Source organism: Triticum urartu, chromosome 1 (genome assembly GCF_003073215.2).
Source record: "Triticum urartu cultivar G1812 chromosome 1, Tu2.1, whole genome shotgun sequence".
NCBI lineage: Eukaryota > Viridiplantae > Streptophyta > Magnoliopsida > Poales > Poaceae > Triticum > Triticum urartu.
Genome location: NC_053022.1, coordinates 258,901,818 through 259,478,533, shown reverse-complemented (window position 1 = coordinate 259,478,533; position 576,716 = coordinate 258,901,818). Strand labels below are relative to the sequence as shown.

Sequence of the window (576,716 nt, the reverse complement as noted above, 5' to 3'; positions counted from 1 at the left end):
TCCAATTCCTTCATTTGGTGAATCAAATATGTCGTAGGAGTTGGTTGACACAAGTGCTATACCGGCAACACCTTCATCTTGAGTATCTTCGGAGTCGGAGTGATAACTTCTCTCGGAGTGGCTGTCGGAGTCGGAGCCGGATACCCATTCACCAACATGAGCTTGATGTCTTCGTCTTGTGTAGCTCTTAATGATTTTTCCTTCCTTTCCGAATCCTTGCTTCTCCGTGAGTATCTTCGTTCATAACGATCATCTCTACTCCTTCTCTCTCTTGGTGGTGATCCTTTGCTTCTTCTTTTTGGAGAATCTTCTCTTCTCTTGTAGGGAGCCGTACACTCATTGGAATAGTGTCCGGGTCTTCCACAATTGTAGCAGTTTCGCTCTCAACTAGAAGATCTTTTGTCATTGTAGGACCTTGACTTGGAGCTTCTATCTTTGCTTCTACTCTTGTAGAACTTGTTGAAGTTCTTCACCATTAAGCTCAATTCTTCATTGAAGTCTTGTTTCTCACTTGATGATGTAGGGGCTTCACATGAGGCTTTATAGGCACCACTTGATTTGTTGTGAAGTTCCTCTTTATCCTTAAGTGACATCTCATGAGCAACAATTCTTCCAATCACCTCCGTTGGCTTGAGATCTTTGTAATTTGGCATCATTTGGATCAATGTGCACACGGTATCATATTTTCCATCCAAGGCTCTTAGAATCTTCTTGATGATGAATTTATCGGTCATCTCTTCACTTCCTAAGCCGGCAATCTCATTTGTGATGAGAGCAAGCCTAGAGTACATTTCAGCGACACCTTCACCATCCTTCATCTTGAACTTGTCAAGTTGGCTTTGAAGCACATCCAACTTGGATTCCTTGACGGAGTCAGTACCTTCATGCATATCAATCAAAGTGTCCCAAATTTCCTTTGCATTCTCAAGGCGGCTGATTTTATTGAATTCTTCGGGGCACAATCCGTTGAAGAGAATATCACAAGCTTGAGCATTGTATTGCAACATCTTCAACTCATCCGCGGTAGCTTCACGGTTTGGTTCTCTCCCATCAAAGAAGTCACCTTGCAAACCAACACACACAATAGCCCAAACGGCGGGGTTATGTCCAAGAATATGCATTTTCATTTTATGCTTCCAACTAGCAAAATTAGTACCATCAAAGTAAGGACCTCTACGGTGATAATTTCCCTCGCTAGACGCCATACTCTCCTAGGTTGTGAAACCAAGGCTATGACCACCAAAAGCTATGGAGATCAAGCAAATGGAGACCAAAGCTCTGATACCACTTGTAGGATCGAAAGTATGTCTAGAGGGGGGGTGATTAGACTACTTGACCAAATAAAAACTTAACCTTTTCCCAATTTTAGTTCTTGGCAGATTTTAGCTAATTTAGGACAAGTCAAGCAATCATCACATGATTCAAGCAAGCATGCAAAGAGTATATAGGCAGCGGAAAGTAAAGCATGCAACTTGCAAGAATGTAAAGGGAAGGGTTTGAAGAATTCAAATGCTATTGGAGACACGGATGTTTTTCCCGTGGTTCGGATAGGTGGTGCTATCCTACATCCACGTTGATGGAGACTTCAACCCACGAAGGGTAACGGTTGCGCGAGTCCACACAGGGCTCCACCCAAGGGCAACGGTTGCGCGAGTCCACACAGGGCTCCACCCACGAAGGGTCCACGAAGAAGCAAACCACCCACAAAGGGTCCACGAAGAAGCAACCTTGCCTATCCCACCATGGCCAACGCCCACACAGGACTTGCCTCACTAGAGGTAGATCTTCACGAAGTAGGCGATCTCCTTGTCCTTACAAACTCCTTGGTTCAACTCCACAATCTTGTCGGAGGCTCCCAAGTGACACCTAGCCAATCTAGGAGACACCACTCTCCAAGAAGTAACAAATGGTGTGTAGGTAATGAACTCCTTGCTCTTGTGCTTCAAATGATAGTCTCCCCAACACTCAACTCTCTCTCATAGGATTTGGATTTGGTGGAAAGAAGATTTGAGTGGAAAGCAACTTGGGAAGGCTAGAGATCAAGATTCATATGGTAGGAATGGAATGTCTTGGTCTCAACACATGAGTAGGTGGTTCTTTCTCAGAACATATGAGTTGGAATGATGTGTGTGTTCTGATGGCTCTCTACTGAATGAAGAGAGGAGGTGGAGGGGTATATATAGCCTCCACACAAAATCCAACCGTTACACAGTTTTCCAATCTCGGTGGGACCGAATCAATAAACTCGGTCGCGGACCGAAAATGTAAACCTAGTGACCGTTAGTGATTTTCGGTGGGACTGACATGCAACTCGGTAGGACCGATATGGTTAGGGTTTTGGCATAACGTAATCTCGGTGAGACCGATTACACAAACTCGGTGAGACCGAATTTGGTAATTAGCTAACCAGAGAGTTGGTCAGGCAAACTCGGTGGGACCGATTTGCTCTTTCGGTGAGTGGACTACCGAAAAGTTACAAAGGGGAAACACTGAATTTACATTGCAATCTCGGTGGGACCGTCCGCTCTTTCGGTGAGACCGAAAAGTTACGAAAGGGAAACAGAGAGTTTGCAATCCCATCTCGGTGAGACCGAGATCCCTATCGGTAGAACCGAATTGCTAGGGTTTGGCAGTGGCTAATGACAAGTGAAACTCGGTGGCGCCGGATAGGAAGAATCGGTAGGACCGAGTTTGGCTTAGGGTTTAGGTCATATGTGGATATGGGAAAGTAGTTGAGGGTTTTGGAGCATATCACTAAGCACATGAAGCAAGAGGCTCATTAAGCAACACCTCATCCCTCCTTAATAGTATTGGCTTTTCCTAAAGACTCAATGTGATCTTGGATCACTAAAATATAAAATGAAGAGTCTTAAGCTTTTGAGCTTGAGCCAATCCTTTGTCCTTAGCATTTTGAGGGTTCCACTTTCACATCCATGCCATGCCAATCATTGAGCTTTCCTGAAATAATCATCTTGGAATAGCATTAGCTCAATGAGCTATATGTTGTTATGAATTACCAAAACCACCTAGGGATAGTTGCACTTTCACCGGACCTCAGTTTGCCTATCATGTGGAGCACAGGCCTCAGGTCCAGAAGCCAAATCCAAGGCTACCACAGTTTCTAGGTAATGCAACTTCACCAGGATCATTTAATCTGAATGGATTCAAGGCACACAACACATTCTTTGACAATGACAAGAACCCCTACACAAGGTCAAGAATCTCTTTGGACCGATTCTGGAGTTATCAGCAGCGAAGCTATTATTCATGCATCTTGTACAATCAGGGACGCATCTTCCCTCATATGCATCTTGATTGTGAAGCCATTGCTGGACTGCCATGCCTTGAAGAAGCCCTTGACTGCTTCCGTGATACGGGTCTGCTCAACTTTGTGACTGCAAAGGAACACTGGAATGAAGAACTTCTGCTTCAATTCTATGCTACCCTCCACATTTGTGGATACAACAGGGATCCGAAGACTTGGATCCTTGAGTGGATGACACGCGATGTTCATCATGAAGCTAAAGCCCAAGACATCATTGAGCTCACAGCCCTGCCCACTCCTGGCGAATATTATGAACCAGGTTGTCAACAACACCAGAATGCTTTGGAGAGCATTTTCCAGAAGCCAGAACCCAACATGAGCCAAATGCTGAGCATAATGAAGCCTTTGCCTCACGACGATGAATACCCAACCGAATTCTTTGTTGAATACCTAGAGTATCTGCCCCGCACCATTTACCATATCATCAGAAAAACTCTATGGCTTGTCAAAGGACATTCATCTGTAGCGAAGCTTGAAGGAGCAATGAAGACTTTGGTTTTCTATATCTTCAATGGCATAAGCTTCAATGCTCAAGACTTCTTCATCAGGAAGTTGGCTGCATCTGGCTCCGACATTTTTGGTCTGAAGTTCTATGCTCCATGGGTCATGTGCCTTATCAAGCTTCACTCTGCCTTCAACTATCAGCCGTCTGCACGCAATCATCTTGTATTCTTGCCAGAGGTTGATCTGTCTGTTGAAGCTATTTACCCAGAGCCTGCTAAGGATCCAATCTATCTTCACAATGTTGATCGTCAAAGCTTCACCCAGCCCATTGAAGGAGTTCAGGCAGTCTCTTGTGTTTATCCCTTGGCTGGTAACACATGTGCCCCTCGCGCCCAAACTGACGCAACTAGAAGCACCATTGCCCAAAGGCCTCAGAAGCGATCTCGTGTTCTCAATGACCGAGAGCTTCTCGTCGCACTACATCAGAAATAGGATAAGCATCATGTCTGGCTTAAGCGTCAGATGCAAAGCCTCTTGGTGGACGTCAATCGCATTCGCAATCTTGCCACCAAGAATGCCTTTGTTACACATGAAACCTGTCGGAGGTCTTGGAAGAGTTTGACATTGCTTAGTGCTGACGTTGATCTGCAAGACGATGGCTTCACAGAAAGATTCAAGTTTGTCTCAACTCCTCCAAGGAATGCTCACTTGCGTCAGACTCCCTCACTTGAAGACTCTGACTATTCGTCCTTAGTTGTGACGGTGAATGCCAGAGTCATCGATGACCAAGATGATGCCACTTCACCACCTACAACTTCAGCGTGTGTCAACACTGCACCGATTTCTTCTACACCATTGAACCTCAACGACGACCATGTTGCTTTGCCTACTCCTCATGGGAACGAGTAGAAGCTCTATGTGTTCAAACCTTTTTGGTCATTACTGACAAAAGGGGGAGAAGCATATGAGTTGATAGTCTTCAAGCGGGTCCATATGGGTGGTTGTTTTACTTTTTGCTACTTTTGCCAAGTGCTTACAACTCTCACTTTTGAAACATTTGGTTCGTTTTGAGTTGTAACACTTAAACTTGATGGTCGTCTGCTACCTTTTTCGACACTATGTGATGCGATGATAAATTTCGCATGTGCGACGATAAATTCCGCACGAAGTCATTTTGCAGACGTCCATTTTTCATTATGCATGTCATTATCTTCATTATATCATTTCATGCATGATGAATTGTCTTCATAAGTAGAAGAGGAGCTCCGCGAGTACAACCTGCCATGTGCATTTGCATTCAAAAGCAAAATACTTATATGCACATCTTCAGGGGGAGCCTTTCTACTACTTACGAAGACAATACTTAAATCCTTTACAATTTCACATACTTTTATCCCCGTTGAAAACTTCAACCAGTTTGTCATCAATCACCAAAAAGGGGGAGATTGTAAGTGCATCTAGTGCCACCCCTAGTTGGTTTTGGAGTATTGACGACAAACCTGGTTGAGGGACTAATGTGTTTGTGAGAATTTCAGGATAACACAGGTAGTAGTCCCTCACTGATTCGGTTTACCTATCGGAGATGACCCCTAAAAATGTATGAAGACATTGAAGACAAAGGTGGTATGTGAAGGTATTCACATTGAAGACTATGACAAGAGAAGACATTGTGTGAAGACTATGGAGCGTGAAGACTTAGTTGTTTCGTCATTTCGTTTTCTTCTTTGTTGAGTCATAGGAACCACCATACTGTTAAGTGGGGTCCAAGTGAACCAGTCAGAATGACTGAAGTGATGCTTAACCGAAATCCTATGTCTTCGAGCAAAGACAATGAGAGCAAATCTTATTCGGAGCTGGATAAGTCAGCTTTGCTTGTAGCTCAAGTAAAGTTGTCGTGTGTGTTTGAAATCTGACCATTGGAACATGTGTCAGTTCCTTAGTGACCCAGGGTCATTTCGGACAAATCAGGTCGGGTTGCCTAGTGGCTATAAATAGCCCACCCCCTACACCATAAATTGGTTGGCTGCTCAGAGTTAGTGCATGGCTTTTGTCATTTGAGAGCAACCCACCTCGAAGCCTTTGAGCGAGAAATCCTTGCGAGGACAAAGCCCTAAACACCCAGAGCCAAAGAGTGTTAGCCATCACTTAAGTCTTCTTGTCGGTGTGATCTGAAGACTTATTACACTTGAGGACTGTGAATCCTCCAGCCGGTTAGGCGTCTCGTTCTGAGCATCCAAGAGTCATTGTGGATCGCCGGTGAACGAAGTCTGTGAAGGTTTGGAAGTCTACCTTACCAGAGTGATTGGGCGAGGACTGGGTGTCCTTAGCTCAAGGGGAATAAGGTGAAGACACGATCTTCTGAGTTAAATCTCAGCCTCCCTAACCAGACGTACAGTTGTCACAGTAACTGGAACTGGTCCAACAAATCATCGTCTTCAACGAGCTACTGGTTCTATCCTTCCCATCTCTTTATTTGCAGTTGGTCCTTGTGAAGTCATTGCATGTCTGCATTATCTTTTGTCTTCACTGTGTGACTGCTTGTTCTGATTGGCTTCATACTATCTTCCGTCCTGATCTATACTGCCTAGCTGCTATTAGTCTTTGTGCGTTCACTTCATTGAATACTTGACTATGGCTTGCCTAGTGTAGTCTACCTTCCGCTACATGGTAATAGGTTTGTTTCTATCGTTTGTCTTCGAAACTTCCATGTTTTGAAGAGTTTCATAAAAATCGCCTATTCACCCCCCTCTAGTCGATCACTAGCACTTTCACATCACGATGAGACCGAGATCCGTATCGGTGTGACCGAATTGTTAGGGTTTCTGGAAGTGTCTATGTCAAGATGAACTCGGTGGCTCCGGATAGAAAGTATTGATGGGGCCGAGTTTGGAATTAGGGTTTGGATATATTTGTATAGAGAAAGTGGCTGAGTGTTTTGGAGCAATATCACTAAGCACTTGAGCAAGTAGACCATTAAGCAACACCTCATCCTGTTTTAATAGTATTGGCTTCCCTATGGACTCAATGTGATATTTGATCATTGTCATGGGCTTGTCACAGCAGATGTCCTAGTGTGAGGACTTAGTCGTGGAGCCATCGCAACGTAGTTAGCTTAAAGGGGTTAAAGCGGACAAAGGACACAAGGAATTATACTGGTTCGGCCCCTTGCGATGAAGGTAAAGCCTACTCCAGTTATGATGGGATTGCTAGGGTTTCGATGACCAGGGAGCGAATACGCTTTGCCTGGCTCTCGAGTTGTTGTTTCCTGTCCTTAAACCGCTGTCGGGTCATCCCTTTATATACACAGGTTGACGCCCGGCGGTTTACAGAATCCCGGTCGGCTCATAAACGTGTCCGGCTCGGTTTCTATCATTTCCTATCTTACAACACAAGTTACACACCTTATGGCGGTTTATGTCTACGGGCCCTAATCCGCCTTTGGGACCTGGGCCTTTAGATCTCTTATAGTAAAGCGCCATGCTTCTTGTCTTCGTGGGCTTCAATATGGATAACTCCTTATGGGTATAACCCAGTCCCTCCTGGGCGGTTTATACTCAGTAGTTATATCCACAACATTAGGCCCTAGATTGATTTGAAGCTGTTCATGTCAATCTTCAACACTTCAGAAAAATTTCTTCTTCAACACTTTTGATCAAACATTGTAATCCGACATGACGTCATCTTCCAGGATTATAATAAACCGCCATGACGTCATCTGTTCATTAAAAATTGTATATACCTTACTTTTATTACTGAGCCTCCGACAATCGAGGCAACAGCTCTGTCACATATCCATTTTTTGGGCTCCTCGATTCCTGCGCCTGTCGCTTATCCCTTCGTCTTATAAATAGGACCGAATGTCTCTTTCCTTTTCTCCCCTAGCCTCTTCGTCTTTCTTCCACCTCGCGTCGCCTCGGTACCCGAGCGTTGCCACTACCGTCGACCTTCGCATCTGCCCCAACAAGGGCCACTGCATCAACCTGATTCGACCAGAGAATTGCAGCGCCCTTCCGCTGTTCAACAGTCTCGGTGGGTTCTTCTCTCTTTCCTCTATAGATCCGTTTAGGGTTCGCATAGGCTCATGGAAGCTTTGCGGTGTTCTTCCCTTATTCTTCGTTATAGCCTATATGATAGACTCCAAAGATAATACACTCTTGTGCGGTAGCAATGATAGTCCCTCTTTTGGCATTAGATCATCCTTTTTGTGTAGAAAGATCTGATCTGGAACTTCATGAACTGCTCAAGCACCAACCCTTAGGTCTAAATATTTTCCTTTTCCTGACATGCGGTAGATCTGAAATTCTAATGTAAAACTGTGAAACTTGTTCTTTTTCACTTAGTCATTTTTCGGCTTCAGATCTATAGTCTGATTTTCCATGTAGGCGGTTTATCTTTTAGAAAATAACCCGCCATATACCATTAGTCCCCTTGTAAACCGCCAATCGCTTTATCCTTTATACGAGCATTAACCTCCGGTTTAACAATTTTTGCATGCTGGAAAACTTTTTGTCTCTTAACCTGCAACGCTTTATGCTTGTCAACCATGAATCTTAAACCGGCACGAACCTTCCTTCTGGTTGTCTAAGAAATGGCCAAGACCTTCTATGCTTGTAACTGGGTTCCATCCCGGATTAAGGAAGAAGATCTGAAAGGATGTGTTATCACTGGCGCTTTACCAAAGCAGAGTAAAATCCACTGGTGAGCCCCTGGTCCGGAAAATCCTCCTACACCCAAGGATGGCGAGATAGTTGTGTTTTTTGATAATCTGAGCCATGGTTTTAAACCTCCCGGGTCAAAAAAATTCCATGATGTGCTTGCTAGATTCCAGATCCACCCTCAAGATATTGGACCTAACTCGGTATCCAATATTTGTAATTTTCAAGTGTTTTGCGAGGCTTATCTGCAAGAAGAACCGACTATTGAACTATTCACGGACTTTTTCTACTTAAACTGCCGCACCAAATTTGTAGATGGGCCCAATACTGAACTTGGCGGCGTTTCAATTCAAAAAAGGAAAGACGTCAGCTTCCCTCACACCAAGCATCATAGTCATCCTAAGGATTGGAACGAGACTTGGTTCTATTGCAAAGATACTTCCCCTGAAGATGAGAATCTTCTGCCGGGTTATCATCCTCACCGGCTTACCAACACACATCCATTTCCGCAAAGGTTGACTGCAAAGGAACGGGCCAAATACGCACCACAACTCGCCAAGCTCAGAGCCTTTATGGCTAATGGTTTAACATGAGTTGACTTTGTTCGTTGCTGGATATCTTGGAGTATTTTGCCTTTAAGCCGTCGCCCTGGTTTAATGTGCGAGTACACATGGAACGCAAAAGATCCTCAACGGCACACTGACATTCAGTTGACTGATGCTGAAGTCACTGAAGCTGTTAAAAAGATACTGGATGAATCGGTGGCTGTCTACAGCAAAACGGGGCTAAGTCCCTTCTGCGTTTTGAATAAACCTCCCGCTGTAAGAATTGCCTAACTCATGTTTGTACCTGATGTTCTTAACTGTTTCTTATAACCTTTTTCAATCTTTTAACAGGGTGACGACCCATTTTGGAAGAAGAAACCTCAGAATAAACCGGCGAAGACCCCTCGTCCCAAGACAAAGGTTGTCAAAAAACTTGCTAAGAAGAAAATAGCTGAATCCACCGGGATGAACCTCGATGAGGATCTTGATAATCCGTACTCAGAGGTAGAACTTGATTCTCTTGGTTCATTTTTCATACACCTCATTGACAATGACCCTTATCAGGAGGACGCTGAAGCTAGCCGGGCTGGACATGTAGAGGTAATTATTCTTTCCTCAGGTTCAGATCATCAGCCAACACAGAAAACCCGTCAAGCAATCCGGAAAGTAAAATTTTCACACCCTCTAGCTTATCTGGATCCCAACTTTCTTTTGAAGAAACAGCAGCATGAAGCTCGCCGCACGACCCGGCACAGCGGCCATGTAGTTACTTCAGCCGCTTTACCGAACACTCCAACCCGGAAACGTCGATCAGAGGTCTCATACATTTCTAATACTTCTTATCCCAAGGCGGGTTATTTCAGGCAACCTCTTAATCCGTCTAATTCAAACTATCAGGGAACACCTCATTCATCATCCGGCAAGTCAACGGCCACACAACTCCTCCTCTGAAGACTGTTCCAGGGTGAGCACTTTAAATTTAACTCTTGATGCTTTATACTTATTTGTTATATCTAACCTTTATGTCTTTTCCTTTCAGAGCCAAAGCCAGGCCCAGCAAAAAGGACAAATTGAATAAGCCAACTGATGATAACCTGGCTGATGATAACCCGGAATAGACCCCAGAACAATTTGAGCCGAATGCTAACGCTATACATGATGATCCACCACCAGAACATCCTGAGACCTTTGCTGAACCGATGGAAGAGGATCCCACCGGCCATGCTACTAACCCGCCAAGTCCGGCCAGAGCTGCAAACGAACCGCCAAGCCCAGCCAAAGCGGCTGATGAACCACCAAATCTAGCCAAAGCGGCTGCAGACCAATCAGAAGATGTCATTGTCACTGGCATCTGCCGCACCACCCCTGGCAATCCTATCGCTTTATCAAAGCATAGTGCCAAGGAAGAGTTTTCTGCTATGGATACGGGCAAGTGGAAAACAGATTTATCCAGCTATGCCCACCTCAATGCCCAAGAGATTCATTCCGGCTTTTTAAACCGCCTGTATACAAGCCGCGACTATGAAGCCGGTTTAGTAGGCCTGATGAAGGAGCGATATGAGGTAAACACTGTTAACTCTTCATAATTGTTTCTCTTGTTTCCAGTTTCTAATATCAACTCCAGTAGCCCCCAAGGGCCGGTTTATGATATCAACATGAACCGGGTCTTCGTAATACTTCAACTTTTGCCTGCGTAGCCCCCAAGGGCCGGTTTATCGTTTCAGGATGAACCGGGACTTTAAAGTAGGAATCTTGCAATTTTTGCTTGTGTAGCCCCCGGGGATCGGTTTATACCTTTAGGATGAATCGGTACCTTTCTGTCATGAAGCTTCCAAAACTCGTGATAACCATCTGTGTAAACCGATTGATGAAGAAAAATCCATAATTTTGATTTGAGCAAATATACATTAGCCCCCAAGTGCCAAGTGTATAACTTGTTATGCGCTTGGGACTTGAAAATGTCAATTGATAAAAGCCATATGCATTAGCCCCCAAGTGCCAAGTGTATAACCTGTTATGTGCTTGGGACTTCAGATATGCACTACTAACTCATTACATGTCGCTTGCAGGCTGATCTGAGCCAAAAAGAATCTCAAATCGCCGACCTTCAGGAAAATATTAAGTCCCAGCAGGCAGAAACTTCCAAGGCTAAAGAGGAGTTGACTGGCGCTTTAACAGCCATGGAACAACTGAAAGAAGGCTTTAAAAGCGAATGGGAAAGATGGGATGCTGAAAAAGCAACTTTGCTAAAGCGGGCGGAGGACGCTGAAACAACTCTTAAACCGGTAGCAGAAGAATTGACTGGCTTGAAGCAGCAAATCAATGCCATGACCACTATTGTGTTTGGTAAGTACCCTTATGATAAGCTTCAACATGTATTATCCCATAAACTGTCGGTTTATCAATATGTTCAATAATGCAGGATCTCGCATTACCCACGTGGGCTCTGATATGCAGAAGAAGTTGAAGGCTGCCTATACTCTTATAGAGCAGTTATATACCGGCACACAGCGGATCATTTGCACTGCCGCTCATAACAAACCGCCCCCAAACCTGATCAAGGAAACATTAGAAAAGCTGTCAATGCTGCCTGCCCGGTTGGACGAGTTAAAAAGATCAGCTGCAAGGGCAGCTGCTCTGACTGCACTAATCCGGGCTAAAGCCTGGATACTAGATCTTGACTCGGCCGACATAGGATGCGGCTATCCGAGCATAAAGAAAGACGGGTCAGAGTTTGATAATGATGATCTTCAAGCTTTAACAAAGGAAATGCGCCCATTAGCGAGCAAATTAGCCAAAGAAATAGATCTTTCTCACTATCAGCCGGTTTATGTTGCTGGCAATAAACGACTTGCTGCGCCAACTCATGATGTGGAGAATCTTATCCCACCAATCCGTAAGCATACCTACGCTCTTGATGTTGACCCCTCCACCCTTATAAGCGACGAAGCTGTATTCAAGGCCCTAACTAGAATCGACTGGACCACCATTGATTTCCAGCCGCTGGGTGGAGAGGAGGAGGGTGAACCGGTGCAGGATGATCCACAACCGTCAAGCCAGCCTGGCGAAGAGTCATAATCCAGAGGCCGGTTTATTCTTCTGCATACTGTAATACTTGCTGGAAACAATTATCCTTTTGGGCATCAAAATGCCTTGTAATAGGCTAGTTTAAACACTTGGTCTGCTATGCCATCGTGCATATTCACTTTGCATGATACTATTAATTCGCCGTGATTTATGTTACGTTTGCTTATGATCCTTAGCAGATTTATTTGACGTGTTTCTGCATATAACAAGTTGAAAGTGTCCTGCCGGTTTATCGTCGAACGGGTCACAATGCCCAACATATAATCTGGGTTTATAACCAGGCTGTATTGAATGACAATCAAATATGAAATATATCATACTTTTGACATTGAATCACATCGTTGGCTAACCAACTTTCTGTAGTAAGGGTGATAACCCAAATCTTGAGTACTGATAACTCCTCCCTGTTTTGCCGGTTTATAGTAAAGACGTACCGGGTTGTAATAAACACCGGATTATTCGTATATCATACTAGCGACTTGTTAGTCAAAGCTAGACCGGGTCAATCAACACCGGATTCTAGTTTGAATGCATACTGACGATTTATAATCAACAGCAAAAACGGTTCAATAAAAACCGAATTAATATAAAACACCTCAAAAGAAACATTAAAAAGATTTCAGAAGAAAATATGTAAAAATAGCAAGGCTTTTCATGGGCTGCCAAGCCACTGAGTTAAACCATTTCACAAAGCCTTATAAGATGGACCTCACATCAACCAATCGTCATTTTAACTATGACAAGTTTAGGGTCTTTATAAGATTGACTTGTCAAATGTTCGACCGGTCTACCAGGATTACGTGAACGGAGTGGCTTACTTAAAAAGGCAGGATAACCCGAGGTTTTAGGTGAATACACCTGGCTTCCAAGCCTAGCTTTTATAGCCTATTACAAGGTTATAGACTCTTGGTTCTTGTAGAAGCAAAGATCCCCCTAGTAATATTTGAGTTGTGCTCAATGGGTGCCTATGTTTGAGTTGTGCTTTGCAACAGACTCTCTTTGGCTCCTTTTGACCTTGGGTGGCAAGCCCCCAAGTGTTTTTTATGTGTGGCTTATGAGCCGGATCAATGGGTAATTAGAACTCCGCTTTATAAACAGAAGCCCCCATGTAACCAAAAACCTTTCAAGGAATAACAGCAGAGGCCCCGCTTTAGCAGGGATGCCGGTTTATTATATTGATCATCATAATATATACATTGTCAAGAATATGTACATAAGAGGAGCCTATGGCTCAGGTGTAATAAGGCCGAAGATGAGCTATATTCCACGGTCAGTGGGTCTCCTCCTCTGATTTACGTGAGTCTTTGTGCTCTCGAACATCGATAAGGTAGTATGACCCGTTGTGCAGATTCTTGCTGACCATGAAGGGTCCTTCCCAAGGCGGGGATAACTTGCGCATATCAGTCTGATCCTGGATGAGCCAGAGCACCAGATCCCCTTCTTGAAATGTTCTGGTTTAACCCGACGACTGTGATAACGACGCAGATCTTGCTGATAAATCACCGAACGCGCCGCTGCAATATCACGCTCCTCATCTAACATGTCAAGTGCTTCCTCACGTGCCTTTCTCATTGTCGGCTTCAACATAAGCCGCCACACAGGGTGAGTCATGACAGATGTCACTAGGGAGTACCACCTCTGCTCCGTAAACCATGAAGAAAGGTGTATAACTCGTAGATCTGTTGGGCGTGGTATTAATGCTCCATAACATCGAAGGTAACTCCTGCACCCAACAACCCGGTGTCCGCTTTAAAGGAACCATAAGCTGGGGCTTGATGCCTCTTAGGATCTCTTGATTGGCTCTCTCCGCCTGACCATTAGATTGGGGGTGAGCCACTGATGACACGTCAAGCCGGATGTGCTAACGTTTACAAAATTCTTCCATAGCACCCTTGGACAGATTAGTACCATTATCTGTTATGATGTTGTGTGGAAAACCAAACCGGAAAATCAACTTCTTGATGAATTGAACCGCCGTGGCTGCAACACACTTACTGACTGGCTCTGCCTCCACCCACTTAGTGAACTTATCAACCGCCACTAGAAGGTGGGTCTTCTTATCCTTGGAGCTCTTAAAGGGCCCGACCATATCCAGCCCCCAAGTTGCAAACGGCCAAGTGATTGGAATCATCCTCAATTCCTGAGCCGGAACAAGAGCGCGGCATGAAAACTTCTGACAACCATCATACCTCTTTACCAAGTCCTCAGCATCAGCATGAGCCGTCAACCAATAGAAACTGTGACGAAAAGCCTTAGCTACCAAGGATTTTGAACCGGCGTGGTGACCGCAATCTCCTTCATGGATCTCACGCAAAATCTCACAGCCTTCTTCAGGAGACACACAACACTGAAACACCCCCGTTACACTGCAATGATGCAATTCCCCATTGATAATGGTCATTGACTTGGATCACCGGATTATCTGCCTGGCCAAAGTTTCATCCTCCGGTAACTTTCCCCGGTTCATATACGCCAAATATGGGACCGTCCAATCCGGGATAACATGAAGAGCTGCCACTAACTGAGCCTCCGGGTCAGGAACAACCAAATCCTCCTCTGTAGGTAGCTTGACCGACAGGTTATGCAAAACATCCAGAAAAACATTGGGTGGAACCGGTTTACGTTGGGAACCCAAATGGCTTAAAGCGTCCGCCGCTTCATTCTTTCGCCGGTCCACCTGGTCAACCTGATAACCCTTGAAGTGATCTGCAACAATATCTACTTCTCGACGATACGCTGCCATGAGTGGGTCCTTGGAATCCCAAGTACCAGATACTTGTTGGGCCACCAGGTCTGAGTCACCAAAGCACTTAACCCGGCTTAGATTCATCTCCTTAGCCATTCGAAGACCATGGAGTAAAGCCTCATACTCAGCTGCATTGTTAGTGCAAGGGAACATTAAACGGAGAGCATAACAAAACTTATCACCTCGTGGGGAAGTTAACACGACTCCAGCCCCCGAGCCCTCCAATTGCCTGGACCCATCAAAATGAATAGTCCAATAAGTGTTATCTGGCTTTTCTTCTGGCGCCTGTAACTTTGTCCAGTCATTGATGAAATCCACAAGCGCTTGGGACTTGATCGTCATGCGAGGCATATATTTTAACCCGTGGGGTCCAAGCTCAATGGCCCACTTGGCAACCCGGCATGTTGCTTCCCTATTTTGGATGATATCTCCCAAAGGGGCAGAACTGACCACAGTGATGGGATGACCCTGAAAATACTCCTTAAGCTTCCGGCTTGCCATGAAGACTCCATACACCAGTTTCTGCCAATGTGGGTACCTCTGTTTGGACTCAATGAGCACCTCACTGATATAATAAATCGGCCATTGAACCGGATATTTCTTGCCAGCCTCCTTACGATCTACAACAATGGCCACACTGACAGCCCGGGCATTAGCTGCCACATACAATAACAGCGGCTCTTTATCGACCAGAGCAGCAAACAGGTGGCTCGGCTAACTGCTTCTTCAAATCCTCAAACGCCGCATTAGCAGCATCACTCGAGACAAAATTGTTTGTCTTCTTCATCATCTGATATAGAGGGATTGCTCTCTCTCCCAAATGGCTGATAAATCGGCTCAATGTTGCAATACGGCCCGCCAGACGTTGAACATCGTTGATACACGCCGGTTTAGCCAGAGACGTAATAGCTTTGATCTTTTTCGGATTAGCTTCAATACCCCTATTAGACACTAGAAAACCCAAGAGCTTACCTGCCGGAACACCAAAAACACACTTGGCCGGATTAAGCATCATCTTATAGACCCGAAGATTATCAATGGTTTCCTTCAAGTCAGCTATCAACGTCGCCTCCTTTCTGGACTTCACCACAATATCATCCACATAAGCATGAACATTGCGCCCAATCTGGTCATGAAGACAATTCTGCATAGTGCTGATAAGTTGCCTGGGCGCTCTTGAGCCCAAAAGGCATAGATACATAGCAGAAGGCTCCAAAGGGAGTTATAAAAGTTGTCTTCTCCTGGTCCTTAACTGCCATTTTGATCTGATGATAACCAGAATAAGCATCTAGAAAGCTCAAATGCTCACAACCCGCCGTAGAATCAATGATTTGATCGATATGAGGGAGAGCAAAGGGATCAGCTGGACAAGCCTTGTTCAAATCTGTGTAGTCCACACACATCCGCTGTAGGATCGAAAGTATGTCTAGGGGGGTGATTAGACTACTTGACCAAATAAAAATCTAGCCTTTTCCCAATTTTAGTTCTTGGCAGATTTTAGCTATCTTAGCACAAGTCAAGCAATCTCCACACAATTCAAGCAAGCATGCAAAAGAGTATACGAGCAGCGGAAAGTAAAGCATGCAACTTGCAAGAATGTAAAGGGAAGGGTTTGGAGGATTCAAACGCAATTGGAGACACGAATGTTTTTGTCGTGGTTCCGATAGGTGGTGCTATCGTACATCCACGTTGATGGAGACTTCAACCCATGGAGGGTAACGGTTGTGCGAGTCCACGGAGGGCTCCACCCACGAAGGGTCCACGAAGAAGCAACCTTGTCTATTCCATCACGGCCGTCGCCCACGAAGGACTTGCCTCACTAGCGGTAGATCTTCACAAAGTAGGCGATCTCCTTGCCCTTACAAACTCCTTGGTTCAACTCCACAATCTTGTCGGAGGCTCCCAAGTGACACCTAGCCAATCTAGGAGACACCACTCTCCAAGAAGTAACAAATGGTGTGTTGATGATGAACCCCTTGCTCTTGTGCTTCAAATGATAGTCTCCCCAACACTCAACTCTCTCTCACAGGATTTGGATTTGGTGGAAAGAAGATTTGAGTGGAAAGCAACTTGGGGAAGGCTAGAGATCAAGATTCATATGGTTGGAATGGAATATCTTGACCTCAACACAAGTGTAGGTGGTTCTCTCTCAGAAAATGTGTATTGGAAGTGTAGGTATGTTCTGATGGCTCTCTCCATGAATGAAGAGTGGATGGAGGGGTATATATAGCCTCCACACAAAATCTAACCGTTACACACAATTTGCCAAACTCGGTGGGACCGAATGGTTAAACTCGGTCGGACTGATTCAGCAAACCTAGTGACCGTTAGGATTTTCGGTGGGACTGAGATGCAACTCAGTAGGACCGATATGGTTAGGGTTAGGGCATAACGTAATCTCGATGTGACCGATTACACAAACTCGGTGGGACCGATTTTGGTAATAAGCTAACCAGAGAGTTGGTCAGGTAAACTAGGTGGGACCGATTCGCTCATCTCGGTGAGACCGAAATGTTACAAAAGGGAAACAGAGAGTTTACATTGCAATCTCGATGGGACCGCTCGCTCATCTCGGTAAGACCAAAACGTTACGAAGGGAAACAGAGAGATTACAATCCCATCTCGATGAGACCGAGATCCCTATCGGTGAGACCGATTTGCCTAGGGTTTGTGGCAGTGGCTATGACATTTGAAACTCGGTGGCGCCGGATAGAAAGAATCGGTGGGGCCGAGTTTGACTTTTGGTTTAGGTCATATGTGGGTGTGGGAAAGTAGTTGAGGGTTTTGGAGCATATCACTAAGCATTTTGAGCAAGCAAGCCATTAAGCAACACCTCATCCCTCCTTGATAGTATTGGCTTTTCCTATGGACTCAATGTGATCTTGGATCACTAAAATATAAAATGTAGAGTCTTGAGCTTCAAGCTTGAGCCAAACTTTTTGTCCTTAGAATTTTGAGGGATCCACTTTCCTCATCCATGCCATGCCATTCATTGAGCTTTTCCTGAAATATTAATCTTGGAATAATGTTAGCTCAATGAGCTATATGTTGTTAGGAATTACCAAAACCACCCAGGGATAGTTGTACTTTCATCCGCCAAGTGCCGTTCTTCTTAAGTACTAGCATCGGGTTAGCTAACCACTCAGGGTGAAAAACCTCCACAATAAACCCTGCTGCCAAGAGCCGGGCTACCTCCTCACCAATAGCCTTACGCCTTTCTTCATTGAAGCGGCGGAGAAACTGCCTGACCAGTTTAAACTTAGGATCAATATTAAGAGTGTGCTCAGCGAGTTCCCTCGGTCCACCTGGTATGTTAGCAGGTTTCCATGCAAAGATGTCCCGGTTCTCATGGATGAACTCGATGAGCACGCCTTCCTATTTTAGATCCAGATTAGCACTGATGCTAAACTGCTTGGATGAATCACCAAGGACAAAGTCAACCAGCTTCGTCTCCTCAGCCGATTTAAACTTCAAGGCTGGATCATGCTCTATAGTTGGCTTTTTCAAAGAAGTCATATCTGCCGGATCAACATTGTCCTTGTAGAACTTCAACTCCTCTATTGCACAAACCGACTCAGCATAAGCCGCATCACCTTCTTCACATTCCAAAGCAATCTTACGACTCCCATGTACCATGATGGTCCCCTTATGACCCGGCATCTTGAGATGCAGATAAACATAACAGGGCCTTGCCATGAACTTAGCATAAGCCGGCCGTCCAAACAGGGCATGATATGGGCTCTTGATTTTCACCACTTCAAAGGTCAATGTCTCTGATCTTGAATCATGATCATCTCCAAAACCAACCTCCAGAGCTATCTTACCAACTGGATACGCTGATTTACCAGGTACCACACCATGGAAAACAGTGTTCGACGGTTTAAGATTTTTATCTGTCAGCCCTGTCGTGGAATTGTCACGGCAGATGTCCTTAGTGTCAGGACTTAGTCGCGAGGCCAACGCATCTATGTGGTAGCTTGAGAGGGGTTGAGCGGGACGAGAGACGCGATGTTTTACCCAGGTTCGGCCCCTCACGGTGGAGGTAAAAGCCTACATCCTGCTTCATTGATATTGATGATGATGACCATGGTTACAAGAGTGCTCTATCTTGAGAGCTAGTGTCTAAACCTAACTTGTCCAACTTGTGGAACTTGTGAATCTCCCCCCCCTTTGAGGAGCCCTGCCCCTCCTTATATATGTTGAAGGGGCGGTTTACATGTGGAGTCCTATTAGGATTAGGGCTAGTCTATCTCTAATACAAACCGGATACAAGTCCAGGTCTTAGCTCCTTGTAAGATAAACGTTCCTCATGCCTTTCCTCTTAAACCGGCCCACCATTAAGCGTGAACCGGCCTTCTAGGCCTTGGGCCTTGTCATCCGTCTGTCCCGCACGCCGGATCACCAGTGAGTCATAAGACCAGGTGGGTTGCTTGTAAACCGCCAGGTCAGGGCGGGTCGCCAGTAACTCGCCAAGTGTCAGCGGGGTCTTCAGATAAACCGCCAAGTCCGGCCGGGTTAACTTCCGGCCGGTTTACACCGCGGGGTATATCCCCGACATTAGCCCCCAAGTTTAGCTTGGATTTATTCATGGTAAACTTATGCTGCAAAATAAACACAAGAACAAATTTGATAGGTTATGCTCCGGGTTAAGAATTGTAAACCGGTACCTGATCATCCTTAAGTCCTTGTTATTTCCTCCTTCTGGGAAATTCGGGTCAACAGACCAGCTTCATAATCAATTTGCCGACATTGGCTTGTCACCGAGAAATATTGTGAAAAATAACTCCTTTGACTCAACTCCGCCGGTTAAAGAAATATGGGTCTGAAAATACTTATCTGATATTCAGCCGGTTTGAAGATGTAAAACTTGCCAGTTTAATATTACCAAAATAGCCGGTTTATAAATATTGATGGCGCCGAGTCATAATTGTTGTCGACACCGGGTCATGTAATTGATCTTCCTGATTTGCTCAAAACTAATAAAATAAAGATGTTCCTCCTTTATATGCATAATACCTGTAGCCCCCAAGTTTTAAGAGGAGAACATAGTGATAACTTAAGACTTGCTCCAATAAGTGTTTCAACCTTGAAGAAATCCGGTTTGTTCATCTCAATCATATAAACTTAATACTCCATATATGTAGCCCCCAAGTGCCGGGTCATTATGCAATAATTAGCAGGGACTTTATAAATATAATCATGTAGACTTGAGCAGTGATGTGTAGCCCCCAAAGGCCGGCTTAGTAAGATAATACTGAACCGGGACTTGATATATACTTCAATGAAAATAACATCTTATAATGTAGCTTCCATCGTAGGGCTTGAACCCACGTCCACAAGGTTAAGAGTTTTGTGCTTTACCAACTGAGCAATGAATCCTTCAATATTATGGATGAAAACTTGTGTACCTTGAATTGTTGACAGGAGCAATTGGTAGCCCCCAAGGGCCGGCTCATTATAATATGATGAGTCGGTTCTTCAATAATACTAGTAAAAATGACTTTGCATTAGCCCCCAAGTGTCATGATGCATGCTTGCAGTGACATGAGACTTGCATGTAATCTCGATTTGAATAATGTAGCCCCCAAGTGTCGGGTTGTAAGCCTGCAGCGACTCGGGATTATTCCTTCCATTGTAGAATAAATCATATCCTTTGATAAAAGAGTAGACATTACGCTATAGCGACTTTGAAAATCTTAATAATAAAAATCCAGCCATGTTGGCTATTCAAGATAATATAATCCGGTATGAAAACCTTATTCATTCAATATCATAATGAAATTTCAGCCAAGTTTGGCTATTTGAATAATATAACTCAATGATTTATAAGTGTATGATTCCAATGGCGCAATCCAAATATATACTGGCGAGTTATTGTCCAAAGCCAGGCCGGTTTAATAAACACCGGATCATACTACCGGTTTAATAAACACCGGTGATCATGCTTTATTCAACCTGTTTCTGCATACAACAAGTTTAAAGTGTCCTGGCGGTTTACCGCCGGACGGGTCATATAACCTGGATTTATAACCAAGGCTGCATTTAGAATAATCAAATATGAAATATATCATACCTGTGACATTGAATCACATCGTTGGTTTTACCAACTTTTTGTAGTAAGGGTGATAACCCAAATCTTGAGTACTGATAACTCCTTCCATATTGTGCCGGTTTATGATAAAACCGTGCCGGGTTGTGATAAACACCGTGTTACTCCATAAGAGGATGTTAACAACAAGGATCAAACCGGGCAAATAGTCTCCGAATTGACGTGAACTGTGTTCCATCAATTGATTGGTTGAAAACTTTGTCGGTTTTAAAAAGAACGGAATAAAAAAGAAAAAAGAATCTGGCAAAGAAAAAATGCAACGCAAAAAGCAATGAGAAAACCGTTTGCAAAAAAGATTTATTTGAGCTGATCAAATGGCGTTACCATGGCCGAACACAACCAAGCTCCCGTTAGGTGTAACGATGGTTCTAGTCAGCCAGGTCCCCAAATGAAACCGTGGCAGTTATGCCGACCAAGTGGCATGGCGATGGTTCGGGTTCGACCAAGCCCCCAAGTGATTCTGTGGCCTTAGGCCGATCAAAAGGCATGAGTGGTTCAGACGTGACCAAGTCCCCAAGTGATCTGGTGGCTCTCGCCTATCAAGAGGTATGGTATTGGTTCGGACACGACCAATCCTCCAAGTGATATAACACGATGCTTTTAGAAAAGCGAACTCAAGGGGTAAACCGGAAGCCGCTTTAGGACAACTCCGTGTAACCACACATGATGTAAAAGAATAGATACCCCGCTTTATAAAGCAGAAGCCCCCATGTGATCAATATTATGTCAGGCCAGTAAGGCGGGATACCCATGTTTGAACCGCGCATCATGGCAGCAGGTCCTCTTTGGCAATTTTTAACTTTTTTGCAAGAGATAAATTCTTCTTGAACCGGGATTTCTTAAACCGGATATTGAAAGCTTCAAAGCTTTGTGGGAGACATCTTCCCCTTGAGCCAGATATTAAACCGGAATCCTTCTTTTTAAGCCGGAAATTTTCCGATGGCCTTTAAATTTGCACCAATATGGCGGTTTAGGGTCCTACATTAAACAGCTTTGCAAACCGGAGTAATTGCTCTTTTAAAGAAGGCAATATAAAATATATTGGATGGGTTTCACCTGATATATCATGCCAGGGGTTATCCACCATGGAGTTGATGATCACCGTGGTGAAACTGAAAATAATCACGGCCGAGTCGGCTGCGGGTGCTGGCAGATATTTTGGCTGCAGCATTTTAAACTGGTGTGGACGGGAGAGTCAGCCGTGGCGTTGTAAACCGGCACGGACGGGCAAGTTTAATCGCGGGCGTAGTCCCGGCAAGCTGATGTAAACTGGGCCGTAAGAGCGGCGTTTTGCACGCGTCCATTCTCCATGTAATGTGACACGGACGAACACCGGGCAAGACGTTGCCAGCGCATGCTCCGCACCCATGGTATAAACCACGTTTATAATGAATAATTGTCCTGCATATCAAAATATATGGTCCAAAGTGATTTTGTTTGGATGAAATAATATGTGCTTAAAATAAATAAGATAAATAGCACCTGATTCGTCTAGACGACAGCTGATCTTTAGCTGACGGTTTACTGCAGGTGTCAGTCGTGTGACCCGGTCGAAGCGACCCATCGGTAGAAGCAGGCGAATCGGTCGACTCTGGCGGATTGGAGATTGTGTCTTTTCACGCCCACGTAATATGCAGCAGATTTTGACCCATGTTTTGATGTATTGATAGCAGCAATTTTGTCTTGGCACGCAGCACAATAATTGATGTGTTGATGTACTAGTTGATGTCTCTTGTCGTCCAGGGGCTAGTGAATCTGTCAAATTTTGCATTAACCAGCACCTGGACCTTTGATTCCTGTGCATGTGCAAGATCAATCCGGATACTTCACGGGGCTGAAGCAACTGTCTTGATCGCCGCTGTACCAACGGATGATGCTCGTGACGTGTCTTTAGCTGTCTTTGATCACCTCGGACTTGGACAGCTATCCTGTTAGGGGCTCATCTGTTTAGCCGCGGCGTGACGAGGCCGTAGCGGTAAAGGCGGGCCGGCTCAAGGTAGTGACGGGCGATGATATTCGTGACTCGTGGCGGGAACCGAGATGGTTTAGTCATGGCCACAGGAGCGGCCCGGCCCAAGGTCCAAGGCAGCAACTGAAGCAGTGCGAGGTGGCAGCTCGGTTGAGGCCAACGCCGGCTTAGGCTGCATCGGCGAGCGCAACAAACTTGCGAGATGTCTCCAACAAAAGACCGATCCGATTTCCCATCGATGATCGTCCGGCTGTGTGAATCGGAATAACTAGTAGCTTCATATGGTAGATTTAATGAACTTGCTTCGAAATCCGTGCCAAGCTAAATAACTCCCTTGCGGTTTGGCTGCCATCGACCCCACCGTTCTGCACCCGGACAGATTCCATTGACTTTGTTTATTAGCAGTAGATCCCTAATTTTCTTCGTACTGCCTCGGGCTGCAGTTTTTCCCTGTGCTCCCACGAGGTGAGTCCGAAAACAGTCTTCGGGGGTATTGATTGCAGGCCGTCTGAGGACGCGTGTATATGCCAACTGGATCCGCCTCGAGGTGTTTATGTAAAACACAAGTAAATTAGATCAGGAAGAAACGCCCACGGCGGCACTTTTGCTCCGGTTCTTATTCCGTCAGAAGATTGCGATCGTCTTCCTCCGGCCAAATGCGAACTCCTTGAACCCTAGATGAGAACCCTCCAAGAACTCAACACCACCGTGCGCAGGCCCCATGGTGGGTGCCAACTGTCGTGGAATTGTCACGGCAGATGTCCTTAGTGTCAGGACTTAGTCGTGAGGCCAACGCATCTATGTGGTAGCTTGGGAGGGGTTGAGCGGGACGAGAGACGTGATGTTTTACCCAGATTCGGCCCCTCACGATGGAGGTAAAAGCCTACATCCTGCTTCATTGATATTGATGATGATGACCATGGTTACAAGAGTGCTCTATCTTGAGAGCTATTGTCTAAACCTAACTTGTCCAACTTGTGGAACTTGTGAATCTCCCCCCCCCTTTGAGGAGCCCTGCCCCTCCTTATATATGTTGAAGGGGCGGTTTACATGTGGAGTCCTATTAGGATTAAGGCTAGTCTATCTCTAATACAAACCAGATACAAGTCCAGGTCTTAGCTCCTTGTAAGATAAACGTTCCTCATGCCTTTCCTCTTAAACCGGCCCACCATTAAGCGTGAACCGGCCTTCTAGGCCTTGGGCCTTGTCATCCGTCTGTCCCGCATGCCGGATCACCAGTGAGTCATAAGACCAGGTGGGTTGCTTGTAAACCGCCAGGTCAGGACGGGTCGCCAGTAACTCGCCAAGTGTCAGCGGGGTCTTCAGATAAACCGCCAAATCCGGCCGGGTTAACTTCCGGCCGATTTACACCGCGGGTATATCCCCGACAAGCCCCATGCGACGGAAGGTTTAATAATAAAGGATATTGATACTGCTCCCTCCATCCATGAGCACCTTTGGTAAACTTGTACCCCCCAACCTGAGGTGCCACCACCAATGCCAACCCGGGGTGGATGATCCTCTCGACTCCACAAAATGGGTTGTTCAGACCAGCGCAGATAATGGGGCACTGCCGGTTCAACGGAGTTTACTGCTCTTTTATGAAGCTTCTTATCGCGCCTACATAAGCTAGTGGTGAATACATGATACTGCCCACTATTCAACTGCTTCGGATTGCTCTGGTAACTCGATTGCTGCTGCTTCTGACTCCCCTGATGATTATAACCACCCTGGTTGCCCTGACTGCCTTGATTGCCATGTCCGCTTTGGTTGCCTTGAAATCCTGAACCGGAACTGCCTCCACCATAACCCGGCCCATGGGAACCGCCTCCTGAACCGTCGGGCGGTCCATGATCGTATTGGAAAAGATCCGAGTTTTTGAACTCCCGCATAATAAAGCAATCCTTCCAAAGGTGCGTGGCTGGTCTCTCTCGCGTCCCGTGCCTTGGGCAGGGCTGGTTTAACAGGCGCTCAAGCTTGACACTTGACACTCTGATACGTCTCCGTCGTATCTACTTTTCCAAACACTTTTGCCCTTGTTTTGGACTCTAACTTGCATGATTTTAATGGAACTAACCCGGACTGACGCTGTTTTCAGCAGAATTGCCATGGGGTTATTTATGTGCAGAAACAAAAGTTCTCGGAATGACCTGAAACTCCACGGAGATTATTTTTGGAAATAATAAAAAATACTGGCAAAGAATCAAGGCCAGGGGGGCACACCCTAGCCACGAGGGTGGGGGTGCACCCCCTGCCTCGTGGGCCCCCTGGAGCTCTACCAACCTCAACTCCAACTCCATATATTCGTGTTCGGGGAGAAAAAAATAAAGGACAAGGATTCATCACGTTTTACGATATGGAGCCACCGCCAAGCCCTAAAATCTCTCGGGAGGGCTGATCTGGAGTCCGTTCGGGGCTCCAGAGAGGGGAATCCGTCGCCATCATCATCATCAACCATCCTCCATCACCAATTTCATGATGCTCACCGCTGTGCGTGAGTAATTCCATCGTAGGCTTGCTGGACGGTGATGGGTTGGATGAGATTTATCATGTAATCGAGTTTGTTTTGTTAGGGTTTGACGCCTAGTATCCACTATGTTCTGAGATTGATGTTGCTATGACTTTGCTATGCTTAATGCTTGTCACTAGGGCCCGAGTGCCATGATTTCAGATCTGAACCTATTATGTTTTCATCAATATATGAGAGTTCTTGATCCTATCTTGCAAGTCTTTAGTCACCTACTATGTGTTATGATCCGGCAACCCTGAAGTGACAATAATCGGGACCACTCCCGGTGATGACCGTAGTTTGAGGAGTTCATGTATTCACTATGTGTTAATGCTTTGGTCCGGTACTCTATTAAAAGGAGGCCTTAATATCCCTTAGTTTCCAATAGGACCCCGCTGCCATGGGAGGGTAGGACAAAAGATGTCATGCAAGTTCTTTTCCATAAGCATGTATGACTATATTTTGAATACATGCCTACATTACATTGATGAATTGGAGCTAGTTCTGTGTCACCCTAGGTTATGATTGTTACATGATGAACCGCATCTGGCATAATTCTCTATCACTGATCCATTGCCTATGAGCTTTCCATATATTGTTCTTCGCTTATTTACTTTTCCTTTGCTATTGTTATCATCACTACAAAATACAAAAACATTACTTTTGCTATTGTTACCACTACTATCATATTACTTTGCTACTAAACACTTTGCTGCAGATATTAAGTTTTCCAGGTGTGGTTGAATTGACAACTCGGCTGCTAATACTTGAGAATATTCTTTGGCTCCCCTTGTGTCGAATCAATAAATTTGGGTTGAATACTCTACCCTCGAAAACTGTTGCGATCCCCTATACTTGTGGGTTATCAAGACTATTTTCTGGCGCCATTGCCGGGGAGCATAGCTCTATTCTTTGAGTCACTTGAGATTTATATCTACTTATTGAAGGAGTCCTGGATTAGGGGGTCTCCGGACAGCCGGACTATATCCTTTGGCCGGACTATTGGCCTATGAAGATACAAGATTGAAGACTTCGTCACGTGTCCGGATGGGACTCTACTTGGCGTGGAAGGCAAGCTAGGCAATACGGATATGTAGATCTCCTCCCTTGTAACCGACCTTGTGTAACCCTAGCCCCCTCCGGTGTCTATATAAACCGGAGGGTTTAGTCCGTAGGACAACATACAATCATACCATAGGCTAGCTTCTAGGGTTAGCCTCTATGATCTCGTGGTAGATCAACTCTTGTAATACGCATATCATCAAGAACAATCAAGCAGGAAGTAGGGCATTACCTCCATCAAGAGGGCCCGAACCTGGGTAAACATCTTGTCCCCCTCCTTCTGTTACCATCCGCCTTAGATGCACAGTTCGGGACCCCCTACCCGAGATCCGCCGGTTTTGACACCGACATTGGTGCTTTCATTGAGAGTTCCACTGTGTCGTCACCATAAGGCTTGATGGCTCCTTCGATCATCGGTAGTGATGTGGTCCAGGGTGAGGTTTTCCTCCCCGGACAGATCTTTGTATTCGGTGGCTTCACACTGCGGGCCAATTGGCTTGGCCATCTGGCCATCGGGTTAGATTCGGAAACTCGAACTACATAACCGATATCCGCGGAGACTTGATCTTCGACGGATTCGATCCCATGTTAGGTGTGCCACACAGTCACGACAAGCATGACATAACTCTGCCGTTGGACAGTATTCGGGAGATCGCATCTGCAACTACTCCGGCCGTCAATCCGGAGCAAATCGCGCCATCCGAGAGCGGAGGGATAGACCCCGCCACGGAGGCCGCGCTCTCAGCGGCGATAGAGCCGGATGCTGACTTCACCCCTTATGGGAGCCGTGTCACCGAACCACTAGATTCATCCCCGACCATGGACTCCGAGCCACTTACATCCGTGCCCGTCGAACCCGACTGGGCGCCGATCATGGAGTTCACCTCCGCGGATATCTTTCAGCACTCACCTTTCGGTGATGTGCTAAATTCATTAAGGTCTCTCTCCCTGTCAGGAGAACCTTGGCCGAACTATGTCTGGCTAGAATGGGATGCGGACGAAGAAGAAATTCGCTGCCCACCCACCACCCACTTAGTAGCCACTGTCGATGATTTAACCGACATGCTCGACTTTGACTCCGAAGACTTCGATGGTATGGACAACGATGCAGGAGACAAACAGGAACCACCGCCCATAGGGCGCTGGACTGCCACCTCGGCATATGATATATACATGGTGGACACCCCCAAAGAAGGCAATGGCGACGAGACAGCGGAGGATGACCCCTCCAAGAAGCAACCCAAGTGACGACGTCAGCGGCGCCGCTCTAAGTCCCGCCACAGCAAAAGTAGTGATACCGGCACAGGAGATAATAACACTCCGGATAGTGCCGAAGACAACAACAATCCCCTCCAGCACGATGCAGAGCCGGAGGACAAACAAGCTAGCCCTCCAGAGCGGGCAGCAGATGGAGAACCGGAGGAGGACAATTACATGCCTCTCTCCGAAGACGAGGCGAGCCTCGGCGATGAAGAATTTATCGTGCGTGAGGACCCTGTCGAGCGAGAGCGCTTCAAGCGCCGGCTTATGGCCACGGCAAATAGCCTGAAGAAAAAGCAGCAACAGCTTCAAGCTGATCAAGACTTGCTAGCAAACAGATGGACCGAATTCCTTGCGGCCGAGGAGTACAAACTCGAGCACCCCCCCAAGAGTTACCCAAAACGCAGGTTGCTACCTCACCTCGAGGAGGAAGCAATCAAACCTCATTCACCAGTGTACGATGCAGCTGACCGTCCACTGCGTGGCCGAGCCAGAGAAGCGTTTCAGCCTGAAGTTCAGCCTGCACACCACCGCCACTCAATCAAAAATACTAAGGCCGGGGGCAACACAGGGGACCTACGAGACGTATTGGACAGTAAGGCAAAAATCGCAAGGTCAATATACGGTTCACGGGCATGCGCGCCAACACGGGACGATGATCGTCGCGTCGGATACACCAAGAGTAAATCCGGCCGGGCCGAATACAGCAGACAAGACTCATATTAACTGCATCGGGATATAGCCTGACACAGAGGCGCCGCACACCCCCTGTGCTTCACCGATGAAGTTATGAATCACGAATTCCTGGAGGGTTTCAAACCCGTAAATATCGAGTCATACGATGGCACAACAGATCCCGCTGTATGGATTGAGGATTTCCTCCTTCACATCCACATGGCTCGTGGTGATGATCTACATGCCATCAAGTACCTCCCACTAAAGCTCAAAGGACCAGCTCGGCATTGGCTGAACAGCTTGCCAGCAGACTCCGTAGGCAGTTGGGAGGATCTGGAAGACGCATTCCTGGATAACTTCCAGGGCACTTATGTGCGGCCACCGGATGCTGAAGACTTGAGCCATATAACCCAGCAGCCAGGGGAATCGGCCGGACAATTCTGGACACGGTTCCTGACTAAGAAAAACCAAATTGTCGACTGTCCGGACGCAAAGGCCCTAGCGGCATTCAAGCATAACATCCGTGACGAATGGTTGGCTCGCCACCTGGGCCAGGAGAAGCCGAAATCTATGGCAGCCCTCACAACACTCATGACCCGCTTTTGCGCACGCGAGGATAGCTGGCTAGCTCGCAGCAACAACACATCGAGGAATCCGGGCACTTCGGATACCAAAGATGCCAACGGTAGGCAACGTCGTAACAGACCAAAGCACCGCAATAACGGCGATAACACCAAAGATATGTCAGTCAATGCCGGATTCAGAGGCTCTAGATCCGGTCAGCGGAAAAATCCATTTAAAAGAAGTACTCTGGCTCCGTCCAATTTGGATCGCATACTAGATCGCTCGTGTCAAATCCACGGCACCCCCGACAAGCCAGCAAATCACACCAACAGAGAATGCTGGGTGTTCAAGCAGGCCGGCAAGTTAAATACCGAAAACAAGGACAAGGGGCTGCATAGCGATGACGAGGAGGAGCCCCGGCCGCCGAACACAGGAGGACAGAAGGGGTCCCCCCCACAAGTGAAGACGGTGAACATGATATACGCAACCCACATTCCCAAGAGGGAGCGGAAGCGTGCACTAAGGGACATCTATGCAATGGAGCCCGTCGCCCCAAAGTTCAACCCGTGGTCTGCTTGCCCAATCACCTTTGATCGCAGGGACCACCCCACTAGTATCCGTCATGGCGGATCCGCCGCACTGGTCCTAGACCCCATCATCGACGGATTTCACCTCACTCAAGTCCTTATGGACGGCGGCAGCAGCCTGAACCTGCTCTATCAGGACACAGTGCGAAAAATGGGTATTGATCCCTCGAGGATCAAACCCACCAAAACCACCTTTAAAGGAGTCATCCTAGGTGTAGAGGCCCATTGCACAGGCTCAATCACACTGGAAGTGGTCTTCGGATCACCGGACAACTTTCTAAGCGAGGAGTTAATCTTCGATATCGTCTCGTTTCGCAATGGCTACCATGCACTACTCGGACGAACAACATTTGCAAAATTTAATGCAGTGCCGCATTACGCATACCTCAAGCTCAAGATGCCAGGACCTAGGGGGGTCATAACAGTAAATGGAAACACAAAACACTCGCTCCGCACGGAAGAGCACACTGCGGCCCTTGCAGCAGAAGCACAAAGCAGCCTTTTAAGGCAAACCACTAATTCGGCGTCACAGCCCCCGGACACCTTCAAGCGAGTCCGGAATAAGCTGCAACAGGATCGCCTGGCATGTTCAGAGCTCGCCTAGCAATCCGGCCCCCGTCCCAGTCCCAGTCAAGCGACAAAATCCATGCCGCGTGTACATAACTATGCACTGAAAATACCATGGATATAGACGGGGGCACGATCAGGGCACGTCCCACAATGCGGCTTAACCGCACTAGAGGTTGTATACCTTTACTACCTCTTTTCTCTCTCATGACCTAACCCCGTGGAAGCCCTTTCCGGCAGTACGATTGTCGGACACATTACGGGAAGCAACAACCAAGGCGGCAAGAAGCTAAGATAAACACGGGAACCCCCGGGTGTCTCTAATAATTGATACACCCGCTTTTTGCTATCCACGCGCAGCTTGCGCTGGAAAGGACATTTCGAATTGTCCTACTTTCTGCTTATTGCACTACTTGTACCAATATGCTTCGACGTATTCTTTAAATAACAATGCATATCATTAGTCTATTATTGCATTTTTTATCTCTTTTTTCTCTCTTATATGTCCATTCACGACAATCCGCACCCGTACGTTCGGGTATGGTCAGTACGCCAGGGGCTTCCGTTTACCCCATAATACAGTGCAAGAAGTCCGAACACTTTCGACAGTGCGACACCCCGAACTTATAGCATTATATGCATCAGCTCCGAATCATGTCTTTGGTCAAATGTTGGGTTTGCCCGGCTCTCATGCTTTGGTACCTTACGTTCCGCTATATCGGCTAAGGTGGCGGTGGGAGAACTACTGCAATTTCGTCCCGGTTCTTCCAGACGAGCGCCTCAGTAGAGAAAGCCGAAAACTGACTGTCATGATAAGGTGAGGGACCAGTCACTGTTCGAGAGGTCTCAAGTCCTTAAAGACTTTTTCCGCTTCGGGCGAGGAGCCGGCCTTGTCCGGCTTAGGCGAGTATAGCGCCCCAAATTCGGCCTTCTGAACACTAGGGGCTTCGCCAAAGTTTAAAATTGTAGACTTCTATGGCTAAGTGAGAGTGATAAAGCCTTATAGTCCGATTGCCTGGTTCGTTGCGCTAAATACCTCCCTTGAAGGATGTGACACCCCCGATTCAATCGTACACTAATCATACACGCAAATGTGTACAATCAAGATCAAGGACTCACGGGAAGATATCACAACACAACTCTAGACACAAATTGAAATAATACAAGCTTTATATTACAAGCCAGGGCCTCGAGGGCTCGAATACATAAGCTCAAAAACACAAGAGTCAGCGAAAGCAACAATATCTGAGTACAGACATAAGTTAGACAAGTTTGCCTTAAGAAGGCTAGCACAAAAGCAACAACGATCGAAAAAGCAAGGCCTCCTGCCTGGGAGCCTCCTAACTACTCCTGGTCGTCGGTGGCCTCCACGTAGTAGTAGGCACCCTCAGTGTAGTAGTAATCGTCAGTGGTGTCGTCTGGATCCTGGGATCCAGCATCTGGTTGCAACAACCGGAAAGAAGAAGAAAGGGGGAAAAGGGGAAGCAAAGCAACCGTGAGTACTCATCCAAAGTACTCGCAAGCAAGGATCTACACTACATATGCAACATTATCAAAGGAAGGCTGTATATGTAGACTGGGCTGCAGAAATGCCAGAATAGAGAGAAGGCCTAGTCCTCTCGAAGACTAGCATCTTCTGGAAACCACCATCTTGCAGCAACAGGAGGGAGTAGAGTAGCATAAAGTAAAGTAGTAGAAGTGTTATCAACCTCGGCCAGAGATCCTTTCTCAACTCCCTGCGAGAAGCAATCCCAGAGCCATACTATCCAGTTATCATCTCATATCCAAGTCTCATCACAATCCATTTCTCATCACAAGTATCCAGTTCTAGTTGTATCGATCGGAATACAACTCCAAGTGTCCGTTACCGTAGGACAGGCTATCAATAGATGTTTTCTTCCCTGCAGGGGTGCACTAACTTACCCATCACGCTCGATTAACTCTGGCCGAACACACTTTCCTGGGTCATGTCTGGCCTCGGCCAAATAATACGCCGCAACCCGACCTAGGCTTAATAGAGAGGTCAGCATGCCGGACTAAACCTATGCCCCCAGGGGTCATGGGCCATCTCCCCGGGAACTCCCACATGTTGCGTACACGGCCGGTGAGCAGACCTAGCTACCTCCTTCAACAAGGCAGGAGCTTGCGCAGTCCAACCCGGCACGCGCCGCTCATTCGCTGACGTCGATTAAGCTTCGGCTGATGCATACGACGCAGAACGCCCATACAATGCCCACGTGATGGTTAGTGCTATCAGGCCAGAGGCCCCTCGGATCAAATATCCAAATCATAATGGATTAGGAGCACGTGGTAACAAGCAGAGACTCACGATCAATGTGACCCCGTCACCCCATCTCGAGTACTTGCGGCAAGGGCTAAGAATGCCCGACCACGCATTGTAATTATCTCCCGGGCACCCTCCAGGTCAACCCGTCTCCACATCACTCGCAATTAAGCTCGCGCGGGTACCCCTCGGGGCCGACCCGTCTTTTGTAACATGGTTTAGTGTAAAGTCATAGTAACCATATTAACCGGGTGTCTAACACCAAGAGGAAAACCTGAGGAATCACCCTTGACGGATTCCACTCGATGTAATCATCAAGGTGAATGTAAGAGGAACCACCCTCGAAGTTCACACTTGAGGGGTTGCACAACAGAGTCATATCGGAAATGGTTAAGGCGGAATCACCCTCGATGACCACGACCGAATAGCTACGCTATAGGGTAACATCAGAAGTGCTGATGAGGTCTCACCCCCGGCACTCGATAGTAACCCATTAGTGTCGAGCAACTAAGGGGAAAGTGATGTGCGGTGTCGGGGCCTGGTCTTCGATCCCGTTGATCGGGTCTTCGATGATGAAGCAGGGGCAACAAGGACAAGGTGGAGGGGTCACTGATGGATCACTAACCAACCTATACTAAGCAATTTAGGATAAGCAGGTAGGTAACAACAGTAGGTTACAATAAACAGGCTATGCATAAGAATAGGAGCAATCAATTACAGTAGCAAAATCTAATGCAAGCATGAGAAAATGGAATGGGCGATATCGGGATGATCAAGGGGGGCTTGCCTGGTTGCCCTTGCAAGGAGGGGTCGTCGACACTGTAGTCGTACTGGGTAGCAACGGCGTCGGTCTCGTAGTCTATCAGAGAGAAGAGGGGGAAGAAACAATAAATATTAAGCAAACAGATGCATAGCGATGCATGACATGACAAGTATCGGTGCTAGGGGTGCCCTAACGCAGTATGAGGTGGTACCGGTGAGGGGGGGAAACATCCGGGAAAATATCCCCGGTGTTTCGCGTTTTCGGACAGATGAACCGGAGGGGGAAAGTTGCGTGTTCGCTATGTTAGGGAGGCGTGGCGGACGAACGGGCTGCGTATCCGGATTCGTGTCGTCGTTCTGAGCAACTTTCATGTATAAAACTTTTTCATCCAAGGCACGGATTATTATCTACGATTTTTCAAAGACTTAAACAATATTCTGAAATTAATATTAATTCGAAAATAAAGAGTAAATGCTAGGTGCACCCAGATCTGTGTACACATAGGTGTATCAGAGGGTGACATGCGGGTCCATGGGGTCCCAGTTGACCAGTCAATGTTTGACTGGTCAATAGGGGGTGGGGCCCTCCTGTCATACACACATTTATCTAACTATTGATTAATTTAACTAATCTAGTTCTTTAGATTAATTAAGATTAATTCATTAAGTTAATTAAGCGTTTAATTAATTAGTTAGTTAATTATATATATATATATATATATTTACAATTCTTTTGGGGGGCGTCTGTTAGTGGCTCATCCGAGCCACCAGGGGCTAACGAGCGCGGGCCAAACGGGGCTACAACCGAGCGGAGCCCCGGGGCGTTTGGGCGTGAGCGCCGGCGGCCAGGGGACGCGACGGCGACCGGAGCAGGGCTGGGGCGGCGACCGGAGCAGCAAAGGGCAGCAGGGGTGGCGGCTGTAGCGAGTGGTGGAGGCAGGGGCACGGGTCACCGAAGCCATAGGGAGAGGGTGTGCACGGCGGGGAGGCAGGGGTGGCGGAGCCGCGCGTGGGGAGGCGGTAGGGTGGCGAGCAGCAAGCGCGGCGAGCGGCGACAGAGGTAGTGGCTAGGCGAGGTCAACGGCGGGGCGGCGGACGGCTGCAGCCGCAGGACGAAGTAGCAGGAGGCGGCGGTGGTGGCGAGCGGGGACGAGGCCCTGGAGTGGCGCGGCCGGATGGGCGAGCGCGCGAGGTGGTGGCCGCCGCCCCGGGGTGGCAGCGAGTGCGGGATGGCGCGTGGCCGGAACCGACGATGGGGGTGGGGAGAGAGGGAGGCGCTCACGGACGGTGTAGGGGAAAGGCAGCGGGCTCGAGGAGGAGTCAGGGTCGTCGGCGATGGCGCGACGGAGAGGAGGCAGACCATCGGGGAGGAGGAGGCAGTCCGGCGAGGTGGCTCCAGGCGCCACGGTGGTGCCAAGGCGCTGGCGTGCGCCTGCATCGTGGAAGCGCGGCAGTGTAGAAGGAGCGCGAGGGGAAGGGAGGTCCGGCGTCAAGGACGGGCGCTCGCGCCAGGGAGCTTGCCATCCGGAGCGGAGGCATGGCGCGGTCGGGAGGATCGCCCCTCGATCCAGAAATGGTGCGAGGAGAGGGAGGGAGTGGGGAGTGGGGAACAAGGGGGAGTGCGGGGTTCAGGAGCGAGGGAAGTGGGGGATCGAGCGTGGGGGTCTCCCCTGGCGGCGCTGGAGGGAGAGGGTGGGGATCGTGAGGGAGTGGGGTTGGGCTCTAGAGTTCGGTTGGGGTAGTGGGGGTTAAAGGTAGGGGTGGATGGGCCGGCCTGGCTGGGGCGTGGGCCAGCTGGGCCGTTCGACCCGGGGGTTCTTTTCCCCTTTTTTCGATTTGCCTATGTTTTCTATTTAAGCGAGCTACTGAAATATTTTTGTTAAATGTGGCACTTTGCACAAAAATAGATAGGATCAAGGTGAAGTTGCATAAAAAAGTTTGGGGTCAAAAGGAGTTGGCTAACCATTTTCAGAAATTGGAAAGGCCAATTTAATTATTGCTGGACCACTCAAATAATTTCCAGGAGCATTTTTGGAATCCAACAGAGGTAGGTTTCATCATGACAAATACTTAGAGAATATTTGCCACATTGTGAACTATTTTTCTGGCTCATTTGAAGATGCAAATAATTGACTTGCAAATTGAATTGAATTGGACTTGATATTTTGGACAAGTGGCATTTTGGCTTAGGAAAGCATGATGACAAGGCATCATTAGGGGGGATTATTGTAGCATGATTCCCGGGGTGTTACAAAGGACCCAAAATTGGGGTAAAGAGTGCTCAGGTTTATCCCGAACACCCCAGTACTAGTTACATGTGGGCAGAAGCCGGCGACTGGCCAACTCTCAGATATTATAAACGGCCGCACAGAAGGTAATATTTTAAAACACAAAAAGCGTTGCATAGCGCAGATGAACTTGTTTCACATTACAGGACCACATGAGCGTGATCATTCAAAAATTACATACCTGGCACATTCATCCGCCACAAGGCGGGAACCCTTCAGGACACTCTCATAGTACATCTCGGGGTGGCGATGCTCCTTGCCCTCCGGCGGCCCCTCCTTCACGAGCTTCACGGCGTCCAGCTTCGCCCAGTGCACCTTCGCCTGGGCAAAAGCCCTGCGCGCACCCTCGATGCAGGCTGACCGATTTATGACTTCAAGCCGTGGGCAGGCCTCCACAAGCCGCCTCACCAGACCCAAGTAGCTGTCGGACTGGGGCTCGCCAGGCCACATCCGGACTATAAGGCCCCTCATGGCCTGTTCGGCCGCCTTGTGAAGCTCGACCAATTGCCTCAGCTGGTCGCTCAAGGGCATCGGGTGTTCGGTCCCAGTATACTGAGACCAGAACAACTTCTCCGTCGAGCTCCCCTCCTCAGCTCAGTAAAACTCCGTGGCATCCAGTACACTGCGGGGAAGATCTGCGAACGCTCCTGGAGAGCTCCGAACTCGGATAAGAAAAAGGAAAGTTTCCTTCACATGCTTGCTTTGCATAATGAATGCCTTACCCGCTGTTATCTTCTTCACCGCATCAATTTCCTGGAGGACCTTGTGGGCTTCAGCCTTGGCGCTCCGGGCGCTTTCAAGCGCCTGTGCGAGCTCAGACTCTCACGTCTTAGAGTCGAGCTCCAAGGACTCGTGTTTTTTGGCGAGAGCCTCGAGCTCTTGCTGCACCTCACCCACTCGGGCTTCTTGCTTCTCCCGCTCGATGCGTTCCTTGGCCGCTTTGTCTTCGGCCTCGGACAACGCCTTCTTCAGGGTCGCCACCTTGGTCGTGGCCCCTGGCAAATTCATGGTGATCCTATTATTTTACAACCGAACTTCTTTTCCAAAGCGTAGACAAGGTATTGCTTACCTTTGCTCTCCTCGAGCTGCCTCTTGGTAAGGCCAAGCTCGTCCTCGAACCGCTCTAGGTCCTGCTTCAGTGCAGAGACCTCTGCAGTACGTGCGGCAGTGGCCAGCAGGGAAGCCTGCACTTACACATAGACATATTCTTATTAGACTCCTGACTCATCATTTGATCCTCTATTCGGCCTTTCTTCTCGAACACCGAACAGAGCATCAGGGGCTACTATCTATGCGGTAATATTTTCTTATATATATTTTGATTGCTTACCTCAAAGCCTGTTAGGAGGCTGGCGCAAGCTTCGGTCAGCCCGTTTTTGGCGGACTGAACCTTCTCGATCACCACACTCATGATAGTGCGGTGCTCTTCGTCGATGGAAGCACTGCGAAGCGCTTCTAGCAAGTTGTCTGGTGCCTTTGGATGGACAGAGGACACCAGCGCGGGTGGTTGTCCCCCCTTAACGGGGGACCGCCTGCCGGAGTCTGGAACCATTGAAGGTTCCAGCGCAGTGTTCGGCTGGGGGCCGAACTCGAAGCCTGTAGGAGCCTCGCTCCCTTGGTACCCAGGGTCCGGGAGGTCGCCTCGAGACGCCTCCAGGACCACCTCCCCTTGGCTTGGTGCCTTTTGAGACAACACCTCGGCGTTGTTCGTAGGGCGAGGGGTGGAAGCGGTCGGAAGAGAACCACTGTTCATATCCGACGAGTCCAATGAGCCACTCGACGAGGATACGTCGAGATGAGCTCGGGACGGACTGTATAATCATGTTCGACATGAGGAGAAGTAGTGCAATAAAACATACCATGAAGTACTATGGTGTCCGGACACTTACGACTTCGCCAGGGGCTTGACCCTGGGTAGCCACTCGTCGCCGCTGTCGGCGGCCGTCGTGGAACAGTCCAGAGCACGGGTCCTTCCCTTCTTGGACCCTTCGGCCTCCCCGGTTGGGTCGGCCTTCCTTTTCTTGTCTCCCCCGTCCGGGGGGAGAGAACTTTCCTCCCCTCCTCGTTTTTATGTGAGGAGGGCGCGTCGGAGTCATCGTCGGATGAGTCCGATACAACCTTGCGTCGCAGACCCTTTCGGCTCCCCGTGGCCTTCTTCTTGGTCTTCTTCACCGGCACCTCGTAGGGTGCCGGAGTTAGAATCTCCGTCAGGAGAGCATCTGCGGGATCTTCAAGCAGAGGGGCTGGGCAATCAAGCTGCTCCGCTGTCTTTATCCAGTCCTGTTAATGGCAAGAGAGCTTAGATCCCGCACATCATTTAACCAGGGCAAATAAATACCCTGCGAGGTACGAAAACTTACCGGATTAGCGCGGCGCTTTGTGCTGAGTCCGCGGTCCTCGGAAAGGGAAGGAGGCACCTCGGCGCCTTTGAACAGCACCTTCCAGACGTCCTCGTGCGTCGTGTCGAAGAGTTCTCGCAGCGTTTGGTGTTGGGCCGGGTCAAACTCCCACAAATTGAATGCCCGTCGTTGGCACGGGAGAATCCGGCGGAAGAGCATGACCTGGACCATGTTGACAAGCTTGATTTTCTTGCTCATCATGTTCCTGATGCAGGTCTGGAGTCCGGTCAGCTCTACCGAAGAACCACAGGACAGGCCCTTCTCTTTCCAGGAAGTGAGCCGTGGGGATTCCGGATCGAAATTTGGGGGCCACCACCCAGTTGGTGTCACGCGGCTCGGTGATGTAGAACCACCCCGATTGCCACCCCTTTATGGTCTCCACATAGGAGCCTTCTAGCCAGGTGACGTTGGGCATTTTTCCCACCATGGCGCCTCCGCACTCTGCTTGCTGGCCGACCACCACCTTCGGTTTGACATTGAAGGTTTTTAGCCACGGGCCGAAGTGGGGCCTGATGCGGAGGGAGGCCTCGCACACGACAATAAACGCCGAGATGTTGAGGATGAAATTGGGGGCCAGATCATGAAAATCCAGCCCGTAGTAGAACATGAGCCCACGGACAAACGGGTGGAGAGGAAATCCCAGTCCACGGACAAAGTGGGTAAGTAAAACTACCCTCTCATGGGGTTCGGGCGTAGGGATGATCTGCCCCGCAGCCGGCAGCCAATGCGCGATGTCCGCGGCCAGATATCCGGCTGCCCGTAGCTTTGTGATGTCCTCCACCGTGACAGAGGAGACCATCCACTTGCCTCCCGCTCTGGATATGACTGGAGTGGTTTGAGGAGAAAGACGCGAACTTGGGAGCTGGAGCTCCAGTGCGCGAGAATGGGTAAGCAAGGAGAAGCAGGGCGTGGGTAAAAAGGGTGAATCTTTGTCCCTTTATAAGGGCGAAGGAGGCGATGTGCCTCCCCACTTACCTGTTAAACTCGCTTACTCCCTGAGCGCTATAATTGATGGCGCGGTTGGGTTACCCATACCCGTATTGATGAGAATCCCGTGATAAGGGGACACGATCTCTGCTTCGACTAGACGTGTCGAGAAAACTGCCTCGCGATATGTGCGGTACTGGTTGAGGAAAACGGTTCAAATAATGACTGGGCCATGACATGATGTGACGTTGCTAAACGTGTCAGCAGATTAGATTTGTGAAAATATTATTCTCTCTACGATGGTATATGGAACTTATTTTGCAGAACCGGACACTATCCTTGTGCTCAAGATCTTCTATGGAGTATTCGGAGGAAGAACCCTCCTTGCAATGCCGAAGACAATACTGCGCGCCGGACTCGTCATCATTGAAGCCTGGTTCAGGGGCTACTGAGGGGGTCCTGGATTAGGGGGTCTTCGGACAGCCGGACTATATCCTTTGGTCGGACTGTTGGACTCTGAAGATACAAGATTGAAGACTTCATCACGTGTCCGAATGGGACTCTCCTTGGCGTGGAAGGCAAGCTAGGCAATACGGATATGTAGATCTCCTCCCTTGTAACCGACCTTGTGTAACCCTAGCCCCCTCCGGTGTCTATATAAACCGGAGGGTTTAGTCCGTAGGACAACATACAATCATACCATAGGATAGCTTCTAGGGTTAGCATCTATGATCTCGTGGTAGATCAACTCTTGTAATACTCATATCATCAAGAACAATCAAGCAGGAAGTAGGGTATTACCTCCATCAAGAGGGCCCGAACCTGGGTAAACATCTTGTCCCCCGCCTCCTGTTATCATCGGCCTTAGACGCACAGTTCGGGACCCCCTACCCGAGATCCGCCGGTTTTGACACTGACACTTATCATTACGAAGAACTTGAGAGATCCAAAAACCAAGATTTATCCCTCAACTACGAGGGGGGTAAGGAACCTCCATCTAGCTCTACACTTGATTCACCTTCGAGTAAGCTTGCGACACCTAAACCCGCTTCTGCTATTAATTCTGATATGTCACATATTATTGATGATGCCACTTTTGCTATGCGTGATACTTATGATGAAACTACTTCTATGCTTGATACTACTGTGCCACTTGGTGAATTTCTTGATGAACAACTTGCTAGGGCTAGAGAGAATGAAATTATTGAAACTGATAATATTGATGAAAGTGATGATGAAGGCTCTCCTAGTAAATATGAATTGCCTGTTGTGCTTGAGGGCTATGTTATGGATGAAGAAAATAAAAGAGATTTTCTTGCTTGCAATGATAGAAGTGATCTTAAGAAATTATTAGCTAAGATTAAAAAATAACTCTGAATGCTAGAATGAAATATGATCCAGCTTATACTACTTCACCTATCTTTGTTACTGATGAGGATTATGACTTCTCTATTGATCCTGATATAATTACTTTGGTTGAATCTGATCCTTTTTATGGTTATGAATCTGAAACTGTTGTGGCACATCTTACTAAATTAAATGATATAGCCACCCTGTTCATTAATGATGAGAGAACTCGCTACTTTTATATCCTTAAAATATTTCCGTTCTCATTAAATGGTGATGCTAAGATATGGTTTAATTCTCTTGATCCTCGTTGTGTGTGTAGCCCCCAGGATATGATTTATTCCTTCTCTGCTAAATATTTCCCTGCTCATAAGAAACAAGCTACCTTAAGGGATATATATAATTTTGTGCAAATTGAACAAGAGAGTCTCCCACAAGCTTGGGGAGGCTTCTCCAATTACTTCATGTTTTGCCTGATCATCCTCTTAAGAAAAATGAAATACTTGATATCTTTTATAATGGACTAACCGATGCTTCCAGAGATTACCTGGATAGTTGTGCTGGTTCTGTTTTCAGGGAAAGAACACCGGATGAAGATGAAATTCTGTTGAATAATATGTTGACAAATGAAAATAATTGGACACTTCCTGAGCCAACTCCTGAGCCTATTCCTAAACGAACTCCAAAGAAAAGAGGTGTTCTATTTCTCAGTCCTGAAGATATGCAAGAGGCAAAGAAATCTATGAAAGAAAAGGATATTAAAGCTGAAGATGTTAAGAATTTACCTCCTATTGAAGAAATACATGGTCTTAATTTACCGCCTATTGAAGAAATATATGGTTTTAATCCATCACCTATTGAAGAAACACATGGTCTTGATAACCCGACACGGGTAGTAAAGGTAAATTCTCTCTATAGATATGATAAAGCTAAAATCCCTCCTACTAAGTTTGCTAGCCAATGTTTGGATGAGTTTGATAACTTTATGGTTAAGCAATAAGACTTCAATGCTTATTTTGGTAGACAATTGAAACAAAATGCTTATATGATTGAACACTTGGGTGATTATATGTCTAGAGTTAAAGGTGAACTTAAACTCATTAGTAAACATGCCTCTATGGTTACTACTCAAGTAGAACAAGTACTTAAAGCTCAGAATGATTTTCTAAATGAATTAAATAGTAAGAAAAATGACTGTTGTTAGAGTGGCTACTAGAACTGGTAAAATGACTCAGGAACCTTTGTATCTTGAAGGCCACCTTAAGAGAATTGAGCAAGATTCTCAGAGAAATAATATAGATGCACCTAGTCCTTCTAAAAGGAAGAAAAAGAAAAATGATAGGACTTTGCATGCTTCTAGTGAACCTGTTATTGACACACCTGAGAATCCAAAAGATATCTCTATTTCTGATGCTGAAACACAATCTGGTAAATGAACATGAAACTAGTGATAATGTTAATGATAATGTTCATGTTGATGCTCAACCTAGTAATGACAATGATGTGGAGATTGAACCTGCTGTTGATCTTGATAACCCACAATCAAAGAATCAACATTATGATAAGAGAGACTTTGTTGCTAGGAAACATGGTAAGGAAAGAGAGCCTTGGGTTCAGAAACCCATGCCTTTTCCTCCTAAACCATCCAAGAAAAAGGATGATGAGGATTTTGAGCGCTTTGCTGAAATGATTAGACCTATCTTTTTGCGTATGCGTTTGACTGATATGCTAAAAATGAATCCTTATGCTAAGTACATGAAAGATATTGTTACTAATAAAAGAAAAATACCGGAAGCTGAAATTTCCACCATGCTTGCTAATTATACTTTTAAAGGTGGAATACCTAAGAAACTAGGAGATCCCAGAGTACCAACTATACCATGCTCCATTAAAAGAAACTATGTTAAAACTGCTTTATGTGATCTTGGAGACGGTGTTAGTGTTATGCCTCTCTCTTTATATCGTAGACTTGATTTGAATAAGTTGACACCTACTGAAATATCTTTGCAAATGGCTGATAAATCAACTGCTATACCTGTCGGTATTTGTGAGGATGTGCCTGTTGTGGTTGCAAACATTACTATTTTAACGGACTTTGTTATTCTTGATATTTCCGAGGACGATAGTATGTCTATTATTCTTGGAAGACCCTTTTTGAATACTGCAGGGGCTGTTATTGATTGCAACAAGGGCAATGTCACTTTTCATATTAATGGTAATGAGCATATGGTACACTTTCTGAGGAAACAACCTCAAGTCCACAGCATCAATTCTATTGGAAAAATTCCATCGATTATATTTGGAGGTTTTGAATTTCCTCTTCCTACTGTCAAGAAGAAATATGATATTCTTATTGTTGGGGATGTCCATATCCCCGTTGAGGTAACCTAGTGTTATTCAAAATTTCTCCGGTTTCATGTTACTCGAAAAGAGTTTGTTAACAAGACTTGATCAACCTTGTTAGTGGATTCCTTTTGATGAGCATGAGATGGATGGACTTAGAAAGCACAACTCTTTGTACCCTCTTTTTACTTTCTGTTATTTATATTAAATAAAGCAAAAAATAGTAATTTCTGTCTGTTTACTGATTATCCGTGCAATATAAAAATATCCCAAAAATAAAAGTTCTCCAAATGCCCTGAAATTTAAATATGATTTTTTTCTGGAATATTTGAGAATATCTGGCATTGAGAACACAACAGGGGGAGCAAGCACCTAGCCACGAGGGTCCACGGCGTGCCCACCCCCTGGGCGCGCCCCCCTGCCTTGTGGGCCCATGGTGGCTCCCCTCCACTTATTCCTGCACCCACACACTTCTTCCTCCCAAAAAAATCACCATCCAGCTCAAGCACGAGTTCTAGCTCATTTTGCTGCGATTTTCAATCTCCTTGCTCAAAGCACCTCTCACAAAACTGCTTTGGGGGATTGTTCCTTGGTAGGTGACTCCTCCATTGGTCCAATTAGTTTTTGTTCTAGTGCTTTATTCATTGCAAATTTGTGCTGCCTAGGTGACCATGTTCTTGAGCTTGCATGTCAAATTTATATGGTTCCAAGTAGTTCTAATGCATGATATATGCTCTAGGCACTTGTAGGAGTGGTTGCTATCAATTTTGTTGAGTTTGGTTTACTTTTATTTGAAGTTACTAAAAATTTCAGAAATTTTTCAGAGAAAAAAAATGCTTAGGAAAATGTACCAAGGTGGTTCTTCAAGGAAAGAAGGACCCAGGCTTGCAATGCGTGATGCTGATGATGAGCCACCAAGGGACGCTCCAATGCGGCCTTGTGAATGGCCTTCAGAGGACTTCATGGATCGAGCAGGAATTAAGGAAGAATTTAACGCATATTTGCGTAACGCTGATCTTGTGAGCTTCGAGGCGGAAAAGTGCCGTCAATACCACTATCTCACTAGTTCCTTTGTGAGGAGGTTTGAATTTTCATCTTCACGCAATTCTCAAACTGTCATGTTTGATCTTTATGAAAATTCTTATACTATAGACTTAGAGGACTTTACCACTGCTTGCAAACTTCCACAATGGGGTAGTGCTAGTGAACCTCGCAAATCTGAATTTAGAGACTTTCTTGCTAGTATAATTGTGCGGGAATCTAGAGATATAGCACAAGCTACCATAGGGAGCATTCATTTTCCTGCTATACATTATTTTGCTCTCTTCATAGGTAGGTGCATAAATGGTAAAGGTGAAGCATGTCATATGTGTGTCCCTGACCTCAGTATTCTTTGGAGTGCTGTGTTAGGAGATAGATCTTATAATTTGGGAGCCATTGTTGCACGTAGGTTGCATCATAATAGATTTAGTGGAGATTTCTTCGGTGGAATTTATGCAACCCGTATAGCTAATTTTCTTGGTATAACCATACGTGAGGATGATATTGAGTTTTCTCCTGCTTATTTGGATTATGAGGCTATGGTTCGTCATCATTTTGTTGAGAGGAACGATCAGTTCCTCCAGTACCGACTAATCTTTGACAGACGACGCACCTATCACGTCGCTCTCCCTGCTCCTACTTTCTTTGACTTTCAGACAAAAGGGAGATATTTTATAACCAGAGAGGAGGCGGAAGAGTATAAGAGGAGGGATGAGATAGCTCACCTCCAAGCTGCAGCCCATGATGCAATGACTGTTGCATCTCAGTACGACCCCAACTACAACTTTGGATATCCACCAGGCCACCCGTGGCAATAGACCAACTTAGGCCAAAAGCCTAAGCTTGGGGGAGTACGTATTTAACACCGACATTACATTCATGTTCACACACTCATTGCTAGTTGTCGGTGCTCATACTTTTTCATTGTATCACCCATACTAGTTTATTTCCTTTTTATGATTTCTTCTTGTGTGTTTGATAAACCTTATGAAAAACCAAAAAAATTAGTTGTAGATTTTAGCTAGCTTTAATTTCCATGCTTGTAGTAGTAATTAAAAAGAAGACTCAAAAAGATTTCCCGTTCTTCTTTTGCTTGTTGGGAGCTTTCCCGTGTAAATAGTTTTATTTCTTTTCTTTTCTTTGGGGGTCGATAGGAGAAGACCTTAATTAAACTGTTAAAGTGGCTCTTATATGCATTATTGTTGATCTGACAAAAGAGCCCATATTGCCTTTTCTTCTCCTGTTTATTGAATGCTTGCAGATTCCAGCTTACTCCAATACATGTGCACTGTTATTATTATTCACATCATTCGGTCGTGCAACTGAAAGGCAATTATGATGATATATGATGGATTGATTGAGATGAGAGAAGCTGGTATGAACTCGACCTCTCTTGTTTTTGTAAATATGATTAGTTCATCGTTCCTGATTCAGCCTATTATGAATGAACATGTTTGCAATGACAATTAGAGATTATAGTTGCTTATGCCATGCTTAATGAGCTAGGAGCTTATAATGGTTTACCTTGCGTGCCAACATGCTATTAAAATGGTTGTGATGTGGTATGATAGGGTGGTATCCTATTTTGAACGATTCGAGTGGCTTGACTTGGCACATGTTCACGCATCTAGTTGAAACAAAATCAACATAGCATCTACGATATTTATGTTCATGTTGCATTATATCCTACTCATGCTTGCATTCAGTGTTGATTAATTTTAATGCATGTTCATGTCTGTTGTCGCTCTCTAGCTGGTCGCTTCCCAGTCTTTTTCTAGCCTTCACCTGTACTAAGCGGGAATACTGTTTGTGCATCCAATCCCATAAAACCCAAAGTTGTTCCACATGAGTCCACCATACCTACCTATATACGGTATCTACCTGCCGTTCCAAGTAAATTTGTATGTGCCAAACTCTAAACCTTCGAATAAACATTCTATTTTGTATGCTCGAATAGCTCATGTATCAACTAGGGATGTCCGTATCTTCCATGTTAGGTGGGTTATTCTCAAGAGGAGTGGACTCCGCTCCTCACTCACGAGAAAATGGCTGGTCACTGGGATGCCCAGTCCCATGCTTTATGCAAATCAAATCAAAATAATTGCAAACAAAACTCCCCCTGGGACTGTTGTTAGTTGGAGGCACTCGTTGTTTTGAGCAAGCCATGGATTGATGCTTGTTGGTGGAGGGAGTACAAACTTTACCATTCTGTTTGGGAATCGCCTATAATGTGTGTAGCATGGAAGATATCGCCATCTCTTGGTTGTTAGTTGAAAATGAAAGTATACCGCTCAAAATATTATTCACCTCTATTTCAAAACCGAGCTCTGACACCTCTACAAATCCCTGCTTCCCTCTGTGAAGGGCTTATCTATTTACTTTTATGTTGAGTCATCATCCTCTTATTAAAAAGCACCAGTTGGAGAGCACCACTGTCATTTGCATTCATTACTGTTAGTTTACATTGAGTATGACTTGACTAGATCTCTTTTACCATGAATTACAATGTCTAGTCAGTCCTTGATCTTTAAAGGTGCTCTGCATTTATGTTTTGCGGTCTCAGAAAGGGCTAGCGAGATACCATCTTGTTATATCATATTATGATTGTTTTGAGAAAGTGTTGTCATCTGAGATTTATTATTATTGCTCGCTAGTTGATTATGCCATTGATATGAGTAAACATGAGACCTAAGTGTTATTGTGAATATGGTTAGTTCATAATCTTTGCTGAAAACTTGAATGTTGGCTTTACATATTTACAACAACAAGAGCAAACAGAGTTTGTAAAAGTTTTTCTTTATCACTTTCAGTTTGTCAATTGAATTGCTTGAGGACAAGCAAAGATTTAAGCTTGGGGCAGTTGATACGTCTCCATCGTATCTACTTTTCCAAACACTTTTGCCCTTGTTTTGGACTCTAACCTGCATGATTGAATGGAACTAACCCAGACTGACGCTGTTTTCAGCAGAATTGCCATGGTGTTATTTATGTGCGGAAACAAAAGTTCTCGGAATGACCTGAAACTCCACAGAGATTATTTTTGGAAATAAAAAAAATACTGGCAAAGAATCAAGGCCAGGGGGCCCACACCCTAGCCACGAGGGTGGGGGCGCGCCTGCCCCCCTGGGCACGCCCCCTGCCTTGTGGGCCCCCTGGAGCTCCACCGACCTCAACTCCAACTCCATATATTCGTGTTCGGCAAGAAAAAAATAAAGGAGAAGGATTCATCATGTTTTACGATACGAAGCCGCCGCCAAGCCCTAAACTCTCTCGGGAGGGCTGATCTGGAGTCCGTTCGGGGCTCCGGACAGGGGAATCCGTCGCCATCGTCATCATCAACCATCCTTCATCACCAATTTCATGATGCTCACCGTCGTGCGTGAGTAATTCCATCGTAGGCTTGCTGGAAGGTGATGGGTTGGATGAGATTTATCATGTAATCGAGTTAGTTTTGTTAGGGTTTGATCCCTAGTATCCACTATGTTCTGAGATTGGTGTTGTTATGACTTTGCTATGCTTAATGCTTGTCACTAGGGCCCGAGTGCCATGATTTCAGATCTGAACCTATTATGTTTTCATGAGTCTATGGGAGTTCTTGATCCTATCCTGCAAGTCTATAGTCACCTACTATGTGTTATGATCCGGCAACCCCGAAGTGACAATAATCGGGACCACTCCCGGTGATGACCGTAGTTTGAGGAGTTCATGTATTCACTATGTGTTAATGCTTTGGTCCGGTACTCTATTAAAAGGAGGACTTAATATGCCTTAGTTTCTAATAGGACCCCGCTGCCACGGGAAGGTAGGACAAAAGATGTCATGCAAGTTCATTTCCATTAGCACGTATGACTATATTCGGAATACGTGCCTACATTACATTGATGAATTAGAGCTAGTTCTGTGTCACCCTAGGTTATGATTGTTACATGATGAACCGCATCTGGCATAATTCTCTATCACCGATCCATTGCCTACGAGCTTTCCATATATTGTTCTTCACTTATTTACTTTTCCGTTGCTATTGTTATCATCACTACAAAATACCAAAAACATTACTTTTGCTACCCTTACTTTTGCTATCGTTACCACTCCTATCATATTACTTTGCTACTAAACACTTTGCTGCAGATATTAAGTTTTCCAGGTGTGGTTGAATTGACAACTCAGCTGCTAATACTTGAGAATATTCTTTGGCTCCCCTTGCGGCGAATCAATAAATTTGGGTTGAATACTCTACCCTCAAAAACTGTTGCGATCCCCTATACTTGTGGATTATCACCCTCCACCCAGCGGGGCGGTTTACCCTTGCGACGCTGATTGTTATTCTGCATGTTGGTGTTAGCTACAAAATCCAAACTGTTATCTGCTTTGCGCTTACCGTTGTTTCCATGACCCGCCGGGTTATGCTGCTACCCCTTATTACTGCCACTCTTCTTTCCCTTCCCCGGCTTTTCATCATCAGACTCGGGGTCCTTGGAACTATCAGAGTCGGCATACTTAACCAGAGCTGCCATAAGCGTTCCCATGTCATTGCAGTGACGCTTGAGCCGTCCCAATTTCAGCTTCAAAGGCATGAACCGGCAATTGCCCTCCAACGTTAAGACTGTTGTATCAGCGTTAATGTAGTCCGATGAATGCAAGATTTCCGAAACCCGGCGCACCCAATGAGTTGTCGATTCACCTTCTTCTTGGACACAGGCGGCTAAGTCTACAATTGACATGGGCTGCTTGCACGTGTCCTTGAAATTCTGGATAAACCGGGCCTTTAACGCAGCCCACGACCCGATGGAGTTAGCTGGCAAACTTTTCAGCCAAGTGTGAGTTGTTCCTTCCAACATCATGGTGAAGTATTTAGCACAGGCCGCATCATCCACATCCAGCATATCCATTGCCATCTCATAGCTTTCGATCCATGACTCGGGGGGGGGGGGTAAATCGGCAGTATAATTGGGCACTTTGCGGGGTCCTTTGAAATCCTTGGGCAGTTGTATATTACGTAGAGCTGGGACGAGACACGGCACCCCTGAAGAGCTAGAGATAACTCCTAGCTCCACCGAAGTTGTTGGACAAACCGGAGTAAGCTGGCGGGCCGCGTACTGCGCCGCTAACTCGGCTTCTCGACGCGCTCTGCCTTGATCCACCAAATCCTGAGCATTAGTACCACCACCTACCGGATTATGCCCTCGGGGCGGGTTACGGTCCCGCGCACTGCTTGACATGGTTGGTTCATCAAAGTGCCTGCTGTAACTCTGCCTTGGGAGGGGGGTGGAATGAATCCTCTCGCGGCTGTATGAATACACCTGATGCTGAGTTAAAGCCGTCTGAAGGAGCTCCCTAGCCCATCGCGTCTCCACCGCTACGGGGACTCACCTTCGACTGGGAGGGCTGCCAATCGTGAAGCGGCGGCGACTATGTTATCCAGGGGGTTGGAGTAATGACCTGGAGGCGTTGACACGCGTTGTGAAGGGATATTCTGACGAGGCGGATCCACTATGCGCGGCTGAACCGGCGCCCTCGTTCCAGGTGCTTCTACCTGGTTTACCACTGGTTGGTTGCTGGTTCCTGCTCCTGGCGTGTTAAAGAGATTCCTTGGCTCATAAACCGGAGGTAGGTGGGACCGGTACCTTCTCCTCATTACATTATCTAATGCGTTCTGATCCAGCATAAGTCCATAAGCCTGTGCATCCAACTCGGCCCGCTCCACAGCCATCCTGGTGTTCTCGGCTGCCAGGTCTGCCTTGGCTTGAGCTATCTGATCCTTCACATTCACGACTTCTACGTTATGCTGATCCTGATTCGCCGGGTTAACTTCAGCCGCCAGCGGTGTTGCCAAAGCGTCGAACAAATCGGACAAAACCTGAGCTGGCGGTGGCGCGGTGCCTCCTGCCCCAGCTACTGTTGCGGTTGCTGAACCGGGGATCATTGCTGCTGCGGTTGAAGAATGTTGCGCCTGCTGTGTACCGGCCATGAAGATCGCAACTCGGTTCGGCGGATCAAGGGGGTCCGAAATATTGTTGGTACAATGACTCGGTCTCTCCGGTAGATGACTCGTCATTAGAGTAGACGACGGTTTCACCACCAGATACCGATCTATCCTCAGATTCCGCTCCGTGGATGACTCCCACGAAGGCACGCTTCATGGCAGGCTGAACCCGGGCGGATCTCGCACGCTGAGCCGTTTCGACGATGTCGGTGCAGATGTCCGACTCAGGGCCCGGTTTGCCGATCTTGCCAATGAAGACGTGAATACCGCCGAAGGGGACCCGATATCCATACTCAATTGAACCGGCCTCGGGGCCCCAGCCTGCGTCGTCAATGTAGAGCTTGCCGCGACAACTCTTGGTCATCCGGCCCACAACGTATCCCTTGAGCCCTTCGAAGCTGCCCTCTAAGAACTTGAAACCATTGTGTGATAGCCCTACGGTGGGCGCCAACTATCATGGGATTGTCACGGCATATGTCCTAGTGTGAGGACTTAGTCGTGGAGCCATCGCAACATAGTTAGCTTAAAGGGGTTAAAGCGGACAAAGGACGCAAGGAATTATACTGGTTCGGCCCCTTGCGGTGAAGGTAAAGCCTACTCCATTTATGATGGGATTGCTAGGGTTTCGATGACCAGGGACTGAATACGCTTTGCCTGGCTCTCGAGTTGTTGTTTCCTGTCCTTAAACCGCCGCCGGGTCATCCCTTTATATACACAGGTTGACACCCGGCGGTTTACAGAATCCCGGCCGGCTCATAAACGTGCCCGGCTTGGTTTCTATCATTTCCTATCTTACAACACAAGTTACACATGAAGGAAATATTCCCTAGAGGCAATAATAAAGTTATTATTTATTTCCTTATATCATGATAAATGTTTATTATTCATGCTAGAATTGTATTAACCGGAAACATAATACATGTGTGAATACATAGACAAACAGAGTGTCACTAGTATGCCTCTACTTAACTAGCTCGTTGATCAAAGATGGTTAAGTTTCCTAGCCATTGACATGGGTTGTCATTTGATTAACGGGATCACATCATTAGGAGAATGATGTGATTGACATGACCCATTCTGTTAGCTTAGCACACAATCGTTTAAGTATGTTGCTATTGCTTTCTTCATGACTTATACATGTTCCTATGACTATGAGATTATGCAACTCCCATTTACCGGAGGAACACTTTGTGTGCAACCAAACGTCACAACGTAACTGTGTGATTATAAAGGTGCTCTACAGGTGTCTCCAAAGGTACTTGCTGGGTTGGCGTATTTCGAGATTAGGATTTGTCACTCCGATTGTCCGAGAGGTATCTCTGGGCCCTCTCGGTAATGCACATCACTTAAGCCTTGCAAGCATTGCAACTAATGAGTTAGTTTCGGTATGATGTATTACAGAACGAGTAAAGAGACTTGCTGGTAACGATATTGAACTAGGTATTGAGATACGGACGATCGAATCTCGGGCAAGTAACATACCGATGACAAAGGGAACAACGTATGTTGTTATGCGGTCTGACCGATAAAAATCTTCGTAGAATATGTAGGAGCCAATATGAGCATCCAGGTTCCGCTATTGGTTATTGACCGGAGACGTGTCTCGGTCATGTCTACATAGTTCTCGAACCCGTAGGGTCCGCACGCTTAACGCTACGATGACAGTTATATTATGAGTTTTATGTTTTGATGCACCGAAGGTTGTTCGGAGTCCCGGATGTGATCACGGACATGACGAGGAGTCTCGAAATGGTTGAGACATGAAGATTTATATATTGGAAGCCTATGTTTGGATATCGGAAGTGTTCCGCGTGAAATCGGGATTTTACTGGAGTACCGGGGGGGTTACCGGAACCCCCCGAGGGCTTAATGGGCCTACATGGGCCTTAGTGGAAAAGGAGGGAAGCAAGGGAAGTGTGGGCCCCCCCCAAGGCCCAAACCGAATTGGTTTAGGGCAAAGGGGGACGACCCCCCTCTTTCCTTCTTCCCCCCTCACAAGTCCTAATCCAACTAGGAAAAGGGGGGAGTCCTACTCCCGGTGGGAGTAGGACTCCTCCGGCGCGCCTCTCCCCTTAGCCGGCCGCACCCCCCCTTGCTCCTTTATATACAGGGGCAGGGGGCACCTCTAGAGACACAAGTTGATCAAGTTGATCGTCTCTTAGCCGTGTGCGGTGCCCCCCTCCACCATAGTCCACCTCGATAATACTGTAGCGGTGCTTAGGCGAAGCCCTGCGTCGGTAGAACATCAACATCGTCACCACACCGTCGTGCTGACAAAACTCTCCCTCAACACTCGGCTGGATCGGAGTTAGAGGGAGTCATCGGGCTGAACGTGTGCTGAACTCGGAGGTGTCGCGCGTTCGGTACTTGATCGGTCGGATCGTGAAGACGTATGACTACATCAGCCGCGTTGTGCTAACGCTTCCGCTTTCGGTCTACGAGGGTACGTGGACAACACTCTCCCCTCTCGTTGCTATGCATCACCATGATCTTGCGTGTGCGTAGGAAAATTTTGAAATTACTACGTTTCCCAACAGTGGCATCCGAGCCAGGTGTTATGCGTTGATGTTATATGCACGAGTAGAACACAAGTGAGTTGTGGGCGATATAAGTCATACTGCTTACCAGCATGTCATACTTTGGTTCGGCGGTATTGTTGGATGAAGCGGCCCGGACCGACATTACGCGTACGCTTACGCGAGACTGGTTCTACCGACGTGCTTTGCACACAGGTGGCTGGCGGGTGTCAGTTTCTCCAACTTTAGTTGAACCGAGTGTGGCTACGCCCGGTCCTTGCAAAGGTTAAAACAACACCAACTTGACAAACTATCGTTGTGGTTTTGATGCGTAGGTAAGAACGGTTCTTGCTAAGCCCGTAGCAGCCACGTAAAACTTGCAACAACAAAGTAGAGGACGTCTAACTTGTTTTTGCAGGGCATGTTGTGATGTGATATGGTCAAGACGTGATGCTATATTGTATGAGATGATCATGTTTTGTAACCGAGTTATCGGCAACTGGCAGGAGCCATATGGTTGTCGCTTTATTGTATGCAATACAATCGCCCTGTAATGCTTTACTTTATCACTAAGCGATAGCGATAGTCGTGGAAGCATAAGATTGGCGAGACGGCAACGATGCTATGATGGAGATCAAGGTGTCGCGCCGGTGACAATGGTGATCATGACGGTGCTTCGAAGATGGAGATCACAAGCACAAGATGATGATGGCCATATCATATCACTTATATTGATTGCATGTGATGTTTATCTTTTATACATCTTATCTTGCTTTGATTGACGGTAGCATTATAAGATGATCTCTCACTAAATTATCAAAGTATAAGTGCTCTCCCTGAGTATGCACCGTTGCGAAAGTTCTTCGTGCTGAGACACCATGTGATGATCGGGTGTGATAGGCTCTACGTTCAAATACAACGGGTGCAAAACAGTTGCACACGCGGAATACTCAGGTTAAACTTGACGAGCCTAACATATAACAGATATGGCCTCGGAACACGTAGACCAAAAGGTCGAGCGTGAATCATATAGTAGATATGATCAATATAGTGATGTTCACCATTGAAACTACTCCATCTCACGTGATGATCGGACATGGTTTAGTTGATTTGGATCACGTGATCACTTAGAGGATTAGAGGGATGTCTATCTAAGTGGGAGTTCTTAAGTAATATGATTAATTGAACTTAAATTTATCATGAACTTAGTACCTGATAGTATCTTGCTTGTCTATGTTGATTGTAGATAGATGGCCCGTGATGTTGTTCCGTTGAATTTTAATGCGTTCCTTGAGAAAGCAAAGTTGAAAGATGATGGTAGCAATTACACGGACTGGGTCCGTAACTTGAGGGTTATCCTCATTGCTGCACAAAAGAATTACGTCCTGGAAGCACCGCTGAGTGCCAGGCCTGCTGCTGATGCAACTGACGATGCTAAGAACGTCTGGCAGAGCAAAGCTGATGACTACTCGATAGTTCAGTGTGCCATGCTTTATGACTTAGAACCGGGACTTCAACGACATTTTGAACGTCATGGAGCATATGAGATGTTCCAGGAGTTGAAGTTAATATTTCAAGCAAATTCCCGGATTGAGAGATATGAACTCTGCAATAAGTTCTATAGCTGCAAGATGGAGGAGAATAGTTCTGTCAGTGAACATATACTCAGAATGTCTGGGTACCATAATCACTTGACTCAGCTGGGAGTTAATCTTCCGATTGATAGTGTCATTGACAGAGTTCTTCAATCACTGCCACCAAGCTACAAGAGCTTCGTGATGAACTATAATATGCAAGGGATGAATAAAACAATTCCCGAGCTCTTCGCAATGCTAAAGATTGCGGAGGTAGAAATCAAGAAGGAGCATCAAGTGTTGATGGTCAACAAGACCACTAGTTTCAAGAAAAAGGGCAAAGGGAAGAAGAAGGGGAACTTCAAGAACAACAACAAGCAAGTTGCTGCTCAAGAGAAGAAACCCAAGTCTGGACCTAAGCCTGAAACTGAGTGCTTCTACTGCAAGCAGACTGGTCACTGGAAGCGGAACTGCCCCAAGTATTTGGCGGATAAGAAGGATGGCAAGGTGAACAAAGGTATATGTGATATACATGTTATTGATGTGTACCTTACTAATGCTCGCAGTAGCACCTGGGTATTTGATACTGGTTCTGTTGCTAATATTTGCAACTCGAAACAGGGGCTACGGATTAAGCGAAGATTGGCTAATGACGAGGTGATGATGCGCGTGGGAAATGGTTCCAAAGTCGATGTGATCGCGGTCGGCACGCTACCTCTACATCTACCTTCGAGATTAGTATTAGACCTAAATAATTGTTATTTGGTGCCAGCGTTGAGCACGAACATTATATCTGGATCTTGTTTGATGCGAGATGGTTATTCATTTAAATCAGAGAATAATGGTTGTTCTATTTAAATGAGTAATATCTTTTATGGTCATGCACCCGTGAAGAGTGGTCTATTCTTATTGAATCTCGATAGTAGTGACACGCATATTCATAATGTTGAAGCCAAAAGATGCAGAGTTGATAATGATAGTGCAACTTATTTGTGGCACTGCCGTTTAGGTCATATCAGTGTAAAGCGCATGAAGAAACTCCATACTGATGGACTTTTGGAACCACTTGATTATGAATCACTTGGTACTTGCGAACCGTGCCTCATGGGCAAGATGACTAAAATGCCATTCTCCGGAACTATGGAGAGAGCAACAGATTTGTTGGAACTCATACATATAGATGTATGTGGTCCGATGAATGTTGAGGCTCGTGGCGGATATCGTTATTTTCTCACCTTCACAGATGATTTAAGCAGATATGGGTATATCTACTTAATGAAGCATAAGTCTGAAACGTTTGAAAAGTTCAAAGAATTTCAGAGTGAAGTTGAAAATCATCGTAACAAGAAAATAAAGTTTATCCGATCTGATCGTGGAGGAGAATGTTTGAGTTACGAGTTTGGTCTACATTTGAAACAATGTGGAATAGTTTCGCAACTCACGCCACCCGGAACACCACAGCGTAATGGTGTGTCCGAACGTCGTAATCATACTTTACTAGATATGGTGCGATTTATGATGTCTCTTATAGATTTACCGCTATCGTTTTGGGGTTATGCTTTAGAGACGGACGCATTCACGTTAAATAGGGCACCATCAAAATCTGTTGAGACGACGCCTTATGAACTGTGGTTTGGTAAGAAACCAAAGTTGTCGTTTCTGAAAGTTTGGGGCTGCGATGCTTATGTGAAAAAACTTCAACCTGATAAGCTCGAACCCAAATTGGAGAAATGTGTCTTCATAGGATACCCAAAGGAGACTGTTGGGTACACCTTCTATCACAGATCCGAAGGCAAGACTTTTGTTGCTAAATTCGGATTTTTTCTAGAGAAGGAGTTTCTCTCGAAAGAAGTGAGTGGGAGGAAAGTATAACTTGATGAGTTAAATGTACCTGCTCCCTTATTGGAAAGTAGTTCATCACAGAAAATGGTTTCTGCGACATCTACACCAATTAGTGAGGAAGTTAATGATGATGATCATGAAACTTTATATCAAGTTGTTACTGAACCTCGTAGGTCAACCAGAGTAAGATCCGCACCAGAGTGGTACGGTAATCCTATTCTGGAAGTTATGTTACTAGACCATGACGAACCTGCGAACTATGAAGAAGCGATGGTGAGTCCAGATTCCGCAAAATGGCTTGAGGCCATGAAATATGAGATGGGATCCATGTATGAGAACAAAGTGTGGACTTTGGTTGAATTGCCCATTGACCGGCAAGAAATTGAGAATAAATGGATCTTCAAGAAGAAGGCTGACGCTGACGGTAATGTTACTATCTATAAAGCTTGACTTGTTGCGAAAGGTTTTCGACAAGTTCAAGGGATTGACTATGATGAGACCTTCTCACCCGTAGCGATGCTTAAGTCTGTCCGAATCATGTTAGCAATTGCCGCGTTTTATGATTATGAAATATGGCAGATGGATGTCAAAACTGCATTCTTGAATGGATTTCTGGAAGAAGAGTTGTATATGATGCAACCGGAAGGTTTTGTCGATCCAAAGGGAGCTAACAAAGTGTGCAAGCTCCAGCGATCCATTTATGGACTGGTGCAAACCTCTCGGAGTTGGAATAAACGCTTTGATAGTGTGATCAAAGCATTTGGTTTTATACAGACTTTTGAAGAAGCCTGTATTTACAAGAAAGTGAGTGGGAGCTCTGTAGCATTTCTGATATTATACGTGGATGACATATTACTAATTGGAAATGATATAGAATTTCTGGATAGCATAAAGGGATACTTGAATAAGAGTTTTTCAATGAAAGACCTCGGTGAAGCTGCTTACATATTGGGCATTAAGATCTATAGAGATAGATCATGACACTTAATTGGACTTTCACAAAGCACATACCTTGACAAAGTTTTGAAGAAGTTCGAAATGGATCAAGCAAAGAAAGGGTTCTTGCCTGTATTACAAGGTGTGAAGTTGAGTAAGACTCAATGCCCGACCACTGCAGAAGATAGAGAGAAAATGAAAGATGTTCCCTATGCTTCAGCCATAGGCTCTATCATGTATGCAATGCTGTGTACCAGACCTGATGTGTGCCTTGATATAAGTCTAGCAGGGAGGTACCAAAGTAATCCAGGAGTGGATCACTGGACAGCGGTCAAGAACATCCTGAAGTGCCTGAAAAGAACTAAGGATATGCTTCCCGTATATGGAGGTGACAAAGAGCTCATCGTAAATGGTTACGTTGATGCAAGCTTTGACACTGATCCGGACGATTCTAAATCGCAAACCGGATACGTGTTTACATTAAACGGTGGAGCTGTCAGTTGGTGCAGTTCTAAACAAAGTGTCGTGGTGGGATCTACATGTGAAGGGGAGTACATAGCTGCTTCGGAAGCAGCAAATGAAGGAGTCTGGATGAAGGAGTTCATATCCGATCTAGGTGTCATACCTAGTGCATCTGGTCCAATGAAAATCTTTTGTGACAATACTGGTGCAATTGCCTTGGCAAAGGAATCCAGATTTCACAAGAGAACCAAGCACATCAAGAGACGCTTCAATTCCATTCGGGATTTAGTCCAAGTGGGAGACATAGAAATTTGCAAGATACATACGGATCTGAATGTTGCAGACCCGCTGACTAAGCCTCTTCCACGAGCAAAACATGATCAGCACCAAGGCTCCATGGGTGTTAGAATCATTACTGTGTAATCTAGATTATTGACTCTAGTGCAAGTGGGAGACTGAAGGAAATATGCCCTAGAGGCAATAATAAAGTTATTATTTATTTCCTTATATCATGATAAATGTTTATTATTCATGCTAGAATTGTATTAACCGAAAACATAATACATGTGTGAATACATAGACAAATAGAGTGTCACTAGTATGCCTCTACTTAACTAGCTCGTTGATCAAAGATGGTTAAGTTTCCTAGCCATTAACATGGGTTGTCATTTGATTAATGGGATCACATCATTAGGAGAATGATGTGATTGACATGACCCATTCCGTTAGCTTAGCATGCGATCGTTTAAGTATGTTGCTATTGCTTTCTTCATGACTTATACATGTTCCTATGACTATGAGATTATGCAACTCACGTTTACCGGAGGAACACTTTGTGTGCTACCAAACGTCACAACGTAATTGGGTGATTATAAAGGTGCTCTACAGGTGTCTCCGAAGGTACTTGTTGGGTTGGCATATTTCGAGATTAGGATTTGTCACTCCGATTGTCGGAGAGGTATCTGTGGGCCCTCTTGGTAATGCACATCACTTAAGCCTTGCAAGCATTGCAACTAATGAGTTAGTTGTGGGATGATGTATTACGGAACGAGTAAAGAGACTTGCCGGTAACGAGATTGAACTAGGTATTGAGATACGGACGATCGAATCTCGGGCAAGTAACATACCGATGACAAAGGGAACAATGTATGTTGTTATGCGGTCTGACCGATAAAAATCTTCATAGAATATGTAGGAGACAATATGAGCATCCAGGTTCCGCTATTGGTTATTGACCGGAGACGTGTCTCGGTCATGTCTACATAGTTCTCGAACCCGTAGGGTCCGCACGCTTAACGCTATGATGACAGTTATATTGTGAGTTTTATGTTTTGATGTACGGAAGGTTGTTCGGAGTCCCGGATGTGATCACAGACATGACGAGGAGTCTCGAAATGGTCGAGACATGAAGATTGATATATTGGAAGCCTATGTTTGGATATCAGAAGTGTTCCGGGTGAAATCGGGATTTTACTGGAGTACCGGGGGGTTACCGGAACCCCCCGGGGGCTTAATGGGCCTACATGGGCCTTAGTAGAAAAGGAGGGAAGCAAGGGAAGTGTGGGGCGCCCCCCCCCCCCAAGGCCCAAACCGAATTGGTTTAGGGCAAAGGGGGCCGGCCCCCCTCTTTCCTTCTTCCCCCCTCACAAGTCCTAATCCAACTAGGAAAAGGGGGGAGTCCTACTCCCGGTGGGAGTAGGACTCCTCCGGTGCGCCTCTCCCCTTGGCCGGCCGCACCCCCCCTTGCTCCTTTATATACAGGGGCAGGGGGGCACCTCTAGAGACACAAGTTGATCAAGTTGACCGTCTCTTAGCCATGTGCGGTGCCCCCCTCCACCATAGTCCACCTCGATAATACTATAGCGGCGCTTAGGCGAAGCCCTGCATCGGTAGAACATCAACATCATCACCACGCCGTCGTGCTGACAAAACTCTCCCTCAATACTGGCTAGGTCGGAGTTAGAGGGACGTCATCGGGCTGAACGTGTGCTGAACTCGGAGGTGCCGTGAGTTCGGTACTTGATCGGTCGGATCGTGAAGACGTACGACTACATCAACCGCGTTGTGCTAACGCTTCCGCTTTCGGTCTACGAGGGTACGTGGACAACACTCTCCCCTCTCGTTGCTATGCAACATCATGATCTTGCGTGTGCGTAGGAAAATTTTGAAATTACTACGTTTCCCAACAACACACCTTATGGAGGTTTATATCTACGGGCCCTAATCCGCCTTTGGGCCCTGGGCTTTTAGATCTCTTATAGTAAAGCGCCATGCTTCTTGTCTTCATGGGCTTCAATATGGATAACTCCTTATGGGTATAACCCGGCCCCTCCTGGGCGGTTTATACTCAGTAGTTATATCCCCAACAATCACTAAAATAGAAATGAAGAGTCTTGAGCTTTTGCCAATCTTTGTCCTTAGCATTTTGAGGGGTCCACATCTCTAACCCATGCCATACCAATCATTGAACATCCTGAAATATTCATCATGAATGGATATTGGTTCAATGAGCTATATGTTGTTATGAATTACCAAAACCACCCGGGGATAGTTGCACTTTCACCCTAACACCCCCCAAAAATGCCATCTATTTCAATCACAAAAATGCCACCTGACTACTGGAGTCGATGGCATCAATTTCCCCAAGAATGACAATTGTTTCAGTTTGAAAAAATCTCACTTCACTATAGAAATTGATGACATATGTTTCCACAAAAATGCCATCTGTTTCATTAAAAAAGTCCACTTGACTGTTGAAGTTGATGTCATCTGCTTCCACAAAAATGCCATCCACACATGTATCATAATGCCAACTAGCAAAAGAAATAAAAACCTCAATGTAAAACACATGACATTTTTCACACACCAAAAACATCAAAAAACCGAGTACACAAATAATGAAAACAAACCATGCTAAAACACTATAAGGCAGACATGGCATTTTTCACCAAAAAATATATGAAAAACACCTATAAAATTATATGGCATTTTCACACAACCCACATATCCTCACCTAACACAAACGGCTACATAGAAAAAATGCACCAATAACCATCATAAAAAGGACCCACTATAAGGGCGGTCATGGCATTTTTCAACAAAAACGATGAAAATCACATGGCATCTAACACAAACCTACCGCATACCATTCATTAATCGTGCATGGGAGTTTCCAGCATCAAATCCCTGCACTAAACTACACAAAAGGGGCATACATGCCATTTTTACCAACTTATATAAATCAATTATAGAATCACATAGCATTTACCCTAAACACCACACAAATAGTTAGCTAACACACATTGCAGTTTCCCCACCGATAAAAAATACCTACACTACTCCCCAAAACTGTCACACACCATACTGTCACCCTCCAAAAAAGCATATCCATGACAAAAAATGCCACCCCTAAAATGACATCCGAGACTGCAACCCTTCAAAGTGTCAAACATCTAAAATGCCACCCCCAGAAAACCAACAGAGGCCGCAAACCCTCCAAAAATGCCACCCCCTAGAACTAAATATATGCCGAAAATGCCACCCTCCAAAACTTAATACAGTTGTGTCGTGACAGAAACCCAGACGCTGCTGATGTCAAATTGACATCGACGCACGGCAGCAGCCGCCGCAACACCGGTCCGACACAACCCAGAAGACCACTAGGGTAATGCCTGCTCAACCCCTACCCTCAACAACAACCTCCCCCCGCGCCACCTTCTCCATCCCTCCCACCATTACTTTGGCCGCCTCTTCCTCCATGGCCTCGAATCTTCCGCCGGGGACAAACACCGGGATTACCCAACAGAACACCATAATGAACGAAAATCACTCCCTCGTAGACGCCTTGATGACCTACGAACGTACCTCAATGCCAGTAGCAACGCCGCTCGTGCTGGATGAAATCTTGATGCCGACGAGGAGTTCACTTGGTGGGGAATGCGCCGTCACCACTTACTGGGAATCGATGCGGCCTGCGAGAGCAAATGATGAGGAAGGGGAAGAAGAAACTGACTGGCGATTGAAAGGGGTGGGTGCAGGAGTTACTGTGCGTCGTGCAGGCGGTGGGTGTAAGGGAGTTCGCTCCAGACCACATTCAGAGCGAATTGCTCGAGCAAACTGACGTGGCACATGGCAATGCCTTAAGATTCATGCGCAAGCGACCTATGAATCGATCGTGGTTCGCTGACTCTTGACTCCTGGGGAACGTTTCACACATAACATTTCTGGAAAAAAAAAAGGTCCAACGGTAGGCATGTATGGCCAGAACTAGGCCTGGGCATAAAAACCGACCAATCGAAAACTGAACCGAAATCGAGGCCGAATTAACCGAATTTTTGGTTTTTTGAGCGTGTACAACAAAATTCAGTTAGCTGGGCTACTAACCAAACCAAATTCGGCCGGTTCGGTATATTATTTAGTTAACCAAGAAATGACCGAACCTACTGTTCCTATCCCTCCCCGCCTCTGGCCCAGGCCCAGTAGAAGCCGACCGCCCAGGCGCCTACCCAGTCCCCCAGGAGAGCTCCTAGCTGACGCTCGCGAGCGTCAACCACACGAGCTTCCCCGCACGTCGCACGATCAGAATGGGCCAGCCCATTCAGTGGCGTCAAAGCGAGCTGCTATAAATCCCCGAAAAAATGATGCTAAAACGAGGAATCGAACTCGACACCCCATGGTACTCACCGAGTGTTCAATACCACTTGAGCTGCTCACTGCTGCTATATATAAGCCGCGCGAGTGTATAAGAACTAGAAGCAGTGGAAGAAAAAAAATCAAAAACTTTTAACCATTAAACATTTTTGTGATATATGCTAAACAATTCTTAAATACACACTGAACATTTTTGTGATATACACTGAACATTTGTAAGTACACAATAAACATTTTTATAAAATACGCTGAACATTTTCATAGTATATGGTGAACATTTTGTTAAATGTGTGATTAATATTTTTGTAATACAGGATGAACATTTTTATAAATGCAAGGTGAACTTTTTGTAATATACTTTGAATATTTCCTTAATATATGATGAACATTTTTGTGATACACAGTGAACTTTTTATATAACAGCAAAAAATAAGAAGAAGAAACCAAAAAAAGAAAATAAACGAAAAGGTAAAAAGGAAAGGTAAAAAGGAACAAAAAAACCATAACAAAACCACTGAAAACCGGAAGCAAAAAAAGCACAGAAGAAAAAAACGAAAACAAAAACATGAAACAACGAGGGAAAGCAGCAGGGGACGAATAAACAGGCGAATCCCGCACATGGGCCGGCCCAATCAGGCGCTAGCCTCAGCGAAAGCACGACGTTTGGACGCTAACGAGCGTCATATAGGATCCACCGTCCGAGCGTCATATAGGATCCACCGTCCCCCAGTCCCACGCCCGCGCAGGAGTCAGGAGCCCTAGACCTAGCAAGCCACCCACACCGCACGCCCGCAAGACCTAGCCGTCGCCGCTACTCATTTGAGCGACTGAGACGCCGCCGGCGCCACCGCATCATCTTCCCCACCCGGCCACCCCCGACGCCGGCTCCCCCGACGTGCTCCGCCCTCTCCTTCTCATTTCTCGCTGACCACCGACGCCGCGCCGTTGCTGCACGCAAGGACCTCCACCGTCGCGCCGTCGCTGCACGCAAAGATCCGACCAGGGAGGACAAGGATCCGTCGTCCCACCTTCGCCCATCCATCCGTCCATGTTCCCCATCCCTTGCCAAATTTTTTCTTTAAAATCTGCATGCTGTCAAAATATGTTCTGAAACTGAACCTGCACTTTCTGAATAAGCTAGAATTCTGTTAAAACTGAAAACCGAACCAAAATTTCGGCTAGCAGATTTTTAGTACCAAATTCGGTTACCATATTTACAAAACGAATTCATGAAAAGACCGAACAGCAGAACGTCCAGCCCTCCGATTTTTTTATTAATAATAAATGATAATTCAATTATTTCAAAACTGATAAAGGTAATTTGAAATTTTGAAAAATGGGAAGGACGCTATGAGTAACAGCGTTCAGGCTGGCCGCTATTGTGAACCATGTCCAGGTCTAGACGCTAGTGTTAACCGCATCCAAAGCATGATTGAACCAACCCAGACCAGGAATTCCTAAATCGGTTATCCCCAACCTAATCGGCTTGCTCGTTCAAAGAAATGTGGATTGGTGGATCATAACAGTGAGTGGCCGGTGAGACGATGTCTCTCATGTGATGATTGGCGTTGTCGGCTGTCATATCCTAAATGCAACAACACACTCATGCTATGGCCAAGCATGCTGAAGCGGAATGAGCAGCGCAAGAGCAACGACTGACAAAGAACGCACATGCCTGATGAAACTAAAGATGACCCTAGCGGTGCACTAGTAATGAGTGGGTCAGATTCTTAGAATATGGATATGCAAATTAACTATGTTGTTGATGTGGCTATTAGTAGTGTCGCTCTTATTCCTATAACGTATGTGAAGGACTTTGATAAAGGTTAGAGCATCTCTAGACGATCCCCCAAAACCGGTTAGAGAAATAAAAATCCGGCCTTACTTCTTTAACTAGGACCTAACTTATCCCGTAACTCCTATAGTGGAGTATATATTTTACTCCTCGCCTTGCTGAGCACCTAAACTTACTCGACTTCTCTGTCGTGGAGTAAAAGCATCACACGCTTCTTTGCCTCTCACCCCAATCCCCTGCCGCCCTCATGTCATCGGTGAACCCCCCCCCATCGCTCTTGCATCACGACTATTCCTCAAGCTTAGCCCCATCTGCCTCCCACGGTAGGCTCTCCGACTTCCCCGAGCTCCCAGTCCGCCGCTGCAATGAGACCGTACGTCGGCATGTAGCAGCGGGCATGGGGGACATGGGTGGCCGAGATTACAGACCGGCACACCCATGAGAAGCTTTGGCTCGGATCCTTCCAACTCACCGAGCGGGCCACCAAAGAATATGACATTTGGTCGGTGGCGCCGACGACCACCAGAACTTTTAGTTCCGTAAGATTTTGCAACTAGATGTCAGCGACCCACGAATGGTCTCCATAAAAGAGGCAAGGGAGGACCGGGAGGCGATGGAAAGGCTTGTGGTGGAGGCCTCCAACGAGGCATACACGGCGGAGCTCCGCCGCCTCTACACAGAGCAAGTGGAGGGGGAGCACCGCCTGTACGAGCAGCTAGCTCTGGGGGGAGGGCATCGTGACGTCAAGCGATGAAGACAATGGCGACAACAGAGGCAGGTGGAAGCGGAGGCGGCAACAACGACGACTTCAGGAGTGAATTTAGAAGAATCTTCTGCGACGACCCAGCCGACGACACATGCCCCAACCCCATGATCGGTCGAATGTCCACGACGGACTGGTTGTCGTTTGTTCATGATACAGATATTAATTAGATTAGTAAGTTTAGTTCCGTTACTAGACTATGTTTTAGTTGTTGAAAATATTAAATATTATTAATATGTCTCGAATTTCGGTTAGTAAGTTTGTTTGAATTGAATTTGTGTTCATCATATCCCAAATTGTTTTTTACTCCGCTCAATTTACGAGATCATCTAGATCGGGCCAAAATTTAGTGATGTAAAAATAGTTTAGTAAGCTTTACTCCACGGTTTACTCCACTATATTTTAAGGGATCGCCTAGAGATAGTCTTAGCTCTCTTCCTTCAGACCTCTCTTCTCTAGTATTTTCCCTCCTGTAACCAGTTAGGATACTTGAGTGAATCAACATACGAGAGTAGTAATCCCTTGTGTTTGATGGAGTAGTAGCTGGGTTTGTAATATCAACCGAGGTTGCTTGACGCACGGCAAGGACGAAGAGCAATGATTGCAAGCGAACTAGGTTTTACGGGTCAGGGAACATCAATGATAAACTACTCAGTTCAGTTTAATTAAAGCACCGGCCGAACCACATAACTAGACGCTGTTGGCAATAGCATCCAGACATGGTCGTGGTTCTTAATAGCGTCCAGGTGTGAACGCTGTTGTTCTTTGCGTCCTTCCTATTTTTAGAATTTTCACATGTCCGTTATCAGTTCTGGAATTACTGAATTATTAATTATTAGTTCACCTGAAAAAAAATATTAGTTATAAAAAAATCGGCCCAGCCCTAGCTATAGAACAACTAAATTATGGCCCACGGGTCAGAAAAACTCCAGAGGTAAACCCTAAGCCCGGCAACTAGTCGCGAAACACAGTCAGCCATACAGGTCGATCACGGGAGTTTTGACTCTTGAACCCGATTTGGAGCAACCGAGCGGCGAGCGGCGCGGGCGCGGGAGCGGCCAAGGAGTGCGACAGTGCGACCGGCAACCGGCAGCCGGCGCGGCTTGCTGTCGTCTCGGCGAAGGCGCGCCCAGGTTTGCCTCAACTTCTCGGTCTCAGCGTATAGCGGTCGACCTCGAATGGAATCCCCAGTGGTGTGCGCCTGCTTTCTTTTCTCGGGACATGTATGCGATATGCCACCACGCATTGTACGACGGGACTGGGCGCGTTATTGGTTCCAGTTCAATCAAGAATGCCAGAGTTACCTCGTTCGCGTTGCGCCTGTGCGCTCTCTTCAGTACCCGCACTCCTCTCACGGCACCTGAAAGGTGTTCGGCGAAATGCCCGAGACGACGGGTCAGATGCCAGGCGGAATTCAGTGCCTGGCCCAGAAGATGCGCCCGAGCCTGTGTGCGGCTTATCTCTCGAGGGCTTTAGGAGCAGTAAGATTGTTGTGGATTATGTATTCAAGATTTTGTGTTTAAGGTTTATTACTTGTTTGCGTCTCGATGCCTCCTCTGTCCTTGCAAAAGAAATGGCCATCGTGGTATCAAGGGTGATCACAAACTTGTCTTGAGCAGTGAGTTCTCCCTCGAGCGCATATTTTTTTTAAAGATCCGGCAATTGCTGGCCTTGCCATGAAGATAGAAGGTGGGGGGGGGGGGGGGGTCCTAGGATCAATGACAAAAACAAAAAGAAGGGCTGTGGGAGGGGTTGGCCATAGCTGATCATCCCCTCACTATATATGTCCTATCTCTCAAGGTGGCTCCCCGAAGAGGCTCTCGAGGCATCTTGCGCCTGCTATCCTCCAAAGCTCAATTGAGTTGGTGATCCTTTGTATAATTTGTCGAGTGGATGGGAGCTTCTTTCTGAAAGTGCAGTGGTTCCGTTCCTGCCAGATCTCACAGCACGCCAACAGCAGCAGAGTTCTGGCGCCCTTCTTCCACTTTGACTCGACGCTCTCGTAGATGTGGTGAGCAACCGCCGTGGAGGAGGCGGCGTTGTGCGAGTCGTCCGTCGGCGCGAAGGAAGAGCAGCCCTGCCATCGTCCTATCTCCGTCCATAGCTCATGTGTCTTCGTGCACTCCCAGAAGAGGTGATGAGCAGACTCGAAGTTCCGGACGCACATCTGACAGAAATAATCATTGGCTCAGCCCCGTCGTTGCAATCTGTCGTTGCACCATAGTCTATTCTGGAACATCAGCCAAGCAAACATCTTGATCTTCCCCGGCACCCAAACCCTCCAGATATCTTGATCAAAAGTTGTGGCAGCTCTCCCCACAAACTGCATCGCATAGGCTGATTTTGAAGAGTAGTTTCCTGAGCTTTCCCATTTCCATTTGATCTTATCGGCCACTTCCGCCTGCAGCCCTTCCGTCGCTCCCCTGATGGCTCTATGCATGTTCTGGAAGTCTGGAAGCAGCTCCTGGGCGCGGCTGTGCGCCAGGTCCTTTATCCAAGTGTCAGTGTTCAGTGCTTGCGTGACGGTTCTGTTCTTCCTCGAATGCGTGAACAGCAGAGGGAATTGTTGTGCAAGGGTGGCTGGCCCTGCCCAGGAGGAGTGCCAGAAGGATGCGGTGGCACCATTTCCGATCTTCACCGTAGTCGCCGCCACGAAAAGCGCTCTGTCCTCCGTGCTGCATGGTGTCTCCAACCCCACCCATGGGCGCTCCGGGTGTTGCCAAGTGATCCACAGCCACCTGAGTCGCAGGCGCGGCTGAAGCTTTGCGGGTCGTGGATGCCGAGGCCACGGCACGCCGTCGGCGAGCACACAGATGGCCAGTTGATCTTGTAGCTGCTTCCTGTAATCTCTTCGTCTTGTCGCCAGAGGAAGCGCCTCCGGCACTTGTCCACCTCCTTGAACAACTTCTTTGGTGCCCTCAACACTGTCAGCGCGATCGTCAGCATCACACTAAGCATGCAACGTACCAGCACACGTCTGCTCGAGATCGGCAACAGCTTGCCCTTCCATGCTGCTAGCCGGGCCTTGATCCTATCGATGATGAATTGGAGGTGCACGAGTCGGAGGCGACCTGGTGTCACTGGGAGGCCTAGGTACTTCATCGGAAACACCACGGTGGATCCCCCAAAACCCCCGAGCACCTCCTGAATGTTAAGCTCTTCACATCTAATAGGTGCGACCGAAGATTTTACCGAGTTTATGCAGAGGCCCGTTGCGTAACCAAAATCGCGCAGGATGCTCATCAGATTGTCCACCTCCTGCCTACTAGGGTTTATGAAGACTACAACGTCGTCGGCGTACGGACTCACTCTAAGTTTTAGCTCGCGCCCCGGAATTGGCATCAGGATTTGCTAGTCGACCGCCGCCGTCGGGAGATGGTGCAGGGGATCTATGGCTAAAATGAAGAGGAACGACGACATGGGTTCACCCTGCCAGAGGCCACGGCGGTGCACTATGGTGTCGCCTGAGATCCCATTGAGCATGTAGGCGGAGGAGGAGGTGGCTAGAAGCAGCTCAGCCCAATCACGGCAGCGCGCGCTAGACCCTAATCTTTGGAGCAGCTCCAGGAGGTATTCCCACGACACCATGTCGAACGCTTTCGCTATGTCCTGTTTCATGAGGAGGGTGGGGGTTTTCCGTCGATGAAGCGCTCGGACATTGTTTTGCACGAAGAGGTAGCTGTCGTGGATGCACTTGGTCCAGAGGAAAGCCGTCTGGGCTGGAGATATGATTGTGTGGATCACCTCTGCAAGCCGAATGAAGAGCACTTTAGAGATCAATTTTGCTATGGAGTGAATGAGAATGATCGGGCGGAAATCAGTGATCTTCATGGCCCCATCTTTTTTGGGTAGTAGGACAACTAGGGCAGTGTAAAGCGACGTGAGATCTCCCCCTGCCGGTGGAATACTGCCGACGGAGGGATGTTGGTGAAGAGCTGCCCCGACGCCCCGCTGTTGCTTCCTTCTCCCAGCTGAAGGTGGCACACCTGGTTTGTCACCGCTCTGAGCTGCAGGGAGTGGGTGATCGCCGCCTCGGGGGTGTGACATGCCAGCGAGAGAGCCGGTCCCATGTCTAGCGGGTTGCCGCTTCCCGTGCTCCCTCCGCTGGTGAAGTTCAGTGGCTTGTCGAGCTTAGCCGCCACCGTGGCATCGAGCTTGGAAGCGCGCGAGTCCAGGCGTGATGGTGGAGGAAGCACCTCTAGTGCGCCGTCGAAGAAGTCAATAACCGGGTCCACCCTGGTGGGGGCCTTTGTGGCGTTGGACAACGGCCTTGGAGGAGCAAGGAGGGAGGCGACAGTGGATGCACCCGGAACGGCAGACGAGTGCCCCGGCCCCTTGCTGCGGCTGGTCGCACGCTGCCCCTTGCTGAGGTTGGCCGCCTGCCCTGCCTGCTAGTCGTTGTGTCCAGCGGAGGAGCGGCGCCCACGCGGTGTGCCCTGGCGGTGGCACGACACCAGGGTGCGGCTCCTGTGGCGGTTCGAGTAAGAACCCGCCGTCGTCGGCTCCTTGCCGCGCGCCCGACCAAGCAAGGTGTCCTTCCAGGAATGCTGCTGGCCACTGTGGCCGTCGTCTCCATCATGGCCGCGCCTTGGCCTCGTCGAGGGCATGCCCCGACAGCCCGTGGACACCACACGCACCTGGGAGCGCCCGCGCCGGTCAGGCCCCAGCACCGGCCTGCCGTCCTCCTTGCCATGCACCCAGCCGCCCATGGGTGGGTTCCGTGGGTACGGGCGGTCGTCCTCGTCCTCTTCGGAGGAGGGGATACCGCTTTGCCTTGAGTGAGATGAGCGCGGAGACAGGGGCGTCCAGTCCTCGATGCGGTCCAGGTGCACCAGGACGTCCCACCTCTTGAGATGCGTGGTGGCGCCACCGCGCATCTTGGCGGGGAGAAGCCAAACATCTCTTCGACGAGGCCATCCCCCTTGGTGTGCTTCCAGAGCGTGCGCCGTGTGGGGATGTGGGCGAGGTCGGCGACCCACGCCCACACGGCGAAAGTCTTCGGGTCGGCACACTCGAACGTGCGGCTATCCAGCCGGTTGATGATCACCTTGTCCCCGAGCGCGTCCGCGGCGCCCTCCAAGGTCTAGAGCATCATGGGCAGCTTCTCAATGACGATGCGCACATTGATCATCTAGGTCTCGAGCAGTGCGTGCGTGTCCTCCCTCCAAGGCTCTAGCAGGAATGTGACTTCGTCCACCACCAGCGAGCCACGGCGCACGACGAGCTCCTTGTGCTTCGGCAGGTTGAAGTTGATGAAGAAGTCTTCGGGGTTGTGGTTGGTGATGAGGAGGTGGTGCGCGGGGATCTGGAACTCCTTCTCAATGGCCTCGCCGATGGAGTAGGGGCTGACCACGTGGATCTTGCTCACCGCGGTGACCATGGCGGCATGTTGCTGGAGCAGGAAGAGCTGCTGCTCCATGGTCGGCGAGGAAGCGGTGACCTTGTGGCTGTCGCGCGCCGATGGTCGATGTAGGGGGCGTCCGCCTCAGCCATCGCCGCCGAACTGGGGAAAACAAGGCGCTCACGCACCAGTCGCAGCTCGCCTCTCCTTCACCGTGTCACCCTCCGTCGATTCTTCGGGTTCAGCGGGCACTCTCTGCCGAAATGCCCGGCCTTCTTGCAAATGATGCAGTGCAGTGGGTCTCTACAATCTATCCGGCGATGGTGGGGGCTGAGGCAATGAAAACAAAGGCCTTTGAATTTGCTTAAGAAGGCCTCGTGCCCGTGGGAGGACTTATTGCCCCTGCGCTGGCTCCCCGCGCCGACCAGCTGATCTTTGCTTGCGCGCCGGCTCTTGCGGGATTGATAGGTCGTCCATCCCTCCTCATCAATGGCGCCGGAGGAGTGAATGTGTGTGGATGGAGGAGTGACCACGATTGATTTGAGCAAGGGAGGGGGCGCAACCCAACGCCAGCCCGCAGAGGAGGACGGGGTGGCTGGAACATCAGAGGGACCCGGGACGTATCCCGACCAGCGGAAGCGCCGCATTGAAGGCTGGCCGGTGGAGATGCGGGATCCCGGAGCTGGGGGCACTGAGGCATGGGCGGAGGCGAGCCCCCGGGTGGGCGGTGGCAGGCGTGCGGTGCCTGCCGCGGCCGGAGTGGCCAGTGGCGCGGTGTGTGGGGAAGCCTAGTCCTACAGCCGAGCGCTACTCCTTTCGTGATTTTAGGGTGTCAAAAACTCAAAATCCATGAAATCCCCTCGAGCGTATCACTTGCAGGATTCTCCAACCTTTCATTTTCATGGTGGTAATCATTATTTCTAAATTTCAAAGAGGATTTGTGGCACTGCTTTGATCTAGGGGTCACTTTATTTATGTATTTTTTGAGACTGTTTGCAGAGCATCCAGATATTGCAAGTCAGTGTCCAACAAGTTGTCTGCCTGAATAAAATGTTGTTTTAGTTGGTCTCCTCATCTGAAATAGATTCCGCGAGCTGACAAGCCAAGTAACTGTATGAAAGTAATGATCAAATAGAGCAATTATTATGTATCTTTGGATTATACTTTCAATTGCGAGCATCTACAGTGGGTTTCCCCATTGGTGCGTTGAACTCGCTTCTTCCCTTTCCCATCTCCTGAACAATCTTGGATCGGCTTTATATTTACGTTATGCTTCAATGGGAAGGGGTTTAGCCCGGTTAAAAAAAGTATCTTTGGAAAAACAGTATGTAGTTGGTCTCCTCATCTGAAATAAAACGTTGTTTTAGTTGGTCTCCTCATCTGAAATAGATCCACTGAGCTGACAAGCCAAGTAACTTTATGAAAATAATCAAAATAGAGCAATTCTTATGTATCTTTGGAAAAACAATACAGGACATAGTTCCAGAAGGTTCATTGGATTGCCCAGATATATTACTTCATCCGCAAAAGCCAATCAGTTGCGCCAATCAGTCTGACTGCTTGTAACCACATGTTAGTAGAATTGTTCATCATTTGACCACATTCTAGGCTATGTTGGATTGACTGAAGAGGGTGTCGAAAGAGACTAGGAATAGTCTGTAAATTGCTTCTGCTTAGAGCAGGTCAAGGAATTTCCATGCCACTGTAAATCACCTTTCCTCCGACGCTAGCTCTTCAGGTACATTACAAGTGTATCTTTGGCATCTAGTGGTATATAATTCAAAAGTTAAAGCCTTCGAGGAGGCAGATTGCAGACCCTAAGTCTGTTATGATGTTGCTTTCAGCAAACACTTGTTGAGTTGTCTTGCAATTTTTTCATGAAATTCGTTGAAAACTCTGCTAATTCCATTTAAACTCTCGTGTTTACTGCAGATCTACTAAAGCAATCACATGGCAACTCTGAAAGATGCAGTAGCACGGAAGCCTATACTGGCAACAATCCGCCTGCTTGTTCCAGCTGGTGCTGCACGTCCTGCACCACCAGTTGGTCCGGCACTCGGTTTTTATAGGCTCAATTTGATGGCGTTCTGCAAGGATTTCAATGCAAGGACCCAGAAATACAAGGCAGAAACTCCTATGCAGGTCACGCTAACTGCCTACAAAGATAGCACTTTCGAGTTTGTAGTTAAGTCGCCGTCCGTTCCATGGTTCCTCAAGAAGGCAGCAGGAATTGAGACCGCCAGCACTCGTCCTGGTCACAACGTTGTGTCATCCCTAACACTCCGCCACGTTTACGAGATTGCAAAACTTAAACAAGCTGACCCCTTCTGCAAGCATATGTCACTCGAGGCGTTGTGCAAATCTATCATTGGCACAGCTAACTCAATGGGCATTGAGATTGTGAAGGATCTCTGAGTGGATTGGCTCGTCTCCAATACTACCAAGCTCCTACCTTCCCAGGTGACATTTGTGAGCTGTAGTTTCTCATTGATGTGGGAGAAGATGGGAGTTTTTCAACTGTTGATCCTTACTGAGCTCTTCAGCCCAGGCAATATTTTCATTTTCTTCATACCCAGTCTTCAGCTGTTCCTGCTGCAATGTTGATCTCTTCCATGGGAGATATTTCACGGAAAATAATGTTACTTCTAAGCTTGCGCCAGACGAACAATATTATCCATTTCTGTTACCTTGCCAAGTTGCTAGTTGTTTGTTTACTTTTGGTATCATTGTCATTTCTCGTGTAATGGCAATGTATTTGAAACACAAATATGTAATGGTTAATTTTGGTGCTTTTACATGACTTTTACTTGCAACTTTAAATATCTTATCATTCTCAGATCTTTCTCAGTGTAATCAGCAGTTAACTCTGCTAATTCTATTTGATGGAATGAACAGCAGCACACGATATTTAAACAGTCATACTCAACAGATATTGCTTCTTTTTTTTTTGGTTAGGCAGCATCAAATAAGCCGAATACTGAGTGTGGCTTCCAACTAAAGCATAATCCCTCTGTTCAAAATACTTGTCGCGGTTTTAGTTCGAACTTAACTGAAACCATGACAAGTATTTTGGTACAAAGGGAGTACAAGCAATCTTATGTATCCACTAAAATACTTTTTGCATCTTACTGTTCCAAGGGAATGGCCAATACCAGAGTAGGAATTTAGAGTTAGAATTTACAGCCAATTCATGGACGAATCTGAATTGAAAATCTTACCAAAGTAGGAATTAAGATTTGGGATTTACAATCAGCTCAGGGAAATCTGAACCTAAAATCTCGCACAGTAAATTCAAATAAATAGCAACGTATTATTCTTTGATTTCCTCAAGAACAAGGTACTGTAAAGCTATTGAGTATTTAGCTGCTCTTGCTTCCTTGGTTCCACTTTGTGGAGTGCTAATGTTCTTGAGTAGATATGAACCTAAGCCGTCACCTGAGGAAAGACAGTAAGATTAAATCATGAAAACATACTAGCTCAAGGGTCATCAAATTTATATTCACTTTATGGCCATAAAAACAAATATTGGGAAAGTTCTATGGATTTCAAATAAGGCGAATTGGCATTTTGAACTAAATGTCCTCGTGTACTTTGGCATTTTCACCTGGGTACTCTCGACAAAGACATCTTATAATATGGAAAAGAGAATAAGCAAATCAACCAGCTGGCATGCCTTATATGGGAATGCAAAATGTACTACTAAGGGATGACAAATGGCAGTACAAAATGCTTACTTAATAAATGTACGAATGCACAATAATAATGGCTACATACACAGTTTACCTTGGATTGTATATATGGAACCTATCCATCTCTTGTAGATGAACAGGGACCTTGGGTTGTCACCTTGATGTACATCAGAGAGCAAGAGGTTGCAAGATCCAATGGTTCCAAGCTTTGCACTACAAAAGGGATTGAGATTTCTTACTGTAAACAACATAGAAAATGGAGATACTTAAAGATCTGGGTTTGACTTCATCACTTACTTTGCATGCGAAATAGCATTTTGACACAAAGCTAATATGCGAACCAATGCTAGATCACGAGCCCTAGTATTTCCATATCTTAACTGGCAGCTCCTATTACAGCTTCAACATGGTAAGAATTAGTCATATAAAATATCAAGAGTCTGTATTTTACGTCAATTAAAGAGCTTATAATTTCTTTATTTTGATGGTTGACATCTCAATAACGTCTGACCATCCTGAACAGAGTAAAGGTGATCTATAACCAAAGGTTTTAGTAAAACAATTGAAAGCATGTTATGAATGGAATATGCTGAGCTAGGAGACAAAAGGACACCCAGCACACTGTAATGGCTTGGTACATACAGTATTAGATATTACCATTATTTATATTAACTACAAATGCTGAAAATCCTCAACTGCGTTTCTTAGAAGAAACATATCAGAAACAAATCCATCTCATGGTTAAAGTCCAAAAGGAGAATTGTGTAACACATTGTTGTAACATAAATGCTAAACTGAGTCGCAGCATAGTGTTTGCAATGCACTCAGTAACTGAGTCGCAGCATAATGGTCAGAAGAAAGGAAAAAATGATAGCACCTCTCCGAAAAGAAACCGGTAAAATCATCGACAATGACTGCAGCAGGAAAGTCGTCAAGCAGGTGAAATGCAGCAAAGTACTTCCTGATTCCCTCATCGTCTTCAATGTATCTGCAGACATAGAATGCACAGAACTAGGCATAAATTAGTTATGACTGCATGATATAGCCGAGTCTACCATATCACCATAATTCCAAACATTAAACCGGTCCAAATAAACACTGAAAATGTCACAGTACATAGCATGACCAATACTCTTACTCTTGTGGAGTTTAAGCAAGGTATTACAAAAGTAAACCAGCATTGTAGGTTCAACACTCCTTACTTGATTTGTATTCTCTGAAGCACGCTCAGGGATGGCTCAACACCCTGGAAGCAAGAGGAAAAGTTGTGGCTTCACAAATCGGGAACAACCAGCGTATACAGTTTCACCTCATTAGCTAAACTGACAGGCAAGAATCCTCACCTGGGACAAGAAGGGGGGGCTGTTCTCCAACCTCCCCTTGCTGCAAATGAACACCACGTGCCGGCCGCTCTCCGCCGCACGGTTTATCGCGAACTGGAAAAGGAGCGAGGTCTTCCCGCTGTTACAGCAGCAAGAAAGGCCACAAAATCGATGCGGCGGGGAGTGAGGTAAGCACGGATGATGGGGATAACGTACTGGATAAAACGCATGGGTTTTACGACAGCTTCGGTTTGCTCCGGCGCGCAGGGCGGAAAGGAGCTAGTTTCAGCAAGCCGAGGGAAGTTTGAGAGGCGGCATACCAGCACGGAGGGCCCGAGAGGAGGAGGATGCCGGCATCGTCGAACGGAGGTGCGGCGGTGGACGTGCCGGAGAAGAACCTCTCCGCCATTGAAATGTTCGGTAGACGTAGGGGTTAGTCGCCGAAATAAGGAGGAGGCGGCGGTGCCGGCGGGCTGTTCGATAGAATGGCGCCCCCGGGTAGCGGAGATAGCGGACAGTTATTCGGGAAATACCCCTTGGCTCTCGGATGCACCAACACCTCATATGAAAAAGTATTTTAGCCATTGCCAAAAAACTCAACAAATTCTGAAACTTTCTGAAGACAAAGTTGACCTTCTGTTGTACTAATAAACATGCACGTGCAATGCACGTCTCAAACATAAACCATATGAGATTCACATAGTAAAAATAAAAAAAATGTAAATATATATATATATATATCAAATGAAAGATAATATATATACTTTTCAGTTATGTGTACTACCAAAATTACCTAATATCTACATAGCAAAATATATTAAATACTAATTCAGATCAAAATTATATATACTTTTCGGTTATGTGTACTCCCAAATTATATAGCTACATATATAATTGCAAATAGGAAATACAAGATGATATGTGACCACAACGACTTCTATATGTGTAGAAATAGAAGATGCTTTACAAGAACTAACTGAAATGTAAAAGGGCTAAAAAAATCCAATATCATCATGATACAAAGTATTTATCCGGTTTTGTATATGTTTGCACGCTGGCAACCAGACAAACCTACAATGCTATAAGATAGTCTGTACATACAGAAACTGAAATGGGATATGAAGAAAAATAAAGATGGAAAGAATAGTATTCTAGTGTATTTTGTCAAGATTAACCTTATCAAGCTTTCAGGCATGTCAGCTTGCCTCATTACAAAAAAAACATGAAAAACCTCAAATAAGAAAATTACTATAGACTATTCAACCTCCCCTGCATGCATCGTTATTATGTTACAAAAAAAACTAATTATACCTCCAAATGCTTACACTACAAAGGAAAGGATTTGATCTCTGAGGATTGTTAATTTCGCCAAGTATGTGAAACTTCTTCCAACAAACTTTGGAAGAGTTAAACCAAATAACCTTGCTCATTAAATATGAAAGTTATAGATTAACGGTTATCACAATTTTATTTTCTTCAACAATGTATCAAACTTTTTAGGAGAAGGGTCACAATGTTTACTAAGCCAAAAAAAATTCAGCTACTTTTTTTAATCAGTGGATCCCTCATTGTGTTCCTTTTGCTGCCTCCTATAAATTCTTGAAAGCATATATAGCACACCACGGAATAATAATACAACATACCTAGAGTCAAACCTAACAATTTACGTAAATACATACTTGCATTTTCTTCGCCATTATCTTTCGGTGCATCTTGTGTTTGCATGAACAACTAACTTTAGTTAAAAGGTTCTTAATGAAATGCTACAACATATTTCTTGATATTGAGATAGCTACGAAAAGTGGGAGCATAAATCACACACCAAGTAAGTTAATGAAATGCACATGAATAAATAAAAGAACTTACATTGTCATGAAAAAAATCCGACCGAATCCAGTTTATATGATTTCTCTGCAACAGTATACGACAGCTATATTAGAACATATCCTTCGAAAGATCTATTTGTTGGAACCCAGCAGGATTAGTTTCTTCATTGGATCCTTCTGCATGGTAAAATTATCTTTATTGAAACGAATTAGAGATTTGCACACATTATAGATTAGCGAGAGATATTCTCCACAGTTACAGAATCATGTGAGCATTTTTAGATGTATAGAATCATGTAACTGAAATAGTAGTACATCTAAATTATCTTGCCTCCTACTGAAACTTACATAATTTACTGGATTGCTATGCAATTATTTTAAAATGACACATGAGCACATGAATTCTGCGTGTAAAGTTTTCTCTAAAAACGATTTATATATTCTGATTTCCAACCACTCGAGCTAGGCTCCACCCACCTTAATTCCAAGCTAAGGGACATCATCTGTAAACACAACAATCAGACCATAATAAGGCAATTCTAATCATTGTGATGGTGTTATCTCTTGATACGGTCCAGTTTAATGCATCTGGCAGTAGAAATAACCCTGAGAAAGAGAGAAATGCATCTTCACTTCTTCAGTATCCCTCTGATACTAAGTTGTAATCCAAGACTGCTGCACAGTTCTTATGTACGCGTCATATCAGATTATACATTTGCAGTACAAGCATTGGCAACCTAAGATAATCCCAAATCTCGAATTCTAGATTGCTTAAAGCCCCAAGATTCTTGTTTGATCTGTAATGCACGTGCACTCACTGAACTATGTAGGTCTAAACAAATACACTCTTACAATCAGTCTCCTTTCCTCCTTCATCTATATATGGGAATGGTTTTCATGCTCCAGATAACATGTAGTATTTGGAATTATCAAATGATTAGTTAAACGCCAGAATAGCAATTTCTTCCTCTCCCAAAAAATGTTTCTACTACGCATTAGAGGAGGATTGGTTGGTAGATGAAATTGCAGATCAAGAAAATCTGACCAACCACCAAGTGCCAAAGGTACAGTATTAGTCGCGCAAAGCCCGAAATACCCCCAAATCAAATTAAATGTTCACCTAGTTGATTCGTGATAGACCTTTGGTGCCCTTGATGGTGTACGCAGGGAGAACTGCAGGAGGTCCTCGACGGCCCAGCCGGACGACAGCACCTCCTGCACCACGTCCGAGATCGACGCTGCCCTGGGGATGACGGCGGTTGGCGGCTTGAGTGATGCACACGGAGCTGAAGCCGACACTGCCGGAGAGCATGCTTTGGGCGTCGATGCAGTCGTCGCACTCGGACGCAAGAGCGCCCTGGCCTGAAGGCAGAAGACGATGGCGGCAACAATACTGCATATACTATGCCCGTGATTTAGTTTCCTAATAGGATGGATGCACCCCTGATTAGTTTCCTATATAATAGGATGCCCCCGATGATTTGTTTCCTAATAGAATGGCTTGCGATTATATTTTCCTAATTGACCGAGCGTGCAGTTTCATCTACGGTGGAGTACGGTCAGCCAATGTAAATTGCTAAGTGCACACAGAAAATGAGTTAGATCAAGGCTGGCCGTTAGATTAAGTTTAGTGGGCCTAATCATGCGGTGGTAATGGGTCTGTGTTTGTTTTATGGGGTGCGTTTAGAAAAGATTATGTTTGCTCTTTTATAAGTAGTAGAGACTCATAAAAAATTTGCTAAGGAAAAAACCCGTTGATTTCAGGCAAAAAGATACTCCCTCTGTCGCATAATATAAGATCATTTTTATACTATTATGGGACTGAGGGGGTAATAATCAGGACCAAAAGTATGAATAGTAATGTGTATATAGTGTTGATTTTGTTTTTGCCCAAAACACCATTTTTCAAGGATGTGTAGTGGGAGACATATCATGCTCATAGAAGAAAAGACGAGAGCAGCATACGTGTATGTAAAAAGGGCGTGTTTGGTCGCTCGCAGATACCCCAATCAGGTCCGCGCGGGAAGAAAATGACATCTTTGGTTGCATGTGTTTACTGTTCGGCCTACATAGCACGAATCGTAAAGCACCTTGGGGCCAGGCCCGCTGGGAACCACCGAATCGGCGGTTTTTCCACGGCCAGACCCGCGCGATGCACGTGGGTGGCGGCGGCTGCACATGAGGAGCCATGCTTGAGACACCATGTTGTTTCCCGAAGCATCGGCATAATTACACTCACCTTCCCTCACCGTTCACTATCCGCTCCCTCCACTCTCACACAGGCGATCAACAGATGGGAGAACATCAATGCGACCATCGACATCCATCAACTACATCACCAACATCACCCACAACACTTCGGCAATGGCGATAAGCCCTATTTTCACCTCCTCGCTTGCTATTTTCGTATTCAATCCGCATTTAGATTCAATTTGCCCATTCGATCCACGTTCTAGGGGAATGGGGAATCGAATTAAATAGCTATAGGATTGATCAGCACATCTAGCGATGGATTTGAGGGTTCGATCGGGATTGAGTACAAGGGAATTGGAGAGTCTGGGTAAATCTTACACTCGAGGCGCTTGGCGCAGCAGGCCCCTTGGCCTTGTAGTTGCCCTCCGGCTCGACTGTAGCATGCACCGTCTCCTCATCCTCGCCGTCGAACATAACTATTGACATGGTACGGTGGCCTGGCTCCAGCGTCCTGACCACCACCTCCATCGCTTCTTCTTCTTCCTCTGGCTCCAGAACAATTATGGCCAACGACACGGCGGTGAACAACTGATCTTGACGTGCCCTATACCCAATGTACTTGGCCCATCTTGCTCTCTGACCGGCATCGCTGGAATCGGCTTGATCCATGGCCTAGTGCAGTATGTCCACTGACATAGCGCCTTTCATTGGGTCAGGGATCAGCGTCTTCAACTCCTCGGCGATCGCCTTCTTTGCCACAACATCTGCCTCCTTGTGGATGTCCTCGATACTAGTGAATTTCGAGCACACTTTCATGGTGTTCTCGAACTTGGTGCAATCACTGAGCGACCACCCAAGGAAGAAAGCCCTCCAATCAATGCCCTAGGGGAAGGGGTTGTGGATGGGGTTCATGGTGCTGGAGAGGTGGAAGAGGAGTGATAGTGAGCGACATAGAGGGTTAATTGAGTGCGGTAGTGGGTAAGTAGGTGGCCTTTGGGTGGGTAAATATAGGGGCTTTGGACGATAGGATTGAATGTTGTTCAACCTTTGAATTTTTGTTGTTCTTAGTGCAGATCGAGATGGAGAAAAAGGGCAAGGAGGTGGTGTCGGCCTTGGAGAAGGGCTAGTGATCAGATTTCAACAATGATCATGGAGTAACTATATATATATATGATAAAAATCAATAGTTACATCTACTCATATAAATAACATAACCAACTTGTGAGCAATAATACTGTATATAAAACATCAACACTTTGTCAAAATCACCATGATACAATATGATAGACTGGTATCTCGCTAGCCTTTTCTGAAACCTCAAAACATAAATGTAGAGCACCTCTGAAGTTCAAGGAGTGACTAAACATTGTAATTCAGGGTATAAAACATCCATTCATGCTAACACCCAACAATGATTAGACCAAACACACGTTACACTAAGAATGACAAGAGCGCTCTCTATGTTGGTGCTTGCATAAGAAGGTGATGACTCAGCAATAGAGTTTAAGGATGACCCTTCGCAGAGGGAAGCAAGGATTTGCTTATGTACTAGAGTTCATTGTTAAAATAGAGATAATTTACTTTTGAGATGTGTACTTTTCAGTCAACATATTACAATAAAGAATCTCATCATCTTATATCATAAACATGTGTGAGAGCGGTTCCCATGCTTAACACCCCCCCTCCACCTTTGTCTTTCCACAAACCATGGCTAGCCGAATTCACGGGTATCTACCAACATACCCCGAGGAGGAGTGATTTTTATTATTTTTAATCAATTTAGGGCTGGGCATCCCATTTACTATCTCTTTTTTGCATTATTAAGACAAGTAGGTGGCATACTCGTCAAGAGGAACACATTATTTATCATACAAGATGATGATTCCCTCTTTTTGGAGCCACATACAAACTCCAAATTAGGGCTCTCAACGAAGAACAGGAGGTGGTGGCGGCTCCGTATCGTAAAATGCAATAAAACTTTCTCTTTAGAGATGTAAATTTATAGCGTTGGAATTAGATCAAGACGATGTCCAGGGGCCCACAAGCCTGGGTCACACAGCCAGGAGGTAGGGCGCGCCACCTGCCCTTTTGGGGCACCTAAGGCTCCTCTATGGTCTTCTTTGTTCTAGTATTTTTTTTTATTTATTCCAAAATAATTATCCAAAAATCTTCGTCAAATTCCGAGAACTTTTATTTCTGCATAAAAACAACGCCATGGTAGTTATGCTGGAAACAGCGTCGGTCCGAATTAGTTTCACTCAAATCATTCAAATTAGAGGCCAAAACAAGAGCAAAAGTGTTTGGAAAAGTAGATATGATAAACATGTATCAGTCAACAGTCCAACACCCATCCTTCAGGGCTAGCCAAGTGTAACGCCCCGGAAACACCCACCGATGGTCGTTACTCCTGGCGGGATCTAGACTGGCCCCACAGATCAATACTAGTCTTTTCTGCGCACTTTGTCCTCACTCATGTGCACCCGGGAGCAACTTCCCGGTCGGTCACCCATCCTGACACTACTCCAAGCTAAGCATGCTTAACTTTGGAGTTCTGTCCGAATGGGCTCCCGGAAAAGAAGGAATTCCTTATTGATATGAGTAGTCTATCATCCCTAATAAGCCAGGCCATCACATACACCCCCACTCAGAGGAACCGACGTCCTCCTCGGGCCACAGGAACGTTCCCTCTTGGCATATACGTCTGTGCATCCAATCCGGCACATGTGTCATGTCGGGTGCCACGACGGGTCACAAACGTCATGAACAACATGACCGCGCACCTGTCCGCAACCATGCATGTAACCGCGAGGGTCGGCTCTGATACCAACTTGTAAAGCCCCGGACACACCCGCCGGTGGTCGTTACTCCTGGCGGGATCTAGACTGGCCCCACAGATCAATACTAGTCTTTTCTGCGCACTACGTCCTCACTCGTGTGCACCCGGGAGCAACTTTCCGGTCGGTCACCCATCCTGACACTACTCCAAGCTGTGCACGCTTAACTTTGGAGTTCTGTCCGAATGGGCTCCCGGAAAAGAAGGAATTCCTTATTGATATAAGTAGTCTATCATCCCTAATAAGCCAGGCCATCACATACACCCCCACTCAGAGGAACCGACGTCCTCGTCGGGCCACAGGAACGTTCCCTCTTGGCATATATGTCTGTGCATCCAGTCCGGTACATGTGTCATGCCGGGTGCCACGACGGGTCACAAACGTCATGAACAACATGACCGCGCACCTGTCCGCAACCATCTGTGTAACCGCGAGGGTCGGCTCTGATACCAACTTGTAACGCCCCGGACACACCCGCCGGTGGTCGTTACTCCTGGCGGGATCTAGACTGGCCCCACAGATCAGTACTAGTCTTTTCTGCGCACTTTGTCCTCACTCGTGTGCACCCGGGAGCAACTTCCTGGTCGGTCACCCATCCTGACACTACTCCAAGCTGAGCACGCTTAACTTTGGAGTTCTGTCCGAATGGGCTCCCGGAAAAGAAGGAATTCCTTATTGATATGAGTAGTCTATCATCCCTAATAAGCCAGACCATCACACCAAGGACATGTCTTGTAGGTCGAAGGTGCACGCAAACGTCGTGTTGGGAAACGTAGCAGAAAACACAAAAGTTTGCCCTACGATGGTGATATGAGTAACACTATGAAGATGCATTAGTGGATTAGATCAGATACTAGCAGAAGAAGAGTTGGTGTAGATCATCAATGAAGTCCCTTCAACCTTTCATGAACGATCCTTCGAACCGAAGACGAAAGCACGATATCTTTACGGATTGTACGCATTTAGGATTCTCGATCGGCAGCGCTTCGTCATTTAGAGATAATCATTGCCGGAGAATAGAGGGAGAAGAGAACCTCATGGGGCTTCCCTATTATGAGGATTAGAGAGAACCACAACTAGCTCTAATCTAAATCAAGTCTAAATTAGTACTAGATCAACTAGAGAGAAAACTTGTGTCTCAAAAGAGCCAACATCTCTAGTATATATAGGTGTAGGGGAGAGGGAAGGAGTGGATGACTTGGAAGGATTTCCCCTCCCCTTGCATCGGCCAAGGGTGGAGGTGGAGTCCAACTCCACCTCCCAATTCGTCCTCCCCTAGGACGCCTTCACTATTAAGGCCCATTATCTCTCCCCTAATACGGCTTTATGTATTTTTTTAGCACATTGACTATAAATAAATTCCCGGAACTCCATATTGTAGTCCTTTATAATTTACATTTAAGTCCCTTGAAACAATGTCCACCTATATATTAATTCCCGGTACTTCCCGAAACCCTTCCAGTAACCCCGAAATGCTTCCGTTTCTCTCGAAACTATTTCTTTGTAACATCTCAATTTCCTAAATTAGGGTGTTATTAGATCATTCATATGCATCTCATATTTCCCATGCATTATTTGTTTTCTGCAATATTCGAATCATTATGCAACTAAAGGCAATTTATTGGAGCAGAGATAATATGACTTCTCCCCTGTTTTTAAAAATGTTCATAATGTGCAGAATATTATTTTAAGTTTATTTGATATGTTCTGGTAGTTTTTCTTTATCTTCAAAATATTTATTTGATTGTTTATTGCTGTTTGGGTGACCTATTGCATAAAAACTATTTTTTTCAAAATTGCATTAGGTGAGGAACTAGTGTTCCTGTAGTTTATATTAGTAGTATATATATTTTACTGTGTGTATATATATTTTATTTATATTTTATTATGTTTTTATTTTACTCTTTTTTGCTGTTATTCTTTTTGTTTTTAAGAGCCAGCCGGCTGGCCAGCCGCAGCCAGCCAGCCCGCCGGCCCAGTCTAGCGCTGCGGCCCACCAACCGAGCCGCCGCAGCCCACCTACGGAAGCGGTACGCCGCCAGCCCCGCAGCCTCCCGCCATCGTCACTGACCAGCGGGCCCCGCACCAACCCCGCGCCCTGTTCTTCCACCCCGAGCCGAACACCGCCGCACCGTGCGCAGCCGCAGCCGAACCCGACTCGACCCCGTGACCTCCAGGAACACCGCACGCGAGCCAAACCCCAAGGGAACCCTACCGCAACTTTTATGATCTCTCCTGTAGCCGCACGCGCTGGTTAGGGTGAGTTGGATCTCGCCACGGAGCTTCAGCAGCCGCCGTCTTCGCCGATGACTGCGCCGACGTATGGACACCCGCGGCCAACCCTCTCTCTCTCTCTCAAACCTCTACCCAACACCGCACTCGCCTGACACGCTCTTGTGGCCGAAACCGCAGCGGAGTGAGAGGAACGACCCCGCCGACGTCACCGGAGCACACCGAGTTCACGAGCTCGCTGACGCCAATAGAGGCCGACTCGTCGCCGTTGAGCACCACCATCACCTCCACCTCTCGACACCGCCTCCGACCGTAGCCTCACCTTCGCCGGAGACCCGCCGCCACTGTCGCCCGACCGCCGCCGCCGCTTATTCTGTTTCTGGTGAGCATGCACGCGCAGGGGCTTTTTGACCAATCATCCGCTGCCACATGGCACTTCGCTTCAGGACACGCACAGGAGTTGCTACAAGACCAGGAGTTTTCTGTTTTCTTTTGTTTTATTTTCAGATTTCAACTCTAACTTCAAATTGCTATAACTTTTAGTCTATAACTCCAAATTTGATAATTCTTTTTCCTATGATCCCACAAAGACCAGCACTTCATCACAGTACCAGAATTTGTTATGTTTGCACTTTTTCAAATTTGAATTCGTTCAAATCCGAACTAAACCTTCCAGAGGCCATAACTCTCAAAGCGTTTGTCGATTTTAAGTGTTTCCTTTTGCGTTGATCGTAGTGCAATTTAGATGTTTTCTACATGCTGTTATGCTATTGTTTTTGGATTTTTAAAATGGTTTTTTTGCTGTTGGCTTTATTTTGGCTTTATTTGAGTTTCGATGACTGAATTGTTGATTGTCTGAAACGTGTAGATTGTTCGGAGTGCGACGCGAGCTATTGTTAGGAGTGTGACTTTTTGAACCAGAACCAAGGCAAGTTACATGTTGATCATCCTTTACCTATTGTTTTCTATGCATGTAGTTATACCACACTATGAATATATGCATGTATAGGAGTACTATATGATTTTGCTATGTTGTTGAGCTATCTTCCCGTCTATTGCAAATCGTGGTAGTTGTAGTTTGCTATGCTTTGTAGACGGGGGTGGTTCGTGTTTTCATTGAGCTTGTGAGGATTATATATATACACTACAAAAAAAGACACATCCGTGACATTTTGAGCCGAATGAAATTTTTTTCTGTCATACTTATGACACTTCTATGACGATAATTGTGACAAAACCCGGTATCATCATAGATGTGGTGGGCTCCTACTTCTATGACAAAAAATCATGACAGAAAAATGGACTTTTCATCCTGGGCGGGTCGGAGACGCAGCTGCATGACATTCTTTGGGCCGTCCATGACGGAAAAAACCATGGTAGAAGCGAGGGCGAGGAAAATATTGGGGTGTTCCCGGTTACGGTGGGTGGTCGGGGCCGAGCGATGCACGGAGGTTTGCGTGTTTCTCTCGTACACGCACGCGCGTGGGTGCGAGGCGTTGGGCTCAAACTGAACTCGAGCGAGGCGTTCGCCTACTAAACCCGAGCATTGCATTGCAGGCTACGCGTTACTGAACCCGAGCAATCGATCGATGGCTGTTAACTGAACCCGATCAAGCGATTCCTTCGCTACTGCTGCTAACTGAAGCCGATCGATGCTGCCTCTGGATGAATAGTGAGCGTTGCTGGGGGATTTGGATGAATAGTTCCCGGTGTGGGTGGATGAACAGGACCCCGTGGTGTTGCCTCTGGATGAACATGACCCCGATCGATCGAGCCGGTTGGGGCTGGATGAACAGGACCCCGTGGAGGGCTGGATGAACAGGACGACCCTGTGGAGGGCTGGATGAACAGGACGACCCCGTGGAGGGCTGGATGAACAGTAGACGGTGGAGGGCTGGATGAACAGGACGACCCCGTGGAGGGCTAGATAAACAACAGATGGTGGAGGGCTGGATGAACAGTAGCCCGTGGAGGGGTGGTTGAACAGGAGCCCGTGTGGAGAGGGCTGGTTGAACAGTAGCCAGTGGAGTAGCGCGCGGTGGAGGCTGGATGAACAGGAGCCCGTGGATGAACAGTCGCAGGTGGAGGCTGGAGGAGGTCGACGGTGAATGAACAGTAGCTCGTGGAGGCTGGAGGGGGTCGACAGTGGAGATGAACAGTATCATGTGGAGTCCTGTTTTGCGGTACGCCACACCCCTCCCGATGAACAGTACCCCTGTTTCGACCTAGCACTCCAACACAAGTCTATTTCCTCCGTTTTGCGGTATGCCACACCCCTCCCGATAAACAGGACCCCCGTTTCGACCGTAGGAGGTCTGTTTCCTCCGTTTTGCGGTACGCCAGACCCCTCCCAATGAACAGGATCCCGTTTCGACCATGGCCGGTCGAACACAAGGTCATTTCCTCCGTTCTGCAGTACGCCAGGCCTCGTTTCTATCGGCTGTTCCGTCCAAGCCCTCCCGATGAACACGACGACGCATTTCGTTTCGACCCAGCCGGTTGGTTCCCCATGAACACGACGACGATGCTATTTCTCCGTTCCGACCCAGCCATGTACACGAGCTCTGGCCATACGTATGCGCGAGTAGGTCTTCGAGATCCTGCCCGTATGTACGCACATGGCCGTATTTTCTTTCTTGCACACTGGCCGCTGTACGGACGTGTACATGCTACGTGCGCGCCTCTACTACGACCAGTATGTACGTACACGTTCATGAACAGAATGACAACTCTACGTACGCTTCGACCAGGTGGGTCCCGACTATCAGGCACTTCCTTACATGCGAAGATGTAGCTGGTGGGTCCCAGTAGTGAGGGGGCGAATCGTTTTTTTTTTGCCCGGACGCACTTCCTTGCGTGCGAAGATGTCGCTGGTAGGTCCCAGCAGTCAGGGGGAAACGTTTTTTCATGAAATACGGTTGCGTGTCTGGTGGGTCCCTGCCGTCAGGTGGAGGAATCATTATTTTCCGCGTAATAAGGAGGCACTTCCTTGCTGCGGCCGTGGACTCAGCTGTCAGCCTCTCCACGTACAGTCCACGTCCGATGGAAGCCGTTCCTTGACCACGTTGACCACGCCGCGCCGAGAGCATCAGGGCGGTGGACAACGGCGAGGACTAGGAAGGGGACGAGCGGAGCTGGGGAAGACGCGGCAGTGGATGCCCATGCGTAGAGGAGTATGAGGGTTCACTGGTTCGCTGCAGTGTGAGGCTGCCATCGCCATAGAATAACAGGGGGTGTGGGTGAGTAGAGGGATGGGCTGGCCAGTGGTGGGAGTAGTAGGGGCGGTGAGGCCTCCGCCGCATCGCAGCCGGCCATGGGAGGCAGGAGCATGAGGCACGACCGACACTGGTTTGAGCGGCTGGTGCAAGAAGACCAGAGGTTGAAGAAGCACTACGGCTGTTGGATGGACATCATACGGTCACTGGAGCTAGAATCGTGCATATTGACTAAGTTGACAAAGCCCTCCGTCCCCGTCAACTTAGTAGGCCCACAAGTCAGCCTCCCACTATAATGGTCCCAGCTAGCAGGGGGAGTATTCATTGTTTTGTGCGTAATAAGGAGGCACTTCCTTGCGTGCGAAGAGATAGCTGGTGGGTCCGAGCTGTCAGCGGTGGTAACGTTTTCTTCGCGAAATACAAAGGCCCTTTCGGTGGGTCCCAGATGTCAGGTGGAGAAATCATTATTTTGCATGTAATAAGGAGGCATTTCCTTGTGTGCGGCCGTGGACCCAGCTGTCAGCCTCTCCACGTACAATCCACTTCAGATGCATGTTGGTCGTTGACCACGTTGACCAAGCCGCGCCGAGAGCACCTGGACGGTGAACGACGGCGAGGCCTAGAAAGGGAACGGAGTCAGGGAAGACTCGACAGTTTGTTTCCCACGTGAAGGGGAGTACGACTGTACGAGGGTTTACTGGTTCGTCTGCCGTCGCCGGAGAATAACATCAGGTGTGGGTGAGTAGAGGGATGGCTAGGCCAGCGATGGGAGTACGGTAGGGCGGTGAGGCCTGCGCGGCAGCACAACCGGCTGCGGGGAGGAGGGAGCAGGCAGTCCCGCCGGCGCTTGTTTGAGCGACTGGAGCAGGAAGAGCAGAGATTGAAAAAGCACGACGGCCGTTGGATGGACATCCAACAGTCACTACTTGTGCGTCAACCTTTTTTTAGGAAAGCCTCGAATCTGTGGAAAACAACATACAGCCTATCTGCCATTATTCTAATAATTTACAGCCCATTTGCTAATTCTTAAGGTTTTTTGGAACCCATATTCTTTTTGTTAGCATTACAGCCCATATTATGGCCACGGTTAAAAAATTATACGAAATTTTGTATATTTCGGTGCGGTCCGAACTGTTTTTAATCCCGAAATTTCGAGTCACATTTAAATTGATTTTTAAAAATAAATGTATATCAATATAAAATCCAACAAATTGTCCATGCATAAAAATCAATGCAATTTAAAATCTCGAAATGAAAAAAGAATTAAAACTAATTGTCGGTTTGATGTGTTTTAAAAATATACAACCCATTTCTCATTACTGATAGGCCATTTTCTCGATCAGCCGAATGAAGCTCTCCTCGTCTTGAAAGATTTGCAGCCCAACAGGCCTGACAAAACGACTTACTTGGCAAAACACAAAAAACTGGGCTAGCCATTTTCAGAAAGAAAAAAAACTACTGGGCTGGTTTATGGTAAACATAAAAGAGAAGGTTGTCTAGACAGGCCAGAGTGCCCCCACAGCCTAGTTGACACCCTACTTCCGTCTAAAAAACAAATTAGATAAATGTCACTCCAATTATGGCGATTCATAAAAATGCCACTGCAATTTCCAAATTTTGAAAAATGCCACTGCAATTTCCAAATTTTGAAAAATGCCACTGCAATTTTTGCAAACTTTGGAAAACGCCACTGCAATTTGCAAATTTTGAAAAACGCCACTCTAGACTTCGAAAAATGCTACTGGAAATGACATGAAATGGCATTTTTCAAAGTTTGTAAATTGCAGTGGCATTTCTCGGAAACACCAGATTTGGAGTGGCATTTATCAAATTAACCCAAAACAAAAATAACTGGGCGAGCCGCTGGGTCCCTGGTGTCAGCCGCTCGTTGTGCAATTCTCTCATTTATTGATTACGTTTACAATGGCATGGGACCCAGATGTCGGAAATCCATTAGGAGGAGCCATTTTTTTATTGGCTTGAAATAAGGAGGCACTTGCTTTCATACTGCCATGACCTTGGCGGGTCCTTGCTGTCATCCTCTCCATGTACAATCATCTCCTGATTGTGTACGTCAACTTCGTAGGCCCACAAGTCAGCCTCTAAACCCATGGAGGACAAATACAACCCATTTATATAAAAAAATAACAACCCATTTCGTACGTTCAAACGGAAATTTCAACATTCAGAGCAAAGTAACAGGTCTGATCCATATATAGAGTACTGAACTTTCGCGTTGACAACCATCATAGCTAAGTTAACTATCTACTCCCACTAATACTCTAGTAGCGTACAAGTACTAACTTACTCTTAGCTAACTAGACGATGCCGGTCGCCATCTGCGGTACACGCTAAACGCCGGCACCGGCGACTTGCCAGACGTGCGATAGGGTGCGTTGCTCACGCGTGTTGGCCCTTTCCATGCCGGCGTGGTCCACCGAAGCTTCAGCTTCTAAGCGGGAAACCCACTTGACGAGCTGATAGTAAAAATTGGCATCGCGAACGCGTGCATGCCCGACAGCCTCCAGGGCTATTCGCCGGGCGCCGGCCTCCACGTAGTCGGCCCAGTTGCGAGCGCTCTGCTCGCGACTCAGAGCGTTGATGCGCTGCTGCTCCATCTCCCGCTAGCAGCGCAAATCGGCAATACGCTGCTCCTCCGCCAGGCGGTCGCGCTCCAACAACTCCTCATAGTCCGCATTGCCATCTAAAGGCTGATAGAATGCCTTCTCCCTCCGTCTGCCTTCCGGTGAAAAACCAAACACTAGTTCCGGCGGTGACCGCCTCTGGTGTCGCCTATCACGGACGGGCGGGGGCATGGCGGACGTGGCGAGAGCGAGGATAAGTGGCTAGCGACGTCGGGCCGGTGGGGGCTTATGAGGATAGGGCGATTTGGGTGATGGTGCCACCGGAGAAGTCCGGGAAACAGTAATTATAGGCGGAAGGTAGGCGAACTAGCGTGTCGCGGGAAACGCGACGGTCATCGCGGTCATTGAAATTCAATGCATAAGTAGGCATGGCTTAGCGCGCCAGCTTGCCGTGGAAAACTAGAAAAAAATGAAATTATGACTGTGCCGTCTCATCCCGTCAGTGGTGCGTCCCGTCCGTGCTGGGTCGCACGCCGGCATGACGGTCAAACGAGTGCACTCGAATCATCCAGATGAGGCACTTCCTCCTTGTCAAAATGATTCCACCACTCATCATCTATCTTGGTTGGTTAGATTTTTGAATTAAGCCCTGCAAATCGGAAATGAGGTAGTACATGTGTGATCCACTATTTATTCGTGTAGGATCGAGTAGGTCGTTTTTTGAATTGAGCCCTACAAACCGGAAATGAGGTAGTACGTGCGTGATCCGCTATTTATTCGTGTAGGATCGAGTAGGTCGGATAGTGTACGTGTAGGATCGAGTAGGTCGGATGGTGTACGTGTACGATCGCATTAGCTGATGAACGTTCGCCGGGAGATAAGGCATTTGCGAACGTTTTTCCTGGCAGTTTCTTCAGATTCACATGGCATTTTCTTCAGACTAGTTTGTCAGTTTCTTCAGAGGTAGGCATTTTTATTTAAAAAACTATCACTTCGGATCTTGCGTCGGAACTAAAACTGCCAAGAGCGCATTAGTAAGCTAGCTAGTGATCGATCAGTAATTTGTAAACACTGAGCAAACAGAAATAAGAAACTGTTAGTAACTTGTAAACACTGAGAACATAGAAATAAGGATCATACTATGCACAGTAGTAAGAGCCGATCCATTCAAAATGTTCACATGAGACTCACAGACCTAGCATTGTAATATGTTCACATTAGTAGCCCAAATTCAAAACCAACTAGTACGATTCCCATACATAAGATCAACATGTTAATGCATCTCAATGATTCACAGATCATATATAAATATGTAGCTCCAAAAGCAAAGATCTAGAAAAAAATTTTGTTCTTCCTACTAACATGGATGCTTCTTTTGGCCAACATTCAGTACAGACTGAAAGACAAATTTGTTTGTGAAGTCTACAATTCCTCTTGCAAATGTAAATGGTTTCACTAATAGCTGGAACCATGAGAATGAACCACACATGATGGAGGAACATCTACTGTAATATGATTTGGTTTTCTTTCGATCACACGACGAGACTATTTTCAAAATACGAATTTTAACTTAGGCAAAATGATGCCCATTTAAACAAATAATGAGGCTGGGCAACTCGGCCATCCAGAGCTCCCCCGATTTCATTGCTCGTTCGCCGTTCGATGCAGGTCAACTCGGTCATCGGCGTGCTGCCTCGCGTCGGATCTTCACTGGCTGCTTCACGTCCCGTTTTGACCGGCTGGTGAAAACGCAGGGCTGAATGACCTGTGGGCGGCTCATGGTGAGTGCCTATAGGCTGGGTCAAATGCTTCTGGGTGTTCGCGCGCCTCTCCTCCCGCGCCACGTGCACGCCTCGCGCGCGTCGCTCTTCTCTGCGTTCGCTGCTAGCTCGTGTGGTTGGTTGAGTGTTGCAGGTGGGCCTGCATTCTCTCTGGTCCCACCCGTCGGTATCCTGCTGTGGATTGTTTTGTGTGCGCGAAGACGTCAGGCATTGGTACAGAGAGAGACGATGGACTGACAGGACGCACGTCCCACGCACAGCGGGCGCGGAGCAGTTGGCCAAACCTGGCGCCCACGATGCGTACCCACCCCTCCGTGCGCATACACATCTGCCCCGCGCACTATGACGGGTAGGCTGCGTTGGCTTTTCGCCCCACATGTCGGTGTGCGGGGTTGATTTCTTTCTGGCTTCGGCGTCAGATACTGGAGAGAGAGAGAGAGGGGAGAGATAGCGTCGGCGTCTTCTCCCTTTCTTCCGGGCTTTCTGCCCGCTGAGAACGTGCGCGCAGAAAGGATGAAGTTCGAGCCGTGGAGTACTTCGAGCCGTGCGCCCCTTCCCCCGTCCTCCTCCACCTTGCCTGGGCTCCGCCTCCTCCGCCCGCATCCTCCTCTCTCTCTCTTCTGCGCCAACGGCCTCCTCCCTCGTTGCTGGACCCGCCCTGCTTCGCCTCCGCCAGCCTCTTCCTCCTTGCCGTCAACGGCAGCGGTGTGAACGGGAGCAGCGGCCGCGACTAGATGCGATGAGTTGACCGGGCTGGTTCCACGCTGAGGAACGGACCCCCTCGACACCATCCTCTGCGGCGCTACTCTGCTGCATGCGTTCGTCACAGTTAAGTTCTGGTTCCTTACCTGCTCCCCCTCCTCTTGAGCATTATGTTCCTCACAGTATTTAGCCTTGCTACCTTCGATATGTTCATGTGCAGGTTTGTGATCTCTTCTGCATTCCGCTTTCCAGGAGTTCTTGCCTTCAACCCTGAGGTGGAATGGCTCTTCCCATACTTGTCTGTAAGCTATTTGATGAAATGCTTGTGTCATACTTTTTCTTCAGTTTTTATTCCTGCTGCTGAGTTTTACTCCTTTGTTGGTTTGTCATTTCTGCCAGCGCGGAGGTGGGGCTCGAAGAAGTATGGCATGGGGCTCGAGGACGGGAGAGGATTGGTCCTGATGCGCTAGGTTTGTCATTTTTGTTAGCATCCGCTTCCTTCGTTGGTTGTCGCTTGTTTGTACATTGTTGTAGTTCAGAGACGCCACCCAATTTGCTAATATAATTGTTCAGTGCTCTCTCACAGTGATTCTTACAAAATTATCATGCATACACTTACTTTAGCTTAAGGGTTCATTTATCATGCACCCTGTTTAAGTAGAATATAACCACTGGGTTATTCAAATGTAGATTCTTTTGTAACTCAAGAGGTTACATTTTAATTGCATGCACTTACTTTAGCTTAAGGGTTCGTCTGTACGGGAGCACATCATTGGAGAGAAAGTTCATGATCAAAGGAAATAGGTTTCAGGTACATACTCTGTACTATTAGAAACATATGAGCAAGGTTGTCGCAATGACGTTCTATATCGCAATCTTTTCTAGAAACCGACTTCATAGTTTTCCCATGTGACGTGACTACATGTTCTACTTTCTTATTGTAAACATGCTAATATCTTTCTTCTTATATTATAACAAAATGCTCAGTTCTTTTCATTGAATACAGACCCAACTCTTTCTTTGGGTACATGTATGATTAGTAGTGCTTTCCGTCTGACATTTTTTTATGGCTGGGAGGTTTGACACAAATATCTAATATAATTCTGCTTTTCTTCTCTATGCCTCAAGCTTGCTCTCCTATGTTACAATGCAGGCTCGTGCGCCTGTTTTCCTTTTTTTTCCTTCGATGGGGCCGTTCAGGTGAGGTGAAGCAAGCGAGCACCTCCCCGTGTTTTATATGTAAGCAATCACCTCCCCGTGTTGCTTTGTCTGAATATTGTTCGTTTAAACCTTTCTTCTGTATTAGCACTACTGGATAACCATTATTGATCTACCAAAAAGGAAATCATAACCCTATAGGTCATGGAAAATAGATATAGTTAGCACATAATCCTGCAAGTTTCACCTAATATGCACATGTCGTTTCAGTTTTCCAAAATATATACCATTGAGAAACTAACTGGATGCAGTGCAGATTCCAGGATATTAACATTTGCAGCCATACGTTGGTTTCAATGGTGACAAATTTTTGTCAATCCCACAGAGATAATTTAATTTGAGACTAGCAAATACAGTTAAGTTTAAACTGTTTCCTTTGATGAAATTCTGATGTTTTTTCAAACAAAGTATGATGAACTTAAGATCCATAATATGAAGCTGTGCCTACTGCATCAGTACAGTTGATGCTTAGGGACTAATTCTTTATATTTCCTGATGTATTAGTTGAGATCGAGGACAGAGCGAGTCGTTGCAGAGGAGAGGGGATACGAGGGTGGGCGGAGGTCAGGCATTGCTAACAGATTTGCGGCGGAGTGGAAGAGGTGACGCCAGCCGGCCGGCGCCTCACCACCGGCTCCTGTTTGGCGGTGGCAAAGAGAAGGGCGCCGAGGATGTGTTGCTCTATGCATGGTTGTCGAAGTACATCATCGTTATGATGTGTATGGTTTCTCTAGCCCTACTGCTCCTGAGCCCAAATCCCATGGCCATGCCCCCACCTCTTCATCGTTGAATGAAGGGAGTCTGGTTGCTAAAAAGTGAGTTTTCTTAATCAGTATGTATGGCCCCTCTGCACATGCCGTTTCTTCGTATTTAAGAGCCCCTCAAGCTTTCTCAGTTTTCTGATAGATATGGAATTTTATAATTTGATAGTCCCAACAACGGTGGCTACTGATGGAGCTGTCTATTATTTATTGTCAATCTGTAATACTTTTGTCAGCTTCTAGCATGTCGTTGCTCTGCCAGAGTGCAATTTTCTCTACATGGCATACAGCAGTTACCGTTGGTTGATATGTTTGTTGAAGTTTTATTGCAAGTTAAATAGATGTGTAGTGTGGCATACTGATTATTATAATTTGATAATGTCAGGCGCCGATGGCTTTAGATATGTAAATAAAATACCTTTAAGTAAAACTAAGCATTTAATTATTATTCTGTTGTGTTATTGATTTCACCGGTTTTATGTCAGCCGATTAGTTTTGAAGGATTCCACATCAGCTAATTTAGATTATGTTACTAGAGTATTAGAAGAAGTTCCTGATATATGTATTTAGAGCATTTGCTGAGATTTGATGCAAAATATTGATGACCAGGCATTATACTGCGTATAAGCACAATTTTTTAGTTTTTCTTTTGTTGTTGCAGCAGCTTTTCTACAGCAATAGCCAAATAATGTGACATCACACCACTCCATTTTCATAGGCCATAACACATCTTTACATGTAAGTTTGTTCTCTAGATAGTTCTCTTTCCATGATTTTCATATCATATTTGTCGTGGGATCTGACTGCTTTACCATATTTTCCTGGTGTGGATGATGTTATAGAGTGAGCTACCATCACTTCTCATTACTGACTGTAATCAATATATATGTGTTTATGCCATAAAAGATGGATATTTGTCGAAGCCATTGTCGTATCATGTAATTACTTGCAGATCAACTATATAGTATATAGTTTTGTTCGGATTGTAAAGCGGGAACGATAAAACCCTACAACTCCTGTGTGATTGCCATTTGATTATTTACTTCCTCAAGTAGCATGGATATGGTGCTGCCAGGATATTAAGTATATTCATGAAGTTGTGCAAAGTTTAAAATTGCTTGTGCTATCTTGCATTTGTCAAATGCTCATATGTTGCTGCTAGTCGTGCTTATGCCTAGGATATTAAGTAAGCTTGTGCTATGCTGTGGCTAAATAAAAGCAATGTTCAGACTTATCTTTTGTTTGCTCTACTTAAGTGATGTCGAGAAAATCACTGATATTTCTGTTTTACTTGGCCTAAATTTTTGTTTTCAAATAGTTCTACCTCTCAATTTGATATTTCTATTTGCTTTTGCTTAGTAATATGATGTATTGTTTTCTAGCTCTAGGCCTACTTCTGTTCAAGGTTCAATTGATTGTGTTTCTTAAGGGTGTTTTTTTAGTGGCATCAACACGTCACACTAATTCCATTCTGCATTGTACTGTGAATTTTCCAAGCAACACCATTATGGCAATTTTTTTTGTTCCATTTTAAGTTTCACTTGGATGACTAGCCTGCCTGTTCTCACCTCATCATCATGGCCTTTCTTAAGGGTGTTCAGGCATTTTTGCCCTTCTGTAAATTAGTGGCATTAAATTAGTGGTCTTCTATTCGTGTTGCGAACCACAATATGGCATCTCGCCATTCCCCACGATCCATATGTTAACTGTGGATTTATTTAATGATAATACTATATCAATTGCCTTTTCTTCAGGATAAGCCGACACCTAACAAGGATCGGGAGAACAATAGAGATGCTAAGAGGCAACCTTTTGGGTTAAGGATATAAACAACAACAGGGCTTATGAGGCCGAAGAGAGCTCGAGTGGCGTCTTTTGGTTCTTGAAGCCCTGCACGTTCCTGGTGGAGTAGCAGCAAAATAATTTGGAGGCTTTAAAGCTACTGCACTTCATGTAGTTAGGATCAATTCTTTGTTTTGGTTTGAAATATATTGCCCAGCTCCTCCTATTTGATTGATTCATCTGATGATTTTGCCAGGCAAATAAACAAAAGGCATATGTATTGTTACGAGTGAAGCCATCCATACTCCCATATGTGGAATTCAAGAAATAGAGAAATGTCATTGTTCTTCTACTAATTGGTTGCTTGGCCAAATGTACTGTAAATGATTTATTATTGTTCAAGGTATAGAGAAATGTTACTATTGTTCTTCATTGTAGTGGATGATATCTATCCCAATTATTGAGATGATGGAAGTACTACTGAAGACTTTTGTCTTTGACTGAATGAAGCTGCCAAGGAAGAAGCGATAAATAGGTGTTGAGGAAGAAGGGATAAATAAGTCGCTTGATTCATGGCCGAACTGGCTGCCATATGACTGCTTTGAAATATACATGTGTCTAAGAGACACATGAATACTCTTTTTCAAACACAGAAACAAAGTTGATAGAAACACTACTCTTTTGAAATGTGTTTTTATACATATATTTCATAATAGACGTATCTACACCTAGGAGCCAAAACACCACTCTCCTCCTTAACTGGTTTTATACATGGCGTTTAGTATACATATCTTAGGCAAAGAAGATATGTACTTTTTTATATAGAAGGGTCTAAATTCTTACCGTGCGTAATTGCTCAAACAGGAGATTATTGAAAAATACATATATTTTCAACATGATGTGGTTTTGAATGAGACTCTACGCTACCAAAGTAAAATGTGCATATACAACTTATTGTAGACAACAAACCTAATTTTTTTTATTAAGGGGGTTAAATTTGTTACCGTATGTGCATTCTCACAACTAAAACAACTAATACATGTTTTTTACAATGCACACATGTATTCAAAAAGATACATGTATTTTCAGCGGCATGCTTTTGAATGGGACTTTGTGCTACCAAATTAGAATATGTATATACATCTCAATATAGACAACAAAAGATAGTTGTTTCATACTAAAGGGGATTAGATTTGTCACATAGATTTTGTTTCAAATAAAACTATGCTACAAGCCCCTGTTTTCTCCAACTACGAGAGATTAAATTTGTTGCCATATGTGTTTTCACCTAACAAAATCAACTAAACCATGAATTTCTTTTCATCGCCAACATGGAATTAGCAGGTCTCTGCGCCATTTGGCGCAACGGGTCCACTAGTTGTATAATAACACCAAAGCAATGAAGCACCTAGTGTTGGCCAATAAATAGTACAATACTACTTTTCTGCAGTTCATGAAGTGACTATCCAATCTTTCTGTGTCTATTTTCAAATAGCACTGCATGCAGTGACTGTACTATTTTCTTGGGTAGTTCAACCAAAATTGTGGTCACTTTGTGTGTTTGCCAAATAGCAACGTGCAAACATCTCTGTCTGCACAAATATCAAGCAGCTAGTAAACATATACTCCACCTTGTATTTTCGGTTTAAACATGTCTCTTCCGCTTAGCATCTGTCATGTTTTGCACTGGACAATTTGATACAGTCATGTTTTGCCCTGGATAATTTCATATTGAATTGATTTGCTGGTTCAGAGCAGAAATATAGCGCCTATTCTTCATCAGACCAAGGATATCCATGTTCGTAGTGATGGAAGAGGTGAAATCAATACAACCCAAATTGAGCATCCAATTATTGAATCTTGTCCTGCACCTCCAATGTAGGTCCACCCCGCCAATAAATTCACATGCAAACCATTAGTATTACTATCTAATGACAGTACAAAAAGAGTAGCAAGATAGTAGCAAACCATGTACCTTCGTAATGAACAGCTCATAGTGCCACCAATTGGATATAAATGTTTGGAAGAAAACATGCTCCTAATGTTGAACCAGTTGGACTTTTTGTGCAGTTTCACTAAAATCGAGCATCCCTGTTTGCATAGATATTGAAAGTGTGATTACTATAAAAGTGGCACTAGTTGAAGCATAGACTCACAAATATAAGCATTCCAATTTCTTAATGGAAAAGGTAGCAAGACTATTTCTAACCACCTGTCTAAAGGAATAAATAAGGCAACAACGACTGATGTCAGAAAGGCATATATAGTTATTTCTGAAAGAATGATTGATTCCTGACCTTTCCTCTTCTTTGAAGCATATTTTGTGCAGTTCAACTAAAATAAAATGCCATCACCGCCTTAACAATTCAGTGACACTGTGCAAAAGGAAATGACTTAACATTACATCATGAGTTCGGGTATGTAGTCGACAGGCATTAGAGACAAACAGACAGACCTCCTCCGATAACATAATGAACATTAATTTTAACAAAGGTGTGACTAGCTTTACCGGGATAATTTGAGTGAATTCTACACCCTCTGTTCCTTAATATAAGACGTTTTCGCAGTTCAATTTAAAGTACCCAAACGTCCAGTATTTAGAAAAACAGGTAGTAGTTTTCTTGAGCACATATCTGGGAAATCTTGCCACACTTTATATATGTCCATACGCTAATGCAACACTATTCAAATAGTACAAATATACACTAATCTAGTGGCTAGTGCAATAATAGAATAGTTATTTTATTACATGGTACAGTATAATGGTTTTACTGAACAGATTTCCTTAAGCTCTAGCAATGGAAGATTTCTATAAGAATTAACAATACAAAATATAAAGGCAACAAGTTTCAACATTGGTATACTAGCTGTGCAAGAGCATTAAACCAAATACAAAAGTCTGAAGGTAACTAGCATTATTAACTAATGACAGTATTAAAAAATTGCAAACCATGTACCTTCAAGGTAAATATCATTTCGAACTCGAGTGGACATGAAAAATTGCTATCCCAATCTTGATAATCGATCAAATATAAAAACTTGATCGAACGAATCAATACAATAGCCAAAGGAGGAGGTGCGCACTTTTGACCTTTCCTCTTGTCTTCATAATTTTCTGTGCAGTTTAACCAAAATAAAATGACATCAGCGCCTTGGCATTTAGGTGACACTGTACAAAAAAATTGACATATCTCATGAAAGTGAGGTATGTAATCTATAAGCATTAACAGTGCAAAAATCTGAAGGTAGTAACAAGTTTCATTGTTGGTATACTGGTCGTGCAACAACATTAGAATGCCTTAGCTGAAAAATCTTTAATACATTCACAATCAACAGCTAACCCTGAAATAATCCAGAGACATTAAATGGCATTGCTTAAATTTATTGATGGCATTAGACTGAGTGCGACATTAGTTAAATGTGGCATCCCTTTAGCAGTAGCATTGGTTGACTTTACCGCTGGCGTTATACTAACAACAAAAAAGTGGCAATAAGAGCATGGGAGACCCATTCGGACAGTGGGCGCACCAGTACGATGTACCTCCACGGACGCATAGAGTGGTGAGGGAGATATGGTTGCCCAGAGCAACAAATATCCAGGCAACATATGTGGATTACGTCCCATTTTTGTTCTCTTTAGCCACCTTTTTCCTATGTGAGGACAACAAACCGATCGACCTGATCATTCTCTATTGCGTTTTCATGCCTTTCTACCCTTCTTCAACCAAGAGACACGAGACTCGTTCCTTAGCTACTAATTTTCCCCTTTTCAACCTAGATGCGGGTTCGATGCCTACTCTCTTGGACAGTACAGTATCCCTTCCTTTCCTTATTCAACCCAGACATGGATTAGTCTGCATGAAGTAGGGTTTCCTTTAATAGTGCAAATTAAGGTTTTCCTCTGCGTGACCAGCAGAGCAGAGGATAGGAAATTGGGAAGATGGTGGAGTGGAAAAAGATCCACATGCAGCGATGTGGCAGATGGGGCAATAGAACAAGGGTATGGTTCGAAAAGAGGTAGCATACCTGAGGGTCGGCGGAAAGTGGCTTCGCTCGTGGTCGTCGTCCTCCGCACGCACTACGGCAGCGAGCTTGGGGACGGAGGCCATCCTGCGCGGGCGCTAGGTTTGAGAGGAGGGCCTTGTCGTCAGTGCGTGACCTCGCTCGCCGACGATGAGTGCGTCAACGCTGGACGTCCTTTTCTTCCCCGGTGGATTTGTGACCACCGGTGCGGAGGGAGAGAGAGGCCGTATTTTTTAGATCTGGACAGAGGGTGATAGTGCGAGAAGCAAGTGGGAGCCCTTAGCAAGAAAGCTCTGAAGCTCCAGCATATATATCTTTTTTATACTACTAATACTAGAGGTGGAGTAGTGGTAGAGTAGTTTATATTTTCTCTGTAAATAGTACCAGTTAGTCGTGCTTCAAAACTGAACGGCACGCCATTAAAAAAAAGGTTGATAACTAATGCGACACCTCGGGCCAACGCTGCCAGATCGCATTTTGCACGAGAAATTACACACCATGTTTCGTTGACATGTGGTCCCATTCCAACATGTCAGTGAGATGAGGGCGAGTCCTTTTGTACAATTTCCGAAAGGACATGTAGGCCGGGGCGCCTCTTCGTGTACCGTGGCAAACTGGCAGCCGTCCATCGACTCTTCGCCTTTCCCTCTCGATTTGGAACTGCTGTCGCACGCTCTTCCTCCCTCCTCCATTTGCCTTCACCCTTCCTTCTGCCATTGTTCGATTGTCTTCTCCATGGAGGGAACAAGCTAGAAATGACCCCGTTATTCTTGCCCCGACCCGATGGCGTGGTGGGGGAACTCATTGATCGGTGCGACGTCATCACCTTGGCTAGCATGGAAGGTTCGTTCAAGACTATTCTCGACTCAACTAATAACATCATTACAAGGAACCCAAGGGTCCAGGAGCAGTTTGATCTCCCTTATCTTCTTCGCTATAAGCTTGTTCGCATGGGCGCGGACGACGGAGGCCTCGCCTTGTGCAAGTTGATGCCACTTGATAACAATACGTGTGATGTCAAGATGACATCACTTCAGGGTAAGGCCCGGGCTGCCGCAAATGGAGATTGGGTTGTTTATATTGGGTACAATTGAGAGTGGAAACTTGTGAATGTGTACACTCGTCAGCGGATTCCACTTCCAAAAATATCTGAGTGCCCTGAGGTTGAGCACACAGTTGATCTACGTACGTTCAAATACGATCATGGTGACTGTCGTCTACGGAAGATAGCAATTTGTCAAGTTCCCAACCGCTCTTGGAATTACAAGAACTATCAAGTTGTTGCTATCTTCGACAAGCTTGTTGCCGTCCTTACTGATTCCACGGTTCGTCCATGGATATTGCTCAAAAATCAGTTTCTGTACACGGATGAGTACTGTGATGCAATTGAATACGAGGATCTTGTGTTTGCTGCCATGACTCGTGGCACTATTTTTGAATGGGATCCTCGTAGTTTCGGTACGTTTGTCTTCCATCGTAATTATAATTGTTACAGCCACATGCATGCGGGTTATGATACGTCTCCAACATATCTATAATTTTTGATTGTTCCATGCTATGATATTATCCGTTTTGGATGTTTATGGGCTTTATTATACACTTTTATATTATTTTTGGGACTAACCTATTAACTGGAGGCCCAGCCCAAATTGCTGTTTTCTTGCCTATTTCAGTGTTTCGAAGAAAAGGAATATCAAACGGAGTCCAAACGGAATGAAACCTTTGGGAGAGTTATTTTTGGAATAGAAGCAATCCAGGAGACTCGGAGTAGACGTCAGGGAAGCTTCGAGGTGCCACGAGGCAGGGAGGCGCGCCCCCACCCTTGTGGGCCCCTCGTGGCTCCCCTGACCGACTTCTTTCGCCTATATATATCAACATACCCTAGAAACATCGGACAGAAGAATAGATCGGGAGTTCCGCCGCCAGAAGCCTCCGTAGCCACCGAAAACCAATCTAGACCCGTTCCGACACCCTGTCGGAGGGGGGAATCCCTCTCCGGTGGCCATCTTCATCATCCTGATGCTCTCCATGATGAGGAGGGAGTAGTTCTCCCTCGGGGCTGAGGGTATGTACCAATAGCTATGTGTTTGATCTCTCTCTCTCTCTTGTGTTCTTGATTCGGAATGATCTTGATGTATCGCGAGCTTTGCTATTATAGTTGGATCTTATGATGTTTCTCCCCCTCTACTCTCTTGTGATGAATTGAGTTTTCCCTTTGAAGTTATCTTATCGGATTGAGTCTTTAAGGATTTGAGAACACTTGATGTATGTCTTGCATGTGCTTATCTGTGGTGACAATGGGATATCATGTGATCCACTTGATGTATGTTTTGGTGATCAACTTGCGAGTTCCGTGACCTCGTGAACTTATGCATAGGGGTTGGCACACGTTTTCATTTTGACTCCCCGGTAGAAACTTTGGGGCACTCTTTGAAGTTCTTTGTGTTGGTTGAATAGATGAATCTGAGATTGTGTGATGCATATCGTATAATCATACCCATGGATACTTGAGGTGACACTGGAGTATCTAGGTGACATTAGGGTTTTGATTGATTTGTGTCTTAAGGCGTTATTCTAGTACGAACTCTATGATAGATTGAACGGAAAGAATAGCTTTATGTTATTTTACTACATACTCTTGAATAGATCGATCAGAAAGGATAACTTTGAGGTGGTTTCGTACCCTACCATAATCTCTTTGTTTGTTCTCCGCTATTAGTGACTTTGGAGTGACTCTCTATTGCATGTTGAGGGATAGTTATATGATCCAATTATGTTATAATTGTTGAGGGAACTTGCACTAGTGAAAGTATGAACCCCAGGCCTTGTTTCAACACATTGCAATACCGTTTGTGCTCACTTTTATCATTAGTTACCTTGCTGTTTTTATATTTTCAGATTACAAAAACCTATATCTACCATCCATATTGCACTTGTATCAGTATCTCTTCGCCGAACTAGTGCACCTATACAATTTACCATTGTATTGGGTGTGTTGGGGACTAATAACCCACAAGTATAGGGGATCACAACAGCTTTCAAGCGTAGAGTATTCAACCCAAATTTATTGATTCGACACAAGGGGAGCCAAAGAATATTCTCAAGTATTAGCAACTGAGTTGTCAATTCAACCACACCTGGAAACTTAATATCTGCAGCAAAGTGTTTAGTAGCAAAGTAATATGATAGTGATGGTAACGGTAACAAAAGAGTAACGAAAGCAAAGTAATGTTTTTGGTATTTTGTAGTGATTGTAACAATAGCAACGGGAAAGTAAATAAGCGTAAACCAGTATATGGAAAGCTCGTAGGCATTGGATCAATGATGGATAATTATGTCGGATGCGGTTCATCATGTAACAGTCATAACATAGGGTGACACAGAACTAGCTCCAATTCATCAATGTAATGTAGGCATGTATTCCGAATATAGTCATACGTGCTTATGGAAAAGAACTTGCATGACATCTTTTGTCCTACCCTCCCGTGGGGGCGTGCCCTAGGGGGGGGCACCCCCCACCCTCGTGAGAAGGGTGTGGGCCCCCTGGTCTTCATCTTTGGCGAGGATTTTTTATTATTTATTGTAAGCTATTCCGTGGAGTTTTAGGTCATTCCGAGAACTTTTGTTTTCTGCACATAAAACAACATCATGGCAATTCTGCTGAAAACAACGTCAGTCCGGGTTAGTTCCATTCAAATCATACAAGTTAGAGTCCAAAACAAGGGCAAAAGTGTTTGGAAAAATAGATACGATGGAGACGTATCAGGGACACAAGAGACTCTTTGTTATTTGGTTGCAGGGTTGTTTGAGAGAGACCATCTTCATCCTACGCCTCCCACGGATTGATAAACCTTAGGTCACCCACTTGAGAGAAATTTGCTATTGTCCTACAAACCTCTGCACTTGGAGGCCCAACAACGTCTACAAGAAGAAGGTTGTGTAGTAGACATCAAGCTCTTTTCTGGCGCCGTTGCCCGGGAGGTTAGCACTTGAAGGTATATCTTTAGATCTTGCAATCGAATCTTTTAGTTTCTTGTTTTATCACTAGTTTAGTCTATAAAAGAAAACTACAAAAAATGGAATTAAGGTTGCCTCATATGCTTCATCTTTTTAATGTCTTTCGTGAAAATAAGGATTCCGATAATTGTGCCAAAGTGTTAGAAGAAGAATGTATTAAAATGTTTGGCACTAAATTTTTGGATGATGAGCATGATTGCAATGTTGTTAGTATGAGTTCTTTGAATACCCATGATACTAATGATATGCAAAGCCACAAGCTTGGGGATGCTATGTTTAATAAAGATGATATTTTTTGTCCCCCAAATTTTGATGAGCAAATTTATTATGATGATAGCATGCCTCCTATTTATGATGATTATATTTATGAAAGTTGATTTGGAGAGGTCATGACTTTATTTAGTGATGAATCCACTATTTCGGAAGAGGTTTCAATTGATTATGAGAATAAAGTTGCTATCTATGATGATTATTGTGATGACATGTATGCTATAAATATTAATGATATCCATGAAACTTGTCATCATGATTTTAATTTTCAATTGGATTATGCCTCACATGATAGTTATTTTGTTGAGTTTTCTCCCACTACTATTCATGAGAAGAAATTTGTTTATGTGGAGAGTAATAAAATTTATATGCTTGGGGATCATGAAAAGAATGCTTTATGTGATAGTTATATTGTTGAATTTATTCATGATGATACTGAAAATTATTATGAGGGAGGAATATATGCTTGTAGGAATTGCAATAATATCAAGTTTCCTCTCTATGTGTTGAAAATCTCGAAGTTATCCTTGTTTTGCCTTCCTATGCTAGTTGATTATTGTGTTCCCACAAATTGTTTGATCACAAAACCCTATGCATAGGAAGTGGGTTAGACTTAAATGTGCTAGTCATATTCTTTATTATGCTCTCTTTATATTTCAATTCTTATCTTTTATGTGAGCATCATTGAAATCATCATGCCTAGCTAGGGGCGTTAAACGATAGCGCTTGTTGGGAGGCAACCCAATTTTATTTTTGTTCCTTGCTTTTTGTTCCTGTTTAGTAATAAATAATTCATCCTATCCTCTGTCATGATTGTGTTTTTTATGTTTTAGTTAGTGTTTGTGCCAAGTAAAGCCTTTAGGATCTTCTTGGGTGATTGTTATTTGATCTTGCTGTAAAAAACAGAAAGTATGCGCTCACGAGAATAATTTTCATTTTTTTTTACCAGAGAGCGATAAAATACCAATTCCACTTGAAGTAGATTAATAAACAAATTTCCTAGGACTTCCTAATTTCTCAGGATTTTTGGAGTTACAGAATTATTCGGAACCTACAGATTACTACAGTCTGTTCTATTTTTGACAGATTCTGTTTTCTATGTGTTGTTTGCTTATTTTGATGAATCTATGAGTATTATTGGAGGGTATGAACCATAGAGAAGTTGGAATACATTAGATATTATACCAATATGAATTTATAATTATTTCACAACAGTACGTAAGTGGTGGTTTTATTTTCTTATACTAACGGAGCTTACAAGTTTTCTGTTGAGTTTTGTGTTGTGAAGTTTCCAAGTTTTGGGTAAAGATTCGATGGACTATGGAATAAGGAGTGGCAAGAGCCTAAGATTGGGGATGCTCAAGGCACCCCGAGGTAAATCCAAGGACACCAAAAAGCCAAAGCTTGGCGATGCCCCAGAAGGCATCTCCTCTTTCGTCTTCGTTCATCGGTAACTTTACTTGGAGCTATATTTTTATTCACCACATGATATGTGTTTTGCTTGGAGTGTCATTTTCTTTTCTTTTGTTTTGCTTGCTGTTTGAATAAAATACCAAGATCTGAAATTATTAAATGTTAGAGAGTCTTCAGATAGTTGCATAATTATTCGACTACTCATTGATCTTCACTTATATCTTTCGGAGTAGTTTGTTGTTGCTCTAGTGCTTCACTTATATCTTTTTAGAGCACGGTGGTGGTTTTATTTTATAGAAATAGATGAACTCTCATGCGTCACTTATATTATTTTGAGAGTCCTAAACAGCATGGTAATTTGCTTTGGTTATGAATTTATTCCTAATATGATGGGCATCCGAGAGGGATATAATAAAAACTTTCATATAAAGTGCATTGAATACTATGAGAAGTTTGATACTTCATGATTGTTTTGAGATATGAGGGTGGTAATATTAGATTCATGCTAGTGAGTAGTTGTGAATTTGAGAAATACTTGTGTTAAAGTTTGTGATTCCCGTAGCATGCACGTATGGTGAACCATTATGTGATGAAGTCGGAGCATGATTTATTTATTGATTGTCTTCCTTATGAGTGGTGGTCGGGGACGAGCGATGGTCTTTTCCTACCAATCTATCCCCCTAGGAGCATGCGCATAGTACTTTGTTTTGATAACTAATAGATTTTTGCAATAAGTATGTGAGTTCTTTATGACTAATGTTGAGTCCATGGATTATACGCACTCTCACCCTTTCACCATTGCTAGCCTCTCTAGTACCGCGCAACTTTCGCCGGTACCATAAACCCACCATATACCTTCCTCAAAACAGCCACCATACCTACCTATTATGGCATTTCCATAGTCATTCTGAGATATATTGCCATGCAACTTTCCACCATTCCGTTATTATGACATGCTTCATCATTGTCATATTGCTATGCATGATCATGTAGTTGACATTGTATTTGTGGCAAAGCCACCATTCATAATTCTTTCATACATGTCACTCATGAGTCATTGCACATCCCGGTACAAGGTGGATGGACCGCTTGTATATTGCACATCCCGAGAAAGGCCAAAAAAAAGAAGGCCCAAAAAAATGAGAGAAAAAGAGAGAAGGGGCAATGCTACTATCCTTTTACCACACTTGTGCTCCAAAGTAGCACCATGATCTTCATGATAGAGAGTCTCCTATGTTGTCACTTTCATATACTAGTGGGAATTTTACATTATAGAATTTGGCTTGTATATTCCAATGATGGGCTTCCTCAAAATTGCCCTAGGTCTTCATGAGCAAGCAAGTTGGATGCACACCCACTTAGTTTCTTTTGTTGAGCTTTCATACACTTATAGCTCTAGTGCATCCGTTGCATGGCAATCCCTACTCACTCACATTGATATCTATTGATGGGCATATCCATAGCCCATTGATACGCCTAGTTGATGTGAGACCATCTTCTCCGTTTCCACAACCACCATTCTATTCCACCTATAGTGCTATGTCCATGGCTCACGCTCATGTATTGCGTGAAGATTGAAAAAGTTTGAGAACATCAAAAGTATGAAACAATTGCTTGGCTTGTCATCGGGGTTGTGCATGATTTAAATATTTTGTATGGTGAAGATAGAGCATAGCCAGACTATATGATTTTGTAGGGATAGCTTTCTTTGGCCATGCTATTTTGAGAAGACATGATTGCTTTGTTAGTATGCTTGAAGTATTATTGTTTTTATGTCAATCTTAAACTTTTGTCTTGAATCTTATGGATCTGAAAATTATTGTCACAATAAAGAGAACTACATGGATAAATATGTTAGTAGCATTCCACATCAAAAATTCTATTTTTATCATTTACCTACTCGAGGACGAGCAAGAATTAAGCTTGGGGATGCTGATACGTCTCTAATGTATCTATAATTTTTGATTGTTACATGCTATTATATTATCTGTTTTGGATGTTTATGGGCTTTATTTACACTTTTATATTATTTTTGGGACTAACCTATTAACCGGAGGCCCAGCCCAAATTGCTGTTTTCTTGGCTATTTCAGTGTTTCGAAGAAAAGGAATATCAAACGGAGTCCAAACGGATGAAACCTTCGGGAGAGTTATTTTTGGAACGGAAGCAATCCAGGAGACTTGGAGTAGACGTCAGGGAAGCTTCGAGGTGGCCACGAGGCAGGGAGGCGCGCCTGCCCCCCTGGGCGCGCCCCCACCCTCGTGGGCCCCTCGTGGCTCCCCTGACCGACTTCTTTCGCCTATATATATCAACATACCCTAGAAACATCGGACAAAATAATAGATCGGGAGTTCCGCCACCAGAAGCCTCTATAGCCACCGAAAACCAATCTAGACCCGTTTCGGCACCCTACCGGAGGGGGGAATCCCTCTCCGATGGCCATCTTCATCATCTCGGTGCTCTCCATGACAAGGAGGGAGTAGTTCTCCCTCGGGGATGAGGGTATGTACCAGTAGCTATGTGTTTGGTCTCTCTCTCTCTCTCTCTCTCGTGTTCTTGAGGTGATACGATCTTGATGTATCACGAGCTTTGCTATTATAGTTGGATGTTATGATGTTTCTCCCCCTCTACTCTCTTGTGATGAATTGAGTTTTCCCTTTGAAGTTGTCTTATCGGATTGAGTCTTTAAGGATTTGAGAACACTTTATGTATGTCTTGCACATGCTTATCTGTGGTGACAATGGGATATCATGTGATCCACTTGATGTATGTTTTGGTGATCAACTTGCGAGTTCTGTGACCTTGTGAACTTATGCATAGGGGTTGGCACACGTTTTCGTCTTGACTCCCCGGTAGAAACTTTGGGGCACTCTTTGAAGTTCTTTGTGTTGGTTGAATAGATGACAATGGTGATGATCACGAGCATGAGGACGAGCAGAACTTATATACTCAGTGGCGCCTGACAACTAATTCCGATGGATCACCTCTTCTTGTTTGTATACAGTGCACTGTGATTGTTACCACTGAGGTAGCAGGTGTTGTCTCCCATGGTCGCCCTCTCCAAACCTATTCCAACACCCGTTGCAGGGTATTCGGGATGGATACTAGTGTGCTAGCGCCAACACCTTCTCCCTGGTACAGTATTGATAGTGTTGGAGAAAACTCGCTCTTCCTTGGACAAAACTTTCCAATGATGGTGAAAGGCGATCCAGCTGCCGTTGACACAACGTTACTACCATTTATGAGAAGCAACTGTATCTATACCTCAGACATTGCAGTGGTTCCCTACCCTGGTCCTGATATATGCCGCTTCAGCCTGGATGATCAGTCCTGCGTTGCTCTCGATATTGACAATACCTCGCCCTTCCCAGAGCACCTATAGTTCAAAGCAAGCGTTTCCAACGTCGAGGATTGGTTGAGTTGAAGTTCATTTCATTGCTTGTTATTTTTTGTGTGATTAAAACTCCACTATTTACTAGAATGTTTTGCTGGAAATAATCTATAATCCAACATGTATCCTCGTTGTCGTTGTGTGTTGATGCTTGTTGTATGTAATGAATGGTACATTTGCAAATGCATGTCATAGACTCAATCTATGAATGGTTTTCGAGTCACTTCTTGGAGTGTGAGTACCGCAGTAGTATAGCCAGCATCCGGTTAGTATATGAAGTTGCCACATCACATAGAGCCAACCTAATATTGGAGTATGCTAGCCCTCCACCGGCGCGCCACTTCAAATGACGGAGGAAGTGAGAGGTCGCGTCACCTTGTGTCCAAATCTGAGATGCCACGTGTACCAAATGAATGACTCCAAGTTCGACCACCGTGATGCTAGGTGCGAGCCAAGGAACACTGTTGGAGAGACCCCCTCATAATTTTCCTACATTGGTCGTTTGATTCATAGGATAGAATGCTATAGGAATTTTTTCCTATGTAATCATGTTTTAATTGGCACTCTAGCATCCACTCCAACTTTTGTTTCACTTCCTTTGTTCCTACGAAGAGAGTACTTGCTCTAAATGATGTGCCGCTGCAAGAGCCACCTATATTAATTAACCATGCTCTAAAAAGGTGGACCAGCCTTGGCTATAGTAGTACTATACTAGGTTAGTAGGTGACCTTGCGCTTGGCTCTTCTCCTCTTCCGGAAGTCGAACAATAATGATGGTACTATAGTAGTACTTCTGGCAATCTGACATCAAATGAACTGCTGCACTGACGGTGTCATGGACTAGGGGGTGATCGGGTCGAGGACTCCCATGACGGTTCATTCATGGGCTAGTTCGGACATCCCATGCCGCATACAAGGAGGATTCTACAAGACTTGGCACCCAAGACAAGGACTCCTCTAAACCCTAGGCCTACGGTGCATATATAAACCGAGGCCAGGCTAGTCAATAGACAATCTGATATTCATTAGATCAATCTCGTGGTAGACATATGTACTCTATACTACACCCCATATGAATACAATCAAAAGCAGGATGTAGGGTTTTACCTCCATCAAGAGGGCCCGAACCTGGGTAAAATCCCGTGTCCATGTTACCATCGCTCCAAGACGCCTAGTTTAGGACCCCTACTACGAGATACATTGGATATTGAACCGATATTGGTGCTTTCATTGAGAGCCTGCTGGGTGTTCGTCAAGGATCGATGGGATGATCAGGTGATGTATTTTCAGTAAGATCGGTTTCATGCAGATGATCTTTTTTGCAAAATCATTGCTGCCGTGTCATACTACTTTGCCTGCAGTTAGACCCGGATCAAAAAAATTAGCAGCGGCGGCCGTGTCCATGTCTGGCAGTACATAGGATCTGAGTTCGGCGCTGTAGCCGAGGAGATCACGCACGCCTGATACACCGAGGCCGACAGGAACTCACCTATGCGGCAACCACAGGGAGATCAACCCTTCCCTTTTTCTTTGATTACTTTATTAAGTATGGAGGACAGCAACACATCTAACCTTTGGTCTGTCTCCATGCACCTTTTTCACGGGAGCTTGATTTGATGAAATGTAGTACTATACTAGCACTTGAAGCCGTACTACTACTTTACTAGTACTTTCTTGTGAAGACCAAGCTAGGCACACGCCAAAATAAAAATAGGTGGTCGCAGTTCGGCCAATGTGATGGTCCAACCTATTTTCTGTTCGCGGTCTGATGAACACCGCGTTTGGAATCTGTACTGCTATGCGAGTTGGGACTCCGTCACGCCTTCATTGTCCCGCGCCGATGGTCCACGTTGAATCGACCTCGATTGCGCCACATTGCCACCTTGGCAAGCCAACGTCATCGTCTCGCCCATGCCGACCAAGTTGTGTCATCACTTCGGCGCGCATCCTTGCGCCAGCCTCTCCGCGCCGCCACTCCGTCGTGCCAACCTCGGCACTTAGGCCATATTTTTCAAATTATTTATTTTGCATAAACAAATTATATAAAGGATTGTTTATTTTATTTTCCTCCTGCACTACCTTATGTATGCAGGAAAATTAATAGCGGTCGTGCTATGACCAGCATCCGGCGTTTATTGGCGTGCATCATTGCCTTAGTGGTCCAATTTCCATGGCAACTTGTTCGTCACATCAGTCGCCGGGAGGGCATCGGCATCACCCAATTGCATTTCCCAGAGAGCTCTACCTCGTCGGTCTTTGGCGCACAAGCCAAATTCCTTTAATTATTTACTTCACTTATGCCAATTAAATATAATATTTTTTCTCTCAGCTTGCACTATTTTATGTGTGCAGGTAGTCGACTTCGGCTGCGTCACCCGGTCACCTTGACGTGCCGACGTCGTCGTCTCGCCTCCGTCGACCAACTTGCATTGTCACCCGCCGACCTACTTTCTCTCCTCGGCTAAACTGAAAACTTCACCTCTCCACGGCGGTCGTGCTGTGTTGCCACTTTGGAGTGCCGAGCTCTTCGCTCGGCCACATCGGGAAGGCCCATCCACCTTACGTGCACTTTTCAGTTGTTTCGTCCTCTAGTTTAATTAAAAAGGGGGGAGATATGTCCGGCAACCCATCCGAGGAGACTGCGTAGAGGCCACCATTCCACATGAGGATGGGATTCGGTACTGATGCTGCCCATCAGCACCCAACCGCGGTATGTGATACCGCCTTTAGTGCGGATTTCGAGGTCCGCTTGATCTTCATGCGAACGCGGTGCCATTCGCTCACTTTGGATTTTAATGTCCTCTCGCTACCCTACGAATCAGGTTGTATTTCTCCTAATTACACATGTTGTATACTACTTTTTACAGAATTTTCTTTTTCTTTTTTGTTGGTTTGCATGGTTTTTTCCGTGCAGATTTCCTGGGGTGGTTACATTTCGGTCCGCTATCAATTTCGACTACGTCACATGGTCACCTTGCCGACCTACTTCGCCAGCTCGGCTAGACTGGTGGCTTCGCCTTACCACATCGGCCGAGCCGTGTCACTACTCTGGAGTGCCGAACTCTTTGCCCGGACACCTTGGGCTTGGGGGCTAGGACCTCGGCCACGCCAAGGACTGCGAATCTTGTCGGATCTGTCAGAGATCAATGGGCATCTTCGTCTCGCCACAAGCCCGGATCGCGTCATCAACACTGAGCACATTAACCAGCTAAGTTGCTTTCATGCTAAAAAACTTTCAGTTTTAAATTTTGTTCGGTTCGACCAAGCATTATACTTTTTTGGCAAAAAGTTGTATGTCAACACTTTGTTTATGACACACAAATTCAAATACCCCATTTACTTGGGGGCTTCCTTTATGAAGCCTTTCCTCTTGCATATGATTATACTTGTATGGCTTCGTTCCTTGTTTGTGTATTACGCCACAATATGGACCATGTTGACTTAAGTGTTCCGCAAGCTGGGTTGCCTTGCTCCTGTGTTTACCCCTACGTTCCCGATTGTTCGGCTAGGGAGTAAAGGGAGCACCTCTGTGATTGTCACGATCGGGTCATCCGAGCTTAGACCTCAGACTTGGTGAAGCCGAAAGCTAGCTGTCGGTGTCAAAACCTACGGATCTCGGGTAGGGGGTCCCGAACTGTGCGCCTAAGGCGGATGGTAACAGGAGGCAGGGAACACGATGTTTTACCCAGGTTTGGGCCCTCTTGATGGAGGTAAAACCCTACGTCCTGCTTGATTAATATTGATGACATGGGTAGTACAAGAGTAGATCTACCACGAGATCAGAGAGGCTAAACCCTAGAAGCTAGCCTATGGTATGATTGTATGTTGTCCTACAGACTAAAACCCTCCGGTTTATATAGACACCGGAGAGGGCTAGGGTTACACAAGGTCGGTTACAAAGGAGGAGATATGCACATCCGTATTGCCTAGCTTGCCTTCTACGCCAAGTAGAGTCCCATCCAGACACGAGACGAAGTCTTCAATCTTGTATCTTCATAGTCTAACAGTCCGGCCAAAGAATATAGTCCAGCTATCTGGAGACCCCCTAATCCAGGACTCCCTCAGTAGCCCCTGAACCAGGCTTCAATGACGATGAGTCCGGCGCGCAGTATTGTCTTCGGCATTGCAAGGCGGGTTCCTCCTCCGAATACATCACGGAAGAATTTGAATACAAGGATAGTGTCCGACCCTACAAAATAAGTTTCCACATACCACCGTAGAGAGAATAATATTTCCACAAATCTAATCTGCTGACACGTTTTGGCAACACGACATTATGCCATGGCCCGATAATTATTCAAACCGTTTTTCTTCAACCAGCTCCACACATAACGCGAGGCAGTTTTTTGACACGTCTTGTCAAAGCAGAGATCGTGTTCCCCTAATTACGGGATTCTCATCAATACGGTCGTGGGTAACCCAACCGTATCTAGGACTCCTAGATTATAGGCAAGTCCCAAACGGCTACGGAGAGGACGCTTGATATTCACCCTCTTTATAAAGGGACAAGGATTTTACTCTTTCCCTCCCGTGCTCAATCGAATCCTTCCCCCGCCTCGAGTTCTAACACCCAAAGCCCAGGTCAGGTGCTCCGGACCTTCAATCATGCCCGAATCTAGCCTTCAAGGCCGGTGGATACCCTCCTCCATTACAGAAGAAGATATCAAGAGGTTGAGGGAGGCCAGATACCTGACCGCCGAGGTTTCGCATCGGTTGCCTGCCCGAGGGCAGGTCGTCCCTACTCCTGAACCCAACGAAGACATCATGTTCATCTCCCACTTCCTCCGAGGTCTAGGCCTCACTCTGGATCCCTTTGTTAGGGGGCTGATGTTTTATTACGGGCTAGATTTCCATGATCTAGCCCCGGACTCCTTTCTCCACATCTCATCATTTATTGTTGTATGTGAGGCTTTCCTCCGCATTACCCCTCACTTCGGCCTATGGCTCAAGACCTTTGACGTGAAGCCGAAGATGGTCGAGGGGCAGCATGTAGCGTGCGGAGGCGCATTAATAAGCAGGATCGCCGGAGCTCCATGGCAAAAGGGTTCTATTCTAGAGGTGTCCGGATTATGGCAACGGGAGTGGTTTTACATCATAGCTCCCATAAGTGCCAAGTGGGCGTCTTCCCCTGCTTTCCGCTCAGGCCCTCCACCACAACTGATGTCATGGATTAGCAGAGGGCTGAGCTGGGGTCCCGCCAAGGACGTGCCTGTACTATAAAGCCGCATTCAAAATCTCTTCGAAGGAGATTTCAGTTTGATTATGGTAATGCAAGTCATGCTGGTTCGACGAAGCCAGCCATGCAAACGTCGGCCTCTTCGCATGTGGGGGTTCAACCCAGAAGGACCGTGCGCTATTCAGAATTTCCTCGGCCTGACACACGAGGAGATGTATAGATCATTCTTCAGACCCCAGATAGAGTGTCCGGATACTACCGAGGACGTGGGCCTGAGCAGCAACCGCACCGCCTACCAAGTAAGTTATCCTCTAGCCAAACACACCATCTTTCATTTATCATGACGTTATTCTGAGAAATCGCTCTTTGACCAGGACTGGATAACAAAGGCGAAGATGATTCGGTGTTTGGCCCCCCTTCCTGAGGGTTTGGAAAATCCGGTACTGGAAAAGATGCTCGAGCTAGCACCTTGCCCGGAGCCCTCAAAGGAAGACAAAGGGGGGAATAATGAGGGCGAAAGCGGGCCTCCACCGCTACCTATTCCGACCGAGGGAACGGGCGCCTCCGTGAGGGAGGATAACCGAGGGGAGGAATCCGACATTCTCTCACCCCGGGGAAGGAAGAGGACTACCTCTGAAGATCCGGAAACCAAGGTTTCCAAGCGGGAGAATAAATCTCCACCAGAGGGTCCTGCCTTGGAGGGTGCTCTTGCCGCACAAAGTCCGCGCGGGGATCAGCCCTCTAACGAGCTGTAAGTAATCAGAAAGTACTTTAATAGTGAAGATATATTACCTTACCCCTGAGGAAAATAACCGAAGTATTTATCTTGCAGTTTGGATCTTAGCCCTTCTCAACAGAGCTCGTCTTCGGGGGATTTTCTTCCGGAGATGATGGAGAGCGAAACGCCTCCCCCAGACTCCTCCGCTCAAGAAGCGGGTGACCTTGAAGTATCGTCACGGAGGGCCTCTCCGGATCCGGTGAGGCCAAAAGATAATCCTGTAGTCACCCGAAGTCCCCAACGTCCGGCTCCCGAAGAGAGCAAACAGAAGAGTCCGGCACCGTCTGGTATGCGGTCGGACGTACTGAGAGAGCTATTGGAGCGAGCGGCCATCTCAGAAGAACACCGTACATTGATGCGTACGGTGATGGAAAGGATTTCATCCGCCGAAAGCGGGTTGCATGATGCCTTCATGAGTCTACTAACGGGCTTTGAGGTACGCAAAATGATGCACATTTGTGATGGTACCGCACATTTTTAGGTGTGCCCTGTGTAGATAGTAGCCCCTGAGACTCTGGTTGTCGCCGAGAACGGCGGCAAACAGAGGATCGTAGTCCCAGGCAATAACCATACCGCTTTAATGTGCAGGTAGTGGGAGCTCCGGTGGCTAGCCTGACTCATGAGTTTGCCGAACTGAAGCGGCAACTGGATGTGGCGGAGGCCGACATCGAGCTTGTTAACAAGAGGCTTGACGAGGCACAGGGTAAGTGGTATTTTTTGGTGAATGCCACATAGTAAGAGCAGCATGATGCCAGTATCTTTAATATGTTGTGACTGCAGATGGAGCTGCCACCGTGGAAACCCTGCGGGCGGAACTTGCCCGAGCCAAAGAACAAGCAAGGATTAGTAGTGCGGCTGCTTTGAAGGCGGCCGAAGAGTTGAAAGCTGAGAAGGCCGCGCATTGCGAGAGTAAAGAGAAGATGGCCAAGATGGCCGTAAAGTTAAAAGACACTGCCGACCGTTGCCAGTTCCTTGAAAAAGAGAACCAAGCGAAGGCAACGGACCTTGAAAAGGCCACGATGGCGAACAAAGACACCCGCTCTGCTATGAGAGCGAAGGAGGAGCTGCGTGAAGCCGGGGATATTGCGGCTGGGAAGCCCTTTATGCTGCGGAGGAAGTTCGGAGATCCGCGGTATGCCCCTCTGGATCGGCTGTGGAGATCGGCATACGCATATATGGACTTGGCGGCGAGCGCTGTCGATGCGGCCAAATACTTCCAAGATCAAACAGATCATGAAGTGGACAAGCTGTTCTGGTCGCAATTTAACGTTCCAGAGCGTCCGCTTCCGTTGACTGATCAGCTAGCCGAATGGGCCGAACTCAATAGGTTGTCCGGACTCGCCATGAGGTCTGTCGTGGATCAGCTGTGGCCGGAAAAGCCGAAGTCGAACAACTATTTCAGCTTAGTGCAGCGGTTCCTTGGTGCGGTGCCGTGCATCAATGTGATGAAGAGGTCGGCGTGCATAGAAGGCTCGCGGATGGCCCTTGCCCGTGTTAAAGCATATTGGGCGGAGATGAATGCTATCACTGTTGCGGCGCAGGGTTCGGCCATAGGCCGAGTGGCTGCCAAGCACTATTTCGAAGAGGTTCTCGAGGGTGCTTGTTTGATAGAGGCCTAGTGCTCGAAGAATATTATGTTTGAGTGACATGTATTCCCATTGTAAACACAATGTTTTTATGAAATTTATTAAGGCTGTGTCTATACTTTTGCCTGAAAGTAATATGATGCCTCCTGTGCGGCCGTTTATGTATACATGTGTATAACCTGAAAGATTGCAGTCGTCGGCTTCAGCCCCCACGCATATAATGCGGAGGTGTTCACAGAAGACGCGTGTTCACACTTAACCCAACGTCTTGGTCCTATTAAGGAGGTGATAGCGCAGCGAACGAGGCAACTGGACTATAATGCTTTAACACTTTCACTTAGCCATAGGAGTTTGACGGTGGGGCTACTATATAGCCCCTGGTGGCTCCGCACTCTCCCGAATTCGGGGTGTGTACATGCCTGGCCGGGAAACGGCCCTTCGTTAAGGCGGAGGAATTCTAACATTCCGATAGGTCATCGAGTGGTTGACCAGTCTCACGCTATATCATGACAGTTAGTTTTCGGCTTTCTCTACTGAGGTGCTCGTTCGGATGACCCAGGGCACAATCGCAGTAGTTCTCCTAGTGCTACCTTAGCCGATAGAGCAGAACGTAAGGTACCAAAACATAGGAGCCGTGCAAACCCAACATTTGACCAAAGACATGATTCGGAGCTGATGCATATAGGGCCAAACTCGCGACGCCGAACACTCCCTGGTATTCAGTCTTTATGGTATGAACCGGGCCTAATCAGTGCCCTTTGTAAGAAGCCCCTGGTGTTCATGTACGTGCATTATTCTGACGTGGCCACATGCCAAGACGCCAGCATCCTTCGCAATTGTACTGAGAATCCGAGGGATGTGTATCAACAAGAGACAGTAAAAAAGGTTGACGAGGGTCTTAATCTAAAAAGAATCCTTGGAATGGGTCCCTGCTGCACGTTTGCGCCTGTGTCTCCGTTGTGACGTATCCTGGACGGGTGTAGCACGGTGGTCGTCTGTAAAAGAGAGGAACTTAGGTGAAAAGTTGTTGTGCAAAAAGGTAGGTTTTTGAAAAAACCATGTATAATTTAAGATGAGTAAAATTTGCCACTTGTCTGCGCGCGTTGAGCCCCTTGTATTTGTGATAGGGGTGTGGCCATCAAACCTGTATGAATTACATACAGATGCGCCGGACTTGTCTAACCGTGTCCGTGGTCTTGATGACCTATTGAATACTTTAGTTGGTGAGGCCGTTTTAGTGTGCGGCTGCCCAGGCAGCCGCATTGTCTTCGGCGCGCAGGGATCGCTCCATATTTCCATTTACTATAATGATGCCACATGGACCGGGCATCTTAAGCGTGAGGGAAGCGTAGTGCGGTATTGCGTTGAAGCGAGCGAAAGCTTCGCGTCCAAGTAGTGCTTGATAGCCACTTTGGAACGGAGCAATGTGGAAGGTTAAATTTTCGCTATGGAAGTTATCGGGGAAGCTGGATATAACTTCTAGTAGCAGGGAGCCCGTGCAATGAGCCCCTGGGCCTGGCGTTACTCCTTTAAAGGTAGTATTGTTGTGGCAAATTTTTGTTGGGTCTATCGCCATTTTGCGGATTGTGTCCTGATATATCAGGTTTAGACTGCTGCCACCGTCCATCAGGACTCGTGTGAAATGGTATCCGTCAATTATTGGGTCTAATACCAAGGCAGCCCATCCTACATGCCGGATATTTGCTGAGTAATCCCGGTGGTCGAAAGTGATCTGTTGAGCCGACCAGTGGCAGGACTCCGCGGTGATAGGCCCTTGGGCATATTTCTCTGGGAGTGCCGCTTTATTTCTCCCCTTGATCACGTGTAACACGTTTACTGTTTTGACTTCTGGTGGAAATTTCTTTTGTTCCCCAGTGTCTTGCTTGAGAGGCTCATCCTCATCTTTGCTTGCTGTATCCTCCCCCTTGTGTACGGCGTTCAGCTTGCCGGACTGCTTGAAGACCCAACATTCTCTATGGGTATGATTAGCGGGTTTACCAGGGGTGCTATGGATCTGACATATTTGATCCAGAATTTTGTTCAGGCTGGACAGTTCATCTCTGGCGCCTTTAGGGGGCGGCTTTTGCTGACCTGGCCGAGAGCTTCTGAATCCGGTGTTTACTGCCGTGCTCTTCGGGCTGTCTTCTTTATTCCGGCGCTTATTATTTTTGCTACGTCATGATTTCCCATTTTCATCTCTAACTTCGGATGTACTTGGGTCGCTAGTGCTGCATCTGGCTAGCCAGCTGTCCTCACCCGCGCAAAAGCGGGTCATGAGGCTTGTTAATGCTGCAATTGTTCTCGGCTTTTCTTGGCCGAGGTGTCTGGCAAGCCATTCGTCGCGGACGCTATGCTTAAAATCTGCCAAGGCTTCGGCGTCCGGACAGTCGACTATTTGGTTCTTTTTAGTAAGAAACCTATTCCAAAGCTTTCGGGCTGACTCTCCGGGCTGTTGAGTTATATGACTCAAATCATCCACATCCGGAGGTCGGACATAAGTCCCTTGAAATTTTTCCCGAAAAGCATCTTCGAGCTCTTCCCAGCTTCCAATGGAGTTTTCGGGGAGGCTTTTAAGCCAGTGCCGAGCTGGCCCTTTGAGCTTGAGGGGTAAGTACTTGATGGCATGGAGATCATCTCCTCAAGCCATATGGATATGGAGGATATAGTCCTCAATCCAGACCCCAGGGTCTGTTGTTTCGTCGTATGCCTCTATGTTTACGGGTTTGAATCCCTCTAGAAATTCATGGTCCAGCACCTCATCGGTGAAACATAGGGGGTGTGCAGCACCCCTGTATCTGGGTTTACCGTGTTGTTCTGATGTTTGTTGTGTTGCATCGTATGCTGGAGCGCGCTTGCGTGGTCCATAGATGGATCTGGTTGCGCTGTCCTTTTGATGCGAGCCCTCGCGTGGATCGCGTATTGGCTTATGTGCGGCGTTGTTTGCCGTTCTATGTTGGCCGTGAGGTCGTCTATCCGGCCAGGTGGCCGTTTTAATTTTTGGTTGCGAGGGATCTAAGGCCTCCTCATCGAATTCAGGTAGCAACTTCCGCTTCGGGTAGCTCTTGGTGGGGCAATTACCACCGTACTTCGCTGCTATATTGAGTACTTTACTCCATCTGATTTTAAGTGTGTCTTGCGCAGCCTTGAGCCTTTGCTTCTGCTTTTTTAGACTCCTCGCGGTGGCCACGAGCCTTTGACGGGCATTCTCTTGCTTCAGGTGTCTGTCCGGTGTGATGTCATCTGGACTGTTATCTTTGACAGAATCGGGTTGTTCGGTTTGATTCTCCGTGTTGCCGTAGTCCAGCGATGGTTCACCCTGCTCTAACGCTGGGTCTGTATGATCGTTGTTTCTGCCGAGGCGGGATTTGGAGCGGCTCTTGCGCCGCTGCTTTGACTGCTTCTCGAGGGGACAACCCTTCATTGCGTCCTTCTGTTCCTCGTGGTCGTTTTCTTTTGGTGTGTCCACCATGTATACGTCATGTGATGGAGTGGGCGTCCATTGCCCTGTGGGCAGTGGTTCCTGTTCGTCTCCTGCTTCGTCGTCCATATCATCGATGTCTTCGGAGTCGAAGCCGAGCATGTCAGTTAGGTCATCGACAGTGGCTACTAAGTGGGTGGTGGGTGGGCGGTGAATTTTGACGCCATCCGCATCCCAATCCTGCCGGACATAGTTCAGCCAGGATTCTCCTGACAAGGAGAGAGACCTTAATGAGTTCAATATGTCGCCGAAGGGCGAGTGCTGAAAGATATTTGCGGAGGTAAACTCCATGATCGGCGCCCAATCAGATTCGGTAGGAACGGGCGCAGGCGGTTCGGAGTCCGTGGCCGGAGAGAGATCCGGCAGTTTGTCAACACGGCTCTCGTGCAGAGTAAGGTTGATGTTCGTCTCGGTCGCCGATGAGGGTAAGGCCTCCGTGGCGGGGTCCATCCACCCGTCCATGGACGACGCAACTGGCTCCGAATTGAGGGTCGGAGCGGCTGCCGATGCGATCTCCTGAACACTGTCGGATGGTAGAGCTAAATCGTACTCATCATGACCGTGTGACGCACAAGGCAGAGGCTCGAATTCGTCGAAGATCAAGTCTCCGCGGATATTGGCCGTGTAGTTTAAGCTTCCAAACCTGACCTGATGGCCAGGGGCGTAGCTTTCAATCTGCTCCAGATGGCCAAGCAAATTGGCCCGCAGTGCAAAGCCGCCGAATACAAAAATCTGTCCGGGGAAAAAGTATCACCCTGGACCGCATCGCTAACGATGATAGAAGGAGCCATCAAGGCTAACGACGACGACACAGAGGAACTCTCAATGAAAGCACCAATGTCGGTGTCAAAACCGGCGGATCTCAGGTAGGGGGTCCCGAACTGTGCGTCTAAGGCGGATGGTAACAGGAGGCAGGGAACACGATGTTTTACCCAGGTTCGGGCCCTCTTGATGGAGGTAAAACCCTATGTCCTGCTTAATTAATATTGATGATATGGGTACTACAAGAGTAGATCTACCACGAGATCAGAGAGGCTAAACCCTAGAATCTAGCCTATGGTATGATTGTATGTTGTCCTACGGACTAAAACCTCTGGTTTATATAGACACCGGAGAGGGTTAGGGTTACACAAGGTCGGTTACAAAGGAGGAGATATGCACATCCGTATTGCCTAGCTTGCCTTCTACGCCAAGTAGAGTCCCATCCGGACACGAGACGAAGTCTTCAATCTTGTATCTTCATAGTCTAACAGTCCGGCCAAAGAATATAGTCCGGTTGTCCGGAGACCCCCTAATCCAGGACTCCCTCACTAGCGCTCTTATTGTTTTCAATCATGGTCGGCACACAATGGAACTCATGAATACAAAAAATCTATTGCACAAGTCTCGTAGTAACAATGAGCAACCGAAGAAAGGTATCGGTGGAGGTACTATTTTCTTTGAAGATGCTTCTTAGACTTCGTTAGTATTATAGCATAAGTTCCCTGAGCGCGCTTTGTCTGTTACAGCCTTATGACCTTGTTGCCTGGTTATCGGAAACACCGTCGATATTCTCGACGGGTGGAGGATATAACACTTTTCGGCCCTTGACCGAAGAGGGAGAAGCCGACGGTCGGTTAAGATGCGTTTAAAGTTCGGGTGAACACAAATATGATATAAGTACTTCGGTACATACACTCATTATGGATAAAATTCTTTTACCCAAGTCGCTTGGGGGCTCTTGAATTAGTATGAGACATTTTTATTAGTCGTTGCACAATCTTTTTCTACCACTCCTTTCTCGACTCAGGTGTATGATCAATAGCCGGGTAGCCTGGTTTCTCTCTAAAGCCGCTCGTGTTTAGTTTGCTAAATTGGCCTGAGAAACACTCCGCCTTCGGGATAGGGAGGTTGAAGCCGAAGGCTGACCCACTTGAAGTCTGGAGATCGGACTTGTCATGTCAAAGCACGACGGAAGTACAATTTTAAGACCAATTTCTTATTGGCACCAAAACACCTTGATTAAATCTAGACGTAAAGTTTTTTACGCATGTTTTTGGCCTTTGAGCTTATAACATCTTTTCACCTATTTTATGTTTTCCTTTCAGGAAGCAGGACATTCTCTTGGTGGAGGTGTTCGGCGTGAAACTCTTTTCTAAAACTACATTTCGGCATCTTTTCTGCCGAACCCCACCTCGGTATTGTCAAAACATACATGAGCTAGGAGTTGCCCAACCCAACCTAGTTGAGCTAGTTCCCGAGGAGGTACGGTCCTAGGGTCGGCCATGTTGCCCAACCCAATTCTCGGGGGGATACTGCATTGGCAATCCAATGCAGAAAATTTAAGTGCAATATAGTTTTCGAGGAGATTATGATCCTCAGGTTGGTCGGCTGCACCAAACCTGAGTCTCGAGGACTTTGCACACCGCCTTTTGTGTCCCGAAGTATTCTGCCGAGCTAGGAGTTGATCCTCAGGCCGATTTTGCGAATCAACCCGAGTCTCAGGGGCTACTGGGATCAGCGGTCTTATGTCATCCTTCAGGTGCATCTCGGGTTTTAGACCAATACACACCTTGGGGGCTACTGGCTATATATCTCGACAGAGAATAGATTGCACCAGTCATAAATATTGACAAAAATAGGCCCGCAGTCGGGGTGGTGCACCACCTCAGAAGCAGTCCGGTATAAAGCTCGGGCGCCAGTGGCTGGTTCCATAGAGGGCATTTCCGGCATTAAGCTCGGCTAAACTCCTTCAACTTTTTTGAACCAAGGCGATATATGACACCTCGGATATAGTCCAGCGTTGGAGCTTGGACATAGTCTGGCGTTGGAGCTCGGGTATAGTTCGTCGTTGGAGCTCGGCTGTAACAATACTCTTCGGATACATTCCGGCGTTGGAGCTCGGAGACATTCCGGCGTTGGAGCTCGGAAGCGGTCTGGCGTTGGTGCTCGGCTGTGAAAGATACCTCGAATGCAGTCCGGCGTTGGAGCTCAGACGCAAGAGGACACTTCCACCTGGGAACAACTTCAAACCCGAGGTGTGGCATAAAAATAACAAGGCATTGATAAAGGCTAAAGACTTAAAGGGCTCCTCGGATACCTGACGTGTAAACTCTTCGGATTCACTTTGGCGATCCTGAAGATCGAAGATGAGAAGATTTGTTGAACCAGTTTTCAAGACCGACGACCGAAGATGAAGAATAGTTCGGAAGAATCGAGGAGCGTCCCCAACTTGAAGACCGGTTCAGGGGGCTATTGACGGTGTCATGGACTAGAGGGTACTCACCACATTGTCACCCGACCAACTGGATCGGGCCGAGGACCCCCACGACGGTTCATTCATGGGCCAGTTCGGACAGCCCATGCCGCATACAAGGAGGATTCTACAAGACTTGGCGCCCAAGACAAGGACTCCTCTAAACCCTAGGCCTACAGTGCATATATAAACCGAGGCCAGGCTAGTCAATAGACAATCTGATATTCATTAGATCAATCTTGTGGTAGACATATGTACTCTATACTACACCCCATATGAATACAATCAAAAGCAGGATGTAGGGTTTTACCTCCATCAAGAGGGCCCGAACTTGGGTAAAATCCTGTGTCCATGTTAGCATCGCTCCAAGACGCCTAGTTTAGGACCCCCTACTATGAGATACGCCGGATATTGGACTGACATGCACCTCCACCGCTTGTAAGCAAAAGTTTCTCCTCGTGCTGTGAGTCACCGCGCACGCGTTGGCGAGGGAGAAGGCGTAGTAAGCAAGCTTCTCGTCGTTCTACGAGTTGACGGGACACATCAAAGTTATTTATTAGTACTCTCTTCAAAAAGGGCCGACCATGTCCATGGCTACCATCCCGTGTTTTGTCATTGAGTACGTGCACTATTCACGTGCCATCGAGGAGAAAAAATATTGCGTAGTAGTACTAGGTGCCATCGAAGTGCACGACTCACTTACGCACTGCATATCTTCATTTTCTTGCATGACACGTCACCTTGATGCTAGATGTCCCGCGTGTCATGGAGGCATATAGTATGATTTTGTAAAATGGAGGCATATAGATGCCCCGCGTGTCGGCAAAAGGATGAACAAAGCTCATGTCTTAGACGAAAGAGTGGAAGAACATAGATTCTCGACGACCGAGAAGGAGCAACAAACCTCGGGGTGGAGCGTCTGCACTCATAATATTTTATATTATTTAGCGATATAAAATCAACCAAATCTCTCCACGTTCCTATACCATTCTATATTATGAGAATAACTTTGAACGTAAGCCATTGATTCACTTTATCCAATGGTCATAGTTGGAAAATCCAAACAGAACCAAGCATTGGGTCAACTCTTTTTTCGAGATCAACTCTTTTAGCACTTAGATTGTTGCCGCCTGCCCACCTAGCCCACCTATATATCCGCTCATGTGTGATGACCACAGGAGCTATCCACTTAGATTGTATGTTAAAAAAATAAAGGTCGATAACTAATGCGGCACCTCGGGCCACACGGCCAGATCGCATTTTCCACGAGAAATTACACACCATGTTTCATTGACATGTGGTCCCGTTCCAACATGTCAGTGAGACGATGACAAGTCCTTCTGTATAATTTCTGAAAGGACGTGTAGGCCGGGCGCCTCTTCGTGTACCGTGGCAAACTGGCAACCGTCCACCGACTCTTCGCCTTTCCCTCTCAATTTGGAACTGCTGTCGCACGCTCTTCCTCCCTCCTCCATTTGCCTTCACCCTTCCTTCTGCCATTGTTCGATCGTCTTCTCCATGGAGGGAACAAGCCGGAAACGACCCCGTTATTATTGCCCCGATCTGAAAAATGACGTGGTGGGGGAACTCATTGATCGGTGCGACGTCATCACCTCGGCTAGCATGGCAGGTTCGTTCGAGCCCATTCTTGACTCAACTAATAACATCATTACAAGGAACCCAAGGGTCCAGGAGCGGTTTGGTCTCCCTTATCTTCTTCGCTACAAGCCTATTCGCATGGGCGCGGACGACGGAGGCCTTGCCTTGTGCAAGTTGATGCCGCTTGATAACGACACATGTGATGTCAATATGCCATCGCTTGCGAGTAAGGCTTGGGCCGGCGCAAATGGAGATTGGGTTGTTTATATTGGGTACAATTGCGAGTGGGAACTTGTGAATGTGTACACTCGTCAGCGGATTCCACTTCCAAAAATCTTCGAGTGCCCTGAGGTTGAGCACATAGATGATCTACGTACGTTCAAATACGATCGTGGTGACTGTCATCTATGGAAGATAGCAATTTGTCTAGTTCCCAACCGCTCTTGGAATTACAAGAACTATCAAGTTGTTGCTATCTTCGACAAGCTTGTTGCCGTCCTTACCGATTCCACGATTCGTCCATGGATATTGCTCAAAAATCAGTTTCTGTACACGGATGAGTACCGTGATGCAATTGAATACGAGGATCTTGTGTTTGCTGCCACCACTCGTGGCACTGTTTTTGCATGGGATCCTCATAGTTTTGGTACGTTTGTCTTCCACTATAATTATAATTGTTTCAGCCACATGCATGCGGGTTAGCAAGTTTCCCTTTACTAATTAACCTTCTTGTGTTTCCAAGGTCCTATGAACATTCCACCACCTATACTTGAAAAAATTTATAACCAAGGGGGAGATGACGATGGTGATGATCACGGGCAGAACTTATATACTCAGTGGTGCCTGGCAACTAATTCTGATGGATCACCTCTTCTTGTCTGTATACAGTGCACTGTGATTGTTACTACTGAGGTAGCAAGTGTTGTCTCCCATGGTCACCCTCTCCGGACCTATTCCAACACCCGTTGTAGGGTATTCGGGATGGATACTAGTGTGCTAGCGCCGACACCTTCTCCCTGGTACAATATTGATAGTCTTGGAGAAAACTCGCTCTTCCTTGGACAAAACTATCAAATGATGGTGAAAGGCGATCCAACTGTTGTTGACACAACGTTACTACCATTTATAAGAAGCAACTATATCTATACGCCGGACATTGCGGTGGTTCCCTACCCTGGTCCTGATATAGTAGGCCGCTTCAGCCTGGATGATCAGTTCTGCGTTGGTCTCGAGATTGACAATAGCTGGCTCTTCCCAGAGAATCGCTTGTGGTTCAAAGCAAGAGTTTCCAACGCCGAGTATTTGTTGAGTTGAAGTTCATTTCATTGCTTGTTATTTGTTGTGTGATGAAAACTTTAGTATTTATAATGTATCCTCGTTGTCGTTGTGGGTTGATGACCTGTTGTATGTAATAAAATGATATGTCTATGATAAACTTACTAAATTTATGAATGGCTTTCGAGTCGCTTCTCTGAGTGGGTGCTGCGACGAGGCAAAAAAATATTTTCTGAATACATAATTGTGCATGCATTGCAATAGGTTATCAGATGAGGCCAATCAACAATAGTACACTATTTGTACTAGCTTCACATGCTGCACTATCTCTATGTCTACGTACGTAATACAACAAGTTTTAAACGTGAGACCAGCCACCCATCCTCACAAAGAACACTTTTTAACCTAGCACCAGGAAATTTGGCCACAATGTGAGGTGGGCCATATGTTAATGTGTTCGCCGTACATAACCAACACCTCGAATCCTCGATACTACTACTACTATAGGTACAGTATTAGGAGTAGTAGGGTGGCATGGGACAAAACAAGCATTCACGTCCAGGAGTATGTCACACGCCACCAGCACGACTTCCATCTGACACCATATTTCTTGGAGTCCGTGCTACAACAATCTCTTCAACCTCGTCGTTTCTCTAACTCAGCCATCGCGTGGCGGGAGAGGTGGGGGTTTGCCGATAGTCGGTTTCCTCAACTGCGGTCCCACTTGTAAGGCCAACTCCAACGCATAACCCCAAACGGACCTCCGTTTTGCTTGGATTCTGTCTGTTTGGGTAGGGCAATGGGGTCGTGTCCAGGCCATTTCTCGGATGCGGTGGCCATGCGCCGAACGCGCGGACGCATCCCGACCGCGTACATTTTCTTTGCAAACACATATCTCTTTTTCATCATTGATTTTTTGGTACATGGAAATACATCAAATTTTTTTTACTAGAAAAGCAATACCAAAGAAAACAAGAACCACAAGAATACATTTTAGAAGATATCCAACTTCCATAACTGCTCCTGTAAGTTGGAGTAGTGCCTTCTCGATGCATTCATTGTTGATCCACGGAGGCTCGATCTTGCGTGCTTCTTTCTTCTTCGAGTGCAAAGAAGTAGACGTGTCTAGCCTCTATTCTGTCAACAAGTGCACTAGTCTCATCTCTAGCCTCTATGCTAGCTAAAAGTGCTAGAACATCTACTAAATTGTGCTCTATCAATATATCGCTGTACTCTTCTTCCCAATACCAAAACTTGCATCCATTCTACACAATAAAATTTTAAGTTAGCACAACTAGTCTAATCCGAGAGCACAACCGAAGATTTGGTCGAGTTCTTCCTCCTTTTGCCAACAGGTGGGACATCCAGCATCCAGGTCTTGTCATGCAAGAAAATAAAGTGGTAGTTGAAGCCACGTGATGTGCATCTTGGGTTAAACTGTAAATAGAATCTTACTACTCTTGAATAACTCCAAAAGCGGCCACCGAAGATCTTTATTGGATTTGTTTTTCATCGCCAGCATGTCGAGGTGAAAGATGTGCATGTTCAGTGGGTCCTCTTGCGTTTTCATTGACATGTGGGACCGCATATGAGCAAATAGACAATGGGCTCCACGCGTCTGCTGGCTGGCTGAGAAGAGAGATAGAGGAGGGCTGAGCACGGACTCTAGGAAATTTGTTCTTCGTAACCAGCACCTCGATATAGTGGGGTGGCATGGGTCATAACTAGCATTCATGTCTAGTAGTATGACACACGCCACCCACACGAGTCCCATCCGACACCAATTTTCTTGGAGTCCATGCTACAACCATCTCTTCTCCCTCCTGTTTTCTCAACCATCGCATGGTGGGCCGGGTGGGGGTTTGCCGATAGTCGGTTTGCTCAACTGCGGTCCCACCTGTAAGTGAAAATGCAACACAACACGCATTCCCCCTTGAGCGGTGTGCCGGACCAACCGTGTGGGGGTGCGACGCGAACACGACAGGCTTTTCCTTTTGAACTTGTAACTTGTAAAATTTGGTTCTGCTCCATGGCGCGACCGATAGATAGAAATAACGATTTTCCCTAGAGTAATCAGAAGTTTGGTTCTGGCGCGGTTCATGCATGGAGTACATACGAAAATTATGAAGTTGATGCGAAAGGTAAGATAATTACTAGTAGTACTACTACATGGATTTGATGGAAAGATAAAGATACATACGGATCCATCAACGACATCCTCACGCGCTAGTGCACCGGGTCACCAACCAACGTGTGAGGAGCAGCGGCGTTGGCGGCAAGCTCAACGTGCTTCTGAACAATGCCGTCCAAGGTTTCCTTGCGGTCCAAGAAGGCCAGCGTCCTATCGTCCTCCTCTTGCACGTAGTAGTCCTTGTGGATGATTTGCGCATAGACGTGGGTGATTATGTCGATGGTGTCTTGCTACGCCAGGCGCTGCGCGGCGAGCGCGACCTTGAGGTGGACATTCTCCGACGTGACGGCGGGCAGTTGCAGGGCCATCAGTGCGTCGAAGAGGTTGTCACCATAGAGGCTGTTGAGGGTGGCAGGCATCGCAGAGCCTGTTTGCATGGGCTGAAGGCGTGCGTCAAGGTCGTCCGCGAGCTTCTTGACGATGGTGAACTTGTGGAGGAAGCCGAAGAGGACCTCGTCAAACAAGGAGATGAAGCTGTCGTCCAAGCGGCCCCTCGCCCCAGCGGCCTCAAGCACTACCTGGAGACGTTCCTCGGTGCCGGACCGCAGGCCGGCGTCGTGGACCATCTGGCATAGTCGGCTGATGCTCACGCTCATCGCCTCCATGGGTCTAGCTTCTAGTCAACTGATCTTGCGATTGGAGTGATCACTCTTGCCCTTGGGTGCGTAGGTGCGTAGGATTTCGTAGATTGGACTGGCGGGAGCCTTTATATGAGAAGTGCAGACTGCGTTGAATTCACGTGCGTGTTGGCCATCTACTCCTCGCCCCTCTACTACACCTGCCTTTGGCTGTAAGACAGGTTGGCCATCCACCCGTTGGGCCCATGTGTCATACACGCAAAGGCAGGTGCAGTAAGTCAATGAAGCTGCGTCCCCCTCCGTGCCGGTGTAGTATAGTCATCTCACCGGACCTCTAGTTGGGGCCAAATGAGAGAAATTTTATGTTTACTGGTTTATTGGTCCCCTTTGCATTTTGCGCCAAGTTTTGACCTTTGATTTAACTAATGAAATGTTAATGCACGTAACCAAAAATGTTGTGTAAGTCACCTTACGAAAACCAAATAATCCCAAAACACTTAGGCACGGTACATTAACTCCCTCCTCGTTTCTTATTTCGTGACATATCAACCAATGAGAGATGTGGACCATGCATGCTTTCAATGACTTGAGACTACCAAACATCACATGCGGTGGTTAGTTCATTGCATGTAATCCTATTAAGTAGCAAAAAGACATTAAGTTATCTCGCCGATAGGAATAAAACAATACGCCATGTATTTATTTACAAAGGGAGTAGTACATTTTTTGTGACATGCATTACTAGATATTGCTAGTCAAATACTAAATCCAGATTTACGTGGTAGTACTACTAAATCCAGACGGTGGTGCTAGTACTAGTAGTAGTACTACCAATGTAGTAGCACTGTACTACCCGTTGGTCAAATTATTACGTGCTGCTCCTCACAGTGAAGTGACAAGACCCTACACCGGAGATTACACTTGAGTATAGGCGCTGTGTTCGGCATACCATAGTCAGCCTCACCATCTGCAGTCACTATCATCATGGTTGTAGACCTAGCCTGCTTAAAACTAGCCGTGTTCGACATAATTTCCCGTGCGTAGATGCCCGTGCATTGCACGGAACACCAAGATTGGGGGGTGGACGGCGCCGACAGCGGCCATCGCTCCAAATTTTTCCATGGCCTTCTAGATGTGGTGGGGAGGATATAAGGCTGATTGTGAGAGACAAGGAGTTGTTTGTAAATAGGGAACAATTGCAGGCATCTTTTTGCAAAACTGGAGAAGTTTGGTTTGTATGAGATCTAGATCCGACGGATATTGGTGAAAGATGGCTGGCACAACATCATCACCAACTCAGGACCTGTTTGATTCGCAGGATTTTGAAAACGCAGGAATAGGACACGACAATATTACAAGTTTCAAACTCATATTACAAATGTTAGGAGTAATGCTGCACCTACGAAGAGGGAATTACTAGGAAGTTTACGTAAGAACTTTCGTTACTTTAGGTGGATGCAGCATTATCGTACAAACTAAAATCCACCACCCTGACAAGTCACTAATGGGAAAATATTTTTCGAGTCTCTGGCCACTTGATGTTTCAAAAACAAATTCAGCTTCTGCGGAGACTTTGTCATTTAGGCTTAGACGCTTGCGGTGACCAGAACGCCATTCATTGTTGCGCCATAGAACGCCAAACCTCATTACCTTGAGCACACTTGCCTCCAGAACAAAGAACCTGGCCAATTTAATATCTGATGTGCTGCCTCGGTAGTCGATCAAATCAATTTCTATAAGATGGAGATCAAGGCATTCGATGAGATTGTTATAGTGCAACACATTTTTCACTTTTGGGTCTTTTTTATCTGCAAAAGAAGAGAACATATTAGAGAAGCTGGTTGTATAAGATTGCCGTGTCATCAAGAGGTACCAATATCATTCGCTCATACGATAGGGTTGGCTGGCTAGTGATATTTTTTCACTCTCTCTCTGTTTCTCTTTCCTCTCATTTACCTAGGAGTACACGAAGAGCTTGGGCATTTATTGCCTTCCACTATGTGGCCGATGCCATATTTCACAAAAGTATGCCACATAATACGCATTGATGTCAAATCAAAAGATTTTGGCACCACTCTCGCGATGTGAGAGAGTTGGCACCGCTATGCACACAGACCCACATGTATAAACAAATCAATCAAACCAACTACACCATCCTCTCACTCTCCCAAACAAGTGTTTTTTTATTGCCTCAGTCCTCTCTCTCTCTCCCACGCAAGTGTTTTTTCGTTGAGTGAGTTAATTTGGCACCGGAGCAAAGTAGGTGATCCAGATTGGGGCACCAGGTGAGAAATGGAGGGGCATCGATGCCAAATGCATCACAAGTGAATTTGGCACGTGTTTTGGCCTACATAGTGGAGGGCCGTTATAGCCCACTTTTGTACTACCTCTTATTTAGTATAATATTTTGACCATAGATTTACGTAAGAAAATGCCAATGCATGTCACTAAAAATTACACCATTTGAAATTATGTTCAAATACGAATCCAATGATATAGTTCTTAGTGACATGCATTAACATTTTGTCAGTTAAATCTATGGTCAAATTTTGATACTACAAAATAGGAAGAGTAAACCAGGACGGAGGTAGTACTTGCTCTTAGGGTAACCATAGAGTTACTGGAGTAGTCTAAGTTACTTTCCATTATGACTAGCCTAGGCTACTATAGTAGTACAACAACAAAAAAAATGATGCAGGTGATCACATGAGAAAAAATACTAAAAATATTTCTTTCGGTGCAGTGTGTAGATGCAGTTTTGAACACTACACTTACCATCGTAATTTGGGAAAATTACGAAAAAATTGAGCTACATTGTGATTACCGTTTACTAATAGGAAAGAAGTTTCACCTTGATGAGTAGCTTCGCTGTGCACGGAAAGCATGTAAGGAATCCAACAACTTGATCCAGATTGGGGCCGGTAGATTTTATTGCCAAGATCTTCACTGTGCGCATAGACTGGGTCAAGCTTGTGGGAATCATTTTCTGGAAGACGGTCGTAAATACATCAAGAAGAAATTTAAAAATGTGAATTTCAAGAAGACGGAGAAAAAGATGAGTGCTGTACCTGAACGATTACGGATCCAATAAAAAGTTCAGAGAATTTGGTAGATGAGTGCACCAACGCTGTCAATTTCGGTGCGTCAATGACCCTGATTTTTGTTGGACCTTCTAGATACGATACAAGCAATCTCTCAAGGAAAGGCGCATTCTAAATGACCATAACGTGGAACAACTGGAGTGATCTCTTCCCAATTGATGTCTTATTGCAGGGCCAGCAGGACACATAAATCCATCGGAGATTCGTCGAGGTGATGTGGAGGCTAATGAACCCGTGGATCTGCTCAAGACGAAGGTACTCGAGCGTAGTATAGCTGCGGAGCAGGTGCTCCATAGCCTTCTTCGAGATGACAACGTCGAAGAGGTCGAGCTTCTTGAGTTGAGGGAGAAGAAGGGCGGGCGCGACATTAATCTGGGGAAGATAGCAGGAGCTGAAGCTGGCGCGGCGCAGCATTGGCGCGAGGCGGAGCGCGTACGGCGGCAGTGAGCGACATCGTCCAGCTTCAAAGCTGAGCTCCTCGAGCTAATCTAGGGCGGGGATAAGAACCACTCGTCGAACTTGGGTTGGACCTTGCAGTTGGTACTGAACATGCGGATGTCAAGGCGTCTGGCTGGCCCAGGGTGCGATGAAAGGATCTTGGAGACTGCGGCCATGCGTTTGCAATCCCCGTCGCAAAGGCAGTTGTTGACAGTGAGGTTGAGGGGGACGCGGCGCCAGAGGGGGCGCCCCCGCCGGGAGAGTAGGGTGGTCCGCACGGCAGATTTGGTGGGGAGGAGGCCCATGATGACGAGCAGCATGTCATCGGGGAGGCTGCTGATGAAGTCCAGACTCGCCGGATGCGGTTTTGGCTCGAGCCGCCTCCACTTGTTGGCTGCCTCGCCGTCCATCTCAACCGGCAGCGACGCCGGTGTACACGTGTGCTGGTGTGTGTTGTGTGCTGAGTGTGCGCGAGTGCGTCCTTCTATGCATGCCGTCACGCAGTGGTGAATTGTGCGCAAGTGCGTCCTTCACACGAAAGAAGTGTGTCCTCAATGCGCCCTCAATTTACTAGCGTGCGGGGTGCTACCCCGAGTGGTTTCAACTTTGTTTACTTCACCGCGTGTCAGATGGGCCTCTAGTTTACTTATTTTCACCCACTGCCACATGGGCCAGCACACGAAGATACAGAACACGAGCTGACAAGGCAGCATGTGGACTGGTTGACTGGTCAACTAAACAATATACGGAGCTATACGCTGATACAGTGAGCGTATAATCCGTCCGTATAGAGTGTTCGAGTGAGAGGGGAGGCCCGTGAGAGATAGCAGAGAGAGAGAGAGAAAGAGCTACTCCGTCCGTTCGAGAATGTAGTTCCAACATTTTTTTGAAAGTCAAACTTTTGAAACTTTGACCAAGTTTATAAAGAAATTACTTTTATCTACAATACCAAAGATAAATGATAGTATGAAGTAAGTACATGTTGTGATGAATCTAATGATCGTTCTAGATGTAAATGTTTTTCCCCACATATACCTGGTCAAACTTTTCTGAGGTTTGAATTTTCAAAACATCCATATGCTTATGGATGTGAGAGAGTCCCTAACTAGAGAGAGAGAGAAATAGAAAGAGTGAGTGAAAAAAGTGTGTGTGCGTGTGTGAAAGAGACATGGACAACACTCGATAAAAGTCAAGAAAAAACGTGTGTGTCTTATGCAAACATATCACACATGCATCTTCGACAATGGAAGCAAGGCGAGGAGATAGTGTGTGGTTGTTTGCAACCGAGAGAGCAAGACCCCTAGCACGTGGCCAGGAGGGGTGTCGGTGTCAAAACCGGCGGATCTCGGGTAGGGGGTCCCGAACTGTGCGCCTAGGCCGGATGGTAACAGGAGGCAAGGAACACGATGTTTTACCCAGGTTTGGGCCCTCTTGATGGAGGTAAAACCCTACGTCCTGCTTGATTAATATTGATGATATGGGTAGTGCAAGAGTAGATCTACCACGAGATCAAGGAGGCTAAACCCTAGAAGCTAGCCTATGGTATGATTGTTGTATGATGAAGTTGTCCTATGGACTAAAACCCTCCGGTTTATATAGACACCGGAGAGGGTTAGGGTTACACAAAGTCGGTTACAATGGTAGGAGATCTTGAATATCCGCATCGCCAAGCTTGCCTTCCACGCCAAGGAAAGTCCCATCCGGACACGAGACGAAGTCTTCAATCTTGTATCTTCATAGTCCAATAGTCCGGCCAAAGGATATAGTCCGACTGTCCGGAGACCCCCTAATCCAGGACTCCCTCAGTAGCCCCTGAACCAGGCTTCAATGACGACGAGTCCGGCGCGTAGATTGTCTTCGGCATTGCAAGGCGGGTTCCTCCTCCAAATTCTTCATAAAAGTTTGTAAACACCAAGAGTAGTGTCCGACTCTGCAAAATAAGTTTCCATGTATTGCCACAGAGAGAATAATATTAACACAAATCTAATCTGCTGACGTATTCCGCAGCGTGACATCACACTATGGCCAAGCCTTTATTCGAATCGTTTTCACTTTTCCACCTCAGCGTGTTTTGCGAGGCGGTTTCCTTGGCACGTCTTGTCAAAGCAGAGATCGTGTCCCCTTTATTTACGGGATTCTCATCAATACGAACGTGGGTAACCCAATCATGCCCGTTAGCATGTCTTCTCGATTAAAGGCGAGTCCCAAACGGTTACGGGGAGGGCTCCTGGTATTCAACCTCTTATAAAGAGACCAGGGCCTTACTCCTTTTCTCCAATCTCAAAACAAGTTCGCCCGTCGCCTCGAGTTCCAACACCCTAGGCTCCAGATTCCAGGCGCCTCGGACCTTCGACAATGTCCGGTTTCGACCTTCAAGGCCGATGGATGCGTGACGGAGGATGACGTGCTAAAGTTGAGAGAGGCTAAGTTCTTGACCGCCGAAATTTCACATAGGTTGCCTGCTCAAAGGCAGGCTATTCCCAGTCCCCAGCTCGGTGAGAGCGTAGTGTTCATGTCTCACTTCCTTCGGGGGTTAGGCTTCCCGATGGATCCCTTCGTGAGGGGGCTGATGTTCTATTATGGGCTGGAATTTCATGACTTAGCTCCGGAGTCCATCCTCCACATTTCCTCATTCATCATTGTGTGCGAAGTGTTCCTCCGTGTTACTCCTCACTTCGAATTATGGCTCAAGACTTTTGGAGTGGAGCCGAAGATGATCAAGGGACGGCACGCAGAGTGCGGAGGCACTGTCATAAGTAAGAATGCTGATGCTCCATGGCCCGAAGGCTCCTTTCAAGAGGAGCTCGGCTTGTGGCAACAAGAGTGGTTCTATATCACCGCTCCCAGGAGCACCAAGTGGGTGGTGCCTCCTGCCTTTCGCTCGGGTCCCCCACCACGGCTAGCGTCATGGGTCAACAAAGGATTAGATTGGGGGTTATCCAAAGACGTGCCCTTGTTGCAAGGCCGCATTAGGGATCTCTTAGAAAGAGACCTCAACCTGGTCAAGGTGACGCAGGTCATGCTGACTCGCCGAACACTGCCCGGCAAACGTCACTCCCTTCGTCTGTGGGAGTTTAATCCGGAGGGACCACGAGCTCTCCAGCATTTTATGGGCGCAATGCCCGTGGAGATGTATAAAATGTTCTTCGGATCACAAGCAATGTGTCCGGATTTAACCGAGGACACAGGTTTAAGCTGCAATCGCCCGGATACTCAAGTAAGTAACCTTGTGCCCGGACTCGCTATCCGTAAAATTGTCATAAATTCACCCCTAAAAGAGCTGTCCTTTTAAACAAGAGTGGATAGCGAAGGCAAAGCTGATCAGGTGTCCGGCTCCCCTTCCTGAGACCAGGCCGGATCCCGTGCTAGTCAGGATGTTGAAGATCGTGCCTTTGGAGGGAAGTGAGGGGGAGGACAAGGAAACTATGGCCTCCTCGAAGGAGGCTGCTCCGAAGGGAGGAACCGACAATTCCTCTCCTAAGGGGAAGAAGAGGGCCGCCTCTGACGACCCGGAGACCATGGCCTCAAAGCGGGGGAAAAAGTCCTCGTCAGAGGGTCCGACGCCGGGGATATCCTCGGCCGAACTACGCCCTCAAAGGGATCAGCCCTCCAGTGAGCCGTAAGTAGAGAAAGATTTTCCTTTAGAGGGATGAGAGAAATCCTTGCTTTTTATCTGAGAAGATTAACCGAAATTTTACTTTGTAGCTCGGACCTCAGCCCTTCTCAGCAGAGCTCGTCTTCGGGGGATCTTCTTTCGGAGATGATGGAGAGTGGAACGCCTCCCCCTGCCGTACCGCCTGGCGAGGCGGGCGACCCTGAGGTGTCGTTGTGGAGGGTTTCTCCGAATCCGGCAGGGGTGGAAGGTAGCCATATGTCCCCCCAAGGTTCTCCGCATCCGGCCTTCGATGGAGGTCATAGGACGAGTCCGGCACCGTCCGATGCGCGGTCGGAGGAGCTGATGATTCTGCTGGGGCGAGCTTCTATCTCAGAGGAGCACCGTGCATTGATGGGTACGGTGATTGGAAGGATTTCGTCCGCGGAAAGCGGATTGCATGAGGCCGTCAGAAGTTTGCTGACGGGTTTTGAGGTACGTTTGATAATGTACTTCTTTGTCAGTTGCACATAAACAAGATGCGCCCTGTGTAGATAGTAGCCCCTGAGACTCTGTGCGTTGTCAAAATTGACGATGCGCAGAGGATCATAATCCCAGGTCTAAAATGTCGCCTTTGTATACAGGTGGCGAAGTGTCCGGAATCGAGCCGAACTAAAGCGGCAACTTGACGTGGCAGATGCCGACATCACGCTCGTCAACGAGCGGCTTGATGAGGCTCAAGGTATGCAATTCCTCGGGCGGCATCTGGTAAGAGGAGCTTTATGCCAGTATCTTACAATGTGTGTGCTTGACGCAGATGGTGTGGCCGCCATGGAGAGTCTTCGGGCGGAACTTGCCCGAGCTAAGGAACAAGCTAGGAAAAGTGATGCGGCTGCCGAGAAGGCCCTTGAAGAGCTGAGAGCCGAACAAGCTGCTCACTGCCGAAGCAAGAAGGAGATGGCCATGAAGTTAAGAAGTGCTGCTGACCGTTGCATGTTTCTTGAGAAAGAAGACCGGGCGAGACAGACGGACTTAGAGAAGGCCGTTGCTGATGCCAAGGACGCTCTCTCTGCGATGAGAGCTGCGAAGGAGGAGCTGCGTCAGGCTGGACAGATTGCGGCTGGAAAGCCCTTTATGCTGCGGAGGAAGTTTTACGATCCGAAGTTTGCTCCATTGGACTGGATGTGGAGTGCGGAGGACACCTATCTGGATTTGGCAGTGAGTGTGCTGATGCAACCGAATACTTTCGAGATCAAGAAGATCGTGAAGTGGAAAGGCTTTTCTGGTCGCAGTTCCAGAATCTAGAGTGTCCACTGGCAGTGGACGATCGTCTGGCTCAATGGGCCGAACTGAATAGATTGTCCGGACTCGCCATGAAGTACGTCATGGGTCATCTGTGGCCAGGGAGATCGGAGCCGAAAAGTTATTTCAGCTTGGTGCAGCAATTCCTTGACGCGGTGCCACGTATCAATGCGATGAAGAGGTCAGCATGCATAGAGGGCGCACGGATGGCTCTTGCCCGTGTCAAGACATACTGGGCAGAGATGGAGACCACCGTTGTTGCATCCCGAGATTCGGACAAAAGCCGAGTACCCTCCGAGCACTATTTTCAGGAAGTCCTTGAAGGCGCTCGTGTAATAGAGGCGCAGTGCTCGAAGGATGCTATGTTCTGATAGCATATGTAATTATAAAGCAATATTTTGATGAATTGTAGTAGCCTTTTATACTTGTGCCTTCAAGTATTTGGAACACCTCCTGTGTGGCCGTTTTAAGATATATATACAAAATCTGAAAGATTGCAGTCGTTGGCTTCAGCCCCCACGCACATAGTGCGGGGGTGCTCGTAGAAGGCGCATTTTCACGCTTAATCCAATGTCTTGGTCCTACAAAGGAGGTGATAGCGCAGCGAGCTAGGCAACCGGACTATAATGCTTTAACACTTTCACTTAGCCATAGGAGCTTGACAATGGGACTATTTAGGTAGCCCCTGGTGGCGACTGCGCTCGCCCGAATTCAGGGCGCGTATGTGCCTGGCCGAGAAACGGCCCTTCGTTAATGCGGAGGAATCCTATAGATTCCGGAGAGTCATCGAGTGGTTGACCAGTCTCACGCCATATCATGACAGTCGGTTTTCAGCTTTCTCTACTGAGGTGCTCACCTGGCCGAACCAGGGCACAATCGCAGTAGTTCTCCTGGTGTCGCCTTAGCCGATAGAGCGGAACATAAGGCGGCCGAACACAGGAGCCGGGCAACCCAACATTTGACCAAAATCATGACTCGGAGCTGATGCATATAAGGCCAAACTCGCGATGCCGAACACTCCCTAAGGTATTCGGTCTTTATGAGAGCGGGCGAGGTAATGCTCTGAGGTATAAGCCCCTAGTGTCCAGGTACGCGCAAGAATTTTGACGTGGCCACATGCCAAGACGCCAGCCTCCTCATTGGTCATAGAACCAGGGGATGTGTATCAACAAGAGACAGTAAAAAAGGTTTACGCAGGGTCTTAATCTGAAAAGAATCCTTGGAACGGGTCCCTACTGCACGTCTGCGCTTGTGTCTTCGTTGTGCCGTATCCTGGACGGGCGCAGCACGACGTTCATCTATAAAAAGAGAGCAACTAAGTTGAAAAGGGGCGTGCCGAACAAAAGTTATATGAAATAAACAAAGTGTAAAGTGAAATATGAAAAATTGAGCTTTATTGTCTCTTATTTTATATGTGTGAAGCCCCTAGTGCAGGGGTATATGGCCACTAAGCCTTTATCAAAGATACTTTTGCGCCGGACTCGTCTATCCGTGTCCGTGGTCTTAATGACCTGTTCTGATGTTCTGGCTGGTGAAGCCATTGTATTGTGGGGCTGTTAAAGCGGCCGCACAATCCTCCACTTGGGGGAGGTGTTGTCACTGCTTCCCCTTTAAGGAGATGATGCCGCGTGGACCGGGCATCTTAAGCATAAGAGATGCATAATGCGGTATTGCGTTAAAGTGGGCGAAAGCTTCGCGTCCCAGTAGTGCTTGGTAGCGACTTGAGAATGGGACGATGTGGAAAGTCAGCTTTTCGCGACGGAAGTTATCGGCAGAGCCGAAAATAACCTCGAGCTGGAGAAAACCCATGCAATGGGTGTCCGGACCTGGCGTTACTCCTTAAAAGGAGGTTTTGCTGTGGTGAATTCTTTTTGGGTCGATCCCCATGTGGCGGATTGAGTCCTGATATACCAGGTTGAGTCCGCTGCCACCGTCCATAAGGACATTTGAAAACCGGAGTCCGCCAATTATTGGATCGAGTACCAGGGAAGTCCAGCCTGGGTTCCTGATACTTCTAGAATAATCCAGATGATCGAAGATGATTGGTTTTGACAACCAGTGGCGGGATTCCTTTGGGGTAGGCCGTGGGGCGCGTACCTTTATGGGCGCCACACGTTTTGTTATGTGGAGTAAGTTTACTGTTTTTACTTCTTGTGGGAAATTCTTTTGTTTCCTGGTACTCTGCTTTTGGGGTTCCTCCTCGTCTTCTCTTGGTGTGTCGAGCCCCTTGTGTTCGGCGTTGAGTCTGCCGGATTGTTTGAAAACCCAACAATCTCTGTGGGTATGGTTAGCAGGCTTTCCGGGAGTGCTGTGTATTTGACATATCCTATCCAAGATTTTGTTTAGGTTGGATAGGTCGTCCCTGTTATCTTGGAGGGGCGGCTTTTTCTGATTCTGTCGTGAGCTTTTGAATCCGGCATTGACTGCCGTGCTCTTCGGAATTTTTTACTTAGTCCAGCAACGGTCCTTATTGCGTCGCGGTTTTCCATTTCCATCCCTAGTTTCAGATGTACTTGGGTCACTGGTGCTGCATCTTGCCAACCAGCTGTCCTCTCTTGCGCAAAAGCGGGTCATGAGGCTTGTTAGTGCGTCCATTGTTCTTGGCTTTTCTTGGCCGAGGTGTCTGGCGAGCCATTCGTCTCGGACATTATGGCTGAAAGCCGCTAAGGCTTCAGCGTCCGGATAGTCGACTATCTGATTCTTTTTAGTAAGAAATCTATTCTAGAATTGCCGAGCTGACTCTCCGGGCTGTTGAGTTATGTGACTAAGATCGTCTGCATCCGGAGGGCGGACATAGGTCCCTTGAAAATTTGCTCAGAAAGCGTCCTCGAGCTCGTCCCAACTTTCGATTGTGTTTTCAGGAAGGCTTTTGAGCCAATGCCGGGCTGGCCCTTTAAGCTTGAGGGGTAAGTATTTTATGGCGTGGAGGTCATCTCCTCTAGCCATATGTATGTGGAGGATATAATCCTCGATCCAGACTCCAGGGTCTATTGTTCCATCATATGCCTCTATGTTTACGGGTTTGAATCCCGCTGGAAATTCATAATCCAGGACCTCATCGGTGAAACATAGGGGGTGTGCGGCACCCCTGTATTTGGGTGTGCCGGATTCTGATAATGGCTTTATTGCATTGCTTACAAGAGCTTGCTTTCTTGGCCCGTAAATGGACCTGGCTGGGCCATGATGCGAATCCTTAAGTGGGTCGCATGCCGGCTTAAGTGCGGCGCTGCTTACCACTTTATGCTGGCCATGGGGTCATCTATCTGACCGTGTGGCTTTCTCACTTTTGGAATGCGAGGGCTCTAAGGTCTCCTCATCGAATTCAGGCAGTAGCTTTCTCTTTGGATAGCTTTTAGTGCGGCGACTGTCGCCGTATTTGTCCGCGGTATTGATTACTTTACTCCATCTGATCCTGAGTACATCTTCCGCAGTTTTTAGCTTCCGCTTCTGCTTATTCAGGCTGCGTGTGGTTGCAACGAGCCGTTTGTGGAGGTTCTTCTGCTTCGTGGGCTTGTCCGGCGTAGGGTCGTCCGGAATGCCATTTTCACCGGGGGAGGGATGTTCGGTTTCTCTATCCGGGTTGTCCTGTTGGGACGGTTGCTCTAAGGCATGCTCATCATCTACCAGCTCATCCTGCTCTATGGCTGGGTCTTTATCGAGGCGGGGCTTGGGTCGGCGTTTACGCCGATGCTTTGATTGTTTTTTGAGAGATCGATCCCTCTTTCCATCCCCGTTTTCCTCGTTGTTGCTTCCTTTAGGGGTATCCACCATGTACACATCGTGAGATGAGGTGGCTGTCCGATGACCTATAGGCATTGGTTCTTGGTTGTCTCCTGCATCGTCGTCCATACCGTCGATGTCTTCGGAGTTGAAGTCGAGCATGTCGGTTAAGTCGTCTATAGTGGCTACGAAGTGGGTGGTGGGTGGGTTTTGAATTTCTTCATCATCCGAATCCCATCCTTGCTGACCGCAGTCCGGCCAGGGCTCTCCTGATAAAGAGAGAGACTTTAGCGAATTCAGGATGTCGCCGAAGGGCGAGTGCTGAAAGATGTCTGCGGCGGTGAACTCCATTATCGGCGCCCAATCGGATTCGATCGGTAGGGGCGCGGGGGGCTCGGAGTTCGGAAAGGAATCCGGCTCCTCGGAGTCACGGGCCATGCGGAGTGCGGGGCTGGAGTTCGGCTCGATCGCCTCTGAGATCGCAGCCCCTGAGGCAGCGTCCAACCGCTGATCCTCGATCGCCGCAGTAGGCTCCGAATCAATGGTCGGAACCGATGCGTGTGCGGCCTCCAAAGCACTGTTCGGCGGCAGAGCTATATCATGCCCATCGAGACAGTGCGGCGCGCTTGGCTGTGGCTCGAATCCGTCGAAGATCAAGTCCCCGCGGATGTCAGCCGTGTAGTTTAGGCTTCCAAACCTGACCTGATGGCCAGGGGCATAGCTTTCGATCTGCTCAAGGTGGCCAAGCGAATTGGCCTGCAGTGCAAAGCTGCCGAAGACGAAGATCTGTCCGGGGAGAAAAGTCTCACCCTGGACTGCATCGTTGTTGATGATCGAAGGAGCCATCGGGCCTAAAAGCGACGACACAGAGGAACTCTCAATGAAAGCACCAATGTCGGTGTCAAAACCGGCGGATCTCGGGTAGGGGGTCCCGAACTGTGCGCCTAGGCCGGATGGTAACAGGAGGCAAGGAACACGATGTTTTACCCAGGTTCGGGCCCTCTTGATGGAGGTAAAACCCTACGTCCTGCTTGATTAATATTGATGATATGGGTAGTACAAGAGTAGATCTACCATGAGATCAAGGAGGCTAAACCCTAGAAGCTAGCATATGGTATGATTGTTGTATGATGAAGTTGTCCTACGGACTAAAACCCTCCGGTTTATATAGACACCAGAGAGGGTTAGGGTTACACAAAGTCGGTTACAATGGTAGGAGATCTTGAATATCCGCATCGCCAAGCTTGCCTTCCACGCCAAGGAAAGTCCCATCCGGACACGGGACGAAGTCTTCAATCTTGTATCTTCATAGTCCTGGAGTCCGGCTGAAGGTATAGTCCGGCTACCCGAACACCCCCTAATCCAGGACTCCCTCAAGGGGTCTGACAAACAAGGGAGAGAGGTCGAGAGAGACGTGCGGAGAAAATGCAGACATGGGGAGGAGAGAGTGTATGTTTGTCATAGAGAGATCCCCTGGAGATCGTGATGGGACTACATAGGTGGGAGATCGAGTGACAAGGTGTGTGCGCGATAGAAGATACCCCGAGAGATATCGAGATAGACATATGGATGGAAGGAGACAATACGTGTGTTCCTGATGGCTAGTGAGAGATAATCATACTTAGGGGGGGAGTGCTTGCGCCTATGATGGAGTGAGAGATTATGGTACTTATTAGGGGGGTGCGTGTCACATAGAGACAGAACAAGGGCGGAGAGTGTTGGATGGGTCTATATGTATAGCGCGAGCGAGAGATGTGTATGTGTGAACCAGGGAGATATAAAGTTTGATAGAGATTGAGGAGCCCCGATTAGGCTGAGTGGTGTGTCAGATAGCTGAGAGGGGGAAAGAGATATTCCATCTGCCCGATAATGAAGTGGATATAATTTTTTTAGAAGTCAAAGTTTGGAAACTTTGATCAGGTTTACGCAAATGTTATTTATATCTACAATACCAAAGATACATCATATGAAACTACATCTCATGGTGAATCTAATGGTATATGTTTGCCGTTCTAGATGCAATTGTTTTTCTCGACGTACATGGTCAAACTTTGTGATGTTTGACTTTTCAATAAATCAATATGCTATGGACCAAGAAGAGTGCCTAAGTCAAGAGAGATCAAGTGCGTGTGAAGGAGAATGAGTAAGTGTGCAAAAAGAGTATGTGTGTGAAAGAGAAAGTGACAACAAATGATAAATTAGAGAGAGAGAGAGAGTGTTTTTTCGTTTCTTAGGGGAACATCTCACACATGCATCTCCGAGATAGAAAAGCGAGGTGAGGAGATACACGAAGATAGCTAGTGTGTGATTGTTTGCAACGGAGAGAGACACCCCTATAGCACATGTCCAATAGAGGTCTGGCCAACAAGGAACAAAGGTCGAGAGGGACACATGGAGAACATGGACGCATGGGGAGGGCGAGAGGGTGTGTTTGTGATAGAGAGATCCCCTCGAGATCGTGAGGGGACTATATGGGTGGGAGATCGAGGGAGGTGCATGCGCGATAGAAAGATGCCCCGAGAGAAATCGAGATAGACCATGCACATCTTTGTGATGGAGACTAAGATTAGCTAGTCATATACATATAGGGGGACTGCATGTGCCTACAATTGAGTGAGAGACCATCATACTTGGCTAGCTAGGCATGAGATTGTGTGTGTGCGCGCGTTTGATATGGAGAGAGAACGAGGGAGAGAGATAGAGTTTTAGATGGGCCTATCGAGTGCGAGTGAGATATGCATGTGTATGTGTGACCCAGGTAGATGGAGAGTTTGAGAGAGAGGGGGGAGAGCTCCGAGATGACAGAGTGGTACGTGAGAGATTTACGGGCAACGAGCCAAGGAATTTGTGTGCGTATGATGAGTGCACCCAAGATATCTAGCTTGGACTAGCGAATCATACATAGTGTGCGAGAGAGACCTATAGATGGAGTATATATGCATGTGAACTAGAAAGACCCCCCCCCACACACACAAAGAGAGAGAGAGAGAGAGAGAGAGAGAGAGAGAGAGAGAGAGATGGAGAGAAAGCGAGAGGGACCAACAAGGTTTGTGTGTTGGATGCGTGCGACAGAATTGAAGATTGTTGGCGAGAGAGAGAGAGAGCAGGAGTCCGGGAGAGGGGGGATCGCGTTTTATGCATCAAAGACTGATATAAACCATGTTCTATATAAACTTGCATTCAAATATTTAAATTGGAAAACATGTTGTCTGTAATCCACACATGAATGGATATATGCGTATATCAAACAAGTTCATTAATTTGACTTTCAACATGTTCATGGAATACTATAATACTGTACAACATGCTACTCGATTGAGGTGTTCAATTTTGGATTTAGTTCACTATTTTGACCTGGTGAACGAGCTATTTCATTGAATCGATATATTTCATTTTGGGTTTGATTCCCGTTTTGAGTGGCTCAACTATTTGTCATATAGTAAATCGCTAGCAACGAGCATGTAAAAACACATTACTCCCGAGCATCATCTCTCCATCTAAAAAAGAAGTGGCAAGCTAATATTTCAAAATTTGATTCGAATCGACTTGGTAAGGTAGACGTGGATGCTCGTTCTCCCAAAATTTGAACGAACCGTTAAACATCCTTTGCTCGGTGGAATTCTCCCGAGCAAATAAATGGGAGACGCGAAATTACCGTCCTATGTGGGACACACATCAATTGGCCTCTTGTACATCGAGGGTAGGTTCGTAACTTCATCGAAGCGCGCCTTATCCTCGGCCAAAATGACATGTGCCGAATAATTCATAAACTATGGTCGGCAAAACACGCTCTCCTCGCACGAAATAGCTCGCACCCACTATTTGAAAACACGCTCTCCTCGCCCGAAATCGCTCACGCCCACTATATTTCAAAACACGCCCTCCTCACCCAAAATCGCTCCTACCCACTATTTGGGGAGAAGCAAAGTTACTCTACTATCCCCGACCCTCAGTACACAGACCCAAGCCGAGAAGCCTAAAGGCAGGGGTAGAACTGTAACTCCCTCCTCACATTTCATACAAATGCATCCGTAAAACATGGTTCCACTCCCCTCCCAATTCCCCCCCCATTCATATCTTGTGGGCGCCAAAATCACCTTCTCCCCGGAAGCTCCCTTCTCCAGAGCCGCGAAACCTCAGCCCCTCCTCTGGCGCCCCCACCGCACCAATTTCACAGCCGCCCTCTCCCTAATGGCGGAGACGCTGTCCATTTGCCGTCGTGCTACTGGGCCGTGTGCCTCTTACTCCTTGCTGCTGGAGTTGCTCGACGACGGCCGCGTGAACCGTACCGGAAGCCGATTCACCCCCGCCGTTGTTCACGATGTCGGAGCGGCTCCAACTTCGGATCCGTCCAGAGTCCCGGCGCTGCTTCCCCGTAGCCGTCGACCGTCGCGACATCGCTGTTTCCCTGCTGCCGGTCGCCACAGCAACCGCGCCGGCCTCACCAACTCGGCAGGCTGGACCTGCCAACTTCACCATGCCGCCAGATAGTCGCACCCTGATCTCAAATCACTTTATTTAGGCATCAGTTGTCTGAATTTTTATTCTGGGCCAATTGATTCCCAAGGGGAAGCAGCACCCCTTGAGGCGGCAGAGCTCCTAGGCTGCCGGTTGGCTGGTGTCTAACGTAAGGGTGCTGGGCCGCAAGTTCGCCACGAAAGCAGCGCTTAGATGGCTATATTAGAGTTGCGTGGGTTGAAGGTACTGCCGCCGCCGGATCTGGATGATGGGGAGTCTTTGTGGATTGGCCCGGGGGCGGCGCAACCACGACAGTGCGGTGGGGCGGGAGCAGGGTTTTGGCCGGAACCACAGATGACGGAGGCAGGCTGCTCTACCGTTGGTCGCTGGCTCTTCGGGGAAGATTCCCAACAGCGTCAGCTGGGAGGCACAAGACGGCCATCAAGCCATCCGGCATAGATCGTACAATACCAAAATAAAATAAAATCGTGTGACCCCAATTTAGTCTTCAGTCAACAGACGTGTGACCACTCTCGTACCTTGTTGTTGATCTCTTAGTGTATTTCTTCAGATCAAAGAGATGTGTTGTTCTTAACATTATGCGTTACCTGCATCTTCAGCCACACCGTCTTTGGACTCACTGTATCTGCTCCAACAAGGGAAGCATACACCAGAAGGGAGCTATAGTCCCCACTCAACAGTTCCCTGCATCGAATGCGTGTGCCCGACATAGACAACCACAACAACTGCAGGGCCATCGACAAGTCAGCACATGATGCTCACTCCTATGGATGGCGACCAGATAGGTTGTACCCTCATCTTACTTGTGTGCAACATTTATGGCTTTGTTATTCATCTAAGCATGGAAAATAGATTATCACATTTCACTGTATATTCATGTTGATCTCTTACGGGTCTTGTTCAGGAGTTTTTTTTGACAGAAAGACTGTAAGGGAACCCCATACAGTATAATTGGTGCAACAAACCCAAATTGCAAGTACCATGCCTTGAACCTGGGTCGGTGGGAAGGCATCAGCCCCTTCCCACCACTAGGCTATGCCTTAGTCTGCGTCTTGTTCAGGAGTTAATGCTGTTCCATAGTTCAGCTAAGATACTTGTTCTTTAGGTAACGTTGTTCCATAGTTATCATCCATTAGCCAATGCTATCCCACAGACTGGTGATTATAGTATTATACCACTTCTAGTATTACCTATGTTGTTCTTTAATACTTTTGTGTGCCATCTAGTTAATCTCGAGTACAAACGATACATATTCTGTAGATTTTATCTGTGTTCTCCCTTTAGTTTTTGAGACCTGTTGCTGCTAGTTAACCACAGTCCTACTATTTATGTTGTCTCCTACAGGCACTCATTACATAAATCTAACTACTAGTTGTCTTCCATGCATGTCAGATATAATTGCACACACTGATATATCCACAAGAACCTCACGGAGCAATGTAAAGGCCAATAAACTTGATGTCAATGATACCCAATATGATGGAACATGTAAAGGCAGTTCTTCAGAATACTTGCAGAAAGATGTTGAATCCTCTTCACCCCACAAGGTCCTTGCTCTAACTTGGCCCGTGATATGGGTACAACATGCATATAATGTCCTGGAGTGTATCTACTTTGTTGCAATGTCATGTGCTTAGCATGCTGATCATGCATGTAAATATGTCATCCCTTCCCATTTTTCAGTACCTATTCCATTCATGATAACATGTTTTCAAATTCAAGTACTGTCATTCTACTCTATTGCAATGCCATCTACTTAATTTGGACATCATGCTTCTGAATATCTTATGCATTGTTATTCATCAATATGTACTTCATCTGTCTACCATACCATGTTTTTTTACATTGAAGTGCTGTTCTAGTGCTCTGTTGCAATGCCATCTTAGTTTCCCAATCATACACGTGTATGTTGCCTTAGTTTTTTCTGTACGTATTCCGCTAGCATATAGTTTTACATTCAACTAGTGTTTTTTTACTGTGTTGTCATGTCGTATCCCTAGCTCTTACACCATACTCCCTCCGTCCGGATTACATGTTGCCGAAATGGATAAAAAGGATGTATCTAGAACTGAAATATGCCTAGACCCATCCATTTTTTTCCGGATGGAGGGAATACATGTCAATATGTGATGCCTTTCTATTCTTCAGTACCTATTCCATCTCTGTGCTGTAGCATGTTTTATACTTGAAGCGCCATTCTTCTATACAAGGCATGCAAGGGGAAGACGACTATGTTAGAATCTGAAGGGTTACAAACCAGGTCTTTGCAAAAGATCCAAACGCCAGGAGATAATAAACCAACTCCAGTTTTTATAGATACTGCTCCAGCACAGAGAAACCCAACTCCTACTGATAATAAGCAGATTCCAGTGGCCAAAGAACTAGTCCGCTCCAGTCTAGCAAAAATATGTCAACTCCATTCTAAGAAGTGTGTGTGTATCCTTGCATCATGAAATTTTATAGCATGCTGATCATATTTTCTACATGTTTCTTACCCATCTCTCTTTTAGAAAATAAGCTTAACAGATAGAAGAATTTCTGCACTGGTATCGTCTGTGAGGAAAGATTCTTGCGGGAATTCTCTGTGCTCCAATGCAGATGTAAGTACCTGTTGTATATCACTATATTTCTACATCATCATGTATTTTGTTAATCGGCGTGAATCCAACCTTTGTCTGATCTAAATTTAGTTGTATCAAAATGTATGATTAAAGGCCACAATGTTGATTTTTGTAAGGAAAACTGCCTGGTAGTTTTGCATCCTGAGCTGCATGAGTGTACTATCTCATATCAGTGGGTTTGATCACTTTGGTTCTGTAGTGGGTTTTCAGTGTTTTTTTACTGTGTTGTCCTGTCATATCCCTAGCTCTTACATCATACTCCCTCCATCCGGATTACATGTCGCAGAAATGGATAAAACTGGATGTATCTAGAACTGCAATACGCCTAGACCCATCCATTTATTTCAGGATGGAGGGAATACATGTCAATATGGCATGCCTTTCTATTCTTTAGTACCTATTCCATCTCTCTGCTGTAGCATGTTTTATAATTGAAGCACCATTCTTCTATATAAGGCATGCAAGGGGAAGACGCCTATGTTAGAATCTGAAGGGTTACAAACCAGGTCTTTGCAAAAGATCCAAACGCCAGGAGATAATAAACCAACTCCATTTTTCATAGATACTGCTCCAGCACAAAGAAACCCAACTCCCACTGATAATAAGAAGATTCGAGTGGCCAAAGAACTAGTCCACTCCAGTCCAGCAAAAGAATGTCAACTCCATTCTAAGAAGCGTGTGCGTATCCTTGCATCATGAAATTTTAAAGCATTCTGATCATATTTTCTACATGTTTCTTACCCATCTCTCTTTTAGAAAATAAGATTATATGATAGAAGACTTCCTTCATTGGGATTGTATTCGAGGAAAATATCTTGCGGGAATTCTCTGTGCTCCAATGCTGATGTAAGTACCTGTTGTATATCACTATGTTTTTACATCAGCATGTATTTTGTTAATCGGCATGAATCCAACCTTTATCTGATCTAAATTTAGTTGTAGCAAAATGTATGATTAAAGGCCACAATGTTCATTTTTGTAAGGAAAACTGCCTGGTAGTTTTGCATCCTGAGATGCATGAGTGTGCTATCTCATATCAGTGGGTTTGATCACTTTGGTTCTGCAGTGGGTTTTCAGTGTTTTTTTACTATGTTGTCCTATCGTATCCCGAGCTCTTACATCATACTCCCTCCGTCCGGATTACATGACGTAGAAATGGATAAAACTAGATGTATCTAGAACTGCAATACGCCTAGACCCATCCATTTATTTCTGGATGGAGGGAATACATGTCAATATGTCAGGCCTTTCTATTCTTTAGTACCTATTCCATCTCTGCTGTAGCATGTTTTATAATTGAAGCACCATTCTTCTATATAAGGCATGCAAGGGGAAGACGACTATGTTAGAATCTGAAGGGTTACAAACCAGGTCTTTGCAAAAGATCCAAATGCCAGGAGATAATAAACCAACTCCATTTTTCATAGATACTGATCCATCACAGAGAAACCCAACTCCCACTGATAATAAGCAGATTCTAGTGGCCAAAGAACTAGTCTGCTCCAGTCCAGCAAAAGAATGTCAACTCCATTCTAAGAAGCGTGTGCGTATCCTCGCATCATGAAATTTTATAGCATTCTGATCATATGTTCTACATGTTTCTTACCCATCTCTCTTTTAGAAAATAAGGTTAAATGATGGAGGACTTCCTTCATTGGGATTGTATTCGAGGAAAATATCTTGCGGGAATTCTCTGTGCTCCAATGCTGATGTAAGTACCTGTTGTATATCACTATGTTTTTACATCAGCATGTATTTTGTTAATCGGCGTGAATCCAACCTTTATCTGATCTAAAATTAGTTGTAGCAAAATGTTAAAGGCGCCAATGTTGATTTTTGTAAAGAAAACTGCCTGGTAGTTTTGCATACTGAGCTGCATGAGTGTACTATCTCATATCATGCACATTACTGAATTGTAGTGCTGCTCTAGTTGCCCATTCATTCATTGTGTCAATGTTGCTTTCGTATTACCTTACCTGGCTGATGATAGCTGTGCCATATTGTGTTAATTTGGTGTTGTCTAGTTTCCCAAATGTTCGTTGTGCCAATGTTGCTTTCCTATTATTTGACTTGGCCAATGATAGCAATGCTAGTGTCTTAATTTGGTGTATGCTGCTGAAGATAAGAAGACAAACTCTAAAAACAGCAAGGCAACCCCATTGCTTATTTCCAATAAATCTAGGCCAGGTAATATGGCAATAACTCATGATTAATCAGTTTGGTTCCCCTCCTAATTTATGTTATGATGCAGTGGTCGAGACACTCTCCACTATCAATAATACAAGCCTGCCAAAATCGCCATCTGAATCTGTTCAGTATCCTCTGTCTCGAATGCAACGGAAAAAATGTATGTTTGTGAACTAATTAATGGCTGAAGGAATGATGGAAATGGTGGGGGAATCAGAGGTGCAGAGTCGTGCGACACAACAACTGATCAATGTTTTCAGAGACAATGTAGCAAAGCAGCAAGAACTTGCCCACATGCTTATAGGCATCATCCGTGCTGAGGTTGCAGATTGTGACGTTGTAGATCGTTAGGTTCTGTTCATTTATTTGTGCATCAATCTTTGATTGCCCAGTGGATGTAATTTCCTGTAATATATACTGGATGTGCAACGTTTTCCCTGTATGTCGTACCTTTGCTTGATCGGTTTTGGTCCTGTGCATAATTGCTCGTCGTAATGGGCTCAAATTATCTAATTTGGCCTAAAGACATGTACAAACTTTAGTGGGCCCATTAAGTTAATGGGCCGTTACCAGGCCGAAAGTTAATGGTCAGCCCTCTTAACTCCCGGGTCGTTAACATGCTAACATCGAAGCGGGCAACAGGTGGGCCCAATTGATTTCACGGGCCATTAACATGCCATTACTAAGTTCGGGCTACATATGGCCCAACTATATTATGGGCCTTTAGCAGGCCGAAAGAGATAGTGGGCTTGTACTGGACCATGAAGAGCATGGGCCGCTAATAGGCCAAAAGTCAGGTTGTATTGTAAATGGCCCAACTGTGTTGTGGGCCTTTAGCAGGACGAAAGAGAAATCAGGCTGGTATTGGACCATGAAAGGCATGGGCCGTTAAAAGGCCAAAACCCAGGTCCGACTACAAATGGCCCAACAGATATATGGGCCGTCAACAGGCTGAAAGACACACCGGGCTGGAAATTGGCCCAACACTTAAATGGGTCGCTAAAAGGCCGAAACTCAGGTCCGAATACAAATGGCCCAACTCATTAATGGGCCGTCAATAGGCTGAAAGACAAACCAGGCCGAAAATTAGCCCAACATTTAAATGGGTCGATAAAAGGCTGAAAGATGTACATCGTGAAAATTGGCCCATCCACTGAATGGGCCGTTAGCAGGCCGAAATCTCATCGAGTCGATATTGAGCCCAAATATATAGCGGGCTGTTAACGGGCTCGAACTGACGATGGGCTGCAATGGTGTCAAATCTTTAACGGGCCGTTGACGGGCCAAATTGGCACATCTCGTATGGGCCGTGGGCTTAAAGGGACCTGACACAAGTAGGCCTTATATGGGCCGACTTGCTAATTTTTACTGGGCCAACCTTTTTCACCAGAATGGGCCACTGTTGGGCTGTGCCATGGGTCGACCTATCATAGGTGCCTCTTGTCCAATGAGTGGATGACATCTGTCCTAACGGTGAGGCAACACGTGTTTCCTCCGGCCAATGATGATTTTACACGTGGAAAATCCCCATTGGTCCAGGCTGTTAACGGGTTATCGGATCCAAAACTGGACCTGATAGCTTAACCACATTCCGTTACGGTGGATGCCACGTGTCGGTCACCCTTGACGAAAGCACTTCTGTGACGCGCAATTTATCGTCATGGAAGTGGACACTTCCGTGATGATAATTTTGGTAATGTCATGGAACACTTCTACGACAGCACAGGTATGACTATCTTGATTTTGTCATAAAATCGTCATGGATGTACATGCATGACAAAAAACGCGACCTACTGTGACAAACACGTATCATCACGGAAGTGTATTTTTTTTGTAGTGATAACAATTTGAGTAGTAACTCAGGATTTAATTCACCTCTGGGCGGAAGTGGTATTGCTAGGGTGGTTTCAAGAACATCATGGTTTATACCCTCTGAATGTAAGTGGACGGCCGCCCAGGCTCAAAAAGATCAGACAGACTTAGTGAATAGAAGCTTCCATGTACGGCCACTGCCTAAATGGGCTCTAGCTTAGTTGACCAGTTGTGGAACCCTTACCCGGATGTGCCAATAGATGTAGATATAATTGTTGGGATGCCTTCTGTTGGGACTAGGGACTGCTTCTGAAAGACTTCGTCTCAATCTTCGGGTTGGGTCTAGTGGGTAAAGCGTCCTAAACTCTGCAGAGTACTAAAACTAATCATGATTAGCCATGTCCCCGATTATGGACAATTTTGAGCGACTATGCCATTATGGTTGTTGGATGATCTTGACAGTTGTGACACTTAATAAATTCGTTGGGCAACTTAATAAAGGGTAGGTTGGAGTTGATTTTGCCAACTCAACCTTGTGTATATAATTTTAGTAATAAAAGAACTAAATAAAAATTTGACTATTAGGTAGTTATGAGGACAAAATCAGCTTTCTGCAAAATAAACCCTCAAGCCTTCCTTTTGTTGTACTATGCATATACATGTAGGTCTGCTTTATTATAACTCCTGTATAACTTGCCAATACATTCAAAGTATTGACCTATATGGCTGCAACGTCTCATGTTGTAGGATATTCAGATGAAGAGTAAGGTACCGTTAGGGTCGCGAGTCTGCACTCAGCATCACCAGTGGGCTATGATGGGACTCATCATTATTTTCTGCTACTTTTCCGCTGTTTGATTGAATAAAGCTAGCCAAGTGCTATACAGATTGTTTTATTTTATACATTTTGGATCATACGTTGTAATAAATGATGCACTTGCTATTCTGGTATTCATGTATACTGTGTGTGCTAGAGAGTTCGATCCAGGGACTAGCACGGTAAGCACAGAGACTCAAATCCTTCGAGGTTTGGTTGTTACATTCTTTCATTCTTGAAATATTCCAAGAATATTTCCTCATGTCACTCACTCCATGAAGTGTCAACAGATCGAAATCCCCTTAAGCATGTGACCCTGTAGGTTTGGTAAAACATAGACATGAACAAAACTCCTTTTGCTCAATGATTTATAGCGGAACCGTGGAGATCCATATTGACCCGTATGATTACATGAATGATATTCGAGTGAACCTTTGGTTATCACATGCTATTACCTTTGCTTCATGGTATGTTACAAAACCCGAGGTAAGATATATCGGTATCCTCCTAAGTCATTCTAATGCTCATTATACCAGTCTCCTCATTACTGGCTTTGTTCTTCTTTCTTGTTGACATGCCTCAGCATCCCCATGACCCAGTCACTTGTGTGTGGCTAGACGATGATGGATACCATCACACTGAGAGGGCCCTAAGAATATATCTATATCGTCGGAGGATAAAATCCCACTCTTAAGCTATCTGTCCCCTTGTCACACTTTTTGATAACATGTAAGTTCTTGTTAAAATCACCGTGTTACAAATGATGTTGGAGCAACCCCAAAGTGTATCTTATGAAGTGACTTGATACTCTCATGGTTTGAGGAAATAAAGCATACATTAACTCTCCATGTTATAACCTTGTGATGAAAACATCTCAAAGTATAACGAACAAGTTGGGTCAATTCAATATGATTGTTCTACTAACATCATACTCTCTAAGTTGCTGGCATCCTTGTTACACTTAAATTATGCCTATAACCAGGAAAACACAACCATCGTCCAACACTTGAGCTAGTTCTAGAGGCAAGACTAGGAATCAAGTTTTACCATTTATAACTCTACACATGCTTATGGGTTTTCCTCTCAATCGCATATTCAACAACCATAGTAGTTATAACATACAGTATAATATAGACTCTTAGTTATAAACATGGAAATAAATAGTACAAATAATATTGCCTCTAGGACATATTTCCAACAGATTCCCAGTTGCACTAGATTCAATGATCTAGTTTGCACAACTACTTTTTTACACCAATGGCAATTCGATGTTTGTTCATGCTTTGCTCGTGCTATAGCCTTCGTCCTATAGAATCTGACGAGTTCAGATCTTGTGTAACTTTGTGTATCCATACAAATTCATGTTTTTCATAATTTTGTATGGAACTGGCTTTGTATATATTGAATCATTGGTAGGACCTTTGATTCCTTAAATTGAGTTATGGAACAACTATATAGAACAATGTTCCATTTGCACAAGCCTTCTATAAATCATACCAAGTTCATAAACGAACTATTTAATTCATCGCCCTCCATTATTGCTTCTAAAGCGATAACATACTCAGCCTTCGTTATATAATTTGCCATTGTAACTTTCTTGGACCAATTCCAACTTATTGTGCCACCATTTAATGTATAACACAAATCACTTAATTGAAATCGAAAATCTCTTGGAGCACCGATGAAGACTTTATCGATGTAAATACTCACAATGAGTCTATATTGATGTAACTCCTTACAACAATATCTTCATTTTCTCCGTACATGTAAACATGACATCTTTCTTATATTAACACTTACGACATTTTCACTATTGTCCTATGATCAACAATTTGATCACTCTGGTAACTAACTCACAACTAACTTTGAGTACTAGACATATCTGGTTGTTTACATATCATGGAATATATGATTAACACAAGTGTGAGTGAAATCTCAATTATGTATTTCGCTCATCAGTATTTTAGGATATTGCTTCTTGCTTAAAACTTTTTCCATGTGACTCTGGCAAGAAATTATTCTTGGCAGTTTTCATACTAAACTTCTTTTCTCTTGTCAAAATGTATTTTGGCTAAGCCCGATTAGGCACTACTATATCCATAGATTATTATCCTAATACCAAGGCTATATTGCCTAAGTACGTACTTCACTGAAAACTATTTTAATGAAGTCCTAGTTTGTGTTAAAAACATTAATTCCAATCGACAATGTGTTATGCACATATAGTTGTTTAGAAACATTACTATGCTCCCACTTAATTTCTTGTAAACAAAAGCATATTTGCTTTTGTCAATGAAATCAAATTATTTGACCATTTTATCAGAACAAAGATTCCAACTCCACTATGCTTACTTCAGTCCATCATAGGATCTCTTGAAGTTTGCACACTTACTAACATCTTCTGGATCGACAAAATTACCTTGGACTGTATCATATATACAACCTTGGTTCTATTTCCATCTCATTGGAATCCTTTTGACATCCATCTATTATATTTCATAATCAAAATATGCAGTAATTGCTAGTTTGAACCAAACTGATGTTAAGTATTGTTATGATGAGACAATCCTGTCATAGCCAACTCCTTGATCTTGTCATAATCTATTTGTAATAAGTCAAGTTTTAAAAAAAATCTTTGTCATCTTATAGATCCATTACTAAAGGCTAAACTCTAAGTCTTCCGGAGGGTTCATCAAGTTCTAAGCTTGAATTATCTATATGGATATTATCTCAGATTACTTTGGCATATAGGCAATTCCAGAGTTAGGGCCCATTAATGCTTCTTTGTGTATCGTAGGTTGTTGTTCGATTAACAACAATGTATCATTTGCACACCATAGAGGTTTGCATGAGTTTTACCTATCCTACATGGTTCAGCCAAAAGTTCGACCGAACTCTCTATATCTCATGTAGAAACTTCCGTATTGATGCAGTAGGAAATCTTGCAACTACTTCCGGTGTTTCTTTCCTTTGATCTGATTATGAAGATTCTGTAATCTCATCAAGTTGTAGTGTCCTCGCACTCACTCATTTGCAGAAAATATTTTCTTCAAAATTCCCTGTACTTTGTGGCAAACACTTTGCCTCGGTGTAGTGATAGAGGAATACCCAACCTTTTGGGATAACCTAAGAAGTAGAATTTATCTAATTCAGGATTTAATCAAAAACTCAGACATGATAGTAACTTCGAGCAAGCAAACAAGCAGATAAAAATATTTTTGTGTTTTTGTAAAAAAATATAAGTGGGGAAGATGAAAACGAGAGGCAAAGGCAAATAAAAATAAGAGCAACTACATGATAGTTTATGCGAAGGTACTTGATAGGTTTTGGTGATGTATCCCCGGCAACGGCGCTAGAAATTCTTCCTACTACTTGTGAGTTGCGTTGGGATTTCCTCGAAGAGGAGAGTGATATGTCTCCATTGTATATAATTTTCCAAACTATTTTGCCCTTATTTTGGACTCTAGTTTGCATGATTTGAATGGAACTAACCCGGACTGACGTTGTTTTCAGCAGAATTTCCATGGTGTTATTTTTGTGCAGAAATAAAAGTTCTCGGAATGACCTGAAAATTGATGGAGATGATTTTTTGAATTAATATAAAATATTGGCGAAAGAATAAACTGAAGGGGGCCCACACCCTGGCCACAAGGGTGGGGGCGCACCCACCCCCCTGGGGCGCGCCCTCCGTCCTTGTGGGCCCCTGGACCTCTACCGACCTCAACTCCAACTCCATATATTAACGTTGGGGAGAAAAAAAAATCAGGGAGAAGGATTCATCGCGATTTACGATACGGAGTCGCCGCCAAGCCCTGTTCTTCCTCGGGAGGGCAGATCTGGAGTCCGTTCTGGGCTTCGGAGAGGGGAAATCGTCGCTATCGTCATCATCAACCATCCCCGATCACCAATTTCATGATGCTCACCTCCGTGCGTGAGTAATTCCATCGTAGGCTTGCTGGACCGTGATGGGTTGGATGAGATTTACCATGTAATTGAGTTAGTTTTGTTAGGGTTTGATCCCTAGTATCCACTATGTTCTAAGATTGATGTTGCTATGACTAATGCTTGTCACTAGGGCCCGAGTGCCATGATTTCAGATCTGAACCTTTTATGTTTTCATGAATATATTTGTGTTCTTGATCTAATATTGCAAGTTATAGTCACCTACTACGTGTTATGATCCGACAACCCCAGAGTGACAATAGTCGGGACACTTCCCGGTGATGATCGTAGTTTGAGGAGTTCATGTATTCACTAAGTGCTAATGCTTTGGTCCGGTACTCTATTAAAAGGAGGCCTTAATATCCCATAGTTTCCAATAGGACCCTGCTGCCACAAGAGGGTAGGACAAAAGATGTCATGCAAGTTCTTTTCCATAAGAACGTATGACTATATTCGGAACACATGCCTACATTATATTGATGAATTGGAGCTAGACATTTGTCACCCTATGTTATGACTGTTGCATGATGAATGCCATCCAACATAATTATCCATCATTGATCCATTGCCTACGAGCTTTCCACATATTGATCTTTGCTTCGTTACTTTTCCATTGCCACTGTTACGATTGCTACAAAACTGCTACTGTTACTTTTGCCACTGTTACCGTTACTTCCATAGTACTTTGCTACTAAATATTTTGCTGCAGATATTAAGTCTTTCATGTGTGGTTGAATTGACAACTCAGCTGCTAATACTTGAGAATATTCTTTGGCTCCCCTTGTGTCGAATCAATAAATTTGGGTTGAATACTCTACCCTCGAAAACTGTTGCGATCCACTATACTTGTGGGTTATCAAGACCTTTTTCTGGCGTCTTTGCTGGGGAGCATAGCTCTATTTGTTAGCATTCTGGGAACGGGGGTACCTAGACTTGCCTGCCTGCGGCCCACGGTGTGGCTCCATCGACGGCCTGGTACGACCCATCTTCAGCATCAACAACATAAGACCCTCGCGAGGGGCCAAGCCTCGTGAGGCGGACGACGCCAAGACCTCCGAAAGGAGCGGCCTCTTTAGGCTGGCTCCCGAGGAGTGGAGATTTCTATGCAAGCCCTCACCTCATGAGGTTAAAATGACGCAAGCCATGACGACTGAGGCCAGGCGGGTGCCAGTGGATGCAGTACAACAGTTTTCCTCTTTGGTGCTAAGGAGGCAAGCACATGCGCGGAGTCCAAAGGAATCAACCAAAGGTTTCCATTTCTATGCAACAAGACCAAGACCGCTAGGACGGAGGTTATTGCCGAGCCCACCATGGCGTCATGACTAGAAGCTTTGCAGGCGAAGACCACCTTCCGCCAGGATAAAATGTACTAGTTGTCTCCCTTCGAATTTGTCCGTTGTGGGATCCCTCCCTGCCTTCTTTTTGGGTGAAGAGGACCAAAGCCACTATAAGTATAGCCTAGCCACCACCATAGAGAGGGATCCGGATCCAGAGCATCCGCACCTCCACCAGCTCACACAAACACAAGAACACACCTCCTGAGGTTGTTCCTCCACTGTACTAGTTCGTCCTTAGCCCACCTTGAGGCTAATCCACCACAAAGCAGGAGTAGGGTATTACACCGCAAGGTGGCCCGAACCTGGGTAAACTGCCTGTTCCATTTCCTTCCAGTTCATCGAGCTAGGCCGCGAGATCGATGAGTAGGCAGACTGAGGAGGTCCAGTTCTTCTCACGCACCCCAGAGTTCGAATCTATCTTGAGTTTGTGGAGCCCTGATCCTACATTTGGCGCGCTAGGCAGGGGTGCATCGGAGCCTCTCTTCCTCTGGTCGATTCGCCATCGTTTCACCGTTCCCATGGCTGATGCTCTTTGAGTTCGTGCTGAGCGCTGGGCCGCCCTCGCTGCACACGTCTCCCGGACGGCGCCTATGGGCAACGACGCTCCCCGTCGTTCCCCATCGCATGCGGCCAACACCGCCACTGGCCCCGCGGCCCATGCGTAGCAGACTTCCGCTGCAGCCTTCTGTGCGGCACGATGGGCGCACCACCACTCCGTCACTGACCCTGGCGGCCGCTTCATCGTCCCACGCCAACAGAGGGCTGGCGAATGTGCAGGCTGCATTGCTCATGGCACGCGAGCTCCCGCGCTATCGCCTGGCCAACGACCTCTATGAGGAGTGGCTGGACCGCATCGCCGGAGCTCGTCAGCGCCACGGGAGAGGCCCCTGCGCCATCTCACTTGCTGCCTCCTCCTCTGCCTCTCGCGGACGACGTTTCCCACGGTGCACCTCCTCCACCTCCCAGGCAAGACGTCGTCCCCGAGCTAAGGCGTGAGGCCCCACGGGGTGACCCGCCATGCAGGGCGCTCGCGCGCGATGAGGAAAGCTTCCAGGTGGTGCAGCGGCCCCAAGGAGAGGCGCGTGCGCTCCCAGCACCACCACGTCAAGACCACGTGCTGCCCGAGGCGGTGGTGCGCGAGCGCCAAGATCAGGCTCCACCTCCATGACGACCCTGGTAAGTGCGGCAGGCTGCCGCACGTTCACCCCGTTGTTGCGCCACGTCATTTGGCAGGGAAGTTTAAGCCGGACTTGCCTCCATGCTACGACGGCACCCCCGACCCTGCCGAGTTCTTGTAGCTCTATGAGCTGAGCATTGAGGCAGCTAACGGCGACAAAAAGGTCATGGCGAACTGGTTTCTCATGGCCCTCAAGGATGGCGCGCGCTCGTGGCTCCTGAACCTTCCCGCGGATCAATCTCCTCCTGGGACGAAATGCGAGAGCGCCTCATCTCCAACTTCCAGGGTACCCGTGACCGCACCCCTACCGTGGGAAACCTGTGGCGCATCAGGCAATAGCCAAGGGAGACCTTGCACAAATACATCCAGCACTTCACCAATGTCTGCCTCAAGATTCCCAAGGTGTCGAACGAAGCCATCATTTCGGCGTTCACCGATGGCGTCCGTGACATCAAGATGAGGGAAAAGCTCGCCATACGCGAGGACCTGTGCTCGGCTCTAGAGATGTTCAACATGGCAACCAAGTGCACAAGAGCTAAGGAAGGTCGCCTTTCCCTCTTCGAGCTCCCGGAGGCCGACCCAGAAGACAAGAAGGCCAAGGCCAAGGACGTGAAGTGCAAGGGTCCAGCTGTGCTCGTGGCCGAACCTGAGCTGAAGCATGGCTGCGACCACCTGGAGTCATCCAAGGACAGCCGCCCATTTTTCGTCTTCCACAACATGCACAACCACAACACCAATGATTGCCATAAGCTCAAGGCCATCCACAACGGGCGCCTTGGTCGTCGCCCCGAGCGCAATGACCGGGGCTACGGCCGTGGAGGAGGCCGAGGCAGAGGACGCTGGGACAGCCGCAACCCCCTCCAGGACTGGCGCGATCAATCTCGTGAGGACCGCTAGCAGGGCCAGCCTCGCAAGGGCGTCTGGAGGGATCAGTCTCACGAGGACCGACCTCAGGGCAACGCTGGCCTTCCTCCGCCGCCACCGCCACCGAGAAGGAACGAGGACCACCACCAAGACGACAGGGCTGGGGGCTTCCAAGAGCCTCGTTCCATCGCTTGCATCCTGGGCGGCGCTCAGGCCCCTGCCTCCGATCACATCTTCAAGCAGTTCGCTCGCGAGGTGAAAGCGGCCCTCCCCAAGCTAGAGGCGACGCGTCTGCTCAGGTGGTCCAAGTACGCCATCACCTTTGACTCTACTGGAAAGCTCAAGTGCGCGGCCACTGCTGGCACCCTCCCGATGCTCTACTCGCCTACCATCAGCAATGTCCTCGTCACCAAGACACTCATCGTTGGAGGCACCGGGCTCAATGTTCTCTCCATCGAGACGTTCGACAGGCTCCAGGTGCCATATGACCAGCTTCTGCCCACCAAGCCTTTCTCAGGAGTGGCTGATGGCTCCACCACCCCGATAGGGCAGATCCGCCTTCTTGTCACCTTCGGCAAGCGCCACAACTACCGCACCAAGCTCATCGACTTCGACGTGGCCCACATCCGCCTCCCGTACAACGCCATCCTTGGGTATCCGGCCCTGGCCAAGTTTATGGCTGCGACTCATCATGGCTACAATGTCCTCAAGATGCCAGGAAGCTGTGGCATCATCACGGTCGCCTGCGATGAGAAGGACGTGTTGTGCTCTCTCGAGCGCACCTACCAGGCTGCGGCCGTCAAGAACCCAGATGATGAGGGAACTGTCTATCCTCCAGAGGCCATCCCCAAGAAGAAGAAGCGGCAGCTCCATTGAGGACCTCGGGAGGATGGGGCGGCTGGTGGCCCGGCGTCCGGACCTGTGCCAGACTGACGAGGTGCCTTCCTCTCTCCCATAGGAAGGCGCGCCTGGCGCCCCTCTCAGGCTGGGCTCGGGGGCTCTCCTCTGGAGGGCCTCCGACTTGGTCGGCATCGCGAGGAGGCACTCGAGCACCATGTGGAGGCGTGCTTCAACGTGCGCTTCTTCAAGGAGAGTGCAGGGCGCGAGGTGCCAGGCGCCCAGGAGTTCATCACCAAGGCTACCAAAGAGATTCAGGAGGCGAGAGCTATGCGAGGCGAGCGTCGCCCCACACCACCCAGTGCGGCTCCCTTCCCTGGCAAGGGCAGCGAGCTGCGCGCCTGTGTCAACATTCCAAGCCTCAATAGGGACGCGTCTCAGGAGCTTTTCTGGCCGTCCCACGTTGGCCGGCGCAAGGGCCCACCACACAGCTACGTTCACATGCCTTTCGGTTTGCTGAACGGGGCTGCCACGCACCAGCACCACATGCGGGGCGTTCTGGTAGCTCATGAGGCCAGGCACCAGGCGATCCTATTGGAGGTGGCGATGGATCCTCGTGAGCCCCTCGGGCCTCCGGAGCCTCGCGAGGTTTAGGACCTGGACGACTTGTGAAGAACGACTTCTGTAGCACGCATCTTCAGCTACTTCAACACCTCTTCAGCAACGGTGTCAGCTGACACTTTTTGGATTGTTCAATTGGGGGCGCCCCTCGGGCTGCATTATCCCCAAGCCGTATGGGTCCGTCCTTGTGGCATGTATCGTTCTTTGCATCTACCAGAACTGGCTTTACTCTCTTCCATGAGTTGCTTTATGATTATCACCTGCCTGTCCGGTGCTTCGTCGCCACGAATGTCGTACGGCCTTATAAACCCGCCCACGACCGCCTCATGATTAAGGACAGACACGGCATCTGTGCTCAGGTCCGTTCGTGCAGCGTCGCTAAACCCAAGTGGCTGAGCTCTGGCTCGCGGGCCAGCTCCCGTCCACGTCACCTCCCATGGTCCTTGGTGCCTTGTTCTCGCATGAGCTAATCGGGGCTAGATAAGTTAGGGTGTGCAACCCGGTGTCTCATTGCCGTGGGAGCCGCGCGCCGGTTGTCTTTCTTCAGGACCTTCGCATGAGAAGACTAGGCACGGCGTCTGTGCTTGGATCCATCCCTGCAGCGTCGACAAACCCAACGACTGAGCTCTGTCTGGCGGGCCAGCCCCGTTCACATCATCTCTTGGGGTCGTTGGTGTTTGGCCTTCTCATGTGATAACCTCAGAAGATTCACTCGGCGTAGGTCACCTAACCATCTCCCGGGACCATCACAAGTGTTCCGAATCAAATTCAGGCGCAACCCGCCCTGAGGTAGGGCCTCGTGAGTCCCGCGCTGGCTCACGGGTGCCCATACACACGTCCTCCAGCCCTGCCGTGCAAGCCACGTGTCAGGGCGGGGCTGTACACGCCCCGGAGTCTCCCCTCAGAGGGAGCTCCCACCCACATACCAGTGGAAGCCCCGTGCTCTGCGCTGGCGGACGACACTGTCGAGGAGCGGCTATGCCCGTGCAAGAGCGGAACCACCATGCTCTGTGCTGGTGAATAAACAACTGCGGGTAGCCTAACGGCTGCAGTAACCTCAGGAGAGCCACTAGGCTCGCTGCTCAGCCTCACCGCACCGTGATACGTCTCCAACGTATCTACTTTTCCTAATGCTTTTCCTCTTGTTTTGGACTCTAATTTGCATGATTTGAATGAAACTAACCCCGGACCGACGCTATTTTCAGCAGATCTACCATGGTGTTGTTTTTGTGCAGAAATAAAAGTTCTTGGAATGGAATGAAACTTTGCGAGGAATTTTTATACAATAAACAAGAATTTATGGAGTCAAGACCTACCGGAGAGGGGCACCTAGGTGGGCACAACCCACCAGGGCGCGCCCCCTCTCCTAGTGCACCCAGGTGGGTTCTCCCCGCCTGGTGGCCCCGCAGACCCTAAAACCGACGCTATAAAATCCTATTTTTCCAGAAAAAATCAGGGAGAAAGAATTATCGCGATCCACGAGACGGAGCCACCGTCACCTCTTGTTCTTCATCGGGAGGCCAGATCTAGAGTCCGTTTGGGGCTCCAGAGAGGGGGATCTTCGTTCCTTATCATCACCAACCCTTCTCCATCGCCAATTCCATGATGCTCCCCACCGGGAGTGAGTAATTCCTTTGTAGACTCGCTGGTCGGTGAGGAGTTGGATGAGATTCATCATGTAATCAAGTTAGTTTTGTTAGGGCTTGATCCCTAGTATCCACTATGTTCTAAGATTGATGTTGATATGACTTTGCCATGCTTAATGCTTGTCACTTTGGGCCCGGGTGCCATGATTTCAGATCTGAACCATTTATATTATCACCATTATATCCATGTTCTAGATCCGATCTTGCAAGTTATAGTCACCTACTACGTGTTATGATTCGGCAACCCCGAAGTGACAATAGTCGGGACCACTCCCAGTGATGACCGTAGTTTCAGGAGTTCATGTATTCACCGTGTGTTAATGCTTTGTTTCGGTTCTCTTAAAAGGAGGCCTTAATATCCCTTAGTCTACAATAGGACCCCGCTGCCATGGGAGGGTAGGACAAAAGATTTCATGCAAGTTCTTGCCATAAGCACGTATGACTATTTACGGAATACATGCCTACATTATATTGATGAACTGGAGCTAGTGCCATATCGCCCTTGGTTGTAATTGTCTCATGATGGATATCATCCAACAAGTCAACGATCCAATGCCTACGAATTTATCCTATATTGTTCTTGCTAAGTTACTACTGCTATCGTTAGTGTTGCACTTGTTACAAAACTACTGCTATCACTGTTACTGTTACTATTGCTGCTTCTACTACTATCAAAACTATCAAACTACTTTTCTACTGATCACTTTGCTGCAGATAATTAATCTCCAGGTGTGGTTGAATTGACAACTCAGCTGCTAATACCTTCAAATATTCTTTGGCTCCCCTTGTGTCGAATCTATAAATTTGGGCTGAATACTCTACCCTCGAAAGCTGTTGCGATCCCCTATACTTGTGGGTTATCAAGACCTTTTTCTGGTGCCGTTCCCAGGGAGCATAGCTATATTTTTTGAGTAACTTGGGATTATTATCATATTATCACTATGAAGAATCTGAAGGATGCTAAGCCTAATTTTTTTCCCTCAAAGACGAGGGGAGGTAAGGAACTGCCTTCCAGTTCTGCTTTAGATTCACCTTCTATGCTATTAATTCTGATATGTCGCAAGTTATTGATGATGCTACTTCTGCTATGGATAATGCTTATGATGATGCTAGTACCTTACTTGATAATGATGATGTACCACTTGGTGATTTTCTTGATAAACAAATTGCCAGAGTAATACAACATGATGTTGTTGAATCTGATGATGAGCTTGAAACTGAATCTCCTGAAACACCTGCTAGAACTAGCTTTTCTAGATATGAATTGCCTAAGGTACCGAAAGGTTATGTTATGAATGAGGAGACAACTAGAGATATTCTTGCTTGTAGGGATAGAGATGATCTAGAGAAATTATTATGCGAGTATAAAGAAAAATCTCTGAATGCTAGAATGAAATATGATCCTAAGTTTGCTACTTCACCTATCTTTATTGATGATAAGGATTATGAATTCTCCAAAGTTAATTACTTTGGTTGAATCTGATCCTTTCCATGGTTATGAAACTAAAACTGTTGTGGCACATCATACTAAGTTGAATGACATAGCCACCCTTTTTACTCATGATGAAAAAACTCGCTATTACTTTATTCTCAAATTATTTGTTTTCTCATTAAAGGGTGATGCTAAAGCTTGGTACAATACTCTTGCTCCTGGTTGTGTGCGTAGTCTCCGTGATATGATTTATTACTTCTCTGAAAAATATTTCCCTGCTCGTAAGAAACAAGCTGCTTTACAGGAAATATTTAACTTTGTTCAAATTAAAGAAGAGTGCCTCCCACAAGCTTGGGGGGAGTCTTTGTCAATTACTTAATGCTTTGCCTGATCATCCTCTTAAGAAAAATGAAATACTTGATATCTTCTATAATGGACTAACCGATGCTTCTAGGGATTTCCTAGATAGTTGTGATGGTTGTGTTTTCAGGGAACGAACTGTTGGACAAGCTGAAGAATTATTGAATAATGTATTGAAAAATTATGATGATTGGACTATTCTTGCACCACCACCTAAACCCACTCCGAAGAAGAGGGGTATATTATATCTCAGTCCTGAAGATATGCAAGAGGCAAAGAAATCTATGAAGGAGAAAGGTATTAAAGCTGATGATGTTAAAAATTTACCTCCTATTGAAGAAATACATGGGCTTAATACACCCCCACCTCTTAAGGTGGTAGAGGTAAATTATCTTATGAAGTTCAGTGATAATGACAATCCTCACAATATGCACCCTAGCCAATGCCTTTATGAGTTTGAAAATTACATTAGAAAACAAGATCACTTCAATGCAAATGTTATGAAACAATTGAAATACAATTCTGATATGATTGCTCGCTTGAGTGACTTGTTATTTAGAATCTCAAATGATTTTAGTGGTGTTGGAAAGCATGCTTCTATTGTACAAACCCAGTTAGAACAAGATGTTAAATCTCAAAGAGAGTTGCTGGATGAAATGAATAATAATATACATGAAATTGCTGTTAGAGTTGCAACTAGAGGAGGTAAAATGACCTAGGAACCACTTTATCCTGAGGGACACCCAAAAAGAATTGAACAAGACTCACAAAGAGCTAACACTAGTGCACCTAGTTCTTCCAAAAAGAAAAAGAAGAATAAAAATGATAGGACTTTGCATGCCTCTAGTGAACCTAAAGTAGAGAAACCTCCTGATAATGATAATGAAACTTCTATTTCTGATGCTAAAACTCAGCCTGGTAATGAACATTCACCTTCTGATAATGAAAAAGCTAATGATGAGGTTCATGAAGATGCTCAACCAAATAATAAAGAACCAGACAATGATGTTGAGTTAGAACCACCAGTTGATCTTGATAACCCACAACCTAAGAATAAAAGGTATAATAAAAAAGACTTCATTGCTAGAAAACACGGTAAAGAAAGAGAACCGCGGGTTCAAAAACTAATGCCCTTTCCACCTAAGTCAACTAAAAAGATTGATGATGAATAATTTGAACGCTTAGCTGAAATGCTGAGGCCAGTCTTTTCGTGTACTCGCTTGAATGATATCTTGAAAATGCCTCCTTATGCAAAGTATATGAAGGACATCGTCACCAATAAGAGAAAAATAACGGAAGCTTAGATCTCCACTATGCTTGCTAATTATACTTTTAAAGATGGAGTTCCTAAAAAACTTAGAGATCCGGGAATACCAACTATACCTTGCTCCATCAAAAAGAATTATGTGAAAACTGCTTTGTGTGATTTAGGAGCTGGTGTTAGTGTTATGCCTTTCTCTTTATATAAAAGACTTGATTTGAATAAAATCACACCTATTGAAATATCTTTGCAAATGGCTGATAAATCAACTGCCATACCTATCGGTATTTGTGAGGATGTGCCCGTTGTTGTTGCTAATGTTACTATTTTGACTAACTTTGTTGTACTTGAGATGCCTGAGGACGACAACATGTCGATTATCCTTGGTAGAACCTTCTTGAATACTGCAGCGGCTGTTATTGATTGCAATAAAAGCAAGGTCACTTTTCATATCAATGGTAATGAGCATACATTGCACTTTCCGAAGAAACAATTCCAAGTGAATGGCATTAATGTTATTGAAAAATCTCTAACAATCACTATTGGGAGTTTTCAAATACCCCTACCTACTATCAAAAATAAATATGAAATGCTTATTGTTGGGGACATTCATATCCCCATTGAGCTAACTTAGTGATTTACGAAAGTTCTTCGGTTTCATGCTAATCGAAAGTGGTTGTTCATAAGACCTGATCAACCTTATTAATGGATCATTTTTGAGCGGTATGAAGTTGATGAATTTAGTAAGCACTACCTTGTGTCCCTACTTTTTGTTTTCTGTTTTTATTAGTTAGATAAAATGAAATCCCATGTTTTGTTTGTTTTCTGATTTTCCTGTGCGATAAAAAATGACCAAAAAATAGAAGTTCTCAGAATGCCTTGAAAATTTAATATGACTTTTTCTGAATATTTCTGATTTTTTGGTGCAAATAACTGTCGGCATTCTGGGAACGGGGGTCCCCAGACTTGCCTGCCTGCGGCCTGCGGCGTGGCTCAAAGGGGGCCCAGCACGGCCCATCTTCATCAACACAGACCCAAGACCCTCGCGAGGGGCCAAGCCTCGCGGGGCGGACGACACGGAGCTTCCTCAGGCACGGCCTCATCAGGCTAGCTCGCGAGGAGGCGGAGAGATCAAGGCGGGGTACCTCACGAGGTGCACGTGACACAAGCCATGACGACCAAGGGCGCCAGGCGGGCGCCAGCCCGCGCAGTGTCCTCCTTTCCTCTTTGGTGCAAAGGGAGCAAGCGCAGGCGAGAGCATCAAGCAAAGGCACCCGTTTCGGTGCAACGAGACCAAGACCAGTCCAACGGCAGGGAGGAAGTCATTGCGGAGCCCAAGCCAGCGTCACCACCAGAGCCTTTGGCAGGCGAGGACCAACTTTAGTCAGGATAAGTGTACCAGATGTTCCCCTTCAAAATGGCCAATTGTTGGCGCCCTTCCCGCTCAATATTTGGGAAGAGGCCCAAGGCCTTTGCCTATAAATAGGACTAGCCACCCCCAGGGTAGAGAGGATCTAGAATCAGCCAACCCAGAAACTAGCTAGGATCGCAATCGAGAAGAGAGAGAGAGAGAGAGAGAGAGAAGGGTGACTGAACTCCCCCTAGCAGTTCATCCCCCCAACCAAGAACAGACCCTCGCGAGGCTGTTCTTCCTTGTATTGCTCATCATCATCAGCCCAAGAGGCAATGCACCACACCACACACTGGAGTAGGGTATTACACCACAACGGTGGCCCGAACCAGTATAAACCCTGTGTCTCTTGTGCTGTTCTTTCCATAGCTTAGATCTTACCGAGGTGGAGGGGTGCAGGTAGGTAGGAGGCGAAATCTCTGTGCACACCCCAGTGTTCGAACCTCAAGGGTCTGCCGGAACCCGAAATCCGACATTTGGCGCGCCAGGCTGGGGTGCGCCGGAATTCGTCTTCCACCACCCCGTTCTCCTCCGACCATCGCGTCCATGTCTGACGCTCGTCGGGCCCGCGCCGAGCGCTGGGCCGCTCTCGCTTCCCGCGTCGCCCAGACGGCTCCTGTCGGCGGGCGTCCTCGCTGTTCCCCATCACCTGCCGTCAAAGCCACCACCGGCCCGGCGGGGGACAAGCAGCAAGCGTCATCTCAGCACCCGTCCGTGTGGCAAGACGGCCGCACCGCTACTCCCTCGCTCACCCCAGCTGGTTCTTTGCCCCACGCGCTCCGCGCACCCATGGAGGCTCGAGCTGCGCTCATCGCGGCAAACGAGCTCCTGCGCTACCGTCCCATCGACGACGTCTACGAAGAATGGCTCGACCGTGTCACCGAGCTCGTCCGCGCCGCAGGGGGCTCTCCTGCGCCGTCCGTTCCACTGCACCGCACCTCGCCCCGCGCGGGCGACGAAGCTCCGGTGGCGCCCTGGCCGCCTCCTCCTCAAGAAGGCGCCATGGCCCCAAGGCGCGTGGCCCCTGGGTGGAACCCGCTCCGTCAGGTGCCAGCGCGGCAAGAGCAGAGCTGCCAAGAAGTCCCTCGCCCGCAAGAAGCTGCCCGGGCGCTCCCTGCTCCAGCACGTCGCGACCATGCTCCTGCTCCCGCACGTCAAGACCCCGCGCTGCTCCCAGCTGCAGCACGTGGGAACATGCAAGACCAAGCTCTCCGTCACCCAAGGCCTCACGTGGTCACAGCAGGCTGCCGTGCCTTCACCACCGAGCTACGCAGCGTCCCGTGGCCCGACAAGTTCAAGCCAGACCTGCCTCCTCGTTACGACGGCACGGCCGACCCTGCAGAGTTCCTCCAGCTCTATGAGCTGGGCATTGAAGCTGCCAACGAAGACGAGAAGGTCATGGTGAACTGGTTTCCCATGGCGCTCAAGGACGGGGCCCGCACCTGGCTCCTGAACCTGGTTCCAGGCACGATCTCCTCCTGGGACGAGATGCGCACCCGCTTCATCGCCAACTTCCAAGGTACCCGCGACCGGCCACCCGCCGTGAGCGACATGCGCCGCATCAAGCAACAACCCAGAGAGACCCTGCAGAAGTACATCCAGCGCTTCAACAACGCATGCCTCAAGATTCCCAAGGTGACCGAGGAGGCCATCATCTCAGCCTTCTTCGATGGCGTGCGCGATGTCAAGATGAAGGAGGAGCTGGCGATGCATGAAGACCTGTGCACTTCCTTGGAGCTGTTCAACTTGGCAACCAAGTGCGCCAGGGCTGAGGAAGGGCGTCTCTCCCTCCTCGAGCTGCCTGCCGCAGACCCAGAAGAGAAGAAGCCCAAGGCCAAGGATGTGAAGCGCAAGGGGGCTGCCGTGCTCGTGGAAGAACCAGACACCAAGCGGGGCAGAGATCAGCCCGAACCTTCCAAGGGCAGTCGGTACTGTGTGTACCACGACCTCCACACCCACAACACCAACGAATGTCAAGAGCTCCGAGCCGTGCGAGAAGGAAGGATCGGCCGTCGCCCCGACCGCGGTGACCGGGGCTACGGTCGAGGAGGAGGAAGGAACGCAGGACGCTGGGAAGACCGCTGCCCGCGCCAAGGGTGGCGCGATCGACCTCGCGAGGATCGCTGGCAAGACCCGCCTCGCGAGGGAGACTGGAGGGATCAGCCTCGCGAGGATCGCCCGCAAGGTAACGCAGGCCTCCCTCCGCTGCTACCGCAGCCAAGGAGAAACGAGGACCGCCATCAGGACGAGGGGGCTAGGGGCTTCCAGGAGCCGCGCGCGGTCACCTACATCCTGGGCGGGGCTCAAGCCCCAGCCTCTCAACGCATCTTCAAGCAGTTCGCCCGCGAAGTGAATGCAGTCCTCCCCAAGCTGGAAGCCACATGCCCTCTCAGGTGGTCGGCGTGCGCCATCACGTTCAGCTCAACAGATCAGCTCAAGTGTGCGGCCACAGCCGGAGTCCTCCCGATGCTTTGTTCCCCAATCATCAACAACGTGGTGGTCACCAGGACCCTCATCGATGGCGGGGCATGGCTCAACCTCCTGTCCGTGGAAACATTCAACAATCTCCAAGTGCCCTACAACCAGCTTCAGCCAACCAAGCCTTTCTCCGGAGTCACCGACGGCTCCACGGTCCCGATTGGGCAGGTCCGCCTCCCTGTCACCTTCGGGGCACGCGACAACTACCGCACCGAGCTCATCGACTTCGACGTCGCTCACATTTGCCTGCCGTACAATGCCATCCTTGGGTACCCAGCGCTGGCCAAGTTCATGGTCGTAACTCACCACGGCTACAACATCCTCAAGATGCTAGGAAGTGGCGGAGTCATCACGGTGCCCTGTGATGAGAAGGACGCGGTGTGTTCCCTGGAACGAGCCTTTCAGGCCGCATCACTGGAAGACCCGGATCGCGGAAGCAGGAGGCTTCCCGAGACCGCCCCCAAGAAGAAGAAGACATCGTCCGGCCCGGCCCCTCAGGAGGCAGGCCCCTCAGGGCCCGCGCCTGCCCAGGGGGAACCTCCTTCCATCTCATAGGAAAGCGCGCCCGATGCCCTCCTCAGGCAGGGCTCGGGGGCTCTCCCCTGGAGGGCCACCGACCTGGCTAAGGTCACGAGGGAGGCGCTTGGGCACCACATGGAGGCGTGTTTCGAAGCATGTTTCCCTCAAGAAGGAGTAAGGCAAGGAGAGCCAGACCCTCAGGAGTTCGTCAGCAAGGCCATTCAGGAGCTACAGGAGTCAAGAGTCACGAAAGGCGGCCGCTGCCTACCAGCTGTGGCTCCCCATCCAGGCGAGGATGGTGGGCTGCGCGTCTACATCGACATACCAGGGCTCAATCGAGTCGCCTCTCTGGAGCGCCTCTAGCCCTCGCGAGTGGGGCACTGCGAAGGTCCACCCCACAGCTACGTTCGCATGCCTTACGGCTTGCCGAACGCGGCTGCCACGTACTAGTGCCTCATGAGGGGCATCATGGAGGCTCGAGAGGCCAGGCGTTCCGCAGCCCTGGCGGAGATGGAGATGGTCCACGAGGAGCCACCAGCGCCTTCGGAGCCTCCCGAGGCCCCTGGGCCTGGGGGCTCGTGAGGATCGGCTTCCGCAGCCCACCGAGTCTGCTACACCAACACTCCTTCGTCCTCAACATCATCAGGTGACATCTTTCAAGTTTCACTTCCAGCTGGGAGCGCCCCCCCAGGGCTGCATTATTCCCAGGCCGCGTGGGTCCGTCCCTGCGGCATGTATCGCTTTTATTTCATGTTGTTAGCTTACTTTGTTGGGGCGCCCCACGGGCTGCATCATCCCCAAGTCGCTCGGGCCAGACCCAGTGATGTTCGCCTTCCCAACATCTATTTGAATGAATCCACTCCTTCGCGACTAATGTGTTTGACCTAGTTGCCCGCTCAACTGACGCCAACTGACGGAGCTGTTCCCAAACGGCACGATGCTTGCGCATGGGTCCGTCCCTGCAACACCGACAAACCTGAGTGGCTGAGCTCTGGCCGCGGCAGCCCCGCATGGCGCCACCTCGTCAAGCCTTCAGTGCCTCATCGCCCCTCGGAAGCAACCAACGGCTGACTGTCAATTGTCATGGCAACCCCTTGTTCTTTCTATGATGGGTCTACAGGATCTCCTAAAGGAGCTGCGTCAGGCGAGGCCCTTGCGGTGTCTCCTTCACTCTCATCCGCGTGAACCGCTTGCACGTTAAAGGGGGGGGTGCCTGAGCATCGCGACTTAGGGCTCCTATTGGCTCTCCAGCCCTCACCCTCTGGCCTTGTCCACGGCATCGCGCCCTGGCATACCAGCGACGGCTGAGACTCGCTCGAGGGCCGGGACCCGAGGACGTAGAGCAGAAAGGGGAGCAAAGGCGAGAGGGGAGGGACACGCGAGGACCTCGCCGAGCAACCTCACGCCTGCTGATGCACAGACTCGGCGACACACCAGAGAGCGGCCCCTGATTCTCGAGATAAGTCACCACCAGGAAGCACCAGCTACCGTGGCACCATCCCCGCACCTAATGCAATCCCGTGTTAGCGACGCCGCTCTCCTTTCTCACCGAACGACGGCTACTTGAGCGCCAAAGGGGACCTCCTGAGCATCGTGTCTCAGGGGCTCTTACCGGACCCCGGGTCGCTCACCTCCTGGCCTTGACCACGGCATCGCGACCTGGCATACCAGCGACGGCTGAAGCCACCTTGGGACTAGGACCTGTCGGCGCAGAGCACCAAGCCCTCATGAGGTTCGAAAGGGAGAACTGAGCTAAAACGGAATGAGCAACTCGCACAATTCTTCGACAAGGGTTATATTAACAAAACAGGATCACAGGCACCTTACAAGCCCCCACGGGACGCATCTTTGATTCCTCCCAGGGAACAGATCCTAAAAGGACGCTAACTACACGCGCCCCTGCAAAAGACGCCATCATCAACAGTGAGCCGTCAAGCACCGCCCATCCAGATCAAAGTCGGCGACGGCCTGACGAGCCCGCCTTGCTCTAGGAGCGGCGCCGGCTCGGGGCTCGTAGCTGTCGTCGCTCGTCTCCGGAGTCGCGAAGAGCTCCCCGGAGTCGCTGGAACCTCCGACGCCTCTGCTGCCTGAGGAGCCGCCAAGGGAGCGGTCGGCGGGCCCAGTCCTCGCCGTAGCAGGGTCCCGACCACCTCTCCCGGGGCAGCACTCCATCTGGCGCCCGTTCACATCGAAGACCTTGAAGAACATCACCGAAGCACCGTCGTACTCCAAGTGGATCGCGAGGGCGCCTCTTGTCCTGCAAACCCGGGCGATTTCGCTCTAGCTTCGAGTCATGAAGACCTCGCCCGGGGCAACGACGGCGACCTCTGCCTCGGTCGCAAGGGTGCCGCAGCCAGCGTGCTGCAGCCAAAGCTCCAGGAGTTCTCCCTGCGGGATGATGGAGGCGAAGAAGGGAGGAAGGCGGATCCAAGTATGAGGAGGCATGGTGGTGTGGATCACGAACTCTCGGGAGGAGCCCTCGGTGTGGACCCCAGGGGGGATGACCCACACCTTCGTGACCCGTCGGCGCCGACGGCGGCGCCGCCCCTGGCGATCGGCATCGACTCCTTCAGGGCCCTCGATGTGGGCGTACAAGGGAAGCGGGAACCCCGGCGGTGGCCGCTCGCACCAGGGCCTCGACACCACCTGATGGCCCCCCTCGTCCCGGCCGCGGAGGGTGAGCCGTTTCTTCAGCGGGAGCGGGTCTGGTTCCTCTCGGGGAGCCTTTCCCTTCTCTGCCGTCGAGAACCGGCGGATCGGAGCCATCACAGCAAGACGGAGCAAGGACCGGGAAGAAGGAGAAGCAAGAAGGGATGGATTGGAAGGGCGCGCGCCGTTCCGTACTTATGGCCGGCAAAGGCCAACCGCCGACCTCCACGATCGCAGGTAATCATGACCCGCTTTGCATTCAGGGACTTGTCCAACCCGTGCAGTTGCCGAGGCGCCATGGGGAAGTGGAGACGCCCACGTCCAATCAACCGCCACGCGGCACCCAAGGCCGCAGGCTGTTAGGGCCCGCAGCGCTTCGCTCTTGCCCTTTCGCCTCCCTGCACGGCCAAGTCCGGGTGCGCCTTGGGCCCAGGGGCTACTGTCGGCGTTCTGGGAACGGGGGTCCCCAGACTTGCCTGCCTGCGGCCTGCGGTGTGGCTCAAAGGGGGCCCAGCACGGCCCATCTTCATCAACACAGACCCAAGACCCTTGCGAGGGGCCAAGCCTCGCGGGGCGGACGACACGGAGCTTCCTCAGGCATGGCCTCATCAGGCTGGCTCGCGAGGAGGCGGAGAGATCAAGGCGGGGTACCTCACGAGGTGCCCGTGACGCAAGCCATGACGACCAAGGGCGCCAGGCGGGCGCCAGCCCCCGCAGTGTCCTCCTTTCCTCTTTGGTGCAAAGGGAGCAAGCGCAGGTGAGAGCATCAAGCAAAGGCACCCGTTTCGGTGCAACGAGACCAAGACCAGTCCAACGGCAGGGAGGAAGTCATTGTGGAGCCCAAGCCAGCGTCACCACCAGAGCCTTTGGCAGGCGAGGACCAACTTTAGTCAGGATAAGTGTACCAGATGTTCCCCTTCAAAATGGCCAATTGTTGGCGCCCTTCCCGCTCAATATTTAGGAAGAGGCCCAGGGCCTTTGCCTATAAATAGGACTAGCCACCCCCAGGGTAGAGAGGATCTAGAATCGGCCAACCCAGAAACTAGCTAGGATCGCAATCGAGAAGAGAGAGAGAGAGAGAGAAGGGTGACTGAACTCCCCCTAGCAGTTCATCCCCCAACCAAGAACAGACCCTCGCGAGGCTGCTGTTCCTTGTATTGCTCATCATCATCAGCCCAAGAGGCAATCCACCACACCACACACTAGAGTAGGGTATTACACCACAACGGTGGCCCGAACCAGTATAAACCCTGTGTCTCTTGTGCTGTTCTTTCCATAGCTTAGATCTTATTGAGGCGGAGGGGTGCAGGTAGGTAGGAGGCGAAATCTCCGTGCGCACCCCAGTGTTCGAAGCTCAAGGGTCTGCCGGAACCCGAAATCCGACAATAACATTAGAGGGAGGTGCACCCGGTGGGCACGACCCACCTGGGCGCACCAGGACCCCCAGGCGCGCCCTGGTGGGTTGTGGTCCCCACGTGGGCCACCTCACTTATCTCTTCACACCACTTCATCACCTACCTCCAGAAAAAAATTCCCCATAGCTCTCTCTCTCTCTCTCTCTCTCGTGTTCTTGCTCCCAAGCCTGCGAATTTCGATCTCTTTGCTCGAAGCTCCGTTTCCGAACCTGTTTCGGGGGATTGTTGCTTGGTATGTGACTCCACCGTTTGTCCAATTAGTTTTTGTTTTAGTGGTTTATATTTTGAATAAGTAGCTACTCTTGGTGCCGCTGTAGATGATCTTGCATGTTGAATTCTTAGAGTTCTAAGTAGTTTGAATGCTTGCTATGGCCTCTATGTATCCCTGTGAGTAGTTGCTATCAATTTTGCCAAGTTTTGTTGAGAAAAATTTGTGGGCTAATAAATTTCAGAATTTCTGTTCATAGGAAAACCATGAATTTTTAGGAAGTTTGGTTCCAAGAAGAACTCCAAGGGTGTTATTGGGGAGTCATCTGACAGTGATCTTCATCCTCGGAGGTTGACGGAAGTACGGCCATGCGAATGGCCGCACACCCCGTTCATGGAAGAGGCTAGAATCCTTCAGGAGTTCACACAATATGCTGCTAATGCCGGCCTCATCGACTTCATCGTAGCTGAATACGAACAGTATCATCTCCTCACAAACTCCTTTGTTCAATGCTTTACTTTCCTTCCTAGGAATCATCATCCTAAAGTGCAGTTTGATCTATATGCTGAAACCCATCAGATACCACTTACTGAATTTTGTAACATATGCACGATCCCTTCTGATGGGAGTTTAGTTGAGCCTAGGCCGGCAGAGTTTGATGCCTTTTATCATACCTTGACAGTGGGAGATGAGAGAGGGGGTGTCTGCTATCACTGCCGCTGGTTTGCATTTTCCTGCTGTTCACTACTTTGCTCTTTTCATTGCAAAATGCTTGCTTGCTAGAGAGAACGTGGGAGTGCTCAGCTCACAAGACCTTGTTGTTTTGTGTCGTGCATTCGAGGGCAACAACACTTATAGATTGGGAGCTATTGTGGCATGCCGCCTCCACATTAGTAAGTCCAAGGGTAAAATACATGGTGGGATTTTCGCTACTCGTTTGGCGGCTCACTTCAATGTTGAGATACGCCTTCATGATTACCCTTTGACCAAGGTTTACCTAGACCGCGCAGCCATGGAACACCACCATTTTATTGCATGAGATTACCCTGACATCCCTATTCCTTTTAACTTGGTTTTTAGCATTGAAACTCGTGATATTATTCCATTGCATGCTCCTGCTTTGTTTGATCCTGTTGCCAGGGGCCGGTATAGGATTATGCGTGCGGACATCATCGCCTACCGGAACAATCAGGCTGCTGCAGAGGAGGAGAAAGAGCCTCAGCAGTGGGATCAGTGGATGCCCTCTCCTTAGTACCCCAACTACTATCCAGGCTTTTGACTGATTACCAAGCTAGGCCAAAAGCCTAAGCTTGGGGGAGTACGTGTTTCCCACCGACATTACATTCATGTTCACTTATTTAATTTGTCGGTGTTCACACTTTTTCATTGTATCATCCATGTTTAGATTTATTTTTCTTGCTTTCTTCTTGTGTGTTTGAAAAACCTTAGAAAAACCAAAAAAAATTAGTTGTAGTTAGTTTACTTTCTATGCATGCTTAGTTGTAGTACTAAAAAACCCAAAAAGATTTCCTTGTTCTTCTTTTGCTTGTTGGGAGCTTTCCCGTATAAACAATTTTTCTCAATTATGCTTTTCCCTTTTTATTTTGCTTGTTCAAGAAAACCAAAAACTCCAAAAATATTTCACTGTGTTTCTCTGAATTTCTTTTCTTTTTTATTTGAGTTGTACCGAGGAGAAGACCACAATGAAAATGTTGAGTGGCTCTCATATGAATAACTGTTGATCTCATAAAGAGCCCATTTTACCTTGTCTTCTCCTATTGAATAAAATGTTTGCAGATTCTAGCTTAGTCCACGACACTCTTTCACTATTATTATCTTCACATTGTTCGGTCGTGTAAGTGAAAGGCAATAATGACGATATTCGATGAAACTGGCCGTGGCAGAGAGAAACGGGTATGAACTCGACTTGTTCTGTTTGTGCAAATATGTTTAACCTAGTATCCATGCTTCAGCCCATTATGATTAAACATGTTTGCAATGACAATTATAGATTATAGTTTCTCATGCCATGCATAAGTAGCTAGGAGTGGATAATGATTTATCTTGGATATCAACATTGCGTGATTGTGATGTAGTATGATGATATGGTATCCTCCTCTGAATGTTCGAGTGGCTTGACTTGGCACATGTTCATGCATGTAGTTGAATCAAAACCAACATAACCTCTATGATATTTATGTTCATGGTGATCATATCCTACTCATGCTAGTGTCTAATGTTACTTATGCATAATGCATGTTTATGACCATTGTTGCTCTCTAGCTGGCCGCTTCTCAACCTAATTGCAAGCCTTCGCCTGTACTAAGTGGGTATTCTGCTTGTACATCAAAAACCTTGAACCCAAAGTTATTCCAGATGAGTCCACTGATACGTCCATTTTGCATCATGCTTTTATATCGATATTTATTGCATTATGGGCTGTTATTACACATTATGTCACAATACTTATGCCTTTCTCTCTTATTTTACAAGGTTTACATGAAGAGGGAGAATGCCGGCAGCTGGAATCCTAGGCTGGAAAAGGAGCAAATATTAGAGACCTATTCTGCACAACTCCAAAAGTCCTGAAACTCCACGAAAGTCAGTTTTGGAATATATGAGAAATATTGGGCGAAGAAAGCACCAGAGGGGGGGTCACCCACTGTCCACGAGGGTGGAGGGCGCGCCCCTTGCCTCGTGGGCCACCTGGAAGCCCCCCGATGCCCATCTTCTGGTATAAGGTGTCTTTTGCCCTGGAAAATATCATAAGGAAGCTTTCGGGACAAAGCACCGCCATCTTGAGGCGGAACCTTGGCGGAACCAATCTACGGCTCCGGCGAAGCTGTTATGCCGGGGAAGCATCCCTCCAGGAGGGGGAAATCGTCACCATCATCATCACCATCGATCCTCTCATCGGGAGGGGGTCAATCTCCATCGACATATTCACCAGCACCATCTCCTCTCAAACCCTAGTTCATCTCTTGTATCCGATCTTTGTCTCAAAACCTTAGATTGGTACCTGTGGGTTGTTAGTAGTGTTGATTACTCCTTGTAGTTGATGCTAGTTGGTTTATTTGGTGGAAGATTATATGTTTAGATCCTTTATGCACATTAATAACCCTCTGATTATGAACATGAATATGATTGTGAGTAGTTACGTTTGTTCCCGAGAACATGGGAGAAGTCTTGTTATAAGTAGTCATGTGAATTTGGTATTCGTTTGATATTTTGATGAGATATATGTTGTCTTTCCTCTAGTGGTGTTATGTGAACGTCGGCTACATGAAACTTCACCATTGTTTGGGCCTAGGGGAAGGCATTGGGAAGTAATAAGTAGATGATGGGTTGCTAGAGTGACAGAAGCTTAAACCCTAGTTTATGCGTTGCTTCATAAGGGGCTGATTTGGATCCATATGTTTCATGCTATGGTTAGGTTTACCTTAATTCTTATTTCGTAGTTGCGGATGCTTGTGAGGGGGCTTAATTATAAGTGGGTTGCTTGTCCAAGGAAGGGCAGTACCCAAGCATCGGTCCACCCACATATCAAATTATCAAAGTAACGAACGTGAATCATACGAGCATGATGAAAACTAGCTTGACGATAATTCCCAAGTGTCCTTGGGAGCGCTTTCCTTTATATAAGAGTTTGTCCAGGCTTGTCCTTTGCTACAAAAAGGATTGGGCCACCTTTATGCACCTTGTTTACTTTTGTTACTTGTTACCCGTTACGAATTACCTTATCACAAAACTATCTGTTACCGATAATTTCAGTGCTCGCAGAGAATACCTTACTAGAAACTGCCTGTCATTTCCTTCTGCTCCTCGTTGGGTTCGACACTCTTACTTATCGAAAGGACTACGATAGATCCCCTATACTTGTGGGTCATCAAGACTCTTTTCCGGCGCCATTGTCGGGGAGTGAAGCGCCTTTGGTAGGTGGAATTTGGTAAGGAAAAATTTATATAGTGTGCTGAAATTTACTGTCAGTTGTTACTATGGAAAATAATCCTTTGAGGGGCTTGTTTGGGGTATCTTCACCCCGACCAGTACATCAAAGAGTTTCTCCTCAACCTACTGAACCTACTGAATTTTTTTACTTTGAAATACCTTCGGGTATGATAGAGAAACTGCTAGCTAATCCTTTTACAGGAGATGGAACATTACATCCCGATATGCACCTAATCTATGTGGATGAAGTTTGTGGATTATGTAAGCTTGAAGGTATGCCCGAGGATGTTATCAAGAAGAAGGTCTTCCCTTTATATTTTAAGGGAAAGGCATTGACATGGTTTAGGCTATGTGATGATATTGGATCATGGAACTACAACCGATTGAAATTGGAATTTCATCAGAAGTTTTATCCTATGCATCTGGTTCATCGTGATCGTAATTATATATATAATATTTGGCCTCGCGAAGGAGAAAGTATTGATCAAGCTTGGGGGAGGCTTAATTCAATGTTATATTCATGCCCCAATCATGAGCTCTCAAGAGAAATTATTATTCAAAGTTTTTATGCTCGACTTTCTCTCAATAATTGCTCCATGCTCGATACTTCTTGTACTGGTTCTTTTTTTATGAAGACTATTGAATTTAGATGGGATTTATTGGATAGAATTAAACAAAACTCTGAAGATTGAGAACTCGATGAAGGTAAGGAGTCAGGTATAACACCTAAGTTTGATTGTGATAAATCTTTTATGGATATCGATGCTTTTCGTGAATTTAGCACTAAATATGGACTTGACTCTGGGATAGTAGCTTCTTTCTATGAATCATTTGCTACTCATGTTGATCTCCCTAAGGAGAAGTGGTTTAAATATCATCCTCCCATTGAAGTAAAAGTAGTTGAACCTATTAAAGTTGAAGAAAAAACTGTCACTTATAATGTTGATCCTATAGTTCCTACCGCTTATATTGAGAAACCACCTTTCCCTATTAGAATAAAGGATCATGCTAAAGCTTCAACTATGGTTCGTAAGAGTAATGCTAGAACACCTACACCCTCCGAGCAAATTAAATTTGAACCTAGTATTTCTATGGTTAAGGATCTCTTGGTCGATAATATTGATGGGCATGTTATTTACTTCTGTGATGAAGCTGCTAGAATTGCTAGACCCGATACTAAAAATAAACATAGAAATGTTGTTGGCACGCCTGTTGTTTCTGTTAAAATAGGAGATCACTATTATCATGGCTTATGTGATATGGGTGCTAGTGTCAGTGCAATACCTTATACTTTATATAAAGAAATTATGCATGATATTGCACCCGCTGAGATTGAAGATATTGATGTTACTATTAAGCTTGCCAATAGAGATACTATTTCACCAGTTGGGATTGTTAGAGATGTTGAAGTCTTGTGTGGGAAAATTAAATATCCTACTGATTTTCTTGTTCTTGCTTCCCCACAAGATGACTTTTGTCCCATTATATTTGGTAGACCCTTCTTGAATACTGTTAATGCTAAGATAGACTGCGAAAATGATATTGTTACTGTTGGTTTAGGAGATATGTCTCATGATTTTCATTTTGCTAAATTTCATAGAAAACCCCATGATAAAGAATTGCCTAGTAAAGATGAAATTATTTGTCTTGCTTCTATTGCCGTTGTCGGCGTCCTGGGAACGGGGGTCCCCAGACTTGCCTGCCTGCGGCCCACGGCGTGGCTGCACCAGCAGGCTGTACGGCCCATCTTCACCAGCAAAGCATCCAAGACCCTCGCGAGGGTCCAAGCCTCGCGTGGCGGATGACGCAAGACCTCCTCTGGAGTAGCCTAGCCGGGCAGGCTCACGAGGAGCGGAGATATCAAGGCGGGGCAAACCTCACGAGGCCCTCATGATGTGAGCCATGACGCACGACACCAGGCAGGCGCCAGCGCGCGCAGCGTCCTTGTTTCCTCTTTGGTGCTAAGGAGGCTAGCGCATGCGAAGAGTACCGAGGCATCAGGCAAAGGTTGCTATATTAGTGCAACGAGACCAAGACCAGGAGGACGGCAAGACGGAGGTCATCGTGGAGCCCAAGACGGCGTCACCACCAGAGCCTTTGGCAGGCGAAGACCACTTTTGTCAGGATAGCTTGTACTAGCTATCCCCCTTCGAATTAGCCCGCCATTGTTGGCTCCCTTCCCGCTCGATCTTTGGGAAGAGGACCAGGGCCAATATAAATAGGACTAGCCACCACCTTAGTAAGGGAGGGATCATTCGGACCATCCTCACACACACAAGCTCACCGAGCTCAAGAACACCACAACCTCAGGGGGCTGTTCTTCCCTTGCATTGTTCATCATTAGCCCAAGAGGCAATCCACCACCACCACACTGGAGTAGGGTATTACACCACAACAGTGGCCTAAACCAGTATAAACCTTGTGTCTTTCTGTCTTGCGAGTTCGTCGAGTTCGTCCATGAGATCTTAGCGAGCTAGGGCATAGACCGGTGGGAGGAAAAGACTTCGCGCGCACCCCAGTGTTCAAACCTTAAGGGTTTGCCAGAACCCCACATCCAACATTTAGCGCGCCAGGTAGGGGTGTGCCGGGGCTCTCCACCAACCAGCGCCTCGTACTGCCACACTACGCTCCCATGGCAGGTGCCCCGCCACCAACCTCTGCGGCCAACACCAGTAGCAGGGAGTCTGGGAGTGCAGTGGCCGGCCAAGTTCAGGCCGGAGATGCCGCCGTGTTACGACGGCGTGGCAGAACCGGCACCGTTCCTTCTGGTGTACGAGGAGGCCGTCCTCAAGGCTGGAGGCGACGACAAGATCATGGCCAACTGGTTTCCCATGGCCCTCGTCGGCGAGCCGCACGCCTAGCTACTCAACCTCCCGGGATCCACGGTGGCATCCTGGGGGGAGCTCCGCAACCTCTTCACCGCACGCTATGCGGTGCCGGCGCACCACGCAGTCGCGGCACTGCTGGGTGGCTCCCAAGCACCGCCTTTAGATCGCCATGTCAAGCCTTTCTTCTGTCAAATTGGGGCAGCCTGCAAGCGCCCGAGGGCTCCGCTGGGTTGGGCTGCACCGGAGGCCGACCTCACCTTCGGCTCGGAAGACCACCCCGGCTCCACCGCTGGCTCCGGGATCCTCCCGATGCTCTGCATGCCCACCATCTGCAATGTGGCCGTCACCAAGACCCTTATTGACGGCGGCGCCGACCTCAACTTGCTCTCCCTGGAAGCCTTCAGCCTTCTTAATGTGCCGCTCGAACGGCTCGGCCTCAGCAAGCTCTTCACAGGAGTGGGTGGTGGAGCTGCTCACCCTCTGGGGCAGATCTGCCTCCCTGCCACCTTTGGCACGCGAGACAACTATCGCACCGAGCTGGTGGACTTTGACATCGCCCGCATCAGTCTCCCGTACAATGCCATCCTCGGGTACCCGGCTCTCGCTCAGTTCATGGCGGCGACTCACCCGGCCTACAACCTCATGAAGATGCCAGGGAGCAAGGGCGTCCTCACCATCAAGGGGGACACTAAGGAGGCCGTGGCGGTGCTTAGGCTCGCCTTCAAGACCGCGGGAGTAGCACAGCCAGCCGGCATCGATACACTCGAGGCCAAGGAAACCGCGCCCACCAAGAAGAAGCAACTATTCACTCAAGACAAGGCGGAGACCAAGCAGGTGCCGGTCGACGAGGATGAGTCTTCAAGAGCCACCTTCACCATAGGAACCGGCCTTGACCCAGGACAACAAGAAGCTTTGGTGAGGTTTTTGCACGCGAACAAGGAGATATTCGCGTGGGAGCCCAATCAGCTGGTATGGGTCTCGAGAGAGGTAATCTAGCATCATTTGAGGGTGTGCCCCAACGTACACCCCGTGAAGCAGCGAGCAAGATGGCAGTCCACCGAGAAGCAGGACTTCATCGTCCAAGAGACACGCAAGCTGGAGGCGGCAGGTACCATCTAAGAAGTTCGATACCTCGAATGGCTGGCGAACCCCGTCGTAGTACCGAAGAAAGGCGGGAAGGAACGGATGTGCGTCGACTTCACCAACCTTAACAAAGCATGCCCCCAGGATCTGTTCCCGCTTCCACGCATCGACCAAATCATCGACTCCACCACCGAGTGTGACTTGCTATATTTCCTGGATGCATTCTCAGGATACCACCAAATCAAGATGGTGGTGGAGGATGTGGAGAAGACAGCCTTCCTGACACCATGTGGGGTGTACTGCTACACCTGCATGCCCTTCGGGCTGCGCAACGCGGGTGCAACATTTCAATGGTTGATGTAAATCGCCTTGGGACAACAGCTCGGCAGAAACACAGAGGCCTACATTGATGACATAGTGGTCAAATCTCGCGAGGCGAGGACGTTGATTCAAGACCTGGGGGAGACCTTCGAGAGCTTGCGCCAAGTGAACTTGAGGCTTAACCCGGAGAAGTGCGTGTTTGGCGTCCCCTCCGGCAAGCTACTGGGGTTCCTCGTATCCCACAGAGGGATCGAGGCGAACCCGGAGAAGATCAAGGCCATCGAAGACATGAGCACACCGCAGACCCTCAAGGAAATGCAAAAGCTAGCAGGGCGGGTGACTGCGTTAGGGTGTTTCATCTCCAAGCTAGGCGAGCGTGCCTTACCCTTCTTTAAGCTCATGAAGAAGAAGGGCCCGTTCGAGTGGACCCCGGAGGCCGACCGTGCCTTCCAAGACCTCAAGAAATACCTCACCAGCCCCCGGTGATGGTGGCACCACGGCCTCTCAAGCCTCTGGTGCTCTACCTTACCGCCACCCCGTACTCCGCCAGCGCGGCGCTGGTGGCAGTTCGGGAGGAGCGCCAAGGCAAGGGTGTGCCGCGCCAAGCCAGAGCTGATGCAGCGCGGGGTCAGGAAGGCGCGGCAAAGCCATCAGCGGCGGAAGACCAAGATCAAAAGGGCAACGTCGCAGAAGCTCCTGAGGCCGCCAGGTCTGAAGAAACCCACCACCTTAGGATATGCCACAATCTCTGTGGGACCCAAGCCTCGACAGTGTGCCAGCCCTCATCGAGCACCCGGTGTACTTCGTCAGCACCGTACTGCGGGACGCGAGGGCGCGCTACCCCATGCCGCAAAAGCTCTTGCTCGCACTCTTGGTGGCCTCGCGCAAGCTATGGCACTACTTCCAGGGCCACCCCATCAAGGTCGTCTTAGCCTACCCATTGGAGAGGGTGCTCAGGAGCCCTAACTCAGTCGGAAGGGTGGCTAAGTGGAACATCGAGTTACAAGAATTCCAGCTGGAGTTCAGCACTACCAGGGTCATCAAGGGAGCCGCGCTCGCCGATTTTTTTGGCAGAATGGACAGATGCCCCGGCTCTTGAGGAAGGAGAAGACCGGTCCATCTCCCTAGGAAGCGAGGCACCAGACGGCTGGGTCATGTATTTCGATGGCGCCTTCGCGCATTAGGGCGCGGGGGCTGGAGCAGTGCTCATCTCGCCCACTCAGGATAAGCTCTACTACGCCGTGCAACTTTGTTTTTAGCACGGCGAGAAGGTCTCCAACAACATCGGAGAATATGAAGGCCTCATAGCTGGCCTGAGGGCTGTGACAGCTCTAGGGGTGAAGCACCTCACCGTCAAAGGCAACTCACAGCTCCTCGTCAACTTTTCCAACAAGGTGTACGAGCCGAAGGACAAGCACATGGAGGCCTACCTTGCAGAGGTGCGCAAGATGGAAAAGCAGTTCTCGGGCCTGGAGCTGCAGCACATGCCCCGGGGCACCAACAAGGAAGCTGATGACATCACCAGGAGAGCATCCAAGCGGCAACCGCAAGAGCCCGGCGTCTTCAAAGAGCGGCTCTTCAAGCCATCAGCTTGGCCACCTCTTTCAAGCATGACTCAGCCTCGGGAGGAACTCCCGCAGCCCCCGGCCACGGGAGCCCCAGCCTGTGGCCCGACCTCAGGAGCTCGGCTGCTCTTGGCACTCGAGCCCCAGGAAGAGTGCTGGATCAAGGAATTCAAGGAGTACCTGATGCACGGGACGCTGCCGGAGAAGGAAGAGGACGCGGAGCGCGTGGCCTGGCAGGCCATGACATACTGTATCCAAGACGTCGAGTTATACAAGAAACGACCGACCAATGTCACGCTGCGCTGCATCTCCAGCGATCAAGGAAGGGAGTTGCTGATTGACATACACGGCGGTGATTGCGGACATCACTCGTCATCATGGACCCTCGTCAGCAAGGTGTTCCGTAGTGGTTTCTATTGGCCTACAGCACTCAACGACGCAGCCGAGCTGGTGAAGTCCTGTGAAGCTTGCCAATTCCATGCCAAGCAAATCCATCAGCCTGCTCAGGGCCTCCAAACCATCCCACTCACATGGCCGTTTGCGGTTTGGGGGCTGGACATCCTAGGCCCGTTTCCCCGGGCTCCAGGGGGCTACCGCTATCTCTACGTCGCCATCGACAAGTTCACCAAGTGGGCGGAAGTGGAAGTCGTCCGTACCATTCCAGCCGGCTCTGCTGTCAAGTTCATCAAGGGCCTCGTGAGCCGCTTCGGGGTCCCCAACCGCATCATCACAGATAACGGTTCGCAGTTTACTAGCAACCTCTTCAAAACCTATTGTGCTAACCTTGGAACGCAGATCTGCTACGCTTTGGTGGCCCACCCCAGGAGTAACGGTCAGGCCGAGCGCGCTAACGCGGAGGTCCTGAGGGGCCTCAAGACCAGGAGCTTCAAGAAGAAGCTGGAGGCCTGTGGCAGGGGCTGGCACGACAAGCTCCAGTCCGTGCTCTAGTCCATCCGAACCACCGCCACCAAGCCAATGGGCAAGACTCCATTCTTCCTCGTCTATGGAGCTTAAGCAGTCCTCCCTCACGAGGTCAAGCATCGCTCCGCATGGGTCCTAGTGTTCTACGAAATGCAGCAGGACGCCATGCGGGGGATGGATCTCGTGCTGGGGGAGGAACGCCGTCGCGAAGCCGCGTTGAGGGCAGCAAGGTACCAACAAGCGTTGTGGCGATACCACTGCCGCAACATCCGCTCCAGGACACTCGAGGTGGGCGACCTCGTCCTGAGGCGGGTCCTCTCTAGGTAAGGGCTGGACAAGCTTTTGCCCATGTGGGAGGGCCCGTTCAGGGTCGTCCATGTCTCCAGGCCGGGTGCAGCGCGCCTGGAGACGCAGGACGGGATACCTATCCAGAACGCCTGGAACATCCAGCACTTCCGGAAGTTCTATCCATCAAGCAAGGTCCAGAGCCTGAGAAGCAAGGCCAAGAGCCTGAGAAGAAAGGCCCAAAGCCTGTGAAGAAGGCCCGGTGCCTGTGAAGAATCGCCGCCCGTGACACTCTCACGTGATAATTAGTGGGGCTGTACACGCCCAGGAGTCTCAGGAGCACCGGCCTCAGGCCCTGGGGCTCCCTCCCACGCCTAGTGGACAACACTTAGCTCCGCGCTGGTGAGAAGACTTGAAGACTAGATTAGGTGCCGGACGCGGCTTTTCATTTGCTTTCCGTAGTTGACTCGCTTTTCCTCAATCAAAGTTTGCCTTTGGCGTTCCTTGCCAATTTGATTCCCTCGCCTCTCACTGCACTTTTCTGGCTCGAATTTGCTCGTGTTCTCTCTCTCGCATGCCTCGCGAGGGGGCTAGGCAGGTGCCCCCGCGAGCATTTTTTCTCCTTTTTGCCTTCTCACGAGCCACCCTCGTTTGAGCCCAAAGGCTGGCGCACCTCTCCTAGTCACAAAGCGCCAGGTCAGGACCAGGATGAACGGCAAATCTTTTAACGCACTTCCTAACGAGTTTTTTGCAGTTCCTGAGCGAATGCAGGCCACTGAGGCAAGATGAATGCAAGGAAATAAACGCTTCGCGAGGAAGAGGACGTCCCGAGTATACCAAGTTAAGTTATCTTTGCGCAAAATAACGACATATCACGAGAACAACATGCATACTGATATAACCAAGGAACCATAGTTCGATACACGCCCCCTGGGCCCATGCTGGTTTCATTCTTGATGCAGGAAAAGAGCAAACCAAAAGTAGCGTTGCAACGATCCGTGAGGACAGGCACCTAGCACTACCCCGAGCCTAGCCAGATCCTTCCTCACGCTTCACGGAGGTGCGGTGACGAGACGACCCACCGCCGCCTTCAAGACGGGTGCGGCGGCGTGACGGCTAGGCATAACCGCCACTGTTGGAGCTGTAGCCGGAGGAAGAGCCGCCGTAGCTGGACGAGACACGATCGCCGATGAGGGCGCATCACTACCGTCCCCAAGGCCGAGTACCTCCTCACCGTCGTTCGCCTCGGGGCAGCACCCGGCGCGACGAGCATCTTCCCCAAACACCCTCACATAAAGGGTCGACCCACCATCGTACCTGAAGTGGAGGGTGCACCGCCTGCCAAGTCCACGCGCGCGGGTGAATGTCTGCCAGCCGCGGGCCAGGGCTATGTTGCCCGCAGTGGAAGTCTCGACCGCAACCCAAGAGGCCTTGCTGCTGCAACCATCTTCCTGCAGCCAGAGTCCGCTTGGACCAGAGGCCGACAGTTCGCTTGCGAAGAAGCACGGGAGTTGGAGCCAGTTGCCGGCCGGGTTCTCTGACCAGACGACGAACTCCGGCGACACCTCCATCGTGTGGAAGCGCGGACGAGGAGGCCGCGTCACCATGGCACGCCTCCCCTCATCAACTGGACCGCCATGGCTGGGATGACCCACTCCGCGTGCCATGGCGCTGTCTCGACAATGGGCCACAACGAGGGTCACGACATGTTTACGCGGGCGGCCGCGGCCGCGCTTGGGCGCCGGGGAGCCAGGTCCCTCGCGAGGGGCTTTCCCCTTCTCGTCGGCGGAGAACTTCCTTCATGGTGCCATGGGTGTCACTGCAAGTGATGGAGCGAGGAGGAAGGAGCAAGCAAGCAAGGAAGAGATGGGAAACGGGGGCTCCGCCCCCTCCCCATTTATAGCAAGGGAAGGCCAACCGGCGTCTCCCACGATCGCATGTAATGATGGTTTTCCTTGCACGTCACGGGGACCTGATCAGTCGAGCAGTTGCTGAGGCAACATGGGGAAGCGGAGACGCCCACGTCCATTCGTCCACCACGCATCAATCGAGGCCGCAGGCTTTTGGGGCCCGTAGCGCTCCGTACTTGGCCCTTGGCTTCGCCGCGCAGCCAAGCCCGAGCGCACCTTGGGCCCGGGGGCTACTGTCGGCGTCCTGGGAACGGGGGTCCCCAGACTTGCCTGCCCGCAGCCCACGGCGTGGCTGCGCCAGTAGGCTGTACGGCCCATCTTCACCAGCAAAGCATGCAAGACCCTCGTGAGGGTCCAAGCCTCATGAGGCGGACGACGCAAGGCCTCCTCTGGAGTATCCTAGTCGGGCAGGCTCGCGAGGAGCGAAGATATCAAGGCAGGGCAAACCTCACGAGGCCCTCGTGATGTGAGCCATGACGCACGACACCAGGCGGGCGCCAGCGCGCGCAGTGTCCTTGTTTCCTCTTTGGTGCTAAGGAGGCTAGCACATGCAAAGAGTACCGAGGCATCAGGCAAAGGTTGCTATATTGGTGCAACGATACCAAGACCAGGAGGACGGCAAGACGGAGGTCATCGTGGAGCCCAAGACGGCATCACCACCAGAGCCTTTGGCAGGCTAAGACCACTTTTGTCAGGATAGCTTGTACTAGCTGCCGCCCTTCGAATTAGCCCGCCATTGTTGGCTCCCTTCCCGCTCGATATTTGGGAAGAGGGCCAGGGCCAATATAAATAGGACTAGCCACCACCTTAGTAAGGGAGGGATCATTCAGACCATCCTCACACACACAAGCTCACCGAGCTCATGAACACCTCAACCTCAGGAGGCTGTTCTTCCCTTGTACTGTTCATCATTAGCCCAAGAGGCAATCCACTACCACCACAATGGAGTAGGGTATTACACCACAATGGTGGCCCGAACCAGTATAAACCTCGTGTCTTTCTGTGTTGCGAGTTCGTCAAGTTCGTCCGCGAGATCTTAGCGAGCTAGGGCGTAGATCGGTGGGAGGAAAAGACTTCACGTGCACCCCAGTGTTCGAACCTTAAGGGTTTGCCGGAACCCCACATCCGACAACCGTGCCTCCTAATGATCCTTTAGAACAATATTTGCTAGACCATGAAAATGATATTTTTATGAATGAAAGAAGGGAAATAGATGAAGTATTCTTTAAACAGGGACCTATTTTGAAACACAAGTTGCCTGTTGAAATTCTAGGGGATCCTCGTCCACCCAAGGGTGATCCTGTGTTTGAGCTTAAACCATTACCTGATACTCTTAAATATGCTTATCTTGATGAAAAGAAGATATATCTTGTTATTATTAGTGCTAACCTTTCAGAGCAGGAAGAAGAGAAATTATTGAAAACTCTGAAGAAGCACCATGCTGCTATTGCATATACTCTTGATGATCTTAAGGGCGTTAGTCCCACTCTATGCCAGCACATTTTTTTTTGGAGAAAGATGCTAAACCGGTTGTTGATCACCAATGACGGTTAAATCCTAAGATGAAAGAAGTGGTAAGAAATGAAATACTAAAGCTTCTGGAGGTAGGTATAATTTATCCTGTTGGTGATAGTCAGTGGGTAAGTCATGTCCATTGTGTCCCTAAGAAGGGAGGTATTACTGTTCTTCCTAATGATAAAGACGAATTGATCCCACAAAGAATTGTTACAGGTTATAGAATGGTAATTGATTTCCGCAAATTAAATAAAGATACTAGAAAGGATCATTACCCTTTACCTTTTATTGATGAAATGCTAGAAAGATTATCCAAACATACATATTTTTGCTTTCTAGACGGTTATTCTGGTTTCTCTCAAATACCCGTGTCGAAAGAGGATCAGGAAAAGACCACTTTTACTTGCCCTTTCGGTACCTTTGCTTATAGACGTATGCCTTTTGGTTTATATAATGCACCTGCTACCTTTCAAAGATGTATGACCGCTATATTCTCTGACTTTTGTGAAAAGATTGTTGAGGTTTTCATGGATGATTTCTCCGTGTATGGAACTTCTTTTGATGATTGCTTAAGCAACCTTGATCGAGTTTTGCAGAGATGTGAAGAAACTAAATATTGTCTTGAATTGGGAGAACTGCCACTTTATGGTTAATGAAGGTATTGTCTTGGGGCATAAAATTTCTTAAAGAGGTATTGAAGTTGATAAAGCTAAAGTTGATGCTATTGAAAATATGCCGTGTCCTAAGGACATTAAAGGTATAAGAAGTTTCCTTGGTCATGCCGGTTTTTATAGGAGGTTCATTAAAGACTTCTCAAAAATTTCTAGGCCTCTGACTAATCTCTTACAAAAAGATGTTCCTTTTGTCTTTGATGATGATTGTGTAGAAGCATTTGAAATACTTAAGAAAGCCTTGATTTCTACACCTATTGTTCAGCCACCTGATTAGAATTTACCCTTTGAAATTATGTGTGATGCTAGTGATTATGCTGTAGGTGCTGTTATAGGATAAAGAGTTGATAAGAAATTAAATATTATCCAATATGCTAGTAAAACTCTAGACAGTGCCCAGAGAAATTATGCTACTACTAAAAAAGAATTTTTAGCAGTTGTATTTGCTTGTGATAAGTTCAGACCTTATATTGTTGATTCAAAAGTAACTGTTCACACTGATCATGCTGGTATTAAATACCTTATGGAAAAGAAAGATGCTAAACCTAGACTTATTAGATGGGTTCTCTTGCTACAAGAATTTGATTTGCATATTATTGATAGGAAGGGAGCTGAGAACCCCGTTGCAGACAACTTGTCTAGGTTAGAAAATGTTCTTGATGACCCACTCCCTATTGATGATAGTTTTCCTGATGAACAATTAGCTATCATAAATGCTTCTCGTACTGCTCCATCGTATGCTGATTATGCTAGTTACATTGTTGCTAAATTTATACCACCTAGTTTCACATACCAGCAAAATAAAAAGTTTTTCTATGACTTAAGACATTACTTCTGGGATGACCCACACCTTTATAAAGGAGTAGATGGTGTTATTAGACATTATGTACCTAAGCATGAACAGGAATAGATCCTACGCAAGTGTCACTCCGAGGCTTATGGAGGACACCACGTTGCAGATAGAATTGCACATAAGGTATTGCAATCCGGTTTTTATTGGCCTACTCTTTTCAAAGATGCCCGTAAGTTTGTCTTGTCTTGTGATGAATATCAAAGAATTGGTAATATTAGTAGACGTCAAGAAATGCCTATGAACTATTCACTTGTTATTGAACCATTTGATGTTTGGGGCTTTGATTATATGGGACCGTTTCCTTCCTCTAATGGGTATACACATATTTTAGTTGCTGTTGATTACATTACTAAGTGGGTAGAAGCTATTCCAACTAGTAGTGCTGATCATAACACCTATATTAAGATGCTTAAAGAAGTTATTTTTCCGAGGTTTGGAGTCCCTAGATACTTAATGACTGATGGTGGTTCACATTTTATTCATGGTGCTTTTCGTAAAATGCTTACTAAGTATGATGTTAATCGTAGAATTGCATCTCCATACCACCCACAATCTAGTGGTCAAGTAGAACTGAGTAATAGAGATATTAAATTAATTTTGCAAAAGACTATTAATAGATCTAGAAAGAATTGGTCCAAGAAACTTGATGATGCATTATGGGCCTATAGAACTGCATATAAAAATCCTATGGGTATGTATCCGTATAAAATGGTTTATGGAAAAGCATGTCACTTACCTCTTGAACTAGAACATAGGGCATATTGGGCCATTAAAGAGCTCAATTATGATTTCAAACTTGTCGGTGAGAAGAGACTATTTGAAATTAGCTCACTTGATGAGTGGAGAACCCAGGCCTATGAGAATGCCAAACTGTTTAAAGAAAAAGTTAAAAGATGGCATGACAAAAGGATACAAAAGCGTGAGTTTAATGTAGGTGATATGTTTTGTTATACAACTCTCGTTTAAGATTTTTTTGCAGGAAAACTCCTCTCTAAATGGGAAGGTCCTTACGTTATCGAGGAGGTCTATCGTTCCGGTGCCATAAAAATCAACAACTTCGAAGGCACAAATCCGAAGGTGGTGAATGGTCAAAGAATCAAACATTATATCTCAGGTAATCCCATAAATATTGAAACCAATGTTATTGACACCATAACCCCGGAGGAGTACATAAGGGACACTTACCAAAATGTTTCAGACTCCGAAAAGGAATAGGTATTTGGCACGGTAAGTAAACCGACTCCAAAATAGTTCTAACAACAATTTTTCTCCGTTTTGGAATACTTAAGAAAATAGGAAAATAAGTAGTCCAGAAAGGACACAAGGCATCCACGAGGGTGGAGGGCGCGCCCCCTACCTTGTGGGCACCTCGTGTGCCCTCCGGACTCCGTTTTCTTGCACGATATTTCTTTTGGTCGGTAAAAATTCATTATATAATCTCCCGAAGGTTTTGACCACTATACCATGACAAAATCCTCTGTTTTTGTTTTGAGTTGTTTTTGCCGCATATTAGAGCAATATGTCGTCCCAGGATTCGGAGGGAGAAAGCCATGTGGCTGATTACCTTGCAGACCATAAGGTCTACGGGGACTTGGAGCATTGTGGTTGGACCACAGAGGAAGAAGAGGACTATGACCCTAGGGGGGAAGGAGGAGACGAGCTCAGATGAAGATGAAGTCCCATTACCTCAACCTGGGGACATGCATGTGGAGTTCAAAAAGTCAAGCCTCCCTGATAGAGCAAAGAAACCTAAGATTGAGTTTATCCCTTTTCGCCTCTTGCAGGAGAACAAACAGGAACTATGCAAAAAGATATTAAGCCTTGAGGAGGAGATCGATGACCTAAGGGAGCAAAATTCTATCCTCAAGCGCAAATTAAGGAAGAATCCTACGTCATCAACAACTCCATCATCACCACCTCCGAAGAAAGAGACATAAACACATGGGTATGGGCACTCCCCTTGGCAACTGCCAAGCTTGGGGGAGGTGCCCCGGTATCGTATCACCATCACACTTCTATCTTTACCATTTTTCTTACTTTGATCCTTTTGGTTATATCTTGATCTAGTAGAATAAAGTTTAGTATGATCTAGCTTTGAGTTTTTGAGTTGATCCTTATATATGTAATCGAGTCCGTGAGCTATATATAATAAAGATTAGTCTTGAGTCGAGGGCTTGGTTATCTTGTTATGATCTTGAGGGGATAAAAGAGAAAAGAAAGAATAAAAAGAAATAAAGAGATCATATTGATCTTATGGAGAGTAATGACTTCACATATAAAGAGTATGATGAATAGAAGTTGTTGAGAGTTGACAAACATAGTTTTGGTCATTGTTGCAATTAATAGGAAGTAATAAAGAAAGAGAGGTTTTCACATATAAATATACTATCTTGGACATATTTTATGATTGTGAGCACTCATTAAAACATGACATGCTAAAAAGTCGATGTTGGACAAGGAAGACAACGTAACCGGTTCTGTTTTCGTATATCCGAAATAAATTATATTGTCATGGATCATCCAACATGTTGAGCTTGCCTTTCCCCCTCATGCTAGACAAATTCTTTGCACCAAGTAGAGATACTACTTTTGCTTCCAAATATCCTTAAACCCAGTTTTGCCATGAGAGTCCACCATATCTACCTATGGATTGAGTAAGATCCTTGAAGTAAGTTGTCATTGTTGCAAGCAATAAAAATTGCTCTCTAAATATGTATGATCTATTAGTGTGGAGAAAACAAGCTTATACGAGCTTGTGATATGGAAGAAATAAAAGCGACGGACTGCATAATAAAGGTCCCTATCACAAGTGGCAATATAAAGTGACATTCTTTTGCATTAAGATTTTGTGCATCCAACCATAAAAGCACATGACAACCGCTGCTTCCCTCTGCGAAGGGCCTATCTTTTATTTTTGTCTTATACCTTATACAAGAGTCATGGTGATCTTCACCTTTCCTTTTTACACTTTATCCTTTGGCGAGCACTATGTGTTGGAAAGATCCTGATATATATATATATCCAATTGGATGTGGGTTTTCATAAAGCGTTACTGTTGATTGTTACCCTTGAGGTAAAAGGTTGGGAGGAAAAACTATAAGCCCCTATCTTTCTCTGTTTCCGATTAAAACTTCATACCCATAAGTATTGTGTGAGTGTTAGCAATTGTGAAAGATTAAATGATAGTTGAGTATGTGGACTTGCTGAAAAGCTCTTATATTGACTCTTCCCGATGTTATGATAAATTGTAGTTGCTTCAGTGACTGAGAATATAGTTTGCTAATTTTTCAGCAAAGTTTCTGATTCATACTTTACATTGTGAATAGATTGTTACTTCAGCATAAGAAATCATATGACAATATATATATGTTGCTATTCTAAGAATGATCATGATGCCCTCATGCCCGTATTTTATTTTATCGACACCTCTATCTCTAAACATGTGGACATATTTTTCAATATCAGCTTCCGCTTGAGGACAAGCGAGGTCTAAGCTTGGGGGAGTTGATACATCCATTTTGCATCATGCTTTTATATCGATATTTATTGCATTATGGGCTGTTAATACACATTATTGCACAATACTTATGCCTTTCTCTCTTATTTTACAAGGTTTACATGAAGAGGGAGAATGCCGGCAGGTGGAATCCTGGGCTGGAAAAGGAGCAAATATTAGAGACCTATTCTGCACAACTCCAAAAGTCATGAAACTCCACGAAAGTCAGTTTTGGAATATATTAAAAATATTGGGCGAAGAAAGCAATAGAGGGGGGCCACCCACTGTCCACGAGGGTGGAGGGCGTGATACGTCTCCATCGTATCTACTTTTCCAAACACTTTTGCCCTTTTATTGGACTCTAGCTTGCATGATTTGAATGGAACTAACCCGGACTGACGCTGTTTTCAGCAGAATTGCCATGGTGTTATTTTTGTGCAGAAATAAAAGTTCTTGGAATGACCTGAAAATCAACGGAGATTATTTTTGGAATATATAAAAAATACTGGCGAAAGAATCAAGGCCAGGGGGCCCACACCTTGTCCACGAGGGTGGGGGTGCGCCTACCCCCTGGGCGCGGCCCCTGCCTCGTGGGCCCCTTGGTGCTCCTCCGACCTAAACTCCAACTCTATATATTCGTGTTCGGGGAGAAAAACCAGAGAGAAGGATTCATCGCGTTTTGCGATACGGAGCCGCCGCCAAGCCCTAATCTCTCTCAGGAGGGCTGATTTGGAGTCCGTTCGGGGCTCCGGAGAGGGGAATGCATCGCCATCGTCATCATCAACCTTCCTCCATCACCAATTTCATGATGCTCACCACCGTGCGTGAGTAATTCCATCGTAGGCTTGCTGGACGGTGATGGGTTGGATGAGATTTATCATGTAATAGAGTTAGTTTTGTTAGGGTTTGATCCCTAGCATCCACTATGTTCTGAGATTGATGTTGCTATGACTTTGCTATGCTTAATGCTTGTCACTAGGGCCCAAGTGCCATGATTTCAGATCTCAACCTATTATGTTTTCATGAATATATGTGAGTTCTTGATCCTATCTTGCAAGTCTATAGTCACCTATTATGTGTTATGATCCGTCTCGAAGTGACAATAATCGGGATACTTACCTGTGATGACCATAGTTTGAGGAGTTCATGTATTCACTAAGTGTTAATGCTTTGGTCCAGTACTCTATTAAAAGGAGGCCTTAATATCCCGTAGTTTCCAAAAGGACCCTGCTGCCACAGGAGGGTAGGACAAAAGATGTCATGCAAGTTCTTTTCCTTAAGCACATATGACTATATCCGGAATACATGCCTACATTACATTGATGAACTGGAACTAGTTTTGTGTCACCCTATGTTATAACTATTGCATGAGGAATCACATCCAACATAATTATCCATCACTGATCCATTGCCTATGAGCTTTTCATATATTGTTCTTCACTTATTTACTTTTCCGTTGCTATTGTTACAATCACTATAAAACCAAAACTATTACTTTTGCTACCGTTACCACTACTATCATATTACTTTGCTACTAAATACTTTGCTGCAGATATTAAGTTTCCAGGTGTGGTTGAATTGACAACTCAGCTGCTAATACTTGAGAATATTCTTTGGCTCCCCTTGTGTCGAATCAATAAATTTGGGTTGAATACTCTACCCTCGAAAATTGTTGCGATCCCCTATACTTGTGGGTTATTAAGACTATTTTCTGGCACCGTTGCCGGGGAGCATAGCTCTATTCTTTGAGTCACTTGGGATTTATATCTGCTGGTCACCATGAAGAACTTAAAAGATCAAAGAACCAAGATTTTTCCCTCAACTACGAGGGGAGGTAAGGAACGGCCATCTAGCTCTGCACTCGATTCACCTTCTGTTTTGAGTAAACTTGCGCACCCACTCCTGCTATTCATTCTAATATGTCGCATGTTATTGATGATGCCACTTCTCCTTTGCATGATACTTATGATGAAACTACTTCTATGCTTGATAGTACTATGCCACTAGGTGAATTTCTTGATGAACAACTTGCTAGGGTTAGAGAGAATGAAATTATTGAAACTGATGATATTGATGAAAGTGATGATGAATATTCTCCCCCTAGTTCATATCTTGTATCCAATATTTGTCTCAAAACCTCAGATTGGTACCTATGGGTTGCTAATAGTGTTGATTACTCCTTGTAGTTAATGCTAGTTGGTTTATTTGGTGGAAGATCATATGTTCAGATCCTTTATGCACATTAATACCCTCTGATTATGAACATGAATATGATTTGTGAGTAGTTACGTTTGTTCCTGAGGACATCGGAGAAGTGTCGCTTTAAGTAGTCATGTGAATTTAGTATTCGTTCGATATTTTGATGAGATGTATGTTGTCTTTCCTCTAGTGGTGTCATGTGAACGTCGACTACATGACACTTCACCATTATTTGGGCCTAGAGGGAGGCATTGGGAAGTAATAAGTAGATGATGGGTTGCTAGAGTGACAGAAGCTTAAACCCTAGTTTATGAGTTGCTTCGTAAGGGGCTGATTTGGATCCATATGTTTCATGCTATGGTTAGGTTTACCTTAATACTTATTTTGTAGTTGCGGATGCTTGCAAGAGGGGTTAATCATAAGTGGGATCCTTTTCCAAGGAAGGGCAGCACCCAAGCACCGGTCCACCCACATATCAAATTATCAAAGTACCGAACGCGAATCATATGAACATGATGAAAACTAGCTTCACGATAATTCCCATGTGTCCTCGGGAGTGTTTTCCTTTATATAAGAGTTTGTCCAGGCTTGTCCTTTGCTACAAAAAGGATTGGGCCATCTTGCTGCACCTTATTTACATTTATTACTTGTTACCCGTTACAAATTACCTTATCACAAAACTATCTGTTACCGACAATTTCAGTGCTTGCAAAGAATACCTTACTGAAAACCGCTTGTCATTTCCTTCTGCTCCTCGTTGGGTTCGACACTCTTACTTATCGAAAGGACTATGATAGATCCCCTGTACTTGTGGGTCATCAAGACTCTTTTCTGGCGCCGTTGCCGGGGAGTGAAGCGCCTTTGGTAGGTGGAATTTGGTAAGGAAAATTTTATATAGTGTGCTGAAATTTACTGTCGCTTGTTACTATGGAACATAATCCTTTGAGGGGCTTGTTCGGGGTATCTTCACCCCGACCAGTAGAGCAAAGAGTTGCTCCTCAACCTACTGAATCTACTGAAAATGTTTACTTTGAAATTCCTTCGGGTATGATAGATAAACTGCTAGCTAATCCTTTTACAGGAGATGGAACATTGCATCCCAATTTGCACCTAATCTATGTGGATGAAGTTTGTGGATTATTTAAGCTTGCAGGTATGCCCAAGGATGTTATCAAGAAGAAGGTCTTCCCTTTATCTTTGAAGGAAAATACATTGACATGGTTTAGGCCATGTGATGTGATATGTCTCCGTCGTATCTACTTTTCCAACCACTTTTGCCCTTGTTTTGGACTCTAACTTGCATGATTTGAATGGAACTAACCCGGACTGACGGTGTTTTCAGCAGAATTGCCATGGTGTTATTTATGTGTAGAAACAAAAGTTCTTGGAATGACCTGAAACTCGACGGAGCGTATTTTTGGAAATAATAAAAAATACTGGCAAAAGATCAATACCAGGGGGCCCACACCCTATCCACGAGGGTGGGGGTGCGCCTGCCCCCTGGGCGCGCCCCCTACCTCGTGGGCCCCCTAGAGCTCCTCTGACCTCAACTCCAACTCTATATATTCACTTTCGGGGAGAAAAAAATCAGAGAGAAGGATTCATCGCGTTTTACGATACGGAGCCGCCGCCAAGCCCTAAAACCTCTCGGGAGGGCTGATCTGGAGTCCGTTCGGGGCTCCGGAGAGGGGAATCCGTCGCCATCGTCATCATCAACCATCCTCCATGACCAATTTCATGATGCTCACCGCCGTGCGTGAGTAATTCCATCGTAGGCTTGCTGGACGGTGATGGGTTGGATGATATTTATCATGTAATCGAGTTAGTTTTGTTAGGGTTTGATCCCTAGTATCCACTATGTTCTGAGATTGATTTTGCTATGACTTTGCTATGCTTAATGCTTGTCACTAGGGCCCAAGTGCCATGATTTCAGATCTGAACCTATTATGTTTTCATCAATATATGAGTGTTCTTGATCCTATCTTGCAAGTCTATAGTCACCTACTGTGTGTTATGATCCGGCAACCCCGAAGTGACAATAGTCGAGACCACTCCTGGTGATGACCGTAGTTTGAGGAGTTCATGTATTCACTATGTGTTAATGCTTTGGTCCGGTACTCTATTAAAAGGAGGCCTTAATATCCCTTAGTTTCCGCTAGGACCCCGCTGCCACGGGAGGGTAGGACAAAAGATGTCATGCAAGTTCTTTTCCATAAGCATGTATGACTATATTCGGAATACATGCCTACATTACATTGATGAATTGGAGCTAGTTCTGTGTCACCCTAGGTTATGACTATTGCATGATGAACCGCATCCGGCATAATTCTCTATCATCGATCCATTGCCTACGAGCTTTCCATATATTGTTCTCCGCTTATTTACTTTTCTGTTGCTATTGTTACAATCACTACAAAATACCAAAAACATTACTTTTGCTATCATTACCTTTTGCTACTGTTACCACTACTATCATACTACTTTGTTACTAAATACTTTGCTGCAGATATTAAGTTTCCAGGTGTGGTTGAATTGACAACTCAGCTGCTAATACTTGAGAATATTATTTGGCTCCCCTTGTGTCGAATCAATAAATTTGGGTTGAATACTCTACCCTCGAAAACCGTTGCGATCCCCTATACTTGTGGGTTATCAAGACTATTTTCTGGCGCCGTTGTCGGGGAGCATAGCTCTATTCTTTGAGTCACTTGGGATTTATATCTGCTTATCATTATGAAGAACTTGAAAGATCCAAGAACCAAGATTTATCCCTCAACTACGAGGGGAGGTAAGGAACTGCCATCTAGCTGTGCACTTGATTGACCTTCTGTTTTGAGTAAGCTTGCGACACCTAAACCTACTTATGCTATTGATTCTGATATGTCGCATGTTATTGATGATGCCACTTCTGCTATGCATGATACTTATGATGAAACTACTTCTATGATTGATACTACTATGCCACTTGGTGAATTTCTTGATGAACAACTTGCTAGGGCTAGAGAGAATGAAATTGTTGAAATTGATAATATTGATGAAAGTGATGATGAAGACTCTCCCCCTAATAAATATGAATTGCCTATTGTTCCTGAGGGTTATGTTATGGATGAAAAAACTGCTAGAGACTTCTTAGATTGCAATGATAGATCTGATCTTAAGAAATTATTAGCTAAGCTTAAAGAAAAATCCTTGAATGCTAGAATGAAATATGACCGTGCCTTTTCTACTTCACCTATATTTATTACTGATAAGGATTATGATTTCTCTGTTGATCCCGAGTTAATTACTTTTGTTGAATCTGATCCTTTTTATGTCTATGAATCTGAAACTGTTGTGGCACATCTTACTAAATTAAATGATATAGCCACCCTGTTCACTAATGATGAGAAAACTCACTATTACTTTATCCTTAAGTTGTTTCCATTTTCATTAAAGGGTGATTCTAAAACATGGTTTAATTCTCTTGATCCTGGTTGTGTGCGTAGTCCCTAGGATATGATTTATTACTTCTCGGTTAAATATTTCCCCGCTCATAAGAAACAAGCTGCTTTAAGGGAAATATATATTTTTGTGCAAATTGAATAAGAGAGTCTCCCACAAGCTTGGGGGAGGCTTCTCCAATTACTTAATGCTTTGCCTGATCATCCTCTCAAGAAAAATGAAATACTTGATATCTTTTATGATGGACTAACCGATGCTTCCAGAGACTACCTGGATAGTTGTGCTAGTTGTGTTTTCAGGGAAAGAACTGTTGATCAAGCTGAATTGCTATTGAATAATATGTTGAGTAATGAAGATGATTGGACACTTCCTGAACCAACTCCTAAGCCAACTCCGAAGAAAAGAGGTATTCTATTTCTCAGTCCTGAAGATATGCAAGAGGCAAATAAATCTATGAAAGAAAAAGGTACTAAAGCTGAAGATGTTAAGAATTTACCACCTATTGAAGAAATACATGTTCTTGATAACCCGACACATGTAGTAAAGGTAAATTATCTCTATAGATTTGATAAATGTGAAATCCCATCTACTAAGTTTGCAAGCCAATGCTTAGATGAGTTTGATGACTTTATGGTTAGGCAAGAAAACTTCAATGCTTATGTTGGTAGACAATTGAAACATAATGCTCATATGCTTGAACACTTGAGTAATTATATGTCTAGAGTTAAAGGTGAACTTAAACTTATTAGTAAACATGCTTCTATGGTTACCACTCAAGTAGAACAAGTACTTAAGGATTAGAATGATTTGATCAATGAATTAAATAATAAGAAAAATGATAATGCTGTTAGAGTTATGATTAGAGGGGGTAAAATGACTCAGGAACCTTTGTATCCTGAGGGCCACCCTAAGAGAATTCAACAAGATTCTCATAGAACTAATATTAATGCACCTAGTTTTTCTAAGAAGAAGAAGAAGAAAAAAGATAGGACTTTCCATGCTTCTAGTGAACCTGTTGTAGACACACCTGAGAATCCCAATGATATTTCTAGTTTTGATGCTGAAACACAATCTGGTAATGAACATGAACCTAGTGATAATGTTAATGATGATGTTCATGTTGATGCTCAACCTAGCAATAACAGTGATGTAGAGATTGAACCTGCTGTTGATCTTGATAACCCACAATCAAAGAATCAACGTTATGATAAGAGAGACTTCGTTGCTAGGAAGCACGGTAAAGAAAGAGAACCATGGGTTCAGAAACCCATGCCTTTTCCTCCTAAACCATCCAAAAAAGGATGATGAGGATTTTGAGCGCTCTGCTAAAATGATTAGACCTATCCTTTTGCGTATGCGTTTAACTGATATGATTAAAATGAATCCTTGTGCTAGTTACTAATAAAATAAAGATACTGGAAGCTGAAATTTCCACCATGCTTGCTAATTACACTTTTAAGGGTGGAATACCAAAGAAACTTGGAGATCCAGGAGTACCAAGTATACCATGCTCCATCAAAAGAAACTATGTTAAAACTGCTTTGTGTGATCTTGGAGCCGGTGTTAGTGTTATGCCTCTCTCTTTATATCATAGACTTGATTTGAATAAGTTGACACCTACTGAAATATCTTTACAAATGGCTGATAAATCAACTGCTATACCTGTCGGTATTTGTGAGGATGTGCCTGTTGTGGTTGCAAATCTTACTATTTTAATGGACTTTGTTATTCTTGATATTCCCGAGGAAGATAGTATGTAGATTATCCTTGGTAGACCCTTCTTGAATACTGCATGGGCTGTTATTGATTGCAACAACGGCAATGCCACTCTTCATGTTAATAGTAATGAGCATATGATACACTTTCCAAGGAAACAACCTCAAGTCCGCAATATCAATTCTATTGGAAAAATTTCAACAATCACTATTGGAGGTTTTGAATTTCCTCTTCCTACTGTCAAGAAGAAATATGATATTATTATTGTTGGGGACGTGCATATCCCCGTTGAGGTAACCTAGTGTTATTCGAAATTTCTCCGGTTTCATGCGATCCGGAATGAGTTTGTTAACAAGACTTGATCAACCTTGTTAGTGGATTCCTTTTGATGAGCATGAGATGGACGAAGTTAGAAAGCACAACCTTCTGTACCCTCTTTTTACTTTATGTTATTTATATTAAATAAAGAAAAAATAGTATTTTCTGTCTGTTTTCTGAATTATCCTTGCAATAAAAAATACCCTGAAAGTAAAAGTTCTCCAAATGCCTTGAAAATGAAATATGATTTTTTCCAGAATATTTAGGAATTTTTGGCACTGAGAACACATCAGGGGGACCCACCGTGTGCCCACGAGGGTGGAGGGCGCACCCTACCCCTGGGCGCGCCCCCTGCCTCGTGGACCCCACGTGGGTCCCCTCCACTTATTCTTGCACCCACACACTTCGTCTTCCTCCAAAAAAATCACCCACCAGCCCAAACCCGAGTTCTAGCTCATCTTGCTGCCGTTTTCGATCTCCTTGCTCAAAGCTCCATTCACAAAACTGCTTTGGGAGATTGTTCTTCGGTATGTGACTCCTCCAATGGTCCAATTAGTTTTTGTTCTAGTGCTTTATTTATTGCAATTTTTTGCTGCTTAGGTGACCCTGTTCTTGAGCTTGCATGTCAAATTTATGTGGTCAAAATTTGTTTTAATGCATGATATAGCCTCTAGGCACTTGTAGGAGTAGTTGCTATCAATTTTGTTGAGTTTGGTTCACTTTTATTTTGGGGCACTAAAAATTTCAGAAATTTTTCAGAGGAAGAAATATGTTTAGGAAAATGTACCAAGGTGGTTCCTCAAGGAAGCAAGGCCCAAGGCCCGCAATACGCGAGACAGACAATGAACTACCAAGGGAGGCTCAAGTGCGGCCTTGTGAATGGTTGTCAGAGGATTTCATGGTTCAGGCAGGCATCAAGGAAGAATTTGATGCATATGTGCGTAACGCTGATCTTGAGAGCTTCGAGGCAGATAAGTGCCGACAATACCTCTATTTAACTGATTCATTTGTGAGAAGGTTTAAATTTACATCCTCGCGCAATTCTCACAATGTCCTATTGATCTTTATGATAAATCTTATACCATGGACTTAGAAGATTTTAATACTGCTTGTAAACTCCCACAGTGGGGTAGTGCTAGTGAACCTCGCAAATCTGAATTTAAAGAATTTCTTGCTAGTATCACTGTGGGGGAATCTAAAGAAATAACACAAGCTACCATAGGGAGCATTCACTTTCCTGCCATACATTATTTTGCTCTCTTCGTGGGTAGATGCATTAATGGTAAAGATGAGGCATGTCATATGTGTGTTCCGGATCTTAGTGTTCTCAAGAGTGCTGTATTAGGAGATAGACAATATAACTTCGGTGGCCATTGTTGCACGTAGGTTGCATAATAACAGTATTAATGGAGATTTGTTTGGTGGAATTTACGCAACCCGTTTAGCTAACTTCCTTGGTATACCCATACGTGGGGATGATATTGAGTTGCCTCCTACTTATCTAGATTATAATGCTGTGGTTCGTCATCAGTTTGTTGAGAGGAACGATCAGTTCCTCCAGTACCGACTAATCTTTGACAGACGGCGCACCGTCCATGTTGCTCTCCTTGCTCCTGCTTTCTTTGATTTTCAGACAAAAGGGAGATATGCTATAACCAGGGAGGAGGCGAGCGAGTACGAGAGGAGGACGGAGGCAGCTTGCCTCCAAGCTGCAGCTCATGAGGCAATTGCCGCTGCATCTCAGTACGACCCCAACTACAACTTTGATCCATGGGCATAGACCAACTTAGGCCAAAAGCCTAAGCTTGGGGGAGTATGCATTTCTCACCGACATTACATTCATGTTAACACACTCATGCCAGTTGTCGGTGCTCATACTTTTTCATTGTATCATCCATGCTAGTTTATTTTCTTTTTAAGCTTTCTTCTTGTGTGTTTGAAAAACCTTAAGAAAAACTAAAAAAATTAGTTGTAGCTTTTAGCTAGTTTACTTTCCATGCTTGTAGTAGTAGTAATTAAAAAGAAAACGCAAAAAGATTTCTTGTTCTTCTTTTGCTTGTTGGGAGCTTTCCCATGTAAATAATTTTGTTTCTTTTCTTTTCTTTGGGGGTCGAGAGGAGAAGACCATAATGAAAATGTTGAAGTGGCTCTCATATGCATTATTGTTGATCTAACCAAGAGCCCATATTACCTTGTCTTCTCCCTTGTATTGAATGCTTGTAGATTCCAGCTTAGTCCAATGCACGTGCAAGTGAAAGGCAATAATAACGATATATGATGAACTGATTGAGATGAGGAAAGCTGGTATGAACTCGACCTCTCTTGTTTTTGTAAATATGATTAGTTCATCGTTCCTGATTCAGCCTATTATGAGTGAAACATGTTTGCAATGACAATTAGAGATTATAGTTGCTTATGCCATGCTTAAGTTGCTAGGAGTTTATAATGGTTTACCTTGCGTGCCAACATGCTATTAAAATGGTTGTGATGTGGTATGATAGGGTGGTATCCTCCTTTAAATGATTCGAGTGGCTTGACTTGACACATGTTCACGCATGTAGTTGAAATAGAATCAACATAGCCTCCATGATATTTATGTTCATGGTGAATTATATCCTACTCATGCTTGCATTCGGTGTTGATTAATTTCAATGCATGTTCATGACTGTTGTCGCTCTCTAGCTGGTCGCTTCCCAGTCTCTTTCTATCCTTCACTTGTACTAAGCGGGAATACTGCTTGTGCATCCAACTCCATGAACCCCAAAAGTTGTTCCATATGAGTCCACCATACCTTCCTATATACGGTATCTACCCGCCGTTCCAAGTAAATTTGTATGTGCCAAACTCTAAACCTTCAAATAAACATTCTGTTTTGTATGCTCGAATAGCTCATGTATCAACTAGGGCTATGTGTATCTTCCATGCTAGGTGGGTTATTCTCAAGAGGAGTGGACTCGGCTCCTCACTCACGAGAAAATGGCTGGTCATCGGGATGCCCAGTCCCATGCTCAAATCAAATCAAAATAATTGCAAACAAAACTCCCCCAGGATTGTTGTTAGTTGCAGGCACCTGTTGTTTCGGGCAAGCCATGGATTGATGCTTGTTGGTGGTGGGGGAGTATAAACTTTACCATTCTGCACGGGAACCGCCTATAATATGTGTAGCATGGAAGATATCGAGATCTCTCAGTTGTTATGTTGACAATGAAAGTATACCGCTCAAAATATTATTCACCTCTATTTCAAAACCGAGCTCTGGCACCTCTACAAATCCTTGCTTGCCTCTGCGAAGGGCTTATCCATTTACTTTTATGTTGGGTCATCATCCTCTTATTAAAAAGCACCAGTTGGAGAGCGCCGCTGTCATTTGCATGTATTATTGTTAGTTTACATTGAGTATGACTTGACTGGATCTCTTTTACCATGAATTGTAATTTCCAGTCAGCCCTTGATCTTCAGCGATGCTCTGCATTTATGTTTTGCGGTCTCAGAAAGGGCTAGCGAGATACCATCTTGTTATATCATATTATGATTGTTTTGAGAAAGTGTTGTCATCCGAGATTTATTACTATTGCTCGCTAGTTGATTATGCCATTGATATGAGTAAACATGAGACCTAAATGTTATTGTGAATATGGTTAGTTCATAATCTTTGTTGAAAACTTGAATGCTGGCTTTACATATTTACAACAACAAGAGAAAACAGAGTTTGTAAAAGTTTTTCTTTATCACTTTCAGTTTGTCAACTAAATTGCTTGAGGACAAACAAAGGTTTAATCTTGGGGGAGTTGATACGTCTTCATCATATCTACTTTTCTAAACACTTTTGCCCTTGTTTTGGACTCTAACTTGCATAATTTGAATGGAACTAACCCGGACTGATGTTGTTTTCAGCAGAATTGCCATGGTGTTATTTTTCTGCAGAAATAAAATTTCTTGGAATGACCTGAAAATCAATGGAGATTATTTTTGGAATATATAAAAAATACTAGCGAAAGAATCAAGGCCAGGGGGCCCACACCCTATCCACGAGGGTGGGGGCGCGCCTACTCCCTGGGCGCGCCCCCTGCCTCGTGGGCCCCCTGGTGCTCCTCCGACCTAAACTCCAACTCTATATATTCGTGTTTGGGGAGAAAAAACTCAGAGAGAAGGATTCATCCTGTTTTACGATACAGAGCCGCCGCCAAACCCTAATCTCTCCCGGGAGGGCTGATCTGGAGTCTGTTCGGGGCTCCGGAGAGGGGAATCCATCGCCATTGTCATCATCAACCTTCCTCCATCACCAATTTCATGATGTTCACTGCCATGCGTGAGTAATTCCATGGTAGGCTTGCTGGATGGTGATGGGTTGGATGAGATTTATCATGTAATCGAGTTAGTTTTGTTAGGGTTTGTTCCCTAGTATCCACTATGTTCTGAGATTGATGTTGCTATGACTTTGCTATGCTTAATGCTTGTCACTAGGGCCCAAGTGCGATGATTTCAGATCTGAACCTATTATGTTTTCATGAATATATGTGAGTTCTTGATCCTATTTTGCAAGTCTATAGTCACCTATTATGTGTTATGATCCGTTAACCCTGCAGTGACAATAATCGGGATACTTACCGGTGATGACCGTAGTTTGAGGAGTTCATGTATTCACTAAGTGTTAATGCTTTGGTCCGGTACTCTATTAAAAGGAGGCATTAATATCCCTTAGTTTCCAATAGGACCCCACTTCCACGGGAGGGTAGGACAAAAGATTTCATGCAAGTTGTTTTCCATAAGCACGTATGACTATATCCGGAATACATGCCTACATTACATTGATGAACTAGAACTAGTTCTGTGTCACCCTATGTTATAACTATTGCATGAGGAATCACATCCGACATAATTATCCATCACTAATCCATTGCCTATGAGCTTTTCATATATTGTTCTTCACGTATTTACTTTTCCGTTGCTATTGTTACAATCACTATAAAACCAAAACTATTACTTTTGCTACCATTACCACTACTATCATATTACTTTGCTACTAAATAGTTTGCTGCAGATATTAAGTTTCCAGGTGTGATTGAATTGACAACTCAGCTTCTAATACTCGAGAATATTCTTTGGCTCCCCTTGTGTCAAATCAATAAATTTGGGTTGAATACTCTACCCTCAAAAACTTTTGCGATCCCATATACTTGTGGGTTATCAGGGCGCGCCCCCTGCCTCGTGGGACACCTGGAAGCCCCCCAATGCCCATCTTCTGGTATAAGGTGTCTTTTGCACTGGTAAAAATCATAAGGAAGCGTTCGGGACGAAGCGTCACTGTCTCGAGGCAGAACCTTGGCGGAACCAATCTAGGGCTCCGGCGGAGCTGTTCTGCCGGGGAAACATCCCTCCTGGAGGGGGATATCGTCACCATTGTCATCACCATCGATCCTCTCATCGGGGGGGGGGTCAATCTCCATCAACATCTTCACCAACACCATCTCCTCTCAAACCCTAGTCCATCTCTTGTATCCGATCTTTGTCTCAAAACCTCAGATTGGTACCTGTGGGTTGCTAGTAGTGTTGATTACTCCTTGTAGTTGATGCTAGTTGGTTTATTCAGTGGAAGATTATATGTTCAGATCCTTTATGCACATTACTACCCCTCTGATTATGAACATGAATATGATTTGTGAGTAGTTACGTTTGTTCCTGAGGACATGGGAGAAGTCTTGTTATAACTAGTCATGTGAATTTGGTATTCGTTTGATATTTTGATGAGATGTATGTTGTCTTTCCTCTAGTGGTGTTATGTGAATGTCGACTACATGCCACTTCACCATTGTTTGGGCCTCGGAGAAGGCATTGGGAAGTAATAAGTAGATGATGGGTTTCTAGAGTGACAAAAGCTTAAACCCTAGTTTATGCGTTGCTTCGTAAGGGGCTGATTTGGATCCATATGTTTCATGCTATGGTTAGGTTTACTTTAAATCTTCTTTCGTAGTTGTGGATGCTTGCGAGGGGGGTTAATCATAAGTGGGATGCTTGTCCAAGGAAGGGCAGTACCCAAGCACCGGTCCACCCACATATCAAATTATCAAAGTAACGAACGCGAATCATATGAGCATGATGAAAACTAGCTTGACGATAATCCCCATGTGTCCTCGGGAGCGCTTTCCTTTATATAATAGTTTGTTCAGACTTATCCTTTGCTACAAAAAGGATTGGGCCACCTTTCTGCACCTTGTTTACTTTTGTTACTTGTTACCCGTTCAGGGAGTCCTGGATTAGGGGGTCTCCGGACAGTCGGACTATATCCTTTGGCCGGACTATTGGACTATGAAGATACGAGATTGAAGACTTCGTCCCATGTCCGGATGGGACTCTACTTGGCGTGGAAGGCAAGCTAGGCAATACGAATATGGATATCTCCTCCTTTGTAACTGACCTTGTGTAACCCTAGCCTCCTCCGGTGTCTATATAAACCAGAGGGTTTTAGTCCGTAGGACAACATACAATCATACCATAGGCTAGCTTCTAGGGTTTAGCCTCTCCGATCTCGTGGTAGATCTACTCTTGTACTACTCATATTATCAAGAATAAATCAAGCAGGACATAGGGTTTTACCTCCATCAAGAGGGCCCGAACCTGGGTAAAACATCGTGTCCCATGCCTCCTGTTACCATCCGCCTTAAACGCATAGTTCGGGACCCCCTACCCGAGATCCGCCGGTTTTGACACCGACATTTGTGCTTTCATTGAGAGTTCCTCTATGTCGTCATCATTAGGCTTGATGGCTCCTTCAATCATCAATAGCGATGCAGTCCAGGGTGAGACTTTTCTCCCCGGACAGATCTTTGTATTCGGCGGCTCTGCACTGCGGGCCAACTCGCTTGGCCATCTGGAGCAGATCGAGAGCTACGCCCCTAGCTATCATGTCAGATTTGGAAACTTAAACTACACAGCCGACATCCACGGAGACTTGATCTTCGATGGATTCGAGCCCTTGCCGAGTGCGCCGCATGGTCATGATGAGCATGATTTAGCTCTACCATCGGATAGTGTTCGGGAGATCGCACCGGCGACCGCTCCGGCCCTCAATTCGGAGCCAATCGCACCATCCAGGGATGGGTGGATAGACCCCGCCACGGAGGCCACATTTTCATCAGCGATCGAGCCGAATATCGACCTTAACCTTCACGAGAGCTGTGACATCGAACTGCCGGATTCTTCCCCGGCCACGGACTCCGAACCACCTGCGCCCGTTCCTATCGGATCCAACTGGGCACCGATCATGGAGTTCAGCTCCGCAGATATCTTTCAGCACTCGCCCTTCAGTGACATACTGAGCTCATTAAGGTCTCTCTCCCTGTCAGGACAGTCCTGGCCGAACTATGTTCGGCATGATTGGGATGCGGATGACGAAGAAATTCGCCGCCCACCCACCACCCACTTAGTAGCCACTGTCGACGATTTGACCGACATGCTTGACTTCGACTCCGAAGACATCGACGGTATGGACGACGATGCAGGAGGCGAACAGGAACCACTGCCCACAGAGCACTGGACGCCCACTTCATCATATGATGTATACATGGTGGACACACCCAAAGAAAACGACGATGAGGAACGGAAGGACATAGCGAAGGGTTGTTCCCTCAAGAAGTAGTCAAAGCAGCAGCGTAAGCGCCGCTCCAAATCCCGCCTTTGCAGAAACAGCGATCATATAGACCCAGCGATAGAGCAAGGTGAACCATCGCCCGACCACAGCAACACGGAGAATCAAACCGAACAACCCGACTTCGTCGAAGATAACAGTCCGGATGACATCACACCGGACAGGCACCCGGAGCAACAGAATGCCCATCAAAGGCTTGTTGCCACTGTGAGGAGTCTGAAAAAGCAGAAGCAAAGGCTCAAGGCTGCACAAGACACACTCAGAATCAGATGGAGTGAAGTACTCAACACTGCAGCGAAGTACGGCAGTAATCGCCACACCAAGAGCTACCCGAAGCGAAAGTTGCTACCTGAATTCAATGAGGAGGCCTTAGATCCCCCGCAACCAAAAAACAAAATGGCCATCTGGTCGGATAGACGACTCGTGGCCAACATAGAGTGGCAAACGACGCCGCACATAAGCCAGTACGCGATCCACATGAGGGCTCTCATCAAAAGGACGGCGCAACCGGATCCATCTACGGGCCACGCAAGCGCGCTCCAGCATGCAATGCAACACAACAAACATCCCAATACCACGGTACACCCAAATACAGGGGTGCCGCACACCCCCTATGTTTCACCGATGAGGTGCTGGACCATGAATTTCCAGAGGGATTCAAACCCGTAAACATAGAGGCGTACGACGGAACGACAGACCCTGGGGCCTGGATTGAGGACTACATCCTCCATATCCATATGGCTCGAGGAGACGATCTCCATGCCATCAAGTACTTACCCCTCAAGTTCGAAGGGCCAGCTCGGCACTGTCTTAAAAGCCTCCTCGAAAACTCCATTGGAAGCTGGGAAGAGCTTGAAGACGACTTTCGGGAAAATTTTCAAGGGACCTATGTCCAACCACCGGATGCAGACAATTTAAGTCATATAACTCAACAGCCTGGAGAGTCAGCCCGAAAGCTTTGGAACAGGTTCCTCACTAAAAAGAACCAAATAGTTGACTGTCCGGACACCGAAGCCTTAGCAGCTTTAAGCATAGCGTTCAAGACGAATGGCTCGCAAGACACCTCGGCCAAGAAAAGCTGAGAACAATGGCAGCATTAACAAGCCTCATGACCCACTTTTGCGTGGGCGAGGACAGCTGGTTAGCCCGATGCAGCACCAGCGAACCAAGTACATCCGAAGTCAGGGACGAAAACGGGAAATCACGACGCATCAAAAACAAGCACCGGAATAAAGAAGATAGCCTGAAGAGCACGACGTTAAGCGCCGGATTCAGAAGTTCTCGGCCAGGTCAGCAAAAGCTGCCCTCCATAGGCAACAGAGACGAACTGTCCAGCCTAAACAAGATTCTGGACCAAATATGTCAGATCCATAACACCCCCGATAAACCTGCAAATCATACTCATAGAGAATGTTGGGTCTTCAAGCAGTCCGGCAAGCTCAACGCCGAACATAAGGGGCAGGATACACCAAGCGAAGACGAGGACGAGCCTCGCAAGGAAAGCACTGGGGAACAGAAGAAATTCCCACCAGAAGTCAAAACAGTAAACGTGTTACACGTGACAAAGGGGAGAAACAAAGCGGCACTCCTAGAGACACATGCCCCAGGGCCTATCACCACGGAGTTCTGCCACTGGTCGTCCCAACCGATCACCTTCGACCATCGATATTACTTGGCAAGTATCCGGCGTGCAGGATGGGCTGCCTTGGTATTAGACCCAATAATTGACGGGTACCACTTCACACGAGTCCTGATGGACGGCGGCAGCAGTCTAAACCTGATATATCAGGACACAGTCCGCACAATGGGGATAGACCCAACAAAAATTAGCCACAGAAATACTACCTTTAAAGGAGTAACGCCAGGCCCACAAGCCCATTGCATGGGCTCCCTACTACTAGAGGTTATATTCGGCTTTCCCGATAACTTCCACAGCGAAAAGTTAACCTTCCACATCGCTCCGTTCCAAAGTGGCTATCAAGCACTACTCGGATGCGAAGCTTTCGCTCGCTTTAATGCAATACCGCATTACGCTTCTCTCATGCTTAAGATGCCCAGTCCACGCGGCATCATTACAGTAAATGGAAATATTGAGCGCTCCTTGCGCGCGGAAGACCGTACGGCTGCCTTGGCAGCCGCACACTAAACGACCTCACCAACTAAAGCATCTGACAGGTCATTAAGACCACGGACGCAGTTAGACGAGTCCGGCATAGCTATATGTAATTGATACAGGTTTGATGGCTATACCCCTATTACAATACAAGGGGCTCAACGCGCGCAAACAAAGTGGCAATTAGGCTCAACCTTACTCATCTTGAACTGTACATGGTTTCTTTAGTATAACCTTCCTTTTTGCACGACAACCTTTCAACTAACTTCCTCTCTTTTACAGATGACCATCATGCTACACCCGTCCAGGATATGGCACAACGGAGACACAGGCACAGACGTGCAGCAGGGACCCGTTCCAAGGATTTTTTTTAGATTAAGACTCTGCGTAAACCTTTTTTACTGTCTCTTGTTGATACACATCCCCAGGATTCTCAGTACAATTGAGAAGGATGTTGACGTACTGGCATGTGGCCACGTCAGAATATTGCACGTACCTGGACACTAGGGGCTTATTACAAAGGGCACTGCTTAAGCCGGGTTTCCACCATAAAGACCGAACACCTTAGGGAGTGTTCGGTGTCACGAGTTTGGCCTTATATGCATCAGCTCCGAATCATGTATTTGGTCAAATGTTGGGTTTGCCCGGCTCCTATGTTTTGCTGCCTTACGTTCCGCTCTATCGGCTAAGGCGGCACCAGGAGAACTACTGCGATTTTGCCCTGGTTCATCCGGACGAGCACCTCAGTAGAGAAAGCCGAAAACTGACTGTCATGATATAGCGTGAGACTGGTTAACGACTCGATGACCTTGCGGAATCTTTGGGATTCCTCCACCTTAACGAAGGGCCGTTTCCCGGCCAGGCATGTACGCACCCCGAATTCGGATGAGTGCGGATCCACCAGGGGCTATATAGCAGCCCCACTGTCAAACTCCTCTAGCTAAGTGAAAGTGTTAAATCATTATAGTCCGATTGCCTAGTTCGTTGCGCTATCACCTCCTTAATGGACCAAGACGTTGGATCAAGTGTGAACATGCGTCTTCTGCGAACACCCCCGCATTATATGCATGGGGGCTGAAGCCGACGAGTGCCATCTTTCAGGTTATATACATATATACATAAACGGCCGCACAAGAGGCATCATAGTACTTTCGGGCAAAAGTATAAATACTGCCTTGATAAACTCAATAAAACATTGTTTTTACAATGGGAGTACATGTCACTCAAACATAATATTCTTCGAGCACTGAGCCTCTATCGAACGAGCGCCTTCAAGGACTTCTTGAAAGTAGTGCCGCCACAGTATGTTTTGACACGGGCAAGGCTATGGCCGAACCCTGTGCCGCCACAGTGGTGGCATCCATCTCCGCCCAGTATGTTTTGACACGGGCAAGGCCCATCCGCGAGCCTTCTATACACGCCGACCTCTTTACAACATCGATGCGTGGCACATCGCCAAGGAATTGTTGCACTAAGCTAAAGTAGCTACTCGGCCTTGGCCTTCCTGGCCACAAATGATCCACAACGGACCTCATGGCCAGTCCGGATAATCTATGGAGCTCGGCCCAACCGGTCAATCGCTCATTCAGCAACAACGGACGGACTGGAGCGTGAAACTGTGACCAGAACAGCTTCTCCACTTCAGGACCTTTCTGATCCTTGAAGTACTCGGCCGCATCTGCAGCACTTGCAATCAAGTCCATGTAGTCATCCACAAAACTCCATAGCCGGTCCAGAGGAGCATATTTCGGATCTCTGAACTTAGTCCGCAACAAGAAGGGCTTCCCAGAAACAATATCTGCAGCTTGATTCAGCCCCTCCTTCGTTGCTCTAATTTTGGAGCGGGCTTCCTTGGCAGCCACCCGGGCCTTCTCTAGGTCTGTCGCCTTCACCCGGTTTTCTTCTTCAAGAAGCTGGTAATGGTCAGCATCATCTTTTCACTCCACGACCATCTTGGCAATTTTTTCTTTGCTCCCGCAATGTGCGGCCTGTTCGGCCCTTAACTCTTTGGCCGCCTTTAAAGCAGCCGCATTACTACTCCTTGCTTGCTCCTTGGCTCGGGAAAGCTCCGCCCGAAGGGTCTCCACGGTGGCAGCTCCATCTACAGTCACAACATGTTAAAGATACTAGCATCATGCTGCTCTTACTATGTGACATTCACCAGAAAATCACCTACCCTGTGCCTCGTCAAGCCGCTTGTTAACAAGCACAATGTCGGCATCTGCCACATCCAGTTGCCACTTCAGTTCGGCAAACCCATCAGTCCGGCTAGCCACCGGAGCTTCAACCACCTGCACATAAAAGCGGTCTGGTTATTACCTGGGACTATGATCCTCTGTTTGCCGCCGTTTTCGACTACAACTAGAGTCTCAGGGGCTACTATCTACACAGGGCACATCTAAAAATGTGCGGTACTGTCAAAAATGTACATCATTTCACGTACCTCAAAACCCGTCAGTAGACTTATAAAGGCTTCATGCAACCCGCTTTCGGCGGACGAAATCCTTTCAATCACCGTACCCATCAACGTACAGTGCTCTTCCGAGATAGTCGCTCGCCCTAGCAGATCCCTCAGTACGTCCGACCGCATACCAGACGGTGCCGGACTCTTTTGATTGCTCTCTTCAAGAGCCGGATGCTGAGGACTTCGGGTGGCCATAGGATTACCTTCTGGCCTTGCCGGATCAGGAGAAACCCTCCACGACGACACCTCGGGTCGCCCTCCTCGTGAGGCGGTGTGGCAGGGGGAGGCGTTTCGCTCTCCATCATCTCTGGAAGAAGATCCCCTGAAGACGAGCTCTGCTGAGAAGGGCTAAGATTCATACTACAAGATAAATGCTTCGGTTATTTTCCTCGGAAGTAAGGTAGGATATCTTCACTATTAAGTACTTTTTGATTACTTACAGCTCGATAGAGGGCTGATCCCCATGCGGACATTGTGCGGCAAGAATACCCTCAGAGGCAGGACCCTCTGGCGGAGACTTCTTCTCCCGTTTGGAAACCTTAGTTTCCGGATCTTCAGAGGTAGTCCTCTTCCTTCCATGGGGAGAGAGAATGTCAGATTCTTCCCCTTGGTTATCCTCCCTCGCGGAGGCGCTTATTCCCTCGATTGGAATAGTTAGCGATGGAGGCCCGCTTTCGCCCTCTTTATTCCCCCTTCATCTTCCTTTGAGGGCACTAGAAAAGGTGCTGGCTCGAGCATCTTTTCCAGCACCGGATTGTCCAAGTCTTCAGGAAGGGGGGCCGAACACCGGATCATCTTTGCCTTTGTTATCCAGTCCTGGTCAAAGAGCGACTCTTCAGAATGTTGTCATGATTAATAAAGGGACAGTGTGTTCGGCCATGGGATTACTTACTTGGGCAGCAGGGCGGTTGCAGCTCAAGCCCACGCCCTCGGTAGTGTCCGGACACTCTATTTGGGGTCCGAAGAACGATTTTTACATCTTCTCGTGCGTCATGCCGAGGAAATTCTGAATAGTGCATGGTCCTTCCGGGTTGAATTCCCACATGCGGAGGGGCCGGCGTTTGCAAGGCTGGACTCGACGAACCAGCATAACTTGCATTACCATAACCAGACTGAAATCTCCCTCGAAGAGGTCTCGGATACGGCTCTGCAGTATTGGCACGTCCTTGGCCGGACCCCAGCTCAGCCCTCTGCTGATCCATGACATCAGTTGTGGTGGAGGGCCCGAGCGAAAGGTGGGGGCAACTACCCACTTGGCACTTCGGGGAGCTGTGACGTAAAACCACTCCCATTGCCACAATCCGGACACCTCTGAAAAGGAATCCTTTGGCCATGGAGCGTCAGCAATTTTGCTTATTAAAGCACCTCCGCACGCTACATACTGCCCCTCGACCATCTTCGGCTTCACATCGAAGGTCTTGAGCCACAGGCCGAAGTGAGGGGTAATGCGGAGGAAGGCCTCACAAACGACAATAAATGACGAGATGTGAAGAAGGAAATCCGGGGCCAGATCGTGAAAATCCAGCCCGTAATAGAACATAAGACCCCTAACAAAGGGATCCAGAGCGAGGCCTAGTCCTCGAAGGAAGCGGGAGACGAACACAACGCTCTCGTTGGGTTCGGGAGTAGGGACGACCTGCCCTCGGGCGGGCAGCCTATGCGAAATTTTAGCGGTCAGATATCTGGCCTCCCTCAACTTCTTGATGTCCTCCTCCGTGACGGAGGAAGGCATCCACCAGCCTTGAAGGCTGGATCCGAACATGATTGAAGGTCCGAAGCACCTGACCTGGGCTTTGGGTGTTAGAACTCGAAGCGGCGGAAGGATTCGATTGAGCACGGGAGGGAAAAAAGTAAAAGCCTTGTCCTTTTATAAAGGGGATGAATATCAGGCGTCCTCCTCGTGGCCGTTCGAGACTTACCTAAGATCTAGGAGTCATACCAACAGGCACGGTTGGGTTACCCACGTTTGTATTGATGAGAATCCCGCAATAAGGGGAACACGATCTCTGCTTTGACAAGACGTGTCAAGAAACCGTCTCGCGTTATGTGCAGGGCTGGTTAAAGAAAAACGGTTCGAATAATTACCGGGCCATGGCGTGATGTCATGCTGCCGAAACGTGTCAGCAAATTAGATTTGTGGAAATATTATTCTCTCTATGGTGGTATGTGGAACTTATTTTGCAGGGTCGGACACTATCCTTGTATTCAAACTCTTTGGTGTATTCGGAGGAGGAACCCGCCTTGCAATGCCGAAGACAACACTGCGCGCCGGACTCATCGTCATTGAAGCCTGGTTCAGGGGCTACTGAGGGAGTCCTGGATTAGGGGGTCTCCGGACAGCCGAATTATATCCTTTGGCCGGACTGCTGGACTATGAAGATACGAGATTGAAGACTTCGTCCCGTGTACGGATGGGACTCTACTTGGCGTGGAAGGCAAGCTAGGCAATACGGATATGTATATCTCCTCCTTTGTAACCGACCTTGTGTAACCCTAGCCTCCTCCGGTGTCTATATAAACCGGAGGGTTTTAGTCCGTAGGACAACATACAATCATACCATAGGCTAGCTTTTAGGGTTTAGCCTCTCCGATATCGTGGTAGATCTACTCTTGTACTACTCATATTATCAAGAATAAATCAAGCAGGACGTAGGTTTTACCTCCATCAAGAGGGACCGAACCTGGGTAAAACATCGTGTCCCCTGCCTCCTGTTACCGTCCGCCTTAGACGCACAGTTCGGGACCTCCTACCCGAGATCCACCGGTTTTGACACCGACACCCGTTACGAATTACCTTATCACAAAACTATCTATTACCGATAATTTCAGTGCTTGTAGAGAATACCTTACTGAAAACTGCTTGTCATTTGCTTCTGCTCCTTGTTGGGTTCGATACTCTTACTTATCAAAAGGACTATGATAGATCCCCTATACTTGTGGGTCATCATCCACCATACCTACCTATATGCGGTATTACCCTGCCATCCTAAGTAAATTTGCATGTGCCACCTCTAAAAACTTCTAAAAAATATCATTTTTGTGTGCCTGGATCGTTCATTGAACGACAGGAGGTGGTCGATATCTTCCATACTAAGCGGGTTATTCTCAGGTCGAGTGTTTATTGACTCGCCAGCGCACAAGAAAAGGTCAGTAATAGGGATGCCCAGTCCCAAACTGCAAACAGAAAAAGCTTACAAATAATCGAACAAAAACTCCCAATGGAGTCAAAACATTTACTTTTATCGCTTGGGAACCGCCACTAGCATGCTTAGCATGGAAGATATTGATAGCTGATGGTCATGAAGTAAATGAAAAGGGTGCATGTCTCAAAATATCATTTACCTTTGTTTTAAAAACTTGAGCTCTGGCACCTCTGCAAATCACTGCTTCCCTCTGCGAAGGGACTACCTATTTACTTTTATGTTGTGTCATCACCTTCTAAAACAGGCGCTAGAACCTGAGAGCACTACTGTCATGACTTATGCATTGTGTGTAGCTAATGTTGGGTGCATCATGACTAGATCTTTTCTACCATGAATTACAATGTTTAGTCGCTGCTTGAACTTTGGAGGTGCTCTGCATTTATGTTTTCTGGTCTCAGAAAGGGCTAGCGAGATACCACTATTGTCATATTATATCATGGTTGTTTCGACAACGTGTTGCTGTTTGAGATACCTTATTATTGCTCGCTAGCTGATTATGTCATTGATATGAGTTAATATAATCTTTAAGAGTTATTGTCGGCATGGTTAGTTATAATGTTGGCTGAAAACCTGGGTGTGGTTTAAGCTTATTTATGCAAACAAGAGCAAAAGAGTTCGTAAAAGTTTTTCTTTTCCACTTTCAGTTTATTAACTGAATTGCTTGAGGACAAGCAAAGGTTTAAGCTTGGGGGAGTTGATACGTCTCCAACGTATCTACTTTTCCTAACGCTTTTCCTCTTGTTTTGGACTCTAATTTGAATGATTTGAATGAAACCAAACCTGTACTGACACTGTTTTCAATAGAACTACCATGGTGTTGTTTTTCTGTAGAAATGGAAGTTCTCGGAATGGAACGAAACTTTGCGAGGAATTTTTATACAATAAACAAGAATTACTGGAGCCAAGACCTACCGGAGAGGGGCACCTGGGTGGGCGCAACCCACCAGGGCGTGCCCCCCTCTCCTGGCGCGCCCAGGTGGGTTGTCCCCACCTGGTGGCCCCGTAGACCCTGAAACCGACGCTATAAAATCCTATTTTTCTAGAAAAAAACAGGGAGAAAGAATTATCACTATCCATGAGACAGAGCCGCCGTCACCTCGTGTTCTTCACCGGGAGGCCAGATCTGGAGCCCGTTTGGGGCTCCGGAGAGGGGGATCTTCGTTCTTCTTCATCACCAACCCTTCTCCATCACCAATTCCATGATGCTCCCCACCAGGAGTGAGTAATTCCTTCGTAGGCTCGCTGGTCGGTGAGGAGTTGGATGAGATTCATCATGTAATCAAGTTAGTTTTGTTAGGGCTTGATCCCTAGTATCCACTATGTTCTAAGATTGATGTTGATATGACTTTGCCATGCTTAATGCTTGTCACTTTGGGCCCGGGTGCCATGATTTCAGATCTGAACCATTTATGTTATCACCATTATATCCATGTTCTAGATCCGATCTTGCAAGTTATAGTCACCTACTACGTGTTATGATCCGGGAGTGACAATAGTCGAGACCACTCCCGGTGATGATCGTAGTTTGAGGAGTTCATGTATTCACCTTGTGTTAATGCTTTGTTCTGGTTCTCTATTAAAAGGAGGCCTTAATATCCCTTAGTTTCCAATAGGACCCCACATCCATAGGAGGGTAGGACAAAAGATGTCATGCAAGTTCTTTCCATAAGCACATATGACTATTTACGGAATACATGCCTACTTTATATTGATGAACGGGAGCTAGTGCCGTATCGCCCTAGGTTATAACTGTCTCATGATGAATTTCATCCAACAAGTCACGGATCCAATGCCAACGAATTTATCCTATATGGTTCTTGCTAAGTTACTACTGCTATCATTATTGTTGCACTTGTTACAAAACTACTGCTATCACTATAAAAGTTACCATTGCTACTGCTACTATTATCAAAACTATCAATTACTTTGCTACTAATCATGTTGCTGCAGAAAATTAATCTCCAGGTGTGGTTGAATTGACAACTCAGCTGCTAATACATTCAAATAGTCTTTGTCTCCCCTTGTGTTGAATCTATAAATTTGGGTTGAATACTCTACCCTTGAAAATTGTTGCGATCCCCTATACTTGTGGGTTATCATGCCGCTTTTCCCTCGGGAGGGTCGCACGAGGGGGCTGGGCACGGGGGCTACGCTCAGGTCACGCCTGGTGTACGCCACCTCGCCAGGTCCCTCGGACCTGGTCTTCGCGCACCCCTCCTGAGCGAGAGCTCGGCGAGGAAAGGTATGGAGGGTCGTTCGTACATCAAGGGGGACTCCTGAGCATCGTGACTCAGGAGCCTCACTGGTCACGTAGCCTCACCCCTTAGTCTTGTCCTGGTGATCTAGACGCCCCCAACGGCGGCTGAGGTATGCGCGGGGCCGGGCCCTGCCGACGCAGAACGCTAAGACCTACACCCGCATTTCCTTTCTGAGGGCTGTTCGTACATCAAGGGGGACTCTTGAGCATCGCGACTCAGGATCCTCACTGGTCACGTTGCCCCTCACCCCTTGGTCTCGTCCTGGTGATCCGGACGTCCCAACGGCAGCTGAGGTATGCGCGGGGCCGGGCCCTGGCGACGTAGAACACTAAGCAAACGGAAAGGAAATCGCGGAACCCTATGAAATTATTACAAAGCATATTGTCTCTTAAAAAGCACAAAGCATAAGTTCTTACACCTCCACGAGGCATGATAAATGTTGCAGGATTAAGATGGGGGGAAGCGCCGCCTTCGAGCCTCTTCCTCAGCCTTGAACACCACCGTCGCCCACCTGGGGAGGCTCGTCATCGACAACATCGCCGCCGTCCTTGTCAGCCATGGCCACTGGGTCGACGCGGCAGAACTTCTGCATCAGGGCATCCACCTGCTCTTTAAAGGCCTTTGCGGCAGCATCATGGAGCTCAGGATCCATAGGCTCGAGCAACGTGCCAAGGTCGAAGCTGGGGCCCTGAAGAGGGAGGTGGCTGGAGATGCGCGTCACGGCCGAGGTAAAAAGCGCGGGAGCCTCTCCTTCCACCATGGGGCCCACTCCGACGGGGCCTTCCTTAGGAGTCGTTAGCGGCTTCTCGTACCCCTCCCTGTAGAGGTCCTGTAGGGCCTTGCGGGGCCTTAGCTCGAGGGAGACGAAGGTATCGTGTACTACGGTGGCTGCCTTCTCAGCCGCAGCTAGGGATTTCTCCTTGGCCTCTAGCCAGGCCTTCTCCTCGGAGACAAGCTTGGTGTAGGACGCCTAGGCCTCTTCCATCTCCTCCTTTAGCTTCTCCAGGCGGCTCCGCTCTGCAGCCTGTTCCTGGGATGCCTGCTCCAGTTCGGCGTCGCGGTTGGCGAGCGTAGCATCCCAGGCCTTCAGCTCCTCCCGCACCTCGAGCTGGTGGGCGATGTCGGCTTGCTCGTCGTGGAGGGCCTTCAGCTCCGTCCGCCGTGCGGCAGCGCTTCTCAGCGGCCGTCGTGTCGACCAGTGCCACGTCGCGAGCAGCTGCGGCCACGACGGCCACCTTACGGCCTTCCTCGGCGGCGGCTTCGGCCTGGCCCCAGGCCGTCCTGACGGACGAGTCGGCCTGGAGCCACCGCGAAACTAGTCCCAGACGGTCCATTGCCATACGCCGGTCAGCTCCCTTTAGATCAGCCTAGAGCCGGTCCAGCGCAGTGAAGGCATCCTCTAGAGCACCGAGAATGGTGGAGGAGCCACGGTTTGTTAGCACGACTGCATGGGGAGGAGGCGGCACGAGCACCAGGACTGGCGAAGCAACGACAGTAGGGACGTCCGGGGGCTCTGGAGCCCTCGGACCCCCAGCAGGTGCGCTGAGGACAGGCGCCTCAGGAGTCAGCTTAGTCACGGAGGCGGTGTTCTCCGAAGGTTGGGCCCCATGCCTCGAGAGGCCAACCCCGCCGTGGGAGGATACGAGGAGGCCTGTTCTTTCCGCGCCGGGGTCGCCGCGGTCCGCTTGGCCTCGGAGGCCCTGGCCTCCTCCTTCTTCCTCTTCGCCGCTGACGTCAGCCTGGCCATCAAGAGGAAAATGTTTGGGTACGGCGTCAAGAGCGGGAAGAAAAGACAAGGTGAAGCACTTACTGGTCCTCGATGACGTATGGCCTCTTCCTACACAGTAGTGCGGCGCCCCCGAGCTTCCTGGGCACAAGCCCCTCCGCGCCCTCAGGAGCGGACGAGCGCGCGGCTGCCAGCTCTGCAACGGTGGCGGTCAGCGACAAGGTGGAGGCGTCGCCCCGGGGAAGTGACGCTGGCCCGCCCTTCTTCAGGGTCCCCCCCTTCAGCCTCCTCAGAGGGGTGCCCCCGGACCTCGTGGCGACCCCGATGGAGCGCAGCGACCCCGATGTCAGGTACTCGCTAGCGTCATCATCGTCGGAGAGGACGCGGAGGAGCTCGCTCTGCCGCGGGGGAGAGGTCTCCCCCACCCCCTCCAAGGTCGCCTTCAAGTCCCCTGATGTCTACTATGCAACTTTATTCTTGTAGACTCGTGTTGGGCCTCCAAGCGCAGAGTTTTGTAGGACAGTAGCAATTTTCCCTCAAGTGGATGACCCAAGGTTTATCAATCCATGTGAGGCGTAGGATGAAGATGGTCTCTCTCAAACAACCCTCCAACCAAATACAAGAAATCTCTTGTGTCCCTAACACACCTAATACAATGGCAAATTGTATAGGTGCACTATTTTGGCGAAGAGATGGTGATAAAAGTGTAATATTGATGGTAGAAATATATTTTTATAATCTGAATAAATAAAAGTAGCAAGGTAGAAAATAGTAAACAGGCACAAAAACGGTATTGCAATGCTTGAAAATGAGGCCTAGGGTTCGTACTTTCGCTAGTGCAACCTCTCAACAATGTTAATCTAATTGGATCATATAACCATCCCTCAAAGTGCGATAAAGAATCACTCTAAAGTTCCTGTCTAGCGGAGAACATAAGAATAAATTGTTTGTAGGGTATGAAACCACCTCAAAGCCATTCTTTCTGTTCGATCTATTCAAGAGTTCGTACTAAAATAACACAAAAGCAAATTCATATTCATAATACTCAATCCAACACAAAGAACTTCAAAGAGTTCCCCAAGAGTTCTACCGGAGAAACAAAGACAAGAACATGCATCAACCCCTATGCATAGATTACCCCAATGTCACCTCGGGAATCTGTGAGTTGAGTGCCAAAACATATATCAAGTGAGTCAATACGATACCCCATTGTCACCATGAGTATTCAAATGCAAGACATAGATCAAGTGTTCTCAAATCCATAAAAGTATTCAATCCGATAACAACGAAATCTCAAAGGGAAAAACTCAATTCATCACAACAAGATAGAGAGGGGAAAACATCATATGATCTGACTATATTAACAAAGCCCGCGATACATCAAGATCGTGACATCTCAAGAACATGAGAGAGAGAGAGATTAAACACATAGCTACTGGTACAAACCCTCAGCCCCGAGGGTGGACTACTCCCTCCTCATCGTGGTGGCCGCCGGGATGATGAAGATGGCCACTGGAGATGATTCCCCCCTCCGGCAGGGTGCCAAGAAGGTTCTAGATTGGTTTTCGATGGCTACAGAGCCTTGCGGCGGCGGAACTTCTGATCTAGGTTAACCCCGAGGGTTTTTGGAGTATTTATGAATTTATAGGGTAAAGAGCGGGTGCAGGAGGCCACCGAGGTGGGAATAACCCACCTGGGTGCGCCTGGGCCCCCAGGCGTGCCCTGGTGGGTTGTGCCCCCCTCGGGGCACCCCCTAGGTGCTGCTCTGGCCCATCATGGGTGTTCTGGTCCATAAAAAATCTCCAAAAAGTTACGGGGTGTTTGGACTCCGTTTGATATTGATTTCCTACGATGTAAAAAACAAGCAAAAAAACAACAACTAGCACTGGGCACTGGGTCAATAGGTTAGTACCAAAAAATGATATAAAGTTGCTATAAAATGATTGTAAAACATCCAAGAATGATAATAAAACAGCATGAATACTTCATAAATTATAGATATGTTGGAGACGTATCATCCCCCTCCTCTTCCTCCTCCTGGGAGTGCTCCTCGGAGGACACCCGCACCGAGGAGCTAGGGGCTGGGAAGGCTTCAGCGGCACGGCATGGCGGCGACAACCCACGCTCCGTCGTCGCGGTGGTACAACGGGAGATAGGCCGCCGGGAGGGCACCCGGGTCCTTCTCGAGAAAGGTGCACATGGCCTTGCTCAGCTCCTGGCCAGACAGGTTGCCCGGGTGCAGCCGGAGTTCGTCCTCCGCGCCCTTGAGTCTCCACAGAGGGCGCGAGTGCGCCTAGAGCGGAGCCAGGCGCTACGTTAAGAACTCCCCGACGGTCATGGCCCCTGTCAGCTTCTCTGCCTTTGGGCCCGCCGTCAACTTCTCCAGCGGCTGCTCTGCCCGGGGGTCGGTGAGCTTCTCGTGAGCCCACCGATCCAGCTTTGCCGGCAACACAGTTGGTAGCTCCAGCCGAGCGTGGGAGCGCTTGGCATCCATGAAGACCCACTTGTGCTGGAAGTCCTCCACCTTCTTTCCGGCCCTCGAGATCGCGTTGCTACCATTAGCTGCGATGAAGCATGCGCACCCAGAGCACTAGGCGCTACCCATACGGAGGTAGAAGAAGTGGCGGAACAGCGCGACGGAGGGCGCCACCCCCACAAACGCCTCGCAATAGAAGGCGAAGATTGACAAGAGGAGGACGGAGTTGGGATGAAGATGAACGGTGTGGATCTGGTAATGGTTGAGGATGGTGAAGATGAAGTTGGAGAAGGGGGGATGAGCCATCGAAGACACTGTGCAGAAAGAAGGGGCAGAAGGTCTCCCCCAAGGTTTCTGGATTGGCAGAGCCAACCCAGAGCACCGTCTCTTGCCCCTCATTGGCATCGCTCGCCGTCACCGGGAGCATGGCAGCGAGATGCTTCTCCTTAGTGATGGAGGATGCACCGAGAGCCAGCTCGAACGATAAGGCCAAGCACACAACAGAAGCGGAGGGCTTCGCCTTTTTGCTCGCCATCAGGGGCAAGTTCGGGGAGAGGTATGCAGATCTAGAGACGCTCTGAGCGAGGAGAGAAGGGGATCTGGAGCAACACGAAGGGAAGGCAATGAAGGCTCAGCGATAGGCGCCAGCCTTTTTGTCAGCCCAGGACGGTTGCCGAGGCTGCATGGGGAAGTGGAGGCGCCCACGTACCATCAAGCGCCACACATGGACCGAGGCCGCAGGCAGTTGGAGCCCATGACGCTCCACCATTGCCCCTTGGCTTTGCCTCGAAGCCAAGACTGAGCACGCCTTGGGCTCGGTGGCTACTGTTGGCATTCTGGGAATGGGGGTACCCAGACTTGCCTACCTGCGGCCCATGGCGTGTGATGGAGTCCTGGATTATGGGGTGTCCGGATAGCCGGACTGTACCTTCGGCCGGACTCCTGGACTTTCCTTGGTGTGGAAGGCAAGCTTGGCGATACGGATATGTAGATCTCCTACCATTGTAACCGACTCTGTGTAACCCTAGCCCTCTCCGGTGTCTATACAAACCGGAGAGTTTTAGTTCGTAGGACGAACAACAATCATACCATAGGCTAGCTTCTAGGGTTTAGCCTCTCTGATCTCGTGGTAGATCTACTCTTGTACTACCCATATCATCAATATTAATCAAGCAGGACGTAGGGTTTTACCTCCATCAAGAGGGCCCGAACCTGGGTAAAACATCGTGTCCCCTGCCTCCTGTTACCATCCGACCTAGACGCACAGTTCGGGACCCCCTACCCGAGATCCGCCGGTTTTGACACCGACATTGGTGCTTTCATTGAGAGTTCCTCTGTGTCGTCACTTTTAGGCCCGATGGCTTCTCCGATCATCAACGGCGATGCGATCCAGGTTGAGAATTTTCTCCCCGGACAGATCTTCATATTCGGCGGCTTTACACTGCGGGCCAATTCGCTTGGTCATCTGGAGCAGATCAAAAGCTACGCCCCTGGCCATCAGGTCAGATTTGGAAGTTTGAACTACATGGCCGACATCCGCGGAGACTTGATCTTCGACGGATTCGAGCCACAGCCGAGCGCGCCGCACTGTGACGATGGGCATGATTTAGCTCTGCCGCCGAACAGTGCCCTGGAGGCCGCACCTGTGTCCGCTCCGACCCCTAGCTCGGAGCCGGTCACACCAACCGAGGATGGGTGGTTAGACACTACCTTGGGGGCTGCAATCTCTACGGCGATCGAGCCGAACACCAGCCCTATTCTCTGCGAAGCCCGTGACTCCAAGGAGCTGGACTCCTCTCTAGACTCCGAGCCCTCCGTGCCCCGACCGATCGAACCCGATTGGGTGCCGATCATGGAGTTCACCGCCGCGGACATCTTTCAGCACTCGCCCTTCGGCGATATTCTGAATTCACTAAAGTCTCTCTCTTTGTCAGGAGAGCCCTGGCCGGACTATGGTCAGCAAGGTTGGGATGCGGATGATGAAGAAATTCAAAGCCCACCCACCACCCACTTCATAGCCACTGTTGATGATTTAACCAACATGCTCGACTTCGACTCCGAAGACATCGACGGTATGGACGCCAATGCAGGAGACGATAAAGAACCAGCGCCTATAGGGCGCTGGAAAGCCAACTCATCGTATGATATATACATGGTGGACACCCCAAAAGAAGGCAATGGCGATGGAACATCGGAGGATGACCCCTCCAAGAAGCAGCCTAAGCGCCGACGTCAGTGGCGCCACTCTAAATCCCGCCAAAACAAAAATGGTGATTCCGGCATAGGGGATAATAACACCCGGACAGTGCTGAAGACAACCACCTCCAGCAAGATTCAACACAGGAGGATAGAGAAGCCAGCCCTCATGAGAGAGCGGCAGACAGAGAGGTCGAGGACGATAATTATATGCCTCCCTCCAAAGACGAGGCAAGCCTCGATGACGATGAATTTGTCGGGCCGGAGGATCCCGTTGAACAAGAGCGTTTCAAACGCAGGTTTATGGCCACGGCGAGCAGCCTCAAGAAAAAACAGCAACAACTTAGAGCTGATCAAGATTTGCTAGCCGACAGATGGACTGAAGTCCTTGCGGCCAAAGAGTATGAACTCAAACGTCCCTCCAAGAGCTACCCAAAGCGCAGGTTGCTACCCCAATTAGAGGAGGAAGCACTTAAACCTACATCAGCAACGCATGATGCGGCCGACCGGCCACCCCGTGGCCGCGACAGAGAGGCCTCTTGGCCCTCCACTCAAGCCGCACCCTAGCGCCGCTCAAAAACCACCAAGGCATGGGAAAATGCGCCAGACTTGCGAGATATATTGGAGGACAAGGCAAGACAAACAAGATCGATCTACAGATCATGTGGGCGCCCCACGGCATGAGACGGTACTCGTCACGCCGGATACAGTAAATCCGGCCGGGCCAAACACAGTAGACAAAGCTCGTTTGAGCTGCGTCGTGATGTACCCAATACAGAGGCGCCGCACACCCACTATGCTTCACAGATGAAGTATCATCAAATCCCCGAGGGTTTCAAACCCGTGAACATCGAATCATATGATGGCACAATAGATCCTGCGGTATGGATCGAGGACTATCTCCTTCATATCCACATGGCCCGCGGTGATGACCTGCACGCCATCAAATACCTCCCACTCAAGCTTAAAGGACCAGCCCGACATTGGCTTAACAGCTTGCCAGTAGAATCAATTGGTTGTTGGGAGGACCTGGAAGCCGCATTCCTCAACAATTTCCAGGGCACTTATGTGCGACCACCAGACGTCGATGACCTAAGCCACATAATTCAGCAGCCAGAGGAATCGGCCAGACAATTCTGGACACGGTTCCCAACCAAGAAAAATCAAATCGTTGACTGTCTGGACGCAGAGGCCCTAGCAGCCTTCAAGCATAACATCCACGACGAGTGGCTTGCACGGCACCTAGGACAGGAAAAGCCGAAATCTATGGTAGCCATCACGACACTTATGACCCGCTTTTGCGCAGGAGAAGACAGCTGGCTAGCTCGCAGCAATAACATGACCAAGAGCCCTGGTAATTCGGATACCAAGGACAGCAGTGGCAGGTTGCGTCGCAACAAGCAAAAGCGCCGCATTAACGATGACAATGCTGAGGATACGACAGTTAATGCCGGATTCAAAGGCTCTAAATCCGGTCGGCGGAAAAAGCCATTCAAAAGAAATACTCTGGGCCCATTATGTTTGGACCGAATACTCGACCGCTCATGCCAGATACATGGCACCCCCGAAAAACCAGCCAATCACACCAACAGGGATTGTTGGGTGTTCAAGCAGGCAGGCAAGTTAAATGCCGAAAGCAGAGACAAGGGGCTGCATAACGATGATGAGGAGGAGCCTTGCTCGCCGAACAACAGTGGACAGAAAGGTTTTCCCCCACAAGTGTGGACGGTGAACATGATATACGCAACCCACGTCCCCAAGAGGGAGCGGAAGCGTGTGCTAAGGGACGTATACGCGATGGAGCCAGTCGCCCCAAAGTTCAACCCATGGTCTTCCTGCCCGATCACTTTTGATCGAAGGGACCACCCCACTAGCATCCGTCATGCCGGATTCGCCGCATTGGTTCTAGACCCAATTATTGACGGATTTCACCTCACTAGAGTCCTTATGGACAGCGGCAGCAGTCTGAACCTGCTTTATCAGGGTACAGTGCGGAAAATGGGCATCGATCCCTCGAGGATTAAACACACCAGAACGACCTTTAAAGGCGTCATACCAGGTGTAGAAGCCAACTGTACAGGCTCAGTTACACTTGAAGTGGTCTTCGGATCTCCGGATAATTTCTGAAGTGAGGAATTAATCTTCAACATAGTCCCGTTCCGCAGTGGCTATCACGCACTGCTCGGGCGAACCGCATTTGCCAAGTTCAATGCGGTGCCGCACTACGCATACCTCAAGCTCAAGATGCCAGGCCCCCGAGGCATCATCACGGTCAATGGAAACACCGAACGCTCTCTCCAAACGGAGGAGCATACGGCGGCTATCACAGCGGAAGTACAAAGTAGCCTCTCAAGGCAATTCTCTAGTCCAGCCATTAAACGTCCGGACACCGTTAAGCGCGCTCGGAGTAACCTACACCAAGACCGCCCGGCACGTTTAGAGCAAGCGTAACAATGCGGCCCCAACCCCAGCCCTCGCGAACTTGCGAAACCAGTGCTGCGCGTACATAACTACGCTCTGGAAATACCATGGGCACAGGGGGAGGGGCACCATCACGGCACGCCCGAAACGCGGCTTAAATCGCACTAGGGGCTGCCGATTTCTTAATTTTCTCTTATTTTCAGGACTCCATTCTTCAGAAGGCTTGTCCGGCAGTACAATTGCCGCACAAACGATACAACCAGGGAAGTAGAAAGCTACGCCGCACTAGAGAACTCTAAGGTGGTCTCTATAACGAGCAGTATACCTGTTTTGCATAACATTCTGCAGCTCGCCCCTGGAAAGGACATATTTGATAGTCCCATCTTTTGCTTATCGCACTATTTGTATCGTTCTGCTTTGATCACAGCTTTTTTAAATAAACAATGCATAGCTTCCGTCTATTATTGCATTACCTCTTTTTTACGAATATATGTTCATTAATGACATGTTGCACCCGTACACTTTGGTACGGCCAATACGCCAGGGGCTTAAGTACCCCACAACATGGTGTGAGAAGTCCGAACACTTCCACAAGTGCGGCACCCCGAACTTATAGCATTATATGCATCGGCTCCGAATCATGTCTTGGGTCAATAGTTGGGTTTGCCCGGCTCCTATGTTTTGGTACCTTACGTTCCGTTATATCGGCTTAGGTAGCACTAGGAGAACTACTGCGATTGTGCCCCAATTGAGCTGGGCTAAGCACCTCAGTAGAGAAAGCTAAAACTGATCGTCATGATGAGGCGAGAGCTGGTCACTGTTCGAGAGGTTTTCGAGTCCCTAAAGACTTATGCCGCTTAGAGCGAGGAGTCGGCTTTGTCCGGCCTAGGCATGGATAGCGCCCCGAACTCGGTCTTCCGAACACTAGGGGCTTCGCTGAAATTTAGAATTATAGAATTCTATGGCTAAGTGAGAGTGTTCAAGCATTATAGTCCGATTGCCTTGTTCATTGTGTTGAGCGCCTTCCTCAAAGGACCCAAGAATGGGAAAAAGAGCGCTCATGTTTATCCCGAACACCCCAGCATTCGTGCCATGGGGGCAGAAGCCGACGACTCGCCATCTCTCAAATTTGATAAACGGCCGCACAGAAGGTAATACTTTAAATTCAAAAAGCATTGCTTAGCGCACATGAACAAGTTTTTAGCGCAGAGGACAAAACGAGCGAGTTCACTGAAAAATTACATTCATGGAACATTCATCCGCCACAAGGCGGGCACCCTTCAGAACGCCCTCATAATACATCTCGGGCTTGCGATGCTCCTTGCCCGGCGGTGGCCCGTCCTTCACAAGCTTCTCAGCATCCAGCTTGCCGCAGTGCACCTTCGCATGGGCAAGCGCCCTACGGGCACCCTCAATGCATACGGAGCACTTGATGACTTCGAGGCCTTGGGCAGGCCTCCACCAGCCGCCTCACCAGCCCGAAGTAGCTCCCAGGCATGGCCTCTCTAGGCCACAGCCGGACTATGAGGCCCTTCATGGCCTGTTCGGCCACCTTATGGAGCTCGACCAGCTGTTTCGGCTGGTCGCTTAAGGGCACCGGGTGTTCGGCCTCAGCATACTGAGACCAGAACACCTTCTCCGTCGAGCTTCCCTCCTCGGCTCGGTAGAAGGCGGCGGCATCCGACACGCTATGGGGCAAGTCTGCAAATGCTCCTGGAGAGCTCCGGATTCGGGTAAGTGACAAGTAATTCACTTTTACGTGCTTGCTTTGCATAAAGAATGCCTTACCCGCCGCTATCTTTTTTATTGCCTCAACCTCCTGGAGGGCCTTCTGGGCTTTGGCCTTGGCAGACTTGGCATCTTCAATGGCCGCCACGAGCTCAGACTCTCGCGTCTTCAAGTCAAGCTCCAAACTCTCATGTTTTTTCATGAGAGCCCAGAGCTCTTGCCGCACCTCACAACCTGCGTCTCATGCTTCTCCCGCTCGGTGCGCTCCGTGGCCGCCCTCTTTTCAGCCTCGGACATCGCTTGCTTAAGGGTCGCCACCACAGTTGTGGCCCCTACAATAGCCGCGTTAATCCTGTCACTTTTTGCAATTGCACCTTTCACATATTTCAATAAGGTATTTCTTACCTTCCTTCTCCTCGAGCTGCTGCTTGGCTAGGCCAAGCTGTTTGTCGGACTGCTCGAGGTTCTGCTTTAGCGTATCAGCCTCCGCAGTCAGTGAGGCAGAGGCTAGTAGTGAAGCCTGCATACGCATATTGACTTGATCATGTTAGACTCCTGCGAATGTTATTAGATCCTCTATTCGGCTTTTCTTTCCGAACCCCGAACAGAGCATCAGGGGCTACTGTCTATGCGGTAATATTTTTACATATTCTTTACTTACCTCAAAGCCCGTTAGAAGGCTGGCACAGGCTTTAGTCAGTCCGCTCTTGGTGCAATGAACCTTCTGGATCACCGTACTCATAATAGTGTAGTGCTCCTCGTCGATGGAGGCGCCGTTAAGCGTCTCCAGCAAATTGTCCGGTGCCTCCAGTTGGACGGAGGTCACCGGCTCGGTAGGCTTGCTCCTCTTGGAAGGAGGCTGCCTACTGGAGTCCGGAGCCATTGAAGGTTCCAGCGCGGTGTCCGGCTCAAGGCCGGACTCGGAGCCCTTGGGGGTTTTATCCCCTTTGCGCCTGGAGTCCAGGAGGCCGCCTTGCGACGCCTCCAGGACCACCTCCTCCCGGCTTGGAACCTGTTGGACAGCACCTCGGCGTCGTCCGTAGGGTGGGGGAGGTAGCCGTCGGAAGCGAATTCACATCCGACGAATCCAGGGAACCGCTCGACGACACGTCGAGCCGGTCTTTGGGTGGACTGCATAAACATGTTCGACATAAGTAAAAGCTGTGCAATGGAGGAATACTATGAATCACTCTGGTATCTGGACACTTACGATCTCGCCAGGGGCTTGGCCCTGTGCGGCCACTCCTCTTCGCCGTCGTCGGCGTTGGTGGAGCCGTCCGGAGGAAGGGTTTTCCCCTTCTTGGACCCTTCGGCCTCCCCAGTTGGGGCAGCCTTCCTTTTCTTCTCTCCCCCCGCTGGAGGGGGAGAGGTCTCTTCTTCCTCCTCCTTGTCTTCACGGGAGGAGTGCATCTTGGAGTCGTCGGATGATGAATCCGACACCCCCAGGCGCCGGGCACTCTTCCGAGTCCCCGTGGCCTTCTTCTTGGCCTTCTTCTCCGGCACCACATAGGGTGCCGGAACCAGCAGCTTCGCCAAGTGAGCGTTCGCTGGGCCTTCGGGCAAAGGAGCCGGATAGTTGATCTGTCCGGACATCTCCTGCCAATCCTGTCAAAGGTAAGGGAGCTTAAGATCCCGCATAGAGTCAAACTATGAAAAACTAATACCTTGTAAAAGGTAAAAACATCTTACCACACGAGCGCGACGCTGCGTGCTGAATCCTCGATCCTCGGTAGCGGATGCGGGGGCCTCGGCGCCCTTGAAAAGCACCTTCCAGGCATCTTCGTACGTCGTGTCAAAGAGCCTGCTCAGGTTTCGGTGCTGCGCCGGGTCGAACTCCCACAAGTTGATAGCCCGTTGTTGACACGGGAGGATCCGGCGGATGAGCATAACCTGGACTACGTTGACAAGTTTGAGCTTCTTGTCCACCAGGGTTTGGACGCATGTTTGGAGTCCGGTCCGCTCTCCTTCTTTACCCCACGACAGGCCCGTCTCTTTCCAGGAGGTGAGCCGCATAGGGGGTCCGGATCGGAACTCGGGGGCTGCGACCCATTCAGGGTCGCGCGGCTCGGTGATGTAAAACCACCTCGATTGCCACCCCTTTAGGGACTCCACGAAGGAGCCCTTGGGCCATAGGACGTTGGGCATCTTTCCCACCATGGCGCCTCCGCACTCCGCCTGGGTGCCATGCACCACCTTTGGCTTGACATTGAAAGTCTTGAGCCATAGGACGAATTGGGGGCGGATGCAGAAGAAAGCCTCGCACACGATGATAAACGCAGAGATGTTGAGGACAAAGTTCGAGGCCAGATCGTGGAAGTCCAGGCCATAGTAGAACATGAGCCCCCGGGCAAATGGGTGGAGAGGGAAGCCCAGTCTACGGAGGAAATGGGGGAGGAACACCACCCTCTCATGGGGCCTAGGGGTGGGGATGAGCTGCCCCTCTTCGGGAAGCCGGTGCGCAATGTCGTTAGACAAGTATCTGGCCTTCCTCAATCTTTTGATGTGTCCCTCCGTGACGGAGGAGACCATCCACTTGCCTCCCGCTCCGGACATGGCTGGAGAAGGTTGAGGTGGGGTGTGCGGACTTGGGCGCTGGAGCTCGAGTGCGCGGAAATGGATAGGCAAAGGAGGAAGAAGGCGTGGATGAAAAGGTGGATCCTTATCCCCTTATATGGGCGGACGCGACTGTGCGCCCCCACCAGCCTGGTAAAACTCGCTTATCTCCCAAGAGCCATAGTCAATGGCGCGGTTGGGTTACCCACACCCGTATTGATGAGAATCCCGGAATAAGGGGACACGATCTCTGCTATAACAAGACGTGCCAAGGAAACCGCCTTGCTAAACGCGCTGAGGTGGGACAGTAAAACGATTCGAATAAAGACTTGGCCGTGGTGTGATGTCACGCTACGGAATACGTCAGCAGATTAGATTTGTGTAAATATTATTCTCTCTATGGCAATATGTGGAAACTTATTTTGCAGAGCTGGACACTACCTTTGTGTTCAAAATCTTCTATGAAGTACTTGGAGGAGGAACCCGCCTTGCAATGCCGAAGACAATCTGCGCGCCGGACTCGTCATCATTGAAGCCTGGTTCAGGGGCTACTGAGGGAGTCCTGGATTATGGGGTGTCCGGATAGCCGGACTATACCTTTGGCCAGACTCATGGACTATGAAGATACAAGATTGAAGACTTCGTCCCGTGTCCGGAAGGGACTTTCCTTGGCGTGGAAGGCAAGCTTGGCGATACGGATATGTAGATCTCCTACCAATGTAACCGACTCTGTGTAACCCTAGCCCTCTTTGGTGTCTATATAAACCGGAGAGTTTTAGTCCGTAGGATGAACAACAATCATACCATAGGCTAGCTTCTAGGGTTTAGCCTCTCTGATCTCGTGGTAGATCTACTCTTGTACTACCCATATCATCAATATTAATCAAGCAGGACGTAGGGTTTTACCTCCATCAAGAGGGCCCGAACCTGGGTAAAACATCGTGTCCCCTGCCTCATGTTACCATCTGACCTAGACGCACAGTTCGGGACCCCCTACCCGAGATCCGCCGGTTTTGACACCGACAACGTGGCTCCGTTGACGGCCTGGTATGGCCCATCTTTAGCATCAACAATAGAAGACCCTCGTGGGGCGGACGATGCCAAGACCTCCAGAAGGAGCGGCCTCTTTAGGATGGCTCCTGAGGAGCAGAGATTTCTATGCAAGCCCTCACCTCGTGAGGTTTGAATGACACAATCCATGATGACTGAGGCCAGGCAGGCGCCAGCGGGCGCAGTACAGTAGGTTTTCTCTTTGGTGCTAAGGAGGCAAGCACAGGAGCGGAGTCCCGAGGAATCAGCCAAAGGTTTCCATTTCTATGCAACAAGACCAAGACCGCCAGGATGGCAGGACGGAGGTCATCACCGAGCCCACCACGGGGTCACGACCAGAAGCTTTGCAGGCAAAGACCACCTTTCGTCAGGATAAGATGTACTAGTTGTCTCCCTTTGAATTTGGCCGTTGTGGGATCCCTTCCCGCCTTCATTTTGGGGGAAGAGGACCAAAGCCACTATAATTATAGCCTAGCCACCACCTTAGAGAGGGATCCGGAACCAGAGCATCCTCACCTCCACCAGCTCACACAAACACAAGAACACACCTCCTGAGGTTGTTCCTACACTGTACTAGTTCGTCCTCAGCCCACCTCAAGGCTAATCCACCACAAAGCAGGAGTATGGTATTACACCGCAAGGTGGCCCAAACCTGGGTAAACTGCCTTGTTCCATTTCCTTCCAGTTCATCGAGCTAGGCCGCGAGATCGATGAGTAGGCAGACTGAGGAGGTTGAGTTCTTCGCACGCACCCTAGAGTTCGAACCTATCTTGGGTTTGCAGAGCCCTGAATCCAACACTATTCTCTGAGTCACTTGGGATTTATATCTGTTGATCACTATGAGGAATATGAAAGACAACAAAACCAAGATCTATCCCTCAACTACGAGGGGAGGTAAGGAACTTCCATCTAGCTCTGCACTTGATTCTCCTTCTGTTTTAAGTAAACTTGCGACACCTACACCTGCTACTGATTCCGGTATGTCGCATGTAATTGATGATGCCGGTTCTGCTATGCATGATGCTTATGATGATACTACTTCTCTGGTTGATAACACTGTGCCACTAGGTGAATTTCTTGGTGAACAACTTGCTATGGTTAGAGAGAATGAAATTACTGAAACTAATGATATTGAAACTGAAGATTATTATTCTCCCCTAGATATGAATTGCCTGTTGTACCTGAGGGTTATGTTATGGATGAAAAAACTGCTAGAGACTTCTTTGCTTGCAATGATAGAGAGGATCTTAAGAAACTGTTAGCTAAGCTAAAAGAAAAATCCTTGAATGCTAGAATGAAATATGATCACAATTTTGCTACTTCACCTATCTTTGTTACTGATAATGTTGGGGATATTACTACTGGAGGTAAACCGGCCTTATGTAGCCGGGTTGACTCTTTGAAGATTAGAAGCCCATGAAGATGTAAAGATGATGGCGCTTTACGGAGGGCCCAAAGGTGGGTTACATTCTGTAAATGTAAACCGGCCTAGTCATGTAACTTGTATAGTAAGATAGAAAGAGAGAGGCCGAACCGGATACGTTTATAAACCGGCTTCGGGACTCTGTAGCCCGACGGGCGTCAACCTATGTATATAAAGGGATGACCTAGCCGCAGTTTAGGGACAGACAACAACAACTCGAGAGCCAGACAAAGCGGATTCGCTCCCTAGCCTTCGAAACCCTAGCAATACCAATCACAACTAGACGTAGGCTTTTTCCTTCATCGAAGGGGCCGAACTAGTATAACCCCTTTTTCCCATGTCCCCTTGTCCGGTTTAACCCCTTTAAGCTAACCCGTTGCGATGGCTCCAGGACTAAGTCCTTTCACGAGGACATCTGCCGTGACAAACCCACGACAGTTGGCGCCCACCATGGGGCTATCGCACGATGGTTTTGAGTTCTTGAAGGGCGGCTTCGATGGACTCAAGGGATACGCTGTGGGCCGGATGACGAAGAGTCACTGCGGAAAGCTCTACATCGACAACGCAGGATGGGGTCCCGAGGCCGATTCAATCGAATACGGGTACCGGGTCCCCTTTGGTGGGATTCACGTCTTCATCGGCAAGATCGGTGAACCGGCCCCCGAGCCGGACATCTGCACCGACATCATCGAAACGGCTCGGCGTGCTAGTTCTTTGCCGGTTCAGCCCGAGGCAAGGCATGTTTTCATAGGTGTCGTCTATGGATCGGGGTACAAGGATGGACCGGTGTCCGATGGAGAAACCGTAGTCTGCTCTGATGACGAGTCTTCTGGAGAAACCAAATCGCTTTACCAGTTGCAGGACGGCCAGATTAAGGGAGGATCCGAGGGCAAAAGTATTCCAGATTCCCCTGATCTGCCAAATCGGGCCGCCATCTTCATGGCCGGCACACAATCGGCGCCTCATTCATCTACCGCCGCAGCAATGCTCTCCGGTTCAACGACGGCCACACCAGCAGGGGCAGGAAGCTCGGCGCCACCTCCGGCCCAAGTCTAGTCTGATTTGTTCGACGCTCTGGCAACATTGATGTCCGCGGAGGTAGACGCAGCAGCCATGGATTAGCACGATGCGGAGATTGTAAAAGTGAAAGATCATATAGCCCAGGCTAAAGCGGACCTGGCAGCAGAGAACGCCAGGATGGCTATGGAGCGAGCCGAGTTGGAAGCACACGCTTACCGGATTAGACTGGATCAGAATGCTTCAGAGGAAGTCATGAGAAGAAGGTACCGATCACGTCTCCCGTTGGTTTATGAGCCGCGGAATCTTTTCAACACGCCAGGTGCAGGAGCTGGTAACCAACCCACGCTAAACCGGACGGGGGCGCCGGGAGCAGGAGCGCCAGTTCAGCCGCGCACGACGGACCTGCCTCGCCAGAACAACGTTGTACTGAAAGGATCGAGAAGAGGTGTCTAGAGGGGGGGTGATTAGACTCTAAGTGCCAAAAGTTGCAGTTTTTAATATTCTTAAGTTTAAGTGGAGTTTAAGCACAAGTTTAACAAACACAATACATATCAAGCAAGCATGCAATGAGTATATGAGCAGCGGAAAGTAAAGCATGCAACTTGCAAGAATGTAAAGAGGAGGGTTTGGAGTATTCAAACGCAATTGGAGACATAGATGTTTTTGTCGTGGTTCCGATAGGTGGTGCTATCGTACATCCACGTTGATGGAGACTTCAACCCACGGAGGGTAACGGTTGCGCGAGTCCACGGAGGGCTCCACCCACGAAGGGTCCATGAAGAAGCAACCTTGTCTATTCCATCACGGCCGTTGCCCACGAAGGACTTGCCTCACTAGCGGTAGATCTTCACGAAGTAGGCGATCTCCTTGCCCTTACAAACTCCTTGGTTCAACTCCACAATCTTGTTGGAGGCTCCCAAGTGACACCTAGCCAATCTAGGAGACACCACTCTCCAAGAAGTAACAAATGGTGTGTTGATGATGAACTCCTTGCTCTTGTGCTTCAAATGATAGTCTCCCCAACACTCAACTCTCTCTCACAGGATTTGGATTTGGTGGAAAGAAGATTTGAGTGGAAAGCAACTTGGGGAAGGCTAGAGATCAAGATTCATATGGCTGGAATGGAATATCTTGACCTCAACACAAGTGTAGGTGGTTCTCTCTCAGAAAATATGTATTGGAAGTGTAGGTATGTTCTGATGGCTCTCTCCACGAATGAAGAGTGGGTGGAGGGGTATATATAGCCTCCACACAAAATCTAACCGTTACACACAATTTGCCAAACTCGGTGGGACCGAATGGTTAAACTCGGTCGGACCGATTCAGCAAACCTAGTGACCGTTAGGATTTTCGGTGGGACTAAGATGCAACTCGGTAGGACCGATATGGTTAGGGTTAGGGCATAACATAATCTCGGTGTGACCGATTACACAAACTCGGTGGGACCGATTTTGGTAATAAGCTAACCAGAGAGTTGGTCAAGCAAACTCAGTGATACCGATTACACAAACTCGATGGGACCGATTTTGTTAATAAGCTAACCAGAGGGTTTGCATTGTTATCTCGGTAGTACCGATTGCTGAAACTTGGTGAGACCGATTTTGGTAATGGACATACACAGAGAGATTACAATCCCATCTCGGTGAGACCGAGATCCCTATCGGTGAAACCGATTTGCTAGGGTTTGTGGCAGTGGCTATGACATTTGAAACTCGGTGGCGCCGGATAGATAGAATCGGTGGGGCCGAGTTTGACTTTTGGTTTAGGTCATATGTGGATGTGGGAAGGTAGTTGAGGGTTTTGGAGCATATCACTAAGCACTTTGAGCAAGCAAGCCATTAAGCAACACCTCATCCCCTCTTGATAGTATTGGCTTTTCCTGTAGACTCAATGTGATCTTGGATCACTAAAATAGAAAATGTAGAGTCTTGATCTTGAAGCTTGAGCCAATCCTTTGTCCTTAGCATCTTGAAGGGGTTCCACATCCTCTAGCCATGCCACTCCATTGTTGAACTTATCTGAAACATACTAGGTAAAAGTGTTAGTCCAATAAGAGATATGTTGACATTAATTACCGAAACCACCCAGGGAGCACTTGTGCTTTCAATCTCCCCCTTTTTGGTAATTGATGACAACATACATCAAAGCTTTAGATAAAGATATAGAGAATAGCAAGTAAAGCTTTGGAAAGACATGTAACATGCATAGGCTCCCCCTACATGTATGCAATCATGTGAATATTGAATATAGGAGCACGTGAATGCGTAAACATGACAGAGTAAGCAATGTGTTACATGTATCTTGCCTATATGCGTCAGAGCAAATGATGTGAATGTGAGAAATGTACCTTCATGCTCATAAGTCCTTCTTGCAAAGAGTATGTACATCAGCAAGAACTTCTCATTCACATGACTGTGATGCATATACTTACCTTGCGGCCTTGAGTTGGCTTAGGATGGGATGAACCTGTGCAAACAAGGTTAAATAACACAGATACACCTACTGACCAGAGCAAGCAAGAGAAACCACAAGAGAACCTAGACTGGGATGACATGTAGAGTGAGTACTAAGTACCACATTGGATGTAGACATGTCCCCAAAGGTAAAGATATGCAATAAAATTAGAGATTTCCTTCCCTTAGATGTCTTGCTCCCCCTGAATCTGCATGGGATATTGGGAGAAGATAGGGAACAGAAAATCAGAGCAACAAAAAAGAAACAACAGAGCTTGAGCTAAAGCAAGCAACCAAACATGTCTTTCCCCTCTTAAAGACATGTGACATCTCTCCTATTGAACACCAAGCATCTGGGGTCTTTGATGATATTACTTTCTCCTAGTTGAGAAACTCTCTCCCCCTGAGTATTCTCTCTTTCTCCCCCTATAGGAAGGATTAAGCTTTGATGTGATCTCTCTCTCCCCCTTTGACATCAATTTCCAAGAAGGGCTCTTCTGGACATGTGATACAAATGGGTTGGTCCTCGAGTCATAGAGCAAAGCAGCATGTCTAATATGATGCTGGTAGAGGACAAGAATCATTGAGTGGAGCTGGAGCAAACAGAAATCAGGAATAAGTGGCAAGTTGGTTTTCCTGTGGTGGAATCGGTTACTCCGAGTTGTGTGCATCAGTTGCACCAAGAGATTTCGGTTGAGCCAAAGAGAACAAACCGGTGTGACCGAGTTCATTAGAGTGAAACCACTTGTCACCTCAGCTCACTAGACAAGTAAGATCTCACAAGGATATGCAAGGAATTTACTGAAAGATTTGCAATGAATTGGATGCAGAAAATGCAGAACAAAAAAGAAAGAAAAGAAACTAAAAGTTCTAGATGAAGTTTTTTTTTGAAAGGGGAAACAAATATGCAAATGCAAAAGCACGGAGAAACACAAGATCTAGAAATGGTCGGTGACCAAGTCACCTATGTTAGAGTATATTGACTTAGGAGTCAAGTGCGAGCACTTGATCATAGGTCATACTCATCGTTTAAGCTCAAAATGGGGTTACCATTTTTCGTTTAAGCATCTTGATGTATTCACATCGAGTTGCTTTGGCTCATGACTTGGAGTAAAGCTTCTCTAAGATGGAATAACATACCTTGGGTGGTGGTGTTGATCTTGATCATGTAGTTGAACTTGTGTGGGTTGCTCAAGGTTGATGTAGTTCATCAAGAGTTGGGAGCACCACTTGGAGTTTGAGTTCATCTACCTACATGGGTTAGCTTTGCAAGGAAGAGCAATTGTGTATCCAAAATGACAATCATGAGACTCAACATAGAATTTGCCAAAGGATATGTTTGAATGGTTTCGTGCTTCCTTGTCTTCAACCACCATTGTGTAGAGACTTGGTGATGTAGAAATTGCTCAAGATGTGAGTGTGTGGCAATCTCATAGATTTAGATTCATCCAAGTACCTACACGGGTTAGAAACCATGCAAGGTACAAATATATCCAAGACATATGAATAGCATCATAAGAGAAATATCGAGGATTAGTCATAGGCTCATGCCCCGCATGTATCAAATGGAGTTCCTACTCCAAGTTTGAAGCATCAACGATGTTCAATTCACCTCTCAACCTGCAAAACACTTTCTCATCAAGTGGTTTAGTGAATATATCCGCCAATTGCTTATCAGTGCGAACATGCTTAAGGTTAATGTCCCCTTTTGCAACATGATCTCGAATGAAATGATGACGAACTTCAATATGCTTGGTTCGAGAATGTTGCACGGGATTGTGAGCAATCTTAATAGCACTTTCATTGTCACATAGCAATGGAACATGTTTCACATATATCCCATAATCTTTAAGAGTTTGGGTCATCCAAAGTAATTGAGCGCAACATGAACCAGTGGCAATGTATTCCGCTTCGGCGGTGGATAAGCATACCGAGTTTTGTTTCTTGGAAGACCAAGACACAAGAGATCTACCAAGGAATTGACAAGTACCCGAAGTGGATTTTCTATCAACCTTGTCTCCGGCATAGTCTGAATCGGAGTAGCCAACAAGATCAAAAGAGGACCTCTTAGGATACCAAATGCCAAAATTTGGTGTATGGATTAGGTATCTCACTATCCTTTTCACAGCCTTAAGATGACACTCTTTAGGAGCAGCTTGATATCGTGCACACATGCACACACTTAGCATAATATCGGGACGAGAGGCACATAGATATAACAATGAACCAATCATAGAGCGATAAACCTTTTGATCAATCGGTTCACCATCTTTGGTCAAATAAGGATGTCCACTAGTAGGCATGGGTGTAGTCATACCTTTGCATTCTTGCATATTGAAATTATTGAATAAGTCCTTGGTGTACTTCGTTTGAGAGACAAAGGTACCTTCCTTAGTTTGCTTGATTTGCAAACGGAGAAAGAATTTGAGTTCACTCATCATAGACATCTCAAACTTCTCCGACATTAGCTTTCCAAACTTCTCACTAAAATGAGGGTTAGTTGAACCAAATATGATGTCATCAACATAAATTTGGCACACAAATAGTTCTCCATTAACCCTTTTAGTAAAAAGAGTAGAATCAATTTTACCAATTTCAAAGCCTTTTTCAATAAGGAACTTGGTCAAGCATTTATACCATGCTCTAGGAGCTTGTTTAAGACCATAAAGGGCTTTGTGAAGTTTGTAAACATGATTAGGTTTCTTAGGATTGACGAAGCCGGGAGGTTGCTTAACATAAACTTCTTCCTCAATTTTGCCATTTAGAAAAGCACTTTTAATGTCCATTTGGTACAAGGTGATATCATGGTGATTAGCATAAGCAAGTAAGATGCGAATGGACTCAAGTCTAGCAACAGGAGCATATGTCTCACCATAGTCCATACCTTCAACTTGTGTGTAGCCTTGGGCGACGAGACGTGCTTTGTTGCGAACCACTTGTCCATCTTCATCTTGCTTGTTGCGAAACACCCATTTGGTACCAATGATGTTGTGGCTGTTGTCGGGCTTCTCGACCAATGTCCACACTTGATTTCTCTCAAAGTTGTGTAGCTCTTCATGCATAGCGTTTATCCAGTCCGGATCCTCCAATGCTTCTTCAACCTTCATAGGTTCAATGCTAGAGATGAATGAGTAATGTTCACAAAAGTTAGCTAAACGAGTTTTAGAGCGAGTGATTCTCCCGGTTTGGATATCATTGTAGATTTGCTCGACGGGATGATCCTTAGCAATTCTTGCTCGAACTCGTGAAAGCTTTTGCTTGGGTCGGGGTGGAACATCCTCTTCATCTTGTGCTTCTTCTTGGCCTTCTTCATTGTTGACGTTGTCGTTCTCTTGTCGTGGTGGAGAAGGAGGTTGTTGATGTTCATCTTGGTGTGCTTCCTCGTTTTCTTCATCTTGGTGTGTCCCACTTGTGGATGCTTCCATATCAACTCTTGGTTCACCTTGTCGTGAGGTAGAAGCTTCCACTTGGACGGACGAGGTACTCTCCTTCACTTCCGTTGGACGAATCTTGCCAATGGACAAGTCTCGAATTGCTTCCGAAGGGTCTTTGTCTCCTACATCAATTGGCAATTGCTCTACTTGCGAGCCGTTAGATTCATCAAACTTCACATCTACCGTCTCTTCAACCTTTCGGGTGAAATTGTTGTAGACACGGTAAGTGTGAGAGTTTGAGCCATAACCAAGTAGGAAACCTTCATGAGATTTAGGAGCAAATTTAGAACGATGATGCTTATCAAGAATGTAGCACTTTGAGCTGAATACTCGAAAGTATCCAACTTGGGGTTTGTTACCGGTGAGGAGCTCATATTCCGTCTTGCCGAGTAGCTTGTGAAGATACAAGCGATTTGTTGCATGAGAAGCTGTCTCAACCGCTTCCGCCCAAAAGTGCTTTGGTGTTTTGTACTCATCAAGCATCGTTCTTGCCATCTTGATAAGAGTCTGGTTCTTCCTTTCAACAACTCCATTTTGTTGAGGTGTGTACGTAGCCGAGAACTCGTGTGAAATCCCTTCTTCGTCAAGAAAGGTGTCCACATTTGCGTTCTTGAACTCCGTTCCGTTGTCACTCCGAACCTTCTTGATCTTCACGTCAAACTGATTTTGGGCCTTCCTAGCGAAGTTTTTGAAGATCTTTTGGACCTGCGTTTTGTCATCAAGAAAGAACACCCACGTAAATCTTGAAAAATCATCAACTATGACTAGACTAAATGAGTTGCCACCGAGACTCTTGTAAGCATTTGGACCAAAGAGATCCATGTGAAGTAGCTCGAGTGGTCTTCTTGTGGTCATGATGTTCTTCACGCGGTGACTTCCTCCAACTTGTTTCCCTGCTTGACAAGCACTACAAAGTCTATCCTTGTCAAATATGAAATCTTTTATTCCAAGGATATGATCACCTTTAATAAGCTTATCAAGATTTCGCATACCAACATGACCTAGTCTTCTATGCCACAACCATCCTTTAGAAGATTTGGTAATTAAGCAAGTTCTAGGTTGAGCCTTTTTAGTGAAATCAACAATGTAAATATCTCCTCTACGTATACCAGTAAAGACCATTTTATGATTGTCTCTATGAAACACTTGGCAATCTACTTCAGTGAATAAGACATTGAAACCGAAATCCGCAAGTCTAGAAACTGAAAGTAAATTGTATCCAAGGGATTCAACGAGCATGACATTTTGTATTGAGCTATCATGTGAGATGGCCACCTTACCAAGGCCAACCACCTTACCCTTTGAATTATCACCAAAAGTGACATACTTTCGAGGGCCGTCATTTTCAGCAAGCTCACGGAACATGTCTTTATCTCCGGTCATATGATCAGTACATCCACTATCAAGGACCCATTCCTTTCCTCCAGCCATGTAGCCGCGAAGATTTGCCATAAGACCAAAGTGTCTCATCGCATCATCGAGATCATAGTCACTATCATCATCATCATCCTCATCCGAGTATTCATGTTCAACATCATCTTGTGATTGATCAATTCCTAGAGAGGGCAATTCATTAGATAAATGATCATTTCTATAGTTATCTTTATGAATTCTAATAGCTCTGGAAATGATATTGCTAATGATTCCAACATCTCCTTTGGCACTTGTAAGATTAGTAAGCTCAAATAAGCAGTCACCAAATTTGGGATCATTGGAACTCATCTTAATCAAAGCAATAGACTTATGGAGGATTTCATCTAGATCTTTCAAGGAGTAATTAGGAAAGAGTTCCTCAAGAAATTTCCATATGATGTAGGCACACTTGAGGGTAGGCAAAAATCTAATCAAGTTTCTAGGCAAGCCTCTAATGATGAGCTCAACAGTTCTAAGATTGTGAATCATGTCAATTGATTCATCAAGGGTAGGATGCATGGGATCAACATGAGGTGCACAAGGGCTAGCAATATACTTGTTCAAGTGATATTCATTGAAAATCTCAAGCATTTCATTTTTCCACTGATGAAAATACTCTCCATCAAGAATAGGCACTCTATGTCTAAGACTCCCCAAAGTAGACACATCCATCTTCCTCCAATGGTGTTTAAACCAAGGCAATGGAGACCAACGCTCTGATACCAATTGAAAGGATCGAGAAGAGGTGTCTAGAGGGGGGGGGGTGATTAGACACTAAGTGCCAAAAGTTGCAGTTTTTAATATTCTTAAGTTTAAGTGGAGTTTAAGCACAAGTTTAACAATCACAATACATATCGAGCAAGCATGCAATGAGTATATGAGCAGCGGAAAGTAAAGCAGGCAACTTGCAAGAATGTAAAGAGAAGTGTTTGGAGTATTCAAACGCAATTGGAGACACGGATGTTTTTGTCGTGGTTCCGATAGGTGGTGCTATCATACATCCACGTTGATGGAGACTTCAACCCACGGAGGGTAATGGTTGCGCGAGTCCACGGAGGGCTCCACCCACGAAGGGTCCACGAAGAAGCAACCTTGTCTATTCCATCATGGCCATTGCCCATGAAGGACTTGCCTCACTAGCGGTATATCTTCACAAAGTAGGCGATCTCCTTGCCCTTACAAACTCCTTGGTTCAACTCCACAATCTTGTTGGAGGCTCCCAAGTGACACCTAGCCAATCTAGGAGACACCACTCTCCAAGAAGTAACAAATGGTGTGTTGATGATGAACTGCTTGCTCTTGTGCTTCAAATGATAGTCTCCCCAACACTCAACTCTCTCTCACAGGATTTGGATTTGGTGGAAAGAAGATTTGAGTGGAAAGCAACTTGGGGAAGGCTAGAGATCAAGATTCATATGGCTGGAATGGAATATCTTGACCTCAACACAAGTGTAGGTGGTTCTCTCTCAGAAAGTGTGTATTGGAAGTGTAGGTATGTTCTGATGGCTCTCTCCACGAATGAAGAGTGGGTGGAGGGGTATATATAGCCTCCACACAAAATCTAACCGTTACACACAATTTGCCAAACTCGGTGGGACCGAATGGTTAAACTCGGTAGGACCGATTCAGCAAACCTAGTGACCGTTAGGATTTTCGGTGGGACTGAGATGCAACTCGGTAGGACTGATATGGTTAGGGTTAGGGAATAACGTAATCTCGGTGTGACCGATTACACAAACTCGGTGGGACCGATTTTGGTAATAAGCTAACCAGAGAGTTGGTCAGGCAAACTCAGTGAGACCGATTACACAAACTCGGTGGGACCGATTTTGGTAATAAGCTAACCAGAGGGTTTGCATTGTAATCTCGATAGTACCGATTGCTCAAACTCGGTGAGACCAATTTTGGTAATGGACATACACAGAGAGATTACAATCCCATCTCGGTGAGACCGAGATCCCTATCGGTGAAACCGATTTGCTAGGGTTTGTGGCAGTGGCTATGACATTTGAAACTCGGTGGCGTCAGATAGATAGAATCGATGGGGCCGAGTTTGACTTTTGGTTTAGGTCATATGTGGATGTGGGAAGGTAGTTGAGGGTTTTGGAGCATATCACTAAGCACTTTGAGCAAGCAAGCCATTAAGCAACACCTCATCCCCTCTTGATAGTATTGGCTTTTCCTATAGACTCAATGTGATCTTGGATCACTAAAATAGAAAATGTAGAGTCTTGATCTTGAAGCTTGAGCCAATCCTTTGTCCTTAGCATCTTGAAGGGGTTCAACATCCTCTAGTCCATGCCACTCCATTGTTGAACTTAACTGAAACATACTAGGTAAAAGTGTTAGTCCAACAAGAGATATGTTGACATTAATTACCAAAACCACCCAGGGAGCACTTGTGCTTTCATGTAATATCAACGCCGCACGGGCATTATTCCAACCTGTTGGACAACATTGTGGCTGTCGCTTCACGCCTGGCGGCCCTCCCAACCGATGGCGAGTCACCAGTAGGAGTGGAAGCGTGTCGGGCCAGGGATCTCCTTCAGACAGCACTAAATCAACAACAAGCATATTCACACAGCCGTGAGAGGATTCATGCCACTCCCCGTCCAAGCCGGAGTTATAGCAGACACGTGGGAGACGAACCGGCCATGTCCAGTAGTGCACGTCGCCGAAATTCACCACGAGGGAACAACCCGGCTGGGGGAATTGCTAATGCGCAAGATGTTGTGGACCATGGCCGCGCACGTTGAGAGGCCGAGTTGACAGCTCGACACGAAGCACGACAGCATACTCCGGTTCACCCCACCGCCTCCGTGGAGCCAGGGGCGATGTTCAAATCCTTAGGGGTACCGTGTTTAACTCCCGCTTTGTGTAATGTGCGACTACCCAAGGATTTCAAGGGACCTTGTAAGGTACCAAATTACACCGCCGATTTGCAGCCAGAGGCGTGGGTGGAGAGCTATGAGATGGCAATGGAGATGTTAGATGTGGATGAGGCGGTGTGTGCTAAATATTTCACCATGATGTTGGAAGGAACAGCTCGCACTTGGTTGAAGAGCTTGCCGACCAACTCTATTGGATCATGGGCCGAACTGAAGCACCAGTTTATCCAGAACTTCAAGGATACGTGTAAGCACAAAATGTCAATTGTAGATCTGGCCGCTTGTGTCCAAGAGGAAGGGGAGTCCATGACCCATTGGGTCAAACGGGTCTCGGTGATTTTGCATTCATCAGATCGTATCAATGCAGACACCGCAATGTTAATGTTAGAGGGCAATTGTCGTTTCAAACCGCTGAAACAGACGTTGGGAAGGCTCAAACGTCACTGCAACGACATGTCAACGCTCATGGCCGCTTTGGTTAAATATGCCAATTCAGATAATACAAAGGATCCGGATTCAGAGGAGGACAAACCGGAGAAGGGTAAGAAGAACGGCAATGCCAAAGGCCAACAACACAATCCGGCAGGCCATGGAAACGCTGGTAAGCACAAGGCCGACAGTGGTTTGGACTTTGTCGCAAATACCAACGCGCAGGAGAATGGCTAGCGCCGTAAAGGCAAGTAGCCCCAGAGGGGTGGAGGTCCAGGCAACAATTTGGAGCGTTTGTTAAATCAGCCCTGTCTAAAGCATCGATCGAAGGAGAAACCGGCATCACATCTCTGGAAAGATTGTTATATCATGCGGGATTTCAAGAATTCCAATATGTTCCAATATGACAGTGGCCCGCCCGGCGGTTCAGGAGGAGGTTTCCACGGGCCGGGTTATGAAGGTGGTGGTTTCGGTTCAGGGTTTCCAGGCAATCAAACCGGACACGTCAATCAAGGACACCAAGGCAACTAGGGAGGTTACAACCATCAGGGGAGTCAGCAGCAGCAGCAGTCGGGTTATCAGAGCAATCCCAAATAGCTGAAAAACGGGCAATATCATGTCTTCACTACTAGTTTGTGCAAACGTGATCAGAAGCTTCACAAAAGGGCAGTCAACTCTATTGAGCCGGCAGTACCTCAGTATTTACGCTGGTCGGAGTAACCTATTTTGTGGAGCAGAGAGGATCACCCGCCCCGGGTTGATAATCCAGGTCATTTGGCCTTGGTGGTAGCCCCTCAAGTTGGGGGATACAAGTTCACTAAAGTGCTCATGGATGGGGGAAGTAGTATCAACATTTTGTATTATGATACATTCCGCTGTATGGGGTTGACAGATAAGGATCTTAAACCGTCGAATATGGTATTTTATGGTGTGGTGCCTGGTAAGTCTGCATATCCTATTGGTAAGATAGCTTTGGAGGTAGCTTTTGGAGATGGCTACGATTCAAGGTCAGAAACATTGACATTTGAGGTGGTGAAGATCAAAAGTCCGTACCACGCCTTGTTTGGGCGGCCGGTTTATGCTAAGTTTATGGCAAGGCCATGTTATGTTTACCTACAACTTAAAATGCCAGGTCATAAGGGGACTATCACAGTATATGGAAGTAGAAAGATTGCTTTGGAGTGTGAAGATGGCGATGCGGCTTATGCTGAGTCAGTTTGTGCCACGGAGGAGTTAAAATTCTATAAGGAGCAAGTTGATCCGGCAGACATGACCTCCTTAAAAAAGCCAACTATGGAACATGATCCAGCATTGAAGTTCAAATCAGCTACAGGCACTAAGATGGTTGACTTTGTCCCTGGCGATTCATCCAAACAGTTCAGCATCAGCGCTAACCTGGATCCCAAATAGGAAAGCGTGCTCATCGAGTTCATCCGTGAGAATCGGGACATCTTTGCATGGAAACCTTCTGACATGTCAGGTGTACCGAGAGAACTCGCTGAGCACACACTCAACATTGATCCTAAATTCAAACCGGTCCGACAGTTCCTCTACCGTTTCAATGAGGCAAGACGCAAGGCTATAGGTGAAGAGGTAGCCTATTTGTTGGATGCTGGGTTTATTGTTGAAGTTTTTCATCCAGAGTGGTTAGCCAATCCGGTGCTGGTTCTTAAGAAAAATGGCACTTGGGGCATGTGTGTGGACTACACAGATTTAAACAAGGCTTGCCCTGCAGACCCCTTTGCTCTCCCTCGCATTGATCAGATAATTGATGCCACGGCGGGTTGTGACCGTTTCTGTTTTTTGGATGCTTACTCTGGTTATCATCAGATCAAAATGGTAGTTAAGGACCAGGAGAAGACAGCCTTTATAACTCCCTTTGGAGCCTTCTGCTATGTTTCCATGCCCTTTGGACTCAAGAGTGCCCAGGCAACTTACCAGCGATGTGTTCAGAATTGCCTTCATAAGCAAATTGGGCGCAATGTTCATGCATATGTAGATGATATTGTGGTCAAATCCAGAAAGGAGGGGACATTGATAGATGATCTACGGGAAACCTTTGACAATCTCCGGGTTTACAAGATGATGCTCAATTCGGAGAAGTGTGTTTTCGGTGTCCCGGCAGGCAAGCTCTTAGGCTTTCTGGTTTCAAACAGAGGCACTGAGGCTAATCTGGAAAAGATTGCAGCAATTACGTCCTTGGCTAAACCGGCGTGTATTAACGATGTGCAACGTCTGGCCGGCCGGATTACAGCCTTGAGCCGGTTTATTAGCCGCCTTGGAGAGAAGGCCATCCCCTTATATCAGATGCTCAAGAAAACAGATAACTTTGTCTGGAGTGAGGCAGCTGATAAGGCGTTTGAAGATCTGAAGAGGCAGCTAGTGGAACCGCCCGTGCTGGCAGCACCGATCGATAAAGAGCCATTATTATTATATGTTGCTGCTAATGCCCGGGCTGTCAGTGTAGCCATTGTGGTAGAGCGCAAGGAGCCTGGCAAAGAGCATCCGGTTCAACGGCCGGTTTATTATATCAGTGAGGTGCTCATTGAGTCAAAGCAGAGGTATCCACATTGGAAGAAACCGGTGTATGGGGTGTTTATGGCAAGCCGGAAGCTCAAACACTATTTTCAGGGCCATCCTATCACAGTGGTCAGTTCAGCTCCTCTGGGAGACATCATTCAAAACAGAGAGGCCACTGGCCGTATTGCCAAGTGGGCCATTGAGCTTGGACCTCACGGGCTCAAATATATACCTCGCACGGCGATCAAGTCCCAGGCACTCGTAGATTTCATCAATGATTGGACGGAGTTACAGGCACCTGAGGAGAAACCAGATAATACATATTGGACTATTCATTTTGATGGGTCCAGACAGTTAGAGGGTTCGGGGGCTGGAGTCGTTTTAACTTCCCCACGAGGTGACAAGTTTTGTTATGTCCTCCATTTAATGTTCCCTTGTACTAACAATGCAGCTGAATATGAGGCTTTACTCCACGGTCTTGGATGGCTAAAAATATGAATTTGAGCCGGGTTAAGTGCTTCGGTGATTCAGATCTAGTGGCTCAGCAAGTGTCTGGCACTTGGGATTCTAAGGACCCACTCATGGCTGCATATCGGCGAGAGGTGGACGCAGTGGCTGGTCACTTTAAAGGTTATCAGGTGGACCATATAGACCGGCGAAAGAATGAAGCGGCGGACGCTTTAAGTCGTCTTGGTTCCTAATGTAAACCGGTTCTGCCCAATGTCTTTCTTGATGTATTGCACAATCCGTCAGTCAAAATACCAACCGAAGAAGATTTGGCTATTCCTGATCCGGAGGCTCAGTTGGTGGCAGCTCTCCATGCCATACCAGATTGGACGATCCCATATCTGGATTACATGAACCGGGGCGAGTTACCAGCTGAGGAAACGTTGGCTCGACAGATAATCCGGCGGTCCAAGTCCATGACCATACTCAATGGGGAGTTACATCGTTACAGTGTTTCAGGAGCAATTCAGCGATGCGTTTCTCCTCAAGAAGGTTGTGAGATTTTGCGAGAAATTCATGAAGGGGATTGCGGTCACCACGCCGGTTCAAAGTCGTTGGTTGCCAAAGCTTTTCGCCACGGTTTTTACTGGTTGACGGCGCATGCTGATGCGGAGGATTTAGTCAAAAGATGTGATGGATGTCAAAAGTTTGCCCGCCGTGCGCATGTTCCGGCTCAAGAGTTGCAGATGATTCCAATCACGTGGCCGTTTGCAACTTGGGGGCTGGATATGGTTGGACCCTTCAAGCTCTCCAAGGACAAGAAGACCCATCTGTTAGTAGCAGTTGATAAATTCACTAAATGGGTAGAGGCAGAGCCAGTCAGCAAGTGTGATGCAGCCACGGCGGTTCAATTCATCAAAAAGGTGATATTCCGGTTTGGCTTTCCACATAGCATTATAACAGATAATGGTACTAACTTATCAAAAGGAGAGATGGAAGAATTCTGTCAACGTGAGCACATCCGGCTTGATCTAGCATCAGTGGCTCACCCCCAATCTAATGGTCAAGCGGAAAGGGCAAATCAAGAAATTCTACGGGGTATCAAACCAAGGCTTATGGTTCCCTTAAAGCGGACGCCGGTTTGTTGGGTCGAGGAGCTACCTTCTGTGTTATGGAGCATTAACACCACACCCAATAGGTCTACGGGTTACACGCCTTTCTTCATGGTTTATGGAGCAGAAGCGGTTCTTCCTAGTGACATCCGTCACGATTCGCCCTGTGTGGTAGCTTATGTTGAAGCTGATAATGAGAAGGCACGTCAGGATTCTCTGGACCTGTTGGATGAAGAGCGGGATCTTGCAGCAGCACGTTCGGCGATTTATCAACAAGATCTTCGACGTTATCACAGCCGCCGGGTTAAAACTAGAACCTTTCAAGAAGGTGATTTGGTGCTCCGGCTCATCCAGGATCAGACTGATATGCACAAGTTATCCCCCCCTTGGGAAGGACCCTTTGTGGTCAGCAAAAATCTGCACAACGGATCCTACTACCTCATTGATGTTCGAGAGCATGAAGACTCATGTCAATCGGAGGAGGAGACAAAGCGGCCATGGAACATAGCTCTCCTTCGGCCTTACTATACTTGAAGCCATAGGCTCTTCACCTGTACATATTTATGACAGTGTATATACCATATAATAAACCAGAGCCTCCGTTATAAGCGGGGTATCTGTTCTTTTTTATACCATATGTGTGCTTTTACAAGTTAACGGTCAAAGCGAAGTCTTTGTTAAACCGGCTTTAGCAGCTGCATAAAGATAAAGAAAATCACTAGGGGGCTTGGTCATGTTTGAACCATAGCTACACCTCTTGATAGGCATTTCATCCACACAAGGAAAAATTTGTGGAGCTAAAGAGAGTATTGTACACGGTACAAACTCAAACATAGGCACACGCTGAGCATCACTCACAAAGTTACTTGGGAGCTCTTTTTTGCAAAGCAACAAAGAGTTTGAAAGGACCCTCGTAATTGGCTATCAAGCCACGGCTTGGAAGCCTGGTGTATTCACCTAAAACCCCGGGTTAACCTGCCTTCATAAAGTAAGCCACTCCTATCCAGGTAATCCTGGCATGACCCATCGAACGTTTGACAAGTCAATCTCTTACAGACCCTGAACTTGTCACAGTTAAAACGATGAGTGGTTAATTGGAGGCCCATCTTAAAAGGCTTTGTTAAATGGTTTAACTCGGAGGCCTGGCAGCCCATGAAAAGCCTCGATTTGGAGCCTGGCAGCTCGTAAAAAGCCTCGCATATTTTCCTATTTGAATTTTGTTTAGTGACAATCATAAGTATTTTTTGATAAACCGGTGTCCTTGACCCGGCTTGCTTTCCAACCACCAGTTGTTGGCACATGATCAATTATAAACCGATGGTCATTGACCCGGTCTGGTTTGACTAAATCACCTGTGTTATAAAGAAAATCCGGTAGTTATACCGGTCCGGTTTAATAGATAGACCAGCATTATGAAGATGAAATTATCAAACGTACTGTATACACGTTTGGTCAATCAATGAGGTATGTTCTGTACATTATTTTTTGTACAAACACTTGATTATTCAAGCTAAAGTACTATATACTTCTTGGATATTATGACATGTTTAGCGGTAAACCGCTAGACACTTTTAAGTTTTTTGGACCCAGGAAGGCAAGTCATCATAGGCTATGCATAAAATATATCCTGAAGGGCGGCACAGATTGTCACAAAGCATTATGAAACATGCTCGATGGCATGGCAGATAAACAAAGTTTCAGCTATCCTATTACATGAAGCTTCAAAGCGGTTCAAACAGTGCCATTGTTTTTCACAGTAGCCATATAAACCGGCAACCAGATCAGGACTCTTCATCATGATGGTTTGACGGTTGCGGATCAGTTGGTGTCGGCACTTCTTCATCCCTCCCTAGCCGCTGGAAATTAGTCGTTGATCAATCGATTCCGGTTAAAGCTTGGAACACTGCTTCCTCATGGATAAGATGAGAAGGGTTAATATCAAGGGCATAAGTGTGCTTACGAATCGGAGGCACAAGTTCTTCGACTTCATGGATATCGGCCGGCTGTCTTTTCCCTTCTGCATCATAAAACGGTTGAAAATGGGACAAATCGGTGTCCTCAGCCAATTTGCTGGCCGCTGGCCGCATCTGTTTGGTCAGCCGCCGAAGATCATCATTGTCAAAGTTTGAACTGTCTTCTTTAACGCCTGGATATCCTTTAATGATATCCTCCGCTTCAAGGTCTGGAATCCAGGCCTTGGCTCGAATAAGGGCGGTTAATGCTCCTGCTCTCGCAATGGCTCTTTTCAACTCGACAATACGCGCTGGTAACATGCCCAGCTTCTCAAGGATCTCCTTAATCAACATTGGCGCCAGTTTGTTATAAGCCGCTGTACTAATGGCTCGCTGAGATCCAGAGTATAGCTGCTCAACCAATGTATATGCCGCTTTGAGCTTCATCCGCATATCTGCACCAAGATGAGTGATCCGAGTTCGTGCCAAAGATTTTATCAACATTTTGGTCAGTTTTGAGATTCATTGACTGGTGCGACATACATAAGCAGACACTTACCAAAGATAGCAGAGGTCAGAGCATTGATTTGGCGCTTCAAACCGGCTTGTTCTTCAACCACCGGTTTCAGGGCTTCCTCGGCATCTACAGCTCTTTTGGTCAAACCAGCTTTTTCGGTTTCCCATTCAGCACGATCTTGGTTGAAGGATTCTTTCAATTTTTCCATTCCGGCCAGGGCCTGCGTCAGCTCCTCTTTGGCTTTTGCAGCTTTGGCTTGTTGAGACTTCACATTTTCTTGCAAGTCAGAGTTTTGGGCATCTTTGCTTCTCAGTTTAGCCTGCAACATTGAAGGTATATTCAACAAAACAACATATTTATGCACTAAGTATAAAGCATATAACAAGTTATCCGCTTCATACTTGGGGGCTAATGCCTATTTGCTCCCAAATACTACCCTCTATACAAGTTTCCAGAACAATGCAAGCATTATCCTTGACACTTGGGGGCTAATGTACGTTTGTTCTAAACCGGCGGTGTGGATTAAAATCCGGATTAACTTGCCAAGTTAAACCGGCCTTTGGGGGCTATGCTGTAGAACGTTATCCAATTTTTTCAAACATGAGTCTTATCTATGATTGAGGACACGCCTTTGCAAGGATCAATGATGGGATGCTTGAAGTGTTACAAAGACCCGGTTTATGATTAAGAATCATAAAACGGCTCTTGGTGGCTACTTGGAATAGTATTTCAGCTATAAATCAATATACAAGGGAGAAGCATTTACCTCATATCGTTCTTTAATCAAATTCACCAAACCGGCTTCATAATCCTGGTTTGAGTGCAGACGGTTCAAGAAACCGAAATGAAGCTCATTAGCGTTAAGATGAGCATAGTTTGATAAGTCGCTGCTCCATTTACCTTTATCCCTGGCAATTTGTTCTTCTTTCGCACTATGCTGAGCCAAAATGATGGGATGACCAAGAGAGCTGTGGCCTGTTCCAGTAATAATAACGTCATCACCTTGGCCTTCAGGATTTTTGGTGGATGATGATGGAATTTCAGAGTCTTTCATTGGATTAGCCCGGTTTGGTTCTGCCGTTCAGTATCAGGGGCGGCAGGCTCAGCATCTGTTGGTTCGTCAGTATGTTGGTCGTCAATGGGCGGATCATCAAAAGTTGTTTCAGGATGGAGGCCTTCCGGTTCACCAGTCTGCTTCGGTTCACCTCTTGGTTCTTCTTCTTCGGCAACAGGGTCTTCTGGCGGACTAGTGACCCGAGCTTTCTTGCTGGGTCTGGCTTTGGCCCTGCAAACAGAATAAAAAAGGATTAACATCATGTTCAAAAGATGTAGGGCGCACTGAAAGGAAAGGTTTTTTCATAACTCACCCGGCCACAGTTTTCAAAGGGGGGAGTTGAGTTGCTGTCGATTCACCAGAAGAGGAAGGAGGTGTCACCTGATAATTTGAATCGGACGGATTAAGAGGATGTCTGAAATAACCTGCCTTGGGGTAAGAATGGTCAGAAGTAGGAGAGACCTAAGACCGGCGCTTCCGAACCGGAGTATCAAGTAAACCGGTAGAGGTGACTTGTTGGCCACTGTGCCGGGTTGTCCGGCGAGCTTCACGCTGTTGAGTCTTCAAAATAAATGTTGGATCCAAGTGAGCAAGAGGATGAGAAAAGCTTACTTTCCGGATTGCTTGGCGAGTTTTTCGTGTTGGCATAGAGTCTGAACCGGAGGAAAGGGTAATTACCTCTACATCATTAGCCTGACTAGCTTCTGCCTCCTCCTGAGGAAGATCATTGTTAACAAGATGCATAAAAAGAGAGCCAAGTGAGTCAAGTTCTACCTCAACTTCTGGGTCATCAGTATCATCATCAAGTTCCATATTAATCCGGTCAGCTGTTTTCCGCTTTGACGTCCGTTTTACGACTTTGGTCTTCGGGCGGGTTGGTTTGACCACTTTGTCTCCAGTTGGCTTTGCTGCTTTCTCTATGGATTTCCGTTTCCAGAAAGGATCATCACACTATATATATATATAAAGAAGAAGGGTTACAGCTTGTATAAGTTAAAGATATTAGAGATGAAGAGGAAGTGTAATGCTTACAACAGGCGGTTTGTTCTTGGTATAGAAGGGACTCAGACCGGTTTGACTACAGACCAGTTCCGATTCATTCAGAACTTTCTTTACACCTTCAGTAACTTCTTCCTCAGATAATTGGATGTTGCAGTGGCGTTGAGGATCGTCAACTTCACCGGTATATTCGCACATTAAACCGGGACGCCGGCTTAGCGGCAAGATACTCCAGGATATCCAACAGCGCACAAAATCCACACCTGTTAAACCGTTTGCCATAAAGGCCCGGAGCTTGGCGATTTGAGGAGCGTATTTTGCCCTTTCTGAAGAGCTCAGGCATTGTGGCATTGGGTGAGTATTGGATAATCTATGATCACGGAAGCCGGGGAGGGGATTTTCATCCTCAGGCGAAGTGTCTCTACAATAGAACCATGTTTGGTTCCATTCCTTTGGGTGGCTATGGTGTTTGACATGAGGAAATTCCACTTCTTTCCGCTTTTGAATCAAGACACCACCAAGCTCTGTGTTCGGGCCATTCACAAACTCTGTGCGCCGGTTTAAGTGAAAGAAATCCCAGAACAATTCTGCAGTTGGTTCTTCTTGTAAATAGACTTCACAGAAGACTTGGAAATTACATAAGTTGGAGACTGAGTTGGGACCAATATCTTTTGGATGCAGTTGGAAGCTGGCAAGCACATCTCAATAAAAATTTGACCCTGGCGGTTTGAAACCACGGCCTATATGGTCAACAAAGATTACCACCTCGCCTTGTCTTGGGGTTGGAGGATTTTCTGTTCCTGGAACTCGCCATTTGATCTCAGTTTTCTTAGGCAGAGAGCCGATGCTAACCATCTCATTCAATTGAGCCTCAGTAACCCGGGAACGAGCCCAGTTGCAGGCAGTGAATTGTTTGGCCATTGCAAAGCGAACAAACTGAAAATGAAAGGCCGGTTAATAAATTACGCATGATTATACACAAGAGACAAGGGAGTAAGAAACATGCTGATATGATAAATGGTACAACCCGGAGACTAGTATAATGAGAGAGAAAGGTAATGCTAGCACAGGGTTGATCAGACACTGTTAAACCGGAGCATAATTATGAAGGTAAGATGCTCTTCCGGTTTATCAGAGGGCTAATGGCATAGACTATTTATACAATGTTAAACCGCTTATATTGGTGCGAGGAGAAACGGATCTCACGGGAACATAGAAACAGATCTCATAGTGATGTATAAAACTTTCGGATCTAAAGATAAGACAGAAAAGCAAAAATAATTGGATCTTGAAGGGGTGCAGAACTGAAGCAATTTTTGACAGACTAGATCAGTTCTTTGCGCATAAGGATTTGTGATGACCATGGTAGGTAAGCTACGGTAAGAGATGCATCAAGCATGAAGTGTCCATCTATTAAAAGAAGAACATGGAAGAATAGAACTGATGAACTTCGGAAGAACTACGAAGAATGTCGAAACCCTAGAACAGATCTATGGTGAAAAAAAGCAGAGAACTTACCGGAGCTGGTGAGGAAGCGGAAGGGCGCCACAGTATTCTGGTGCATTCAGGGTGATGCAGCGGCTAAGGTCGGAGCAGAGGCGGCGGTCGACGGTGGCGGCGGAGCTCCAGAGGCTGAGCGGCGCGAGGAAGACGACGCGAAGAGGCACATGGGGAAACGGTGAAAATGACCCCTCAGTCCTATTTATAAGGCAAAGTAATAAAATGGCAAGTACGGGAATTGAGGAGCCCAAAAAATGGATAAGTTAATAAAGGTGTCGCCTCGATGACTGGATATATATTAAATGAAGGAAATCTCCGACATCAACGGATGGATGACGTCAGGGCGGTTTATCGTAATTTTGAAGTATGACGTCACGGCGGTTTACAAGATCAAAAATGAAGATAAGAGAGAAGATTTTTTCTAAAGTGTGGAAGATTGACATGAACAAGTTCAAACCAATCTGGGGCCTAATGTTGGGGATATTACTACTGGAGGTAAACCGGCCTTATGTAGCCGGTTTGACTCTTTGAAGATTAGAAGCCCATGAAGATGTAAAGATGATGGCGTTTTATGGAGGGCCCAAAGGCGGGTTACAGTCTGTAAATGTAAACCGGCCTAGTCATGTAACTTGTATAGTAAGATAGAAAGAGAGAGGCCGAACCGGATACATTTATAAACCGGCTTCGGGACTCTGTAGCCCGGCAGGCGTCAACCTATGTATATAAAGGGACGACCCGGCCGCGGTTTAGGGACAGACAACAACAACTCGAGAGCCAGACAAAGCGGATTCGCTCCCTGGCCTTTGAAACCCTAGCGATACCAATCACAACTAGACGTAGGCTTTTACCTTCATCGAAGGGGCTGAACTAGTATAAACTCCCGTGTCCCCTTGTCCGGTTTAACCCCTTTAAGCTAACCCATTGCGATGGCTCCACGACTAAGTCCTTTCATGAGGACATCTGCCGTGACAAACCCACGACAGATAAGGATTATGAATTCTCTGTCGATCCTGAGTTAATTACTTTGGTTGAATCTGATCCTTTCTATGGTTATGAATATGAAACTGTTGTGGCACATCTTACTAAATTGAATGATATAGCCACCCTATTTGCTCATGAGGAAAAAATTCGCTATTACTATATTCTCAAATTGTTTCCTTTCTCATTAAAGGGTGATGCTAAAGCATGGTTTAATTCTCTTGCTCCTGGTTGTGTGCTATTCCCCAGGATATGATTTACTACTTCTCTGCAAAATATTTCCCCACTCATAAGAAACAAGCTGCTTTAATTGAAATATTTAACTTTGTGTGTAAACTGAAGAAGAGAGTCTCCCACAAGCTTGGGGGAGGCTTCTCCAATTACTTAGGCCTCCTTTGGTTCATATGATAGGAATGTTATAGGAATAGGAAGATCATAGGAAGTGAGATGACATGTATCTAAATTCCTAAAGAGAAAGAGATGTCATTTGATGCATAGGATAGGAATTTTTCCACTGAGTCTTAGCTAATGTTTTTTTTCCTTTAAAATGTGGAGGATTGATTCCTATCCTACAAATGAATAGGAATCCATTCCTACAAACCAAAGGGCTTCAAAGGAAAATTTCCTATGCAAATCCTATCCTATATAAATCCTATGAGATTGCTACAAACCAAATGAGGCCTTAATGCTTTGCCTGATCATCCCCTCAAGAAAAATGAAATACTTGATATATCTTTTATAATGGACTAACCGATGCTTCAAGAGACCACCTGGATAGTTGTGCTGGTTGTTTTTTCAGGGAAAGAACTATTGAGCAAGTTGAATTGCTATTGAATAATATATTGAGTAATGATAATGATTGGACACTCCCTGTACCAACTCCTAAGCCAACTCCAAAGAAAATGGGTATTCTATTTCTCAGTTCTGAAGATATGCAAGTAGCAAATAAATCTATGAAAGAAAAAGGTATTAAAGTTGAAGATGTTAGAAATGTACTGCCTATTGAAGAAATACATGGTCTTGATAACCCGACACAGATGTAGAGGTAAACTCTCTCCATAGATTTGATGAAGGTGATATTTTCCTCATAATAAGGCTGCTAGTCAATGCCTAGATGAGTTTGATAATTTTATTGTTAAACAAGAAAATTTCAATGCTTATGTTAGTAGACAATTGAAACACAATGCTTACATGCCTGACCACTTGGGTGATTATATGAGTAGAACTACTAATGATCTTAAGCTTATTAGTAAACATGTGCTACCTCTTGAGCACTGTGTTGGTTTTCCCTTGAAGAGGAAAGGGTGATGCAGCAAAGTAGCGTAAGTATTTCCCTCAGTTTTTGAGAACCAAGGTATCAATCCAGTAGGATACTACACGCAAGTCCCTCGTACCTACACAAACAAATAAGAACCTCACAACCAACGCGATAAAGGGGTTGTCAATCCCTTCACGGTCACTTACGAGAGTGAGATCTGATAGATATAATAAGATAAATATTTTTGGTATTTTTATGATATAGATTGAAAGTAAAGATTGCCAAGTAAAATAGATTGGAAACTTATATGATAAAATATAGACTAGTGGCTTCTCTCAAGATAGCATAAGTATTACGGTGGGTGAACAAATTATTGTCGAGCAATTGATAGAAAAGTGCATAATTATGAGAATATCCAGGCATGATCATGTATATAGGCATCACGTCCGCGACAAGTAGACCGAAGCGATTCTGCATCTACTACTATTACTCCACACATCGACCGCTATCCAGCATGCATCTAGAGTATTAAGTTCATAAGAACAAAGTAATGCATTAGGCAAGATGACATGATGTAGAGGGATAAACTCAAGCAATATGATATAAACCCCATCTTTTTATCCTCGATGGCAACAATACAATACATGCCTTGCTGTCACTGGGAAAGAACACCACAAGATTGAACCCAAAGCTAAGCACTTCTCCCATTGCAAGAAAGATAAATCTAGTAGGCCAAACCAAACTGATAATTCGAAGAGAGTTGCAAAGATAACAATCATACATAAAAGATTTTAGAGAAGAATCAAATATTGTTCATAGATAAACTTGATCATAAACCCACAATTCATCGGATCTCGACAAACACACCGCAAAAAGAGTTACATCAAATAGATCTCCAAGAAGATCGAGGAGAACATTGTATTGAGATCCAAAGAGAGAGAAGAAGCCATCAAGCTAATAACTATGGACCCGAAGGTCTGTGGTAAACTACTCACACATCATCAGAGAAGCTATGGTGTTGATGTAGAAGCCCTTCGGTGATCGATTCCCCCTCCGGCGGAGATCCGAAGAAGGCCCCAAGATGGGATCTCTTGGGTACAAAAGGTTGCGGCGGTGGAAATAGGGTTTCGTGGTGCTCCTGTATGTTTTCGGGGTATATGGATATATATAGGAGGAAGAAGTGGGTCGGTGGAGCTGCGAGGGGCCCACGAGGGTGGGGGTGCGCCTCCCTGCCTCGTGGCCACCTCGTTTCTTTCTTGAAGTCTACTCCAAGTCCCCTAGATCACGTTTGTTCCAAAAATAACTCTCCCAAAGGTTTCATTCCGTTTGATATTCCTTTTCTATGAAACACTGAAATAGGCAAAAAACAACAATTTACACTGGGCCTTGGGTTAGTAGGTTAGTCCCAAAAATAATATAAAAGTGTATAATAAAGCCCATTAAACATCCAAAACAGATAATATAATAGCATGGAACAATCAAAAATTATATATACGTTGGAGACGTATCAAGCATCCCCAAGCTTAATTCCTGCTCATCCTCGAGTAGGGAAATGATAAAAACAGAATTTTTGATGTGGAATGCTACCTAGCGTAATTCTCAACGTAATTTTCTTTATTGTGGCATGAATATTCAGATCCGAAAAATTCAAGACAAAATTTTAATATTGACATAAAAATAATAATACTTCAAGCATACTAACTAAGCAATCATGTCTTCTCAAAATAACATGGCAAAAGAAAGTTCATCCCAACAAAATCATATAGTTTGGTCATGCTCCATTTTCGTCACACAAGAATGCTCTCATCTTGCACAATCCCGATGAAAAGCCAAGCAATTGTTTCATACTTTAGTAATCTCAAACTTTTTTCAATTTTCACGCAATACATGAGCGTGAGCCATGGATATAACACTATGAGTGGAATAGAATATAATGATGGGGGTTATGTGGAGAAGACAAAAAAAGAGAAAGTCTCACATCGACGCGGCTAATCAACGGGCTAGGGAGATGCCCATCAATTGATGTCAATGCAAGGAGTAGGGATTGCCATGCAACGGATGCACTAGAGCTATAAATGTATGAAAGCTCAACAAAAGAAACTAAATGGGTGTGCATCCAACTTGCTTACTCACGAAGACCTAGGGCATTTGAGGAAGCCCATTGTTGAAATATACAAGTCAAGTTCTATAGTGAAAAATTCCCACTAGTATATGAAAGTGACAAAACAAGAGACTCTCTATCATAAAGATCATGGTGCTACTTTGAAGCGCAAGTGTGGAAAAAGAGTATAGTAGCATTGTCCCTTTTTATTTTTATTTTTTTATTTTTTGGCCTTTCTCTCTTTTTTTATTTGGGAGAATGCTCTATTAATGATGATCATCACACTTCTATTTATCTATAACTCAATGATTGCAACTCGATACTAGAACAAAATATGACTCTATATGAATGCCTTCGGCGGTGTACCGGGAAGGGGAATGAATCGAGAGTGACATGTATGATAAATTATGCATGGTGGCTTTGCCACAAATATGATGTCAACTACATGATCATCCAAAGCAATATGACAATGATGAAATGCGTCATAAATGAAATGGTGGAAAGTTGCATGGCAATATATCTCGGAATGGCTATGGAAATGCCATAATAGGTAGGTATGGTGGCTGTTTTGAGGAAGATATAAGGAGGTTTATGTGTGATAGAGCGTATCATATCACGGGGTTTGGATGCACCGGCGAAGTTTGCACCGACTCTCAAGGTGAGAAAGGGCAATGCACGGCACCGAAGAGGCTAGCAATGATGGAAAGGTGAGAGTGCGTATAATCCATGGACTCAACATTAGTCATAAAGAACTCACATACTTATTGCAAAAATCTACAAGTCATCAAAAACCAAGCATTACACGCATGCTCCTACGGGGATAGATTGGTATGAAAATACCATCGCTCGTCCCCGACTGCCACTCATAAGGAAGACAATCAAAGAACACATCATGTTTAAAATTTGTTATACAACGGTTACCATACGTGCATGCTACGGGACTTGCAATCTTCAACACAAGTATTTCCCAAATTCACAACTACTCAACTAGCAAAACTTTAATATCACCATCCTCATATCTCAAAACAATTATCAAGTATCAAACTTCTCATAGTATTCAATGCACTTTTTATGATAGTTTTTATTATACCCATCCTGGATGCCTATCATATTAGGACTAATTTTGTAACCAAAGCAAATTAACATGCTGTTCTAAAGGACTATCAAAATATTATAAGTTAAGCATGAGAGGTCAATAATTTTTGTAAAATAAAACGACCACCGTGCTCTAAAAGATATAAGTGAAGCACTAGAGCAAAATTATCTAGCTCAAAAGATATAAGTGAAGCACATAGAGTATTCTAATAAATTCCAATTCATGTGTGTCTATCCCAAAAGGTGTGTACAGCAAGGATGATTGTGGTAAAGTAAAAAGAAAAGACTCAAATCATACAAGACGCTCCAAGCAAAACACATATCATGTGGTGAATAAAAATATAGCCCCAAGTAAAGTCACCGATGGATGAAGACGAAAGAGGGGATGCCTTCCAGGGCATCCCCAAGCTTAGGCTTTTGGTTGTCCTTGAATTTATGTTGGGGTGCCTTGGGCATCCCCAAGATTAGGCTCTTGCCACTCCTTGTTCCATAATCCATCAAATCTTTTACCCAAAACTTGAAAACTTCACAACATAAAACTCAACAGAAAATCTCATGAGCTCCGTTAGTATAAGAAAACAAACCACCACTTAAGGTACTATAATGAACTCATTATTTATTTATATTGGTGTTAAACCTACTGCATTCCAATTTCTCTATGGTTCATACTCTCCGATACTAGCCATAGATTCATCAAAATAAGCAAACAACACACGAAAAACAGAATCTGTCAAAAACAGAACAGTCTGTAGTAATCTGTAGGTTTCGAATACTTCTGTAAACCCAAAAATTCTCAAATAAATTGGTGGACGTGAGGAATTTTTCTATTAATCATCTGCAAAAATAATCAACCTAATCGCACTCTCCAGTAAAAAAATGGCAGCAAATCTCGTGAGCGCTAAAGTTTCTGTTTTTTTACAGCAAGATCGCAAAAACTACCCCCAAGTCTTCCCAAAGGTTCTACTTGGCACAAACACTAATTAAAAGCATAAAACCACATATAAAAAGAGTCTAGATGAAGTATTTATTAAATAACAGCAAGGAAAAATATTTGGTTGTCCCCCAACAAGCGCTTTTCTCTAAAGCCTTATAGCTAGGCATAAGATTTCAACGATGCTCACATGAAAGACAAGAATTGAAGCACAAAGAGAGCATCATGAAACACGTGAAAAACACATCTAAGTCTAACATACTTACTATGCATAGGCATCTTAAAGGCAAACAAATTATCATAGCAAGCAAAAACTAGCATATGCAAGGAAGCGGAAAGAAACAATAACAATCTCAACATAACGAGAGGTAATTTAGTAACATGAAAATTTCTACAATCATATTTTCCTCTCTCATAATAATTACATGTAAGATCATAATCAAATTCAACAATATAGCTATCACAAAACATATTCTTAACACGATCCACATGTATGCAAAGTTGACACTCTTCCAAAATAGTGGGATTAACATTAACTAAAGTCATGACCTCTCCAAACCCACTTTTATCAAAAACTTCATAAGATTGAACATTATCCAAATATGTGGGATCTAAAGTTAACACTCTTACAAACCCACTTTCAATATTATTGCAAACATTACTGTCGAGCAAGATAGACCCGGGGGCCATAGGTTTCACTAGTGGCTTCTCTCAAGATAGCATAAGTATTACGGTGGGTGAACAAATTACTGTCGAGCAATTGATAGAAAAGTGCATAATTATGAGAATTCTAGGCATGATCATGTATATAGGCATCACGTCTGCGACAAGTAGACCGAAATGATTCTGCATCTACTACTATTACTCCACACATCAACTGCTATCCAACATGCATCTAGAGTATTAAGTTCATAAGAACAGAGTAATGCATTAGGCAAGATGACATGATGTAGAGGGATAAACTCAAGCAATATGATATAAACCCCATCTTTTTATCCTCGATGGCAACAATACAATACGTGCCTTTGTGCCCCTGCTGTCACTGGGAAAGGACACCGCAAGATTGAACCCAAAGCTAAGCACTTCTCACATTGCAAGAAAGATCAATCTAGTAGGCTAAACCAAACTGATAATTCGAAGAGACTTGCAAACATAACCAATCATACATAAAAGATTTTAGAGAAGAATCAAATATTGTTCATAGATAAACTTGATCATAAACCCACAATTCATCGAATCTCGACGAACACACCGGAAAAAGAGTTACATCAAATAGATCTCCAAGAAGATCGAGGAGAACATTCTATTGAGATCCAAAGAGAGAGAAGAAGCCATCTAGCTAATAACTATGGACCCGAAGGTCTGTGGTAAACTACTCACACATCACCGGAGAGGCTATGGTGTTGATGTAGAAGCCCTCCGTGATTGATTCCCCCTCCGGCGGAGCTCCGAAAAGGCCCCAAGATGGGATCTCTTGGGTACAGAAGGTTGATGTGGTGGAAATAGGGTTTCGTGGTGCTCCTGGATGTTTTGGGGGTATATGGATATATATAGGAGGAAGAAGTAGGTCGGTGGAGCTGCGAGGGGCCCACAAGGGTGGGGGGCGCACCTCCCTGCCTCGTGGCCACCTCGTTTCTTTCTTGACGTCTACTCCAAGTCCCTTGAATCACGTTTGTTTCAAAAATAACTCTCCCGAAGGTTCCATTCCGTTTGGATTCCATTTGATATTCCTTTTCCGCGAAAGACTGAAATAGGCAAAAAGAACAGCAATTTGCACTGGGCCTTGAGTTAGTAGGTTAGTCCCAAAAATAATATAAAAGTGTATAATAAAGCCCATTAAACATCCAAAACAGATAATATAATAGCATGGAACAATCAAAAATTATAGATACGTTGGAGACATATCAACATGCTTCCATGGTTACAACTCAACTAGAACAAGTACTTAAGGCACATTTTGATTTTCTCAATGAGTTGAATAGTAAGAATTATGATGATGTTGTTAGGGTTATGACTAGAGGTGGTAAGATGACCGAGGAACCTTTGTATCCTAAAGGCCATCCTAAGAGAATTGAGCAAGATTCTCAGCGAATTAATACTGATGCATCTAGTCCTAGTAATAAAAAGAAAAGGAAAACTGATAGGACTTTGCATGCCAGTGAACCTGCTATATACACACCTGATAATCCCAATGATATTTCTATTTATGATGCTGAGACACAACCTGGTGATGAACATGAACCTAGTGATAATGTTAATGATGGTGTTCATGTTGATTCTCAACCTAGTAATGATAATGATGTGGAGATTGAACCTGTTGTTGATCTTGATAACCACAATCAAAGAATCAATGTTATGATAAGAGAGACTTCATTGCTAGGAAACATGGTAAAGAAAGAGAACCATGGGTTCAGAAACCCATGCCCTTTCCTCCTAAGCCATCCAAGAAAAAGGATGATAAGGATTTTGAGCACTTTGCTGAAATGATTAGACCTATCTTTTTGCGTATCCGTTTGACTGATATGCTTAAAGTGCCTCCTTATGCTAAGTATATGAAAGATATTGTTACAAATAAAAGAAAGGTACTGGAAGCTGAGATTTGCACCATGCTTGCTAATTATACTTTTAGGGGTGGAATACCAAAGTAACTTGGAGATCTGGGGGGTACTAACTATACCATGCTCTATTAAAAGAAACTATGTTAAAACTACTTTATGTGATCTTGGGGCCGGTGTTAGTGTTATGCCTTTCTCTTTGTATCGTAGACTTGAATTGAATAAGTTGACACCTACTGAAATCTCTTTGCAAATGGATGATAAATCAACTTCTATACCCATCGGTATTTGTGAGTATGAGCCTTTTGTGGTTGCAAACATTACTATCTTAATGGACTTTGTTATTCTTGATATTCCTGATGACAATAGTATGTCGATCGTCCTTGGAAGACCCTTTTTGAATACTGCAGGGGCTGTTATTGATTGCAACAAAGGCAATGTCACTTTTCATGTTAATGGTAATGATCATACTGTACACTTTCCAACGAAACAACCTCAAATTCATAGTATCAATTCCATTGGAAATATTTCGACTATTACTATTGGAAGTTTTGAATTCCCCCTTCCTACTGCCAAAAAGAAATATGATATTCTTATTGTTGGGGACATGCATATCCCCATTGAGGTAACCTAGTATTATTCGAAGATTATCTGGTTTCATGTCATTCGGAAGAAGTTTGTTAATAAGACTTGATCAACCTTGTTAATGGATTCCTTTTGATGATCATGAGATGGATGAATTTAGAAGGCACAACTCTCTGTAACCATCTTTTACTTTCTGTTATTTAGCTTAAATAAAGCAAAATTAGTATTTTCTGTCTGTTTTCTGAATTATCTATGCAATAAAAAATGTCCCGAAAATAAATGTCCTCCAAATGCCCTAAAAATTTGATATGATTTTTTTAGAATTTCTGGTGCTAAGAACACACCAGGGGCCTCACCAGCTGGCCACAAGGGTGGAGGGCGCGCCCCCTGTCCTTGTGGGCTCCACATGGCCCCCTCCACTTATTCCAGCACCCATCCACTCCTTCTTCCTCCATAAAAATCACTCCATAGCTCAAACTCGTGTGGTTGCTCATTCTGCTGCCATTTTCGATCTCCTTGCTCAAAGCTCCATTCACAAAACTGCTTTGGGAGATTGTTCTTCGGTATGTGACTCCTCCAATGGTCCAATTAGTTTTTGTTCTAGTGCTTTATTTATTACAAATTTTTGCTACCTTGGTGAGCCTGTTCTTGAGCTTGCATGTCAAATTTATATGGTCCAAAGTAGTTTTAATGCATGATATAGCCTCTAGACACTTGTAGGAGTAGTTGCTATCAATCTTGTTGAGTTTGGTTCACTTTTATTTCGAGTCACTAAAAATTTCAGAAATTTTTCAGCAGAAGAAAAATGTCTAGGAGAATGTACCAAGGTGGTTCTTCTAGAAAGCAAGCGCCGAGGCGTGCTATACGCGAACCGGATCTTGAACCACCAAGGGAAGCTCAAGTGAAGCCTTGTGAATGGCCATCGGATGAATTTATGGTTCCTGCAGGTTTCAAGGATGAATTCTATGCATACGTACAAAATGCCGGCCTTGAGGACTTCTTATCAGACAAGTGCCTACATTACTATTACCTCACCGATTCCTTTGCGTGGAGGTTCGAGTTTTCATCTAAGCTAATACTCATACTGTCCTGTTTGATCTTTATGATGAATCTTACACCATGGACCTAGAAGATTTTTTTGATGCATGCAAAATTCCACAATGGGGCCTTCTTAGCGAGCCTCACAAATACGAATATAATGATTTCCTTGCTAGCATCACCATTGGAGAAACTAGAAATATCACACAAGAAACCATAGGGAGCATTCACTTTCCTGCCATACATTAATTTGCTCTCTTTATAGGTAGATGCATTAACGGTAAACATGAGCATTGCCACCTTTGTGTTCTAGATCTTAGTGTCCTCAAGTGTGCGGTGTTAGGCGATAAGCGTTATAACTTGGGGGCCATTATTGCTAGGAGGTTACATCTTAATGCTATAGATGGAGATTTATTTGGTGGGATTTATGCAACTCGTTTAGCTAATTATCTTGGTGTACCCATTAGAGGGTATGATATTGAGTTGCCACCTGCTTTTCTAGATTATGATGCTATGGTACGCTAGCAGTTTCTTGAGACGAGCGAACAGTCCCTCCAGTACCAACTAATCTTTGATAGACAACGCACCGTCCATGTTACTCTTCCTGCTCCTACTTTCTTTAACTTTCAGGAAAATGGGAGATATTTTATAACTAGAGAGGAGGCAAACGAGTATGAGAGAACAACGGAGGCTGCTCGCCTCCATGCTGCAGCCCTTCAGGTAGTTGCTGCTGCATCTCGGTACAACACCGACTACAACTTTGGATATCCGCCAGGCCAGCCGTGGCCTTAGACCAACTTAGGCCAAAAGCCTAAGCTTGGGGGAGTACGTATTTCTCACAGACATTACATTCATGTTCACACACTTATTTCAGTTGTCGGTGTTCATACTCTTTCATTGTATTATCCACGTTAGTTTATTTGTCTTTCTCGCTTTCTTCTTGTGTGTTTGATAAACCTTAAGAAAAAACAAAAAAAAAGTTGTAGTTAGTTTACTTTCTATGCATGCTTAGTTGTAGTATTAAAAGAAAACCCAAAAATATTTCTTGTTCTTCTTTTGCTTGTTGGGAGCTTTCCCGTGCAAATAGTTTTTATCGTTCCTGTTTTACTTCCTTCAGAAAAACAAAAAACTCCAAAAACATTTCAGTGTGTTTCTTTGAAATTCTTTTGTTTTCTTTTGGGGTCGAGAGGAGAAGACCACGATGAAAATGTTGAGTGGATCTCATATGCACTATTGTTGATCTAACAAAGAGCCCATATTACTTTGTCTTCTCCTTTGAATAAATGTTTGCAGATTCCAGCTTAGTCCAATGCACGTGCATTATTATTATTATCCACACCGTCCGGTCGTGCAAGTGAAAGGCAATAATGACGATATATGATGAAATGATTGAGATGAGGAGAAGCTGGTATGAACTCGACCTATCTTGTTTTTTGTAAATATGATTAGTTCATCATTCCTGATTCAGCCCATTACAAATGAAACATGTTTGCAATGACAACTAGAGATTATAGTTACTCATGCCATGCTTAATTAGCTAGGAGTTTATAATGGTTTACCTTGCGTGCCAACATGGAAATTAAAATGGTTGTGATGTGGTATGATAGGATGGTATCCTCCTTTGAATGATTTGAGTGGCTTGACTTGGCACATGTTCACGCATGTAGTTGAAACAAAATCAACATAGCCTCCACGATATTTATGTTCATGGTGATTTATATCCTACTCATGCTTGCACTCAATGTTGGTTAATCTCAATGCATGCTCATTGATACATCTCCAACATATCTATAATTTTTGATTGCTTCATGCTATATTATATTCTGTTTTGGATGATTAATGGGCTTTATTATACACTTTTATATTATTTTTGGGACTAACCTATTAACCGGAGGCCCAGCCCAGAATTGCTATTTTTTTTGCCTATTTTAGAGTTTCGCAGAAAAAGAATATCAAACGGAGTCCAAACGGAATGAAACCTTCGGGAACGTGATTTTCGGAACGAACATGATCCAGAGGACTTGGACCCTACGTTAAGACATCAACCAGGAAGGCATGAGGTAGGGGGCCGCGCCTACCCCCAGGCGCGCCCTCCGCCCTCGTGGGGCCCATGTTGCTCCACCGACGCACTTCTTCCTCCTATCTATACCTACGTACCCCCAAACTACCAGATACGGAGCCAAAAACCTAATTCCACCGCCGCAACCTTCTGTACCCGTGAGATCCCATCTTGGGGCCTTTTCCGGAGCTCTGCCGGAGGGGGCATCGATCACAAAGGGCTTCTACATCAACACCATAGCCTCTCCGATGATGTGTGAGTAGTTTACCTCAGACCTTCGGGTCCATAGTTACTAGCTAAATGGCTTCTTCTCTCTCTTTGGATTTCAATACAAAGTTCTCCAGGATTCTCGTGGAGATCTATTCCATGTAATCTTCTTTTGCGGTGTGTTTGTTGAGACCGATGAATTGTGGGTTTATGATCAAGTTTATCTATGAACAATATTTGAATCTTCTCTGAATTCTTTTATGTATGATTGGTTATCTTTGCAAGTCTCTTTGAAATATTAGTTTGGTTTGGCCTACTAGATTGATCTTTCTTGCAATGGGAGAAGTGCTTAGCTTTGGGTTCAATCTTGCGGTGTCCTTTCCCAGTGACAGTAGGGGTAGCAAGGCACGTATTGTATTGTTGCCATCGAGGATAACAAGATGGGGTTTATATCATATTGCATGAGTTTATCCTTCTACATAATGTCATCTTACTTAAAGCATTACTCTGTTCTTTTGAACTTAATACTCTAGATGCATGCTGGATAGCGGTTGATGTGTGGAGTAATAGTAGTAGATGCAGGAAGGAGTCGGTCTACTTGTCTCGGACGTGATGCCTATATACATGATCATACCTAGATATTCTCATAACTATGCTCAATTCTGTCAATTGCTCAACAGTAATTTGTTTACCCACCGTAATACTTATGCTCTCGAGAGAAGCCACTAGTGAAACCTATGTCCCCCGGGTCTATTTTCCATCATATTAATCTCCCGTCAACAAGCTATTTCTGGCGCCATTTTTATTTTGCTTTATTTACTTCACATCTTTATCATAAAAATACCAAAAATATTATCTTATCATATCTATCAGATCTCACTTTCGTAAGTAACCGTGAAGGGATTGACAACCCCTTTATTGCATTGGTTGCGAGGATTTTATTTGTTTGTGTAGCTGCGAGGGACTCGTGCGTGGCCTCCTACTGCATTGATACCTTGGTTCTCGAAAACTGAGGGAAATACTTACGCTACTTTGCTGCATCACCCTTTCCTCTTTGAGGGAAAACCAATGCAGTGCTCAAGAGGTAGCAAGAAGGATTTCTGTCGCCGTTGCCGGGGAGATTCGCGCCAAGTCAAGTCAAGATTTGACTCCCGACAATGAGCCATTTCTGGTGCCGTTGCCGGGGAGTCTACGCAAAAGTCAACATACCAAGTACCCATCACAAACCCTTATCTCCCACATTACATTATTTGCCATTTGCCTCTCGTTTTCCTCTCCCCCCACTTCACCCTTGCCGTTTTATTTGCCCTCTCTCTCCGTCCTCCTTCTCTTTCCCTATTTGCCTCTTTTTGCCCGTTTCTTGTTTGCTTGTGTGTTGGATTGCTTGCCTTTCACGATGACTCAAGATAATACCAAATTGTGTGACTTTACTAATACCAACAACAATGATTTTATTAGCACTCTGATTGCTCCTCTTACCAATGCTGAATCTTGTGAAATTAATGCTGCTTTGCTGAATCTTGTCATGAAAGATCCGTTTTCCTGCCTTCCTAGTGAAGATGCCACTAGCCATCTAAACAACTTTGTTGATTTGTGTGATACGAAAAAGAAGAAAGATATGAATAATGATATTGTTAAATTGAAGCTATTCCCGTTTTCACTTAGAGATCGTGCTAAAGCTTGGTTTTCGTCTTTGCCTAAAAATAGTATTGATTCATGGAATAAGTGCAAAGATGCTTTTATCTCTAAGTATTTTCCTCCCGCTAAGATCATCTCTCTTAGAAATGATATTATGAATTTTAAGCAACTTGATCATGAACATGTTGCACAAGCTTGGGAGAGGATGAAATTAATGATACGTAATTGCCCTACACATGATTTGAATTTGTGGATGATTATACAAAAAATTTATGCCGGATTGAATTTTGCTTCTAGAAATCTTTTAGATTCGGCCGCGGGAGGCACTTTTATGGAAATCACTTTAGGAGAAGCTACTAAACTCCTAGATAATGTTATGGTTAATTATTCTCAATGGCACACTGAAAGATCTACTAATAAGAAAGTGCATGCGATAGAAGAAATTAATGTTTTGAGTGGAAAGATGGATGACCTTATGAAATTATTTGCTAATAGAAGTGTTTCTTCTGATCCTAATGATATGCCTTTGTCTACTTTGATTGAGAATAATAATGAATCTATGGATGTGAATTTTTTTGGTAGGAATAATTTTGGTAACAACGCGAATAGAGGAAACTTTAATCCTAGGCCGTATCCTAGCAATTCCTCTAATAATTATGGTAATTCCTACAACAATTCTTATGGAAATTTTAATAAGATGCCCTCTGAATTTGAGACTAGTGTTTAGGAGTTTATGAATTCGCAAAAGAATTTCAATGCTTTGCTTGAATAAAAATTGCTGAAAGTTGATGAATTGGCTAGGAACGTTGATAGAATTTCTCTTGATGTTGATTCTTTGAAACTTAGATCTATTCCACCTAAGCATGATATCAATGAGTTTCTCAAGGCCATGACAATTTCCATTGATGAGTCCAAAGAAAGAACCGCTAGGATGCGTGCTAAGAAATATTGTTTTGTGAAAGTGTGTTCTTCTAGTTTCTATGAAAACAAAGATGAAGATCTAAAAGTTATTGATGTGTCCCCTATTAAATCTTTGTTTTGAAATATGAATCTTGATAATGATGGGACTGAATATGATCCACCTTTACCTAGAAGGCGTTCCAAAAATTCGGAGTTTTTAGATCTTGATGCAAAAATTGGTAAAAGTGGGATTGAAGAGATCAAAACCCTAGATATTAATGAACCCACTATCTTGTATTTCAAGGATTTTAATTATGATAATTGATCTTTGATAGATTTTATTTCCTTGTTGCAATCCGTGCTAAAATTCTCCACATGCTTATAGTCAAAATAAAGCCTTTACCAAACATATCGTTGATGCTTTGATGCAATCTTATGAAGAAAAACTTGAGTTGGAAGTTTCTATCCCTAGAAAACTTTATGATGAGTGGGAACCTACTATTAAAATTAAAATTAAATATCATGAATGCTATGCTTTGTGTGATTTGGGTGCTAGTGTTTCCATGATTCCAAAGACTTTGTGTGATTTGCTAGGCTTCTGTGATTTTGATGATTGCTCTTTAAAATTGCACCTTGCGGATTCCACCATTAAGAAACCTATGGGAAGAATTAATGATGTTCTTATTGTTGCAATTAGGAATTATGTGCCCATAGATTTTATTGTTCTTGATATAGATTGCAATCCTTCATGTCCTATTATTCTTGGTAGACCTTTCCTTAGAACGATTGGTGCAATTATTGATATGAAGGAAGGGAATATTAGATTCCAATTTACATTAAGGAAAGGCATGAAACACTTCCCTAGAAAGAAAATTAAATTACCATATGAATCTATTATGAGAGCCACTTATGGATTGCCTACCAAAGATGGCAATACCTATATCTATCTTCGTTATTATGCCTAGCTAGGGGCGTTGAACGATAGCGCTTGTTGGGAGGCAACCCAATTTTATTTTTATTCCTTGGTTTTTTTATCCTGTTTAGTAATAAATAATTTATCTAGCCTCTGTTTTGGTTGTGTTTTTTGTGTTTAATTAGTTTTTGTGCCAAGTAGAACCGTTGGGAAGACTTGGGGAAAGTCTTTTTGATCTTGCTGTAAAAAACAGAAACTTTAGCGCTCACGAGAATTGCTGCCATTTCTATTTGGATAGTGATATTTAGTTAATTCTTGTTTCATATTATTAATATATAAATTCCTCACGTCCATCAAGTTATTTTAGAATTTTTGGGGTTCCAGAACTTGCATTAGCTACATATTACTACAGACTGTTCTGTTTTTGACAGATTCTGTTTTTCGTGTGTTGTTTGCTTATTTTGATGAATCTATGGCTAGTAAAAGAGTTTATAAACCATAGAGAAGTTGGAATACAGTAGGTTTAACACCAATATAAATAAAGAATGAGTTCATTACATTACCTTGAAGTGGTGTTCTGTTTTCTTTCGCTAACGGAGCTCACAAGATTTTCTGTTAAGTTTTGTGTTGTGAAGTTTTCAAGTTTTGGGTAAAAGATTTGATGGATTATGGAACAAGGAGTGGCAAGATCCTAAGCTTGGGTATGACCATGGCACCCCAAGATAATCTAAGGACACCTAAATCCAAAGCTTGGGGATGCCCCAGAAGGCATCCCCTCTTTCGTCTACTTCCATCGGTAACTTTACTTGGAGCTATATTTTTATTCACCATATGATATGTGTTTTGCTTGGAGCATCTTGTATTATTTGAGTCTTTATTTGTTAGTTTACCACAATCATCTTTGCAGTACACACCTTTTGAGAGAAACACACATGATTCAGAATTTATTAGAATACTCTATGCGCTTCACTTATATCTTTTGAGCTATATAGTTTTTGCTCTAGTGCTTCACTTATATCTTTTAGAGCATGGTGGTGGATTTGTTTTATAGAAACTATTATTCTCTCATGCTTCACTTATATTATTTTGAGAGTCTGAAACAGCATGGTAATTTGCTTAAATTGAGAAATTAATCCTAATATGCTAAGTATTCGAGACTAGTAAAAAAAACTTTCTTATGAGTGTGCTGAATACTAAGAGAAGTTTGATGATTGATGATTGTTTTGAGATATGGAGGTAGTGATATTAAAGTTGTGCTAGTTGAGTAGTTGTGAAATTGATAAATACTTGTGTTGAAGTTTGCAAGTCTCGTAGCATGCACGTATGGTGAACATTATGTAAAAAATTTGAAACATGAGGTGTTCTTTGATTGTCTTTCTTATGAGTGGCGGTCGGGGACGAGCGATGGTCTTTTCCTATGAATATATCCCCTAGGAGCATGCGTGTAGTGCTTAGTTTTTGATGACTTGTAGATTTTTGCAATAATTATATGATTTCTTTATGACTAATGTTGAGTCCATGGATTATACGCACTCTTACCCTTCCATCATTGCTAGCCTCTTCGGTACGGTGCATTGCCCTTTCTCACATTGAGAGTTGGTGCAAACTTCGCCGGTGCATCCAAACCCTGTGATATGATACGCTCTTTCACACATAAACCTCCTTATATCTTCCTCAAAACAGCCACCATATCTACCTATTATGGCATTTCCATAGCCATTCCAAGATATATTGCCATGCAACTTTCCACCATTCCGTTTATCATGACACGTTCATCATTGTCATATTGCTTTGCATAATCATGTAGTTTACATCGTATTTGTGGCAAAGCCACCGTTCATAATTTTTCATACATGTAACTCTTGATTCATTGCTATCCCGGTATACCGTCGGAGGCATTCATATAGTCATACTTTATTCTAGTATCGAGTTATAATCACTGAGTTGTACATAGATAGAAGTGTGATGATCATCATCCATAGAGTATTGTCCCAAAAAAGGCCAAATAAAAAAAGGAAGGCCTAAAAAAAGAAAATAAAAAGGGACAATGCTACTATCCTTTTTTCCACACTTGTGCTTCAAAGTAGCACCATGATTTTCATGATAGAGAGTCTCTTGTTTTGTCACTTTCATATACTAGTGGGAATTTTTCATTATAGAACTTGGCTTGTATATTCCAACAATGGGCTTCCTCAAATGCCCTAGGTCTTCGTGAGCAAGCAAGTTGGATGCACACCCACTTAGTTTCTTTTGTTGAGCTTTCATGCATTTATAGCTCTAGTGCATCCGTTGCATGGCAATCCCTACTCCTTACATTAACATCAATCGATGGGCATCTCCATACTAGCACGTTGATTAGCCGCGTTGATGCGAGACTTTCTCCTTTTTTGTCTTCTCCACATTACCCCCATCATTATATTCTATTCCACCCACAGTGCTATATCCATGGCTCACGCTCATGTATTGCGTGAAGGTTGAAAAAGTTTGAGATTACTAAAGTATGAAACATTTGCTTGGCTTGTAATCGGGGTTGTGCATGATGAGAGCATTGTTGTGTGACGAAAATGGAGCATGACTAAACTATATGATTTTGTAGGGATGAACTTTCTTTGGCCATGTTATTTTGAGAAGACATAATTGCTTAGTTAGTATGCTTAAAGTATTATTGCTTTTATGTCAATATTAAAATTTTATCTTGAATCTTTTGGATCTACATATTCATACCACAATTAAGAGGGTTACATTAAAAAAATTATACCAAGTAGCACTCCGCATCAAAAATTCTGTTTTTATCATTTACCTACTCGAGGACGAGTAGGAATTAAGCTTGGGGATGCTTGATACGTCTCCAACGAATCTATAATGTTTGATTGCTTCATGCTATATTATATTCTGTTTTGGATGAATAATGGGCTTTATTATACACTTTTATATTATTTTTGGGACTAACCTATTAATCGGAGGCCCAGCCCAGAATTGCTGTTTTTTGCCTATTTCAGAGTTTCGCAGAAAAAGAATATCAAATGGAGTCCAAACGGAATGAAACCTTCGGGAACGTGATTTTCAAAACGAACATGATCCAGAGGACTTGGACCCTACGTCAAGACATCAACCAGGAAGGCACGAGGTAGGGGGTGTCGGTGTCAAAACGGGCGGATCTCGGGTAGGGGGTCTCGAACTGTGCGTCTAAGGCTGATGGTAACAGGAGGCGGGGGACACAATGTTTACCCAGGTTCGGGCCCTCTCGATGGAGGTAATATCCTACTTCCTGCTTGATTGATCTTGATGAAATAAGTATTACAAGAGTTGATCTACCACGAGATCGTAAAGGCTAAACCCTAGAAGCTAGCCTATGATTATGATTGTTGTTCTGTCCTATGGACTAAACCCTTCGGTTTATATAGACACCGGAGGGGGCTAGGGTTACACATAGTCGGTTACAGAGAAGGAGATCTACATATCTGAATCGCCAAGCTTGCCTTCCATGCAAAGGAGAGTCCCACCCGGACACGGAACGAAGCCTTCAATCTTGTATCTTCATAGTCCAATAGTCCGGCCAAAGTATATAGTCCAGCTGTCCGAGGACCCCTTAATCCAGGACTCCCTCGGTAGCCCCTAAACCAGGCTTCAATGGCGATGAGTCCGGCGCACAGATTGTCTTCGACATTGCAAGGCGGGTTCCTTCTCCGAATACTCCATAGAAGATTTTGAACACAAGGATTGTGTCCGGCTCTGTAAAATAAATTCCACATACCATCGCAGAGAGTATAATATTCCACAAATCTAATCTGCTGACAACTTTTCATAACATGACATCCTGCCGTGGTCTGGTCATTACGAACCATTTTTCCCAGCCTGCCAGTACACGTGTTGCGAGGCAGTTTTATTGGCACGTCTTGTCAAAGCAGAGATCGTGTTCCCCTTATCACAAGATTCTCATAAATACGGGTGTGGGTAACCCAATCGTGCTTGTTAGTATGACTCCTCAATTTTAGGCAAGTTCCGAACGGCGACGCGAAGGATGCTTGGTATTTACCCTTTTTATAATGGGGCCAAGGCTTGTCCTTTTCTTCTCGCGCTCGATCCTTCCCTTCCCCCACCTCAAGTTCCAACACCCAAGGTTCACGCTAAGCGCTTTGGACCTTCAACCATGTCCGGAACCAAGCTTCAAGGTCCGTGGATGGCCTCCTCTGTCACAGAGGAGGACATCAAGAAGCTAAGGGAAGCCAGGTATCTGACCGCCGAAATCTCGCACAGGCTGCCAACTCAAGGGCAGGTCATCCCCACTCCCGAACCCAACGAGAGTGTCATATTTGTTCCACTTCCTCCGAGGGCTAGGCTTTAGTCTTGATCCCTTTGTTAGAGGGCTTATGTTCTATTACGGACTCGATTTCCACGATCCAGCTCCAGATTCCATCCTTCACATCTCGTCATTTATCTCGTGTGTGAGGCCTTCCTCCGCATCACCCCACACTTCGGCTTATGGCTCAAGACCTTCAATGTGAAGCCGAAGACGATCGATGGGTGACACACGGAATGCGGAGGTGCCATAATAGTCAAAGGCGCCGATGCTCTATGGCCAAAGGGTTCCTTCCCGTAGGTGTCCAACTTATGGCAGCGGGAGTGATTTTACATCATAGCTCCCCGAAGTACGAAGTGGGCAGCTGCCCCCGCCTTCCGCTCGGGCCCCCCGCCGCAACTGGCGTCATGGGTCAACAAGGGGCTGGACTGGGGGCCAGTCAATGACGTGCTGACATTGCAAAGTCGCATCCGAGATGTCCTCAAGAGGGATGTCAATCTTGTCAAGGTAATGCAAGTTATGCTCGTTCGTCGGGTCCTGCCATGCCAACGTCGATCTCTTCGTATGTGGGAGTTCAACCCGGAAGGACCGCGAACTATTCAGCAATTCTTCGGCGTGACGCTCGAAGAGATGTATGGATTGTTCTTTGGATCACGAATAAAGTGTCCGGACACCACCAAGGATACGGGTCTCAACTGCAACCGTCTAGATACCCACGTAAGTAATTATGCAGCCGAACATGCTGTCTTTTTATTTGTCACAACATCATTCTGAAAAAATCGCTCTCGGCAAGGACTGGATAAGAAAGGCGGAGATGATTAGGTGTTTGGCCCCCCTTCCCAAAGGCTCACCGGATCCTGTACTAGCCAGGATGCTTGAGCACGCACCTTATCAAGTGCCATCAGGGGGAGATAAAGGAAGGAATAAAGAAGCCGAAAGCGGGCTTCATGCATTACTCATCCAAACCAGGGGACTTAGTGTCTCCGTGAAGGAGGATAATCGGGGAGAAGAATCTAGAATCCCCTCTCCCCAAGGAAGGAAAAGGACCGCCTCTAAAGACTTGGAAATGAAGGTTTCCAAACGAGGGAAGAAACCTTCGCCAGGGGGCCCTGCCTCGGAGGGCGTCCTTACCGCACAGTGCCCGCAAGAGGGCCAGCCCTCCACCTAGCTGTAAGTGAACAAGAGTACTTTTGGTAAATATATCCTGCTTTATCTCCGAGGACAATAACCGGGACATATATCTTGCAGTCCGGCTCGTAGCCCTTCTCGACAGAGTTCATCTTCGGGGGATCTTCTTCTAGAGATGATGGAGAGCGAAATGCCTCCTCCTGTCTCCCCGCCTCCTGGGGCGGACGACCCTGAGGTGTCATCACGGAGGATTTCTCCTGATCCGCCAAGGCCAGAAGGTAACCCTTTGGCCACCCAAAGTCCGGAGTATTCGGCTCCTAAGGAGAGCAACAGAAAGAGTGTGGGATTGTCCGGTGCACAACCGGATGCACTGATGGGTCTTTTGGAGCAAGCGGCTATCTCAAAGGCGCATCGTACTTTAATGGGTACGGTGGTTGAGAGGATTTCATCCGCCAAAAGTGGGTTGCATGAGGCTTTGAGGTACGCAAAGTAATATATAAAAATTTTGACGGTACCACACATGCTAGGTGTGCTCTATACAGATAGTAGCCCCTGAGACTCTGGTTGCTGTCCAGAGGCGGCAAATAGAGGATCATAGTCCCAGGTAATGATCACGCTGCTTTCATGTACAGGCGGCTGAGGGTCCGGTGGCTGGCCGGACTGCTGAGTTTGCCGGACTGAGGCGGCAACTTGACGCGGCAGATGCCGACATTGCGCTTGTGAACAAGCGGCTTGACGAGGCAAAGGGTATGTATTTTCGGGTGGTCAACAAATATTAAGAGGAGCATGATGCTAGTATCTATAATATGCTGTGACTGCAGATGGAGCTGCCGCCTTGGAGACCCTTCGGGCGGAACTTGCCTGAGCCAAGGAGCAAGCCAGGAGAAGTGATGCGGCCGCCCTAAAGGCAGCCGAAGACTTAAGAGCCGAACAGGCTGCTCATCGCCAGAGCGAAGATAAAATAGCCAAGATGGTTGTTGAGATGAAAGATGCCACCGGCCGATATGAGCTTCTTGAAAAGGAAAGCCAAGCGAAAGCGGCTGACCTGAAGAAAGCCGTGGAAGCAGCCAAGGAAACCCGCTCTCAATCAGAGCGACGAAGGAGGAGCTCCGTCAAGCCGGAGATATCACGGCTGGGAAGCCCTTTTTGTTCTGGACGAAGTTCAGAGATCCAAAGTATGCCCCTCTGGATCAATTATGGAGTGTTGCAGACGCGTACTTGGACTTGGCAATGAGTGTTGCTAATGCGACTGAATTTTTCAAATATCAGAAAGATCATGAAGTGGAAAGATTGTTCTGGTCGCAGTTCAGTGCTCCAACGCGTCCGCTGCTGTTAAATGAACAAATGGACGAGTGGGCCGAGCTCCATAGGTTGTACAGAGTTGCCATGAGGTCTGTCATGGATCATCTTTGGCCGAAGGGACCAAGGCCGAATAGTTATTTTGGTTTAGTGCAACGATTCCTTGGTGCTGTGCCGCATATCAATGTTGTAAAGAGGTCGGTGTGCATAGAGGGTGCGCGGATGGCTCTTGCCCGTGTTAAGACATACTGGGCAGAGATGGAGGCCACCGCTATTGCAACCCGGGATCCGGCCATAGGCCAGTTCTCGGCCAAGCACTATTTTGGAGAAGTCCTAGAAGGCGCTCGTTTAATAGAGGCTCGGTGCTCGAAGAGTATCATGTTCGAGTGACATGTATCCCAATTGTAAAAACAATGCTATTTGGATTATAAAGGATGTGTTTATACTTTTTCCTGAAAATATTATGATGCCTCCTATGCGGCCGTTTATGTATGTATATAACCTGAAAGTTTTCAGTCGTCGGCTTCAGCCCCCACGCACATAATGCGGGGGTGTTCGGAAAAGCGCGTATTCACACTTGACCCAACGTCTTGGTCCATTAAGGAGGTGATAGCGCGGCAAACAAGGCAATCGGACTATATAGCTTTAACACTTTCACTTAGCCATAGGAGTTTGACGGTGGGGCTCCTATATAGCCCCTGGTACTTCCGCGCTCATCCGAATACGGTGCGCGTACATACATGACTGGGAAACCGTTCCTTCGTTAATGCGGAGGAATCACGAAGATTCCGCTGAGTCATCGAGTGGTTGACCAGTCTTGCGCTTTATCATGACAGTTAGTTTTCGGCTTTCTCTACTGAGGTGCTCATCCAGATGAACCAGGGCACAATCGCAGTAGTTCTCCTGGTGCCACCTTAGCCGATAGAGCGGAACGTAAGGTAGCAAAACACGGGAGCCGGGCAAACCCAATTATTGACCAAAGACATGATTCGGAGCTGATGCATATAAGGCCAAACTCACAACGCCGAACACTCCCTAAGGTATTCGGATTTTACAACATATACTGGGCTGAGTAACGCCCTTGATTCTGAGCCCTGAATTTCCAGGTACTTGCATTAGTCTGACGTGACGAAATGTTAATAACGCCAGCATCCCTTTCGGTTATGTTGAGTATCCGGAGGGAGTGAAGCAACAAGAGACAGTAAAAAAGGTTTACACAGGGTCTTAATCTAAAAAGAAGCCTTTGAGCGGGGCCATGCTGCACGTCTTTGCCTATATCTCCGTTGTGCCGTATTCTGGAAGGGTGTAGCATGATGATCATCTGTAAAAGAGAAAAACGCAGGTGAAAGTCTTCGTGCAAAAAATTGGTTATTCTTAATGAACCATTAAAATGCAATCTAAATAGGGTCAAGCCGAACTGTAGCCCTTTTTACATGCGAGAAGCCCCTAGCACCACCTATGGGGGTGTATCCATCGACCCAATCTTAGGTTTATCTGAGCTGTTACAGCTAGTGGTGCGCCGACTCATCTAACCGTGTCCGCGGTCTTGACGACCGATCATTTTGTCTGGTTGGAGGGGCCGTTCAGTGATTGGCTGCTAGAGCCGCCACGTATTCCTCCTTACGTGAGGAACGCTCTGTGTTTCCGCTAACTATGATGATGCCACGTGGACCGGGCATCTTAAGTTTAAGATAAGCGTAATGCGGTACTGCATTAAAACGAGCGAAGGCCGTTCTCCTGAGTAGTGCGTGATGGCCGCTTCGGAATGGAGCGATCTCGAAGGTTAATTCTTCGCTTCGGAAGTTGTCGGGAGAATCGAATACAACCTCTAGTACTAGAGAGCCTGTGCAGCGGGCCTCTGGGCCTGGTATTACTCCTTTAAAGGTAGTATTGCTTTGGCTGATTCTTCTCGGGTCTATCCCCATTTTGCGGACGGTGTCTTTATATATCAGATTAAGACTACTGCCGCCGTCCATAAGGACTCGGGTGAGATGGTATCCGTCAATTATTGGGTCTAGCACCAAGGCAGCCGATCCTCCGTGCCGGATATTAGTCGGGTGATCCCTATGATCAAAACTGATCGGGCAGGCCGACCAAGGGTTGAACTTGGGGGTGACAGGCTCCACGGTGTATATGTCTCGGGGTGCGCTCTGGCACCTCCTCTTAGGTATGTGAGTTGCGTAAATCATGTTCACTGTTTTGACCTTTGGTGGGAATTTTTTCTACACCCCAGTGTTCGGCTAGCGAGGCTCATCCTCATCTTTGCTTGGTGTCTCCCTCCCCTTGTGTTCGGCATTTAGCTTGCCGGCCTGCTTGAAGACCCAGCATTTTCTGTTGGTGTGATTTGCAGGTTTGTCGGAGGTGCCATGAATCTGACATAATCTGTCTAGAATCTTGTTTAGGCCGGACGGTCCATCTCTGTTGCCTTTAAATGGCTTTTTCCGTTGACCGGGTCGAGAGCCCCTGAATCCGGCGTTTACCACCGTGTTGTCTGGGCTGTCTTTGTTGTTTCGACGCTTGCTTTTATTGCGTCACAGTTTCCCATTGCCATCCCTGACTTCGAATGTGCCTGGGTTGCTGGTACCGCTACGGGCCAGCCAACTGTCTTCGCCCGCGCAAAAGCGGGTCATAAGGCTTGTTAGGGCTGTCATTGTCCTCGGTTTTTCCTGGCCGATGTGTCTGGCGAGCCATTCGTCCCGTACATTGTGCTTGAAAGCCGCTAAGGCTTCGGCATCCGGGCATTCAATGATTTGATTCTTCTTCATGAGAAATCTGTTGCAAAGCTTTCGGGCTGACTCTCCGGGCTGTTGAATTATGTGACTTAAATCGTGTGCGTCCGGAGGTCGGACATAGGTCCCTTGAAAATTGTCCCTAAAAGCATCCTCAAGCTCTTCCCAGCTTCCAATTGAGTTTTCGGGGAGGCTTTTCACCCAGTGCTCAGCTGGTCCTTTCAACTTGAGGGGCAGGTATTTGATGGCGTGGAGATCATCTCCGCGAACCATGTGGATGTGAAGGATAAAGTCCTCAATCCAGACCCTAGGGTCTGTCGTTCCGTCGTATGCCTCTATGTTCACATGTTTGAATCCCTCTGGAAATTCATGGTCTAGCACCTCATCGGTGAAGCATAGGGGGTGTGCAGCACCCCTGTATTTGGATGTGTCATGGCATTCTTCAGACGGTTGTAGCGTTTGGTTTTGATACTGAGCTGTTATTCGGTCAGTATAGTCATTTGGGCGGCCATGATTCTGTGTCGGAGCGCGCTTCCTAGATCCATAGATGGACCTGGCCATACCGGCTTTTTGTGCAGGTCTTCACATAAATCATGCATTGACTTGTGTGTGGCATCATTAGCCGCCCTGTCGCGGCCACGGGGTGGTCGATCCGGCTGATCGGCCATTTTATTTTTCGGCTGAATGTGCTCTAAAGCCTCGTCGTCGAATTCAGGCAGCAGCTTGCACTTTGGATAGCTCTTTGTGTGGCGACTACCGCCGTACTTTTCTTCAGTGTCAAGCATTTTATTCCATCTGTTATTGAGCATATTCTGTGCGGCCCTAAGCCTTTGCTTCTGCTTCTTCAGGCTCCTCGCGGTGGCAATAAGCCTGCTATGGAGGTTCTCTTGTTCCAAGTGCCTTTCCGGGATGATGTGTGCATCGTCGTCCGGACTGTTCTCCTCTTTGGAGACAGGTTGATGAGTTTTACCCTCGGCGTCGCCGTGATCGGACAGCGGGTCCGTACTATGTTCGCCGTCCGCTGGCTCATCCTGCTCCATCGCTGGGTCCATATGGTCGTCGTTTCCTTTGGAGTCGACCAGGGTATTATTCTTTCTTGCGCTGTTATCGCTGTTTTTGCTGAGGCGGGATTTGGAGCGGCGCCTACGTCGTTGCTTTGGTTGCTTCTCGAGGGGACTGTCCTTCGCTGCATCCTCCCGTTCCTCGTCGTTGTTTTCTTTGGGTGTATCCACCATGTATATATCGTGTGATGAAGTGGCTGTCCAGCACCCTGTGGGCGGTGGTTCCTATTCCTCTCCTGCATCGTCGTCCATACCGTCGATGTCTTCGGAGTCGAAATCAAGCATGTCGTTTAAGTCGTCGATAGTGGCTATCAAGTGGGTGGTGGGTGGGGAATGAATTCCTTCGTCGTCCGCTTCCCACTCAAGTCGGACATAGTTCGGCCAAGGGTCTCCTGACAAGGAGAGAGACCTCAATGAATCTAGCACATCGCCCAAGGGCGAGTGCTAAAAAATATCCACGGAGGTAAACTCCATGATCGGTGCCCAATTAGATTGGATAGGCACTGACGCAGTCAGAGCCAGTGGCCGGGGACGAATCCAAGGGTCCGGTAACACATGTCTCATAGGAGGTGAAGTCAGTATTCGGCTCTATCGCTGCTGAGTGTGCGGCCTCCATGGCGGGTCCATCCACCCGTCCTCGGATGGCACGATCTGCTCCGGATTGAGGGCCGGAGTAGCCACAAGTGTGATCTCCCGAACACCTTTTGATGGTAGAGCTAAGTCATGCTCGTCGTGACTGTGCGGCGCACCTGACATGGGCTCAAATCCGTCAAAGATCAAGTCTCCACGGATGTCGGCAGTATAGTTCAAGCTTCCAAACCTGATCTGATGGCCAGGGGCGTAGCTATCGATCTGCTCTAGATGGCCAAGCGAGTTGGCCCGCAGTAGAAGCCGCCGAATACGAAGATCTGTCTGCGGAGAAAAACCTCACCCTTGATCGCATCGTTGCCGATGATCGAAGGAGCCATCAAGCCTTTACGTGACGACATAGTGGAACTCTTAATGAAAGAACCAGTGTCGGTGTCAAAATTGGCGGATCTCGGGTAGGGGGTCCCGAACTGTGCGTCTAAGGCTGATGGTAACAGGAGGCGGGGGACACAATGTTTACCCAAGTTCGGGCCCTCTCGATAGAGGTAATACCCTACTTCCTGCTTGATTGATCTTGATGATATGAGTATTACAAGAGTTGATCTACCACGAGATCGTAGAGGCTAAACCCTAGAAGCTAGCCTATGATTATGATTGTTGTTCTATCCTACGGACTAAACCCTCCGGTTTATATAGACACCGGAGGGGCTAGGGTTACACAGAGTCGGTTACAGAGAAGGAGATCTACATATCCGAATCGCCAAGCTTGCCTTCCACGCAAAGGAGAGTCCCACCCAGACACGGGACAAAGCCTTCCATCTTGTATCTTCATAGTCCAACAGTCCGGCCAAAGTATATAGTCCGGCTGTCCGAGGACCCCTAAATCTAGGACTCCCTCAGGGGGGCGCGCCTACCCCCCAGGTGCGCCCTCCACCCTCGTGGGGCCCACGTTGCTCCACCGACGTATTTCTTCCTCCTATATATACCTACATACCCCCAAACTACCAGATACGGAGCCAAAACCTAATTCCACCGCCGCAACCTTCTGTACCCATGAGATCCCATCTTGGGGCCTTTTCCGGAGCTCCTCCGGAGGGGGCATCGATCACGGAGGGCTTCTACATCAACACCATAGCCTCTCCGATGATGTGTGAGTAGTTTAGCTCAGACCTTCGGGTCCATAGTTATTAGCTAGATGGCTTCTTCTCTCTCTTTGGATTTCAATACAAAGTTCTCCATGATTCTCGTGGAGATCTATGCAATGTAATCTTATTTTTTGGTGTGTTTGTTGACACTGATAAATTGTGGGTTTATGATCAAGTTTATCTATGAACAATATTTGAATCTTCTCTGAATTCTTTTATGTATGATTGGTTATCTTTGCAAGTCTCTTCGAATTATCAGTTTGGTTTGGCCTACTAGATTGATCTTTCTTGCAATGGGAGAAGTGCTTAGCTTTGGGTTCAATCTTGCGGTGTCCTTTCCCAGTGACAGTAGGGGCAGCAAGGCACGTATTGTATTGTTGCCATCGAGGATAACAAGATGGGGTTTATATCATATTGCATGAGTTTATCCCTCTACATCATGTCATCTTACTTAAAGCGTTACTCTGTTCTTTTGAACTTAATACTCTAGATGCGTGCTGGATAGCGGTCGATGTGTGGAGTAATAGTAGTAGATGCAGGCAGGAGTCGGTCTACTTGTCTCGGACGTGATGCCTATATACATGATCATACCTAGATATTCTCATAACTATGCTCAATTCTGTCAATTGCTCAATAGTAATTTGTTTACCCATAGTAATACTTATGCTCTCGAGAGAAGCCACTAGTGAAACCTATGGCCCCCGGGTGTATTTTCCATCATATTAATCTCCCGTCAACACGCTATTTCTGGCGCCGTTTTTATTTTGCTTTATTTACTTTGCATCTTTATCATAAAAATACCAAAAATATTATCTTATCATATCTATCAGATCTCACTTTCGTAAGTGACCGTGAATGGATTGACAACCCCTTTATTGCGTTGGTTGCGAGGATTTTATTTGTTTGTGTAGGTGCCAGGGACTCGTGCGTGGCCTCCTGCTGGATTGATACCTTGGTTCTCAAAAATTGAGGGAAATACTTACGCTACTTTGCTGCATCACCCTTTCCTCTTCAAGGGAAAACCAACGCAGTGCTCAAGAGGTAGCACTCATGACTGTTGTCGCTCTCTAGTTGGTCGCTTCCCAGTCTTTTCTCTAGCCTTCACTTGTACTAAGCGGGAATGCTTCTAGTGCATCCACTTCCATAAACCCCAAAGTTGTTCCATATGAGTCCACCATACCTACCTTTATATGGTATTTACCTGCCGTTCCAACTAAATTTGCATGTGCCAAACTCTAAACCTTCAAATAATAATCTGTTTTGTATGCTCGAATAACTCATGTATCAACTAGGGATGTCAATATCTTCCATGCTAGGTGGGTTATTCTCATGATGAGTGGACTCTGCTCATCATTCATGAGAAAATGGCTGGTAACCGGGATGCCCAATCCCATGCTCAAATCAAAACAGAATAATTGCAAACAAAACTCCCCCGGATTGTTGTTAGTTGGACGGTCCCGTTGTTTCGGACCAGCCATGGAATGTGCTTGTTGGTGGTGGGGGAGTATAAACTTTACCATTCTGTTTGGGAACCGCCTATAATGTATGTAGCATGGAAGATACCGAGATCTCTTGGTTGTTATGTTGACAATGAAAGCATACCGCTCAAAATATTATTTATCTCCGTTTCAATAACTCGAGCTCTAGCACCTTTGCAAATCCATGCTTCCCTCTACGAAGGGCCTATCCATTTACTTTTATTGCCGAGTCATCATCCTCTTATAAAAAGCACCTGTTAGAGAGCACCATTGTCATTTGTATGCATTGTTATTAATTTATATTGAGTATGACTGTGACTGGATCTCTTTTACCATGAATTACAATGTCTAGTCAGTCCTTGATCTTCAGGGGTGTTCTACATTTATGTTTTGCAGTGTTAGAAAGGGCTAGTGAGATACCATCTTGTTATATCATATCATGATTGTTTTGAAAAAGTGTTGTCATCTGAGATTTATTATTATTGCTCGCTAGTTGATTGTGCCATTGATATGAGTAAATGTGAGACCTAAATGTTATTGTGGATATGGTTAGTTCATAACCTTTGCTGAAACTTGAATGCTGGCTTTACATATTTGCAACAACAGGATCAAACAGACACTGGTGTGCGTCGGTCCTAAACAAACGGTTTTAACCCCTTTCCGTGATGGCATTTGGAACCATCGCCAAGTGAGTGTGGGCGATAGGGGGGTCATACCCACACGACCCAGAAACCGTCGGGGATATGCCCTCCTGGCACACATGCTCGGCAAAATGAGGTCGTGTGCGACCGGCGAGCGCTCACATACGGAAATACGTACAATAGAGCTAAAAAATACAATTATATGGCGAAATTATTTCTGGTCGCAAGTACATCCCACACAGTCAGTCCCCACTAAACGTTTCCGTTCGTATGTACATCCCACATAGTCGCTCCAAGGAAAACATTTCCGTTCAGAGGTACATCACACACAATTTTTCCCATTAAATCATTTGAGTTATTGAATGTATCACACACGGTCCATAGAAGAAACTGTGTGGCAAAGGCTGTCCATCACACACATGTTTTATGTGGTAAACTTTTGCGCGAGGTGGCCTAACGCAAATAGTTTTCAAGAGAAAGTCATGTGTGATTGTTCATTGATCCAACACAGTTTATTCCTAGAAACCGTGTGCGTTGCCTGAGGTCATCGCCCATGGTATTTTTTCAACAACCGTTTGGAATAGCAAAACCCAATTAACAGGCTAATTATCTGATTATTCATAATCCATTTATTAATCTAATTGAAATTTCATATTAAGCACACAATATATTTCATTTCCATATTAAGGAAGCAGAATTTCATAATTGAAATACATCAGAGTACAACATGATATATCTTCAACACTCAGCTACCCTATTACACAACTGCACCGGCAGCAAGTTCCACATGCAACATGTAGAACCTTTTGAAATTAGCATCATAGACGGTATATAGACATATGCATCTCATCTGGAAAACTGCTGAAGCAGAAGGCGAATATTGAGCCTTCATTCATGTTGAAGGTCTTTAGAACTTTAGGCCAGTGCCTGTGGATGATTGACCGTCCGTCCTTCATCCTCTTCAGGAACACTTCAATATTGAACCGTGGGTGTTGTATGAAAACCTTCCTCGCCTCCTGACCGTATAGGTGGTTTGAGAGGTAATCATCAGTGAACTGCTTTGGAAAGGCCTGAAAACAAGGATGTGCATAAATATCTTCTCTATATTGGATATGGGCAAATGAATAAAAAAGGCAAGGTATAATAGTTAGTACCATTTTGTAGTGAACTGATGTCTTCTTCATTGTGCAGACAAAGATCTTGTTGTTTTTTGTCGCTAATTTCTTTATCCTAACAATCTTTCCGAGTATCTTGATTTGATTGATATTCATGGACAACTCATTTCCCCATATGCAAAAAGGGTCTAACAGTGGGTAAAAACCTCTGACAACAGGTCCTACATGTGCAAGACCAAATTGTTAAAAAAACAAAAATATTAGAATGGTTCCTACAATTGCACAATAATGTGCTATCAGAGAACGGACCATGCACGTGCTAACCTCGATTGTAAACCTCAGTGCTTCCCATTGTTTCCTTGCAACACATATAAGGTAGTTAGTCATCAGGTTAAGTAAGGGTACGCATGCTATGAATAAAATATGTTGATGAAAAATAAGCACATTGCATATTCATCAGATTAATTCAAGCCACACGGAAAACTCATTTACCCAAACCAAGCATGATGAAGAACTAGGAAATATAGCACTTGTATGTGTTTCTCATGTATTAAGTGCAGCCAAATTCGATTTATTCCTCATATGCACAACAATACAAAATTCTACCCACGACAATTGGACATCGCATTGCAGAATTGAACCAAGCAGTTAACTAAACACCACAACAAATGAACCAAACATTAACTGAGCACCACATTGCACAATATAACATACTTCTAATAGAAGATCAGACAGTTAACCAAACAGTTAACTACAGCCAATTGTAGCAATTGTATTTGTTTCTCATGTATTTACTACAACCAAATTCAATTTATTCCTCACATGGTATACAATAACAGAATGCACCCACAACTATTGAACATCGCATTGTAGAATTGAACCAAACAGTTAACTAAACACCACAACACAAATGAACCAAACGTTAAATGAGCACCACATTGCACAATGTATAACCAAACCAAGCATGCTTGACAACTTGGAAATATAGCAATTGTATTCGTTTCTCATGTATTTTGTAAAGATAAATTCGATTTATTTCTCACATGGAAGACAATACAAAATTGCGGCCTGAAGAATTGAACTTCCAATTTGCAGAATTGAACCAAACAGTTAACTGAAGACGACAACTAATTAACAAAGCAGTTAGTAAGTGAGCACCACAACATATACACTAGAGCAACAGATTGCATGGTAAAATTAGATAGCACATTCACTAGAATTTGTGAAGGAAAGGCAGGAGCAGCACATGCAATGGGTAAACCAAGCATGCTTAACCGGCGTAGCTAGCAAATGGCTAGGTGCTCCTCCAAGATCTGGGGGCGACTCGAATGGCAGCCATCACGACCTCATCCGCGGTGTGGCCGTGATTTGCTTCTCCGCTGCCAAATGCTCCTTGAGATCCTGGCTATATTGCGTGCACCATGGCTTAGGGCGGCACTTATTTGGTGGAGGGGTTAGTGATTTGGTTGGATGGTGTCGCGCTCGCGCCGGCAGTCGGGGCATGTGAGATGTGGAAGGAGGAGGAGGATGGGGGTCGGGTGTGGATTACCTGCATGGATAGATAAGGCCGAGCAGCGTGAAGGAGGGTCACCGACGAGGAGGCGGTGCTGCAAGCAAGGATTGAAGGTTTGAACTTGTAAAGGAAGGTAGAAAGATGGGAAATGTGGCTTTTGGTAAGGGGGAGGGGGAGGGGAGGTAGATATTTGGAATCGCTTCAGCCAAAAAACTGGCGCGCAAAGTGTCATCACACATGGTCCCATATTCAGAACAGTGTACAATATGTGGACATCACAAACGATTTAGATAGCTTCACCCGTGTGTGATGAGTTTGAATGTCAAAAGTTTTGATTTGAATTTCCATGGTTACAGTGGTCATCCACGTCATTGCATAATTTGGGTACACAAAGGAGACTACAGCACACCCACACTTCTTAATCGAGCAAGTTCACCAATTAAAGAGAGCTAGCTGACCTAAACATTACTCTAACAAATTAAAGATCGGTGCTCTTAATTAAACAAAACAAAGAGTACTACTACGGCTGTGCTCGTCGATCTCCGCTGCCGCCTCCATGTCCAGCTCGCGCCCGATGGTCTCCTGCGGAAGGGGCTCCATGGCATCCATCGCACCATACTCGGCAAGCATCTCACCATCTACATCCACCATCTCTTTGGAAAAGGCCGCCATGAGCTGGGAGTTGGCGAAGCGATCTGGGCTTGGACGGGCTCCGTCATCACAAGGTATGCGGCGGAGGAATGGACGGCTGCTCGAACGCTCTCGGCGATTGCCAGCTCTTCGGCCGTGGGTTGCCGACCATTGTTGGAGAAGCTTCTTTCGATTTGTGCGGTGACCGCCAGGAGCTGGGCATGGGCGGCCTCCATCAGGGCTAAGGCCGCCGCTGCGGAACGGACAGCTGCTGTGCCGCTCTCGCCAGTTGCTATCCCCGAGGTAGATGTTGCTGCCACCACCTGAGAAGCAACAACGGCCGTTTGGGCTGCCTTTGCCACCCGGTCGCAGATTGTGGCCGTGCTCATGCACCTTGTTAGCACACGTATGGCGGCTGTGGCCGCGCTCTCGCCGGAGTGGGCCACCGAAGTTACTCTCACGACGTGGGTCCACGTAACCATCTTTCACCAGCGATGATTGAATAGTGAAATGATATTTGGGGAGCGAGCTAGTGTGCTTGAGACGCTGGCTGTGGACTGTAGCCGATGCACCTTCTCGCGTAGCCATAGGCGTACTATACACTGACGGTGCTCCAGGATATTTTGTGTTGCATCTCAGACGGTTGCTGGTAATAAACTATGTGCGATCTACTTGATTTTTCATCTTGATTTGAATTACATAATGGGGTCACAGCGGCAATGGACGGTGTTTGAATTGCTAGACATTTTATCTGGAGTGAACATGCAACTATATGTGTGTCGTAAAAGAATTGGAATTACTCAGGGTTAGTTTGAACATTTTATACATTAAATTGGTTTTCTAGCCATTTCAGGTGCACAATTCAAAATTAAACTACATGCACATGTTCTAGTGCATATAAATTGGTCGAAAAATCAAATTTGTGTCCTTGGGTGCATGCTTAGGTCCCATGCAAGAAATGGGAATGAATTTCAAACACCAGGACATCGTTGATTGCCAAAAAAACATAGAGATGTATGGTTTTTAAATTCTAGTAAATCCAAAACCCGTATGAAATTCATGAAACTTGGCATGCTATCATGGAGTGGCATCAACATGCCGTGGTAAAATTTTTGTCCCACTTGGGGCAGGTTTGGGTATATGATTCTCACAAACCGGAGCTTCTCACAACAAGCATGATGGTTTTCGGTAGGGAACGTCCCACCTTTGGGGACGAAACGATATCCATTGCCTCTTATTGCTTTCAATTTTTTTTGTCATGTCAACATAGAACATCAGGAGTGTTGTGTGAATTTTTGTGATTTTTCAGGGTTCATTTGGACATTTTTATGCATTAACTAAGTATTCAATGCATAATTCTAATTTGAACTACATGCACATGCTCTACTGCATATAAATTGGTTGAAAAATCAAATATGTGTCCTTGGGTGAATGTTTAGGTCCGATGCAAGAAATGTCAATGAATTCCAAACACTAGGGCACCGTTGATTGCCGGCAACACATTGAGATGCCTGGTTTTTAAATTCTAGTAAATCCAAAACATGTCTGAAATTCATTAAACTTGGCATGCTATCATGGAGCGGCATCAATATGTCGTGGTAAATTTATTGTCACATTTGGGGCAGGTTTGGGAATATGCTTCTCATAAACCGGAGCTTCTCACAACAAGCATGATGGTTTTCGGTAGGGAACGTCCCACCTTTGGGGACGAACCAATATCCATGGCCTCTTATTGCTTTCAAATATTTTCTCATGTCAACATAGAACAATAGGAGTGTTGTGTGAATTTTTGTGATTTTTCGGGGTTCGTTTGGATATTTTTATGCATTAACTGAGTTTTCAATGCATTTATGTGCATAATTCAAATATGAACTACATGCACATGCTCCAGTGCATATAAATTGGTTGAAAATCAAATCTGTGTCCTTGGGTGCATGCTTAGGTCCCATGCAAGAAATGGGAATGAATTTCAAACACCAGGGTACCGTTGATTGCCGGCAAAACATTGAGATGCATGGTTTTAACATTCTAGTAAATCCAGAACCCGTCTGAAATTAATGAAACTTGGCATGATATCATGGAGTGGCATCAACATGCCGGGGTTAAATTTTTTGTCATATTTGGGGCAGGTTTGGGTATATGCATCTCACAAACCGGAGCTTCTCACAACAAGCATGATGGTTTTCGGTAGGGAATGTCCCACCTTTGGGACGAAACGATATCCATTGCCTCTTATTACTTTCAAAATTTTCTCGTGTCAACATAGAACAACAGGAGTGTTATGTGAATTTTTGTGATTTTTCGGGGTTCGTTTGGACATTTTAGTGCATTAACTGAGTTTTCAATGCATTTATGTGCATACTTCGAATTTCAACTACATGCTCATGCTCCAGTGCATATAAATTGGTTGAAAAATCAAATCTGTATCATTGGGTTCATGCTTAGGTCCCATGTAAGAAATGGGAGTGAATTAGAAACACCTGGGCATCGTTGATTGCCGGCAAAACATTGAGATGCCTGGTTTCTAAATACTAATAAATCCAAAACCCGTCTGCAATTCATGAAACTTGGCATGCTATCATGGAGGGGCATCAACATGCCAGGGTACAAAAATTGTCACATTTGGGGCAGGTTTGGGTATATGCTTCTCACAAACTGGACCTTCTCACAACAAGCATGATGGTTTTCGGTAGGGAACGTCCCACCTTTGGGGACGAACCAATATCCATTACCTCTTATTGCTTTCAAATATTTTCTCATGTCAACATAGAACAACAGGAGTGTAGTGTGAATTTTTGTGATTTTTCGGGTTCGTTTGGATATTTTTATGCATTAACTAAGTTTTCAATGCATTTATGTGCATAATTCAAATTTGAACTACATGCACATGCTCCAGTGCATATAAATTGGTTGAAAATCAAATCTGTGTCCTTGGGTGCATGCTTAGGTCCCATGCAAGAAATGGGAATGAATTTCAAACACCAGGGTACCGTTGATTGCTGGCAAAACATTGAGATGCATGGTTTTAAAATTCTAGTAAATCCAAAACCCGTCTTAAATTAATGAAACTTGACATGTTATCATGGAGTGGCATCAACATGCCGTGGTAAAATTTTTGTCACATTTGGGGCAGGTTTGGGTATATGCTTCTCACAAACCGGAGCTTCTCACAACAAGCATGATGGTTTTCGGTAGGGAACGTCCCACCTTTGGGACGAAACAATATCCATTGCCTCTTATTGCTTTCAAAATTTTCTCGTGTCAACATAGAATAATAGGAGTGTTATGTGAATTTTTGTGATTTTTCGGGGTTCGTTTGGACATTTTAGTGCATTAACTGAGTTTTCAATGCATTTATGTGCATACTTCGAATTTCAACTACATGCTCATGCTCCAGTGCATATAAATTGGTTGAAAAATCAAATCTGTATCATTGGGTGCATGCTTAGGTCCCATGCAAGAAATGGGAGTGAATTTCAAACACCTCACATCGTTGATTGCCGGCAAAACATTGAGATGCCTGGTTTTTAAATTCTAGTAAATCCAAAACCCGTCTGAAATCATGAAACTTGGCATGCTATCATGGAGCGGCATCAACATGCCGTGGTAAAAAAATTGTCACATTTGGGGCAGGTTTGGGTATATGCTTCTCACAAACCGGAGCTTCTCACAACAAGCATGATGGTTTTCGGTAGGGAACGTCCCACCTTTGGGGACGAAATGATACTCATTGCCTCTTATTACTTTCAAATTATTTCTCGTGTCAACAAGAATAACAGGAGTGTTGTGTGAATTTTTGTGAATTTTTGGGGTTCGTTTGGACATTTTTATGCATTAACTGAGTATTCAATGAATTTATGTGCATAATTCAAATTTGAACTACATGCACATGCTCCAATGCATATAAATTGGTTGAAAAATCAAATCTATGTCCCTGGGTGCATGCTTAGGTCCCATGCAAGAAATGGGAATGAATTTCAAACACCAGGGCACCGTTGATTGCCGGAAAAACATTGAGATGTCTGGTTTTTAAATTCTAGTAAATCCAAAACCCAACTGAAATTCATGAAACTTGGCATGCTATCATGGAGCGGCATCAACATGTCGTGGTAAATTTTTTGTCCCATTTGGGGCAGGTTTGGGTATATGCTTCTCACAAACCGGAGCTTCTCACAACAAGCATGATGGTTTTCGATAGGGAACGTCCCACCTTTGGGGACGAAACGATATCGATATCCATTCCCTCTTATTGCTTTCAAATTTTTTCTCATGTCGACATAGAACAACAGGAGTGTTGTGTGGATTTTTGTGATTTTTCGGGGTTTGTTTGGACATTTTAGTGCATTAACTGAGTTTTCAATGCATTTATGTGCATACTTCGAATTTCAACTACATGCACATGCTCCAGTGCATATAAACTTGGTTGAAAAATCAAATATGTGTCCTTGGGTGCATGCTTAGGTCCCATGCAAGAAATGGGAATGAATTTCAAATACCAGGGCACCGTCGATTGTCGGCAAAACATTGACATGCCTGGTTTTTAAATTCTAGTAAATCCAAAACTCGTCTGAAGTACATGAAACTTGGGATGCTATCATGGAGCAGCATCAACATGCCGTGGTAAATTTTTTGTCCCATTTGGGGCAGGTTTGGGTATACGCTTCTCACAAACCGGAGTTTCTCACAACAAGCATGATGGTTTTCGGTAGGGAACGTCCCACCTTTGGGGACGAAACGATATACATTGCCTCTTATTGCTTTCAAATTTTTTCTCGTGTCAACATAGAACAACAAGAGTGTTTGTGAATTTTTGTGATTTTTCGGCGTTCGTTTGGACATTTTTATGCATTAACTGAGTTTTCAATGCAGTTATGTGCATAATTCAAATTTGAACTACATGCACATGCTCGAGTGCATATAAATTGGTTGAAAAATCAAATTTGTGTTCTTGGCTGCATGCTTAGGTCCCATGGAAGAAATGGGAATGAATTTCAAACATCAGGGCACCGTTGATTGCCGGCAAAACATTGAGATGCATGGTTTTTTTAATTCTAGTAAATCCAAAACTCGTCTGAAATTCATGTAACTTGGCATGCTATGATGGAATGGTACCCGACATGCTGTGGTATTTTTCTTGTCCATTTTGAGAGAAGGCGCACTAGAATAATGATAGCCAACAAAGACATTTTGAAAAAATAGCTGCCACTTTAATATCTCAAACGATTGTATAATTCAAACCGTGTGCATTCTGTTAACCATTCACGTGACGCCATGTGTCTTGGTTTTAATGGCTGTAGGAGCTGCCGTCCGGACAACTGCTTGACCTTGACTAAGCAGGAGGCGTGCGAGCATCGTCCGGTGCGCAGGCTAACCGGGAGGCGTGCAAGCTATCGTCGAATGCACAGGCTCATCAGGAAGCGTGCGAGCTGTACACTGCGCAGGCTCACTTGGAAGCGAGCCCTTTGACTTCCATGGCCGCCCGCCTTGCTCGCATCCTCTCCATTAATGGCGCCCAAGGCACATTTTAATTCCCTTTTTAAATATAGAACACTCATCGCAAAGGTTTTAGTTAAAACACCCGTATGCAAACCGACAGCTTCCCCAGGAAGCAAAGTGAAAATGTGCCGAGCAGGATTTCTGCAGCTCTTGATTGCAAACGTTTTAGGTAGAACACCCGTATGCAAAGTGAGAGCAGCACAGGATTTGTGCATCCCTTTAATGCAAACGGTTGTTTTAGATGACCCGTGTGCAACCATGTACAGACAATTTGATAAGAATTGTCAATCCTTCTAACACTGCGATTTGTCAAAATATGAAGCTAAAAATCACTAGCAGTATCTAATTTTTGCAACTAAAATCCAGTAATTAAGCATAGATTTCATGTCAGGACCCCGATTCCAAGTCACATCGATCTAGCCGGTAACACCTCATATCACATTGCGGCCTCACGCATGGTATCCCACGAGTGTCGCCTTACCATGGCCCGGGACCGTTTGCGCCTTTTGGCTCACGTATATGATAGTGTCGCTAGAATCCATATGATAGAGAACCCGGGCCGACATGGCTAGTCGTGAACCCAAAGCGGCGCAGACCTATGGAGACAGGCATACATGAGTCACATCGAGCATGTCGGTCATCAGCGAGTGAATCCGGGCTGTAGCACTGGGCTAACAGGACTCCGGGGAACCCGGGCTGTAGCAGGCTAGGCAGGACTCCGGATGTCACCGCGTGACATTTCCCCGAAGGGACAGACATAGGAACGAAGTGAAACACATGCCGGCCAGTCAAGTGTCCTGAGCAGTAGTGCTGGGCTAGCAGGACTCCGGTGAACCAGGCTGTAGCGGACTACTATGGCTCGAGGAACACTAGACTACATTTCCCCATAAGAAAGGCTGCCAAGGATAAACAACTAGATTGTCGGATCCCACTCATACCAAGCATTTCAATCATACACACAATATGCCCGATATGAGTACATACAACATGGCATCACAACAAAACTCTACAACTCAAGTACTTTATTTAAAGGCTCCAGAGAGCCATACATAACAAGTTCATACAGGTAGGGGTCACATGACCCGACACTCAAGTCATACAAGCATACAAGCACAAGTGGAAGTAAATAGTCTGAGTACAGACACTAGAAAGCAAGAAGGCTTCCGAAGCCTGTCTATCTACATAGGGCCCTCCATGGCCAGGATCACCACCTGGGTGGCTAGTCACTCGTCGACATCAAGGTCTACGTAGAACCCATCGGAGGGGGCGGTGTTGTCATCTGAAAACAGTAATTAAGCAAACATGAGTACAAAGGTACTCAGCAAGTCTTACAACAGAACCTACTATACATGCTCATTCTCAAGAAGGTGGTGGAGTTATTGCAGCAAGCCAACTTTGACTCTTGGCTAAGCTATCCTATGAGACTCCACTAGTAAAAATAGTTTTCGCACACGAGTCCACTACTCACCAACACAATACTCCACCGGGGATCCTCCCTCGTCATGCTACGAGGGGCCATCCTCGGTACTCACACTTATCTTAAGTCTTTTAGTAGTAACCATTAACTTGTCTATGAACTGTATAGGAAACCAAGTAGTCCTTTACCGCGGACGCGGCTATTCGAATAGATGATGTTAACCCTGCAGGGGTATACTTCTTCATACACGCTTCCACCACTTACCGCCGTTTACACGACATGTACTCGGCAACCTTCAAGCGGAAGCCCAACGAGGGTGTCGGCCACGGCCTACCTAAACACTTAAGTCCCTAGTCCAAGTTTATCGCCTATCCAGGTTCCATCCGCAGGGAGTCCGGCCGAGGTTTCCACATACGGCCCTGAACAATGTGAACAGGGTCCCGAGACGCCAAACGGGCGCCCGGCATACCCGGCCACGGTGTATCTACCGCAACATAGCCCACCCCTAGGGTCAGCGCTACACACGGCCGCCAACACATAACCTACAAACACCAAAAACTATTTGCAACTCCTGGACAGGGTACTAGGGTGATTAAGAAGCCGAGAGGGTCAATTAAGGATCCCAATGCATGGTAGTAGCTGATTCTTAAAATCACACATACAGATCTCAATTCTTAGGGACGGCCTCAATGAAACAACCCACCATGTACTCCTACATGGCCTCTCATCGATACCTTTACCAATTCATGTTCAACACATCCCTCACATTACCGACATAAACATTTCACTCTAGCCCATCACCCAGATGAACCAGACCTGACACGACACTAAGCATAGCAGGCGTAGCAAGGTAGGAAACACAAACATGGCTCAATCAACTCCTACACATGCTAGTGGGTTTCATCTAGTTACTGTGGCAATGACAGGTCATGCAGAGGATAAGGGTTCAACTACCGTAGCACACAGCAGTTTGAATCGCGTTGTCTTAATGCAGTAAACAAGAGCAGAAGCGAGAACATGGGTTGTACCAGAATGATCAATGGGTTGCTTGCCTGATGTAGTGGTAGTAGGGTACTGCCCTTCAGACGGATACTCGGGGTTATCCTCGGAGGCAGAACCCACCACGAAAGACAGATCGAAACATAATCAACACATGACGATATGCAACAATATGATGCATGCCAAGACATGGCAGAAATGAATGTGTCTTGGCCTAATGCAAGCTAAAACAGGATGGAGTGAACTCATTTGAATCAAAGATTCAAATGCTAGCTCATTTAACATGGCCTTATTAGTGCATTATCTTATTCTGCTTAAACAGCAAGGTTAACTTGTTTTGTCATGCATGAAACCATTACAGATGGATAGACTGAATTTTTCTGATCATTTTTCATATATAAATTGTTTTATTTGGAGCTATGGTTGATTTTCTATGATTTTTAGAAGTTTTGGCTATTTTCTGGAATTTCCTATATAAGAATAATTCCAGTAATTGAATTAATGCGTCAGCATGACATAGGTGTGATGTCAGCGGGTCAACTGGGTCGGCCAGGTCAAAACTGATTGGTGGGCCATGTCTGTCAGTGACTCAGCTAATTAACAGAATTAATTTAACACTAATTAACTGTCAGTGGGGCCTGGGCCCACATGTCAGTGACTAAACTAATTAAAATTAGTTAAAACTAATCCTAAACTAATTAGCAGGCCGGCCCCACCTGTCATAGACTCAGGGGGGTCAACCTGGGCCCACACGGGGTCAAACAGGGTCAACTCGCCGGCGTCTAGCCGCCGTCGAGGCCAGACGCGGTGGAGCAGCGCGGGATTTGCACTCCGGCGACCAAAAGGACGGCGGAGACTATCTACGTGATGCGGGGAGGAAGCCTCGTCGAGTGGTGGCAGTGGGTGGAGCTGGGGTGGCTGGAAACATCGCCGGCAACGAGTTTGGCGGCGGCCGGAGCTCGGGTAAGGTTGAACTTGTCGCTAGGGGGCACGGGGAGGCGCGTGGTTTGGTGCGTTGAGCTCCTGGAGGTGCAGTAGGACTAGTGGATAGGGTGGCGCGGCCATTGGGTGGCCGGAGCCTCGTCGGCGATGAGCTCCACGGCGGTGCGTGCGGGTGAGCTACGTGCGGTCGCTACGGGGCTCGAGAGAGAGAACGGAGAGGGTGGGGAGGTGGCTGAGCTCACGGGGGTCTCATCGAGGCAGTCGGCGAGGTCGGGGATGAGCTGATGCGGCGGGGACGGCGAAGGGGATCTCCGGTGGCCGGAGTTGAGGACGAGCTCGGTGCAGCGTCTCCGGGGCGAGCGAGCGCTCGGGGCTCGGCCTACTCGATGTAGTCGACGACGGCGGAGCTTCCTGGCATGACGAGGCAACGAATGGACGGCGGTGGCTGCGGTGGAGCTTGTCGGCGGCAACGGCTGCGCTCGGCAGGGAGATGGGGAGAGAGCCAGAGAGGGGGAGAGGCCACGGGAAGAGTGGGAAGAAAGAGAGGGAGACGTGGGGGTCGGCGTGGCACTCGTAGACGCCTCCAGGGCGTCGGCGGAAGCAAGAGGTGGCCGGCGTGTGGCCGCGGGCGCCGGCCACGCGCTCCTCGTCCTCCTGGCGAGAGGAGGATGACTGGCAAGAGCCAGTGGACTGGGCCGAGCCGGGTGGGCTGGTGGGCTGCGCCAGGTAAGTCCCTGTTCTTTCTCTCCTTTCTGTTTTTTTTTATTCTATTATTTCTGTAACTTCAGGGATTTATTAAAAATGCCAGGGCATTACCATAAATCATAAAATTAATCATGGCCACTACTTAGAATATATCCAATAGCAAACATTTTAGTTTATGATTATTTGAGCATTTAAAATATTTTATAGCATTTAAATGCCCAAATTCAAATACTATAAGGATTAATCCAATGACCTTAGATGTCCTAGAAAAATGTGCACCATTTTTTTCAAAGGTTTTAACCCAAAACAAAAAGGGTGGGCTTTTTAGAAGGGCATTTCAGGTTCATTGAAAAAGTTTTTAGTAAACCCTAGTTGTTCCAGGGGGTGCTGGGGGTTCTTTCATCCCCATTTCAAATTTAAAAGGAATTTAAACATGATGCACACTCTAATGCTTGAACTAGCTAGGGTATGACATTTCATTCATAGATTAAGTAGTCATTCTTAATTTATACAAACAGTTCAACTCGACAACCGAACCGACCAAACTTTTCCCCAATTGTTGCCAGCCACGTACTGAAATAGCTAGTTCAACTATATATACTAGCTAATTCTAAGTACGTTGTACAGTTCCACCACATCTATAGTCAGATGAACTGAACAAAATGGCCTCTAAATACTACTACTACTGCGGAGGGGCTTTGTACTACTTCCAGCTGCCTCTCCTCTGCCGAGCGCGCTCAGTAAGAGGCGGCGGAGGAGGAGCCTATCGACGAGCTGGGAAATCGCAATACGGTGCATGCCGATGTTGAAGCTTCAGCGACGCTCACCTCGAACGCCCTTTGCCGCTCCAGACGACCCCTCTCGAAGCGGTGGTTCTCCTTGTAGATCTCCTGATTCCTCGCCTCTGAGGCGGCGTGTGCCGTGGCCATAGCGGCGGTAAGGCTCTTTGCGTGCTCGACGAGGCGCTCCTCCTCCTCCCGTAGGAACTCGGTGTAGCGCGCAAGGTCGTTGACACACATGCGGGCATCCACCTCCGCCTCCCGCCTTCGGGCGGCGGTGGTGGAGCGGGTGATGACCCCGGTGGTCGACGGTGGGTTGGCGGCCATGGCAGCCGACGACGGGGTGCGGCCACGACCACCACCTCCCACCTTCGGGCCACGGTGGCGGAGCGGGTGATGGCCACAGTGCCGGCAGTGGGGTGGCGGCTACGACGGCCACCTCCCACCTTCGGGCCGCCGCGGCAGAGCGCGCGATGGCCCTAGCTTTCAACGGCGGTGTGGCGACAACGGCGGCCGGCAACAGCTACCGACGGGCACCGGTGGCGGAGCATGTGGTGGGTGTTCTGCGCACACCCAACAGGGACGCCACGCGCACTACACTACGCCGGGGACTGAGCTGCCGCCGCGGTGTAGCTCCCACCTGGAGCTGTCCTCTGATAATGGCGGAGTGGCTGAGTGATGATAACGGACCGGTGACATTGGCGATTGTGGGAGAAGTAGACGAGATAAGCGACAGGGAGGGAGGGGAAAATGCGCCGCAGGACTCGCCGGCCGTGAGCGTTTTTATAGTGGGCCGGTAAGCATTGGGATTTTGGGGGATTTCACCGCGTCGGGCGGGATACTTGCACGAGAACCTACGAGGTTGCGCGGGAATGGGCTCACCGACAATTCATTGGTGCCACTGTTTGGCCAAAAGAACGCCCCCACGTGTTGCGCAAGCTTGCGCTATAAGCCGTCTATGGCAGCAGGGTGACAAGACGTGCGAGAGGAGGACGAAAGGCCATGTACATATACGGTTAAAAAAATGGTTTGCTATTTAATTACGTACTATACCAGCGCCCCGGTTTATAATTATGATTTAACTAATAAAATACGAATGCATGTCGCCAAAGATTATATAGTTGGATTTGTATTTGAACATAGTTTCCAATTATATAATTTTTAAAACATGCATTAACATTTTATTGATTAAATTTGAGGGAAAAGTATGGCATAGAATACAAAGGAGACTATATAGTAGATGGAGGTGGTAGCACACGGCTGCTCTCTACGCAGCGACGCAACTGTTGGCCGACTTGTAGGCGACCATTTCCTGCCTGTTCAACTGCTCTATGTGTGTGGTTGCTTGCGGTTGGTGCGGCCGCGACGTGCTCTGCTCTTGCGTCCCTCCGGGTGCTCTGTCCACGTCCCTCCACGCGCGCTGCCAGTGTTTGGGGCCGGCGCACGATCACGCACGTTCGTGTGCAAGAAGTTGCGCCGGGCGCGACGCGACGGTGCACTTACCCGCTGCAAAAACTGCCATGCGGACGCGCCAAGAATCCACGCCGCCCGGCCCCCTTTTATTCCTGCGGCCATTTACCTTCATCTCTCGTCTCACATGATGGTTTTCGGTAGGGAACGTCCCACCTTTGGGGACGAACCAATATCCATTGCCTCTTATTGCAATCAAATATTTTCTCATGTCAACATAGAACAACAAGAGTGTTGTGTGAACTTTTGTGATTTTTCGGGGTTCGTTTGGATATTTTTATGCATTAACTAAATTTTCAATGCATTTATGTGCATAATTCAAATTTGAAATACATGCACATGCTCTAGTGCATATAAATTGGTTGAAAATCAAATCTGTGTCCTTGGGTGCATGCTTAGGTCCCATGCAAGAAATGTGAATGAATTTCAAACACCAGGGCACCGTTGATTGCCAGCAAAACATTGAGATGCATGGTTTTTAAATTCTAGTAAATCCAAAACCCGTCTGAAATTCATGAAACTTGGCATGCTATCATGGAGTGGCATCAACATGTCGTGGTAAAATTTTTGTCACATTTGGGGCAGGTTTGGGTATATGCTTCTCACAAACCAGACCTTCCCACAACAAGCATGATGGTTTTCGGTAGGGAACGTCCCACCTTGGGGGACGAAATGATATCCATTGCCACTTATTGCTTTCAAATTTTTCTCGTGTCAGCATAGAACAACAGGAGTGTTATGTGAATTTTTGTGATTTTTCGCGGTTCGTTTGGACATTTTAGTGAATTAACTGAGTTTTCAATGCATTTATGTGCATACTTCGAATTTCAACTACATGCACATGCTCCAGTGCATATAAATTGGTTGAAAAATCAAATATGTGCCATTGGGTGCATGCTTAGGTTCCATGCAAGAAATGGGAGTGAATTTCAAACACCTGGGCATCGTTGATTGCCGGCAAAACATTGAGATGCCTGGTTTTTAAATTCTAGTAAATCCAAAACCCGTCTGAAATTCATGAAACTTGGCATGCTATCATGGAGCGGCATCAACATGCTGTGGTAAAAAAATTCACATTTGGGGCAGGTTTGGGTATATGCTTCTCACAAACTGGAGCTTCTCACAACAAGCATGATGGTTTTCAGTAGGGAACGTCCCACCTTTGGGGACGAAACGATATCCATTGCCTCTTATTGCTCTCAATTTTTTTATCGTGTCAACATAGAACAACAGGAGTGTTGTGTGAATTTTTGTGAATATTTGGGGTTCGTTTGGACATTTTTATGCATTAACTGAATTTTCAATGCATTTATGTGCAAAATTAAAATTTGAACTACATGCACATGCTCCAGTGGATATAAATTGGTTGAAAAATCAAATTTGTTTCCCTGGGTGCATGCTTAGGTCCCATGCAAGAAATGGGAATGAATTTTAAACAGCAGGGCGCCGTTAATTGCCGGCAAAACATTGAGATTCCTGGTTTTTAAATTCTAGTAAATCCAAAAGCCGTCTGAAATTCATGAAACTTGGCATGCTATCATGGAGCAGCATCAACATGTCGTGGTAAATTTTTTGTCCCATTTGGGGCAGGTTTGGGTATATGCTTCTCACAAATTGGAGCTTCTCACAACAATCGTGATGGTTTTCGGTAGGGAATGTCCCACCTTTGGGGACGAAACGATATCCATTGCCTCTTATTGCTTTCAATTTTTTTCTCGTGTCGACATAGAACAACAGGAGTGTTGTGTGAATTTTTGTGATTTTTGGGGTTCGTTTGGACATTTTTATGCATTAACTGAGTATTCAATGCATTTATGTGCATAATTCAAATTTGAACTACATGCACATGCTCCAGTGCATATAAATTGGTTGAAAAATCAAATCTGTGTCCTTGGGTGCATGCTTAGGTCCCAGGCAAGAAATGGGAATGAATTTCAAACACCAGGGCACCGTTGATTGCCGGCAAAACATTGAGATGCATGGTTTTTTAATTCCAGTAAATCAAAAACTCATCTAAAATTCATGTAACTTGGCATGCTATCATGGAATGGCTCCCGACATGCTGTGGTATTTTTCTTGTCCATTTTGAGAGAACGCGCACTGCAATAATGACAACCAACAAAGGCATTTTGAAAAAATAGCTGCCACTTTAATATCTCAAAGATTGCATAATTCAAACCGTGTGAATTCTGTTAACCATTCACGTGACACCATGTATCTTCGTTTTAATGGCTGTAGGAGCTGTCGCGCGGACAACTGCTTGACCTTGACTGAGCGGGAGGCGTGCGAGCGCCGTTCGGTGCGCAGGCTGGCCGGGAGGGGTGCAAGCTTTCCTCAAATGCGCAGGCTCACCAGGAAGCGTGCGAGCTATACACTGCGTAGGCTTACTGGGAAGCGAGCCCTTTGACTTCCATGGCCGCCCGCCTTGCTCGCATCCTCTCCATTAATGGCGCCCAAGCCGCAGTTTAATTCGCTTTTTAAATATAAAACACTCATCACAAACATTTTAGTTAGAACACCCGTATGCAAACCGACAACTTCCCCAGGAAGCAAAGTGAAAATGTGTCGAGCAGGATTTCTGCAGCTCTTGATCGCAAACGTTTTAGGTAGAACACCCGTATGCAAAGTGAGAGCAGCGCAGGATTTGTGCATCCCTTCAATGCAAACGGTTGTTTTAGATGACCCGTGTGCAACCACATACAAACAATTTGGTAAGATTTGTCAATCCTTTTAACACTGCGATTTGTCAAAATATGAAGCTAAAAATCACTAGCAGTATCTAATTTTTGCAACTAAAATTCAGTAATTAAGCATAGATTTCATTCATAGATTAAGCAGTCATTCTTAATTTATACAAACAGTTCAACTCGACAGCTGAACCGACCAAACTTTTCCCCAATTGTTGCCAACCACGTACTGAAATAGCTAGTTCAACTATATATACTAGCTAATTTTAAGTACGTTGTACAGTTCCACCACATCTATAGTCATATGAACTGAACAAAATGGCCTCTAAATACTACTACTACTGCGGAGGGGCTTTGTACTACTTTTGGTTGCCTCTCCTCTACCGAGCGCGCTCAGTAAGAGGCAGAGGAGGAGGAGCCTACCGACGAGCTGGGCAATCGCAATACGGTGCATGCCGATGTTACAGCTTCAGTGACGCTCACCTCGAACGCCCTCTGCCGCTCCAGACGACCCCTCTCGAAGCGGTGGTTCTCCTCGTAGATCTCCTGATTCCTCACCTCTGAGGCGGCGTGTGCCATGGCCATAGCGGCGGTAAGGCTCTTTGGCTGCTCGACGAGGCGCTCCTCCTCCTCCCGTAGGTACTCGGTGTAGCACGCAAGGTCGCTGACGCACATGCGGGCATCCACCTCCGCCTCCCGCTTTCGGGCGGCGGTGGCGGAGCGGGTGATGACACCGGTGGTCGACGGTGGGTTGGCGGCCATGGCGGCTGACGACGGGGTGGCGGCCACGACCACCACCTCCCGCCTTCGGGCGGCGGTGGCGGAGCGGGTGATGGCCACAATGGCCGGCAGTGGGGTGGCGGCTACGACGACCACCTCCCACCTTCGGGCCGCAGCGGCGGAGCGCGCGATGGCCCTAGCTTTCGACGGTGGTGTGGCGGCAACGACAGCCGGCAACAGCTACCGACGGGCACTGGTGGCGGAGCATGTGGTGGGTGTTCCGCGCACACCCAACAGGGACACCACGCGCACTACACTACGCCGAGGACTGAGTCACCGCCGCCGCAGTGTAGCTCCCAGCTAGAGCTGTCCTCTGATGATGGCAGAGTGGCTGAGCGATGATGACGGACCGGTGACATTGGCAATTGTGGGAGAAGCAGACGAGATAAGCTACAGGGAGGGAGGGGAAAATGTGACGCAGGACTCGCCGGCCGTGAGTGTTTTTATAGTGGACCGGTAAGCATTGGGATTTTGGGGGATTTCACCGAGTCGGGCGGGAAGCTTGTGCGGGAACCTACGAGGTTGCGCGGGAATGGGCTCACCGACAATTCATTGGCACCACCGTTTGGCCAAAAGAACGCCCCCATGTGCTGCGCAAGCTTGCGCTGTAAGCTGTCTACGGCAGCGAGGTGACAAGACGTGCGAGAGGAGGACGAAAGGCCATGTACATATACGGTTAATAAAAAAACGTTTGCTATTTAATTACCTACTATACCACCGTCCTGGTTTATAAGTATGATTTAACTAATAAAATACGAATGCATGTCGCCAAAGATTATATAGTTGGATTTGTATTTGAACATAGTTTCCAATTATATATATTTTTAAACATGCATTAACATATTGTTGGTTAAATTTGAGGGCAAAGTATGGCATAGAATACAAACGAGACTATAGACTAGACGGAGGTGGTAGCACACGGCCGCTCTCTATGCAGCGACGCAACTGTCGGCCGGCTTGTAGGCGACCATTTCCTGCCTGTTCAACTGCTCTATGCGTGTGGTTGCTTGCGGTTGGGGCGGCCGCGACGTGCTCTACTCTAGCATCCCTCTGGGTGCTCTGCCCTCGTCCCTCCATGCGTGCTACCAGTGTTTGGGGCCGGCGCACGATCACGCACGTTCGTGTGCAAGAAGTTGCGCCGGGCGCGGCGCGACGATGCACTTACCCGCTGCAAAAACTGCCGTGCGAACGCGCCGAGAGTCCACGCCGCCCGGCCCCCTTTTATTCTTGCGGCCATTTAGCTTCATCTCTTGTCTCACACGACACAATAAGTACACCCATGAGGACACATATAGATAGGACATCCAGCGGTTCCAATGGCGCTCCCCGTGGCTCCAATGGCGCTCCCAGCTGCCGACGACGACAACGGCGAGTAGTTCACCAAGCATCATGTAGTGGACACCCACGTGAGGGGAAGGCCCTCTCGGTGGTGTACATGAACGATCCAGTCTCGGTGGAGAGCTCCATCCAAACTATGGAGCAGTTCTTGCTGAGGACAAGTATCGAGTGGTCGGCTTCGACCTCAAGTACACCATCGGTCGTGCCGGGCACAATCAGAAGGTTGTCGTCGCCTAGTTGTGCGTGTGCCATGACATCCTCGTCTACCACTACCACCTTGCCACAAGGCCTTGCGAGCGTTTCTCCAGGTTTATCAACAGCTCCGACTATAGTTTCACTATGGTGGCCACCACCAACGATCTAAAAGCGCTCAAGATTTCGGACTTGAAATGCCCGAATCTTGTCAACATCCAGCACCACTACAAGGTCTGGGGCAGCAACAAAAACAAACTGAACTCCCTGGTTGACCTCGCCTCGGCCATCATCGACCCCTACTACACGAAGATGAAGGAAGAAAGCAATAAGGACAAGAGCGCCTGGCACAGTGTGTGGCATGAGAGACTGTATGAACAACATGTCAAGTACGCGGCCATGGACGCGTACACAAGCTACGAGATGTACAGGCAGATTGTTGACATGAGGAACTGTCTTCTTCCTGACCTAGACGAGGGATCGAGCCACATAGCAGTGGCGGGAGCGTCACAAGAAGTAGATGACTAGACGATCGATTCTCCTACTTTAGAATGCATGCAATTTTTTATTGAGGTGTGTCCGAATGATCTGTATACTCACTTATGTAATTGGACGTTTATTTCGGTCACATATCCAATTACATAAGTGACTATACAGATCCCCGACGGTGCGATCTTTCCACTGCTCTAGTGCGAACTTCCCTTTCGTCCGGCGCAACCTTCCCTCTACTCCTCCGCGACCTTCCCTCCCCACCGGCACAGTCTGCCTCTGCTCCTGCCAGTTTTCAGAAAGAGATGACCATTATCTTTTTAGATCATCGTCTGTCTCCATTGATTGATATAGATGCTCGGCCTGAGCGTGAATAAACACTGGAGAGACAATCAGCATGCGCGTCGCAATCCCAACATTGTAGTGTGGCTTCTGTTTTCTATCCCACCCGCAATGAGCTGCTTCAGTAGTATGTACAGTGGATGAGCGATGAGCTGCTTCAGTAGTACGTACAGTGCATGAGCGATGAGCTGCTTCAGTAGTACATATAGTGGATCAGCGAGCGTTTCACGTGGTAATGTGTGCGCTGCTAATCATGGTCGTTTGCGCTTGCAAACCAAGTATTTTTAGGCGGAGCAAAAATTGTACGTACTAAACAAAATAGTACTGTAGTAGGAAGGGGTCTCTAATCTCTTACATCCACTAAACAAAATTGTTTTAACTTGCAGCTGCATGCACTTGCTTACCTGACAGACACCTTCCTGTACTCAGCTATGAGGCGTAGCATGGGATGTGATCGAATAGGATGCACCCGATCTTAAATATCTACCGACGGTTCTTGCTTATCTTTTGGATCTGCAGCCCCTGGTCAGCTGGCTAACCTCTTGTTGCACCAAAGTCCAAACGCATTACCCAATAAGGCGTCGATACGCTCCACCGGAAGGGCACTAAATTATAACCTCAAAAATCCAAACCTTGGTGATTTCTTTGCCTCCCACTAACTTTCCTGCTCCCCATGGCTATGAAGTTAACTGACCTTCAGTATGTCAGATATTTGAACTTCAGATAACAGAGTGATTCCTCTGCTATACCACCGGCCTTCAGATTATTGCAAATGGCCCAGGTTGGGTTTTCAGGGACTGCATCTTGTGTTTTGAATGTTTTGCAGAATATGTGGTGAAAATGTTGTTGGTCCGTGTGTATTTTTGATTACACACTTATGCGCCTACTTAGCAAAAATGCATAGTATGTTGCAGATGTGATGCTTGTGATTGTTGTAGGCTTGCAATAGTTTAGATTGTGTGGTAAATGAAAAAATTGTCCCTAGTTTACATGAATCTTGGAGAAATTAAAGTGGTGTATGCACTATGACACTTACTGGAAAAAAATCGTCTCCAAACTACTCAATACTATTGTTGTCTGTTAATTAGGCAGGATCCGGTGGCATTCTAACTTGGTAATGTTGTTGCTATCAATTACTATGCACCACTAAATTAACTATCAACTACTATGCACCACTAAATTAATTAGGCAAGATCTGGTGGAGCACCAAGTTAATATTGTTGTTGCTATCCTGTACTTGCATTCAGGCATCCAACATAATGAATTCTAGCTGCCTGTAAGTTTTTTTGAGTAATTCTAGCTGCCTGTAAGTAATCATCTTCCTGTGTTAGTGCTGTTGTTGACCAGTACTACTAAGAAGTGCTCCTTCTGCTCGTTCTTCCACTACTTGCAATACTCGCTCATGTCCAACAAGACATGAGTAGCATTCAGACATCCAACAGAAATAAAAAAACTCTAGAAGTGAGCCATCCGATCAAACCTAAAAATTCAAATTTAAAAGATGAAGAAGTTCAATGTTTATTACAAACCAAATAAGGTCAAAATAAAAAAATGAAACCATCTCAAACAATTTTATAAAAAGGACACCATTAAAAGAACCTAGAAGTTCAAAATTGAAAAATGGAGCACCTCGATGTTCATTAAAAAACAAGGATTTTTTCTCTAACAAAAATAAATAAAACCAAGAAGTCCAAATTTAAAAGATGGAGAAGCTCGATGATTATGGAAAACTCAAATTTTGGTCCCTGTTAAAGAATGGAAATAATAAGTTCAAAATTAAATCACAAAAAAGTTCAATGTATAAATATTAAATCACATCATAAGAAGTTCAGGCAGAAAAATAAACACAGGAGTTCAAAAGATAAACATGGCACTTTGAAGTGGATATTTCACCGTTTCTACAAAAAAAACAAGTTCAAATTCTAAAAATAGAGCAGTTCAGAAACCATAAAAAGGATTTTCCTCGTCTCTAAATAAAAAAACACTAGAAGTTCATATTTAAAATAACGAACCGTTTTAATACTTATTACAAATTAGGATATTCCTGTTACTAAAAGAAATAAACCAAGAAGTACAAATTACAAAAATAGAGAAGTTCGCTTTTTATAAAAAACTCACATTTTCTTGGTACTAAAAGAAATAAAATCAAGAAGTTCAAATGAAAAATAACGGAGTAGTTCAATGTATATGGAAAACTCAAATTTCTTCCGTTTCTAAGAAAAATAAAAGTACAAAGTTCAATTTTAAGAAAATTGTATGATCCTAAGACCAAATTTTTCTCCGAAGAATAAAACTAACAAGTTCAAAAAACTAACAAGTTCAAATTAAAATAACAGTGAAGTTCAAAGTATATAGAAAACTCAGATTTTTCTCGTTACTATAGTATAAAATGAAGAATTTCAAATTGAAATAAAAGGAACAACTAAAAAAAGTTTTAAAAAACTCCCGTTTCTAAAAAAACTAGAAGTTCAAACAAAAATAACGAAGTGGTTTGATGTTTATTAAAACACATTGGATTTAATCGTTTAAAAGAACCACAGGTATCCGTCGTTATTAAGGAATCAACCATGAAGTTTAAATTGAAAAAGCAATCAAATTCGATGTTTTTTCAAAATTGAAAACAATTATGTACTCAAAATTAAAATATGTGAAGTTCAAATTAAAATAACAAATAAATTCAAAGTATATTAAAACATAGGATTTACAAGTTCAAATAACGAAAAAGACAACGTCATTTCGGTCATTTATAATAACAACTCATAAACAACGATGAATTTTGGGAAAACTCTCTACATGCAAAAGTTTCTCTTATTCAAACTCTCTCCAAACAAGATATCATATGATTTATTCTCATTAAATGGTTTAAACTTTGGTCTATATTGTTTGTAAAAAATAAGTTTTATTGTATTAAAAAACTTTTAAAAACCTTGGCGAAGTTGAAACAAAATACTCAACACATAAAGTTGCGCCCTTTTTTATGACTTTCTAACGTTATATCTTTTGCTCAAGTTCAATGAGCAATAAAAAATTTTGAACCGTCATGACTGTGAAAAAATGATCAATACAGGAAAGTTGCTTGTTTTCAATACTTTCCATCGGTATATCATTTTCTCAATTCTGGTAGGTGGTTGGGGAGTTACGGGCAAAAATCAGCACGTGAAAACTGATACGTCTCCGTCGTATCTACTTTTCCAAACACTTTTGCCCTTTTTTTGGACTCTAACTTGCATGATTTGAATGGAACTAACCCGGACTGACGCTGTTTTCAGCAGAATTGCCATGGTGTTATTTTTGTGCAGAAATAAAAGTTCTCGGAATGACCTGAAAATCAACGGAGAATTATTTTGGAATATATAAAAACTACTGGAAGAAAGATCCACGTCAGGGGGCCCACCACCTGTCCACGAGGGTGGGGGCGCGCCCCCTGCCTCGTGGGCCCCCCCGACACTCCACCGACCTCAACCTTGACTCGATATATTCACTTTCGGGGAGAAAAAATCAGAGAGAAGGATTCATCACATTTTACGATACGGAGCCGCTGCCAAGCCCTAAACTCTCATGGGAGGGCTGATCTGGAGTCTGTTTGGGGCTTTGGAGAGGGGAATCTGTCGCCATCGTCATCATCAACCTTCCTGCATCACCAATTTCATGATGCTCACCGCCGTGCGTGAGTAATTCCATCATAGGATTGCTGGACGGTGATGGGTTGGATGAGATTTATCATGTAATCGAGTTAGTTTTGTTAGGGTTTGATCCCTAGTATCCACTATGTTCTGAGATTGATGTTGCTATGACTTTGCTATGCTTAATGCTTGCCACTAGGGCCCGAGTGCCATGATTTCAGATCTGAACCTATTATGTTTTCATCAATATATGAGAGTTCTTGATCCTATCTTGCAAGTCTATAGTCACCTATTATGTGTTATGATCCGTTAACCCCGAAGTGACAATAATCGGGATACTTACCGGTGATGCGTAGTTTGAGGAGTTCATGTATTCACTATGTGTTAATGCTTTGGTCCGGTACTCTATTAAAAGGAGGCCTTAATATCCCTTAGTTTCCAATAGGACCCCGCTGCCACGGGAGGGTAGGACAAAAGATGTCATGCAAGTTCTTTTCCATAAGCACGTATGACTATATTCGGAATACATGCCTACATTACATTGATGAACTGGAGCTAGTTCCGTGTCACCCTAGGTTATGACTGTTACATGATCGATCGCATCCGGCATAATTCTCCATCACCAATCCAATGCCTACGAGCTTTTCCTATATTGTTCTTCGCTTATTTACTTTTCTGTTGCTACTGTTACAATCACTACAAAACCCAAAAATATTACTTTTGCCACCGTTACCTTTTGCCACCGTTACCACTACTATCATATTACTTTGCTGCTAAATACCTTGCTGTAGATATTAAGTTTCTAGGTGTGGTTGAATTGACAACTCAGCTGCTAATACTTGAGAATATTCTTTGGCTCCCCTTGTGTCGAATCAATAAATTTGGGTTGAATACTCTACCCTCGAAAACTATTGCGATCCCCTATACTTGTGGGTTATCAAGAACATTTTCTGGAGCCATTGCCGGGGAGCATAACTCTATTCTTTGAGTCACTTGGGATTTATATCTACTTATCACTATGAAGAACTTGAAAGATCAAAGAACCAAGATTTTTCCCTCAACTACGAGGGGAGGTAAGGAACTGCCATCTAGCTCTGCACTTGATTCACCTTCTTTTTTGAGTAAGCTTGCGACACCTAAACCTGCTTCTGCTATTCATTCTCATATGTTGCATGTTATTGATGATGCCACTTCTGCTTTGCATGATACTTATGATGAAACTACTTCTATGCTTGATACTACTGTGCCACTTGGTGAATTTCTTGATGAACAACTTGCTAGGGCTAGAGGGAATGAAATTATTGAAACTGATAATATTGATGAAAGTGATGATGAAGATTCTACCCCTAGATATGAATTGCCTGTTGTTCCTGAGGGTTATGTTATGGATGAAGAAACTGCTAGAGACTTTCTTGCTTGCAATGATAGAAGTGATCTTAAGAAATTATTAGCTAAGCTGAAAGAAAATACTTTGAATGCTAGAATGAAATATGATCCTTCTTATTCTACTTCACCTATCTTTATTACTGATAAGGATTATGATTTCTCTATTGATCCTGAGTTAATTACTTTGGTTGAATCCGATCCTTTCTATGGCTATGAATCTGAAACTGATTTTGGCACATCTTACTAAATTAAATGATATAGCTACCCTGTTTACTAATGATGAGAAAACTCGCTATTATTATATCCTTAAATTATTTCCGTCTCATTAAAGGGTGATGCTAAGATATGGTTTAATTCTCTTGATCCTGGTTGTGTGCGTAGTCCCTAGGGTATGATTTACTACTTCTCTGCTAAATATTTCCCCGCTCATAAGAAACAAGCTGCTTTAAGGGAAATATATAACTTTGTGCAAATTGAAGAAGAGAGTCTCCCACAAGCTTGGGGGAGGATTCTCCAATTACTTAATGCTTTGCCTATTCATCCTCTCAAGAAAAATGAAATACTTGATATCTTTTATAATGGACTAACCGATGCTTCCAGAGATTACCTGGATAGTTGTGCTGGTTGTATTTTTAGGGAAAGAACAGTTGATCAAGATGAATTGCTATTGAATAATATGTTGACTAATGAAAATAATTGTACACTTCCTGAACCAACTCCTAAGCCAACTCTGAAGAAAAGGGGTATTCTATTTCTCGGTCCTGAAGATATGCAAGAGGCAAAGAAATCTATGAAAGAAAAAGGTATAAAAGCTGAAGATGTTAAGAATTTACCTCCTGTTGAAGAAATGCATGGTCTTAATTCATCACCTATTGAATAAACACACGGTCTCGATAACCCGACACAGGTAGTAAAGGTAAATTCTCTCTATAGATATGATAAAGCTGAAATCCCTCCTGTTAAGTTTGCTAGCCAATGTTTGGACGAATTTGATAACTTTATGGTTAAGCAAGAAGATTTTAATGCTTATGTTGGTAGAAAATTGAAATATAATACTTATATGATTGGACACTTGAGTGATTATATGGCTAATGTTAAAGGTGAACTTAAACTTATTAGTAAACATGCTTCTATGGTTACCACTCAAGTAGAACAAGTACTTAAAGCTCAGAATGATTTGCTCAATGAATTGAATAATAAGAACAATGAATTTGCTGTTAGAGTTGCAACTAGAGGAGGTAAAGTGACTCAGGAACCTTTGTATCCTAAATGCCACCCTAAGAGAATTGAGCAAGATTCTTAGAGAACTAATGTAGATGCACCTAATCCTTCTAAAAGGAAGAAAAAGAAAAATGATAGGACTTTGCCTGCTTCTAGTGAACATGTTGTAGACACACTTGAGAATCCCAGTGATGTTTCTATTTCTGATGCTGAAACACAATCTGGTAATGAACATGAACCTAGTGATAATGTTAATTATGATGTTCATGTTGATGCTCAACCTAGCAATAATAATGATGTAGAAATTGAACTTGTTGTTGATCTTGATAACCCAGAATCAAAGAATCAACTTTATGATAAGAGAGACTTTGTTGCTAGGAAACACGGTAAGGAAAGAGAACCATGGGTTCAGAAACCCATGCCCTTTCCTCCTAAACCATCCAAGAAAAAGGATGATGAGGATTTTGAGCACTTTACTGAAATGATTAGACCTATTTTTTGCGTATGCATTTGACTGATATGCTTAAAATGAACCCTTATGCTAAACATATGAAGGAAATTGTTACTAATAAAAGAAAGATACCGGAAGCTGAAATTTCCACCATGCTTGCTAATTATAAGGGTGGAATACCAAAGAAACTTGGAGATCCAGGAGTACCGACTATGCCATGCTCCATTAAAAGAAATTATGTTAAAACTGCTTTATGTGATCTTGGAGCCGGTGTTAGTGTTATGCCTCTCACTTTATATCATAGACTTGATTTGAATAAGTTGACACCTATTGAAATATCTTTGCAAATGGCTAATAAATCAACTGCTATACCTGTCGGTATTTGTGAGGATGTGCCTGTTGTGGTTGCAAACGTTACTATTTTAAGGGACTTTGTTATTCTTGATATTCCCGAGGACGATAGTATGTCTATTATTCTTGGAAGACCCTTTTTGAATACTGCAGGGGCTGTTATTGATTGCACCAAAGGCAATATCACTTTTCATGTTGATGGTAATGAGCATACGGTACACTTTCCGAGGAAACAACCTCAAGTCCACAGTATCAATTCTATTGGAAAATTTTCAAAAATCACTATTGGAGGTTTTGAATTTCCTCTTCCTACTGTCAAGATGAAATATGATATTATTATTTTTGGGGACATGCATATCCCCGTTGGGGTAACCTAGTGTTATTCGAAAATTCTCCGGTTTCATGTTATTCGAAATGAGTTTGTTAACAAGACCTGATCAACCTTGTTAGTGGATTCCTTTTGATGAGCATGAGATGGATGAATTTAGAAAACACAACTCTCTGTACCCTCTTTTTACTTTCTGTTATTAGATAAAGCAAAAATATTATTTTTCTGTCTGTTTTCTGAATTATCAATGCAATAAAAAATACCCCAAAAACAAAAGTCCTCCAAATGCCCTGAAAATTAAATATGATTTTTTCTAGAATATTTGAGAATATCTGGCACTAAGAACACACCAGGGGGAGCAAGCACCTGGCCACGAGGGTCCAGGGCGCGCCCACTGTCGGTGTCAAAACCGGTGGATCTCGGGTAGGGGGTCTCGAACTGTGCGTCTAAGGAGGATGGTAACAGGAGGCGGGGAACACAATGTTTACCCAGGTTCGGGCCCTCGTGATGGAGGTAATACCCTACTTCCTGCTTGATTGATCTTGATGATATGAGTATTACAAGAGTTGATCTACCACGGGATCGGAGAGGCTAAACCCTAGAAGCTAGCCTATGGTATGATTGTTGTTGTCCTAATGACTAAATCCTCCAGTTTATATAGACACCGGAGGGAGCTAGGGTTACACAGAGTCGGTTACAAGGGAGGAGGTCTACATATCCGAATCGCCAAGCTTGCCTTCCACGCAATGGAGAGTCCCATCCGGACACGAGACAAAGTCTTCAATCTTGTATCTTCATAGTCCAACAGTCTGGCAAAGGGATATAGTCCGGCTGTCCGAGGACCCCCTAATCCAGGACTCCCTCGGTAACCCCTGAACCAGGCTTCAATGATGATGAGTTTGGCGCGCAGATTGTCTTCGGCATTGCAAGGTGGGTTCCTCCTCCGAATACTCCACAGAAGATTTTGAACACAAGGATAGTGTCCAGCTCTACAAAACAAATTCCACATACCACTGTAGAGAGTATAATATTTCCACAAATCTAATCCGCTGATAACTTTTCATAACGTGACATCACTCCCTGGCCTCAGTCATTATTCAAACCGTTTTTTCCGACTAGCCACAGCACGTGTTGTGAGGCGGTTTTATTGGCACGTCTTGTCGAAGCAGAGATCGTGTCCCCTTATCACGGGATTCTCATCAATACGGGTGTGGGTTACCCAATCGTGCTCGTTAGTATGACTCCTCAATTTTAGGCAAGTTCCAAACGGCCACGTGGAGGACGCTTGATATTCGCCCTCTTTATAAAGGGGCCAAAGTTTGTTCATTTCTTATCGCGCTCAATCCCTCCCTTCCCCCACCCCAAGTTCCAACACCCAAGGCTCAGGCGAAGCGCTTCGGACCTTCTATCATGTTCGGATCCAACCTTCAGGGCCAGTGGATGGCTTCCTCTGTCACAGAGGAGGGCATCAAGAAGCTAAGGGAGGCCAGGTATCTGACCGCCGAAATCTCGCACAGGCTGCCTTCCCGAGGACAGGTCATCCCCACTCCCGAACCCAACGAGAGTGTCGTATTTGTTTCCCACTTCCTCCGAGGGCTAGGCCTTAGTCTTGATCCCTTCGTCAGAGGGCTCATGTTCTATTATGGGCTCGACTTCCACGATTTTTCTCCGTATTCCATCCTTCACATCTCGTCGTTTATCGTCGTATGTGAGGCCTTCCTCCGCATCACCCCACACTTCGGCTTATGGCTCAAGACCTTCAATGTGAAGCCGAAGATGATCGATAGGCGACACGCAGAATGCGGAGGTGCCACAATAAGCAAAGGCGTCGATGCCCCATGGCTAAAGGGTTTCTTCCCGGAGATATCCAACTTATGGCAGCGGGAGTGGTTTTACATCACAGCTCCCCGAAGTACTAAGTGGGTGGCTGCCCCCGCCTTCCGTTCGGGGCCCCCACCACAACTGGCGTCATGGGTCAACAAGGGGCTAGACTAGGGGCCATTTAATGACGTGCCGACATTGCAAGGTCGCATCCGAGATCTCCTCAAGAGGGACGCTGGTCTCGTCAAAGTAATGCAAGTTATGCTAGTTCGTTGGGTCCTGCCATGCCAACGTCGATCTCTTCGTATGTGGGAGTTCAACCCGGAAGGACCGTGAACTATTCAGCAGTTCTTCGGCAGGACGCTCGAAGAGATGTATAAATTGTTCTTTGGATCACGAATAAAGTGTCCGGACACCACCGAGGATGCGGGTCTCAACTGTAATCATCCAGATACCCAGGTAAGTATTTCCATGACCGAACACACCGTCTTTCCATTTGCCATGACATAATTCTGAAAGAATTACTCTTGGCCAGGACTGGGTAAGAAAGGCAAAGATGATCAGGTGTTCGGCCCCCCTTCCCGAGGGCTCGCCGAATCCTGTACTAGCCAGGATGCTGGAGTACGCACCTTATCAAGTGCCCTCGGCGGAAGATAAATGGAGAGACGAAGAAGCCGAAAGCAAGCCTCACGTATTACTCATCCAAACTGGGGGAATTAGTACCTCCACGAAGGAGGATAATCGGGGAGAAGAATCTGAAATTCCCTCTTCCCAAGGAAGGAAAAGGACTGCTCCTGAAAACTTGGAAACAAAGGTTTCCAAACAAGAGAAGAAACCCTCGCCAGGAGGCCCTGCCTCGGAGGGCGTCCTTACAGCCCAGTGCCCGCAAGGGGGTCAGCCCTCCATCGAGCTGTAAGTGAATAAAAGTACTTTTGGTAAATATATTTTGCCTTATCTTCGCGGACAATAACTGAGACGTATGTCTTGCAGTCCGGATCGTAGCCCTTCCCGACAGAGTTCGTCTTCGGGGGATCTTCTTCCGTAGATGATGGAGAGCAAAACGCCTCCCCTTGTCCCCCTGCCTCCTGGGGCGGATGACCCTGAGGTGTCATCACGGAGGATTTCTCCTGATCCGCCAAGGCCAGAAGGTATCCCTTCGGCTACCCGAAGTTCGGAGTATTTGTCTCCTAGAGGGAGCGACAGAAAGAGTCTGGGATTGTCCGGTGCACAACCGGACGCACTGATGAGTCTTTTGGAGCAAGCGACAATCTCAGAGGAGCATTGTACCTTAATGGGTACTGTGATTGAGAGGATCTCATTCGCCAAAAGTGGGTTGCATGAATCTTTTGCGAGCCTGCTAAGAGGCTTTGAGGTACGCAAAGTAATATATAAATTTTTGACAGTACCGCACTCGCTAGGTGTGCTCTATACCAATAGTAGCCCCTGAGACTCTGGTTGCTGTAGAGAGGCGGCAAACAGAGAATCATAATCCCAGGTAATGATCATGCTTCTACCCTATGAAGGCGGCTGACGGTCCGGTGGCTGGCCGTATTGCCGAGCTTGCTGGACTAAGCCGGCAACTTGACGCGGCAGATGCCGATATTGCGCTTGTAAACAAGTGGCTTGACGAGGCACAGGGTATGTATTTTCGGGTGGTCAACAGATATTAAGAGGAGCATGATGCTAGTATCTAATGTATGATGTGACTCCAGATGGAGCTGCCGCCGTGTTGACCCTTCGGGCGGAACTTGCCCGAGCCAAGGAAACAAGCTAGGAGAAGTGATGCGGCCGCCCTAAAGGCGGCCAAAGACTTAAGAGCCGAATAGGCTGCTCATCGCAAGAGCAAAGATAAAATAGCCAAGATGGCTGTTGAGCTGAAAGATGCCGCTGGCCGATATGAGCTTCTTGAAAAGGAAAGCCAAGTGAGAGCGGCTGACCTGAAGTGAGTCGTGGAGGCAGCCAAGGAAACCCGTTCTAAAATCAGAGCGACAAAGGAGGAGCTCCGTCAAGCCGGAGATATCATGGCTGGGAAGCCCTTTTTGTTGCAGACGAAGTTTGGAGATCCGAAGTATGCCCCTCTGGATCGATTATGGAGTGCTGCAGACGCGTATGCGGACTTGGCAATGAGTGCTACTGATGCGACTGTGTTTTTCAAAGATCAAGAAGATCATGAAGTACAGAAGTTGTTCTGGTCGCAATTTAGTGCTCCGACGCATCCGCTGCTCTTAAATGAGCAAATGGCCGAGTGGGCTGAGCTCCATAAATTGTCCAGGCTTGCCATGAGGTCTGTCCTGGATCATCTTTGGCCGAAAGGGCCAAAGCCGAATAGTTATTTTGGTTTAGTGCAACGATTCCTTGGTGCTGTGCAGCATATCGATGCCATAATGAGGTCGGCGTGCATAGAGGGTGCGGGGGTGGCTCTTGCCCATGTTAAGACATACTAGGCAGAGATGGATGCTACCGCTATTGCAACCCAGGGTCCGGCCGTAGGCCAGGTTTCGATTGAGCATTATTTAGGAGAAGTCCTAGAAGGCGCTCGGTTAATAGAGGCGCAGTGCTCGAAGAATGTCAAGTTCGAGTGACATGTGTCCCAATTGTAAAAACAATATTCTTTGAGTTATAAAGGCTATGTTTATACTTTTTCCTGAAAGTATTATGATGCCTCCTGTGCGGCCATTTTATGTATGTATATAACCTAAAAGTTTGTCGTCATTGGCTTCAGCCCCCACGCACATAATGTGGGGGTGTTCGGAAAAGCACGTATTCACACTTGATCCAACGTCTTGGTCCATGAAGGAGGTGATAGCGCGGCAAACAAGGCAATCAGACCATATTGCTTTAACACTTCCACTTAGCCATAGGAGTTTTACAGTGGGGCTACTATATAGCCCCTGGTACCTCCGCGCTTATCCGAATATGGTGCGCGTACATACATGACCGGGAAACCGGTCCTTCGTTAATGCAGAGGAATCGCGAAGATTCCGCTGAGTCATCAAGTGGTTGACCAGTCTCGCGCTTTATCATGACATTCAGTTTTCAGCTTTCTCTACTGAGGTGCTCACCCATATGAACCAGGGCACAATCGCAGTACTTCTCCCGGTGCCACCTTAGCCGATAGAGCGGAACGTAAGGTAGCAAAACACGGGAGCCGGGCATACCCAACATTTGACCAAAGACATGATTCAGAGCTGATGCATATATGGCCAAACTCGTGACGCCGAACACTCCCTAAGGTGTTCGGACTTTACAACATATACCGGGCTGAGCAAAGCCCTTGATAATAAACCCTGAATTTCCAGGTACGTGCATTAGTCTGACGTGGCGAAAATTCCAATAACGTCAGCATCCCTCTCGGTTGTGTTAAGTATCCGGAGGGCGTAAAGCAACAAGAGACAGTGAGAAAGGTTTCCACAGGGTCTTAATCTAAAAAGAAACCTTTGAGCGGGGCCTTGCTACACGTCTGCGCCTGTGTCTCCGTTGTGCCGTGTCTTGGAAGGGTGTAGCACGATTGTCATCTGCAAGAGAGAAAAACCCCAAGTGAAAGCCTACGTGCGGAAAATTGCTTATTATTAATAGACCATTGAAATTCAATCTAAGTAAGGTCAAACCGAACTATAGTCTTTTTTACATGCGGGAAGCCCCTAGCGCCACCTATGGGGTTATATCCATCGACCCACTCTCGGGTTTATCTGAACTGTTACAGCGAGGGGGGTGCCGGACTCGTCTAGCCGTGCCCGGATCATTTATTTTGGTTGGAGGGGTCATTCAGTGTTCGGCTGCGAAAGCCGCCGTACATTCCTCCGCATGTAAGGAGCACTCTGAATTTCCGCTAACTATGATGATGCCATGTGGACCGGGCATCTTGAGCTTAAGATAAGTGTAATGCGGTATTGCGTTAAAGCGAGCGAAGGTTGTTCTTCCGAGTAGTGCTTGATAGGCGCTTCGGAATGGAGCGATGTCGAAGGTTAATTCTTCACTTCGGAAGTTGTTGGGAGAACCAAATACAACCTCTACTGCTATAGAGCCCGTGCAGCAGGCCTCTGTGCCTGGTACTACTCCTTTAAAGGTAGTATTGCTTTGGCTGATTCTTGTTGGGTCTATCCCCATTTTGTGGACTATGTCTTGATATATCAGATTAAGACTATTGCCGCCGTCCATAAGGACTCGGGTGAGATGGTGTCCATCAATTATTGGGTCTAGTACCAAGGCAGCCAATCCTCCATGCCGGATACTAGTCGGGTGATCCCTGCGATCAAAAGTGATTGGGCAGGCCGACCAAGGGTTGAACTTGGGGGTAACGAGCTGTACAGTGCATACGTCTCGGAGCGCGTGTGTGCTCCTCCTCTTCGTTACATGAATCATGTTCACTGTTTTGACTTCTGGTGGGGATTTTTTCAGTCCCCCAGTGTTTTGTTGGTGAGTCTCATCCTCGTTTTCACTTGGTGTCTCCCTCCCCTTGTGTTCGGCGTTTAGCTTGCCGGCCTGCTTAAAGACCCAGCATTCTTTGTTGGTGTGATTTGCAGGTTTATTGGAGGTGCCATCAATCTGACATAATCTGTCTAGAATCTTGTTTAGGCTAGACGGTCCATCTCTGCTGCCTTTGAACGGCTTTTTCCGTTGACCGGGTCGAGAGCCCCTGAATCCTGCGTTTACTGCCATGTTGTCTGGGCTATCTTTGTTGCTTCGACGCTTGCTTTTATTGCGTAGTGGTTTTCCATTGCCATCCCAAACTTCGGATGTGCTTGGGTCACTAGTGCCGCTGCGGGCCAGCCAACTATCCTCGCCCACACAGAAGCGGGTCATAAGGCTTGTTAGGGCTGCCATTGTCCTTGGTTTCTCCTGGCCGAGGTGTCTGGCAAGCCATTCGTCCCGGACACTATGTTTGAAAGCCGCTAAGACTTCGGCGTCCGGGCAATCGACAATTTGATTCTTCTTAGTGAGGAATCTGTTCCAAAGCTTTCGGGCTGTCTCTCCGGGTTGCTGAATTATGTGACTTAAATCGTCTGCATCCGGAGGTCGGACATAGGTCCCTTGAAAATTAGCCCTGAAAGCGTCCTCGAGCTCTTCCCAACTTCCAATTGAGTTTTCGAGGAGGACTTTCAACCAGTGCCTAGCTGGTCCTTTCAACTTTAAGGGCAAGTATTTGATGGTGTGGAGATCATCTCCACGAGCCATGTGGATCTGAAGGATAAAGTCCTCAATCTAGACCCCAGGGTGTGTTGTTCCGTCGTATGACTCTATGTTCACGGGTTTGAATCCTTCTGGGAATTTATGGTCCAGTACCTCGTCAGTGAAACATAGGGGGTGCGCGACACCCCTGTATTTGGGTGTGTCTGACGGCTGTAGTGTTCGGGTTTTGATTCTGAACTATTATTCTGTCAGTATAGTCATTTGGGCGGTGATGATTCTGTGCCGGAACACGCTTCCTAGGTTCGTAAATGGACCTGGTCAAACCGCCTTTTTTGTGTAGGTCCTCACGTAGGTCGTGTGCTAACTTGTGTACGTCATCGTTAGCCGCCCTGTCGCGACTACGGGATGGCCTGTCCATTTGATCGGCCATTTTATTTTCCGGCTGAGTGGGCTCTAAGGCCTCATCGTCGAATTCAGGCAACAGCTTGCGCTTTGGATAGCTTTTTGTATGGCGATTACTGCCGTACTTTTCTTCCGTGTCAAGCACTTTATTCCATCTTCTGTTGAGCGTATTCTGCACGGTCTTAAGCCTTTGCTTCTGCTTCTTCAGGCTCTGCGCAGTTTCAATGAGCCTTTTATGAAGGTTCTCTTGTTCCAAGTGTCTTTCAGGGATGATGTGTGCATCGTCATCCGGACTATTCATGTCTCCGGAGACAGGTTGATGAGTTTTACCCTCGGGGTCGTCGTGACCTGACAGCGGCTCCGTACTATGTTTGCCGTTTGCTGGTTCACCCTGCTCCACCGTTGGGTTCATGCGGTCGTTGTCTCCTTTGGGGTTGACCGGGGTGTTACTCTTTCTTGCACTGTTATCGCTGTTTTTGCCAGGGCGGGATATGGAACGGTGCTTACGCCATCGCTTTGGTTGCTTCTCGAGGGAATTGTCCTTCACTGCTTCCTACCGTTCCTCTCCATCATTTTCCTAGGGTGTATCCACCATGTATATATCATGTGATGAAGTGGCAGTCCAGCGCCCTACGGGCGGTGGTTCCTGTTCGTTTCCCGCATCGTCGTCCATACCGTCGATGTCTTCAGATCCGAAATCAAGCATGTCGGTTAAGTCATCGACAGTGGCTATTAAGTGGGTGGTGGGTGGGGAACGAATTTCTTCGTCGTCCGCTTCCCACTCGAACTGAACACAGTTCGGCCAAGGGCCTCCTGACAAGGAGAGAGACCTTAATGAATTTAGCACATCTCCCAAGGGCGAGTGTCAGTGTCAAAACCGGCGGATCTCGGGTAGGGGGTCCCGAACTGTGTGTTTAAGGTGGATGGTAATAGGAGGTAGGGGACACGATGTTTACCGAGGTTCGGGCCCTCTAGATAGAGGTAATACCCTATGTCCTGCTTGATTGTTCTTGATGATAAGAGTATTACAAGAGTTGATCTACCACGAGATCGAAGAGGCTAAACCCTAGAAGCTAGCCTATGGTATGATTGTCTTTTGTCCTACGGACTAAAACCCTCCGGTTTATATAGACACTGGAGGGGGCTAGGGTTACACAAGGTCGGTTACAAAGGAGGAGGTATACATATCCGTATTGCCTAGCTTGCCTTCCACGCCAAGTAAAGTCCCATCCGGACACGAGACGAAGTCTTCAATCTTGTATCTTCATAGTCTAACAATCTGGCAAAGGATATAGTCCGGCTGTCCGGAGACCCCCTAATCCAGGACTCCCTCAGTAGCCCCTGAACCAGGCTTCAATGACGTCAAGTCTGGCACGCAGTATTGTCTTCGGCATTGCAAGGCGGGTTCTTCTCAAATTTTGAATGTTTTTCAAGTAGTGTCTGGACCCGTAAATGTTGGACTTCTTGGCTTCTGCGCCCAATAAGGGCTATCTTCCACGCGTCGAATGAATACGAGGAGCCAGGGTGCTTTTACATTCACCCCCCTAGCCAGATAAATAAATGGTCTATTAAAGGGATGGGGATTCTTAGATCCAATCCATACCATCCTCCCACAGCAAGAATCCATTGGAGCACGCTTCGGAAAAATCCATTCCAACATTGCCGACCACCGCAGCTCCTCCTCCCGCCCCCGTAGCCCTAAGCCCGGTGATTGGGAGAGATGTTCCGTCCCACACAGTCGATTAGTCGAACTGCAGACTCAGGGATTTCTCCCTCCAGCGTATATGGTTCCCATCTGAGTCGGGCTCGCCACCTACAATGGCGGGGAGCAAGCGGAGAGCTTCCCCAGCCCCTCTATGGGGGCGCTGGTGTGCCTTGTTCCCTACTTATTAAGGGGACTCGGATTTCCAATCCATCCACTCCTCCGCGGGCTCCTGGAGTTTTATGGCCTCCAATTGCATAATTTCACCCCCGCTTCCATATTACACATCGCCGGCTACGTTGCCCTTTGCGAGTTATTCCTGGGCTACGAGGCTCATTTCAAGCTGTGGAAGAGGTTATTTTGCCTCATCCCTCACACACAGAAGGGGTCACTTTATCAAGTGGGCGGAGCCGAAATATGGCGCATCGCCGAAATCGGATACATGCCCGGTACTCCGAAGAAGACGTCGAAGACTGGCCTTCGGAATGGTTTTATATGGAGGGCGTCCCTCTTCCGGACCCTGTTCAGCGGGGTCTTCCTGAGTTCAACAATGCTCCCCTAAAGAAACACCGAAGCTGGCGCCCACGGAGCCCCCAGGAGGAAGACAACGGAGAAGTCCTTTACCTGATGAACCGGATTAAAGCGCTGGCTCAATCAGGACTGACAGTAATCGAAGTCATGTCAATATGCATAATGCGAGGAGTGCAGCCACTCCAATATCGAGGGCACCCCCTGTGGTGTTTTAACGGGGAAGATGATGCCACCCGTTGTGGGCATAAGGGACCAGACTCCGCTGCTGCTTTGGCAAAAATTATGTCCGAGTTGTTCAAGGGAGAGGAAGAGGAGTTCATACGCATCAAGCCACGGATGGATTCTCCATGTACAACCCTCCAAGCTGGGTGAGTTATATCTCCTTACTCCCATTCTTTCCGCATTTTTTGTCGTAGGTACTTACCTTGCCATTTTACGGCAGGAACTGCGAAAAGCTATAAGGGAGGTCAACTGCCCATCTCCACAACCAGAGGACCCTGACCGGGAACTCGGTCCCGGACTCGAAGAAGATCCGGACATATTCGTGGAGCTGATAGACAGGCAGTTCTATCAATTGAGCTGTGATGACGCCATGGTGGCCATTACAGCCGACTATCCCGGACTGCTCCCTGCATCGCACGTAAGAAAAACCAAAATCCCAACTCCAAAAACTAGGATCCCCTTTTAGACACTTCACCTACCATATACATATGGTGTTTCACAGGGAAGGCATTTGGGACGCCGTGCCGAACCCGCGGCAACTCGCCAACAAGAGGCACCGAGGCCGGGTAGGCCAAAAAGGAAGGCAGCCAGGACGGAGATGCCGGCGTAGAGGTATGACAAAAAAGCCCGCTCCATGGTTGTCGTCTTTCACAAAATATAATGACGTCCATGTTTCTTCAATAGAAAAAACACTCGCCGGAATATGTCCGAAGAGACTGCCGATCATGCTTCCACCAGTCGGGCTCCAGGGCCGGACATAGAGGCGGAGGCCGACATGGGGCGGACGCCGGATACTCCTCCTACAGAGGATGCAGATAGATTGTCCGCTACAAATTCAGAAGTGGAGAGCGCCATGAATCATAGGCGTCGCCGGGCCATACTCCGTGACGCTTGCTTCTCCCCAGAGGCATTTGATGCCTTCAATTCTGGAGACATGTACCTCCGTGCCGCTCAAAATGGTCTAGCCAGAGCCACGGACCAGTATGTAAGGGATGTATGGGTAAGTAAATCTGACGATTATATGTATCAGTAGCCCCTAAGACTTGAAACAGTTGACGCAACTGATTTAAGGATCAATATTTGTGCAGGTTCTTACCGAGAAGAATTCTTAACTGTCTCAAGAGCTGGACGAGTGCAAGGCCCAGCTGGAAGCCGCTGTTGCCGCATTGAAGGAGTCCAAAAAGGGTCCCCCTGGCAACTCTTTTTTCTATTGCAAAGAATATCAGTACCAGGTAGTATGCGGCGTACATGCACACCTAACAATAGATGTTGCAGGTGGCCCCGGAGTGAATCCGGAGGCCGTGGAGGCGGATATGACATGTGATGATCGACAGCGAAACACTGGCAAGCGCGTGCTGACGCGAGTCAGGTAGGAGAAAAACGATCTCCAAGATGCCAATATCCGGTTGGGCGAGGAACTGAAGGATGTTCGAGCCCAGCTTGTGGACTCCGTGAAGGAGAATAAACGGCTTCAATGCGGCATTTTTAGTAAGTGTTTGAACGAACTTCTTTTAAAGGAGTTCGGCGAAGAAGCCTGCTAACAGCGTTATATCTACAGGTATGCTGGTGGGTCATCCCGCGGAGGAGATTCCTGGGTCCTCGGGTGATCTTCTGTCAGAGCTCTCCCAAGTGCACGAACAAGTTCGGCAGGTGATGCAGAGTATTACCCAAGCTTTGTGGCCATCCGCGTCCCCGCCAGGAGGCATGTGGGAGCTTATGGAGAAGCTTAAGGGAGCACGGCGGCGCTTCCGGTTATGGAAGATATCAGCCTGTCGATAGGGTGCACGGGAAGCCTGGGCTATGGTGAAGACATGATACACCAAGGCTGACCCAAACCACATGGCCGAGGTCGGACCTGTGGGGCCCGAAGGGAAAGAAATCCTTGTCAGTTTAGTGTATGATCAAGTAGAGTTAGCTGCAAAGTATTCCCAACAGGATTGTAGGCTAGACAGCCTGTTGGATGGTATAGAAGAAGAATTTAATCAGTCTTATTAACTGTGTACTTCAAGTGACATATGTAATGTCCCTAGCCGGATTGTAAATCATTTGTCATGGCGGACCTTTTCACTTCGACCTCTGGACCCGATAGTCCGGAGTGTATCCGAATACCCACTCGGTTATATAAAAACCGAGGTATGCATGGAAACCAGGCATAGGGGTCATAAGTGCTTGAACAGACAAGTACCCGACTAGCTATGTTATATTACATGGGTAGTAAGAAACATCTTCCAGGGAGAATAGTTCCATTAAGGGTTCCTTTCCCTGGGTACACATGCCCTAATGTGCATGTCTGGACTGCGGGACGCAGGTTAAAAACATCTGGGGGCGTGTAGTCATTTAAATGAAAGTCATCTTTAATTCACCGACCGAATATTCCCTTAAGAATGCTAGCTTTTGGCTTCACCCAGTCTGAGGTACACATTCGGCTGACCCGGCAGTTTCAATCGCAGAGGTGCTCCCCTTATGCCCTAGCCGAATTAACGGGAACGTAGGGCATAAACTCAAGAGCCAGGCAACCCAGCTTGGCCAAAACTTAAGTCATATCGATGCATATAATGGTGAAAAAGGGTACATGTGGAAGAATAACACATGTGCGGGGCATGAAGCCCGGAAAAATAATTAGATTAAGCTTCTGTATAGGAAGCCCCCAAGTATATTGAGCGCGGTTAGCGCGTCAAAATTGTGTAACCAAGACACAAGTTTAGCCCTTTAGGGCTTTGAAGAAAAAAAGAGAGAAAGAAAGAGGAAAAAACAGATGCGCAAAAAAATCATGGAGGTAAGGAGACGAACATAGAGTCCGGCGCTAGGCGTAGAATCTTCGGAGTCTGGCTGCATTCCATGGGTTTGGCTTGAGTCGGTTATTTGATGCATCCCGCAGACGGTACGCTCCACCGGTCAGAACCTGGTCGATAATGAAGCGACCTTCCCATTTGGGCTTGAGCTTGTTCTTTTTCTTCTCCGGCAGGCGCAGAACTAGTTCACCAACGTTATAGGTTTTGGCCCGCACTTCTCTGCTTTGATACCTTCGAGCCTGTTGTTGATAGAATGCGGAACGGGCTTTTGCCACGTCGTGCTCCTCCTCCAAGGCATCCAAACTGTCCTGCCGATCGAGCTCGGCCTCTCTTTCTTCGTACATGCACACTCGAGGTGAGTCATGAATAATGTCGCAAGGCAGTACCGCCTCAGCGCCATACACCATAAAAAACGGTGTGTATCCGGTAGTGCGATTCGGCGTGGTCCACAGCCCCCATAGTACGGAGTCGAGCTCCTCTACCCAATGGGTGTCTGATTCCTTTAAGGACCGGACTAATCTTGGTTTATTACCACTCATGATAAGACCATTCGCGTGTTTGACTAGACCGTTAGTTTGCAGATGATAGACAGAAGCATAATCGAGCTTGATGCCCATGTTGCTGCACCAAAGTTTTACCTCGTCGACTGTAAAGTTTGTGCCATTGTCAGTGATGCTATTGTGGGGAACGCCATAACGATGTACAACCCCGGATATGAAGTCTATCACCGGTCCGGATTCAGCCGTTTTGACAGGTTTGGCTTCTATCCATTTGGTGAATTTGTCCACCCTGACCAGTAAGTATTTTCTCTTATGGGTTCCCCCTTTGAGGGGTCCGACCGTATCGAGCCCCCAGACCGCGAAGGGCCAAGTAATGGGGATGGTTTGGAGGGCGGTAGGTGGCATGTGGCTTTGTTTTGAGAAAAGCTGGCAACCAACACAATGTTGAACCAGATGTTGTGCATCTGCCCGGGCCGTCGGCCAATAAAAACCTGTATGGAAGGCCTTACTTACAAGGGCCCGGGCTGCTGCGTGGTGGCCGCCGAGTCCGGCATGGATTTCTGCCAACAGCTTCCGCCCTTCCTCTTCGGAGGTGCACCTTTGAAGGACTCATGGACCTTGTAGGCTTTAGATCGCCGCACTATGCAGCGAGCCTCATTTTGGTCCTCGGGTAATTCCTGTCTAGTTAGGTAGGCCAGGAATGGCTCTGTCCATGGGGAGATGACGGCCATTACCACGTGGGCCGAAGGTGTTATTTTGGTGGCAGAGCCTCCGATTGTGTCAGAGTATTCGGTATCTGGGGTTGTGGCCGGGTCCGGACTAATTTTGCTGGTGTCCCCTTCCCATACCACAGATGGTTTGAACAGTCTTTCTAGGAAGATGTTTGGTGGGACAGGGTCACATTTAGCGCCGATACGAGCGAGGATGTCCGCTGCCTGGTTGTTTTCCCGAGCTATGTGGTGGAATTCCAGCCCCTCGAACCGGGCTGACATTTTGAGGACGGCATTGCGATATGCCGCCATTTTCGGATCCTTGGCATCGAAGTCTCCATTTATTGGGGATATTGCGAGGTCCGAGTCCCCACGCACCTCTAGGCGTTGGATGCCCATGTAGACTGCCATCCGGAGGCCGTGTAGTAGGGCCTCGTATTCGTCTGCGTTATTGGAGTCCGTATACAATATTTGGAGCATGTATTGCACCGTGTCTCTTGTGGGGGACGTTAGGACGACGCCAGCCCCTAGACCAGCCAACATTTTAGAGCCGTCGAAGTGCATGATCCAATTGGAGTATGCGCCATACTCTTTAGGTAGTTCGGCCTCTGTCCATTCGGCTACGAAATCGGCCAGTACTTGCGACTGAATGGCTCGTCGTGGCTTATATGTTATGTCGAACGAGAGGAGCTCAATAGCCCATTTCGCAATCCGGCCCGTGGCATCACGGTTGTTTATTATGTCATTGAGTGGTACTTCGGATGCCACCGTGATCGAACACTCTTGAAAGTAGTGTCATAATTTCCGGGATGCCATAAACACCGCGTATGCTATCTTTTGGTAATGTGGGTATTGTGATTTGCATGGAGTGAGGACGGTGGATACATAATATACCGGCTTTTGAAGCAGGAATTTATGTCCATCCGTCTCTCGTTCGACGACGAGCACTGCACTTACAACTTGGTGAGTTGCCGCTATCTATAATAGCATTGGTTCGCCAACAGTTGGCGCGGCCAGGATTGGGTTGGCGGCCAGGATGGCTTTGATTTCTTCTAGTCCGGCCGTGGCTGCGTCCGTCCACTCGAAGTGTTCGATGCGCCTAAGAAGGCGATAAAGGGGAAGTGCCTTTTCTCCTAATCGGGAGATAAAACGGCTTAAAGCCGCCACGCATCCAGTCAATTTCTGGATTTGCTTGAGGTCAGTTGGGGTAGCCAACTGTGACAGAGCTCGGATTTTAGCTGGATTTGCTTCAGTTCCTCTACTGGAGACGATGAAGCCCAGGAGCTTTCCGGTGGGAACGCCGAAGATGCATTTTTCCGGATTGAGCTTAATGTTGTATGTTCGGAGACTGGTGAACATGAGCCTCAAGTCGTCTATTAAAGAGTCGACGTGTCTGGTCTTAATGACCACGTCGTCTACATATGCCTCCACACTCTTGCCGATATGCTTTTCCAGACATGTCTGGATCATGCGCTGATATGTTGCGCCGACGTTTTTGAGCCCAAAGGGCATTGTGTTAAAGCAGAAGGTGCCGCATGGTGTTATAAATGCTATTGCGGCTTGATCAGACTCCGCCATCTTAATCTGGTGGTTACCAGAGTATGCGTCGAGGAAGCACAGTGATTCGTGTCCTGCGGTAGCGTCGATGATTTCATCGATGTGAGGGAGTGGGAAGGGATCCTTCGGGCAAGCCTTGTTAAGGTCTTTGAAGTCGACACATAGGCGCCAGGATTTTTCCTTTTTTGGTACCATCACCAGGTTTGCTAGCTAATCCGAATGTTTTATTTCTTTAATGAATCCGGCTCCCGGTAGCTTGGCCAGCTCCTCTCCCATGGCTTATCGCTTAGGTTCACAGAAGCGCCGAAGAGTCTGCTTGACCGGCTTGAATCCTTTTAGAATATTAAGGATATGCTCGGCCAATCTGCGTGGGATTCCTGGCATGTCTGAAGGATGCCAGGCGAATATGTCCCAATTCTCGTGCCAAAACTCCCGTAGTGCGGCGTCTACAGCGGGGTCTAACTGTGCCCCAATGGATGCTGTTTTTGTAGGGTCCATTGGATGGACTTGGAATTTAACTATTTCGTCCGTTGGTTTAAAGGAGGTGGACATGGATCTTTTGTCTAGTATCACGTCGTCCCTATCCACCGTGGAGTGCAGCGCAGTTAACTCCTCCGCCACAAGGGCTTCGGATAATGCCTCGAGGGCTAGTGCGGCTGTTTTGTTTTCGGCGCGGAGTGCTATGTCCGGATCACTAGCTAGAGTGATAATTCCCTTGGGTCCGGGCATTTTGAGTTTCATATACCCGTAATGGGGTATGGCTTGAAAAATCATGAATGCCTCCCGCCCTAGAAGGGCGTGGTATCCGCTACTGAACGGGGCCACTTGCGATGTAATTTCTTCGGACCTGTAATTCTCCGGAGTGCCGAATACCACATCAAGTGTGATTTTCCCAGCGCAACATGCCTCCCGACTAGGGATGATTCCTCGGAAGGTCGTACTGCTTTGCTCAATACGGTTTTTGTCTATGTCCATCTTTTGGAGAGTTTCCTCATAGATGAGGTTTAATCCACTGCCGCCATCCATGAGCACCTTAGTGAGCCGAAAGCCGTCCACAATTGGACTGAGGACCAAAGCGGCTGGTGCCCGGGCTGTTCGGAATTTAGGTTCGTCACTGGCGTTGAAGGTGATAGCCGTGTCGCTCCATGGATTTATTGCTGCCACGTGGCAGACTTCGGCAAGGCCGCGGAGTGCTTGCTTACGCCTATTATTTGAGGCGAAGGTCTCGAAGACTGTTAATACTGTGTTGTTATCCGTGGGGAGGTGCTCTGAGGTATTTTGGGTGAGGAGATCCTCACCACTCTTGGCAACCTGCCGGAGTACCCAATGATACGTCTCCAACGTATCTATAATTTTTGATTGCTCCATGCAATATTATCTACTGTTTTGGACTATATTGGGCTTTTCTTTCCACTTTTATATTATTTTTGGGACTAACCTATTAACCGGAGGCCCAGCCCAGAATTGCTATTTTTTTTACCTATTTCAGTGTTTCGAAGAAACGGAATATCAAACGGAGTCCAAACAGAATAAAATCTTCGGGAACGTGATTTTCTCACCGAACGTGATCCAGGAGACTTGGACCCTGCTCCAAGGAACAAAAGAGGCGGTCACGAGGGTGGGGGCGCCCCCCCAGGGCGCGCCCCCCCTGCCTCGTGGGCCCCTCATTGCTCCTCTGGCGTACTTATTCCTCCTATATATACACACCCACCCCCAAACGGTCAGAAGAGGAGCCAAAAACCTAATTCCACCGTCGTAACTTTCTGTATCCAAGAGATCCCATCTCGTGGCCTATTCCGGAGCTCTGCCGGAAGAGGGCCGTCATCACAGAGGGATTCTACATCATCCTAGCCCCTCCGATGAAGTGTGAGTAGTTTATCTCAGACCTTCGGGTCCATAGTTAGTAGCTAGATGGCTTCTTCTCTCTCTTTGAATCTCAATACAAAGTTCTCCCCCTCTCTTGTGGAGATCTATTCGATGTAATATTCTTTTTGCGGTGTGTTTGTTGAGATCGATGAATTGTGGGTTTATGATCAAGTCTATATATGAATAATATTTGAATCTTCTCTGAATTCTTTTATGTATGATTGGTTATCTTTGCAAGTCTCTTCGAATTATCCGTTTGGTTTGGCCAACTAGATTGGTAGTTCTTGCCATGGGAGAAGTGCTTAGCTTTGGGTTCGATCTTGCGGTGTCCTCACCCAGTGACAGAAGGGGCAACAAGGCACGTATTGCATCGTTGCCATCGAGGATAACAAGATGGGGTTTATTTCATATTGCATGAATTTATCTCTCTACATCATGTCATCTTGCTTAAGGCGTTACTCTGTTTTAACTTAATACTCTAGATGCATGCTGGATAGCGGTAGATGAGTGGAGTAATAGTAGTAGATGCAGAATCGTTTCGATCAACTTGTCACGGACGTGATGCCTATATACATAATCATGCCTAGATATTTTCATAACTATGCTCAATTCTGTCAATTGCTCAACAGTGATTTGTTCACCCACAGTAGAATACTTATGCTCTTGAGAGAAGTCACTAGTGAAACCTATGGCCCCCGGGTCTATTCTCATCATATCAATCTCCATCACTTTAATCTTGCTTTTCTTTTTTACTTTGCTTTTACTTTTTACTTTGCATCTTTATACCAAAAATATTATATCTATCAGATCTCACTCTCGTAAGTGACCGTGAAGGGATTGACAACCCCTAATCGCGTTGGTTGCGAGTAGCTATCGCTTTGTGCAGGTACGAGGGACTTGAGCGTGGCCTCCTACTGGATTGATACCTTGGTTCTCAAAAACTGAGGGAAATACTTACGCTACTCTACTGCATCATCCCTTCCTCTTCGGGGAAAACCAACACAAGCTCAAGACGTAGCAAGAAGGACTTCTGGCACCGTTGCCGGGGAGTCTACGCAAAAAGTCAACATACCAAGTACCCATCACAATCCCTATCTCCCGCATTACATTATTTGCCATTTTCCTCTCGTTTTCCTCTCCCCCCAATTCACCCTTGCCGTTTTATTCACCCTCTCTCTCTCTCTCTATCCTCCCTCTCTATTTGCCTCTTGTTTGCTCGCGTGCTAGTTTGTTTGCTTGTCGTCATGGCTAGTCCTCTTTCTGCTCCTATGTCTCCTGAGTTTGAAGTCCTTCACTTCAAACAAAAGCAAGGAGAAAACTTAAAGGATGCTTGGTTTAGAATAATGGAGTCTTATCGTAGATGCACCCTAGAAGTAAATTGAAGAATTTTTCTTCGCAATTTTTATGTTGGGCTTAATATATCTCATAGACAACTTTTGGATTGTGTTGCCAAAGGCAATTTTATTGAAATTGATCCCAGTATCGCGCATGAAATTATGGAAGGTATAGTAGGAACTTTACCTCAACAAAAGGGGCCCCATCATACCCAAGAGGAAACGCAAGTTTTTGAGAAAATTTGTGAAGTAACTAAGATTTTACAAAAAATCTCTTGAACCTCTTAAGAGCATTAGCGGAAATCTTCACCGCATGAATATGTTAATTACTCTTTGCAATAAGCGGTTGGATTATTTAGATCTCAAGATCTCTGAATATGAAGGGAAACGTAAGGAACCTCCCGGATTCGAGCATAACATCATTAAAAGAATTAAGAATCAAGATGGCAATACCTAGATCTATCCTCGCTTTTATGCCTAGCTAGGGGCGTTAAACGATAGCGCTTGTTGGGAGGAAACCCAATTTTATTTTTATTCCTTGCTTTTTGCTCCTGCTTAGTAATAAATAAATTATTTAGCCTCTGTTTTGGTTGTGTTTTTTGTGTTTAATTAGAGTTTGTGCCAAGTAGAACCGTTGGGAAGACTTGGGGAAAGTCTTGTTGAACTTGCTGTAAAAAACAGAAACTTTAGCGCTCACGAGAACTGCTGTAGTTTTTATTTGAAGAGTTCTATTTAGTTAATTCTTTTTGCAGATGATTAACAGATAAATTACCCACGTCCAGCAATTTATTTTAGAATTTTTGGGGTTCCAGATCTTGCGCTAGCTACAGATTACTACAGACTGTTCTGTTTTTGACAGATTCTGTTTTTCGTGTGTTCTTTGCTTACTTTGATGAATCTATGGCTAGTAAAATAGTTTGTAGTCCATAGAGAAGTTGGAATACAGTAGGTTTAACACCAATATAAATAAATAATGAGTTCATTACAGTACCTTGAAGTGGTCTTTTGTTTTCTTTCGCTAACGGAGCTCACGAGTTTTCTATTTTGAGTTTTGTGTTGTGAAGTTTTCAAGTTTTGGGTGAATTCTTTTGATGGATCATGGAACAAGGAGTGGCAAGAGCCTAAGCTTGGGGATGCCCATGGCACCCCCAAGATAATCCAAGGACACCAAAAAGTCAAAGCTTGGGGATGCCCCGGAAGGCATCCCCTCTTTCGTCCACTTCCATCGGTAATTTACTTGGAGCTATATTTTTATTCACCAACATGATATGTGTTTTGCTTGGAGCGTCTTGTATTATTTGTGTCTTTGTGTCTTAGTATGCCACAATCATCCTTGCTGTACACACTTTTTGAGAGAGCCATACATGAATTAAAATTTGATAGAATACTCTATGTGCTTCACTTATATCTTTTGAGCTAAGTAGTTTTTCCCTATGTGCTTCACTTATATCTTTTGAGCTAAGTAGTTTTGCTCTATGTGCTTCACTTATATCTTTTGAGCTAGATAATTTTGCTCTGTGTGCTTCACTTAGATCTTTTAGAGCACGGTGGTGGATATGTTTTAAAGAAACTATTGATCTCTCATGCTTCACTTAAATTATTTTGAGAGTCCCTTAATAGCATGGTAATTTTCTTAATAATAATATGCTTGGTATTCAAGATTTGTGAAACTTTCTTTTGAGTGTGTTGAATACTAGGAAAATATTAAAGCATGATAATTGTTTTGAGATATGGAGGTGATAATATTAAAGTCATGCTAGTCGGGTAGTTGTGAATTTAAAGAATACTTGTGTTAAAGTTTGTGATTCCCGTAGCATGCACATATGGTGAACCGTTATGTAACGAAGTCGGAGCATGATTTATTTATTGATTGTCTTCCTTATGAGTGGCGGTCGGGGACGAGCGATGGTCTTTTCCTACCAATCTATCCCCCTAGGAGCATGCGCGTAATACTTTGCTTTGATAACTTCTAGATTTTTGCAATAAGTATATGAGTTCTTTATGACTAATGTTGAGTCCATGGATTATACGCACTCTCACCCTTCCACCTTTGCTAGCCTCTCTAATACCACACACCTTTCGCCGGTATCATACACCTACCATATACCTTCCTCAAAACAGCCACCATACCTACCTATTATGGCATTTCCATAGCTATTCCGAGATATATTGCCATGCAACTTTCCACCACCTAGTTCATCATGACAGATTCATCATTGTCATATTGCTTAGCATGATCATGTAGTTGACATAGTATTTGTGGCAAAGCCACCGTTCATAATTTCTTCATACTTGTCACTCTTGATTCATTGCATATCCCGGTACACCGTCGTAGGCATCCATATAGAGTCATACTTTGTTTTAGAATCGAGTTGTAATCATTGAGTTGTAAATAAATAAAAGTGTGATGATCATCATTCAATAGAGCATTGTCCCAAAAAAGGAGAAAGGCCAAAGAAAAAAAGTAGGCCCAAAGAAAAAGAAAATAAATAAAAAGGGGCAATGCTACTATCCTTTTTGCACACTTGTGCTTCAAAGTAGCACCATGATATAGCAAGTCTCATATATTGTGCTTCGAAGTAGCACCATGTTCTTCAGAGTAGAGAGTCTCTCATGTTATCACTTTCATATACTAGTGGGAATTTTACATTATAGAACTTGGCTCGTATATTCCAATGATGGGCTTCCTCAAATTGCCCTAGGTCTTCGTGAGCAAGCAAGTTGGATGCACAGCCACTAGTTTCTTTTGTTGAGCTTTCATACATTTATAGCTCTAGTGCATCCGTTGCATGGCAATCCCTACTCACTCACATTGATATCTATTGATGGGCATCTCCATAGCCCGTTGATACGCCTAGTTGATGTGAGACTATCTTCCCCTCCTTTTTGTCTTCTCCACAACCACCATTCTATTCCACCTATAGTGCTATATCCATGGCTCATGCTCATGTATTGCGTGAAGATTGAAGAAGTTTTGAAAAAGTTAGAGTATGAAACAATTGCTTGGCTTGTCATCAGGGTTGTGCATGATTTAAATACTTTTTGTGGTGAAGATGGAGCATAGCCAGACTATATGATTTTGTAGGGATAACTTTCTTTGGCCATGTTATTTTGAGAAGACATAATTGCTTTATTAGTATGCTTGAAGTATTGTTATTTTTATGTCAATATAAACTTTTGTCTTGAATCTTTCTAATCTGAATATTCATACCACAATTAAGAAGATTTACATTGAAATTATGCCAAGTAGCACTCCGCATCAAAAATTCTCTTTTTATCATTTACCTACTCGAGCACGAGCAGGAATTAAGCTTGGGGATGCCTGATACGTCTTCAACGTATCTATAATTTTTGATTGCTCCATGCTATATTATCTACTATTTTGGACTATATTGGGCTTTATTTTCCACTTTTATATTATTTTTGGGACTAACCTATTAACCGGAGGTCCAGCCCAGAATTGCTGTTTTTTGCCTATTTCAGTGTTTCGAAGAAATGGAATATCAAACGGAGTCCAAACGGAATAAAATCTTCGGGAACGTGATTTTCTCACCGAACGTGATCCAGGAGACTTGGACCCTGCTCCAAGGAACAAAAGAGGCGGTCACGAGGGTGGGGGGCACCCCCCCTAGGGCGCGCCCCCTGCCTCGTGGGCCCCTCGTTGCTCCTCTGGCGTACTTCTTCCTCCTATATATACACACGTACCCCTAAACGATCAGAAGAGGAGCCAAAAACCTAATTCCACCACCACAACTTTCTGCATCCATGAGATCCCATCTTGGGGCCTGTTCTGGAGCTCCGCCAGAAGAGGGCCGTCATCACGGAGGGCTTCTACATCATCCTAGCCCCTCCGATGAAGTGTGAGTAGTTTACCTCAGACCTTCGGGTCCATAGTTAGTAGCTAGATGGCTTCTTCTCTCTCTCTTTGAATCTCAATACAAAGTTCTCCCCCTCTCTTGTGGAGATCTATTTGATGTAATCTTCTTTTTGCGGTGTGTTTGTTGAGACCAATGAATTGTGGGTTTATGATCAAGTCTATCTATGAATAATATTTAAATCTTCTTTGAATTCTTTTATGTATGATTGGTTATCTTTGCAAGTCTCTTCAAATTATCCGTTTGGTTTGGCCAACTAGATTGGTAGTTCTTGCCATGGGAGAAGTGCTTAGCTTTGGGTTCGATCTTGTGGTGTCCTTACCCAATGACAGAAGGGGCAGCAAGGCACATATTGCATCATTGCCATCGAGGATAACAAGATGGGGTTTATTTCATATTGCATGAATTTATCTCTCTACATCATATCATCTTGCTTAAGGCGTTACTCTGTTTTTAACTTAATACTCTAGATGCATGCTGGATAGCGGTCGATGAGTGGAGTAATAGTAGTAGATGCAGAATTGTTTCGATCTACTTGTCACGGACGTGATGCCTATATACATTATCATGCCTAGATATTCTCATAACTATGCTCAATTCTGTCAATTGCTCAACAGTAATTTGTTCACCCACCATAGAATACTTATGCTCTTGAGAGAAGCCACTAGTGAAACCTATGGCCCCCGGGTCTATTCTCATCATATCAATCTCCATCACTTTAATCTTGCTTTGCTTTTTACTTTGCTTTTACTTTTTACTTTGCATCTTTATACCAAAAATACCAAAAATATTATATCTATCAGATCTCACTCTCGTAAGTGACCGTGAAGGGATTGACAACCCCTAATCGCGTTGGTTGTGAGTAGTTATCGCTTTGTGCAGATACGAGGGACTTGAGCGTGGCCTCCTACTGGATTGACACCTTGGTTCTCAAAAACTGAGGGAAATACTTACGCTACTCTGCTGCATCATCCCTTCCTCTTCGGGGAAAACCAACGCAAGCTCAAGACGTAGCACCCAACATGCTCTAAGGTTGTGTGTTGATATGGTATCCACTGTACTATGAATTTTGCAGGGCCCGTTGAGCCATCCCTCCAATACGGTTCCACACCCTGTAGTGGGCTTTTGCTTCTTTGTAATTGGGTCGGGCAACTTATAAGAGTGCGCCCTTTTAGTTCGGACTGGGGGCTTTGTCAGAGCCGGATTATCCCAAAATTGTGGTTGGGTTTTCCAGGCACTCTCCATCGCACAGTATTTCCGTACAATGTCCGCCAAGTCAGCGAAGTGTGCTACGTCACGGCGACTTATGGCATTGAGGACTCCCTTGTCCGTGCAATTGTTGCAAAAGAATGAAATTGCATCTTCCTCACGATAGTCCTTGACCTTGTTCATTACAAGGAGAAATCTAGCCCAATAGTGGTGTACTGTCTCTTGGGGCGCTTGCCTAATGTGGGAAAGATAGTTTGTATCTGGGTGGGTGGATTGAAGTCCGGACCTTGACCCAATCTGTGATCCCAGGGCAGGGGAGTTTCCGATCTTGGAAGTTCGGGCTCCGGGATATTGCCCTGCGGGTTCGGTATGTGGCCTGATTCTGGATTCAGGGTTAGGGCCCTCTAGATGGAGGCAATACCCTACGTCCTTCTTGATTGTTCTTGATGATAAGAGTATTACAAGAGTTGATCTACCACGAGATCGGAGAGGCTAAACCCTAGAAGCTAGCCTATGGTATGATTGTCTGTTGTCCTACAGACTAAAACCCTCCGGTTTATATAGACATCGGAGGGGGCTAGGGTTACACAAGGTCGGTTACAAAGGAGGAGGTATACATATCCATATTGCCTAGCTTGCCTTCCACGCCAAGTAAAGTCCCATCCGGACACGAGACGAAGTCTTCAATCTTGTATCTTCATAGTCCAACAACCCGGCAAAGTATATAGTCCGGCTGTCCGGAGACCCCCTAATCCAGGACTCCCTCAGCGAGTGCTGAAAGATATCCGTGGAGGAAAACTCCATGATCGGCGCCCAATCAGATTTCATAGGTACGGACACAGGCAGTTCGGAGACCGTGGCCGGGGACGAATCCAAAGGTCCGGCAACACAGGTCTTGTAGGAGGTGAAGTCAGTACTCGGCTCTATCGCCGCTGAGTGTGTGGCCTCTAGGGCGGGGTCCATCCACCCGTCCTCGGACGGCGCGATATGTTCCGAATTGAGGGGTGGAGTAGTTACAGGTGTGATCTCCCGAACACTATCCGATGGCAGAGCTAAATCATGCTCATCGTGACTATGCGGCATACATGACGTGGGTTCAAATCCGTCGAAGATCAAGTCTCCGTGGATGTCGGTAGTATAGTTCAAACTTCCAAACCTGACCTGCTGTCCAGGGGCGTAGCTTTCGATCTGCTCCAGATGGCCAAGTGAGTTGGCCCGCAGTGCGAAGCCGCCGGATACAAAGATCTGTCCGGGGAGAAAAACCTCACCCTGGATCGCATCGTCACCGATGATCGAAGGGGCCATCGAGCCTTATGGCGACGACACAGTGGAACTCTCAATGAAAGCACCAATGTCGGTGTCAAAACCGGCGGATCTCGGGTAGGGGGTCCAAACTGTGCGTCTAAGGCAGATGGTAACAGGAGGCAGGGAACACAATGTTTACCCAGGTTCGGGCCCTCGCGATGGAGGTAATACCCTACTTCCTGCTTGATTGATCTTGATGATATGAGTATTACAAGAGTTGATCTACCAGGAGATCAGAGAGGCTAAACCCTAGAAGCTAGCCTATGGTATGATTGTTGTTGTCCTACGGACTAAACGCTCCGGTTTATATAGACACCAGAGGGAGCTAGGGTTACACAGAGTCGGTTACAAGGGAGGAGATCTACATATCCGAATAGCCAAGCTTGCCTTCCACGCAAAGCAGAGTCCCATCCGGACACGGGACGAAGTCTTCAATCTTCTATCTTCATAGTCCAACAGTCCGGCCAAGGGATATAGTCCGGTTGTCCGAGGACCCCCTAATCTAGGACTCCCTCACCCACCCCCTGGGCGCGCCCCCTGCCTTGTGGTCCCATGGTGGCTCCCCTCCACTTATTCCAGCTACCACACACTCTTTCTTCCTCCCACAAAAATCACCAACCAGCTCAAACCCGAGTTCAAGCTCATCTTGCTGCCATTTTTGATTTCCTAGCTCAAAGCTCCATTCACGAAACTGCTTTGGGGGATTGTTCTTTGGTATGTGACACCTTCAATGGTCCAATTAGTTTTTGTTCAATTACTTTATTCATTGCAAATTTTTGCTGCTTAGGTGACCCAGTTCTTGAGCTTGCATGTCAAATTTATATGGTCAAAAGTAGTTTTAATGCATGACATTGCCTCTAGGAACTTGCAAGAGTAGTTGCTATCAATATTGTTGAGTTTGGTTCACTTTTATTTTAAGTTACTAAAAATTTCAGAAATTTTCAAAAAAAGATGAAGAGATTTTTGAGGGGCTCATCGAGCCGAAGCTCGAAGGATAAACAGAGTGAAGAGAACAAGAATCCCAAGTATAATCTCCCTCGCACCACGGAGGTTCGGCCGTGTGAATGGCCTTGTGATAATTTCTTGAGAGCGGCCGGGATTTATGATGATTTCTATGAGTTGGCTGAGAATGCAGGCCTCACCACCTTCCTCCACGACCAACACGAACAGTATCTCTTACTCACAAATATCTTTGTGCAAAACTTTCATTTCCATGCTAAGAGCTCACCACCTATGGTGGAATTTTATTTATATGATGAGCATAAGGAGATATCACTTCGTGATTTTTGTCGGGTTTGTTTGATCCCTTTTGAGGGCAGTGTAGAGGAACCACATCGTGATGATGTGGAAGGGTTTATTGATGTAATTGATGTAGGGGAAACGAGGAAAGTTTCCGATGCAAGAATTACTAGCATACATTTTCCTGTTTTACATTACTTCGCAATATTTGCTAGTAGATGCTTAATTGGTCGGGGAAACTGTGGCAACTTTAGTTCCCTTGATATTGTTATTTTTTGCCATGCCTTGTTCCATGATGACACATTTAGTATGGGTGCTATTGTTGCAAAGGGGTTAAATCTTAACCGTACTAAGGGCCCCGTCCTTGGAGGTATCTTCGCCTCACGCCTCGCTGCACACTTTAACATACCTATTAGGCATTATGAGAAGGAAGAGAAGTTGTTGCCTCCTGTTTTTCTATACTATAAGAGTATGGTGGCGCATGATTTTATCGTCAAGAATAAGGAAAAGATGCCTAAGTACAAGATGATACTTGATAAAAATCACCCTGAGACTATTACTTTGCCTGCTCCTTCCTTGTTTGACTTATCTGCAGGCAAGTACCTTGTTCCGCCGGAGGCCATTCACGCCTACCGAAACCGCACACTAGCTACAGATCCAGAGCCGGAACCACAATTTGATCCTCACCAGCAGTCTGTTTATCAGTGGAATCCGGAAGAGATCGCCAACCAGTGGCACCGGGGGGATTCTTCTCAGTACGACCCCAACTATTACTTTGGATATCCGCCAGGCCAGCCGTGGCCATAGACCAACTTAGGCCAAAATCCTAAGCTTGGGGGAGTACGTATTTCTCAGCGACATTACATTCATGTTCACACACTCATGCTAGTTGTCGGTGCTCATACTCTTTCATTGTAATATCCATGCTAGTTTATTTTCCTTTTTTCTGCTTTCTTCTTGTGTGTTTGATAAACCTTAGAAAACCAAAAAAATAGTTGTAGTTTTTAGCTAGTTTACTTTCCATGCCTGTAGTAGTAGTAATTAAAAAGAAAACCCAAAAAGATTTCTCGCTCTTCTTTTGCTTGTTGGGAGCTTTCCCGTGTAAATAGTTTTATTTCTTTTCTTGTTCTTTGGGGGTCAAGAGGAGAAGATCATAATGAAAATATTGAGTGGCTCTTATATGCATTATTGTTGATCTAACAAAGAGCCCATATTACCTTGTCTTCTCTCTTGAATTGAACGCATGCAAATTCCAGCTTAGTCCAATGCACGTGCACTATTATTAATATCCACACTACTCGGTCGTGCAAGTGAAAGGCAATTATGATGATTATATGATGAACTTATTGAGATGAGAAAAGCTAGTATGAACTCGACCTCTCTTGTTTTTGTAAATACAATTAGTTTATCATTCCTGATATTTGCAATGACAATTAGAGATTGTAGTTGCTTATGCCATGCTTAATTAGCTAGGAGCTTATAATGGTTTACCTTGCGTGCCAACATGCTATTAAAATGGTTGTGATGTGGTATGATAGGGTGGTATCCTCTTTTGAACGATTCGAGTGGCTTGACTTGGCACATGTTCACGCATGTAGTTGAAACAAAATCAACATAGCCTCTACGATATTTATGTTCTTGGTGCATTATATCCTACTCATGCTTGCATTCAGTGTTGATTAACTTTAATGCATGTTCATGACTGTTGTCGCTCTCTAGCTGGTCGCTTCCTAGTCTTTTTCTAGCCTTCACTTGTACTAAGCAGGAATACTGCTTGTGCATCCAATTCCATAAACCCCAAAGTTGTTCCATATGAGTCCACCATACCTACCTATATACGGTATCTACCTGCCGTCCCAAGTAAATTTGTATGTGCCAAACTCTAAACCTTCAAATAAACATTCTGTTTTGTATGCTCGAATAGCTCATGTATCAACTAGGGCTGTCTGTATCTTCCATGCTAGGCGGGTTATTCTCAAGAGGAGTGGACTCCGCTCCTCACTCACGAGAAAATGGCTGGTCACCGGGATGCCCAGTCCCATGCTTTATGCAAATCAAATCAAAATAACTGCAAACAAAACTCCCCCGGGACTCTTGTTTGTTGGAGGCACTCGTTGTTTCGAGCAAGCCATGGATTGATGCTTGTTGGTGGAGGGGGAGTATAAACTTTACCATTCTGTTTGGGAACCGCCTATAATGTGTGTAGCATGGAAGATATCGATATCTCTCGGTTGTTATATTGACAATGAAAGTACACTGCTCAAAATATTATTCATATCTATTTCAAAACGGAGCTCTGGCACCTCTACAAATCCCTGCTTCCCTCTATGAAGGGCCTATCCATTTACTTTTATGTTGAGTCATCATCTTCTTATTAAAAAGCACCAGTTGGAGAGCACCGCTGTCATTTGCATCCATTACTATTAGTTTACATTGAGTATGACTTGACTGGATCTCTTTTACCATGAATTACAATGTCGAGTCAGTCCTTGATCTTTTAAGGTGCTCAGCATTTATGTTTTGCGGTCTCAGAAAGGGATAGCGAGATACCATCTTGTCATGTCATATCATGATTGTTTTGAGAAAGTGTTGTCATCCGAGATTTATTATTATTGCTCGCTAGTTGATTATGTCATTGATATGAGTAAACATGAGACCTAAGTGTTATTGTGAATATGGTTAGTTCATAATCTTTGCTGAAAACTTGAATGCTGGCTTTACATATTTACAACAACAAGAGCAAACAGAGTTTGTAAAAGTTTTTCTTTATCACTTTCAATTTATCAACTGAATTGCTTGAGGACAAGCAAAGGTTTAAGCTTGGGGGAGTTGATACGTCTCCGTCGTATCTACTTTTCCAAACACTTTTGCCCTTGTTTTGGACTCTAACTTGTATGATTTGAATGGAACTAATCCGGACTGACGCTGTTTTCAACAGAATTGCCATGGTGTTAATTTTTGTGCAGAAATAGAAGTTCTCGGAATGACCTGAAAATCAATGGAGAATTATTTTGGAATATATAAAAAATACTGGAAGAAAGATCCACATCAGGGGGCCCCCCACCTGTCCACGAGGGTAGGGCGCGCCCCCTGCCTCGTGGGCCCCCTGACGCTCCACCAACCTCAACCTTGACTCCATATATTCACTTTCGGGGAGAAAAAATCAGAGAGAAGGATTCATCGCGTTTTACGATACGGAGCCGCCGCCAAGCCCTAAACTCTCTCGAGAGGGCTGATCTGGAGTCCGTTCGGGGCTCCGGAGAGGGGAATCCGTCGCCATCATCATCATCAACCTTCCTCCATCACCAATTTCATGATGCTCACTATCGTGCGTGAGTAATTCCATCGTAGGCTTGCTGGACGGTGATGGGTTGGATGAGATTTATCATGTAACGAGTTAGTTTTGTTAGGGTTTGATCCCTAGTATCCACTATGTTCTGAGATTGATGTTGCTATGACTTTGCTATGCTTAATGCTTGTCACTAGGGGCCGAGTGCCATGATTTCAGATCTGAACCTATTATGTTTTCATCAATATATGAGAGTTCTTGATCCTATCTTGCAAGTCTATAGTCACCTATTATGTGTTATGATCCGTTAACCCCGAAGTGACAATAATCGGGATACTTACCGGTGATGACCGTAGTTTGAGGAGTTCATGTATTCACTATGTGTTAATGCTTTGGTCCGGTACTCTATTAAAAGGAGGCCTTAACATCCCTTAGTTTCCAATAGGACCCCGCTGCCACGGGAGGGTAGGACAAAAGATGTCAGGCAAGTTCTTTTCCATAAGCATGTATGACTATATTCGGAATATATGCCTACATTACATTGATGAACTGAAGCTAGTTCTGTGTCACCCGAGGTTATGACTGTTACATGATCGATCGCATTCGGCATAATTCTCCATCACCGATCCAATGCCTACGAGATTTTCCTATATTGTTCTTCGCTTATTTACTTTTCTGTTGCTACTGTTACAATCACTACAAAACCCAAAAATATACTTTTGCTACCATTACCTTTTGCCAACGTTACCACTACTATCATATTACTTTGCTACTAAATACCTTGCTGCATATATTAACTTTCCAGGTGTGGTTGAATTGACAACTCAGCTTCTAATACTTGAGAATATTATTTGGCTCCCCTTGTGTCGAATCAATAAATTTGGGTTGAATACTCTACCCTTGAAAAATATACGATCCCCTATACTTGTGGGTTATCAAAAACCAGAGTGAAGTTCAAACGGGACTGCTCTAGAAGTTCAACCTCTTCACGCAGTGCATTTCCGAAGACTCTATTTTTGCGATGAAGGCAGAACACATGATCTAAGTTCAGATTGAAAACTGTCATAAGTTCACGTAATACTCGGTGTGCATTTGTATGAAAAAAAGAATGAAAAAGTAAAGGCTGTAAGTTTTGTTGCTAGAAGTTCAAGTGCTCAGCCCGATAAAGTTCATAAAATTCTTCTGAGAGAGGTTCAACAAAAATACATGATAGAAGTTCAAGGTGAAAACAGCGGGAGGTTCAACTACTACACGGAATGTGTTTTAGATAAGAATATAAGAATAGAAAACAAAAGACTTAAAAGGTTTGTTTAAAGAAGTTCAAGTGATCTGTCTCGGGAAGTTCAAAAATTCTTGCGAGAGAGGTTCACCTTGTATTTCCATGTTCAAAAACACAAAAAAGAAATTGTTTTTTTGCATTTTAAAATAATTCTCTCAATCCACAAAGAAGTTCAATTATTGTTTCGGAGCAATTTGATTTCAAAAAGTAAATAAAAAATTCGAATTATAAAAATGGAAATAGTTCATGTACTTAATGGTGTGTATTTAATATGAGAAAAATGAATTAAAAGGAAAGGTCCAATTTTGTTGTTGTTATAAATTCAAGTCATCGGTCGGAGAAAGTTAAAAAAATTATTGTGAGAGAGGCTTGTATAAAAGGAATATCATTTGTGTAACACTATCGAATGGATGAGAAAATTGCAAACAAAAACACATCGCAGAAGTTCAATGTGAAAACAACAGGAAGTTCAACAGCTGCACTGAATGAATTTCAGATGAAAAACTTTTAAAATCGTCGCGAGTATGAAAAAACAATCAACACGGGAAAGTTGTGTGCTTACAGCAGCTTTCCACTGGTATATCAATTGATCAATTACGGTGAGTGGGTGGAGAGCTACGAGCAGTGGATGGAGAGCTACGAGCAAAAAAATCACGTGAAAAACAGAGTGAAGTTCAGGTACACGCGCCGAGAAGTTTAGGTTCTTCACGCGGTGCATTTTCGAAAAATCTGTTTCGCGATAAAGGCAGAACGAATGATCTCGCCTTTTTTGAAATTACATGAAAACGGCTAGGAATCAGGGAAACCCATCCACATGGAAAAGTTTCACATTTTCCGTAACATTTTAGTGGTATATTATTTGCCCCATTCTGATAAAGTTTGTAGAAATTACGGGGAAAATATGTTTTAGCCATTTTCAAAATTGACTTAAAACCATAAGGAATTGGGAGAAACAATATATACAAAAAAGTTTCGCATTTGTTTAAGCTTTTCAATGCCACATCATTTGCTTCATTCGGACGTATGGTTAAATAATTAGCTCAAAAATACGAATTCGGTGGAACTTGTATCATTTTCTAATTACTTTTAAACCGTTCAAAAATTGAAAAACTTTTAACATAAAAAAGTAGCGCATTTTCATAAGCTTTCCAACGCCATATTATTTGCCTCAATTGGATTAGCCGTTTAGAAATGGCATCGAAAATATGAACTCGGGTGTTCCGTTTGCAAAATTCTACGATTTTCCAAATTACTCTTTATCCATAGGGAATTAGAGAAAACTTTCAACATGTGGAAGGAGCGGTTTTGCAGCAGCTTTCCAACGCCATATTATTTTCCTCATTCCAATAAACGGTTTAGAAATGTGATCGAAAATATGATTCTCGTTTTTTGTATGAGGAAAAAAACGGTTTTCAAAACTGCTCTTAAACCGCTTACATTTTGCCAAAAATTTAACTTGGGTCATGATACGAGTGTCCATAGCTTTCCAACGGTATATCGCAACCCCCATTTGGGAAATGTTGGCGGAAGTTCAACCTAGCACTAGGAGAAGTTCAGGTCGAACAACTCAGGCAGTAAAATTGAAAAAAATGCAATTTCATCACGACCCGAGAGCAAAATCCGCCAACGAGCGAGATTCCTATTTACAACCGGTATTTAGTTGCTAAAAAACGTTTCTACTAACATCATGTAGAACACGACTAAACAGAATAATTCACGGGGGAAGCCACGGTTGCGAAGATAACCCGAAGGTCGGGTTCATACAGAGGGAAGTCCAGGCGCATTACTCAGGCAGTTCAGGTTGTGATCAGAATATTATTCTGATCCCATAATCAGAATAGTGTTTATATATATACATGAACTTCCCGAGTAACGCGCCTGACCTTCCCCGAGAACTAGGTTGAACTTCAGCTAAAAGGTGTCCAAATGGGGCTTGCGATATACCGTTGGAAAACTATGGACATCAGTATCATGACCCAAGTTAAATTTTTGGCAAAATGTAAGCAGTTTAAGAGCAGTTTTGAAAACCATTTTTTCTTCATACAAAAAATGTGAATCGTATTTTCGATCGCATTTTTAAACTGTTTATCGAAATGAGGCAAATAATATGGCGTTGGAAAGCTGCTGAAAAACTGCTCATTCCACATGTTGAAAGTTTTCTCTAATTCCCTACGGTTAAAGAGTAATTTGGAAAATCGTAGAATTTCGCAAACTGAACAGTCGAGTTTGTATTTTCGATGCCATTTCTAAACGGCTAATCCAATCGAGGCAAATAATTTGGCGTTGGAAATCTTATGAAAATGCGCTACTTTTTCATGTTAAATGTTTTTTTTTCTAATTTTGAACGGTTTAAAAGTAATTTAGAAAACAGTACAAGTTCCACTGAGTTTGTATTTTCGAGCTAATTTTTTAACCGTACGTCCAAATGCAGCAAATGATATGGCGTTGGAAAGCTTGAAGAAATGCGAAAGTTTTTTGTATGTATTGTTTCTCCTAATTCATTACGGTTTTATGTCAGTTTTGATAATGGCTAAAAACGTATTTTGCCGTAATTTCTACAAACTTTATCGGAATGGGGCAAATAATATACCGCTGAAAAGCTACGAAAAATTCGAAAGTTTTTCATGTCATGGTTTTCTGTGGTTCCTTGCCGTTTTCAAGTAATTACAAAAATGGCGAGATCGTTCGTTCTGCCTTTATCGCGAAACAGATTCTTCAAAAATGCACCGCGTGAAGAACCTGAACTTCTCGGCATGTCTACTTGAACTTCACTCTGTTTTTCACGTGATTTTTTTGCTTGTAGCTCTCCATACACTGCTCGTAGCTCTCCATCCACTCACCGGAATTGAGCAAGTGATATACCGATGGAAAGCTGCTGTAAACACGCAACTTTCCCGTGTTGATCGTTTTTTCATACTCGTGACAATTTTAAAAGTTTTTCATCTCAAATTCATTCACTATAGTAGTCAAACTTTGTGCTGTTTTCACGTTGAACTTTTGTGACGTATTTTCATTTTTAATTTTCCCATCCATTTCGTCAGTGTTACACAAATGATATTCTCTTTGTACAAACCTCTCTCACAAATGATATTCTTGTTGTTTTGAAGTAAATTAGAGAAATGACGAGATCATGATTTATGCCTTCATTGCGAATGGAAACGCACTGCGTGAAGTAGTTGAACTTCTCGGGCATGTTTGTTTGACCCTCACTCTGTTTTTTGACATGTTGTTTTTTGCATTGCGTGAAGTAGTTGAACTTCTCGGGCATGTCTATTTGAACTTCATGTTGTTTCACTTTATTGTATTTTTCTTATATGAAATACACATCATGTAGTACATGAACTTCCGGTTGTTATCACTTTGAACTTCTCTCTAGTTTGAGAGAATTATTTTAAAACACAAAAAACAACATATTTTTTATGTATTTTAGACATCTAAATACACGGTGAACCTCTCTCGCAAGAATTTTTTGAACTTTTCCTCGCCAAGCACTTGAACTTCTAGCAACCATTTTTTCGTTTATGAGTTGTTTTTAAAAGTGCAAATAATGGCATTGTGTTTTTTATTTTTTGAACATGTAAATCCTAGGTTTTAATAAACTCCGAACTTCTCTATTATTTAAATTTGAACTTCACCTTTTTATATTTTGAGTAAATAATTTTATTTGATTTTTATATGGGAAAATTCGAACTTGGAAATACATGGTGAACCTCTCTCGCAAGAATTTTTGAACTTACTCGGACAGAGCACTTGAACTTCTTTCAACAAACCTTTTAACCTTTTATTTTTCTATATTTTTTATTCTCACCTGAAATGTATTCATTGCAGTACTTGAACTTCTCGTTGTTTTCACGATGAACTTATGTCGCATTTTCATGTGTACGTCGAATTACACGCAATTGAATGTCGGACATCATTTTTTGTTATTTTAAAACATGTAATTGGAGGTCGGACGTCCCACGATATAAATTTTGAACCATGCACGGAGGTGGACGTGAACTTCTTGCAACAAATCTGAGTTTTTTATATACTTGGAACTTCTCTATTATTTTAATTTCAACTTCTTAGTCATATTCTTAGAAACGAAATATGTTTTCGAATAAGCACCAAACTTTTTTTAAGTTGAACCTCATACTTTCATATTTCCTAGAAATGGAAAGAATTTGAGTTTTCTGTAAACATCAAACTACTCCTTTCATTTTAATTTGAACTTCTTTAATTTTATTCTTTAGTAATGAAAGAAAACATGTGCTTTTTATAAATATCGAACTTCTTTATTTTTACAATTTGGACTTCTTGGTTTATTTGAAATACTTTCTTTTTCCATTTTTTTTGAAACCGTAAAACAATGTTCTTTTTATTAAAAAAACATCAAAGTCATGTTTTATGTTAATTTGAACTTCTTGCTTTTCTTTAGATACAAAAATTTCCTATTTTTATAAACTTCAACCTGCTATGTATCTTAAATTTGAACTTCTTGGTTTAGTTTCATAGATGAAAAAAAATTGTCTACTGTTTTGTCTTTTAACTTATAGGCTTTTTGGGGTTGTGTGAACTTCTAGAGTTTATTTTTGTGCAAAGTTACACACACACATAATATAACACACACCCACGCCCTGATACTCACATGTTGTAATTTTGTTTTGAAGTGAATTTTCTAGATTGAATTTTTTTGTGCTCTTTTAAATTTATTTGTCGCTTCAAGTTCTAAAAAATCGCAAATCTCCCATGTTTTTCCTTGCATGTTTACATAGGTTGAACTTGTTGACATACACATAATACACTTGTTCTTCTCCAACACAACAGTTTGACCGTCACAAATAAAAATTTAAACCATTGTCAGCGACCACAACAAAACATTGATCTTTTTCATCTTTTATATTAGAACCTCTAGGCTTTTTCTAGAAATGGGAGTGAGCGACCACAACAAAATAAACTTTATCTCTGTACTGCTGCCTCATGAATGATTTTTTTATTCCATATGCATCTTCTAGGCAGGATGCGTTCTCCTCAAAAACAATGTCTTTTGAACTTTCTGGGTGGAATTCGTTGAACTTATAGATTATTAAAAAAGCATGCCCTTTTTAGTTCTCAATCAGTATGGTTTTTAGGAAAGGTACTTCGCATACGAATAAAAATTTATCCACACTGCAACAAAATGTTCTTAGTCCAGGAACAAAACATTACTTCACATAGGAACACAAATTTATTCACACAGGGAACAAATGTCGTTACACTTTCTGCTTTTGCCAGGAAATAGATGAACTACGAAGAAGCCTATCTCTCTCACTTGAGTAAATGGTTCGTACAAAATGTTCTAATGTGATCTATCTAAACAAAAACGGTAGGAACAAATTTCACACTGCGTCCATGTACACTTTTGAAGATGAGTTGCATTAGCATTAATCAAGTTGGCATGTTGAAAATCAGACACAATGGACCGCAGGCATGTTAATTACTGCTGAAAATTGTCAGCCATACAAATTACTACAGGAACTAGTCAAGAATAGTCGACCGTGTGCAACCATACTAATTTATTTTGTGGAATAAACACAAGCAGCTTAGAGGCATACTTTTTGTTCTTACTGATGACCTACAGATCATGTAGGGAAAGATCTAGGGGAAGGACTAATCAATATTGATCTTGAGCGACCATCTCAATAGTAAATCCAAAAGTGGCAGCAGCATATATCTCACTACACTACACCTCAAGGGAGATCAAATCCCCATGTTGAATAGCATCCCAGCAACAGCAAGATCACTCAACCGTTCAAAGACCGACTATCTTTCCTCGTGAATGGCGACAAGCACCGGGATCAACACCTACAGGAAAGAGGTAGATGTTTAGAGGCATAACAACAAGTTGAGCTTCATACCTCAACCCATTGACCGCTATTTGAAATCAAGACAACTTTGTTTATGACTTCAAAGATATCTTCAAGCAATACCCTTGAAATGGAAGTGAACCAAGTAGTAGTAATGCTCTAACACCCCACCAATGCCAAACAATTCCTAACCTATTTAGTACTGACCCAAAACCTATTTTGTATTATTTTTTTCTCTATTCATTATTTATCAGTAAGATGAATTCTTCCCAAAATCCAATGATTGAACTCTCTGGACTATAATCTTTGAACTTCCAGATTACATTAAAAATACATACTTCTTTAGGTGCATGTAAACGAAGAAGTTCGCACTTACTGTTTGCTGGTATTGCATAAAATTCTGTTGTTTTAGAGTGTTTACTTATAAGACGTGGACCATCAGACAAAAAATTCCAATGGTAGTGGCGGCTTGAAATACCACAAGAAACAAACAGGGGGTGAATATACATGAGATATCTTTTTTAACATGTTCATTACATGGAGATCCTAGTGTACATAAGTCGTTTCAGTCAGATAGCAACTCGCGACATGTGGTCACATACACAGGCTGAATGCATGCCACCTTGGTAGCCACATACACAGGCTAGCTGAAGCTCAAGTAGCTAACAAATTTTTGAAAAAAAAAAGTTAAAGAGGGGATCGCTCTCACAATAAGTCTCCCTTTACATGGTTCAACAGAAGTTGAACTTGATGGTGGGCAGCAGGATCCGGGATGTTGTCTTCACGAACGGTCGGCAGCTCCGTCGTTGAACGGCCCAGGGCTGCATACTTGAACGGCTCAGGGCTGCTTACTCTGGGGCGCTGCTGCAGATCGGATCAGGGTGAGGGTGCTCGCTTTGCAGGACAAAACACACACGTAAGAACCATTGGATATAAGTGCGCGCCAGATTTAGGAGCTACAGGATCAGTAGAAATTGAACAACAGAGTGTATACGAGTCGACCTTCACTCCAACGCTCAGCAGGTGCCGAGCATGACGGAGGATGCCGGCGACGCGCAACCATGGCGCGTGGCTAGCTGCAGGTTGTGGCCTCCTCCATCTGAAGTTTGACGCCTCCTTGATCTGCAGGATAGCACCCCATCCGCACGCGGGCTGGTGGTCGCCGAAGAGTGGAGGGTGGTGAAGATCCTCGCCGGATCCAGTGACGCCGAGGTGTTCCGGCAGGTGGTGTGGCGCGTCATCGGTTGGGCTCGGGGCTCCGGTGGCTTCGTCGGCGGGGGTGTGGCTACGGCGGCGCCGTCGTCAGGGGCGTGGCTGCGGCTACGTGGCGGTGGCGGCGTCACCGGTTGGGGTCTGGGCGGCCGGATGGGTGCTCCCACGGCATCGACGGGGAGGAAGGAAGAGATCGGTCAAAGGGAAGGGCGGGCATGGCGGTGCACGGCTTGCCGACGGGGCGGGAGTGGGAGGGGGCGTGGGCGGCGACTCGCCAGAAGGAGGCGCGGGCGGCGACGCCGGGTGGAGGCGGGGTAAGGGGAAGGTGGCCGTCGCTAGGACTGGGGAGATCGGGAGGTTGGGGATCGGATGAGGTGGGGGACGAGGGGGCATTGAGTGGGCTTTTTTCTTCTTCTTCGTGGGTTTCGGGAGTTCGTGAACGTGTCTTCGGGCCGTATATAGGCCAACCGTGATCCGAATAACTATTTTGATCCTGGGATTAGAATAGTGCTACTCTCTCTATATATATATATATGTTATTCTACTGTAGACAGAGCAATTCACACGGCTTATTAGCGGCAATCGTCTGTGTTATTATTGGTCTTCGCACACATTTCTGATTACGGACCTGTTTGCCGCGTATCACACACACCTTGATCTGGCTGACCGTTTCTTTTGTGTTGCCTAATCACAAACGGTTCATCCGAGTGAACTGTATGCTCTATATCGCACACGCCTTCATCAGGCTGCCCGTTTCTTTTGTTCTGCCTCATCGCAAATAGTTCATTGAGCTGAACCGTATGCCCTGCATCGCACATGCAACTAAAATCTGAACCGTGTTTGATAACTTCACCATCGCAAACATTTTGCACCTTTTTGACGGTTCTTTTACACCACCGTTTGCGATTATGGCATTGCACATAGTTTCGTCGAGGGGTCTCTGATCGTAGTGTCGCGTTTGGACCATCCTGTAGTAGTGAGGGTTTGTAAAAGTTTTTATTTAGCACTTTCAGTTTGTCAACTGAATTGCTTGAGGACAAGCAATGGGTTAAGCTTGGGGAGTTGATACGTCTCTGTCGTATCTACTTTTCCAAACTCTTTTGTCCTTATTTTGGACTCTAATTTGCATGATTTGAATGGAACCCGGACCGATGCTGTTTTCAGCAGAATTACCATGGTGTTATTTTTGTGCAGAAATAAAAGTTCTCGGAGTGACCTGAAAATTCACGGAGATGATTTTTGGAATTAATAAAAAATATTGACGAAATAATCAACTAAAGGGGGCCCACACCCTAGCCATAAGGGTGGGGGCGCGCCCACCCCCCTAGGGCGCACCCTCCATCCTTGTGGGCCCCCCTGGACCTCCACCGACCTCAACTCCAACTCCATATATTCACCTTCGGGGAGAAAAAATCAGGGAGAATGATTCATCGTGTTTTACGATACAGAGCCACTGCCAAGCCATGTTCTTCCTCGGGAGGGCAGATCTGGAGTCCGTTCTGGGCTCCAGAGAGGGGAAATTGTCGCCATCATCATCATCAACCATCTTGCATCACCAATTTCATGATGCTCACAGCCGTGCATGAGTAATTCCATCATAGGCTTGCTGGACCGTGATGGGTTGGATGAGACACTAGTACAACGAGGTGCTATACAAAAGTTTTTAACCCCTTTCCGCAACGGCATTTGGAATCGTCCCCTAGTGAGTGGCGGCGCTAGGGGGGTCCTTCCCACACAACCCAGAAACCGTCGGGGATATGCCCTCCTGGCACACATGCTCGGCAAAATGAGTTCGTGTACGACCGGCGAGCGCTCAAATACGGAAATACGTAAAAGTCCCCGCTAAATGTTTCCGTTTGTATGTACATCCCACACAGTCGCTCTAAGGAAAACATTTCCGTTCATAGGTACATAACACACAATTTTCCCCGTTAAATCGTTTGTGATAGCATTGCCATTGCATACGATATTAACAATTTTATCGCTTGCGTTGTTGCATGCATCACACACGGTGCGTAGAAGAAACTGTGTGGCAAAGGTTGTCCATCATACACAGTTTTTATGCGGTAAACATTTGCGCAAGGTGGCCTAACGCATACAATTTTCAAGAGAAGGTCATGTGTGATTGTTCATTAATCTAACACGGTTTATTCCTAGAAACTGTGTGCGTTATTGAATGCATCACACACGATGTTTTCTCAATAACAATTTGCAATAGAAGATCCCAATTAGCAAGCTAATTACCTGACTATTAATAATCCATTTATTAATCTAATTGACACTTAATATTAAGCACACAATATATTTCATTTTGATAATTGAGATACATCAGAGTATAACATCGTATAGCTTTAGAACTCAGCTACCCCATTACACAACTACACCAGCACCAGGTTTCACATGCAACATCTATTTTCGAAATTAGCATCATAGATGGTACATAGACAGATGTATCTCATCTGGAAAACTGCTGAAGTAGAAGGCGAATATTGAGCCTTCATTGATGTTGAAGGTCTTTGTAACTTTAGGCCAGTGCATGTGGATGATTGACCGTCCATCCTTCGTCTCTTCAGGAAGACTTCAATACTGAACCGTGGGTGTTGTATGAATACCTTCCTCGCCTCCTGACCATACAGGTGGTTTGAGAGGTAATCATTAGTGAACTGCTTTGGAAAAGGCCTGAAAACAAGGATGTGCATAAATATCTTCTCTATATTGGAAATGGGGCAAAGGAATAAAAAAGGCAAGGTATAATAGTTAGTACCATCCTATAGTGAACTGATGTCTTCTTCATTGTGCAGACAAAGATCTTGTTTTTTTGTCGCCAATTTCTTTATCCTAACAATCTTTCTGAGTTTCTTGACTTGACTGATATTCATGGACAACTCATTCCCCATATGCAAAAAGGGTCGAAAAGTGGGTCAAAACCTCTGACAGCAGGACCTACAGGTGCAAGACCAAATTGTTAAAAACCTAAATATTAGAATAGTTCCTGCAATTGCACAATAATGTGCTATTAGACAACGGACCATGCACGTGCTAACCTCGATTCTAAACCTCAGTGCTTCCCATTGTTTCCCTGCAACACATATAAGGTAGTTAGTCATCAGGTTGAGTAAGGGTTCGCATGCTATCAGTAAAATATGTTGATGAAAAATAAGCACATTGCAGATTCATCCGATTAATTCAAGCCACATGGAAAACCCATATATCCAAACCAAGCATGATTAGGAACTAGGAAATATAGCACTTGTATATGTTTCTCATGTATTAAGTGCAGCCAAATTCGATTTATTCCTCACATGGTATACAATAACAGAATGCAGCCACAACAATTGGACATCACATTGCAGAATTTAACCAAGCAGTTAATTAAACACCACAACAAATGAACCAAACATTATCTGAGAACCACATTGCACAATATAACATACTTCTAATAGAAGATCCGATAGTTAACCAAGCCAAGCATGCTTAACAAGTTGGAAATATAGCAATTGTATTTGTTTCTCAAGTATTTAGTACAACCAAATTCAATTTATTGCACACATGGTATACAATAACAGAATGCACCCGAACAGTTGAACATCGCATTGCGGAATTGAACCAAACAAAACAGTTAACTAAACACCAGAACAAATGAACCAAACGTTAACTAAGTACCACATTGCACAATATAACATTTTCCTAATAGAATATCAGACAGTTAACCAAACCAAGCACGCTTAACAACTTGGAAATATAGCAATTGTATTTGTTTCTCATGTATTTAGTAGAGCCAAATTCAGTTTATTCCTCACATGGTATACAATAACAGAATGCACCCGCAACAATTAAACATCGCATTGCAGAATTGAACCAAATAGAACAGTTAACTAAACACCACAACAAATGAACCAAATGTTAACTGAGCACCACATTGCACAATATAACATACTCCTAATAGAAGATCAGACAGTTAACCAAACCAAGCATGCTTAACAACTTGGAAATATAGCAATTGTATTTGTTTCTCATGTATTTAGTATAGCCAAATTCGATTTATTTCTCACATGGTATAGAATAACAGAATGCACCACAACAACTGAACATCGCATTGTAGAATTGAACCAAACAACCAACCACGTCGCGTCGTCGACGCGCGAGGCATCGATGGTGGCCTCGACGGCGAGGTGCTCCTCCAAGATCTGGGGGTCGACACGAATGGCAGCCATAGCGACCTCGTCCGTGCGTGCGGCCACGATTTGCTTCTCCGCTGCCAAATGGTCCTTGAGATCCTGGCTATACTGCGCGCACCATGGCTTAGGGCAGCGTTTATTTGGTGGAGGGGTTGGTGATTTGGGTGGAAGGTGTCGTGCCGACGGTCGGGGCATGTGGGATGTGGAAGGAGGAGGAGGATGGGGGTCAGGTGTGGATTACCTGCCTCGATAGGGGAGGCCGAGCAACGTGGAGGAGGGTCGCTGGCCAGGAGGCGGTGCTGCAAGCAAGTAGTGAAGGTTTCAACTTGGAAAGGAATGCGGAAACAGGGGAAATGTGGATTTTGGTAAGGGGGAGGAGGTGGGGAGGTAGATATTTCCACGGAAGCCGAAAATTTGGAACCGCTTGAGCGAAAAAACTGGCGCGCAAAGTGTCATCAGACACGGTCCCTTATTTAGAACTGTGTACGATATGTGAACATCACAAACGATTCATAGCTTAACCTATGTGTGATGAGTTTGAACATCAAAAATTTTGGTTCGAATTTCCCTGGTTACAGTGGTCATCCACGTCATTGCATAATTTGGGTACACAAAGGAGACTACAGCACACCCACACATCTTAATCGAGCAAGTTCTGCAATTAAAGAGAGCTAGCTGACCTAAACATTACTCTAAAAAGTTAAAGACCGACGCTCTTAATTAAACAAAACAAAGAGTACAAATACGGCTGGTGCTCGTCGATCTCTGTCGCCGCCTCCATGTCCAGCTCGCGCCCAACGGTCTCCTGGGGAAGGGGCTCCATGGCATCAATTGCACCATACTCGGCAAGCATCTCGCCATCCACGTCTGTCATATCTTTAGAATAGGCCACCGCGAGCTGGGCGTGGGCGGCCGCGATCTAGGCTTTCGCGGGCCCCGTCATGGCAAGGTATGCCGCGTAGGAATGGACGGGTGCTCGAACTTTCTCGGTGATTGCCAACTCTTCGGTCGTGGGTTGCCGACCATTGTCAGAGAAGCTTCGTTCGATTTGTGTGGTGACCGCCACGAGCTGGGCGTGGACGGCCTCTACATGGTAGTGGGCGGCCTCCATCAGGGCTAAGGCCGCCGCTACAGAACGGACAGCTGCTGTGCCGCTCTTGCCAGATGCTATCCCCAAGGCAAATGCTGCTGCCGCCGCCTGAGAAGCAACATCGGTCGTTTGGGCTGCCTTGGCCGCCCGGACGTAGACTGCGGTTGCCCTCATGAAGCTTGTTAGCACGTGCCAGGCGGCTGCGGCCGCGCTCTCGCCGGAGTGGATCGCCGAAGTTGCCCTCACGATGCTAGTCCACGTCCCCATCTTTCACCAGCGACGAATGAACAGTAAAATGATATTTGGGGAGTGAGCTAGTGTGCTTGACACGCTGGCTATGGACTGTAGCCGATGCACCTTCTCGCGTAAGACATAGGCGTACTGTACACCGACGGTGCTCCAAGATATTTTGTGTTGCATCTCACATGATTGGTGATAATAAACTGTGTGCGATCTACTTGATTTATTGTCTTGATTTGAATTACATAATGGGGTCACAGCTGCAAAGGATGGTATCTGAATTTCTAGAACTTTTATCTGCAGTGAACATGCAACTACAGGTGTGTCGTCAAAAAATTGGAATTATTCAGGGTTTGATTGGACGTTTTTATACATTAACTTGGTTGTGTAGGCATTTTAGGTGCATAATTAAAATTTGAACTACATGCACATGCTCCAGTGCATATAAACGGGTCGAAAAATCAAATATGTGTCCTTGGTTGCATGCTTAGGTCCCATGGAAGAAATGGGAATGAATGTCAAACACCTTGCCAAAACATTGAGATACCTAGTTTTTAAATTCTAGTAAATCCAAAACTCGTCTGAAATTCGTGAAACTTGGCATGCTATCATGGAGCGGCATCAACATGTTGTGGTAAAAATTTTGTCACATTTGGGGCAGGTTTGGGTATAAGCTTCTCACAAACCAGAGCTTCTCACAAGAAGTGTGATGGTTTCGATAGGGAACGTGCCACCTTTGGGGATGAAACGATATTTGTTTCCTCTTATTGCTTTCAAAAAATTTTGAGTGTCAACATAGAACAACAGGAGTGTTGTGTTTAATTTTGGAATTTTTCGAGGTTCGTTTGGACATTTTTATACATTAACTGGGCTTTCTAGGCATTTTATGTGCATAATTCAAATTTGAACTACATGCACATTCTCTAGTGCATATAAACTGGTTGAAAAATCAAATATGTGTCATTGGTTGCATGTTTAGGTCCCATGCAAGAAATGGGAATGAATTTCAAACACCTTGCCACCGTCAGTCGGCCACAAACATTGAGATACCTGGTTTCTAAATTCTAGTAAATCCAAAACTCGTCTGAAATTCATGAAACTTGTCATGCTATCATGGAGCGGCATCAACATGTTGTGGTAAAAAATTTGTCCCATTTGGGGTAGGTTTGGGTATAAGCTTCTCACAAACGAGAGCTTCTCACAAACGAGAGCTTCTCACAAACGAGAGCTTCTCACAACATGCACATGCTCCAGTGCATATAAATTGGTTGAAAAATCAAATCTATGTCCTTGGGTGCATGCTTAGGTCCCATGCAAGAAATGGGAATGAATTTCAAATACCAGGGCACCGTTGATTGCCGGCAAAACATTGACATGCCTGGTTTTTAAATTCTGATAAATCCAAAACTCGTCTGAAGTTCATGAAACTTGGGATGCTATCATGGAGCAGCATCAACATGCCGTGCTAAAATTTTTGTCCCATTTGGGGCAGGTTTGGGTATATGCTTGTCACAAACTGGAGTTTCTCACAACAAGCATGATGGTTTCAGTAGGGAACATACCACCTTTGGGGACGAAACGATATATATTGCCTCTTATATCTTTCAAAAAAATTCGAGTGTCAACATAGAACAACAGGAGTGTTGTCTCTAATTTTGGAATTTTTTGGGGTTTGTTTGGACATTTTTATACTTTAACTGGGTTTCCAAGCATTTTATGTGCGTAATTCAAATTTGAACTACATGCACATGCTCCAGTGCATATAAACTAGTTGAAAAATCAAATCTGTGTCCTTGGTTCCATGCTTAGGTCCCATGCAAGAAATGGGAATGAATTTCAAACACCCTGCCACCATCACTGGGCCGCAAACATTGAGATACTTGGTTTTTAAATTCTAATAAATCCAAAACTCTACTGAAATTCATGAAACTTGGCATGCTATCATGGAGCGGCATCAACATGCCATGGTAAAAAAAAAATTCCCATTTGGGACAGGTTTGGGTATAAGCTTCTTTGCCACTCGTGTTCTTGTCATTGACTCTCCTGATGGCAACTATATGTCATGGTGGATTGTGATGGACATCAGCAAGTAGCATGCTACCCAGTCATACCTACCATATTCACAACATCATTAGACATTTGTAGAAATGAATAGATAGTAGAAGAAACTTAAAAAACAAATTACATGCTTTCAAATATACTTAAATCTTATTGTGCTTACAAATGAGAATAACAAAGTATCTAGTATAAAACAACAATAAACCTGAGGTTGCTACAAATTAATCCAAATAGAAATGTGTCAAATGAAAGTCTAATCAAGTTGACCTATAAGTGACAACATAATAGAACATACATTGCAGAACTCAAGTATTATAGCAGCAGCATTTGAGGCCATATAAATCCAACAAAAAATGCATCACCAACATACGATATCCACAGCGCGGAGCCACCGCTCGTCGACCTAGCTGGTGTAAGCTTCTAATGTTAATATCTCAACAAGTTTACACATGGAAACTAAATATTTACAATAGTGAACAACACTTACATGCCAAGTTAACTCCAAATGGCATGCAAAATAACTAAGAGCCATGGCGACTAATAGATCTATAGAAATAAGAGGCAAATGGTTCTGTTAAGAGGTACTGAGATGGTGGTTAGGATGTATAGGTTTACTTTGATTCGAGTGCATAAGGATATAAAATTAACCACCAAGATCCATGGGGCCCAAAATAAGTTAGTTGGAATCACACCCTGGTGATAAATGCGTAAATTCGAACCAGATCAACTAAATAGGTCAGTTCAATAGCAATTGAGTTAGCGAATGCAAAAAACAGAGAAATCATAGTAGTGAAATCCAAATATGCTGAATCGCTCGGTAGAGAACTAAACCTTGGTTGATCGCGGTTCAGTTCCACAACAGCCATCGTGATCGCCCTCTGAAGCTCTATTGTGCGCCATGCAATGACACGGCTGTTACGAAGCTACCCAGACCTGCATACCGAAAACAAGAGATCATTGTCAGAAAATTAGAGTGTCAAGTTATCAAAATAAAAAGAGAGGAATAAAATGAAGAAAGAAGATTTAGGATCACTTGTCAGGAGCACTATTGAGGAGGGCGACCTACTGATGGAGCAAAGGAGTTGAAGAAAAAATGCATTGTGTCACTGTGTTGGCAAGTGCTATCTCTGTTTGTGCCTCCAGGTTGATATAGAGTGAGCGAACACGTGGCCTTGGTACTAGTACTAGTAGGTGCACGACCAATGGTAGTACTACTACTCTAAATTGACTCACTAATACATGTGTGCAGTACAAAAATAAATAGATTTAAACCTCTGTATTCTTACTGTAGCACTGCCACAATGTAACAATGTAATTTTCTTCTTAGATTCGGATTAAACTTATTTCTGGAGTAGATATTCACCGGGCTGCAGAAGGCAACAAGGATAGAAAAAGAAATGCCTAGAGAGAAAACTCTAAATAGAACATGTTGACATATTAATACAGTAGCAGAAATCATGTCTCCAAGACCTTGGGGGAAAGTCTAAACTGAATTAGATCTTGATAGAAGGCCACATACCACAGTGCAGCGTTTTGTCTCTACTTGGTACCCTGCAGTTTTGCCTCTACTTAGTACCCTGCAGTGTACAAGATACATAAGAAATTCAGAGAAATCTTAGTGTTAAAGATTCAGAGAGGAAGCACACACACACAACACACCGGCTGCCGCACCGATAACAGCTGGCACCACCTTGCCAGCACGCACACTCAACACACCCGTATAGTTAGAGAGAGCAGTAGCCACACTAGGCAATCGACACTAACAGTTTGGACCTTTGTTATCAATCTATATAGGAACAAAGGTGAAGCGACTGTCGATATACACGTGCATCATCAAGTACTATCTATATAGGAACAAAGGGATCAATAAGATTGTAACTTGGTATATAGCGATTGGGAAAAAACTCATCAATAAGATTGTAACTTGGTATATTACTCACTGCCTCCCTCAAATACATCTGCCATTAAAAAAGGCCATCAATCGGGCGAGTCAGCAACACACTCTGAACCCAAAGACAGAATGCGAAGTAGTGGGTTAATCAAGCTCAAGCACAAATTTCCTGCTGGAACTTTTGTAAAGACAGAGAGAATGAATTCATAAGGTTATTCACTACAAGTAGAATGAACAATTTACCTAGGACTGCTATGATTTCATGCTGAAACTTACTGCTCATCGACAGGCTGCTCCTTGAATGCCAAGTACTCATAAACAGATCACAAACAGGGGGACTCTCAAACACTTCCTGCACGCACGCACAGGGGAATCAGACCAAATCAAGAGAGGTGGGTCGGGGGGCATCAGCGATGGGTTAGTGTGATCTAGGTGAAACGAGGGGCTAACCTTGGTAGAGAAGAAGGCGTTTCCGACGACGGCCCGGGGGTTGGTCGCCCGCCGCTGGATGTTGGACAGCGACAACACCACGCAACCCACAAGGTGATTTCCAAGGGGTCGGTGTGGACAGAGACGAGCTGCCGGAGAGGTGCTGTGTGGACGGAGAGGAGCCGCCGGAGATGCGCGGCGTTGGATATGATGCCGCAGCCGAAACCCTAGCCATGGCTAGGGGTCGCGGGCGAGCGCCGGAGACCGGGAGTGACGGATCCAACCATACTGGAGGACGAAGGGGTCGGAGAACAGCTCGTGATGGAGGACGTCGTCGAAATCGCCCGGCGTTGGTCTCGGGATGAGTGGTTGAACCAGGGAGAGAGAGATTTGTTGCGAGAGGGATGGATGGGTGGGGGATTCGGCGGATCTGGTAGTTGCCGGAGCTGCGAGGTGAGGGGGAGGGAGGGCAAGTGCCAGCGGCGAGCTATGGGAGGAGGGACGCGAAGAGGTGGTGGGTGGCGGCGTTCTGTGGGAGATGAGGGAGGGGGCTGCCGAGAGGGAGGGAGGAGGGGCCGAGGAGGAGCATTTAGAGTTCTCATTTTATATGGGAACGGTTAGGCGGGTTTCAACGGGCTTTTAGCGGGCTTGCGGGGCTGTACCAGGTCGTCCATGACAGTTTTCCACATTGTCATCGAAAATCCGTCATGGATTAACAGGTTTCTTGTAGTGGTCCTTGGTTGCGTGCTTAGGTCCCATGCAAGAAATGGGAATGAATTTCAAACACCCTGCCACCGTCACTCGGCCGCAAACATTGAGATACTTGGTTTTTAAGTTCTAGTAAATCCAAAACTCGTCTGAAATTCATGAAACTTGGCATGCTATCATGGAGCAGCATCAACATGTCGTGGTAATTTTTTTGTCCCATTTGGGGCAGGTTTGGGAATAAGCTTCTCACAACAAGCGTGATGGTTTCAGTAGGGAGTGCCACCTTTGGGATGAAACAATATCCGTTGCCTCTTATTGCTTTCAAAAAATTTCTAGTGTCAACATAGAACAACAGGAGTGTTGTGTTTAATTTTGGAATTTTTGGGGGTTCGTTTGGACATTTTTACACATTAACTGGGTTTTCTAGGCATTTTGTGTGCATAATTCAAATTTGAACTACATGCACATGCTCCAGTGCATATAAATTGGTTGAAAAATCAAATCTGTGTCCTTCGGTGCATGCTTAGGTCCCATGCAAGAAATGGGAATGAATTTCAAACACGAGGGCACTATTGATTGCTGGCAAAATGTTGAGATACTTTGTTTTTAAATTCTAGCAAATCCAAAACTCATCTGAAATTCATGAAACTTGGATGCTATAATGGAATGGCACCCGACATGCTGTGGTATTTTTCGTGTCCATTTTGAGAGAAGGCGCACTCGAATAACAGCCAACAAAGGCATTTTGAAACAAATAGCTGCCACCATAACATCTCAAATGTTTTGTATAATTTAAATTGTGCGTGTTCTGTTAACCATTCACATGACGCCGCACCTCACTCTTTTAATGGCTAGAAGGTGCGGTGTGGACAGGTGCTTGAGTGCTTGACTAAACGGCAGGCATGCGAGCTGTACTCCAATGCGGAGGCCCAGCGGGAAGCGTGCGAGCTGTACCCCGCGCACGCTCCCCGGGAAGCGATCCCTTTAACTTCCATGGCCGCCCGCCTTGCTCGCGTCCTCTACATTAATGGCGCCCAAGCTGTAGTTTCATACGGTTTTTAAATATAAAACACTCATCGCAAACATTTTAGTTAGAACACCCGTATGCAAAACTGACAACTTGCCGAGGAAGCCAAGGGAAAATGTGCCTAGCAGGATTTGTGCCGCTCTTGATCGCAAATGTTTTAGTTAGAACACTGATAACCCACAAGTATAGGGGATCAATTATAGCCTCTTTCGACAAGTAAGAGTGTCGAACCCAACGAGGAGCTAAAGGTATAACAAATATTCCCTCAAGTTTTATCGACCACCAATACAACTCTACGCACGCTTGACGTTCACTTTACCTAGAACAAGTATAAAACTAGAAGTACTTTGTAGGGGTAACGGGATAGGTTTGCAAGAATATAAAGAGCACGTAAATAAACACTAGGGTCTGTTTTAGGTAAAGAAGCACTAAAGTTAGTATAGCGAGTGTGGAAAACTGGTGGTAGGAGTTGCGAAATTGTCCTTAAGCAATTGACTACTTTACTAGACCGATAGCAAGTTTTATGTGGGAGAGGCCACTGCTAGCATGTCATCCCTGACTTGGAATTCTATGCACTTATGATTGGAACTATTAGCAAGCATCCGCAAATACTAATGATCATTAAGGTAAAACCCAACCATAGAATTAAGATGTATTGGTCCCCCTTCAATCCCGTATGCATCAATTTCTATGCTAGGTTGAAGCTTCTGTCACTCTTGCCCTCCAATACATAGTCCTATCAACATACAACTAACCCTATGGTGTGATCCACACGCGCGCTCATATGATGGGCACCAAAGGACAGCAACATGACCACAAGCAAATTAAACCAATCATAGCAATTCACCAATTACCGATAGGACAACGAAAATCTACTCAGACATCATAGGATGGCAACACATCATTGGATAATAATATGAAGCATAAAGCACCATGTTCAAGTAGAGGGTACAACGGGTTGAGGGAGAGTGGACCACCATACATAGATGGGTGAAGGTGATGAAGACATTGGTGAAGATGACAGAGGTGTTGGTGTAGATCATTGTCGCGATGATGGCCCCGGCGGCGTTCCGGCACCACCGGGAGAGACGGGGAGAGGGGACCCCTCCTTCTTCTTCCTTGACCTTCCCCCTAGATGGGAGAAGGATTTACCCCTGGTCCATGGCTTCCATGGCGGTGGAGGGGCGAGAGCCCCTCCAAGATCGGATCTGTCTCTCTTTGTTTCTGCTTCCAGATTCTGGCCTTTCACAGTTTCTTATATTCCCGGAAATCCGTAACTCCGATTGGGCTGAAATTTTAACATGATTTGTATCTGGATATTGTCTTTCTTGAGGCGAAAGAAGGGCACCAACCGCCCTACGGGGTGTCCCCGAGGGTCAGGGGCGCGCCCACCCCCCTGGGGCACGCTCCCTGCCTCGTGGCCCCCTCGGGCATCGTCTTGCGTTGATTCTTCTTCCCAAAAATCACATATATTACAAAAAAATCTCTGTAAGTTTTTATCCCATTTGGACTCTGTTTGATATGGATTTTCTGCGAAACAAAAAACATGCAACAAACAGGAACTGGCACTGGGCACTGGATCAATATGTTAGTCCCAAAAATAGTATAAAAAGTTGCCAAAAGTCTATGAAAGTTGTATAATATTATAGATACGACGGAGACGTATCGGCATCCCCAAGCTTAATTCCTGCTCGTCCTCAAGTAGGTAAATGACAAAGAAGATAATTTTTGATGTGGAATGCTACCTAGCATAATCTTGATCATGTAATATAATCATGGCATGAGTATTAAGACACGAGTGATTCAAAGCAATAGTCTATCATTTGACATTAAGACAATAATACTTTAAGTGTAATAATAAAGCAATCATGTCTTTTCAAAATAACATGGCCAAAGAAAGTTATCCCTACAAAATCATATGGTCTGGCTATGCTCCATCTTCACCACACAAAGTATTCAAATCATACACAACCCCGATGACAAGCCAAGCAATTGTTTCATACTTTTGATGTTCTAAAACCTTTTCAACTTTCACACAATACATGAGCGTGAGCCATGGATATAGCAGTATAGGTGGAATGGAATATGATGGTGGAGGTTGTGTGGAGAAGACAAAAATGGAGAAAGTCTCACATCAACGCGGCTAATCAACGGGCTATGGAGATGCCCATCGATTGATGTCAATGTGAGGAGTAGCGATTGCCATGCAACAGATGCACTAGAGCTAAGTGTATGAAATCTCAAACTGAAACTAAGTGGGCGTGCATCCAACTTGCTTGCTCACGAAGACCTAGGGCACTTGAGGAAGCCCATCGTTGGAATATACAAGCCAAGTTCTATAATGAAAATTCCACTAGTATATAAAAGTGATAACTCAAGAGACTCTCTATATGAAGAACATGGTGCTACTCTAAAGCACAAGTGTGGTAAAAGGATAGTAACATTGTCCCTTCTCTCTTTTCTCATTTTTTGTGTTTTTTGCTGGCTTCTTTGGCCTCTTTTATTTTTCTGTGGGCTTCTTTGGCCTCTTTTTTTGTAAAGTCTGGAGACTCATCCCAACTTGTGAGGGAATCATAGCTTCCATCATCCTTTCCTCACAGGGGATAATGCTCTAATAATGATGATCATCACACTTTTATTTACTTAAAACTCAATATTATAACGATACTAGAACAAAATATGACTATATGAATGCCTCCGGCGATGTACCGGGATGTGCAATGATCTAGCGTAGCAAAGATATAAAAAACGGGCAAGCCACGAAAATATCATGCTAGCTATCTTACGATCATGCAAAGCAATATGACAATGAATGCTCAAGTCATGTATATGATGATGATGGAAGTTGCATGGCAATATATCTCGGAATGGCTATGGAAATTCCATAATAGGTAGGTATGGTGGCTGTTTTAAGGAAAATATAAGAAGGCTTATGTGTGATAGAGCGTATCTTATCACGGGGTTTGGATGCGTCGGCGAAGTTTGCACCAACTCTCGAGGTGAGAAAGGACAATGCACAGTACCGAAGAGGCTAGCATGATGGAAGGGTGAGAGTGCGTATAATCCATGGACTCAACATTAGTCATAAAGAACTCATATACTTATTGCAAAAGTCTATTAGTCATCGAAACAAAGTACTACGCGCATGCTCCTGGGGTATAGATTGGTTGGAAAAGACCATCGATCGTCCCTGACCGCCACTCATAAGGAAGACAATCAACAAATACCTCGTGCTCCAACTTCGTTACATAACGGTTCACCATATGTGCATGCTACAGGAATCACAAACTTCAACACAACTATTTCTACAATCCACAACTACCCACTAGAATGACTCTAATATCACCATCTTTATATCGCAAAACTATTGCAAGGAATCAAACATATCATATTCAGTGATCTACAAGTTTTATGTAGGATTTTATGACTAACCATGTGAATGACCAATTCCTGTCAACTCTCTAAATAGATATAAGTGAAGCAAGAAAGTTTAATTCCTTCTACAAAATATATGCCCATGCTCTAACAAATATAAGTGAAGCAAAAGAGCATTCTACAGATGGCGGTTTTCTATGTGTAGGGAAACAGGCAATCCAAACTTCAAATGATATAAGCAACGCCCATGAAGCATTCTATAAAGCCATACTCAGAAGATATACGTGAAGTGCAAAGAGCATTCTATAAATCAAACATGTACTATCTCATACCAGAATGGTGCATCAAATAAAAGTGAAAACTAAATGCAAAAGACGCTCCAAGATTTGCACATATCACATGAACGAAACGAAGACGAAAACATACCAATACTTGTTGAAGCAAGATGGGATGCCTTCCGGGGAATCCCCAAGCTTAGACGCTTGAGTCTCCTTAAATATTTACTTGAGGTGCCTTGGGCATCCCCAAGCTTGATCTCTTGCCTGTCCTCCTTCTCCTCATCTCGAGACCTCCTCGATCGTTGATCACTTCATCCACACAAAACTCAACAGAAAGCTCGGTAAGATCCGTTAGTATAATAAAGCAAATCACTACTCTAAGTAATGTTGCAAACCAATTCATATTTTGTTTTTGCATTGTAGCTACTGTAATATAACTTTTCCATGGCTTAATCCACTGATAGAAATTGATAGTTTCATCAAAACAAGCAAACGATGCATCAAAAACTGAATCTGTCTTAAACAGGACAGTCTGTAGTAATCTGAACATTCACCATACTTCTGTTACTCCAAAAATTCTGAACAAATTAGGAAAAATAAACAATTTGTATAGAAAGACAGTGAAAAAAGTTTCAGAACCGTTTGACATTCCAGTAAAAACTGTAAAATCGCGCACTACAGCCAAAGTTTCTGTTTTCCACCGCACAAACCAACAAGCAATGTAAACATCCTAAAGGCAAATCTTGGCACATTATTTTTATGATACAATGGATTTGTACAAGGGGATAGTTATTTTTGTTGAAAAGTTTCTGTAATCATGGGTCACAAAGTTTCCATGGGCATGAACAAAGTTAAAGGCTAGCTCCCACTTTAACAATGCTCATCTTTCTCACTTTCGCTTTTCTTTTTGAAAAAGTTTTAGGTTCCCCTCTTTATTTTCTTGTTTTTAAAATTTATAAAAGCGCACAACATAAATAAATGACTCTCTAAAACTTCCGGGTTGTCTCCCTGGCAGTGATTTCTTTAAAGCCATTAAGCTAGGCATATAGTGCTCAAGTAATGGATCCACCCGGATACCAAGGTATATCAAAGCCAATTTTAATTAACAATGATTTGTGATTTAGTAGTGAGCACAAAGTAAGATATATCATGCAAAAACAAAGTCTAACTCTCTTCCTATGCATCGGCATGTCATAAAAGAACTATTCATTCACACATAGTAAAGGCCAATGCATAGTATAAACAGTTTCTTGCAGTTTTATTATATTGGAAACATGGAGAGGCGGAGATGTAGTTCCTCTCTCATAATAATTGCAAGTAGGATCAGCAAGCACATGCATATTATATCTATCAAAATAATCATGTGTAGTAGTAAAATGCAACCCATCAATATAATCCTTAATAGGGGCAAACTTCTCCGATATAGTGTAGTCGGGAGAATTCAAAAAGATAATAGGACTATCATGCGTGGGTGCAATAGCAACAATTTCATGTTTAACATAAGAAACTATAGCAAGTTCATCTCCATAAGCATAATTCATATTGGCATCTTGGCCAAGCATATCAAGCATCATCGAAAAGGGATATTTCAAAAGAATCAAAGGATCATAACAATCATCATAGCATTCGTCCTTCGGTAAATTCGAAGGGAAATTAAACAATGTATGGGATAAAGAGTTACTCTCATTAGATGGTGGGAACGGGTGATCAATCCGCTCTTCCTCCTTTTGTTCTTCGCACTCCTCCTCGTCTTTTTCACCCAATGAGCTCACAATGTCATTAATTTCTTCTTCCATAGACTCCTACAAAATATTAATCTCTTCTTGGACAACGAAGGAGTCCTCAATATATGGGTTAATATAGGGATTGGAAGCATAATTATCATAGCAATATTTAAGTATGGCCAAATTTTCAGATTTGTAGAGAATAGTATCACACTCTTCAATAAAAGAAGCTATTTCACAAGTACCCCTAAAAGCAACAAATTCTTCAATTTGTTGAACATCATAGTAATTATAAACACCCTTAGTATACGAAGATACGAATCCATTATCACTAAACTCACATTGGTAAGGAAGGTGTTTCTTAGGGTATTTAGAACAACAAGTACAATCATATATTTCACATAAATTCCAAGCATAGCACTGCAAACGATGAATTTGATCCAGTAAAAGTTTCCCTTTTTTAGATATGCGGTGTCGCACATAACAAGCATGCTCATCTAAAGATTTGCCCTCGACTAAGCTAGTTGGGGTTTCAGCCCGAGCACATAGGGATCGAAGATGATCCAAGTAAAAAGCTTCAGTAGTGTGATATATTTTGAGTGGTTCTTCAACAATTGGTTCAGTAGGTACCACTAATGTTTTTGGTATTTTGCATGTCCTACCCATAACTAAAGATAGAAAACAAGAGCACAAAATAAAAAGTACTTAGTGATAAAGCAAACAAGCACACACGAGATTATTCACCCCACGCTATAACTCCCCGGCAATGGCGCCAGAAAAAGGTCTTGATAACCCACAAGTATAAGGGATCAATTGTAGCCTCTTTTGATAAGTAAGAGTGTCGAACCCAATAAGGAGCTAAAGGTAGAACAAATATTCCCTCAAGTTTTATCGACCACCGATACAAGTCTACGCACGCTTGACGTTCGCTTTACCTAGAACAAGTATAAAACTAGAAGTACTTTGTAGGTGTAACGGGATAGGTTTGCAAGAATATAAAGAGCACGTAAATAAAAACTAGGGGCTGTTTTAGGTAAAGAAGCGATAAAGTTAGTATAGCAAGTGTGGAAAAGTGGTGGTAGGAGTTGCGAAATTGTCCCTAAGCAATTGACTACTTTACTAGACCGATAGCAAGTTTTATGTGGGAGAGGCCACTGCTAGCATGTCATCCCTAACTTGGAATTCTATGCACTTATGAATGGAACTATTATCAAGCATCCGCAACTACTAACGTTCATTAAGGTAAAACCCAACCATAGCATTAAGATATATTGGTCCCCTTTCAATCCTGTATGCATCAATTTCTATGCTAGGTTGAAGCTTCTGTCACTCTTGCCCTCCAATACATAGTCCTATCAACATACAACTAACCCTATGGTGTGATCCACATGTGCGCTCATATGATGGGCACCAAAGGACAGCAACACAACCACAAGCAAATTAAACCAATCATAGCAATTCACCAATTACCGATAGGACAAAGAAAATCTACTCAGACATCATAGGATGGCAACACATCATTGGATAATAATATGAAGCATAAAGCACCATGTTCAAGTAGAGGGTACAGCGGGTTTCGGTAGAGTGGACCGCTATAGATAGATGGGGGAAGGTGATGAAGACGTTGGTGAAGATGGCGGAGGTGTTGGTGTAGATCGTTGTCGCGATGATGGCCCTGGCGTCGTTCCGGCGCCACCGAGAGAGAGGGGAGAGGTGCCTCCTCCTTCTTCTTCTTCCTTGACCTTCCCCCTAGATGGGAGAATGTTTTACCCCCTGGTCCATGGCTTCCATGGCGGCGGAGGGGCGAGGGCCCTCCGAGATTGGATCTGTCTCTCTCTGTTTCTGCTTCCAGATTCTGGCCTTTCACCGTTTCTTATATTCCTAGAGATCCGTAACTCCAATTGGGCTGAAATTTCAACATGATTTGTATCCGGATATTGGCTTTCTTGCGGCAAAAGAAGGGTACTAACCGCCTTACGGGGTGGCCACGAGAGCCAGGGGCGCACCCACCCCCTAGGGCGCGCCCCCTGCCTCATGGCCCCCTCGGGCATCGTCTGCGTTGATTCTTCTTCCCAAAAATCGCATATATTCCAAAAAAATCTCCTTAAGTTTTTTTCCCGTTTGGACTCCGTTCGATATGGATTTTCTGCGAAACAAAAAACATGCAACAAACAGGAACTGGCACTAGGCACTGGATCAATATGTTAGTCCCAAAAATAGTATAAAAAGTTGCCAAAAGTCTATGAAAGTTGTATAATATTGGCATGGAACAATAAAAAACTATAGATACGACAGAGACGTATCAGCATCCCCAAGCTTAATTCCTGCTCATCCTCGAGTAGGTAAATGATAAAAAAGACAATTTTTGATGTGGAATTCTACCTAGCATAATCTTGATCATGTGATTTAATCATGGCGTGAGTATTAAGACACGAGTGATTCAAAGCAATAGTCTATCATTTGACATTAAGACAATAATACTTCAAGCATACTAATAAAGCAATCATGTCTTTCCAAAATACCATGGCCAAAGAAAGTTATCCCTACAAAATCATATGGTCTGGCTATGCTCCATCTTCACCACACAATGTATTCAAAGCAGGCATGTCACACCCACAATGAGGCTATATCTCCCACGTGTCGGGGCACGATTTAGAGGCATAGCCTCATGGTAGGTTTGTCGCAAGAGGGGTAATCTTCACACAATCCCAAGTACTAAATAAGAAAGGGATAAAGAGTTGGCTTACAATCGCCACTTCACACAAATACAAGTTAAACATACACCATCCAGAATACAATCAAGGTTCGACTACGGAACCAAAATAAAAGAAGACAGTCCCAAATGCTAGATCCCCGATCATCCCAACTGGGCACCACTACTGATCATCCAGAAAAGGCACATAACAACGATCAAGATCTTCATCGAGCTCCCACTTGAGCTCGGTTGCGCCACCTGCACTGGTATCATCGTCACCTGCAACTGTTTGGAAGTATCTGTGAGTCACGAGGACTCAGCAATCTCACACCCGCGAGATCAAGACTATTTAAGCTTATGGGTAGGATAGGGTAATGAGGTGGAGCTGCAGCAAGCACTAAGCATATATGGTGGATACATATGCAAATAAGAGCAAGAAGAGAAGCAACGCATCAGTCATGAACTAGAAGTTATCAAGAAGTGATCCTGAAACTACTTACGTTCAAGCATAACACAAGAACCATGTTCACTTCCCGGACTCCGCTGAAGAGAGACCATGACGGTTACACACGCGATTGATGCATTTTAATTAAGTCAAGTGTCAAGTTCTCTACAACCGGACATTAACAAATTCCCATCTGCAACATAACCGCAGGCACGGCTCTCGAAAGTTTAAACCCTACAAGGCTGTCCCAACTTAGCCCATCACAAGCTCTCACGGTCAACGAAGGATATTACTTCTCCCAGGAAGACCCGATCAGTCTCGGAATCCCGGTTACAAGAAATTTCGACACTGATAAAACAAGACCAGCAAAGCCGCCCGATGTGCCGACAATCCCGATAGGAGCTGCACATATCTCGTTCTCAGGGCAACACCGGATGAGAAATTCGTACAACTAAAATAAAACCTCAAGTTTCCCCGAGGTATTGCTGCAAGGCGCTCTAGTTCGGACCAACATTTAGAGAAGCACTGGCCCGGGGGGGGGGGTTAAAAAAAAGATGACCCTCGGGTTGGCCGACCCAAGGGAAGTGTAATAGTTTGTTAGGAAAATGTAAAACCATGGTTGGGCCTTGCTGGAGGAGTTTTATTCAAAGCGAAGTGTCAAGGGGTTCCCATAACACCCAATGGCGTAAGGAATGCAAAATCAAGGAACATAACACCGATATGACGGAAACTAAGGCGGCAAGAGTGGAACAAAACACCAGGAATAAGGTCGAGCCTTCCACCCTTTACCAAGTATATAGATGCATTAATTAAAATAAGAGGTATTGTGATATCCCAACATATCCATGTTCCAACACGGAACAAACTTCAACTTCACCTGCAACTAGCAACGCTATAAGAGGGGCTGAGCAAAAGCGGTAACATAGCCAAGCAGCGGTTTGCTAGGAAGGTGGGTTAGAGGCTTGACATGGCAATATGGGAGGCATGATATAACAAGTGGTAGGTAGCGTGACATAGCGATAGAATGAACAACTAGCAAGCAAAGATAGAAGTGGTTTCGAGGGTATGGTCATCTTGCTTGAAATCCCGCAAGGAAGAAGAACGAGTCCAAGAAGAAGACAAACGGACAGAGTCGAACGAATCCTCACAACTCCGGAATGAAAACGAAGCTAACGAGAGAGGCAACCCGGAAATAAGAAAGCAACATAGTAAACAACCATCACATAAACATGACATGATGCACAAAAAAGTATGATGCATGTCCGATTTAATGAAACATGGCATGGCAAAGTGCAGAAGCAAAACTACAAGTTAAGTGGAGCTCAATATGCAACGAGTTGCATATTGACGGATCACCACATTCAAGTTATTTAGTTCGATCTCGTTCATGTACCCAACAATATTAAATGTTGGTTAACATGGCAAGTGGTGAAGCATATGAAAACTACCTATCTAGGCAAGTTTAAATGAGGCCGGGACAACAAAAAACAAGTCCGGAAAAATCCTCATGTGCATATTTTAAAGTTGGTACTGTTCTGCCCTATACACAATTTTAGAGTTATTGAACATGCAAAGTAAAGTCACCATGTTAAACTAGGCATTTTTCTACCCCATTTACATATAAAGTTTATTTAAATCCAAGCTACGGTTATTTAGTTATGAAATAAAGCATTTTAGCATGGCATTTAGCAAAATAAACACAAACAACAATTTAAACATTTTAAACATGGATGAAAGTTGGAAATTATTAATCTACACAAAATTCTAACCATTTTACATATAAAGTTTGTTTTAATCTGATGCACGGTTTGTGAGTTATTATATGCATGAACTCTAGGAACTTTTCTGTAAATATGCAGTGCACTGGATAATTAGACAAATTCATTTAGGAAAAAAACATGGGCCGAAACAGTGGGCGCAACATATTACACAGCGCCCAGGGGCGAGGGTTTGCAAGCGGGCGCTCACCAGCGTGGTCACTGGGCCGGGGCGAACTGGGCCTTGCTGTAGATGGGCCGGACGCGGGGCTGGGACGCGGAGTGCAGGGAGGATGGCGCTGGACCTTGGCGCAGGATGGTTGGCGGGCCACGCGGTCGACCGCATCGGTCAATGCATGTGGATCGAGCAAAAGCGCGGCGGCGCCATGCACGTCACCAGCGAGCGGTGGAGACTCGGACTCCGGCGACGGATCTAAGCGGGAAGGCCGAGAATAGGCCGAGGTACTCCAGATCTGGCAGATCCCCACCGGATCGGGCAAAGAACGCGGCCTGGGCGAGCTCCACGGGCGGTAGTAGTTCCTGTAGGGCAATGGAGGAAGGGAAGGTCAAAGAGAGAGATGGAGAGAGAATGAGAGGGAAAAGGGCGGACGGGACTCATCTCCGGCGAGGGCGGCAATGAGGGACGACCGAGGAGGCGCTGGTGGAGTCCAGCGGTGGGGTCGGGTTCGCCGGCGGGAGAGGCAGCAGGACGAGCTGCGGGATCGGGGCTCCTCCCGATCCAGGGTGAGGCGGCGGTGCGGTGCGGGCGCCTCGGGCCCAGATCAGGGCTAGGGCGGGCCTGGCGCGGGCCTGCAGCGGTGTGTAGAGTGGGAGTGGGCTAGGAGGAGAGAAGAGAATAGCAGCCTGGTAACAGTTTCCGGAGACCGAAAACGTTCGACGATAGACCGGCTATACTGCCGCTATAGTTATCCGTTGGGGCACCAAACGAACTCCGAATGCGATGAAACTTGGCAGGCGGCCTACCTACAACATAACAACACCGAATGCCAACTTTCAACCCATTCCGAGAACATTTCCAGGCCACTTATAAAATACTATTTCGAACATGCCGCGGGCGCGTGCAAGTGTGTCTGGGCTCAGAACGGACAACAGAAGGAACAGGGAGGCCGGGACAGATGCAAGTTTTGAAAACATGATGATGCAATGCACTTGATGACATGGCAAATGTGCAACATGCAAACGAATGACATGGCAACGACGGTGAAAAACTGGAAGACACCTGGCGCAATGGTCTCGGGGCGTTACAACATTCCACCACTATAAGAGGATCTTGTCCCGAGATCTAGGATGGCACCGGAGAGAAAACGGAAAAGGAAGAGGTAAAACGAAGTTGCTTCTTTGGCAAAGGAGTGAAGCCAATGAACCTTGAGAGGTTAAACAATTTCGAGAAAAGAATACAACAAAGATGCACAAGGTTGAAAACACTCCGTTAGAAAAGAGGAACAAGGAACATTACTAGAACCTTGTAGGTTGAAAGACATAAGAAGAGGGTTGCAATGGACAAGAAGTACATGCAGGCACTCTGGATGAAACGTGATGTACAAGGAACGATAAAGATCAATTACGACAACACTCCGGTTGGAAATGGAAGGTGAAGAATATGATCTTGGCAAAATGAAAGCACTTGGATGAGAGTCTGGTTAGAAGAGGAATGATAGGCACAACACTCCAGTTAAAACAAGTTAGAGAAGGAATACAAATGATATAATTTGGACAGCACTCCGACTGTAAATGGAAGGAATTGAACATGATCTTGACAAACAAGATGATGGGTCGAAGAGAGCAACATCACAATGCCTCCGGAACAAAAGTAAGAATGGAATCAAAAGAATGGAGGAGAAAACAACATCTTCTACCTCAAATGAGCTTGAAAAGCATCTTTAGGAGAAGGGTCGAACAGAGTTGTTGGAAAACCAACAACGAAAATAGTAAGCTTGTTGTGGGCTTATGGAAAACATCCCAAAACTTGAGGTGAAATTCTGCCACTAACAGAAACAAAAGATTGAATTGATATCAATAAGGAGACGAGAAGCTCATTTCACCGGGAGGATAAATGAAGAACTTGGGTCATTTATAAGCACCATAAATAGCAACAATCCTTAGGGAAAGCTTTAGGTGAAATATAACCCAAGATAATTCCAATGAAGAGATTGATGGATTGAGAAGAGCTCATGCTCGAAGAAATTGATGGGTTTAACTATCTCATTCTTGTCAACTTTTGAATCATGACACACGAAGGGAAATTGTCAAGAGTGACATAACACCACCTCGAAAGATAAAGTAGAACGAATTGCATTTCAGAATGCAAGATGAAGAATGCTTGAACTCCTCAAAACAAGACATGTGTTGAGCACCATGTTTATTTGAGAGTATAGCTTGGCGGATCATAACTTCAAGAGAAATCTTGAAGAGCAATAGAAGAATGCAAAGAATCCTTGATGAACCACCACGTAGAAACTCCATGAAGAACTCCGGTAATAAAGGATGATAGAAAGGAAGAGAAGTTGAAAACACCGGGTGAAGCCTTGCGATGATTAGATGGAGCTTTGAAATGATATAATTGAAATAACTTGGAGCTCCAGAAAAGAAAGATGAAACAATTGAAACCTAGAATTTTGATATCATGAACGAACTCCGAAAAAGAAAAGATGAAGCATCTCGAACCGAGAATGTGATATGATGAACAACTCCGGAAAGAAGAAATTAGATCACTTGGATGAAACGATAATAAGAATTACGTTATGCATATCCTTCACCAATTTAAATTGATGGCAAGCAACGGATTTGGCATACTACTTATTCTCATAGAAAGGATTAAGATAGACATAGCGCAAACTTAGGAAGGTCTTCAACGAATCACCGGTAGGATTGAAACAATGAATAAATTAATATGAGAACATAGGAAGAGGAATCTTGAACAAACCACCGTAAAAATTGAAAATGAAAGTAGCAAAGGCACAATTCACCGGGAAGAATTGGAAAACGAATGATGATGCTTGAGGGAATTTACATACATGAGAACGGAGAGATCATGAACTGTTAGAGGATATTTGAACGATGCACCGGTAAGATTTGGAGAACGGGAGCTAAAAGCTGGAATGAATAAAGCTGAGATGATGGGTTCCGGAGAATCAAACTGAAAGACTCCTGAATTGCTCCGGATGGGTGAAAAGAATTCTCACAATTGAAAACAATTATGATAGGATAGCGTCAAGCTTGAACTACACATGTTTGAAAAAACGGGTAAGGATTTAAGAGGAAACTCCACTTTGGTCTTCAAAATCCGAGAATGACGACGAGAAACACCACGAATTGTTGAGACACTCCGGAATGGAAATTAGAAAGGTTGAACCAACGATGAAAAGACTTTGAAAGATCTTGGAGAAAGGCAATTGACTGATGACAATTCATTCTTACGTCAAACTTTGAAATGAATTTGAGAATAACTCCGAAAAAAGAAGAGTCAGGTAAGATCCTGGAAAAAGACCTATGAGTTAGGGCCCACTCAAAAGAAACACCATTGAATGATTTAAAAGAGAGAATGCACCAGTTGAATTAAATGGCTTGAATGAGATAACATCCTCAAAAGAACTTGAGCGAATTGAGAATGGAAACTTGAATCTTCTGAGATATTTTCAGCAGTCCGGAACAATTGAATAACGAGAAGTGGATAATTAAGAGGTGCACCGGCATGATAAAATGTTTGAAACGAGGAAAAGATATGATCGACAAAGCTTGAATTAAATCCACCGGAGAAGAAAAGAGAATGAAGAATGATAACTTGAAGCTTCGTTAGTATCTTCCTGAGAATCACCAGATAAGAACATTGATGGAAAAGAATGGAGAGATTTCCCATCAATAAAAGAATACTAAATAAAAAAATGGGGGCCGGGAAAAAAAAGGGGGGGGGGGGGGGAAAAACAAAGACAACTTGGAATGGATGAAACAAACACTGTTGCAAAGAACTGAGAATTTATCTTGCAAATAGGGAAAAATGATAGGATCAACTTGAAGAGAATCGCACCGGTTGAAAACAATTGGCATGACAATCTCGATGATCACGAAGGATTAGCAATTCCATAGAAATATGAGAACACTGCTTAGGGAAGGTATGGAATCATCACTTGACTTCGAAGTAACTCGAATACCACAACTGAAAACAAAACAAGGATTGGCTTGCAGAATAAGCCGGAAACAAACATATGATAGACCCCATATCGTATCATGTGTCTGTTGGAAAGAAATCCTACGAGATACTTGAATTCCCACTTATAAACTCCTGAAACTTTCTGTTTATGCAATCAAGTGTTGGGGATACAGGGGAAGCATAATGTTTCACCCAAACTAACAATCCCTACATCCAGCTGTATCCATCCTTCAACACATAACCAAGAAACCTTCGGAATCGTGTACCTCAACCTTCGAAAAGCATCCGTTTAACGAGTTATGGCAATACTCCCGAACTCCCGCCCCAGTACTGGGTGGCGTCGAGGTTATCTTACTAACAACTACATAAAAGAGATTTTCGATGTCAGCGAAACTCTGGTATTCTAGAACTGCAACGATAAAATTGTGACGACAACACCTCGGAGCTCAACTCCCCGAGACACTGCCACAACCCCTAAATGTCAGGAGGCACCAAGAACAATGTTCTCGTCACAAGACTATCGGAACGATCCCAAGATACCCGCGTGATCCTAAAAAAAATTAGTGAAATATGAGGAGAGAAAAGTCAAAACTTCTACGTCAGGAGGCCTCACCAGAGCGACGAAGGGACTGAGGAGTAAAAATAATCCTACTCTCCGATATATATAATCGTAAGACTCAAAACATTTTGTTCTATACTCAACAACGTCAGCAATTCGATTAAGCAGGGGGCTCCTAAGTTGGGGATGGCTCTGTTTACCAATTTGCCCATCACAATGGTTCTGATACCAACTTGTCACACCCACAATGCGGCTATATCTCCCACGTGTCGGGGCACAACTTAGAGGCATAGCCGCATGGTAGGTTTGTCGCAGGAGGGGTAATCTTCACACAATCCCATGTACTGAATAAGAAAGGAATAAAGAGTTGGCTTACAATCGCCACTTCACACAAATACAAGTTAAACATACATCATCCAGAATACAATCAAGGTCCAACTACGGAACCAAAATAAAAGAAGACAACCCCAAATGCTAGATCCCCGATCGTCCCAACTGGGCACCACTACTGATCATCCGGAAAAGACACATGACAATGATCAAGATCTTCATCGAACTCCCACTTGAGCTCAGTTGCGCCACCTACACTGGTATCATCGGCACCTGCAACTGTTTGGAAGTATCTGTGAGTCATGAGGACTCAGCAATCTCACACCCGCGAGATCAAGACTTTTTAAGCTTATGGGTACGATAGGGTAATGAGGTGGAGCTGCAGCAAGCACTAAGCATATATGGTGGCTAACATACGCAAATAGGAGCGAGAAGAGAAGCAACGCAGTGGTCGTGAACTAGAAGTGATCAAAAAGTGATCCTGAAACTACTTACATTCAAGCATAACACAAGAACCGTGTTCACATCTTGGACTCCGCCAAAAAGAGACCATCATGGTTAGACACGCGGTTGATGCATTTTAATTAAGTCAAGTGTCAAGTTATCTACAACCGGAAATTAACAAATTCCCATCTGCCACATAACCGCGTGCACGTATCTTGAAAGTTTAAACCCTACAAGGATGTCCCAACTTAGCCCATCACAAGCTCTCACGGTCAACTAAGGATATTCCTTCTCCCTGGAAGACCCTCTCAGTCTCGGAATCCCGGTTACAAGACATTTTGAAAATGGTAAAACAAGACCAGCAAAGCAGCCCGATGTGCCAACAATCCCGATAGGAGCTGCACATATCTCGTTCTCAGGGCAACACCGGATGAGCAATCCGTACAACTAAAACCTAACCTCAAGTTTCCCCGAGGTGGCGCTGCAAGGGGCTCTAGTTCGGACCAACACTTAGAGAAGCACTGGCCCAGGGGGTTTAAAATAAAGATGACCCTCGGGTTGGCCGACCCAAGGGAAGGATAATAGGTTGTTAGGCAAATGTAAAACCAAGGTTGGGCCTTGCTGGAGGAGTTTTATTCAAAGTGAACTGTCAAGGGGTTCCCATAACACCCAACCGCGTAAGGAACGTAAAATCAAGGAACATAACACTGGTATGACGGAAACTAGGGCGCAAAGTGCAGAAGCAAAACTACAAGTTAAGTGGAGCTCAATATGCAACAAGTTGCATATTGACGGATCACCACATTCAAGTTATTTAGTTCGATCTCGTTCATGTACCCAACAATATTAAATGTTGATTAACATGGCAAGAGGTGAAGCATATGAAAACTACCTATCCAGGCAAGTTTAAATGAGGCCGGAACAACAAACAACAAGTCCGGAAAAATCCTCATGTGCATATTTTAAAGTTGGTACTGTTCTGCCCTATACACAATTTTAGAGTTATTAAACATGAAAAGTAAAGCCACCATGTTAAACTAGGGATTTTTCTACCCCATTTACATATAAAGTTTATTTAAATCCAAGCTACGGTTATTTAGTTATGAAATAAAGCATTTTAGCATGGCATTTAGCAAAATAAACACAAACAACAATTTAAACATTTTAAACATGGATGAAAGTTGGAAATTATTAATCTGCACAAAATTCTAACCATTTTACATATAAAGTTTGTTTTAATCTGATGCACGGTTTGTGAGTTATTATATGCATGAACTCTAGGAACTTTTCTGTAAATATGCAGTGCACTGGATAATTAGACAAATTCATTTAGGAAAAAAACATGGGCCGAAACAGTGGGCGCAACATATTACACAGCGCCCAGGGGCGAGGGTTTGCAAGCGGGCGCTCACCAGCGTGGTCACTGGGCCGGGGCGAACTGGGCCTTGCTGTAGATGGGCCGGACGCGGGGCTGGGACGCGGAGTGCAGGGAGGATGGCGCTGGGCCTTGGCGCAGGATGGCTGGCGGGCCACGCGGTCGACCGCATCGGTCAATGCATGTGGATCGAGCAAAAGCGCGGCGGCGCCATGCACGTCACCAGCGAGCGGCGGAGACTCGGACTCCGGTGACGGATCTAAGCGGGAAGGCCGAGAATAGGACGAGGTACTCCAGATCTGGCAGATCCCCACTTGATCGGGCGAAGAACGCAGCCTGGGCAACTCCACGGGCGGTGGTAGTTCCTGCAGGGCAATGGAGGAAGGGAAGGTCAGAGAGAGAGATGGAGAGAGAAGGAGAGGGAAGGAGAGGGAAAAGGGCAACTAGGACTCATCTCCAGCGAGGGCGGTGACGAGGGACGACCGAGGAGGCGCCGGCGGAGTCCAGCGGTGGGGTCGGGGTCACCGGCGGGAGGAGGCAGCGGGACGAGCTGCGGGATCGGGGCTCCTCTCGATCCAGGGTGAGGCGGCGACGCAGTGCGGGCGCCTCGGGCCCAGATCGGGGCTCGGGCGGGCCTGGCGCGTGCCTGCGGCGGCGGGGAGGAGTGGGGAGACATGGTGGGGACAGGTGGAGGGCTCTGGTTGGCTGGAGCGGCACGCAGGTGGCGGCTCGGCCAGTGGCTGAGCACCAAGTGATGAGATGGTGGTGGCTGGGCCAGAAAACAAGGGGGAGGTGGCTGGATGTGGCTGGCGGTGCGGATTTCAAGGTGGCGGCGGCTGATCCGAGGGGAAAAGGCTAGAGGTAGGTGAAGGGGGGTTAGGGTTCCAAAATTGGAAGGGGGAGGAGATTATATAGGGAAAGGGGCTAGAGGAGGGGGTTCTGCTCCGTTTCGGAGCCGTTCGATCACCATCGGACGGTCCGGAGCGGATTGGGGGTTAGGTTGAGCCTAGTGGGCTGTGTAGAGTGGGAGTGGGCCGGGAGGAGAGCGAATAGCAGCCCGGTAACAGTTTTCGGAGACCGAAAACGTTCGACGATAGACCGGCTATCTGCCGTTATAGTTATCCATTGGGGAATCAAATGAACTCTGAATGCGATGAAACTTGGCAGGCGGCCTACCTACAACATAACAACACCGCATGCCAACTTTCAACCCATTCCGAAAACATTTTCCGGCCACTTATAAAATACTATTCCAGACATGCCGCGGGCGCGTGCAAGTGTGTCTGGGCTCAGAACGGACAACATAAGGAACGGGGAGGCCGAGATAGATGCAAGTTTTGGAAACATGATGATGCAATGCACATGATGACATGGCAAAGATGCAACACGCAAACGAATGACATGGCAACGACGGCGAAAAACTGGAAGACACCTGGCGCAATGGTCTCGGGGCATTACAATGCACAACCCTAATGACAAGCCAAGCAATTGTTTCATATTTTTTATGTTCTCAAACCTTTTCAACTTTCACGCAATACATGAGCGTGAGCCATGGGTATAGCACTATATGTGGAATAGAATATGATGGTGGAGGTTGTGTAGAGAAGACAAAAAGGGAGAAAGTCTCACATCAACGCGGCTAATCAATGGGCTATGGAGATGCCCATCGATTGATGTCAATTCGAAGGAGTAGGGATTGCCATGCAACAGATGCACTAGAGCTATAAGTTTATGAAAGCTCAAACTGAAACTAAGTGGGTGTGCATCCAACTTGCTTGATCATGAATACCTAGGGCACTTGAGGAAGACCATCGTTGGAATATACAAGCCAAGTTCTATAATGAAAATTCCACTAGTATATAAAATTGATAACTCAAGAGACTCTCTATATGAAGAACATGGTGCTACTCTGAAGCACAAGTCTGGTAAAAGGATAGTAACATTGTCCCTTCTCTCTTTTCTCTCATTTTTTGTGGGCTTCTTTGGCCTCTTTTATTTTTTTGTGGGCTTCTTTGGCCTCTTTCTTTGTAAAGTCCGGAGACTCATCCCAACTTGTGAGGGAATCATAGCTTCCATCATCCTTTCCTCACATGGGACAATGCTCTAATAATGATGATCATCACACTTTTATTTACTTACAACTCAATATTACAACGATACTAGAACAAAGTATGACTCTATATGAATGCCTCTGGCGGTGTACCGGGATGTGCAATGATCTAGCCTAGCAAAGATATCAAAAAACGGACAAGCCATGAAAATATCATGCTAGCTATCATACGATCATGCAAAGCAATATGACAATGAATGCTCAAGTCATGTATATGATGATGATGGAAGTTGCATGGCAATGTATCTCAGAATGGCTATGGAAATGCCATAATAGGTAGGTATGGTGGCTGTTTTGAGGAAGATATAAGAAGGCTTATGTGCGATAGAGCGTATCGTATCACGGGGTTTGGATGCATCAGCGAAGTTTGCACCAACTCTCGAGGTGAGAAAGGGCAATGCACGGTACCGAAGAGGCTAGCAATGATGGAAGGGTGAGAGTGCGTATAATCCATGGACTCAACATTAGTCATAAAGAACTCATATACTTATTGCAAACGTCTATTAGTCATCGAAACAAAGTACTACGTTACATAAGACAATCAATAAATACCTCATGCTCCAACTTCGTTACATAACGGTTCACCATACGTGCATGCTACGGGAATCACAAACTTCAACACAAGTATTTCTACAATCCACAACTACCCACTAGCGTGACTCTAATATCACCATCTTTATATCGTAAAACTATTGCAAGGAATCAAACATATCATATTCAGTGATCTACAAGTTTTATGTAGGATTTTATGACTAACCATGTGAATGATCAATTCCTGTCAACTCTCTAAATAGATGTAAGTGAAGCAAGAGAGTTTAAATATTTCTACAAAAGATATGCCCACGTTCTAAAAAATACAAGTTAAGCAAAAGAGCATTCTACAAATGGCGGTTTTCAATGTGTAGGGAAACACGCAATCCAAACTTCAAATGATATAAGCGACGCACATGAAGCATTCTATAAAGCTATACTCAAAAGATATAAGTGAAGTGCAAAGAGCATTCTATAAATCAAACATGTACCATATCATACCAGCATGGTGCATCAAAGAAAAGTGAAAACTAAATGCAAAAGACGCTCCAAGATTTGCACATATCACATGAACGAAACGAAGACGAAAACATACCGATAGTTGTTGAAGCAATATGGGATGCTGATACGTCTCCATCGTATCTACTTTTCCAAACACTTTTGCCCTTGTTTTGGACTCTAACTTGTATGATTTGAATGGAACTAACCCGGACTGACGCTGTTTTCAGCAGAATTGACATGATGTTGTTTTATGTGCAGAAAACAAAAGTTCTCGGAATGACCTGAAACTCCACGGAATATCTTACAATAAATAATAAAAAATCCTCGCCAAAGATGAAGACCAGGGGGCCCACACCCTTCTCACGAGGGTGGGGGGCGTCCCCCCCTAGGGCGCACCCCCTACCTCGTGGGCCCCCTGGAGACCTCCCGACTCCAACTCCAACTCTATATAACTGCTTTCGGGGAGAGAAAAATCGAGGAGAAGAAATCATCACGTCTTACGATACGGAGCCACCGCCAAGCCCTAAAACCTCTCGGGAGGGCTGATCTGGAGTCCGTTCGGGGCTCCGGAGAGGGGGATTTGTCGCTGTCGTCATCATCAACCATCCTCCATCACCAATTTCATGATGCTCACCGCCGTGCGTGAGTAATTCCATCGTAGGCTTGCTGGACGGTGATGGGTTGGATGAGATTCATCATGTAATCGAGTTAGTTTTGTTAGGGTTTGATCCCTAGTATCCACTATGTTCTGAGATTGATGTTGCTATGAATTTTCTATGCCTAATGCTTGTCACTAGGGCCTAAGTGCCATGATTTCAGATCTGAACCTATTATGTTTTCATCAATATATGAGAGTTCTAGATCCTATCTTGCAAGTCTATAGTCACCTATTATGTGTTATGATTCGTTAACCCCGAAGTGACAATAATCGGGATACTTACCGGTGATGACCGTAGTTTGAGGAGTTCATGTATTCACTATGTGCTAATGCTTTGTTCCGGTTCTCTATTAAAAGGAGGCCTTAATATCCCTTAGTTTCCGTAAGGACCCCGCTGCCACGGGAGGGTAGGACAAAAGATGTCGTGCAATTTCTTTTCCATAAGCACGTATGACTATATTCGGAATACATGCCTACATTACATTGACGAACTGGAGCTAGTTCTGTGTCACCCTATGTTTTGACTGTTACATGATTAACCGCATCTGGCATAATTATCCATCATTGATCCGATGCCTACGAGCTTTCCATATACCGGTTTACGCTTATTTACTTTCCCGTTGCTATGGTTACAATCACTACAAAATACCAAAAACATTACTTTGCTTTCGTTACTCTTTTGTTACCGTTACCATCACTATCATATTACTTTTCTACTAAACACTTTGCTGCAGATACTAAGTTTCCAGGTGTGGTTGAATTGACAAATCAGCTGCTAATACTTGAGAATATTCTTTGGCTCCCCTTGTGTCGAATCAATAAATTTGGGTTGAATACTCTACCCTCGAAAGCTGTTGCGATCCCCTATACTTGTGGGTTATCAAGACTAATTTCTGGCACCGTTGCTGGGGAGCATAGCTCTATTCTTTGAGTCACTTGGGATTTATATCTGCTGGACACTATGAAGAATTTGAAAGACGCTAAGACAACAATTTATCCCTCAACTATGAGGGGAGGTAAGGAACTGCCATCTAGCTCTGCACTTGATTCACCTTTTGTTATGAGTAATCTTGCGACACCTAAACCTGCTTCTGCTATTCGTTCTGATATGTCGCATGTTATTGATGATGCTACTTCTGCTATAAATGATACTTATGATGAAACTGCCTCTATGCCTGATACTACTATGCCACTTAGTGATTTTCTCGAGGAACGACTTGCTAGGGCTAGAGAGACTGAAAATATTGAATCTGATTATGAAGATGAAAGTGATGATTGTAACATCCCAAATTTGCAATTTGGAATGTTATACACTAGATCATCATGCATATCATATTTTCATGCATTTTGTTTGATCCTAGAAATTTCACGCAACTCAAGGACCTTCGGAGAGAGTTGGAGATTTCGTTATTTTCATATTTGAGTTTTCTCAAATTTGAAAAGAGGATCATTTGATTTATTTATTTCATCTTCAATTATTTTTCCAATATCAAAAAAATGAGAGAGGGAATAATATGACTTTCCCAAAGTTAGGAAAAATGAAGATTTAATGAATAAGTCAAATTTTGGATTTTCCGAAGTTTTGTTTGCATTTTATTTGGATAGGGAAAAATGCATGTTTTCAAAAATTGCATTCTAGGTCCGGAGTAAAGTTCATTTTGTTCGGCTCATTTTTAGGAGTCGGGGAAAATTTACTTTAGAGATTTTGGAGTTCGTTTAGATTTTTCTTTCTTTTGTTTTTCTGCGCGCGAATCCAGTTAAAAAAAAGGACCAAGGCCAGCCGGGCCAAAGGCCCAGCCAGCCGGCCGCCTCCCCAGCTAGCGCGCGCGCCAGGCGCAGCGCCAGGCCGCCGCCTCCCTCGCTCTAGGCCGAGTCCCAGAGGGACTCTAGGCCGGTTAGCCCCCCCTTTCCTTGTTTTGTTTTCCCTCTTTTGCTTGCCCCCTACCCCAAGTAATCCCCCCCACCTATATAAATACCCCCATAACCCCCCCTCTCCTCACATCAATCCCAAGCCCCTCTCCTACTTAGCCACGCCCCACCCCGCGCCCCTCACCCGCCGCCGCCCTATAGCCGCCGCCGCCCTATAGCCGCCGTCGCCGCCGTTCGCCGGAGCCTCGCCGAGGTTGTCCCACGCCGTGTCTCTTTTCTCCCCTCGGTTCAGTTTTTCTTCTAAACCGTTCCGGTTCTTTCTTAACCGTTCCGGTTTTCTTTCGTTCTTTGTTTCGGTTTTCTTTTCCGAAAACCCTAGATCGGTTTTCGTTCTTCTTTCGGACCGTTCGTCTCAACGAACGTGATCACCGATTTTTCCCGGTTAACGACGCCCGTTCGTTTAACCGTTCTTCGTTTTCTTTTCATCAGATTTATTCCACGATGATCTCAGATCCGATCTTCGTTCTAGTCTTTCTTCTCGCTCGTTTATCGGAATCAGGTGATTCAAGCGCCTGGAGTTTCGTTTCGAAACCGCCGTTCCGACTAATCAACTTAAACAAGTTTTTTTCCACAATAAAATTTGACCTAGTTTCAACTTGCTAGAACCGAGTTGTTTTCTTCCGCCGTTTGTCTTCCGTTTCTTTGTTCGGTTCGTTCTTTCTTTGCAACCGGAGTTCTTAAGTTGAATTTTCTGGTTCGTTCTCTTGTTCGAGTTTTACCTGTGCATTAGATGAGTACTTATTGTGTGCTTGTTGTTTGTCTGTGATAGATCACCCGGATTGCGCCGCTTGTTACTTCGAAACCCTAGGTCTCGCGGATCATCAGCAAGGCAAGTAACACTTTGATCATACCTTTTCTACAACCCATGTTTTATTGCATTAGATCAATCCTCTCACATTGCATGATTAGGATCTAATTAAAGTGTGGGATGGGAAGTAGATGAGGTAGTACCTATTACCTGTTTACTATGAAACCTTTGGGAGTTACTTCTACGTTTGCTTATTATGCCATGCTATGCTAGTAGACGTGGATTGGGTGAGTGATATCCATGACAGATGTGAGTTTATTAATTTTAATGGTTTATCTAAGGTGGCAACTTAAACACACATCTAGGTGGATTGAGGCACCTGATGTCTATCAGGACTTGCCTGTTTTATTTTGGACCGCCACCCAGGCTCAAAGGGATCATAAGATAATTCATGCTAGAAACTTCCGTGTGCAGCCACATGCTACTATAGGCTCTGGCATAGTTGACTAAGTTGTGTGAACTCTTATGGGGTGGACTAGCAGATGTAGGGGTTGTAGGTGGTACGGTCTACCCCACATGTAAGGTGCTAGCGCTTCTGAAAGACTATGTCTCGGTCATCTGTTTCTCAAACACCATGTAGCGCGAGAAAACAAACGGAGGCGATCGAGTCATGTGGGGAAAAGTGCGCAAACCTTTGCAGAGTGTACAAACTAATCATGATTAGCTGTGTCCCCAGTTATGGACAACTTGAGTATCTAGTACTTGAATATCATGTGAATCTCAACATGTTACTTCTAATTAATGTTGTTGGGTTTTAATTGTTCACTTAATTGGGATCGGAATGCTGTCAACCATTCTCGATGTTTCACAACCACCATATTAGCTAAATAAATTTATTCCTTTGCAGTAGGGAAAAACTGGCTTTACGCAAAACTGTAACCATAGAGCTTTCCACCAGCCATATATGCATATAGTATAGCTGTTTCATTCCATTACTCTCTATGTGTTACATTGCCAGCATATTCCATGTGCTGACCCGTTTTCGGGCTGCAACTTCTCATGTTGCAGACTTTTCAGACGACGAGTAAGGTGCTTTTAGGTCGTGGTTCTATACTCAGTGATGCCGTTGGAGTTGATGGACCCATTTATCTTCCGAGTCTTCCGCTGTTATCTTTATTAGATGGCCTTAAGCCATATTATTTGTAATAAGTTCTCTTTGAGACAACGATGTAATAAGTGTGTGATTGCCACTCTGCTATAAATCCTTCGATGTACTGTGTGGTGTCAGCATTACTGATCCAGGGATGACACCGGAGCACAGAGCACTTGATCCATTCGGGTCGGGTCGCTACAATGATGAAGAATCACTTGTTATTCCCGAGGGTTATTTATTTGATCAAGATGCTTCTTTAGCTATTTTAGCTTGCAAAGATAGATATGAACTCAAAAGGTTATTAGCTAAATGGAATAAGCAATCTCTAAATGCTAGGATGAGACCTGACCCTGCTTTTGCTACTTCACCTATCTGTGTTGCTGATAAGGATTATGAATTCTCTGTTGATCCTAATATAATTACTTTGGTTGAATCTGATCCTTTTCATGGCTGTGAATCTGAAACTGTTGTGGCACATCTTACTAAATTAAATGATATATCCACCCTGTTCACTAATGATGAGAGATCTCGCTACTTTTATATCCTTAAAATATTTCCGTTCTTGTTAAAGGGTGATGCTAAAATATGGTTTAATTCTCTTGATCCTGGTTGTGTGCGTAGTCCACAGGATATGATCTATTACTTCTCTGCTAAATATTTCCGTGCTCATAAGAAACAAGCTGCTTTAAAGGAAATATACAACTTTGTGCAAATTAAAGAAGAGAGTCTCCCACAAGCTTGGGGGAGGCTTCTCAAGTTACTTAATGCTTTGCCTGATCATCCTCTTAGAAAATGAAATACTTGATATCTTTTATAATGGACTAACCAATGCTTCCAGAGATTACCTGGATAGTTGTGCTGGTTCTCTTTTCAGGGAAAGAACACCGGATGAAGCTGAAATCTTATTGAACAATATGTTGACAAATGAAAATAATTGGGCACCTCCTGAGCCAGCTCCTGCTCTAATTAATGATCCTATTCCTAAACCAACTCCAAAGAAGAGGGGTATTCTATTTCTCAGTCCTGAAGATATGCAAGAGGCAAAGAAATCTATGAAAGAAAAAGGTATTAAAGCTGAAGATGTTAAGAATTTACCTCCTATTGAAGAAATACATGGTCTTAATTTACCACCTATTGAAGAAACATATGATCTTAATCCTTTATTTATTAAAGAACCTCCAGACCTCGATAACCCGACACAGGTAGTAAAGGTAAATTCTCTCTATAGATATGATAAAGCTGAAATCCCTCCTACTAAAATTGCTAGTCAATGCTTGGATGAGTTTGATAATTTTATGTTTAAGCAAGAAGACTTCAATGCTTATTTTGGTAGACAATTAAAACAAGATGCTGATATGATTAAATACTTGGGCGATTATATGGCTAATATTAGAGGTGAACTTAAACTTGTTAGCAAACATGCTTCTATGGTTACCACTCAAGTAGAACAAGTACTTAAAGCTCAAAAGGAATTGCTCAATGAGATGAATAGTAAGAAAAATGATTATCCTATTAAAGTGGCTACTAGAACTGGTAGAATGAATCAGGAACCTTTGTGTCCCGAAGGCCATCCTAAGAGAATTGAGCAAGATTCTCAGAGAAATAAAATTGATGCACCTAGTTCTTCTAAAAGGAAGAAAAAGAAAAATGATAGAACTGTGCAAACTTCTAGTGAACCTATTGCTGAACCACCTGATAATCCAAATGATATCTCTATGTCTGATGCTGAAACACAATCTGGTAATGAACATGAACCTAATGAAAATGTTAATGATGATGTTCATAATGATTGTCAACCTAGTAATGATAATGATGTAGAAATTGAACCTGCTGTTGATCTTGATAACCCACAATCAAAGAATCAATGTTATGATAAGAAAGACTTTGTTGCTAGGAAACATGGTAAAGAAAGAGAGCCTTGGGTTCAGAAACCCATGCCTTTTCCTCCCAAACCATCCAAGAAAAAGGATGATGAGGATTTTGAGCGCTTTGCTGAAATGATTAGACCTATCTTTTTACGTATGCGATTAACTAATATGCTTAAAACAAATCCTTATGCTAAGTACATGAAAGATATTATTACAAATAAAAGAAAGATACCGGAAGCTGAAATTTCCACCATGCTTGCTAATTATACTTTTAAGGGTGGAATACCAAAGAAACTTGGAGCTCCAGGAGTACCTACTATACCATGCTCCATTAAAAGAAACTATGTTAAAACTGCTTTATGTGATCTTGGAGGCGGTGTTAGTGTTATGCCTCTCTCTTTATATCGTAGACTTGACTTGAATAAGTTGACACCTACTGAAATATCTTTGCAAATGGCTGATAAATCAACTGCTATACCTATCGATATTTGTGAGGATGTGCCTGTTGTGGTTGCAAACGTTACTATTTTAACAGACTTTGTTATTCTTGATATTCTCGAGGACGATAGTATGTCTATTATTCTTGGAAGACCTTTCCTTAATACTGCAGGGGCTGTTATTGATTGCACTAAAGGCAATGTCACTTTTCATGTTAATGGTAATGAGCATACGGTACACTTTCCGAGGAAACAACCTCAAGTTCATAGTATCAATTCTATCGGAAAAATTCCATTGATTATATTTGGAGGTTTTGAATTTCCTCTTCCTGCTGTCAAGAAGAAATATGATATACTTATTATTGGGGATGTGCATATCCCCGTTGAGGTAACCTAGTGTTATTCGAAATTTCTCCGGTTTCATGTTAATCGGAATGAGTTTGTTAACAAGACTTGATCAACCTTGTTAGTGGATTCCTTTTGACGAGCATGAGATGGATGAAACTAGAAGCACAACCTTATGTACCTCTCTATACTTTCTGTTATTTAGTTGAAATAAAGTAAAAATACATAATTTTATGTTTGTTATCTGATTATCTGTGCAATATAAAAATACCTTGAAAATAAAAGTTCTCCAAATGCCCTGAAAATTAAATGTGATTTTTTCTAGAATATTTGAGGATTTATGGAACAAAGAACACACCAGGGGGGCCAACCACCTTGCCACGAGGGTGGAGGGCGCGCCCACCCCCCTAGGGCGCGCCCCTGCCTCGTGGGCCCATGGTGGCCCTCCTCCACTTATTCTTTCAGCCACACACTTCATCTTCCTCCCCCAAACACGAAAACCAGCTCAAACCCGAGTCCAAGCTCATTTTGCTGCCATTTTCGATCTCCTTGCTCAAAGCACCTCTCACAAAACTGCTTTGGGAGATTGTTCCTTGGTATGTGACTCCTCCATTGGTCCAATTAGTTTTTGTTCTAGTTCTTTATTCATTGCAAATTTTTGCTGCTTAGGTGACCCTGTTCTTGAGCTTGCATGTCAAATTTATATGGTCAAAAGTAGTTTTGATGCATGATATAGACTCTAGGCACTTGTAGGAGTAGTTGCTATCAATATTATTGAGTTTGGTTTACTTTTATTTTGAAGTTACTAAAAAAATTCAGAATTTTTCAGAGGAAGAAAAATTCTTAGTAAAATGTTCCAAGGTGGTTCCTCAAGGAAGCAAGGACCCAGGATTGCAATGCGTGATGATGACGAAGAGCCACCAAGAGACGCTCCAGTGCGTCCTTGTGAGTGGCCTTCCGAAAATTTTATGGATCGAGTGGGAATTAAAGAAGAATTTAACGCATATTTGCATAATGCCGGTCTTGAGGACTTTGAAGCAGACAGATGCCCCCAGTATCATGATCTCACAAGCTCTTTTGTGAGGAGGTTTGAGTATTCATCTTCATGTAATTCTCCTTCAGTCATGTTTGATCTTTATAACAAATCTTATACCATGGACTTAGAGGATTTCACTTTTGCTTGCAAACTTCCACAATGGGGTAGTGTTAGGGATCCCCCTAAATCTGAATTTAGAAACTTTCTTGCTAGTATAACTGTAGGGGAATCTAGAGATATAACGCAAGCTACCATAGGGACCATTCACTTTCCTGCTATACATTATTTTACTCTCTTCATAGGTAGGTGCATAAATTCTAAGGATGAAGCATGTCACATGTGTGTCCCTGACCTTAGCATTCTCAGGAGTGCTGTGTCAGGAGACCAATCTTATCATATGGGAGCCATTGTAGCTCGTAGGTTGCATCATAATAGACATAATGGAGATTTCTTTGGAGGAGTATATGCAACCTGCTTAGCTAAATTTCTTGAGATAGATGTTCGCGAAGGAGACATGGAGATGCATCCTGCTTATTTAGATTTTGATTCTATGGTTTCGCACCATTTTGTCGAGAGGAACGAATCACCTCTCCAGTACCGACTAGTCTTTGACAGACGCCGTGCTATCCATATTACTCTCCCTGCTCCTGATTTCTTTGATTATCAGGCAAGAGGAGGATATACTATTACCAGAGAGGGGGTAGATGAGTACGAGAGGAGAGCGGAGGCCGCTCGTCGTCACACTGCAGCTCAGGAGGCGATAGCTGCTGCATCACAGTACGACCCCAACAACTATTATTATGGATATCGGCCAGGCCAGCCGTGGCCATAGACCAACTTAGGCCAAAAGCCTAAGCTTCGGGGAGTACGTATTTCTCACCGACATTATATTTATGTTCACACACACTCATTGCTGGATGTCGGTGCTCATACTTTTTCATTGTATCATCCATGCTAGTTTATTTTCCTTTTTTATGCTTTCTTCTTGTGTGTTTAATAAACCTTAAGAAAAACCCAAAAAAATAGTTGTAGTTTTTAATCAATTTACTTTCCATGCTTGTAGTAGTAATTAAAAAGAAAACCCAAAAATATTTCCTATTCTTCTTTTGCTTGTTGGGAGTTTTCCCGTGTAAATAGTTTTATTTCTTTTCTTTGGGGGTCAGTAGGAGAAGACCATAATTAAATTGTTGAAATGGCTCTTATATGCTTTATTGTTGATTTAACCAAGAGGCCATATTGCCTTGTCTTCTCCTGTTTATTGAATGCTCACAGATTCCAGCTTAGTCCAATGCACATTCACTCTTATTATTATTCACATCGTTCAGTCGTGCAAGTGAAAGGCAATTATGATTATATATGATGGACTGAATGAGATGAGAAAAGCTGGTACGAACTCGACCTCTTTTGTTTTTGTAAATATGATGAGCCCCTCGTTCTTGACTCAGCTTATTATGAATAAACATGTTTGCAATGACAATTAGAGATTGTAGTTGCTTGTGCCATGCTTGATTAACTATGAGTTATAATGGTTTACCTTGTGTGCCAACATGCTATTGAGATGATTATGAGATGGTATGATGGGGTGGTATCCTCCTTTGAATGATTTAAGTGACTTGACTTGGCACATGTTCACGCATGTAGTTGAAACAAATCAACATAGCCTTCACGATATTTATGTTCATGGTGGATTATATCCTACTCATGCTTGCATCCAATGTTTATTAATTTTAATGCATGTACATGGCTGTTGTCGCTCTCTAGTTGGTCGCTTCCTAGTCTTTTGCTAGCCTTCACTTGTATTAAGCGGGAATACTGCTTGTGCATCCAATCCCTTAAACTCCAAAGTTAATCCAGATGAGTCCACTATACCTTCCTATATGCGGTATCTACCTGCCGTTCCAAGTAAATTTGTATGTGCCAAACTCTAAACCTTCAAATAAATATCCTGTTTTGTATGCTCGAATAGCTCATGTATCAACTAGGGTTGTCTGTATCTTCCATGTTAGGCGGGTTATTCTCAAGAGGAGTGGACTCCGCTCCTCACTCACGAGATAAATGGTTGGTCACCGGGATGCCCAGTCGCATGCTTTATGCAAACTAAATCAAAATAATTGCAAACAAAACTCCCCCTGGGACCTGATGTATGTTGGAGGCACTCGTTGTTTTGAGCAAGCCATGGATTGATGTTTGTTGCTGGAGGGGGAGTATAAAATTTACCATTCTGTTTGGGAACCGCCTATAATGTGTGTAGCATGGAAGATATCGCCATCTCTTGGTTGTTATGTTGACAATGAAAGTATACCGCTCAAAATATTATTCACCTCTATTTCAAAACCGAGCTCTGGCACCTCTACAAATCCCTGCTTCCCTCTGCGAAGGGCCTATCTATTTACTTTTATGTTGAGTCATCACCCTCTTATTAAAAAGCACTAGCTGGAGAGCGCAGCTGTCATTTGCATTCATTATTGTTAGTTTACATTGGGTGTGACTGGATCTCTTTTACCATGAATTACAATGTCTAGTCAGTCCTTGATCTTTAAAGGTGCTCTACATTTATGTTTTGCGGTCTCAGAAAGGGCTAGCGAGATACCATCTTGTTATATCATATTAAAATTGTTTTGAGGAAGTGTTGTCATCCGAGATTTATTATTATGGCTTGCTAGTTGATTATGCTATTGATACGGGTAATCATGAGACCTGAGAATTATTACAAATGTGGTTAGTTATAATCTTTGCTGAAAACTTGAACACTAGCTTGACATATTTACAACAACAAGAGCAAACAGAGTTTGTAAAAGTTTTTCTTTATTTCTTTCAGTTTGTCAACTGAATTGCTTGAGGACAAGCAAGGGTTTAAGCTTGGGGGAGTTGATACGTCTCCGTCGTATCTACTTTTCCAAACACTTTTGCCCTTGTTTTGGACTCTAACTTGTATGATTTGAATGGAACTAACCCGGACTGACGCTATTTTCAGCAGAATTGCCATGATGTTCTTTTATGTGCATAAAACAAAAGTTCTCGGAATGACCTGAAACTCCATGGAATATCTTACAATAAATAATAAAAAATCCTCGCCAAAGATGAAGACCAGGGGGCCCACACCCTTCTCACGAGGGTGGGGGCGCCCCCCCTAGGGCGCGCTCCCTACCTCGTGGGCCCCTTGGAGACCTCCCGACTCCAACTCCAACTCTATATAACTGCTTTCGGGGAGAAAAAAATTGAGGAGAAGAAATCATCGCGTTTTATGATATGGAGCCGCCGCCAAGACCTAAAACCTCTCGGGGGCTGATCTGGAGTCCGTTCGGGGCTCCGGAGAGGGGTATTCGTCATCGTCGTCGTCATCAACCATCCTCCATCACCAATTTCATGATGCTCACCACCGTGCGTGAGTAATTCCATCGTAGGCTTGCTGGACGGTGATGGGTTGGATGAGATTCATCATGTAATCGAGTTAGTTTTGTTAGGGTTTGATCCCTAGTATCCACTATGTTCTGAGATTGATGTTGATATGACTTTGCTATGCTTAATGCTTGTCACTAGGGCCCGAGTGCCATGATTTCATATCTGAACCTATTATGTTTTCATCAATATATGAGAGTTCTAGATCCTATCTTGCAAGTCTATAGTCACCTATTATGTGTTATCATCCGTTAACCCCGAAGTGACAATAATCGGGATACTTACCGGTGATGACCGTAGTTTGAGGAGTTCATGTATTCACTATGTGCTAATGCTTTGTTCCGGTTCTCTATTAAAAGGAGGCCTTAATATCCCTTAGTTTCTGTAAGGACCCCGCTGCCACGGGAGGGTAGGACAAAAGATGTCGTGCAAGTTCTTTTCCATAAGCACGAATGACTATATTCGGAATACATGCCTACATTACATTAACGAACTGGAGCTAGTTCCGTGTCACCCTATGTTATGACTGTTACATGATGAACCGCATCCGGCATAATTATCCATCATTGATCCGATGCCTACAAGGTTTCCATATACTGCTTTACGCTTATTTACTTTCCCGTTGCTATTGTTACAATCACTACAAAATACCAAAAACAATACTTTGCTTTCGTTACTCTTTTGTTACCGTTACAATCACTATCATATTACTTTGCTACTAAACATTTTGCTGCAGATACTAAGTTTCCAGGTGTGGTTGAATTGACAACTCAGCTGCTAATACTTGAGAATATTCTTTGGCTCCCCTTGTGTCAAATCAATAAATTTGGGTTGAATACTCTACCCTTGAAAGTTGTTGCGATGCCCTATACTTGTGGGTTATCAGATGCCTTCCGAGGAATCCCCAAGCTTAGACGCTTGAGTCTCCTTAAATATTTACTTGAGGTGCCTTCGGCATCCCCAAGCTTGAGCTATTGCCTCTCCTCCTTATCCTCATATCCAGACCTCCTCGATCTTTGATCACTTCATCCACACAAAACTCAATAGAAAGCTCGGTATGATCCGTTAGTATAATAAAGCAAATCACTACTCTAACTACTGTTGCAAACCAATTCATATTTTGTTTTTGCATTGTATCTACTGTAATATAACTTTTCCATGGCTTTATCCACTAATAGAAATCAATAGTTTCATCAAAACAAGCAAACGATGCATCAAAGACTGAATCTGTCTTAAACAGGACAGTCTGTAGTAATCTGAACATTCACCATACTTTTGTTACTCCAAAAATTCTGAAAAAATTATGAAAAATAAAAAATTTGTATAGAAAGACAGTGAAAAAAGTTTCAGAACCGTTTGACGTTCTAGTAAAAAAATGTAAAATCGCGCACTTCAGCCAAAGTTTCTGTTTTGCACCGCACAAACCAACAAGCAATGTAAACATCCTAAAGGCAAATCTTGGCACATTATTTTTATGATACAATGGATTTGTACAATGGGATAATTATTTTTGTTGAAAAGTTTCTGTAATCCAGGTTCACAAAGTTTCCATGGGCATGAACAAAGTTCAAGGCTAGCTCCCACTTTAACAATGCCCGTCTTTCTCACTTTCGCTTTTCTTTTTGAAAAAGTTTTAGGTTCCCCTCTTTATTTTTTTGTTTTCAAACTTTATAAAATCACACAACAGAAATAAATGACTCTCTAAAACTTTCGGGTTGTCTCCCTGGCAGCGCTTTCTTTAAAGCCATTAAGCTAGGCATATAGTGCTCAAGTAATGGATGCACCCGGATCCCAAGGTATATCAAAGCCAATTTTAATTAACAATGATTTGTGATTTAGTAGTGAGAACAAAGTATAATATATCATGCAACAACAAAGTATAACTCTCTTCCTATGCATCGGCATTTCATAAAAGAAAAATTCATGCACACATAGTAAAGGACAATGCATAGTATAAACAGTTTCTTGCAATTTTATTATATTGGAAACATGGAGAGGCGGAGATGTAGTTACTCTCTCATAATAATTGCAAGTAGGAGCAGCAAGCACATGAATATTATATCGATAAAAATCATCATGTGTAGTAGTAAAATGCAACCGATCAATATAATCCTTAATAAGGGCAAACTTCTCTGATATAGTGTAGTCGGGAGAATTCAAAAAGATAATGGGACTATCATGCGTGGGTGCAATAGCAACAATTTCATGTTTAACATAAGAAACTATAGCAAGTTCATCTCCATAAGCATAATTCATATTGGCATCTTGGCCACAAGCATAGCAAGCATCATCAAAAAGGGATATTTCAAAAGAATCAAAGGGATCATAACAATCACATAGCATTCAACCTTCGGTAAATTCGAAGGGAAATTAAACAATGTATGGGATAAATAGTTACTCTCATTAGATGGTGGGAACGGGTGATCAATCCTCTCTTTCTCCTTTTGTTCTTCGCTCTCCTCCTCATCTTTTTCACCCAATAGCTCACAATGTCATTAATTTCTTCTTCCATAGACTCCTGCAAAATATTAGTCTCTTCTTGGACAACGGAGGAGTCCTCAATATATGGTTTAATATAGGGATTAGAAACATAATTATCATAGAAATATTTAAGTATGGCCAAATTTTCAGATTTGTAGAGAGTAGTATCACACTCTTCAATAAAAGAAGCAATTTCACAAGTACCCCTAAAAGCAACAAATTCTTCATTTTGTTGAACATCATAGTAATTATAAACACCCTTAGTATACGAAGATATGATTCCATTATCACTAAACTCACATTGGTAAGGAAGGTGTTTCTTAGGGTCTTTAGAACAACAAGTACAATCATATATTTCACATAAATTTCCAAGCATAGCACTGCAAACGATGAATTTGATCCAGTAAAAGTTTCCCTTTTCAGATATACGGTGTCACACATAACAAGCATGCTCATCTAAAGATTTGCCCTCAACTAAGCTAGTTGGGGTTTCAGCCCGAGCACATAGGGATCAAAGATGATCCAAGTAAAAAGCTTCAGTAGTGTGATATATTTTGAGTGGTTCTTCAACCATTGGTTCAGTAGGTACCACTATTTTTGGTATTTTGCTCTCCTACCCATAACTAAAGATAGAAAACAAGAGCACAAATAAAAAACTACTTAGTGATAAAGCAAACAAGCACACACGAGAATATTCACCCCACGCTATAATTGCCCGGCAACGGCGCCAGAAAAAGGTCTTGATAACCCACAAGTATAAGGGATCAATTGTAGCCTCTTTCGATAAGTAAGAATGTCGAACCCAACGAGGAGCTAAAGGTAGAACAAATATTCCCTCAAGTTTTATCGACCACCGATACAACTCTACGCACGCTTGACGTTCGCTTTACCTAGAACAAGTATAAAACTAGAAGTACTTTGTAGGTGTAACAGGATAGGTTTGCAAGAATATAAGGAGCACATAAATAAAAACTAGGGGCTGTTTTAGGTAAAGAAGCAATAAAGTTAGTATAGCGAGTGTGGAAAAGTGGTGGTAGGAGTTGCGAAATTGTCCCTAAGCAATTGACTACTTTACTAGACCGATAGCAAGTTTTATGTGGGAGAGGCCACTGCTAGCATGTCATACCTGACTTGGAATTCTATGCACTTATGATTGGAACTATTAGCATGGTGTGATCCACGCGCGCACTCATATGATGGGCACCAAAGGACAGCAACTTAACCACGAGCAAGTTAAACCAATCATAGCAATTCACCAATTACCGATAGGAGGACGAAAATCTACTCAGACATCATAGGATGGCAACACATCGTTGGATAATAATATGAAGCATAAAGCACCATGTTGAAGTAGAGGGTACAGAGGGTTGCGGGAGAGTGGACCGCTGTAGATAGATGGGGGAAGGTGATGAAGACGTTGGTGAAGATGACAGAGGTGTTGGTGTAGACCATTGTCGCGATGATGGCCCCGGCGGCGTTCCGGCGCCACTGGGAGAGAGGGGGAGAGGGCCCCACTCCTTTTTCTTATTCCTTGACCTCCCCCCTAGATGGGAGAAGGGTTTACCCCCTGGTCCTTGGCTTCCATGGTGGTGGAGGGGCAAGAGCGCCTCCGAGATTGGATTTGTCTCTCTGTCTCTCTCTGTTTCTGCGTTCCAGATTTTGGCCTTTCACCGTTTCTAATATTCCCGGAGATCCGTAACTCCGATTGGGCTGAAATTTTAACACGATTTGTATCCGGATATTGGATTTCGTGCGGCGAAAGAATGGCACCAACCGCCTTACGGGGTGGCCACGAGGGTCAGGGGCGCGCCCACCCCCCTGGGGGGCGCACCCTGCCTCGTGGCCCCTTCGCGCATCGTCTCGCGTTGATTCTTCTTCCCCAAAATCACATATATTCAAAAAAAATCTCCGTAAGTTTTTATCCCTTTTGGACTCCGTTTGATATGGATTTTCTGCGAAACAAAAAACATGCAACAAACAGGACTGTCACTGGGCACTGGAATAATATGTTAGTCCCAAAAATAGTATAAAAAGTTGCCAAAAGTTTGTGAAAGTTGTATAATATTGGCATGGAACAATAAAAAATTATAGATACGACGAATATGTATCAAACACTCGTATGCAAACCGACAGCTTCCCCCGGAAGCCAAGAGAAAATGTGCTGAGCAGGATTTCTGCAGCTCTTGATCGCAAACGTTTTAGATAGAACGCCTGCATGCAAAGTGAGAGCTATGGTATCCCTTCAACGCAAATGGTTGTTTTGGATGACCCGTGTGCATTCACGTACAAACAATTTGGTAAGATTTGCATCTGTCATATTGGGTATGTTGCCATTTGTCAAACTAGAAAGATTAACATCTGTTGATCTAGTAACATTGCCATTTGTCAATCCTTGTAACAATGCGATTTGTCAAAATATGCAGCTAGAAATCACTAGCACTATCTAGTTTTTGCAACTAAAATTCAGTAATTAAGCATAGATTTCATTCATAGATTAAGCAGTCGTTCTTAATTTATACAAACAGTTCAACTCATAGCTGAACCGACCAAAATTTTCCCCAATTGTTGCAAACCATGTACTGGAATAGCTAGTTCAACTATATATACTAGCTAATTTTAAGTACATTGTACAGTTCCACCACACATCTATAGTCAGATGAACAGAACAAAATAGCCCCTAAATACTACTACTACGGAGGGGCTTTGTGCTACTTCCGGCAACCTCTCCTCTGCCGAGCGCGCTCAGTAACAGGCAGAGGAGGGGGAGGCCGATGAGCTGGACAAATGCAATACGGTGCCTGCCGCTGTTGCACGTTCACCGATGCTCGCCAGCTCGAACGCCCACTGCCACTCTAGACGATCCCTCTCGAAGCGGCCAGACTACTCGTAGATCTCCCGATTCCTCGCCTCTGCGTCGGCGTGTGCTGCGTCCATGGCTGCGGTAAGGCTCTTTGCGTGCTCGACGAGGCGCTCCTCCTCCTCTTGTAGGAGCTTGATGTAGCGCGCAAGGTCGCTGACACACGTGCGGGCCTCCACCTCCGCCTCCCTCCTTCGGGTTGCGGTGGCGGAGCGGGTGATGATCCCGGTGGTCTACGTGTGCTGGCGGCCACGGCGGCCGGCGATGGGGTGGCGGCCACGACGGACACATCCCGCCTTCGGGCCGCAGTGGCAGAGCAGGTGATGGCCGGTAGTGGGGTGGTGGCCACGATGGCCACCTCCCGCCTACAGGCCGCGGCGGTGGAGTGGGCGATGGCCCTGGCTTTCGACGATGGTGGCGGCAACAGCGGCCGGCAACAGCTGCCGACGGGCAGCGGCGGCGGAGCGTGTGTTGGGTGTTCCGCTCACACCCAACAGGGACGCCACACGCACTACACTACGTCGGGGATTGAGCCGCCCCCGCGGTGTAGCCTCCCAGCTGGAGCTGTCCTCTGATGAATGTGGAGTGGCTGAGCGTCGACGATGGACCGGTGCCATTGGCGATTGTGGGAGAAGTAGACGAGATAAGCTACAGGGAGGGAGGGGAAAATGCGACGCAGGACTCGCCGGCCATGAGGGTTTATATAGCTGCCAGTAAGCATTGGGATTTTGGGAGATTTCACCGAGTCGGGCGGGAAGCTTGCACGGGAACCTGCGAGGTTGCGCGGGAACGGGCTCACCGACGATTCATTGGCGCCACTGTTTGGCCAAAAGAACGCCCCCACACGCTGCGCAAGCTTGCGCTGTAAGCCGTCTGGGGCAGCGGGGTGACAAGATGTGCGAGAGGAGGACGAAAGGACACATACACATACGGTTAATACAAAAAAATGTTTGTGATTTAATTACCTACTATACCCCCGTCCTGGTTTATATGTAGCATTTAACTAATAAAATACGAATGCATGTCACCAAAGATTATATCGTTGAATTTGTATTTGAACATAGTTTCCAGTTATACAATTTTTGTAACATGCATTAACACTTTTTTGGTTAAATATAAGGTTATATACCAACAAGCATTTGCCCGCAACACACACGGCTTATTCCATCACAAACAGCTCGGATGGGTCAACTGTATGCGACGTATCGCACACGCAACTCTAATCCGATTTGTGCTTGATGTCTCCGACATCGCTCGCACAGTTCGTCTTATTTGCCACGTAACTGTGTCGGCCTCTGCTCGCGTCCCTCGGCAAGCTCTTCTCGTCGTTAGGCGCCGCGGCGCGCTCTGCTCGCGTCCGTCGGCATGCTCAGCTTGTGGACAGCTTTTCCTTGCGTGTTCAACTGTTATATGCATATACATATATGGTTGCTCGTCGTTGAGGCAACCGCGGAGCGCTCTACCAGCGGTTGGGCGTGCGCATGATCACGTCACGGGCCCCATATGCATGCGGTTGCGCCGCGTGCGTTGCCACGTGATGCAGTTTCGTGCAGCACGATGGAGTTACGCGCTGCAAATTAGAACTGCCATCAGGGCTGCCGATATTCTTGGCCATCCGGCTTCCCCTTTAATTCCCGCGACCATTATAACCTTAGTCTCTTCAACCTTTCGATCACGCCCCCCAACACAACAAGCACACCCACGACGACACATAGAGAGGGGATGTCTTGCGGCGCTCCAATGGAGTTCGACGAGCATAGAGTGGAGACCCACGCGAGGAGACGGATCTCTCGATGGTGTACACCATCGACCTGGCCGTGGTGGACGACTACATCAATAGCGTTCAGCAGTTGCTTGCTCGAGACAAGTACAAGGTGGTCGGCATCGACCTCCAGCACACCACCGGTCGTCCCGACATAGATCAGAAGGTTGTTGTTGCCCAGTTGTGTGTGCTCCATCATGTCCTCATCTACCACTATTGCATGGCCACAGGGCCTTGCGACCATTTCAATAGGTTTGTCAACAGCACCGACTACAAGTTCGCCATGGTGGAAACTAGCGACAATGTAAAAGTGCTCAGTGTTACGGGCTTGGCCTGCAAGAACCTTGTCGAAATCCGTGACCACTACAAGGTCTGGGGCAGCACGAAGAAGGACTCCCTGGTCGAACTCGCCTCGGCAATCATCGACCCCTACTACGAAAAGATGAAGCAAGATGCCTAGAGAACAAGTCCCCTATCCTGGCATAGGGCCTGGATGCGGCAACTAGACGAACCTCACCTCAGGTTCGCGGCCAAGAGCATGTACACATGCTACGAAATGCACAAGCGGATCGTTGACATGAGGAAGTGCCTTGTTACCCGAATCGACGAGCCCGGATCGAGCCACAAGCAGAGCAAGCATCACAAGAAGTAGATGATGATCAGATGATCGTTTATGCTAGTTAATCATGCATGTAATATATAGTTTACTTTATTGGTGTGTGGAAATGTCATGTGTGTAGTATCCACCTATGTAATTATGCATGTAATAGTTTACTTTGGTGTGTGCAAATGCCATGGTTGTAGTAGCCACCTATGTAAGTGGATGTTTAATTTGATTACGCAACCATGTACTTATAAGTTTGTATATATATACTAGCAAAAAGACTCATGCGTTGCAACGGGAGAAAAAATATCCTCTCATATCTCTAGCTAGGTCAGTTGGACAAACTATGTGTGACTGGTTGGCAGGTTATGAGATCAAACCCTCCCATCAACAATTTTATTTTTTGCCAGTTTTCCGGACCTGGGCCATAGTGCACCATCGGGTGGGCTTCCTCTGTTGGGCCAAAACGGGTGGCAAGTAACGAAACCAAATAGCGTACCTGAAATTAATTGAAGCGGGACCAAACGACGCGGGACGAAACCAAGAATATCACCTCCCTTTAATAGTAGGTATAGATATGTTGTTGTTCTGTATGCAATCCCATGGCACAACACATATGACTTATTAGCAGCAATTGTCTGTGTTATTATCGGTCTTCGCACACATTTCTGATTACAGACCTATTTGCCGTGTATCACACACATCTTATTATATTGAGCCGTTTCTGTTCTCTTGTCTCAACACAAACAGTTCATCCGAGTGAACCGCATGTCGTATATCGCACACACCTTGATACATCCAAGATTGATACTATAATAGCATGGAACAATCAAAAAATATAGATACATTGGAGACGTATCAACCTATAAGTTTTCATTATGATCACTGTGTTATAGGTGACATTTGAGCAACCCCAAAGCCCATCGTACGGTAATAAGTGGCCATGATACTCTCATGGTCTAAGGAGAAATATCACACATCAACACTCCATGTTACTTTTATTGAATGCAGACGTTATTAACTCAATTCATAACAAACAAGCTTGGGTCAATTCAATATGATCGTGCTTCTAACGTCATAATCTCAATGTTGGTTTAGGATCATCATTACACTTAACGATATCCTATGATCTGGAAAATGTGATCATTAACAACACTTGAGCTAGTCTTAGAGGCGAGACTCTGGAACCTTTTCATTTACCATTTATCACCCCACACATGCATATGCATTTTCAAATGAATCGCATATTTCAGGATCATAGCAGTTATAACATAGGATATAAAGTCCTTAATTATGAATATGGAAATATGGTACGTCTTCATCGCATCTAAATTTTTTGATTGTTCCATGCCAATATTCTACAACTTTTACATACTTTTGGCAACAATTTATATGATTTTCTTGGACTAACATATTGATCCAGTGCCTAGTGCCAGTTCCTGTTTGTTGCATGTTTTTTGTTTTGCAAAAAATACATATCAAACGGAGTCCAAATGCGATAAAAACTTACTGAGATTTTTTTGGAATATATGTGAATTTTGGGAAGTGGAATCAACGCGAGACGATGCCCGAGGGGCTCATAAGGGTGAGGGGCATGCCCCAGGGGGTAGGTGATATGTCCATTTTGCATCATGTTTACCAGGCTTGGGGGAGGTGCCCCGGTATCGTATCACCCCCACTATCTTTTGCCTTCACTTATCTTAGTTTGATCCCTAGTTATCTTTTGCTTTAGATGAAAAAAAGTTTAGTTCAATCCTTTCTCTTCGAGAGTTTGCTTAGTGAACTATCTTTGTAATCGTGTGCGAGATATATAATAAAGTTTAGTTTGAGTTTTGCTTTCTTTACTTTCATGTTCAATAAAAAAGCGAAGGAAAATAAATGAAAAAGATCATATGCTAATCTTATGGTAAGTAATGACACCACATAAGGAAAAGTATAAGTAGAAAATTTTATTGGAGATTGACAAACATAGCATTGGTCAATGATGCAATTCATGAAATAATTAATAAGGGAAGAGAAGATTCACATGCAAATACACTATCTTGGAAACCTTTTGTGATTGTGAGCCCCCATCAAAATATTATATGCCAAAATTGTTGATGTTGGACAAGGAAGACAACAGAATGATTTATGTTTGTTAATATTCACATACAAGTTATATTGTCATAGATCCTTCAACATGTGGTGCTTACCCCCATCTTTGGTAGCCAAAAATTCCGCACCAAGTAGAGATACTACTTGTGCATCCAAAACCCTTAAACCCAAATCTTATTTTCAAGAGTCCACCATACCTACCTAAAGATTGAGTAAGATCCTTCAAGTAAGTTGCCATCGGTGCAATAAGGCAATACAAATTGCTTCTAAAAGTGTTAGATCATTTAGTGTAAGAGAAAATTGAGCGTTTTACGAACTTGTGATGGGAAAGAATAAAAGCGACAGGCTACATAATAAAGGTTGCTATCACAAGGGGCAATATAACGTGACGTTCTTTTGCACTAAGGGATTGAGCAGACAAACAAAAGCGCATGGCAACCTCTGCTTCCCACTGCGAAGGGCCTATCTTTTACTTTTATGTATTTACTTGTATGAAAGAGTCAAAGTTCTTCTTTCTATTCCATTTTATTTTTCTCTTTTGGCAAGCATCATGTGGTGAGGAAAGATCTAGGCACATATATCCAGTTGGATATGGGTAGCGTGAGTTATTATTGTTGACATCACCCTTGAGGTGAATACATTGGGAGGTGGAACTATAAGCCCCTATCTTTCTATGTGTCCGGTTGAAACGTTTTGCTCATGTGTATGTTGTGAGTGTTAGAAATCATAGAAGACTATATGATGGTTGAGTATGTGGACTTTCCTAAAGGCTCTGATACGCGACCCTTCCTGAAAAGATGATGAATTGTAGTTGCAAAGTTGACTGAGAACATAATTTGTTGGTTTCCAATAGAGTTTATATACTTTGATTTTGTGATGAGTTGTTACTTATTCATGAGAAGTCTATGATTAAAGTTTTATGTTAAAGTTTATTGCTGTTATAATAATTTACATGATGCTTCTATGTTCGTATTTTGTTTTTTATCGACACCTCTCTCTCTAAGAATGTGGACATGTTTTTCGATTTCGGTTTTCACTTGAGGACAAGCGAGGTCTATGCTCGGGGGAGTTGATACGTCCATTTTGCATCATGTTTACCTACTGTTATTTATAATGTTTTTATGCATAATAATGTGTTTTGGAGTAATTCTAATGCCTTTTCTATCATAATATGCAAGGTTCACACAAAGAGGGAGAATTCTAATAGCCGGAAATCTGGACCTGAAAAAGCTACATTAGGCTACCTATTCTGCACAACTCCAAATGAGCTGAAACTTTACGAGGAATTTTTATGTAATAAATAAGAAATACTTGAGCAAATAACTACCGGAGGGGGCCACCTGGTGAGCACAAGACACCAGGGCGCACCTGGCCCCCCAGGCGCGCCCTAGTGGGTTGTGCTCAGCCCAGCCCACCTCCAGTGCCCATCTTCTGGTATATAAGTCATTTTGACATAGAAAAAAAGAGGAGGACTTTCAGGATGAAGCTCCGCCGTCTGAAGGCGGAACTTGAGCAGGAGCACTTTTGCCCTCCGGCGAAGCAAGTCCGCTGAGGGAACTTCCCTCCCGGAGGGGGAAATCATCGTGATCATCATCACCAATAACTATCCCATCTTGGGGAGGGCAATCTCCACCAACATCTTCAACAGCACCATCTCCTCTCAAACCCTAGTTCATGTCTTGTGTTCAATCTTTGTACTGGAACTATAGATTGGTATTTGTGGGTGACTAGTAGTGTTGATTACATCTTGTAGTTGATTACTATATGGTTTATTTGGTGGAAGATTATATGTTTAGATCCAATATGCTATTTAATACCCCTCTGATCTTGAGCATGATTACCATTTGTGAGTAATTACTTTTGTTCTTGAGGTCACGGGAGAAATCTTGTTGCAAGTAATCATGTGAATTTTATGTGTGTTCGATATTTTGATGGTATGTATGTTGTGATTCCCTTAGTGGTGTCATGTTAATGTCAACTACATGACACTTCACCATATTTGGGCCTAAGGGAATTCATTGTGGAGTAGTTATTAGATGATGGGTTGCGAGAGTGACAGAAGCTTAAACCCTAGTTTATGCGCTATTCCGTAAGGGACCGATTGGATCCAAAAGTTTAATGCTATGGTTAGAATTTATTCTTAATACTTTTCTCGTAGTTGTGGATGCTTGTGAGGGGGTTAATCATCAGTAGGAGGTTTGTTCAAGTAAGAACAACACGTAAGCACCGATCCACCCACATATCAAATTATCAAAGTAGCGAACACAAATCAAACCAACATGATGAAAGTGACTAGATGAAATTCCCTTCTACTCTCAAGAACACTTTGCTCATCATAAGATACCGTTTTGGCATGTCCTTTGCCTCAAAAGGATTGGGCTACCTTGCTGCACATTTGTTACTACTATCGTTACTTGCTCGTTATAAATTATCTTGCTATCAAATTACTCGTTACTTACTATTTCAGTGCTTGCAGACATTACCTTGCTGAAAACCACTTGTCATTTCCTTCTCCTCCTCATTGGGTTTGACACTCTTACTTATCGAAAGGACTACGATTGATCCCCTATACTTGTGGGTCATCTGTAGGGCGCGCCCTGGGCCCTTGTGGTCACCCCGTAAGGCGGCTGGTGCCCTTCTTTTGGCGCAAGAAATCTAATATTCGTATAAAATTGTATTAAAATTTCAGCCCAACCGGAGTTACGGATCTCCGGGAATTTAAGAAACGGTGAAAGGCCAGAAACAGGGAGCGCAGAAAAAGAAGGAAACAAAGAGAGAGAGAGATCCAATCTCGGAGGGGCTCTCTCCCCTCCACCACCATGGAGGCCATGGACCAGAGGGGAAACCCTTCTCCCATCTAGGAGGAGGTCAAGGAAGAAGAAGGAGGAGGGGATCTCTCGCCCCCTCTCCCCCGATAGCGCCGGAACGCCGTCGGGGTCATCATCGTGACGACGATCTACACCAACAACTTTGCCGCCGTCATCACCAACTCTCCCCCCTCTATGCAGCGGTGTAATGATACGTCCATTTTGCATCATGTTTTCTTACTATTATTTATAATGTTTTTATCCATAATAATGCTTTTTGGAGTAATTCTAATGCCTTTTCTCTCATAATTCGCAAGGTACACACCAAGAGGGAGAATTCGGGCAGCTGGAAATCCAGACCTGGAAAAGCTACGTCAGGCCACCTATTCTACACAACTCCAAACAAGCTGAAACTTCACGGAGATTTTTTATGGATTATTTAAGAATTATTGGAGCAAATAACTACCAGGGAGCCCAGGCGCGCCCTGGTGGGTTGTGCCCTGATACGTCTATTTTGCATCATGCTTTTATATCGATATTTATTGCATTATGGGCTGTTATTACACATTATGTCACAATACTTATGCCTATTCTCTCTTATTTTACAAGGTTTACATAAAGAGGGAGAATGCCGACAGCTGGGATTCTGGGCTGGAAAAGGAGCAAATATTAGAGACCTATTCTGCACAGCTCCAAAAGTCCTGAAACTCCACGGAAGATGTTTTCCAAATATATATAAAATACTGAGAGCAAGAACTTCACCAGGGGGGCCACAACCTGCCCACGAGGGTGGGGGCGCACCCTACCCCCCTGGGCGCGCCCCCTACCTCGTGGGCCCCCTGGTGGCCCTCCGGTGACCATCTTCTGCTATATGAAGTCTTTCAATGGGAAAAAATCAGAAGCCATCTTCTTGGACGAAACTCCACCGCCATGAGGCGGAACCTTGGCGGAACCAATCTAGGGTTCTGGCGGAGCTGTTCTGCCCAGGAAACTTCCCTCCCGGAGGGAGAAATCATCGCCATCGTCATCACCAACGCTCCCCTCATCGGGAGAGGGCAATCTCCATCAACATCTTCATCAGCACCATCTCCTCTCAAAACCCTAGTTCATCTCTTGTATCCAATTCTTGTCTCCAAGTCCGGGATTGGTGCTAGTAGGTTGCTAGTAGTATTAATTACTCCTTGTAGTTGATGCTAGTTGGTTTAATTAGTGGAAGATCATATGTTCAGATCCTATATGCATATTAATACCTCTCTGATTATGAACATGTTTATGATTTGTGAGTAGTTACTTTTGTTCCTGAGGACATGGGAGAAGTCTTGCTATTAGTAGTCATGTGAATTTGGTATTCACTCGATATTTTGATGAGATGTATGTTGTCTCTCCTCTAGAGGTGTTATGTGAATGTCGACTACATGACACTTCACCATTGTTCGGGCCTAGAGGAAGGCATTGGGGAGTACTAAGTAGATGATGGTTGCTAGAGTGGCAGAAGCTTAAACCCTAGTTTATGCGTTGCTTCGTAAGGGGCTGATTTGGATCCATATGTTTCATGCTATGGTTAGGTTTACCTTAATACTTTTGTTGTAGTTGTGGATATTTGCAATAGAGGTTAATCATAAGTGGGATGCTTGTCCAAGTAAGGGCAGTACCCAAGCACTGGTCCACCCACATACCAAATTATCAAAGTACCGAACGCGAATCATATGACCGTGATGAAAACTAGCTTGACGATATTCCCATGTGTCCTCGGGAGGGCTTTTCTCTATATAAGAGTTTGTCCAGGCTTGTCCTTTGCTAAAAAAAGGATTGGGCCACCTTGCTGCACTTTTTTTTACTTTTGTTACTTGTTGCTCGTTAAAAATTATCGTATCACAAAACTATCTGTTACCACTTATTTCAGTACTTGCAGAGAATACCTTGCTGGAAACCGCTTATAATTTCCTTCTGATCCTCATTGGGTTGGACACTCTTACTTATCTAAAGGACTACGATAGATCCCCTATAATTGTGGGTCATCAAGACTCTTTTCTGGCGCCGTTGCCGAGGAGTGAAGCGCCTTTGGTAGGTGGAATTTGGTAAGGAAAAAATTTATATAGTGTGCTGAAATTCACTGTCACTTGTTATTATGGAAAGTAATCCTCTGAGGGGCTTGTTCGGGGTATCTTCACCTCGACCAGTAGAGCAAAGAATTGCTCCTCAACCTACTCAACCTACTGAAAATGAAAATGAAAATGTCTGCTTTGAAATTCCTTCGGGTATGATAGAAAAATTGCTAGCTAATCCCTTTTTAGGAGATGGTACAAAACATCCCGATGAGCATCTAATATATGTGGATGAAGTTTGTGGACTATTTAAGCTTGCAGGTGTACCCGGAGATGTTGTTAAGAAGAAGGTCTTCCCTTTATCTTTGAAGGGAGACACATCGACATGGTATAGGCTATGTGATGATATGGGGTCTTGGAATTACAAATGATTGAAATTAGAATTTCATCAGAAGTTTTATCCTATGCATCTGCTTCATCGTGATCGCAATTACATATATAATTTTTGGCCCCGCGAAGGAGAAAGCATCGCTCAAGCTTGGGGGAGGCTTTAATCAATGTTATATTCATGCCCCAATCATGAGCTCTCGAGAAAAATGATTATTCAAAATTTCTATGCTCGGCTTTCTCATAACAATCACACCATGCTTGGTACTTCTTGTGCTGGGTCTTTTATGATGAAGACTATTGAATTCAAATGGGATTTATTGGGAAGAATTAAACGCAACTCTGAAGATTGGGACCTCGACAAAGGTAAGGAGTCAGGTATAACACCTAGTTTTGATTGTGTTAAATCTTTTATGGATACCGATATTTTTCGTAAATTTAGCACTAAATATGGACTTGACTCTGAGATAGTAGCTTCTTTCTGTGAATCTTTTGCTACTTATGTTGATCTCCCCAAGGAGAAGTGGTTTAAATATCATCCTCCCATAGAAGTAAAAGTAGCCGCACCTATTAAAGTTGAAGAAAAGATTGCCACTTATAATGATCCTATTGTTCCCACTACTTATGTTGAGAAACCACCTTTCCCTGTTAGGATAAAGGATCATGCTAAAGCTTCAACTGTAGTTCGTAAAAGCAATATTATAACATATACACCTTGAGGGAGTCCTGGATTAGGGGGTGTTTGGGTAGCCGGAATATACCTTCGGCCGGACTCCTGGACTATGAAGATACAAGATTGAAGACTCCGTCCCGTGTCCGGAAGGGACTTTCCTTGGCGTGGAAGGCAAGCTTGGCGATATGGATATGAAGATCTCCTACCATTGTAACCGACTTTGTGTAACCCTAACCCTCTCCAGTGTCTATATAAACCGGAGGGTTTTAGTCCGTAGGACAACATACACATCAACAATCATACCATAGGCTAGATTCTAGGGTTTAGCCTCCTCGATCTCGTGGTAGATCAACTCTTGTACTACCCATATCATCAATATTAATCAAGCAGGACGTAGGGTTTTACCTCCATCGAGAGGGCCCGAACCTGGGTAAAACTTCGTGTCCCTTGCCTCCTGTTACCATCCGGCCTAGACGCACAGTTCGGGACCCCCTACCCGAGATCCGCCGGTTTTGACACCGACATTGGTGCTTTCATTGAGAGTTCCTCTGTGTCGTCGCCGTTAGGCTCGATGGCTCCTACGATCATTGATAGCGATGTAGTCCAGGGTGAGACTTTCCTCCCCGGACAGATCTTCGTCTTTGGCGGCTTCGCACTGCGGGCCAATTCGCTTGGCCGTCTGGAGCAGATCGAAAGCTACGGCCCTGGCCGTCAGGTCAGATTTGGAAATTTAAACTACACGGCTGACATCCGCGGGGACTTGATCTTCGACGGATTCGAGCCACTGCCGAGCGCGCCGCACTGTCACGACGAGCATGATCTAGCTCTACCGCCGAACAGCGCCCTGGAGGCCGCACCCGCATCGGCTCCGACCCTTAACTCGGAGCCAACTGCACCGATCGAGGATGGGCGGTTGGACGCCACCTCGGGGGCTGCGACCCCAACGGTGATTGAGCCAAGCACCAGCCCCGTACTCTGTGAGACTCGTGACTCCAAGGAGCCGGACTCGTCTCCGGACTCCGAACCCTCCGCGCCCCTACCGATCGAATCCGATTGGGCACCGATCATGGAGTTCACTGCCGCGGACATCTTTCAGCACTCACCGTTCGGCGATATCCTGAAGTCACTGAAGTCTCTCTCTTTATTAGGAGAGCCCTGGCCGGACTACGGCCAGCAAGGTTGGGGTATGGACGATGAAGAAATTCAAAACCCACCCACCACCCACTTTATAGCCGCTGTCGACGACTTAACCGACATGCTCGACTTCGACTCCGAGGACATCGACGGTATGGACGCCGATGAAGGAGATGATGAAGAACCAGGGCCTACTAGGCCCTGGAAAACCACCTCATCGTATGACATATACATGGTGGACACCCCAAAAGAGGGAGATGGCGATGGAACAGCGGAGGATGACCCCTCCAAGAAATAGCCTAAGCGCCAGCGTCAGCGGCGCCGCTCAAAATCCCGCCAAAACAAACACGGTGATTCCAGCACGGGAGATAATAATACTCCGGAAAGCGCCGAAGAAAACCCCCTCCAGCAAGATTTAGCACAGGAGGATGGAGAAACCAGCCCTCATGAGAGAGCGGTAGACAAAGAGGTCGAGGACGATAATTATATGCCTCCCTCCGAAGACGAGGCAAGCCTCGACAACGACGAATTCATCGTGCCAGAGGATCCCGTCGAGCAAAAGCGTTTTCAACGTAGGCTTATGGCCATGGCAAGAAGCCTCAAGAAAAAACAGCAACAGCTTCGAGCTGATCAAGATTTGCTAGTCGACAGATGGACTGAATTCCTTGCGGCCGAAGAGCATAAGCTCGAACGCTCCTCCAAGAGTTACCCAAAGCGCAGGTTGCTACCCCGATTAGAGGAGGAAGCACTTGATGCGGCCGACCAGCCACCTCGTGGTCGCGACAGAGAGGCCTCTCGGCCCTCCACTCAAGTCGCACCCCGTACCAAGGCACGGGAATACGCGCCAGACTTACGAGACATGTTGGAGGACAAGGCAAGGCAAACAAGATCGATCTACGGATCGTGTGGGCCCCCCACGGCTTGAGACGGTAGCCGTCACGCCGGCCACAAATTCGGCGGGGCCGAACACAGTAGACAAGGCTCATTGGAGCTACGTCATGATATAGCCCAGTACAGAGGCGCCGCACACCCACTCTGCTTTACAGACGAAATAATGGATCATCAAATCCCCGAGGGTTTCAAACCCGTAAACATTGAATCATATGATGGCACAACAGATCCTGCGGTATGGATCGAGGATTATCTCCTTCATATCCACATGGCCCGCGGCGATGATTTCCACGCCATCAAATACCTCCCACTCAAGCTTAAAGGACCAGCTCGGCATTGGCTTAACAGCTTGCCAACAGGATCAATCAGTTGTTGGGAGGACCTGGAAGCCGCATTCCTCGACAATTTCCAGGGCACTTATGTGCGACCCCCAAACGCCGATGACCTAAGTCACGTAATTCAGCAGCCAGAGGAATCGGCCAGGTAATTCTGGACACGGTTCCTAACAAAGAAAAATCAAATAGTCGACTGTCCGGATGCTGAGGCCCTAGCAGCCTTCAAGCACAATATCCGTGACGAGTGGCTGGCCCGGCACCTTGGACAGGAAAAGCCGAAATCTATGGCAGCACTCACGACACTTATGACCCGCTTTTGCACGGGAGAAGACAGCTGGCTCGCTCGTAGCAACAATATGACCAAGAACCCTGGTAATTCAGACACCAGGGACAGTAGTGGCAGGTCGTGTCGCAACAAGTAGAAGCGCCGCATTAACGGCGACAATGCTGAGGATACGGCAGTTAATGCCGGATTCACAGGCTCTAAATCCGGTCAGCGGAAAAAGCCATTCAAAAGGAATCCTAGGGGCCCGTCCAGTTTGGACCGAATACTCGACCGCTCGTGCCAGATACATGGCACCCCCGAAAAGCCGGCCAATCACACCAACAGGGATTGTTGGGTGTTCAAGCAGGCAGGTAAGTTAAACGCCAAAAATGAAGACAAGGGGCTGCATAGCGATGACGACAAGGAGCCCCGGACGCCGAACAACAGTGGACAGAAGGGTTTTCCCCCACAAGTGTGGACGGTGAACATGATATACGCAACCCACGTCCCCAAAAGGGAGCGGAAGCGCGCGTTAAGGGACGTATAAGCGGTAGAGCCAGTCGCCCCAAAGTTCAATCCATGGTCCTCCTGCCCGATCACCTTTGATCGAAGGGACCATCCCACTAGCATCCGTCATGGCGGATTCGCCGCATTGGTTCTAGACCCAATTATTGACGGATTTCATCTCACTAGAGTCCTTATGGACGGCGGCAGCATCCTGAACCTACTTTACCAGGATACAGTGCGGAAAATGGGCATAGATCCCCCGAGGATTAAGCCCACCAAAACGACCTTTAAAGGCGTAATACCAGGTGTAGAGGCCAACTGTACAGGCTCAGTCACACTTGAAGTGGTCTTCGGATCCCCGGATAATTTCCGAAGCGAGGAGTTAATCTTCGACATAGTCCCGTTTCACAGTGGCTATCACGCACTGCTCGGGCGAGCCGCATTCGCTAAGTTCAATGCGGTACCGCATTACGCATACCTTAATCTCAAGATGCCAGGCCCTCGAGGAGTAATTACGGTCAATGGAAACACCGAACGCTCCCTCCGAACGGAGGAGCACACGGCGGCCCTTGCAACGGAAGTACAAAGCAGCCTCTCCAGGCAGTTCTCCAGTCCGGCCACTAAGCGACCGGACACCGTCAAGCGCGCCCGGAGTAACCTACAACAAGACCGCCTGGCACGATCCGAGCAAGCGTAGCAATGCGGCCACAACCCCAACCCTCACAAAAAGGCGACGCCAGTACTTCGCGTACATAACTACGCTCTAGAGATACCATGGGCACAGGGGGAGGGGCACCATCACGGCACGCCCATAACACGGCTTAAACCGTACCAGGGGCTGCCGATTTTTTAATTTTCTCTTACGTTCAGGACTTCATCCTTCAGAAGGCATGTTCGGCAGTTCAATTGCCGCATAAACGATGCAAGAACCAGGGAAGCAGACAAGCCACGCCGCACTACGGAACTCCCAGGTGGTCTCTATCACGAGCAGTATACCCGTTCCGCATACTATTCCACAGCTTTCCCCTGGAACGGACATGTTAACTAGTCCAACCTTCCACTTATCGCATTATTTGTATCGTTCTGCTTTGATCGCAGCCCTTTTTTTAATAAACAATGCATAGCTTTCGTCTATTTTTGCATTACGTTTTTTCTTTATATATGTTCCTTAACGACATGTTGCACCCGTACACGTTGGTACGGCCAAAATATGCCAGGGGCTTTAGTACCCCTCAATATGGTGTGAGAAGTCCGAACACTTTCACAAGTGAGGCACCCCGAACTTATAGCATTATATGCATCGGCTCCGAATCATGTCTTAGGTCAATAGTTGGGTTTGCCCGGCTCCTATGTTTTGGTGCCTTACGTTCCGCTATATCGGCTAAGGTAGCACTAGGAGAACCACTGCGATTGTGCCCCGGTTGAGCTGGGTCGAGCACCTCAGTGGAGAAAGCTAAAACTGACTGTCATGATGAAGCGAGAGCTGGTCGCTGTTCGAGAGGTTTTTTCGAGTCCCTAAAGACTTATGCCGCTCAGGGCGAGGAGCCGGCTCTGTCCGGCCAAGGCGTGGATAGTGCCCCGAACTCGGTCTTCGAATACCAGGGGCTTCGCCGAAATTTAAAATTATAGAATTCTATGGCTAAGTGAGAGTGTTCACGCATTATAGTCCGATTGCCTTGTTCGTTGGGCTGAGCGCCTCCCTCGAAGGACCCAAACATGGGGAAAAGAGCGCTCAGGTTTATCCCCGAACACCCCAGCACTAGCGGCATGGGGGCAGAAGCCGACGACCCGCCATCTATCAGAATTGATAAACAGCCGCACAGAAGGTAATATTTTAAATTCCAACAGCATTGCTTAGCGCATATAAACAAGTTTTCAGCGCACAGGAAAAAACGAGCAAGTTTCACTCAAAAATTACATCCCTAGAACATTCATCCGCCACAAGGCGGACACCCTTCAGAACATCCTTATAGTAATTCTCGGGCTTGCGATGCTCTTTCCCCGGTGGTGGCCCGTCCTTCACAAGCTTCTCAGCATCCAGCTTGCCCCAGTGCACCTTAGCACGGGCAAGGGCCCTACGGGCACCCTCAATGCAGACGGAGCGCTTGATGACTTCGAGCCTTGGACAGGCCTCCACCAGCCGCCGCACCAGCCCGAAATAGCTCCCAGGCAGAGCCCCTCCAGGCCACAGCCGAACAATGAGGCCCTTCATGGCCTGTTCGACCGCCTTGTGGAGCTCGACCAGTTGCTTCAGCTGGTCACTCAGGGGCACGGGGTTTCCGGCCTCAGCGTACTGAGACCAAAACACCTTCTCCGTCGAGCTGCCCTCCTCGGCTCGATAGAATGCGGGGGCATCGGACACACTCCGGGGAAGATCTGCGAACGCTCCTGGAGAGCTCCGGATTCGGGTAAGTAACAAGTAACTCATGTTTATGTGTTTGCTTTGCATAAAGAATGCCTTACCCGCCGCTATCTTCTTCACCTCATCCAACTCCTGGAGGGTCTTCTGGGATTCGGCCTTGGCAGACTTGGCATTTTCAATAGCCACCGCGAGCTCGGACGCTCGCGTCTTTGAGTCAAGCTCCAAACTCTCATGTTTTTCCATGAGAGCCTGGAGCTCTTGCCGCACCTTGCCAACTTCGGCCTCATACTTCTCCCGCTCGGTGCGCTCCGAGGCTGCCCTCTTCTCGGCCTCGTCCAGTGCTTGCTTAAGGGTCGCCACCTCAGACGTGGCCCCTACAATAGCCACGATAATCCTGTCATTTTTTGCAATTGCACCTTTTTATATATATTTAAACAAGGTATTTCTTACCTTCATTGTCCTCGAGCTGCTTCTTTGCACGACCGAGCTCTTGCTCGGACCACTCGAGGTTCTGCTTTAGCGTATCCACTTCCGCAGTTGGTGCGGCGGGCGCAAGCAGAGAAGCCTGCATACGCATATTGACTCATTTTTGTTAGACTCCTGCGAATTCTATTTGATCCTCTATTCGGCTTTTCTTACCAAACGCCAAACAGAGCATCAGGGGCTACTGTCTATGCGGTACTATTATTTACACATTCTTTACTTACCTTAAAGCCTGTCAAAAGGCTAGTACAAGCTTCAGTCAGTCCGCTCTTGGCGGACTGAACCTTCTGGACCACCGCACTCATAATAGCACGATGCTCCTCGTCGATGGAGGCGCCTTGGAGCGCCTCCAGCATATTGTCCGGCGCCTCCGGTTGGACGGGGGCCACCGGCACAGTGGGCTGGCTCCTCTTGGAAGGAGGTTGCCTGCCGGACTCTGGAACCTTTGAAGGTTCTAGAGCAGTGTCCGGCCTAGAGCCAGACTTGGAGCCCTGGGGGGTTTCATCCCCTTTGCTCCTGGAGTCCGAGAGGTCGCCTTGCGGCGCCTCCAGGACCACCTCCCCCCGGCTTGGAACCTTTTGGGACAACACTTCGGTGTCGTCCGTAGGGCGGGGGGAGGAAGCCGTCGGAAGCGAGTTCACATCCGACGAGTCCAGTGAGCCGCTCGACGACGCATTGAGCCGGTCTTTGGGTGGGCTGCATAAACATATTCGACATGAGGGAAAGCTGTGCAATAAACGAATACTATGAATTACTCTGGTATCCGGATACTTACGATTTGGCCAGGGGCTTGGCCCTAGGCGCCCACTCCTCTCCGCCGCCGTCGGCGTCGGTGGAGCAGTCCGGAGGAAGGGTTTCCCCTTCTTGGACCCTTCGGCCTCCCTAGTTGGGGCGGCCTTCCTTTTCTTCCCTTCCCCCGCTGGAGGGGGAGGGGTCTCTTCTTCCTCCTCCTTGTCTTCACGGGAGGAGTGCGTCTTGGATTCGTCGGATGATCAATCCGACACCTCCGGGTGTCGGGCACTCTTTCGAGTCCCTGTGGCCTTCTTCTTGACCTTCTTCTCCGGCACCACATAGGGTGCCGGAACCAGCAGCCTCGCCAAGCGAGCATCCGCTGGGCCTTCGGGCAAAGGGGCCGGACAGTTGATCTGTCCGGACGTCACCTGCCAATCCTGTCAAAGGAAAGGGAGTTTAGATCCCGCATGGAGCCAAACTATGAAAAACTGATACCCTGTAAAAGGAAAAAATAGCTTACCGCGAGAGCGTGATGCTGCGCACTGAATCCGCGATCCTCAGTAGCGGATGCGGGAGCCTCGGCGCCCTTGAAAAGCACCTTCCAGGCATCTTTGTATGTCGTGTCGAAGAGCCTGCTCAGAGTTTGGTGCCGCGCCGGGTCGAACTCCCACAGGTTGAAAGCCCGTTGTTGGCACGGGAGGATCAAGAGGATGAGCATAACCTAGACTACGTTGACAAGTTTGAGCTTCTTGTACGCCAAGGTTTTGACACATGTTTGGAGTCCGGTCAGCTCTCCTTTTTTACCCCATGACAGGCCTGTCTCCTTCCAGGACATGAGCCGCGTTGGGGGTCCGGACCGGAACTCGGGGGGTGCGACCCATTCGGCGTCGCGTGGCTCGGTGATGTAAAACCACCCCGATTGCCACCCCTTCAGGGTCTCCACAAAGGAGCCCTCAAGCCAGAGGACGTTGGCCATCTTGCCCACCTTGGCGCCTCCGCACTCCGCCTGGTTGCCGCGCACCACCTTCGGCTTGACGTTGAAAGTCTTGAGCCATAGGCCGAAATGGGGGCGGATGCGGAGGAAGGCCTCGCACACGACGATAAACGCCGAGATGTTGAGGACGAAGTTCAGGGCCAGATCGTGGAAATCCAGGCCGTAGTAGAACATGAGCCCCCGGACAAATGGGTGGAGAGGGAAGCCCAATCCGCGGAGGAAATGGGGGAGGAACACCACCCTCTCATGGGGCCTAGGGGTGGGGATGAGTTGCCCCTTTTCGGGGAGCCGGTACGCGATGTCGTTAGACAGGTATCCGGCCTTCCTCAGCTTTTTGATATGTCCCTCCGTGACAGAGGAGACCATCCACTTGCCTCCCGCTCTGGACATGGCTGGAGAAGGTGGAGGTGGGGAGTGCGGACTTGGGCGCTGGAGCTCGAGTGCGCAAGAATGGATAGGCGAAGGAGGAAGAAGGCGTAGGTGAAAAGGTGGATCCTTATCCCCTTATATGGGTGGACGCAACTACATGTCCCCACCAGCCTGGTAAAACTCGCTTATCTCCAAGCGCCGTAATCAATGGCGCGGTTGGGTTACCCACGCCCGTATTAATGAGAATCCCGGGATAAGGGGACACGATCTCTGCTGTAGCAAGACGTGCCAAGGAAACCGCCTCGCATGACGCGCTGAGGTGGGATAATGAAATGACTCGGATAAAGGCTTGGCCGTGGTGTGTCACGCTACGGAATACGTCAGCAGATTAGATTGGTGTAAATATTATTCTCTCTATGAAAATATGTGGAAACTTATTTTGCAAAGCCGGACACTATCTTTGTGTTCAGAATCTTCTATGAAGTACTTGGAGGAGGAACCCGCCTTGCAATGCCGAAGACAATCTGCGCGCCGGACTCGTCGTCATTGAAGCCTGGTTCAGGGGCTACTGAGGGAGTCCTGGATTAGGGGGTGTTCGGGTAGCCGGACTATACCTTCCACCGGACTCCTGGACTATGAAGATACAAGATTGAAGACTCCGTCCTGTGTCCGGAAGGGACTTTCCTTGGCGTGGAAGGCAAGCTTGGCGATACGGATATGAAGATCTCCTACCATTGTAACCGACTTTGTGTAACCCTAACCCTCTCCGGTGTCTATATAAACCGGAGGGTTTTAGTCCGTAGGACAACATACGCATCAACAATCATACCATAGGCTAGCTTCTAGGGTTTAGCCTCCTCGATCTCGTGGTAGATCAACTCTTGTACTACCCATATCATCAATATTAATCAAGCAGGACGTAGGGTTTTACCTCCATCGAGAGGGCCCGAACCTGGGTAAAACTTCATGTCCCTTGCCTCCGGTTACCATCTGGCCTAGACGCACAGTTCGGGACCCCCTACCCGAGATCCGCCGGTTTTGACACCGACACACCTCCTGAGCAAGTTAAAGTTGAACCTAATATTGCTTTTGTTAAAGATCTCTTGTCCGATAATATTGATGGGCATGTTATTTATTTTTGTGATGAAACTGCTAGAATTGCTAAACCCTGTGCTAAAGATAAACCTAGACCTGTGGTAGGCATGCCTGTTATTTCTGTTAAAATAGGAGATCATTGTTATCATGGCTTATGTGATATGGGTGCCAGTGGTAGCACAATACCTCATTCCTTATACAAAGAAATTATGCATGAGATTGCACCTACTGAAATAGAAGATTTTGATGTCACAATTAAACTTGCCAATAGAGATACTATTTCACCAATGGGAATTGTTAGAGATGTTGAAGTCTTATGTGGGAAAACTAAATATCCTGCTGGTCTTCTTGTTCTTGGCTCCCCACAAGATATATTTTGCCCCATTATATTTGGTAGACCCTTCTTGAACACTGTTAATGCTACCATAGATTGCAAAAGAGATGTTGTTACTGTCGGTTTAGATGATATGACTCATGAATTTAATTTCTCTAAATTTAGTAGACAACACCGTGAAGAAGAATTACCTAGTAAGGATGATATTATTGGTCTTGCTTCTATTGCCGTACCTCCTAGTGATCCTTTGAAACAATATTTGCTAGACCATGAAAATGATATGTTTATGAATGAAAGAAGGGAAATAGATGAAGTATTCTTTAAACAGGAACCTATTCTAAAAAGTAATTTACATGTTGAAATCCTAGGGGATCCTCCTCCACCTAAGGGTGATCCCATGTTTGAGCTTAAACCGTTACCTGATACTCTTAAATATGCTTATCTTGATGAGAAAAGGACATATCCTGTTATTATTAGTGCTAACCTTTCAGAGCATGAGGAAGAGAGATTATTGAAAACTCTGAAGAAGCACCATGATGCTATTGGGTATACTCTTGATGATCTTAAGGGCATTAGTCCCACTCTATGTCAACATAAAATTAATTTGGAAGAAGATGCTAAACCAGTTCGTGATCATCAACGAAGGCTGAATCCTAAAATGAAAGAAGTGGTAAGAAAGGAAATACTAAAGCTCCTTGAGACAGGTATAATCTATCCTGTTGCTGATAGTCAGTGGGTAATTCATGTCCATTGTGTCCCTAAGAAGGGAGGTATTACTGTCGTACCTAATGATAAAGATGAATTGATTCCTCAAAGAATTATTATAGGTTATAGGATGGTAATTGATTTCCGCAAATTAAATAAGGCAACTAAAAAGGATCATTACCCCTTACCTTTTATCGATCAAATGCTAGAAAGATTATCCAAACATACACATTTTTGCTTTCTAGATGGTTATTCTGGTTTCTCTCAAATACCTGTGTCAGCCAAAGATCAATCGAAGACTACTTTTACATGCACTTTTGGTACTTTTGCTTATAGACGTATGGCTTTTGGTTTATGTAATGCACCTGCTACCTTTCAAAGATGCATGATGGCTATATTCTCTGACTTTTGTGAAAAGATTTGTCAGGTTTTCATGGACGATTTTTCCGTCTATGGATCTTCTTTTGATGATTGCTTAAGCAACATTGATCGAGTTTTGCAGAGATGCGAAGAAACTAGTCTTGTCTTGAATTGGGAAAAGTGTCACTTTATGGTCAATGAAGGTCTTGTCTTGGGGCATAAAGTTTCTGAAAGAGGTATTGAAGTTGATAAAGCCAAGGTTGATGCTATTGAAAAGATGCCATGTCCCAAGGACATCAAAGGTATAAGAAGTTTCCTTGGTCATGCCGGATTTTATAGGAGGTTCATTAAGGACTTCTCAAAAATTTCTCGGCCTCTGACTCATTTATTACAAAAAGATATACCATTTGTTTTTTATGATGATTGTGTAGAAGCATTTGAAATACTTAAGAAAGCATTGATTTCTGCACCTATTGTTCAGCCACCTGATTGGAATTTACCCTTTGAAATTATGTGTGATGCTAGTGATTATGCTGTAGGTGCTGTTCTAGGACAAAGAGTTGATAAGAAATTAAATGTTATTCAATATGCTAGTAAACCCTAGACAATGCTCAAAGAAATTATGCTACCACTAAAAAAGAATTCATAGCAGTTGTATTTTCTTGTGATAAGTTCAGACCTTATATTGTTGATTCTAAAGTAACTATCCACACTGATCATGCTGCTATTAAATATCTCATGGAAAAGAAAGATGCTAAACCAAGACTTATTAGATGGGTTCTCTTGCTACAAGAATTTGACTTACATATTGTTGATAGAAAGGGAGCTGAGAACCCCGTTGCAGACAACTTGTCTAGGTTAGAAAATGTGCTTGATGACCCACTTCCTATTGATGATAGCTTTCCTAATGAGCAATTAAATGTCATAAATGCTTCTCATACTGCTCCATGGTATGCTGATTATGCTAATTACATTGTTGCTAAGTTTATACCACCTAGTTTCACATACCAGCAAAAGAAAACATTCTTCTATGATTTGAGGCATTACTTTTGGGATGACCCACATCTTTATAAAGAAGGAGTAGATGGTGTTATTAGACGTTGTGTATCTGAGCATGAACAAGAATAGATCCTACGCAAGTGTCACTCCAAAGCTTATGGAGGTACCCCATGCTGGAGATAGAACTGCACATAAGGTATTGCAATCTGGTTTTTATTGGCCTACTCTCTTCAAGGATGCCCGTAAGTTTGTCTTATCTTGTGATGAATGTCAAAGAATTGGTAATATTAGTAGACGTCAAGAAATGCCTATGAACTATTCACTCGTTATTGAACCATTTGATGTTTGGGGCTTTGACTATATGGGACCCTTTCCTTCCTGTAATGGATATACACATATTTTAGTTGCTGGTGATTACGTTACTAAGTGGGTAGAAGCTATTCCAACTAGTAGTGCTGATCATAACACTTCTATTAAAATGCTTAAAGAAGTTATTTTTCCAAGATTTGGAGTCCCTAGATATTTAATGACTGATGGTGGTTCACATTTTATTCATGGTGCTTTCCGTAAAATGCTTGTTAAATATGATGTTAATCATAGAATTGCATCTCCTTATCACCCACAGTCTAGTGGTCAAGTAGAATTGAGCAATAGAGAGCTCAAATTAATTTTGCAAAAGACTGTTAATAGATCTAGAAAGAATTGGTCCAAGAAACTTGATGATGCATTATGGGCCTATAGAACTGCATATAAAAATCCTATGGGTATGTCTCCGTATAAAATGGTTTATGGAAAAGCATGTCACTTACCTCTCGAACTAGAACACAAGGCATATTGGGCCATTAAAGAGCTCAATTATGATTTCGAACTTGCCGGTGAGAAGAGGCTATTTGACATTAGCTCACTTGATGAATGGAGAACCCAAGCTTATGAAAATGCCAAGTTGTTTATAGAAAAAGTTAAAAGATGGCATGACAAAAGAATACAAAAGCGTGAGTTTAATGTAGGTGATTATGTATTGCTATACAACTCTCATTTAAGATTTGCGGGAAAACTTCTCTCTAAATGGGAAGGTCCTTATGTTATTGAGGAGGTCTATCGTTCTGGTGCCATAAAAATCAACAACTTTGAAGGCACAAATCCGAAGGTGGTGAACGGTCAAAGAATCAAACATTATATCTCAGGTAATCCCATAAATGTTGAAACCAATGTTATTGAAACCGTAACCCCGGAGGAATACATAAGGGACACTTTTCGGAACATTTCAGACTCCGAAAAGGAATGGGTATGTGGTACGGTAAGTAAACCGACTCCAAAACAGTTTTTAAGGCAATATTTCTCCGTTTTGGAATGTTTAGAAAAATAGAAAAATAAGTAGCAGTCCGGGAAGGACACGAGGGCTCCACGAGTGTGGAGGGCGCGCCCTACCCCCTGGGCGTGCCCCCTACCTCGTGGGCACCTCGTGTGCTCTCCGGACTCCGTTTTCATACATGACACGTATTTTGGTCGGTAAAAATTCATTATATAATCTACTGGGGGTTTTGACTCCTGTATCACGCAAAAATCTCGTGTATTTGTTTCGAGCTGTTTTCTGTCAGGGTTGTCAAGGCCAGGCACTATGTCGTATCCCTCCTCCTCCAACCATGAGGGCAACGATGCTTGGCTAATGAAGATAGAGTTGAAGAGAGAAGAACCCATGGAGATCAGCAAGGATGAAGGGATCAAGAAGGCAATGGAGGACCATGTTTCGGCAACAGCAGACATCCTTCAACTTGATCACAATCTTCTTACGCCAACTGAGATCGAAGCTTTCAAGATGATTGAGTTAGCTCGTATACAAAATAAGTATCTCACACGTGAAAATATTTTGTTGAAGGAGCATATCATTGCAATCAAAGGCATTATCCACAAGTTAGAAGACCTCCTACGCTCGATGTGTGACTATCCATCATCAACAACTCCACCTTCTTCACCAACAAAGAAGAACTAAGCATCGAGTATGGGCACTTCCCTTGGCAAGTGCCAAGCTTGGGGGAGTGCCCCGGTATTGTATCACCATCACTTTTATCTTTACCATTTTTCTTAGTTTGATCCTTTTGGTAATATCTTGATCTAGTAGAATAAAAGTTCTTAGCATGATCTAGTTGTGGGTTTTGCTTTATTATCCTTCTATGTAATCGAGTCCGTGAGCTATATATAATAAAGATTAGTGTTGAGTCAAGGGCTTGATTATTTTGCCATGATCCTAAGTGAATAAAAGAAAAGAGAAAGAAATAAAAAGAAACAAAGAGATCATATGGATCTTATGGAGAGTAATGAGCCCACATAGAAAAAGTATGATGAATAAAAGTTGTTGAGGGTTGACAAACATAGTTTTGGTTATCGTTGCAATTAATAGGAAGTAATAAAGAAAGAGAGGTCTTCACATATAGATATACTATCTTGGACATCTTTTATGATTGTGAGCACTCATTAAAATATGACATGCTAAAGAGTTGACGTTGGACAAGGAAGACAACGTAATGGGTTATGTTTTCTTACATCTGAGATAAATCATATTTTCATGGATCATCCAACATGGTTGAGCTTGCCTTTCCCTCTCATTCTAGCCAAATTCATCGCACCAAGTAGAGATACTACTTGTGCTTCCAAATACCCTTAAACCAGTTTTGCCATGAGAGTCCACCATACCTACCTATGGATTGAGTAAGATCCTCCAAGTAAGTTGTCATCGGTGCAAGCAATAAAAATTGCTCTCTAAATATGTATGACTTATTAGTGTGGGAGAAAATAAGCTTTATACGATTGTGTGATATGGAAGCACTAAAAGCGACAGACTACATAATAAAGGTCCATATCACAAGTGGCAATATAAAGTGACGTTCTTTCGCATTAAGATTTTGTGCATCCAACCATAAAAGCGCATGACAACCTCTGCTTCCCTCTGCGAAGGGACTATCTTTTACTTTTATCTCCTACCTTGCATAAGAGTCATGGTGATCTTCACCCTTCCTTTTTTATATTTTATCCTTTGGCAAGCACAGTATGTTGGAAAGATCCTGGTATATATGGCTAATTGGATGTGAGTTTTCATGAACTATTATTGTTGACATTACCCTTGAGGTAAAATGTTGGGAGGCAAAACTATAAGCCCCTATCTTTCTCTGTGTCCGATTAAAACTCCATACCCATAAGTATTGCGTGAGTGTCAGCAATTATGAAAGACTATATGATAGTTGAGTATGTGGAATTGCTGAAAAGCTCTTATATGTTGACTCTTTCCTATGTTATGATAAATTGCAATTGCTCCAATGACTGAGATTATAGTTTGTTAGTTTCCAATGAAGTTTATGATTCATACTTGAAATTGTGATTGAATTATTACTTTAGCATAAGAAATCATATGACAAGAATTATATAAGTTGTTGTTCTAAGAATGATCATGATGCCCTCATGTCCGTATTTTATTCTTCTCGACACCTCTATCTCTAAACATGTGGACATATTTTTCGATTTCGGCTTTTCGCTTGAGGAAAAGCGGGGTCTAAGCTTGGGGGAGTTGATACGTCCATTTTGCATCATGCTTTTATATCGATATTGACTGCATTATGGGATGTTATTACACATTATGTCACAATACTTATGCCTATTCTCTCTTATTTTACAAGGTTTACATAAAGAGGGAGAATGCCGGCAGTTGGGATTCTGGGCTGGAAAAGGAGAAAATATTAGAGACCTATTCTGCACAGCTCCAAAAGTCCTGAAACTTCACGGAAGACGTTTTCCAAATATATAAAAAATACTGAGAGCAAGAACTTCACCAGGGGGGCCACACCCTGCCCACGAGGGTGGGGGGTGCGCCCTACCCCCTGGGCGCGCCCCCTACCTCATGGGCCCCCTAGTGGCCCTCCGGTGACCATCTTCTGCTATATGAAGTCTTTCGATGGGAAAAAAATCAGAAGCCATCTTCTCGGATGAAACTCTGCCGCCATGAGGCGGAACCTTGGCGGAGCTGTTCTGCCCGGGAAACTTCCCTCCCGGAGGGGGAAATCATCGCCATCGTCATCACCAACACTCATCTCATCGGGAGAGGGCAATCTCCATCAACATCTTCATCAGCACCATCTCCTCTCAAAACCCTAGTTCATCTCTTGTATCCAATTCTTGTCTCCAAGTCCGGGATTGGTGCTAGTAGGTTGCTAGTAGTGTTAATTACTCCTTGTAGTTGATGCTAGTTGGTTTAATTGGTGGAAGATCATATGTTCAGATCCTATATGCATATTAATACCTCTCTGATTATGAACATGTTTATGCTTTGTGAGTAGTTACTTTTGTTCCTGAGGACATGGGAGAAGTCTTGCTATTAGTAGTCATGTGAATTTGGTATTTGTTCAATATTTTGATGAGATGTATGTTGTCTCTCCTCTAGTGGTGTTATGTGAACGTCAACTACATGACACTTCACCATTGTTTGGGCCTAGAGGAAGGCATTGGGGAGTAATAAGTAGATGATGGGTTGCTAGAGTGACAGAAGCTTAAACCCTAGTTTATGTGTTGCTTCGTAAGGGGCTGATTTGGATCCATATGTTTCATGCTATGGTTAGGTTTACCTTAATACTTTTGTTGTAGTTGCGGATGCTTGCAATAGAGGTTAATCATAAGTGGGATGCTTGTCCAAGTAAGGGCAGTACCCAAGCACCGGTCCACCCACATACCAAATTATCAAAGTACCGAACGCGAATCATATGGCCGTGATGAAAACTAGCTTGACGATATTCCCATGTGTCCTCGGGAGAGCTTTTCTCTATATAAGAGTTTGTCCAGGCTTGTCCTTTGCTACAAAAAGGATTTGGCCACCTTGCTGCACTTTATTTACTTTTGTTACTTGTTGCTCGTTACAAATTATCCTATCACAAAACTATCTGTTACCACTTATTTCAGTACTTGCAGAGAATACCTTGCTGGAAACCGCTTATCATTTCCTTATGCTCCTCGTTGGGTTCGACACTCTTACTTATCGAAAGGACTACGATAGATCCCCTATACTTGTGGGTCATCATGCCCTCCTTGGCCCACCTTCGGTTCCCATCTTTTTGTATATAAGTCATTTTGACCTAGAAAAAAATAAGGAGAGGACTTTCAGGACGAAGCACCGCCGCCTCGAGGCGGAACTTGGGCAAGAGCACTTTTGCCCTCCGGCGGAGCGATTCCGCCAGGGGAACTTCCCTCCCGGAGGGGGAAATCATCGTCATCATCATCACCAAAAACTCTCCCATCTTGGGGAGGGAAATCTCCATCAACATCTTCAACAGCACCATCTCCTCTCAAACCCTAGTTCATCTCTTGTGCTCAATCTTGTTATCGGAACTATAGATTGGTACTTGTGGGTGACTAGTAGTGTTGATTACATCTTGTAGTTGATTACTATATGGTTTATTTGGTGCAAGATTATATGTTCAGATCCAATATGCTATTTAATACCATTCTGATCTTGAGCATGATTATTATTTGTGAGTAGTTACCTTTGTTCTTGAGGTCACGAGAGAAATCATGTTGCAAGTAATCATGTGAATTTGATATGTGTTCGATATTTTGATAGTATGTATGTTGTGATTCCCTTAGTGGTGTCATGTGAACCTCGACTACATGACACTTCACCATATTTGGGCCTAAGGGAATGCATTGTGGAGTATCAATTAGATGATGGGTTGCGAGAGTGACAGAAGCTTAAACCCCAGTTATGTGCTATTCCGTAAGGGACCAATTGGATCCAAAAGTTTAATGCTATGGTTAGAATTTATTCTTAATACTTTTCTTGTTGTTTCGGATGCTTGCAGGAGGGTTAATCATAAGTAGGAGGTTTGTTTAAGTAAGAACAACACCTAAGCACCAGTCCACCCACATATCAAATTATCAAAGTAGCAAACACAAATCGACTCAACATGATGAAAGTGACTAGATGAAATTCCCGTGTACCCTCAAGAACGCTTTGCTTATCATAAGATACCGTTTTGGCCTGTCCTTTGCCTCAAAATGATTGGGCTACCTTGCTGCACTTTTTTTACTACTATCGTTACTTGCTCGTTACAAATTATCTTGCTATCTAACTACTCTGCTACTTACAATTTCAGCACTTGCAGACATTACCTTACTAAAAAAACCTGTCATTTCCTTCTGCTCCTCATTGGGTTCGACACTCTTACTTATCGAAAAGAGCTACAATTGATCCCCTATACTTGTGGGTCATCAAGGCTATTTTCTGGCGCCATTGCCGGGGAGTGAAGCGCCTTTGGTAAGTGGAAACTGGTAAGGTAACATTTATATAGTGTGCTGAAATTTATTGTAACTTGTTACTATGGAAAACAATCCTTTGAGGGGTTTGTTCGGGGTATCTCCACCTCGTTCGGAACCACAATTAGCTACCCCTCAACCTACTGCACCTACTAAAAATATTGAATATGAAATTCCTTCGGGTATGATAGAACAACTGCTAGCTAATCCTTATGCAGGAGATGGAACCGAACATCCCGATATGCACTTGATATATGTGGAACAAATTTGTGGATTGTTTAAGCTTGCAGGTTTACCCGGAGATAAAGTTATAAAGAAGGTTTTCCCTTTATCTTTGAAGGGAAAAGTATTGGCATGGTATAAGCTATGCGATGATATTGGATCATGGAATTGGAATCGTTTGAAATTGGAGTTCCACCAAAAATTTTATCCTATGCATCTAGTTCATCGTGATCGGAATTATATATATAATTTTTGGCCTCATGAAGGAGAAAGTATCGCTCTAGATTGGGGGAGGCTTAAGTCAATGTTATATTCATGCCCAAATCATGAGCTCTCAAGAGAAATTATTATTCAGAATTTTTATGCTCCACTTTCTCGTAATGATCAAACCATGCTTGATACTTCTTGTGCTAGTACCTTTATGAAGAAGACTATTGAATTCCGGTGGGATCTTTTGGAAAGAATTAAACGCAACTCTGACGATTGGGAACTCGATAAAGGTAAAGCATTAGGTATTAAACTTAAGTACGATTGTGTTAAATCTTTTATGGATACCGATGCTTTTCAAAAGTTTAGCACTAAACATGGACTTGACTCTGAGATAGTAGCCTCCTTTTGTGAATCATTTGCTACTCATGTTGAACTCCCTAAAGAGAAGTGGTTTAAATATCACCCACCTATTAAGGAAGAAACTAAAGAACCAGCACCAGTTAAAGAAGAAACTATACTTTATAATGTTGATCCAGTTGTTCCTGTTAGGATAAAGGAACATGCTAAAGTTTCAACTATGGTTAACAAAAGCCATATTAGAACACATAAACTTGATGAACAAATTAAAGTTGCACCTATTATTGCTATGGTTAAAGATCTATTGGAAGAAGATATGGATGGTTGTGTTATTTACTTCTGTGAAGAAGCTGCTAGAATTGCCAAACCTGAGAAGAAAGATAAACATAGATCCGTTGTTGGCATGCCTGTCATCTCAGTGAAAATAGGAGATCATTGCTATCATGGTTTATATGACATAGGTGCTAGTGTGAGTGCTATTCCTTACACCTTATATCAAGAAATTATGAATGACATAGCACCTACAGAGGTAGAAGAAATAGATGTTACTATTAAACTTGCTAATAGAGACACAATTTCACCAATTGGGATTGTTAGAGATGTTGATGTCTTGTGTGGGAAAATAAAATACCCTGCTAATTTTCTTGTTCATGGTTCCCGCAATATGACTTTTGTCCCATTATTTTTGCTAGACCTTTCTTGAACACCATTAATGCTAAGATAGATTGTGAGAAACAAACTGTCGGTGTTAGTTTTGGTAATGAGTCTCATGAATTTAATTTTTCCAAGTTTAGTAGAAAGCTTCATGAAAAAGAATCGCCTAGTAAAGATGAATTAATTGGTCTTGCTTCTATCGTTGTACCACCTACTGATCCTTTAGAACAATATTTGCTAGACCATGAGAATGATTTTCATATGCACGAAAGAAATGAAATAGATAAAATTTTCTTTGAACAACGTCCTCTACTTAAACACAATTTGCCTATTGAAACTCTAGGAGGTCCTCCTCCACCTAAAGGTGATCCTGTGTTTGAATTAAAACAATTGCCAGACACTTTGAAATATGCTTATCTTGATGAAAAGAAGATATATCCTGTTATTATTAGTGCTAACCTTTCAGAACATGAAGAAGAAAGATTATTGAAAGTTCTAAGGAAGCACCAAGCTACTATTGGATATACTCTTGATGATTTAAAGGGCATTAGTCCCACTCTATGTCAGCACAAAATTAATATGGAACCTAACCCTAAACCCGTTGTTGATCACCAACGTCGGTTAAATTCAAAGATGAAAGAAGTGGTAAGAACGGAAATATTAAAACTTCTGGAAGCAGGTATAATCTATCACATAGTTGATAGTAGATGGGTAAGCCTTGTTCACTGTGTTCCTAAGAAAGGAGGTATAACTGTTGTTCCTAATGATAAGAACGAACTTATTCCACAAAGAATTGTTACAGGCTATAGAATGGTAATAGATTTTAGAAAATTAAATAAAGCAACAAGAAAAGATCATTACCCTTTGCCTTTTATTGATCAAATGCTTGAAAGATTATCTAAGCACACACACTTTTGCTTCTTGATGGATATTCTGGCTTTTCACAAATACATGTATCTCAACCTGATCAAGAAATGACCACTTTTACTTGTCCCTTTGGAACCTATGCTTACAGATGTATGCCTTCTGGTTTATGTAATGCACCTGCTACCTTTCAAAGATGTATGACTGCCATATTATCTGACTTTTGTGAAAAGATTATTGAGGTTTTCATGGACGACTTTTCTATTTATGGGAAATCTTTTGATGATTGTTTAAGCAATCTTGATCGAGTTTTGTAGAGATGTGAACAAACAAATCTTGTCTTGAATTGGGAGAAGTGCCACTTTATGGTTAATGAAGGCATTGTCTTGGGTCATAAGATTTCTGAAAGAGGTATTGAAGTGGACAAAGCTAAGGTTGATGCAATTGAGTAAATGCCATGTCCTAAAGATGTAAAAGGTATTCGTAGTTTCTTAGGTCATGCTGGTTTCTATAGGAGATTTATCAAAGACTTTTCAAAAATTTCTAGGCCTCTTACTAGTCTCTTGTAGAAGGATATTCCTTTTGTTTTTGATGATGATTGTTTAGAAGCCTTTGAGACACTTAAGAAAGCCTTAATTTCTGCACCTATTGTTCAACCACCTGATTGGAACTTGCCTTTTGAAATTATGTGTGATGCTAGTGATTATGTTGTTGGTGTTGTTCTAGGGCAAAGAGTTGATAAGAAACTTAATGTTATTCATTATGCTAGTAAAACTCTAGACAGTGCTCAAAGGAATTATGCTACTACTGAAAAAGAATTCATAGTAGTTGTGTTTGCTTGTGATAAATTTAGACCTTATATTGTTGATTCCAAAGTAATTGTTCACACAGACCATGCTACTAGTAAATATCTTATGGAAAAGAAAGATGCTAAACCTATACTTATTCGATGTGCTATCTTGTTACAAGTATTTTATTTACATATCATTGATAGAAAAGGAGTTGAGAACCCAGTTGTTGATAATTTGTCTAGGCTTGAAAATGTGCTTGATGACCCACTACCTATTGATGATAGTTTTCCTGATGAGCAGTTAGCTGCAATAAATGTTTCTCATAGTATTCCTTGGTATGCTGATTATGCTAATTACATTGTTGCTAAATATTTACCACCTACCTTTTAAACAAAAGAAGAAGAAAAATCTTCTATGATTTAAGACATTACTTTTGGGATGACCCACATCTTTATAAAGAAGGAGTAGATGGTATTATTAGACGTTGTGTACCTGAGCATGAATAGGGACAAATCCTTCGGAAATGTCACTCCGCGGCTTATGGAGCGCATCATGCTAGAGATAGAACTGCTCACAAGGTATTGCAATATGGATTTTATTGGCCTACTCTCTTCAAGGATGCCCGCAAGTTCGTCTTATCTTGTGATGAATGCCAAAGAATAGGTAATATCGATAAGCGTCAAGAAATGCCTATGAATTATTCACTTGCTGTTAAACCATTTGATGTTTGGGGATTTGATTACATGGGACCTTTTCCTTCCTATAATGGGTATACTCATATTTTGGTTGCTGTTGATTATGTTACTAAATGGGTAGAAGCTATTCCAACTAGTAGTGCTGATCACAACACCTCTATTAAAATACTTAATGTGACGCCCTTGATTTGACCGTACACTAATCATACATGCAAATGTGTACGATCAAGGTCAAGGACTCACGGGAAGATATCACAACACAACTCTAGACACAAATTAAAATAATACAAGCTTTATATTACAAGCCAGGGGCCTCGAAGGCTCGAATACATAAGCTCGAATACACAAGAGTCAGCGGAAGCAACAATATCTGAGTACAGACATGAGTTAAACAAGATTTCCTTAAGGAGGCTAGCACAAAAGCAACAACGATCGAAAAGGCAAGGCCTCCTGCCTAGGAGCCTCCTAACTACTCCTAGTCGTCTGTGGTCTTCACGTAGTAGTAGGCATCCTCCGGGTAGTAGTAGTCATCAGTGGCATCGTCTGGCTCCTGGGATACGTCATCTGGTCGCAACAATCGAGTATGGGGGAAAAAGAAGTAGCAAAGCAACCGTGAGTACTCATCCAAAGTACTCGCAAGACTTACATCAGATCTAAACTAAGTATGCATCTGTATCAAAGGAATGGGTTGTATCTGTGGACTAAACTATAGAATGCCAGGAGGGAAGGGAAAAGCCTAGCCTATCAAAGACTAGCATCTTCTGGAAACCACCATCTTGCAGCAACAGGAGGGAGTAGAGTAGCATAAAGTAAAGTAGTAGAAGTGTTATAAACCTCGGCCAGAGATCCTTTCTCGACTCCCTGCGAGAAAGCAATCCCAGAGCCATACTATCCAGTTATCATCTCATATCCAAGTCTCATCTCCATGTCTCATCTCAAGTATCCAGTTATAGTTGTATCGATCGGGATACAACTCCAAGTGTCCGTTACCGTAGGACAGGCTGTCGATAGATGTTTTCTTCCCTACAGGGGTGCACCAACTTACCCACCACGCTCGATTAACTCCGGCCGGACACACTTTCCTGGGTCATGCCCGACCTCGGCCAAACAATACGCCGCAACCCGACCTAGGCATAATAGAGAGGCCAGCACGCCGGACTAAACCTATGCCCCCAGGGGTCATGGGCCATCTCCCCGGGAACTCCTGCACGTTGCGTGGGCGGCCGGTGAGCAGACCTAGCTACCTCCTTCAACAAGGTAGGTGCTTACCAGTCCAACCCGGCGCGTCGCTTAGTCGATGACGTATATTAAGCTTCGGTTGATGTATACGACGCAGAATGCCCATACTATGCCCACGTGATGGTTAGTGCTATCAGGCCAGAGGCCCCTCAGATCAAATATCCAAATCGTAGTGGATTAGGAACGCGCGGTAACGAGCAGAGACTCACGATCGAAGTGACCCCGTCGCCCCGTCTCGAGTACTTGCGGCAAGGGCTAAGAATGCCCGGCCACGCCTCATAAGTATCTCGCGGGCACCTTCCAGGTCAACCCGAATCCACATCACTCGCTACTAAGCTCGCACGGGTACCCCTCAGGGTCGACCCGTCTTTAGTAACATGGCTCAGTGTAAAGTCATAGTAACCATAGTAACTGTGTGTCTAACACCAAGGGGAAAACCCGAGGAATCACCCCCGGTGAATCCCACTCGATGTTATCATCAAGGTGAACGTAAGAGGATCCACCCTCGAGGTTCACACTTGAGGGGTTGCAAGATAGAGCAGTAACGGAAGTGGTGAAGGAGGAAATCACCCTCGATGACCTCGACCGAATAGCTACACTACGGAGATCTCATCAGGAGTGATGTAAGAGGTTCCACCCTCGGCACTCGATGGTAACTATGCAGAGTTGTACAACTAGGGGGGTGATGTGCGGTGTCGGGGCCTGGACGTCGATCACGTTGATCGAGTCATCGAACATAAAACGGGGCAACTGGGACAAGGTGGGGTCACCGATGGATCACTAACCATCCTATACTAAGAAGTTTAGGATTAGCAGGTAAGGTATGAAAGCAGGTAACAATAACAGGCTATGCATCAGAGTAGGATCATACAGAAAGTTGTAGCAGTTCTAATGCAAGCATGAGAGGGAAAGAAATGGACGATATCGGAATGCTCAAGGGGGTTTGCTGGCCTAGTTGCTCTGGCAAGGAGGGGTCATCGCCGACGTAGTCGACCACAAGGGAAGCATCGGTCTCGGGGTCTACCGGAGAGAAGAGGGGGAAGAAATAGTAAATATAAAGCAAACATAGCACCACAAAGCATAACATGGCAATAAGATGTGTCGGGTGTGATCTAACGCGAAAGGAGGTGATACCGGCGAAGGGGGGAAACCTCCGGAAAAGTATCCCCGGTGTTTCGCGTTTTCGGATGGATGAACCGAAGGGGGAAAGTTGCGTGTTCGCTGTGCTAGGGATGCGTGACGGATGAACGGGCTGCGTATCCGGATTCATCTCGTCGTTTTGAGCAACTTTCATGTACAAAGTTTTCCCATCCGAGCTACGATTTATTTTATATTAAATTTAAAAGATTTAAATCATTTTTAGGATTTATTTAATTAATTTAAACAACATTATCCAGAACAGTTCATGCTGACGTCGGCATGACATCAGCATGACGTCAGCAGTCAACAAAGGAGTTGACTGGTCAACTAGCGTGTGGGTCCCGTTCTTCATTGACTGTTTAAACTAATTAGGGTTTAATTAAACTAACTAGTTAATTAGATTAATTAAATAGGATTAATTAACTTAATTAATTAATTATTTATTTTATTTTAAAAAATATTTTTTTTATAAAAACGTTTTGGGCGTGGGCCCCGTTCGTCATAGACCCTAGTGGCTTAGCGGGCGATGGGTGCGGGCGTGCGTGCCCGAGGCCACCAGGGGGCGAGGAGCACTCGGGTGCCCAGGAGGACGCGCGCCGGGGGCCACGGCGCGGCCGGCCGGAGCCGCGAGGGCTGGGGCGGCGACCAACGAGGGGGCCGCAGGTACGGGGCGTCGGATGTGGGCGCTTAGGCGCCAGCTCGCTTGGGCACACGCCCAGGGGCGCGGTAGCGGCCACGGCAGAGGCCGGCGGCGCTGGCCGGCGGCCAGGGGCTAGCGAGGACGGTCGTCGGTGCGGGGCAACGGCGAAAGGGCGTAGCCGGTGATGAGCACACGCGTGACGCGGAGCGGCAGGTGGCTGTGCAGTGTGAGAGGGCGTGGGCGGCGCGGCCACGGCGGACCAGGGCGCAGCGACCGCGGGACGGCACAGGGATGCACGGGAGCTACGGTGGGCGCACGGCTGCGGCTCGCAGCGAGCGTTGCGCGGGGCGGTGAGGCCGGCCGGAGGCGGAGCAAATGGTAGCGGCAGGCATAGGCGCTGCGGGACATCGGCGGAGGCGGACCGGGGCAGGAAGCATGGCAGGGGGAGGCGAGCAGCACGGGCGGGGCAAGTGCACGGCGCGGCAGACACCGTGAGGAAAGAGACAGAGGGAGGTGTTGCTCACCCCGATGTAGGGGTTCCTCGGCGAGGCTTGGGGAGGTCCGGCGAGGGAGAATGTGAGGAGGTCCGGTGACGGGGACAGGCACATCGACGCGGCGGGGGCGTCCAGCGAGGTCCGGCGAGGGAGAAAGGTCTCCAGGCGGCGGCGATGTCCTCAAGCGGCGATGGGGAACGGCGCGGCGCCCAGGTTGGGTCGGGCGAGGAGAGGGAAGGAGGGGATCGACCGGATTGCTCCCGCAAACCATTGATCCAGATCGGGTGGGGAAGGGGAAGACGTGGGAGAGAAAGAGAGGATCATGGGGGGAGTTGGTGCGACAGGGGTAGTGGGCTAGGGTTCCTGGTGAGAGGGGTAAGTAGGTGGAGGGGTGGGCCGGCCTGTGGAGAGGCTGACTGGGCCGGTTGGCTGGGCCGTTTGGCCCAGTTGACCGGGAGGGTTGTTTCTCTTATTTTTATTTTCTGTTTTATTCTTTTTTTAAGGATAGCCTACTATTTTGCAATTATTCCGAGCACCATATGACTCTTTAAAAATGTGCCACATTCCACAATAAATACTTCACAATATTGTGAAGTTGCACAAAACTTGTTTTGAGCATTTGGAAATGTTTAAGAACTTTTAGAAATTGAAAAGGCCAATCTAATTGTTGTTGGACCACTCAAATAATTTCCAGGAGCATTTTTGGAATCCAACAGAGGTAGTTCTCATCATGACAAATACTTAGAGAATATTTTCCATAGTGTGAACTATTTTATTTGCATGAAAGGAGAAGCAAATATTTGACATGCAATTAGAATTTAAATTTGAAGCAGATTTTGGACAAGTGGCATTTTGGCATGATGATCATGATGACATGACCTTCATTAAGGGGAGATTACTGTAGTCTGATGCTGGGGATGTTACAAATCTCCTCCACTACAAGAAATCTCGTCCCGAGATTTAAGTGGGGAAGTAAAGAGTAACTTCGGGAGAACTGACCCTTATAGGGTTAATTATCTAATGAACAATGGGAATGTGGCAGAAGTATCTCTTGAGTTGAAACTTAAGAAGACATCGAGAGCAAAATATGAAGGTACAATAGGCAGTTTCAAGCGAATGGACAAACGATCGATACCTGAACAGAGTGTGAGAAGGGGGGTTCAGAGCATCGGGAATAGATCATCTCTCGAACGGTGGCTTGTGAAAACACACAAAGAGAAGAGCAATTGATACTTCTGAATATAGGATATACAGGAGAGTCAGGTTCTGATCATGTGGAACTGTGGGTTATGGGCCCACCAGGTGGGTTAAAAAGTAGGAAGGGTGCTGACATCTTGTACGGTCTTGATAGTAAGGCATGTGAGAGTGTAACCTGTCGGTTGTGTCGGCCACAATGTTGGTACCAAGGGCGAGGGACGAAGAGAACCATTTTCCTGCTAGTTGAACGAGGCGGCCATTAGTCAAAGTTCTCGTCCATCGGTGGCTACCAGAATGTCATCAACAATAGTAACAGGGTCTTACTGACAGAGTGATACAACGAGGTGTTTACATAAGCAGGGAAATATTACTGCTTGTATAATATAGATCACAATAAGGTTTAACTAAACCAATGGAAAGGAAAAATTAATAGTCAGATTAAACAGAACAATGGAAAGGAAAATGTGTTTAAACACATACTTCAGGGGTATATCCTTCCCAAGGACAAGCAGAGCATGGTATCCATCACAGGATAGAAGTATAAAACCATTTAGGTAAGGGGAAAGGAATTTCATGACATTACCCATACAACGGTGTTTGGATAATTGATAAAGAAGATTTAGTATCGTGCTTCAAATGTCCTTATTGGAGATTGGATTACCACAGACATGCTTCGAGATAGCATTGACATGGTTTCAAGCAAAGGTCAGGCTTTGGATACACCAAGGATCCATCGGAAACAACTTAGGAAATAAGTCATACAATTTTAGCAGGGAAAAGATGAGGGTGTGGCCGACGGGCTTAGCAACAATCCATCAACATGCCAAAAGGATGTATTTCCAAAATTAAATGAACAAGTTTGTGTTGGGGGGAGACAAGAATGTTGTTGATGCTGACACAAGTCTTCGAGAGGAAAGGATGGTATTTCTAGCCATGAATTCAGTTGACATCTCTGAAGAAGCCAAAGTGTTGATGGTGGTCAAGGCAAATTTTGTCGAGTGACTCGAAGAAGATGCCACTGAGCAGAAAGGAAGGATGAAGTGAAAGGCTATGAGAACCACGGGTTAGACACAAGATCAAAGTCAAGCTTGTTGTTCGAGGTGAAATGATAAGATGAGGAAGATCGACGTAAGCTTAGCTCATCGGCGGAAGTTGCTCCGGGCATAAGGACCAGGTAGCACAGTTATAAAGTTGACAAGATAAAAATATAGCTGATCAGGCTAGGAATGATGTGATGGGGCATAAAGCTTCCCAGTATCAAGTACTAGGTGCAATGCCAGAAGGTAAATCACAGTAGAGGTTGGATGGGGGAAATGAGTTGTAGAGGATAAGTAATTTAACTTACCCAGTAAATGGGATCAAGGAGAAAATATGATCGGGACCATAAATGTAAGGGATCCAATTTACGATACCGGAATAATTATTCAAAAGATTAAATATCCTTGCAAGAAGCTTTCATGATAAGTTCCACACCATGTCCGTGGGCATGAACACAAAGGTTCAGGGTCGACTCCCACTTCTACAATGCATAACCTTTCATTTTATTTTTCGCTCTTGATGAAGCTGTAGTATTGAAATTTTATCTAAAGAAAAGCCAGTAGAGTATAACCCGCATAACTCCTGAGTTCACACAGATTAGGGAAGGCATAGGTTCGACCCATCGAGGCATCTTAGGAACATATATCATAAATTCCAAGAATAAATAACACAAGCTCGGTAGTACAGCATGCTTGAGAAAGCGGAGGATACAATTTACCAAAAGCATTATGTATACGAGGAAAGGCTCACAAGCTTATTGAATATGAAGGACGTTGTCGGATAAAATCCGAAAAAGGGGGGGTTGCTGGTCCATAAGGGATCTGATGTGAGCATCAGTACTCAACCAGAGCAAGAAATAATGCAAGGAGATCAGATTATAGAAACAACTGACTAACTCAAGCTGAATTGCAAAGGATTTATGAATTCCATGACAAGAGATCAGAAGCAATGCTCTGATTAGGGATGGATAGTTAGAATAGCCTTAGGGGTACAATCGATGGCGATTTGATTGATCGAGATTTAGCACATGTTAAAATGACGTCTGAGCCGAAAGGATGAATTCTAGGACCTGATTGAGGGTTGCGAGCATTCGCAACATATTGTATCAATGGACTCAAAATGATAACGACAAAGGTTGGCAATAAGATTGCTAGACTTATGGTATTAACCATAATGCAAGAAAGCAAGAAATTCAAGAACAATAGGTTGTTGAGGATTTTCACAAGAACGAATGGTATTGCAAAGACTTTTGTGAAGTACAAGAATCAACTGAGGGTGAGCGGATACTCGATAGGTGCACAAAGTTATCCGTAGGGGTATTCAAATGACAAGGAACTGCAAGGCAGTAAGCTCAAAGGATTCTCGAAAAAGGAGAGCAGTTCAGCGCATCTTGTAATAACAAGATCAATGGGATAGAATGAAAGATTGGTGAGTGTGTGTAGTTATCCATAAGGATATCTCGGTGGTAGGGAATTGCAAAGGCAACAGGCACAAAGTATCAAGAGAAAATCGTCGAGTGTCTTCGGAATCTTTGGATGCAGCAGGTGATCATCTGAAATAATGGGCTCTCCGGGCGGATGTGATCACGAGATCCTAATGTTCGAGTTAGTAAAACCATTTAACCCGAATAGAAGAGAGATCAGAGTCCCAGAGTATAGACGAGGAGTAAAAGATTCTAATACCACCCAATGGCGACGTGGGCCCGTAAGACACACAGCCAATGTTAGTAAAAGTTTTTCAATAACTAGACTCAACTTCAACCAAAGAGTTGGAAAGGGTGCTACCTATAGGAAGTCGGCTCTAATACCAACTTGTGACGCCCTCGATTTGACCGTACACTAAGCATACATGCAAATGTGTATGATCAAGGTCAAGAACTCACGGGAAGATATCACAACACAACTCTAGACACAAATTAAAATGATACAAGCTTTATATTACAAGCCAGGGGCCTCGAAGTCTCGAATACATAAGCTCGAATACACAAGAGTCAGCAGAAGCAACAATATCTGAGTACAGACATGAGTTAAACAAGATTGCCTTAAGGAGGCTAGCACAAAAGCAACAACGATCGAAAAGGCAAGGCCTCCTGCCTGGGAGCCTCCTAACTACTCCTAGTCGTCTGTGGTCTTCACGTAGTAGTAGGCATCCTCCGGGTAGTAGTAGTCAGCAGTGGCGTCGTCTGGCTCCTGGGATACGTCATCTGGTCGCAACAATCAGGTATGGGGGAAAAAGAAGTAGCAAAGAAACCGTGAGTACTCATCCAAAGTACTCGCAAGACTTACATCAGATCTAAACTAAGTATGCATATGTATCAAAGGAATGGGTTGTATCTGTGGTCTAAACTGCAGAATGCCAGGAGGGAAGGGAAAATCCTAGCCTATCGAATACTAGCATCTTCTGGAAACCACCATCTTGCAGCAACAGGAGGGAGTAGAGTAGCATAAAGTAAAGTAGTAGAAGTGTTATCAACCTCGGCCAGAGATCCTTTCTCGACTCCCTGCGAGAAAGCAATCCCAGAGCCATACTATCCAGTTATCATCTCATATCCAAGTCTCATCTCCATGTCTCATCTCAAGTATCTAGTTCTAGTTGTATCGATCGGGATACAACTCCAAGTGTCCGTTAGCATAGGACAGGCTATCGATAGATGTTTTCTTCCCTGCAGGGGTGCACCAACTTACCCACCACGCTCGATTAACTCCGGCCGGACACACTTTCCTGGGTCATGCCCGGCCTCGGCCAAACAATACGCCGCAACCCGACCTAGGCTTAACAGAGAGGCCAGCACACCGGACTAAACCTATGCCCCCAGGGGTCATGGGCCATCTCCCCGGGAACTCCTGCACGTTGCGTGGGCGGCCGGTGAGCAGACCTAGCTACCTCCTTCAACAAGGTAGGTGCTTACCAGTCCAACCCGACGCGCGCCGCTCAGTCGCTGACGTCTATTAAGCTTCGGCTGATGTATACGACGCAGAACGCCCATACTATGCCCACGTGATGGTTAGTGCTATCAGGCCAGAGGCTCCTCGGATCAAATATCCAAATCGTAGTGGATTAGGAACGCGCGGTAACGAGCAGAAACTCACGATCGATGTGACCCCGTCGCCCCGTCTCGAGTACTTGCGGCAAGGGCTAAGAATGCCCGGCCATGCCTCGTAAGTATCTCGCGGGCACCTTCCAGGTCAACCTGACTCCACATCACTCGCTACTAAGCTCGCGCGGGTACCCCTCAGGGTCGACCCGTCTTTAGTAACATGGCTCAGTGTAAAGTCATAGTAACCACAGTAACTGTATGTCTAACACCAAGGGGAAAACCCGAGGAATCACCCCCGGTGAATCCCACTTGATGTTATCATCAAGGTGAACGTAAGAGGATCCACCCTCGAGGTACACACTTGAGGGGTTGCAAGACAGAGCGGTAACGGAAGTGGTTAAGGAGGAAATCACCCTCGATGACCTCGACCATATAGCTACACTACGGAGATCTCATCAGGAGTGATGTAAGAGGTTCCACCCTCGGCACTCGATGGTAACTCTACAGAGTCGTACAACTAGGGGGGTGATGTGCGGTGTCGGGGCCTGGACGTCGATCACATTGATCGAGTCATCGAACATAAAGCGGGGCAACTAGGACAAGGTGGGGTCACTGATGGATCACTAACCATCCTATACTAAGCAGTTTAGGATACGTAGGTAAGGTATGAAAGCAGGTAACAACAACAGGCTATGCATCAGAGTAGGATCATACAGAAAACAGTAGCAGTTCTAATGCAAGCATGAGAGGGAAAGAAATGGGCGATATCGGAATGCTCAAGGGGGTTTGCTTGCCTGGTTGCTCTAGCAAGGAGGGGTCGTCGCCGACGTAGTCGATCACAAGGGCAGCATCGGTCTCGGGGTCTACCGAAGAGAAGAGGGGGAAAAAACAGTAAATATAAAGCAATCATAGCACCACAAAGCATAACATGGCAATAAGATGTGCCGGGTGTGACCTAACGCGGTAGGAGGTGATACCGGTGAAAGGGGGAAACATCCGGGAAAGTATCCCCGGTGTTTCACTTTTTCGGACGGATGAACCGAAGGGGGAAAGTTGTGTGTTCGCTGTGCTAGGGATGCGTGACGGACGAACGGGCTGCGTATCCGGATTCATCTCGTCGTTCTGAGCAACTTTCATGTACAAAGTTTTTCCATCCGAACTACGGTTTATTTTATATTAAATTTAAAAGATTTAAATCATTTTTAGGATTTATTTAATTAATTTAATCAACATTATCCAGAACAGTTCACACTAACGTCAGCATGACATCAGCATGACATCAGCAATCAACAGAGGAGTTGACTCGTCAACTAGCATGTGGGTCCCGTTCGTCATTGACTATTTAAACTAATTAGGGTTTAATTAAAATAACTAGTTATTTAGATTAATTAAACATGATTAATTAACTTAATTAATTAATTAAACTATTAATTATTTTATTTTTTAATATATATATATATATATATTTAATAAAAACGTTTTGGGCGCAGGCCCCGTTCGTCATAGACCCTAGTGGCTTATCGGGCGACGGGTGTGGGCGCACGGGTGCGGGCGTGCGTGCGTGCCCGAGGCCACCAGGGGGCGGGGAGCACTCGGGTGCCCAGGAGGGCGCGCGCCGGCGGCCACGGCGCGGCCGGCCGAAGCCGCGAGGGCTGGGGCGGCGACCAACGAGGGGGCCGCGGGTACGGGGCGTCGGGTGCGGGCGCTTGGGCGCCAGCTTGATTGGGCACACGCCCAGGGGCGCGGTAGCGGCCACAGCAGAGGCCGGCGGCGCTGGCCGGCGGCCAGGGGCTAGCGAGGACGGTCCTCGGTGTGGGGCAATGGCGAAAGGGCGTAGCTGGTGATGAGCACGCGCGTGACGCGGTGTGTGGGGCAGAGCGGCAGGCGGCTGTGCATAGTGAGAGGCCGTGGGCGGCGCGGCCACGGCGGACCAGGGCGCGGCGACCGCAGGACGGCACGGGGATGCACGGGAGCTACGGCGGGCGCCCGGCGGCGGCTCACAGTGAGCGTCGCGCGGGGCGGTGAGGCCGGCTGGAGGCGGAGCAAATGGTAGCGGCAGGCATAGGCCCTGCGGGACATCGGCGGAGGCGGACCGAGGCAGGAAGCACGGCAGGGGGAGGCGAGTAGCACGGGCGGGGAAAGTGCACGACGTGGCAGACGATGTGAGTTAAGAGATAGAGGGAGGTGTTGCTCACGCCCGATGCAGGGGTTCGTCGGCGAGGCTTGGGGAGGTCCGGCGAGGGAGAGTGTGAGGAGGTCCGGCAACGGGGACCGACGCGTCGAGGCGGCGGGGGCGTCCAGCGAGGTCCGGCGAGGGAGAAAGGTCTCCAGGCGGCGGCGGCGATGTCGTCAAGCGGCGATGGGGGACGGCGCGGCGCCCAGGTCGGGTCGGCGAGGAGAGGGAAGGAGGGGATCGACCGGATTGATCCCGCAAACCACCGATCCAGATCGGGTGGGGAAGGGGAAGATGTGGGAGAGAGAGAGAGGATCGTGGGGGAGTGGGTGCGGCAGGGGTAGTGGGCTAGGGTTCCTGGTTTTTTTAGGGGTAAAGCCAACTTTATTAATCAAATACCACAGTGTGTGGGATACGAGTCGGGGGATGAGGCTGGCCAAGCCATACATGACGCCCCAGAACTAAGGATAAAGCAAACTTATCTAATCTATGTGCATCCATATTGGTTGCACGACCTTCGAAAGAAAAATTACAATTCAAAAGAGAAACTCTTGATTTTATTTCAGTAATGATCGGGCCATAGAGCCCCTTGTTCCCTCCATGGATGTCTCCTACGACTTGCTTCGAGTCGGATGTGATCATAGCTTGCTGCACATTTAAATCTTGAGCCAAAGCAATGGCCTCTCTGCAGGCAATTGCCTCAAGAGTAGCCGGATCCACCACTCCAGCAATTACCAGTGCGGAACTTCCCAGGTATGTTCCGTTTCTATCCCGGCAGATCGCTACCGCTGCTCCTCCTCTTGACGCCCTAACTCCAGCATCAACCTGAATTTTGACAAAGTTTTATGGTGGTGCTTTTGGTCTCCGCAAGACACTAGGGGTTTGAGCTGGCCCGCTTCGTCTGGCTCCCCTGCCTTCATTACGTCGAGCTCCTCAATGAAATGTGTGATGAAACTGTGGATTGCATGCGGAGTTTGAAAGATCCCTTCATGTATTGCCTTGCGCCTCGACGCCCATATTGACCAGAGTGTTACCGCAACTCTGATGAACTGCTCATGTTGGAGAGTTTCTATGAGGGTAAACAACCAGTTTCTTGCGTTTGTTTCTGTATTGGCAACTAGTGCAGCACTTAAATCCTCATCGACAAGCGCCCACGTGCATCTGGATACCATGCAGGCGAGGAGAGAATGGCGCCATGAGTCTTGGACGCCACAGAAACTGCACGAACTGGAAGAAGCCATGTGTCTATGCGCCCTGACGTCCTCCGTGGGGATTGATTGTTTTGCTAGGCGCCATAAGAACATTCTGAGTTTTCCAGGTACCTCTGTTTTCCATAGGGCTTTCCAGGAACCCTCTTCATTGCTTGAACTTGAAGCTCCGGCCCTCCCTTCCAACCAGGCCTCTCTTCTTTGCTTGGTTGCCACCAACATGTTGTAGGCCGACCTCACGGAGAAGTGGCCTTTCTTTTCAAACGTCCAGCTCCATTCATCTGGTGTGTTCATCATGCATAGGGGAATACTCATGATTACCTTAACATCAAAAGGAAGAAATACCTCGTCCAACAACTGCTTATTCCATGTGGCTGATGTTGCATCTATAAGCTGTGATACATGTGTTGGTGGATGCAGCACCCGGCACCCATATGGTCGCATCATTTCCTCCCTTGGCAGCCAATTGTGCTCCCAGATTAGAGTATCCGCTCCATTACCAATCCGTTTGATAATACCCTGTTTGAGAACGTCCTTTCCTTCCAAGATGGCCCTCCAGATTTGGCTAGGGTGGCTGCCCAAAGTGGCCTGTAGGATTGTGGTATTTGGATAGTAAATACTCTTGAGTAGTCTTGCACTTAAGGAATCGGGGGACTGTAACAACCGTGAGGCTTGTTTAGCTAACATAGCCAAATTGAAGAGCTCAAAATCCTTAAAACCCAAACCTCCCATACTTTTAGGTTGGGTCATTGCCTTCCAGGACACCCAATGGGGCTTGCGCTTGCCATCCTTGCTGCCCCACCAAAACTTTCTGATTAACATGTTTAGGTGCTCACACAGGCCTCTGGGTAGCTTGAAACAAGACATGGAATATACCGGTATAGCTTGAGCAACGGATTTAACCAGCACTTCCTTCCCAGCCATGGACAATGTCATCTCAATCCAACCCTGAATTTTACTCCACAGGCGGTCTTTCAAAAATTTAAAAGAGCCATTTTTTGAGCTACCAACATCAGAAGGCATACCTAGATATTTCTCATTTAGTGTTTCATTAGGGACATCCAACAGTTCTTTGATCTCTTGCCGCACACTCTCCGGGACCCCTTTACTGAAGAAAATAGATGATTTGGCATAGTTTATACATTGGCCCGTTGCTTGATAGTAGGTCTCCAGCAAATGGTTTACCTCGTTAGCTCCCATACTATTCGCCTTAAAAAACAGCAGGCTGTCATCAGCGAATAAGAGGTGATTAACTCGTGGTTCCGTAGACGCCACTTGTAACCCACTCAGGTTTGATGACTCACTTTTTGATTTGAGGAGGCACGAAAGGCCCTCTGCTGCTATCAAGAACAAGTAAGGAAATATCGGGTCCCCCTGTCGGATCCCTCTTGAGGGCTGAAACTCTTCAAGCTTCCTTCCATTGAACATGACTGAGAACTTTACAGATGTCACTAGGCTCATAACTATATCCACCCACCTTGTTGTGAACCCTAGTTTTAGCATTATCGCACGTAGGTAGGCCCATTCGACCCTGTCATACGCTTTCATCATATCTAGCTTCAGAGCACAGGATTGATGTTTTTTGGCTTTGTTCCGCTTCATGAAGTGCAAGAATTCATACGCTGTGATGACATTGTCAGTAATCAGTCTCCCTGGTACAAAAGCCGATTGTTCTTCTGAAATGATATCTGGCAACACCACCTTGAGTCTGTTGGATATGACTTTGGAAGCAATCTTGTACAAACCGTTACACAAACTGATAGGGCGAAACTGAGAGAGGAGTGTAGGATTTTTCACCTTAGGGATCAAGACCAGGATGGTGTTGTTAATGCATGCGGCTGATTCCCTGCCCTCCACTATCTTGATCACAATATTAGTGACTTCAGCCCCGCACACATCCCAATGGCGTTGGAAAAAATGTGCTGGGTATCCATCGGGACCAGGTGCCTTGGTGGGAAACATCTGGAACATGGCTTTTTTAATTTCATCTTGCTTGTATGGAGCATCGAGAACCGCGTTCATGGCGTCTGTGACACGACGGGGTACTGTGTCGATCACATGATCCATATTGTTTACTCCCTCAGACGTGTAAAGATTCTGATAGAAAGCTGTAGTGTGGGCTTCCATCTCCCCTCTGTCTTCTGTAAGTTGGCCATCCGGCATTTGCAGAGATTTAATTTGATTTTTCCGCCTTCTTCTGCTTGCCCTAAGATGAAAAAAGAAAGTGTTTTTGTCTCCATGTCTCAGCCAATCCAGCCTTGCTCTCTGGCGCCAGAGAATCTCTTCTCGATGGAAGAGTTCGACCAGCCTGTCGTGGACTTTTATTTCCTCATGATTAGGTCCCAATCTTCCTGGAATCGCGCGCAGCATTTTCAGTTTGTTTTTTAATTTTTTTATCTCATCCCGAACGCTGCCAAATTCGCTCCGATCCCAAGCCGACAGGTCGCTCGCCAGCGCGCCTAGTTTTCCGTGCAGCTCTACCACCGAAGCCGCAGGTTTGCTGTTCCATCTAGCTCCAACGGCCTCAAAAAGTGACTGCTCCCTCTCCCACATCAATTCGTATTTAAAAGACCTGGGACCCAGCCTGCATGCATGCAAGTCACGTATGCGCAGAAGAATCGGAACGTGATCGGTGCTTGCCGCTGATTTATGTTCCAAAACTGATGTTGGGTAACTTAGGGACCAAGCTGGATTAACCAAGCATCTATCCAGCCTGACCCTAGTATATGACCCCCCTGCAACTTTTTTCTAAAATGTCCAGCTTGTTCCCACATATCCAATGTCAGTTAGGCCGCACACATCAATTACATGTCTAAACCCATCCATCTGGGCTTGGCTGCGTGATCCAACACCATCATGTTCATGACCATGCAGAACTTCATTAAAATCCCCTATCATCGCCCATGGCTGCTGTTGGGATCCCACTATGCTTTTCAGCAAGTTCCACATTTTATATCTTTCTGGCACTTGGGCCTCTCCATACACAAAAGTTACTCTGATTTGAGACTCCACAAGTCCATCAATCAAAACATCAATATGGTACTCCGAGTAACCAACAACCTAAATATTTATTTCATCGTTCCAAAAAATACCAAGACCTCCACTTCTACCAGAACTGTTTACAGCAAAGCTTTTGTTGAAACCTATTGTATTAGCCATACTCTCAACTCTTGATCCCTCTATTTGGGTTTCTAAAACGCATAGTACAGAGGGGGCAAACTGCCTCGTGAGATCACGAAGCTCTCGAACTGTCGCGGGATTGCCAGCTCCGCGATAGTTCCAAGAAAGGAGACTCATTGCGCTTGGCGCGACCCCGCTAGGGGGCCCGCCACACGCGTATCATTGTTTTTTGGAGCATTCAAAGTCTTCCCGTTGTTCTTGTCATTCGCCAGAGTAGGTTTGTTCCTCTTCGGTTCTTGTTTTGGTGGTGGACTGTGAGGAACCTCAGAGGTGCTAGAGGTTGAAGGCAGGAGCAGCAGCTGGGTTGTTGCGTTTGTGGCCGCCCCTGGAGTTGCTAGTGCTGAAGGGCTAGCCTCCATCGATCCCCTCTTCCTGGTTTTATCAGCATCAACCATAGCTGTGTCCTGGCGCTCTTCCTCCGTCTCTCTAGTGTTGTCTGTATAGTTTTGCCCGGTGAATCCACGTCCACGGCCTCGCCCTGCCCGGCCTCTACCACGGCCACCTCGTGAGCCACCAGCTTCTGGGTCTCCTCTCCCCTCACCGGGTCCTCTGCCTGGTCCTCTAAACCACGTTGCCCTCAGATCTTTGAAAACTAGAGCCTTTGGTGCATGAACTCCATCACCGCATTCTTTAAACAAGTGGCCAAGGTATCCACAAACAGCACATCAGTCAGGGAGACGCTCATATTTCACCCTGAAGATCAACCTTTCAAGTGCATCCTTTTTCCTGATCACCAGCGACACCGCATTCTTCAGAGGCTTTGTGACATCGATCCTCAGACGCTCAGAGGCTTTGATCTTGGGGTAGAAACCGTCCGGCAGATCGTGTATCTGCATCCATATGTCGATCGTTTTCAGCTCTATTGTAGATGGCTTCGTGAAGCCGTCATAGGGCGCAAGTACCACTGCCTTCCCCTTGAACTGCCATGGACCCTCCTCCATAACGCGTTCCCAGTCGCCTAGACAACCAAATTGCATGGTGTATAGGTTCTCTTCCAAGGGTTTTATCTTCACCTCCTTTGCCAAGTCCCAAGCTATCTTCATGTTTCTGAAAAACCAGTATTGACTGTAGGGTTTTTCGGTATGAACCCTAGCTATTGCCATCCATCGTGTTGCCTCTGCCGGAAGTTCCTCGTCCTCGATCACAACATCTTGCAGGTTGTCCTCAGTCAAACCCAGTTCTTCCATCATCGCTTCTAGATCGGAGACGCCATGCCCTGACCCAGACGCTGTATCTGCCATTATCCCTTGCCCGAAGAGTTCTATCCGCGGGCGGTATGGTCCCTAGCGATCCTTGATCCCCGCCCTGCTGGCGAGGCTAAGACGGCCCCGGCAATCGCCGGCGGAGGAAGAAGGGGAGGGGAGATCAGATCTCTACGGTGGTGTCGCTGACGCCGCCGAGAGGAGAGAGAAAACCCTAACGAGAGGGGATCCCCAGACGAGACCAGCAGGTGGTCGCGTTGGGTTGCTAGCGATCAAGTGAGCCAAGGCGTAAGCGAGTAGGGAGGCTAGCGAGCAAGCTGGCGAGGCGCGCTGGGCTGCGGCCCATGATTTGACCTGCTCTAGGGTTCCTGGTGAGAGGGGTAAGTAGGTGGAGGGGTGGGCCGGCTTGTGGAGAGGCCGACTGGGCGGTTGGCCCAGTTGACCAGGAGGGTTGTTTCTCTTATTTTTATTTTCTGTTTTATTCTTTTTTAAGGATAGCCTACTATTTTGCAATTATTCCGAGCACCATATGACTCTTTAAAAATGTTCCACATGCCACAATAAATACTTCACAATATTGTGAAGTTGCACAAAACTTGTTTTGAGCATTTGAAAATGTTTAAGAACTTTTAGAAATTGAAAAGGCCAATTTAATTGTTGTTGGACCACTCAAATAATTTCCAGGAGCATTTTTGGAATCCAACAGAGGTAGTTCTCATCATGACAAATACTTAGAGAATATTTGCCATAGTGTGAACTATTTTATTTGCATGAAAGAAGAAGCAAATATTTGACATGCAATTAGAATTTAAATTTGAAGCAGATTTTGGAAAAGTGGCGTTTGGGCATGATGATCATGATTACATGACCTTCATTAAGGGGACATTACTGTAGTGTGATGCTGGGGATGTTACACTTAAGGAGGTTATTTTCCCAAGGTTTGGAGTCCCTAGATATTTAATGACTGATGATGGTTCACACTTTATTCATGGTGCTTTCCGTAAAATGCTTGCCAAGTATGTTGTTAACCATAGAATTGCATCACCTTATCATCCTCAGTCTAGTGGTCAAGTTGAACTTAGCAATAGGGAAATAAAGTTAATTTTGCAAAAGACTATCAATAGGTCCAGGAAGAATTGGTCTAATAAATTAGATGATGCCCTTTGGGCTTATAGAACAGCATATAAAAATCCTATGGGCATGTCTCCTTATAAAATGGTTTATGGAAAAGCTTGTCATTTGCTTCTTGAGTTAGAACATAAAGCATATTGGGCAATCAAAGAACTCAATTATGATTTCAAACTTGCTGGTGAAAATAGGTTATTTGATATTAGCTCACTAGATGAATGGAGAACCCAAGCTTATGAAAATGCAAAATTATTCAAAGAAAAAGGAAAAGGATGGCATGACAAAAGAATTCAAAAGCATGAGTTTACAGTCAGAGAATATGTTCTTTTGTACAACTCTCGTTTCAGATTCCTTACAGGAAAACTCATCTCAAAATGGGAAGGTCCATACGTCATCGAGGAGGTTTACCGGTCTGGAGCCATCAAAATAAATAATTCTGAAGGTACTAACCTGAAGGTTGTCAATGGGCAACGAGTAAAGCATTATATCTCAGGTATGCCTATTAATGTTGAAAGTAATATTATCCAAACTATGACACCCGAAGAACACATAAAAGAGTCTTTCCGGAACACTCCAAAATCGTGAAAATAAGGAGGTACGTGATATGATAAGTAAACGGACTCCAAAAAAGCCACACAATATTTTTTATCAGTTTCGGAATATTTTAGAATTTTGGGAATAAAGAAACTTCCAGGAAGCGTCCCCTGGTGGGCACAAGACACCAAGGCACACCAGGCAAGCCTGGCACACCCAGGTGGGTTGTGCCCACCTGGGCACCTTCTGTACTCCGTTTTTCTACCATATACTTGTCCCCCAAGATAAAAAAATCTATATATACTCCCCGAACCTGTTGATCACCGTAACGCGGAGAAATCCCTTGTTCTCTTTTCTTGCTATTTCCTGCGCAGTTTTGAAAATATGTCGTCCCAAGACTACGACGGTGAGAGCTATGTCTCACATCTCATTGCTGACCCAAAGGCCTATGGGGACCTATCTCCTTACGGTGGAACTACGGATGATGAAGAGGATGCTCACTTGATGAGGATCGATGACTCATGCTCAGAGGAGGAGGAGGATGTTCCTCTACCTCAACCTGGGGATATGCACATAAAGTTTAAGAAGTCCAGTCTCCCTAAGAGAGCTAACCGTTCTAATAGCCGATCTGTTCCTTCTCGTTTTCAGCAGAAAAGTAAACGAGATCTATGTGACAAGATCTTGAAGTTGGATTTGGAAGTCGATGATTTAAATGAGGAAATTGCTCTCCTCAACTACAATATGAAAAAGTTGAAGGCACAATTGTCCTCACCACCACCACCATCACCTTCTTCACCACCAAAGGAGAATTGAGTATCGGGTAAGGGCACTCCCCTTGGCTTCCGCCAAGCTTGGGGGAGGTTGCCCGGTGTCATATCATCCCACTATATTTTTGCTTTTACTTATTTTAGTTTGATCATTTTGCTTTAGATGAACAAAAGTTTAGTTTGATCATATCTTATTTGAGAGTTTGCTTAGTGATCTATCCTTGTAATCATGTGCAAGTTATATAATAAAGTTTAGTATGAGTTTTTGCTTTCTTTACTTTCATGTTGCAAATAAAATAAAATAAAATAATAAAGGAAGCAAATAAAAGAAAGGAAATAAATAAATAAAGAAAAGATTATATACTAATCCTATGGTAGGTGATGGCACCACATAAGGAAAAGTATAAGTAGAAAATTTTATTAGAGATTGACAAACATAGCAATATTCAATGATGCAACTCATGAAAGAATTAATAAGGGAAGACAAGATTCACATATAAATATACTATCCTAGAAATCTTGTGTAATTGTGAGCTCTCATCAAAATATTATATGCCAAAATTGTTGACGTTGGACAAGGAACACAACTTAATGATTTATGTTTGTTCAAATTCACATAGAAGTCATATTTTCATATATCCTTTAACATGTGGTGCTTACCCCTATCTTTGCTAGCCAAAAATTCTGCACTAAGGAGAGATACTACTTGTGCATCCAAAAACCCTTAAACCCAAATCTTATTTTCAAGTGTCCACCATACCTACCTAGGGATTGAGGAAGATCCCTCAAGTAAGTTGTCATCGGTGCAAAAAGGAAATAAAAATTGCTTCTAGAAGTGTGAGATCATTTAGTGTAAGAGAAAATTGAGCGTTGCACGAACTTGTGATGGTGAAGAATAAAAGCGACAGACTGCATAATAAAGGTAGCTATCACAAGGGGCAATGTAAAGTGACGTTCTTTTGCACTAAGGGATTGAGCATACAAACAAATAAGCGCATGGCAACCTTAGCTTCCCTTTGCAAAGGGCCTATCTTTTACTTTTATGCAAAGAGTCAAAGTTTTTCTCTCTATTCCTTTTATTTTTCTCTTTTGGCAAGCATCATGTGGTGATGAAAGATCTAGGCACGTATGTCCAGTAGAATATGGGTGGCATGAGTTATTATTGTTGACATCACCCTTGAGGTGAGTATGTTGGGAGGCGAAACCATAAGCCCCTATCTTTCTATGTGTTCGGTTGAAACGTTTTGCTCATGGGTACGCGGTGAGTATTAGCAATCATAGAAGACTATATGATGGTTGAGTATGTGGACTTGCCTAAAGGCTCCTACACGTGACTCTTCCTGAAAAGATGATGAAATGTACTTGCAAAGTTGACTGAGAACATAGTTTGTTGGTTTCTAATAGAGTTTTTGCTTTATACTTCGATTGTGTGATGAACTATTACTTATTCATGGGAAGTATATGATGAAAGTTCTATGATAAAAGTCCTATGTTTAATTTTGTTGTTGTTATAATAATCAATATGATGCTTCTCTGTCTGTATTTTGTATTTATCGACACCTCTCTCTCAAAGCATGTGGACATGTTTTTTGATTTCAGTCTTCGCTTAAGGACAAGCGAGGTCTAAGCTTGGGGGAGTTGATACGTCCATTTTGCATCATGTTTTCTTACTATTATTCATAATGTTTTTATCCATAATAATGCTTTTTGGAGTAATTCTAATGCCTTTTCTCTCATAATTTGCAAGGTACACACCGAGAGGGAGAATTCTGGCAGCTGGAATCTGGACCTGGAAAAGCTACGTCAGGCCACCTATTCTGCACAACTCCAAACAAGTTGAAACTTCATGGAGATTTTTTATGTATTATTTAAGAATTATTGGAGAAAATAACAACCAGAGGGGGCCCACCAGCTGGGCACAACCCACCTGGGCGCGCCAGGGAGCCCAAGCGCGTCCTGGTGGGTTGTGCCCTCCTCGGCCCACCTCCGGTGCCCATCTTTTGGTATATAAGTCATTTTGACCTAGAAAAAATAAGGAGAGGACTTTCGGGATGAAGCACCGCCGCCTCGAGGCGGAACTTGGGCAGGAGCACTTTTGCCCTTCGGGGGAGCGATTCCACCGGGGGAACTTCCCTCCCGGAGGGGGAAATCATCATCATCATCACCACCAACAACTCTCCCATCTTGGGGAGGGCAATCTCCATCAACATCTTCAACAACACCATCTCCACGCAAACCCTAGTTCATCTCTTGTGTTCAATCTTGTTACCGGAACTATAGATTGGTACTTGTGGGTGACTAGTAGTGTTGATTACATCTTGTAGTTGATTACTATATGGTTTATTTTCTGCAAGATTATATGTTCAGATCCAATATGCTATTTAATACCCCTCTGATCTTGAGCATTATTATTATTTGTGAGTAGTTACCTTTGTTCTTGGGTCACGGGACAAATCATGTTGCAAATAATCATGTGAATTTGATATGTGTTCGATATTTTGATAGTATGTATGTTGTGATTCCCTTAGTGGTGTCATGTGAACGTCGACTACATGACACTTCACCATATTTGGGCCTAAGGGAATGCATTTTGGAGTAGCAATCAGATGATGGGTTGCGAGAGTGACAGAAGCTTAAACCCCAGTTTATGCGTTATTCCATATGGGACCGATTGGATCCAAAAGTTTAATGCTATGGTTAGAATTTATTCTTAATACTTTTCTCGTAGTTGTGGATGCTTCCGGGAGGGTTAAGCATAAGTAGGAGGTTTGTTCAAGTAACAACAACACCTAAGCACCGATCCACCCACATATCAAATTATCAAAGTAGCAAACACAAATCGAACCAACATGATGAAAGTGACTAGATGAAATTCCCATGTACCCTCAAGGACGCTTTGCTTATCATAAGAGACCGTTTTGGCCTACCCTTTGCCTCAAAAGGATTGGGCTATCTTGCTGCACTTTTGTTACTACTATTGTTGTCGGGTTTGGGGTTGCGGCAGACCCTTGAGGTTCGAACACTGGGGTGCGCACAGAGATCTCTCCCCTACCGATCTACGTCTGATCCTCTCGTGCGAACTAAGATGAAAATGATGAACAACACAAGAGACATGAGGTTTATACTGGTTCGGGCCACCGTTGTGGTGTAATACCCTACTCCAGTGTGTGGTGTGGTGGATTGCCTCTGGGGCTGATGATGGACAGTACAAGGGAAGAACAGCCTCGCGAGAGGTGTTCTTGAGTTGGTGCGATGAACTGCTAGGGTGAGTTCATCGCCTCTCTGTCTCTCTCTCTCTCTCTGCTAGGGTTCTACCAGATCTCTCAATGTTCTTGGGGTGTCTAGATGTCTAGATGATCTCTCCTCTGTGGTGGCTAGCTCTAATTATAGAGGCCCTGAGCCTCTCCCCAAATAATGAGCGGGAAGGGCGCCAACAATTGGCCATTTCAAAGGGGAACATCTAGTACAAGTTATCCTGACCAAAGGTGGTCTTCGACTGCCAAAAGCACTGGCGATGACGCCGTCTTGGGCTCCACGGTGACCTCCGTCCTCCCGTCCGGCTGGTCTTGGTCTTGTTGCACCGGAATGGTAACCTTTGCCTGATGCCTAGGCCTGTGCTTGCCTCCTTTGCACCAAAGGGGAAACAAGGACACTACACTGGCGGGCACCCGCCTGGCGCCCGCCTAGTCTCGATCGTCATGGCTTGCATCACGGGTTCCTCGCGAGGTACCCCTGCCATGATCTCTTTGCCTCCTCGTGAGCCTGCCTGATGAGGCTGCTTCTGAGGAAGCTTCCTGTCGTCCGCCCCGCGAGGCTTGGCCCCTCGCGAGGGTCTTTGAGCTTGAGCTGATAAAGATGGGCCGCGCTGGGCCCCCGCTTGAGCCACGCCGCAGGCAGGCAAGTCTGGGGACCTCCGTTCCCAGAACGCCGACAGTAGCCCCGGGCCCAAGGCACGCGCGGGCTTGGCTTAGCAGAGAAGCGGAGGGGCAAGCGCAAAGCGCCGCGGGCCCTAACAGCCTGCGGCCTTGGGCGCCACGTGGCGGTTGATTGGGCGTGGGCGTGGGCGTCTGCACTTCCCACAACGCCTTGGCAACTACACGACTGACAAAAAAGGGGGGGCTTGGCTAGGCTTACTTGCCCTGCTCTCGTCCGTCTTGCCCTAGATCCCCTTTCTCGTTCTCCTTCCTCTTGCTCCCGAAATCCTCCAGATCTGTCTCAATCCTTCGCACCCGGCACGCCATGGCGCCTCGCAAGTCCCCGGCTGATGCTTGGTACTCGCCAGCCCTAGATTCCCCGAATTTGTCGGAGAAGAACCTCGCCCTCGCGCGCCTGATGACGGTGGCGTAGGGCAGCGAGGGAACGACTGTGCTCAAGGTCGGCTTCGATCAGCCTGAGGGCAAGGTGAGAACCTTCTACCCGTTCTTCGTGAGCGCCATTGTCGCTGGCCTGGTGCCTCCTTTCTCTGAGTTCCTCCATTGGGATAGAGGCTCTGCATCTCCACCCCAACTCTGTCCTTCTCCTGGCGATTTTCGCCTACTATTGCGAGGCTCATGTTGGTGTGAAGCCCTCGGTGGCCTTGCTACGCCACTTTTTCTCCCTCCGGGTTTCTGGTGCTCAGGTCTCTGCATCCGCGAGCTTCATTGCCTATTCCAGCTCCAACGCCATCTCGAAGCCTGGGAAGAGGATTGAAGGCTATCGGAGCAAGTGGGTCATGATGGATGTTGGGCGCCTCCACCCTCGTCTGGTATTGCCCACGGGGCAACCTAAGTCCATTGATGCATGGTCCCGCGCGGAGCTCGTCGACCCTCGCGCGAAGGCGGTGTTGAGGAGGATGAACGCGGAGCTGAGACCAAGCAACACGGAGGCGGCGAAGCTGACTAGGGCCACACTCCTGAGGGAGTTCTTGGAGCACCAGGTGGCTCCGCTCCAGGAGCACCCGCTCCCACTGTGGGGGCTTGGAGGAGCAGACGCCGCCCTGCGCCTGAGCTCCGAGGCCCTGACCGACGAGGATCTGGCTACGGCCCTCCATTCCTTGGTTGGGGGAGACGTGGCGAGCCCGGTGGGCGCCCACGTCCCCCTGTTCCTTTGTGACGACTGGGAGCTGGTGGTGAACGCCATGCCCACCTTCAACAGTGAGGGGCTGGTGCCCGCGGCAGCTCCCGAAGATCTGGTAGTCTTGGCGATGGTGAACTTGTCCTCCGGCAGCTCCAGCGGGGAAGAGGAGGAAGAAGAGGCGGAGGAGGAAGCGTCCGACCCGGAGGAGACTGGCGAGGATTGGGGGGAGTCCTTCCCTTGGCGCAGGTCCCAGGCCCTCCGCTCCATGCCGGACGACGACGAGGCCGACGCCAGGCGAGGAAAGGAGGGTTCTTCCTCGGTCACGAGGAAGGGCAGGTCGAGCCCTGGTTCCCCCAGGGTCTGCTCTGGTCCCTGGGGGGTCCAAGGCCATCTTCGTCTCTCCTGACGCGCCTTCTGCTTCCGGGCCCTCCAAGGCTAACCCCCGTTGCAGGCTCTCGGGCTTCAAGTATGGCCGGAAGTTGCTTGATTCCATGGACGACGTCCATTAAGTGCTCGATTTGTGCTTTGCTTAGTTTCTGCCACTGAGGCTTGATGTTTGCGCTCTTTTACCAGGCCCGCACCTGCGGCCAAGAGGTTGAAGGAGGCTTCTGTGGCCCTGCTCGGGGCGAATCTGTCTGCCGGGAGACGCCTTCGGCTGTTGGGGGAGAGGACGGCGAGGCCCGCGCCTCTCCGACCCGACCGCCCTTGCGAGGCCAACTGGGCACCCCGGCGAGGAGTCAGCCCCGGTGGCCCCGCTGGACCTGGAGTCGACTGTGCCTAATGCTGCGGCTGTGGCGGCCAAGGCTCAGGAGGTCCCTTCCTGCCAAGTCGTGGCCATGCTGCCATGCGGCTGTGCGGGATCCCTGAGGTTGGTACGGCCATGGGCCGCCCTCAGTTGTTTATCACCAGTGCAGAGCATAGCGCTTCCGTATGTGTACGGGCATAGCCGCTCCTCGGCAGTGTCGTCAGCCAGCGCGGAGCATGGGGCTTCCACTAGTGCGTGGGAGGGGGCTCCCCTCCGGTAGGAGCCCCCTCCGGTAGGAGCCCCCGGGGCATGTACAGCCCCACCCTGACACGTGGCCGACACGGTAGGGCTAGGAGAGGTGTATCTGGGCACCCATGAGCCAGCGCGGGACTCACGAGGCCCTACCTCAAGGCGGGTTGCGCCTGGCTCTGGGCCTTTATCAATTGGTGTGTTCCTGCAGGGTTGTTAGAATGCAAATGCTCTATGTCCTCAGGTCCCGGCCCCAGAGCGAGCTCAGCCGCCGCTGGTATGACAGGTCGCGATGCTGTGGGTCAAGGCCAGGGGGTGAGGGCTGGAGAGCCAGTAAGAGCCCATGAGTTGCGATGCTCAGGCGCCCCCCTTTTAACGTGCAAGCGCTTTGCACGACGACAAGCAATAGGTGATAATTATGGGAAGCGTGAAAGAACAACTTCATCCTAGGGTAAACGCTGGAAAAGCAACTGCCGCTGGGTCGTGCCCGAGTGGCGTGGGGATGATGCAGCCCGAGGGGCACGCCCAACAAGGTAAATAAAAAGCATAAACAAAATGGATACATGCCGCGGGGATGGACCCACGCGGCCTGGGAATGGTGCAGCCCTGTGGGCGCTCCCAGCTGAAAGTAGAACTCTGAAAGATGTCACCTGGTGCTGTTGAAGATGAAGTGATGCTGAGGAAGTGAGCGATGCGCGGTGAAGATGTCGGCCCTCATGAGCCCCCAGGCTCAGGGGCCTCGGGAGGCTCTGGTGGCACGTGCAGGTCTTCGGGGACCATCGCCACCTCTGCCAGGACCGCGCGATGCTTGACCTCCTAAGCCTCCAGAATGCTCCTCAACAGGCGCTGATGTGCGGCGACCGCGCTCGGCAAGCCGAAGGGCATGCGAACGTAGCTGTGGGGTGGTCCCACGCAGCGCCCTACGGCCGAAGGCCATAGACGCTCCTGGGACGCAGCTCGGTTGAGCCCTGGTACGTCGACGCAGACGCGAAGTCCTCCATCCTCGCCTGGATGTGGGGCCACGGCAGGCAAGAGGCGGCTGCCGCACATGACTCTAGACTCTTGTAGCTCTTGGGTGTTCCTTGCAATGAACTCCTGAGGGTTTTGTCTCCTTTGACTTGTACCTTTCTGAGGGAAGCGTGCCTGGAAGCACCCCTCCAAGTGGTGCCCAAGCGCCTCCCCCGCGATCTTGGCAAGGTCGGTGGCTCTCCAAGAGAGAGCCCCCGAGCCCTGCCTGAGGAGGGCACCGGGTGCACCTTCCTATGCACGAGAGGGCGGCGCTCCTTGATCGGGCGCGAATCCTGACGCAATACCTCCGGAGGTGCCTACTTCCTTGTGGCTCTGGCCAGGTGAGGTCTTCTTCTTCTTGAGGGTCGCCTCGGGAGGCCTCCCGCTCCTGCGATATGGGTCTTCGATTGCTGCGGCTTGGAACGCACGCTCGAGCGAGCACACTGCGTCCCTTTCTTCACAACGTACGGTGATGACTCCACTGCTTCCTAGCATCTTGAGGACATTGTAACCATGGTGAGTCACTGCCATAAACTTGGCTAGGGCTGGGTACCCGAGGATGGCGTTGTACGGCAGGCGGATGTGAGCGACGTCGAAGTCGATGAGCTTGGTGCGGTAGTTGTTGCGTTGCCCGAAGGTGACCGGAAGGCGAACCTGCCCAATTGGAACAGTGGAACCATCGGTGACTCCTGAGAAAGGCTTGGCCGGCTGAAGCTGGTCGTATGGCACTTGGAGATTGTCGAGCGTTTCGACGGACAGGACGTTGAGTCCTGCTCCGCCATCGATGAGGGTCCTGGTGACCTGCACGTTGCTGATGATTGGGGAGCAAAGCATCGGGAGGACTTCGGCCGTTGCCACACACTTGAGCTGGTCTGCGGAACTGAATGTGATCGCGCACGAAAACCACCTGAGAGGGCGCGTGGCCTCAAGCTTGGGAAGGATTGCATTCACCTCGCGAGCAAACTGCTTGAAGATGCGCTGTGAGGCTGGGGCCTGGGCACCGCCCAGGATGCAAGCAATTGCATGCGGCTCTTGGAAGCCCCCAGCCCCATCGTCTTGGTGTTGCTCTTCGTTCCTCCTCGGTGGAGGCGGCAGAGGAGGGAGACCTGCGTTGCCGCGGGGACGGTCCTCACGAGGCTGGTCCCTCCAGCCTCCCTCGCGAGGCTGGTCCTGCCAGTGCTCCTCGCGAGGGCGGTCACGCCATCCCTGGCGAAGTACCACGGTCTTCCCATCGTCCACTGCCTCTTCCTCCTCCTCGGCCATATCCCCTGACGTGGCGCTCTGGGCATCGGCCGATTCGCCCATCTCGCACAGCTCCGAGCTCTTGACATTCATTGGTGTTGTGGGTGTGGAGGTCGTGGTACATGCAGTACCGTCCGCCCTTAGATGACTCAGGATGATCCCTGCCTCGCTTGGTGTCCAGTTCCACTGCTAGCACGACAGCCCCCTCGCGCTTCACATCCTTGGCCTTGAGCTTCTTTTCTTCCGGGTCGGCTGCCGGGAGCTCGAGAAGGGAGAGACGCCCTTCCTCAGCCCTGGCGCACTTGGTCGCCAAGTTAAACAGCTCCAGGGATGTGCACAGGTCTTCATGGATTGCTAGCTTTTCCGTCATCTTGACGTCGCGCACGCCGTCGGAGAAGGCTGAGATGATGGCTTCTTCAGTCACCTTGGGGATCTTGAGGCGAGCGTAGTTGAAGCGCTGGATGTACTTCTGCAGGGTTTCTCCTAGCTGTTGCTTGATGCGGCGCAGGTCGCTCACGGCTGGGGGCCGGTCATGAGTGCCCTGGAAGTTGGCGATGAAGCGGGTGCGCATCTCGCTCCAGGAGGAGATCGTGCTGGGCGCCAGGTTCAGGAGCCAGGTGCGGGCGCCGTCCTTGAGCGCCATGGGGAACCAATTCGCCATGACCTTCTCGTCTCCGTTGGTGGCTACGATGCCCAGCTCGTAGAGCTGCAGGAACTCCGCGGGGTCCGCTGTGCCATCGTAGCGGGAAGGGAGGTCGGGCTTGAACTTGCCTGGCCATGTGACGCCGTGCAGCTCGGGGGTGAAGGTGAGGCAGCCCGCCGTGGCCACTGGCGCCCCTTGCTGGTGCTGGACTCGTTCTTGCGGGTCACCACGCGCCGCCACTGGGAGCAGCGCGGGGTTTTGTCATGGAGGCGCTGGGGCGCGATCTTGGCGCGCCGACGCTGGGAGCGCGCAAGCACCTTCCCGGGGACGTGGGATCTCCTGGCAGCTCCTTTCTTGCTGCGCTGGCGTCGGACGTGGAGGGTCTCGCCCTAGGGCTGCGCGCCTTGGAGCCAAGGCACCTTCTTGGGGAGGAGGCGGTGGAGGCGCCTCCTGATCCTCGCCCCCTGCATGGGACGGAGGGCGAGGCAACGAGACGGACCGCAAGGGGGAGCCCCCTGCGGCACTAACGAGCTCGGTGATGCGGGCGAGCCAGTCCTCGTAGAGGTCGTCGGCGGGGCGATAGTGCAGGAGCTCCCGCGCCAAGAGCAGTGAGGCGTGCGCATCCATGGGTGCGCGATGGGCGTGGGACGACGAGCCAGCTAGAGTCAGCGACGTGGTGGCGGTGCGGCCATCCCGCCGCACCGAAGGGTGCTGGGACAAGGCCTGCTGCTCTTTCCCCGCCGGGCCGGTGGCGGCGTTGGCGGCGGGCGACGGGGAAAGACGAGGGGGGCCGCCTACGGGCGCCGTCTGGGCGACGCGAGCAACGTGAGCAGCCCGGTGCTAGGCGCGAGCCCGACGAGTGTTAGCCATGGACACGACGAAAGATCACACGCGAATGGCGGAAGGAAGATTTCGGCGCACCCCTACCTGGCGCGCCAAATGTCGGGATTGGGGTTCCGGCAGACCCTTGAGGTTCGAACACTGGGGTGCGCACGGAGATCTCTCCCCTACCGATCTACGTCTGATCCTCTCGTGCGAACTAAGATGAAAATGATGAACAACACAAGAGACACGAGGTTTATACTGGTTCGGGCCACCGTTGTGGTGTAATACCCTACTCCAGTGTGTGGTGTGGTGGATTGCCTCTGGGGCTGATGATGGATAGTACAAGGGAAGAACAGCCTCGCGAGAGGTGTTCTTGAGTTGGTGCGATGAACTGCTAGGGTGAGTTCATCGCCTCTCTCTCTCTACTAGGGTTCTACCAGATCTCTCAATGTTCTTGGGGTGTCTAGATGTCTAGATGATCTCTCCTCTATGGTGGCTAGCTCTATTTATAGAGGCCCTGGGCCTCTCCCCAAATAATGAGCGGGAAGGGCGCCAACAATTGGCCATTTCGAAGGGGAACATCTAGTACAAGTTTTCCTGACCAAAGGTGGTCTTCGGCTGCCAAAAGCACTGGCGATGACGTCGTCTTGGGCTCCACGGTGACCTCTGTCCTATCGTCCGGCTGGTCTTGGTCTAGTTGCACCGGAATGGTAACCTTTGCCTAATGCCTTGGCCTGTGCTTGCCCCCTTTGCACCAAAGGGGAAACAAGGACACTGCGCTGGCCGGCGCCCGCCTGGTCTCGATCGTCATGGCTTGCATCACGGGTTCCTCGTGAGGTACACCTGCCATGATCTCTCTGCCTCCTCGTGAGCCTGCCTGATGAGGCTGCCTCTGAGGAAGCTTCCTGTCGTCCGCCCCGCGCGGCTTGGTCACTCGTGAGGGTCTTTGAGCTTGAGCTGGTGAAGATGGGCCGCGCTGGGCCCCCGCTTGAGCCACGCCGCAGGCCGCAGGCAGGCAAGTCTGGGGGACCCTCGTTCCCAGAACGCCGACAATTGTTACTTGCTCGTTACAAATTATCTTGCTATCAAACTACCTTGCTACTTACAATTTCAGCACTTGCAGACATTACCTTACAGAAAACTACTTCATTTCCTTCTGCTCCTCGTTGGGTTCGACACTCTTACTTATCAAAAGGACCTACAATTAATCCCCCATACTTGTGGGTCATCATGTAACACCCCTTCTCCCCGCTGTAATCTTTACTTAAACATGGTGCTCAACACTATATGTTATTTCCCAATGATTTGTGGCTATCCTATGATGTTTGAGTAGATCTGTTTTGTCCTATGGGTTGATTGATGATCGTGATTGGTTTGAGTTGCATGTTTTATTATTGGTGTTGTCCTATGGTGCTCTCCGTGTCGCGCAAGCGTGAGGGATCCCCGTTGTAGGGTTTGCAATATGTTCATGATTTGCTTATGGTGGGTGGCGTGAGTGAAAAAAGCACAGACCCGAGTAAGTAGGTTGTTTGCGTATGGGAATAAAGAGGACTTGATACTTTATTGATATGGTTGGATTTTACCTTAATGATATTTAGTAGTTACGAATGTTTGCTGGAGTTTCAATCATCAGTGCATATGATCCAATAATAGAAAGTATGTTAGCTTATGCCTCTCCCTCATATAAAATTGCAATAATGATTGCTGATCTAGTTATCGATTGCCTAGGGACAAATAACTTTCTTGTGACAAAAAGCTCTCTACTAAAACTAACTTAGTTGTTTCTTTATATAAACAGCCCCTAGCTTTTATTTGCATGCTCTTTATTATCTTGCAAACCTATCCTACAACACCTACAAAGTAATTCTAGTTTCATACTTGGTCTAAGTAAAGCGAACGTTAAGCATGTGTAGAGTTGTACCGGTGGTCGATAGAACTTGAGGGAATATTTGTTCTACCTTTAGCTCCTCGTAGGGTTCGACACTCTTACTTATCGAAATAGGCTACATTTGATCTCCTATACTTGTGGGTTATCAAGACCTTTTTCTGGCGCCGTTGCCTGGGAGCAATAGCATGGGGTGAATATTCTCGTGTGTGCTTGTTTGCTTTATCACTAAGTAGATTTTATTTGTTGTTCTAAGTTGTTCTCTATCTTTAGTTGTGGATATGGAACACGAAATACCAAACAAATTAGTTTTACTTGCTACTCATGGAGATGGGGAACCTCCTAAAACCCTCGATGCTCATTATGTGAAAGATATTATGCACTACTTTAATAATCCTGAGAAAACCCCATTCAATTATGTAATGGGAGACATGTTGGATCAACGTGAATACTTTAGGGATTATCGCTTGACTCAAAAAGGGAAAATATTATGGGATCAAATTCATATGTTGCATTGGTATGCTCGGGAACTGTGCTTGAGATATGATTATACTTGTTGCTCTAGGATGAAGGCTCCACACCTTCCCTTTTCTTGTAAATTTAACGATAATGAAACCTTAGCTTCTTATGCTAATGGTATATATGATTACTATGATGTGGAACAAATAGAAGAATTCGTTGCTTTTAAGGGTGCTTATGAAATTGAATCTTTGTTTGAAAAGTATGAAGCTTTTGATGATGATGTTTATAGGCTTGAAAATTTTGCTATACTTAAATATCGCTATGAGAATTATGAGTATAATGCCAATATTGATGCGTTTATTGAGAAAGTATCTGTTGTCCAAGGAGAGACTAATATTTTGCAGGAATCTATGGAAGAAGAAATTGATGGCACTATGAGCTCATTGGATGAAAAAGATGACGAGGAGAGAGAAGAACAAAAGGAGGAAGAGCGGATTAGCTACCCGTGCCCACCTTCTAATGAGAGTAACTCTTCAGCTCATACATTGTTTAATTTCCCTTCATGCTTACCGAAGGATGGTTGCTATAATAATTGCTATGATCCCTTGGATTCGTTTGAACTATCCCTTTTTGATGAACTTGATGCTTGCTATGCTTGTGGACGATGCCAATATAGATGATGCTTATGGGTATGAACTTGCTATAGTTCCTTATGTTAAGAATAAAATTGTTGCTATTGCACCCGCACATGATAGTCCTATTATCTTTTTGAATTCTTCCTACTACACTATATCAGAGAAGTTTGCGCTTATTAAGGATTATATTGATGGGTTGTGTTTTACTACTACACATGATGATTTTGATAGATATAATATGCATGTGCTTGCTTCTCCTACTTGCAATTATTATGAGAGAGGAACTATATCTTTTTCTCTCTATGTTTCCAACACAATAAAATTGCAAGAAATTTCTTATGCTATGTATTGGCCTTTACTTAATGTGCATGAATTGTTCTTTTATGACATGCTAATGCATCGGAAGAGAGTTAGAATTTGTTGTTGCATGATATATATTATTTTGTGATCAATACTAAATCACAAATCACTGTTAATTAAAATTGGCTTTGATATACCTTGGGATCCGGGTGGATCCATTACTTGAGCACTATATGCCTAGCTTAATGGCTTTAAAGAAAGCGCTGCCAGCGAGACAACCTGGAAGTTTTAGAGAGTCATTTATTTCTGTTGTGTGCTTTTATAAAGTTTAAAAACAAAAAATAAAGAGGGGAGCCTAAAACTTTTCAAAAAGAAAAGTGAAAGTGAGAAATGCGAGCATTGTTAAAGTGGGAGCCAGCCTTGAACTTTGTTCATGCCCATGGAAACTTTGTGAACCTTAATTACAGAAACTTTTCAACAAAAATAATGATCCCCTCGTACAAATCCATTGTATTATAAAAATAATGTGCCAAGATTTGCCTTTAGGAGGAGTAGATTAATTGTTTGTGTCGGTGCAACAAACCCTGGGTCTATTGCCCAAACTGTGCACAAGCACGAGGTCAAGATTGAAGCACCAACCCAAGTCAGAGATTGAAGGACCAAGAGATTTGAGGAACCAACATGTAGTCCGGAAAGACCAAGATCAAACCAGAAGAGCAAGATATTAGCAAGAGAAGGGCCTCCCTTGCCGGGCAAGCGAGCCCGGCAAGGGGCAAGGCCACCGCAAGGAGCAGGCAACCAAGGCACCCCGGCAAGGCATGCCGGGGGCTCGCGGGGGCAGAGCAACCCCACCAACCACTCAAGCATGACCCACGTCATCAATTAGTGCGGTATCAAGCTACAGATGATTAAGTGACAGCCATTCGCCACATGGCAGCCATTTTCTACAGAAGAAGCCTATAGATGACACTCGTCCTGCGAAGTGTCAAGGAAACAGGCGCAGAGCTGGCAAGATAGCCTAGAAAGCCTTGTCGGGCAACCAGTGATGTGACACCAAGCGGCGCATTTAATGCACCCTGTCAGCCCGCAGAGTTAGGTATGATAGCACTATTTGCTATCATATCAGTGGATAATGACTACTTTGCCACTTTGGTGTCCCCTTAATCTATAAAAGGAGGCCCATGGCACTCGTAGGAGGGGTTAGAAGGTTGGAAAGTTGACAAACCCAAGCCACCATGCGCGCATAGTTATTGTGGCCCCGAGGCGAACCCTGTCGGGCAAGTGTACTACGCTTCACCACATTCAGTCCACCATCACCAAAGCAGGAGTAGGATCTTACGCCTCGCGGCAGCACGAACCTGGGTAAATTGCTTGTGTGCTCTTCGCTGCGCTGTCGTACGCTGGTCTCCTCCTTGTGCAACGCGACGCCCCCCTGCTGAACCAGCAAGGGGCCGCCTGGTCCCATAGGTGGCCGTGGACATCCAGCGACATCTTTGGCGCTCCAGGTAGGGGGATCGCTTGCGCGAACCAGAAAGTGTGGGCAGCGCGTCATCTTCATCATCATCTTCATCCTCGACGGCGCCATCGACCATGGCGCCCAAGAAGAAATCTGGTGCTTCGGCCCATCCATCCACCTCGAAGGCTCCACCGCCCGCGGCCTCTAACGCCATGGGGGACACGGGGGCACACGAGGACGTGGACGCTGCTAGGGACATGGTTGGAGCAGGTGGCACCATTACCACCTCCCCCGCGACCGACACGGGGGTCGGAGCTACCAGAACAGAACTTCATCAGCAACGTCTCGACGGTCGGGCTCTACAAGGTACGGGCGAGGGGGTCACTCCATCCACGCCCCCTCCTCTCATAGACGAGCACAGCCGCAGCAATGGCGCTTGGTCCGGGGCGAGCCATTGCCCTCCGGTCGCCCCCACCAAGGGAGTGACCGTAGTGCATGTGCCTCCTCTTGGGCGAGCCAACCAGACCGCCGTGCTCGACGGAGCCACTGATCTTCGAGCACCACCGCCCCACGACCATGCTGCCTCGATGGTCATCCCACAGCAGCGCGGGCACGGCACCGCCGCCGCCGCCGCTGGCACCATCAGGAGCCAGGCGATGATGCGGTCGACGTCATCGGCATCCGTGCCAAGCACAGCCACGGAGGCTATGGCACAAGCTCAGCTACTACTAAGGTTCCCTCCTGAAGCCAAGCAGATGGATGAATGGCGTGCCACCATCCAAAGCATGCTCGGTTTCGCCGAAGCTGGGGGCTCACGACGACCTTGCCCACTACAATCTCCCCAAGCGACAACCATCACCCGCACCGCTGGCCGTACGGAGGGGGCCGTCCCTATGGTTCAGTCCCCACCACGGCAGCCGGCGAGGGCAGCAGAATCACGACCCCGACGACGTCTCGATGGCCTCTTATGACCCTCGAGCGCGTCCAGGCCAACGTCGAACCCCAAAAGATAGACGGCAGGGAGACGCGCGCGTCATCACCGAACGGCGCCGCAATGACCCCCGCCAGACCGATGGGTGCGATGGACTCAACGTCGATGAGCGTGCGCTCGGTGTTGGCGGGTGCCTGCTCTCGAGGTCGGCTGCCCTGCCTTTACACGAGAGCTGTGGCAAGTCCGTTGGCCGTCCGTTCGCACGTTTAAGCCAGAGATACCTGAGAAGTACAGCGGGAGGCTGAACCCGGCAGAGTTTCTGAGCATCTAAACCATCGCTGTTCAGGCTGCCGGGGGAAGAGATGGGAAGGTGTTCGCCAACTACTTCCCTTTGGCCCTCAAGTACAATGTGAGGTCTTGGCTGATGCACCTGCCGGAGGACTCCATTTCGTCATGGGCGGACCTGTGCCACGAGTTCATCAGTGCCTTCACCGGTGGCCACCAAGAGCCCGGCAGGCCCAGCGATCTGTAGCTTCTCTAGCAGAAGGAATGAGAAACCCTCTGTAAGTATTTGAAGATTCAGTAAAGTTCATAGAAATATTCCAAACATCCATCCGGCAGCCGTTAAAGCAGCTTTCCAGTCCAATGTGCGCAACTGCCGCATTCGTTCCAAAATGAACGTGCGGTTCCCCAAGACTGTGAAAGAACTATATACGCTAGTGGATAAATGTGCCTGGATGGAGAAGGAAGCAAGTTGCCCAAAGAAGAAGATTGCATTAATGTTGATTCAGAAGATGAAGGTGAATCAACTAGTCAAAAGAAGAGCAAGAAGAGCAATAAGAAGCCAAGGGATAAGGCAGTAATGATTGTGGAAGGATCGGTCACGCCTAGTACCGGCAAGAAGGCCAAGATTGAGGCCCCCGGCAAGGAAGCTACCGCGTGCACTGCCTGCCGGGAAGCCACTACCACCGGAAAAGTTTGGAAAGGTGATAGGACGTACTGCAAGATCCACCAGACCGAAGGCCACGACCGTCAGGAGTGTTATCAGGTTGAGCAGCTCATCAAGAAGCAGAGGGCAAAGCATGATAGGCGTGACAAGGAGAAAGATCAGAACACTGTTGGCGATAAGGGCCGGGGTGGTAAAGCAAATCACCCCGGTAGACCCTTTCGGAACGAAGGAATGCCCGCCAGGGTTCAAGAGAAGGAAATCTGTGATGATGCCAGTGATGGAGGGGATGAAGAGGAAACTAGTGAGCAGGAATTTCAGAAGGCCGCTGACGCCCTATGCATTGATGGGGGTGCATCTTTGCACACCTCTCATCGCCAACTCAAGCGATGGGCACGGGAGGTCAATGTTGTGGAACCAGCGCCAGAGGCCCGGAAACAACTCAAATGGTCCCGCATACCCATCATCTTTGATGAAGAGGATCACCCTGATCGCACCACTGCGGTAGGGTGTTTGCCATTGTTGGTCTCCCCAACAATTCGCAACCTCAAGGTTACAAAGATGCTAGTGGACGGCGGGGCCGGGTTGAATCTGATTTCCCCAGCAGTTATCAGCAAGCTTCAGATAGGAGAAGAAGAGCTAGACGCCACCGGCACATTTCAAGGAGTTAATCCCGACAGGAGTCATCCTAAGGGGAAGATTACGTTGCCGGTGACGTTTGGGGAGAGCTAAATTACCGGACTGAGAAGATTGTGTTTGATGTGGTTGATCTCCCCCTGCCATACAATGGGATTCTTGGATGACCAGCCCTGGCCAAGTTCATGGCAGCATCCCACTATGCTTACAACACCTTGAAAATACCTGGGCCACTAGGGGTCCTCACTATTCCATTTGATGAGCAGGATGCAATTATTTGTGTGGAAAAGATGTATCGGGATGTAGTTGCAGCAAAAGCGGCAGCAATGACAGTTCCCGCCAAGGAAAGCAAAGGAAAGAAGAGGGATTGTAGGACCTCCGGCGAGAAGTCCGGGAAGCATGCCCCTTCCGAGTGCACGACACCCGTTGATGACGTGCCGGAGTGTTCCAACAACAAGAGATCCAAGGTTACTGCACCCCAAGTGAAGAAGGTCCCGACAGGGCTGGCTGGCATTGATGGTATCTTCACTATTAGCGCCACCCTCGATGACAAATAGGAAAGCGCGCTTGTTGCCTTCCTACGGGCGAATATCGATGTGTTTGCTTGGCAACCATATGATATCCCTGGTGGTCCTAGGGAGGTAATTGAGCACCACCTTGCTGTCTGCCCACATGCCCGACCCATCAAGTAGAAAGTACAGAAGCAGGCCTTGGAAAGGCAGCAGTTCATTGCCGAAGAGATCAAGAAATTGGAGGCAGCTGATTTGGTCAGAGGAGTACTGCATCCTACATTGTTAGCAAATCCAGAAGTGGTCCATAAGGCTAATGGGAAGTCGAGGCTCTGCATTGATTTCACAGACCTCAACAAGGCTTGCCTGAAGGACCCATTTCCCTTTCTGCGCATCGACCAAATCATGGATTCTACTTCGGGATGTGATTTTCTCTCCTTTCTAGACGCATACTCCGGATATCATCAGATCTTCATGTCCAAGGAAGATGTAGAGAAGACATCATTCATCACTCCGTGCGGTACATACTACTTTGTTCGCATGTCGTTCGAATTAAAGAGTGTTGGGTCCACTTTTGCAAGGGCAGTCCAGATCGGTTTTGAGCCACAGTTGCTCAAAAATATAGAAGCCTATATGGATGATATCGTGGTCAAAACCAAGGATAAGGCCACCCTTATCCAGGATTTGGAAGAAACATTTGCTAATCTGCGCAAGACCAATCTGAAGCTTAATCCGTAGAAGTGTGTATTCGGTGTTCCCTCCGGCAAGCTACTTGGGTTCTTCGTGTCCCATCGGGGGATAGAAGCCAACCCAGACAAGATCAAGGCCATTGAGCTGATCCAAGCGTCAAGGACTGTTAAGGATGTGAGGCGCTTGACGGGATGCGTTGCTGCGCTGAGCAGATTCATCTCCAAGTCTGACGAGCGTGCCATACCGTTCTTCAAGGTTTTGAACAAGGCAGGGCCTATGAAGTGGACCCCGGAAGTAGATGCGGCTCTACAAGAGTTAAAAGCCTACCTGTCGTTCATACCCACCTTGGTTGCGCCCAAACCTCAAGAACCATTGCTGCTATACTTAGTGGAAACCAACCAAGTGGTCAGTGCAGCTTTGGTAGCACAGCGAGAGGTGGATGAGATAGGAACTAAATAGAAAACAACAAAGTCGGAGAAGGATCAAGACAGTAGTGAGGATGCCAATGAAAACAACCCAAGGGACACGACAAGGAAGAAAGTGGTGCAACGCCTAGTGTACTTCGTTAGCTCCTTGTAACAGGGGGCTAGATCGAGGTAGTCTGCACTACCAAAAAAAGACACTTCCGTGATGATATGTGTTTGTCACAGTAGGTCACGTTTTCTGTCATGCATGTACATCCATGATGATTTTATGACAGAATCAAGATAGTCATACCTGTGTTGTCGTAGAAGTGTTCCATGACATTACCAAAATTATCATCATGGAAGTGTCCACTTCCATGACGATAAATCGTGCGTCACAGAAGTGCTTTCATCAAGGGTGACCGACACGTGGCATCCACCGTAATGGGTCACCGTTAAGCTATCGGTTCCGGTTTTGGATCCGATAACCCGTTAACAACCCGGACCAATGGGAAATTTCCACGTGTAAAATTCTGATTGGCCGGAGGAAACACATGTGAGCTCGTCAGTGGGTCAGATAGGCGCCTATGATATGTCGACACGTGCAACGGCCCACCATCGGCCCATTTAGCTTCCAAAGGCCGTCCCGTTTGACTTGGTCAAAAGTTAGCGGGTTGGCCCATGAAAAGCATGTTAACGGTCCCTTGGCAAGTAGCCCATTTTATGGCCCGGTAACTCACGGCCCGTTAGGGCCTACCCAAAATCGGCCCAACAACGTCATGTGGGCCATCGAATATAACACCATCCTATTTCACTTTTGGCCCATGTATGGCCCACGACGTCTTTCGACCCATATGAGGCCTTCATATCTTTAGGCCCTTTAAAGGCCCACGATGACTCTAGCCCAGAATGAATAGTAAATTTCTTTGTACCCGTTAACAGCCCATGATTCACATGGGCCGTTTCTAGCCCGTGTTAGCTTTCGGCCTACTGACAGCCCATACGTTCTTGGGCTCCTTTCCGGCCCTCGATTACTTCTGGCACATTACTCGCCTGTTCCCCTAATGGGCCAAATTCGGCATGTGGCAAGAGTCGGCCCGTTCCTGGCTTGTTAACCCATTGCGCCATTTCCAGCCCGTCCTATATTCTGGCCCATTAACGACCTGTTATGACTGTGATAGAATTAAGCCTTTGCTATCCTCTAGCCTGTTAACGGCCCGTTACCGTGTTGGGCCGATACCAATTACGCCCGTTTACGGCCCATGTAGACCCATTTATCTGATGACCCAAGGCCCACTGATTCTACGGCCGTGTTGGAGGCCCATTTAAAGACGGCCCGTAGGAGGCCCATGGATCCTATGGCCCGTAGCAGGGTCATGGTTACCACGGTCTGTATATGGCCCATGGTTGTTGCGGCCACTAGCAAACCAGGGAAAACAAAGACTAGTCAATAAATAAGCCCGAAACCATCGCTAGGCTATTAAGGCGATTGCACAGATTACATCCACTGGGCATCAAAGATCGCCACCAATGCAAATATAGGGAACACCCTACACTATACAAAAATGGCTTGATGTTTTCTTCAGCCGGTGGTTGCACGTTAAGAACAAATTTTGTATCGCAACAAAACAAATTACAACTATAAAACAAAAGGAAGGTTGGCATAAAAGTTAACAGTCTAGCAGATAAATGCACCACCAGAAGTTCAGAAGCTTAGTTTATTTGACCCGGCTGTTATGTTTTCATGCTGTATTGTCCGATGGAGCACCATAACATTCGCCTTCATTTCTCCTAGGCTCCTGAACAACATAGCAAATGTCTGATAGTCTATTTCAAAACCATGCATATCTTGACGACATCGAACAATGTCTGTCCTTGTTTCACAAAGGGTCGCTATTAGGGAATAGACTTGTGTCTGGAGCGCAGATATAACATTGTTTTGAGCTTGCATATCTTGATCATGAGGCAGTTTGGACGAGATTGCCTTACAACCAACCCAGTATTACGTAGGAATGTGCTTTTGGCACTGTTAGTGGACAGGTACTGACCCACTACAGCAAGAGCTGACATTGCGGTTATAGTTGCCTCGCCACCTTCAGAAGGTGGCGGTTCCACCATTTTTTCCATAGCTTGCTGAAAAGTTGAGTTTTTTACATTAGTACCAGAACAGAAGATATTAAGGAGGCAACAAAACCGAACAAAATAGCTTTGGTCTATATACAGAACTTATTCTGGTGAACCCATGTAAAATATTAGTTATATTTTACTGCAAAGTACATAATAAAACCAGGTTCCACACATATGACCATGTACCATGGCTAATGTATTGTCTATTTCTTCACATTGTATTGACAGCTAAGAATAAAGAGACAAAGTTTATAATATAGTAAGCATAATATGACATCATTCATATCACAAAACAATTGAGAACAGACAAACAGGCAATTGTAACATTGTGTGGGCAAGTCCAGCACGGAACTAGATTACAGGTCAAGATCAAAGGAACATCACTCCTTTCTTTTAAACCTTCTAAGGTGCAATGATACGCTAAGACAATTGTGTATAAAATTGAAAAGAGTAATAGACATTGGCTACAAACCATGCAGTTCAAGGCACGAGAAAGAGTAAGTAGTAGTTAAAAGTCATGAGGATTAAGGACTTACAACAGCGGCTTTGACTGGTTTAGTCATGCCCTTCGTCTTGCTGGAGACATCATTTGGTTTAGGTACTTTTTGGTCCTTGCGGGCTTTCCTCTACATTTGGAACAAGTCAATATAGATATGATAATATGGTACAGCAAAAAGAATGAAACATCAGCTAATTATAAGAGCCTCGTAGTGTGCAATATAGCTACGAGATCCTGTCGTGTCTCGGAATTTCACTTTCGTACGGTTGGCCCTGTTCTTTGAACAGTTCACCTACAAGAAGATAGATTTGTGTGGCACATGCGTAAATAGGACTTCAACATGTGATCTGATCACATATATATAATGTACCTGATACTTCGGATCGGACGAGTGTTTAAAGAGGCCTCTCCAGTCTTCATCCGATATATTTTCCACTGGAGATGTTTGGGCAAGTTCACTGTTAGCCTTGCCTTCAAAGTGAGTTTTCCTCAAGTTATACCAATACTATCGCAGAGCAGACTTGAAAACATGGGTTCAAGCTTGAGTATTCTATAGTCTCACCTAAATAGCTTGGCGTAATCATGGTCATAGCTGTTTCCTGTGTGAAATTGTTATCCGCTCACAATTCCACACAACATACGAGCCGGAAGCATAAAGTGTAAAGCCTGGGGTGCCTACATAACCATACTTACAGATAAATGGTCGAGGAAGGTGTTGAACTAGGTTTCGTCTTTGTCATTCTTGTAGTGAATCCATGTTGGGAGGATATGTACATGACACCTAACAGCAACTGCTGCCTCTGATACTAACTTGGCTGACTCTGTAGCATCACGTGGCCTTTTTAAACCTGCCTCAAAACGGATCTCCATTCTTCCTCCTCTAGATTTAGTTAACCTATCGAGCATTATCCCTGATGTTTGTTTCCTCTTGCGCCTAGGTGCCAACAACAAACATAGGAAGTGTTAGTGTACATCAAACTATGAGGCTGCATATAAAGAAGCATGCAACTGTAACTTGGCTCCAGCAACTACCTTCTTGCTGTTGAAGCTCACAAAGTCCATCTGATCTTGCCAACTCATCTTGTGTCAAGAGTGCTTCGGAAGTAGTGTCAGGTGGCAAGGGAGCTTGGGAACGTGCTGCTAGCTGAGTTGACCAACGAGTAAATCGTGCAGCTGGTGGTACTGTGGAAGGTGTTGCAATAGCTAGGGCTGTCTTTGCTTGTTTGGTGGTAGCTATTTGTTTCTGTTTGGCTTGTTCTGCAGCTCGTGTAGCACGGGATACCCTGTCGGTACAATTTTCTGCTGGACTTTGACCTTCTATTGCACCATCAGTACTAGCAGAATCTGCAGGATTCGTCCGCTTCCCTTTCCCTGCCGTTATGTCTTTCTTCCTCTTTGTCTGTTGAAAGTGCAACTATCCCTAGGTGGTTTTGGTAATTCATAACAACATATAGCTCATTGAGCTAATGCTATTCCAAGATGACTATTTCAGGAAAGCTCAATGATTGGCATGGCATGGATGTGAAAGTGGAACCCTCAAAATGCTAAGGACAAAGGATTGGCTCAAGCTCAAAAGCTCAAGACTCTTCATTTTATATTTTAGTGATCCAAGATCACATTGAGTCTTTAGGAAAAGCCAATACTATCAAGGAGGGATGAGGTGTTGCTTAATGAGCCTCTTGCTTCATGTGCTTAGTGATATGCTCCAAAACCCTCAACCACTTTCCCATATCCACATATGACCTAAACCCTAAGCCAAACTCGGTCCTACCGATTCTTTCTATCCGGCGCCACTGAGTTTCACTTGTCATAAGCCACTGCCAAACCCTAGCAATTTGGTTCTACCGATAGGGATCTCGGTCTCACCGAGATGGGATTGCAAACTCTCTGTTTCCCTTTCATAACTTTTCGGTCTCACCGAAAGAGCGAATCGGTCCCACCGAGATTGCAATGTAAACTCTATGTTTCCCTTTTGTAACTTTTCGGTCTCACCGAAAGAGCAAATCGGTCCCACCGAGTTTGCCTGACCAACTCTCTGGTTAGCTTATTACCAAACTCGGTCTCACCGAGTTTGTGTAATCGGTCTCACCGAGATTACGTTATGCCCAAACCCTAACCATATCGGTCCTACCGAGTTGCATGTCAGTCCCACCGAAAATCTCTAATGGTCACTAGGTTTACCTTTTCGGTCCGACCGAGTTTGTTGATTCGGTCCAACCGAGATTGGAAAACTGTGTGTAACGGTTGGATTTTGTGTGGAGGCTATATATACCCCTCCACCTCCTCTTCATTCGTGGAGAGAGCCATCAGAACACATACACAATTCCAACTCATATGTTCTGAGAGAGAACCACCTACTCATGTGTTGAGACCAAGATATTCCATTCCTACCATATGAATCTTGATCTCTAGCCTTCCCCAAGTTGCTTTCCACTCAAATCTTCTTTCCACAAAATCCAAATCCTATGAGAGAGAGTTGAGTGTTGGGGAGACTATCATTTGAAGCACAAGAGCAAGGAGTTCATCATCAACACACCATTTGTTACTTCTTGGAGAGTGGTGTCTCCTAGATTGGCTAGGTGTCACTTTGGAGCCTCCGACAAGATTGTGGAGTTGAACCAAGGAGTTTGTAAGGGCAAGGAGATCGCCTACTTCGTGAAGATCTACCGCTAGTGAGGCAAGTCCTTCGTGGGCGATGGCCATGGTGGGATAGACAAGGTTGCTTCTTCGTGGACCCTTCGTGGGTGGTTGCTTCTTCGTGGACCCTTCGTGGGTGGAGCCATCCGTGGACTCGCGCAAACATTACCCTTCGTGGGTGGAGCCCTCCGTGGACTCGCGCAACCGTTACCCTTCGTGGGTTGAAGTCTCCATCAACGTGGATGTAGGATAGCACCACCTATCCGAACCACGGGAAAACATCCGTGTCTCCAATTGCGTTTGAATTCTCCAAACCCTTCCCTTTACATTCTTGCAAGTTGCATGCTTTAGTTTCCGCTGCCAATATACTCTTTGCATGCTTGCTTGAATTGTGTGATGATTGCTTGACTTGTCCTACAATAGCTAAAATCTGCCAAGAACTAAAATTGGGAAAAGGTTAAGTTTTTATTTGGTCAAGTAGTCTAATCACCCCCCCCCCCTCTAGACATACTTTCGATCCTACATCTGTGCCATGTTAAGTCAAGCCGACAAGAAAAACGAATAGCAATTTAGTTCTTCAGAACAAATTGATGCGTGATACAGGCGAACTGAACTTTGATGTTAGACAACCACATGATAGGAGGATGTAATATGTACGAAAAACAGGATGGCATGAGATAACCAGAACTATGATGTGTAAACTAAGCAGAAGACATTTCACTAAATTAGAAGCAATGCAATGGAAGGTAGACACCATATGAAAGATGCTACAAATATCGCTCTGCCAAGTTAATAGTGTCTCATCATAAATGTCGTTTAAACAAATGTGAAGCAGTACAAGAAATAAATCATATGCAAGATGAAAACAACATCACACTACCAAGTTAAAGGTCTCTCGTCATTAGTGCCATTGCATATTCACAGCATTGCATATTCACAGCTTATGATGTGCAAACTAAGGAGAAGGCATTTCAACAAATTAGAATCAATGAAAGCTAGACACCATATGAAAGATGCAATGAATATCACTCTACCAAGTTATAATTGTCTCGTCATAAGTGCCATTTCAACAAATTAGAAGTAGTACAAGCTAGAAAAGAATGTGAGATGTAACATATATCACACTCCCAAGTCAAACGTGTCTTATGATGAGTGATTGTTGCAGGTTACACAACCGTAGTACTTTGATGTAAGAACATGGTGTGATAGACAGATATTGTATGTTCTAGAAACAGGAACACGTGTCTTATTCACAAGTATAATGTGTAAAGTAAGCAGATGAAATTCAATAAAATTAGAAGCAATACAAGCTAGACATCATACATAACATGCAACCACATATAATAGTGCCAAGTTAGAGGGAGCACCTGTGATGGTGCACTAGGGGAGACGTGCTCATCATCAACATAGCTATGTTGAGTGTCTATGCATGTGTTGTCTTGGAAATCATCTTGGGGGGATGGAGGAGTAGAATCTATAGAGGACCTCCGTTTGGAAGGAGCACCATCATCCGCTGCCTTGCTAACTTCCTTCCGCTTTATTGATTTTGAATTGTCAAGTAAAACTGACAAGAAAAAGCAATAAAATTCACTCTTCAGAACTCATTCATGCATGATACTAACAATAACTACTTTGATGTAAGGCAAACACATGATTCCAGGATGGAATAATACGAAAATCAAGACAGCATGGCATATTCACAACTGTTTGTGTAAACTAAGTAGAAACCATTTCATCAAATAACAAGCAATGCAAGCTAGACACCGCATGAAAGATGCAACCAATATGACTCTGCCAAGTTAAAAGCGTCCCATCATAAATGGCAGTTCAACAAATTAGAAGCAGCGCATACTATAAATCATATGAAAGATGCAAGTAATATGACACTACATATACTAAAGGTGTCTCGTCATATTGATTTATGCGGGATACAAAAAAATAGTTTTATGTAAGGACATGCTTAATAGACAGATGTACTATGTACTAAAAACAGGAAGGCATGTCACATTAACAGGTATAATGTATAAACTAAGCAGAATAGCACATGCAATTTAACTAGATTGGAAGAATACAATCTAGACACCATAAGCAAGTTAGAGCAAGCAGAATAGCACAGGAAGGCATTACAATCTAGACACTAAGTAGAATAGCACGCTGCCAAGTTAGAGCAAGCACATGCGATGCTAGTGTAGGGGAAATGCGTTAATCAACTATATAGTTACGTTCACTACCTTCATCTAGCCTTGTTGTTTCTTGCGAATCATGTGGGAAGGCTGGCGCTGCAATCTTTAAATGAGGATATTTTCTCACAGTAGTCCACTTTCCTGACTGCCTCATCATAAGTGATTGATGAGGGATACACAAGAACATTAGTTTGACGTAAGAACATGGTTAATAGACAGATGTACTAGTATGTACCAAAAACAGGAAGGCATGTCATATTCAAAGGTACAGTGTGTAAGCTAAGCAGATGCAATTTGACCAAATTGGAAGCAATACAAGCTAGACATCCGGCTGGAGTGGTGAGCATGATCATCTTGGACCTGAGAGCCTAGTGGGAGGCGGGCTGCTTCGCCACCATCGTGGCTTTTTAGTTGACTTCCAGGTGATGCATTTCTGTGCTGGGCTTGTCACTAGCTCGGCCAGTGCCCTGACTAGCCATTTGACTTCTGGTGCTCCCGGGATGGTGGTTCATGTAAAAAATATCTTCCCTTACCTTAATAAAGACTGACTTCGGCCTTTCAAATACAAGCTAGACACCATATGCAACATGCAACCAGATATGACACCGTGAAGTTAAAGCAGTCACCTGGGATGGTGGTTCATTGGGAGCGAGGTCATCAACTCGAGAGCTACGTTTACTGTCTGCATCTGCTAAAACTACAACCTTTAAATGGTTGAAACGTGTCTGGCTTAGCCGCGTACCACGTTGGAGCAACTTCTCTCTTTTATTTTCTGCTTCTGTGAAGGCAGCGGAGTCTGAAATACCCTTGCATAAAAACACAATAGTGAGAGTATGGGTGAAGTGTGTGCAAAACTAGTTCATTGTAAAAGTAGCAGATAGCAGGTGGCTGAAAAATAAATGACATGAGACATATGATAGCTCTACAACATTGCGGGAAACAAAATTAGATTCTACTCCGTATGATTTTGTAATATATGAGCACATGAAATGCAGGTACTCCTCCAGCACACCACCACATGTGGTCCTATCAAGATAACAGTAGACTGAAAATAAATAGGTCGGTCAATTTTTTATGAACCGTCCGATCTATTAGGAACGGGCAGATGGTCTTTGTCTACCTCCCGCCAGTCACTATTGACGATCTTTCTCGAACCGCCAATGACCACCGGCCCAGACCCCTGCCTCCGCCGCCCCGCCCTCCCCTCGACCTCACACCACCTCTGTGCTTGGCAGCGCCCCCAGGCCATCCCTTTAATCCCGGCCGACCTCCAGATCGTGCGCCAGCAGCTCTAGGCCCCACACGCCCCTAAGATAAACACCGAGGTGCTGCTTCCCTGGGGTAATAGGCGGACTAGCGCCTGTTACGCCGGGGAATGCTTCCGTTAATTGAGAATCAACTGACCAGGAATTGAAATCCAGGGGACGATGGACCTCTGGCTAAGGTGAAATAGTATATGAGGATAAACCTTGTGCATCGCGAGTAACTAGGAACATCTAGTATCAAGAAGAAGCGGTCAACTAATGTCTTCTATGGGATGAATACCGTGCAAGCAGACACGTAAGATTTGCACGAATAAGGGAAGAGGAGTACCATTTCCGTTTGCTAGTGTGGTTGCCTCCACATGTCGTGCTGATCTTCTTCTTTTTGCCGGGGAAACCGATGTTTTGGAGGAGGGTGCAGGCTTGGACGAACCCATGGCCAAATTGTTGACCGTGTTGCCGTGGTCGTATGTCGGCGGAGAGGAAGCAGATCCGAGGCGGTGAAGGACGGCGTAGCAGGAACAGCTCCGGTGCGGTGGACGGTGGCAAAGTTGGAACGGTAGCGGTGAGGCACAGGACGGCGTGGTTGAACTGGCTTGGGTACGGACGGCTCGACCTCGGCTTCAACTACTAGCCTTGGAGGGCGTTGCGGTTGAGGTTGCGGTGGACGACAATGTCGGGGTATCGGCTCCCGCGTGATGGAGGAGGGCGGCGGTTGATGGGTGGGATGGGGTGGCGGATGGAGGACGCCGGGGTTTCGCGGCTGGTGGAGAGGTAGTTTTGGCACCCACGGAGTATGAATGGGGAATCGGGCAGGGGGCGGGGGCGGGGGTAGCTAAGGGAGAACCATGTTTCGGTCTGGGACGCGCTTGTTTTTGGCTTTTTTGAACAGATGGGACGCACTTGTTTGAAATTTGGGGAAAGTACAAACTTTGCCCCCTCTTAAATTTCGGACCTACTGCGGGTCGGGGTAGGATGGTAATCCCAGGTGTCCCAAATAGTGGGCGGGAGCGATTTCGGCCGCGCGCATGTGTGCTTAGGCGGCCATTGTGTATGAATGTTTTTCGAAGGCGGTTGCGTGGAGTCTAGATGAAGCTACAAACCCACCCCGGTTTAGACTTTTGGACATCGGGCCGGTAGGTTTCATAGGTTGGAGTCAGAAAAGTAATTTCTTTCTACTACCAAACATTGGTCTCATGCGGTTTTGGGCGAGTAGAGGCTCTTTTGGCACTTCGTTCGAAATTTGAAACAGAAGCATTCACATTTAGAGTACTCTTGAACTTTGAGGATTGACCTAAATAGACAACGTTAAATGACCTTGTATGTTTGAAAACCTCATTAAATTATCCGCTTCTTTTTGAAAATTTTGACACTTGAAAATCCTATAACTACGATTATTTTGGAATGGAGGAGCTAAATTTGAATCTATTTTGTACACGACTATATATGCTATTATGTACAAAATCAGAGCAAAGATTGGTGCCCCCATAATTTACGTATGATTTACAAATGCCATGATAGCGAATTCAAATAATTGAAGGGACTTCATGTTGAATTCGATTTTTTAAAACCACCTTAAGTTGAATTCAAATGTATACTAGTTCATAGCTAGCTATTTATAATGCTCATTGTGTAACTTTCGTATGTATAATGTGCTTTACACACACAACATGAACTATACTCACGTTTATATTTGATTGCTAAAGGATGCATTGTCTGGAGTTCAAAATACTAACTATGTGGATCAATTATGTCGAATAATAACATATACATGCTCAAATTCGATATAGTCTAGATGTCTGATGGATCAATGACCGTTCCTTACGTGAATTGCAAATATCATGATCCCATCCTAATATTTGGATACAATTTACATCTTTAATTAGTGTGTACATCGGTCTTTTACGTGTAGTTTCACTCTCCATCGGTGGTCTCTCACACATGCTCACCTCTCTCGAGGTGTCTTTCTCGCATGCATGCTCTCGATATAACCCTCTGTCCCTCTCGTAACCATTTATGATTGTTTTCACTAACCTTTATCCCAAGCACTCTTCCTCTCACAAGCATACACACGCACAATCCCCATCGACCCTTTCTATATACATAGACCTGCCTATGTGTCTCATGTACGCACATTATCTTTAGGTATGACTCTCACGCATTGTCTCACACCTCTCTTCCTAATCGACGATTATGATTCTAGCAGAGCATTCTGTAGGATGCCCCTTAAAGTTAGGTTGGATGAATAGTAATATCAAAGATAAGGGGTTACCTTAGTCCGAGAACCTAGGGTTACTAATCCTTGCCGGCTTTGTTAGTGGACACAAAGTCCTTCACAATTCTGCTATCATTGTCTTGTACGACAAGTCATCCATGGGTCTCCCTAAATGCGTCATGGGCCGACTAATGCGGCACAGGAACCAAACCAAGGGCCTCACCTCGACCCACCAGACCTCACGCGGTGACACACCCTCTGCCCCTAGGTCTCGTTATCTTCTCACACCCACACAGACCAACACAGACACCACAGAAAAAAAAAATCTCCTCATGCCTCTATCCCCTCCCCCTTGCATATACACACTCAAGGGAATCTCTCGCCGTGACATCATATTAGTCTCTCTCTCTAGACCTCTCTCATTTCTCGTGCTATCTCTCCCACGCCCCCTCCGCCCACCGGCCCCTCTATCCATGCCTCTCTCGAATACGTAATACACACCATACCTCTCTAGGCCCTGCCAAATACATCAACTACACATTCACACATGTTACGTCACGTACCCATTGATCTAAAAAGCCCTCTCTTCACGTTTATTTCGCATACAACATTCCTTTTGAATAAAGTGTGGCCAAAAAAATTATTTTATAATTTCTACATATATACAACATTACAAAGTTATATGGAGGAGTATGAACGCTAATTTGTTGCATGGTGCCCACAATGATATTTATTCCACACTGTGAATTTTTATATTTTTATACTATATATAAAGTTAGTCATAATAAAGAGAAATGAAGAGCATCTCTCTCCCCATCGCATACACCCCCTCTACGCCCCTTTCACGTACGCACACAAACTATCTCCAGGTCCTCTAAAATTAAGCCCCAAGCACATTCACGCATGTTTCATCTTTCTGTCGCGATATATACAGTGACGATCATTGTATTTGGAGCGAAAGCACGATATGTACATTGGACTTCAGAATCCACTCATTATGGTCACCATTTACGTTTTGTGGTTATTATACAGTCACGGGATCACCGTACAGCTCTGTATTTGCTCAAGACATGACTAGTTGACCAGTTAAACGCTCCACGTGGCACCTCTAGTGTTGCATCACATTATCTCACTACCATTGGGCCCACCTGTCGGCTTGTATCTACTCTTCTACACTCTTATAAAAAACAGAGTTGGTGATGATGGTGTGCCTTCCATCCTGCAATATAGGCCGTGCAATTTATATCTGACGGATAGGAAGGAAACTATGGCAATTTTGCAAAAAGGTACCCACACACCGCTCCACATTTGCAAATAAGGCCTTCCCTCGTTCATCCTTTTCTCTCACAAGATAAACTAGTCATACAAATGCATCTTGATGTTACGTGCAACGCACGGGCATCTTGCTAGTAAGAATGAAAACAAACGACAAAAAAATATTGGACGGTGGTTCGAAGTCATGACTGCGGGCACAGTGGACAAGGTGGCGTTGTATTGGTATGCTAAGCCGTCTGTTTAACACACAGGAGGTGGTGTGGTGATTATACACAGGCACACATGCACACGAACAGCATGCACGCAAAACTCACACATGCAGCCACGCACGCACGCAACACTCACATGTACACACGCAGCCACACACACACGCAACACTCACATGCACACACGCACGCATGCATGCACACACCACATGACCAACACACTCTCACGCTCAAGTGCTCAACCTACACATGCATGCGCACACATCAGACCCTGACAGACACATACACAACCAGGTGATTCCCGCGCACGAGTTGGAGTCTTGTCGCGCCTGCGTAAATTTGTGTTTATCTGACATTTTTCCTATGCGAACTGGTAGGTGGGACCCACAAGGAACGTGGTCAATTTAACTAGTCAACATAGTTCCACGCAAACTATTTGGCCAGTCAACAGAGTGCAATCCGATGCTGAACGGTGAGCAACTGACCGTATAATCACCGCAAAACGTATATAGTGACCGTAATGAGCGTATTCTGAAGTTCGGTGACCGTATTATGCTTTCTCTCTATAGCCCCTCCAAAACTACATCTCTACACGTTCTCGCATGTTACATCTAACAACTATGCAATACAACACTACTACTACACTCTAACACAATAAATCATATGCGTTTTTAGTCTTACTAGATATCATATTATTACTTAATTATTCAGTTTGCATACATTAAAATTGCCTTTGAAATGTATGGCCAGTGTCATCTACCGCGCGGGAAAAATCCCTCCCTTTCCTGTTTAATCGGGTTTGTATCAATGGATCGTGCGAAATAGCAAAACTATAGTACTAGTATACAGTACAAGTGACAGTTCACTTGGTCGCAGTGTCGTGTACTCCTCCGTCGTAAGAGTGGAGCGCTCGCTTTCATAAATGTTCTAGTCCCTTTCGCCGACATGTGGGACATCAAGCTACCGGGTCCATGTGCCATGCCGAAATACAGTGCAGAGCAGTAGGGGTGAAGCGCCCCAGTCATGGTGCCAACGTAGTAATGAGCAATGAGGCGTCAAATCAGAAAGCTGCACCTTTCCTGCAGTTAAGTTGGAGGGACGAAATAATAATAATGCTAGTAAAAAAATAAGTTGGAGGGACGAAGCAACCATCATTTCACTCGTTGCTGAATCCGCTTCTCCCTCGTCTTCTTCAAGTTAACCACGTGTTGCTTCTGCCGTTGTTCTGCCTCATGTGGGACGTGGATCGGCTTGGTAAAGCACTGACACGTGGGACCGCATGTTAGCAAACCGCCAGGCCAACATCCTCTAAAAATAAGAAACCTCCCCAGCCATCCGCGCGGCAAAATCACCTCCTTTTTACTAATCTTGATTCTATAATTTTTTAGATCAATATAATTGAGATTTGTATAGATAGCACATAGGAGGAAAACCAAGTGGTACGGTTAAGGGCAGCCACAATGTGTAGCCAAATGTGAAAATAGCTTTTGTCATTCTTGATAACCCACAAGTATAGGGGATCGCAACAGTTTTCGATAAGTAAGAGTGTCGAACCCAACGAGGAGCTAAAGGTAGAACAAATATTCCCTCAAGTTCTATCGACCACCGATACAACTCTACGCACGCTTGACGTTCGCTTTACCTAGAACAAGTATGAAACTAGAAGTACTTTGTAGGTGTTTTCGGAAAGTCTTGCAAGAAACTAAAGAGCACAAAAATAAAACTAGGGTCTGTTAAGGTAAAGAAGCAACTAAAGTAAATATAGAGAGTGTGGAAAAGTGGTGGTAGGAGTTGCGAAATTGCCCCTTAAGCAATTGACTACTTTACTAGACCGATAGCAACTATTATGTGGGAGAGGCCACTGCTAGCATGTCATCCCTTACTTGGAATTCTAAGAACTTATGATTGGAACTATTAGCAAGAATCCGCAACTACTAATGTTCATTAAGGTAAAACCCAACCATAGCATTAAGATATATTGGTCCCCCTTCAATCCCGTATGCATCAATTTCTATGCTAGGTTGAAGCTTCTGTCACTCTTGCCCTCCAATACATAGTCCTATCAACATACAACTAACCCTAGGGTGTGATCCACGCGCGCAATCATATGATGGGCACCAAAGGACAGCAACATAACCACAAGCAAATTAAATCAATCATAGCAATTCATCAACCACCGATAGGACAACGAAAATCTACTCAGACATCATAGGATGGCAACACATCATTGGATAATAATATGAAGCATAAAGCACCATGTTCAAGTAGAGGGTACAGTGGGTTGCGGGAGAGTGGACCGCTGTAGATAGAGGGGGGAAGGTGATGGAGATGTTGGTGAAGATGGCGGAGGTGTTGGTGTAGATCGCGGTGATGATGATGGCCCCCGGTGGTACTCCGGTGCCACCGGAAGCGAGGGGGAGAGAGCCCCCCCTCCTTCTTCTTCTTCCTTGACCTCCTCCCTAGATGGGAGAAGGGTTTCCCCTCTAGTCCATGGCCTCCATGGCACGGGAGGGGCGAGAGCCTCTCCGAGATTGGATCTGTCTCTCTGTCTCTCTTTGTTTCTGCATTCTCAGATTCTTCCCTTTCACCGTTTCTTATATTCTCGGATATCTGTAACTCCAATTGGGCTGAAATTTTAACACGATCTATCCCCAGAAATTAGCTTTCTTGCAGTGAAAGAAGGGCTCCAACCGCCTTACGGGGTGGCCACGAGGGTCAGGGGCGCGCCTGACACCCTCGGGCGCGCCCCCCTACCTCGTGGGCCCCTCGAGCATCGTCTCGCGTGGATTCTTCTTCCCAAAAATCATATATATTCCAAAAAAATCTCCGTCAGTTTTTATTCCGTTTGGACTCCGTTTGATATGGATATTCTGCGAAACAAAAAACATGAAACAAACAAGAACTGGCACTGGGCACTGGATCAATATGTTAGTCCCAAAAATAGTATAAAAAGTTGCCAAAAGTATATGAAAGTTGAATAATATTGGCATGGAACAATCAAAAATTATAGATACGACGGAGACGTATCAGTCATCGATGGGAACCATTTGTGGACGGTGCTGCCAAAGCCAAAAAGATGGAAACGAAGCTCCCTGATTGATTGATTGAAGGAATAGAAAAAATGCAATGTCACTCCTCTTTCTCCCATGCTTGGACGCATGTACAGTATAGAGCACAGAGTCTACTCCCCTGTCCCTTCTATCACAAATCACAAAGCAGTGAGGCATCAAATCACAAAGCACGGACGAAGCAACCATCATTTCACTCTTCGCTGACTCTGCTTCTCCATCGTCTTCTTCGAGAAACCACCTCACCGCACTAAGTTGGACGGATGACGCTATTGTGTACTAGTAGTACTAGTACATTTACGCGTCCTTTGGTTCAACAGGCTTCCTGGATGCAAATAAGGCGGTTGTCTCGGCTTGCAGGCGGCACTTGCAAATGACTTACCGTGGTCTCCCACAATGGTGTTCTCCGTCAAATGCACTTCGCCAAACCACAACGTTTGAGATATCATCGATGTCACCGCAATGGGGAAGGAAGTCAAATAGTTACTACCTCCATTTTTTTGTACACCAGGCCAGTATATCAAAATTACAATTTGCAAAAGGCCACTAACACTAATCGAGGCAGAATTGATGGGGTTTGCCTCGTACTAGCAACCAAGGACATTAATATACCCTTGCATGCATGCGGAAGTGAGAAGGTTTGTTTGCATGGCGCTGCATTAATCAAGCGATCAGGAGTGAGATGGTTAGCTCTTTGGGCTTTGGAGAAAAAATATGCATTAATTGACACGTCAAACGATGATTTGTATCGAACCGCACCCTCACACGGTCGCTCCTGCACGCCGCGGTCGCACCGCACCCTCACACAGTCGCTCATGCACGCTGCAAACCCAACCAAGGGAACGCACCCTCACTGACACGTGCTACCGCTGACAGGTAATTTTCGTTCAGACATTATGTTTATCCAACCGCATGTTGGGGTGGATCCTTACGGCCCAGTCCTTTCACGAGGACATCTGCCGTGACAAACCCACGACAGTTGGCGCCCACCGTGGGGCTATCGCACGATGGTTTTGAGTTCTTGAAGGGCAGCTTCGATGGACTCAAGGGATACGCTGTGGGCCGGATGACGAAGAGTCGTCGCGGAAAGCTCTACACCGACAACGCGGGATGGGGTCCCGAGGCTGATTCAATCGAATACGGGTACCGGGTCCCCTTTGGTGGGATTCACGTCTTCATCGGCAAGATCGGCGAACCGGCCCCCGAGCCGGACATCTGCACCGACATCATCGAAACGGCTCGGCGTGCAAGTTCTTCGCCGGTTCAACCCGAGGCAAGGCATGTTTTCGTAGGTGTCGTCCATGGATCGGGGTACTAGGATGGACCGGTGTCCGATGGACAAATCGTAGTCTTCTCTGATGACGAGTCTTCTGGAGAAACCGAATCGCTTTAACAGTTGCAGGACGGCCGGATTGAGGGAGGATCTGAGGGCAACAGTATTCCGGATTCCCCCGGTCTGCCAAACCGGGCCGCCATCTTCATGGCCGGCACACAATCGGCGCCTCATTCATCTACCGCCGCAGCAATGCTCTCCGGTTCAACGACGGCCACACCAGCAGGGGCAGGAAGCTTGGCGCCACCTCCGGCCCAAGTCTTGTCTGATTTGTTCGACGCTATGGAAACATTGATGTCCGCGGAGGTAGACGTAGTAGCCAGGGATCAGCACAATGCGAAGATTGTAAAAGTGAAAGATCAGATAGCCCAAGCTAAAGCGGACCTGGCAGCAGAGAATGCCAGGATGGCTATGGAGCGGGCCGAGTTGGAAGCATAGGCTTACCGGATTAGACTGGATCAAAATGCTTCAGAGGAAGTCATGAGAAGAAGGTACCGATCACGTCTCCCGTCGGTTTATGAGCCGCAGAATCTTTTCAACACGCCAGGTGCAGGAGCTGGTAACCAACCCATGCTAAACCGGGCGGGGGCGCCGGGAGCAGGAGCGCCGGTTCAGCCGCGCACGACGGACCTGCCTTGCCAGAACAACGTTGTACCATCAACGCCGCCCGGGCATTATTCCAACCCGTTGGACAACATTGTGGACGCCGCTTCACGCCTGGCGGCCCTCCCAACCGACAGCGAGTCACTAGTTGCAGTGGAAGCGCGTCGGGCCAGGGATCTCCTTCAGACAGCACTAAATCAACAGCAAGCATATTCACACAGCCGTGAGAGGATTCATTCCACTCCCCGTCCAAGCCGGAGTTATAGCAGACACGTGGAAGACGAACCGGCCGTGTCCAGTAGTGCATGCCGCCGAAATTCGCCACGAGGGAACAACCCGGATGGGGGAGGTGCTAATGCGCAAGATGTTGTGGACCATGGCCGCGCACGTCGAGAGGCCGAGTTGACAGCTCGACACGAAGCACAACAGCATACTCCGGTTCACCCCACCGCCTCCGTGGAGCCAGGGGCGATGTTCAGTTCCTTAGGGGTACCGTGTTTAACTCCCGCTTTGCGTAATGTGCGACTACCCAAGGATTTCAAGGGACCTCGTAAGGTACCAAATTATACCGCCGATTTGCAGCCAGAGGCGTGGGTGGAGAGCTATGAGATGGAAATGGAGATGTTAGATGTGGATGAGGCGGTGTGTGCTAAATATTTCACCATGATGTTGGAAGGAACAGCTCGCACTTGGTTGAAGAGCTTGCTGACCAACTCTATTGGATCATGGGCCGAACAGAAGCACCGGTTTATCCAGAACTTCAAGGATACGTGTAAGCAGCCAATGTCAATTGTAGATCTGGCCTCTTGCATCCAAGAGGAAGGGGAGTCCATGACCCATTGGGTTAAACGGGTCTCGGCGATTTTACATTCATCAGGTCGTATCAATGCAGACACCGCAGTGTTAACTTTAGAGGGCAATTGCTGGTTCAAACCGTTTGTGAAGGCTCAAACGTCACTGCAAGGACATATCAACACTCATGGCCGCTTTGGTTAAATATGCCGATTCAGATAATACCAAGGATCCGGATTCAGAGGAGGACAAACCGGAGAAGGGTAAGAAGAACAACAATGACAAAGGCCAACAACACAATCTGGAAGGCCATGGAAACGCTGGTAAGTGCAAGGCCGACAGTGGTTTGGACTTTGTCGCAAATACCAACGCGCAGGAGAATGGCCAGCGCCGTAAAGGCAAGCAGCCCCAGAGGGGTGGAGGTCCAGGCAACAATTTGGAGCGTTTGTTAAATCAACCCTGTCCAAAGCATGGATCGAAGGAGAAACCGGCATCACATCTCTGGAAAGATTGTTATATCATGCGGGATTTCAAGAATTCCAACATGTTCCAATATGACAGCGGCCCGCCTGGCGGTCCAGGAGGAGGTTTCCACGGGCCGGGTTACGGAGGTGGTGGTTCCGGTTCAGGGTTTCCAGGCAATCAAACCGGACACGTCAATCAAGGACACCAAGGCAACCAGGGAGGTTACAACCATCAGGAGAGTCAGCAGCAGCAGCAGTCAGGTTATCAGAGCAATCCCAAATAGCTGAACAGCGGGCAATATCATGTCTTCACTACTAGTTTGTGCAAACGTGATCGGAAGCTTCACAAAAGGGCAATCAACTCTGTTGAGCCGGCAGTACCTCAGTATTTACGCTGGTCGGAGCAACCTATTTTGTGGAGCAGAGAGGATCACCCACCCCAGGTTGATAATCCAGGTCATTTGGCCTTGGTGGTAGCCCCTCAAGTTGGGGGATACAAGTTCACTAAAGTGCTCATGGATGGGGGAAGTAGTATCAATATTTTGTATTATGATACATTCCGCCGTATGGGGTTGACAGATAAGGATCTTAAACCGTCGAATACGGTATTTCATGGTGTGGTGCCTGGTAAGTCTGCATATCCTGTTGGTAAGATAGCTTTGGAGGTAGCTTTTGGAGATGACTATGATTCAAGGTCAGAAACATTGACATTTGAGGTGGTGAAGATCAAAAGTCCGTACCACGCCTTGTTTGGGCAGCCGGTTTATGCTAAGTTTATGGCAAGGCCATGTTATGTTTACCTACAGCTTAAAATGCAGGTCATAAGGGGACTATCACAGTACATGGAAGTAGAAAGATTGCTTTGGAGTGTGAAGAAGGCGGTGCGGCTTATGCTGAGTCAGTTTGTGCCACGGAGGAGTTAAAATTCTATAAGGAGCAAGTTGATCCGACAAACATGACCTCCTTAAAAAAGCCAACTACGGAACATGATCCAGCATTGAAGTTCAAATCAGCTACAGACACTAAGATGGTTGACTTTGTCCCTGGCGATTCATCCAAACAGTTCAGCATCAGCGCTAACCTGGATCCCAAATAGGAAAGCGCACTCATCGAGTTCATCCGTGAGAATCGGGATAGCTTTGCATGGAAACCTTCTGACATGCCAGGTGTACCGAGAGAACTCGCTGAGCACACACTCAACATTGATCCTAAATTCAAACCGGTCCGACAGTTCCTCCGCCGTTTCAACGAGGAAAGACGCAAGGCTATAGGTGAAGAGGTAGCCCGTTTGTTGGCTGCTGGTTTTATTGTTGAAGTTTTTCATCCAGAGTGGTTAGCCAATCCGGTGCTGGTTCTTAAGAAAAACGGCACTTGGCGCATGTGTGTGGACTACACAGATTTAAACAAGGCTTGCCCTGCAGACCCCTTTGCTCTCCCTCGCATTGATCAGATAATTGATGCTACGGCGGGTTGTGACCGTTTGTGTTTTTTGGATGCTTACTCTGGTTATCATCAGATCAAAATGGCAGTTAAGGACCAGGAGAAGACAGCCTTTATAACTCCCTTTGGAGCCTTCTGCTATGTTTCCATGCCCTTTGGACTCAAGAGTGCCCAGGCAACTTACCAGCGATGTGTTCAGAATTGCCTTCATAAGAAAATTGGGCGCAATGTTCATGCATATGTAGATGATATTGTGGTCAAATCCAGAAAGGAGGGGACATTGATAGATGATCTTCGGGAAACCTTTGACAATCTCTGGGTTTACAAGATGATGCTCAATCTGGAGAAGTGTGTTTTCGGTGTCCCGGCAGGCAAGCTCTTAGGCTTTCTGGTTTCAAACAGAGGCATTGAGGCTAATCTGGAAAAGATTGCAGCAATTACGTCCTTGGCTAAACCGGCGTGTATTAATGATGTGCAACGTCTGGCCGGCCGGATTACAGCCTTGAGCCGGTTTATCAGCCGCCTTGGAGTGAGGCAGCTGTTCAAGAAAACGGATAACTTTGTCTGTACAGGTGAAGAGCCTATGTTTGAGGCCATCCCCTTATATCAGATGCTCAAGAAAACGGATAACTTTGTCTGGAGTGAGGCAGCTGATAAGGCGTTTGAAGATCTGAAGAGGCAGCTAGTGGAACCGCCCGTGCTGGCAGCACCGATCGATAAAGAGCCATTATTATTATATGTGGCTGCTAATGCCTGGGCTATCAGCATAGCCATTGTGGTAGAGCGCAAGGAGCCTGGCAAAGAGTATCTGGTTCAACGGCCGGTTTATTATATCAGTGAGGTGCTCATTGAGTCAAAGCAAAGGTATCAACATTGGCAGAAATTGGTGTATGGGGTGTTTATGGCAAGCCGGAAGCTCAAACACTATTTTCAGGGCCATCCTATCACAGTGGTCAGTTCAGCTCCTCTGGGTGACATCATTCAAAACAAAGAGGCAACTGGCCGGATTGCCAAGTGGGCCCTTGAGCTTGGACCTCAGGGGCTCAAATATATACCCTGCACAGCGATCAAGTCCCAGGCACTCGTAGATTTCATCAACGATTGGACGGAGTTACAGGCACCTGAGGAGAAACTAGATAATACATATTGGACTATTCATTTTGAAGGGTCCAGACAGTTAGAGGGTTCGGGGGCTGGAGTCGTATTAACTTCCCCACGAGGTGACAAGTTTTGTTATGTCCTCCGTTTAATGTTCCCTTGTACTAACAATGAAGCTGAATATGAGGTTTTACTCCATGATCTTTGGATGGCTAAAGAGATGAATTTGAGCCGGGTTAAGTGCTTCGGCGATTCAGATCTAGTGGCTCAGCAAGTGTCTGGCACATGGGATTCTAAGGACCCACTCATGGCTGCATATTGGCGAGAGGTGGACGCAGTGGCTGGTCACTTTAAAGGTTATCAGGTGGACCATATAGACCGGCGGAAGAATGAAGCGGCGGACGCTTTAAGTCGTCTTGGTTCCCAACGTAAACCGGTTCTGCCCAATGTCTTTTCTTGATGTATTGCACAATCCATCAGTCAAAATACCAACCGAAGAAGATTTGGCTCTTCCTGATCCGGAGGCTCAGTTGGTGGCAGCTCTGCATGCCATACCGGATTGGACAATCCCATATCTGGATTACATGAACCGGGGCAAGTTACCAGCTGAGGAAACGTTGGCTCGACAGATAATCCGGCGTTCCAAGTCCATGACTATACTCAACGGGGAGTTACATCGTTACAGTGTTTCAGGAGCAATTCAACGATGTGTTTCTCCTCAAGAAGGTTGTGAGATTTTGCGAGAAATTCATGAAGGGGATTGCGGTCACCATGCCGGTTCAAAGTCGTTGGTTGCTAAAGCTTTTCGCCACGGTTTCTACTGGTTGACTGCGCATGCTGATGCAGAGGATTTAGTCAAAATATGTGATGGATGTCAAAAGTTTGCCCACCGTGCGCACATTCCGGCTCAAGAGTTGTGGATGATTCCAATTACGTGGCCATTTGCAACTTGTGGGCTGGATATGGTTGGACCCTTCAAGCGCTCCAAGGACAAGAAGACCCACCTGTTAGTAGCAGTTGATAAATTCACTAAATGGGTAGAGATAGAGCTAGTCAGCAAGTGTGATGCAGCCACGGCGGTTCAATTCATCAAAAAGGTGATATTCCGATTTGGCTTTCCACATAGCATTATAATAGATAATGGTACTAACTTATCAAAAGGAGAGATGGAAGAATTCTGTCAACGTGAGCACATCCGGCTTGATCTAGCATCAGTGGCTCACCCCCAATCTAATGGTCAAGCGGAAAGGGCAAATCAAGAAATTCTACGGGGTATCAAACCAAGACTTATGGTTCCCTTAAAGCGGACGCCGGGTTGTTGGGTCGAGGAGCTACCTTCTGTGTTATGGAGCATCAACACCACACCCAATAGGTCTACGGGTTACACGCCTTTCTTCATGGTTTATGGAGCAGAGGTGGTTCTTCCTAGTGACATCCATCACGATTCGCCCCGTGTGGCAGCTTATGTTAAACCTGATAATGAGAAGGCACGTCAGGATTCTCTGGACCTGTTGGATGAAGAGCGGGATCTTGCAGCAGCACGTTCGGCGATTTATCAACAAGATCTTCGACGTTATCACAGCCGCTGGGTTAAAACTAGAACCTTTCAAGAAGGTGATTTGGTGCTTCGGCTCATCCAGGATCAGACTGATATGCACAAGTTATCCCCCCCTTGGGAAGGACCCTTTGTGGTCAGCAAAAATCTGCACAACGGATCGTACTACCTCATTGATGTTCGAGAGCATGAAGACTCACGTCAATCGGAGGAGGAGACAAAGCGGCCATGGAACATAGCTCTCCTTCGGCCTTACTATACTTGAAGCCATAGGCTCTTCACCTGTACATATTTATGACAGTGTATATACCATATAATAAACCGGAGCCTCCGTTATAAGCGGGGTATCTGTTCTTTCTTATATCATATGTGTGCTTTTCCAAGTTAACGGTCAAAGCGGAGTCTTTGTTAAACCGGCTTTAGCAGTTGCATAAAGATAGAGAAAATTACTAGGGGGCTTGGTCATGTTTGAACCACAACTACACCTCTTGATAGGCATTTCAGCCACACAAGGAAAAATTTGTGGAGCCAAAGAGAGTATTGTACACAGTACAAACTCAAACATAGGCACACGCCGAGCATCGCTCACAAAGTTACTTGGGGGCTCTTTTTCCAAAGCAACAAAGAGTTTGAAAGGACCCTTGTAATTGGCTATCAAGCCACGGCTTGGAAGCCTGGTATATTCACCTAAAACCCTAGGTTAACCTGCCTTCATCAAGTAAGCCACTCCTATCCAGGTAATCCTGGCATGACCCATCGAACGTTTGACAAGTCAATCTTTTACAGACCCTGAACTTGTCACAGTTAAAACAATGATTGGTTAATTGGAGGCCCATCTTAAAAGGCTTTGTTAAATGGTTTAACTCAGAGGCCTGGCAGCCCACGAAAAGCCTCGATTTGGAGCCTGGCAGCTCGTAAAAAGCCTCGCATATTTTCCTATTTGAATTTTGGTTGTTGAAAATCATAAGTATTTTTTTTGATAAACCGGCGTCCTTGACCCGGATTGCTTTCCAACCACCAGTTGTTGGCACATGATCAATTATAAACCGGTGGTCATTGACCCGGTCTGGTTTGACTAAATCACCAGTGTTATAAAGAAAATCCGGTAGTTATACCGGTCCGGTTTAATACATAGACCAACATTATGAAGATGAAATTATCAAACGTATCGGGTTGGTGTTAAACACCTTTGCTGTATACACGTTTGGTCAATCAATGAGGTATGTTCTGTACATTATTTTTTGTACAAACACTTGATTATTCAGCTAAAGTACTATATACTTCTTGGATATTATGACATGTTTAGCGGTAAACCCCTAGACATTTTTAAGTTTTTTTGGACCCAGGAAGGCAAGTCATCATAGGCTATGCATAAAATATATCCTGAAGGGCGGCACATATTGTTACAAAGCGTTATGAAACATGCTCGATGGCATGGCAGATAAACAAAGTTTCAGCTACCCTATTACATGAAGCTTCAAAGCGGCTCAAATAGTGCCATTGTTTTTCACAGTAGCCATATAAACCGGCGACCGGATCAGGACTCTTCATCGCGGTGGTTTGACGGTTGCGGATCAGTTGGTGTAGGTACTTCTTCATCCCTCCCCAGCCGCTGGAAATCAGCCGTTGACCAATCGATTCCAGTTAAAGCTTGGAATACTGCATCCTCATGGATAAGATCAGAAGGGTTAATATCAGGGGCATAAGTGTGCTTACGAATCGGAGGCACAAGTTCTTTTACTTCATGGATCTCGGTCGGCTGTCTTTTCCCTTCTGCATCATAAAACGGTTGAAAATGGGACAAATCGGTGTCCTTAGCCAATTTGCTGGCCGCTGGCCGCATCTGTTTGGTCAGCCGCCGAAGATCATCATTGTCAAAGTTTGAACTGTCTTCTTTAACGGCTGGATATCCTTTAATGATATCCTCCACTTCAAGGTCTGGAATCCAGGCCTTGGCTCGAATAAGGGCGGTTAATGCTCCTGCTCTCGCAGCGGCTCTTTTCAACTCGGCAATACGTGCCGGTAACATGCCCAGCTTCTCAAGGGTCTCCTTAATCAACGTTGGCGCTAGTTTGTTATAAGCCGCTGTACTAATGGCTCGCTGAGACCCAGAGTATAGCTGCTCAACCAATGTATATGCCGCTTTCAGCTTCATCCGCATATCTGCACCAAGATGAGTGATCCGAGTTCCTGCCAAAGATTTTATCAGCATTTTGGTTAGTTTTAAGATTCATTGACCGGTGCAACATACATAAATAGACACTTACCAAAGATAGCAGAGGTCATAGCGTTGATTTGGCGCTTCAAACTGGCTAGTTCTTCAACCACCGGTTTCAGGGCTTCCTCGGCATCTACAGCTCTTTTGGTTAAACCGGCCTTTTTGGTTTCCCATTTAGCATGATCTTGGTTGAAGGATTCTTTCAATTTTTCCATTCCGGCCGGGGCCTGCGTCAGCTCCTCTTTGGCTTTTGCAGCTTCGGCTTGTTGAGACTTCACATTTTCTTGCAAGTCAGAGTTTTGGGCATCTTTGCTTCTCAGTTCAGCCTGCACCATTGAAGGTATATTCAACAAAACAGCATATTTATGCACTAAGTATAAAGCATATAACAAGTTATCCACTTCATACTTGGGGCTAATGCCTATTTGCTCTCAAATACTACCCTCCATACAAGTCTCCAGAACAATGCAAGCATTATCCTTGACACTTGGGGGCTAATGTACGTTTGTTCTAAGCCGGTGGTGTGGGTTAAAAACTGGATTAACTTGCCAAGTTAAACCGGCCTTTGGGGGCTATGCTGCAGAACGTTATCTAATTTTTCAAACATGAGTCTTATCTATGATTGAGGACACGCCTTTGCAAGGATCAATGATGGGATGCTTGAAGTGTTACAAAGACCCGGTTTATGATTAACAATCATAAAAGGGCTCTTGGAGGCTACTTGGAATAGTCTTTCAGCTACAAATCAATGTGCAAGGGAGAAGCATTTACCTCATATCGTTCTTTCATCAAATTCACCAAACCGGCTTCATAATCCCGGTTTGAGTGCAGACGGTTCAAGAAGCCGGAATGAAGCTCATCAGTGTTAAGATGAGCATAGTTTGATAAGTCGCTGCTCCATTTACCTTTATCCCTGGCAATTTGCTCTTCTTTGGCACTATGCTGAGCCAAAATGACGGGATGACCAGGAGAGATGTGGCCTGTTCCAGTAATAATAGCGTCATCACCTTGGCCTTCAGGATTTTTGGTGGATGATGGTGGAATTTCAGTGTCTTTCATTGGATTAGCCCGGTTTGGTTCTGCCAGTTCAGTATCAGGGGCGGCAGGCTCGGCATCTGTTGGTTCGTCAGTATGTTGGCCGTCAAGGGGCGGATCATCAAAAGTTGTTTCAGGATGGAGGCCTTCCGGTTCACCAGTCTGCTCTGGTTCACCTCTTGGTTCTTCTTCTTCGGCAACAGGGTCTTCTGGCGGATTCGTGACCCGAGGTTTCTTGCTGGGTATGGCTTTGGCCTTGCAAACAGAATAAAAAATGATTAACATCCTGTTCAAAAGATGTAGGGCGCATTGAAAGGAAAGGTTTTTCATAACTCACCCGGCCAAAGTTTTCAAAGGGGGGAGTTGAGTTGCTGTCGATTCACCAGAAGAGGAAGGAGGTGTCACTTGATAATTTGAATCGGACGGATTAAGAGGCTGTCTGAAATAACCTGCCTTGGGATAAGAATGGTCAGAAGTAGGAGATACCTCAGACCAGCGCTTCCGAACTGAAGTATCAGGTAAACCGGTAGAGGTGACCTGTTGGCCACTATGCTGGGTTGTCCGGCGAGCTTCATGCTGTTGAGTCTTCAAAATAAATGTTGGATCCAAGTGAGCAAGAGGATGAGAAAAGCTTACTTTCCGGATTGTTTGGCGAGTTTTTTGTGTTGGCATAGAGTCTGAACCGGAGGAAAGGGTAATTACCTCTACGTCCTCAGCCTGACTAGCTTCTGCCTCCTCCTGAGGAAGATCATTGTTAACAAGATGCATAAAAAGAGAGCCAAGTGAGTCAAGTTCTACCTCAACTTCTGGGTCATCAGTATCATCATCAAGTTCCATATTAATCCGGTCAGCCGTTTTCCGCTTTGACGTCCGTTTTACGGCTTTGGTCTTCGGGCGGGTTGGTTTGACCACTTTATCTCCAGTTGGCTTTGCCGATTTCTCTATGGATTTCCGTTTCCAGAAAGGGTCATCACCCTATATATATAAAGAAGAAGGGTTACAGCTTGTATAAGTCAAAGATATTAGAGATGAAGAGGAAGTGTAATGCTTACAGCAGGCGGTTTGTTCTTGGTGTAGAAGGGACTCAGACCGGTTTGACTACAGACCAGTTTCGATTCATTCAGAATTTTCTTTACACCTTCAGTAACTTCTTCCTCAGATAATTGGATGTTGAAGTGGCATTGAGGATCGTCAACTTCACCGGTATATTCGCACATTAAACTGGGACGCTAGCTTAGCGGCAAGATACTCCAGGATATCCAACAGCGCACAAAATCCACACCTGTTAAACCGTTTGCCATAAAGGCCCGGAGCTTGGCGATTTGAGGAGCGTATTTTTCCCTTTCTGAAGAGCTCAGGCGTTGTGGCATTGGGTGAGTATTGGATAATCTATGATCACGGAAGCCGAGGAGTTATTTTCATCCTCAGCCAAAGTGTCTCTGCAATAGGACCATGTTTGGTTCCATTCCTTTAGGTGGCTATGATGTTTGGCATGAGGAAATTCCACTTCTTTCCGCTTTTGAATCAAGACACCACCAAGCTCTGTGTTCGGGCCATTCACAAACTCTGTGCGCTGGTTTAAGTGAAAGAAATCCCAGAACAGTTCCGCAGTTGGTTCTTCTTGTAAATAGACTTCACAAAAGACATGGAAATTGCATAAGTTGGTGTAACGCCCTCGATGCGGCTATATCTCTCACGTGTCGAAGCACGACTTAGAGGCATAACCGCATTGAAAGCAATGTCGCAAGTGAGGTAATCTTCGCAAACAACCCATGTAATACATAAAGGGAAAGAGATACATAGTTGGCTTACAATCGCCACTTCACACAATTACATGAATAAAACATTACATCAACCAAATACAATCAATGCCCGACTACGGAGCCAAAATAAAAGAAGACTACCCTAAAAGTTACACAGATCCCCGATCGACCCCAACTGGGCTCCACTACTGATCAACTAGAACGAAACAACACCAAGGACAAGATCTTCATCGAGCTCCTCCTTGAGCTTGGTTGCGTCATCTGCTCGGTAACATCAGCACCTGCAAACTGGTTTTGGAAGTAACTGTGAGTCACGGGGACTCAGCAATCTCACACCCTCGCGATCAAGACTATTCAAGCTTATAGGAAGGGTAAAAGGTATGAGGTGGAGCTGCAGCAAGCGACTAGCATATATGGTGGCTAACATACGCAAAAGAGAGTGAGAAGAGAAGACAAAGCACGATCGAGAAACTATGATCAAGAGGTAAAACAAATGGTAAAACAAATCCAGCAAAGCTGCCCGATGCGCCGACATCCTGATGGGAGCTGCACATATCTCGTTCTCAGGGCAACACCGGATAGGTCAAGCTACAAGTAAAACCAGCCCTCAAGTTTCCCCGAGGTGGCCCCGCAGGCTGCCCATTTCGGACCAACACTTAGACAAGCACTGGCCCGGGGGGTTAAAATAAAGATGACCCTTGGGCTGGCCTAACCCAAGGGAAAAAGAGGCTAGGTGGCGAATGGTAAAACCAAGGTTGGGCCTTGCTGGAGCAGTTTTATTCAAAGCGAACTGTCAAGGGGTTCCCATTATAACCCAACCGCGTAAGGAACGCAAAATCCGGGAACATAACACTGATATGACGGAAACTAGGGCGGCAAGAGTGGAACAAAACACCAGGCATAAGGCCGAGCCTTCCACCCTTTACCAAGTATATAGATGCATTAATTAAATAAGCGATAGTGTGATATCCCAACAAAATGTCCATGTTCCAACACGGAACAAACTCCAATCTTCACCTGCAACTATCAATGCTATAAGAAGGGCTGAGCAAAGCGGTAACATAGCCAAACAACGGTTTGCTAGGACAAGGTGGGTTAGAGGTTTGACATGGCAATATGGGAGGCATGATAAGCAAGTGGTAGGTATCGTAGCATAGGCATAGCAAAAGAGCGAGCATCTAGCAAGCAAAGATAGAAGTGATTTCAAGGGTATGGTCATCTTGCCTGAAATCCCGCAAGGAAGAAAACGAGTCCACGAAGAAGACAAACGGACATAGTCAACGGATCCTCACAAACGCAATGTTACCGGAACCTACCCGAAGAAGCAACACCGGAAAGGAGCAAACAACATAGTAAACAACCATCACATAAGCATGGCACAATGCGCAAACAACTATGATGCATGTCCGGTTTAATGAGGCATGGCATGGCAAAATGCACAAACAATCCTACAAATTAAGTGGAGCTCAACATGCAACTCCGTTGCATATTGATGAAACCCCACATGACTTATTTAGTTTGATCTTGTTTATGTACCCAACAATATTAAATGTTGTTAAACATGGCAAGAGGGTGAAGCAAATGAAAACTACCTATCTAGGCAAGTTTAAATGAGGCCGGAGACAACGAACAGCAATTTCGGAAAATCCTCATATGCATATATTAGGTTTGGTACTGTTCTGCCCTAAACCATATTTTATAGTTGTTAAACATGCAAAGTGATGCCAACATGTTAAACTAGGCATTTTGCTACCCCATTTACATATAAAGATTATTTAAATCCGAGCTACGGTTATTTAGTTATGAATTAAAGCATTTTAACATGGCATAGAGGCAAATTTCATCAAACCGCATTTTAAACATAGATGAAAATGGCAAATTATGAAACTAGACAAAATTCTAAGCAAGTTTCATATATTAAGTTTTTACATGTGATGCTTAGTTATTAAGTTATTATATGCATGAACTATGAGGGGTTTTCTGTAAAACAGGCTGTCTCTGGTTAAATGGCAAAATTCGCAGCGCATAAGAAAATACAATGGGCTGAAACAGGTTGGCCCAATCGACGGGAAAAAAATAACAGAGGGTGCTGGGGGGGCTGCTCACCCTGGGCCGAGGCCCGGTCGGTGTAACAGTGGCAAGCCGGCAGGGGCACATCTAGGCCTCGGGCGCTGGCAGGCCGGCCCACTCGGGCGCTGGATCAAGTCAACGAGGGGCGCGCCTCGTCATGAAGCAGGGGATGCAGCGGCGACTCCCGCGGTCGGACATGGCGACGGGGACGACGTGGAGGCGAACGGGGCCGGCCGCGATGGAAGGGAGCTACAAGGCCATGGCGTAGCGCAGCCATGGACGAGCTAAGGCTGGTCGGTCAACGCAGGTAGGCGCACGTTCTGTTGTAGGGGAAGTAGAGGCTGTCGACGATGTGGACTTGCGGCGGCGCTGAGCTGCAGCGAGGTCGTGGGGGCGCGGGACTTGGACGCGGGGTTCCAGGACGACGCGTCGGCGGATCCGGGCGTGGGGAAGGAGGAAGGGGCGCGCGACTCATCCCCTGGGCTCACTGGCGAGAGAATGCAGTGACTGCTGCTGTTGATTGAAGAAAAGAGAGAGAGAGAGAGAGACAGAGGTTTAGAGAAGGTTCAGGGGAAGGAAAGCAAAGAGAGACGGCGGACAGGGGACTCCGGCGGGCAGGTGATGGTGACGAGGTGCAGCAGTGCCGCTCGCACAGCCTCCTCATGGTCGCGGGGTCCGAGCGAAACAGGGGCATGGGGACGAGGGGCTCCGCGGGCAGGAGCTGCGGCTTGACGGCAGGGGCCATGGCGCGGTGTTGCTCGGGGCCTGACGGCGCTGCTCTCGATCCATCCTCGATCAAGGCACGGGAGGGGGGATGAGGCGCTGGATGGAGGCCGAGAGGATTTTTGGATCGATGGGGATTGGGTTTGGATCGGGCAAGATGGAGGCTGGTTGGTTGGTTGGTTTGGCGCTGAGAACAAGAGAAGTGGCGCGGCGTGGGGATGGGATGGATGGGACATAATCCTAGATTATAGGGTTTGGTCTGGTTATAAATACCGAGTGGATTTGGGTAGGGGCTAATCCGTCCCTTCGATCGTAATCGGACGGTCGGGAAAAATAGGCTAAGGAGCCCAAATAAGAAAACGGAGACATTTTGTAGATGTTTGGGGATGATCCGGACACAACGGTAACGACTGTCCGGGTCGGGTTTGGGACAACTTTCGGACGCGTGCGAGGGGAGGTCCGCGGGCTGAAGAGAGAGGTTAGGTTGGGCCTATCGGTAGGCAGTGGGCTGTGCAGAAAGCCTTGGACTGAGAGAAGAGAAGAGAGAGACCCGGCGACTGTTTCCGGAAACCGAAAACGTCCGACGTTAGACCGGCTATAATGCCGCTATAGTTTAATGGTTGGGCTGTCAAACGAACTCCGAATGCGATGAAACTTGACAGGCGGTCTATCTACACTATAATAAGACCACACGCCAACTTTCATCCCAATCCGAGAACATTTTCCAGCCACTTATAAAATACTATTTCGGGCATGCCGCGGGCGTGTGCAAGTGTGGTTGGGCTCAGAACGGACAACGGAGAGAACTCGGAGAACCCGGCTGAATGCAAGTTTTAAAAACATGATGATGCAATGCACCTGATGACATGGCAAGATGCAACACGCAAGCGAATGACATGGCAACGTCGGCGAATAACTGGAAGACACCTGGTGCATCGGTCTCGGGGCGTCACAACACTCCACCACTATGAGAGGATCTCGTCCCGAGATCTAGAATGGCACCGTAGGGAAAACGGAAGAGAAAGAGAAGAGGTAAAACTAAGTTGCTTCTTTGACAAACGAGTGAAACCAAAGAACCTTGAAAAGGTTAAGCCATTTTGAGGAAAGAATACAATGGATATGAACGAAGTTGAAAGCACTCCGTTAGGAAAGAGGAACAAGGAAGAACAAATTCGTATGGCACTCCGGTTAAAAGAGATGCATGACTTGATAAGGCGAGAATAACTTGAGCAAAAGGGCACAACACTCCGGTTAAATGGATAGGCCTGAAAAGAACATGATCTTTGTCAAAACGAGATGATGGGTGAAAAGAACAACATCGCAATGCCTCCGGAACGAAACAATAGAAGATAGATAATTGAAATAGGAGAATGGAGAAGAAAATGTCAACTTCTGCCTCAAAAGAGCTTGAAAAGGCATACTTAGGATAAGGTTCGGACGGAGTTGTTGGAAAACCAACAATGAAAAAGGATAAGCTTGATATGGTCTTATGGAATACATCTCAGATTATGAGGTGACAACCTGCCACTCACGAGAAAAAGAATTGGATTGGTATGAACAAGGAGACGAGAAAATATTTCACCGGGAGGATAAAGAAGAACTTGGGTCCTTTATAAGCACCATAGACAACAACAAACCTTAGGGAAGGCTTTAGGTGGAATATAACCCAAGATAACTCAAATCACGAGATTGATGGATTTAAAATATCTCATCCTTGACAACATGTGAATCATGAAACATGAGCTCAAATTATCGAGAATGACATAATACCACCTCCAATGATATGGAAGAAAGAATTGCACTTCGAAATGCAAGATGAAGAATGCTTGAGCTCCTCTAAAAAGAATCTCGATGAACACTTCGAGAAGGAATTAAATCCTTGATGATCCATCATGTAGAACCTTCATAAAGAACTCCAGTAAACAAAAGGAATGATCAAACGAAAGGAAAGAGAAGTTGAAAACACAAGGTGAAACCTTGTAATGATTTAGATGAAACTCCGTGGTGAAATAATTGTAAAGGTTGGGACTCCGGAAAAGAAAGATCAGACGCATGAAATCAAGAATTTGATGAACCTTGGAATAAGGAATTAATCACTTGGATGAAACAAGAATAAGAAGTACATTATGCTTATCCTTCACCAATTAAATTGATGACCATCAACGGATTTTACAAACTACTTATTCTCGTTGCAAAGGATTGAAGACAGATGTAGCATAAACTTGGGAAAATATTGAACGAACCACCGGTAGGATAAAAATAACAAATGAATCGATACAATAACAAAGGAAGAGAAATCTTGAACGAGCCACCGGTAAGAATTGAAAATGAATGAAGTAAAGATAAAGAAACACCGGGAAGAATTATAAAAAGAACAAAGATGCTTGAGACAATCTAGATACATGAGAACGAAGGGATCATAACTGATTAGAGATCACTTGAACGATGCACCATTAAGATTGGAGAATGATAACTGAATTATGAGAATGAATAAACCTGAAATGATGTACTCTGGAAAAAACAAACTAAGAAGACTCTTGAATAGCTCCGGATGGGTGAAAAGGATTCTCACAATCAAAAACAATTATGAGATGATGGCCGAGAATGGGGCAAGATTTAAAAGAAACTCTTCTTCGGTCTTCAAAATCTGAGAATTACGTCGAGAAACACCACCAAATTGTTGAGATCCTCCGGAATAAAGAAGAATGGAAAAGTTGAACCAACGATGAAAAGAATTTGAAAGATCTTGGAGAAAGGCATTTGACTGAAGATAAATCATTCTTACGTCAAACTTCGAAAAGAATTTGATGGTAGCTCTGGGAAAAATAGAAGAGCCAGGTAAGATCCTGGAGAAAGACCTGTGGGTTAGGGCCCACTCAAAAGATATACCATTGAATGATTTGAAGGAGAGATTGCACCGGTTGAATTAAATGGCTTGAATGGGATAATAACCTCGAAATAGGTTGAACGGATCTTGGATGATAAGACAAGCCTTCTGAGATATCTTCAGGGCACCGAAACAAATGAATAGCAAGAAATAAATGATTATGTGGTACACCGGCCTGAGAAAACATTGAAATACGGAAAAGAATATGATCAACACCGAAAGCTTGAATTGAAACCACTGGAGAAGAATTAGAATGGGTAAAGATGTACTTGAGGTTCCATTAGGATCTTCATGAAAATCACCGGGTAAGAACATTGACGGAAAAGAATGGAGAGACTTCACAAGAATAAAAGGATACTTGATAAAGAAATCTTAGTCCTTGAGGAAAAAGGGTGGGTGGGTGGGAAAAACAAAGGCAACTTGGAGATGGATGAAACAAACACCGTTGAGAAGAACTGATAATTGATCTTGCGAATGTTGAAGTGATCTGATCCACTTGAAGAGAAGCACGCCGGTTAAAAAGGATTGACAAAACAATCTTGATGATCAAGAAGGATTAGTATTCACATAAAAATATGAGAACACTGTTTAGGAAAGGGATGGAATCCACATTTGTTTCTGAAGCAACTCGAATACCACAACTCAAAACAAAACAAAGGATTGGCTTGCAGAATAAGCCGGAACAAACATATGATAGAGATTTCGTCCGAAGTTTTCGTGGTGGGGCCTACACGGGCTCGATCGTACAGCACCATCATGTACAAGGCAGTGCACATGACATACGAAGCGTCCCCGAGTCAGCATAGCCAAGGACTCTTTAAGACACAACGAGACCACTGTAAAACCAACCGTGGATAGGCGGACCACTAGACGTCGAACCCCAATTTCATATCATACATCTGTCGGAAAGATATCCTAGGAGCTACTTGAATTCCCACTTATAAACTCCCGAAACTTTCTGGTTATGCAATCAGGTGTTGGGGATACAGGGGAAGCATAATATCTCACCCAAAACTAGCAAATCCTACATCCAGCTGTATCCATCCTTCAACACATAACCAAGAAACCTTCGGAAATCATCTACCTCAACCTTCGAAAAGCATCCATTATACGAGTTATGGCAATACTCCCGAACTCCCGCCCCAGTACTGGGTGGCGTCGAGGTTATCTCACCAACAACTGCATAAAAGAGATTTTTGATGTCGGCAAAACTAACTCAGGTATTCCAGAACTGCAACGATAAAATTGTGACGACAACACCTCGGAGCTCAACTCCCCGGGACACTGCCACAACCCCTAAATGACAGGAGGCACCAAGAACAATGTTCTCGTCACAAATCCATCGGAACGATTCCAAGATACCCGCGTGATCCTAAATTTTTTTTAATGAAATTTGAGAAGAGAAGAGTCAAAACTCTACGTCAGGATGCCTCACCAGAGCGACGAAGGGACTGAGGAGTAAAAACAAATTCCTAACTCTCTGATATATATAATCCTAAATGACTCAAAACATTTCTAGACTCAATAACGCCAGTGATTCGATCAAGCAGGGGGCTCCTAAGGTCAGGGAAGGCTCTGATTACCAACTTGTAATGCCCTCGATGCGGCTATATCTCTCACATGTCGAAGCACGACTTAGAGGCATAACCGCATTGAAAGCAACATCGCAAGTGAGGTAATCTTCGCAAACAACCCATGTAATACATAAAGGGAAAGAGATACATAGTTGGCTTACAATCGCCACTTCACACAATTACATAAATAAAACATTATATCAACCAAATACAATCAAGGCCCGACTACGGAGCCAAAATAAAAGAAGACTACCCCAAAAGCTACACAGATCCCCGATCGACCCCAACTGGGCTCCACTACTAATCAACTAGAATGAAACAACACCAAGGACAAGATCTTCATCGAGCTCCTCCTTGAGCTCCATTGCGTCATCTGCTCGGTAACATCGGCACCTACAAACTGGTTTTGGAAGTAACTATGAGTCACGGGGACTCAGCAATCTCACACCCTCGCGATCAAGACTTTTCAAGCTTATAGGAAGGGTAAAAGGTATGAGGTGGAGCTGCAGCAAGCGACTAGCATATATGGTGGCTAACATACGCAAAAGAGAGCGAGAAGAGAAGGCAAAGCACGATCGAGAAACTATGATCAAGAGGTGATCCTAGAACAACCTACGTCAAGCATAACTCCAACACCGTGTTCACTTCCCGGACTCCGCCGGAAAGAGACCATCACGGTTACACACGCGGTTGATGTGTTTTAATTAAGATCAACTTCAGGTTTTCTACAACCGGACATTAACAAATTCCCATCTGCCCATAACCGCGGGCACGACTTTCGAAAGTTCAAATCCCTGCAGGGGTGTCCCAACTTAGCCCATCACAAGCTCTCACGGTCAATGAAGGATATTCCTTCTAGCGGGAAGACCCGATCAGAATCGGAATCCCGGTTACAAGACATCCTCGACAACGGTAAAACAAATCCAGCAAATCCGCCCGATGCGCCGACATCCTGATGGGAGCTGCACATATCTCGTTCTCAGGGCAACACCGGATAGGTCAAGCTACAAGTAAAACCAGCCCTCAAGTTTCCCCGAGGTGGCCCCGCAGGCTGCCCATTTCGGACCAACACTTAGACAAGCACTGGCCTGGGGGGGTTAAAATAAAGATGACCCTTGGGCTGGCCTAACCCAAGGGAAAAAGAGGCTACGTGGCGAATGGTAAAACCAAGGTTGGGCCTTGCTGGAGGAGTTTTATTCAAAGCGAACTGTCAAGGGGTTCCCATTATAACCCAACCACGTAAGGAACGCAAAATCCGGGAACATAACACCGATATGACGGAAACTAGGGCGGCAAGAGTGGAACAAAACACCAGGCATAAGGCCGAGCCTTCCACCCTTTACCAAGTATATAGATGCATTAATTAAATAAGCGATATTGTGATATCCCAACAAAATGTCCATGTTCCAACATGGAACAAACTCCAATCTTCACCTGCAACTATCAAAGCTATAGGAAGGGCTGAGCAAAGCGGTAACATAGCCAAACAACAGTTTGCTAGGACAAGGTGGGTTAGAGGTTTGACATGGCAATATGGGAGGCATGATAAGCAAGTGGTAGGTATCGTAGCATAGGCATAGCTAAAGAGCGAGCATCTAGCAAGCAAAGATAGAAGTGATTTCGAGGGTATGGTCATCTTGCCTGAAATCCTACAAGGAAGAAGAACGAGTCCACGAAGAAGACAAATGGACGTAGTCAACGGATCCTCACAAACGCAACGTTACCGGAACCAACCCGAAGAAGCAACACCGGAAAGGAGCAAACAACATAGTAAACAACCATCACATAAGCATGGCACGATGTGCAAACAACTATGATGCATGTCCGGTTTAATGAGGCACGACATGGCAAAATGCACAAACAATCCTACAAATTAAGTGGAGCTCAACATGCAACTCCGTTGAATATTGACGAAACCCCACATGACTTATTTAGTTTGATCTTGTTTATGTACCCAACAATATTAAATGTTGTTAAACATGGCAAGAGGGTGAAGCAAATGAAAACTACCTATCTAGGCAAGTTTAAATGTGGCCGGAGACAACGAACAACAATTCCAGAAAATCCTCATATGCATATATTAGGTTTGGTACTGTTCTGCCCTAAACCATATTTTATAGTTGTTAAAAATGCAAAGTGATGCCACCATGTTAAACTAGGCATTTTGCTACCCCATTTACATATAAAGATTATTTAAATCCGAGCTACGGTTATTTAGTTATGAATTAAAGCATTTTAACATGGCATAGAGGCAAATTTAATCAAATCGCATTTTAAACATTTTGAACATAGATGAAAATGGCAAATTATGAAACTAGACAAAATTCTAAGCAAGTTTCATATATTAAGTTTTTACATGTGATGCTTAGTTATTAAGTTATTATATGCATGAACTATGAGGGGTTTTCTGTAAAACAGGCAGTCTCTGGTTAAATGGCAAAATTCACAGCACATAAAAAAACTACAATGGGCTGAAACAGGTTGGCCCAATCGGCAGGAAAAAAATAACAGAGGGCGGTGGGGGGCTGCTCACCCTGGGCCGAGGCCCGGTCGGTGTAATAGTGGCAGGCCGGCAGGGGCGCATCTGGGCCTCGGGCGCTGGCAGGCCGGCCCACTCGGGCGCTGGATCAAGTCAACGAGGGGCGTGCCTCGTCGTGAAGCAGGGGATGCAGTGGCGACTCCCGCGGTCGGACATGGTGACAGGGACGACGTGGAGGCGAACGGGGCTGGCCGCGATGGAAGGGAGCTACAAGGCCATGGTGTAGCGCGACCATGGATGAGCCGAGGCTGGTCGGTCAACACAGGTAGGCGATCGTTCTGTTGTAGGGGAAACAGAGGCCGTCGACGACATGGACTTGCGGCGGCGCCGAGCTGCAGCGAGGTCGTGGGGGCGCGGGACTTGGACGCGGGGCTCCGGGACGACCCGTCGGCGGATCCGGGCGTGGGGAAGGAGGCAGGGGCGCGCGGCTCATCCCCTGGGCTCACCGGCGAGAGAATGCAGCGACTACTACTGTTAACTGAAGAAAAGAGAGAGAGGTTCAAAGAAGGTCCAGGGGAAGGAAGCAAAGAGAGACGGTGGACAGGGGACTCCGGCGGGCAGCTGATGGTGACGAGGTGCAGCGGCGCCGCTCGCACAGTCTCCTCATGGTCGCGGGGTCCGAGCGAAACAGGGGCACGGGGACGAGGGGCTCCGTGGGGCAGGAGCTGCGGCTTGACGGCGGGGGCCATGGAGCGGTGTTGCTCGGGGCCTGACGGCGCTGCTCTCGATCAAGGCACGAGAGGGGGGGATGAGGCGCTGGATGGAGGCCGAGAGGATTTTTGGATCGATGGGGATTGGGTTTGGATCAGGCAAGATGGAGGCTCGTTGGTTGGTTGGTTCGGCGCTGAGAACAAGAGAAGTGGCGGTGGCGTGGGGATGGGATGGATGGGACATAATCCTAGATTATAGGGTTTGGTATAGTTATAAATACCGAGTGGATTTGGGTAGGGGCTAATCCGTCCCTTCGATCGTAATCGGACGGTCGGGAAAAATAGGCTAGGGATCCCAAATAAGAAAACGGAGACGTTTTGTAGATGTTTGGGGATGATCCATACACAACGGTAACGACTGTCTGGGTCGGGTTCGGGACAACTTTCGGACGCGTGCGAGGGGAGGTCCGCGGGCTGACGAGAGAGGTTAGGTTGGGCCTATCGGTAGGCAGTGGGCTATGCAGAAAGCCTTGGACTGAGAGAAGAGAAGAGAGAGACCCGGCGCCTGTTTCCGGAAACCGAAACGATGTTAGACCGGCTATAATGCCGCTATAGTTTAACGGTTGGGCTATCAAACGAACTCCGAATGCGATGAAACTTGACAGGCGGTCTATCTACACTATAATAAGACCACATGCCAACTTTCAACCCAATTCGAGAACATTTTCCGGCCACTTATAAAATACTATTTTGGGCATGTCGCGGGCGCATGCAAGTGTGGTTGGGCTCAGAATGGACAACGGAGAGAACTCGGAGAACCCGGACGAATGCAAGTTTTTAAAACATGATGATGCAATGCACCTGATGACATGGCAAGATGCAACACGCAAGCGAATGACATGGCAACATCGGCGAATAATTGGAAGACACCTGGCGCATCGGTCTCGGGGCGTCACAGTTGGAGACTGAGTTGGGACCAATATCTTGTGGATGCAGTTGGAAGCTGGCAAGCACATCTCGATAAAATTTTGACCCTGGCGGTTTGAAACCACGACCTATATGGTCAACAAAGATTACCACCTCGCCTTGTCTTGGGGTTGGAGGATTCTCAGTTCCTGGAACTCGCCATTTGATCTCAGTTTTCTTAGGCAGAGAGCCGATGCTATCCATCTCATTCAATTGAGCCTCAGTAACCCGGGAACGAGCCTAGTTGCAGGCAATGAATTGTTTGGCCATTGCAAAGCGAACAAACTGAAAATGAAAGGCTGGTTTATAAATTATGCATGATTATACACAAGAGACAAGGGAGTAAGAAACATACTAATATGATAAATGGTACAACCCGGAGACTAGTATAATGAGAAAGAAAGGTAATGCTAGCGCAGGATTGATCAGACACTGTTAAACCGGAGCATAATTATGAAGGTAACATGCTCTTCCGGTTTATCAGAGGGCTAATGTCATAGACTATTTATACAATGTTAAACCGCTTATATTGGTGCGAGGAGAAACGGATCTCACAGGAACATAGAAACAGATCTCACAGTGATGTTTGAAACTTTAGGATCTAAAGATAAGACAGAAAAGCAAAAATAATTGGATCTTGAAGGGGTGCAGAACTGAAGCAATTTTTGACAGACTAGATCAGTTCTTTGCGCATAAGGATTTGTGATGACCATGGTAGGTAAGCTACGGTAAGAGATGCATCAAGCATGAAGAGTCCATCTATTAAAGGAAGAACAGGGAAGAATAGCACTGATGAACTTCGGAAGAACTGCGAAGAATGTCGAAACCCTAGAATAGATCTATGGTGAAAAAAGCAGAGAACTTACCGGAGCTAGTGAGGAAGCGGAAGGGCGCCGCAGTATTCTGGTGTGTTCAGGGCGATGCAGCGGCCAAGGTCGGAGCAGGGACGATGGTCGACGGTGGCGGCGGAGCTCCAAAAGCTGAGCGGCGTGAGGAAGATGACGCGAAGAGGCACGGGGGGAAACAGTGAAAATTACCCCTCGGTCCTATTTATAAGGCGAAGTGATAAAATGGCAAGTACGGGAATCGAGGAGCCCAAAAATGGATAAGTTAATAAAGGTGTCGCCTCGATGACTGGATATATATTAAATGAGGGAAATCTCCGACATCAACGGATGGATGACGTCAGGGCGGTTTATCATAATTTTGAAGTATGACGTCACAGCGGTTTACAAGATCAAAAAATGAAGATAAGAGAGAAGATTTTTTCTAAAGTGTGGAAGATTGACATGAACAAGTTCAAACCAATCTGGGGCCTAATGTTGGGGATATTACTACTGGAGGTAAACCGTCCTTATGTAGCCGGGTTGACTCTTTGAAGATTAGAAGCCCATGAAGATGTAAAGATGATGGCACTTTACGGAGGGCCCAAAGGCGGGTTACAGTCTGTAAATGTAAAACGGCCTAGTCATGTAACTTGTATAGTAAGATAGAAAGAGAGAGGCCGAACCGGATACGTTTATAAACCGGCTTCGGGACTCTGTAGCCCAGCGGGCGTCAACCTATGTATATAAAGGGACGACCCGGCCGCGGTTTAGGGACAGAGAACAACAACTCGAGAGCCAGACAAAGCGGATTCGCTCCCTGGCCTTCGAAACCCTAGCAATACCAATCACAACTAGACGTAGGCTTTTACCTTCATCGAAGGGGCCGAACTAGTATAAACTCCCGTGTCCCCTTGTCCGGTTTAACCCCTTTAAGCTAACCCGTTGTGATGGCTCCACGACTAAGTCCTTTCACGAGGACATCTGCCGTGACAAACCCATGACAGGTGGTCTGTTGGGGAAGAAGAAGAGGTGAGGAAGTAGGGTTAGGAGACGTAGGATATTCATCCAACTGCCTGAAATGGTAGACTGACCCAAATGATGAAATTCAGGTGACTTGCATAACAATATATGTTTTTACACAACAAAAGATCGCTAAAAACAACAACATAAAGAAAAACTATCACTGCTCGCGGAACGAGACGGCCTTGTTGTCTTTGGCTGCCGGCGCGAACCAGCTGTAGCTGCTGACGCGTGTCTCCGCACCGTGGTTGTCCTCGGCTTCCAGCTACTCGTTCATGCGGAGCATACGGGCACTCTGCACGAACGAGAGCACCGCCTGGTTCAAGTCGAGAACGTCCGGTTCCGCCTGCAGGAGGGCCTCGATGGCAACGTCATCTGTGCGCTCCGCGTCGAGTTGAGCCTCCGCCGCCCGGTTCGAGTCAAGGATGTCCGGTTCCGCCTATAGGAGGGCCTCGATGGCAGCGGCATCTGCACGCTCCGCGTCGAGTTGAGCCTCCGCCGCCCGGTTCAAGTCTAGGACGTCCGGTTCCGCCTGCAGGAGGGCCTCGATGGCAGCGGCATCTGCGCGCTCCGCGTCGAGTTGAGCCTCCGGCGCACAGTTCACATCCACGACATCCGGTTCCGCCTGCAGGAGAGCCTCGATGGCAGCGTGATACGTCTCCATCGTATCTATAATTTTTCATTGCTCCATGCCAATATTATAAAACTTTCATATACTTTTGGCAACTTTTTATACTATTTTTGGGGACTAACATATTGATCCAGTGCCCAGTGCCAGTTCGAGTTTGTTGCATGTTTTTTGTTTCGCAAAAAATCCATATCAAACGGAGTCCAAACAGGATAAAAACTGCCGGAGTTTTTTTGGAATATATGTGAATTTTGGGAAGTGAAATCAACGCGAGACGATGCTCGAGGGGCCCAGGAGGAAGGGCGCGCTCCCTTGACCCTCGTGGCCACCCCGTAAGGCGGTTGGTGCCCTTCTTTCGCCGCAAGAAAGATAGTATCTAGATAAAAATCGTGTCCAAAATTCAGCCCAATCGGAGTTATGGATCTCTGGGAATATAAGAATAGGTGAAAGGGCATAATCTAGAACGCAGAAATAGAGAGAGACAGAGAGACAGATCCAATCTCGGAGGGGCTCTCACCCCTCCGCCGCCATGGGGGCCATGGACCATAGGCGAAACCCTTCTCCCATCTAGGGAGCAGGTCAAGGAAGAAGAAGAAGAAGAAGAAGGGGGCTCTCTCCCCCTCTCTTCCGCTGGCGCCAGAACGCCGCCGGGGCCATCATCAACACCGCAATCTACACCAACAACTTCACCGCCATCATCACCAACTCTTCCCCCCTCTATGCAGCGGTGTAACCCCTCTTTTACCCGATGTAATCTATACTTAAACATGGTGCTCAACGCTATATATTATTTCCCAATGATGTATGGCTATCCTATGATGTTTGAGTAGATCTGTTTTGTCCTATGGGTTAATTGATGATCGTGATTGGTTTGAGTTGCATGTTTTTATTATTGGTGTTGTCCTATGGTGCTCTCCGTGTCGTGCAAGCATGAGCGATCCCCTCTGTAGGGTTTGCAATATGTTCATGATTTGCTTATGGTGGGTGGCGTGAGTGGCAGAAGCACAGACCCGAGTAAGTAGGTTGTTTGCGTATGGGAATAAAGAGGACTTCATACTTTAATACTATGGTTGGGCTTTACCTTAATCATATTTATTAGTTGCGGATGCTTGCTAGATTTCCAATCATAAGTGCATATGATCCAAGAAGAGAAAGTATGTTAGCTTATGCCTCTCCCTACAATAAAATTGCAATAATGATTACCGGTCTAGTTATCGATTGCCTAGGGACAAATAACTTTCTTGTGTGACAAGAAGCTCTCTACTAAAACTAACTTAGGTGTGTCTTCATCTAAACAGCCCCTAGCTTTTATTTACATGCTCTTTATTATCTTGCAAACCTATCCTACAACACCTACAAAGTACTTCTAGTTTCATACTTGTTCTAGGTAAGGCAAATGTTAAGCGTGCGTAGAGTTGTATCGATGGTCGATAGAACTTGAGGGAATATTTTTTTCTAACTTTAGCTCCTCGTTGGGTTCGACAATCTTACTTATCGAACGAGGCTACAACTGATCCCCTATACTTGTGGGTTATCAAGACCTTTTTCTGGCGCCGTTGCCGGGGAGCAATAGCATGGGGTGAAAATTCTCGTGTGTGCTTGTTTGCTTTATCACTAAGTAATTTTTATTTGCTGTTCTAAGTTGTTCTCTATCTTTAGTTATGGATATGGAATACGAAATACCAAAAAATTAGGTTTACTTGCTACTCATGGAGATGGGGAACCTCCTAAAACCCTCGATGCTCATTGTCAGTGTCAAAACCGGCGGATCTCGGGTAGGGGGTCCTGAACTGTGTGTCTAAGGCAGATGGTAACAGGAGGCAGGGAACACGATGTTTTACTCAGGTTCAGGCCCTCTTGATGGAGGTAAAACCCTATGTCCTGCTTGATTTATTCTTGATGATATGAGTATTACAAGAGTTGATCTACCACGAGATCGGAGAGGCTAAACCCTAGAAGCTAGCCTATGGTATGATTGTATGTTGTCCTACGGACTAAAACCCTCTGGTTTATATAGATACCTGAAAGGGCTAGGGTTACACAAGGTCGGTTACAAAGGAGGAGATATCCATATCCGTACTGCCTAGCTTGCCTTCCACGCCAAGTAGAGTCCCATCCGGACACGAGACGAAGTCTTCAATCTTGTATCTTCATAGTCCAACAGTCCGGCCAAAGGATATAGTCCGGCTGTCCGGAGACCCCCTAATCCAGGACTCCCTCAGTAGTCCCTGAACCAGGCTTCAATGATGATGAGTCCGGCGTGCAGTATTGTCTTCGGCATTGCAAGGCGGGTTCCCCCTCCGAATACACAACGGAAGAATTTGTATACAAGGATAGTGTCCGACCCTGCAAAATAAGTTCCACAAGCCACCGTAGAGAGAATAATATTTCCTCAAATCTAATCTGCTGACTTGTTTTGGCAACATGACATTATGCCATGGCCCGGTGATTATTCGAACCGTTTCCTTTAACTAGCCCCGCACATAATGCGAGGCAGTTTTTTGACACGTCTTGTCAAAGCAGAGATCATGTCCCCCTTATTACGGGATCCTCATCAATACGGGCGTGGGTAACCCAACCGCGCCATCGATTACGATGCTTGGGGGATAAGCAAGTTTCACCAGGCTAGTGGGGGCGCATAGTTTCGGCCGCCCTTATAAAGGGACAAGGTTCAACCTTTTTCCTCCCACGCCTTCTTCCTCCGTGCCCATCCTCTCTTGTGCACTTGAGCTCCAACGCCCAAGCCTACATCCTTCCCCTCAACCTTCTCCAATCATGTCCGGAGCGGGAGGCAAATGGATGGCTTCCTCCATTACGGAGGGACACATCAAGAAGCTGCGCGGGGCCGGATACTTGGCCGTGAACATTGCGCACCGGCTGCCCGCTGCGGGGCAGATCGTTCCTACCCCTGAATCTCACGAGAGGGTAGTCTTCCTCCACCACTTCCTCCGCGGACTGGGGTTTCCCCTCCATCCATTCATCTGTGGTCTCATGTTCAACTACGGGCTGGACTTCCATGATCTGGCCCCGAACTTCGTCCTCAACATTTCGGCGTTCATCGTCGTTTGTGAGGCTTTCCTCCGCATCCGGTCCCACTTTGGCCTGTGGATAAAGACCTTTAATATCAAGCCGAAGGTGGTGGGCGGCCAACAAGCAGAATGCGGGGGAGCCATGGTGGGCAAAATGCCCAACGTTATATGGCTTGAAGGCTCCTTGGTGGAGACCATAAAGGGGTGGCAATCGGCGTGGTTCTACATCACCGAGCCGCGCGACGCCAAATGGGTGGCCGCCCCCAAGTTTTGATCTGGAATCCCCACGCAGCTCACTTCCTGGAGTAGGGTATTACACCACAACGGTGGCCCGAACCAGTATAAACCCTGTGTCTCTTGTGCTGTTCTTTCCATAGCTTAGATCTAAGCAAGGCGGAGGGGTGCAGGTAGGTAGAAGGCGAAATCTCCGCGCGCACCCCAGTGTTCGAGCCTCAAGGGTCTGCCGGAACCCGAAATCCGACATTTGGCGCGCCAGGTAGGGGTGCGCCGGAATTCGTCTTGCACCACCCCGTTCTCCTCCGACCATCGCGTCCATGTCTGACGCTCGTCGGGCCCGCGCCGAGCGTCGGGCCGCTCTCGCTTCCCGCGTCGGCCAGACGGCTCCTGTCGGCGGGCGTCCTCGCCGTTCCCCGTCACCTGCCGTCAACGCCGCCACCGGCCCGGCGGGGGACGAGCAGCAAGCATCGTCTCAGCATCCGTCCGTGCGACAAGACGGCCGCACCGCTACTCCCTTGCTCACCCCAGCTGGTTCTTCGTCCCGCGCGCTCCGCGCACCCATGGAGGCTCGAGCTGCGCTCATCGCGGCAAACGAGCTCCTGCGTTACCGTCCCGTCGACGACGTCTACGAAGAATGGCTCGACCGCGTCGCCGAGCTCGTCCGTGCCGCAGGGGGCTCTCCTACGCCATCCGTTCCGCTGCACCGCACCCCACCCCGCGCGGGCGACAAAGCTCCGGCGGCTCCCCAGCCACCTCCTCCTCAAGAAGGCGCCATGGCTCCAAGGTGCGTGGCCCCTGGGCGGAACCCGCTCCGTCAGGTGCCAGCGCGGCAAGAGCAGAGCTGCCAAGAAGTCCCTCGCCCGCAAGAAGCTAACCGGGCACTCCCTGCTCCAGCACGTCGCGACCATGCTCCTGCTCCCGCACGTCAAGACCCCGTGCTGCTCCCAGCTGCAGCGCGTGGGGACATGCAAGACCAAGCATCGCGTGGCCCGGCAAGTTCAAGCCAGACCTGCCTCCTCGTTACGACGGCACGGCCGACCCTGCGGAGTTCCTCCAGCTCTATGAGCTAGGCATCGAAGCTGCCAACGGAGACAAGAAGGTCATGGCAAACTGGTTTCCCATGGCGCTCAAGGACGGGGCCCGCACCTGGCTCCTGAACCTGACTCCAGGCACGATCTCCTCCTGGGACGAGATGCGCACCCGCTTCATCGCCAACTTCCAAGGTACTCATGACCGGCCACCCGCCGTGAGCGACATGTGCCGCATCAAGCAACAACCCGAAGAGACCCTGCAGAAGTACATCCAACGCTTCAACAACGCACGGCTCAAGATTCCCAAGGTGACCGAGGAGGCCATCATCTCAGCCTTCTCCGACGGCGTGCGCGATGTCAAGATGAAGGAGGAGCTGGCGATGCATGAAGACCTGTGCACTTCCTTGGAGTTGTTCAACTTGGCAACCAAGTGCGCCAGGGCTGAGGAAGGGCATCTCTCCCTCCTCGAGCTGCTTGCCGCAGACCCAGAAGAGAAGAAGCCCAAGGCCAAGGATGTGAAGCGCAAGGGGGCTGCCGTGCTCGCGGCAGAACCAGACACCAAGCGGGGCAGAGATCAGCCCGAATCTTCCAAGGGCAGTCGGTACTGTGTGTACGACGACCTCCACACCCACAACACCAACGAATGTCAAGAGCTCTGAGCCGTGTGAGAAGGAAGGATCGGCCGTCGCCCCGACCGCGGTGACCGGGGCTACGGTCGAGGAGGAGGAAGGAATGCAGGACACTGGGAAGACCGCTGCGCGCGCCAAGGGTGGCGTGATCGACCTCGCGAGGATCGCTGGCAAGACCCGCCTCGCGAGGGAGACTGGAGGGATCAGCCTCGCGAGGATCGCCCGCAAGGCAACGCAGGCCTCCCTCTGCTGCCGCTGCAGCCAAGGAGAAACGAGGACCGCCATCAGGACGAGGCGGCTGGGGGCTTCCAGGAGCCACGCGCGATCGCCTGCATCCTGGGCGGGGCTCAAGCCCCAGCCTCTCAACGCATCTTCAAGCAGTTCGCCCGCGAAGTGAATGCAGTCCTCCCCAAGCTGGAAGCCACGCGCCCTCTCAGGTGGTCGGCGTGCGCCATCATGTTCAGCTCAGCAGATCAACTCAAGTGTGCGGCCACAGCCGGAGTCCTCCCGATGCTTTGTTCCCCAATCATCAACAATGTGGTGGTCACCAGGACCCTCATCGATGGCGGGGCAGGGCTCAACGTCCTGTCCGTGGAAACATTCAACAATCTCCAAGTGCCCTACAACCAGGTTCAGCCAACCAAGCCTTTCTCCGGAGTCACCGACGGCTCCACGGTCCCGATTGGGCAGGTCCGCCTCCCTGTTACCTTCGGGGCACGCGAAAACTACCGCACCGAGCTCATCGACTTTGACGTCGCTCACATTCACCTGCCGTACAATGCCATCCTTGGGTACCCAGCGCTGGCCAAGTTCATGGTCGTAACTCACCACGGCTACAATGTCCTCAAGATGCCAGGAAGTGGCGGAGTCATCACGGTGCCCTGTGAAGAGAAGGACGCGGTGTGTTCCTTGGAACGAGCCTTTCAGGCTGCATCACTGGAAGACCCGGATCGCGGAAGCAGGAGGCTTCCCGAGACCGCCCCCAAGAAGAAGAAGACATCGTCCGGCTTGGCCCCTCAGGAGGCAGGCCCCTCAGGGCCCGCGCCTGCCCAGTGGGAACCTCCTTCCATCGCATAGGAAAGCGCGCCCGGCGCCCTCCTCAGGCAGGGCTCGGGGGCTCTCCCCTGGAGGGCCACCGACCTGGCTAAGGTCATGAGGGAGGCGCTTGGGAACCACATGGAGGCATGTTTCGAAGCACGTTTCCCTCAAGAAGGAATAAGGCAAGGAGAGCCAGACCCTCAGGAGTTCGTCAGCAAGGCCATTCAGGAGCTACAGGAGTCAAGAGTCATGAAAGGCGGCCGCCGCCTACCAGTTGTGGCTCCCCATCCAGGCGAGGATGGTGGGCTGCGCGTCTGCATGGACATACCAAGGCTCAATTGAGACACCTCTCTGGAGCGCCTCTGGCCCTCTCGAGTGGGGCGCTGCGAAGGTCCACCCCACAGCTACGTTCGCATGCCTTATGGCTTGCCGAACGCGGTTGCCACGTACCAGCGCCTCATGAGGGGCATCATGGAGGCTCAAGAGGCCAGGCGTTCTGCAGCCCTAGCGGAGATGGAGATGGTCCGAGAGGAGACACCAGCACCTCCGGAGCCTCCTGAGGCCCCTGGGCCTGGGGGCTCGTGAGGATCGGCTTCCGCAGCCCACCGAGTCTGCTACACCAACACTCCTTCATCCTCAACATCATCAGGTGACATCTTTCAAGTTTCATTTCCAGCTGGGAGCGCCCCCCAGGGCTGCATTATTCCCAGGCCGCGTGGGTCCGTCCCTGCGGCATGTATCCCTTTTATTTCATGTTGTTAGCTTACTTTGTTGGGGGCGCCCCTCGGGCTGCATCATCCCCAAGTCGCTCGGGCCTAACCCAGTGATGTCCGCCTTCCCAGCATCTATTTGAATGAATCCACTCCTTCGCGGCTAATGTGTTTGACCTAGTTGCCCGCTCAACTGACGCCAACTGACGGAACTGCTCCCAAACGGCACGACGCTTGCGCATGGGTCCGTCCCTACAACGCCGACAAACCTGAATGGCTGAGCTCTGGCCGCGGCGGCCCCGCATGGCGCCACCTCGTCAAGCCTTCAGTGCCTCATCGCCCCTCGAAAGCAACCAACGGCTGACTGTCAATTGTCATGGCAACCCCTCGTTCTTTCTATGATGGGTCTACAGGATCTCCTAAAGGAGCTGCGTCAGGCGAGGCCCTTGCGGTGTCTCCTTCGCTCTCATCCGCGCGAACCGCTTGCATGTTAAAGGGGGGTGCCTGAGCATCGCGACTCAGGGCTCCTATTGGCTCTCCAGCCCTCACCCTCTGGCCTTGTCCACGGCATCGCGACCTGGCATACCAGCGACGGCTGAGACTCGCTCGAGGGCCGGGACCCGATGACGTAGAGCAGAAAGGGGAGCAAAGGCGAGAGGCGAGGGACACGCGAGGACCTCACCGAGCAACCTCACGCCTGCCGATGCACGGACCCGGCGACACACCAGAGAGCGGTCCCTGATTCTCGAGATAAATCACCACCCGGAAGCACCAGCTATCGTGGCACCATCCCCGCACCTAATGCAATCCCGTGTTAGCGACTCTGCTCTCCTTTCTCACCGAACGACGGCTGCTTGAGCGCCAAAGGGGACCTCCTGAGCATCGCGACTCAGGGGCTCTTACCGGACCCCGGGTCGCTCACCACCTGGCCTTGACCACGGCATCGCGACCTGGCATACCAGCGACGGCTGAAGCCGCCTTGGGACTGGGACCTGTCGGCACAGAGCACCAAGCCCTCGTGAGGTTCGAAAGGGAGAACTGAGCTAAGACGGAATGAGCAACTCGCACAATTCTACGACAAGGGTTATATTAACAAACAGGATCACAGGCACCTTACAGGCCCTCATGGGACGCGTCTTTGATTCCTTGCAGGGAACAGATCCTAAAAGGACGCTAACTACACGCGCCCCTGCGAAAGACGCCATCGTCAATAGCGGGCCGTCAAGCACCGGCACCAACCCCATCCAGATCAGAGTCGGTGACGGCCTGACGAGCCCGCCCTGCTCCAAGAGCGGCGCCGGCTCGGGGGCTCGTAGCTGTCGTCGCTCGTCTTCGGAGTCGCGAAGAGCCCGCCAGAGTCGCTGGACCCTCCGACGCCTCCGCCGCTTGAGCAGCCGCCAAGGGAGCAGTCGGCGGGCCCAGTCCTCGCCATAGCAGGGTCCTGACCACCTCTCCCAGGGCAGCACTCCAGCCGGCGCCCGTTCGCATCGAATACCTTGAAGAACATCACCGAAGCACCGTCGTACTCCAAGTGGATCGTGAAGGCGCCTCTTGTCCTGCAAACCCGGGCGATTTCGCTCCAGCCTCGAGTCATGAAGACCTCGCCCGGGGCAACGGCCGCGACCTCTGCCTCGGTCGCGAGGGTGCTGCAGCCGGCGTGCTGCAGCCAAAGCTCTAGGAGTTCTCCCTGCGGGATGATGGAGGCGAAGAAGGGAGGAAGGCGAATCCAAGACTGAGGAGGCATGGCGGCGTGGAGCACGAACTCTTGGGGGGAGCCCTCGGTGTGGACCCCAGGGGGGACGACCCACACCTTCGTGACCCGTCGGCACCGACGGCGGCGCCGCCCGTGGCGATCGGCATCGACTCCTTTAGAGCCCTCGATGTGGGTGTACAAGGGAAGCGGGAACCCCGACGGTGGCCGCTCGCACCAGGGCCTTGACACCACCTGATGGGCCCCCTCGTCCCGGCCGTGGAGGGCGAGCCGTTTCTTCGGCGGGAGCGGGTCTGGTTCCTCTCGGGGAGCCTTTCCCTTCTCTGACGTCGAGAACCGGCGGATCGAAGCCATCGCAGCAAGACAGAGCAAGGACCGGGAAGAAGGAGAAGCAAGAAGGGATGGACTGGAAGGGCGCGCGTCGTTCCATACTTTTGGCCGGCGAAGGCCAACCGCCGACCTCCATGATCACAGGTAATCATGACCCGCTTTGCATCCAGGGACTTGTCCAATCCGTGCAGTTGCCAAGGTGTCATGGGGAAGTGGAGACGCCCATGTCCAGTCAACCGCCACGCAGCACCCAAGGCCGCAGGCTGTTAGGGCCCGCGGCGCTTCGCTCTTGCCCTTTCGCCTCCCAGCACGGCCAAGTCCGGGCGCGCCTTGGGCCCGGGGGCTACTGTCGGCGTTCTGGGAACAGGGGTCCCCAGACTTGCCTGCCTACGGCCTGTGGCGTGGCTCAAAGGGGGCCCAGCGCGGCCCATCTTCATCAACACAGACCCAAGACCCTCGCGAGGGGCCAAGCCTCGCGGGACGGATGACACGGAGCTTCCTCAGGCATGGCCTCATCAGGCTAGCTCGCGAGGAGGCGGAGAGATCAAGGCGGGGTACCCCACGAGGTGCCCGTGACGCAAGCCATGACGACCAAAGGCGCCAGGCGGGCGCCAGCCGCGCAGTGTCCTCCTTTCCTCTTTGGTGCAAAGGGAGCAAGCGCGGGCGAGAGCATCAAGCAAAGGCACCCGTTTCGGTGCAATGAGACCAAGACTAGTCCAACGGCAGGGTGGAAGTCATTGTGGAGCCCAAGCCAGCGTCACCACCAGAGCCTTTGGCAGGCGAGGACCAACTTTAGTCAGGATAAGTGTACCAGATGTTCCCCTTCAAAATGGCCAATTGTTGGCACCCTTCCCGCTCAATATTTGGGAAGAGGCCCAGGGCCTTTGTCTATAAATAGGACTAGCCACCCCCAGGGTAGGGGATCGCAATCAAGAAGGGAGAATCTAGAAGCCAAGATAGAGACTAGATAGGATCGAAATCGGAGAGAGAATCGACAAGAGAGAGAGAGAAGGGTGACTGAACTCCTCCTAGCAGTTCATCCCCTCAGCCAAGAACAGACCCACGCGAGGTTGTTCTTCCTTGTATTGTTCATCATCATCATCCCAAGAGGCAATCCACCACACCACACACTGGAGTAGGGTATTACACCACAACGGTGGCCCGAACCAGTATAAACCCTGTGTCTCTTGTGCTGTTCTTTCCATAGCTTAGATCTTAGCGAGGCGGAGGGGTGCAGGTAGGTAGAAGGTGAAATCTCCACGCGCACCCCAGTGTTCGAACCTCAAGGGTCTGCCGGAACCCGAAATCCGACATTGAGGACCGCGGGCTAAGCGCGAAGCGCCGAGCGCATTCGGTGAGTTCCATACATCCGGTAGGATATTTTATTTCCCCTAGCTTAATCATGTGCGGGAGTCTGATCTCCACGCCTTTGACAGGACTGGGTGGAGACGTCGGGGCAGATTAACTTTTCGGCCCCTCTGCCCGAGGACACTGCGGACGCTCTCCTTACGGAGATGCTGACTCCGGCCCCTTATAAGGTGCCGGCGAAGACCAAGAAGGCCAAGGGAGCCCGAAAGAGTTCCTGACGCCAGGTGTTATCGGACTCATCGTCCGATAACTCTGCGACACACTCCTCCCCCGAAGACGCGGAGGAGGAAGAAGAAGATGCTCCCTCTACAGTTGTGGGAGACAAGAAAAGGAAGGCCGCCCCAACCGGGGGGGGCGAAGGGTCCAAGAAGGGAAGGACTCTCCTTCCGGACTATTCCACCACCGCCGCCGAAGGCGAAGACGAGTGGCTGCTCAGGTCCAAGCCCCTGGGGAAGTCGTAAGTATTCGGATGCCAGAATAACTCATAGCATAGCTTTGTCGCACTGCCTCTCCTAAAGCCGAATTATGACTATGCAGACCGCAGCGAGCCCGTATCGATGTATCGTCGGACGGCTCCCTGGGCTCGTCGGATATGGATAGCGAGCCACTTCCGACCGCCACCTCCCCTTACCCTACAGACAACACCGAGGTATTGTCTCAAGAGGCACCGGGCCGAGGGGAGACAGTCCCGGAGGCACCTCAAGGCGACATTCCGGACTCCGGGAGCCGAGGGAGCAAGGCTCCCGAGGGCTCCGAGTTCGGCCCTCGGCCGAACACCGCACCGGAACCCCCAGTGGTTCCGGACTCGGGCAGGCGGCCTCCTTCCAAAAGGGCCAAAACGCCTGTGCCGGTGACCTCTGTCCATCTAGAGGCACCGGACAATCTGCTGGGAGCGCTTCGCAGCGCTTCCATCGACGAAGAGAACCGCACTATTATGAGTGCGGTGGTCTAGAAGGTTCAGTCCGCCAAGAGCGGACTGACTGAAGCCTGTGCCAGCCTTCTAACAGGCTTTGAGGTAAGTTTTTGAAATATAGGAAAAATATTACCGCATAGACAGTAGCCCCTGATGCTCTGTTCGGTGTTCAAAAAGAAAAGCCAAATAGAGGATCAAACAATATCGCAGGAGTCTAATATAAGTATGTCTATATGCGTATGCAGGCTTCGTTGTTGGCCTCTGCCGCACTTACTGCGGAGGTTGCCGCACTGAAGGAGGACCTTAAAGGGTCCAAGGACGAGCTCGGCTTTGCCAAGAGGCAGCTCGAGGAGAACGAAGGTAAGTAGTACCTAGTCTATGGATATATATAAAAAGAATGCGATTGCAAAATGACAGGATCATCGTAAATTTGCCAGGGGCCACGACCGAGGTGGCGACCCTAAAGCAAGCGCTATCCAAGGCCGAAAACGAAGCGGCCAAGGAGCGCACCGAGCGGGGAAGGCATGAGGCACGGGTGGGCGAGGTGCAGCAAGAGCTCCACGCTCTCGTGACAAAGCACGAGGCGTTGCAGCTTGACTTGAACACGCGAGAGTCTGAGCTTACCGCGGCCCTCGAGAGCGCAAAGAGTGCCAAGGCCGAAGCCCAAAAGGCCCTCCAGGAGATTGATGCGATGAAGAAGATAGCGGCGGGTATGGCATTCTATATGCAAAGCAAGCATGTGAAAGTGAATTACTTGTTACTTACCCGAATCCGAAGCTCTCCAGGAGCATTCGTAGATTTGCCCCGCAGCGTGTCGGATGCCGCACAGTTTTACCAGGCCAAGGAGAGAAGCTCAACGGAGAAGCTATTCTGGTCTCAGTATACTGGGACCGAACACCCGATGCCTCTAAGCGACCAGCTGAAGCAACTGGTCGTGCTGCACAAGGCGGCCGAACAGGCCATGAGGGGCTTTATAGTCCGGATGTGGCCTGGCGATGCCCTTCCCAACAGCTACTTCGGCCTGGTGAGGTGGCTTGTGGATGCCTGCCCACGGCTTGAAGTCGTCAAGCGGTCCGTCTGCATCGAAGGTGCACGCCGGGCTTTCGCCCGTGTGAAGGTGCAATGGGCCAAGATGGACGCCGTGAAGCTGGTGAAGGAAGGGCCACCGTAGGGCAAGGAGCATCGCCACCCCGAGATGTACTATGAGAGTGTCCTGAAGGTCGCTCGTCTCGTAGAGGACGAGTGTACGAAAGATATAATATTCGAGTAAACTCGCTCGTGCAATCCTGTATTTATGAAAACTTGTTCATATGCGCTATGCAACGCTTGTTTGAATTTAAAATATTACCTTCTGTTCGACTGTTTATCAAATCTGAGAGATGGCTAGTCGTCGGCTTTTGCCCCCACGCCACGAGTGCTGGGGTGTTCCGGATAAACCTAAGCACTCTTGTTCCCATTGTTGGGTCCTTCGAGGGAGGTGCTCAGCACAATGAACAAGGCAATCGGACTATAATGCGTTATCACTCTCACTTAGCCATAGAATTCTATAATTTTAAATTTCGGCGAAGCCCCTAGTATTCGGAAGGCCGAATTCGGGGCGCGATACACACCTTAAGCCGGACAGGGCCGGCTCCTCGCTCTAAGCGGCATAAGTCTTTAGGGACTCGAAAACCTCTCGAACAGTGACCAGTCTCTCGCCTTATCATGACAGTCAGTTTTAGCTTTCTCTACTGAGGTGCTTAGCCCAGCAGAACCGGGGCACAATCGCAGTAGTTCTCCTAGTGCTACCTTAGCCAATATAGCGGAATGTAAGGTACCAAAACATGGGAGCCGGGCAAACCCAACTATTGACCCAAGACATGATTCGGAGCTGATGCATATAATGCTATAAGTTCGGGGTGCCGCACTGTCGAAAGTGTTCGGACTTCTCACGCCGTATTATGAGGTATGCTTAAGCCCCTGGCGTATTGGCCGTACCATAGTGTACGGGTGCTGGATGTCATGAATGAACACACACACACACATATATATATAAGAAGAATGCAATAATAGTCTTAATGTTATGCATTTTTTATTCAAAAAGGTGTGTTAAAGCAGAATGATACAAGTAGTGCGATAAGCAAAAAGTAGGACTGTTTGACATGTCCCTCCCAAGGGCAAGCTGAGGAATAGTATTAAAACAAATATTTCACTCGTTATCGTAATCCACCTGGGAGTTCCGTGGTGTGACATAGCTTTCTGCCTCCTTGGTTGCTGCATCATGTGTTCGGCAATCACGCTGCCGGACAGGGTTTCCGGAGATTAAAGTCCTGAAAGAGAAAAATAACAAAGCGGGAAGCCCCTAGTGCGGTTTAAGCCGCGACTTGGGGCGTGCCGCCGTCGTGCCCCCCTCCCCGCCTGTGCCCATGGTATTTTTAATGCATAATTATGTACGCGTGGCACGGATTTCACCATTTGGATGGGGCCGGGGTGGGGGCCGCATTGCTATGCGAGCTCGGGACGTGCCAGGCGGTCCGGTTGCCGATTACTCCGGGCGCGCTTGAAGTTGTCCGGGTCCTTAATCGCCGAACTAGTGGATTGCCTTAAGAGGCTGCTTTGCGCTTGTGCTGCAAGGGCCGCAGTGTGCTCCTCCATGCGGAGAGAGCGCTCTGTGTTTCCATTGACTGTGATGAGCCCCCGAGGCCCTGGCATCTTGAGCTTGAGATATGCATAATGCGGTACCGCATTGAACCTTGCAAATGCGGTTCGCCCGAGCAGTGCATGGTAGCCACTGCGGAACGGGACTATGTCGAAGATTAACTCTTCGCTTCGGAAGTTATCCGGAGATCCGAAGACCACTTCTAGTGTGACTGAGCCTGTGCAATGGGCCTCTACACCTGGTATGACGCCTTTAAAGGTCGTTTTAGTGGGTTTGATCCTTGAGGGGTCTATACCCATTGAGGGAGTCCTGGATTAGGGGGTGTCCAGATGGCCAGACTATACCTTCGGCCGGACTCCTGGACTATGAAGATACAAGATTGAAGACTTCGTCCCGTGTCCGGAAGGGACTTTCCTTGGCGTGGAAGGCAAGCTTGGCAATACGGATATGTAGATCTCCTACCATTGTAACCGACTCTGTGTAACCCTAGCCCTCTCCGGTGTCTATATAAACCGGAGAGTTTTAGTCCGTAGGACGAACAACAATCATACCATAGGCTATCTTCTAGGGTTTTAGCCTCTCTGATCTCGTGGTAGATCTACTCTTGTACTACCCATATCATCAATATTAATGAAGCAGGATGTAGGGTTTTACCTCCATCAAGAGGGCCCGAACCTGGGTAAAACATCGTGTCCCCTGCCTCCTATTACCATCCGACCTAGACGCACAGTTCGGGACCCCCTACCCGAGATCCGCCGGTTTTGACACTCACATTGGTGCTTTCATTGAGAGTTCCTCTATGTCGTCACTTTTAGGCCCGATGGCTTCTCCGATCATCAACAGTGATGCGATCCAGGGTGAGACTTTTCTCCTGGGGCAGATCTTCGTATTCGGCGGCTTTGCACTACGGGCCAATTCGCTTGGTCATCTGGAGCAGATCGAAAGCTACGCCCCTGGCCATCAGGTTAGATTTGGAAGTTTGAACTACACGGCCGACATCCGTGGAGACTTGATCTTCGACGGATTCGAGCCACAGCCGAGCGCGCCGCACTGTCACAATGGGCATGATTTAGCTCTGCCGCCAAACAGTGCCCTGGAGGCCGCACCCGTGTCCGCTCCGACCCCTAGCTCGGAGCCGATTACACCAACCGAGGATGGGTGGTTAGACACCACCTCGGGGGCTGCAATCTCTATGGCGATCGAGCTGAACACCAGCCCTATTCCCTGCGAAGCCCGTGACTCCAAGGAGCCGGACTCCTCTCCGGACTCCGAGCCCTCTGCGCCCCGACCGATCGAACCCGATTGGGCGCCGATCATGGAGTTCACCGCCGCGGACATCTTTCGGCACTCGCCCTTCGGCGATATTCTAAACTCACTAAAGTCTCTCTTTGTCAGGAGAGCCCTGGACGGACTATGGTCGGCAAGGTTGGGATGCGGATGATGAAGAAATTCAAAGCCCACCCACCACCCACTTCGTAGCCACTATCGATGATTTAACCGACATGCTCAACTTCGACTCCGAAGACATCGACGGTATGGACGCCGATGCAGGAGACGATCAAGAACCAGCGCCTATAGGGCACTGGAAAGCCACCTCGTCGTATGATATATACATGGTGGACACCCCAAAAGAAGGCAATGGTGATGGAACAGCGGAGGATGACCCCTCCAAGAAGCAGCTTAAGCACCGGCGTCAGCGGCGCCGCTCTAAATCCCGCCAAAACAAAAATGGTGATTCCGGCACGGGGGATAATAACACCCCGGACAGTGCCGAAGACAACCATTTCCAGCAAGATTCAGCACAGGAGGATAGAGAAGCCATCCCTCATGAGAGAGGGGCAGACAGAGAGGTCGAGGACGATAATTATATGCCTCCCTCCGAAGACGAGGCAAGCCTCGACAACGACGAATTTGTCATGCCGGAGGATCCCATCGAACAAGAGCGTTTCAAATGCAGGCTTATGGCCATGGCGAGCAACCTCAAGAAATAACAGCAACAGCTTAGAGCTGATCAAGATTTGCTAGCCGACAGATGGACTAAAGTCCTTGCGGCCGAAGAGTATGAGCTCGAATGCCCCTCCAAGAGCTACCCAAAGCGCAGGTTGCTACCCCAATTAGAGGAGGAAGCACCTAAACCTACATCACCAGCGCATGATGCAGCCGACCGGCCACCCCGTGGCTGCGACAGAGAGGCCTCTCGGCCCTCCACTCAAGCCGCACCCCGGCGCCGCTCAAAAACTACCAAGGCATGGGAAAATGCGCCAGACCTGCGAGATATATTGGAGGATAAGGCAAGACAAACAAGATCGATCTACGGATCATGTGGGCGCCCCACGGCACGAGACGGTACTCGTCACGCCGGATACAGTAAATCCGGTCGGGCCGAACACAGTAGACAAAGCTCATTTGAGCTGCGTCGTGATGTAGCCCAATACAGAGGCGCCGCACACCCACTATGCTTCACAGATGAAGTAATGGATCATCAAATCCCCGAGGGTTTCAAACCCGTGAACATCGAATCATACGATGGCACAACAGATCCTACGGTATGGATCGAGGACTATCTCCTTCATATCCACATGGCCCTCGGTGATGACCTACACGTCATCAAATACCTCCCACTCAAGCTTAAAGGACCAGCTCGGCATTGGCTCAACAGCTTGCCAGCAGAATCAATTGGTTGTTGGGAGGACCTGGAAGCCGCATTCATCGACAATTTCTAGGGCACTTATGTGCGACCACCAGATGCTGATGACCTAAGCCACATAATTCAGTAGCCAGAGGAATCGGCCAGACAATTCTGGACACGGTTCCTAACCAAGAAAAATCAAATCGTCGACTGTCCGAACGCAGAGGCCCTAGCAGCCTTCAAGCATAACATCCGCAACGAGTGGCTTTCACATCACTTATGATAGGAAAAGCTGAAATCTATGGCATCCCTCACGACACTTATGACCCGCTTTTGCACGCGAGAAGACAGCTGGCTAGCTCATAGCAATAACATGACCAAGATCCCTGGTAATTCGGATACCAAGGACAGCAGTGGCAGGTCGCGTCGCAACAAGCAAAAGCGCCGCATTAACGGCGACAATACTGAGGATACGGTAGTTAATGCCGGATTCAAAGGCTCTAAACCCGGTCAGCGGAAAAAGCCATTCAAAAGAAACACTCCGGGCCCGTCCAGTTTGGACCGAATACTCGACCGCTCATGCCAGATACATGGCACCCCCGAAAAACCAACCAATCACACCAACAGGGATTGTTGGGTGTTCAAGCAAGCAGGAAAGTTAAAAGCCGAAAGAAGAGACAAGGGGTTGCATAGCGATGACGAGGAGGAGCCCCGGCCGCCGAACAACAGTGGACAGAAAGGTTTTCCCCCACAAGTGCGGACGGTGAACATGATATACACAACCCACGTCCCCAAGAGGGAGCGGAAGCGTGTGCTAAGGGACGTATACGCGATGGAGCCAGTCGCCCCAAAGTTCAACCCATGGTCTTCCTGCCCGATCACTTTTGATCGAAGGGACCACCCCACTAGCATCCGTCATGGCGGATTCGCCGCATTGGTTCTAGACCCAATTATTGACGAATTTCACCTCACTAGAATCCTTATGGACGGCAGTAGCAGCCTGAACCTACTTTATCTGGATACAATGCAGAAAATGGGCATCGATCCCTCGAGGATTAAACCCACCAGAACGACCTTTAAAGGCGTCATACTAGGTGTAGAAGCCAAATGTACAGGCTCAGTTACACTTGAAGTGGTCTTCGGATCTCCGGATAATTTCCGAAGCGAGGAGTTAATCTTCGACATAGTCCCGTTCCGCAGTGGCTATCACACACTGCTCGGGCAAACCGCATTTGCCAAGTTCAATGCGGTGCCGCACTACACATACCTCAAGCTCAAGATGCCAGGCCCTTGAGGCGTCATCACGGTCAATGGAAACACCGAACGCTCTCTCCGAACGGAGGAGCATACGGCGGCTATCGCAGTGGAAGTACAAAGTAGCCTCTCAAGGCAATTCTCCAGTCCGGCCATTAAACGTCCGGACACCGTCAAGCGCGCCCGGAGTAACCTACAACAAGACCGCCTGGCACGTTCCGAGCAAGCGTAGCAATGCGGCCCCAACCCCAGCCCTCGCGAACTTGCGAAACCAGTGTTACGCGTACATAACTACGCTCTAGAAATACCATGGGCACAGGGGGAGGGGCACCATCACGGCATGCCCGAAACGTGGCTTAAATCGCACTAGGGGCTGCCAATTTCTTAATTTTCTCTTATTTTCAGGACTCCATTCTTCGGAAGGCTTGTCCGACAGTACAATTGCCGCACAAATGATACAACCAGGGAAGCAAAAAGCTACGCCGCACTACGGAACTCTAAGGTGGTCTCTATAATGAGCAGTATACCTGTTTCGCATAACATTCCGCAGCTCGCCCCTGGAAAGGACATATTTGATAGTCCCATATTTTGCTTATCGCACTATTTGTATCGTTCTGCTTTGATTGCACCTTTTTTAAATAAACAATGCATAGCTTCCGTCTATTATTGCATTACCTCTTTTTTACGAATATATGTTCATTAATGACATGTTGCACCCGTACACTTTGGTACGGCCAATACGCCAGGGGCTTAAGTACCCCACAACATGGTGTGAGAAGTCCGAACACTTTCACAAGTGCGGCACCCCGAACTTATAGCATTATATGCATCGGCTCTGAATCATGTCTTGGGTTAATAGTTGGGTTTGCTCGACTCCTATGTTTTGGTACCTTACGTTCCATCATATCGGCTAAGGTAGCACTAGGAGAACTACTACGATTGTGCCTCAGTTGAGCTGGGCTAAGCACCTTAGTAGAGAAAGCTAAAACTGACCGTCATGATAAGGCGAGAGCTGGTCGCTGTTCGAGAGGTTTTCGAGTCCCTAAAGACTTATGCCGCTTAGAGCGAGGAGTCGGCTTTGTCCGGCCTAGGCGTGGATAGCGCCCCGAACTTGGTCTTCGAACACTAGGGGCTTCACCGAAATTTAAAATTATAGAATTCTATGGCTAAGTGAGAGTGTTCAAGCACTATAGTCCGATTTGCCTTGTTCGTTGTGTTGAGCGCATCCCTCGAAGGACCCAAGAATGGGAAAAAGAGCGCTCATGTTTATCCCGAACACCCCAGCACTCGTGCCATGGGGGCACAAGCCGACGACTCGCCATCTCTCAAATTTGATAAACGGCTGCACAGAAGGTAATATTTTAAATTCAAAAAGCATTGCTTAGCGCACATGAACAAGTTTTCAGCGCACAGGACAAAACGAGCGAGTTCACTAAAAATTACAGTCATGGAACATTCATCCGCCACAAGGCGGGCACCCTTCAGAACGCCCTCATAATACATCTCGGGCTTGCGATGCTCCTTGCCCAGCAGTGGCCCGTCCTTCACAAGCTTCTCAGCATCCAGCTTGCCCCAGTGCACCTTCGCACGGGCAAGCGCCCTATGGGCACCCTCGATGCATACAGAGCGCTTGATGACTTCGAGCCTTGGATAGGCCTCCACCAGCTGCCTCACCAGCCCGAAGTAGCTCCCAGGCATGGCCTCTCCATGCCACAGCCGGACTATGAGGCCCTTCATGGCCTGTTCGGCCACCTTATGGAGCTCGACCAGCTGTTTCAGCTGGTTGCTTAAGGGCACTGGGTGTTCGGACTCAGCATACTGAGACCAGAACACCTTCTCCGTCGAGCTTTCCTCCTCGGCGCGGTAGAAGCGGCGGCATCCGACACGCTACGGGCAAGTCTGCGAATGCTCCTGGAGAACTCCGGATTCGGGTAAGTGACAAGTAATTCACTTTTACGTGCTTGCTTTGCATAAAGAATGCCTTACCCACCGCTATCTTTTTTATTGCCTCAACCTCCTGGAGGGCCTTCTGGGCTTCGGCCTTGGCAGACTTGGCATCTTCAATGGCCACCGTGAGCTCAGACTCTCGCGTCTTCGAGTCAAGCTCCAAACTCTCATGTTTTTTCATGAGAGCCTGGAGCTCTTGCCGCACCTCGCCAACCTGCGTCTCATGCTTCTCCCGCTCGGTGCGCTCCGTGGCCGCCCTCTTTTCGGCCTCGGACAACGCTTGCTTAAGGGTCGCCACCTCTGTTGTGGCCCCTACAATAGCCGCGTTAATCCTGTCACTTTTCGCAATTGCACCTTTCACATATTTCAATAAGGTATTTCTTACCTTCCTTCTCCTCAAGCTGCTGCTTGGCTAGGCCGAGCTCTTGCTCGGACCGCTCGAGGTTCTGCTTCAGCGTATCCACCTCCGCAGTCAGTGCGGCGGAGGCCAGCAACGAAGCCTGCATACGCATATTCACTTGATTATGTTAGACTCCTGCGATTATTACATCCTCTATTCGGCTTTTCTTTTCGAATGCCGAACAGAGCATCAGGGGCTACTGTCTATGCGGTAATATTTTTACATATTCTTTGCTTACCTCAAAGCCTGTTAAAAGGCTGGCACAGGCTTCAGTCAGTCTGCTCTTGGCGGACCGAACCTTCTGGATCACCACACTCATAACAATGCGGTGCTCCTCGTCGATGGAGGCGCCGTTAAGCGTCTCCAGCAAATTGTCCGGTGCCTCCGGTTGGACGGAGGTCACCGGCTCGGTAGGCTTGCTCCTCTTGGAAGGAGGCTGCCTACTGGAGTCCGAAACCGTTGAAGGTTCCGGCGTGGTGTCCGGCTTAAGGCCGGACTTGGAGCCCTTGGGGGTTCTATCCCCTTTACGCCTAGAGTGCGAGAGGTTGCCTTGTGGCGCCTCCAGGACCACCTCCTCCTGGCTTGGAACCTGTTGGGACGCCACCTCGGCACCGTCCGTAGGGTGGGGGGAGGAAGCCGTCGGAAGCGAATTCACATCCGACGAGTCCAGGGAGCCGCTCGACGACTCGTCGAGCCCGGCCTTGGGCGGACTGCACTATCATGTTCGATGTAAGGAAAAGTTGTGCAATGGGGGAATACTATGAATCACTCTGGTATACGGATACTTATGATTTCGCCAGGGGCTTGGCCCTATGCGGCCACTCCTCTTCGCCGTCGTCGGCATTGGTGGAGTAGTCCGGAGGAGGGGTCTTCCCCCTCTTGGACCCTTCGGCCTCCCCGGTTGCGGCGGCCTTCCTTTTCTTCCCTCCCCCTGCTGGGGGGGGAGAGGTCTCTTCTTCCTCCTCCTCGTCTTCATGGGAGGAGCGCGCCTTGGAGTCGTCGGATGGTGAATCCGACACCTCCTGGCGCCGGGCACTCTTTCGAGTCCCCGTGGCCTTCTTCTTGGCCTTCTTCTCCGGCACCACGTAAGGTGCCGGAACCAGCAGCTTCGCCAAGCGAGCGTCCGCTGGGCCTTTGGGCAAAGGAGCCAGACAGTTGATCTTTCTGGACGTCTCCTGCCAATCCTGTCAAAGGTAAGCGAACTTAGATCCCGCATGGAGTCAAACTATGAAAAACTAATACCCTGTAAAAGGTGAAAACAGCTTACCGCACGGGCGTGACGCTGCATGCTGAATCCGCGATCCTCGGTAGCGGATGCGGGGGCCTCGACACCCTTGAAAAGCACCTTCCAGGCATCTTCGTACGTCGTGTCGAAGAGCCTGCTCAGAGTTCGGTGCCGCGCCGGGTCGAACTCCCACAGGTTGAAAGCCCGTTGTTGACACGGGAGGATCCAACGGATGAGCATAACCTGGGCTACGTTGACAAGTTTGAGATTCCTGTCCACCAGGGTTTGGACGCATGTTTGGGGTCCGGTCAGCTCTCCTTTTTTACCCCATGACAGGCCCATCTCTTTCCAGGAGGCGAGCCGCGTAGGGAGTCCGGATCGGAACTCGGGGGCTGCGACCCATTCAGGGTCACGCGGCTCGGTGATGTAAAACCACCCCGACTGCCACCCCTTTAGGGACTCCACGAAGGAGCCCTCGAACCATAGGACGTTGGGCATCTTGCCCACCATGGCGCCTCCGCACTCCGCTTGGGTGCCGTGCACCACCTTCGGCTTGACATTGAAAGTCTTGAGCCATAGGCCGAAATGGGGGCGGATGCGGAAGAAAGCCTCGCACACGACGATAAACGCCGAGATGTTGAGGACAAAATTCGGGGCCAGATCGTGGAAATCCAGGCCATAGTAGAACATGAGCCCCCGGACAAATGGGTGGAGAGGGAAGCCCAGTCCGCGGAGGAAATGGGGGAGGAACACCACCCTCTCATGGGGCCTAGGGGTGGGGATGAGCTGCCCTTCTTCAGGAAGCCGGTGCGCAATGTCGTTAGACAAGTATCCAGCCTTCCTCAGTCTTTTGATGTGTCCCTCCGTGACGGAGGAGACCATCCACTTGCCTCCCGCTTCGGACATGGCTGGAGAAGGTTGAGGTGGGGTGTGCAAACTTGGGCGCTGGAGCTCGAGTGCGCGGAAATGGATAGGCAAAGGAGGAAGAAGGCGTGGATGAAAAGGTGGATCCTTATCCCCTTATATGGGCGGACGTGACTATGCGCCCCCACCAGCCTGGTAAAACTCGCTTATCTCCCAAGCGCCGTAGTCAATGGCGCGGTTGGGTTACCCACACCCATATTGATGAGAATCTCGGAATAAGGGGACACGATCTCTGATTTAACAAGACGTGCCAAGGAAACCGCCTCGCTAAACGTGCTGAGGTGGGACGATAAAATGATTCGAATAAAGACTTGGCCATGGTGTGATGCCACGCTACGGAATACGTCAGCAGATTAGATTTGTGTAACTATTATTCTCTCTATGGAAATATGTGGAAACTTATTTTGCAGAGCCGGACACTACCTTTGTGTTCAAAATCTTCTATGAAGTACTTGGAGGAGGAACCCGCCTTGCAATGCCGAAGACAATCTGCGCGCCGGACTCGTCGTCATTGAAGCCTGGTTCAGGGGCTACTAAGGGAGTCCTGGATTAGGGGGTGTCCAAATGGCCGGACTATACCTTCGGCCGGACTCCTGGACTATGAAGATACAAGATTGAAGACTTCGTCCCGTGTCCGGAAGGGACTTTCCTTGGTGTGGAAGGCAAGCTTGGTGATACGTATATGTAGATCTCCTACCATTGTAACCGACTCTGTGTAACCCTAGCCCTCTCCGGTGTCTATATAAACCGGAGAGTTTCAGTCCATAAGACGAACAACAATCATACCATAGGCTAGCTTCTAGGGTTTTAGCCTCTCTGATCTCGTGGTAGATCTACTCTTGTACTACACATATCATCAATATTAATCAAGCAGGACGTAGGGTTTTACCTCCATCAAGAGGGCCCGAACCTGGGTAAAACATTGTGTCCCCTGCCTCCTGTTACCATCCGACCTAGACGCACAGTTCGGGACCCCCTACCCGAGATCCGCCGGTTTTGACACCGACACCCATTTTGCGAACTGTGTCCGGATAAAGCAGGTTCAGGCTGCTGCCGCCATCCATTAGGACTCGAGTGAGGTGAAATCCATCAATGATTGGGTCAAGGACCAGTGTAGCGAGTCCGCCATGACGGATGCTAGTGGGGTGGTCCCTGCGATCGAAGGTGATCGGACAGGAGGACCATGGGTTGAACTTGGGGGCGACTGGCTCCAACGCATATACGTCCCTTAGCGCATGCTTCGCTCCCTCTTGGGGATGTGGGTTGCGTATATCATGTTCACCGTCCGCACTTGTGGGGGGAACCTCTTTTGTCCTCCGGTGTTCGGCTGCCGGGGCTCCTCTTCGTCATCGCTATGTGACCCCTTATCTTTGTTTTTGGCATTTAACTTGCCGGCCTGCTTGAACACCCAATAGTCCCTGTTGGTGTGGTTGGCTGGCTTGTCGGGGGTGCCGTGTATTTGACACGAGCGATCGAGTATACGGTCCAAATTGGACGGGCCCGGAGTGTTTCTTTTGAATGGCTTTTTCCGCTGACCGGGTTTAGAGCCTTTGAATCCGGCATTGACTGTCGTATCCTCGGTATTGTCGCTGTTACTGCGGCGCTTATGCTTGTTGCGACATGACCTGCCATTGCCGTCCTTGGTATACGAAGTACCATGGTTTGTTGATATGTTATTACTGCGAGCCAGCCAGCTGTCTTCTCCCGCGCAAAAGCGGGTCATGAGTGTCATGAGGGATGCCATAGATTTCGGCTTTTCCTGACCAAGGTGTCAGGCTAGCCACTCGTCCCGGATGTTGTTCTTGAAAGCTGCTAGGGCCTCTGCATCCGGACAGTCGATGATTTGATTTTTGTTTGTTAGGAACCGTTTCCAGAATTGCCTGGTCGATTCCTCTGGCTGCTGAATTATGTGGCTCAAGTCATCGGCGTCTGGTGGTCGTACATAAGTGCCCTGAAAGTTGTCGAGGAATGCAGCTTCCAGATCTTCCCAACAGCCAATGGACTCTGCTGGCAAGCTGTTGAGCCAATGCCAAGTTGGTCCTTTGAGTTTGAGTGGGAGGTATTTGATGGCGTGTAGGTCATCACCGCGGGCCATGTGAATGTGCAGGAGGAAATCCTCGATCCACACCGTAGGATCTGTTGTGCTGTTGTATGATTTTATATTTATGGCTTTGAAACCCTCTCGGATTTGATGATCCATTACTTCGCCTGTGAAGCATAAGGGGTGTGCGGTGAATCTGTACTGGGCTATATCGCGCCGCAGCCCAAATGAGTCTTGTCCGCTGTGTTCGGCCCGGCCGGACTTGCTTTTGCTATATCCGGCGTGACGATTATCGTCTCGCATAGTGGCGCGCCCTCTTGATCCGTAGATCGATCTTGCATGTTTTTCTTTGTCCTCCAATACGTCTCGCAGGTCTGGCGTATTTCCCCCTGCCTTTTTATTTGAATGACGTCAGGGTGCAGGCTGAGCTTTTAGCTGGAATATCTCTCTGTCGCGGCCACGAGGTGGCCGATCAGCCGCATCATACGCCGGGGATGTAGGTTTCGGTGATTCTTCCTCCAGTCGGGGTAGCAACCTGCACTTTGGGTAAATCTTGGAGGGGCGTTCGAGTTTATACTCCTCGGCCGCCAGGACTTCAGTCCATCTGTCAGCTAGCAGATCTTGATCAGCTTGAAGCTGCTGCTGCTTTTTCTTAAGGCTATTTGTTGTGGCTATCAGCCTGCGCTTGAAGCGCTCTTGTTCGACGGGATCCTCTGGCACGGTGAATTCGTCATCGCCGAGGCTTGCCCCATCTTCAGAGGGAGGCATGTAATTATCATCCTTCAGCTCTCCATCTGCCGCATTCTTAGGAGAGCTGGCTCCTCCATCCTCCTGCCCTAAATCTTGCTGGAGCAGATTGTTGTTGTCTTCGGCACTGTCCGGAGTGCTATTATCTCCGGTGTCGATATCACCACTTTTGCCTTGGCGGGACTTAGAGCGGCGCCGCTGACGCCGGCACTTGGGTTGCTTCTTGGAGGGGTCATCCTCCGTCGTCTCGTTGCCATTGCCTTCTTTGGGTGTGTCCACCATGTATATATCGTATGATGAGGTGGATGTCCAGTGCCCTGTGGGCAGTGATTCCTCTTCGACTCCCGTATAGTCGTCCATACCATTGATGTCTTCGGAGTCGAAGTCGAGCATGTCGATTAAGTCATCGACAGTGGCTACTAAGTGGGTGGTGGGTGGGCGGCGAATTTCTTCGTCATCTGCATCCCAATCCTGCCGAACATAGTTCGGCCAGGACTGTCCTGACAAGGAGACCTTAATGAGTTTAGTATGTCACCAAAAGGCAAGTGCTGAAAGATATCCGCGGAGGTGAACTCCATGATCAGCGCCCAGTTGGATTCGACAGACACGGGCGTAGGCAGTTTGGAGTCCGTGGCCGGAGAAGGATTCGGCAGTTTGCCAACACGGCTCTCGTGAAGGGTAAGGTCGATATTCAGCTCGATCACCGCTGAGGATGCAGCCTCCGTGACGGGGTCCATCCACCCGTCCATGGATGGCGCAACTGGCTCCGAATTGAGGCTCAGAGCGGCTGCCGATGTGATCTCCTGAATATGGTCCGATGATAGAGCTAAATCGTACTCATCGTGACCGCGCGGCGCACAAGGCAGGGGCTCGAATCCGTCGAAGATCAAGTCTCCGCGGATGTCGGTCGTGTAGTTTAAGCTTCCAAACCTGACCTGGTGGCCAGGGGCGTAACCTTCGATCTGCTCCAGATGGCCAAGCGAGTTGGCCCGCAGTGCGAAGCCATCGAACACAAAGATCTGTCCGGGGAGAAAAGTCTCACCCTGGACTGCGTCGCTATCAATGATCGTAGCAGCCATCAAGCCTAACGGTGACGACACAGAGGAACTCTCAATGAAAGCACCAATGTCGGTGTCAAAACCGGCGGATCTCGGGTAGGGGGTCCCGAACTGTGCGTCTAAGGCAGATGGTAACATGAGGCAGGGAACATGATGTTTTACCCAGGTTCGGGCCCTCTTGATGGAGGTAAAACCCTACGTCTTGGTTGATTTATTCTTGAGGATATGATTATTACAAGAGTTGATCTACCACGAGATCGGAGAGGCTAAACCCTAGAAGCTAGCCTATGGTATGATTGTATGTTGTCCTACGGACTAAAACCCTCCGGTTTATATAGATACCGGAAAGGGCTAGGGTTACACAAGGTCGGTTACAAAGGAGGAGATATCCATATCTGTACTGCCTAGCTTGCCTTCCACGCCAAGTAGAGTTCCATTCGGAAACGATACGAAGTCTTCAATCTTGTATCTTCATAGTCCAATAGTCCGGCCAAAGGATATAGTCCGGCTGTCCGGAGACCCCCCCTAATCCAGGACTCCCTCACTCATTATGTGAAAGATATTATGTACTACTTTGATAATCCTGAGAAAACCCCATTCAACTTTGTAATGGGAGACACGTTGGATCAACGTGAATACTTTAGGGATTATCGCTTAACTCAAAAGGGGAAACTATTATGCGATCAAATTTATATGTTGTATTGGTATGCTAGGCAACTATGCTTGAGATATGATTATACTTGTTGCTCTAGGATGAAGGCTCCACACATTCCCTTTTCATGCAAATTTAATGATGACAAAACTTTGGCTTCTTATGCTAATGGTATATATGATTACTATGATGTGGAACAAATAGAAGAATTCATTGGTTTTATGGATGCTTATGAAATTGAATCTTTGTTTAAAGAGTGTGAAAATCTTGATGATGTTGTTTACAGACCTGAAAATTTTGCTATACTTAAATATTGCTATGAAAATTATGAATTCAATTCCGATATTGATGAAGTTATTGAGAGAGACTCCGATGTCCAAGAAGAGACTAATATTTTGCAGGAATCTATGAAATAAGAAATTGATGAAACTGTGATTTCATTGGATGAAAAAGATGATGAGGAGAGCGAAGAACAAAAGGAGGAAGAGCGGATTAGCTACCCGCGCCCACCTTCTAATGAGAGTAACTCTTGAACTCATACATTGTTTAATTTCCCTTCGTGCTTACCGAAGGATGATTGCTATGATGATTGTTATGATCTCGTTGATTCTTTTGAAACATCCCTTTTTGATGATGCTTGCTATGCTTGTGGCCAAGATGCCAATATGAATTATGCTTATGGACATGAACTTGCTATAGTTCCTTATGTTAAACATGAAATTGTTGCTATTGCACCCACACATGATAGTCCTATTATCTTATTGAATTCTCCTGACTACACTATATCGGAGAAGTTTGCCCTTATTAAGGATTATATTGATGGGTTGCGTTTTACTACTACACATGATGATTTTGATAGATATAATATGCATGTGCTTGCTGCTCCTACTTGCAATTATTTTGAGAGAGGAACTACATCTCCTCCTCTCCATGTTTCCAATATGATAAAATTGCAAGAAACAGTTTATACTATGCATTGGCCTTTACTATGTGTGCATGAATTGTTCTTTTATGACATGCCGATGCATAGGAAGAGAGTTAGACTTCGTTGTTGCATGATATATGTTACTTTGTTCTCACTACTAAATCACAAATCATCGTTAATTAAAATTGGCTTTGATATACCTTGGGATCCCGGTGGATTGATTACTTGAGCACCTTATGCCTAGCTTAATGGCTTTAAAGAAAGCGCTGCCAGAGAGACAACCTGGAAGTTTTAGAGAGTCATTTATTTCTGTTGAGTGCTTTTATATATTTTAAAAACAAAAAAGATAAAGAGGGGAACCCAAAACTTTTGAAAAAGGAAAGTGAAAGTGAGAGTGACAAGCATTGTTGAAGTGGGGGAGCTCCTTGAACTTTGTTCATGCTCACGGAAACTTTGTGAATCTTGATTACAGAAACTTTTCAACAAAAATAATTATCTTCTTGTACAATTCCATTGTATTATAAAAATAATGTGCCAAGATTTGCCTTTAGGATGTTTACATTACTTGTTGGTTTGTGCGGTGCGGAACAGAAACTTTGGCTCTAGTGCATGATTTTACATTTTTTTACTGGAATGTCAAACGGTTCTGAGACCTTTTGCACTGTCTTTCTATAAAAATTGTTTATTTTTCCTAATTTTGGCAGAATTTTTGGAGTACCAGAGGTATGGTGAATGTTCAGATTACTACAGACTGTCTTGTTTAAGACAGATTCTGTTTTTGATGCATAGTTTGCTTGTTTTGATGAAAATATCGATTTCTATCAATGGATTAAGCCATGGAAAATTTATATTGCAGTAGCTACAATGAAAAAACAAAGTATGAATTGGTTTGAAATAGTACTTAGAGTAGTGATTTGCTTTATTATACTAACGGATCTTACCGAACTTTCTGTTAAGTTTTGTGTGATTGAAGTTTTCAAGTTTTGGGAGAAATCACGATGGATGAAGGAATAAGGCGTGGCAAGAGCCTAAGCTTGGGGATTCCCGAGGCACCCCAAGGAAATATTCAAGGACACCCAAGCAACCAATCTTGGGGATGCCCCGGAAGGCATCCCCTCTTTCTTCTAACGATCATCGGTAATTTTACTTGGAGCTATATTTTTATTCATCACATGATATGCGTAAATCTTGGAGCGTCTTTTGCATTTAGTTTTCACTTTTCTTTTATGCACCATGCTGGTATGAGATAGTCCATGGTTGATTTGTAAATGCTCTTTGCACTTCAGTTATATCTTTTGAGTATGGCTTTATAAAATGCTTCATGTGCTTCACTTATATCATTTGAAGTTTGGATTGCCTATTTCTCTTCACATAGAAAACCGCCATTTGTAGAATGCTCTTTTGCTTCACTTATATTTGTTAGAGCGTGGGCATATCTTTTGTAGAAAGAATTAAACTCTCTTGCTTTACTTATATCTATTTAGAGAGATGACAGGAATTGGTCATTCACATGGTTAGTCATAAAATCCTACATAAAACTTGTAGATCACTGAATATGTATGTTTAATTCCTTGCAATAGTTTTGCGATATAAAGATGGTGATATTAGAGTCATGCTAGTGGGTAGTTGTGGATTGTAGAAATACTTGTGTTGAAGTTTGTGATTCCCGTAGCATGCACGTATGGTGAACCATTATGTGATGAAGTCAGAGCATGATTTATTTATTGATTGTCTTCCTAATGAGTGGCGGTCGGGGACGAGCGATGGTCTTTTTTTACCAATCTATGCCCCTACGAGCATGCGCGTAGTACTTTGTTTCGATGACTAATAGATTTTTGCAATATGTATGTGAGTTCTTTATGACTAATGTTGAGTCCATGGATTATACACACTCTCAGCCTTCCATCATTGCTAGCCTCTTCGGTACCGTGCATTGCCCTTTCTCACCTTGAGGGTCGGTGCAAACTTCGCCGGTGCATCCAAACCCCGTGATATGATACGCTCTATCACACATAAGCCTCCTTATATCTTCCTCAAAATAGCCACCATACCTACCTATCATGGCATTTCCATAGCCATTCTGAGATATATTGCCATGCAACTTCCATCATCTTCATATACATGACTTGAGCATCGTTGCCATATTGCTTTGCATGATCGTAAGATAGCTAGCATGATATTTTCATGGCTTGTCCATTTTTTGATATCTTTGCTACGCTAGATCATTGCACATCCTGGTACACCGCCAGAGGCATTCTTATAGAGTCATATTTTTGTTCAAGTATCGAGTTGTAATATTGAGTTGTATGTAAACAAAAGTGTGATGATCATCATTATTAGAGCATTGTCCCATGTGAGGAAAGGATCATGGAAGCTATGATTCCCTCACAAGTTGGGATGAGTCTCCGGACTTTACAAAAAATAAAAGAGGCCAAAGAAGCCCACAAAAAAAGAGGCCAAAGAAGCCCACCAAAAAAACAAAAAAACAAAAAAATGAGAGAAAAAGAGAGAAGGGGCAATGTTACTATACTTTTACCACACTTGTGCTTCAGTGTAGCACCATGTTCTTCATATAGAGAGTCTCTTGAGTTATCACTTTCATATACTGGTGGGAATTTTCATTATAGAACTTGGCTTGTATATTCCAATGACGAGCTTCCTCAAATGCCCGAGGTCTTCATGAGCAAGCAAGTTGGATGCACACCCACTTAGTTTCAGTTTGAGTTTTCATATACTTATAGCTCTTAGTGCATCCATTGCATGGCAATCCCTGCTCCTCGCATTGACATCAATTGATGGGCATCTCCATAGCCCATTGATTAGTCGCGTCGATGTGAGACTTTCTTCCTTTTTGTCTTCTCCACATAACCTCCATCATCATTTTCTATTCCACCTATAGTGCTATATCCATGGCTCATGCTCATGCATTGCGTGAAAGTTGAAAAGGTTTGAGAACATCAAAAGTATGAAACAATTGCTTGGCTTGTCATCACGGTTGTGCATGATTTGAATATATTGTGTGGTGAAGATGGAGCATAGCCAGACCATATGATTTTGTAGAGATAACTTTATTTGGCCATGTAATTTTGAAAAAACATAATTGCTTTATTAGTTTGAAGTATTATTGTCTTAATGTCAAATGATAGACTATTGCTTTGAATCACTCGTGTCTTAATATTCATGCCATGATTACATTACATGATCAAGATTATGCTAGGTAGCATTCCACATCAAAAATTATCTTTTTTATCATTTACCTACTCGAGGACGAGCAGGAATTAAGCTTGGGGATGCTGATATGTCTCGTCGTATCCATAATTTTTGATTGTTCCATGCCAATATTATACAACTTTCATATACTTTTGGCAACTTTTTATACTATATTTGGGGACTAACATATTGATCCAGTGCCCAGTGCCAGTTCCTATTTGTTGCATGTTTTTTGTTTCACAGAAAATCCATATCAAACGGAGTCCAAACGGGATAAAAACTGACGAAGATTTTTTTTGGAATATGTGTGAATTTTGGGAGGTGAAATCAACGCGAGACGATGCTCGAGGGGCCCACGAGGCAGGGGGCGCACCCCTGACCCTCGTGGCCACCCCGTAAGGCGGTTGGTGCCCTTCTTTCGCCGCAAGAAAACTAATATCCGGATAAAAACCTTGTCCAAAATTCAGCCCAATCGGAGTTACGGATCTCCAGGAATATAAGAAACGGTGAAAGGGCAGAATCTGGAATGCAGAAACAGAGAGATACAGTGTTACTGACTACATGGAAGCAGCAGATCACCATCTTGATCTACCTGATGCTCAGGTGGAGGAGGAGGAGGTGGTGGTGGTGGCGGAGCCAGTGAGTTTGACCAACATTGAAACAATGCTACGAAATGCTTGTGCATTTCGTGAACTTTCACCCGTAGAAGAAAAATGGTGGGCCCGCATGTTGGAACAATGCAACGTGGCTGTCACCCTAGGAAATAAGCTGTCAGTATTCTCAGCTATGGTCACCTTTCTCCAGGTGAAGAAATCTGAGCGGATGAGCAACAAATCATTCGATGCGATGTTGGCTGCTGTCCGCAAAGCTTTCCCATATGCGTCTGAGCTGCCACACACCTACAGTAAAATGAAGAATTTCCTTCGTGCAATTGGAATTGGATATGATATGATCCATGTTCGTAAGAATAATTGTGTTCTGTTCCGGAAGGATTATGACAACATAAGTGAATGCCCGAAATGCAAATCATCAAGATGGAAAGATGGTGATGCTGTGAACAGGATTCCTCATAATGTTCTGAGACATTTTCCAATTACACCAAGATTGTAGAGGTTGTTTCATGATGCTGAAACAAGAGAGGATGTTGGCATTCTAGGAACCAGGAGTACAGAGATCACAATGTAATGAGCCATCCATCACATGGTAGTGAGTGGAAAAGCTTCAATCAGAAACACAAAAAATTTGTTGCTGTCCCAAGAAACATTAGACTTGGCTTAGCTTCAGATGGATTTAACCCATTTGGCCACCGGAGCGCCACATATAGCATGTGGCCAGTGCTTGTTATCCCTTACAACATGCCTCCAAATGTCTGCACCAAAGAATCAAACTACATGATGGCCTTGCTCATCCCAGGTCCAAAAAGTCCTAGAAAGGATTTCGATTTATTCATGGAGCCTCTTGTGGAGGAACTTCAACGGCTATGGAGGGGTGTTCTCACTCGAGACCTATATAGCAGCCCACCGGCTGATTTCTTTCTGTGTGCTGTTTTAATTTGGTGCATCCATGATTATCCTGCTTTGGGCACTATGCCAGGCGAACGACACATGGTTACAATGCATGTGTTCGCTGTGAAAGGAGTCCGCTGTCATACGCAATACTTAGCAAGATCTGTTACATTGGACACCGTCGTTTCCTTGCCAAGGACAAGCCGTGTCCTACAAAATACCGAAGACATGTGTTCAATGCAAAGCATGAAAACCGCGATGCGCTAAAGAGGCTCACCACCGATGAGTTGCAAGTGGAATTAGAGAAGGTCAGGCATATTACACTAGGAAACCATCTTGATAATGGTAGCGGGAAAAGGAAGCGTGGCAGGGAAAAAGAGAGATTATTTTTTACCCGCAGGTCCACTTTGTGGGACTTGGAGTATTGGAAAGATTTAGATATGCGGCATAATCTTGATGTGATGCACATCGAGAAAAATATATGTGACAGCATTATCGGCACACTTCTTAATATTGAAGGCAAGACGAAAGATACCTTAAAATCTAGGATTGATTTGACACACCTGGTATCAGAAAGGATTTGCAGGTGCAAGATGAAGGTAAACCACGGGATATGGCACCAGCTGTGTACGTCTTGGACAAGGCAAAAAGAAAAGAATTCCGCGAGGTCCTGTCACGTGTGAGATTCCCACATGGATTTGCTTCCAACCCTGAAAGGAGAGTCAGTGCAGATGGAAACAAGGTACAAGGGTTGAAAACTCATGACGGCCACGTCCTACTTCAAAGGGTTTTACCTGTCATCCTTAGAGTATTGGGCCGCCCTGACTTATATAGAGCAGTTGCAGAGTTGGGACAATTCTTCAGGGAACTCTATAGTAGAAATATCAGGAAGATGCTTTGGAGCGTCTTAGAGACAAGATACCAACTATCCTATGCGACCTTGAGAAGATATATCCTCCAGCCTTCTTTGATGTGATGGTGCATTTGGTTGTTCATCTACCTGATGAGGCACTACTTAGAGGTCCAGTATAGTGCGGATGGATGTACCCTATTGAAAGGCGGCTCGACACTTTCAAGGGCTATGTTAGGAACAGAGCTAGACCCAAGGGTTCCATTGCAGAGGCCTACATTACTACAGAAGCATTGACATTTTGCTCAAAATACATTGAAACAGTTGATCAGCTTAGCAAAGAGGTGGGTGAAGACAATCTCGGGCTCAATGTTTTCGATTATTCTGTTCAAGTTACAGGGAAGAGTTGACAAGAGGACAAACCTAAAGATTTGGACAAAATGGTTTGGTATGTGTTGAATAACTATCCTGAGATACTACCTTATATCAAGTAACTGCTAAGTACTGCAGCTTATACATTGTAATCTACTAAACTTGCAGCACATTCTTGTATATTTAGATGTTTGACGCGATCACTATGTTGTGCAGCATCTACAAAAAGGAGTTATGGCCACAAAATCCAAGAAACATTGACAAACTGGTTATGGCAGGATTTGCGAAATGGTTCAAGAGCCATGTAAGCTTTTGAATTGCCCTGTCAGTTTTTTAATATATTGAGTACATGAGATGACCAGCTTGTCTATTTTCTAATCATAGGTTAAGAAGATGCGGGAGGATGGGAAGGCATTTGATGATGCCCTTTATGCACTAGCAATGGGTCCTGATACTCGGGTAAGACATTATGAATCTTGCATTGTTGGAGATGTGCGCTACAACACCCTTGCACGCGACAAAGGCAGGAAGACACAAAACAGTGCCAGGATAAGTATGGCATAGAGACAACTGAAATGCTAACATAACAGACATTGTTCAGTTGCAGTATATCTCCAGTTTCGAGGATCATCGGTGTGTGGTTCTGTTGTGCTGTCGTTGGTATAACCTGTTTTCCAGGATCGCAAAACCCACAGCTGATGATTATTTCAAATCCATCAATGTCAAGGCTGTGTACCAGACCAACGAGCCTTTTATTTTGGCAAATCAAGCAACATAGATATTTTTCTTGGAAGACACATTTGCACGTAGCGATGACTGGAGAGTATTGCAAAGGTTTGAGCAGAGGAATTCGTTTAATGAAGTTGTGCAACAAGATGATGCTTACACTGCTCCTGATGTACAAGATTCCATAGATGTTCCTAATATCTTTGAGAACCATCACGTCAATGACGCTGGCGAAAAGATTGCTTGTCGTGCTGTGGACATACAAGAGTTGATCAATAAGAAGCCAACGTTTGAGGATATTGAGGATGAAGAAGAAGATGACACTCTGGGGAATTACGATTCAGACTGATACACATGGCGAAGATGTTGACGCTGCTGCTGCGGATGATGATTAGATTGCTTTTGTCGTATTTGCCTGTCAGAAGACATTTTTTTATCTACTATGTGAAATTGTGTTTGCTATCACAACCGAAACCTGATGAATGTGTTGTTTAGTATTTTGCTGTGAGAACATCACTTGTTATGTATGTTCATTTGTGTTTGGTGATTGTATGACGACTAAAACACGATGGCATTGTTGTTTAGTTGTACTCATATTTGGCTATGAAACTTGAATTTGATGACATGGTTTGTTGCTGGACTGCAATTTGCTCAACGTCTTCAAATGGGAACAAAGCTGACCCGATAGGGCCTCTGCTAATTAATTTATTTATTACCAAAAGGGCCTACGCTATTTATTTATTTATGAGCAAAAGGGGATACCCCCCCCCATTTCTGTTCATAGAAATCATTAGATGTTCACAACACTACGCCCAGCCTGCTACATAGGTTTCATTCATTACTAGTTTTAGCAAAGTGCTCATGTCATAGCCATTGAATACATCACGAGTGCTACATACACTGCAAATAAAGAGACAATCATCCTACAGAGCACATCGATTTTGCCCATTATCTTCACAAGCTCTTTCATCTCCTCATTGCTGTCAAGGCCGTTCAGCAGTTGTTGCTTGGCCATGATCACAGGAACTGCATCTTTAATCTTCTGCTCTGCATCTTCCTCTTCTGCCGTTCCTTCAGTTACTTGTCCAACACCCCAACCTGCTGGTATTGGGATTCCTTGGCTAACCAAATAATCAGCGTAGTTGCGTTCCCCCACATCAGCAACTTCCCAGAAATACAAATCACACAAATCTTCCCTTTTCTGCATGAATCAAATTGGAAGATCATCAACGGAAGTATTAAAAATATCAGCAACTGAAAGCAGCGGAACAACACTTAAACATATTATTCCCCCATGATTCGGGTATTTCTAGAAGACTTGGTCAGGGTTGAGGATTGTGGTTGAGACGCGATGGATGATTGCGTGATTTGCAGCAGTGGCACCACACCAACGGCAGCGGGTTGCGATGAGCAGCCGGCTGCGGTGCGTGTGCCGGCAGGGGTGTGATGGGACCCATCGGCGATGGTACGGGTGGCGACTTGGTGCATATCTGGTTGTTGCTTGCTGAAGAGCAGGTGGATGAGCAGCCAGCGGACATGGTTGCTGCGGCCAGAGCTTCTGATGCTAGGCAGAGTAAGTAGAGAAGAGGAGAAGCGAACATTGGATATGTCAGTTTTATTACTTGCAGAGTAGCATAGCACCATATATAGCCATAGTCTAGGTTTGGATTCGAACCAGCTACAGGAGCACGTCTCTCTTTTTTCTAAAACTCAGCAACGTCTCTTTACTGGTACACTAGCTTGTTCTGTATGCCTTCTCAAGTCTTTGATTTTCTTTCTTTTTTGGCGGGGAAGGAAAGAGGACAAAATTGAGATTTCCTGGGACTCAAACCCAAACCTCTCGGTTGAAAACCAAGGGTGCTAGTCACTTATGTGGCGAACATAACCTGGGAGGAGGACGGCAGACGAACGCATTTTCCTCACAATTTTAGTTGCGACGCAAGATCGAACGGTCGCAATTTTGGGAATGTTATCAGGTGAACAAGCCCAGTTTTTGTTTTCTTCCTATATATAAAAAATTATGCTACTTGGTGTCAGCTTAGTCAACAAACGATTGTGCCAACCTTGACCGTTGGATTGACATTCAACGTATGTCATGTTTCTTCAGTCTCTTCTTCCTCCAGCCACCAAAGCCAAACCAGCGCCGGCGGGACCACCTGCTCCCGCCTCCCATGGCTAGCTGTGCTGCGACGCATGCATCGTGGCCGCATCGCACCCTAAAACTCTGCGCATTTTCCCCGGCTCATATTCGTTCCCGTCCGAGGCCTCACCATCGTCCTCCTCCTTGGTTCGCTCGCCGCGACGCTGCCCTCCGGTGTTGTCAACATGGTCAACAACCGAGAGGAATAAGGAGATGACTGGTGTCTACTACACAACCTTCTTCTTGTAGACGTTGTTGGGCCTCCAAGTGCAGAGGTTTGTAGGACAGTAGCAAATTTCCCTCAACTGGATGACCTAAGGTTTATCAACCCGTAGGAGGCGTAGGATGAAGATGGTCTCTCTCAAGCAACCCTGCAACCAAATAACAAAGAGTCTCTTGTGTCCCCAACACACCTAATACAATGGTAAATTGTATAGGTGCACTAGTTCGGCGAAGAGATGGTGATACAAGTGGTATATGGATGGTAGATAAAGGTTTTTGTAATCTGAAAATATAAAACCAGCAAGGTAACTAATGATAAAAGTGAGCACAAACGGTATTGCAATAATAGGAAACAAGGCCTAGGGTTCATACTTTCACTAGTGCAAGTTCTCTCAACAATAATAACATAATTGGATCATATAACTATCCCTCAACATGCAACAAAGAGTCACTAATATCAAAGAGCAAACGATGAGATTATGGTAGGGTATGAAACCACCTCAAAGTTATCCTTTCTGATCGATCTATTCAAGAGTCCGTAGTAAAATAACATGAAGCTATTCTTTCCATTCAATCTATCATAGAGTTCATACTAGAATAACACCTTAAGACACAAATCAACCAAAACCCTAATGTCACCTAGATACTCCAATGTCACCTCAAGTATCCATGGGTATGATTATACGATATGCATCACACAATCTCAGATTCATCTATTCAAACCAACACAAAGAACTTCAAAGAGTGCCCCAAAGTTTCTGCCGGAGAGTCAAGACGAAAACGTGTGCCAACCCCTATGCATAGGTTCATGGGCGGAACCCGCAAGTTGATCACCAAAACATACATCACGTGGATCAATAGAATACCCCAATGTCACCACGGGTATGCCACGCAAGACATACATCAAGTGTTCTCAAATCCTTAAAGACTCAATCTGATAAGATAACTTCAAAGGGAAAACTCAATCCATTACAAGAGAGTAGAGGGAGAGAAACATCATAAGATCCAACTATAATAGCAAAGCTCGTGATACATCAAGATCGTATCACCTCAAAAACACGAGAGAGAGAGAGAGAGAGAGAGATCAAACACATAGCTACTGGTATATACCCTCAGCCCCGAGGGTGGACTACTCCCTCCTCGTCATGGAGAGCGCCGGGATGATGAAGATGGCCACCGATGAGGGGTTCCCCCTCCGGCAGGGTGCCAGAACGGGTCTAGATTGGTTTTTGGTGGCTACGGAGGCTTCTGGCGGTGGAACTCCCGATCTATTGTGCTCCTCGAAGTTTGTAGGGTATATGGATATATATATATATAGGAGGAAGAAGTACGTCAGTGGATCTCCGGGCTGTCCACGAGGCAGGGGGCGCGCCCAGGGGGTGGGCGTGCCCCCCACCCTCGTGGGCAGCCCGGGAATCTCCTGGTCCATTTCTGATACTCCGTGGGATTCTTCTGGTCCAAAAATAAGTTCCGTGAAGTTTCAGGTCAATTGGACTCCGTTTGATTTTCCTTTTCTGCGATACTCTAAAACAAGGAAAAAACAGAAACTAGCACTGGGCTCTAGGTTAATAGGTTAGTCCCAAAAATCATATAAAATAGCATATAAATGCATATAAAACATCCAAGGTTGATAATATAATAGCATGGAACAATCAAAAATTATAGATACGTTGGAGACGTATCAGCATCCCCAAGCTTAATTTTTGCTCGTCCTTGCGTAGGTAAATGATAAAAACAGATTTTTTGATGTGGAATGCTACCTAACATATTTATCCATGTAATATTATTTATTGTGGCATGAATATTCAGATCCATAAGATTCAAGACAAAAGTTTAATATTGACATGAAAACAATAATACTTCAAGCATACTAACAAAGCAATCATGTTTTCTCAAAATAACATGGCCAAAGAAAGCTATCCCTACAAAATCATATAGTCTGGCTATGCTCTATCTTCACCACACAAAATATTTAAATCATGCACAACCCCGATGACAAGCCAAGCAATTGTTTCATACTTTTGATATTCTCAAACTTTTTCAATCTTCACGCAATACATGAGCGTGATCCATGGATATAGCACTATAGGTGGAATAGAATGGTGGTTGTGGAGAAGACAAAAAGGAGAAGATAGTCTCACATCAACTAGGCGTATCAACGGGCTATGGAGATGCCCATCAATAGATATCAATGTGAGTGAGTAGGGATTGCCATGCAACGGATGCACTAGAGCTATAAGTGTATGAAGCTCAAAAAGAAACTAAGTGGGCGTGCATCTAACTTGCTTGCTCACGAAGACCTAGGGCATTTTGAGGAAGCCCATCATTGTAATATACAAGCCAAGATCTATAATGAAATATTCCCACTATATATGAAAGTGACAACATAGGAGACTCTCTATCATGAAGATCATGGTGCTACTTTGAAGCACAAGTGTGGTAAAAGGATAGTAGCATTCTCCCTTCTCTCTTTTTCTCTCATTTTTTAGGCCTTTTCTCTTTTTATGGCCTCTTTTTTTTAGTCCGGAGTCTCATCCCGACTTGTGGGGGAAATCATAGTCTCCATCATCCTTTCCTCACTTGGGACAATGCTCTAAAAATGATGATCATCAAACTTTTAGTTACTTACAACTCAAGAATTACAACTCGATACTTAGAACAATATATGACTCTATATGAATGCCTCCGGCGGTGTACCGGGATGTGCAATGACTCATGAGTGACATGTATGAAAGAATTATGAATGGTGGCTTTGCCACAAATACGATGTCAACTACATGATCAAGCAAAGCAATATGACAATGATGAAGCGTGTCATAATAACGGAATGGTGGAAAATTGCATGGCAATATATCTCGGAATGGCTATGGAAATGCCATAATAGGTAGGTATGGTGGCTGTTTTGAGGAAGGTATATGGTGGGTTTATGGTACCGGCGAAAGTTGCGCGGTACTAGAGAAGCTAGCAATGGTGGAAGGGTGAGAGTGCATACAATCCATGGACTCAACGTTAGTCATAAAGAACTCACATACTTATTGCAAAAATCTATTAGTTATCGAAACAAAGGACTACGTGCATGCTCCTAGGGGGATAGATTGGTAGGAAAAGACCATCGCCCGTCCCCGACCGCCACTCATAAGGAAGACAATCAATAAATAAATCATGCTCTGACTTCGTCACATAACGGTTCACCATACGTGCATGCTACGGGAATCACAAACTTACACAAGTATTCCTCAAATTCACAACTACTCAACTAGCATGACTCTAATATCACCATATCCATATCTCAAAACAATTATCAAGTATCAAACTTCTCATAGTATTCAATGCACTTCTTATGAAGGTTTTTATTATATCCCACTTGGATGCCCATCATATTAGGACTAAATTCATAACCAAAGCAAACTACCATGTTGTTCTAAAAGACTCTAAAAATAATATAAGTGAAGCATGAGAGATCAATTATTTCTTATAGAATAAAACCACCACCGTGATCTAAAAGATATAAGTGAAGCACTAGAGCAAATGACAAACTACTCCAAAACATATAAGTGAAGATCAATGAGTAGTTGAATAATTATGCAACTATGTGAAGACTCTCTAACATTTAATAATTTCATATCTTGATATTTTATTCAAACAGCAATCAAAAAAAGTAACTGACATTCTAAGAATGGAAAACATCATGTGAAGAAGCAAAAACTTAGGACCAACCAAAACTAACCGATAGTTGTTGAAGAAGAAAGGTGGGATGCCAACCGGGCCATCCCCAAGCTTAGACGCTTGAGACTGATACGTCCATTTTGCATCATGCTTTTATATCGACATTTATTGCATTATGGGCTGTTATTACACATTATGTCACAATACTTATGCCTATTCTCTCTTATTTTACAAGGTTTACATAAAGAGGGAGAATGCCGGCAGCTAGGATTCTGAGCTGGAAAAGGAGCAAATATTAGAGACCTATTCTGCACAGCTCCAAAATTCCTAAAACTTCACGGAAGTCAATTTCAGAATATATATAAAAAATACTGAGCGCAAGAAGTTCACCAGGGGGGCCACACCCTGCCCACGAGGGTGGGGGCGCGCCCTACCCCCTGGGCGCGCCCCCCTACCTCGTGGGTCCCCTGGTGGCCCTCCAATGTCCATCTTCTGCTATATGAATTCTTTCGATGAGGAAAAAATCATAAGCCATCTTCTCGGACGAAACTCCGCCGCCACGAGGCAGAACCTTGGCGGAACCAATCTAGGGCTCTAGCGGAGCTGTTCTGCCGGGGAAACTTCCCTCCGGGAGGGGGAAATCATCGCCATCGTCATCACCAACGCTCCTCTCATCGGGAGAGGGAAATCTCCATCAACATCTTCACCAGCACCATCTCCTCTCAAAACCCAAGTTCATCTCTTGTATCCAGTTCTTGTCTCCAAGTTCGGGATTGGTACCTGTGGGTTGCTAGTACTGTTAATTACTCCTTGTAGTTGATGCTAGTTGGTTTATTTGGTGGAAGATCATATGTTCAGATCCTATATGCATATTAATACCCCTCTGATTATGAACATGATTATGCTTTGTGAGTAGTTACATTTGTTCCTGAGGACATGGGAGAAGTCTTTCTATTAGTAGTCATGTGAATTTGGTATTCGTTCGATATTTTGATGAGATGTATGTTGTCTCTCCTCTAGTGGTGTTATGTGAACGTCTTATACGTCCATTTTGCATCATGCTTTTATATCGATATTTATCGCATTATGGACTGTTATTTCACTTTATGTCACAATACTTATGGCTATTCTCTCTTATTTTACAAGATTTACATAAGGAGGGAGAATGCCGGCAGCTGGAATTCTGGGCTGGAAAAGGAGCATATATTAGAGACCTATTCTGCGCAACTCCAAAAGTCCTGAAACTCCATGGAACATCTTAAAACAAATAAAGAAAAAATCCTCGCCAAAGATGAAGGCCAGGTGGCCCACACCCTGCTCACGAGGGTGGGGGGCGCCCCCCCTAGGGCGTGCCCCCCTACCTCGTGGGCCCCCTGGTGGCTCTCCGACGCCCATCTTCTCCTATATGAAGTCTTTCGATGAGAAAAATATAAAAAGGAACTTTTCAGGACGAGACTCCGCCGACATGAGGCGGAACCTTGGCGGAACCAATCTAGAGCTCCGGCAGAGCTGTTCTGCCGGGGATACTTCCCTACGGGAGGGGGAAATCATCACCATCGTCATCACCAACGCTCCTCTCATCGGGAGAGGGAAATCTCCATCAACATCTTCACCAGCACCATCTCATCTCCAAACCCTAGTTCATCTCTTGTATCCAATTCTTGTCTCAAAGTCCAGGATTGGTGCTAGTAGGTTGCTAGTAGTGTTGATTACTCCTTGTAGTTGGTGCTAGTTGGTTTATTTGGTGGAAGATCATATGTTCAGATCCTATATGCATATTATTACCCCTCTGATTATGAACATTAATATGCTTTGTGAGTAATTATGTTTGTTCCTGAGGACAAGGGAGAAGTCTTGCTATTAGTAGTCATGTGAATTTGGTATTCGTTTGATAAGATGTATGTTGTCTAGCCTCTAGTGGTGTTATGTGAACGTCGACTACATAACACTTCACCATTATTTGGGCCTATAGGAATGCATTGGGAAGTAATAAGTAGATGATGGGTTGCTTGAGTGACAGAAGCTTAAACCCTAGTTTATGCGTTGCTTCGTAACGGGCTGATTTGGATCCACATGTTTCATGCTATGGTTAGGTTTACCTTAATACTTTTGTTGTAGTTGCGGATGCTTGCAATAGAGGTTAATCATAAGTGGGATGCTTGTTCAAGAAAGAACAACACCCAAGCACCGGTCCACCCACATATCAAATTATCAAAGTATCGAACGCGAATCATATGAACGTGATGAAAACTAGCTTGACGATATTCCCATGTGTCCTTGGGAGAGCTTTTCCTATTATAAGAGTTTGTTCCAGCTTGTCCTTTGCTACAAAAGGATTGGGCCATCTTGCTGCACTTTATTTACTTTTGTTACTTGTTGCTCGTTACAATTTATCCTATCACAAAACTATCTGTTACCACTTATTTCAGTACTTGCAGAGAATACCTTGCTGAAAACCGCTTATCATTTCCTTCTGCTCCTCATTGGGTTCGACACTCTTACTTATCTAAAGGACTACGATAGATCCCCTATACTTGTGGGTCATCAAGACTCTTTTCTGGCGCCGTTGCCGGGGAGTGTAGCGCCTTTGGTAGGTGGAATTTGGTAAGGAAAAATCTATATAGTGTGCTGAAATTTACTGTCACTTGTTACTATGGAAAGTAATTCTCCGAGGGGCTTGTTCGGGGTATCTTCACCCCATCCAGTAGAGCAAAGAGTTGCTCCTCAACCTACTGAACCTATTGAAAATGAAACTCCTTTTGAATTTCCTTCGGGTATGATGGAAAAACTGCTAGCTAACCCTTTTACAGGAGATGGAACAAAGCATCCTGATGAGCACTTAATATATGTGGATGAAGTTTGCGGATTATTTAAGCTTGCAGGTATACCCGATGATGTTGCTAAGAAGAAGGTCTTCCCTTTATCTTTGAAGGGAGACGCATTGATATGGTATAGGCTACGTGATGATATGAGATCATGGGACTATAAAAGATTCAAGTTGGAATTTCATCAAAAGTATTACCCTATGCATCTTGTTCATCATGATCGCAATTATATATATATAATTTCTGGCCTCGCGAAGGATAAAGCATCGCTCAAGCTTGGGGGAGGCTTAAATCAATGTTATATTCATGCCCCAATCACGAGCTCTCAAGAGAAATGATTATTCAAAATCTATATGCTCGGCTTTCTGATAACAATCGCACCATGCTCGATACTTCTTGTGCTGGCTCTTTTATGATGAAGACTACTGAATTCAGATGGAATTTATTGGATACAATTAAACGCAACTCTGAAGATTGGGACCTCGACGAAGGTAAGGAGTCAGGTATGACACCTAAGTTTGATTGTGTTAAATCTTTTATGGATACCGATATTTTCCGTAAGTTTAGCACTAAATATGGACTTGACTCTGAGATAGTAGCTTCTTTCTATGAATCTTTTGCTACTTATGTTGATCTCCCTAAGGAGAAATGGTTTAAATATTGAGGGAGTCCTGGATTAGGGGGTGTTCGGGTAGCCGGACTATACCTTCAGCCGGACTCCTGGACTATGAAGATACAAGATTGAAGACTTCATCCCGTGTCCGGATGGGACTTTCCTTGGCGTGGAAGGCAAGCTTGGCGATGCGGATATTCAAGATCTCCTACCATTGTAACCGACTCTGTGTAACCCTAACCCTATCCGGTGTCTATATAAACCGGAGGGTTGTAGTCCGTAGGCAATCAACTCCATATACAACAATCATACCATAGGCTAGCTTCTAGGGTTTAGCCTCTTTGATCTCGTGGTAGATCTACTCTTGTACTACCCATATCATCAATATTAATCAAGCAGGACGTAGGGTTTTACCTCCATCAAGAGGGCCCGAACCTGGGTAAAACATCGTGTTCCCTGCCTCCTATTACCATCCGGCCTAGACGCACAGTTCGGGACCCCCTACCCGAGATCCGCCGGTTTTGACACCGACATTGGTGCTTTCATTGAGAGTTCCTCTGTGTCGTCGCCTTTAGGCCCGATGGCTCCTTTGATCATCAACAACGATGCGGTCCAGGGTGAGACTTTGCTCCCCGGATAGATCTTCATCTTCGGCGGCTTCGCTCTGCGGGCCAATTCGCTCGGCCACCTGGAGCAGATCGAAAGCTACGCCCCTGGCCATCAAGTCAGGTTTGGAAGCTTAAACTACACGGCTGACATCCGCGGAGACTTGATCTTCGACGGACTCGAGCCACGGCCAAGCGCGCCGCACTATCTCGAGAGGCATGATCTAGCTCTGCCCCCGGATAGTGTCCTGGAGGCCGCACACGCATCGGTTCCGACCCCTAACTCGGAGCCTATTGCGCCAATCGAGGATGAGTGGTTGGACGTCACCTCGGGGGCTGCGATCCCAAAAGCGATCGAGCCGAATGCTAGCCCCGCACTCTGCATGACCCGTGACTCCGAGGATCCGGACTCCTCCCCGGACTCCGAACCCCCCGCGCCCCTGCCAATCGAATCCGATTGGGCACCGATAATGGAGTTCACCGCCACAGACATCTTTCAGCACTCGCCTTTTGGCGACATCCTGAATTCTCTTAAGTCTCTCTCTTTATCAGGAGAGCCCTGGCCGGACTACGGTCAGCGAAGGTGGGATACGGACGATGAGGAAATTCAAAGCCCACCCACCACCCACTTTGTAGCCACTGTCGATGATCTAACCGGCATGCTTGACTTCAGCTCTGAAGACATCAACGGCATGGACGACGATGTAGGAGACGAACAGGAACCAGCACCTGTAGGGCGCTGGAAGGCCACCTCGTCATATGACATATATATGGTGGATACTCCAAAAGATGGAGATGGCGATGGAACAGTGGGGGATGATGCCCCCAAGAAACAGCCAAAGCGCCGGCGTCAGCGGCGCCGCTCTAAATCCCGCCAAAGCATAAACGGTGATTCCGGCACAGGAGATAATACTACCCCAGATAGCGCCGAAGAACACCCACCTCGGCAAGATTCGGCACAGGAAGATGGAGAAGCCAGCCCTCATGAGAGAGCGGCAGACCGAGAGGTCGAGGATGATAATTATACGCCTCCCTCCGAAGACGAGGCAAGCCTCGATGACGACGAATTCGTCATACCATCAGACCCCGCCGAACAAGAGCGTTTTAAACGCAGGCTTTTAGCCACGGCAAGCAGCCTCAAGAAAAAGCAGCAACAGCTTAGAGCTGCCCAAGATTTGCTAGCTGACAGATGGACTGAAGTCCTTGCGGCCGAAGAGTATGAACTCGAACGCCCCTCCAAGAGTTACCCGAAGCGCAGGCCGCTACCCCGATCAGAGGAGGAAGCACCTACATCACCAGCGCATGACATGGCAAACCGGCCACCTCGCGGCCGCGACAGAGAGGCCTCTAGGCCCTCCACCCAAGCCATGCCCCGACGCCGCTCAACTAAGGCACGGGAAAATGTGCCCGACCTACGAGACATACTGGAGGATAAGGCAAGACAAACAAGATCGATCTACGGATCGCGCAGGCGCCCTACGGCATGTGACAATGATCTTCACTCCGGATACAACAAATCTGGCCGGGCCGAACGCAACCGACATAGCTCTTCCGAGCTGCGTCGTGATATAGCCCAGTACAGAGGCGCCGCACACCCGCTATGCTTCACGAATGAAGTAATGGATCATAAAATCCCAGAGGGTTTCAAACCCGTAAACATCGAATCATACGATGGCACAACAGATACGGCGGTATGGATCGAGGATTATCTCCTTCACATCCACATGGCACGCGGCGATGATCTACACGCCATCAAATACCTCCCGCTCAAACTTAAAGGACCGGCCCGGCATTGGTTTAACAGCTTGCCAGCAGACTCAATCGGTTCTTGGGAGGACCTGGAAGCCGCATTCCTCGACAACTTCTAGGGCACTTACGTGCGACCGCCGGATGCCGACGACTTAAGCCACATAATTCAGCAGCCAGAGGAATCGGCCAGACAATTCTGGACACGGTTCCTAACAAAGAAAAACCAGATAGTCGACTGTCCGGACGCAGAGGCCCTAGCAGCCTTCAAGCATAACATCCGCGACGAGTGGCTTGCCCGGCACCTGGGACAGGAAAAGCCGAAATCCATGGCAGCCCTCACGACACTCATGACCCGCTTTTGCGCGGGAGAAGACAGCTGGCTAGCTCGCAGTAACAACTTATCAAAGAACCCTGGTAATTCGGATACCAAGGACAAAAGTGGCAGGACACGTCGGAATAAGCAAAAACGCCGCGTCAACAGCGACAGCAATGAAGACACGGCAGTCAATGCCGGATTCAAAGGCTACAAATCCGGTCAGCGGAAAAAGCCATTCAAAAAGAATACTCAGGGCCCGTCTAGTTTGGACCGAATACTCGATCGCTTGTGCCAGATACATGGCACCCCCGAAAGGCCAGCCAATCACACTAACAGGGATTGTTGGGTGTTCAAGCAGGCAGGCACGTTAAGGGCCGAAAACAGAGACAAGGGGCTACACAGAGACGACGAGGAGCCCAAGCCGCCGAACAATAATGGACAGAAGGGCTTTCCCCCACAAGTGCGGACGGTGAACATGATATACGCAACCCACATTCCCAAGCGGGAGCGGAAGCGTGCGCTACGGGATGTATACGCGATGGAGCCAGTCGCCCCAAAGTTCAACCCATGGTCCTCCTGCCCGATCACTTTTGATCGAAGGGACCATCCCACTAGCATCCGTCATGGTGGCTTCGCCGCATTGGTTCTCGACCCAATCATCGACGGATTTCATCTCACAAGAGTCCTCATGGACGGCGGCAGTAGCCTGAACCTGCTTTATCAGGATACAGTGCGGAAAATGGGCATAGATCCCTCAAGGATTAAGCCCACAAGAACGACCTTTAAAGGCGTTATACCAGGTGTAGAAGCCAACTGTACAGGCTCAATAACACTTGACGTGGTCTTTGGATCCCCGGACAATTTCCGAAGCGAAGAGTTAATCTTCGATATAGTCCCGTTTCGCAGTGGCTATCACGCCCTGCTCGAACGAACCGCATTCGCAGAGTTCAATGCGGTGCCGCACTACGCATATCTCAAGCTCAAGATGCCAGGCCCTCGAGGAGTAATTACGGTCAACAGAAACACCGAACGCTCCCTCCGTACGGAGGAGCATACGGCGGCTCTCGCAGCGAAGGTACAAAGTAGCCTTCTCAGGAAATTCTCCAGTCCGGCCATTAAAAAGCCAGACACTGCCAAGCGCGCCCGGAGTAACCCACAGCAGGACCGCCTGGCACAATCTGAGCAAGTGTAGCAATGCGGCCCCAACCCCAGCTTTCGCGACATAGCGAAACTAGTACCTCGCGTACATAACTATGCCCTTGAAATACCATGGGCACAGGGGAAGGGGCACAATAACGGCACGCCCAAAATACGGCTTAAAACGTACTAGGGGCTGCCAGATTCTTTTTTTTTAAGTTTTTCTTACTTTCAGGACACCATACTTCAGACGACCTGTTCGGCAATTCGACTGTCGCACAAACGATGCAAGATCCAGGGAGGCAGACAAGCCATGCCGCATTATGGAACTCCCAGGTGGTCTCTGTTACGAGTGGTATACCTGTTTTAAATACAATTCCGCGGCCTGCCCCTGGTCAGGACATACTGAATAGTCCAATATCTTTTGCTTACCGCATTATTTGTATCGTTCGGCTTTGATAAATAGCCTCTCTATAAACAATGCTTAGCTTCTTATCTATTTTTTGCATTATCCTCTTTTCACATTTATGTTTATTAAATGACATGATTGCACCCGTACACCATGGTACGGCAAACACGCCAGGGGCTTCAGTACCCCTCATAATGGTGTGAGAAGTCCGTACACTTTCACAGGTGCGGCACCCCGAACTTATAGCACTATATGCATCGGTTCCGAATCATGATGTGGGTCAATAGTTGGGTTTGCCCGGCTCCTATGTTTTGGTGCCTTATGTTCCGCTCTATCGGCTAAGGTAGCACTAGGAGAACCACTGCGATTGTGCCCCGGTTTAGCTGGGTTAAGCACCTCAGTGGAGAAAGCTAAAACTGACTGTCATGATGAGGTGAGAGACCGATCGCTGTTCGAGAGGTTTTTTGAGTCCCTAAAGACTTATGCCGCTTCGAGCGAGGAGCTGGCTTTGTCCGGCCAAGGCGTGGATAGTGCCCCGAACTTGGTCTTCCGAACTAGGGGCTTCGCCAAAATTTAAAATTATAGAGTTCTATGGCTAAGTGAGAGTGCTCAAGCATTATAGTCCGATTGCCTGGTTCGTTGTGCTGAGCGCCTCCCTCGAAGGACCGAACTATGGGAAAAAGAGCGCTCAGGTTTGTCCCGAACACCCCAGCACTAGTGGCATGGGGGCAGAAGCCGACGACTGGCCATCTCTCAATTTTTTGATAAACGTCCGCACAGAAAGTAATATTTTAAATTCAATAAGCATTGCTTAGCGCATATGAACAAGTTTTCAGCGCACAGGATAAACACGAGCGAGTTCATTCAAAAATCACATCCTTGGTACATTCATCCGCCACAAGGCGGGCACCTGCAAGAACATCCTTGTAGTAGTTCTCGGGCTTGTGATGCTCCTTCCCCGGCGGCGGCCCGTCCTTCACAAGCTTCTCACCGTCCAGCTTACCCCAGTGCACCTTTGCACAGGCAAGGGCCCGACGGGCACCTTCGATGCAGACGGAGCGCTTGATGACCTCGAGCCTCGGACAGGCCTCCACCAGCCGCCGCACCAGCCCGAAATAGCTCCCAGGCAGGGCCTCTCCGGGCCACAGCTGAACTATGAAGCCCTTCATGGCCTGTTCGGCCGCCTTGTGGAGCTCGACCAGCTGTTTCAGCTGGTCGCTCAAAGGCACAGGGTGTCCGGCCTCAGAATACTGAGACCAGAACACCTCCTCCGTCGAGCTGCCCTCTTCAGCTCGGTAGAATGCGGCGGCATCGAATACGCTGCGGGGAAGATCTGCGAATGCCCCTGGAGAGCTCCGGATTGGGGTAAGTAACAAGTAGCTTACTTTTATATTTCTGCTTTGCATGAAGAATGCCTTACCCGCTGCTATCTTCCTCATCTCCTCCAACTCTTGGAGGGCCTTTTGGGCTTCGGCCTTGGCAGACTTGGCAGTCTCAAGGGCCGTCGCGAGCTCGGATGCTTGCGCCTTTGACTCAAGCTCTAAACTCTCATGTTTTTTCATGAGAGCCTGAAGCTCTTGCTGCACCTCGCCGACCTGAGCCCCAAGTCTGTCTCGCTCGATGCACTCCGCGGCCGTTTTCTTTTCGGCCTCAGACAGCGCCTGCTTAAGGGTCGCCACCTCAGTCGTGGCCCCTACAATAAGTAGTACAATCTTGTTATTTTTTTGCAATCACGCCTTTTTATAGGCACTTTTTCTGTAAGGTATTTCTTACCTTCTTTCTCCTCGAGCTGCCGCTTGGCAAGGCCGAGCTCTTGCTCGGTCCGCTCGAGGTCCTACTTCAGGACACCCACCTCCGCAGTCAGTGCGGCGATGGATAGCAGCGAAGCCTGCATACGCATATTGACTCTTTTTGTTAGACTCCTGTGAAATTTAATAGATCCTCTATTCGGCTTTTCTTTCCGAACACCAAACAGAGCATCAGGGCTACTGTCTATGCGGTAATATTTTTACATATTTTTACTTACCTCGAAGCCTGTTAGAAGGCTAGCGCAAGCTTCAGTCAGTCCGCTCTTGGCGGACTGAACCTTCTGGATCACCGTACTCATAATAGTACGGTGCCCCTCGTCGATGGAGGCACCGTCAAGCACCTCCAGCAGATTGTCCGGCACCGTCAAGCACCTCCAGCAGATTGTCCGGCACCTCCGGTTGGACGGAGGCCGCCGGCTCAGAAGGCTTGCTCCTCTTGGAAGGAGTTCGCCTACCGCAGTCCAGAACTGTAGAAGATTCCGGCGCGGTGTCCGGCACAAAGCCGGACTTGGAGCCCTGGGGGGCCTTATCCCCTTCACTCCTGGAGTCCGGGAGGTTGCCTTGCGGCTCCTCCGGGACCACCTCCTCCTGCCCCGGAGCTTGTCGCGACGCCACTTCAGCGTCGTCTGCAGTGCAGGGGGAGACAGCGGGCGGAACTGAGTTCACGTCCGATGAGTCCAGGGAGCCGCCCGATGATTCGTTGAATTCGGCCTGGGGCGGGCTGCATAATTACGTTCGACATTAGGGAAAGCTGTGCAACAAAGGAACATCATGAGTTACTCTGATATCCAAACTTACGATTTCGCCAGACGCTTGGCCCTGTTTGGCCACTCCTCTCCGCCCTCTTCGGCGTCGAGGGAGTAGTCCGGCGGAGGGATCTTCCTTTTCCTGGACCCCTCGGCCTCCCCTGTTGGGGCGGCCTTCCTCTTCTCTCCTCCCTCCGCTGGGGGGGGAGTTTTCTTCTTCCTCCTCCTCGTTTTCACGGGAAGAGGGCATCTCGGACTTGTCGGATGACGAATCCGACACCACCACGTTGCGGGCACTCTTTCAAGTCCCCGTGGTCTTCTTCTTCTTGGCCTTCTTCTCCGGCACCACATAAGGCGCCGGAACCAGCAGCTTCACTAGTAGAGCTGGGGCTGGGTCTTCGGGCAGCGGAGCCAGACAGTTAATCGGTCCGGATATCGCTCGCCAAGCCTGTCAAAGGTAAGGGAGTTTAGATCCCGCATAGAGTCAAACTATGAAAAAAGCTTAACATCCTGTAAAAGGTGAAGATAGCTTACCTCGCTAGCGTGACGCTGCGAGCTGTACCCGCGGTCCTCGGAAGCGGATGCGGGAGCCTCGGCGCCCTTGAATAGCACCTTCCAGGCATCTTCGTACGTCGTGTCGAAGAGCCTGCTAAGGGTTTGGTGCTGCGCCGGGTCGAACTCCCACAGATTAAAATCCCATTGTTGGCATGGGAGGATCCGGCGGACGAGCATAACCTGGATTACATTAACGAGCCGGATTGGCTTGTTCACCAGGGACTGGATGCATGTTTGCAATCCGGTCACCTCTTTTTCGTCACCCCATGATAGGCCCGTCTCTTTCCAGGACATAAGCCGCGTGGGGGGTCCGGATCGGAACTCGGGGGTTGCGATCCAGTTCGGATCGCGTGGCTCGGTGATGTAAAACCACCCGGATTGCCACCCCTTCAGGGTCTCCACAAAAGAGCCCTCGAACCATAGGACGTTGGCCATCTTGCCCGCCATGGCGCCTCCGCACTCCGCCTGGCTGCCGCGCACCACCTTGGGCTTGACGTTGAAGGTCTTGAGCTAGAGGCCGAAATGGGGGCGGAAGCGGAGGAAAGCCTCGCACACGACGATAAACGCCGAGATGTTGAGGATGAAGTTCGGGGCTAGATCGTGGAAATCCAGGCCGTAATAGAACATGAGCCCCCGGACAAATGGGTGGAGTGGAAAACCCAGTCTGTGGAGGAAGTGGGGGAGAAATACTACCCTCTCATGGGGCCTTGGGGTGGGGAGAAGCTGCCCCTTTTCGGGAAGCCGGTGCGCGATGTCCTTAGACAAGTATCCGGCCTTCCTTAGCTTCTTGACTTGGCCCTCCATAGCAGAGGAGACCATCCACTTGCCTCCCGCTCCGGACATTGCTGGAGAAGGTTGAGGTGGGAAGTGCGGGCTTGGGCGCTGGAGCTCGAGTGCGCAGGAGATGGATAGGCAAAGGAGGAAGAAGGCGTAGGTAAAAAGGTGGATCCTTATCCCCTTATATGGGCGGATGCGGTTGTGCGTCCCCACCTGCCTAGTAAAACTCGCTTGCCTCCCAAGCGCCGTGATAAGTGGCGCGGTTGGGTTACCCACATCCATATTGATGAGAATCCTGTAAAGGGGGTACACGATCTCTGCTTTGACAAGGCGTGCCAAGGAAACGGCCTCGCAAAACATGCTGAGGTGGAAAAGTAAAAACGATTCGAGTAAAGGACTTGGCCATAGTGTGATGGCACACTGCGGAATACGTCAGCAGTTTTGATTTGTGTTAATATTATTCTCTCTATGGCGATATGTGGAAGCTTATTTTGCAGAGCCGGACATTACTCTTGGTGTTTACAATCTTCTATGAAGGACTTGGAGGAGGAACCCGCCTTGCAATGCCGAAGACAATTTGCGCGCCGGACTCGTCGTCATTGAAGCCTGGTTCAGGGGCTACTGAGGGAGTCCTGGATTAGGGGGTGTTCGGGTAGCCGGACTATACCTTTAGCCGGACTCCTGGACTATGAAGATACAAGATTGAAGACTTCATCCCGTGTCCGGATGGGACTTTCCTTGGCGTGGAAGGCAAGCTTGGCGATGCGGATATTCAAGATCTCCTACCATTGTAACCGACTCTGTGTAACCCTAACCCTATCCGGTGTCTATATAAACCGGAGGGTTGTAGTCCGTAGATAATCAACTCCATATACAACAATCATACCATAGGCTAGCTTCTAGGGTTTAGCCTCCTTGATCTCGTGGTAGATCTACTCTTGTACTACCCATATCATCAATATTAATCAAGCAGGACGTAGGGTTTTACCTCCATCAAGAGGGCCCGAACCTGGGTAAAACATCGTGTTCCCTGCCTCCTGTTACCATCCGGCCTAGACGCACAGTTCGGGACCCCCTACCCGAGATCCGCCGGTTTTGACACCGCCAAATATCATCCTCCCATAGAAGTAAAAGTAGCTACACCTATTAAAGTTGAAGAAAAGACTGTGACTTATAATGATCCTATTGTTCCTACTTCTTATATTGAGAAACCACCTTTCCCTGTTAGAATAAAGGATCATGCTAAAGCTTCAACTGTTGTTCGTAAAAGCAATATTAGAACTTATACACCTCCTGAGCAAGTTAAAGTAGAACCTAATATTGCTATCGTTAAAGATCTCTTGTCTGATAATATTGATGGGCATGTTATTCAGTTCGAAGGTGAAACTGCTAGAATTGCTAAACCCTATGATAAAGATAAACATAGACCTGTGGTAGGCGTGCCTGTTATTTCTGTTAAAATAGGAGATCATTGTTATCATGGCTTATGTGATATGGGTGTGAGTGCTAGTGTTATACCGCATACTTTATACGAAGAAATTAAGAATGAAATTGCACATGCTGAGTTAGAAGGTATTGATGTCACAATTAACTTGCCAATAGAGATACTATTTCACCAATTGGAATTGTTAAAGATGTTGAAGTCTTGTGTGGGAAGACTAAATATCCTGCTGATTTTCTTGTTCTTGGTTCCCCACAAGATAGCTTTTGTCCCATTATATTTGGTAGACCCTTTTTAAATACTGTCAATGCTACCATAGATTGCACAAAGAATGTTGTTACTATTGGCTTGGATGATATGGTTCATGAGTTTAATTTCTCTAAATTTAGTAAACAACATCGTGAGGAAGAATTACCTAGTAAGGATGAAATTATTGGTCTTGCTTCTATTTCCGTACCTCCTAGTGATCCTTTAGAACACTATTTGCTAGACCATGAAAATGATATGTTCATGAATGAAAGAAGGGAAATAGATGAAGTATTCTTTAAACAGGAACCTATTCCGCAACACAATTTGTCCTGTTGAAATTTTAGGGGATCCACCTCCACCCAAGGGTGTTCCCGTGTTTGAGCTTAAACCGTTGCCTGATAATCTTAAATATGCTTATCTTGATGAAAAGAAGATATATCCTGTTATTATTAGTGCTAACCTTTCAGAGCATGAAGAAGAAAGATTATTGAAAACTCTGAAGAAGCATCGTGCTGCTATTGGATATACTCTTGTTGATCTTAAGGGCATTAGTCCCACTCTATACAACAACAACAACAACAAAGCCTTTAGTCCCAAACAAGTTGGGGTAGGCTAGAGGTGAAACCCATAAGATCTCGCAACCAACTCATGGCTCTGGCACATGGAATAAATAAATTTGGAAGCAAATGCCAAACCAGTTCGTGATCCTCAACGACGTCTGAATCCTAAAATAAAAGAAGTGGTAAGAAAAGAAATACTAAAGCTTCTGGAGGCAGGTATAATCTATCTCGTTGCTGATAGTGAGTGGGTAAGTCCCGTCCATTGTGTCCCTAAGAAGGGAGGTATTACTGTTGTTCCTAATGATAAAGATGAATTGATTCCACAAAGAATTATCACAGGTTATTCTGGTTTCTCTCAAATACCTGTGTCGGCTAGAGATCAATCAAAGACTACTTTTACATGCCCTTTTGGTACTTTTGCTTATAGATGTATGCCTTTTGGTTTATGTAATGCACCTGCTACCTTTCAAAGATGCATGATGGATATATTCTCTGACTTTTGTGAAAAGATTTGTGAGCTTTACATGGACGACTTTTCCGTCTATGGTTCCTCTTTTGATGATTGCTTGAGCAATCTTGATCGAGTTTTGCAGAGATGTGAAGAAACTAATCTTGTCTGGAATTGGGAAAAGTGCCACTTTATGATAATGAAGGTATTGTCTTGGGGCACAAAGTTTCTGAAAGAGGTATTGAAGTTGATAAAGCCAAGGTTGATGCTATTGAAAAGATGCCATGTCCCAAGGACATCAAAGGTATAAGTTTCCTTGGTCACGCCGGATTTTACAGGAAGTTCATTAAGGACTTCTCAAAAAATTCTCGGCCTCTGACTAATTTATTGCAAAAAGATATACCATTTGTCTTTGATGATGATTGTGTAGAAGCATTTGAAATACTTAAGAAAGCATTAGTCTCTGCACCTGTTGTTCAGCCACCTGATTGGAATTTACCCTTTGAAATCATGTGTGATGCTAGTGATTATGTGTTGGAAATATGCCCTAGAGGCAATAATAAATTGATTATTATTATATTTCCTTGTTCATGATAATTGTCTATTATTCATGCTATAATAGTTTTATCTGGAAATCATAATACATGTGTGAATATATAGACCATAACATGTCCCTAGTGAGCCTCTAGTTGACTAGCTCATTGACCAACAGATAGTCATGGTTTCCTGACTATGGACATTGGATGTCATTGATAACGGGATCACATCATTAGGAGAATGATGTGATGGACAAGACCCAATCCTAAGCATAGCACAAGATCGTGTAGTTCGTTTGCTAGAGCTTTTCCAATGTCAAGTATCATTTCCTTAGACCATGAGATCGTGTAACTCCCGGATGCCGTAGGAGTGCTTTGGGTGTACCAAACGTCACAACGTAACTGGGTGACTATAAAGGTATATTACAGGTATCCCCGAAAGTATCTGTTGGGTTGACACGGATCGAGACTGGGATTTGTCACTCCGTATGACGGAGAGGTATCTCTAGGCCCACTCGGTAATGCATCATCATAATAAGCTCAATGTGACCAAGTGTTTGGTCATGGGATCATGCATTATGGTACGAGTAAAGTGACTTGCCGGTAACGAGATTGAACGAGGTATTGGGATACCGACGATCGAATCTCGGGCAAGTAACATACCGATTGACAAAGGGAATTAAATACGGGATTGATTGAATCCTCGACATCGTGGTTCATCCGATGAGATCACCGTGGAACATGTGGGAGCCAACATGGGTATCCAGATCCCGCTGTTGGTTATTGACCGGAGAGTCATCTCGGTCATGTCTGCATGTCTCCTGAACCCGTAGGGTCTACACACTTAAGGTTCGGTGACGCTAGGGTTGTAGAGATATTAGTATGCGGTAACCTCAAAGTTGTTCGGAGTCCCGGATGAGATCCCGCATGTCACGAGGAGTTCCCGAATGGTCCGGAGGTGAAGATTTATATATAGGAAGTCCAGTTTCGGCCATCGGGAAAGTTTCGGGGGTAATCGGTATTGTACCGGGACCACCGGAAGGGTCCCGGGGGTCCACCGGGTGGGGCCACCTATCCCGGAGGGCCCCATGGGCTGAAGTGGGAGGGGAACAAGCCCCTGGTGGGCTGGTGCGCCTCCCATGGGCCTCCCCCTGCGCCTAGGGTTGGAAACCCTAGGGGTGGGGGCGCCCCACCTGACTTGGGGAGCAAGTCCCCCCCCCCTTGGTCGCCGCCCCCCCTTGGAGGTTGGATCTCCTAGGGCCGGCGCCCCCCTACGAGTCCTATATATAGTGAAGGGAGGGAGGGCAGCCGCAACCAAAGTCCCTGGTGCCTCCCTCTCCCCTCGTAACACCTCTCTCTCGTTGGAGCTTGGCGAAGCCCTGCCGAGATCACCGCTGCTTCCACCACCACGCCGTCGTGCTGCTGGATCTCCATCAACCTCTCCTTCCCTTGCTTGATAAAGAAGGAGGAGACGTCTTCCCCAACCGTACGTGTGTTGAACGCGGAGGTGCCGTCCGTTCGGGACTTGGTCATCAGTGATTTGGATCACGATGAGTACGACTCCATGAACCCCGTTCTCTTGAACGCTTCCGCTCGCGATCTACAAGGGTATGTAGATGCACTCCCCTCTCCCTTGTTGCTAGATGAATCCATAGATTGATCTTGGTGATGCGTAGAAAATTTTGAAATTCTGCTACGTTCCCCAATAGTGGCATCATGAGCTAGGTCTATGCGTAGTTTCTATGCACGAGTAGAACACAAGTTGTTGTGGGCATTGATTTTGTCAATTTACTTGCCGTTACTAGTCTTATCTTGATTCGGCGGCATCGTGGGATGAAGCGGCCTGGACCGACCTTACACGTATGCTTATGTGAGACTGGTTCCACCGACTGACATGCACTAGTTGCATAAGCTGGCTAGCGGGTGTCTGTCTCTCCCACTTTAGTCGGATCGGATTCGATGAAAAGGGTCCTTATGAAGGGTAAATAGAAATTGGCATATCACGTTGTGGTTTTGACGTAGGTAAGAAACGTTCTTGCTAGAAACCTATAGCAGCCACGTAAAAATATGCAACAACAAATAGAGGACGTCTAACTTGTTTTTGCAGCATATGCCATGTGATGTGATATGGCCAAAAGGATGTGATGAATGATATATGTGATGTATGAGATTGATCATGTTCTTGTAACAGGAATCACGACTTGCATGTCGATGAGTATGACAACCGCAGGAGCCATAGGAGTTGTCTTAATTTATTTATGACCTACGTGTCAATATAAAGGTCATGTAATTACTTTACTTTATTGCTAAACCGTTAGCCATAGTAGTAGAAGTAATAGATGATGAGACAACTTCATGAAGACATGATGATGGAGATCATTATGATGGAGATCATGGTGTCATGCCGGTGACGATGATTATCATGGCGCCCCGAAGATGGAGATCAAAAGGAGCAAATGATATTGGCCATATCATGACACTATTTGATTGCATCTGATGTTTATCATGTTTTTGCTTCTTATTTGCTTAGAACGACGGTAGTAAATAAGATGATCCCTCACAATAATTTCAAGAGAGTGTTCCCCCTAACTGTGCGCCGTTGCGAAAGTTCGTTGTCTCGAAGCACCACGTGATGATCGGGTGTGATAGATTCTAACGTTCGAATACAACGGGTGTAAGCCAGATTTACACACGCAATACACTTAGGTTGACTTGACGAGCCTAGCATGTACAGACATGGCCTCGGAACACGGAAGACCGAAAGGTTGAACATGAGTCGTATAGAAGATATGATCAACATGAAGATGTTCACCGAGGATGACTAGTCCGTCTCACGTGATGATCGGAGATGGCCTAGTTGACTCGGATCATGTATCACTTAGATGACTAGAGGGATGTTTGTCTGAGTGGGAGTTCATTAAATAATTTGATTAGATGAACTTAATTATCATGAACTTAGTCTAAATACCTTTGCAAAATGTCTTGTAGATCAAATGGCCAACGCTCATGTCAACCTCAACTTCAACGCATTCCTAGAGAAAACCAAGCTGAAAGATGATGGCAGCAACTATACGGACTGGGTCCGGAACCTGAGGAACATCCTCATAGCTGCCAGGAAAGCATATGTCCTAGAAGCACCGCTAGGTGAAGCACCCATCCCAGAGAACCAAGACGTTATGAACGCTTGGCAGTCATGTGCTGATGATTACTCCCTCATTCAGTGCGGCATGCTTTACAGCTTAGAACCGGGGCTCCAAGAGCGTTTTGAGCAACACGCAGCATATGAGATGTTCGAAGAGCTGAAAATGGTTTTCCACGCTCATGCCCGGGTCGAGAGATATGAAGTCTCCGACAAGTTCTACAGTTGTAAGATGGAGGAAAATAGTTCTGTCAGTGAGCACATACTCAAAATGTCTGGGTTACACAACCGCTTGTCCCAGCTAGACATTAACCTCCCGGACGAGGCGGTCATTGACAGAATCCTTCAGTCGCTCCCACCTAGCTACAAGGGCTTTGTGATGAACTACAATATGCAGGGGATGGTGAAAACTATTCCTGAAGTATTTTCAATGCTGAAATCAGCGAAGGTGGAAATCAAAAAGGAACATCAAGTGTTGATGGTCAATAAAACCACTAGTTTCAAGAAAGGCAAGGGTAAGAAGAACTTCAAGAAGGACGGCAAGGGAGTTGCCGCGGCCGGTAAATCAGTTGCCGGGAAGAAGCCAAAGAATGGACCCAAACCTGAGACTGAGTGCTTTTATTGCAAGGGAAAGGGACACTGGAAGCGGAACTGCCCCAAATATTTAGCGGACAAGAAGGCCGGCAACACTAAAGGTATATGTGATATACATGTAATTGATGTGTACCTTACCAGTACTCGTAGTAGCTCCTGGTATTTGATACCGGTGCGGTTGCTCATATTTGTAACTCAAAACAGGAACTACGGAATAAGCGGAGGCTGGCGAAGGACGAGGTGACGATGCGCGTCGGGAATGGTTCCAAGGTCGATGTGATCACCGTCGACACGCTACCTCTACATTTACCTATGGGATTAGTTTTAAACCTCAATAATTATTATTTAGTGCCAGGTTTGAGCATGAACATTGTATCTGGATCTCGTTTAATACGAGATGGCTACTCATTTAAATCCGAGAATAATGGTTGTTCTATTTATATGAGAGATATGTCTTATGGTCATGCCCCGCTGGTCAATGGTTTATTCTTAATAAATACCGAACGTGATGTTGCACATATTCATAGTGTGAATACCAAAATATGTAAGATTGATAATGATAGTCCCACATATCTGTGGCACTGCCGCCTTGGTCACATCGGTGTCAAACACATGAAGAAGCTCCATACAGATGGACTTTTGGAGTCTCTTGATTTCGAATCGTTTGACACGTGCGAACCATGCCTCATGGGTAAAATGACCAAGACTCCGTTCTCCAGAACAATGGAGCGAGCAACCAACTTATTGGAAATTATACATACTGATGTGTGCGGTCCAATGAGCGTTGAGGCTCGCGGTGGCTATCGTTATGTTCTCACTCTCACTGATGACTTAAGTAGATGAAACACAAGTCTGAGATCTTTGAAAAGTTCAAGGAATTTCAGAATGACGTAGAGAATCAACGTGACCGAAAGATAAAATTCTTACGATCAGATCGTGGGGGAGAATATTTAAGTCACGAATTTGGTACGCACTTAAGGAAATGCGGAATCGTTTCACAACTCACGCCGCCTGGAACACCTCAGCGTAACGGTGTGTCCGAACGTCGTAATCGCAATCTATTGGATATGGTGCAATCTATTATGTCACTCACTGATTTACCGCTATCATTTTGGGGATACGCTCTAGAGACAGCTACATTCACTTTAAATAGGGCATGTCTAAATCCGTTGAGACGACACCGTATGAATTATGGTTTGGGAAGAAACCTAAGCTGTTGTTTCTAAAAGTTTGGGGATGTGTTGCTGATGTCAAGAAACTTCAACCTGAAAAGCTCGAACCCAAGTCGGAAAAATGCGTCTTCATAGGATACCCTAAGGAAACCATTGGGTATACCTTCTACCTCAGATCCAAAGGCAAGATCTTTGTTGCCAAGAACGGGTCCTTTCTGGAGAAAGAGTTTCTCTCGAGAGTAGTAAGTGGGAGGAAAGTAGAACTCAATGAAGTACTACCTCTTGAACCGGAAAGTAGCGCAGCTCAGGAAGATGTTCCTATGGTGCCTGCACCGACTAGAGAGGAAGTTAATGATGATGATCAAGGTACTTCGGATCAAGTTGCTACTGAACTTCGAAGGTCCACAAGGACACGTTCCACACCAGAATGGTATGGCAACCCTATCCTGAAAATCATGTTGTTAGACACGCTGAACCTTCGAACTATGAAAAAGCAATGGCGGGCCCAGATTCCAACAAATGGCTTGAAGCCATGCAATCCGAGATAGGATCCATGTATGAAAACAAAATATGGACTTTGACAGACTTGCCCGATGATCGGCGAGTGATAGAGAATAAATGGATCTTTAAGAAGAAGACGGACGCGGATGGTAATGTTACAATCTATAAGGCTCGACTTGTCGCTAAGGGTTATCGACAAGTTCAAGGGGTTGACTACGATGAGACCTTCTCACCCGTAGCGAAGCTGAAGTCTGTCCGAATCATGTTAGCAATTGCCGCATACTATGATTATGAGATATGGCAAATGGACGTCAAAACGGCTTTCTTAAGGAAGAATTGTATATGATGCAGCCAGAAGGTTTTGTTGATCCTAAGAATGCTAACAAGGTATGCAAGCTCCAGCGCTCCATCTATGGGCTGGTGCAAGCATCTCGGAGTTGGAACATTCGCTTTAATGAAATGATCAAAGCGTTTGGGTTTATGCAGACTTATGGAGAAGCCTGTGTTTACAAGAAAGTGAGTGGGAGCTCTGTAGCATTTCTCATATTATATGTGGATGACATACTTTTGATGGGAAATGATATAGAACTTTTGGACAGTATTAAGGCCTACTTGAATAAGTGTTTTTCAATGAAGGACCTTGGAGAAGCTGCTTACATATTAGGCATCAAGATCTGTAGAGATAGATCGAGACGCCTCATTGGTCTTTCACAAAGCACATACCTTGATAAGATATTGAAGAAGTTGAATATGGATCAGTCCAAGAAGGGGTTCTTGTCTGTGTTGCAAGGTGGGAAATTCAGCTCAGCTCAATGTCCGACCACGGCAGAAGATAGAGAAAAGATGAGTGTCATCCCTTATGCCTGAGCCATAGGGTCTATCATGTATGCCATGCTGTGTACCAGACCTGATGTAAACCTTGCCGTGAGTTTGGTAGGTAGGTACCAAAATAATCCCGGCATGGAACACTGGACAGCAGTCAAGAACATCCTGAAGTACCTGAAAAGGACTAAGGATTTGTTTCTCATATATGGAGGTGACGAGGAGCTCGTCGTAAAGGGTTACGTCAATGCTAGCTTCGACACAGATCTGGATGACTCTAAGTCACAAACCGGATACGTGTATATTTTGAATGGTGGAGTAGTAAGTTGGTGCAGTTGCAAGCAAAGCATCGTGGCAGGATCTACATGTGAAGCGGAGTACATGGCAGCCTCGGAGGCAGCGGATGAAGCAATCTGGATGAAGGAGTTCATCACCGACCTAGGAGTCATACCCAATGCCTCGGGGACGATCACTCTCTTCTGTGACAACACTGGAGCTATTGTCCTTGCCAAGGAGCCCAGGTTTCACAAGAAGACCAGGCACATCAAGCGTCGCTTCAACTCCATTCGTGAAAATGTTCAAGATGGAGACATATATATTTGCAAAGTACATACGGATCTGAATGTCGCAGATCCGTTGACTAAACCTCTTCCGCGAGCAAAACATGATCAACACCAGAACTCTATGGGTGTTTGATTCATCATAATGTAACTAGATTATTGAGTCTAGTGCAAGTGCGAGACTATTGGAAATATGCCCTAGAGGCAATAATAAATTGATTATTAATATATTTCCTTGTTCATGATAATTATCTATTATTCATGCTATAATTGTGTTATCCGGAAATCATAATACATGTGTGAATACATAGACCATAACATGTCCCTAGTGAGCCTCTAGTTGACTAGCTTGTTGATCAACACATAGTCATGGTTTCCTGACTATGGACATTGGATGTCATTGATAACGGGACCACATCATTAGGAGAATGATGTTATGGACAAGACCCAATCCTAAGCATAGCACAAGATCGTGTAGTTCGTTTGCTAGAGCTTTTCCAATGTCAAGTATCATTTCGTAAGACCATGAGATCATGTAACTCCCGGATGCCGTAGGAGTGCTTTGGGTGTACCAAACGTCACAACGTAACTAGGTAACTATAAAGGTATACTACAGTTATCCCCGAAAGTATCTGTTGGGTTGACACGGATCGAGACTGGGATTTGTCACTCCGTATGACGGAGAGGTATCTCTGGGCCCACTCGGTAATGCATCATCATAATGAGCTCAATGTGACCAAGTGTTTGGTCACGGGATCATGCATTACGGTACGAGTAAAGTGACTTACCGGTAACGAGATTGAACGAGGTATTGGGATACCGACGATCAAATCTTGGGCAAGTAATGTACCGATTGACAAAGGGAATTGAATACGGGACTGATTGAATCCTCGACATCGTGGTTCATCCGATGAGATCATCATGGAACATGTGGGAGCCAACATGGGTTCCAGATCCCGCTGTTGGTTATTGTCCGGAGAGTCGTCTCGGTCATGTCTGCATGTCTCCTGAACCCGTAGGGTCTACACACTTAAGGATCGGTGATGCTACGGTTGTAGAGATATTAGTATGCGGTAATCCAAAAGTTGTTCGGAGTCCCAGATGAGATCCTGCATGTCACGAGGAGTTCCGTAATGGTCCGGAGGTGAAGATTTATATATAGGAAGTCCAGTTTCGGCCATCGGGAAAGTTTCGGGGGTAGTCGGTATTGTACCGGGACCACCGGAAGGGTCCCGGGGGTCCACCGGGTGGGGCCACCTATCCCGGAGGGCCCCATGGGATGAAGTGGGAGGGGAACCAGCCCCTGGTGGGCTGGTGCGCCCCCCATGGGCCTCCCCCTGCGCCTAGGGTTGGAAACCCTAGGGGTGGGGGGCGCCCCACCTGACTTGGGGGGCAAGTCCCCCCCCCCTTGGAGATTGGATCTCCTAGGGCCGGCGCCCCCCCTAGGGGT

At 46.2% G+C, this 576,716-nt stretch overlaps 2 protein-coding genes and 1 long non-coding RNA gene across 12 annotated transcripts; 2 read left to right on the top strand and 1 right to left on the bottom strand.

Moving 5' to 3' along the window:
* The first annotated feature begins 64,938 nt into the window (after positions 1-64,938).
* LOC125506442 (50S ribosomal protein L11-like) lies at positions 64,939-72,154 on the top strand. The gene is made up of 2 exons (XM_048671259.1): positions 64,939-65,149; positions 71,290-72,154. Exon 2 carries the CDS (start codon positions 71,308-71,310, stop codon positions 71,770-71,772), a length of 465 nt encoding a protein of 154 aa, XP_048527216.1. The 5' UTR covers positions 64,939-65,149; positions 71,290-71,307; the 3' UTR covers positions 71,773-72,154.
* A 373-nt stretch (positions 72,155-72,527) lies between these two features.
* On the bottom strand, positions 72,528-74,917 carry LOC125506425. 2 transcript variants are annotated; one of them, XM_048671243.1, is made up of 7 exons: positions 74,689-74,917; positions 74,390-74,507; positions 74,249-74,292; positions 73,924-74,034; positions 73,344-73,445; positions 73,141-73,259; positions 72,528-72,792 (listed from the first exon to the last, which is right to left on the bottom strand). In XM_048671243.1, the coding sequence occupies exons 1-7, from the start codon at positions 74,775-74,777 to the stop codon at positions 72,668-72,670; spliced, it is 708 nt and encodes a 235-aa protein (XP_048527200.1). In that variant the 5' UTR covers positions 74,778-74,917; the 3' UTR covers positions 72,528-72,667. The 2 variants fall into 2 exon arrangements, with proteins under 2 accessions (XP_048527200.1, XP_048527207.1); XM_048671250.1 differs by having other exon boundaries at positions 73,344-73,436; positions 74,689-74,899.
* Positions 74,918-91,417: 16,500 nt separating this feature from the next.
* Positions 91,418-95,929, top strand: LOC125506391. 9 transcript variants are annotated; one of them, XR_007282659.1, is made up of 8 exons: positions 91,418-92,038; positions 92,136-92,206; positions 92,478-92,547; positions 92,890-92,975; positions 93,211-93,309; positions 93,459-93,769; positions 94,377-94,453; positions 95,470-95,929. It is a non-coding gene; the product is annotated as an uncharacterized LOC125506391 (long non-coding RNA). The 9 variants fall into 9 exon arrangements; XR_007282652.1 differs by lacking the exon at positions 92,478-92,547 and having other exon boundaries at positions 91,421-91,862; positions 91,957-92,038; XR_007282660.1 differs by lacking the exon at positions 92,478-92,547 and having other exon boundaries at positions 91,425-92,011.
* Positions 95,930-576,716: the final 480,787 nt, after the last annotated feature.

Coding starts and splice junctions, on each gene's coding strand:
- LOC125506442 (XM_048671259.1), top strand. CDS start 71,308: ATGGCAACTCTGAAAGATGCAGTAGCACGGAAGCCTATACTGGCAACA.
- LOC125506425 (XM_048671243.1), bottom strand. CDS start 74,777: ATGGCGGAGAGGTTCTTCTCCGGCACGTCCACCGCCGCACCTCCGTTC. Junction 74,035..74,248: donor CTTCAGAGAATACAAATCAA/GTAAGGAGTGTT, acceptor CTATGTCTGCAG/ATACATTGAAGACGATGAGG. Junction 73,260..73,343: donor AATGCTATTTCGCATGCAAA/GTAAGTGATGAA, acceptor TCCCTTTTGTAG/TGCAAAGCTTGGAACCATTG.